At 44.2% G+C, this 576,716-nt stretch overlaps 8 protein-coding genes, 2 long non-coding RNA genes, 3 other non-coding genes and 1 pseudogene across 29 annotated transcripts; 8 read left to right on the forward strand and 6 right to left on the reverse strand.

Annotated features, from left to right (window-relative positions):
- Window positions 1–3,822: 3,822 nt before the first annotated feature.
- On the forward strand, window positions 3,823–32,499 carry Usp44 (ubiquitin specific peptidase 44). 3 transcript variants are annotated; one of them, XM_052753134.1, is made up of 6 exons: window positions 3,823–3,885; window positions 17,725–19,231; window positions 22,772–22,967; window positions 25,109–25,217; window positions 29,802–30,007; window positions 30,961–32,499. In XM_052753134.1, exons 2-6 carry the CDS (start codon window positions 17,804–17,806, stop codon window positions 31,158–31,160), a joined length of 2,139 nt encoding a protein of 712 aa, XP_052609094.1. In that variant the 5' UTR covers window positions 3,823–3,885; window positions 17,725–17,803; the 3' UTR covers window positions 31,161–32,499. The 3 variants fall into 3 exon arrangements, with proteins under 3 accessions (XP_052609094.1, XP_052609096.1, XP_052609095.1); XM_052753135.1 differs by lacking the exon at window positions 3,823–3,885 and adding an exon at window positions 4,145–4,258; XM_052753136.1 differs by lacking the exon at window positions 29,802–30,007 and having other exon boundaries at window positions 30,961–31,088.
- A 2,322-nt stretch (window positions 32,500–34,821) lies between these two features.
- Window positions 34,822–64,487, reverse strand: Metap2 (methionyl aminopeptidase 2). 2 transcript variants are annotated; one of them, XM_052753148.1, is made up of 11 exons: window positions 64,237–64,487; window positions 62,105–62,209; window positions 54,302–54,367; window positions 53,702–53,804; window positions 46,007–46,168; window positions 45,236–45,417; window positions 43,737–43,831; window positions 40,407–40,503; window positions 36,744–36,847; window positions 36,208–36,323; window positions 34,822–35,501 (listed from the first exon to the last, which is right to left on the reverse strand). In XM_052753148.1, exons 1-11 carry the CDS (start codon window positions 64,388–64,390, stop codon window positions 35,249–35,251), a joined length of 1,437 nt encoding a protein of 478 aa, XP_052609108.1. In that variant the 5' UTR covers window positions 64,391–64,487; the 3' UTR covers window positions 34,822–35,248. The 2 variants fall into 2 exon arrangements, with proteins under 2 accessions (XP_052609108.1, XP_052609107.1); XM_052753147.1 differs by having other exon boundaries at window positions 62,105–62,212.
- Window positions 64,488–73,710: 9,223 nt separating this feature from the next.
- On the forward strand, window positions 73,711–103,355 carry LOC128119695 (uncharacterized). The gene is made up of 7 exons (XM_052753150.1): window positions 73,711–74,229; window positions 75,043–75,116; window positions 75,943–75,978; window positions 83,505–84,010; window positions 88,340–88,438; window positions 91,258–91,348; window positions 103,116–103,355. The coding sequence occupies exons 1-7, from the start codon at window positions 74,170–74,172 to the stop codon at window positions 103,342–103,344; spliced, it is 1,095 nt and encodes a 364-aa protein (XP_052609110.1). The 5' UTR covers window positions 73,711–74,169; the 3' UTR covers window positions 103,345–103,355.
- Window positions 103,356–104,457: 1,102 nt separating this feature from the next.
- On the forward strand, window positions 104,458–165,967 carry LOC128119694 (uncharacterized). The gene is made up of 8 exons (XM_052753149.1): window positions 104,458–104,563; window positions 122,649–122,769; window positions 125,141–125,269; window positions 125,910–126,011; window positions 131,135–131,294; window positions 136,490–136,715; window positions 146,111–148,601; window positions 165,001–165,967. The coding sequence occupies exons 2-7, from the start codon at window positions 122,662–122,664 to the stop codon at window positions 146,613–146,615; spliced, it is 1,230 nt and encodes a 409-aa protein (XP_052609109.1). The 5' UTR covers window positions 104,458–104,563; window positions 122,649–122,661; the 3' UTR covers window positions 146,616–148,601; window positions 165,001–165,967.
- Trnaa-agc (transfer RNA alanine (anticodon AGC)) lies at window positions 114,728–114,801 on the reverse strand. The gene has a single exon. It is a non-coding gene; the product is annotated as a tRNA-Ala (tRNA).
- Window positions 123,986–241,967, reverse strand: Vezt (vezatin, adherens junctions transmembrane protein). Of its 9 annotated transcripts, none has more exons than XM_052753143.1 (12): window positions 241,834–241,967; window positions 215,490–215,624; window positions 211,987–212,076; window positions 208,057–208,229; window positions 204,321–204,596; window positions 200,620–200,769; window positions 196,055–196,202; window positions 185,092–185,423; window positions 181,726–181,919; window positions 180,203–180,303; window positions 179,570–179,777; window positions 123,986–124,114 (listed from the first exon to the last, which is right to left on the reverse strand). In XM_052753143.1, exons 1-12 carry the CDS (start codon window positions 241,867–241,869, stop codon window positions 124,080–124,082), a joined length of 1,878 nt encoding a protein of 625 aa, XP_052609103.1. In that variant the 5' UTR covers window positions 241,870–241,967; the 3' UTR covers window positions 123,986–124,079. The 9 variants fall into 9 exon arrangements, with proteins under 9 accessions (XP_052609103.1, XP_052609099.1, XP_052609097.1 ...); XM_052753139.1 differs by lacking the exon at window positions 123,986–124,114 and adding an exon at window positions 166,294–176,526 and having other exon boundaries at window positions 200,620–200,757; XM_052753137.1 differs by lacking the exon at window positions 123,986–124,114 and adding an exon at window positions 166,294–176,526.
- LOC128120097 (calcium-binding and coiled-coil domain-containing protein 2-like) lies at window positions 157,552–160,036 on the reverse strand (annotated as a pseudogene).
- Window positions 241,968–242,249: 282 nt separating the features above from the next.
- On the forward strand, window positions 242,250–361,364 carry Fgd6 (FYVE, RhoGEF and PH domain containing 6). The gene is made up of 21 exons (XM_052753152.1): window positions 242,250–242,501; window positions 250,024–252,400; window positions 281,830–281,974; window positions 299,225–299,292; window positions 299,380–299,410; window positions 308,127–308,278; window positions 311,240–311,396; window positions 314,135–314,222; window positions 329,582–329,632; window positions 333,900–333,958; window positions 334,039–334,110; window positions 335,382–335,450; window positions 335,835–335,918; window positions 337,293–337,372; window positions 344,004–344,106; window positions 345,087–345,230; window positions 346,495–346,597; window positions 348,785–348,912; window positions 353,491–353,619; window positions 354,851–354,999; window positions 357,159–361,364. The coding sequence occupies exons 1-21, from the start codon at window positions 242,486–242,488 to the stop codon at window positions 357,193–357,195; spliced, it is 4,242 nt and encodes a 1,413-aa protein (XP_052609112.1). The 5' UTR covers window positions 242,250–242,485; the 3' UTR covers window positions 357,196–361,364.
- On the forward strand, window positions 274,393–274,467 carry Trnaa-agc (transfer RNA alanine (anticodon AGC)). Its single transcript has one exon. It is a non-coding gene; the product is annotated as a tRNA-Ala (tRNA).
- On the reverse strand, window positions 290,840–290,943 carry LOC128120126 (U6 spliceosomal RNA). Its single transcript, XR_008221776.1, has one exon. It is a non-coding gene; the product is annotated as a U6 spliceosomal RNA (small nuclear RNA).
- Window positions 361,365–364,392: 3,028 nt separating the features above from the next.
- Nr2c1 (nuclear receptor subfamily 2 group C member 1) lies at window positions 364,393–414,759 on the forward strand. 6 transcript variants are annotated; one of them, XM_052753156.1, is made up of 14 exons: window positions 364,393–364,480; window positions 372,380–372,452; window positions 375,956–376,150; window positions 377,382–377,460; window positions 378,975–379,154; window positions 380,685–380,832; window positions 380,920–381,010; window positions 385,582–385,766; window positions 387,169–387,328; window positions 396,617–396,738; window positions 404,384–404,523; window positions 407,131–407,268; window positions 410,065–410,170; window positions 412,767–414,759. In XM_052753156.1, the coding sequence occupies exons 2-14, from the start codon at window positions 372,399–372,401 to the stop codon at window positions 412,939–412,941; spliced, it is 1,773 nt and encodes a 590-aa protein (XP_052609116.1). In that variant the 5' UTR covers window positions 364,393–364,480; window positions 372,380–372,398; the 3' UTR covers window positions 412,942–414,759. The 6 variants fall into 6 exon arrangements, with proteins under 6 accessions (XP_052609116.1, XP_052609113.1, XP_052609115.1 ...); XM_052753153.1 differs by lacking the exon at window positions 364,393–364,480 and adding an exon at window positions 364,905–365,559; XM_052753155.1 differs by lacking the exon at window positions 364,393–364,480 and adding an exon at window positions 364,905–365,136.
- A 393-nt stretch (window positions 414,760–415,152) lies between these two features.
- LOC128119699 (uncharacterized) lies at window positions 415,153–419,968 on the reverse strand. Its single transcript, XR_008221631.1, has 3 exons — window positions 419,859–419,968; window positions 417,443–417,612; window positions 415,153–415,646 (listed from the first exon to the last, which is right to left on the reverse strand). It is a non-coding gene; the product is annotated as an uncharacterized LOC128119699 (long non-coding RNA).
- A 35-nt stretch (window positions 419,969–420,003) lies between these two features.
- On the forward strand, window positions 420,004–444,085 carry Ndufa12 (NADH:ubiquinone oxidoreductase subunit A12). Its single transcript, XM_052753159.1, has 4 exons — window positions 420,004–420,136; window positions 420,994–421,076; window positions 425,283–425,370; window positions 443,798–444,085. Exons 1-4 carry the CDS (start codon window positions 420,036–420,038, stop codon window positions 443,976–443,978), a joined length of 453 nt encoding a protein of 150 aa, XP_052609119.1. The 5' UTR covers window positions 420,004–420,035; the 3' UTR covers window positions 443,979–444,085.
- Window positions 444,086–492,484: 48,399 nt separating this feature from the next.
- LOC128119700 (uncharacterized) lies at window positions 492,485–500,525 on the forward strand. The gene is made up of 3 exons (XR_008221632.1): window positions 492,485–492,614; window positions 495,984–496,624; window positions 498,311–500,525. It is a non-coding gene; the product is annotated as an uncharacterized LOC128119700 (long non-coding RNA).
- The last annotated feature ends 76,191 nt before the right edge of the window (window positions 500,526–576,716 follow it).

The following is a 576,716-nucleotide window of genomic DNA, read 5'->3' on the forward strand; positions in this document are numbered from 1 at the left end:
AGCACTCTACCACAAAGCTACGTGCCCAACCCCCACAGCGGTGTTTCTTAAGCCATTTCCTCGATCCAATCTTTTATCTCCTCATGACATTAAAATGAAGGCTATGGATATTTCAGTTCCCGCCGTAATGCCTGGCGCACGGGTGTTCCAAAAGCAGTCCGGAAAATCTTAAAATTAGTGGATGGGAACGTTCTGAGAAGCTGAAAGTTCTTGTACAGCCTAAAATTTAAGAAACTCACTAACTCTTTTTTACTCTAAAGCTAATTACAAAGACAATTCTCTGATTCACGAAAGAGTGGATTAAAAAAAAAGCTAAAAAACTAACACAAAGCATAAAAAGCAAGCTCTAAATCTTATGAAGTGTACTGTTTGTCCTGTATTCATTCATACTCTGCTCTCAAGTACTAGGGACAAAATCGTTTTGTACTGTACTTCAGGAATGACTAGTCAGATATTAATTAGGAGTCAGAGTCCCTAAAAGTATTTAAGAAATTGCTTACTTTGGGGGAAAAGGATAAATTGTCATTTCTCCCAATTTGGGCTGTTAGGAACAAAGGAAACTCCGTACACATCACTCTCAAAACTCCATCTGATGCTAGGCAGCTTCCTCGCTGACTTTCATTGGGAATCTTCGGAGGATACTGGGCCGACGCTGTGTTCCGAGCTGCGGAGAGGTAATCAGATGGGGCAAAGCGCCAGTCTTCACCCCCGAAGGAGGCTGCAATGCAAATGTGGAGAACCAGGCTCAGAACTCGGAACAAAAGCAAGGGCTGCATAATAATGAGCTGCGGGGGTGGGGGGATGGGAAGCTGGGACCCCCTTTCCTAGGAAAGTGATTTCCAGGAGGTGAGAGTTCAGGCCAGCTTGGTAGTGAGGATTTGGAAGACTGGAAGCCAGAGGACTTTCTACTTAGGAAATAAAGATCAGCATTGGCTCCGATTTAAAGGTGGGAAGCGCCCAAAGCCCGGGAGATCATAAAAGGACTGACCCCTTAGTCTAAAGGCCAATGTGGGGACTGATTTTTAAGAATGTAATAGGTAAGTGTCGGGAATCAGCGGATGGAGATAGAAGGAGGCATTTTTAAAAGCAATGTACTGAAAAGCTTAGATTTGATGAGACTGGTTAGAAACAAAAGAGAAATTAATGACTCCAACATCAACGCAGGAATGCGATGACTAGAGAGGTCCTGAGCTCAGAAAACAAGTGAGATTGTGCTGGAATTGGTGGGAGGAGCAGGACTAAACGGTAGCCGAGGGAATGTGTAACAATAAACATGCAGTGTTACAAACATCCTCTGTAATGAACTCTGGTAAGGATTTTCTCTGGTATCCCTTCCCATGCGGCACCATCCACACTTGTACTCAGGATATTTGGTTGAGAACATCTATTCCATACCTTCCATCAATGCCTAACTGCGCTTACTTATTCACATGACTTTGGTTCTTAACAGGCTATATGACACTTAAAAAAAGACATTTTAATCTCAGGAAACTCCCCGTTTCGGACTGGAGTCCACATGTCCTTCTCTTCTGATTGGAATTCTCTATTGCCAATGGTCTGCATTCTCTATTTCACTTTAAAGACAGTTTTAGCCGTGTTCTATGGTGCTGGGGATCAAACTCACGGCTCTCCCTCAGAGCTCCGGTTCCCCAAGCCACTTGAGATGGTTCACTGGGTGAAGACATTAGCCACCAAGCCTGGTGTGACCGGAGTTCCATCCCTTGTACCCACATAGTGGAAGGAGCGTTTAAGTGAGGTGTGTGAAATTGCCTAACAGAGACAGATAAGCATCCCTTAGAGTGGTCCTCAGACCACACACATGCTGTGGTGTTTGGTGCCTACACACACACACACACACACACACACACACACACACACACACACACACGCTCACACCCAATAAATAAATATTAAATTTGTGTGTGAGGGGGAAATGCTGTTGGCAAATTGAACTGGAATTGTTGCATGCTAAAGGGGTGTTACATTATGCAGACTCATTCCTTGTCTTTTTTTTATTAAGAAATTTTCTACTCACTCCACATACCACCCACAGATCCCCCCTCCTCCCTCTTTCCACCCCCCCAGCCCTCTCTCCCAAGCCATCCCGCATCCCCACATCCATTCCTTGTCTTTAATCTTTATTTGCATAATTATATTTCGTGTATTTGTAACTTTCATGTATATAGTTGGTATTTTTTCAAATAGGAATCTTTTGCATTCTATTGTTATTTTGTTACCTACCTAAGAACTCCCAAGAGTTTACTATGCCAGATGTTAATTTGCCATTTCCCTTTGGTTAGACACTTTATCCATTCAAATATTGTTGTGTGTTCATTTTTTCCCTCACCTCACACTACTGATAGAAAATCCCTAGAGTATACTTGTTGGTTTAAAAATATGAACAATTTTGGTTTGCTCTTAGTAGTGCCAGACTTAGCATTCCACTGATAGTAACTTCGCATGTTTGTCTAACTTTTTTTTTTTTTTTTTTTTTTTTTTTTTTTTGGTTTTTCGAGACAGGGTTTCTCTGTGTAGCTTTGCGCCTTTCCTGGGATTCACTTGGTAGCCCAGGCTGGCCTCGAACTCACAGAGATCCGCCTGGCTCTGCCTCCCGAGTGCTGGGATTAAAGGCGTGTGCCACCACCGCTCGGCTCTAACTGCTTTTTTAAGTGAGCTTTCTTTGGAAAGCGCGCCATCATTAGTGTCCAAGGTGGTAGCTGAGGCAGAAACGGCTTTCAGAACTCGGCAGGCACTGATTTTTTTTTTTTAAAAAGAGCTTTGTTATTATCTTAAGTGTATGTATATTTTGCTTGAATGTATGTCTGCACCACGTGTGTGCCTGTTTCCGAGGGGAGACCAGAAGGCGGCATCAGATTCCCTGGGACTGGAGTCCCAGAGTTGTGAGCCGCCTTGTGGGGGCTGAGAATCGAACCCGGGACCTCTGGAAGAGCAGCCTGCGCTCTTACCCAGTCACGGCTCCAGCTGATGGGCAGATTTTTACGTACCTCTAGGTCTGACTCTCTGATGCAGATTCCCCCTCGTCTATCCTCTCCGTTTGTTTCCCGCATAAACTTCACCGCCTCACACTGATGATCATTGTGAGTTAGGAGCCTTTGCGTGTTAAATCTTATCACAGCAGTCACGGTCTGCTGCAGCTGACGCACCCGCCGAGTCCCCGTGGTTGGGTGGGGGTGGGGGGGAGGGAGGAGTTTCTGCAAGCTGCGCCTGTGAGCAGGTTTCTAACTTAAGGAACTGGCTGGGCGGGGTCGCTGCCGGGGTGGAGGGGGGGGGGGGGGCGTGGGGGGGGGGGGGGGGGGGGGGGAGGAGGACGATTCGAAACTGTGCCGCGCGGTGGAAAAATCCGGGAGTTGTGTGCGAGCACGCACCTGTGGCATGGTCCGCATCTCACACGCCTTGCGGTTCACTCTGGGTTTATTCTTCCCGGCCTCGCCGGCTGCGGTAAGTGGAGGAGTCCGCCCGGAGAGAGAGAGAGAGAGAGAGAGAGAGGAAGCTTTGCTGGGCACGCAGAGAGCCACGGGCCTCGCGTGGGAGGGATGCGCGACAGCCCGCCGCTCGCTCGCATCCTTCGGCCCAGCGCGGCTTTGGTGCTGGGCGGCCGGGGGCGGGGCGGGGGCCTCTCGCGGCGGGGGGGCGGGGCCTCTCGCGGCGGGGGGGGGCGTGGCGACGGGGGGGCGTGGCCTCGCGTCTCCGCTGACGTCGCCGGGACCCTGCGGTCCAGACGCGTCCCGGCTCGGGGGGGGGGGGGGGGGGGGGGGGGGGGGGGGGGGGGGGAGGGGGGGGGGGGGGAGGGGGGGGGGGAGGGGGGGCTCTCCCCCCCCGGGGGGCGCGCTGCGAGCGCCAAGATGGCCGCTCGGGCTCGAGCCGGTGAGTGGCGAGGGGGGGCGCGCGCGGCCGCGGCGGTTGGCTGAGCGAGCCTCCCCCGGAGGAGCGGACGTCCGACGGGAGCCCCGGGCGGGGGGGGGGCGGGCGGCAGGACCCCCTGACAGAGTTTTCCCCCCGCCCGCAGGCAGCCCCGGGGGCGCATCCTGCGGGAGGAGACGGGGGGGGGGGGAAGGGGGCGGGCTGTGGACGGACGGCGGACCGGCGGGCGGACGGACGGACGGAGGGAGCGAGCCCCCCGCCCCCCCCCCCGGAGGCGCGCGGTGGCGAGGGCGGCGGACTTCGAATTGGCGCCTTGCGGCCGGAGGAGCCCCGCTGGCCGCCCTCCCGATCCCGGGTACCGGAGATGCTGCTGCAGGTGGACCCCCCGAGCGCCGGCCAGGGGAAGGGCGCGGGGAGGATGCGGGCCGGGGCCGGGGCCGGGGCTGCCGGTGCAGAGCGCCGGGGGGGGGTGGGGGGGGACACATGGAACCACGTCCCGTCGTCGCCCAGCTCCGATCGCCGGGGTCGGGGGGACATGGAACCACGTCCCGTCGTCGCCCAGCTCCGATCGCCGGGGTCGGCGGGACATGGAACCACGTCCCGTCGTCGCCCAGCTCCGATCGTCGGGGTCGGGGGGACATGGAACCACGTCCCGTCGTCGCCCAGCTCCGATCGCCGGGGTGGGGGGGGGGGTGGGACAGTCGCCGTCCCTGCCTGGGGTCGGTTCTCAGGGCCGCCGGCACCTGCTGCCCACCCACCGACCCCCGGGCTTGTGCCGGAGTTGGTGGCGTGCCAAGCTTTCTTAAAAGCCGTTCTCTGTGCGGGGAAGGCGCGGTAGAGGAGTGATAAAGACTACGTCCCCGTGAGGAAGGGGAAGGGACCGCTCAGGGTTAGAGGACAGGACGCGCCGCCACCTTGAGATTTTAAAAAAAAAAAAAAAAGTGAAAAATAGTCATTGTTTCGAGTGGAATATGAAGCCGATGTAAATTCTCCTGGTAGCTGGATGATTTCCGGTAGGATAGCGTTAGTGACTTGGAAGGATCACTGCCCCCCTCCCACCCACCCCCAGCGTTCCCACCTTTTTAAACCTTCATTTGTAACACTTTGCAAACAGCCGAGCTGTGAAATTAGCGTGGAGATAGGAGCTTCCGTCCCTCCTGCTCCTGAACTCCTTTTTTAATCTGTTGAGACCAGATAGGTCTCTCCGTGGGACCGGAGTAGGGATGGATGAGGCTTTGAGCCGGCAATTTCAGTGTGAGGTTTCTTCAGAACTGCGGTTTAGTGCAAACAGAAGGGAAAGAATTGACTGTGTTTGTAATCACATGCATAGCCAAACAGGAGTTAAGCGCATCTTTGAAGATTTCACAGTCTCAATGAGATTCATTACCCATTTGCCCTAAAACCGTATTTTTTGGAACGCGTAGTTGTTTTGTCTTTAATTTAGCGTCTCGGATAAGTTGAAAGAGATTTTAAACATTTGGCACATTCGGGTTTTCTCTTCGAGCTCCAGATTTCCGTAGTAGTTTTGTTGGAATGTTTGTTTATTGTTTGAGACAAGGTCTCACCGGCGGGCCTAGAACTCACAGAGATTAGTCAGCACTCCCAGCCTTATACAGTGGTGTTAGGTTTTATTTTTATTCTAGCATTTGTTACTCTCCCAAACTGATTTTGAGACATTACGATACTGAACAAATAGTTCAATGGATACTGTACAGAATGTTTGAGTGTTTTGGCTACTTTAATGGTGCATCAGCCCTGGCCCGTGCCCTCCCCCGCTCTCCTCTGGGTTTTTCTCTGTGGCCCTGGCTGCCCTGGAACTCCACGCTGTAGACCAGGCTGGCCTCGACCTCGAAGTCTATGCCTGGGATTAAAAGCCAGCGCCACCGCTGCCCAGCTCTTCACAGCATTTTCAGACACTAAAACCTTAAGACTTCATTCCTAATGTGATTTTGCCCCTCATAGGGGAGAAAAGCTCTGTGTGTGTGTGTGTGTGTCTAAGGATGTATTTGTTAGCTCACATCATAAACATACTAAAATGTAGCGGATATAGGTATTTTATACAAAACGTATTTTAATTCAATTTATTAGACCCATAGTTGAATGCAGTGTTTTGTTTTTTAATGTTTCACAATAGTGAACAGTGAGGTTTGCCTCAGGAAGCTGATGTATAAATGTATTGGTGTGACACTGATAATATTGACCCCCAATTAATTACTTATAAGTAGAAATAGAAGTAAGGAATTCAACTAGCCTGGAGGCAGAATTTACTTTGTGCTAGTTTTATCAAAAAACAGAAAAAAAAAAAAACCAAACCAAACCAAACAAAAAACCCTTCAGCTAGGATATAAAGACAGCCCAGGGAAAGGCTAATTCTTTATTGCTTAATGAGGAGGATCAGGGTAATTATAGATTCTCTATTTCTAAAGGAAGAAAGAGTCGCCAGAGCCTTGTGGAGAAAAGGGAAGGAGATACATCATGATTGACATAGAGAGGTGTCAAAGCACATAATGGGAATAAGCGAGGAACAGGGAGAGTCAGAGATCTATTGTGTTCATTTCACTCAAAAATTTGTCCCTTCAAAACTAGTGAACCCCCTTCTGTCCACCAAACACTATGCTTTGACCCTGGGCATTTTACAGACATCTCTGTAAGAGGCCAGCCTTCTGCAGTGGTTGCATGGAGTAAATAGAAGACTATTTACAAGGAGTAGATAGAGTTTACCTAATTAACTATTAGCTATGGATAAAGTTATTTTCACCCTTATGAAAATGCACATAACTATTGCATTTACTGCACGTAACTGTTTAGGAATTTATAATTCCTAAAGCCTACCTCCCACTGAACTGACCCATTTCCTCCTGTTTTTCACTGTTGGAAAAGGCTGTCTTCCAACTTGTAACTGTCTTTAAAGGATATGTTGAAGTTATTACCAGTAAAAAGAAACTCCAGTCTGTGGCATCGCTCAGCAGACCAGGATCCGAGTTCAGTGTTATTCCTCAGAAACCACAGTGGGAGGAGGGACTTCCGGAATGGGGGGGGATAGACTTGCAACCTTCACATGTCATGTCTGTTTCCTATCCCACATCACTCATGCACGTGATCACACACAACCATAATGTAAAAATGTAAAAGACGGAGCATATTATAAAAATTATTACCTTCGCCAAAAGAGAGATTCAACATGTTGCCTGCTTTAACATGTGTCCCTGAGGGAAGTGTCCAGATCCTCCCCCCTCAACCCCTTGAGTCAAGGTCTCCCAGGCAACCCAGCTTCCTCTCAGACTTGCTATCCTGGCCTTGAGTGCTGGGAAGACATAGGCACGCGCGTCCCAATGCCTGACTTTAAGGATTGCTGTAACACAGCGGACAGCGGTACCTGGGTTTGAACCCAGGGCCCTCTATACACACTTTACATCTGCGGTATATCCCTATCTGTGTATTTTCTTAGTTGAAGTAAACTGTATGTTTATATGAAATTTGTGTGCCTGCTTCCTGTAAAACACTAGTTCACATTCCACTTACACACATCTTTCAAAAATGGAAGTCAGCATGGCCGTTTAAATATAAAAACATTTTAACAAAAGATATCTGGGAAATATCTAGATGTACGAGCGTAGAAAAGTGAACGTGGTGTTGTGATTTGAATAATATACCATGTAAAGGACTTCAAAATTTACTTTTTGGTCTTTCAAGACTTTAATTTCATGATAATTATAAAAATTGTTTTTATAACACGGAATTATATAAAACATAAATGCTAGATAATTATTTGACAATTTGAGCTAAGGAGGAGTTAATGCGGTATAATTTAGGGACGATTGACATTTTAATTCTAATTAACTCTTTCCGGAAATCCCGCTGTCTTACTGACTTGTAATTTACTCGCCGACTTTGTGTTTCTGGTTTTTCTTCATGGTGCTTTCCTGATTTTCATTTTCCTGTTTTTCAAGGAATCTGAAAACAGAGCCAATAGTGGCATTAATTAGAAGATTTAGATTGTATTATTCATGGTATTGACCTTTGGTCCCTGACCTTGTAGAAACTTCCAAAGTTTGTAATCATATTTCACCACACCCGGCTTTCTTTCCAAGTCACAGAAGGACTCATATAAGGAGTGGTCGGCTAAAAAGGTCATTATGTTGAAGATAATTAAATGATTAAAATTGTCTTTAGATTTATTTATTTGGTTTTATGTGTGTAAGTGGATTGCCTGCATGTATGTATCCCTGGTGCCCATGGCAGTCAGAGTGGGTCGTTTTCCCTGTAACTGGAGTTATGAGTGGTAGTGAACCACCACATGGGTGCAGGATCTGAACCTGGGTTCTCTGCAAAAGTAGCCAATGCTCTTAACCGGGGAACCCTCTCTCCACCTCCTAGAAAACTGGAATTTGTAGTGAAACATATATTTTTAAATTTTTTAAAGATTGTATTTTTATTTTAGGTGCGTGTTGCCTGTGTGTGTGTGTGTGTGTGTGTGTGTGTGTGTGTGTGTGTGTGTGTAGTATAAACCTGGTGCCCACAGAGATCAGAAGAGAGTATTGGATCCCTGGAACTGGAGTTACAAATGGTTTTGAGCTGTGGGTGCTGGGAACCAAACCCGGGTCCTCTGCAAGAGCAGTACGTGCTCTTAACTGCTGAGCCTTCTCTCCAGCCCTAGTGAAATATTAGGGTTTTTGTTGTTGTTGTTGTTATTGTTTGGTTTGGTTTGGTTCTTGGTTTTATTGATACAGGGTTTCTCTATGTAGCCCTGGCTATCCTGGAACTTGCTCTATAGACCAGGCTACCCTTAAACTCAGAGATCCATCTGCTTCTGCCTCTTGAATGTTGGGATTAAAGGAGTGTGCCACCACTGCCTGGCGGAGTATTAGGTTTTTTAAAAATTATTTTAATTATTTTTAATTGCACGTATGTGTGTGCCCATGCGAGCACAAATGCTCTTGGAAGCTAGAGCATCGGATTCTCAGGAGGTGGCATTTCAGACATCCTATGATGTGGGTGTTGGGAACTAAAACCCAGATCCTCTGGAATAGCAGTAAGTGCCCTTAACTGCTGAGCCGTCTCCCCAGCCCCTTGAAACACTGATTTTTGAAGAAAATATAGCTACTGTAATGGTTAATCTTCACTGTCTGTTTGATTGGATTTGGGGCCACCTGAGGGGACACCCATGTACCCTCTTTATGTCTTTGAGGGAATTTCCAGAGATGTTTCCTGGGAGAGGTAATACCCTCTCCCTGTCCCCAGCATTCTCTGCGGTTTGCTTCCTGTTCCCCGCGCTGTTGAGTCAGGGCTGAGAGCTGCTTCTGCTGCTGTGCCTTCCAACTGGGAGCCAGAAACACAAAGAAAACCTTTCCTTCCCAAAGCTGCATTTGTCAGACATTTGGTCCCAATGGTACCAAGAGGTGGGGCCGTAGCTGGGACTCCCTGGCCAAGTGCTTTGTCGTCCTTTGGAAGTGGTTTGCAAGAGTTCGGCCCTTCGGGCTAGATAAGCCCCAAATGCTGTAATTCCGAGTTTAGTAAGTTCTTCTGGTGGAAGTGTGGAAGACTGGAATCCCAGTAGAAATGTGACCCGCAAAAGTTCTGTTGTTAGCTTATTGAGAAACTGAACGCTGATTTTCATAACGGCAGTTCACATCCCTTCAGCAGTGATTATGTGTTCCGCTTGCCTGCAACCTCAGCTGTTTGGTGGTGTCTTTTTCCTTTCCTTTCCTTTCCTTTCCTTTTTTTCCATTCTCTTTCTCTTTCTTGCCAGGCGGTGGTGGCACACACCTTTAAATCCCAGCACTCGGGAGGCAGAGCCAGGAGGATCTCTGTGAGTTCGAGGCCAGCCTGGGCTACAGAGTGAGTTCCAGGACGGCCAAGGCTATACAGAGAAACCTTGTCTCGAAAAACAAAATCTTTCTCTCTCTCTCTCTCTCTCTCTCTCTCTCTCTCTCTCTCTCTCTCTCTCTCTCTTCTCTCTCCTCTCTCCTCTCTCTCTTTTTTGAGACTGGCACTCACTATTGTAGATCAAGCTGTCCTCACAGAGATCCGACTGCCTCGGCCTCTCGAGGACTGGGATTAAAGACGTGCCCTCCATATGCCCTCCATTTTATTTCTTTTGAGAATTCTCTTCATCACTTCACCCTATATATTTTTAATTGAGTTGCTTGTTTTCTTGTTTAGTTTTTTAGTTCTTTGTGTGTTCTAGATATAAATCCTCTGAGATCCATAGCTGGTGAAGATTTTCCCCTGTCTGTTGGCTGCCTCTTAACATAGTCAACAGTTTCCTTGACTGTAGAAATGCATTTTAATTTCATGAGTCCTGTTTGTGCATAATTGGCCTTATTTCCTAAGTGACCAGAGTCCTATTCAGAAAGGTGTTATCTGTACCTGAATCCTGAAGGGTTTCCCCTACTTTTTCTTCCAGCATTTTTAGAGTTCAGGTCTTTTGGGTTTTTTGTTGTTTTTTTCTAGTTTTTTTTTTTTTTTTTTTTGTAGAAGCTGAGACAGAAGGGATCTAGCTTCACTCTTTTTTTTTTTTTTTTAAATTTATTCATTATGTACACAGCATTCTGCCTGCATGTGTCCCTGCAGGCCAGAAGAAGGCACCAGATCTCATTACAGGTGGTTGTGAGCCACCATGTGGTTGCTGGGAACTGAACTCATGACCTTTGGAAGAGCAGTCAGTGCTCTTAACCACTGAACCATCTCTCCAGCCCCTTAGCTTCACTCTTGTATGTATGGATGTCCAGTTCTCCCAGCACACCTCTTAAAGAGCTGTCTTTAGTGAGTGTTTTTGACATCCGTGTCAGAAATCATGTGGTACTTTGTCTTGGGACCGTAGGAAAGGTGCCCCCCATCAAAGGCTCCAGCCTCTAAAGATGTAGACAGACTGAACTAAAAAACGCCCTCGTTAGAGTTCTCTGCTCAAAACAACCATGTAGGAAACCACTAAGGTGCACAGAGCAAGTGCAGCTGTAAGAAAAGGCAAGTAACATGTAGTATGTAGTATGTAGTACGTCCGCATTTGGCAAGCAGAGCTTGGCAGCACATCCACATGGTGCGGGCTATTGCAGACCTTGTCGCCATGGTGAACTGCACCCACAAACTAAGTCCCCTTCTCTGATTGCTGTTATTAGGTATGCTGTCCCAGCTGAGTAACTGATACAATTTCCTTTTTTATTCCTACATCAGTAACATTGTTAAGGACATGGGTAGTCACAGGCTCACTGTGTCTCATAACAAGAAGTTACAGTTTAGTTCTGTATGAAATCTGTTTTGGATGTCTGAAAGCACATCGTACTGTGTACAAACTAGACTCAGGTTAGTAAGACATGTAGAGCTGGGCACTGTGGCCCCTGTCTGTAATGCCAGCACTTGAGGGCCACAGATTCAGGTCACATTTAAGATGGATAAGTATGGATGTTGCCACACTTGGCATCTCAGCACTTAGACTGAGCAAGAAGTGCATCACAAACTACAGAGCAGCCTAAAGGACAGTAAGTTCCAGAGTCAGATGAGATTAAGCGTGGTTAGGTTGGGACGGCCATGGAAGCCCCTCAAAATGAACAAGTAAAATTACCATATCACGAGAAGATGAAGAGACTGATGAGGACTGACCCTGGGGGAGAGTGGCTACTTCGTCCAGAAGCATTCCGTTTTTGAGAGTACAGGGGAACTAGATGCAATGACTTCCTATTTTCGGCCATTGGTGTAAATGTTATAAAGGGGATGATTTGCAGTCAAGGGGCCTGGCATGGTGGCACACACCTTTAATTCAGCACTTAGGAGGTAGGAGCAGGAGGATCTCTGAGTTCAAGGCCTACATAGTGAGTTCCAGGACAGCCAGAGCTCCATAATGAGACCCTGTCCCGAAAACAAAACAGATTTTCAATCAAAGTTACTTGATTGCTTGAAGAATTTGCTGGCCTAAAACAGTATTGTTATATACTCTTGGGGTCCTATTAAGCCCTTGGGTTTTAATTTTACTTATTAGTGTGTGTGTGTGTGTGTGTGTGTGTGCGCGCGCATGTTCTTGCAGGCATGTACAAAGGTCAAAGGACACCTTTCTGAAGTTGGTTTTCTTCTTCTACTGTGAGTTCCAGAAACGGAACTCAGGTCATCTTACTGGAACTTGAACCGCTCAGCCATCTCAGCAGACCATGTCCGAGAATGTTTGAGATATAGCCCTTCTCTGATGATGAGGAGCCCAGCCACTGGGTGGCAGAGTAAGAGTGTGTGTGCAGGTAAACACACAGATTCACCCTGGCCCCTGGCACAACAAAGTCCCATAGGAAGTTAGAGGGAAACGACCACTCTTGACTGGCAATCTTGGTGGAATGGTTTTGAATCCCGGAAGTGAACTGGAAACGGCTCTTCAGGCTGGCACACACATGACGGACAGAACTGTAGCAAACCAAAGAGGGTGGGCTGGATTCCAAAGACTTCTGACTACGAGACTAACACATATGTATCCCCTTTCTTGGCCGCATTCATGAAACTGCTTTATGAAAACAGTCACAACTGGCTGTTCTTTTCAATTATGTTTTTATGTGTATGGATGTTTTGCCTGAATGTAATTATATAGGCCGTAGCATGCCTGGTGCCCTCAGAGGCCAGAAGAGGGCGTCAGATCCCCTGGAACTGGGGTTACAGGTTGTGAGCTGTCATATGGATGCTGGGAACTGAACCCCGGGCCCTCCGGAGCCATCTCTCCTACCTCATGACTAGCACTTTTAAAGAAATGAACTTACATAGACATTTTCAGGCTACATTATTCTTACAAGACGTTTTATGAAATTTTGTTCTCAAGTATATTTGTTAGCTGTGAAACCTGTTCCTTGAGTCATGAACTAAGCAAGTTAATGCAGTGAGCAAATTAAAAATTCATTGTCTTTAAACACTGGAAAATAACCAAAAGCTTCTATAACATGTCTAGATACATCTGTCTTTAAAGATGCATATGTGGTTTTTAAACAGCCATTTAATGGCTACTCATGTCCTGTGCGGCGTATTTTAAAATGTGTAGGATGATAGTACGGATCATTTAAATCCCCACAAGCATATTTCACTGAGAGCATCATAAGTATTTAATGCTATTATAGACACACAAGGAATAGTTTCTCAGAATCTGGGAAGGACGCCAGTTTTCTGGTTCTGTCATAGCTCTTTCAAATGAATATGCCCAAGCCATATATTTGATGCTCTGGGGGCCAAGCAGAATTAATGCCTCCTCTCCGGACGTTGGTTCTCAAGTGAAAACAAGGGCTTTGAACCCTGGAGAGGAAAATAAGAAAATGCTCCCCTCCTCCTCTCTCTTCACGCTTTTAGATCTTTGGGGCCTTGGGGGCTCTTGACCTAACTGTCTCTCGGCTGTGGCTCCAGGCAGGCAGGAGAGCAGGTTGGCTTCTCATCGGGCCTGCCTTCCTCCCTGCTCTTACCTTGGCTGTCCACCACACACTGCTTTCTTCCGTAGTTGACGGCGTACATGGGCCCCTCTGCTACCATGTTCAAGTCCTGTGATTCCACCGTCTGGTTCACACATCTTTAGAGTTTAAAAAGATCCGATCCCTTTTCAGATGCAAACACCCATGGGAGAGGGTAGACCGTACAGTTTGGCTTCTTTGTTTGTTTGAAGACAAGCTCTCCACGTGTAATGCTGGCTGACCTGGAACTCACTATGTAGACCTGCCTGTCTTTGAATTCAGAGACCTGCCTCTTTCTGCTAGCGTTAAAGGCGGGTTCCACCATACCCGGCTTCATCATAGCATCTTGACATCCATTAAAGCTTGATATGGCTAAGAAGGAACTTCTGAAAAAAGTGGTCAACTTGAAGGGGATTATAATTTATAGCATTTTATTATTAATATTTTTTGTTTGAATCCAGAGCTTTGAATCTGCTAGACAAGCACTCTGCTACTGAGCTATAACCCCAGTCATTTTTTTCTCTTCTGATTCTTATTTTAAATTACTATTAGCAGTTAAGAGGCACTGAGAGCTGTGTTATTAATTGCCAGGAAATGTTCTGTGTTTTATAGATGTAAGTATGTCTGTAACATCATTGATATTCCTACCAGAATTAGTTTATACCGCAAGACAACTCAGGTATGTGGATTTGTCAGGCAGTGAGTGGTGTGCACCCCAGGGAAGAGCGGGAAGGAGGAAAGCAGGGGCCAGCGTGGTAACTGCCCCCAGAGAGTCAATCTGCTCTCCCACCTGGAGCCACAGTTGACAGAGAGCGGGGTCTAGAGCCCTGAATGATTTGTCTGGCCACATCGTAAGTTTGGACCCCAAAGAATGCTTTTAAAAACCATCTTCCTGTGGCACCTCTCTCCCATACTTTAATATGTCACAGAAATAACATCTGCCCAAGGTATCATTGATCAGCACCTAAACTCGATGCCATCTAAGTTTGAAAAGGAACAGCTGCGTTGAAATGGGCAAATCTGCTGGTAGCCATGGGAGTCTATTCCAGAATAGCAAACATAGGGGTAGAAACAGCTTATTGTCTGATTTTTTTTTCCAGAGACCTAATTTGTAGCTGTTTTCTCTGTATTTTAAACTTACTTTTTTATTTTAATTATTTATTTTATTTTATGTGCATTGGTATTTTGTCTGCATGTCTGTCTGTGTGAAAGTGCCAGATTCCCTGGAACTGGAGTTATAGACACTTGTGAGCTACCATGTGGGTGCTGGGAATTGAACCCGGGTCCTCTGGAAAAGCAGCCAGTGCTCCTAACCTCTGAGCCATCTCTCCAACTCCCTATGTGTTTATTTTGTGTATAGGCATATGTGTATGTTATGGTTCCCATGTAGCGATCAAAGGCCAGTTTGTGGGAGTAGGCTCTGTCCTCGTGCCGTGTGACTCCCTGAGATGTAACTCGGGTCCTCTTCAGACTTAGTGGCGTGCTCCTTTACCCACTGAGCCATCCTGCCAGCCCCGTGCTCCTTTACCCACTGAGCCATCCTGCGAGCCCTTCACTATATTCAGTTAAAAAAATTCATTACTGGTGTGTGAGCATTTTGCCTGCACGTATAAATGTGTACCACATGCCTGGTACCCTTGGAGGCCAGAAGAAGGTACTGGATTTCCTGAGATTAGAGAATACAAGTGACTGTGAGATACTGTGCAGGGACAGGGAATCGAACCCGGGTCTTAGGGACAGCCGGTGCTCTTAACTTCTCTTCATTTCTTATTTTTTCTTATTTTATATGCATTGGTGTTTAACCTGCACATATGTCTCTGTGAGGGGGCTGGTTCCCCTAGAACTGGGGTTACAGATAGTTCTAGACTGCCATGTGGGTGCTGGGAATTGAACCTGGGTCCTTTGGAAGAACAACCAGTGTTCTCAACCACTGAGCCGTCTCTCCAGCCCCGCCCCCCTTCATTTTTCATAAGTACGTTGTTTTGTTTGGGTTCATGCATGCTTCAGTGCACATGTGGAGGTCAGAGGACAACTCACAGGAATTGGGTAGCAGACCTTTCTCTACATCTGTTCAGACAATCCATTTCTGAAGAACAGTAGGTATGAGAGAACCTGAGATTCTTCTCTTAACTTCTGAATGGGATTGTGCAATGCTTAGTAAGCACTCATTATACTCTGTTTCCCTCTTCCTACTGCTCTTCTGCAGCAGCCTGAACTTCCTTATAACCTTCAAACCTGTCTGCTGTCAGGGTACAGGCTGCTCTGTCACCTCCAGAAATGATCATGCCGTTCTCCTCCACAGAATTCTTGCCTGACCTTATGTTGCCCATAGACACTTTGGGGAATGATGCAGGCCAAGAATCCTTCAAGATCCAGGTATCAGGGGTGGTTGTAGAAGAGATGTGTGTATGTCTGTGTCTGTTTATCCATCCATCCATCCATCCATCCCTCCTTCTGGCCCTGCTGACTCAGCATGAGAAGGGGATCTGAAGTGTGAGGTTTAGGCTCTGGTTATCTGGGTCTAGAGGCAAGATGCTGCTGTGTGAAGTAAACGTCTAATTTAACATTAATTTATGTGTGTGAGTGTTTTGCCTGTATGTCTGTGCACCACTTGTGTGCAGTACCCATGGAGACCAGAAGCAGATGCTGGATCCCCTGGAACTTGAGTTACAGGTTGTGAGTGATGGGGATCAAACCCAGGTCCTCCGGAAGAGCAGCCAGTACTCTTAACAGCTGTACCATCCCTTCCGCCCCTGTGTGTAAAGTCAACTTTTGATTATGAAGAGTGCAGAAGTGGGGACCATCTAAGAGCCTCGCTGTAGTAATCTGGGGGAGATGTGATTGTGGATCGGATCAGGTTGGCGGCAGACTCGGCAATAGGTGGCTGGATTCCAGAGGTATTATGAGGTGAAGGCAAAGTTTCCCTTAAGCTACAGCTGGAGGGTGAATTCAGATTGACTCCGAGGGATTGAGAGATGGCTCAGTGGTTAAGAGCACTTGCTTGCAGAGGATCCAGGTTCAGTTTCTGGCATCCGCATGGGAGCTTATAACCCTAGTTCCACGGAATCCAACACCCTCTTTTGACCTCCAAAGACACCAGGCATGCACAGGGCATGCTTCCATATGTCCAGGCAAAGCACCCATACACATAGAATAAAAATAGCGATTTCAAGGTTTTTCCATCAGTACATAGAAGTATATAGAATATTGACGTATATTAATTATTGATGTCTTACAAGCAACGATATATTTTGAATCCCATGTTTCCTATAGGTTTCATCATATTTTAGACTTGAGGAAAATTTGAAGAAAGATAATTAAATTTTATTGATTGATTGATTGATTGATTGATTGTATTTTGAGACAGGGTTTCTCTGTACACCTTTGACTGTCCTGGAACTCGCTCTGTAGTTCCAGCTGGCCTTGAACTCACAGAGATCCACCTGCCTGGGTTTAAAGGTGTGCACCACCACTGCCTGGCTGAGAATGAAATTTAAAATGGGCATTTGAGATGTGTGGGTTGGGACTGATAACAGATTCTCTACAAAGAGAGGTTTGGGGAGGCACCGGAAATCAAGTTTACTTTTGCAGTTTTCCTAGGTCCCTGGAGGCGACCCCTGCAAGTCCCATTGTGATGCAGGGTCTTCTTGCCATGGATACTTAGTGCATGGTGTGCCGTGGTGGTCTTGTGTTCTGTAACTAGGTACTCACCTCCGTCTTGAAGTGTGTGTTCAGCTTTGGTTAAGTCAATGAAAGAATGCGTTGTGGTCAACAGTTTTTAAGATAGACTTTCTGTTGTATTTTCTCTGTATGTTGTGTGGCATTGGCGATCATACCCAGGGGCTTCATGCTAGGGAAGCGCCCTCTTACGGAGCTGTGCCTGTAGCCCTGTGTGGTTACAAGCCTCTGAATCCTACCACTTGTACTCAGTCCTGTTTAAACTTCTCATACTGCTAGCCCTGTTTTCTTTCTTTCTTTCTTTCTTTCTTTCTTTCTTTCTTTCTTTCTTTCTTTCTTTCTTTCTTTTTTTCTATTTATCTATCTATCATCTATCTATCATCTGTCTGTCTATCTATCTATCTTTTATCAAAAAAACATACTTTTGGAAACTGTTGTCAGTGTGTTGGATAAAAATATTCTAATTGAAAAGTGGCCACTAATTTCTTACCACTAGATGGTGACAGAAAATTTAAAAAAAAAAAAAAAAAAAAAAAAAAAGGAAAGGAAAGGTTTTCAAGTGGACCAATGGAGAAAATAAAGTGAACTGTGTCTGAGTGAAGTGTGAGAGAGGAAACTCAGAACACGGGGAAGGGAGGGAGAGCAGCGGCCGTCACCGAGTCAGGACAGGGAAGTAAGAGTCAGGAGTCGATCTGCACGGTGGTTCTGGGAACTGTAGGAGAGGACCCTTTGCTTAGGTCCTGACCTGACTCTGCTCTAGTTCCCAGGCGCGCCGGGTGTTGTGAGGAGAGGCCTGTTTGGATGATGCTCTTCTCCGAGAGACTGAAGAAACACTAACGATGGATGAGTGCAAACACATCGAGCATTTGCAGCTGGCCCACGATCACTCCATCTTCAACCCTCAGAAATGGTACTGCACCGACTGCAATACCACTGAGTCGATCTGGGCCTGCCTCAGCTGCTCCCACATCGCCTGTGGGAGGTACATCGCCGAGCACGCACTGAAGCACTTTGAAGAAAGCAGCCATCCCGTCGCATTCGAGGTGAATGACATGTATGTTTTTTGTTACCTTTGTAATGATTATGTTCTAAATGACACTGCAGCTGGAGACCTGAAGTCACTACGAAGTCGATTAAGTGCAATCAAAAGTAAAAATTACTCCCGTGTAGCTCAGAGGAGCAGAGTGGTACCGTCTGTGGATGCCCGCGACGATTCTTCCTTGTCGCACGATGGTGCCCAGCCCCTGCCCCGCAAGGAAAGGCAGACGCGCACTGCCCTCTGGCACAGGCGAAGGACGCTCATGGGCAAAGCCTTTCAGACCTGGTTTGCACGCTCAGCCGTCGGAAGAAAAAGGTCAGAACCCGTTCCGGAGAAGACGCTAGCCAAGCGAGAGGTGAAGAAGCGGCAGCAGCAGCAGGAGTGGGAGCCGCAGGCCAAGGCCGAGCTGGAGAGCACACCTCCCCGGAAGAGTCTGCGCCTGCAGGGCCTCACCGAAGCTGCCACCATAGAAATGGTCCCGGTGCAGCCGCCGCCGCCGCCGCCGGCCGCCCCAGCCAGAGACAAGGCGCTGTCACCTACCGCGGAAGACCGGAGACTCAGAAAAGTCAGCGACGCCCTGATCAAACGGAGGCCAGCCGTGACCCCCGGCGTGACGGGCCTGAGGAACCTAGGCAACACTTGCTACATGAACTCCGTTCTGCAAGTGCTGAGCCATTTACTCATTTTCCGACAATGCTTTTTAAAGCTTGACCTGAACCAGTGGCTGGCTGTGGCTGCCGGCGAGAAGTCCCGGTCCTGTAAGCACTCGGCCGGCGTCCCAGAGGCCGTAGCTCATCAGATGAATGAAGGCCAAGAGAAAGAGAAAGCCTTCGTGTGCTCCAGACATCCAAGTTTATCCTCGGGCCTAAGCGGCGGGTCCTCGAAAAGTCGAAACATGGAGCTTATCCAGCCCAGGGAGCCGAGTTCGCCGTACAGTTCTCTTTGCCATGAATTACATACTTTGTTCCAAGTCATGTGGTCGGGAGAGTGGGCCTTGGTATCCCCGTTTGCCATGCTTCACTCAGTGTGGAAACTGATCCCTGCCTTCCGGGGCTACGCCCAGCAGGATGCTCAGGAGTTTCTCTGTGAGCTTCTGGATAAAATACAGCGTGAACTGGAGACTACCGGAACCAGGTTCCCGGCTCTCATCCCCACTTCCCAAAGGAAGCTGATTGAGCAAGTTCTGAATGTTGTAAACAACATTTTTCACGGACAACTTCTTAGTCAGGTATGGATTTCTTTCTTTTTTCTTGTTTTTTTTTTTTTAGATTTATTTATTATGTATACCGTGTTATGTCTGCACGCCAGAAGAGGGCACCAGATCCCATTACAGATGATTGTGAGTCACCATGTGGTTGCTGGGAATTGAACTCAGGACCTCAGGGAGAGCAGTCAGTGCTCTTAACCGCTGAGCCATCTCTCCAGGCCTTGGATTTCTTACTGTATTTTATCAACATAGGAAATTCTTTTAGGGTGCAACCCACAGTGGGATATTCTGTATGTATCTAGTGTGTTAAAGGTTTTTTCAGGTCAAAACCGATTGCTTTTATGAATGTGTGAAGTCATCCATTCATGCAGAGTTTTCTGCGAATCGCTGGAAGTAGGTGTATTCGTGGAATTCAAAGCCTCTTGAGCCTGGTGCTGGTGGTGCACACCTTTAATCCCAGCACTTGGGAGGCAGAGGCAGGTGAGTTCTGTGATTTCGAGGCCAGTCTGGTCTACAGAACAAGTTTCAGGACAGCCAGGGCTACATAGAGAAACCCTGTCTTGAAAAAGAAGAAGAAAAAAAGGCTTTTGAGGGGGAAGAGATGAAGTACACTTTCTAGGCTATAGTGTAAGCATTCTCATTCTCGGAGCGGTTAGGAAGGGTGTGTGTTCGTCCTGGAGGACACAGTTGCTGTATTGAGAACGGATGTGGTACATGAGCAGTTAGTTCCATGGATCCCCAAGTAGAGAAGTAGGTCGCTCCGGCAACTCCTGTTAGAAGCTTTAAGGGTCAACATCTTAAACAGGTAGGGAAATTTTAAGGTAAACATGACTTTGTCTAGATTAATAATCCGAATTAATAATCCTTTATGTCCATTACTCCTGTCAGTTTTCCTTGTTGTGAAAAGATGAGCTGCAAAGCCAGATCCCATCTCCTCAGTGGTTCTCTGACGAGGACTGGTAAACTGTCCCTAGACACGAGCCCGTCTTTCCCACACACACAGAGCTTTCCTTTTGTTTGTCCTGCTGAGGTAGAAGGGGCTGGAGAGATGGTTGGTGGTTACTGATCTTGCAGAGGGCTGGAGTTTGGTGCCCAGCATCCTCGCCAGGTGCCTCACAACCGCCTGTCACTCCAGCCTCGGGACCTCTGACACCTCCGGCTGCCACAGGCACCTGCCCTCACGCACACATACTCCACCTACATACACGCACATTCTTAAAATAAATCCCTTTTTTTTTCATTTTTAACAATTTACTTATGTGTTTTATGTATATGGGTGTTTTGTCTGCATGTACACACACCAGAAAAAGGCATCAGATCCCACGGAAGTATAGTTAGAGACCGTTGTGAGCCAACCTGTGGTTGCTGGGAATTGAACTCAGGATCTCTAGAAGAGCGCCAAATGCTCTTAACCACTAAGCCATCTATCTTCAGCCTCTTAAAAAAATAAATCATAAAAACATTTTTTGATTGTTCTTTTCAAAACATTTTTCTGTCTGCTTATTTATACCATAACTTATTTAACCACCCCTCTGTTGCAGATTTGGGACTATTTCCAATTTTTCATTATATCATGATAAATCAGTATTTTTCCTGTTTCCCATGTTACACAGTCCTAGAATTGCTTTATCTAAAGGGAGTAGCTTAGGGCTGGGCAGATTGCTCAGTGGTTAAGGACATGTCCTCTTGCAGAGGACCCAAGTTCAGTTCCCAGTACCCAGGTCAGGCAACTCACAACTGCCTGCAACTCCGGCCCCGGAGGATCCAGTCAGTGCCTTTGGCCTCCAAGAGCACCATCCTGTGCACACACCCACAACACAAGGACACGGGATTTTAAAGAGAGGTAGTCGTTTAGGTAAATGCTGGTATTTTAATTTTCAGTAAGTTATTTCCTTTTAGATTTCCAGTATAGTGTAAGAATAGCTAAGTTCTTTTTTTTTTCTTTTAAAATAAGTGGATCTTGAAATTAATCAAGTTTGTTATATAAATATTTTGCTTCTCTTTTGGGCCTTATACCCTACCACTGAGCCACTACATCTCTTTCCTTTAAACATGTAATAGACTTCTAGGGAACTTCGAGAACCTCTCAAAACCTGACTTTCATGCTGAGACTTCCCTCTAGTGGGTTCTTTGTGTTGGTTTGTGATGTCTAAAGTCTGTAGCCGGGCTGCCTTATTTTGTTGTCTGTACACCCGCACACCAGAAGACGGCATTGGATCCCTTTATAGATGGTTGTGAGGTACCATGTGGGTGCTGGGAATTGAACTGGGACCTCTGGAAGAGCAGCCAGTGCTCTTAACCTCTGAGCCATCTCTCCAGCCCCTTACTTTGTCGTCTGTGCTAGAAAAGGTAGTTTGTAGGAGTCACTCCGCTGTCTCTCATGTTGTCTACATTCAGCTCCCAAAGTCTTAACTGTTTCTGTGCTGGGTTGGTAGCATTAAGTATCCCGATCACTAATTGCCTCTCGTTGTCAGACTCCTGTTTTTGCAGGCGTGTGCATTGGGGAGCGGGGAGTTCTGGGTGTGGAACTCAGATCTTCATGAGATTGAACTGTTTTCCCAACTGCTTCTTGTTTTTTATATTTTGATTGGGTTTTGTTTTCTCATGTGCTGAGGACCTAATCTAGGCCAGCCTAGACTTCACAGAGAGCTCCAGGCTAGCCTGGGCTAGAGAGTGAGTCACTGCCCCTCTCAAACAAACAAATGAAAGACCAGGAAGGAGAAGGTGATAAACCTCAAGTCTAATGACATAGCTACATTAAATGCATGTAACTATATTATATATGTACATATACATATATAATGCTTGTTAAGTGGGTCTTTTATATTTTTCCCCTAAATCCTAGATTTGACTAATGTTGGAGATTTTTTTTATTTTTGTTTTTTGAGACAGGGTTTCTCTGTATGTAGCCCTGGCTGTTCTGGAACTTGTTCTGTAGACCAGGCTGGCCTCGAACTCAAGATATCTGCGTGCCTCTGCCTTCTGAGTGCTAGGATTAAAGGCGTGAGACATCCCCCACCCCCCAGGCTGTTTGCTTTTTTGAGACAGGGTCTCGACATGTAGTATTAGCTGGCCTGGAATTCACTATAGAGACCTGGGTGACCTCAAGCTTTAGAGAGTCATTGCTGGGATTAAGGGTGTGCCACCACATCCTGCCGTGATTATTGATGGGCCAGTAATTGAAGCCTATCATTTGTAATGAGTTTAAGGACAGTCTAATACGACAGCGCTCTCTCCCCCCCCCCCCCTCTCTCTCTCTCTCTCTCTCTGTGTGTGTGTGTGTGTGTGTGTGTGTGTGTGTGTGTGTGTGTGTGGTGTTTGGACGACAGAGGATAACTTAGAACTATATTCTCTCTCTCCACCTTTTGTGTCCTGAGAATCCAATTCAGTTCATCAGTCTTAGCAGCAAGTGCCTCATTTCATCAGCACTGATAATTACAACTTTTTTTTTTCTTCAAGAAGATATTTAACTGTCCTGACAGATTATAAAACTTGCTATTCATCATTCTAATGGTTCACAGGCAGAAAGAGTGTAAATCGGAACAATATTTTTCTTTGCAGGTGACGTGTCTTGCATGCGACAACAAATCAAACACTGTAGAACCGTTCTGGGACTTGTCCCTGGAGTTTCCAGAGAGATACCAATGCAATGGGAAAGATGCTGCCTCCCAGCCATGTCTAGTTACGGATATGCTGGGCAAATTTACAGAAACGGAAGTGTTAGAAGGGAAAATCTACATGTGTGAGCATTGTAACTGTGAGTATAGACAGCCTTTCTGTGCTTTTTTAGGATTAGTAGTGGAGAAAGAGGAAGCTGGAAGTCCTTAAATAGGAGCTATGAAAACTAATTCTGCAGTTCCACTAAAGAAATCAGACATTTCTACTTTACAATGGCCATTGTTGATGGCATTAAAATTCTTCTTGCAGTGCTGGAGAGATGGATAATGGTTAATATCACTGGCATTCAGAGGGCCAGGATTCGATTCCCAGCACCCAATGGCAGCTCAAACTTTTCTGTAACTCCAATCTCAAGGGATCTTGATGCCCTCTTGCCTCCTCTGGCATGTAATGTGGTGTACAGACATACAGGCATTTTTTTTTTAAATGCCGAATGCTGTTTATTGAAGGAGGGAAGAGGTCTTAAATACAGGCTTACAGCACAATGGGAGAACCCTGGAGGGCAGAAGTTCGCTACAGATGTTTTACAATATTACATCTAAGCCATACAGGCATTTTTACTCTGTATGCCCCATACACATAGAATAACAACTATTTTATTTTTATTATTTATTTAATTTGTGCGGTTTTTTTTTTTTGTTTTTTGTTTTTTTTGTTTGTTTTGTTCTTCGAGACAGGGTTTCTCTGTAGCTTTGGAGCCTGTCCTGGACTAGCTCTGTAGACCAGGCTAGCCTCGAACTCACAGAGATCTGCCTGCCTCTGCCTGGGATTAAAGGCGTGCACCATTAGTGCCCGGCTCAGCAATACATTTTAAAAATATGATTTCCATGTGTCAAAAAATGATGCTAGAGCTTGAGATCCTTTTTTTTCCCCAACAGTGCTGGGGATCTGGATACCAGGCAGGTGTCTTCACACTGTAGCCACGTTCCCAGGCTGATGTTAACTTCCTAGGAAAGAAACACTTTCCAGGGCTGAAGAGATGTCACATTGATTATTTTCTAGAAACATTTAAAGTCACAGTTTGTTCTGAGTGCTGTCGTACTGTGAACTCTGTTATAACATGGCCTAAGAGTTGTAAGAGTTGAGAGAGAAATGGGCCTTTGTAAGATTTGGTATGATGAATTTAAAAGTAAAATGTCCCAAATATCCTCCTCACGGAATTTTGGGATAGACAATATCATAAATGTAGAATGCGGTCTTGTACTAAATGGTGTATGTATGGAAGCTAACAAGTGCAGGCCTGGGAAAGCTGCTTTAGTGCATGAAGGTAAAAGTTTACAAGCATGTTTACAAGCCAAAGGCCGGCTACCCTGCAGCCATCCACGTACAGTCCCAAAGTAGAGACGGCATTTAGCAGCTGCGTACCTCGAGGAAAAGCTTCTAGCAGCCAGTGGAACCGGCCCAGAGCAGACCTGAGGACACTGTTGCCCTTGGCATGGTCTAAGCTGTCCTCCAAGCCCAGGGACAGCTGCTCACCAGCAAGCAAAGCTCTGGAGAGGATGGCCTAGCCGAGTCCAGGCCACAGTCCCTGGGTAGAGAGGCAGAAGGGACGAGAGTCCTGAGCTGTACTTGTTAAAAGAGCGTGGCACTGAGTTGGGAAGCCCTCGGCTACACCACCAGGACTAGGGTGCATGAAGGAGTGCTCTGGGCAGTACACACCCATGTGCCTGGGGACTTGACTAGCTAAAGCTAAACGAACTGACATTTTTTTTTTTAAGTTTGGAAAATATATATTAACGTGTGTGTAGGGGAACGCTTTAACTTTCTCCTGTTAGTTGGCACAGTCAAATCTACTTTTAAATGTATAGCAGTGTACTATTTTTATGTGCATGCATGTTTTGCCTGTATGTATGTAGGTGTAGCACATGCGCAGAGGAGGGTGTGGCACTCCCTGGAACTGCGGTTGCGGGCAGCTGTGAGTCTCCATGTGGGTCCTGGGAACTCAGTCCGGAGTCACTGTAAAGCAAGCCCTGCTGAGCCATCTCTCTAGCCCCTTCCAGGATTATTATCAAGTCCATGCTTACCTTCATGTCCAACCTGACTTACTCATCAGATGGTTCTTGTTTTAAATCAAGCACCACTCGGGGTCACAGCCCATGCTCATCTCTAGCACAGTGCTATGGCTGTAACAGAGTGGATGAGTTCTTGAAAGAGTTTACTCACGTTTTCCTTGTATTTGTGAAACTGCGTTTTGTTTTGTTTTGTTTTTTTGTATTTTAGCAAAGCGTAGAAAGTTTTCGTCGAAACCAGTTGTACTCACAGAAGCCCAGAAACAGCTGATGATCTGCCACCTACCTCAGGTTCTGAGACTGCACCTCAAACGGTTCAGGTCGGTGATGCCAGTTCCACGGGTGTCTGGCCATCCCTTCTGTTTAGGAGGCTTCAGAACTGAATGTGTACATACGACGGATTAAATGTGACCACTACATACTTGGCTCACGGATGACATCCTTCAAAAAATGTAGTTACTGTCTTTAGCTTTGAACAGCAGACATCATCCATGTTCAATAACTGAGTTGTTACTTTTTTAGTTTTTTTTTGAGACAGTTTCTCTGTGTAGCAGCCCTAACTGTCCTGGAACTCTGTAGCCCAGGCTGGCCTCTGTCACCCAGGTGCTGGGATTAAAGGCCCACGCCACTATCACCTGGCTTTATTACTGTTTTTCTGAGACAGAGCCAGGGTAGCCTGGAACTTCCTGTGTAATATACCCCAGGTTGGCCTCAAATTAAGTATCCTTCTCCTTAGTACCCAGCTTATAGGGTATATCACATATCTCAGCAGTGACTTGCTCCATGTGAATTTAATATATTTATTGTTTAATATTCAGATATACTTAAAAAAAAACTTACAATGTGTGTACTTTACCCAGTTGCTTAGAATATATTGATAAAGATGTAGCAGTTTGGGGGGCTACTGAGGAGGGTCAAAACACCTGCCACCACGTTTGACCCAAGTTGAATCCACTGGACCCTGCCCATGGTGGAGAAAACTGAGGCCCACAAGTTGTCCTCTGACCTTTACTCACACACTGTAACATCTCCCAAAATGGACACCCAAAATAAGATGTTGTTTAAAACCTTAAAAAAGCCAAGTGTAGTGGTACAACACCTTTGATCCCAGCACTCGGGAGGCAGAGATAGGCAGATCTCTGTGAGTTCAAGGCCAGCCTAGTCTACAGAGTGAGTTCCAGGACAGCCAGGGCTACATAGTGAGACCCTGCCTCAAAACCCCCCCTCCCCCAAATAATAATTTCTTAAATTCAAGTACAGCATTACAGGAGTAAAATTATCTACTGTTAACCAGCCCCCAACACATGGTAAATCGCTGCCTAAAACCGAGCAACCTGTTTCTCCCCTACCAAGTGAACAGAGGCTCAGTAATGACCACCACCCGCCTTAAAAACCGGAGCGGACTGCTGGAAAGGGGTTTTCCTCCTGAGGCGGCAGGAGGCCATTACCAGACAGTGAAACTGGCTCCTGGAAGCTGCCACCAAGTTGTGCTGCCATTGAGAATCCCGTGGTAGAGGGGACTTTAGCGGTCCTCTTCAGAGTCCTCCGGATCCTTTAGACTGTGGCACCGGCCCTGCTGGCTTGGAGGGGCTTCACTACCATGGCTGCCCTCTCTTTCTGAGCCAGGCACTGCATTCCTCTGTGCTTCTCTCCAGGCAGAGGAATGTTGGCATGTGCACGCAGCTGGACACCCGCTTCTTGGAGTGGTCCTCCTGTCTGCCCTTCATCTATCAGGGTGCCCACCCTCTGCAGCTTCAGTGACTCACCCCGCCCCCGCCCCTTCCCCTCCCACCCCATTCCATATCCTCTTGTCCTTCTTCAGCGCCACCCGGGACAACTGGTCTTTCCCCCCACAGCTGCTCTTGGCAGCTCAGTCATGTCCCCTGACCCTTTTTAAGCCCTTATCTCAAGGCCTAGTATTGTGCTTCATACAGATGCCCCTTTAACCCTGTATCTCAAGGCCCAGAATGTGCTTCATACAGTGTGCCCGAAAGTATCAAGTATATAAGTGAAGGTATATTCAGGAGAATCACTTGAGCCAAAGAAAGGTATGGAGGAAAGAGTAGAGCATACAATAAAGGTCTTAGAGAATAATATGAGCCCTGCAATTGTGCATAAAATAATGAGGAATGAAAGCAAGGTGATTTAATAGTATGAGCAATGGAGACTGAGAGATGGTTCAGCGGTTAAGAGCACTGGCGGCTCTTCCAGAGGACACAGGTTCAATTCCCAGCACCCACATGGCAGCTCACAGTCTGTAACCCCAATTCCAGGGGATCTGATACCCTCACACAGGCATACATGCAAGCGAAACACCAATTCCCATGAAATAAAAATAAATAAATAGAAGAGCATACCCTCCTCTTTTTAAAGGCAAGGTCTCACTGTGTAGCCTGGCAGATGCTGCATAGACCAGGATAGCCTCAAACTTAGAGATTCCCCACGCCCCAGCTCTGTTATTAAATGCCACCATACCTGCTGTATTTATTAAAAAACAGTGGGACCCAGAAATATGTGTTAGTTGAAGTCACACACTTTATAAAGATCCTGTAAAAATGCCAGTATCATACTTGTATTTAAAAGGCAATGAGAATAAGCCAAATTACAAGCTAAATTATGATTTTTAAAATTTTTTAAACATTTTGTTTTTTGGGTGCTGGGGTGGGCATATGTTGTAGTGTACGTGTGGAGGTCCACGGACAACTTGTGTGAGACTGTTCTCTCTTATGTGGGGACTGAACTTAAGCCATCAGATTTGGCAGTAGGCATTCATACCTACACTGAGCCATCTTGTCAGCTCTTAAAATCATTTTCTATATGGGCAGTGCAAATACAAAGTAATTATGATGCACTGGATGAATTACTAAGTAGCCACATATATAGAAAGACACCATTAACAGGAAAAAAAAAAGATATCCAACAAAAATACATCAATAAAAAGAACTGAATTATCAGTTGGGGTCCCATAAGCTCAGTGTAAGGAACCTAAGGTAAGGGTACTCTGCTAGTGGATCTCAGGCATACATTTGAGTTTCTCAGTTACCACAAAGGGCATCTTTAGATATGGATGAGGATGGAAGGGGCATTTGTAAAGGGAACGGTGAATCTATACTGTCTTTGTTAGGGTTAATATTGCTGTGATGAAATACCATGACCAAAAGCAACTTGGGGAGGAAAGGGCTTACATTTTCACATGGCTGCTCATGACCAAAGGAAAGCAGTACAGGAATTCACACAGGGCAGGAGCCTGGAGGCAGGCGCTGATGCAGAGGCCATGGAGGAGTGCTGCTTACTGGCTTGCTCATGTCTTGCTCAGCCTGCTTTCTTATATACCTCAGGACCACCTACCCAGGGATGGCCTTACCCACAATGGGCTGGGCCCTCCCACATCAACGACTAATTACGATGCTCCACAGGCTTGCCTGTAGCCTGATTTTATGGAGGCAACTTCTCAGTTGAGGTCTCTACACTCAGATGACTATAGCTTGTCATTGAAGTAAACTAGCCAGCACATATACCTTTCCCAGACATACCACTCCAGGAATGTTTGTCTTAAGCAACGTGGAAGCTCCATTATATAGACATTATTTAAGGTACTGATGGCCAGCAGTAGTAATCAGCAACTTTCAGCCGTCCTCCCTTTTCTTCCACTGAAAGTCTCAACATCCTCCGCAGTCTCCATGGCTACCGAAGAGTATACAAAAGACTCCTCACCACTTCGGAGATCCCAAGGGAGGTCTGTATGAGGAAATGTGAGGACGACAACTAAGCATCACACACAGTGGAATATGACTTTCTGGTCCAGCAGAGAGCAGAATTTGCGTGGCTCACCTTTACTTCTGCCCCATTTTACACTACTCTTTTTCTTTCTAAAACCAGTCTGTATTCCTCTTACCTTTCTACCTGCTACTTACTGTCTGAACTTTGTGTTTTAGTACTTTCAATAATGCATTTTGTCACCACAGTACCCCACACCTGATTAGTTTCTCCTTTTCTCTTGAGGCAGGGTTTCTCTGTGTAGCCCCAGCTGTCCTGGAACTTGCTCTATAGCAGGCTGGCCTTGAACTCAGAGCTCTGCCTGCCTCTGCTCCCAAGTGCTGGGATTAAAGGTGGGTGCCATCATTGCCTGACATCAGATTAGTCTCTTGAAAGAACTAATCTTTATTGTGATTTTTCCCTTTTGTACCAACCAATAGTATGTCAGTGATAAAATGCTGCTTTCTGTGCTTAGATCCAGTAATGGGACACACTGAAAAAGTAGTATTATGGAGTAATGTTATTTGTCACTTGACACCCCCTGACTCAGAGTTCTTAGGACTTAAAATATATCCGTGTTTTTCTTTCCTCTTCTTTCCTCATACCTACCCATCAAAGACAGATTAGATTAACTATACCTCCACTTGAGATGTCCCTTCATATCATAGACATAATTTAAACTCACAGGGCTATAGTTTTCTAAGTTTTATTTCTGTATTAAAGACAGTTATTTTAAGCCTATAACCCCACTTAGGAGGTAGCAACACATTCGGGAGTTCAAGGTCACTTCTGACTACATGAGATCCTGTCTGGAACAACAAAACCAAACCCAAACCATACGGCAGCAAGACTGACAGAAAGGCTGAGAATACAGCAGTGGTTTAATGCTTGCCTAGCAAGTCCAAGGCCCCGGCGTGATTCCCAGCACTAGACGTATGCATTCATAAACTAATGAAGCAATCTTGACTGGACTTTTTTTTTTGCAAAGTAAGCCTAAATCCCTGTACAGCCAACTCAGTATCCAAAGGGGCACGTCCTATAGAATCTTCGTATTCCATGGTCTCCAGGATCCACTGTTAAAGCTGTCTAGACCTGATACATGGCAAGAGCTTTCTCCCCCTGACTGTTTCACTTTGGTTTGTTCCCAGATGGTCAGGACGTAATAACCGAGAGAAGATTGGTGTTCATGTTGTCTTTGAGGAAACCTTAAACATGGAGCCCTTTTGCTGCAGGGAGACCCTGAAAGCGCTCAGACCAGAATGCTTTATCTATAATTTATCTGCTGTAGTAATCCACCATGGGAAAGGATTTGGCTCAGGACACTACACTGCCTACTGCTACAATTCTGAAGGAGGTATAGCCAAGAAAAACTATCTTGGGTTAGACTTGGAAACTTGTGCTTAGGTTCTTAGCAATTTCTAAGTCACCCGACCACTTGCCTTCTTTCTAGACAGGCTTTCTGCAGTCAGTGCTGCTGGATTATTGGGGGCAGGGGCACAGAAAATATTCTACAGGTTTGGAATACTTTGAGACAAACTCTGTGTAACTCTGGCTATTCTGGAATTTGCTATGAATACCAAGCTGGCCTTGCATTCAAAAGATGTGCCTGCCCCACCTCCTGAGTGATGAGGAATCTTTTATTTTTTGGTTTTGAGACAGGGTTTCTCTGTAGACCTAGCTGTCCTGGTACTCAATCTGTAGAGCAGGCTGGCCTCAAACTCAGAGATACCCCTGGCCTCTACCTCCCAAGTGCTGGGATTAAAGGCTTGCGCCGCCGGGCCCAGCACTGGCCAGTTTTTCTGAAAGTCATACTTCCCATGTTCATGGGTTCACGTAGACATTCAACTTTAACATACAAAATCTTCTCACTTGTGTTCTCTGTGTCCCTCCTGGAGTGGCCGAGTCCTAGCAGAGGTGACTGGACTGAGGCTTCATCTTTTACTTGTGAAAAATGAACACACGTGCATGCACACCCCCTAGCAGTGCAGACAGCAAAAAGCCCAGCTATTCTGCAGAGGACTCTGTTAAGCTACTAGGAGTATACTGTACTTTAGTAAGTGCCTGAAGCATGAATTACCTAGTATTTCCATTGGGGATAGAGGATGTCAAATACACTCGTCAGATTCTCTAACTCCCAACTAATAAAAAGAATCTACAAGAATTCTAGAGTAACACTTTCCCATTGCAAAGAAAATGCACCAGCCATTACCTTTCCTTCAGGAAGCTCCATTTCCAGTTAAACAGGCTTTTGTCGTAGAAACTTTTGAAATTCTTTTACAAACATCCAATTTCTTTGCTTCACTCTAGGGTTCTGGGTACACTGCAATGATTCCAAGCTAAGCATGTGCACTATGGATGAAGTACGAAAGGCCCAAGCTTATATCTTATTTTATACTCAGCGAGTTATTGAGAATGGACATTCTAAACTCCTGCCTCCCGAGCTCTTGTCCAATAGCCAGCATCCCAGTGAAGAAAACGATGCCTCTTCTAATGAAGTCCTTAGCTGATCCACAGTGGGCTCTTGTTATTTGTGTATATATACTTTTTAAACGGGCTGACTTATGATGCAGAGCTTCATTGTTTTTATTTTTCAATTATGATCAGTGCATGCTACGTTTAGACATTTTGTATTTAACTACAAAGGTTTTGTTTGGTTTTTTTTTTTTTTACACAAACTATATGTATATCAACTGTAGGCCAACTAAACATTTTTCAATTATTTGAGTTTTATACTTTCAGTGTTTACCTCAGGCTATTATTACCTCTTACATTTTGATGTCTTAATTGCCTCAAATCATGAATTTGTGCAATCTACTAAAGAAATTCAGGTGGCATCATTCTATATATATTGTTACTTATTTAACTTTTGTAGCTATTTTCTATACAGATTCTAAATACATGGGAAGGATATGTTCTGCAGAGACGTACTAAAATAGGAAAGCCATTGGTATATGACTCCACTTCTGCCCCTTGAAGGTAAACAGAGATTGGAAGTGAAATAAATACCCAAGTATCACCTACCTGCTCACGGTTCCTCCTGAGGCTCCGTGCAGAAGCACAAGGCTCAGAATAGATTTAATGTGGTTACTGGTATTTCACTCACAATTTACTGTTTCCATACTGTTCTTTATAGAGCATGAACTCTTAATGAAAATGGCAGATTTACAAATGGTGTACTTAAATGAACTTTGGAACTATGGGCAATGAAAAAAACAGTTCTAATAAAGCAGTCGCAAAAATCTGAATTTAGCAAACCAACATATTATGATATACAAATGTAGTTTATCTTGAGAATGAGTTGATTTTATGTTAAATTACATTAGATCTCTTAAATGCTTGAGATTTTTAGTTCAAAGGAGTAAAGTCTTAAAGAGGGGGAGAAATGCACAGGGCAGAAGAGAACTGTTCAAGATCAGCAACTGGGTTGTTACACCCAGGACTTAGGACCTCACTTTTTCCCTAAGTAACCTAAGCCTGAATCGTTTATTCTTGCTAAGATTATAAGACTCCTGGGAACCTCTTAGGGCCAGGGTTACCTCTTTAAAAACACTATCGAAACTTGAATTTTATTGAAAGCAGATTTCTTTTGCTGTGTTATAAAGCAAGCCCTGGTGCTGCTAGCTTCTCTTAGAGAAAGGGGTGCTCCACCAACCTGCAGACAGTGTGTAAGCGCTCAAGCTCCCCGTTAGCCCTGGGAGGACAGCCCTTGCAGACAAATCACTTGTTCCAAAAATACAGCTGGAGCAGTAAATGGCTAGGCCTGGAAATGTTCATTTACCAACACCTATGCAAACTGTCGCCTAAACGGTTAAATATACCTCATTAAAGATTCATGTGGTAAAGGTACCGAGTCTAGCCTTTAATTTTGAGGATTGTTTTTTTTCTTTTGTGGGTGTGTTTTTTTTTTTGTTGTTGTTTTTTTGTTTTTTTGAGATAGAGTTTCTCTGTGTAGCCCTGGCTGTCTTGGAACTAGCTCTGTAGACCAGGTTTGCCTTGAATTTACAGAGCTCCACCTGCCTCTGCCTGAGTGCTGGGATTAAAGGAGGATTGCTCAACACACTTCAGTACCTAATTTTTAGGGGTACAAAATGTGAAGCTATACTGTTTGTAACGGTCACCTACAAAGTAAAAATATTTGGAACAAGGGTGACCTAGGCTTTAGCATGTGTTGGGGATGGCACCCGGGAGAGTTGTAGTACTTACCCACTAGATTTTGTCCTGAATCTAAAATTAATCTTGGGGGGGGGGGGGGGGGGGAGGAGGAGAAAGAAAAAGGTCTTGAAAAACAAAACCCAAATGATGAACAGAAACTTAAGATTTCTTATTAAATAAACACTTCAGATCTTAATACCTACATTCTAAGTTGTTCCAACAAAAAACCAATAGTTTAGGTTGTAAATAATTTACTAAAGGCACTACTGATAGCAGCAAACTAAGACTTGTTGCCAATAAGAGATACATCACTAAACAGCTAGTAAGCAAACATGTTTTCCTGTGTGCCGGCTTTCCTTTATAGCAGCAGTTCTCAATCTGTGGGTTGCCTAAAACCACCTGAAAACAGATTATTTACATTATGATTGATAACAGTAGCAAAATGATAGTTATGAAGTAGCAACAGAATAATTGTATGGTTGGGGGTCACCACAACATGAGGAGCTGTATTAAAGGGTCGCAGCACTAGGAAGGTTGAGAAGCACTGCTCTCTAAGGTCATATTCCTTCCAGCCATTTTGGGGACAGAGTGATGCTTCCAACAGCTTTCTGAGGTAAGTTTGGACCGTACAAAGGAGACTGTGCTAAAAAAAAGATCTTAGAAGACCCTACAGCTCTTCCTTAGGGGTCAGTTTTGAAAATCCTGGGCTTAAGATATGGCTCAAACTACTAAGATGACGTGACCATAAACACAGAACCACAGGAGGAGGCTGCTGGGCAGCATCCTTCACAGTATGTGTAGGAAATAGACATCATATTCAATAGTAGCAACGTGAACAACAGCACTGTAAACATGCAGCTCACACAGCTAAAAACTAGAAAATCAACATTCACTTACAGCTAGAATGTAGATAGAGCAGCTGCTTAGGGTAGAATGTGATCCAGGTCCATAAGTCTAGTTTCTCTTCTTCAAGCAAAATTTAAAACTACATAGCATCCCAGAGGCAATACAGCATCATTGTACTAAGACATACACAAATTAAGGCTTAATCTGGGCAAGTAACAATTTTGAAACTACGATGCAACATTTCTAGCAAACCACATATAAGAGTCTAAGCAGTTCACTAATTGGGCCCATCCCAAACAAGCTAAATATTGTGTTCTTACATTCAAAAAACAACACCCCCTGGCTTTATAAAAGAACCTCATGTTGGGGGAGGGGGCCTTGAGATGGGGTTTTTCCTCTGTCTTTGGCTGTCCTGGAACCTGCTTTGTAGACCAGGCCTGTGCCTCCGAGTGCTGGGATTAAAGGTGTGTACCACCATCGTGCAGCTCAAGTAATTAGTGATGCTAAGATCCTTAACTTATTAAAGGCCATGCATGTTGACTATTTGGCTCATGAAATAAAAAGCTCAATTCAAGTTAATTCTTCTAACTAGAACAAGATCCAAACTTCTTTAGCTTGTGGCTTTCATATTTTTGTTTCCTAATATGTGGACTACCTATCCTATAAATATGACCATTGGGTTAAGGGATTTTTTTTTTTTTTAAAGATTTATTTTTATTTATTATGTATACAGTATTCTGCCTGCATGTGTCCCTGCAGGCCAGAAGAGGGCACCAGATCTCATTACAAGTGGTTGTGAGCCACCATGTGGTTGCTGGGAATTGAACTCAGGACCTCTGGAAGAGCAGTCGGTGCTTTTAACCACTGAGCCATCTCTCCAGCCCGGGTTAAGGGATTTTTACATCAAGTTGGCACAATGTTTTCCCATGATGTTTAAATCTAATCTTCCTAAAGACAAGGAAAAAGACTAATGGTGAATATGCTTCTACAATAAAAGCAAACATTCCTAGGGAGGTGTACTCATTTATGCCCACTTCATACACATGAAGACCTTGTAGCCACCTCAGCTGAAGAAAATCTGCAGGTGTCTACAGTCCAGAAAGAGAACACTGTTTATACTTCAGCTACTTTCTGCTTAGAATTATAACCATAGACATTAAAATGTAGCTCTCAGATCTGAAAATGTCTTTATTTTTTAGAAAATGGATTCCAGGAAGGTTAAAAAGCAATACCAGAGGGCACAGGTGCAGAACTGGATGTATGTAGTCATTCAAAGCATTCAAGTAAGAATATGGCAATATAAATATTCAAAAAGCATCTCTTAGGTCTTCAAAACAAAATGTGTAAGTAATTCCTAACTAGTGAGCAGTGCAGCATTTCCTAGATGGGAGGAACAGTTAACATTAAAGTCTTGAAAGCCTTTTCCTTGGTTAATTACATGTAGACAGTTTACCTTTGATCAAACTCCTTGAAACATGGATAAAGGGACTACACAGGTCCACTGTTAAAACAGACAACATGTTGCAAATGACTTGTGGTATAATGTGTTCCAACAAAGCTTAGAAAAGAAAGACGGTGAGTTGGCTTTGGACTAAGTTTAATAGTCATCTCCTCTGCTGACAACTTCTTTACAAGTTGGACGCAACAGGATGGTGTGTTCAAACTGTGCCGTGTATGATCCTTTAATGTCACATAATGGTGGGTATGGATCCACTATGCCCAAGTCACAGAGATTCTTCAGAGCCATTAAGTATTTACTTTCTCCCAAGCGGTCCAGCCATCTGCGGCAGAAGGCGAGGGTGCCAAAGTTTTCATTGATGACATTTAACAGATGTTTCGTTCTTGGAAGCCTAAGAGAAGAAAAGTGAAGATTAACAGCTGGCAAAAGGTAAATAACCAGTGTCCCCCACTAGAAAATCAAATCTTAGCTGTATCTGCCCCTGGAATCTGAGTTCAAAAACACTGACTGTTTGTTTTTTACTGATAACTGAAATATATAATAGCCCAAAGACATTCACCTCAAGTGTGCTATATTCCTAAATGAGTATTACAGAAGTTCCTTTTTATACAACAAGCTCAAAGGCTGTCACCCACGAAAGCATGAATCCAACCTATAATTAATCTCTATAAAGAGTAAAAATCACCGGGGTGGCGATGGCCCACGCCTTTAATCCCAGCACTCGGGAGGCAAAGGCAGGCGGATCTCTGTGGGTTTAAGGCCAGCCTGGTCTACAGTGCGAGTTCCAGGACAGCTAGGACTGTTACACAGAGAAAACCTGTCTCGAAAATATAAATTAAGAAAATAAAGTAAAAAACAACGTCAACTGGGATAGGACATTTACCAATAGGAAAAACATTCCAATCGTAAACCTAGGAATGTTAGGAGACAAACACTGCACTATCTATCGGACCCTAGATCTGAGTACCTGCCGCTCTCACTGTCCCCCAGTGGAAACCCCAAGAGCTCAATGGTAAGACTACAAACCTCATCATATGTTTGTCATATTGTTAACTTGGAAGAGATGCTCATTAGTTATAAAATCAACAGTCTCTCACCTTATTGGCACATGTCCCACATCAAAATTCTTCATGTAGTGTGAACATTCCATGTCATCATGAACAACACCCTTTCCTGTGCTACCAAAGGTTTCAATGGCATACACCTCTCCCTCCTTCAAAACACATAAGGATCAAAGAGAGAAAACAGTTCAGAACCAATCACCTCCCACGAAATAACGCAGTAACATGAAACATGCTTCTCAAATTCTCACTCAGCCTGGCTGTCTCCTCAGCACCTTTGGTCTTTGGCTATCCCTTATCAAAACTGACATGGGTGGAAACTTTCGGTCACCGCTGTACCGCAGTGCTTCCTAAAGACAACAGCACTTAGGACAGTCTTCGTAAGTAGTACAGTCCCAGTCTTCATAAGCATGACACAATTCCTCCCAGGGTCAGTTTGAATAGTAAGCTTATTTCTGTTCTGGATTTATCTGGACAGGAGTCTAAGTGCTGGGCTGGGGTGGGAGGAGACAGTGACAGCGCCCCTTCCTAGCCTGCCAGTGCCCCTTGCTAGCGAGGGTTGACTCTCCTACCTCCATTCTTGTAGCCTCCCCTCCTTTCACAATGGGCACCGTTTTCCCAGCGTGTATTCTGTAAGGCCCAATTGAATGTCCGTTTAGATTACGGATGGGTTTCACTGTCAAAGAAAGAAAGAAATGTTTAGGACCACTCAAGGATAAACAGATTCTTAGTTTAAGCACTCACACCAAAGAAGATACGGAGCCAGAGTGGTGGCACACAATTTTAAATCCCAGCACTTGGGAGGTGGATCTCAGAGTTCAAAGCCAGCCTAGTCTACATCTAGTGAGTTCTAGGCCAGCCAGGGCTACACAGTGAGTTGCTCTTCTCCAAAAACAAACAAAAAAACAAAAACAAAAACAAAAAAAACCCTAAGGTTTTCACAGAGATAAAGTAAAAAGTAGTTTGTTTTATTAAGTATCCGAGAGGGCTGGAGAGGAATCAGCTGTTAAGAATGCACGCTGCTCTTGACGAGGACCAAAGTGAATTCCCAGCACCCATGTCATGTGGCTCACAGAAGACTCAGTGCCTTCTGGCCTCCATGGGCATCTATACTCATCTGCGCAAATCCAGTCACACATACATACCATTGAAAAATTGCCAAAGAGAACGTTAAGGGGAGAACTGAAGAAAAAAAAAAATAGGTAATACACACCACATTTAGAAATAAGAACCTTAAGGAAAAAAGTAGAAATAGCTATAGAATGTGAAGTTGAGGATAAAGGAATCTCATCTCAACAATCTCAATTTCCTGCACCACACACAGAATAAACTCACACCCTGAACATTACTCAACAATGAAAACAGAAAACACGGAATAAGTTTATGAGTGGACTAAACTAATGACTGAGGACACTAGGGGGCACATATATAACACACACCTTTCCATGTAGTATAACTGCTCCTTGGGAACGTGTAAAGACAGAGAGGCCAACGCCAACCCCAGCACTTGGGTGTGGCTCACCCCAGCTGAAGGTGCGAGGGCCGCTAGGTTTGACATGTCCTCTCAAGTTCCTATTTGAAACGTAACCCCCAGTACAGTGGTGTTGGGAGGTGTAACATGGTCGCAATTATCTGCCAGGTGCTAATACGGAGCATAAAAGCACACAACAAGAGCTTTGAGGCCTTCTGGAAAGCAAAGACTTGTTCTCAAGGGATGAGGTTACATTGTCTTCAACTAACAAGTTAATTTTTATGCTCTGTGCTTGTCAATGTGAACTATGTCTCACAATTTTAGAAAATCCAGCTCTAGTTTCTGAAGCATTCATAAGCAGTCACCTTTCTTCAAGAGCAGAACTATGTATCAAGATTTTAACCCCCCCCCCCAAATAACAATGAAATAATGACATTACAAGTTTAGTGGGGAGGTGAAATCCTGGTGTACGCATTGTCCTTACTGTAAAAGGGGCAGAGGTAGAGAGAAGGTAAAGTCAAGGCTGAAGAAAGATACTCCAGTGTGAAGGGCCAGAAAAGAGAAACATGGCCCCCTGCCCAGATTGTTGGAACAGCTGTCACCACTGCCACTTCCAGCAACCCAAGCCCTGTCTACCCTTCTGGAGTGGAGCCTCTGACTAGCTCTGCCTACAACCGTGGAGGGCCTTCAGGAAACTAAGTGCCAAACCAGCGTTTGTTAGGAAGGCGCACAAGAAGAGGAGAGTCCAGGTTAGAAAGATGGTGCCAGGGCCTCCTCAGCCGTCACCATCGCCATCTTTCTACAGACGTGGCTAACAACTGCAGACATTTGGAGACAGACCCGGAAGGTAACGAGAGCCAGGAAGAGACCGGCTGAGGCCTTGGAGGCAGACAGGCTTGCCAGGCAGGCAGAACATGGAGGAATGGAACAAAGCTGAGTATTCTGAAGACGAAATGAATAAACTGAAAACATGAGTGTGGTGGATGCTACAGGTTTTCTATGAAGGAACTCTGACTTGTCTTCTCCCCCACCCACCCAAGACAGGGTTTTTCTGTGTAGCCCTGGCTGTCCTGGAACTCACTCTGTAGACCAGACTGGCCTTGAACTCAGAGACACTGTGCTGGGATTAAAGGTGTGCACCACCACCGCCTGGCATTACTTGTCTGTCTTTAAATAACAACCCTTCCCTGATGATGATGTACCCAAATCACTCCTTTTAAAGCTCTTTGTGAAAGGCAACAATATGACCAATAATATTTTAAATAATAAGCGTTTTCAGTTTTGATAGACATGTTCTGAAATAGATTTCATGTGAAAATACCCTTTAGGTCAGCTGTGATCCATAGCAGGACTCTGGGATAGATCCAACAACAATCCACAGAGCAAAGGAAATGCCTTATTTTATAGCATTTAGATGAGAAGGGTCTCTGTACTGAGCACTAGTTTAGTGAAGCCTTCACTCAGGCTAGGCAGGCCTGGCCAACTGGAAGCTAATCCTCTGTCCTTCCCTACCAGGGGACTCTGGTTGCCTTAGCCCTGGAAAGAGAGAAGCTGCAGTTGGTATAGCTCATCACCGCTGCAATACTATGTCTACGACTAACAAGTAGATAGCTTTATAATATTAGGTTTAATGGGAGAAAAAAGGGGGCTCTTTACTCAAAGATGTTCAATTTCAAGTTATAGTTTTTAAAGATTTGGTGATTACTGGAGTTTCATTATATTGGCCAGGTAGGCCTAAAAGGAAAAATAGAAAACAAAACCAAATAGGATAACAATAGAATATCAATTAGCTTAAAAAAAAAAACACTTATAATCAACTAAATTTATTTTAAAACTTAAACAGCATTATTCTAAGTCTTAGCAAACTCTCCCCAAAGCCAACTCAGAAAGAGAAGAAAAACAAAACAACAAACAAACCAAACAAAAAAGAAACCAAGTCACCCTTGGCTTAACAGTTTCAAGGCCAACACCAGATACATTGAGACCCTGCCTCTAAAACTAAAGTTTTGGGTTTTTTTTAAAGATCTGTTTATTTATTATGTACACAGTGTTCTGCCTGCATGTACATCTGCATGCCAGAAGAGGGCATCAGATCCCATTACAGATGGTTGTGAGCCACCACGTGGTTGCTGGGAATTGAACTCAGGACCTTTAGAAGAGCAGCCAGTGCTCTTAACCGCTGAGCCATCTCTCCAGCCCCTAAAGGTCCTTTTTAACTATTTTATTTACTTGGACTTAAGAAAAGTCAGTTAATTTCTCCATTTTATTATTTTTATTTAACTATAATATTTTTACTCTTGAGAATTTCAGAAATGAATAATTTTTTTCTCATTTACTCCCCAGTCTTCTTAATTTCTCTGAGACCCTTCCCCCGCAGTCTCATGAACAGCATTAGATAGAGAAAGGAGGATTGTGGGTAGGAGATGATCGGATGGACTGACAGTGAAGGAGGCAGAGCACCAGAAAGCACAGGTGACTGAGAATACAATTCTAGAGCAGCAGCTGAAAGACACCAGAAGGAATTAACTAGCCTCCAAATTCTGAATATGACTCAGAACAAGCAAGCAGGAGAATCACCAGTGAACAGACTCTGGTTTTTCTCTTAATGTCCCAAAAAGCCCAGTTCAAATTTGGATGCCATAAGATAACTTTCCCTGACACCTTCTTAGCTACGAATTAGCTTACAGAGTTCCCAGAGAGCTCCCGGAATATTGCTTCTGCACACTTGACAGCTGACCTAAAGACCTACTTTAAAGGACCATACCTTGATAAGTCTTCCCATCTATTTCTACTTCATAGGACTCCATAACTTCTTGAATGGCTTCACCAACATCACAGAGACGAACATCAATCCCAGCACACTAAAAACAATGGATATTTTATTTTTTAAGTGCAAACTTTTACAATAGTTTTATATTTTCCAATAAAGGACAATCAGGAAAAACTAATTTGTGTATTATAAATAATTACATAAGACTTTGTGAAGGATGTTAAAATAATAACACACAACAAGATTAGACCCAAATTTCTTTGCCTGTAAGTTAGCCCTGTGGTTTCTTTGGAGAAATGGAAGGAATATAATGAGTTATAATGGGGGTACTGGCAGCTGGAAAGATGTTCAGTAGTTAAGAGTAGTTGTTCCTATTGCAGAGGAAACCTTGTTTGGTAACCAGCACCCACATGATAACTCAACTGTAACTCCAGTTCCAGGGGAGCTGACACCCTCTTCTGGCCTCTGAGGGCACTGCATACGTGATGCACTGAACGCAGGCACTGTATTATTATATTACATATTTATTTATATAAATAACATACATTATATATATTTAAATAACTCATGCACATTAAAATATTTAAAAATGTTTATACTCGGGAATCTACCAGGATTCTCTGCTTAGACAAAACTGCACTAGCGCAATCTGATCTAACAGTAGAAATCTTGGAGTCTGTCATCTTTAAACCTTCAGGGTTACCATCAGTGGTAACGCCAGTTCAATCAGTCCTATCCTTTAGCACAGGGGCAGTGCTCCAACCACAAGAGGGTAAGGAACTATAAGCTGAAGGTGCGGTACATTGCAGTGCTCCACATAACTCTTTCTTGAGAAAGAGAGCCTAAGCCCAAGTTAGAGGAAGCCAAGGCAACAGTGACTGTCTGTCTGTCTGTCTGTCTGTCTCTCTCTCTCTTTCTCTCTCTCTCTCTCTCTCTCTCTCTCTCTCTCTCTCACACACACACACACACACACACACACACACACACACACACACACGTGGAATTTATTCCTGGAATGCAAGGGCAGTTCAACAATTCATCAATATAAACACACATTATGAGGGAAAGGCACTCAACATTTCAATTGGATTTACATTTAGAATATACTTTTCAATATAGAGACTCGACAACAAAGTAAGAATAGAAAAACTACCCAAAAATAACAAAAGCTTCAGGAGAAACCTACAGAAAATATGGCTGCTGAAAGCATTTCCTCTAAGGTCAGAAACAAGGTAAAAGATGACTATCCTTTGATGATTTTGCTTAACATATGACTCAATGTTCTGGACAGAACAATTAAGCAAGAAAAAAACCCACCACATCCCAATTGAAAAGGAAGAAAAGAAAACTCAAGATTACACAAGGGGCTGGAGAGAGGCCCAGCAGGACTCAGGTGTGGCTCCCAGCACCCACATGGTGGCTTACGACCATTTACGACCAGGAGATCCAGCTTCTTTGGCACTGTGTGCACATGGCACATAGACAAACATGCAGGCAAACACCCACACATCCACTCCTCAAAAAACCCCAAAACCTGATGTGAGACCTACAACTGTAAAACTCTCTTTTGACAAACAGTCAAAAGCTTCATGCTACTGGATCTGACAGTGATTATATATCAAAGGCACAGGCAACAACAAATACTGTACTTTATGTAACAAGAACATTCTGTGTAGCAAACATACATTTATCTACAATAAAAAGGCAACTTTTGATAGAAAATAACTGGCTAATCATAATGCTAGATACAGGACTACGATCCATAATATACAGAGAGCTTCTGAAACTCAGTAATAAAACAAAGGACTTGAGGTATACATGTAAACAAATGTGCATGCTTAACATATAGAATGTATGTGCTATAGAATTTCTATATGTGTAACATATAGAAATATGACATACAGAAGAGAGAACAAAACTCTAAATCCTAGAGGATAAAAAAGGACTGAAACAATACAAATATGAACACAAGTTATGTCCTCTTAAAAAAAGGACACAAAGGCAATTGTTTTTCTAGTTCTAACCAGATTTTTCATTTTTGGTGGCAGGAAGTACACAAAAATATATTCAACAGCTGAAGTATAAACTCCAATGCAAAGCTCCATAGCATTCTTTCTGAATGGCTACTCTAATTGTATAGAACGTTATCGAGTTGCATAATCTTTGGGTCTGCTTAAATTCAGTGTGATCACTTTTTTTTTATTTGCAACTTTTAAAAAATAACATTAAAAACAGAAAAACAAAACCAAAGGCCTTGAATAGGTAATCTGCCAAACCCCACAGCAATCAGCACGTGAGAAGACGCTCCACACACTCATTAGGAAACTGCAAGTCAAAACTACAAAGAGACACTATCTCACCCCATTAGGATGGCTACTTAAGAGAAGCACACACATTAGAAAATGAGTGATAAAGATATAGAGCACTTGGTAGAACCTATCTTTGTGCAGCTGGTGGAAATGAAAAGGAGTAGTCACTGTGAAAAACCATGCCAGCATGCTATGGGTACACTTAATGGAATGCAAAGTGGTATAACTTTTATGTAATATGTACCTTAAGACACAAAGATGTGCTGGATGCCAGTGGCACACACCTTTAATCCCAGAACTTGGGAGGCAGAGGCAGGCGGATCTCTGTGAGTTCGAGGCCAGTGGTTTACAGTTCGAGTTCCAGGACAGCCTGTCTCAAAACCACAAAGAAAAGAGAGAGAGAGAGAGAGAGACAGACAGACAGACAGACAGAGACAGACACAGACAGACATTGTGAGGGGAAGCCGAGTGCTTTAGAACCTACCCCAGAGGAAAGGATGAATCTGTACAGCAGAGGCTTTGGAGGACACTGAAAACAGATACTGCACTGCACTGGCAGACACTGTCATTCTGTATTTGTCAAACCCACAGAAAATCAAAACTAAGAGTGACCCCAATGCAACAAACTGTGGACGTTAGAGGATTATGAAGCGTCAGTGCTGATGAAATGACTTTAGTGGACGCACTCTGTTGGAGACACTGATGGTGGAAAGTACCGTGTGCCGACAGGGTTATATGGGAATTTCCCTATCTTCTGCTCAATTTGGCTGTGCAAATAAAGCTGTTCTAAAAATAAAACATTAACAACAAAAAAGGAACAATAAAAAAAATAAACGGCCAATTCTAAAGGCAAAAATCGATCCAAATTGATTAGAAACCGTACCTATTTCAGAGTTCCTAGTACAGGAGCTAAGGCCGTGAGTTCCACAAATCACCTAAACTACTACACAGACCTGGAAATAATCTAGGAGAGTACTCAACAGTATGTTGTTAAGTAGTGCGGTCGTCCACGTACCTTTATTCCAGTATTAGTAGCATCTTTTACAGCTTTTAATAATATATCATACTTGGGATTAAAAGTAACAGTGAAAGCGCAATCAATTATTCTACCTGAAAGAGAAAAAGGTCATCTTTAGTTGACTTGGCTGTTAACAGACTGACCGCTTCATAGCAATTACTCTACTAACCCTGGTGGTTCAAAGGAAGGAGGCATTTCAAGTCCCCAGAGATTATTTAGAATCAAAAAGGCAAAAGTAGTAACTACTCAATGACTTCAGAATAAAAATTGTAATTATGAGTTACTATACAGCGCTCAATTCAGTGCTTTCCCAGACAAAACAACGATCAGAAATAAAATAAAAACACTGAGGACCGGGCAGTGGTGGCGCATGCCTTTAATCCCAGCACTCAGGAGGCAGAGGCAGACGGATCTTTGTGAGTTCGAGGCCAGCCTAGTCTACAGAGCAAGATTCAGGAAAAGGCTCCAAAGCTACACATAAAAACCCTTGGGGGGGGGGGGGGGAGAGGAATGGGGACACACTGAGGATATACGAACAGCAGTATGGACAGAGAAAAATCTATAGTCACAAAGCCCTAAACACATGTCACTTATCCTTAGCAAAACCCTACAATCTGAAGTAACAGTCAATCTAAACTCACTTGACTGTTAATACACAAAAGGAACGTTAGGTGTTAGGAGTTTATTAGAGAAATTTAGAAAAGCAAACACACACACTGACCAAACAAAGCTCTACAAATACTATTCTGTGTCCTCTGAAATGAGGCTCACCACATAGCCTAGGATGCCCCCAAACTTCTCATCTACTTCCTAAGTGCTGGCATCATAGGCATGCACTACCATGCCCATTTTTCAAAAAGACAACATTTCATTGTGTAGCTCTGGCTGTCCTGGAACAGGACAGGCTAGATCAGACAGGTCTTGACCTCACGGGGGTCCGCCTGCCTCACCCTGAGATTAAAGGTGTGCACCACCAAACCTGGTTTGTCTTGTTTTGTTTTTTAAATGGAGACAGGGTCTCAGTATGTGGCCCTGGCTATCCTAGAACTCTATGTAGATCAGAAAGGCTTTGAGCTCAAAGATATCCAGCCTCTGCCTCCTAAAAGTTGGGATTAAAGGCACTGTGCCACCATGCCTGGCTTTCAGCTTTTTTTCCTCCCTAAATATGATATTGGGAACTGACTGTCAGATTATTGAGCTATATACCCAGCCCTGGCAAAATATTTTGTATTTGAATAAAACAATGACCTGAGTGGAAAAAAAAAATGTACACTCATATATGAAAACAAAATAAACGTTAATTATCCAAACAGTTTTCAGTTTAAGTAGGATGCTTTTAACCTAAAGCAAACATAAAACTCTTCCTCAATCCAGCTTTATACAAAGGAGAGGAACAAAATGCGGAGGGTCAGTATCAACAGCTCCATCTAAGAGTCCACAGGCATCCGCTAGCCCAGGAGGCACGGCTGAGTGGAGACTGGACTCTCCAGACTCACCACTTATGTGTGTCCCGAAGTCTATCTTACAGATGTCATCGTACTGTAAGACTGTCGTGTCACCAGCGTTGGGGGTGTAGTGTGCAGCACAGTTGTTGAGAGAACACCCAGTGGGAAATGCCAGGCCTGCATTTAATCCATTCTCCTTTATCAGCTTTCGAGAACAGTCTTCCAACTTCTCACTAAAGGAAAAGGGATTTGTTTTCAGACTCACACTTCATAGTCTATCAATCCAAAGTTTACTAAAAGGTTACTTTCGGAATATATACAAGCAGCCTATTGTGAAGGGCAAAGAAATCAACCCAATCACAAGCTTAAGAGGACAGTCTACTCCGAACTTCAGTTACCAGGACTGGAATGAAGTTCCACTTACACCACAGTGCACACTATGCACACACACACACGTTTTAACTTTTAAGTATATGAGTGTTTTGCCTGCATGTATAAAAGCACACCCAAGTGTACACAAAAGAACATGACTAATGCGCAAATGTGTGCATGCTTTATAGCAATACAAGAACTCAGGAGTCATTTACAGAATCTCTACCTGAGATAAAAATTTAGTAGCAAAGAAAGGACTAACAGCAGCCAAACATTGTTAACTAGAGAGCTAGTTAGTACTAAAATGAATGCCCTCTCCCCACGTCCTTAAAAACACAGGGCCACACTAAATAGCCCTGGTTGGCTTGGAATTCACCATGCAGACCAGACTAGCCTCAAACTCAAAGAGATCTACCTGCCTCTGCCTCCCACCATGCCCAGTCTGCTTACCAGATCTCTATCATTGTCATCCCAGGCTTGATCCAGCTCATAACGTATTTCCTAACTTGCCGATGTGCTTCGGCAGCTTCTCGGAAATCGTTCCAAATCTCTTCACTAGCCTGGTCTAATGCTTTTTTTTCTTCACTTGTAGTTCTCCAAGCAGCTGTTCGCCTTTGGAATAGGGAGCATAGCGTGAGTCATTAAAAAACACTTCCCAAGAATATAAAAGCTGAGGGAGATTAAAAATACACCAAGCAATATAAGCGCTATCAGTTTCTATATATTTAACAAAATTTTTGAATTAAAAGCCACATGCTTGCAATTAATCCAATTCACATGAAAACCCTCTAAAAGATTCTTACAGAGAAACAAAACCCTCAAGTTGAGATTTCATTCATAGTCAGAGGGACTAATTTCCTACTTACAAAAAATTGCAGAAAACCAGACATATGAAGATCCCAGAAATCAAGCAGGCATGTGTTTGTTGGTGGGTCATTCCTGCACTTGAGGAGGATGGACATACATACATACATACATGCATGCATGCATGCATACATACAGCCTTCAAAGGAGTACGACAACTAACATTAAGCAGTATTTTCCTCATCAATATTTGGAGAACTGGTTCCAGAAGTCTCTCTAACCCCTACCATCCTGTGGAGAGCAAGATGGCTCAATCCCCTGGTATCAAATGGTACTGTACTCATGTATAACCCTGCTGCAAATCCTCTCCTAGCTCAGAGTAATGCCGTCTCAGGCAGAAGTTGTATTGCTTTAAGGTCTAACAGTCACAACAAAACACCTGCACAAGCTAGGTGTGGGGCTGACACCTCCGTAGGCTGAGGCAGGTGGATTACCACAAATATGAGACCAGCTAGGGCTACATGATGAGTTCCAGGCTAGCCTAAGGCACACAGTAAGCCCATGTCAAACAAACTAAACATATAAACCGCCCAAGTCTGAATCTACTAGGTAAGATGCATCTCTGGGGGAGGGGTGCTCTGGAAACCCTCCAATCGATGGCTCTCCATTGTTCTGAGGCCCCGTGATCCCCTGACAACCTGCATCTCTCTCATGGTGCACACACACACACCACCTGGATTCTCCAGGCCCTCCCACACCACCTTGGCTCTATGGTTTGTAGGCATGCCCTGTACTTGGCAGAGCACTGGAGACAAGGACACAGGACAGCCAGCCTGAAAGATCTTACATCTACTATCTAACAATTTTTGTTGTTACAGCTGTTATTTTGGTTTTTAAGAAACGTTCTCATGTAGTCCAGGGTGGCTTCAAACTCCTGATCCTTATACTCCACCTTCCAGTATGCAGCATGTTTTCAAGAACATTAACTATTTTAGAATGAATTAACTTTAGAAATTTGTTACAATTTTCACACATTGTTTGGTTGTTGAGACAGGGTCTCAAAACTATGTAGCTCTGGCTGCTCTGAAATATGCTATGTAGGCCAGCCTGGTCTACAGAGTGAGTCCCAAGATAGCCAGGGCTACAAAAAGAAACTGTGCCTCAAAAACCCAAAATAAACCAATAAATAAAATTTAATTGCATGTATTTCTCTGAACCTCCTGTGTGCCTGGTGTCCAGAGGCCAAAAGAGGGCATCAAATCCTCTGAAACTGGAGTTACAGAGAGTCATAAGCTGCTGTGTGGGTGCTGTGACTTAAACCTGGATCCCATGGAAGAGCAGCCAGTGAGTGCTCTTAACCACCGAGCATCTTTCCTCTTCTAGTTTTCCAGTTTTGACTTAACTCCTACCTGTCTCTAAACCAGTGATTCAGCAGACTACAGCCTGCAGATAAATCCACCTGGTACCTGTTCTGTAAATCAAAGTGCACTGCAGCACAGCTACATAGGCTGATATACGGTCTACAGTTCCATCTGTGTGTTGAGTGTGTGCATGTGTGAAGCTGGAGGTCAACATGAGGCATCTTCCTCTATGGCTTTCTACGGTGGTTTCTGAGACAGTCTCTCACCAGACCTGGAGGGATCCACACTCAGGTCCTCATGCTCGTGTGGATCTGACTCCAGGCCGTGCACAGACTCGGAAAGAGCTCTTCCTGAGCAGCACGGCCAAGCCTATCATAGTACAAGCGTAACGCTCCAGGCCTAATGCTGGATGACCCTTCACATTTACACAACTGTCCTAAACTATAGGCTTCTACGTCAATCCCCCAATGCTCTGACTCTCTGGAACAGTGCCAAGAGTTTATCACTTCCTATCACTGCTGCTATTGCTGGAAACCAACACCGAGCACCCCAAACTTCCTTCAAAGGCCCAAAAGAAATGGCCTACTTGACGGAAGAATATTTCACACTTGAGCACAACAGAAACTTCTTAGGTTTCTTTTTCTAGTGTGACCAGATAAACAAAACAGTACATTAATTTAAATGTATGCTACCTATCCACTAGTATGACCAAATAAACAAGACAGTACATTAATTTAAAGTCAGGTTTTGAGCAGGGTGCAAGTACTTTAAAAACCTTACAGGAAATGACTATAGAGAATATAACTTCACCTTTGATAATTCCTCAAATTCCAATACTCTTGTCTCTACCTCCCCCAAACAGCTGTGTGCCACCATGCCGTTTTATCAACGTCGGGGGGTCAGACCCAGGGACTTATGAATTCGAGGCAGGCGTGTCCCACCATGCCCAGATTTACCCACGTTGGGGGTCAGACCCAGGGACTTATGAATTCGAGGCAGGTGTGTCCCACCATGCCCAGATTTACCCACGTTGGGGGTCAGACCCAGGGACTTATGAATTCGAGGCAGGCACTCCACCACCTGAGCTACAACCACTCAAGCCCATTTTATCAGTGGATAGTAAAAATCAAAACACCAAAGGTGGGAAAACGAAAATCAAACAGGAGTGGTGGCGCACGCCTTTAATCCCAGCACTTAGAAGGCAGAGGCAGGAGGATCTCGGTGAGTTTGAGACCAGCTTGGTATAAACAGTGAGTTCCAGGACAGCCAGAACTATATAGTAAAACCCCATGCCTCAAATAATACCAAATAAAATAAAAGGCCAAATGTGTCTAAATACTAATTTAAAGCAGTCATAGTGTTTTGTTGTTGTTGTTGTTGTTGTTGTTTGAAACAGGGTCTCACTATGTACCTCCGGCTGTCCTGTAACTCGCTATGGAGACCAGGCTGACCTCAACTTACATCTATCTGCCTCTGCCTCCCTAGTGGTGGGATTAAAGATGTGTGCACGACCTCTGGCATTATTTGAGTCCAGTACAAGGGAACTTAAAAGCTAATTTCATTTGCATTTTAAAGCATTGTACCATATATACACCTCTGTGTGTGTGTGTGTGTGTCTTTAAGCTCAAAGTAATTAAAATAAAAAGGCAAGTAAACAATCCCTTTCTCTGAAAATTGGTCAAGAATATTTTAAATCTTCAACTAGGAATATACCGTAACTTATTCCTGCTTGGTAAAAGAATACTCATCTTCTGAAAAATATAATAAATGTAATGTAGAGGGGATGACATAATTAGAAGTTACGATTTTGTAGTTTCCAATGAACTATTTAATAGAATAAAATCACTAGATATTAAAACAGTTAAGTGAAAAGTAGTTGAAGTAAAAGGATATGCCAGTGGTTCCAAAGGATCACAGATCACCTGTGAACTACAGCAAAAGGTTTTCTCAAAAAAGAAAGAAAAGAAAACTCCGCCTGGCATTATGGTGCACATTTAATCATAGCACTGAGCAGATAGATTCTCAGTAAGTCAAGGTCAGCTGGTCTGTGTAGTGAATTCCGGGTCAGTCCAGAGCTATACAGGTGACCCTGTCTCAACAACAAATGGGAGGGAGGGAGGGAGGGGGGAGGGGGGCTCAGCTGAAGAGATGGCTCAGCGGGTAAAGCACTCACATTAAAGCCAAGTGTGGGGTATGCACCTGTCCCCTCAAGTGGGGTAGAGTAATGAAAACAGGCAAGTCCAAGGGGCCGGCTGGAAGCTCCAGTCAGTGAGAAAGAGACCCGGGCTCATAAGGCATGGTCTCCACTCCTGCACACCTGCTTACATTTGCACATGCGCGCCCGTGAACAACATCAAAAAAATAAAGCATAAAGGAAAAAAAATGTTACCCTATTCAGGACTGGTTAAGTGAGACTTTATCACGATACCTCCGAGCCCACTCGTTTAGACTGTCATGCAGTATAGTTTCCAGTTATTTCTTTTCTCTTTACTACAACAGGTGCCTTTACCTGCTCGCCATCTTGTGGGCACCATCCTAGGTATTTCTAACGCACATTCCTATCAAGAGGCTTTTGAAGAAGAAACACTGAAAGCCTGGAGAGGCTTTTACTTGTTGGCAGAATCAAGAACATTACTTTCTTCATTTTATCAATATTTCCTAAGCAATATAAACTGCCTGTAAAAATAACAGCTGTCCCTCAAAATTGCTTGTGAAATTTAGAAAGAGGAATATAACAAACTTCAGAAGTCAGAATCATAGAAAATCTTATGTAAGTTTTAACTCCAGTTCCATGCTGGCAAAATGCTCATACATGTAAAAAAATAGAAATAAATAAATCTTTAAAAAGGACTTGTGCCGGGCGGTGGTGGCGCATGCCTTTAATCCTAGCACTCGGGAGGCAGAGCCAGGCGGATCTCTGTGAGTTCGAGGCCAGCCTGGTCTCCAAAGCGAGTTCCGGGAAAGGCGCAAAGCTACACAGAGAAACCCTGTCTCGAAAAACCAAAAAAAAATAAAATAAAATAAAAAGGACTTGTATATAGGTCAGTGGTAGATGTATGAAGTTAGTCTGAACACTGCCTGGCAGGACAAGAGTTCACGCCTCTAATCCAAGCACTCAGGATGCAGGTGCAGGAGGGGCAGGAGTTAAAGTGAGTTACTGTCTTAAAAACAGGTCCATCGAGATGGCTCAGTGGGTAAAGACGCTTGCCACCACATCTCATGACCCAAGTTCCACCACCAGAACCCACCCAGTGGAAGGAGAGAACCAATCCCAGGAACTACTCTCCGACCCCACACCCAGGCCCTTGTACCCAGGGGCTGCCTCTCCCCTCCCTACCAACACAAAACAAAAATAAAAGCCAACTAGCTGGGCGGCAGTGGCACAGGCCTTTAATCCCAACACTCGGGAGGCAGAGACAAGTGGATCTCTGTGAGTTCAAGGCCAGCCTGGTCTACAGAGCGAGATCCAGGACAGGCACCAAAACTACAGGGAGAAATGGTCTTGAAAAACCAAAAAATGAAAAAAGCCAACAACTAAAAGATGTTCAAAATCACTAGCAGTATAAATGTTATAAACTAAAACATTGTTTAATTCTGGAATTGCACTCTTGGAAAATTATTTCATAATAATAAAATATCCACACATAAGATACTCTACCTATTTACTCAAAACTTTTATTATAAAAGATAATAGTGGCAAAAAACATAGGAGACAAAGTAAAAAATGTTCATCAACTAGAAAAAATGAGAAAAAAATGACACACTTATACCACAGAATACCAAAGCCATTCAAAAGAATAACAGTTATTCTTCTAACTTGGAGGGACTTCCAAGAGGTAGTACTGAGTGAGCAAAAGTGAGAAAGAATGCTTCTGATGCCATCTTTATAAATGACCAAAATCTCCCCTCCTATCTATATACGCACAAAAGCACACACACATGAGCATAGAAAAATATGGAAGGCTACCTGCTAGGTGGTTACATTGGGTCTGGAAAGAAGGGAAAGAAGAGGGACAAGCAAAACCAAAAATAATTAAAAGATTATAATTGAAAATAAATGTGATCACATCATACGTACTACGAGTTCATGTAATTAATGTAAATTCCACGTATTTATGACATTTTAAGATAGGGATGGTAATAGATGAATTCAAAGGAAAGGTATCCCTGTGATTCCCTAATACCATTCCTCTCTGGGAACCAGGGAGGGAAGTGTTAGTGTCCGTCCATTTCTGTGTTTATAGGCCAATGAAACAATGCTACAGCAGAAGCCTCCTTAACCAACTCTCCCACGGCCTGCAGTCAGCAAGGCTCTCTTGCTCTTCTTTAGGGCACACCATGGGACCCTGAACACATACAGCCAGGAGACTCCTGGACAAAGGACTCCCTCATCTAGTGCTGAGGCTGCCCCTGCTGCTCGTCTAGGCACTTGCGTCCACCACGTCCATCAGAGCAGTCCCAGGCAGGGTCCACTTTGTGGAAGAGCAGTGAAAGCACAGGCCTAAGTCACCTGCCTGGGTCGCAAGGCCAATCAAAGTGTTACAATGAGATTCAAATGCCAGAGTGTGGTCTGTTTCTACCCTCAAGCAAGCCATGTAAAGAATTCCCCCATGAGCTTCTGCGACCACAGGAAACACCCTCACAGAACACTTCCACATCTCTCTCACCTGAGCTTGCTCCCAAGTCTGCTGAGTCATCTGTTATTGTAGTCATGCAACTTACTTTGTCCCAGAAAATAAACTGTTTCTACCAACTACTCTGAAAAGTCTCAGTTAAAGACAAGTCATTAAAAAAAGTTTCTGTCTGGGGCTACAGAGAGGATGCAGCAGGTAAGAGCACCTGCTGCTCTTGCAGAGGACTTAGGTTCAGTCCCGAGCACCCACGGAGGCCCACATCCATCTCTAATTCCAGTTTCAGGGGACCCAAAGCCCTCTTCTGACTTCCCAGGCACCACCATGTATGTGGTACCTACACATACAAGCAAGCAAAACACTCAGACACATAAAATAAAATAAATACATCTTTGAAAAAGTTGTTTTCTTTTTTGTCAAATTAAGTACAGATAACTGTTGTGAACAAGCAAGATGGCAAAGCAGGTAAAGAACTCATCATGGGGGCCTAACAACTTTAAGTTCTATCTCTGGAACCACACAAACATGACAGGAGACAGCCGTGTACACACACACACACACACACACACACACACACACACAGGTTTTTGTTTTTTATTTTAAAAAGGAAGAAGTGTGGGATTTAGGAAGATAATTCAGTGGGTAAAATGCTAAGTCAAGTTTGAGGACCTGAGTTCAGATCCCAACACCCACGTAAAAAATCCCTGTGCAATGGTATGTGCCTCCGAACCCCAGCGCTGCAGGAAGCCAACAGGCAACCCTAGAGGATCCCTGGTCACCCACAATAGCCAAAAGAGCAAGTTCTAGGTTCAGTGAGACACAGCACCACCACCGCCCCCCCCACCAAGAGCTGTAAACGTTTTCAGGAAAATGTTGCACACAGCACACATCAACTCTCAGCTCAGCTCATTCTGCTAATCTTCCCAGAAATCCAGAATGAATTAATGGGTAAAGCATTATGAACAGTTTATGGAGGAAGAAACTGCAATCTAATACAGATCCATGCAGAAAGATGAAGAGGGGAAAGACAAGCCACTTACCGTATGTAAAGACTTAGATTTTTAACACCTACTCTAACATGCTTTTTTGATTAACCAACCTGCTACTGGTCTTAATTATTTTGGATAAGAAGGCTTCTACTGTATTTTCTTTGCAATAAGTCACATTTTTTTTTTTTTCCCGGAGCTGAGGACCGAACCCAGGGCCTTTCGCTTGCTGAGCTAAAATCCCCAACCCCAGTCACAAACTTTTGATGAAATTGTGGAGTAAGTTTCTTAGCAAAGCTAAACGGGCTTTACTGCTGAGCTACAGGAGTCAGAAGCAAATGGGAAGGTAGTTAGGATTCTTACCCATCTTGGGTGGGTGGGTATTCACACTCTTGTCCTTTGGGAAATACACCATTAGGATACAGGTCACATATTGGAACTGAGGGAGGGTCTGTCTGAACTTTTGCTGTGAGATACAAATATTCAGTTATACTATCTATAAAAACAGTGTAGCAGAAACATATTTGAAACAGTACAATATGCAAGTTATTACTAAAACCTCACCACATTCACACTTTAAATTACAGAACTTCTCATTAACAATTTATCCAAAATCTAGTCATTTCAAAGCTAGTAGATAGTCAAAAACTATGTTCTTCCTGTTGCCCTATAGTGGCACTGCTTCTGCCATTCTTTGCAGAATTACTTAATTCTACAAGGTATGTACATTTAAAATTATATAAATTTTAAGAACTCATCATTAAAAGCAAATATCATACTAACATTCCTGAGGATAACAGCTTAAAAAAATGTCAATAAGACTGTTAAATCAAAATGATTAGTTTCACTAATTCAAACATGTCTATTTCACTGACATGCACTATGTTCTAGCAGGTTCTAGCTCTGCCCTCCAACCCGCTGGCTAACAGTCACTGCTCATCCAAGACGATTCTAGACACTAACGCCCTCTCTTCTTCTTCTTCTTTTTCTTCTTCTTCCCAGCGGCTCCATCTCCGTCTCCATCTCCATCTGAGAAAGAAATTCAAACATTATTTCAACTGCAGAGAAGGGAAGCAGGCCTGAGAGCCAGTGTGTGGGCACAATGCCTCTTAACAACACTGATGCTATCCAACAATCTTACAAGTTTGTTTCCATGTTTCTAGAAGCATCAGATGTGACATTAAGCAATAGCACCTTTTACTTTGAATTACTCTAATTAACTGTTGAATAAAATAAATATTTTCTAAATTAAATTATGTATGTATGTCACATCCATGCTCAGTACTCATGGAGGTCAGATCCCCTGGGTCTGGAGATATATAATCAGTTGTAAGCAACCCAACATGGATCCTAAGAAACAAATTCTGATGCTCTACAAAACCACCTCTCCAGCCAGAATGAAAATATTTCTAAAATACTGTATCAATTTAAGACAAGCCTTTAATCCCCCAGCACTCAGGAGGTAGGTGTATCTCTGTACCAGGTCAGTCAGAGCTCTACTGAACATACTTGTTTGAAGAGTCCTGAATGGTAAATGTAGGCAAACCAGAATAAATGTAAGCTTGATTCTTACCTAGTGAGGGATAATGGGATATGTTTTTTGTTTGTTTGTTTTTGTTTTTTTTTTTGTTTTTTCGAGACAGGGTTTCTCTGTGTAGCTTTGCGCCTTTCCTGGAATTCGCTTTGGAGACCAGGCTGGCCTCGAACTCACAGAGATCCGCCTGGCTCTGCCTCCCGAGTGCTGGGATTAAAGGCGTGCGCCACCACTGCCCGGCTGGGATACGTTTTATAATGCCTATTTTTGAATAGTTATTGGAGAAAAAGAGTTCTGGGTCAAATTGTATGCAAAAATCAATATGCATATATACATGCTGTAGGTTCACAGGTTTCAGAGTCTCAAAAAGGCTAGATACGTTCTTGTCAGTAATGTCAGCACTAGCAAAAAAAAAAAAAAAACAACCAACCAACCAAACAAACAAAAAAACAACAACACTCAAATATGAGACTTAATAACTAAGTTACCGGGCTAGAGAGATGGCTCATCGGTTAAGAGCACTGGCTACTTTTCCAGAGGACCTGGCTTCAATTCCCAGCACCCATGTGGCAGCTCACACATGTCTGTAACTCCAGTTCCAGGGCTTCTGACACCCTCACACAGACATACATGCAGACAAAACACCAATGAACATAAAGTAAAAATAAAAATAAATTATGTTACAAAATACCTGACTCTGTCCACAAATCACTGTACTATGAAATAGGGATATAAACAAGATATCCTCCAGACAACTCTATGTTGATGGTCTACCACATGCTCACCATGGGATATATTAAATATTCCATCTAATGATATGACTTCATCAGCAATTTCAGATATCTATACCTAAAAACAAGGTCAAAGGTCTAGAGAGAAGGCTCAGTGGTTAAGAGCACTGGCTTCTCTTCCAGAGGACCTGGGTTCCATTCCCAGTTCCAGGGCATCTATTGCTTGACACCCTCTTCTGGACTCGGCAGGCACCAGGCACACAAATGGTGTACAGACATACATGCAGGCAAAACACCCATATACACAAAATTCCTTTTTAAATTAAATGACCAGTTTTCTTTTTGAAGCACGCCCCTTTAAATCCTGGATTTGTAACAGAATCCCTAAAAAATTTTTATTATTATCACTCTACAATTGTCTAATTAATCAGACATACACAAAAGTCATAATCAATGGCTTATGATGATTCCTTATCTGTGGGCTTTGTAAAAGATCAATTTGATATGTATTGTTAAACTAGTACAGTGACAAGAATGTGGTAATTACAGCTACTAAAAATGCTTTCAGTGTATCTAAAGCAGCAGCTTGAAAGGGAGGTTTATAATTTATGTTCAATTATATTACCATTACACCGAGTATGGTAAACACACTAATATTGGTTGAAATGCCCAATATGAAAATATTTTAGAATACACAGCTTCCGATGTCCTTCAATGCACCATATGTAACATCCATCATTCCATTAACAGTGTGTTAGTTAGGTGCCAAGCAATATGCACAGGAGAAGTAAGCAAGATAGTTTTTGTTTTTATATACACTGGTGTTTTCGCCTTCATGTATGTCTGTGTGAGGGTGAGGGACCCCCTGGAACTGGAGTGGCAGACTGGTGTGAGCTGTTGTGGGTGCTGGGAACTGAACCTGAGTCCTCTGGAAGAGTGGTCAGTGCTCTTAACCGCTGAGCCATCTCTCCAGCCTTGCAAGATAGTTTCTGCTCTGGGAAACACCCTGTGTCTAGCATCCCACTTCAAACATGAACCTAAGGCAAAGACTTCAAGATGCACAAGCATTTTAAAGATAATCAAAAATCTTCCCAGCTGTGTGAACTTGGATGTTATTTAACTTCTTTCTACAGGGACTTCTTAAACTTTAAATGGGATATTAAAACCATCCTCCTTTGAATAAAAAGGTCTTTCTTTGATCTTCTAGCATCCCTTGGAAGCTAAGTGCCTCCTTAACTCAATGTTTCACATGTGATCAGTACATAATAGCCACAAGTTAGCTGGTAACAGGATGCCACCAGTCAGATCTTAATACTGATATATGCTTATGGTCCTAACTATTTTAACAGACTGAAATTTACATTTTCAAAAGTTGTTTTTCCTTGCTATCAATCCAAGATATTCCTAGTAGACAAAGACTATTTCATCATTAATACCATATACCAAATCAGTGGTTATTCGCTGAACTGACAACTGATGTCTGACATAAAAACACAACTTTAGGAGCTAGTTAGTGGGTGTACCTCAGTTAGCAGAGCACACTAGTTAAGTACAGAGAAGATGCAGACAGGAGGATGGCAAGTTCTAGGTCATCCTTAGCTACATAGCACGTCCTGAGGCCAGCCTAGGCTAACAATAGACCCTGTCTCAGAAAAATTAATTAATTTTTATTTAAAAATTATAGAACATACTTAGACATAGCAGCTAAAAATGTATAAAACCTTTTAAAAAGAACCTCTCATGGCCTCAAAGACAGTGGCTTAATTTATGGAGAGGACACAAAAAGTACCACCCATATGAGGACATAAACTGAATGTCATCTAAATTAAACTTGTTTGTACTGCAAACGATACCATCAGCAAAGTGGAGTAGTCACCACAAAGGAGAAAATATTGTAAAACATACATCCAGAACACACAGAGAACAATTACAGCTCAGTGACAGCTAAATAAACCAGGAAGCAAAGACTACCACGCGCACTTCAAAATGATACATGCAAAGCAGTGAGAGCCCGTCACTGTGGAACTGCAAACTGCAGGGACTAACAATACAACTTACTACAGAGGCTGTAATTCAAAAGCTGGCAGTTATCAATTCTTACAAGAATACTAACAATAGACACTCACTGTTGACATGAATGACACACTTAGGAAAAGTCTGTTTGTCTTTCTTTTGAGACAGGGTTTCACTATACTGCCCTGACTGTCCTGGAACTCACTCTCTAGCCCAGACTGGCCTTGAACTCCCAGAGACCTGACTGCCTAAAGGCATATGTCACAATGCCTGGTTTGACAGTTTCTCAGCATAGCACTGTGTGTTATGTGCAAATGAGGCAGTTTCCAGAGGGAAACAGAGCATCAAAGGGCCTTTCTAGTATCTCACATTATAGATACATGTGCATGTGACCAGGAATCCTACATTTACCCAGAGAAATGAAATCACATCTACACAAAGACATGTATACAAATGACTGGATAAACACTCACAATAGACAAAAATTAACAGTCTTCAATGAATAAACGGACAAGCAAAATCTCGAATACCACTTAGCAATAAAAATGCATTAATACGGGGCTGGAGAGATGGCTCAGTGGTTAAGAGCACTGGCTGCTCTTCCAAAGGACCCGAGTTCAATTTCCAGCACCCACATGGCAGCTCACAACTGTCTGTAACTCCAGTTCCAGGGGCTCTGACACCTTCACACCAATGCACATAAATAAATAAATAAATTTTAAAAAAATGCATGAATACTTCCTAAAAAGGAACAAAACAAGCGGATGACTGTCAAAACTATTAGGTAGGGACAAGGGCTATGTCCCATTAGGTAAGAAAGCTTGCTGCACATGGGTGAGGACCTGAGTTCACACTCCCAGCACCCACTGAAGTTAGGCATAGCTGCACGTGCCCCTAACTCCAGCACTGTGGAATTGACAGGCAGATCAGGAGTGCTCCAGCAGGCCTAGCTAAGGGAGGGCTTCAGGCTCAGTGAGACCCTGACTCAAGGGAACGAGGCAGAGTGAGAGAGAAAGAGCCCACTGCTGTCCTCTGGCTCCCCACCCACATCCATACCATACACTTCCATACACACAACAGTAAGCGATGAGAAGCAACAACAGAAAGTGAGTATGAGTAACTGCATTCATGGTATTCCAGGAAAGACAACACTGTGTGGGGAAACAGATGCGATGCCAAGGGTAGGGTCTGGAGCAAAGGAACCAGACACTAAGGGACACCAGGCAAATGCTCGGTGGAGGTGAGAACTGTAACAATGAAAACAGACCACAGGCCAGCTGGATGACTAAGTGGGTAGGGAGAGGTGCCTGCCACCAACCAGATGACTTGAATTAACCCCAAACCCACAGGGTAGAAAAGAGAATCTATCTATCCTGCAAACTGTCCTCTGACCTCCCCTCCACACTCAGTATTTTAAATCTAAATAGACTATATCGTTTATATTTTTGTTGTTAAACAATTGCACATTGTTTCTACACCCACCAATCTATATACTTAAAAGAATAAACATTATTTTGGACAACTTGTTGGTTTCTAAGCCAACTTAAAACTTATTGAATGTTTTCTGGCTGTGATGACCTCCCTTTAAGAGCATGTCTCTCAAAAAGGATCTCCTTTCCAGAGGAAAAGAGGAAGCACCAAAACAAAACAGCACAACAAGCTGGAGCAGAGCACTGCTCCCACTCCATGGGTGTGAGATGCCCAGGATGCTGCGGTCCAGTTCCCGTGCAGAGTCTGCAGCCAGGCACAAATGGGAGTCTTGTGCACTGAGCGCTCTGCTGCCGTCCGTCTACAGAGTTTGGAAAAGCAAAGCTTACAGAGATGCCCTTGCTGGAGGGAGCAGCACTGAAAACTCCCAACTCAGAGTCGGAACCCTCCCAATAAACATGCTCTGGATAAAAAGCAAGTACTGAATGAAGCCAAGCGTGACAATGCTCACCCATCACACCAGCATTCAAGAGGCTGAGGCAGGAAGATTCTGAGGTCAAAGCCAGCGTGGCCCACACAAGATCTGTCTCATACAGAAGAAAAAATGATTTAATAAACTACCTCTGGCACAATGCCAGATGGCCACAGGATCAACTTCTCACACTGGTACTCAACAATTTCAAGTTCAATACACCTGAAAAGAAATTCATTATCTTCCTCCTTGCCTGCAATCACCCTTCCTCAATCTCTAGGAGACCATCTGACTATCCCTGACTTCACTATTTCAGTCAGCAATACCAATATTGTGGCACCCAACTCAACCCCCTAGAGTGTACTAATGCCCACCTCTCTGCTCCTCAGACTGGAAGTCTCTATTACTGCTCCATTTAATTCTTCTTTCCATCCCTACTACAAACAGCCAGTTTAAATATTCATTACCACACACACAGCCAATTGCTAAGTGGCCTTAAAAATGATCTCACTTTTCCTGTTTTTCCCCAGGCTCTCTCAAGGAATCTTCTCATTTGCACTGTGCACCATGCTTCAAAACTTTCTCAAAGTAATCCCTACTCAAACAAATGGTCTTTTCCATTTGGACTGTTCAGTTGTTTTTCTTTCCCTTTCTTGAGACAGAGCCTTACTATGTAGCTCTGTGCTAGAACTTGCTATGGTAGACCAGGCTGGCCTTAAGAGATCTGCCTGGCTCTGCCTTTCAAGAGCTACCAACACCAAGTTCAATTTGGATTTAATCAAGTCCCAAACGCTTCCAACAAGAGTTCCTTCATTCAGCTACTCCAAAATTCGACCTCCACATTCCAAACCTAATTTGCACTGAACTGAACATGCACATCAGAGTGCCTTTTCACCTCTATGTTTTGTTTCTCAACCACAGCAACCAGTTTTTCTCTAAAGGAGTATTTCTGAAATATATGTTTTTTCCATCCCCTCCAAAGCTTATTCTTAACACCAGAGACCAGCCATGGTGTCTATACCTATATTACCAACTCTGGGGAAGCAGAGGCAGGTGGAAAGGACTCTGCCTTATTCTTAGTGGGCAAAGGTACTTTCTGTCAGGCCTCATGACCTGAGCTGGACCCGAGGGACTCGCATGGTAGAAAGGAGAAACGACTCCCTCAGACTGTACTAGAACCTTGATATATGCATTATGGATATGCATGCATGCACAAAATAATTAAAGGTAATTAAAAAATACAAGTAATGTTGACTCTGGTAGTCAATTAATTAGAAACAAAATTAACTCAAATTGGGAGAAGACTACCAATCTAACATACAAAAGTCTCCTTTCAATGTCAACAAGATTCAGGCAACTTTATAGGTGAAATGAAACAAGGCACACTTCAAGAATGCACTGTGAGGTTCCACACAGCAGCCCACTATATTACCTACAATCTGCAAATCCTTTTCTTGTTCAAAGTTCAAAATACATCTATAATTTGAAGCAAGATAGAACAGAGGAACTCTTAAGGAAGAGGAAAAGCTGATGGCTTCTTGAAGACAGTGAACCTATCTTTCTAGAGTAAAAACAACTAACTATTCAAACTATCTTATCCAGCGAGTAGTTGAAGCATCACCGACAGTCCTTAGGTAGAGCAGTTGATGCTGGCAGCAGCAACCAAAAATCAGAGACTGGGAAAGCCCCATTCACCTCTCTGCCAAACAGGATGCAAAATAGTGATGGTTTTCCTCATCTCCTCTGCTCCACTGTTTTACTGGCAGACTCAATACTAGAATTCTAGCAACTTCTGTCTTAAGAAACCTTATAGTAGCCAAACACACTTGAGTTTAGAAACACTCCAGTATGCACATCTGAGAATGATGAAAGCCAATTTTGGTATGGACAAGAGAAGGGACAGACTTTGGACAAGATGCTGGATTTTAAATTTTGGTACTATTTTACATATATGAGCCATGCCATATAACCAACACACACACACACACACGCGCGCAGAGAGCATCTACCCCAGCTGGTTTTGTGAGATTAAAAAGAGAAGGCATATGAAAGTATCCTAGATAGATAGCACGTAGCAGCAGTTCAGTAAATATTCAAACAGCCAGCCTCTAATTTTATCACACTCACGCAGCACTTGGCCTTCTGCCAAGTACACATCTGAAAGTCAAAATCCTGCCTGCTATCGAGCAGGTACTCAACACATCCAAGGGGTTGCTAATAAATACCCTTTCCTTTTTACCTATGACATTAATTAAATTTTAACAAGTCAAATGTTAGACAATTACTATATGGTCAAATAAGCATATTTTCCTAATTAATGTCCTCTTTTCAGGGCTGGAGAGATGGCTCACAGATGAGAGAGAGTACTTGATGCTCTCACAGAGGACCCAGGTTTGGTTTCTCAGCACAGACACCAGGCAGCCTCTAACTCCAGTTCCAGGTATCCAACACACTGTTCTGGCCTCTTAAGGTCTAGCACAAATGTGGTGCACTGACATGCAGGCATTCAACGGACACATGAAATAATCTTTGAATAACGAATGTTGCATTTTCTGTGTTTGTTAACCAAAGATCAGTGAACTGTTTACCTTCATCATCATCATCCCGCTCTTTCTCATCCAAGGCTTGTCTTTCCAGCTGTCCTGCTACCTCATCTACGGAGGCTCCTGGTTCTTTCTCAGGTTCTTGTTGCACTGCTGTTCAAACAAAACAGGACAAATGTAATAAAGGACTTACCAAACCTGAACATACTCTAATGATCCTGCACAGTTCACAAGTCCTTTCACAATAAGTGGTGCAGGACACAAACTGAAACACTATTAATATAAACTGTTAAACATGACCTTCCACACCTAAGTAGTGCTGTCCACGCAATTCATTCTAGAAAATTCCCCATTACACATGATAGCACCTACAAGGATACATGGAAATGTAAGTTGGTCCCTCTTCCTATGCAGTTTAACCTTAAAGGATATTTAAGAATTAGATGGCAATAAGTATTTTAATTACTAAATAGATATTTAAAATAGGCAATCATGCTGAAGGCCTCAGAATGAGGATTTATTACACATCAACTGGGCAAAAATCAAAATAGGAAAAGACAGCCCATTACTAAAATACAAGTTCTTAAACATCTAAGCATGCCTGAAGTAATTACAATCCAGCTGCAGTAGCAATATGTCTACATAGATAAACACACTCTAGCACATTCTGGTTACGGAAGGAGGATCCCCATTGAGAGAGACAACTATTAAAAAATATTAGTAAACCGGGCGATGGCGGCGCACGCCTTTAATCCCAGCACTCGGGAGGCAGAGCCAGGCAGATCTCTGTGAGTTCAAGGCCAGTCTGGTCTACAGAGCGAGATCCAGAAAAGGCACCAAAGCTACACAGAGAAACCCTAATCCTGTCTCAAAAAAACAAAAGTATTAAGAACAGGCAGGAGGATCTCTGTGGATTGGGGGCCAGCCCTGTCCACTGGTGTTGGGGTGGAGTTCCAGAAGAGCCAGGGCTACATAGTGAAACCCTCTCAAAAAGCTGAAAACAGCCGGGCAGTGGTGGTCCACGCCTTTAATCCCAGCACTCCAGAGGCAGAGGCTGGCAGATGGTTGTGAGTTCGAGGCCAGCCTGGTCTACAGAGCGAGTTCCACGACAGCCAAGGCTACATACACTGAGAAACCCTGTCTCAAACAAACAAACAAACAAACAAACAAACAAACAAACAAACCCTAAAAACCAAGGGCACAACTCTTACGCTATCACTCCCATCTATCCACCAAATTTCTGAAATGCGGCTAAGTCCTCTCCAACTTTTCTTAATTCAAACCCCATTTTTCTCTCATTCCTTATCTGAGGAATCTTAAATGCGACAGGCGAAAACAATTTTGGACCGAAACGAAGGCGCTTGTGCAACAAAAAACTCCTCAAGATCAAACACGTTCCTCGTTAACATGGTCCAGCTGTAAACGTGCCGCTGTTTTCCTCGCCTTGCCGGGGTTGTAGGTATCACCGGTTGAGGAAACCCAACCGTACCACAGAATACTCTTGTCTACACGGCATGCAAGTTGCATCCAAATGCCTACACACCCTAACGCTTGACGACGCTGTGAGATGATGAAGCACGTGAAAATTCGCACCACCGCCAACTGTCAGTGACATGAGTTTGCCCGGAAAGACACAACACGCACAGACACACACCCCAGACCTGCAGCCCACACAGCTAAAGCCCCGGTGTAAACGCGGACGAGGTGTGCGGAGGGCGTCCAGTCCCGGCAATATGCTCGCCCACCCCGCCCCCACCCTCGACGGAAATAGGTTGTAGGTCCAGCCAGCAGGGCCGCGATCAGGGTCAAGAAGGGCTTTTTTTTTTTTTTTTTTTTTTTTTGAGGCGGCGCCCCAACCGCGTGGAAGACGGTGGAGCCGAACCCCGTGCACGTTTCAGGTCCGTGACACGGACTGCGTGGGAGCTGACTTGGCGCTCCGTGACCCTAAGCGCTACGTACCTCGGGAAGCGGAGGCACTCTCCTCCTCCTCCTCCTCCTCCTCCTCTTCCTCCTCCTCCCCGCCCCCCCCTCCCCATCCCCGAGCAGCCGCGGCACGGGAGGAAGCCGGCCACGCCACTCCGCCAAGGCCTGGCGATCGAACCAGGGCCGGGGTGCCGGGCCCGAGCCAAGGCGTTCGGCCATTGCTGGCAGGGACGGCGAAAACATGACTCCTTTACCTGACACAGCCCCTTTGCCCTTCTTCTTCTTCCGTCTTTTCTTCTTGGCGGCTTCCTCGGCCGTGCTGGAGGTCCCCTCTTCCCGGTCGTCCGGGTCGAGGTCGCCGTTCAGGTGGCTCCCGAAGGACGCTGCCTCCTCCTCCACGCCCGCCATGTTGCCCGAGAGAGAGAGAGAGAGAGAGAGAGGGAGAGCGAGAGAGCGAGAGAGCGAGCGAGCGAGGGAACGAGAGCGAGAGGCGAGGACCCGCTCCTTCGGCACCCACCTCCACCAGCGACGCCGGAAGTCGCTCTCGATGGTCCCGGGCGCAGGGAATGCTGGGACGGCGGAGGACCCGGCCCGCACGCGGCCGGAGCCCCGCCCCCTCGCCCGGCTCGGCTCAGCCGGCCTCCGACCTGACACCTAGGGCGTCCTCCTCCGTGCGCATCTTCCGGGCTTGGCCCAAGGACCTCCGCCGCCACCGCAGAGCGCGCCCGAGCTGCTCCGAGCACGAGGAATTTAATGTTCCCGGTTTGTCAAAGTCCTACAGGAAGCGACGAGAAGGGGGGTAAAAAAAAAAAAAAGTATATGTTTATTATACACATCCCTGATGACTGCGTTCAATCTGTGATGACTCAAAGACAGCGTTAAATTCGCTGTCACAGTTTACGAAGACGCTGTCGAGAAGCTTGGGATAATTTTGGTAGCCGGGATTCCGCCTTTCTTGTACTGTACTCCCAACCTCGCAAGATTCAAGATAGGATCCTCTCTTGAGGGCGATAATCCCTTTAATCCCAGCACTCAAGAGGCAGACGCAGGAGAATCCCTGTGAGTTCCAGGCAAAGCTGGTCTACATAGCGAGTTCCAGGATTATATATAGAGACCCTATTTCTTTTTTCTTTCTTTCTTTTTTTTTGGGGGGGGGGGGTTCGAGACAGGGTTTCTCTGTGTAGATTTGATGCCTGTCCTGGATCTCACTCTGTAGACCAGGCTGGCCTCAAACTCACAGAGATCCGCCTGCCTCTGCCTCCCGAGTGCTGGGATTAAAGGCGTGCGCCACCACTGCCTGGAGAACGGATTTCAAAACAAGATTTTTTCACGCTTCTGTCATTTACTAACTCATGACAAGCACAAGTTCTGACCAATGGGAACACAGCCTCCTTCTCCAATGATTCCAAAACACGCACTCCAACTTCTTAGTTTGGGTCAGTTTTTTAGTGAAACATCTTCATTCACCCCTAGTCTCTTATTAGAGAACCCCATGTTCAGATTGCAATTTTTTATTTAGACCATTGCCTAAGGAGATGGTGAGTGGCTATTTTGATGAACTATGGAGTTCTACTGACTATGGATCTTTGTCCACCCGGAGAATTCTGGTGTTTTCATTAAACTAGGTATCAAGCTTCATTGGTGTCAAAATAGTGCTAAGGTTGTCCTTGCTAGTGCTTTTACTTTATACAGGCCTAAACACAGTTACAAAAAATGGGATCTGGGAGTGTGTGTAGTTCAGTGGTAGGGTACATGTTGGGACGCCAAAAGCCCTGCATTAATCCCCAGCACTAAAAGACAGAAGCATATCTGGGCAGGTGGTGGTGCATGCCTTTGCCTTTAATCCCAGCACTCGGGAGGCAGCGGCAGGCAAATCTCTGAGTTCAAGGTTAGCCTGGTCTACAGAGGGAATTTGGGACAGCCAGGGCTACACAGAGAAACCCTGTCTCGAAACACCAAAAACAAATAATGAGAAGCACATTCTTTTTCTCAAAGGTTCAGGCAGTCCTTCTCCAATCCTCCTGAAAACTACTCTTTCTTTTCCCCCCTAAATGTATCTCTAGATTTCAAATTTCTTTTTCTGGTTAAGAACTAGCAATATTAAAAGTAAGTAGACCAAAACACATCAGGAAAATAAAACATTTAGTGGCACACAGAACATAGATAAGTATACAAAATACAGCAACATAAAAATCTACACATGCAAAGCCGGGCGGTGGTGGCACACACCTTTGATCCCAGCACTTGGGAGGCAGAGCCAGGCAGATCTCTGTGAGTTCGAGGCCAGCCTGGTCTACACAGCGAGATCTAGGACAGGCACCAAAACTACACGGAGAAACCTTGTCTCAAAAAAACAAAACAAAACAAAAAAAACCAAAAATCTACACATGCACATAAATGCTTAAAAGATAAGCGGGCAAAGTCAGCAATGAGTATGGAGAGCTTCATTGTACCCCACGGGAAAGAGAAAACACTAATTCTAATTTAGAACAGTCACTTAGCAACAGCTTAGTGTCTCTGAAAACTCACATCCTTTGAACCACAGATTCCTACTCTAAAATAAGAGGGACCTGAACATGGTGGTACACACAATCCAGCCACTTGGGTGGTGGAGGCAAGGGGGTCTTGAATTCAAAGCAAGGCTGGAATGCCAGGCAAGACTTTGTCTCAGTAACTGAAAATGAAAAAGAGGGCCGTGAGGGTGGATTAAACGAAATGACCTTGATGGTCTGGACCTCTACCAATAGTGTGCCCTCCACTTCCATCCCAACTTCCGATAACTTGGGGCATTTCCAGAGTGAATTAGCTAACTCAGGCTGCTGGGACAAATACTGGGTAGTTTAAACAACAGAACTCTATTTCCTCACAGCTGTGGGGATAGAAGCCTATTTTCTTTGGTGGCCCCAAAAGAAAAAGCCTGCTACAACCAGGGTTAGATGCTGTGTGGTCCCTCGCCTGGCTGGCAGATGACCTCCTTAGATGTGCTGTGACTGGACCTTCTTATAAGAAAACGGTTCTGCAGGATTAGAACACCATTCTTGAGACCTTATTTGGTATTGATTACTTCCTCAACAAGTCTGTCTCCAGCTACAGCCGCACTGGAGAATGGACCTGAACACACGAATGTAGCTGTCGAGAGGCACAGATGAGTTACCTAGAGACCATGTGGATAAACTACACTCTCAAATTGAAGAATGATATCGTGAAAGGCCACTCTTTTGCAGTCTAGATTCTAAACCAGCGCTCCCCATCCTAATAGATCCTGACTTTTACTCTGAAAATGTGGTAGTTTCTAATTTTTTAAGTTAAAGCATCTTTTTGTATCATTACAAAGTGACAGTGAGGATATGGGGTTTTGCACCTTGATACTAATTTTCTTTTTTTTTAAGATTTATTCATTCATTTATTTATTATGTATACAGTGTTTTGCCTGCATGTCTTGCCTACAGGCCAGATCTCATTACGGATGGTTGTGAGCCACCATGTGGTCACTGGGGATTGAACTCAGGACCTCTGGAAGAACAACCAGTGCCCTTAACCGCTGAGCCATCTCTCCAGCCCCAGATACTAATTTTCAAAGGCAATACAGCATCAACTCTTAAAACCTTAACCAGCAATAAGATCTTTAGGTCTGATGGTCTCTGTTCTAAAGAGAACAGAGGTGGTAGAGGCTGGGGTAACCAAGAAGTGATAAGTAACTGCTGATAACAGCACTGATGAAATTTGAAGCAATATAATAATATAATATAAGCCTTATAACGGGGGACCAGAGATAAGAGGCTGGATGACAGAAATATTTCTGAAGTATAGTTAAGAGAATGTAATAGTCCTTGACCTTGAAATGGGGAGAAGCATGACATCCAGGTTTCTGGCCAGGGTTCCTGGGTGGAGAGTAGTAGCTCTCACTGAGATAAGGAACGAAGTAGGCCAAGAAGACTTTGGACGAGGTGGAGTGAAAGATAAGCTTCCTACATCCTAAGTCAGAGATGCCTCCTGGGGAAGCAGACAGACAGATACCCAGTAGTCAGTGAGAAAGGTGGATCTAGAGATAAGGATACTAGTGACATTGGGCCTAAGTGTGGCGGAAGACTGGAGAGCTCAGTGCCCAAGATGCAAAGAAAAACCAGGAGGACACCGGGGTTCTCAAGTTTTGTGTGTGTGGATGGGCGCGTGGGATGCTGTCAAGGAGACCTCAAAGGAATGGTCAGACCAGAAGAAGCTGTAGAAAATGGTAAATGCAAGTAAAGAGCTACATGTTTCATGAAATAAAGTTTGCTCAGGCTTATCAACCGCCACAGAAGAGTAAACGGCACAGTCTCAAAAGATAGGGAGCCCCTGACACTTCCACAGAACCATTTGGTTAGGCGATCCGAACAAAGGCCATTAAGGAGAAATTGGGGTTCCCTGTCCTGCTTGAGGGTCAAGGATCTCAAACCCATTTCACCAGTGGCTTGTACTTCTCTCTGTAATGTTCTGGAGCGGACTTTTCTTGAAATTAAACGTATCTCCCTTGCACTCAATAACACGGTTGGGCTGAGAAAGGTGTATAAGGCATGAGGAGACAGGAACTAGAGGCTTTTCCGGCTGAGGAGTCCTAGAGGTGAGAGGTGGCTTGTTCCTTTGTCTCTCTGATCTTTCAACATTTACCCCAATACCTGGCTCCGGGTTTTTTATTAAAAGAGCAATTTAAGATTTGAGCATCAATTTCCCTTATCTTGAGAGCATCCAATGACATCTTAAATTACCTTTACCTTGCAATGTATCATTAGCTTCTTTCTGCAATTGCACGATAATTAGATACTTAGCAGTAGGATTCTTCACCTTCCCCCATAATCTCTGTGTAGATAACCTCTGTGCTACTACTAACTTGACATGAGCCAGAGACATCCAGGAAGAGGAAACAACTGGGAAAATGCATCCATCAGATTTACCTGTATGCAAATCTATCGGGGCATTTCTTCATTAAATGATTGATGTGAAAGGGCTCAGGCCACTGTAGGCAATCACACCCTTAACCCAGTGGTCCTGGGTGGTATAAAAAAGCAAACTGAGCCCGGCGGCGGTGGTGGCGCACGCCTTTAATCCCAGCACTCGGGAGGCAGAGCCAGGCGGATCTCTGTGAGTTCGAGGCCAGTCTGTGCCCTCTGCAGAGGGAATTCCAAGACAGTCAGGGCTGCACAGTAAAACTCTGTCTTGAAAGCTCCTCCCACACTGAGAGAGAGAGAGAGAGAGAGAGAGAGAGAGAGAGAGAGAGAGAGAGAGAGAGAGAGAGAGAGAGAGAGAGAGAATGCAAACTGAGTAGGGCATGAACAGCAAGCCAATAAGCAATGTTCTTCCGAGGCTTCAGTTCCAGCGTCCGGGTTCCTGCCTTTGACTCCGATCTGGATGCGTAAGTCAAATAAACCCTTTCCTTCCCAAACTGCTTTTGGACATGGTGTTTTAATCACAGCAGCAAAAAGCAAATTACCCTCCGTGTATTGAAACTGGACTTTGAAGAAAGCATTCGTAATTCCAAGCAATCTTCCCGTGACTAAGATGGCAGGAATATCATTACTCTAACAGGAGTTTAAAGGATTGTTTAAGGGTTCCTGGAAGAAAGAACAGGGTAAAACACTGTGCCTAGTGCTTTCTAGCCGGTTTCCCTCTCCCTGATATCTGCTGTGTGTCAGTGAGACCACCTGGCTGGACCTGGCCTCTCAGTGGAAAACCCAGGGTGAGCAAGCATCTTATTCCCTTCGTTTCTTTTCTGTTGAGAGTCATAATGGTGTTTCCTCTGGGCCAACGTGAACTAGTCATTTTGTTTCAGTTAGTGACTGTCCACGACCATTTTCTACATCATGGTAGAAAGCTGAAGTCCTTAGGGAGATCTTTCAGTCCCGTGTTGCGGGCTTTTTTTTTTTTTTTTTTTAAATTTAAATGTAACATATATCAGTTTTTTTTTTTTTTTTTTTGGTTTTTCGAGACAGGGTTTCTCTGTGTAGCTTTGCGCCTTTCCTGGGACTCACTTGGTAGCCCAGGCTGGCCTCGAACTCACAGAGATCCGCCTGGCTCTGCCTCCCGAGTGCTGGGATTAAAGGCGTGCGCCACCACCGCCCGGCTTTTTTTTTTTTTTTTTTTTTTTGCCTGCAGGTACGTATGTGCACTATATGGGTGCTGTTACCCTCAGAGGCCAGAAGAGGACCCGGACGAGCTGTTCTGGTGCTTTCCTGTTCTCAAATGACACAGTAGGAACACTGGCTGTGAACTGTTTGTAGATACGGCTCTGGCGACCGTCAGGTTCTGCTCCCGTGTAAATGGTCAGAAGGATGAGCATACACAGAATCCGTTTTTTAGCTTTTCATCTCTAACCCTAACCCTCCTAGCTTTACCTTTAAAGTCTGGGACTACAGGTGTGCTCTACCATGCTTGGCATATCCACCTTTCTTCGCATAGCCAGGGCAACCTATCCTTAATGCATTGGTAACCCTTGATTGAGCCAACGTACAACAATTGCAACCCCTCTTGCCTGTGGTTTATTTTAGGCAACAGCATGTGTGGCAATTTTGTTCAATGAAAAATGAAAGAAAACTATTGGAACCTTCTGGAAAGTTTTCCTAAACCTTAAAAAAAAATAATAAGCAAAGTCTAGTCTCTTTACACACACACACACACACACACACACACGGTCTTTTTCATTTGTTTTGAAACAGGATCTCTCTTTGTAGCCCAGGCCTCCATGTTGAGTCCCAGGATTACAGGCATGTACTATCAGGCTCGGCTCTTCTTCTGAGATCTTAGTCTGGGATAAAATGTGCAGAACACAGAACGGAAAGATGCAATGATGCTGAGCCCATAGTGACTGACTGTATCAGCCACCAACTTAAGGAATCCTGGAGTCTCTCTCCAAACATGTAATATAGTGCATCTGCGTTGTTAGATACAGAGGTAATGTTTCAATTGTCACACACTCTAGCCTAGCAGTTTGTAACCTGTAGGTCACCTAAGACCATTGGAAAACACAGATATTTACATTACAATTCATAGCAGTAGCAAAATTATAGTTGTGGAGTAGCAACAAAACTAATGTTATGGTTGGGGAGGGGATCACCACAATATAAGGGACTGTATTAAAGGGTCACCGCCTCAGGAAGGTTGAGAACCACTGCTCTGGCAGGATTCGGTGCTCAGGTGCTAACTTTCTTTTGTTGTTGGTGGGGTTTTTTTTGTTGTTGTTGTTGTTTTTTCGAGACAGGGTTTCTCTGTGTAGTTTTGGTGCCTGTCCTAGATCTCGCTCTGTAAACCAGGCTGGCCTCGAACTCACAGAGATCCGCCTGAGTCTGTCTCCCGAGTGCTGGGATTAAAGGCGTGCGCCACCACCGCCCGGCAACTTTCTTTATCTTTAGTAAAGCTTCCAGATCAACTGATGAGTTTCTCTAAAGAAGAATCCTTTACTCTTTTTCTTTGAGAAACCTCTGTTTTTTGCTTGCCTTTCCCCACGGCAGATGGTGAAACCCCTAGACCAGACATCTTACTTATTAGGATCTTCATCTAGACTTTCAGTTAATCCTTCCCTTTTAGACCCCACGTACCCTACCGTAGTCTGGCAGATTCAGTGTCTGAAGGTCCTATGTTTCCTTGGTAGACCTTACAGGGCCAATCAGATCCCTCTTCAACAGCAGCTTATTCTGCCCAGTGCTGGACTATGCCTCATCCATTCTATGTCATGACGCGCCCCCCACCCCACCCCCACAAGCACCTACTTCATGGTTTTCTGACTTTCAGATAGAAAAGGCCTTATAGCTCACATCCCCTGAAGCCTTGCTCCAATTCTGTGTGTTGTAGACCGCCGATTTTCAGTTTTTCACCGCCATTATGTTGACAAGGTTCTAGGAGCTTGCTGGGGTCTCCATCCTTATATCTGAGTGACTAAGGAGGGACCAAGATAAAGGTCATGGGTGGAATCAACTGGGCTGAGAGTTCTAAATGGAACCCTGGTACACAACTGTTCCATGTCAGAACCAGTAGATCTCTCAAAACTTGAAGTGGATGAGGCAGAAGGTAGGTTATTTCTTTATGGACTCTCTCTCTCTCTCTCTCTCTCTCTCTCTCTCTCTCTCTCTCTCTCTCTCTCTCTCTCCTGTTTGTGTTTGTGTGTAATGTTAAAGAATTGAACCCAGGCTTGTGAGTGCCAAACAAGTACTCTATCACTGAGCCACATTCCCCAGTACACATAGGAACTTTCTTTTAAAAGGGCATATTTCTAATTATGTATATATAGCCTGTGTAGGGGTTTGTGCACTTGTGTGCGGACGCCTTCAGACACCAGAAGAGGACACCAGACTGCATGGAACTGGAGTTACAGATAGTTGTGAGCCTCATGATGTGGGTGCTTGGAACCAGTCCTCTGGCAGAGCAGGATACACTCTTAACTGTGGAGCTGTCCCTCTAGCTCCCACAGAGATACTTTTTAAGGTGCACAGATATTGTTGAAGACTTGATCTCTAACTGTTGATATCTCTAGGCTGGCCCAGGTGGAAGATGGAACTGGCTAAGTTTCTTTAAAAAATATAATTCAGCCGGGCGGTGGTGGCGCACGCCTTTAATCCCAGCACTCGGGAGGCAGAGCCAGGCGGATCTCTGTGAGTTCGAGGCCAGCCTGGGCTACCAAGTGAGTTCCAGGAAAAGGCGCAAAGCTACACAGAGAAACCCTGTCTCGAAAAACCAAAAAAAAAAAAAATATATATATATATATATAATTCACGCCGGGCAGTGGTGGCGCATGCCTTTAATCCCAGCACTCAGAAGGCAGAGCCAGGTGGATCTTTGTGAGTTCAAGGCCAGCCTGGTTGAGATCCAGGACAGGTTCCAAAGCTCCACAGAGAAACCCTGTCTCAAAAAACCAAATATATATATTATATATATAATATATATCACTTATACCTTTTATTAAAACGTTTTATTACATATATTTAGTAGAGAGTGTGTGTGTGTGTGTGTGTGTGTGCGTGCACCACAGCACATGTGGAAATCAGAGGATCTCCTTCAGGAGTCAGTTCTCTCTTTTTACCATGTGGGGCCCAGGGATGGAACTCGAGTTATCAGGCCTGATGACAAGCAGCGGAGTCACATGGCTGCCTTCCATTCAGTGTCTCAACACCAGAAAGTCTGTGTGTCTGCTCTGACTTTGAACTCACAACGGTCCTCCTGAGTGCTAGGATTACTGACACGAACAATCACAAATCGCTTTCTGATGCCTTTTAAAAACTATCCTTGGTAGCAGCCTCGGGCCACGATTGCCTGCCTGGCATAGCTAAGTTCCTCCTGATGCACCAACTAACATTTGCCTATGTTTATGTTCTGGCTACAAATGAGCACAGATATCTTTTTTCTTTTCTTTTCCTCTGTCTCTCTCTCTGTCTCTCTTTTTGAGACAGGGTCACACTGTGTATCCGTGGCTGGCCTGGAACTCAATATATAGATCAAGGTGGCCTCAAACTCACAGAGATCCACTTGCCTCTGCTTCTTGAGTGCAGGAATTAAATCATGGGCCATCACACACTGCCCTAAAAATTTCTCTTTAACAAAGGGCTCATCTTTTTTTTTTTAATTTTATGTATATGAATGTTTGCATGCATGTATGTATATGTACCACATGCATGCTGGTGCTCTCAGAGGCCAGAAGAGGGCGTCAGATCCCCTGGAACTAGGGTTACAGATGGTTGTGAGCTACTATGTGGGTGCTGGGCATTGAACCCCTGTCTTTTGCAAGAGCAACAAGTGCTCTTAACCACTGAACCATTTCCCCAGCCCCAGTGAGAGGCTGGTCTTTAGTGAAGTTGGAAAACTCTCTTAATTTTGTTTGTTTATTTATTGTTTTTCAAGAGTTTCTTTGTGTAACAGCTCTGGCTGTCCTGGAACTCGCTCTGTAAGCCACAGAGATCTGTCTGCCTCTGGACATCCTATAGTGCATAAAGACGGCTTAGTACAAAGATGTACTTGGTCCAAAGTGTCAGCAACGTGCTGCGTCAGGGACCCCACCGTGAAAATGAAGATAAAAAGAACAGTGGTGTCCATCCCAGAACTGTGTATACGTCACTGAAAATAAAACAGCTGAACTTTAAAACCGTTAGGCGCTTTGAATTCTCACCTACGGCTGTGGTAATTCCTTTTCAGATTTCCTGTTTTCCCTTCCCAGGTCTCATGGCAGAATGGAGGAGTTCCTTGGCACCACGCCTTTTTACTCTGGGCCCATGTATTTCTTTGATCAGGTAATACTGTTGCTCATTTAAACCAAGTATACTTTTTAAAAGATTTTTCATTGTTTATCTTATGTGCGTTGATGTTTTGCCTGGGTGTGTGTTTGTGTGAGGATGTTGGATCCCCTGGAACTGGAGTCACAGACAGTTGTGAGCCAATAATTGCTGAGTTATCTCTCCAGCCCCAACAAAGCGCAAATGTTGTACATACGCTGCTCTGAATATACATGTGTGCACATGTGTGTGGTGGCCAGAAGTGCTAGTCCTCAAACACTGCCCACTTTTTAAAAAATTATTCACTTTATATGTAAGAGTGTTTTGCCTGCATGTGTGTCTGTGTACCACATGTGTGCCTGATACCCACAAAAGCTAGAGTTATAGATGGTTGTGAGCCATTATGTGGATGCTAGGAACTAAACCCAGGTCCTTTAGAAGAGTAGCCAGTACTCTTAATCACTGAGCCGTCTCTCTAGCCCCATCTTGGTTTTTGAGACTGAGTCTCTCACTGGCCTGGAGCTCATCAAATAGGCTAGGCTGGCTGTAATCTGAGCCCCAGGGATCCTCTTGTTTCAACCTCCCCAGCACTGGGCTTACAGGAGCATGCCACCATACACACACACACACACACACACACACACACACACACACACACACACACTCACACATGGGTTCTGAGGCTTGAGCTCAGCTCTCATGCCTACATGGCAAGCACTTTACCAATTCGGTAGTGTCCCCAGCCCTTACGACTCACTTTTTGAAAACCCATTCACCTTTAACCAGCATGTGCCTCCACCTTGTAATCACAAACTTTTGTTTTTGCTTTAGTTCAAACCGAAAATAAGAAGATGGAAAAAGGAAACACAGGAAGATCAATTCTTGTACCCAAAGGAGAAGGATGAGTAAAGCATTTGGAATTCCTCTTTAACTTCTGTTCTTTACATTTGCAAAGGCTTGTCATGCAAGGCTGAACACCTGGGTTTCCACTTCCTCACTTCCCCAGAAGTTACACCAAGGAGTCACCACTACAGACCCCACCATGGCTGTACTCAACAGTTGACTTAAGCATATTCATCACATTATATGTGATGAAACACATCACTGGTTTCTTCATGATTTTGCAGCAAACCAACCCTATCCCTGCCTTGGGGAGTCTGCTCTAGATGTTACCTCTGCTTTCTGCATGGCTTACTGCCTGCCCCCTGTCTCCTTAGGCCCTCCTTAAATACCATCTTTGTGATGAGACTCATTTGGATTTAGACTGCCATTCTCTTCCTACCTTAGCACTCTGTGTCTCATTTCCTACCTTAATTTTTCCGTTGTGTCCTGGTATTGTAAATGACATTTGTAGACCAGGCTGGCCTCAAGCCCACAGAGAGATCTGCCTGCCTCTGCCCCGCCTCACCCACAAGTTCTGGAATTAGAGACATGTACCTCCACACCCATCACTGGTTATCTTCTTCCTTCTTTCAAGAGAGTACGTGGTCTTTAAGGATGGCTGTAGGTTTTTTTGTATGTTTGATCGCTTCTCTATCCCCAGTCTCTCAAATTGCACTTGGAGTAAAGAACATTCTTAATAAAGAGTTGTGATTGACAATCACGGAGTGTGTCAAGCTCAGAAAGATGAATGAAATAATGGAAGTAGACATTTCACCTTTTAACTCTCTAGATGCTATAATTTCTTTATTTGCAAAGCAGAAATAAAATCACTTATCTGTATTTTTCCAGTGTTGAAGTTCTAGTCCAGAACCTTGAACATCTCAGGTGAGTGTTTATCCTAAAAACCACACCCCAAACACTTCCAACATGTTTGAATTAATTAGTCCAGAATTACTAATTTTATAAAGAAAAGGTTTATTAATTAATTATTATTGTTGTTGTTGTTATTGTTTTGAGAGAGGGTTTCTCCGTGTACCTCTGGCTGTCCTGGACCGCTCTCTCTGTAGCCCAGGCTGGCTTCTAACTCACAGAGATCCACCTGCCTCTGCCTCCTGAGTGCTGGGATCAAAAGCACACGCCACCACCACCACCACCAGGCTGAAAAGAGGGTTACGTGGCCTACATTTTCAGAGCTTCAAGGGCACGGTTCTGGTATCAGCTCAGTTCTCTGCTGTGTCACAGTCTGGTTCAGGGCAACAAGTGACATCACAGACGAGGACCAGAGAGAAGGAGCAGGGCATAGCCTGGCCCACTGTACAGCAGTCCTCTTAGGAGAAATCAAGGGATTTCGTGAAAAGTACTAGGAAGTCCATAAAATTATTTCAAGCACACAATGACCATCAGGCTCAGCAAGATTTTTTTTTTTAATTTTACTTTTACAAACATTCTGATAAAAATGTTATAGAAATAATTTATATATTCAAAGAAAAGCGAAAACTATGATCATATTAAAGGACGTAAAATAAAAGACCCACTCTCATTTTCTTAATTAATTAAATTTTGTCATTTATTTTACATACCAACCTCAGTTTCTCTTTCCTCCTTTCCTCCTGTTCCCAATCCAACATCCTCCCTCCCTCTGCCTCCCATCTACCACCCTTTCCCTACACTCCTCCTCAGTCTCTGCGGTGACATACTGTACCCTAATAAAATTTGCCTGAAGATCAGAGAACAGAACAAGCCACTAGACTAAACATAGAGACCAGGCAGTGGTGGTATACACCTTTAATCCCAGCACTGGGAGGCAGAGATCCGTCTGGTTCAAAGCCACCCTGGAACGAGATTGACTCAGTCTAGGAGAGAAACAGAGCCCTCTACAGAGTGGTGGCACACACCTTTAATCCCAGTACTTGATAAAGCACACACCCTTTAATCCCAGCACTAAGAAGGAAGAGATGGCTGGCTGGAGAAAGGTCTACAAAGCACGAGGAGACAGGAACTAAGGCTTTTCGGCTGAGAAAGCCCTTTTGGCTAGAACCTGTTTTCAGGCTGAGGAGTCCTAGAGGTAAGGCGCGGCAGTGGTTTGTTTCTCTGTCTCTCTGATCTCTCAGCATCTGCCCCAATATCTGGCTCCAGGTTTTATTATAAGACCTTTTAAAATTCGGGCAAAAAGTCTCCATTCAGAAAGGGGCGGGCCTCTCACGGGCATCAACGAAGCGTGGTACATCGAGTGGAGGCAGGACCAAGTCCTCCCCCTGCATCAAGGCTGGGCGAGGCATCCCAGCATGGGGAATAGGTTCCCAAAGGCCAGCTCATGCACCAGGGACAGGTTCTAATTTCACTGCTAGGAGCCTTACAAACAGATTAAGCTTCACACATGCAGAGGGCCTAGGTTAGTCCCATGCAGGCTCTCTAGCTGTCGGTCCAGAATCTGTGAGCTCCTATGAGCCCAGGTCAGTTTTTAATTTTTTTCTTTTTCTTTCTCTCCCCCCCCCCCCCCCCCCCGGAGCTGAGGACCGAACCCAGGGCCTTGTGCTTGCTAGGCAAACGCTCTACCACTGAGCTAAATCCCCAACCCCCTATTTTTTTTTTTCTTTTTAATGTGTGTTGGTGTTTTTGTCATGAGTGTCAAGTCCCCAGGAACTGGAGTTACAGACACTTGTGAGCGGCCATGTGAGTGCTGAGAATTGAACCTGGGTCCTCTGGAAGAGCAGTCAGTGCTCTTAACTGCTGAGCCATCTCTCCAGCCCCTTCTCTGCAAGATTTTTATCATTTAAAAACTAATATACAGGGGCTACAGAGGTGGCTCAGTGGTTAAGGGAGCTTTCTGCTCTTGTATAAGACCAGAGCTTGGGGATTGAGATTCCTCAGCTCTGGGGGAAAAAAAAAACAAAAAACAAAAACAGAGCTTGGTTCCCAGAACCCATGTTAGGTGGCTCATAAACACCTGTTACTCCAGGGGCTCCAACACCCTCTTGGAACCTCTGTAGGCACCTGCACGTGTGTGCGCAATCATACACATAGACACACACATAAATAAATAATAAAATAACCACCCCAAAGAAACCAATATGTAACATTATACATAAGCATATAAGTAGAACATGGTGATGTGTGCCTGTAACCCCATCACTAGGGAGGCTTGAAGCAGGTTTGCTGCGAGTTTGAGCCAGCTTGGGCTTTAGTGTGAGTCTCTGTCTCCACCTATAAAACACAGCAAAAGTTATAAAAAAGTATTTATGTTATAGTATAGACTAAATGTATACTAACATGTATGTAATATATACCAAATGTCTACAATATAGGCTATATGTTATCTAACATATACAAACCAAAGGCTGTGGGATATCTGCAGTAAGAGAGTTTATTGAGCCAGACAGATACCACCAGCTGGGGCAGGGGGAGAAGGCAAGGTCCCCAGCAGTTTCTGCAGTCATATGGAGCCCGGCTACGCAGTGGTTGAAAAGTGTCCACTAGACCCAGAGCTAGGAACGCTTGTCTGTAGCTAGAGTTTTTCTCTCCAGTCCCGCCAAGCCCCGGCAGCCCACTTACAAAATAAACACACAGACGCTTATATTATTTAAACTGTTTGGCCTAATGGCTCAGGCTTCTTGCTAACTGTTCTTACATCTTAAATTAACCCATTTCTATTAATCTTTAAGTTGCCACATGGCTCATGGCTTACCGGTACCTTACGTCTCACTTGTCATGGCAGCGTCTCTCTGACTCAGTCTCCCACTTCCCAGAATTCTCTTCTCTGCTTGTCCCGCCTATACTTCCTGCCTGGCTACTGGCCAATCAGAATTTTATTTATACAAAGCAATATCCACATCACTTGTCCAATGAATATTGGGAGAAAGAAAGAGATTCTAACTGTTTTGTATTGTTTTGGTTTTTGGTTTTTCGAGACACCGTTTCTCTGTGTATCCCTGCCTGTCCTGAAACTTGCTTTGTAGACCAGGCTGACCTCGAACTCACAGAGATCCGCCTGCCTCTGCCTCCTGAGTGTTGGGATTAAAGTGTTTTGTTAAGAAGGCTCCACCAAATAAATGAGAGAAAAAGAAAAGTAGCTGAGGGGACCCGTAAGCTGTGGCTATTGAGCACACCCTGGGGACCAGTGAGTGGGGCAAGACCACAGACTCTGAGGCAGGAGGACACCCAAAGGAGACAGTCCAGAAAGTGTCTACGTAATGGACGCAGTGGCTCTGTGGTCAGCTATGATGGGACGCAAGTCCGGTTACTTCCGTCGGTTCAGTCTACAGCCCTGCCCTTCAATGGTTAATTTTCCATTGTCTGTCCTCTGGCCTTTGTGATTAAATTCAGTATATCTCATAAATTTTCTTTTATTATATACTTTCACTTATGTATAAAGGTATCACAGCTGTGTGGATGTTTGTAGGGATATGTGTGTATATCCCAACTTATGGACTGAGTCAAGTAAGGCAGGAATCTTAATTCACTAAGCAGATCTTCCTCCATTTAATCCTGGTGCATTTTTACATTAACTAAAATTGATGGCAGCAACAGATAGCTTATAATCTCATTTTTGGCTAGTTTTGCTTTTCTGCTTTTCATTATGGAAACTGTCTTCTAACATATCTTCCATCTAATTTTCTCTTTATGTATATGGAATAGCTGTCAAAGCCATCTATAAAGTTATTGATTTTAGATGTTACTGATTAGTTATTATTATGTTTTTCAACTTCATGGTTTCTTTTTTTTTCTTTTTTTCTTTCTTTTTTTTTTTTCCTTCAGAGCTGAGGACCGAACCCAGGGCCTTGCACTTAGCAAGTGCTTTACCACTGAGCTAAATCCCCAACCCCAACTTCATGGTTTCTGTTTGGTTTTTTTCCAAATATGTATGTGTGCAGTTTCTAGTGCTTTACAAAAATACTCATCTTTAAAATTTCCTTGAAAAAACGGTTGTTTTAGGATCCACATCTCCCTGTACTTTTATTTTTATTAGTTGATGTTCTGAAATTAGTTTCCACTGAGATTTAAACCTGGTTCTGCCTGTTGCCACTTGCTTGAGAAGAACACTTTGGATCTACCTTCATTCAGCCTCAGAAAGTGAGATCACTTGGAACTGTATTTAAAAATGCTGGTCTAGGTTTATTAGGCAATTTCTTTTCCTTCTCTTCTCCCTTCCTCTTTCCCTTCCTTCCTTCCTTCCTTCCTTCCTTCCTTCCTTCCTTCCTTCCTTCCTTTCTTCCTTCTTCCTTCCCTCCCTCCTTCCTGTCTATCTGAGGTACAGCTCTTTGAGTCCCAACAAGTTACTTTCTCAAGGATTCTGGGTATCAAATATTGAGCCATTGCCCCCCACAACACTATTGGGAAGACCCAATCACTCTCTAAGCTTCTCTGATATTTCTCTAGAATTGGTGAATTATTTTGCACCCCACCCTTCATCTGCAGAAGTGTGAGGTGGATTTCAGCATTATTATTATTATTTTGGATTGCCACCTTCTCTCAGACATTGGATAGCACTTCTTCATATTCTTGTTAGGTCACTACAGTTTTTAAAAAATGTCTAAAATTTATTTTCTTAAAGATTTATTTGTTTTTACTTTATGAGTATGAGTGTTTGCATGCTTGTATTTATGTGCTCCACGAGTATCCAGTACCCATAGGGGCCAGAAGAGGGCAGCAGATACATTGGAACTGGAGTTACAGCTGGTTGTTAGCTGACATGTGGGTGCTCAGAATAGAATCCGGGTCCTACTTAACTATTGAGCTGTATCTCTAGTCCTTAGGTTGAGTCCCCAGGACCCATGCCTGGCAGCTCACAACACAACTGCAGGTCTAGGGAGGTCTGATGCCTGTGGCCTTAGGGGGCTACACACACACACACACACACACACACACACACACACACACACATACACACACACACACACACACACACACACACACACACACACACACACACTTTAAAAATAATAAAAACCACTGGGCAGCGGCGGCGCACACCTTTAATCCCAGCACTCGGGAGGCAGAGCCAGGCAGATCTCTGTGAGTTCGAGGCCAGCCTGGTCTACAGAGTGAGATCCAGGACAGGCACCAAAACTACACAGAGAAACCCTGCCTTGAAAAACAAACAAAACAATAATGATAATAATAATAATAACCTTCTAAAATATTAAATGACTTGTTCTCAGCCCTCGTTGTCCTACTATATGCTGTAGGACATTAGAAGTTATCCCTCCCAGCCAACCACACTGCAACCTGTTCCCTCTAATCTCCCTCTTCCCATCCCTACCTTCCACCATCCTCAGGCACTTTCTGGGATTTTGAATGTTTTTAATACAAAGAAATGATAAACAACTGGGAGGATAAATATATCAGTTGCCCCCATCTAATAATTACGTATTGTACGAAGTAACATTGTGTGACTGTTAGAATGGCACATTAATGTTCACAACTTCTACATGTCAACTGAAGAATTCTAAAAATATGCTTTGTTCAGCTCCTCCAGTTATCCTCTATGGAAACATTTCTTTGAAATACCCATGTGCTCTAGCCAAGAGGGGAAGACCAACTGGGCATGTCAGTGGTTGCCTATAAACCTAACACGAAAAGATAGGGCTGGAGACATGGCTCAGTGGTTAAGAGCATTGGCTGCTCTTCCAGAGGACCTGGGTTCGATTCCCAGCACCTACATGATAGCTCACGTCTATCTGTAACTTCAGTCTCAGGGGATCCAGCGCTCTTGTCTGGCCTCTGTGGGCAACAGGCATGCATGTGATACACAGATATACATGCAGGCAAAACACCCATATGCATAAAGTAAATAAATTAAAAAAGAAAGAAAATAAAAATGATAAAGACTAACACTAAAAGGAAGACCATTTCACTTAAAGCATAGTATATGTTGGCTCTGCTTATGGGCCTGTGTCTATTGCATGGTTTAGAAATTTAATATAATATCCTAACATATGACTGAAATGTGTAGGACAGACTGAGGAACAGCAGAACATATCTGAAGTCTAGTAAGAAATTCAGGAGCTGGGGGTGTGCTTTAGATATGGTATTTACCCAGTATGCTTGAGGTCCTGGTTTGAACACCCCAAACCCCCACACAAAAAAAATTCAGGGAACACTTTTTGGAGAAAGTCTCTGTTATGTCTTTTTTTTTTTTTTTTTTTTTTTGGTTTTTGGTTTTTGGTTTTTGGAGACAGGGTTTCTCTGTGTAGCTTTGCACCTTTCCTGGAACTCACTTGGTAGCCCAGGCTGGCCTCGAACTCACAGAGATCCGCCTGCCTCTGCCTCCCTGTGTTGTGTCTTATAATTAAACAAATGAATAAACAAAACACACTGTGTTTAGTCATGTGTGTATTAATATGATAAATATTTTATGTAAAAGGTTTGAGAAGTATAAAAGAAGAAAATTTTATATTATTATTATTATTATTATTATTATTATTATTATTTTGAGACAGTGTCTCTAATAAAGGTATGTGCCATCACACCTGGTTTAAAGAAGGGACAATTAAATGACTCAGTCCACTCTTTGGTGGACACTGGCTTAGTCTTTTTATTATCAAATACGCTGTATACTTACATATACCCATACAGTCGTATCCTATATTTGAAGTCCTTTTACACGTACTATCATACATACTTATGAGATAGTGTTATGACAGGCTTCTTCTGACTAGCTCACTGTGTGACTCTAGCACTTCTCACTAAATTTCCTTCCCTCCTGTCTTAGTCAGGGTTTCTATTGCTGTGAAGAGACACCATGGTCATGGCAACTCTTATAAAGAAAACACTTACTTGGGGCTGGCTTACGGTTTCAGAAGTTTTTAGTCCGTTATCTTCATGGCAGCGTGCAGGCAGACATGGCGCTGGAGGAGGAGCTGAGAGTTCTGCATCTTGATCTGCAGGCAGCAAAAGGAGATTGTGTGCCACACTGGGTGTAGCTTGAGCATAAGCCTCCTTCCCTGCCAGTGACACACTTCCTCCAACACCACTCCAACAGAGCCATACCTCCTAAGAGTGCCACTCCCTATGGTCCTATAGGGGCCTTTTACTTTCAAAGCACCACACCTACGAAGCATTCTTCTACAACTTTTCTTCCTGATAATAGCAAAGTTTCAGCAAGCCACTTTATGAAAGGTGTTATGCATTTAAAGATTTCTTTATTTATGTATACAGTGTTCTGTCTGCATGTACACCTGCACACCAGAAGAGGACGCTAGATCTCACTATAGATGGTTGTGAGCCACCATGTGGTTGCTGGGAATTGAACTCAGGCTCGACCTCTGGAAGAGCAGCCAGTGCTCTTAACCTCTGAGCCATCTCTCCAGCCAGCCCCAGGTGTTATACATTATAAGATGGATGTCTAGACTTCAAATTAACAGGTTAAAGCATGTAAGATCTTTTTACTACTTGTACACATTCTTTTACAGTCACCAAATCGAAGAATCAACAGAACCAAAGGAAGCCCAAGAGAACACAGTAGCTTTACCTGAGAAAGAAGACAAGTCCCACACGCTCATCATCTCAGAACCTCCAAGTATTCCCAAGTTTCCTTTGAATTCTAAATTCTCCAAAACGTCCTTGTATAAGACCCTCTTTGAAGAGTACAAACTCATCGCCTCTGAAATACTACATGAACTCGAGAAGACATTGAAGAGGTACGCGAAGAATGACATGGCTTTTCCTGGGGGACTCATCAATCTCATGACTTACAGCTGGCTAGATCTGATCGAGGATTCTCACGAGAACGAATCCCCAAAGAAAACGTTGGAAGGAGACAGGGACTTGGGAGGGGATCCCAGCTCCATGTCCATCATCAGCTTCAAGGAATGCAAAGTCCACCCACACGCCAAGGAGCACCCTCAAGAGGAACATCAACTTGTTAAAGCGAGAAAAATTTCTCAGGGAGCACACAACAAACTCTCAGAAAAACCATGTAAGTTGGAGCTACCGGCTGTGTTTATGAGTATTCCGTGATAAGTGAACAAGACCATATGTAGGTGAGATCATGGTAAAGCATGGTCTTAGTGTTGTCTACCTTGCAACAATCATTTCTAGTACTAACTAATGATTGCCAGGAGAAAGAAACATTAAACACAGTATAAAAGCACGTGGTAGTCTTCTCCCTTGGGATTCTCTTGCGGCAATCAATACAGTTTTGAATTAAGAATCAGACATTGATTTATGAGATAAAATTTAGGGATAATATATGTTCCCATCAAAGTTACAGAGGAGCCAGGTGGGGTGTACACCTATGATCTCAGCACTCCCAAGGCTGAGGCAGGATGACTGTTGTGAGTTCAAGGCCAACCTGAGACACAAAGTGAGATCCTGTCTCAAAAAAAAAAAATTTTTTTTTTTTTTAATTTGCAAGGAATCCCATTCTCCCACTCGGAACTTCTAGGATCACCCTGTCCAGCACAGTAAATATTAGCCATGTGTGATTATCTAAATTTGAACTCATAAAAAATTAGGTAAAGTTGAAATTTCAGTTTTTCAGTCTCACTAGTCACAGTTTTTCAGACTCAGGAGTGACGTCTTGTTGGCTGTTTTTCAGACCGTGAATGTTTAAAACATTTTCACCAACACAGGAAGTTCTGTACACTTCTATGGTGTTCTAGGAGGCAATCAGTGTGTGTGTGTGTGTGTGTGTGTGTGTGTGTGTGTGTGTGTGTGTGTGTGAGACCTTTGTTGTTTGAGAAAGGGTCTCACTATGTAGCTCTGGCTAGCCTGGGAACTTCCTGTCCTGCTGGCCTTGAACTCACAGAGCCCTACCTGCCTCTGTTTCTCAGAGTGATGGGACTAAAGGTGTGAGCCACTAAGCCCAGCCGTGTGTGTGTGTGTGTGTGTGTGTGTGTGTGTGTGTGTGTGTGTGTGTGTGTGTGTGTGTGTGTGTGTTTAGCATATTTATAAAACAGTGGAGTCTGCCACCAAATAACTAGGAACTAGAGGAATTATGCTTAAAAATTGTCTCACATGCTTTGGCTTTAATAAAAAAGACAGACGGTTGGAAATGCTGGGGAAATACTGGAAGCTGGGCATGATGGCTCACACTTGCTGTCCCAGGCTATAAACTTTTCATCCTCCTGCCTCTACCTCCTGAGTGCTGGAATTACAGGTGTGGGCCACCAGCTCAGAGGACCTGGCTTCTGGAACCTGCTGTGTGACAAAACTTTTCCTGGGGAGACACAACACACTTGTCTACTCACCCCAGATGGGGAGCCCACAGCAGGCCAAAGTACGGATACCACCCAAGTCCCACTTGGTGACCCAATGAGTTTTATGGGGTCCCTTACAGGAGTAGGAGTGAGGGGTCACTTACAGGAGTAGGGGTGAGGGGTCACTTACAGGAGTAGGGGTGAGGGGTCACTTACAGGAGTAGGGGTGAGGGGTCACTTACAGGAGTAGGGGTGAGGGGTTACTTACAGAATATGGGTGAGGGGTCACTTACAGGAGCAGAAATGACTCACAGACAGCTGCATCACCAAAGCCCACCCCAGCACAGGTGACAGCTCCCAAACCCGGGAACCTGGAGCACACTGCACAGCCTGCAGGCAGCTCAGCAGGCTGGAGAGTGGCCTTTCCAGGCGCCTCGATTGGTCTACACCTCTTCCAGACAGCTCTTGTTTCTGCTTCTTCCAGACAACTGGTCTGGTTTCAGAGTCTTGTTGGCAGCTCTGTTTGCCTGAGAGGGAATCTCAGGTTTTTGTTTGTTTGTTTGTTTGTTTGTTTTAATTTTTGTTTGTTTTTTGTTTTTTTCGATTTTTAAAATTCACTTTACATACCAACCACAGATCCCTCTCTCATCCCTCCTCCTGCTCTCCCCGAGCCTCCCACCCCCACCCCCCACCCCCAAGTCTCAGCTTTTATTGCTTACTCTGGCCAGGAGGGGGCTAGAGAATCTGGTCAGCTTCAGAGACTTCCTGAAGCTCTTTTGAGTTCTTTCCCTTCCTGCTTAAGGAAATTCTCTGTAGGATGTTCAATCTAGAGGAAGTTTACACAGCAGCACCCTATGAATGAGGACAAATGGGTGGACTCAGAGATACATTAGTGTCAAGAGCCAGTAAACTTAACAGGCAGTTTTTTGTTGGTGTTTTGGTTCTTGTTTGTTTGTTTGGTTGGTTGGTTGCTTTTTGTTTGTTTTGGGTTTTTTTTGTTTTTGGTTTTGTTTGTTTGTTTGTTTGATTTATTGAGACAGGGTTTGAAGGGACTGTGGTCAGCTTGAGGATGGTGGGCATGGCTTTGGCAGGCCTTGCCCTTCTCCCCAATTCCCTCTGCCTTGGTAAAAACCATTGGATTGCATTCCCAAAGCTAGCCACCAAGGTCTAATGCTTTATTTGGCCACTTCCTCCTCCTGAGGCTGACTTCCAAGGTCCAGCTACTGAAGTACTGAAGTCCAGCGATCAAAAGTCCCCTTTGACTGCCCTAATTAACATGACCAATTAAAATGAAACACCTCCTCCTAACAACCTAGAAGGTTTCCCCTTTTCCCTTTATAAACTGACATTTTCCTATGGGCCACCACGTCTGTCTCCTCTGTATCCAAAGACAGTCCTTTGTCATTATCCCCCCGCACCCCGACCCCAGGACAAACATCCCTTCCCCCTTCTCCCTTGCTCCCTTCCCCTTCTCCCTCTTCCTCTGTCTCCTGTTTTTGTCCCTTATCCCTGCCTTTTGTCCCTCTGGGGCAAATAAGTCTCCTCTGTGCTGAGAACTTGGTCTTAGGTGTTCTGAGCCAATACCGATACCCTTACAAAGTTTCCCTGTGTAGCCCTGGCTATCCTGAAACTTTGTAGACGAGGCTGGCCTCCAACTCACAGAGATTCACCTGCCTCTGCCTCCTGAGGGCTGGGATTAAAGGCGTGCATCACAGTGCCTGGCCTTTTTTTTTTTTTTTTTAATTCTTAGGCAGTATTTTCCATGAACAGAGCCTCCCTCCCCTTTGTTGGCATTTGTGTCTGTTATTCATTTAACGTTCAGTTTTGGTTGAAACGCATGCAGGAAACTCAAGGTACAGTTGAGAGCTGCCTTAAAGGAGGAAGCCGCCATGAAAGTGTCCCTTTCCGCTCTTCTGCTACAGGAAATGTCATCGTCTGATGACCCCAAAGGCTCAGACATTCCTCTTTGCCCATTCCTTGGGGACATGGGGCACTTGTGAGCGGCTCTCTCTTAAAGACTTCGCCATGGCTTTGTTGACCGCTCTTAGGCCGCAATGCACTATTATCAGGTGTTCCAACCAACTTTCTTTCCTCTCTCTTTTCCTCTCTGGGACTCAGTTTCATGCCACTGCCTGAGAGGTGGCTCCTGCCCTCCTCTACATCCCTCCCTTCTTGTTCTCTCAAGCATTTTGCCCAATACATTCCTAATATATGTCTCGTTCTACATTAACATTTGATTCTCGGAAGCCCTGTCTCCACACAGAAACTTCCCAGAATCCTGCCCACCAACAAGATCCCCGGACCAGTTCTTCCCCAGCAGCCAGCTTTATCTTGATAACAGGGAATTTGGTAGTTCTGAGTGTCGGGAGGATAAGGGTGCGTGAAGCATTTCACGTAGGTTAGATCTTTCATTTTCACGACAGGACAGGTAACAGTCTTTAGAGCTGTAAAAGCTCCAGAAGCCCTTTGTAATCTCTCTCTCTCTCTCTCTCTCTCTCTCTCTCTCTCTCTCTCTTTTGCTTTTCCGAGACAGGGTTTCTTTGTGTAGCTTTGCGCCTTTCCTGGAACTCACTCTGTAGCCCAGGCTGGCCTTGAACTCACAGAGATCCGCCTGGCTCTGCCTCCTGAGTGCTGGGATTAAAGGCGTACGTGCCCCACGGGGGGGGGGGGGGGGGGGGGGGGGGGGGGGGGGGGGGGGGCGCGACATCTCACAGTCTCTTAAGGAATCAAGAAATTATGCAGAGGCATTTCCAGTTTTAAAAGCTGATTCATTTAAGTTGCAAATGGTTGAAAATATCTTATGGTTATTATTGGGACTTATTTTATTGGCTTTTTTTTTTTTTGAGACAGGGTCTCACTATATAGACCAGGTTGGCGCTGAACTCACAGAGATCTGCCTGCCTCAGCCTCCCAAGAGCTGGGAGTAAAGGCACATCTCACCACACCAGACTATTATTGGTGTTTATTGAAATCTTTATTAGCATCTGGGTAGGAATGTTATTTACCAATCATTTGGTTTTCTGTTGATGATGTTCTAGAGAGGCGTTTTTTTATCTTCTCCTTCTCCTCACCTCCTCCTAATATCTCTCCATCTTCCCTCCTTCTAGCTCTACTCGGTCACCCCCAGGCATCCCAGACCACCCAGGAGAGCTGTATATCCGGGGTCATTCACTTCTCACTAAAATCCAAGTTCTGCTTTCAAAATGGTAAGACCTCGTACTCATCAGGGTCAACTCTGATATGCAATCAGAGTGAGGTCACTTCTGTTTCCCACGTTCAAGACTTTTTCTAAGCTGTCCTTTTATTGCATTCTCCGTCACTGAAGTTCCCAGGTTCCAAGTAAGCTTGTCAAAGGCCTCCCCTTTGAGTTAGCCATCTCTGATGTTACTACCCTATGTTCTGGAAGCTTATCCCTCATGGTTCTGAGAAGCCAGGTTTGGTGGCAATAATGTTCATATTCTTGGAAGAGAGAGGCCCAGGACCTTTCTGTCATAGTATCAAATTACTCTGAACCAAGAACAAAGGTTTGTGTGTCCAAAGGCGAACTTGCATTCTTAAACTCTGTAAATGTTACCAAGGAGACTCCCCAAGGAAGAGTATATTGCAGAAGATGAAAGGATGCTGTGGACTCTTGGATACGCTTACAAAGTGGATGATATATGAATATCAGGAAAGGGGAACCTTGGTGCTCAGGCATGATCTAGCCAGGGACTGTGCAGTCAGAGAATACACGGGAAGTAAGATGGACTTCTCTGGGCCCCATGGGCTTGCTTTCTATGGCCCTTTATCTTAAACCTAAGAACGGTATGAAATGTTAAGGGATTCTTGGAGAAGCGCTTGGATACCAGGTGTGTCTCCGTGCTCCCCATCCATCTGCACAGAATGTATTCAGGGATCAGAATCTGGGGCTGACCTGGCTCTCAGGGTGGGTCAGGTGTTGAGGAAATAGGTGCATCCAAGCAGAGCACATGGGACAAACTCCAAGCAGGAGAAAACACATAAGAACCAGAACTCCGACACGTAAATATCCAGGAATTCATCAGGTGCCCCAATGACAGGAAGTGTCTCACAGGCAATCAAATGACAGGTCAGTGGCCAGCTCCCTCTGTAGTCTGTGAGAAGGATCCAGGCCTTGGTCATCAAAGGGCAGGTTTGGGGATTGGGAGCGGAAAGGACATTATCTGGTCCCACAGAAACCAGGATGCAGTCCATTTAATCTTCGTCTCTAAGACAAGGCTAGTTCTTATGATCTTGTGAAGATAAGCCTGATTGAAGGTGATCGTGGTTGGGTCTGGACTCTTGCTGGTAAAAGGCAGTTCAACTCATAGTAGCTTAAGCAATAATTCTTTGTCCATGTCCCGGGAGCAGGGGGATCATTTACAAGAAGCAAAGGAAGAACTGTCGGAGCAGAGGCCAGGGCAGGTGCGGGCCTCAGCCTCCCAGGAGCTCTGCTCTACTGCCTCTGTGCTCCCACCAAATGAAGAGGAAAATAGTCCCTGCTGTTCTTAAAGCTACCTGTTCCTTGCTTAGGAAGAAGGCACATGTCAACCCCATGTACTGCCCAATGAGCTCTGTTTGAGTCAGACTACCCAATCACGGTAGCCTGGAAGACCGAGTAATATTGTTGGTCAACCTGGTTTATTGGCTCAGGGACGGCGAGGGATCTTTAGTTAGTTCACTTTCAGTGGAAGGGAAGAAATTCCATAGTCTTGTGAGAGAGGGTGATGTTTGTTCCCAACCTAGGCTACCATGGGACGAGGAGGTGGTGAACACAAAGGCGCCACACTGCCCCCTGCCGGTGTCAACTAAAGCCATGGGTAAAATGAAGAGCAGGGGGCTGGAGAGATGGCTCAGCAGTTACGAGCATTGACCGCTCTTCCAGAGGACCTGGGTTTGATTCCTAGCACCCACATAACAGCTCACAACTGTCTGTAACTCCAGTTCCAGGGGACCTGACACTCTCACACAGACATACATTGCAGGGAAAACACCAATGGGTTTGGTCCTCAGCTCTGGGGGAAAAAAATAAAATAATATAAATAAGTAAACGAAGAGCAGCTCATATAGGCAAGGCCCTGGAGATGGAACATGAGTGTCATTCTGGAGACATGTCTCTCTTCCCTTTGCACAAGGCAACATTCTAGATGGTGATGATGTTGCTCACGTGGGAGGAGCCATGTTTCCCATTCTCCCTGTCATTTATGGACTTGGTGGGATGCAATGAGGAAATGACAGATTCTCTTCTAAACCCCTCCTCTCCCCTCCCTAAACTGCCCAGGGGCCTATCTAGTTTTTTACTACAAGGGCAGAATTTTTACAAAAGAAGATTAGAACTGAGAGGGGCCTTAGCTACCACCTCACTCAAGTTCCTCATCTTACACATGAGGGAAAAAATAAAAAGTGCAGAGATGTTGAGTTTATTCCTCAAGTTCGTTAGACCTCAAATCCATCCGATGACAACTGACCCAAAGTTCTTTCTGGCAGATAGGACTCTGTCCCCAGTCTTGGGTGCAGGGGTGATGGGGACTCTGGTCTACAGTGGCTCTGTCCAGAGCGTAGGGATTCAGGGAAGACTCAGATGGCATTGTATGTAGGGATTGACTCACTTGGGGTTAGAGCTCTCATTCTGTTGCAATGCAAATGCCTTTAAGAAGAGATTGTTTTTGTTTTTTTTTGTGTTTAAAGATTTATTTATTTGTTGTGTATACAGTGTTCTGCCTGCATGCCAGAAGAGGGCGCCAGATCTCATTATAGATGGTTATGAGCCACCATGTGGTTGCTGGGAATTGAACTCAGGTCCTCCGGAAGAGCAGCCAGTGCTCTTAACCTCTGAGCCATCTCTCCAGCCCCGAGAAGAGATGGTTTTAAGGGCACAATTATGCATAGTTTAACACAATTGGGTATGTCTTCCTTTCGAAATAGGCTCTGGTAGACTTGTGGCATGGTTTACCCAGCCAGTCCGGGTTGGGTATATATGTTTTAAACTACCTCTTTGGTGTTGAATATGTGTGTTGTCTTTTTAAAGGTTGGATTCCTTGCTCAAAATGGGAAATGCTGAAATTCAAGGCGGACCTCAGTACAGCCGTGAAGACACTGCAGATCGCCACAGTTCGAATGTAAGGCGCCTCCTTCCGTCCTGCAGTTAACATACTTATATGAGGTAGAGGACACGGTCAGCCGGAACAGGGGCAGAGCCTGAGGCACTGGGCACGGGTCACGGGATCACCACATCACACTGCCGTTGTGTCTGTAATGTGAAAAAAATATACAAACACTCCCTCCTCCTTCCTCCCCTACTCTTCTCTCTCCTTCCCTCTCCCATCCCCTCTCCTCTCTCCCCCTCCACTCCCCTCTTCCCTCTTCTCCCCTCCTCTCCTCTGCTTTCTGCTTCTCTTCACTTCCTGGTAATGCATGGGAAATTCATGATGATGTGGTCAGTCTGTCAGCTCCGTCAGGTGACTAAGACAGCATCATGTTCCAAAATGTGGAGAAGAGAGGGAGGAAAGGCAGGTGTCAAAGAAATAAAAGGCAGCTAGGGTATTATTTTATAGTTGTTTTTAATGTGAAAACAATGTTAAAGGAACTTGTCATCTACAACAGGGGCCTGAACGTTTCAGGACATTGAGACTCAATGGAGGACAGACGCAACCCTTAGGAGGCTGGGATAATGGTGGGCACGATCGACGATTACTTTGCGCTACATAGCAGGCCTGATGCTTGGCACGTGACACCCACACTCCTCCCAGAAGCCCCATGAGAGAGTTCTGTAATCATCTCTCTCTTACTGATGAAGAAATTAGCATACCCCTCAGTGTGTCGATCTGCTCACAGCCTTATGCTACAGATAGGCAGAGCTAGACGTAAAACCCAGAACACCTACTGTTTTTGTGTGTGGTCCTTGCCCGGTCTCTTATGAGTGACACCGGGGGTAGCCTGCAAATGTAATACATGCTCAGTGTTTAGTTTTGTTTTAAATTGAAATGTAAGACAGGAATTAAAAACATAATCTTTCACCGGGCAGTGGTGGCGCACGCCTTTAATCCCAGCACTTGGGAGGCAGAGCCAGGCGGATCTCTGTGAGTTCGAGGCCAGCCTGGTCTCCAAAGCGAGTTCCAGAAAGGCGCAAAGCTACACAGAGAAACCCTGTCTCGAAAAGCAAAAAAAAAAAAAAACAAAAACATAATCTTTCTACCAGGATAATACTATTTTTACATTTTGGCATATTTCTTTAACCTTTTCTCCAAACATGCATGCATACATATCTTCATCCAGTCCTCCGCACATATATGTAGTAGATACATAACATGTATTTTATGTATGTTTATAAGGCATCAGATCCCTTGGAGACAGTTGTGAGCCTCCATGTGGGTGCTGGGACTCAAACCTGGATCCTCTGAAAGAGGAGCCAGTGCTATTAACCCCTAAACTCTTTCTCCAGCCCTAAAAACACCTTTTGAATATCAATTTGATCTTGCCTTATTTTTTCTCTTCATTTGACCACAAAGATTTCCCCGTGCTTTTAAATTCTTCAGAAACAAAATGTTGACTGACTGCTCAGGTTCCCAAGCAGAGGTGGCTCCTGAGGGTTTTTAAACCAGTTACATTTCTACAACCACCCTGAACATGTGTTTGGGGGGGGGCGGGGGGGGGTCTTCTTGAAGAGAGTCTGTTGAAAGCGGAGCTTGTTAAAAAGATACAAGCATTTAAGGTTCTAGAGACATATTGCCATTTGCTTTCCAGAAAATCATGTCGACTAGTCCTCCACAGCAATGTAAGAGAAGCCCCACCTCTTATTTTAAATTAATTAATTAATTAATTAATTTAAAAAAATTCTTTTGGGGGGTGGTGTTTCGAGACAGGGTTTCTCTGTGTAGTTCTGGCTGTCCTGAAACTCACTTTGTAGACCAGGCTGACCGTGAACTCACAGAGATCCACTCGCCTCTGTCTCCCTGGTGCTGGGACTAAGGGTGTGCACCACCACCGCCCGGCCCGGCTTACTTTCTACTCTTTTTGTGTGTGCATGCACATTCTCACATGTGAGAGCGTGCAAGCATGTATGCCGGTGCATGAGAAGGTCAGAGGTCAAGGCTGACTGTCCTTCTAAGTTGTTCTCCACCTTATTTTATTGTTATTGTTTTTGAGACAGGATCTCACGGCATGGCCCTGAGCAACCTAGAGCTCTCTTGGCAGACCAGGCTGGCCTTGAACTCACAGAGATCTGTCTGCCTCTGCTGGAATTAAAGACTACTACGCCTGGCCCCTCTACCTTCTTTTTGAGACAGGATCTCCCACTGAACCTGGTGCTGGCTAATTTTGCTAGACGGGGCGGCCAGCAGGCCCCAGGGGTTCTTCTCCCTCTGCCTCCCCAGTGCTGGAGTTAGAGGTGTGCCCCAGCACGTCCAGCTTTTGGGTGGGCACTAGGGACTGAACTAGCATCTTGGTTCTTTGTTTACTGACTGGATCGCCATTGCAGCCCCCCTTTTACCCCCCCCCCCACACACATTTAACTGAAACGTCTGTGTATACAGTGTAAGGTAGAGAGATTACAGCTCTGTGCCTGCCTTGTCAATGGTAACGATAGCTGAGTGCCAATAATAATAAAGTTTACAAAAGGCTCGTTTGGGGTAAGGCACGGTGTGAAACACTCACATGTTCCCGTGAGGTGGTGTTTGGTTTTCTTCTGTTTGACGTGGTTTGTGTGTCGTCCTGGGAATTGACTCCAACACCCCGTGCCCACTAGCCAGGCCCTCTCCACCAAGTTGCCTGCTGTTTGTATGCCAAGTAGAGCCTTAGGAAGTGGGTGAGCAGCTGTCTTCCCTTAGGGCTGTCTGATCCCCAGACCTGTGTGCTGAACAACGACGACACCCCACTGTCTCCCTAGGGCCATTTACCAAACGCACTCCCCATCCCTGATGATCTGTCTTGGTTCCACTGTATCATCCTTACGTACTTCAAGTCTTCACCATACTTCCGTTATCCAGGCTATGTGAACATGAGAAGGGCAGTTGAGGTGTCTAACAGATAGGGGTAAAATCCCAGCTCAATCAACTCCAGTGACCTTGAGAAAATCACCTGTTTTTCCCCTGTGCCTCACTTTTCTCATCTGTAAAATGGGGACAACAACAGGCATTTTGATGTAAGGTTATTGTAAAGAGTTTTACACAAGTAGTACTAAGTAAATGCTAATTATTACTCTCTTGAATCTGCACAACAAGTCTGCACTGGCCGCTCTTTCTCTGTTAAAGTATGTTAGCCATTTTTACCAATTTATTCTTGCAAGTGAATTTAGGACTAGTTTTTAAAATTTAGAAGACCTCCAAAGTAATTTTAAAGAAAGGAAAGTCATAATTGCAGGGGGGACGTGGGGAAGGCTGTACTTTCTGCTCAGTTTTACTGTAAACCCTATACCTTTCTGATATAAACAGCGGCCCCGTCTTGTTTCTTTTTAACTGAAAAAACAAAATGATGAACGTTCAGGTTAGAACACACAGGTTCATCAGACATCGGGTGTGGGATCTAGTCTCAGTCACCTGGACTCTCTGAACCCGAATCTTGTCATCATTCGGGGACAGTAGCATTAGCTCCTGCAGATGCTGATGATGCCCATAGCAGCTCATTTTCCAGTAGCATGTCCTGCGGGAACAAAGGCACTAAGCTTGTTAAAGACGTCAAATGTCTGCTGCCGTCCGCCGTCCGCCGTCCGCCATCCGAGGAGACTTTGTGAAAGCAGCGGCTTTAGAGGAGGTGGCTTGACATGAATAAATAAATAAAATGTGGAAGAGCAGAGTCTCGCTGCAGGGAGCAGCCGGGATGGGAAGGAGAACCCAGCCCACAGCGGGGAGCTGTGTCAAGAGGAGGTGCCTTAGTCATGGGATTCGCTAAAGCTGCTTGAGTGAGTTCCCCAGGGACCTGCCAGGCACAGAATCCATGCTTGTAAGAAGTTTTACAACATCTGTATTACAAAGCACTTCTGTGTGCTGGGTGGTGGAGCACACACTCAGGAGGCAGAGGCAGGCGGATGTCTGAGTTCTGAGACCAGCCTGGTCTACAGAGAGAGTTCCAGGACAGCCAGGGCTACGCAGAAAAATCCCATCTCTCTCTCTCACACACACACACACACACACACACACACACACACACACACACACACCCCAAACAAACAAACAAACAAAACAGCAAAACAGACAAAATCCCAAAACAGCAACAACAAAACACTTCTGTGAGAAAAAGAGCTGAAGAAACATCTGGTCATTAACATTTGAGAATTCATGGAGAAAAACCGAATGCTTGAGGGAATGAAGCAGTTTTGACAAACCAGAACTTTGGGCCTCTTATCCCATGATACCTTCTTAACACAGAACTTATAGGTTTATGAAGAGCTAACGAGAGAATCCTTTCTAACCCCAGTCACAGGTCTGTAGTGGGACAGGCTCTGTGGATTTGATCATTGACCCGATCCCAAGGCACTTGCTAAAGCAGAGCTGACATTTTTTGCTCTTTTGGGGGCCCACCACCCAGCTCCCAAATAAATCACACATAGAGGCTTATTATTACTTAGAAATATCCGGCCTTAGCTTGGCTTGTTTCTCACCAGCTTTCCTTACCTTAAATTATCCTGTCTACCTTTTGCCTCTGGGCTTTTCCCATTCTCTTACTTCTATAAATCTTACTCATACTCCATGGCTTGCTGTGTAGCTGGGTGACTGGCCCCTCATATCCTCCTCCTCCTTCTCTGGCTCCTTCTATATCTCTCCTCCCACATTTCTCCTTCTATATATTCTCTCTGCCTGCCAGCCCCACCTATCCTTTCTCCTGCCTGTCTATTGGCCGTTCAGCTCTTTGTTAGACCATCAGGTGTTTTAGACAGGCACAGTAACACAGCTTCACAGAGTTAAACAAATGCAGCATAAACAAAAGTAACACACCTTAAAATAACAATACTCTACAACACAGAGCATAGCCATGACAGTGTCTACGTGGGCCAGACAGCTCCGGGCTATAGTGGGGACCCTTTGGTTCAATAGTTAGTTTTATTTTTGTTTTTCTCATATTTTTCTCTAGAGTGTGGTGGTGTAAAGTACTAGACTGGGTATCCCTGACTTGCTTTTAATGCTAACCGAACCGTTTCTTAGCCCTGTGACCAGGTCTAAGAAATGGCGCTATGATATAACAGTTTAGACTTTGGATGTTGAAGTTCACATGACTTTCATGTTTCCTTTTGTCAATCATGGGAGAGGAGGCACTTGATTTCTTAAAGCCTTATGTTCCTCCTGTGAAATCGGGGTCCCCAAAGGGTCTGCATCACTGAGCTGTGGAAAAGCATTGAATGAGATCACGTAGCTAAGTAACACAGTCCAAGGTGTACACTGTAGTAAGAGATGGAGGCAGGTAGATGGCTGGAGTTCCCCGGCCAGCTAGCCTTGGTGAAACAGTGAAGCTTCAGTTCAGTGAGAGACCCTGACTCAAAACTGAGAAGGGGGGTGATTGAAGAAGACACCTCATGTCCACCTCTGGCCTCTCCATATACATACACACATGTGTAGACATTCACACACACACACACACACACACACGTAGATATATAGCACACAAAGTTATTATGTGTGCCTGTGTGGGTCTTAATATGTGTGGAGGGTGTTTGTGTGTATGGAGGCCAGACAACAACCTATGGAGTCATTCCTCGCGAGCTGCCCATCTCATTGGGTGTGTGTGTGTGTGTGTGTGTGTGTGTGTGTGTGTGTGTGTGTGAGATAGTGTTTCTCTCTAGCCTAGAGCTTGTCAGATAAACTATGCTAGTTGGCAGCAGCCTCAAGATCTGCTGTCTCTGCTCCCCAGAGCTAAGGTTACAAGTGTGCATCTAGCTTTTTTTTTTTTTTTTTTTTTGAGACAGGGTTTCTTCTCTGTGTACCCTTGGCTGCCCTGCAGCTCACTCTGTAGCCCAGGCTGGCCTCGAACTCACAGAGATCCGTCTGGCTCTGCCTCCCGAGTGCTGGGATTAAAGGTGTGCCCCACCATCGCCGCCTGGCTGCACCTAGCATTTTAAAAACGGGTTCTGGAAGATCCAACTCAGGCTCCTCCTGTGCTTGCAAGACAAGCCCTCTACAAATGGGGTGAGTGCTCCAGCCCTCCACCGATGGGGCCAGTGCTCCAGCCCTCCACCGATGGGGCCAGTGCTCCAGCTCCCTACAGATGGGGCCAGTGCTCCAGCCCTCTACCGATGGGGCCAGTGCTCCAGCCCTCTACCGATGAGGCCAGTGCTCCAGCCCTCTACCGATGGGGCCAGTGCTCCAGCTCCCTACAGATGGAGCCAGTGCTCCAGCCCTCCACCGATGGGGCCAGTGCTCCAGCTCCCTACAGATGGGGCCAGTGCTCCAGCCCTTTACTGACGGGGCCAATGCTGCAGCCCTCCACCGATGGGGCCAGTGCTCCAGCCCTCTACCGATGGGGCCAGTGCTCCAGCCCTCCACCAATGGGGCCAGTGTTCCAGCCCTCTACTGATGGGGCCAGTGCTCCAGCCCTCCACTGATGGGGCCAGTGCTCCAGCCCTCTACAAATGGGGCCAGTGCTCCAGCCCTCCACCGATGGGGCCAGTGCTCCAGCTCCCTACAGATGGGGCCAGTGCTCCAGCCCTCTACCGATGGGGCCAGTGCTCCAGCCCTCTACCGATGGGGCCAGTGCTCCAGCCCTCCACCGATGGGGCCAGTGCTCCAGCCCTCTACCGATGGGGCCAGTGCTCCAGCCCTCTACTGATGGGGCCAGTGCTCCAGCCCTCCACTGATGGGGCCAGTGCTCCAGCTCCCTACAGATGGGGCCAGTGCTCCAGCCCTCCACCGATGGGGCCAGTGCTCCAGCCCTCTACCGATGGGGCCAGTGCTCCAGCCCTCTACCGATGAGGCCAGTGCTCCAGCCCTCCACCGATGGGGCCAGTGCTCCAGCCCTCCACCGATGGGGCCAGTGCTCCAGCCCTCTACCGATGGGGCCAGTGCTCCAGCCCTCCACCGATGGGGCCAGTGCTCCAGCCCTCTACCGATGGGTCCAGTGCTCCAGCCCTCTACCGATGAGGCCAGTGCTCCAGCCCTCTACCGATGGGGCCAGTGCTCCAGCTCCCTACAGATGGAGCCAGTGCTCCAGCCCTCCACCGATGGGGCCAGTGCTCCAGCTCCCTACAGATGGGACCAGTGCTCCAGCCCTCTACTGACGGGGCCAATGCTGCAGCCCTCCACCGATGGGGCCAGTGCTCCAGCCCTCTACCGATGGGGCCAGTGCTCCAGCCCTCCACCAATGGGGCCAGTGTTCCAGCCCTCTACTGATGGGGCCAGTGCTCCAGCCCTCCACTGATGGGGCCAGTGCTCCAGCCCTCTACAAATGGGGCCAGTGCTCCAGCCCTCCACCGATGGGGCCAGTGCTCCAGCTCCCTACAGATGGGGCCAGTGCTCCAGCCCTCTACCGATGGGGCCAGTGCTCCAGCCCTCCACTGATGGGGCCAGTGCTCCAGCCCTCTACCGATGGGGCCAGTGCTCCAGCCCTCTACCGATGGGGCCAGTGCTCCAGCCCTCCACCGATGGGGCCAGTGATCCAGCCCTCTACCGATGGGGCCAGTGCTCCAGCCCTCTACTGATGGGGCCAGTGCTCCAGCCCTCCACTGATGGGGCCAGTGCTCCAGCTCCCTACAGATGGGGCCAGTGCTCCAGCCCTCCACCGATGGGGCCAGTGCTCCAGCCCTCTACCGATGGGGCCAGTGCTCCAGCCCTCTACCGATGGGGCCAGTGCTCCAGCCCTCCACCGATGGGGCCAGTGCTCCAGCCTTCTACCGATGGGGCCAGTGCTCCAGCCCTCTACCGATGGGGCCATTGCCCCAGCCCTCTACCGATGGGGCCAGTGCTCCAGCCCTCCACTGATGGGGCCAGTGCTCCAGCCCTCTACCGATGGGGCCAGCGCCCCACCCGGTGAACATACTGTTCAGCGGTTGTTCTCTTTGTACTTAGAGTCTCATCTGTGAGGTGGGCAACCCTTTCTCAATGCACACTTCTGTCCTTGCATTCAGTGACTGCCCATCACCTTATACTGCTTAGCTTGTACGGGATTCCTAGGCTGATTTTACGGGAACCTAGAGGTAATTTTCACCTGCTGGAGAAGCCAGGGATTAGGCTCTGCCCCTCAAACCAGAGATCACTACCAAGGCCATGAGAAAAGCAACAGAAAGATCATCCTTGCTTACACTGGGGCTCTTGGTCTGTACAAAAAAGGACGCTATGTCTATGAACCCGTTAAGGGCGGTAGAAGAGAGGGCAGTGCTTTCAGAAGCTAATGGGGAGCTTTTCCGAATACCACCGCCCACTCCGTATTTGACTAACATGGCATTTAGAGATACGGAAGTTTCCACCCTGTAGATGTTTACACAGGAACTTTCGTATCTTCATTTTTGGCCCCTTTGGGAAGGAGGGAGAAGGCTTTCCTCAGTGACGAAAGGGATTTACACTTGAGAGGTGCGCTTGCTTTCTTTTAGCACAGTTCAAAAGGTCCGCTTGCAGAAAATCAAGGAAAGTAGACCCATGTCTAGGCAACAATTGGAAGAGCCAGGGTCCCGTCTGGGGAAATGGTAATTAGATTCAGGATTCTGGACGGGTTTCTAAATATGTGTCGTTAAGCTGCCGTTCTGCCCCTCACCCGCAACGATTATAAATGGAGGTGGTGTGCGTGAATTCCAGCGAGGCAAGCTATAAGGGTCCTGCCTCCGTCCCATTGTTAACTAATTCTACCCACTTGGTTTATTTATTTTTTCCTTGTTTCCCGTATGGTTTGTCTCCTCAGCCATTGTCCACAGGACTCTGAGAAGTCACAGGAACCCGCAGTCTCAGACTCGAAGCCCAGCTTCATCTCCAGTGCTGTGGACAGGGATTGTACATCGCCGGGCCAAGTCACTCGGCTAAATCTCAATAACTTATTTGATTCTCATTTGTGAGAAGACAGGAAAGAAAGGAGAGGCAGGAAGAGGGAAGCAAGAGAAGACACAAAACACGGAGAGAGACCCTGGCTCTGCACTCTTCAAGAGTGGCATGGCTACCACCTCCTCTTTTTGTTAATCAGCTGCATTATTTTCAGTTATTTACTCGGTCCTTCTTTAAAAAAAAATTTAACCTTTTTCTTTTCTTTTTTTTTAAGACAGGGTTTCTCTGTATAGTTTTGGAGCCTGTCCTGCATCTCACTTTGTAGACCAGGCTGGACTCGAACTCACAGAGATCCGCCTGAATTTAACCTTTAAAAAAAAAAATGTTATATGTTACGGGTGTTTTGCCTGCAGTTACCACATGCATGCAGTGCCTGCAGAGACCAGAAGAGGGCGTTAGATACCCAGAAACTGGAGTTGCAGGTGGTTGTTAGTAACCACCTGGGGGCTGAGAATCAAACTTGGGTCCTCTGGAGAGCAGCCAGGGTTTCAATCACTGAGCCATCCCTAATCCCACTCTCGATTCTTTTTATACGTCCCTTCTCAGTACACCTCTTTTCACACTCCCAACCCCTCCCTGCACAATTAATATGTGTGCATTCATTCACTCAGGCCGCGGCCACCCCACTCCTGATGCATGAGCACACACACACAGAATCCAGTTCTCCCAAACACCCCAAGAGCCTTGTTGACATCTGTCATCTCCATTCTCGATTTCAAGTGCATCTCAACATGACAGCACCAGACTTCCTGATCTGATGTGCCTGTCTGAAGGGACTTGCTGCCAGGGCAGTTTTTGACATTTTTTTTCCCCCACCCTGTTTCTGAAATCCATTTTATTTTAGCGCTCTCTCTATCCACTTTAACATGCCAAATCTCCTAGAAGCTTTCCACTCCTCATCAGAGTCCTGGTACTTCCCATCCTTCTCAAGTACTGGGACCTCCCCGATTTCATCCCTCTATTCTGTCTAAGTATCTGAGGAGTGCACTTCCGGTCACTGAGACCATGGAGAAGAGACCACCAGTCCATGCTTGGGTAAATAGGTAATGATGGTCTGCAAGAGAGCCATAGAGGGCTCTCCGATGTGTGACCTCATCCTTGCCGGCCTGGCTCCTGGCCTCTCCGGATGGTGTTTTGCCAGCGGCTTTACTTGGCATGCTTGGGAATGCACATGGATGTGGGTTTCCCCACATCCGTGTGTTTGTATGTGTTGGGGTCAAAAGGCAGGGCCTGGGTTTGTAGAAGGATTGTTTCCAGCGGCTGATTTGGTGGATCTTGAAGGTGTGGCCTCGAACCCTAGCTTTATGTGTAGCTGTGTAACGTGGGCACTGTCTTTAGAATGGTGATAACCAGTATTCTTCCGATGGGAAGGCTGGTTTTGCCCAGTAGAAGGTGCCTGGTTTATACTTGTACGTGACTGACGCGATGTTCTAGAGCCTGCCTCCCTGTCTTAGTTTGAAACCTCCAAACTGGTTGGTTTTCTGTTCAGCTCCCTCTTCCTTTACCATCACATGCTCAGTAGTAACACATTCATGTCCCCTATAGAACTGTAATGAATACAAGCAGTGTTTATGGAGTGCAAGTGTATGTGTGTATGTGTGTGTGTGTGTGCGCGCGTGCACACATGCAGGCATTGAACAAAGAATACTTACATTTCTGTGACATATTTTTGTTTCATGTGAATTTGTGTTTTGCCTGCATGTCTGTATGTCTATGTGAGGGTGCCAGATCCCCTGGAGCTGGAGTTACAGACAGTTGTGAGCTGCCATGTGGGTGCTGGGAATTGAACCCTGGTCCTCTGGAAGGACAGCCAGTGCTCTTAACCACTGAGCCACCTCTCCAGCCCATCTGTGAGATCTTTTTAGCCCTATTTTACAAGTCAAGAATATAAGGCTCAGAGGGAGTTAGTATTTTGTCTCAAATGTCCAATGCCACATGGAAGAATTAGTTCTCAACTTAATTCCTGTGAGGTCGGGGCCTATTTGGTTGCGGTTCCCTTTCTCATAGCCTCGGGCACTGGGCTCACCCACGGGAGGTACTTAGTAACTGTTTAAAAATGGAAAACAGGCTGGAGAGATGGCTCAGCGGTTAAGAGCACTGGCTGTTCTTCCAAAGGTCCTGAGTCCAATTCCCAGCACCCACATGGTGGCTCCCAACCATCTGTAATGAGATCTGATGCCCTCTTCTAGCCTGCAGGCAAAACATGCAGGCAGAACACTGTGTACATAATAAATAAATAAATCTTTAAAAATGGAAAACACTCAGTGAAGGCCTAGCTAAGGGTTGGGTTGAATCTACTTCAAACTCCTGTTCTTCTAATTTAAACGCAACTGATTACATTAACCACGCAGGAGGAGGCCACAGAGGCCTCTGAGTCATTAGGCAGATAAGACCAGGAAAACAGTGTGGTATTGTATTCCCCCAAATATTGTGCATGCTAATAAACTTATCTGGGGTCAGAGACAGAACAGCCACAATATTAAACATAAAGGATAGGCAGTGGTATCACACGCCTTTAATCCTAGCATTCCAGAGGCAGAAATCCATGTGTTCAAGGATACAGCCAAGCATGGTGACTCATCACGCCTTTAATCCCAGAAAGCGAGCCTTTAATCCCAGGAAGTGGTAGTAGAAAGCAGAAAGGTATATAAGGCATGAGGACCAGAAACTAGAAGCATTTGGCTGGTTAAGCGTTCAGGCTTTTGAGCAGCAGTTCAGCTGAGACCCGTTCTGGATGAGGACACAGAGGCTTCCAGTCTGAGGAAACAAGACCAGCTGAGAAGTTGGCCAAGTGAGGTTAGCTGTGGCTTATTCTGTCTCTCTGACCTTCCAGTGTTCACCCCAATAATTGGTCCCGGGTTTGTCTTATTAATAAGAACTTTTTAAGATTCATGCTACAAAACAGCCATATCTTGAGTTCTTTTCTTTTGCACAGAAAGATGGAAGAAGCCAAACAAAAAAGAGACGGATTCAACAAACAGCCGATCCTGCGCCACTACAACGACCCAGAAGAAGAGGAGGAGACCGCAGAGTCCACCCAGGAACCCCGGGTTTTCTGGATGGCATTGTTGGTGGGGAAGGCTCAGATGCCAGCGATGGGAGAGGCGAACCCAGAGATGAAGAAGTTCCACTATGCCCTGGTAGATGGCTCGTCTCTGACCTAATATCCTCATGAGCGTCCCCGGAGGAAAGGAGGGCGAAGGAGGCGGTATTGGGCAGTTGGTGGCGATGGCTGGGGCTTTCCAGCCAGCAGGAAACTCTGGGGGAAGAGGCCTGTGTTTCTTCAATTCCTTTCCCCCAAGCATTCACATCCTGACACACTGGGTCGGGAAAAGGAGCCCCCAAACAGAGTGGAAACAAGCCTCCAATTTCCAAACCTTTCTTCATGTTCAGAGACCCTTTGATATTTTTGCTAAGCACCCAAGGGCATTTCTCCAAGAAATGGGAACCCTGTGGGGACTTAGCAGTTAGAGAAGCTTTCTAGAAAAGAGGGATTTGGGGGAATCAGTTCCTGCAAACCCAAAATGAAAAAAGGCTTCAAGATTCCATCATCGTCCATCTTGTAGAGGTTAGTGCAGACCAGTTTTGCAAAAATGACTCACAGATCTGTTGTTAGTCCTCAGCCCCGCCTGGCCTGGGTCTGCCCATGGATGCTGATGGGGAGACCTGCCCTCACCACTCTTTGCTGGGACAGCACCATTATCATTGGGTGGCACTAGGTAGCACCCAGCCACCTTGGTGTCTAGAGACACTGCCATTACCAGGACCAGTATGATCAGACTCCCTGTGAGAATCCACAGATGGGTTCAGAAGAATGTGGAGCTAAAATGAAGCCCAGGAATGTGACCCCATGGGGAGAAGGGAGAACATGCCCCTGGAAGTCAGGAAGCTTCTGTGTTGGTCCACCCCACCATCGACAATGCTCTCTGATGATGGGAAAGAGTCATTCTCTTTAGACTCCCCATTTGGGAGGCCGAGGCAGGAGGATCTCTGTGAGTTTGGGCCAACCTGGTCTACAAAGTTCAGAGCTCAGAGTTCTAGGTCAGGCAGGGTCGTTACACAGAGAAACTCTGTCTCGAAAACAAACAACCCCCCCCCAAAAAAAAACCCAAAACAAAACAAAGCAACACTTTGTCTCAGAATATTAATAAATATAAAATAGAATGTATATGTCTGGAAGAACTGTTAACGTTCCTGTTGCTTGATCAGTCCATTCCTTAACCTGGATTTCATCTATCCTTCTGGCCGCCTAGCTATCTGCCAAAGCTACGCTGACCTTCCTTGGGGTGGCCTGTACACCAACATATTCAGTGACTGGCCAGAGCCCATTATCCTGGGAACCTTCACACCCTTTGGATGTGGTAGCATTTCTCTTCCTCATAGGTATGTCAGATGCCAGGTAAAGTAGAATTTGTGGGTAAAGTACAGCTGTGAGAGAAGAGCTGATGCCAGCGCCATTTTTATTTTATTTATTTATTTATTTATTTATTTATTTATTTATTTATTTATTTATTTATTTATTTATTTATTTTTGCCGAATGCCGTTTGTTGAAGGAGGGAGGAGGTCTTAAAAACAGGCTTATAGCACAATGGGAGAACCCCAGAGGGCAGAAGTTTGCTACAGATGTTTTACAATCTTGCATCTAAACTGTTAAGGCCCATTATGCAGGATACACAGACAAGGAACTTCCCTTAAGCTTTCAGGAGGGTGGAACCCAGCAGGGAATTAGCATCGGGAGGATATCAAGGTCAAGGTCAGCAAGCAAGGCAACAGTTACCCAAAATGGGGGCCAGGGCCCTACTGGTCCCCCTTTTACTAGAAAATGAGCTTCTGACTTAGGTTGCATGGGATGTCAGCAGGTCACCTTACCCATCATGGAGACGCCTGCCCAGGCCACACAGGCGCTCTGTCTTAGGTTGGTGAGCACCCCCCAGGCATTACCAGTCTCTGAATACTCATTATCATACAGGCTCAATCATGTGTGAGCTGCAGAGTTAACTGTTGCCAAAGATCTCAAAGTGCCAGCTCCATTTTTTAAGCTGTCAATCTGCTTGGAAAAGAAGTTAGGGAGAATGAAATATTCATGCATAAAATAAATATGCATGTATAAGCATATATGTTCAAAGCTTCTCCCTACATAGGATTACAAATTGACATAGGCTAAATTCTGTGGGTCTCAGTCTAATAGTGTCATGCATGCAGGGGTGGTGTGAGGATGCTGTGGGGATGCTGTGGGGGATACTGTGGGGATGCTGTGAGGATGTGGGATGCTGTGGGGATGCTGTGAGGATGCTGTGGGGATGCTGTGAGGATGCTGTGGGGATTCCGTGGGAATACTGTGGGGATGCTGTAGGGATGCTGGGGGGAAGCTGCGGAGAAGCTGGGGGGATGCTGTGGGGGATGCTGGGAGGATGCTATGAGAGCAGAGAGGCTTATATGGGAGCAAGCTTTCAGGAGGGTGCAGCCTGGAGACTGAAGCAGGAAACCGATAGGTGAGTCCTGCTTCCTATGGGCTTCCTTGCCTCTTAAGAACCAGGCAACACTAGCAGGGCTCCATCCTCCAGCTGCACAAAATCTGCAATCTCCCTTAGCCTTTCTTGTGTTAGGAGTTCCTTCCTGGGAACTCTGTCCGCTGTCTGTCCTCTGGCTTTGACATTCTGCCATCGTGGAGCCTCCTTCTCTGCTCTGTCTCGAACAGCTCTTCTTAGTTGGAGCAAATGGGAGATTGGCTCTTCCTCCCTTTTTTTTTTGAGACAGGGTCTCTCTACATATCTCTGTCTGTCCTGGAACTCACACTGTAGACCAGGCTGGCCTTGAACTCACAGAGATCTGCCTGGCTCTGCCTCCCGAGTGCTGGGAGTAAAGTCATGTGCCGCCAAACACAGCACCACTTCTTTTCTTGATTTACCACCTGTAGATGTAACCAACCATCTTATTAAATAAGAAACACAGAGCCAATGCAAAGACAAAAGCCAAGAGATCAGAGCTAAGAGCCTTACCCGCCTGCTGCAGCTAGCCTCTTCAGCCAAGAGACCTCTCCCAAAGAGACCTACTTCCTGTCTGTTTGTCTTTATATATACTTTCTGTTCTGCCTTCTCATTGGTTGTAAAACCAACCACATGACTGCCTCATCACTGTCTATTGGCTGTATCCTTGAACACACAGAGATCTACCTAGCTCTGCCTACCAAGTGCTGGGATTAAAGGCGTGCACCACCACCGCCCAGCTTTTGCTATGGCTCTAATAGCTCTGACCCCCGGGCAACTTTATTTATTAACATACAACTAAAATCACATTTCAGTACAAATAAAATACCACCATAACCACCCCAGACTTTATTTTATTGAAAATACATGTTTTTCAAACAATATATTTTGATTATGTTTCCCCTCCCCCAACTCCTTCCAGTTCTTTCCTATCTCCCCACCCTTCCAAATCTGTATTTTTTGCTCTCTTTCATTAGCAAACAGGCATGCAAAAAAAAAGAAGACAAAAACAAATAAACCTGAATAAGACAAAACAAACACCAAACAGAAAAAGAGCCAAAGGAAAACCACAAGAAACACACAATTGTAGAATGAAGGTTTTGTAGCTGGGCTGGTGTTTACGTTTCTCCTTTGGTAGAGTACCTTCCAGACCATGAACACCAGTCAGTAGGGATGAAACTTCCAGGTAGGCATCAGCTTGACTTCTCTATGTTCAGTGAGTTGTGTAGGTGTTGTCTTCAGCAATAGAACCTTATCACCAGTTTGTGGAGAACAACCAATAGCCTGGGTTGTTTGGGAAGCTCCCATGGGGCCCCTTTAGCCAACAACTACATTAGGTGTAACCTATTCCCAGAACCGGAAGCTTCATTTGGTGATAAAAGATGTCCAGTTGGGGGTCTGTCTCCTCCATTATTTGGAGATTCCATTTAGATCACCTTCATCTATGTATACATTTAGGAAGCTTCTACTATATTAGGTTTTCATATAAACCCTCAAATGGGTCTTAGTTTTATCTCTCCCTTCCTGTATTCCCTCCCTCACCCCATCCTTTTATCCCCTCCCCATTTGATCCCCTTATTCCAGCTCCCCCCCATCAATCCATAACTGTCTGTTCTATTTTCCCTCCTTAGGGTGATCCAATCTTTCCCCCAGTCCCTTATTCTATATCTAATCTCTCTGGTTATATACATTTTAGCCTGCTTATGGAAGACTTAACAGTTAACATCTACACATAAGCAAATATATACCATATTTGTCTTTTGGGGTCTGGGCTACTTCACTCAGGATTTTTTTTCTAGTCACATCAATTTACCTGTGAATTTCATGATTTCATTTTTTTAAACAATTTATTTTTATTTTATGTGCATTGGTGTTGTCTGCACATGTGTCTGTGTGAGGCTGTCAGATCTTGGAGTTACAGACAGTTGTGAGCTGCCATATGGGTGCTGGGAATTGAACCTGGGTCCTCTGGAAGAGCAGTCAGTGCCCTTAACCATTGAACCATCTCTCCAGCCCCCATGATTTCATTTTTTAACAGCTGAATAATATTCTATTGTATAAATGTACCACATTTTCTCTATCCATTCATCCACTGGTGGACATCTATTCAGTTTCCAAATTCTGGATATTATGAATAGAGCAGCAACAAACATGGTTGAGCAAGTGTCTCTGTAGTAGGGTGTAGAAACCTTTGGGTATGTGGCCAGGCATGGTATAGCTGTGTCTTCAGGTAGATATATTCCCAACTTCCCAAGAAACAGCCACACTGATTTCCATAGTGGCTGTATAAATTTGCACTCCCATCAGCAATGGATGAGTGTTCCCCTTACTCCATATCCTCACCAGCATGAGCTGTCACTTGTGTTATTGATCTTTGTAGTAGAATATTATTTTAAGGTATGTTATTTTTGCTTATGTTGCATTTGTTTAACTCTCTGAACCTGTGTTACTGTGCCTGTCTAAAATACCTGATGGTCTAATAAAAGAACTGGCTAATAGCAAGGCAGGAGAAAGGATAGGTGGGGCTGGCAGGGAGGGAGAATAAATAGAAGGAGAAATCTGGGAAGAGGGATTGGAGATATAGGATGAAGTAGCCAGAGAAGGATGAGGGCTCCAGGGGCCAGCCACCCAGCTACACAACCAGTAAGCCATGGAGTAAGAATAAGATTTACAGAAGTAAGAGAATGGGAAAAGCCCAGAGGCAAAAGGTAGATGGGATAAGTTAAGTAAATCTGGCTAGAAACTAAGCCAAGCTAAGGCTGGGAATTCATAATTAAGAATAAGCCCTCGGTGAGTGATTTATTTGGGAGCTGAATGGTGGGTCCCCCAAAAAGAGTAAAAAAATAACCAACAACAAATACTGACCATTCTGACAGGTGTAAGATAGAATCTCAAAGTAGTTTAGATTTGCATTTTCCTGATGGCTAAAGATGTTGAATGTTTCTTTAAGTGCTTCTTACTAATTTCTGTTTCCTCTTTAGAGTATTCTCTGTTTAGATCTGTATCTTATTTTTAAATTGGGTTATTTGCTTTTTTAATGTCCAGTTCTTTGAGTTCTTTATATATTTTGTATATTAGCCCTCCATCAGATGTGTAGCTGGTAAAAACCTTTTCTTATTCTGTGGCCTGCCCCTCTGTCTGAATGACAGTGTCCTAAGTCTTTTCAGGTTCATGAGGTCCCATTTATTAATTGTCCTTAATGCCTGTGCTACAAGTGTTCTGTGCAGAAAGTCATCTCCTGTTCCAATGAGTTCAAGGCTGTTCCCCACTCTCTCTTCTGTCAATTCGGTGAATCTCCTTTGTTGAGGTCTTTGATTCATTTAGATTTGAGTTTTGTGCAGAGTGATAAGTATGGATCTATTTGCATTCTTCTACATGAATACGTCCAGTTTGACCAGCACCATTTGGTTGAAGATGTTGTCTTTTGCTTTCCGACTTCTCTATCAAAAATTAGGTGTGTATAGGTGTATAGATTTATGTCTGGGTCTTCAAACACAGTGATCAATGTGTCTGCTTTTATGCCAATACCATGCTTTTTTTTTATTACTATAGCTCAGTAGTACAATTTGAGATTGGGGATGGTGATACCTCCAGCAATTCTTTTATTGTTCAGGAGTGTTTTAGGTATCCTGTTGTTGTTGTTGTTTTGTATTTCCATATAAAGCTAAAAATTCAATTCAAGTCCATTCAAGTTCTGTGAAGAATTGTGTTGGTATTTTGATGAGGATTGCATTGAACTTGTAGATCCTTTTGGTAGACTGGCTATTTTTACTATGTTAATCCTACCAATGAGCATGGGAGATCTTTCCATCTTCTGATATCTTCTTCAGTGTCTTAAGGTTTTTATTATGCAAGTCTTTCACATGTTTGGTTAGAGTTACCCCAAGGTATTTTTGTTGTTGTTGTTTTGAGGCTATTGTGAAAGGTGCTATTTCCCTGATTTCTTTCTCAGTCAGTTAGTCCTTTGTATATAGGCAGGGTACTGATTTTTATTCATTAATTTTGTATCCTCATGCTTTGCAGATTCCAGGAGTTTCCTGGTGGATTTTTTAGGGTCACTTATATATACATTCACATCATCTGCAAATAAAGATATTTTGACTTCTTCCCTTCCTGTTTGTATTCTCTTGATCTCTTTCAGTTGTCTTGTTGCTCTAGCTATGACTTCAAGTACCATGTTGAATAGGTATGGAGAGAGTATTCCTGATTTTAGTGGAAATGCTTTGAGTTTCTCTCTATATATGTTGATGTTGGTTGTGGGCTTGCTGTAAATTGTCTTTATTATGTTGAGGTCTGTTGTCTTTACTATTGTTGTCATGAATCTCCATGACCAAAGCAACCTGGGGAGGAAAGGGTTTATTTGGCTTATACTTCCAATTACTGTTCATCATCAAAGGAAGTCAAGACAGGAACTCAAACAGAGCAGGAACCTAGAGACAGGAGCTGATGCAGAGGTCATGGAGGGGTGCTGCTTACTGGCTTGTTGCCCCTGCCTTGCTCAGCCTGCCTTCTTATAGAACCCAGGACCACCAGCCCAGTGATGGCATCACCCACAATGGGCTGGGCCATCCCCCATCAATCAGTAATTAAGAAAATGCCCTACAGACTTGCCTGTAGCCCGATCTTATTGAGGCATTTTCTCAGTTAAGGCTCTCTCCTCTCCAGTGACTCTAGCTTGTGTCAAGTTGAGGTAAAACTAGCAAGCACATATATCCCTACTCTCTTGAGGACCCTTATAAAGGGGTGTTGGGTTTTGGCAAGGCCTTTTCTGCATCTAATGAGATGATCATGTGAGTTTTGTTTTTCAGTGTATTTATAGGGTGGATTACATTTATCAATTTATATATGTTGAAAAATCCATGCATCTTTGGGTTAGTAATCTTTCTGATGTGTTTTTGGGTTCAGTTTGCAAGTATTTTATTGAGAATTTTTGCATCTAGGTTCATAAGAGAAATTGGTCTGTAATTTTCTTTCCTTGTTGAGTATTTATATGGTTTGGGTATCAGGGTAACTGTGGCCTCACAAAACAAAGTGGGCAATGTTCCTTCTGCTTCTGCTTTGAGGAATAATTTGAGGGTATTTGCGTTAACTGTTCTTTGAAAGTCTGGTAAAATTTTGTGCTAAAACCATCTGGTCCTGGGGGGGTTTTGTTGGGAGACTTTTACTTCCTGCTTCTATTTCACTAGGGAGTCTAGATCTGTTTAAATTGCTTATCTGATTTGATTTGTTTTGGTAGGTGGTATATATCAAAAAAAGTATCCATTTCTTTTAGATTTTCCAATTGGTGGAGTAAAATATGTTCTTAGGATTCTCAGTATGTTCTTAGGATTCTCTGGATTTCCTCAGTGTCTATTGTTATGCCTCCCTTTTCATTTCATTTCTTTTCTTTTCTTTTTCAAGACAGGGTTTCTCTGTGTAACAGTCCTGGCTGTCCTGGAACTCACTCTGTAGACCACAGTGGCCTCAAACTCACTGAGATCCACCAGCCTCTACCTTCCACATGCTGGGACTAAAGGTGTGGGCCACCACCACCCAGGCCCTTATCATTTATAATTTTGTTAATATGGATATTTTCTCTCCAACTTTTATGTAATTTGGATAAGTGTTTGTCAATCTTACTGATTTTGTAAGGATTCTGTCCTTAATTATGTCACCAGCCTGCGACGGCGTCCCAGCCTAAAAAGCGGATGGGCCCTCTGTCCATTCCCCCTTCTCTTTCCGCTCTTTCTCTCCTTCCGTCTGTTCTCTCTCTCTCTCCCCCTCTCCCCCTCCTCCCAATAAAGCTCTAAAAAGGAAACCATGGCTTTTGATTCTTCCAATCAGCTATCTCCTGCGCTGGCAGGCGGCAGCCAGCCACGAGCAGCGTCATTTAACCAACAGATTTTCTCAAAGAACCAACTCTTTTCTTCATTGATTCTTTGTATATTGTTGATGCTGTTTCTATTTTATTAATTTCAGCCCTGAGTTTGATTATTTCTTGCCATCTACTCTTTTTGGGCATTATTTCTTCTTTTTGTTTTAGAGACTTTAGGTGTGTCATTAAGTTACTAATTTTTTTTATGTAGGCACTTAATGCTATATGAGCTTGCCTCTTAGAACTACCTTCACTGTCTCCCATGAGTTTGAGTATATTGTTTTCATTTTCATCCAAATATAAAAAGGTTTAAATTTCTTTTTTTCCTTTCTTTTTTTTTTTTTTTTTTTTTTTTTTTTTTTGAGGCAAGGTTTCTCTGTGTAGCTCTGGCTGTTCTGGAACTGGCTCTGTAGAGCAGGCTGGCCTCGAACTCAGAGATCCTCCTGCTTCTGACTTCTTTTTTTTTTTTTTTTTGGTTTTTCGAGACAGGGTTTCTCTGTGTAGCTTTGTGCCTTTCCTGGATCTCACTCTGTAGACCAGGCTGGCCTCGAACTCACAGAGATCCGCCTGGCTCTGCCTCCCGAGTGCTGGGATTAAAGGCGTGCGCCACCACCGCCCGGCTGCTTCTGACTTCTAAGTGCTGGGATTAAAGGCATGTGCCACCACTACTCAGCTTAATTTCTTTCTTATTTCATTCACTAGTAAATTGTTCAATTTCCATGAGTTTCTAAGCATTCTGTTGTTGATATCCAGCCTATATATATATATATATGTATATATATATACATATATATATATATATACATATATATATATATATATATATATATATATATAAACATGCACTGTTGTTTCAATTTTCTTGTATTTACTGAGGCTTGCTTCATGTTCAAATATGTGGTCAATTTTGGAGAAAATTCCATGAAGTGCTGAGAAGTATCAAAATCATAGAAATTAATTTCCCTAACCTAAAAGAGGTGCCTGCCAAGGTACAAGAAGCATAAAGAAGACAAAAGAAAGTGGACCAGAAAAGAAAGTCCTCTCACCACGCAATAGTCAGAACACCAGATGTTAGAACAAAGGAAGGATATTCAAAGCTGCAAGGGAAAAAGACAAAGTCACATATAAAGGCAGACCATTATAATAACACATGGCTTCTCCATGGAGATCCTAAATGTCAGAAAGACCTGGACAGATGTTCTGCAAACTCCAAGAGACCACAGATGCCATCTTAGACTATTATACCCAGCAAAACTTTCAATCACAATAAATGGAGAAAGAAAGATGTTCCACCAAAAGCCTGAATTTAAGCACTGTCTACCAATCCAGCTCTACAGAAGGTGCTAGAATACTTCAACCTGAAGAAGTTAGCTTTACACCCATGAAAACAGAAGGAATAAATAATCTCATCTCAGCAAATCGAAAGAGGAGAGAGAGAAAAAACCCAAAAGGAAACAACAAAATAATGGGAATCAACAATCACTGCTCATTGATAGCTCTCAATCCCTCAATACAAGGACAAAGACTAACAGATTAGATTTGAAAACAGGATCCATCCTCCTGCTGCATCCAAGAAACATTCCTTAACGTCAAGGATAGCCATCACCTCAGGATAAATGATAGAAAAAAACATTCTTAGCAAATGGACCCAAAAAACAAGCCAGTTTAGCCATTTAAATTCTGATGTAATAGAATTCAAACCAAAATGAATCTGAGGAGATAGACAAGGACACTATACTCAGCAAAGGAAAAATCCACCAAGAGAATACTGCAGTTCTAAACATTTATGCCCCAAACACAAGGGCGCCCAAGTTAAAAGGAACATTACTATAGCTTAAATCACACATTGACCCTCATACGGTAATTAATAGTGGGTCATTTCAATACCCTACTCTCACCAACAGACAGGTCATTCAGACAAAAAACTAAATGGAGAAATGCCGGGCCTAAATGATGCCATAAACCAAACTGACCTAAAATATTTACAGAACATTTCACCCAAACACAAAAGAGTATATACCTTCTTCTCTACAGCGCATAGAATTTTCTCTTTTCTTGGTTTTCATTCATAAAATGGCATTCTCCTTAGGCCTCTGGGAAGGTAGTTGAATTCTTGAAAGAAAAAGTTGCCTCTATGTACAGTATATTTGTATGCACTGATTAAAAATCTTCCCAGGGCACCTACTAATGTGGGCATGTGCAGGCACTAAGTATTTCTCTTATATTTTAGTGCAGGGAGACAAGGAAACAACTAAATATATCCTGTATCCGGGAGACAAAAGTGTTAGAGAGAAAAAGAGGTCAGAATAAGGGGCACCACAGGGGGTGTGGGGTGGGAGTCTCTGCTGTTTGATGTGAGATGTCTCTGGTAAGAGGTCTTATGAACAGAAACACCTGGAAGCTGGTCTTTCTGCTGGAGAGAGTATTCTAGGCAGTAGGAAGACAGAACAGAGGACCTTAGTTAAGAGGACAGTCCCCAAAGCCAAGTAGAGCTATGATCTGCAGACATTTGTCCCTGCAAATGTCTCTGGACTCGCTGGTCCTACACACTCCCCGGCCCTGCTCCCCATTGAAGTCCCTCTGGAGTTGAGAAATTGTTGCTGACGTGGCTTTGCTGTTTCATAGCTCAAAGCTTTCAAGAGAGTTTTATTTGTTGATCGCTTGGGTCATGAGAGATTTATAGAACAGTAATGTAAACGTCTTACATAGACGGTAAAATGGGGTGTGCCAGTCTATCTCAAAAGCTAAGACTTTGTCCTTTCCGGCCTCACAATGCTTTTCTGGAGCCATAAGTAATGTGTAAGATCTAAGCGAGGTGGGAATAAGTCGTGGGCAAGGACTAAAGACAGAGATGAGAGCACATTGCAGGCTTCCTTCATTGTGCTGTGCAGCACAGGCATTCAGGAGGGCAAGAATGTGGACAGTGGTACTACTTGGAGCATGTATGTGTGTAAGCAGAAATGGAATGCATCACTTTATATGTGGGTTAAAATGAAGGACACATAGTCTATACTCAGTGTTTATAGTCAGATAACAGTATACAGTGCTTTCTTTTGACCCATGTTTCTTGGGGGTTGAATCAAGGACCTGGAGCATACTAGGCAAACACTCTCTCCCTGAGCTATGTCCCCAAAGCTCTATTTATTTATTTATTTATTTATTTATTTATTTATTTATTTATTTATTTATTTATTTATTTATGTTTGTTTGGGAACTGAGGATCGAACCCAGGGCCTTGTGCTTGCTAGGCAAGCGCTCTACCACTGAGCTAAATCCCCAACCCCCTCTCTTTATTTTTATTGTTGTTATTTTTATTATTATTGATGTATATATGCCATGATACGTATGTGGAGGTCAGAGAATAACTGTGGGGTTTGTTCTCTGCTTCCACCTTTTCATTGGTTCTGGGGTCAAATTCAGGGTGCCAGGCATACAGGGCAAGCACCTTTGCCCTGTAAACGGAGGCAGGGCTTTTCTGTCCTGACCACCTGGTCCCAAATAAACACACAAGGCTTATATTAATTACAAAATGCTCAGCCGATAGCTCAGGCTTATTACTAACTAGCTCTTACATTTAAATTAACCCATTTCTATTCATCTACGTATTGCCATGTGGCTGTGGCTTTACAGGTCCTCTGGCATTTTGCTTCTTGGGTGGCTCATTCACATCTCCCCAACTCCACCCTTCTTCTTCACCTCCTTAGCTTGTTTTTTTCTGCCTAACCTTATCCTGCCTTGCTGTTGGTCAGTCAGCTTCTTTATTAAACCAATCAGAGCATAATTTACGCACTGTACAGGAATATTCCACAGCATTGCCCCTGAACCTTTCTCCTGACCCCACTCTTTTTCCTTTTTGTTTTTGAGGTAGGTTCTCACTCTGGCTTTGAGCTCATTCTTAAACAGGCCTTGAGTTTATGAGTCCCCTGTCTCAGCCTCCTGAGCAGGTGGGATTACAGGCCTTTACCACCAGACCTGTCTTAATGTTTTTATAACCAGAAAAACCTAAGTATTACTTTTAAAATCCATTGTTCCAATCTAATACTATGATTCTGAGACTTAATAAGACATATAATGATGGAAGCTTTTAGTGTGTTCTAAGGGAGATAGGATAAGACAGAGCTCTAGCTCATGGAGGTGATGTGTACATCTAGGGCCCAGCCTGTGAGGCAGTTTCATAGGTATAAAGTGCTCTCCAAGCTCATCAAATTGTATATAGTAATTATGCACCTTTAAAAAATGTCAATCATACCTCAATAAAGCAGTTAAAAAAAAAAGCTGGGCTTGATGAGGCATGCCTGTAATCCTCCAGGAGACTAAGGCAAGAGGATCACCAAGTTCAAAGCCAGGTTGAGCTACATAGGGAGATGCTGCCTCAAAAAAAGAGTGAGCGAAAGATGGTACATAGACTAGATGGATGGATGGATGGATGGATAGACAGACAGACAGACAGACAGCTAAGCTGGATTTGGAGCTGAGTAGGTAGGTGGATAATTAACACTCAGAAGGGCCTGCAAAGTATGGATTCTGAGTGTCAGAGGGTATGTGGAACAGGAGATTTGAGAATCCCCAAGCATAGTGGAAACACCAAGGCTGAGAATGTGCACACCTGACAATGTGCAGGCTGGTACAGGACTGAGAGAACCTCTCACCGGGAGCATGAGAACTGGTGTTTAGAATTTTTTTACAGTTCTAGGAAACGCGCCAAGGCGTCAAAGTGTCTGCCAAGCTGGAGATGGTCCAGTGCATTAAATGGGCCAAGCAGGAGACCTATGCCTTTCTTGTTCCTGGGAGTGCTCCTCAGTTCTTCCTGCAGAGGAAGTCTGGGAAGCAGTGAGCAGTCCCCTCCCACGGGGCAGATGCCAGCAGCCCAGGGGGAGAGGATGGTGTATTACTTCCTTATGAGTGCTGTGACAGATTACCATAAATGTAGTGACATCACAGATAACCCTACAGTTGTAGACGTGAGAGGTTCCAAATGGGTCTCGATAGGGTATAGTCAAGGCACAAAGTCACATGTCTTTAGCACACTGTAGGGAAAATCTGTCCTCCTGCCTTTCCCAGCTTCTGTGGGCAGCCTGTGTTCCCAGGCTCCTGGTCCCTTCCTTTACTGTCAAAGTCAGCAGGGTAAGGTCTTCAAATTCCAATCTCCACTTGTCTCATCCTGTCTCCTTTTCTGATCTGACTCTTCTACATCATTTATTTAAGTATTTCGTGATAACATTGACCCACCTACAGAATCTTCCCACTTGAGGTCTTTAGCTAGAACAACATGCAAAGTCCCCTTTCCATGTAAAGGCATATTTATGAGGTGTTTTTTTTTTTGTTTTGTTTTGTTGTTGTTGTTTTTTGAGACAGGTTTCTCTGTGTAGACTTGGAGCCTGTCCTGGATCTTACTCTGTAGACCAGGCTAGCCTCAAACTCACAGAGATCCACCTGCCTCTGCCTCCCAAGGGCTGGGATTAAAGGCGTGTGCCACCACCACCCAGCCTCTTTATGAATTCTTGAAAAAGACATATTCGGGGCCCACTGTTCTTCTGAACAGGCCAAGGTAGACTCTTTAGCCATCTCTGTCACAGAGCTTGTCTTTAAACTGTCGGACTTTGGCTCCTAAAAATAACTACTGAGTGATGTCTGCTCAGGTTGGCTCATACAATGCCTGGCTTTATCCTGGTGCTATGAATATGACCCAAACTTGGTCCTCCTGATTTTATACCATGTCTCCCAGCTTCATCCAACCCCAATTCCTCCCCAGGCTCAGAAAGGAAATAGGGCAAGGAATGGTATTAAATATCATCGAGGGTCAGGATAAGGTCAAATGCAGGCTGGGGAGTTGGGGAGGGGGGTGTCAGAATTTGGAATAAACCAAAAGCAGGCGGCAGGAACTACGGGTCTCAACGGTACTGGCTGTGAATGCTGACTATATTCATTTCCTAGGCTATCTTGAAAGTCACCATAAGCTGCTGTCTAAGACAGCAGAAATGTGTTCTCTCCCAGATCCAGGGGCTGGAAGACAGATGAAAGCACTGGGCTCCAGGAGAGATTCTCTCCCACACCTGTTTCTTTTCTGTCTGTTGGGCACCCACAGATTTCTTGGCTGGGCCTTTCCTTCCTTCTCTGTTCCTCTGTTTCTCTCTTTCTCTGTGCCCAGCTCCTCTTCATTCACGGACATCAGGATTAGCTTCAGCACCCACTATAAACCCAGGATGATTTCCTCCTGAGGCTCTTAACTGATTACATTTGCAAAGGACCCATTTTTCAAATAAGGTCACATCCTGAGGCTCAGGGGACTTGAGTTGGAGGAAGCTAGTACTCGACTCACTATAACTGCTGTGTCTCTGTGGAGTGTTATTTTTCCACATACTTGTACCTGCTGCTTTTCCACACACTCAAGTTCAGTTAGTGACACAGTTAGATGTTTCCACCTTAGATGGAAAACTAGTAACAAAGTGCTGCATAGATAGATAGACAGACAGACAAACAGACAGGCAGACAGAGCAACACAACAAGTTTGGATGTGGATTTAGGAGAATGTTTCCTGGCTGTTAGAGTTCTAGGAAGAAACCAGCATCACAATTGACTCATAAGGCCACCTCCCGATGAAGCAAGGCACCCTGGGGATTGCTTTGACCTCCACCTTTGCTGGAGTTCACATTTCATATTAGCTCCAATCACACATCTTCCCATCCCCTATATTTTTTAATTCTCCTAGCTTCCAGATGATGGTAGTTTCATCTCTTAAAAAAAGTTTGGAAGAGGGCTGGAGAGATGGCTCAGAGGTTAAGAGCACCGGCTGCTCTTCCAGAGGCCCTGAGTTCAATTCCCAGCATCCACATGGTGGCTCACAACCATCTGGAATGAGATCTGGTGCCCTCTTCTGTCAGCGGGCATACATGCAGGCAGGACACTGTATACATAATAAATAAATCTTTAAAAAAAAGAGTTTGGAAGGAACGATTAGGAAGCATGATGCGAACTGAGAATCAAGCCATGGGCGCAAGAGCCTTCCTTCCTTAGCAAGGTTGTAAATGTGCATTCCTGGGCTTCGCCTGCATTCAGCACTTCCTGCACGCTGACCGCACTTCCGGTGAAGCCCCTTTACACAGCTTCCCTTCCAGGTTGTTTCCGTGAGCCAAGTCAGCTGCCAGCTCGCCAGCGAAGACAAGACAGGTCAGCAAAAAAAAACCCTAAAGACGCAGAAGACTAAGGCTCGATTCTGAAGACACAAATACCTAGAAGGAGACGGATTAACAGGCTCACAAAGTGGCTGCGCGCGTCACACTAAACACCCGCCCTCGGTGTGGAAGGGCCTGTCCCAGCTTTGATGCTGAGATGAATTGAAGGGCACGGGACCTGGAGTCATTTCAAAGGCTGAGGAAGCTCTTTCAAAAGGTCGTTCCGCCTCTCAACAATGCTAGTTTAAAAGTTGGGAAGGAAAGATTAGGAAGCATGATGCAATTTTCTGGCATTTTAATTGAACATCTCGTTCCAGGACACTGTAGAAAGAACAGAGAAGTAATAATTGCTTCTCCAAGAATAAATGTATTTCACTGGATTTTTTGAGAGTTGTTGGCGGTGGGTTGTTTTTTTTTTTTTTTTTTTTTTTGAGGAAGGGTCTCACTATGTAACGGGGGCTGATCTCAAACTCTTTGTATAGGGCCAGGTTGTCTTCAAACTTTGTGAACCTCCAGCTTCAACTTTTTTTTTAAAAGATTTATTTATTTATTATGTATACAGAAGAAGGCGCCAGATCTCATTATAGATGGTTGTGAGCCACCATGTGGGTGCTGGGAATTGAACTCAGGACCTCTGGAAGAGCAGTCAGTGCTCTTAACCTCTGAGCCATCTCTCCAGCCCCCAGCTTCAACTTAAGTGTTAGAATTACCAGTTTGTGCCACCAGGCCAGAATTTCCAAGTATTGCTGTGTGTGTGTGTGTGTGTGTGTGTGTGTGTGTGTGTGTGTGTGTGTGTGTGTGTGTGTGTTGGGGGGAGTGGGTTAACTAGAAAGAGCATTCTAGATTTTATTTAATTTTCCCAGGAAACCTATGATTTAAGCATAATTCTCATCAAAGAGAACCAAGGCTTATGCAAGATGAATAACTTTTCCAAGTCCACATAGTTACAGAAGAGCATCGAAAGTTTTTAGCCTTTAATCCAGGGCTCTCCCCCACCCTTTCCAACCCTTAATAGGTTGAGAGAAGGAAGGGCGAGAGCTGAGTCCACACTAGATGAGTCACCGTGAGTCATGGTAATGGTGACACTGGAATTATGAGCCTGGCCTTGGAAGCTAGATGACTTACGTATCTGGCTGTCTGCCGGAGCTTGGAGGCAACCTGGCTGTGCATCTTGCAGGCCAGTTCAAGCTGCTTCATGTGATGGCTGGGTTGCCAAGCGGCAAGAATGAAGGAGAGCCCCACTGAGTGCTTTCAAGCTGCTGATCAAATAGGGCAAGGCACGTGGCCACATCTACCTTCAGAGCATGGAGAAAGAGACACGTGTTCTCTTGAGACAGTGTACGATTTTGCCTTTATTTTTTTCCCAATCAGCTATGAGAGAAATGTCTCTCTCCTTTGGGTCTTTCCACCTTTGGTTCTATTTTGATCAATCGTTTCCCATTACCTTGAGATGTGCAAACACATAACAGATGGATGAGCATTAGTTTGCCACCCAAGGGTATTGATGAAAACTTGTAAGGCTTGGTTATTTTCTCCCGCCTGGTGCTGGCCCAGATAGTTTTATATTCTCTTAACTCTGTATGCTATGCTGATCCAACCTAGACTGGCCACCTTCTATTATTTTAGGTATCATATCCGTCACCTGCAACTATTCCCAAAGTTCAGACACCGAAGTCTATTTACATTACCGCATTCATGTACTTTCTGTCCCAGAATGGAATACCTGAGACCATCTCTCTAGCTCCCTCCTATGAATTCTTTACTGTTCCTTCATGATGGTATTGGTTTTTACTCTCTGGGCTCTTTTGAGGGGCTGCCACCCAGCTCCCAAATAAATCACACACAGGGGCTTATTCTTAATTATAAATGTCCAGCCCTAGCTTGGCTTGTTTCTCACCAGCTTTCCTTATCTTAAATTATCCTGTCTACATTTTGCCTCTGGGCTTTTCCTGTTCTCTTATTTCTGTGAATCTTGCTCTTACTCCATGGCTTGCTGTGTAGCTGGGTGGCTGGCCCCTGGAGTCCTCCTCCTTCTCTGGCTCCTTCCTTTTCTTACTCCTCCATCTCTTTTCTTCTCTCTCCCCCCAGTTTTCTCCTTCTATATATTCTCTCTGCCTGCCAGCCCTGCCTATCCTTTCTCCTGCTTTGCTATTGGCTGTTCAGTTCTTTATTAGATTACCAGGTCTTTTAGACAGGCACAGTAACACAGCTTCACAGAGTTAAACAAATGCAACATAAACAAAAGTAACACACCTTAAAATAATATTCCCTAATACCTTCATATTGCAAATGCTTGCTCTAGAGGTTGCTGTAGCTCTCAGCATTTACTGTTGACTACTTCTCAGTGAGAAAACCCATTATGATGGGGGTGTTGGCAGTATATTGGTATTCGTATATATGTATTATTATTATTGTATGTTAAATTTTTATTTACTATTTTGTGTGTGGATGATGGGGGACACACATGTGCCGTGGTACACATGTGGAGGTCAGAGGACAATTTTGTGGAGGGGTTTTTCTCCTTCCACCTTTATGTGGGTTCTGGGAATCTAACTCACTTAATCAGGCTTACACAACAAACACATTTGTCTGCTGAGCCTTGTCAGCAGCCCTTAGGTCAGCGGTCATGACCCCTTTGGGGGTCGAATGACCTTTTACCAGGGGTCACATATCAGATATCATGCATATCAGATATTTACACTACGATTCACAACAGTAGCAAAGTTACAGTTATGAAGTAGCAACGAAAATAATTTTATGGTTGGGGGTCAGCACCGCATGAGGAGCTGTATTAAAGGGTCGCAGCATTAGGAAGGCTGAGAACCACTGTTCTAGAGAGCTCTTGAATCCATGCCCATGTCTCTCTCTCTCTCACCTATATCCTAGTCCAAGCTATTATCATCATCTCTCCTGAATCATTGAACAAGTCCGACCTTCTAAGCCTGCCAGTGTAGACCTGCCTTGCACCCGCCCATCTAATCACGTGCGCGATTTGTTGTTAAAAAGCTTTGATGTCTCATTGTTCTTGAAGGTGGAGTTAGGATAGCTTGGGATTCCAGCACATCTGGCCCAAGGCTGCCCATCGCTCCAGAATCCACGCTAGTCACACTAGTTTTCTGGTTTTGTTTTCCTTACCCCTGAATGCATCTGTGAATCTTTGGGGTCAGATGCCCATGTCCGATTCAGTCAGCCATAGTCAAAGAATCGTGGTCACATGGTCTTATTAAATAAGAAACAGAACCAAATGCAGAGTTAAAAGCCCAAGAGGTCAGAGCAGTAGCTAAGAGCTGAGACTTAAAACTGCCTTCTTACCCTTCCTGCTGCTGCCGTCCTTCCCCTCAGAAAGAGGCCTACTTCCTATGTGTCTGTCTTTTTATTGACTTTCTGTTCTGCCTTCTTATTGGTTGTAAACCCAACCACATGACCTCCTTGTCACTGCCTGTCTATACAGACCGCCAGGTCTCTATGGTTGGTAATGAGATTAAAGGCGTGTGTCTCCATGCTGGCTGTATCCTTGAACACACAGAGATCTGCCTGTCATGTGATCAGGATTAAAGGTGTATGCCACCACCGCCCAGTTTCTGCTATGGCTTGCTATTAGCTCTGACCCCCAGGCAACTTTATTTATTAACATACAAATAAAATCACATTTCAGTACAAATAAAATATCACCATAACATGATATGATAGAGGCTAGCACAGTTCATATTTGTTCCCTTGTGGGAGTGATGGATGGAAAAGGACACGCATCCTAAATGGGTCATCTGAATCAACTGAGTACTCTTGGCTCCCAAGAAGCACTGGGGCAGAAGTAGAGTGACCGTCTCCCAGCAAAAGGGTTCTTTTGCTCTTTAAGGCTACATCTCGGTGGCTTCCATCACCTTAGCTAAATCAATAAATCTGTGAAGATTTATTTCCTTGTTCTAAATTAGCCCTATCTCTGTGTTTGTCATAGGAAAGTCATAGCCATGATGTTTAATCAGGATGGAGGCATGCTGATCAGCAAGAAAGGAAACATCGTACGAGAATGGATGTGGCCTTCCAAGGGAAAGATTGAAGATCCAATTGAAATCGGGGTATTATTTTGGAACTTGTTATTCTTTTTCAAATGTGTGTGTGTGTGTGTGTTTGTGTATGCTCATAGGTGTAAGAGGGCACATGTGTGAGCAGGTGTACGTGAATATAGAGGCCATGAGGAACACCATCCACCTCCTTTGAGATGAGATCTCTCATTGACCTGCAACTTAGGATAGATTGTAATTAGGATAAATTGTCTGGCTGGTGATGCTCAGGGACCCTGTCTCTGCCTCCCAGTGCCGGGAATACAAGCATGTGCCAGCATGCCTGGTATTGTTGTGTGAGCCCTGTTATAACTGAAAAGGGGGCAAGTTTGACTCCAGGCCAGAAGACTATTGCCACCCAAGGACATGAGACTGAGTTACTATTTTACAATTAAAAAGGGGGAAAAGCTGAGAAATTGAACTTTGTATGCATGTATTCTGCCATTTGAAAGTTAACAAATGATCTAAACTTTGTAAGCACTCACTGAGTGCTTCTGAGTGGTCATTCTGTGACTGTGGTGCCAGCTTCCTAGGGTCACATAAAGTTACCTTTTGTGTGTGTTTGTAAACTAAACAGGCCGCAATAAGACAGGGCCACTGTGTCTGGTTGTTTAGGTGGTACACTGCACAGGTAACTGTCAGGGTACATTTGTAGAGAACTGTGATGTCCAGGTAGCCACAACGCCACTTTTGATTCTTGAACCTCAAAATAGTTTGCAAGTCCACACGTCAGATTTCCAAGACTTCACAGAAAAAGAGAATGCAAGGAAGGTGTCTTAGTAAGTTTATGGACCAACCAGGGAAATGCCTCAGTAGCTAGAGATGCCTGTTGCCAAGGCTGATGACCAGAGTTGACAACTCAGGACCTACTTGGTAGAAGGTGGAAAAGAGCCAATCCTGAAGGTCAGTCTCTGACCACCACACGTGGAGATGTTTATTATAAACTATGTTCTCAAAGTAACCCCTCTTGCATTCTACTCTTTTTTTTTTTTTTTTTTTTTGGTTTTTCGAGACAGGGTTTCTCTGTTTAGCTTTGCGCCTTTTCCTGGAACTCACTTGGTAGCCCAGGCTGGCCTCGAACTCACAGAGATCCGCCTGGCTCTGCCTCCCGAGTGCTGGGATTAAAGGCGTGCGCCACCACCGCCCGGCACATTCTACTCTTTTTAACATGTCTACTAGCAATTAAAAAAACAGTCACTCCCTGGTTCACACCTGTGGCTTACCTCGCATTTCCTATGAATAGCCCCATTGTGAACATCTGCATGGGAAGTAATGTTTCTGTCTTTCCACACGACTTACAAAATCGCACGCCCCGTATCCCCTCTTCAGATGGTACATCTTAAAGAAGTGATGTCCGTGTCTGGAGGGATAGGGAAGCAAAGAGAACATCAAGAAACTACCAGGCAAGATCCCGTGTGTGAATTTCTTGACATTCCGACATCAGGATCTCCTCATCTTTTGCCTACAAAAACAGTCAGAGAGATTATTTATTTTGGATTACCTCAGCTGGTGCCTTCAGAGAGCGGATGAGGGCAACTTGTACCTCAAGCAAGAGTCCTTACAGACTTCATTAGGATGCTGTATCCACAGAGTGTGTGTGCGTGCGCGTGTGTGTGCACGTGTGTGCATGCGTGTGTGTGCGCGCGCGCATGTGTGTGTGTGTGTGTGTGTGTGTGTGTGTGTGTGTGTGTGTGCTGACCAGCACACTCTACTGAGCTTCATTCTTTTTGTTTGTTTGTTTGTTTTTTTGTTTGTTTGTTTTCGAGACAGGGTTTCTCTGTGTAGCTTTGCGCCTTTCCTGGAACTCGCTTTGGAGACCAGGCTGGCCTCGAACTCACAGAGATCCGCCTGCCTCTGCCTCCCGAGTGCTGGGATTAAAGGCATGCGCCACCACCGCCCGGCCTGAGCTTCATTCTTAACCCCACAATCATTTTGTAATCGCTGCTTTCCCATTCTTATCCTTTATTAAAAACCCCTCCCACTTTAACAGCAACATTAAGGCTTCTAAAATGTGCAAATCCTTGGCAATCATTAATGGCATTTCTTGGCGCTAAAGGGCATCTACCAAGCATATCATGCAGGGAGAGGCTGCTATGTCCTGAGGCAGAATGAGACCTCAGAAGGACCCAATTGACATAGGATTTTCTCAATCTAAAGTGGACCCCATCTTCTTTTAAGATACGACTGCATGCCTTGCAAAATAATTTCTGCCCATTCACCCTCTTTCCGTAAGTGAGCAACACAAAACCCCCAAACCCGACTCTTAAGTTTCTGACATGTAGGTGGAAGCTGCCTGTGAATGCCTGTTCCTCATTTCCTCAACTTGCACTTGACTTGTAAAAGGAGATTCTATGCCCCCAAACGATCCCCTTTCTGTTGCTTCCAGGTAAATCAATATATCACTGTGACTATTTCGGGGCGCTTCGCCATCACCTTGATGTACAAACGGCATCCACAAAGCCTGAAGCTGTCACTGGCGCCTGTGAAACACAAGCCTCCACGTTTACCTAATAAGGTGGGCCAGAGGTCTCTTAGTCACCTTAGACAACGGGTTCTCAACCTGTGGGTCGCATATTAGACATTTGCATTATAATCCATAACAGTAGCAAAATGACAGTTATGAAGTGGCAATAAGAATAATTTTATGACTGGGGGTCACCACAGCATGAGGAACTATATTAAAGGGTCCCAGCATTAGGAAGGCTGAGAGCCACTGTCTTAGACATTTAACCAGATTTAGTGGGGTGTGCCTTTTAAATTCAGTACTCAGGAGGCTGAGGCAGGAAGATTATGGGTTCCAGGACAGCCTGATCTGCACAGTGAGACCAACCTCAGATGCATTAAGGAGACTTTGCCTGAAAAGGAAAATATGTTTCTGTTTTCATGCAGCTAAGTCTTGAGCTTGGCTGGATTTTGATCAAACTTCAGAAACTTGAAAAATCTGGAGTGTATTTATGTGAATGGTACAGTTATTAAAGAAAGCATATGAACATGTATATAAGTTACTTTTTACTTTGTAGAATTGCTACAAACATGTTGAACACCCTGGATTTGTATGAATTTCTTTATAACCGTGAATGCCTTTATGCCAAGCTATCTTGCTTCCCTGGGTTTCATTAGCTATGACTTCTGAATAAAGCTTTACCCTCTCCCAGATGTTCCCTGATATCCACCCCTCTACCCGAGATGCTAAGGAAATGTTGGCGACCTACAAAACGAAGTGCAGGCTGCTGAAGTTCATGGCCCAGAACAAAGATGTGAGTGCCAAGTATTCACTATTCCCATCTGGCGGCTGAGGTGGGGATGGCTTTTATTTTTCACACTATTCTAGTTACTTTCAGTTCCAACATAGACTCGGGTTGTTTGAGAAAGCCAGTGAGTCTTTGATGGTCTCTGTCTCAGATGGGGAACAGTCAGTTCATGCTTTCTGATTGGCCCAGGGTTCATGGTTTCTGATTGGTCCAGGGTTCCTGCTTTCTGATTGGTACAGCGTTCATGCTTTCTGATTGGCCCAGGCATCTGTAGCTCCTCCCACCTACAGCTGGGTTGTGTTCAAGTTGCCAAAGAAGCTTGGGTGGGTAAGCTTCTGGTTAATATAAATCATGACGAAGAGTGATGATCATTTTATTTATGAATGAACTGAAGCTAGGAATGATGTTCATTTTATTTATGAATGAACTGAAACTGGGAATGGTGTTTATTTATGAATGAACTGAAGCATGCTAATAGTTGCTTCTTTCTCATAGGTAGGGCCTTAGAATCTAAGGCCCTTTCATACTCATAGAATTTTAAACTTTGGGGGAAGTAAAGTCCTGATAATGCAGCATATTCATTTCCATGAAAAAAGTCTTACATATCTATTTTAAAAGACTGAAAGGATGCATATCTAATATTTCATATTGAATATATTACTTATAAGATTTGCTTACATGCATGCACACACACACACACACACACACACACACACACACACACACACGCACAATGTGTGTGCTTGGTGCCTGTGGAGGCAAGAAGAAGGTATTGAATCCCTCAGAACTAGAGTTACAATAGACAGTTGTGAGCCTCCGTGTAGATGTGGTTCCTGGGAACCAAACATGGGTCCTCAGCAAGAGTAGCAAGTGTTCGAACTGCTGAGCTGTCTCTCCAGCATCAAATGAATATGTTAATTTTAAAAATAAGAAAGAAAGAGATCTTTGTGAATGTTAGTACTATTAGTACAGAATCCTGTACTACTGCCCATCAGTTGGTGACTAGATAAAAAGACATGATCACTTTTTAGTACAGAAGCCCTGGTAAGAAGGGCTTCTGAGGTGCTGAAACAAATGACGTCCTCCAGGCATGGTGGCTTCCTCCCGTAATCCCAGCACTTCAGAGGCGAACGCTGGAGTATGGCGAGTTGGAGGAGAGGTTGGGTTGTACAGAGATAGCCACAGGATGAATATCCGAAACGTCCAGCTAAGCAAGAAAAGTCAGACATGGAAGAGTAAACAAGGTGCGATTCCAATTGTGTGGGACCCTAGAAAAGACCTCTGGGCAGAGTGGGGAATGCTCACAAAGAGGAAGAGGAAAATTTGATCCTACATCTTGACTAGAGAGTGTACCTTCACGGGGCCCAAATCCATCCAATGGTCACCTTAAAGGATCTTGTGTATTGAATATAAATTACAACAAAAAAAAGTTGTCATGCCTAAAAAGAATTCTAGTAAGAGCACAGATTCAGTGACTTGTCGAGCAAAGAGAGGAAGTTCACACGCTAGCTGCACACATCAGCAGCACCAGAGCGAAGGACGGCATTTTGCTCCATATCGGCCGACACCAACGAGAGACTTGCTCTTTGTGGTGGTTCAGGTACAGGAATGGCAGATTTTCCTCTTTGTTTTTTTTTCTTTCGTTCATTCTTTCATATTTTTGCAGTGCTGGCAATCCGGAGCCTGGCACATGCTAGGCAGGCGATGCACCACTGAATTAGATTCCCAGGCATCACGCTTTTTCAAGCACACTTATCCTGTTCAAGGTGTTAACTGTATGAATCACAGAGACAGTTCCTACCCAGTCTGTGTGCCTGTGGACAGACATGTGTTTGGGAATTTTTGGTGTTCATGTGTTACTTCTCTGGGCTTTTTAACTTGTGCCTACTGATCCTTTGAAAAAGAAGAAAACCACACTCTCTCATTTGCCTCTGCCTTTCCCAAAGTTTATTTCCCACACATGGTGCTCAGGCCTATCACATGTTGTCAATTCCATTCAGTGTCTTTGCTAGCAAGTTGTGTTTTTAGCAAGTCTGAGAGAATTTTCCATCAACCTATGCTGTGGAGGGTTTGGAGAGAGGAAAGGGAAGGGAGAAATTAATTATAATCTCAAAAAAAGTAAAAAAAAAAAGGCTTCTAAAAGAGGGGGAGAGAGGGAAGAGTGAACAGATGAATGGATGGATGGAGAGAGGGAAGAGTGAACAGATGAATGGATGGATGGAGGGAGGGAAGAGTGAACAGATGAATGGATGGATGGAGGGAGGGAAGAGTGAACAGATGAATGGGTGGGTGGAGAGAGGGAAGAGTGAACAGATGAATGGATGGATGGAGAGAGGGAAGAGTGAACAGATGAATGGGTGGGTGGAGGGAGGGAAGAGTGAACAGATGAATGGATGGATGGAGGGAGGGAAGAGTGAACAGATGAATGGATGGATGGAGGGAGGGAAGAGTGAACAGATGAATGGATGGAGGGAGGGAAGAGTGAACAGATGAATGGATGGAGGGAGGGAAGAGTGAACAGATGAATGGATGGAGGGAGGGTGGGAAGAGTGAATAGATGAATGAATGGATGGAGAGAGGGAAGAGTGAACAGATGAATGGGTGGGTGGAGGGAGGGAGGGAAGAGTGAATAGTGAATGGGTGGATGGAGGGAGGGAGGTAAGAGTGAATAGATGAATGGGTGGATGGATGGAGGGAGGGAGGGAGGGAAGGAGGGAAGGAAGAGTAAATAGTGAATGGGTGGATGGATGGAGGGAGGGAAGAGTGAATAGATGAACAGATGGAGGGAGGGAAGAGTGAATAGATGAACAGATGGAGGGAGGGAAGAGTGAATAGATGAATAGATGGAGGGAGGGAGGGAAGAGTGAACAGATTAATGGTGGATGGATGGAGGGAGGGAGGGAGACTTCTGAAGAAATTCACTGATGTTATATTAACCATCTCAGTAAAGAGAAGTGAGGGGATGAAAGAAAAGATTTGAAGCTGCCGGTATGAGGGGTTTTTTTTTCAGTTCCAAGAGGTTTTTGTGTCTAGAAAAACAGTATTTGATTTGAGTTTAAAATTAATATTTTAGAGCTACCCATTAAAAACCCAGTTTTTGCCAGGGGTTGTGGTTCATGGCTTTAATTCTGGCACGTGAGAGGCTGGAACAGAAATGTTATGAGAGAGCAATCTCTAGCTGAGAGACTCAATCTCAAAACAATTTCTAAAAATTTGTTAAAACATTTCAGGGTGCTAGGCAGTGGTGGAACACGCCTTTAATCCCAGCACTTGGGAGGCAGAGGCAGGTGGATCTCTGTGAGTTTGAGGCCAGACTGGTCTACAAAGGACAGCCAAAGCTACACAGAGAAACTCTGTTTCAAAAAAAAGGCCATTTAAAATATACTTATTCCACTAATAATATCCACTAAGATAACCATTGTTTCTGTCTTCTCATTGATTGACTCAAATTGAGCTGATTATACTTGATAATTAGACTCCCATACAATTTAATGAACAAAATTTTACATATTTTGAAGTATATTTATAGTTTTAAAGTTTATTTTTATTTAAGTACTTCAAATGCATATTTATAACCATAGCAAGCAAAATATTCTCAGGTTCTTAACATTTACATAGCACATAAATTAAATTAAGGGATTCTCAAGTTCTCTCACATATTTCAATTATGTTTGAACTTAGTCGCTTTATCTAAAACTTTTAAAATTAATTGTCACAAGTCTATATCAATGTGTTCAACATAAATGGAAAACTCAAGGTGGGATATCTAAGGTTTTCTTTTTTAGTTTTTCTAGACAAGATTTCTTTGTGTAGCCTTGGCTGTCCTAGAACTCTCTGTAGACTAGACTGACCTTGAACTCACAGAGATCAGGCTGCCTCTGCCTCCCGAGTGCTGGGATTAAAGGTGTGAGCCACAATGCCTGGCTTTAGGTTTTCTTAACTGATCAAACCTTCAGATTTCCTGGGTTGAGAGAGAATCCTGCTGTTAAGAACACTTGTTGCTCTTGCAGAGAACCAGAGTGTGGCTCCCAGTAACCACATGGTAGCTCTCAACCATCCATAACTCCACATCCAGGGGATCTGACCCCCTCTCTGACCTCTGCAGGCTTTTTATGGTAGGCAAACATATACACAGCAAAACACTCTTCCACATAAGGTAACAAGATAAATCTAAAAAATGAACATAGAAAATCTTCAGATTTCCAATATAACAAATATAAAAGATGGTCTTGTGACAGATAATACATTCATACACATTAAAGCTTCAGTATCATGAGATAAATATACTTCATCTTTATTTTCCCATTTTTGAGGTTGAGATTAGATGGTAAAACTCCTGTTTTTAGGTGATTATATCAAGGCCACTGATGTTGCTTTAAGTCCTTTTTGGAATCATTACAACAAGGAAGTTCAAGTCTGTGCCTTTCAGATGGAGTTGAGTTTTCAAACTGAAGTGTCAGCTTTATTGCCCGATTTCTATGGAATAAATTCTTCAGAATGCTCCCTGCCTACTTCATCAGCCTCTGTGTGGCTCACTGACTCCTCTCTCCCTTCACATTCCCCCTGCTCTGTGCCCATCTTCATCTGGCTTTGAATAGTGCACAAAAATGGAGAATAAATAGAGAATTAAGTGTACCTTTACATATAAATGAATAATTACATATAGTTAATGAATATTTATAACTTTTGCTGCTGCTAAGTAAAAGTTAGTGCACTTAAACATTAGACTTTCTACTTATAACTCATGGTCTAACCTGGTCTCTGCTGTACTGTGATTGCCAGCCTGTTGAGGTTTTCCACTGACTGTGAACTCCTAGAGGATAGGGAAATGGCCTTTTCTCTCTTAGTTTATTATGATACCATAGCCTTTGTAAGTATGTATTTCAGTGGCGTTAAGTATGGTCACAAAAGAATATGGCTATTATGTATGACTTTAGTCTAAGTTTCTTGCACATTGTCAGGCTATAGATAGTACTTAATAAATACTTGTTGGGTGGTCTGATTAATGGGTGAATGGGTACATGAGGATGAAGGATTGATGTTTGCTGGCCACGCAGCAAGCAGTCTCCCTCATATATGTGTGTGTATACCAAGGATATTGATGTATATATTCATCTTCTCATTTAAAGGCTTCAAATTTAGCAGACCCAGTGGACACAGACTCTGATGATCCAGGAACGGACATAAGCCTTCTGCATGACCTTGTGGCATCCATCAAACTAAGCAAAATGCAGAAGAAGGTTAAACACATCCTCCTTCACTGGCTGAATTACTACAGATCCACATTGGGTAAGCCTTGGAATCCACTGCTCTGCAATCCCTGCTCCACAACCCATTGCTCCACAATCCATTGCTCTACATGACCAACTTCACAGTTCTGATTTCTAGAAAACCGATATTTAAACACCTGCCCCCACCGAGGTTCCAAGGTTGCAGGTTTATAACTGTGAAGCCCTGTTATACAACTTCTTATCATGGACCCTGGTGAAGGGCTGCAGCAGGAACACACAACATGACTTTTGATTTTGTTTACTTTTTTGGGAGAAGGCAATCCATTTGGCCACTGCTGTGTTTCCATAAGGAAAGGAACTTTCAATTTTATTTTTATTTATTTTTTTATATATCATTGGTTGTGAGCCTAGCCTTTACTAGCTGAACCATATCTCCAGCCCTTATATTTATTGTTTTGATGAGAAACTCCTCTCACACCATCAAGTCCAATCCTTAGTCTCCTCATTTGATCACTTGTGTTGAGAGGGGTCTCATGCTCAAATCCTCTATTGAATGCGCATCAACTCATGGCTGGTGTTGATTACAGAACCTAAAACAATCTTAGTTCTTGGCTGGTGATGACGAAACATAGTTTCTTCTCATTATTCATGGAAGTTGGGTTCTGTCTTCTCCACAAATACTAGGTTAGTGTGTTGGTTACTTTTCTTATCTCTGTGACCAAATACCTAATAAATAACAAGTCATAGGAAGGATTTACCTTGGCCCATGGTTTGAGACATTTGAGTCCATCATGAGGGGGAAGGTGTGGAAGAGCTCAGCATAGCAAGACGTCATGGCTGGGGCTCCTGACATCTCAATGGAAAGGACATAAAAAGTGGGGATGTTAGCACTTAGCTGGTTTCCTCTGTTTTTCCTTTTTATGGAATCACCTATATTCAGCATAGGCCTTTCGTCTTCAGCTAAACCTCACTGGAAATGTCTTCAAAGACATATAAGTGATTTCTTAGTCTTTGGCTGAGATCATGTGTAAAGAATGCCCAGAGGTGTGTTTTCTGGGTAATTCCAAATCCAGTCACGTTAACAATGAAGATTAATCACCCCATGACTGTCCATCCTTTGTCAGCTTGACATCCTAACATTCTAACCCTGGTCCTCAAAGGCTCACAGTAATTTCTTAATGCAAAATGCACTTAGTTCATCTTTAAGAGCCCAAAGTCTTAACAGTTTCAACATTGTCCCAAAAGCCAAAATCTCTGCTGAGATCCAAGATGATCTCTTAACAGAGTCCTTATGAAATTAAAAAAAAAAACACATTGCACACATCTCTAAACAGTGACATATGGTAAGCACTTCCATTTCAAAAAGAAAGAATGGCAACATAGCCTAGACTAAAGCATTATAAAAACCCAACAGGGCAAACATCAAATCCTGCAGCTCCACCTACAGTATCTGAGGCTCTTTGTGGTATCATCTGGGCTCCACCAGACTTGAGTGGTTCTGTCCCTTCAATTCTCCTGCCTGAGCACACATAACCTCTCAGTACGGATCCTCTCAGTGCCAGTAGCTTTTCTTGCTAGACATCTGATGGTCCAGGCACCTCCTGTTGTAGGTTGTGTTTTGGCTCTTTTTGGGGGGCCCACCACCTAGCTCCCAAATAAATCACACATAGAGGCTTATTCTTACTTATGAATGCCTGGCCTTAGCCTGGTTTGTTTCTAGCCAGCTTTTCTTAACTTTAATTATCCCCACCTACCTTTTGCCTCTGGCCTTTTCCCATTCTCTTACTTCTGTAAATTTTACTCTTACTCTTTGGCTTGCTTTGTAGCTGGGTGACTGGACCCTAGATCTTCCTCCTTCTCTGGCTCCTCCTTCTTCACTCCTCCATCTCTTTTTCTTTCTCTATATACTCTCTCTGTCTGCCAGCCCCACCTATCCTTTATCCTGCCTCCCTAGTGGGCATTCAGTTCTTTATTAGACCATCAGGTGTTTTAGACAGTCACAGTAACACAGCTTTACAGAGTTAAACAAATGCAACATAAACAAAAGTAACACACCTTAAGATAATATTCTACAATACCTCCAACATATGGGAGCATTCCCTGAAGCTTAGGCACTCTTTTCATAGCTTCTTGCCAGTCTTTGAGGGGAATTTAGCCCCACCGCATAGTGCCTGGCCTCCTCAGCTTTGTGAAGGGACCTTAGTGCGAAGTTTCACAGCTGCATTATACATGCCTATAAAATCAGTACAGTAACACAAATTGCTAAATGGTCTTATTAAATAAAAATCTGGAGCCAGATATTGGGGTTTGAAACCTGAGAGATCAGAGGAATAGGAAAGGCCACAGCTAACCTCACCTCACCAACTCTGCAGCTTCCAAAGAGAGCTACTTCCTGTCTACCCACACCTATTTGCCTTTCTTTTCTGTTCCCTCATTCGCTCTCTCAGCCCAGCTATATCACTTCCTCTTCCTGCCCAGCTCTGTCACTTCCAGTCTGTCTGTACAGACTCCAGACCTCTATGGTTAGTGCTGGGATTAAAGGCGTGTATCACCATGCCTGGCTCTGTTCCCAGTGTGGCCTTGAACCCACAGAGATCCAGACAGATCCCTGCCTCCCAAGTGATAGGATTAAAGGCGTGTGCTACCACTGCCTGACTTCAGCATTTACTATAGTGACTGACTTTTCCTTCTGATCCTCAGATAAATTTTATTGGGGGACACAGTATATTGGGGGACACAATACATCACCACACAGTACCATATAGATGATGCCACCAAGTTGTTCTGCTAGCCCAAGACATTTTCTGATCACCTTTACCACAGCTGTAGAGGCGTCTGTGCCCCTGAATGGATGAATCTGGGAAGACACCTCTCTCTCACCTTCAGTTTCACTCCTTGCAAAGGGATTTGCATTTAACAAGCTGAATCTTTGATGGGCGAGGTCGAGGTACCTTTCCTTGTTTCGTGCAAAGTCCCAAATCTCTCTGTAGTAGCACTTATTTGTTTTAAAATTATAGCAGCTTCCTTTACACATACCTCATCTGCAATGTTTAACTTGCTTATTCCTTTCCCATTACACTGCTTTCCCATGATGTATCTAAACCACACGGTCAGGGACTCACAGTGATAGTCCCACTTCTCAGTGTCAGTTTTCTGTATTAATTACTTTTCTTGTCACCATAACAAATGCCTGATAATAAGAATGATTGGGAGGGAGAATTGATTTGAGCTCATGGGCTAAGAGAGTAGAATTCATCCAGGGGAGCACACTTGTGCTTCCTGCAAGCTTTGGTCACAGTGCTCTTATCAGTCTCTATAATCTTTTTGTTTGTTTCTTTGTTTGTTTGTTGAGATTTCTCTGTTTCTCTCTGTAGCAGCCCTGGCTGTGCTGGAACTCACTCTGTAGACCAGGTGGTCCTCTAACTCACAGAGATCCGCCTGGCTCTGCCTCCCGAGTGCTGGGATCAAAGGTGTGTGCTACCACCACCCAGCCCAGGCTCTATAATCTCATTTTATGTGTATTTCTGTCTGGTAAGATTTTTCACTATGTTCTCAGGGTCAACAGCACGCCTGAGTGAAGCCTGCTCTACATATGTTTTCTTTGTAACTCACCTCAGAACCTTTTTGAGCTCAGGGGCTCTCGACAACACTTCAGTTCCAACTACAGTCACTTTCGACAGCAGGGTTATAAGAAAGAAAGCCAAGAAATTGCTAAGCACATGACACTCAATAGTCCATAGACAGTTATTTACAATATGAAATCTGAAATGAAAAAAAATAAAGCAAAATATAACTTTGCTTGAGCTCACCTGGGACTACACATCACAGACAACTCAAATTCTTTGACACTCTGCACCTGTCTGCGGGCACGAAAGGACCATGCACATTGACTTTGGGGTACAACTTATCAAGTAAGGAAATCCACAGGGATGGAGCGAGCATTACTTCTATGTCAAATCGAAGGCATCTTTCTCCATCCGAGGGATTCCTTTGCGACATCCTATCACACACAGCAGAGCTTTCCAAAGGCTTTGCAACAGATGTTTTACACAGAAACTGAAAAATGCAAATTGTCCTCAGGGGAGCTCACTGGGCTGGCATGCTGGAGTCGCTGGGACAGTTGCTTCTACCTACACCCAGCCTAGTGGATTTACCCAGTGTGCCGTGGAAGTCCAATACTTTACAAAAGTTTGTTTCTTTTCTTTTCGAGATTATAATATAATCATCCTTTCTCCTTCCCTTTCCTGTCTTATATACCCCTCTTACTCTTTCAAATTCATGGCCCCTTTTTTCATTAATTGTTGTTACATGCATATATTTATATGTATATACATATATCTTCCTGCATATAACCTGCTATGGGCCTAAGGTGATGAGGCAGAAGGCTCAGCCATGGGCGTGGCAGAGGGAAGATGCTCAATCTAAGGTAGACAAGAGCTAGAGGAGGGGAGAAGGATGAGTGAATAGACTAAAGATAAGATATACCCTTGAAAGGTACTCTTCCAATGACCTACTTCCTCTACTGAGGACCTCCCTCCTAGATCCCACTACCTCTCAATAATACCATCAAATTATGAATCTGTCAATGAATTCATCTATTGAGTAGATCAGTGTGTTCATCATCCAGATTGCTCCCCAAAGCCTCATCTCTGAGTATTGCACTGGGGATCGAGTCTTCAACAAATGAGCCCTGTTTTGGTTTTGGTTTTTTTTGGTTTTTCAAGACAGGGTTTCTCTGGGTAGGTCTGTCTGTCCTGTTTGTCCGGTCCGCTCTGTAGACCAGGCTGGCCTTGAACTCAGAGATTCACCTGCCTCTGCCTCCACAGTGGAGGCATGTGCCACCACCACCCTGGCACAAATGAGCCTTTTGAAGGGGACACTTCATATCTATAAAACCTTCCATTCCAACCCCATGGATACCAAAGGCCACATTATGAGGGTACTATTTGAATAGGATTGTATATTTTAAATACTTGGCTCATTCCCTGGCACAGGATAAACACAAACTCCTCTGGATTGTATTTGTTGATGACCTAGATATCTTCCTTGTTTATGACATCTGTGCCATGGTTCCTCAGAGAAGACAAGAGGTACCCATAGCGGGAGTGATGGTGGTGTCCATGGAGAGGAGGATTTATATGTGATGAAGAAATATCCCAGCTACCGCACCCAGTGTAATCTTTCCAGCTCAGCCTACGAGTGTCTTTGTCCTACTGAAGATGTTTAGCGGGGTGTGTTTTGTTCTCATTTCAGGGCTGGAATCACTGCATATTTGCAAACTGCCCATGTTTGCCAAAAAAGCGGTCAGGAAACCAAAGGTTGCATTTGCAATACCTGCCCTGAGTCGGAACGCAAAGGAAGCCGATTGGTACAAGGAGTATCTCCGGTACAGAAATACCTTCCTGGCGCTGAAGGAGTTCTTCAAGCCTTTGCCTTACCATTACATCCACAGGACCTCAACCACCAACCAGTGCTCCCGGTAACCAACCTCCCTCATTTTAGCCATCTGAAATCTGGTTCATGGTTGAGAGACATTAGATCAGTGGTTCTCAGCCTTCCTAATACCCTTTAATACAGTTCCTCATGTTGTGGTGACTCCCAGCCATAAAATTAACCCGTCGATACTTCATAACTGTCATTTTGCTACTGTTATGAAGTGTAATGTAAATATCTGATAGGCAGGATATCTGATATGCGACCCCCCCAGAGGGGTCATGACCCACAGGTTGAGAACCACTATGTTAAACGCCCCTTTCTTTCAGCTCTTTCATGTAGGTTCAGTAGGGTCCTATAGGTGGCTTAACACACGTGTGCAGGCTGGGTTAGAGATCACCACCTCTGGGCTGCTTTAACTCACAGATGTGAAAATACCTGCTACAAGCAACTTAGAGGAGAAAGGGTTTATTCTCATGTGCAATTTTAGGAGCTACCACTCCATCCTGGCAGGGAAGGCACAGCAGGGGATGTGGGTCAGGCTTGGGGGGGGGGGGGCTTTTCCACATCTCGGTGCCTCAGGAAGCCAAGAAAGTGGGGATCAGAAGCAGGGCCAGCCTATAGTCCTCAGTGCCCTACCCCTAACAACCTGTCTCTGCCAACCAGGCCCCACATCCCCCCCAACATGCCACCAGCTGAGGACCAAAAGCTGAACACCCAACAAGACTGTGGGGGACGCTTCATATCTGAACCATAATACATACTTATTAATGAAGAACTTCCCTGAAGCTGAGATCCACTTACACACGCAGATCCAAACCCTCGAGCTCTCTCTGCTCTGCTCTCTAAGAAGGCGTCTCATTTAGCAGTGGAATTTGGATGGCTCAGGAACCAAGTCCTAGTTTGTCTTCACGGGTTTGGACAAACACATGTTTAAAAACTAGCTGTGCTGCTCACACATCTTGTCAGCACATGCGTGGCACACACGATGGTCTATCTCTCCTTCTTTGTCAGCGTTCTGGAGGGAACTGTGCCCTGCTTCATTCCTCAGCACAAAAAGAACCTAATTCTCCACCCCTCTGTGTCTCTGGGCAGGGGTAGGCCGCTAAGGGCAAGGCTCTGAGAGGGTTATAGGCTAGTCCTGCTTCTGGTGCCTCTTTCTTTGCTTCCTGATTCATCAAGATGAGAACAAGCCACCACCAAAGCTAAACAGGGCACTCCCCGCCAGGGAGAGAAGTCTCTGGTGTCAGCTCCGGCTGGATCTGGACAGCGTGGGAAGGGGAGACACCGTCACAAAGACAGCTTGGTCCCTTAACTGGGTGGCAACCTCTGAAGCCAGGGAAGGTTCTGCCTCCTTTCACATACACCGCAGACCACCCTGTGCACACACCTGGCAAGACCCCAGCCTGAAACTGTTCCAGTAACAGTTAACAAAGAAGACAGATGGAAAGAAAACCCATAAGCACAATGAGAATGTGCTTTGTGCGTTTTTGATATTAATGAATTTTTGGCTTTTATTGTTTTTTAAGATTAAAATGTAATTGCATTATTTTCCTCCCTCTCTTTTCTCCCTCCCACCCCTCCCATGTGCACTCATCTTGCTAAACGTATAAATGCAGTCTGCTCGGTCTGTTTAGTGTTACTTGTATGTGTATAGACGACTTCAGGGCTGACCACTTGGTATTGGATGAGCAATTGGAGGACTTGCCACAGGACAGACTATTGTTCCCGCTCTCAGCATTTCTTAATTTCTTGTATGTGGTGATATTTTGTTACACCCTAAAAAAAATTTACCTGAAGATGAGAGAACAGAACAAACCACTAGAGTAAACACAGAGGCCAGGCAGTGGTGGCACACACCTTTAATCCTAGCACTCGGGAGGCAGAGAGCCATCTAGATCTCTGTGAGTTCAAAGCCACCCTGGACTACATGAGATTGACTCAGTCTAGGAGAGAAACAGAGCCAGGCAGTGGTGGCACACACCTTTAATCCCAGCACTTGGGAGTCACACACCTTTAATCCCAGCACTTGGGAGTCACACACCTTTAATCCCAGCACTTGGGAGTCACACACCTTTAATCCCAGCACTTGGGAGTCACACACCTTTAATCCCAGCACTAAGAAGGGAGGGATATGGCTGGACGGAGAAAGGTATATAAGACGTGAGGAGGCAGGAACTAAAGCCTTTGGGCTGAGGACTCACAGGCATTAAGTCAGAGGATTCATGGAGTTGGTGAGGTGAGACATGGCAGTGGCTTGTTGCTTTGTCTCTGATCTTTCAGCATTTACCCCAATATTTGGTTCCGGTTTTTTGTTTTTTTAAAGACCAATTAGATTTTGTGCAACACTTGTCCAGGGTTTGGGTCCCCCTGAGACTTCCCCCTTCCACATTAGCAAATCTTCTGCTGTTACACTTCTTCAGGGCTTTTTTAAGCAGTCATATTACTGAGGTATCCTGGGTGAAGGCTCTCCTGTCATTTCTAGACATAATCTCACAGCAGCCTTCCTAGGACTCTCGCTCTTATGAGCTTTCTGCCTCCTCTTCAGTGATGCTCTCTGAACCTTGGGTACAGGAGTTGTCATAGATGGACCAGTTGGGGCTTGTCTCCTCTTCAGTGATGCTGTCTGAACCTCAGGTGCAGGAGTTGTCGTAGATGGACCAGCTGGGGCTTGTCTCCTCTTTAGTGATGCTGTCTGAACCTCAGGTGCAGGAGTTGTGTTGTAGATGGACCAGTTGGGGCTTGTCTCCTCTTTAGTGATGCTGTCTGAACCTCAGGTGCAGGAGTTGTGTTGTAGATGGACCAGTTGGGGCTTGTCTCCTCTTCAGTGATGCTGTCTGAACCTCGGGTGCAGGAGTTGTCGTAGATGGACCAGCTGGGGCTGGGTACCATATGATCACTTGTTTCTATATTTTGACTGTTTATGGTTTTCTGTACTGGCTTCCTTTTGTTACAAGGAGAAGTTTCTTTGCTGAAAGGCTGAGTATTTGAAGCCTTGTCATCATACCTCATTAAGGCTGCTACATAAAATGGTGCCATGAGATGGCTGACCACACAGTGAATTATTGCAGCTGTTATCAGTCACCCACAGGTGTGTGGTTAGGCACAGTCAATGAGGGAAAGACTTGGTCAACATCCTCCAAAGGCTTCAAGTCTTCAGGAAGAGATGGTATGGAGTGTGAATAAACAGAAGAATAGCAATGACATGTTAGCAGCGCAGTATAGCTAGAATGGGAAAGATACGCTGAGGAAGGACAGTTTTTTAGAAAGGGAGGATGTGTGTGAATGTGTGCACGTATGTGTGCATGTGTGTGTATGTGTGTGTGTGCAGGCAAGTGTGTGTGCATGTGTGTATGTGCAAGTGCATGGGTGCGGGGTGTGTGCGTGTGTGTGCGTGTGTGTGTGTGTGTGTGTGTGTGTGTGTGTGTGTGTATCTGTGTCTGTGTTATTTTTCTCTTGCTGTGATACAATACTATGACCAAAAGCAACTTAAGGAAAGAGAGTCCATTTTGGCGTACTATTCCAGCAGCCTAGAGCCATAATGGTGGGGAAGGTGAGGCACACCAGGAGGAGCAGGAAGTTGACTGATCACATTTCATCTAAACACAGAACTAACAGGACGTGAGGCAAGGCTATAAACATGCAAAGCCCACCCCTAGTGGTCTATTTCCTCTAACAACTCTACCTCCTAAAAGTCCCATAACCTCCTCAAACACACTGCAGGTGGGAACCAAGTGTTCGAATGCACAAGCCAATGGGGAGCATTTCTCATCAAACAATAACTATGTGTGTGTGTATACATACATACATATATGCACATATGTACACACACACATACATATACACACACACACACACACACACACACACATATGTGATGCCGAGGTTAGGGGACTGAACATCCACGGCCTTGCACACACCCACACTGAGTGCGACCACCATTGCTTCCCCCTAACGCTGAGCTGCAAAGAAGGATGGTTTTGAGAACATTTGCATAGAGTCCTGAGTTCAGGTGGTGGTGAGTATTTCAGCTGAGAAATGAGGACAGTGTGGAATCCTGATGCCGTCAGGGTTAGTTACAATTCCCCGAACTCCACTTCCACAAGGACTGAGCTAAACACAATTCCATTCAGGATTTCAGGTACTGTTCATGACCTGCCTGTGCTCAGCTGTAAGTAAGCCCTTGCTATGGTCCTTGCCCCACGTTAGAGCCAGGGAAGCTGGGGCTCAGCTAACAGAGCAGCACAGTGGGTATATGAGCAAAGGCCCTTGATAGGATGATGCAGGCAAATCAGAGGGATGCTGTGCAGTGTGGTACTGCTGAGCTTAGGGTGTGGAAGACTGTAAGAGGAGTTCTTCCTGTCCTGACTGCCCGCTTCCAAATAACCAGCAGCTGCTTCCCAAATAACTGACTTGGAGACTTAATATAAATTATAAATGCTAGACCGATAGCTCAGGCTTGTTACTAACTAGCTCTTACAACTTAATTCATTTCTATTATCTGTGTGCTTCCCTGAGGCTTGGGGCTTTTACCTCTATCCCATTTTGTGTGTCCAACTTGTTCTGCATCTGGCTGACAACTCCTCTGGCTTTGCCCTTCCTCATCTCATCATTCTCAGTTTGGTTTTCCTGCCTAACTATCCTGTTCAGCTATTGCCCGGTCAGATTGTTTATTAAGCCAATCATAGCCACATATATTCACACAGTGTACAGCAGGATTATTCCACAGACAGACAGATAATAAGCACGGGTTCAGAAAGACCTAAGCTATGATATACAAGAACTAACAACCCTGGGTGGAAGAGGCCAAGAGGAGGCCAATGATTGCAGAGTGTAGTTTATCAGGGACTTATGGACAGAACAGTGTCTCATATGATAGCCAGGAGAAGGATCTCTGCACCCCATTGCAGGAGGAAGGCAGTTACATGGCGGGTGTCTTGGTTAGGGTTTCTTTTGCTATGACAAAACACCATGACCAAAAAGCAAGTTGAGGAGGAAAGGGTTTATTTGGCTTACACTTACACATTGTAGTCTATCATTAAAGGAAGGCAGGACAGGAACGCAAACAGAACCTGGAGGCAGGAGCTGATGCAGAGGCAATGGAGGGGTGCTACTTACTGGCTTGCTCAGCCTGCTTTCTTATAGAACCCAGGACCACCAGCCCAGGGATGGCACCACCTACAATGGGCTGGGCCATCTCCCATCAATCACTAATTAAGAAAATGCTCTATAGCCTGATATTATGGAGGCATTTTCTCAATTGAGGTTCTCTCTTTTCAGTTAACTCTAGCTTGTGTCAAGTTGACATAAAATTAGCCAGCACAGTGAGCAAAGTTGGGCTGAGGCCAACTTGAATGCATAGTAGCTTTCTTGAAAAGTGTTGGCATGTCAAGAATCTGTTAAGAAATATTCAGGAGTCAGTGGGCAGCCAGAACTGTGCAAATGACTGTCTTAATGTCTTTGTTTGCCCTGTAGGACTTAGACTGCACATCAGGGTCACCCAACAGGAAACTGTAGCTGTTATGATCATGATGGTTATTGTAAGGAGCTAGAAAGATAGCTCAGAGGTTACCAGTATGCACTATTCTCGCAGAAGACTCAAGTTTGGTTCCCAGCATCCACACTGGACAGCTCACAACCACTTGTAACTCCATTTCCAGGGGGACCTGACTTCTGTGGCGTCTGCAGGCACTACACTCAAGTGCACACACACCCCCACATAGACATAATTAAATCACTTTTTACAAGATGGCTGTAGTCATGTCAAGTTGGGTCCCTATAGCAGGGTGAGTATTCGGTATTCATGTAGTGCCTTGAACTGTATGCAAAAGCAAGATCAGTCAAATCTCAAGCCAGCAGTGGTGAAGCAAGTCATCACCATGCAAGTCTGCTCCATGATATTCATTTAGACATCAAAATTACCCCAGGGAGGTTAAAAACACACTTCACACTTAAAGGTCAACTTGTTTTTGTGGCTCAGTAGCCTAGGTATCAGTGAGACCTCAAAGGCATTGATAATTGATGGGGCCTTCGTTTATGTTTACAAAATGTAGCCGAAACTTGTAGATCCATCTTAGGCTTTAAATCTTGACATAAAAGAGCAGCAGGCCTTCACTCACCCGTGAATTAAAATTGGCTGTGTTGGAGAAAGCCCGTCTTAAGTGTTACCGCTGCTTCTTAGGGTTTTCTTGCTGTGGTTCAGTTTCCTGCTAAATCCTGTGTGTGACATGTGATGGACGATTGGTAGAGGGACAGTAGGGCAGAATGCTGATAGCAGAGCCGTACCAGCTAGGGAACCTTCAAGAACCTGGCACTTGAGCAATAATAGTACCTACTTCATGAGGTTGTGTAAGAATTAAGCAAGAAACACATGTCAAATATTAACGCTGTGTCTACCACCTTTAATGCCAGAGAGAGAGAGAGAGAGAGAGAGAGAGAGAGAGAGAACTCCTCCCTATCTACTGATCTTTTCTCCAGTTATCTCAAGGATTTATATTCAGAACTAGGTCTGGTAATAGTAACCCAGAGAGTCTGAGAAGTTGGCTCAGTCTGTTGTTTGTTATTGCTCTCTTGTGGGACCCACCAACCAGCTCCCAATAAATCACACATGGAGGCTTATTCTTAATTATAAATGTCTAGCCTTAGCTTGGCTTGTTTCTAGCCAGCTTTCCTTAACTTTAAATTATCCCATCTGGGCTGGAGAGATGGCTCAGAGGTTAAGAGCACTGACTGCTCTTCCAGAGGTCTTGAGTTCAATTCCCAGCATCCACATGGTGGCTCACAATCATCTTTAATGGGATCTGGTGCCCTCTTCTGGCCTGTAGTCATACATGCTATATACATAATAAATAAATAAATTTTTAAATAAATAAATAAATAAATAAATAAATAAATAAATAAATAAATAATCCCATCTATCTTTTGCCTCTGGGCTTTTCCCGTTCTCTTACTTCTGTAGATCTTACTCTTACTCCGTGGCTTGCTGTGTAGCTGGGTGGCTGGCCCCTGGGGTCCTCCTTTCCTTGTTCTCTTGCTCTTTTGTTTCTCCTCCTTTCTTCCAGATTTCTCCTTCTGTATATTCTCTCTGCCTGCCAGCCCTGCCCATCCTTTTTCCCACCTTGCTGTTGGCCGTTCAGCTCTTCGTTAGACCATCAGGTGTTTTAGACAGGCACAGTAACACAGCTTCAAAGAGTTAAGCAAATGCAGCATAAACAAAAGTAACACACCTTAAAATAATATTCCCCAACATTAGTCAGTTTACTGACTTTCTCAAAAGCTTCAGAACTTAAGTTTGGATTCCCAGCACCCATGTCAAAGCCAGGTACCTGGGTCTAGGCAAGGGCTGGAACTCATTGGCTGGCCAGCCTAGCAGAAGTCATGAGGTCCAAATTCAATGAGAGACCCTGTCTCAAAAAAAAAAATAGGTAGACTTTAGTCCCAACGCTTGGGAGGCAGAGGCAGGCAGACTTCTATGAGTTCAAGGTCAACCTTATCTACTTAGTTAATTCTAGGATATCCAGGACTATGTAGAGAGACCCTGTCTCATCCCTCCTTCAAAAAAAAGGTAGAGAGCAACTGAGTAACAGCTCTCTGGTTTTTCTCATAAGAGCATTAATCTTGCTAGGTAAGGCTTGTCCCCTTATGACTTCATTTAACCCTAAGTTACTTCCTGAAAAGAACTTGTCTTAGTGCAGGTACATTGAGGGCTGGAACTTCAACAAATAAATTTATTGCTTTGTTTTGAGTCAAGGTCTTTTTTTTATTATTATTTTTGGTTTTTCGAGACAGGGTTTCTCTGTGTAGCTTTACGCCTTTCCTGGAACTCACTCTGTAGCCCAGGCTGGCCTCGAACTCACAGAGATCCACCTGAGGCAGGGTCTTATTAGCCCAGGCTGGCCTCATATAGTCCAGGCTAGCCTCAAACTCATTATCCCGCCTCCACCCCCTGAGTGCTAGGATTCACAGGTATGTGTCACCATGTTTGGTTTATGTGGTGCTGGATCAAGAAGATCGTGCATGCTAGGCAAGCATTCTACCAACTGAGCTACACCCCCAGCTCCAACATACACATTTTTTTTTTTGGTTTTTCGAGACAGGGTTTCTCTGTGTAGCTTTGCGCCTTTCCTGGAACTCACTTGGTAGTCCAGGCTGGCCTCGAACTCACAGAGATCTGCCTGCCTCTGCCTCCCGAGTGCTGGGATTAAAGGCGTGCGCCACCACCGCCCGGCTCCAACATACACATTTTAAGGGGATACAAACATTAGGTCCACAATAGTTGGCTTCAGAACAAAGAAACTGAAGCTGATGGTGAATACTTTAATGATTAGCTTTCCTCACTACTAGGAATTATAATTGTTAGTAACTAAAATACTGAATTTTAAGCAGATTTTAGCATCTCATAAAAAGCTAATCCAACTTCATGGAGTTGTTTTCTATAATGCTTCATTACTTTCCTGGGAGTTTGGTGGAAACATGAACTTTCTCCCACAAACAGATAGGAATACCAAGGTACAAAGAAGTGAAAGACTCAAGTTACATTTCAAATGACAGAGACAGACAGACTGGAATTCACCCTTCTGACTTCCACTCTGTTAAGTTACACGCCTTATATTGTCCATGTCTTACTGTTCTGTTTCTGTAAAGAGACACTATGACCAAGGTAACTCGTAGAAGAAAGTATTTAATTGGGGGCTTGCTCAGTTTAGGTTAGCCCATGATTATCATGGCAGGGAGCAGACAGGCATGGCGCTTGAGCAGTAGGTGAGAGCTTTACATCCTTATCCACAGACAACAGGCAGGGGGAGCTGGTGTGACCTTTTGAAACCTCAAAGCCTATCCCCATTGACACACCATCTCCAACAAGGCCATACCTAATTCATCTAATTCTTCTAAAATAGTCACTCTCTGGTGACTATCCAAATTCAAATATATGAGCCTCTGGGGTCACTCTCATCAAATCCTCACAGTCTGTTAATAGGCAAAATAACTAACTCAGAACTATGCTACAGGAATGGCGTCTTCAGGAGTCGTTGAGATGGCAGGGCTAGAATGGGAAACAGACACACGAGTTCAGGTTCCAACTCCATTACTTGTATTTGTGGAGTTTGGTTCAAAGTACTGACCTTTTAGAATCTCATTTTTCCTAGTGTAGGAGTCTGCCCTCTGTTTCTAACTATAAGGGAATAAAGCAAGTGTCTTGCAGACCAGCCTTAAATGCATTCTTCCTGCACATGTTAAAATGCAATCAACACCCTGGTACTGTGCTATTGGCCACTACGTGCATATAATGTTTGGCTTACATTTGTTTGTTTGTTTAGCATGTTGACAAATGCAGTCCAGCGTTAGACTTGATGCTTTACCAAGGCACCCCCACCCATGACTCGGGGTTCTCCTTCTGCCCTTCTAACCCTTTAACCTGACTCCCCACCGTTCTGTTTCCAGGCTTCCTCTTCTCACTGGGAGGAAGGACTTGTGGTTTTCTTCCCAGCTGGCTTGTCCTGTGGTCCTGAGGAAGACCATGCGTGGGGAGAAAGAGGACGTATGCAGATGTAGCTGTCACATCATCCCCGAGGTGACAGACCTGGAGTATGACAACCTCATAAGCAACCAGCTGTCGCATGTGGACCAGATCATTGTAGTCTGTGTGTTCTCGGCCAAGAAAGAGGACAAGACTATAGGAGAAGTGACTGACGTGTACAAGGAAGTAAACAAATCCAGACACATGCCTTGCATTCAGGTGAGAGTTACACGGACAAAGTGTGGGATGTGTTTGCTTGTGTTTCATTCTAACAGGCTCCCTCAGACACATAAAGGATTACAGAAGGACTTCTGGCTCCCTGCTTTGTATTTGGCATTACAGTACATTTGTATAATAAAGGTCACAAATCTTCATGGCGTAGCTCTGGTTTGGGTATGCTTTCTCCCAACTAGAGTACCAGAAACTTGAAGAGAAAGGGTCTGGTTGGAGATGATTGCATCCCAGGGGCACAGCCCCTTGAAGAGATTAGTACTTTTCTTCTGGAGTTTTCTAGGGCTAACGCAACCGTGTTAGTTCTCATGAAAAGGAGTTGTTATAAAAGTAGACCACGCCATGCATTTGGTTCCTTCTGCATGCAGACATTTTTCCTTATATTTCTCCATCATGTTGTAAAGCAGTCAGGGAGAGAGCCTTCCTCAGAGAACATCCAGAATCATGAGCCAAATAAACAACTTAAAAAAATTAGCCATACTTTACCTAATGTCAGGTATTTTGTTATGGCAACGCAAAATGGATTAAAACACGTATATAGTATTATGGATTTGGAGTATGTACAGTGCCTATATATTACCACTCAGATGAAGATATAGAAGAATATTTCAGGCCTGAAAAACTCTTCTCTTTCTCTTTTCTTCCTAGTAAATAATCTACTAAACTAGCCAAGCCCAGGTAATCATATTCTTATTCCTTTGTATGCATAAGTTAGTTTTATCTTTTTCTAGATGGTCGTTGTATGCTTTAAAAAACCACAAGGTATAACTTCCTCTGCCAGAGGATAGGAACAGTAAAAACTATCCATCTGCCAATGTCTTCCCACTCTGTTGTCTGTGGCAGACATCACTAATCTATCCATCTGCCAATATCCTCCCATTCTGTCTGTGACAGACATCACTAATCCATCTTTCTCCATCTGCCAGTATCCTCCCATTTGAGGCCTTTGTCACCCCCCCCCCATGTCATCTCTGAGAGTTTTACTGCTTCTGGTCTTGGTCCTTCTGATATTTCCTATTATTACAGGGTGTTCTTTAAACACACGGACATACCCATGCCATTCTCCTGCTTACCCTCTAAGGCAGTGGTTCTCAACTTTCCCAACGACACAACCCTTTAATACAGTTCCTTGTGTTGCGGTGACCCCCAACCATAAAATTATCTTGTTGCTACTTCATAACTGCAAATTTGCTACTGTTAGGAACTGTAATGCAAATATCTGATATGCAGGATACCTGACATGCGACCCCCAGGTTGAGAGCCAGTGCTCTAAGACTTCCCTCTGGATGCAGTCCACGTTCTTCTGCTTGGCTCCCCATGCTAACCCCAGAGCTGTTCTTAGGGGGTGACTCAGAGTGCACAGTGCTTGCCCTTGAGCAGGCTGAACCTGCAAAGGCCTGGGGCCTCAAAGTACTCGCTGCTTCTGGTGAGTTGTCTTTGGGGTGTTGCCCTCGGTGTGCCCTGAACAGCTTCTGGGGAGTGTGTCATTGTTTCCTACTGGACCCTGTCTGAAACCCAGTAGGAAAAATCATCCCTCTAAATGAGGAACTGGAAAGCTTTGCTTCCCATGAGGATTTCTTGTTTCTTGCCCCGGGTTCGAGAATGGTTGGCAGCTGTCTGGGCTTCTCTTTCCCCTTTGCTTGCATACACAGAGGGGCACTCAAGACTGCATGATAAGGAACAAGTAAACGCATACAGACTGCCAAGTATGGCGGTTCAGGCCTTCAATCCACAGTGAGCGTCCTGGTATATCTACTGGCGCAGGGCAGGCTGAGTCTAGAACTTTGGGTTTGAGGACCAGAATGCTGTGGAATTTAGCAAAATTCTTTTGGCTATGTTTTAATATGGCGGAGCAGTGTAGGCCTTAATACCAGAACTCAGGAGGCAGGTAGATCTTTGTGAGTTCAAGGCCACCTGGTCTACAAAGTGAGTCTGAGGCTAGATGGGGTGCCATAATAGGATCCTGTCTCAAGAACAAACAAAACAAAAACCTAAAAAGCAAAAACAAACAAACAGAACAAACAGCAACCTAACCCCAACCCAAGCTCTCTTTTTCTTTTCCCGTAGAGTAATTTGGATTCCTTCCGGTTGCTCAAATACGATGTCACATCTGCGTCTCAGTTTACGGAACCTGGCCGCCCGCTCCTAGTCCGAAGACACAATCTCACCCCTGGAATTTTTTTGGTATGTGTGTGAGACACATGACTCTGACCCACCTGTTGGCTATGTTGATTGCCTGACTCAAAGATCATTCGGGACCAATAGAAGGCTAAAGAGAAAGCAGAAATAGTTTTGCTCGAGTCTGTAATAACGCTGAGCATAGGCCTTCTGGAGTGTAGTGCTACTCAGATGAAGTTAGAAATTAGACCCTCTTAAAACTGAGGTGCCAAGTCATCCCCCGTATGAGTTGACATGACTAAAGTCATGTGGAGATTCCTGAAGTGACTAAAGTCAATTCTCACCTTTAACAAGCTTACGTAATAAGATAGCTGAGGACATAAGGATACAGAAATTTATATAAGGATATATAAAATAATAACGGCATGAGTGAGACAAAATGAGGTAACGAATGAACTCTGAAAGCAGACTGAGTTCAAACCTGGGTTCCACTACTTGCCTGTGTGACCTCAGGAAATTACTCCACATCTCTTACAAAAGAAAGAAGTGGTTGCTAAACACATTTTCATAGCTTTATCTAAGGGAATGCTATATATTACATTTCTTGTGTAATGAAAAGAAATGAAATAAATATCTTGTGTTTTTAGAAAAGGATAATGAATTTATAGGATTGCTAGAAACATTCAGCAAAGCAATTAAGCCTGTGTCAACCCCTGGAAGGCATATCATGGACAGTAAATGTTAATCCCACTGTTGGGCTTTCTGTCACTGTGGGTTAGGCTGGCCTTCTCTAGCAATCATCTAAACAAGGCATGGTGGCACACACCTTTTATCCTAGCACTATGGAGGCAGAGGCAGTTGGATCTTGGTGAGTTCAAGATCAGCCTAGTCTACAGAGTGAGTTCCAAGATAGCCAGGGCTACACAGAAAAAAACCTGTCTTGAAAAAAAAAGAAAGAAAGAAAAAAGAAAAAGAAAATGAAAAGGAGCCTCTTCATTAAAAAAAAAAAGTCCTCTCTAGATTATTTTAATGAGAAGCAACAGCCTGGATGATCTTTTACCCTTCTAGATTTCAGCAAGCAAATGGACAAACCCACAAGTTTATCTCTAGTCAATAGATACAAACTAGTGAAATATAACTTTAGAAAAATTGTGTTTTAGAAACACTAAGGAGCCAGTAGTGGTGGTGCACACCTTTAATCCTAGCACTTAGGAGACAGAAACAGGCAGATCTCTGTTTGAAGCTATCCTGATCTACACAATGATACCCTGTCTCAAAGATGAAGAAGGAGGAAGAGGAGGAGGAGGAAGGAAGGGAGGAGGAGGAGGAGGAAGAGGAGAAGGAGGAGAAGGACTGTAGCAGAAGTTTTCCTGGTCCTGCCGGACTCCCATGGCCCTGCGGCTGCTTGGACCCAAGTAAACACACAGAGGCTTATATTAATTAAAATGGCTCGGGCCATTAGCTCAGGTTAACTATTGACTAGCTCTTACATTTAAATTAACCCATAATTCTTATTTATGTTTAGCCATGTGTCTTGGTACCTTTTCTCAGTTCTGCCTTCACATCTTGCTTCCTCTGTGTCTGGCTGGTGACTCCTGACTCAGCCTTTCTCTTCCCAGAATTCTCCTCTCTGCTTGTCCCGCCTATACTTCCTGCCTGGCTACTGGCCAATCAGCATTTTATATATTAACCAATCAGAGCAACACATTCACAGCATACAGAGCGATATCCACAGCAGAGGACTGCCATTGTGTTACTCATTTTTCTCAGTGTTGTGTCAAGAGCAACTTAGGGAAGCTTTGCTCTGGCTCACAGTCTGGGGATCTTGTCTATCATGGCGGAGAGGGTAAGGCAGGGAGATCTCAAGGCAGCTGTCAGTTAAGAAGCAGAGAGAGAGAAATGTTGCTACTTGGCTCCTTTCTCTGCTTTCCCTTTTCATCCATAGAATGGTACCACCCACATTCAAGGTGCGTCTTGCCCCTTCAGTTACTCTTCAGAAATGCCCTCACTGACATGCCCATTGGCTCAGAGACAATTCTAAATCCAGTCAATTCTACAAAAAAGATGAACCATTGTGACTATCAATAATCATGAGTTTTACTCTATATCCAGACACCATGCTAAGTAGTTTCTGTGTGTTTTATTATCTAAATATTCCAAGTAAGTGGAGCATGGCAGTGTGTGTCTGTAATCCAGGCTCTCAGGATTACCACAAGTTAAAGGTCAGTTTGTGTTATGTCAGCAAGACGGTGCCCAAGGAAGGAAGGAAGAGAGGGAGGGAGGGAGGGAGGGAGGAAGGAAGGGAGGGAGAGAGGGAGGAAGGGAGAGAGGGAGGAAGGAAGGAAGGAAGGAAGGAAGGAAGGAAGGAAGGGAGGGAGGAAGGGAGGGAGGAAGGGAGCGAGGGAGGAGACCCTTTACAGCAACTCAGAGGGGTAGCTGCAATCCTGATGTTGTTTCTCGTGGAAAGAGGTAGAAATAGATACTCAGATTAAGCAATTCATCCAAGGTCCAGGAACTAGCCAGTGACAGGATCCGAATTCAAATCCAGGTCCTCTCCCACACAGAGAGCCCTTTTAATAAAGAGCTCCCGTGAGGTCACATCCCAGCCCTGCTACCTGGATACTCAAAAGAAGCACAAAGCGACAGAAAACGTGCGTGCTGTGTGTGGTTGAGTGCCAGCCTCTGGGAGGAGTGGCTGGAAGGCGCAGAGCTTCTCAGCCTTGCGTGGAAAGCAAGCTAATTGCTCCATGTGCCAAATGACAGTTAGACAGGAGGAAGGGACTCGGTACAAATGAGATGGCCCGAAGTTTGATCCTGCCATCCTCTCATGTAAAACAGAGAAGTTCAACTGTTGATCTCGCTGTCGGAAAGTGAATTATTTTTCTCAGATCTAATCCGAAAATATATTTTCAGTTTTCACAATACAGACTGCTGTCACAGTAAACAGTGAGTAGTCGTTCTGTGTGGTAGGAGGTGTCTCCCCATACACCTGTCTGTCGCCGATGATCTACCCAGCTCCTGTCTGCCTTTCAGATCCTGGGAGTCTTGGCAGAGGAGACTGGTTGATCTGCAGCCTGGGTTTCCTATGACTTTACTGATGGGGAGAAAACCAGAACAGATCAGTCCAGAAATACCCATCTTGGTTAAGTGGCATTCGCCTGTGCCATCTCCACCCAAGGCTTCCCAGCGGAAGTTGGCGTGGTTCCTGGCAGGGGAAATGAACACTCACCCCCAAACCTCTGAAACCACTGGGTTCCTATTTAAATCCTGGCTGTGAAACTGAGAGGTGGCTTAGGCCTCAGCCGGCTGAACTATCTGTCCACTGGGTGGCAGTGTGGATCCATTGGAAATAAATGTGTCTTGTTCCTGAGCCAAAAAACTCCAGGCCCCTGAAAGCAAAGACCGTCGCGGGCAGATGGTGTTTGGAAGGCAGCTGGATGGGCACAAGCCGGGCTTTGGTTCTGGGAAGGAGGCTGAATGGATTTATGTTTTATCTTTCAGTGGAAAATGTGGGGGAAGGATCCTCTATTGTCCGTTAGGCTCAGAGTCTTTGGGGATGGATACGATGACCACATAAACAAACCTCCATTTTTCTAATAGTTTAACGAAGGCCAGAAGCTTGCAAAGAGCAGTGTAGGAACTGCTGACCATCCATGTCAGCTGCCACTCTTGGTCAGTGAGGATCTGTTCTCCAGGGACGCAAGCGTCTGCCACACCATTCATTACCCAGGGCTCTGAGGGGGAACGTGGCTATCATTAGGAAAGTTTGCCAAATGTCCAGGTCCCAGGTTTACATTGTTCGGTCTGTCCCGAATCGATCCCTGTCTTCAAGGGGGAAAAACACCAAAGTGAGACATGTTGGGAAGCCTCTGACTCAGTGTGACTGTGGAAATGATGGAAGTGTGTTGTGCAGGATACCGAAGAGGAGGGGATCACAGAGCCTGACAGGTCCCATTTTGAAGGAGTGAGAAAGTGACGTGAATGTTTGCTTCAGGAAGCTTTTGAAGAGGACTAGTAGGGGTTCTCTTCCACTACTTACTTCCTCCCCAACATGGACTGGAAGGAATAATAATCCACAACACATCGACGCATTACAGTGCTTGGTGAGCGATGCCGTGTACCATTGATCCTGCAGCTTTTTAGTCAGGATGAAAGGCTAAAAGAACACTCAAGAAAAAAGTGCATCCCCCAAACTATTTTGTTACTGCAAACCATTCTCTTTAATGTCATTTGGCCCAATCTGTTTGTGCTAAACTAATATGTTTATAATTTAAATCATTTAGTAAAGTTTTTTTTTTCTTTCGAGACAGGGTTTCTCTGTGTAGTTTTGGTGCCTGTCCTGGATCTCACTCTGTAGACCAGGCTGGCCTCGAACTCACAGAGATCCACCTGGCTCTGCCTCCTGAGTGCTGGGATTAAAGGCGTGCACCACCACCACCACCCGGCTAGGTTTATATATATATATATGTGGCAAGAGGTTTTGATACTGAAATTCCATGAAAACTGCAGTGATGTTTTCCAGGGGGTTTCTGCTTGAGTTCTGAGATGAGAATCAGAGCACACACTGGAGCTTCATTCCCCATTGAGTAACACTTCACACACTGAGTAACACAGAACACAGGCCACAGGGGCAGAATGCCATCTCTCAGCCCAGGTCACTTCCCTCTGCTCTTTGGGTATCTTAGGTCCCTTCTGTGCTACACCTTAACAGCATGAGTCTCCGCGGGGCACACTGCACCCAGAAGCATCTGATTCCTTTCAGTGCGTGGTAAAAACATTTTGCCCAGGCTTTGGTAGTCGTACCCAGCAGGGACCAACCACCCTCTCTGTAGGGAGGATGGGAGGATTTCTGAAGAGTCCTTCGGTAGCAAAGGCTGAGTCCTTTGAGGGACTGACAAGGGCAGGGTAGTTTCTCCAGGGAAGCAGGCCTAACCTGACACTCGGGTCTGTCTTTCTTTCCCCAGCGAGACACTGAGGCAAGACTAAGAAGACAGTGAGGTAGGGCCATAGCCACCTTCATGAGCCAGGGACGTCCTCATCTGTTTATCTTTTTTTTTTTTTTTTTTTTTTTGGTTTTTCAAGACAGGGTTTCTCTGTGTAGCTTTGCGCCTTTCCTGGTACTCGCTTTGGAGACCAGGCTGGCCTCGAACTCACAGAGATCCACCTGGCTCTGCCTCCCGAGTGCTGGGATTAAAGGCGTGCACCACCACCACCCGGCTCATCTGTTTATCTTGGCGAGAGACACCTTCAGGATCCATTTCTCTCTCCATTGTCCTTTCTTAGATTCAACTCATGAAGGTCTCTGGAGTCTTCTGTGATAGTTCGGTGAGAAGCTGATAGCTTGGATCCTTTGAGGCAAGGGTTCTATTGGTGCGGCACAAATTTTAGAAATGCAGAAAACCATAGAGAAGGAGGTTAAAATGACCTCATTCCTACTATCCAGAAATAACACCGGCAATGCCCTCTCTCTCTCTCTCTCTCTCCTTTCACACACACACACACACACACACACACACACACACACACACACACACATTTGGGATGACTGCAGGAAAGAGACACCAGAGGAAATCTAAGTACTTAAAGTAAAAAGAAAGTAAGTCTCTGTAATGTGGTGCCCCTTATGCCCAGAAAAAGCAGTCTGTGTAGTTGTGCAATAGCTCGATTCTGTAAATAGTTATGAAGTTTATATTTAACCTCTGAGAGCCTCAGTTCTGGCTTTGATCGCTTTAGGGCCGTGATTGTTATTTTTGTTATGTTCTCTACAGTAACTACAGAATCAATATTGGTACAATTTATTTGTGATAAAGTGAACTTAGTATTTGGAATACAGCAGCTCTGTACTCTTCCCTAAAGACATCGTGCACCTTTTTTTCCCTTTTGTTTTGTTTTTGTTTTCCTGAAGATGAACTCTCAATCTTCCTCCTTAGCCTCCTCAGTGTGGGAATTCCAGGCCTGTGCCCCCCTGCTCAGTTTGATTTTCTAATTGAGATTCAATGTCTTGAATCTTTGGAGGGGAAGCTAGGCCCGTGACCTAGTTACACACCAAGGAATTTGTTGGACACATTTCCATCCCTCCAAAGGAGTAAGCCGGCGGGGTGTGGTGACGCACACCTTTAATCCCAGCACTCGAGAGGCAGGCAGATCGCTGTGAGTTCCAGGCCAGCAAGGCCATTCCAGATTCTGACCAGAAGAGGGATGAAGTCTCTCTTAATATGAACATGGTCGGTAACTTTCATCACCAGAACCTACCAGTCAAACTTGGGGCACTGGGAAGCCAATCAACCCATTGTTTCTTTCATTTAAAAACAAACAAACAAACAAACAAACAAAAAACAGGCGGGGGTGGCGCACGCCTTTAATCCCAGCACCCGGGAGGCAGAGGCAGGTGGGTCTCTGTGAGTTCGAGGCCAGCCTGGTCCATCGAGCAAGTTTCAGGACAGCCAGGACTACACAGAGAAACCCTGTCTTGGGGGGGGGGGGGGGGAACTCATAAACAATGCATCTTGGTCACAGGAGCCCCTCTTCCCTCCTACTGCCCCCCTGGGAACCCCTGGTCTACAAGAGGGAGTTCCAGGACAGCCCGGGCTACACACGGCGAGACTGAAAACAAAACAGAAAACAAAAGAGAGGTTTCTTGGCACACTGGTGAATACAAGCATTCCAGCTGCTCAGAGTGAAGAGGGGAAGGTTGATTGAGCCCGGGAGGTCGAGACCAGCCTGGGCAACACAGACCCAGTGAAGAAAGGAGGAGGAGGAGGAGGAGGAGGAGGAGGAGGAGGAGGAGGAGGAGGGAGTGGCAGCTGCAGCTGAAATGAGTTATCTCAAGGTTGGTCAGTGGTGGGTCAAATGAAACACACACAAATGTATTTTAACAAATACAGTCTCTGGGTGATAATATTTATGACACCAAGGATGTAAGTCAACAGTCTTTGGAACCATTCTAACAACCCTTCCTGTATCACCTGAACGTTCCTTGCCACTTTTAGGAATGTCTGAGGAACTCAATTTCTTCCTTCCTTCCTTCCTTCCTTCCTTCCTTCCTTCCTTCTTTCTTTCTTTCTTTTTTTTTTTTTTTTTTTTTTTTTTTTAATTTTCAAGACAGGGTTTCTCTGTGTAGCTTTGGCACCTTACCTGGAACTCACTCTGTAGCCCAGGCTGGCCTCAAACTCACAAAGATCTGCCTGCCTCTGCCTCCCAAGTGCTGGGATTAAAGGTGTGTGCCGCCACCGCCTGGCTGGATCTCAATTTCTTAATGTCAAGCTACAGATTGAATACATACTTTATTCTAGCTCGAATGTAAATACCCAATTTTTTTCAAATCAAATGTGTAATAGCTCCAGTTGTTTAACTGCTAGCGATGGCTCCAATAATAATAATAACAAAACTACACAGAGCAACCCTGTCTCGAAAAACAAAACAAAACAAAACAAAAAAAGGACAGGATCTCACTGTGTAGCCCAGGCTAGCCTCAGACTCACAGAGCTCTGCCTGCCGCTACCTCCTAAGTGCTGGAATTAAAGGTGATCAGCACCATTCCTGGTGGGTAAGGGAGTCTTTACAGAAGTCTCTAACATGGTTTACAAGGAAGAATTCACTCTACTGACTGACCCCAAATGATTCTTTAGCAAATGAACATTATTGAGCACTATGCAAAGGCTACTTCTGACATCTGTGGGCTATTTGTTGTTAAGGTTGCTTCCAACCTATTGGCTGCTTGCAGCAAATGATCACCTCACACATTACCCTGTGTCAGGAGCATGGAAGAGACTTAAGATTGCAGCTATGGCTGGGCATGGGGGTGTACACCTTTAGTACAGTCATTCTACCAAAAGAATAAATGCACAAACTACATTCTGTTTATTGACCACTAAAGGAAATCCTCACTCAGGACTTTACCATGTGTTCATGATTCAGGGAACATGGTTCCCCTATCTGCAAATAAGACTGAGAACAAGAAGATTCACTGATAACCTGTAAGATCCTGCTTCCGCTGGGCATGGTGGCACATACCTTTAATCCCAGCACTCAGGATGCAGAGGCAGGCAATCTCTGTGAGTTCAGGGCCAGCCTGGTCTACAGAGCGAGATCCAGGCCAGCCAGGGTTACACAAAGAAACCCTGTCTTTGACAACAAAAACAAACAAAGGAACCTGTTTTCTACAGCGGCAGCCGAGGATGGGAAAGTTGGTCAACGTCATGATCTGTGAGGAGATCAGTAATTCAGCAAGTAGACCAGAAGACAGCCACTAAAAAAAGCAGGCCAAAGCTTTCACTGGAACAACAGCCCATGCTGCAAACCTGGGAGTCAAGTATCTATACAACGAGAATACCCCACTTCTCAGGAGGCTGGGCCTGATAGGCCATCTGGAAAAAGTATAAACTTAGAATGCTCGGAGATAGAGTCCACAGGAATGAGTACCATTGGGCATCATCTTCTGTGAAACTGTTAACGGCTTTCTAAAATTATGATGATTATCCTCTAAGAGCGAGAAAACTGGACCACAAAGAGTCAAGACCCTAGACTCCCCCCTCGCTTCAGGTCTAGTGTTCCATCTGCTATGCCTCAGCAAAGCTCTAAGGTTTAGTCTTGTTTCAGAACCCCTGAAGGGCTGAAAAGCAGGAGAGCTGACCCTGGGGACCAGAAAAGCCTAAGATGTTTTCTGAAGCCAGTATAATCTGGTGTCCTCCCTCTCACACCCAGTTTGACCTTACAGGTGTCACATCTAAATTTTATTCAAATCAGCTCTGCAGCAGTTTGGTCCATGATGCTTAAAACTCTGTCCTAGCTTGGCTGACACGTGTCCTAACACTATCCCGTTGACTTTTATACTAGACTCTTGACCAGATTATAGTGTAGAAGTGGAATATGGGATGATCCCCTTCTCCTCATCCAGGGACGTGGCTGACACCCTGCCAAGGCAGACTAACAACAGAAAAGCAGAGATTTATTTGATGGCAGTTTTTTTTAAGGTGTATTTTTAATAACTAGGCATGGTGGTATATGCCTTTTTAATCCCAGCACTTGGGAGGCAAAAGGTCAATCTCTATGAGTTCATGTCCAGCCTGGTCTACATAATGAGTTACAGGCCAGCCAAGGCCACATAGTGAGACTCCTATCTCAAAAACAAGTGCCTTTGGCTCATAATACTTCTGCCTCAGTCTCCCAAGAGTTGGAATACAGATGTTGCATTACATCTTGTTAGAAGGAAGACTTTCTGTGAGTGAAGTATTTCTTAGCTGTGAGTCAGGAATAAGATACTTATTGCCAGGCATGTGAAGCATACCTTTGATCCCAGCACTCCAGTGATACAGGCAGGCAGATCTTTGTGAGTTTGAGGTCAGCCTGGTCTGCATAGAAAATTCCAGGCCAGCCAGGGCTACATAGTGAAACCCTGTTTCAAAAAGGAAAACTACAACCACAACCACCACCAAAACTCATTGTCTTACTTAAGGTTCCCATTGCTGTGAAGAGACACCATGACCATGGCAACTCTAATAAAAGAAACATTTAATTGGGGTGGCTTACATTTTCAAAGGTTCAGTCCATTTTCATCATGGTGGGACATGGTGGCATGCAGGCAGACATGGTGCTGGAAAAGGAGCTGAGAATTCTACATCTTGACCCGTAGGCAACAGGAAGTGGTCTGAGTGTCACACTGAATGAAGTTTGAGCAAAGGAGACCTCAGAGTCCACCCCCACAGTGACACACTTCCTCCAACAAGGCCACACCTACTCCAACAAAGCCACACCTCCTAATAGTGCCACTCCCTATAGGCTTATGGGGGCCAATAACATTCAAATCACCACACACCCATAAAGATGCTTCTTTTGGGACCTGCTGACATGACGATAAATTCTTGGTATTCAAATTAGAATCTTAGCTCTTGGCTGTCATTTTTGTGCTAACTTAATGCATCTGGTTGAAGAGAAGACCTATGAGGATGAAGAAATCCTCCAGTTCCAGTCCTGTTCCTACCCTAAAGGTCAGGACTGAGGACTGTGGATGCAGTGGGAGACTTGGAAGACAGTCATTTAGCATTAGCCAGATTGTTGTCGATCAGCAGGTAGCTCCATCCTGGGCCTTGTACTGGATCTGAGGAAGAATGGGCTCTGCAATGAGAGGCTGATAAACTGGAGTTACATGACTCAGGGTAGAAGCAGAAGCCATTCACAATGGACACACTCTACCCTTGAAGGCCAGGGTGCTAAGTGACTCACACTAATGATTTCTGGTTAGGCAGGCTTCTCTGCTTGGACAGCTTGCAGTAGAAACAACCTATTCTCCATGATCAGGTCCGCACACAGCATAGATCCACTAGGCTGGAGAGAGAACAGCAGAACACAAGGTCTTCAACGATTTGCCTCCCTCTTGCTGGGAAGGCCTTGTCACAATCGGACAACTGAAAAACCAGGACTGTGTTTGCAGTGTGATCACGGATCCCATTACCCCAATCTGATGTGCAGAGAGGCGCTTCCTCACTGAAAGCAGGCTGGAGTGGAAGTTTCTTGGATGCCAGAATATGGGTTTCCACAGGCAAGGCCTGGGTTTTGCCCAGCAGCTCCTTGATCTGAAGGGCACACTTGATGCAGCCAAGAGTCAACCCTGAGGCCCAGTAGCTCAGCAATCTGATCTTCTTCTTCAGATCATGTCCTATCTCTTTTCAGAGCATTGGTTATGACGTTGTTGTCAATTAGTCTTCTTGACAGGTAGAGCTCCCATCTACTAATGCCCATTGTTCCTTCCTTCAGTAGCTTCCTTCTGCTTCTGATGTCCCCCATCTGCTCACGCATCTTCCGGTACTCCCTCTAGTCAGTTAAACCAGGAAAGAGCCTCCTGGCTGTCTTCATTTCTCAGTGGTTGCAGCTGCCTGGTCTTACCTTGAGTTTCCAGAACCAGCGTCTCCATTTCTTTCTCTTGAGGTGACAGCTGGGTCTGAGGCTGATCCACTCTGACCCCCATCTTCTCGTCTTCTGAGGGTATCTTCTGGTTGTGTTCCTTCAGCTGGAGCAGCCCCGTCTCCCAGAAGCCCTTCTGCTCTTCCACCTTCTGTTCTGACTTCTTGCGGATGCTTCACGGTTTCTAACTCCACCGGCTTGTTTCGCAGCTCAGCCTGCATGGTTGAGTTCCGCTCCTGGAGGCTGGCACAGCTGTCAGTTCCCGGCAAAGCTCTTTGTGCTGCTGGATCCCTTCATCTTTCCTTAGTGGTAAGAACCATGAAGCCCTTCTTGCACTCTGGACAGGACTGGAGAGGGATACTTGCTCCCTGGACCACACCATCTTGCGCTACACAGCAGAACCGATAATACTCATCATCCTTAGGTGGATACGCTTTAAACTGGACTTCCTGCTGCTTGCCTGACTCCAGGACATTGGACAAAGCAACCCACATGAAGGTATAATACTCCCGGCTCATCTTCCATCCCACTCTGAAGATGCTGATCCTCGCCAGGCAGTGGTGGTGCACTCCATTAATCGCAGTGCTCAGGAGGCAGAGGCAGGTGGATCTCTATGAGTTCGAGGCCAGCCGTGTCTTCAGAGCGAGTTCTAGGACAGAGAAACCCTGTCTCAGAAAACCAAACCAAACCAAACCAAATCTACAACAAAAAAAGATGCCGATCCAATCCTTTGAAAGGGGATAAAATGTTTGGTGAAGGTACCATAGCATGTGATATTCTCTCCAGGGACACAGAAGTTCTCCACAATGTTAAAAATGACCTGAGAGAAATGACAGTGACCAGGGGGGTCATCTACTGCATTTTCCATGGTGGAGTTCAGAGACAGAAGCCTGCAGCAGAGCAACAGAACAGGGCACCTCCATAGAGTGTGTCTTGACTGGCACGCAGACCCTGTCCTAATCTATTCTCATGTGTTAATTTATTTAATCCCATAACCATCCAGTGATTCAGGGAGTTAATCTTCTTTTTGAAAAAGATGAGGAAACCGCATAGAATAAAAATGACATAAATTGCTCTTCATCAAGATTTAAAACTTGAGCATCAAAGGACACTGTCAGAGAGTGGAGACAGACCACAGGAGGGAGGAAGTATTTGCGAGCATCTGTCTGGTGAGGGACTAACACAACTTGAGAGTGAAAAATAAACAACCCAGCTCGAAACACCCAAAGGCCTTGACAGACATTTATCCAAAGAAGAGAAACATGGCTTCATCGTTCTTTTCAGCAGAAGTAGATGTGTCCCTTACTTCCATGAAATGCCACATTCACTGGGCTTTCTGGATACTGTCTCCCGCCCTGCTGAAGACTCCCAAGCAAATTCCCTTTAAGGCTGATCTCTCAACTGTGGCACCTCAAGGCTCCAAGTTAGTCCTCTGTTCGTGACTTTAAACACTCCCCAGAACGTATCCATTGCCCAATTTAGATGTTTCTCCTGAACGTACGCTCATGAATCAGTCTGCCCTATTCAAAGTTCCCCCCTGTGGACTGACAAGTATCTGTCACCAAACCAATCCCAAACTGGTGCCTGGTATCTACTCCAGCTCAGCTTGCTGCCCCACCTCAGTACAGGACGACTTCCAATGCGCAGGCCCAAACCCTTCAGGTCATTTAAACTTCTTTCTCACACTGTACTCATGAAGTTGGCAAATGAATTCATTCAGAGCTCGATCACTTCTCACTGCTTTCGCTGGCTAACTTCAGTTCTTAACACAGGTGACAATAACAGACATGTGTCTTTCCTTCTTCCCCCCTACTGGCTAGACTTTTATACAAAACTAAGGACCTTTCAAACATCGTAAAACCTTAAAAAACTTGCTGTTGGTTTTAAATGCGGCGCTTTTACTCTGTGCAGAAAAGCGACAAGGCAGACAAAACCCAGTATCAGAGCTTTATTGGGGGCAGGGGACAGAAGAGAGTGGCCAGGCCTTTTGCAGAGAAAGGAGAGAGGGGGTGGGAGGAGAGAGCAGAAGAGAGGGGAAGAGTCTGACCGGCTTTGTAAGGATTCCCTGCACATGATCATGTGGGCTTACGGAGCTACACCACGCGTGCGCAGAGACCACAGGGATGAAGTGAGACATAAGGCCCCCTGCTTGGCTACTGAACTGCGCATGTGCGGTCATGCAGCTGGGGGAGTGGCCAGGAAGTCTAACACTTCCCTCAATGGTTTACTCTTAGAGTAAAAGCCCCTGAAGTGTTTAAATCTAATTATTATCTATATACTATATACTATCTACTATAAAAACCCAGGAGTCAGATATTGGGGCAAAAACCTGAATGATCAGAGAAGCAACTAGTGACCTCTGTTCTCTCATTCCTCCATCCAAAAGGGCTGAGACCCTCTCTAAGACCCACCTTACTACTTCCTGTGTCTAACTGTCCTCAGTCCTCCAAGACCTCTATGGCTAATTTTGGTCAGTTAGTAGCTAGCTCTGCCCTCTGATTCAATGCAAACTTCATTGGCAGTCTCAGGAGTGTCAGAATGTGATCAAAATATCCCACAACATTTAGATGGGCTTCAGCCCCTGGCCTCATTCTTGCCTCAAGGAACACTTTTTTGTTGTTGTTGTTGTTTTTTGAGACAGGGTTTCTCTGTGTAGCTTTGCGCCTTTCCTGGAACGCCCTTTGTAGACCAGGCTGGCCTCGAACTCACAGAGATCCGCCTGCCTCTGCCTCTGCCTCCCGAGTGCTGGGATTAAAGACGTGCGTCACCACCGCCCGGACTTTTTTTTTTTTTTTTTTTTTTGGCATACCTTTCTCTCTGGTGTCTGTGGAGCTCTTTCCTTCATTCCTGGTGTATCTGACTGCCCTGTATAAAAAGGACTCTACTTTCCATATGGCTTTATTTTTGTACAGCACTTATTACAACTGACTTTGCAAGTGTGCGCATTTCCCAGGTAGTACTCAGCAGGAGAAACTTTGTAGATACATACATCTTCAGCATCAAGAACAGTGTCTGGTGTGCAGCACAGTCATTATGACTTTGTTAATTTAAAAGTGCACAGATTGCTGGAGAGATGGCTCAGCGGTTAAGAGCACTGACTGCTCTTGAGTTCAAGTCCCAGCAACCACATCATGGTGGCTCACAACCACACATAATGAGATTTGATGCCCTCTTCTGGCCTGCAAGGGCACATGCAGGCAGAAAAACTATACATAATGAATAAAAGTGCACAAATATAAATTATAGTTTATGATATAGATCTCCGGGGTAGGTAAGTCTTTCAAAAACTGGGGCCCACAGTGAAAATAGTATGAGGGCTTCTTGATTATTAAAATGTTACAAAATCATCCCAGGTATCTTGTTTTTGTGCTGGGGACTGAACCCACATCCTCAGACATGTCAAGTGCATATTCTAGTATTAAACTACACCCTCAACCCATATTCTGGGTTTTGAAGCTAGCTGCAATTCCCTAACCACACCATGAAGATAAGAGTGTGTGGCCAAGCACGCCAGAGCACACATGTAATCCCAGCACTAGGGAGGCAGAGGCAGAGGCTTGCGGTCAAGTTCTAGGCTAGCCGGGGCCATGTGGAGACTTTATTAAAAGAGGGAATGGTGGGAAGAGCAAGAGTGAGTGAGAGCACATGCAAGAGGTATAAACTCTGGTCCAACCCTCAGCCACAGAATTGAAGGTTTTCATTTTTCCGCAGTCTAACATTTCTCTGCATGATCGGGATAGTCATCTTTGCAGGAACTGAACCCTGCAGCACTGTTGCTGGGCCTTTATCACTAGGCTCTAGGCAGCAGCTTAACACATGTCGGATGGAAAGTTTTTTTCCAAATAGAATGGAAGACCCAAGACCTAAACCAAATCAGGATGAAGTGTTGCCAGTTCATCACTTTTTAGAAATTACACCCCAGCCCATTTTTTCCCCTTCCATACAGGGTCTCACTGTGTATGGCTGTCCTGGAGCTCTCTCTGTAGACCAGGCTGGCCTCGAACTCACAGAGCTACACTTTCCCTTCTTTATATAGCATTTTAGTTTCAAGGGGGGGGGGTGCTGGCTAAACATTGTCCTTGTCACTATTGAGAAACAGTGTTTGGTGTTTTAGATCTTATAAAATATTCACATATGTGTCCTTCATTATAACGTTGTTATTGGTTATAATGCCGGGTGGTGGTGGTGCATGCCTTTAATCCCAGCACTTGGGAGGCAGAGGCAGGCAGATCTCTGTGAGTTCGAGGTCAGCCTAGGCTACAGAGTGTGTTCCAGGAAAGGTACAAAGCTACACAGAGAAACCCTGTCTTGAAAAACCAAACCAAACCAAAATAATAATAATAATGTAATATGTATAGTTTCACCTTCTAAATTCAAGCAATATACATGCTTCATGGATAATAGGCAGGTATGAGTGTTAAAGAATAAGGCTAAAGACAAAGTATTTCAGGCCCAGGAACCACACAGAATGTCATTTCATCTCTTATTAGCCATGTAGATGGACCTAGGAAATAGGTTCTTACGTTGCAGAAATGATGGGCCAGAAAATTCTATTTCCATAGAGGAAACCTTGTGTTAAAACACCTCTTCATGATGAAAAGATCATATAATCTAAAGGGAAAGGAATAATGTGGAGCTGTGGAATTCACACAGTTCTAAGACTTTCAGTCTCTTAGGATTTGAAGACACGAGGCATACTTTATTAAATTCTGTGCTCTAACAAGCTTTTAAAGTTTTAATTATTTTCTTCTCTTACCACCCGTAAAAGGAATCCCCTCCTCCCCATCTCTAATAGCTGAAAAAGAAAATCTCAAATCATGTGCTGTGTCTCAAGATTTAAGATTCTCTTACACCTTAGGTGGAATGAGAAGCTTGGCTTGATACTGAAGAGCTGGACCTCTTTATTACTAGTTAGAGAAATGGGCTGGAGACATGGCTCAGTGGTGAAGAGCATTTAAGGCTCTTGAAGAGGACTCAGATTCAGTTCCCAGCACCTACATGGAGGCTCAAAACGGCTTGTAACTCCAGTCCCAGGGTATCTAACACCCTCTTCGACCTTTGCAGCCTCCTGTACATACATGGTGCACATAAACGCACTCAGACACATCCCTGTAAAAACCAGGTAAACAATGTTTGGAATAGAAGATGTTTTTAGAGGTCTAGTTCAATTCCCAAATCATAATCAATGTGCCTTTTTCTTAAAGATGAGTGACTCAATATGGGTCACACAATTTGCAGAGTTCTTGTTTTGTTTGTAATTTAATCTACTGACTTCCAAATGCCAGGTGGTTAGCTGTAAAAGAAAACATAACACATTATAATGCTTAAGAACACATGCTGGTATCTTTGAACTTAATTAGCATATTGGTTGACCACTTTGAATGTCTGATCAACACAGCTAATAGGCCTGTCTTCCTAGCTTTATACCTCATGCTCAGACTCTAGGAATATATATGCTGTTTCATATGTATAAACATGAATGCTTTTAGAGTGAAGTGTTTCCTTTCAAATCAACAGGACCATTCTTGGGATTAAATTCTGAAAATGTTTTATTAACTTTTTCCAGATGTACATTCGAGGAAAATTACTCTTTGCCAACTTTATCTTCAATGGGTACAGCACATCAGCTAATGACCTTCAAAAGCAAATTGTGAAGACAAGAAAGGATTATCACAAGGGCTATTTCCTCCCCAGCGACTTCCAGATACGGTAGAGTAACTACACATGTCTTATGTCATCTCACACTTTTTTAAAGCAAATCTTTTATTATTTTATGTGTATGGATGTTTTACCTGTGTATATGTCTATACCATGTGCATTCCTGAAGATGGAAGAGGGCATCAGATCCCCCTGGAATGGAGTTACAGAAGATTGTGAGCTGCCATGTAGGTGCTGGGAACCAAAGCCGGATCCTCTGGATCAGTCAGTGCTCTTAACCACTGAGTCATGTCTCCAGCCCCAGAGAGATATAGTTTGTTTTCTTGTTTTTCAAGACAGGGTTTCTCTGTGTAGCCCCGGCTGTCCTGGGACTTCTCTGTAGACCAGGCTGGCCTCGAACTTACAGAGATACGCCTGCCTCTGCCTCCTGAATGCTGGGATTAAAGGTGTGCACCACCACCACCCACTTTCATTTCACACTTTTAACCAGCAAATCTCAGACAAAGGCATGTTCCAAAACCTGCTTTTTGGGGTACTTTTTCTCCTTGACCAAACATTTCCTGGAGAAAGGTAGTTTATATTTTTAAAAGTTTCAAGAAAGGCTACTTTCTCTTTATCCAGCATCTTATTTACAGGGCTATTCTGAGACTCCTGGGACTATCCCAAGACAAGGTCTGAACCACTGGATACTAACTCCCTCCTTGACGCTGGCACATCTTTTCTGTCAGGAGGGTAACAGACAGAACCTGTTGTATCCAGAAGGAATGGTGGAAATGGAAATTTTAAACTCAAGCCAGGCACAGTGGTGGTCCACACCTGTAATCCTAGCAGTTGGAAGAAGGCTCTAACTGTATCTCCAAAAAAAAAAAAAAAAAAAAAAAACAACCAACCAACGAAACAAACAAAAATACCCAGGGCAAACAAAAAACTGTAACAACAACAAAAACCCGGATAATCTAAAATTAAGCCACCGTTTTCTCTCTGGTAAATTATCGCCAGATATTTAACAAGCAAAAGTTAGGCTAGTGACTCAAAGGATTGCCCTGGCAACACGATCTTTTTTATTCTTGCGTCAAGTGCTGGGAAATACTACAAAGGAAGAGAAGCAGTGACAGGCAGGAGGAAGAGAGAAAGGACTTCTTCCTTCTAGTCATTTGTCCAGGGTGCAAACAGCAGGGTCAAAAAGAGACACACAAAAATATACAAGACAGTTCAGATTTTATTAGCGCTGTTTTAAGCTGAGAACAGTTATACAGCATTCGCAAGCCTACAGTTCTAACAGCTTTTAAAAACCGTCGACAACCAATTGACGTGGTAAGACACAGAAGGTGACTAAGAGCGACCAAGGTGAACAGGAGGCATCTGAATATATCCACAGCATCATCACTTTAATAATCAAGAGGGGGGAGCAGTCAATGGCCACCAGTAGATGAATGACCAGCAACACACGGTAGATGTGTAGATTATTCAGCCCTAAACAAGGAAATTCTGTCACATGCTAAATGGGATGAACTGAGGTCCTAACAGGAAACAGAATGGTGCCTGCCAAGGGCTGTGGGAAGGAGCGGAGGAAGGGTAACTCTTATCTGAGTCATAGAGGAGTCTGAGATTTGTACAATGAAAAGTTCTGGAAATGCTTCATTAAAGGCACAACATTTCCTGAATTGAACATAAAAATGGCAATGGTAAAATTTTTGGTGTTTTATCCTAATAAAAAAAGCCCCCCCACCCCCTTCCCGCCAAGATTTTATAACTCAAGTCTTCAGTTAGGGTAGGGAATGTTGAGTTCCAAGTTCTAATATATAAAGCATAAATAACCATAAAATGAAACTAAAAAGGATCTGAAAGAGTATTTCCAAAGGCTGTTTTGGGGGTTGGAGGGAGTCAGAGAGGGGATGAGCCTTGCAGATGGTAGGCCAGTGCTCTACCACTGAGGAGACCCGGACCACTGACTAAAGAGCCCAACCTTGCCAAGAATGGTGGCACGCATCTGTAATTTCAGCACTCTAGAGGTGGAGGCAGGAGGATTGCCAGAAGTTCAAGATCAGCCTGGTGTACACAACAAGTTCTAGGCCAGTCAGTGTTACAAAATGTCTGGAAGAACAAAACAAAACAAACAACAAGAAAACAGCCAGGTTTGGTGGTACATATTTACAATACCAGAACCCGGGAGGTAAAAGCAGGCAGATTAGAAGTTTAAGGCTAACCTTAGCTATATAGAAAGTTCAAAGCTAGCCTAGGATATGAGACCCTGACTTAAAACACACACACACACACACACACACACACACACACACACACACACACACACGATCATTAAATAGTCCATACTTTCCTATTTCAGTGTCCATGATCAATGATGTAAACTAGAGCAATGTCCTCCAAATCCTGACAAAACATACTGTACATCAACATAACATGTTCATATATATTTTAGGCAATGCCAAGAATTTCAGCTAGCTAAGTAATCCACAAGGAAAATACCACAAGGAAAAGAACACTGAGAGAGAAGCACAAAATTGAATCTTTGGAATAAAAAAAAATCCGCGTTATGAATATGGTGCAGAACCAATGCCGCAGTTGAGTTATTCAGATGAGCCTCAACAGGCACCAGCCCATTTTAAACAGTGACCTGGTGACCTAAATTTGCTGACGTGATAAAGATCGGTAGAACAGCACAATTTCAAGTTCCTTGTCTATGGAGAGCTTAGTAGTCTACACTAAATATCAAAAGCATACATTTTGAATGCTTCCCATGATTTTCGAGTCTGGGTCTTCCTTCATGCCCTTTCAGAATTCTTGTCTTCCAAATCAAAACAAACAAATAGGCAGTTGACTGTAGCAATGCCAGCTATGATATGAGTCCATATAATACATTTACTAGATCAGAATGGTTTAAAAATCCAGAGCAGCAAGGAAGAAAAATGAAGTTCTTAAAATATTCTGATGTAAATCTGAGGGCTTCACTCACTTCTACTGTACCGGCCTACCTTGCTCTTAGGAACCACAGAAAACTTTTCAAGTGAGCTCTGATGTGCAGCAGACTCAGTGACAGGGAAAAGATACTAGTTTCTGAAACAAGAATTTAAAATCACTTGGCATTAGATGCCAGAAGATAAAGACGGGTACCTTTCAGAAAGTGTGACTAAACCACACAGTTGAAGGAGACGTATACAGCGTCACTGATAGTTAAGAAAACAAAATTCATTCATTTTGGAAGAAGGCTGTTATGTGGCTAAGTTGCTGCATCTTAAAATAGACATTTTAATCTATTTTATCTGATGACAAAAATCACAAGAACAGTTCTCCTCACTGGCAATTAATAACAAGCACGTAGACTTTCTATTATGGGAAGCTACTGTAGTATTTATTAATGGGGGGACCTTATGTTGTTACCAGATGCTGTCACTTTGATTTCAGATAGATAAACCAGCCACTGCTTGCTAAACAATGGATACATATATAAAAAGTGAATCTTGGTGAGTACAGGGTGTGTGGTCAGCCTCAGTTATCTTCAGTCTTCACACTCTGGATGGTCCAGGAATGATGCGCGGGCTTAGGTTGGTTCTAGGATAGGCCCAGGGGCCTGGTTTGATCTGGGATCCCTGGGACCATACCTAGAACAAACCCAAACAGAACCAAACTCCTTGGGGGTGCTTTCGGCTTGAATGGGCTTCTGGGCCTCTCACCCATGTGGGCCTCCAGGGCTGTCTCGGGGCCATACACCAACCTCTCAGGGACAGGAGTGACGTTCTTGGAGCCTTCCATACATAGTCACATGCTAGTACTGTGCTTAGTAAGCACTGTTTAAGTTGCAGTATTAAACAGAAGGTACAGACTGGAAGGGAGAAGGGCAGAACATACGTGGACTTAGAGACAGTCAATTTTGTCATCTAAGTTGGAAGGAGAAGAGGGCTGAGAAGTTGTTTAGGTCCTTAGGAAGGAGTGAACTTACAGATGCCATACTTTTGTTTCAGAAGAAATATTCAACAATAAACGTATTTGTATGTAGTCAATCTTTAGGAAATGTTATAAAACTGACAAGTCTTAAAGCCTAAAACAGTAACATTATCTATTTTAAGAAACTCTTAGGAAATAAGTAAGAATAAATACATCTGTCTAGCACCACATCTACAGACAGTCCCGTTTTGAAGCTTGCACACCCCAGAAGTACACACACCCTAAACACCATTTCTACTTCAGCCACACACGGGCTAAGTGACTTTCAGTACACAGGGATAAAACTAATGTCCCTGCTGACAAACTCGGGTGGATACTAATGTACTGCATTTTAAAGATATCGTGTGTATTCTAATCTATCACACAATTATTACTATATAATCTTGGCTGGCCTCGAACTCACTACGTAGACCAGCCTGGTCTCGAAATCAGAGATCCACCTGCCTCTGTCTCTGGAGTGCTGGGATTAAAGGCATGCGCCACCACATCTGGATTTTATCACACATTTAAACATAAGTATAAAGTCGATTCTTGATTCTGCTAACTCTTGCCTATGTGAGCCCTGACATGAATTCCTTCTCTTTGGTTTACAGCAACTGCACTGGGTAGAACCATGCTCCTCTAACAGTTTATTCAAAGAGAAGTCAGGCGTCACTCTCTTCTACAATGGTGTCAACACAAGAAACTGGTTTGGACCATTCTTTTTACAATCATTGTGTCATAATTCCCTTCCTTAAAGATGGATAGCTGGAGGCCCGCTGCATGAAGTCTGATTGTAAAATAGACTGACATACCACTCACACTGTATAGGATGAAAACCTGAGTCCCACAGTACATAAATGGTGCAATGAAATGCATACTATAAGAGCTGCTTCTAGATGGAGTCTAATTTTACTTGAAAATGTTATTTTTTTTCATTCGAGAGAGGAAACTCATCTTGCTTATTTTATATATTAAAGGCTAATTTAGGCATGTCTGCTACTGAATGACAGTGGAAATTCTGTCACTCAGTTATTGACCTTAGCTCCAATACTGATAAATCATGGGAAGCTTTTATATATTTTCCCTTCAGCTGAATGAAAGAAAGCGACGGGGCTGGTTAAAAACTTAGCAGATTAAGGAATAAAGTCTTTGTGGCCTAGAGTCTACAAGCCCATTACTTTTCAGATATCTTCAATAATTAATGTTTTCTTGCTTTCCAGGCTTAATGTACTTCGTTTTGGAAATGAAGATGCATTTCTCTTAAAAAAAAAAAAAGCCAAAGAAATTTATAACAGCATGTGGTATCCAATTCAAACAGAAAATATAAGTGACAATGCTAACTCCGATGGCCTGGTTTTAATTACTGCAAAAGAATTACAATACAGAGCCAACTTTAGAGAAGATAAAATGTTGACAAAAAAGGTTATTTCTATATAACAACAATTCGTATTTGAGAGCAGGCATTTAACCCAGTAATTCTACTTGAGCAAAGACTGCAGTCTAATAGGTCCTAAGAAATGCTACAGAAAGGCAGTGAGCTCAAGCAGGAGGTCTTCTCAGTCTGCATCCATCTGCTCTTACCTCCCACAATTTAACCAGCAGAGTCAACTAGTCTTCAGAGCAGACTGGAAGGCACATGTGGATGTGGAGAAGGGATGCAAATTCCAGCCACTTAAGCAGTAATATAAATGTAGGAATGGGAATAACTATCAAATAACTAAAGCCCAGCCGAATGGAGCTCAAAAAGGGCCAGTTCTCAGCATTTAGTGGATCAGGGCCAATGTTAATAATGATCGTTCTGAGCTGGGTGTGGTAGTGCATGTCTTTAATCCTAGCACTTGGTAGGCAGAGACAGGCAGCTCTCAAGGCCAGCCTTGTCTACACAGTAAGTTCCAGGACAGCCAAGGCTACATAGAGACCCTATCTCAAAAACCAATAATGATAATGATAATAAAAATAATTTTGTGTATTTGTTATACATGTTTGTGTGTACATGCATACATGAGGGTGTGTGTGTGTGTGTGTGTGTGTGTGTGTGTGTGTGTGTGTGTGTGTGTTTTAGGCCAGAGGTTGATATTCAGTGTTTCCTTAGGCTACTCCTACTGATTAGGCCAGAGTGGCAGGCCAGAGTTTCAGAGTATTTCCTGACTTCACCCCCCATGCACCCCATTATACTCCACTGTTTTATGTGGGTGCTGGGAATCTGAAGAAGGTTCTCATCCTCATGCTTATGCAGCAAGCACTTCCCCCCTGAGGAGCCACCTCCCCAGCCTGGTAATGCTCATTTTAATAGAGAAAAGATTAAGGTATATTTCATAGATTGTTAAAGGAGAACTGGGCTGACTGAATAATTCATTCCCTGTCAAGTGAGCCAGTTCTTACTAAATGAATCATGTTTCGTTTCAAACCAGTAACTACTGTGCAGGATTCACAATCATGACATCAACTTTAAACCTGTGTACTGAATGCAGACTAATTAACAAAAACAAAGACCAACATTTTTCTGAAACACACACATCGACATACAAGGATGGCAGTGAACTTTTCTTTGACAGTTGAATTCATTAGTGAGGGGGTCCTAGAAACATCAGCACACAAACACCACATTAATATTTCAAATATATGGCAATTGTATTTTCAACCGAGTACTTTTTAGCAAGTTTTTAGTAAGACATGAAATGCACACACAAGAATGCGAAGCGGCCGAACAGGCATGCCACAGTCCATGCAGGAGACCGACAGAAAAGCCCTCAGCCTTTCCAGTCTACTCACTCTTACTTCAGACACAGTCCTAGCAAGCTGGGCAATCTGGTTTCTCAGTCCACAGCAGATTACGAGCAGCAAGTTAGGGGCCTACTGCGGAAGGCAGGCACACAACACAGCAGCAAGAGTGACAGCTGATTAGAAGGGAAGAGAGGGCAACTGTGAAAAGAACAGACACAACTCAAAAAGCAAGCAATAGGCAATCAAGCAGCAAAGGGGGGCTTGACTTTTTATGTCCGGTTGTCCCTGACAGTGGGTTTGTTTATTCTCCACCAGAGGAACTGTTTTCTCAAAGAAAAGACATTTCCTGTACATGCTAGTATTCAGGGAGAGAAGTACGAAGTAAGTCCATTAGTAGACCGTTAAACTCAGGGATTAAATGGATCTGCTTCCACTTCCTGGAAGATGAAGGGACTCAAGCTAGTCACCTGCTGAGGAGGACACCGAATGGTCACTGCACCAGACATTCTGCTGTCTCTTACCTCCTTTGTTTTTATAATCTAAGCATAAAGTGCCCAGACATATCCCCATAAACAGATCTGGAAGAAGAGAATCAATCCTTATGCTCTGCCTGGTTGTTGTTCAAGCGCCGTCCTCACTTTAGTTCAACCAGGCTTAGTTGTGTGACACTTCGGGCTCCAGGATTTGGTTCTTATGTCTTTGTTCTATTTGGGTATAAACACAATATACTGCAATAAACCAATCAGTGCCCCCCCCATATTACTTCTATTCATTTAGCAACATGAAACATGAGTCATGTTTGACATGGGAAGAAAACAGCACAGTGAAAACGAAATCTAGGGTCACTTCTAATCAACACTCCGTTTTTAAATGTATCAGTAGTTGATTTTTCCTATGCTTAACATTCAAGCACCGTGTCTCTTATTATATGAATAAGAGTATTATTATCTATTTTAATAAACTGAGCTATACATTTATAACCAGATCTTACTCATCAGCCTCACAAGCATCATTTCTTTTTAAATTTCTAAGAAATCAGAAATATTCAGATAATTTGAGTTTTCCTGAGAAAACTCTCCCAACATAATGAGGCTGGCAGTATTCACATCCTATGAATGAAAGGCCTGGGATTCAAACTCACATCCTATGAATGAAAGGCCTGGGATTCAAACCCACATCCTATGAATGAAAGGCCTGGGATTCAAACCCACATCCTATGAATGAAAGGCCTGGGATTCAGACTCACATCCTATGAATGAAAGGCCTGGGATTAAGACTCCAGCTGCTTTCTGCAGTAAAGCCTGGCACCTGCTCTCTCTCTCTTTCTTTTTTCTCCCTTGATACAGGTTCTCACTGTGTATGCAGTGATCTTCCTGACTGTGCATCTGGAGTGCTGGCATTACAAGCATGAGTCAGAGCATGCTCTGAAATCTATATCAATTTGCCTTAAATGTGTGTCTTTTTCCTGACTTGCTTATCATCAGCTCCTAAGGAAATAGATTCAGATGCTGTGACTACAATTAGTTTTAACAAAGACTTTATGTATAAAGTTAGATAACATACATGGCTTGCAAAAGATTAATAAAAAAAGCAGTTTTGCAAATGAAAGGTCAGTCTGGCCCCAGATCTGCCAGACATCAGGGAAGGCCTTACTGAAGCAGAGAAAAAGGCTGTGAGGATGGCAATGACCCCACTTCTTGTCCCGACGTTCCCATCTGTAGACACACAAAGGGTAAAAATTCTGTCTTCACCCAAACTGCATGCATTTCCCCTCTGAGTTCTAGATTAGCTATGGTAAAACAAACTTTGGCAATGTCTATACTAGAAGCTGTCAGAATACTATTCCCAACAAGATTAATCATTCTGTAAAATTTGGAAAGTAGGATAAGTTTTCTGCCAAAAATGTTTTCCCAGAAGATTCTTCGGTTTATTGAATGACAGGTATTAAACCCAGTCAAGAAAAAGTGAGGTAGCTTAGGAAAGCTCATGGAAGGGCGTCCACTTGTATCTCGTCAGCCTGTCCACACACAAAATGTACTCGTGGCAAGAAGTACAGATGCTAAGCAAGGGATCTTAGACTTTATTGGGCATAAACAGTACCTCGGTCTTGTACCAAAACATCCAAGAATTACAGAGAGCATGGCTTAAGTCTGTATTAAAAAAAAATAAGATTTCTACTTCATTATGACTCAGGTACCCACTAAAACAACCAAGGAACATCGACTTAGACTATTTCAAGAGAAAGTTAGTCGAGGAAATTTCACAGAGAAAACAGAGATTTATGTTGGAAAGGTTTTAAAAGATGGAAGAAATACGAAAACGATTACCTAAAAAGACCATCACTTGAAGTCACAATGTCCTTAATTGTGACTTCAAAAGCAGTTTTCATGGAACTAAACAGGAGCTTGTGAACAGAGCAGGTTAGACTTGAGCACTGGGAGTTCTGAACTAAACTTCCTCCTTCAGAATCTGAAGGCATCAGCTCAGAGAGCATAAAGCTGATAAAATAGTATGAACAGATTTTGGTTAAATTGGTGTGATTGAATCAAAATAGACTAAAAGAATTAAAATGATTAAACTCCAATTTTTCCTGTGTTATAAATTAAAAGAACTCTTAACAAAATTTCCCTAATAACTTTTATATCTGGGAAAAATGGAGTTGGAAACAACAACTTAAGTAAGAAAGTAAAACTGTGTCATTTAGGAATACAGAAGTCAGTTACAACACAGGAGGTCCTCTTTTTCTTGAAATTTAGCTATTTCCATGTCCAGCTTAAGATACTGCTCCTGACATGTTAACACTGTAAATTATCAGAAAAACGCAAAATCACTAACAGTCCAAAGTCTAGTCATATAAAGTCGAAAGTTTTCCTCAGGATAAAAAATATTTGCTAAATTAACAACAACAAAACTTGAGTATAAGTAAATTTCCTCACTAAAAAGAGTAAGTTACGGGGCTGGAGAGATGGCTCAGAGGTTAAGAGCACTGACTGCTCTTCCAGAGGTCCTGAGTTCAATTCCCAGTATCCACATGGTGGCTCACAACCATCTGTAATGAGATCTGGCGCCCTCTTCTGTGTACATAATAAATAAATAAATCAAAAAAAAAAAAAAAAGGGTAAGTTACTGGAATTCACATACTTTCCTTCTAGAACAGCAGCATAAATTGAGCTTTTTTTCTTACATTCTTCCCAAATAATGTCTATGAACTGTGTAAGTGCACAGTAACAACAGGTTTCAGAAAGAGAACATTCCAGAAAACATCACTGAAAACACAGTCAAAGGACAAAGCAGACGAGACTGGTCTGTGGAAAGCATCTCTGCGAGACGGAGTCACAGTGGAATATAAAGGGACGAGGATACTTTCCAAGAAAGCTGACGTGTTCCTGAGTCTTAGTAAGACAGGCCAGACTGGAAGACAGCACTGGGACTACTGAAGCAGAGGCACAGTTGTCTCCACGTAAACTGACAACTTTTTGTGGGGTTGGAGATGGGGCCTTGGATGGAGTCATGCCATCCTGACATCATCTCTTTGAGCTGCAACAGGAGTGAACAAAACAAACAAACAAACAAACCAACAACAAAAAGACCCTAGAAGGGTGTTTCTTAAAATGGCACAATATTTTCCTTTGGAAGACTGCATGACACCTTAAAACGAACACACATATGAAAATAAGAAGACGTGAAATGTGCCACAGCCCAAACCACCTTTGAAACTATTTTGATGTTCCAAACCCCAGCACACATCAATTGTAGTAATTAAATATTTTTATTCAGAACCTGTATCTTTGTTTTAGGAGTGGTATAAACAAAATAAAGTACGAACAACATATTAACATGATCGCTGCAGTTACACACTGCAAAGACACAATAGAAAGAGCTTGTTCTAAATGTTTATGCTCTGCAGGAGACCATCCCAGTGACCTTATGGCAGCAAATTTTGGCAAAAAAATGATAAATTCATTTCTTATTAAAAGTACTTAAAGAATTGCCAAGATTATCAGCTGTGCCATAAACGAAACAGCAGTTTATTCAAAAATGCCCTTACCTCCCTCTCCTACTCCTAAACGACCTGCCTAGCCAGGTCTCTACTGACTTCAGGTCAGGTTTTCCAATGAGTCCTCGCCCTGGAAACCCGCGCCTTAGCTTTCTACAGAGTAAACACACACTCATTTCCTTTTCAGTCTTGAAGCCGAAACATCTTTATGAAAGGACCAACCAAAAATCCTTCATCGTGACTTTTATTTCTCCTCCACCTCATTCTCACTTCCTTCAACTACTGGTTCCTCCTCCTCCTCATCGCCAAAAGTCTGTTCCCGCATGGAGGTGAACGAGAGAGACCTGGCAGCCACTTCTGCAGCCAGGCCAGCACTGAAGGTGAATTCTGGGGACAGCTGCAGTCGGGCCAGCCTCTGTTTGATGGAGAGCTGGAGTGAGTCTCTGGGAGTTGGAGGGGCAGTGGCCCCGGCAGCGGCGGCGGCAGCAGCAGCAGCTTGAGGGGACTCAGCCTCACTCTCACACTGGTAGAGCATTCTTTCTTCGGCTCCTCGGAGGAAGGCTTCATTCTCAGAAGGGTCTTTACCGCCACCCTCTGGAGGGCTTTCACACACAAACTCAGTCCTACCCCTTTCAGGGTCACTTGTGGAGGGCTCACTAGTTTCCTCTTCAGGACCATTCCTACCGACTGCTCCTGTATCTGAGTTCATGGGTGTTTCTGAATTACTTACAGATCCCACTGGGTCTACAGGAGACAAGGATTTCAACACAGCTTCAAAGAACGAAAAGAGGAAAAGAAAAGAAAAAAACAAAAATAACTAAGGACCCAATGACTTTAACTCCCGGTAGCTTTTTAAAAAGGAACAACAAATAAATAAAAGCTCAATAAAACTTCCTAGGAAAATAAATGGGACTCTGTAAAATGGGGGAATGCTATGACATAAAATACCTAGGAAATAAACTGAGACAGGGACCTGCTGAGGAGTCTCCCGTTCAGAGGCAGTGGTTCTCAAAGCACGGTCCTTGAGGCAGCAAGACCACCCATCCCTGGGAAGCTGGTAGGAACAGCTCCTGGAGTCTGATCCTCCACAGACAGGGAACTGGACACTGGGGCTGGGGGTTCTGATGTACACTAAAGCTGGGGACCACTGTCATTAAAGGAATACACGGTGTGCTTTCACCCCAAAGATAAAAAGCCGGATGTGAGCCAGAAAACAGCATCTCCATCACATACATATTTACAAGGTAAAACAGCGTGGGGCAATGTAACATACAATTCAACTTACTTGTCAGCCACCTTACAAGAACCTGCATGGAAGCAAAGTAGTCTACATTTTGTTGTGCTACAGAGAACACACACGAAATAAAATCTGATTCAAGATCAACTACCAAACAAAGTATAATCCATGAATATCATCTAGATCCATACGGTAGCAGTCGTCCTTGTAAGAACAATGACGTTTTAGTTAGCCCCTCTTGGTGTTAGTAGGCAGTGGGTTGCTTGCTAGGCAGTCTCTCCTCCCAGCACGAGGGTTAGTACAATACAATCTATTAGGAAGCATGGCGGAAGGAAAAAAGCGCATCCTGAAGGTCTGGCGGATAGTTAAAAAGCGTTTGTGTAAAACGTGTCCGTTGCCAAGAAACATCCCTAGGCTGCAGTAACTCCACTACGGAAGCAGCAGCAACAGACACATGGCCACCGCAGGTTCCAGTGTAGACTTGCCCTCTCTAATTCCACTCGGACTTTACCCCTGTAGGCAGAGATGAAAACAACTCTGGAAGACGTACTGGAAATTGTCAAGGGAAAGCATTGTTCTAGCATCAGCAGACCTTTACTTATTTTCACAAACTCTACAGCATTACTGCCTTTTCAAAGGCAAGTGGGATCAAAAGCATGTTCCTGAAAATGAGACACATTTCTCTCATTTGTCCACAGTGTCAATCCATAGGTAATTTTGCAGCTAAATAATACTAAGAAAAACACTGCACAATAATGAAAGATAGAAGCTTATAGGTAATGCTATTCTCAGCATTTCTGCACACTTGTGTTCATAAATCTGCTGGGTCTTCCCAAGTACACCACGTTACCAGTCAGGAACACTGCTACCTGAATGGGGGAAGCAGAGAATGTGCTAGGGATGGGTTAGCTGATGACTGTTAGAATATTCTAAGTCTCTAGGGGAGTAGATTCTTTTTGTCTCTTGATCTATGTGCTACACACAGCAGTAAACAGTGTCAGGTGTCTGAAAGGTACTTGAGATGACTACTTATTGAGTCAGAATTTGCTGAGTGAATACTGCTGGAGAATAAAAGATAGAAAAAGGACAAGTTTAGAGCCTAAAAACCAAGAAAACAAACTGTTCATGTCTAAAAAAATAATATCACCAATTTCTAATTCATGAACCAGCTGACTAGAGAACTCTGCTGCTGCTTCTGGGAAGGCCACCATGTCTCTGCTCTGTGCCTCAAGCCTTCCTCTACATCCCAACTACATGTCTCTCAGGAGAGCTGGGGCAGTTGAGGAGTCACAGAGGAAACACTGGCAGAGAGGACAGCTTGTCAGAGAAGACCGAGTTCTTGGTCAGAGACCAGCATACATTTTCTTCATGAATATAAACAGCAAGTCTGTGGGACTAATCTAATTAGGTGAATGTAAGTTGAGGAAGATACCTTTATTAGAAATACCGGGAATACAAGTGGACATGATAGATTCTTATGCTGGAAAGGCTAATATAATAAGAAAGGTGGAACCATTGTAGTTTTAAGACAGAATCAATGAGGTGTTTGAGTTTGAACAAAGTCTGGAATATGTTACAAGATAGCTTAGGGAAAAGGTACTGAAATGGAGGTCAGCTAAGGGGCTATTCTAATGGACAAGCATAATCTAGTGGGGTCTGGGTTCTAGGGGGAGCCAACGGAACAGCAAAGAAAGATGAAACCAACATGTATCTATTGAGTTAGAGAGAAAGGTGAGGGTTCATAAGAGAAGACAGGAGAACCCCAAGGAGCTCTCCAGACTAGATGCCCTCTATACTTCTAGTGAGAAGGGGAAGGCAGGCAACTGGAGTTGAGGGTCCATGAAGATACTCTAAAATGGATGGAAGGCCCGTTCTACCTTCTTATAAGTCCACATTCAATCGAGAATGAACTAAGTTGACATTGCCAATATCAAGTTTCTCTTCATTCCTTTTGCTTCCCATGAAGCATGACTGAAGAAAAAAGCGAGAATACCATGAAGGAGTCGAAGGCCAGCCAACAGCATCAAGACTTGGACTATGGAGTCAGCACACAAAGAAACACATCCTCTGCTTCCATCTACTTAAATGAAGTGGCCAAGTGGCCCTGATCTTTTGCATTTTCAACATCAAACAGTTACTAATGGTGAGTTTTACTTAAGTACTTTAAACAGAGAACAGAGTTTGGAATCTCAAACTTACTACTTTCTTTTGTCTGTCCCCCCAAAAAGGTCTTGCTATGTGGCCTAGGTAGCACAAGCTTGCAGCCCCAGCCGGCCTCAAACTCAAGGTCCTCCTTGCTGGGATTACAATGCCACCATGGCCATCTCAATATATTCAACCTAATGACCACTCTGAAAGAAATCTATCGAAGAACTACATGGCTGATAAAAAAGCGTGACTTCATAGTCTCAGTGTGATTATATGGCATTCTTTAATTGATCAACTTGATTTTGCTTCTCTATGAGAGTATTATACTAACTGGTGGATCCAGAGTTCTACAGTTAAGACAGCATCCATGGTTCAAAAAGAAAAGGTTCCTGTCACTGGAATAACCTGGACTCTCAAGTCGGTGCTTACCGTGGTCACTAAACAGAAGTTGCTTCCATTTCTGCCTTTCTGCCTCTGAAGCTTTAAATCCCAGCACGGATTTTAATTCCTGCAGCACCCTCCTGGATTCTTCCTGCTCACGTTTCTGTCTCTCTTTGTCTTCTGGAGACAAGTGATACAAATCATCCTTTCGGAACTCACTTTCTATGTCTATGTCATCCACATAAGCTTCTAATTCCTGGAAAGGGACCAAAGACAAAAACCTTCAAGCAGACAGGCTCTAACAGTATTCACTACTTGCAGTGACGCATGGTGGAGGACTTTCTCTTGGGACAGTCATAATGGCAGTGGAGAGGAAGGAAGGTAACAAACATAGCTACTGCTAAATTAAAATCCTCAAAAAGCTTAATGGTGGATACTAAAAGGAGTTCTAGATGAGAACGTTTCACACTGTCAATGGCTATTTTCTTCTGAGTCGATGAATCAAATTCAAGGCACTAAGAGCTAATATTTTGATATAAATTCACATTACATTGTAATCTTAACCTCATTAGAAGCAGAAATTCAACAGTTTATCTGGCAGTTACCCATGTCACCTAAAATACAAGTAGGCAAACTGTATGTGGACCTCGTCTTTAGGGGAGTCCAGCACCTCACCCTTACCTGCTCCTCAGGGATGGGGTCTCTGTCCTCAATGTGCAGAGTGGGCCGCATCAAGGGTGCTGCGGTACAGTGTGGGTTTTCACACGCCACTTCAGGTTTGCCTTTAAAAGGGGGGAGGGGCAGAATAAAGATGAGAAATGTCATCAGAAATGAGTGAGCATCTAATGCTATGGCATCCTTGGCACTGACACCTTGTTAGTTTCCCAGTCCAACTTCCTATTTTCCCTGATTTTCTTGTTTTGAGGCAGGGTCTTCCCAGGAGCCCAGGTTAGTCTTAAACTAATGATCTTCCGACCTTAGGTTCATGAGTATTAGATTTTTGATGTGTACTACCATGCCTGGCTCCAAAATTGTTCTGGTTAAAATGTCTTATTTGTGAAAATGAAAGACACCAAAGTTAACAGTAATAGCAGTATATTTAGCACTTGGCTTTAAGTTAAACTCTGGAGGAAATGGCCATAGTATCTGTCATATGCTAGATGACACATATTTTCTTCATAGTGTTGGGAGATTTTTAAAACAGATCATTATTCTTTCTCTTAAAAAAACAAAGATCACTGGGCATGGTGGTACACATCTTTTATCTTAGCACATCTCTGGGGAGGCAGATGGATCTCTAAGTTTGAGCTAGCCTGGTCTACAGAGTGAGTTCCAGGACAGCATGACTACAGAGAAACCCTGTCTCAAAAAAAACAAACAAAAATAATAAAAGAAAACAAAGATCAACATTATGTTATTTTTATTTTCCCATTTTCTATTATTTTAACTCAGAATTGGAAATGAGTTTCACAAGTAAATACTTTCATGTGCTCACCAAGCTGAGTTTACCTTTAATTAACTGGTATTTCAATTTGGTATTTAATCACATGATTTTATATATAAATATATATTATGTGTATAATTATATTTTTATTCATTGTCTATACTAAAAAGAAGTAGCATACTCCTATAAAACCAGATGTGGAAGCAGAAGGATCAGGAGTTCAAAGTCATCTTCAGCTACATAGTGAATTCAAGGACAGCCTGGGCTACAAGAGACCTTGCTTGAAACCATATCCAGCTAAAGCCTTCCTTTTTGTTTTTTGAGACACGATCTCTCTGTGTAGACCAGGCTGGCCTTGTACTCATAGAGATCCTCCTGCCTCTGCCTCCCAAGTGCTGAGATTAAAGTTGTGTGCCAACACACCTGGCTTAAACCAGTTCTTTTATTATTCGACCTGTAAGAGTTTCTGGAAGTTCTGATAGTAGAAAATACTATCAACATTTCTCCCTTCATTTCAGTTTTTATAAAAGGAGACAGGATGTCCTGAACATTCAAATCATTACGTATTTTATATTAAAATAGGAGTCAAGACTTTGAAATCATTGTCAATTTTTATATATATCCAACTTTTCTTTTTAATAAACTAAGAACTTTTAGGAAACCAGTTTAATCATGTCAACAGGCAGGCCACAGACAAGAACTCCAGCAGAATGGAGTGAGCATATTTGACAAGCATAGGCTTAAAATAATCCACAGCTACCTTTTTTCTCTGTATTCCTCCGCAGCAATTTATCCACTTGGGAAATGGCTTCTTCCCAGCAACTGTTGCTGGCCTGAACGTGGGGCTCAAGCAGTTTCAGTTTCTGTTCTAGGATTGGGTAAGCCTCTGATAGCAGCTCTTGTGTTTCCTTAGTACAAACAAGCTTTTCAAGTTCATCTTCAAGAATTATTACTCTGTGCAACATAGAAAAACAGAAATAGGTTTTTAAAATATGAGGTGTAAAATTTATTGCTGTGGAATAATCCTTCTGCATACTGTGAATATGTATTACCCTCAATTGTTAATAAAGAAGCTGACTGGCCAATAGCTGAACAGGATAAAGTTAAGTGGGAGAGCCAAACTGAGAATGATGGGAGGAAGAAGGGCAGAGTCTGGAGTTGCCAGCCAGGCACAGAGGGAGCAGGAGATGAATGTGCCAATATTAATAAAGGTATTGCCACTTGGCAGAGCGTAAATAAGGAATATGTGTTAACTTAAAATTTAAGAGCTAGTTAGTAATAAGCCTGAGCTATTGGCCAAGCATTTGTAATTAATATAAGCCTCAGTGTGTTTATTTGGGAGCTGCTGGAGGGAAAGAAACTTCCGTCTACCATTTAAGAGGATTATTTTAAGAAATTAAACCTATAAAATTAAAGCAATTCAAGTTGGGCAGTGGTGGCACATGCCTTTAATTCCAGCATTCAGGAGGCAGAGGCAGGTGGATCTCTGTGAATCAAGGTCAGTCTGGTCTACAAAGTGAGTCCCAGGACAGCCAAGGCTACACAGAGAAACCCTGTCTCAAAAAAAAAATAAACAAGTTCTGGAGACAAATGTATGTCTTTGCTACCACTGAACTGTATGCTTATAAATGATCTAGTGTGGCTGGATATGTAGCTTGGTGATACAGAACCCTTGTTAGCAACCTAAATCAACCCTCCCTGCCCAGAAACAAATGATAATTTCTAAGGAGTATTATGTAATTTATTCTACAAGTATTTCTTAAATACATACTAGACAATTCCTGATCTAAAAGAATAAATTAAACTCATCTCCTACTTTTAAGAAATTAGCAGCCGGGTGGTGGTGGCGCATACCTTTAATCCCAGCACTCGGGAGGCAGAGGCAGGCGGATCTCTGTGAGTTCGAGGCTGGCCTGGTCTACAGAGCGAGATCCAGGACAGGCACCAAAACTACATGTCTCAAAAAACAAAAACAAGCCGGGCGGTGGTGGCGCACGCCTTTAATCCCAGCACTCGGGAGGCAGAGGCAGGCGGATCTCTGTGAGTTCGAGGCCAGCCTGGTCTACAGAGAGTTCCAGGAAAGGCACAAAGCTACACAGAGAAACCCTGTCTCGAAAAACCAAAAAAAAAAACCAAAAAAAAACCAAACAAACAAAAAACAAAAAAGAAATTAGCAACCAGAAAAATTATATATAAATACATATATTGAAATTATATCTATAATTATCTTGCATTTATGAATATTTTGCCTGCATGGATATCTTGCACCACATGTGTGCCTGGTGCCTGCCGATTAAGAGAAGGATGCTGGATCTCCTGGAACGGGAGTTATGGATGAAAACCCCTCTTATAGCTTAGTCATGGGGCTGGAGAGATGGCTCAGTGGTCAACAGAACTAGTGCTCTTCTAGCCTGCTGGAGCTTGTATCCATTTGGGGAGTGAATAACCATTTGTAACTCCAGCCCCAGAGTATCCAACACCCTCCTCTGGCCTCCGTTGGCACCTGCATATAAGTGAACAGACGTGCATAATCATAAACCTCGAAAATATATATATATATATACACACATATATTCATATATATATATATATATGTATGTATGTATATCTATTCCTTCTGTCAGCTCTGGTGCTCTAGAGATCCTTTCTAATACACTTGGATAATCCAGCCTTGGCTCCCACACACGTGGAAATGGCCTTACTGTCCATGCTGCCACCTAAGGGTAGTACAGCTAGGTCACTGGATACTCCCACCTCAGCCTCTTCACTTTTCCTATCCTATCTTTCATAAATCTCATCTCAGCCTCCCAAGGCCTTGAGCTGCGGTAAACTTGTCTTCTCAAACATGTTTCTGAGCTTCCACTTCTATCTGTGTATACCCTATTTTCCCTCTTCCCACTTACAGGAAGCTTTTTAGTTGATGGACTACTCGGGCCTTTTGGCCCACTTTCTCAGCTCACGTCTGATTCTGCATTTCCCCTCCACGTCTTGACTGATCATGTCAGGAATCCCAGGGACCTTCCTGATTGCCAGCTCGTCTTACCCACCCATTTTCTCCAGCCCTACACTATGAATATTCACATTTACTGAAAAAACAATTCAGTGGGAACGACTACATTCAGATGTACCTTGAGTCAGTTCTTTTTTCTTTTTTCTTTTTCTTTTTCTTTCTTTTTGACAAGGTTTCTCTGTGTACCCCTGGCTGTCCTGCCACTCTCCCTGTAGCCCAGGCTGGCCTTGAACTCACAGAGATCCACCTGCCTCTGTCTCCCAAGTGCTGGAATTAAAGGCATCCACCACTAGGCTTGGCTTATTCAATTTTTTTTTTAAGAGATTTATTTATTTATCATATATACAGTGTTCTGCCTGCATGTATGCCTGCAGGTCAGAAGAGGGCACCATATCTCATTACAGATGGTTGTGAGTCACCATGTGGTTGCTAGGAATTGAACTCATAATCTCTGGAAGAGCAGCCAGTGCTCTTAACCTCTGAACCATCTCTCCAGTCCCATACTCAATTTTCAAAATGTGAAAATTTCCATTTAGAAATAGATGAGAAAAATATTTACAACTGATAAAAGTACACCAAAGCAGAATATAAACATTTGGAAACTATAGCTAAATGCCAATATTATGCAAAGTACAAGATAAATAAATATAAAAATGTGGACACTGCCCTTTACTGAGGACAAAAAGTGTATTCTGTGCTACAGAAATATTTCCAAACCTGTTGTGATGTATTTAGGAAGTAGCAAAGTATTACCCTTTAGTTATATACAGCGATGCCTCTCATACATACTTCTCTCAGACTGTAGGTTCCAGTTTAAAGTCCTACCTTAGGAGGGTTAAAAAGATGCTCATTTTTGATAATCCTCTCCATTTTATCTCTCAAAGACAAGCAGCATCTGCTTTCTGCTGAAACCAGGAAAAGGGAAAACTACAAATGATTCTCTTAAACCACAGTTGCTTAGAAATCATCGTTTCCCTGGTACCTGGTACCCACAAACCATCTTTCATGCTCCATTCTGTTTCTTCTTTCTATTGAGGACACAAGGAACAGCCAAATGGAATGAAGATGATGTTTGCTTATCCCTCTACTGTCTCCTCACGCAGCTTCTAAACTTACTCGTTCAGTAATGCTTTCAGATGGAGCTGGAGGCTACGCACGGCTGTGTGAACGTTAGTCAGTTCTCTGGACTTGGGCTGAGTTTTGGATAAGCGCTGGGGTGCTGACTGGTGCTGAGTTTCAAAGTACCGGAAGAACTCATAGCTGCGTTTCAGCTCTTCTAAGCAGGCAGCGTGAGCATGAGGTAGACCCTGAGTCACATCAGACAGAATGCGATGAGGCAAGAGCGTCTCAGTAAGTAAGGGCCCTGAAGGCGAATTGGCTGTAGAAAGTAACAGGGCCAAGCGCCTGAAGAACTCTGAACTCTGAGCCACCCAGAGCTGGAACAAAACCTGAGAGAGAAAGAGACAGAGGGGGGTGGGGAAGGAGAGCAAGAACATACTGATCAATAAAAATATTGTCAACATTCAAAACAAACTACAAATTTATTTATCTTCCGACTTTTAACTTTCACGTTATCTTAAATACCTGCCCCTACATTATCCTAAATAATAACTAAACTGAACATGAACAAACTCTTAAGATGAGCAAAGGATGCTACACTGAATTGTGTAGTTATAGCACGTGAGGATTTAGGATTCTAACACAGAAGACCATATGTAATTTAGCACATTCTACCCTAGATAGCAATGATCTGAGAATGGATGGAGGGCTGGAGAGATGGCTCAGTGCTCTTTCAGAAGACCTGGGCTCGATTCCCACCATCCACACGACAACTCACAGGCGCTCGTAACTGCAGCTCCAGAGGAATCTGACACCTCTGACTTCTCGTGGCACAAAGACACACAGAATTACAGATAACGAAGTGAAGCTGCCTAGGGTGGCATGTGCCTACACTCCCAGTACTCGGGAGGCAGAGGCAGGCAGATCTGTCAGGACAGCCACGGGTCTACACTGGAGACCCTGCCTCAAAAATTTATTAGAAATGAATTTTCCGGTCTGGTGAGATGGCTCAGCAGGTAAAGGCACGAGCTATGAAGTCTGATAGAACCACTTGAGTTCTATCGCCAATACTCACACGGTGCAAGCAGAGCCCTCCTACAAGCTGCCCTCTGACCTCCATAGGAACACTGGTATCTGTGCACCCACACATCCATCAAGAATGTGAGGCTGAGAAGGTAACTGAAGAGCTCGGCAGTCAATAGCATTTGGTGCTCTTGCAGAGCACCCAGGTTGGGTTCTGTTCACAGCACCCACACGGCAGGCAGCTTACAACCATCTGTAAGTCCAGTTCCAGGCCCTCATGTGGTGCATAGACATATGTGCAGGCAAAACCTCAGACAGATAAAAAAAAAAAAAAAAACCAAACAAACAGGAATTTGGGGTTCAAGCCAGCTGTGGTAGTTCACACCTTTAATCCCACTCAGGAGGCAGAGGCAAACAGATTTGCCTCTGCAAGTTCGAGGCCAGTGAAGGCTACACAGTGAGACCCTATCTCAAGAATGAAAAGAAAAAAAATCAGGGTTCAAAATGAGACTACTACTTTGTTTTAAGAATTAGCATGTCTGGCGTGCAAACTACAAATCTATTTTCTTAAAATCAACTTAAAAAAATACGTGTATACATGTGTGTGAGTATGTGCACACGAGACTGTAAGTGGTTACAGAGTCCAGAGGAGGGTGTCAGATGCCCTGGAGGTGGAGTCACAGGTGGGTGTGAGCCGCCTAACATGGGTACTGAGAACTGAACTTGGGTCCTCAGCGAGAACATTATGTGCCCTTAACTGCTGAGCTACATCTCCAGTCTCTGTAAACGCATGCTTGAGAGACAGAGCCGAAAGCAGACAGCCAAGGACCTCTCCAGACACAGTCCTAACACAGGGGCAACAGCCCCAAAGCAAACACACAAAGGAGCACTGTGGCACGAGCAATAAGCGACAGACAACACATCAAACCACTTCAGATGATTTAGATTCCAATTACCCACAAGCGTGGAAATAGACATCCTTGAGATGATTTTATTAAGTGAATTTCAAAATTATGCAAATGGTGATAGGACTCTACTTCATACATACATATGAGGGCATGCACATACTCGAAGGGGAAAGGAAAGAAAGCAAGAGAGGAAGGCCAGGAAGGTCTCCCAAAGTGTAACTGGGAAGCAGTGGTCCATGAAGGAGAGGATTCTATGAAGCAGAAGTTGTATGTGTAGAGTCCTGTGGCAGCAGCATACACCATACCTAAGGAAGAGCAAGGTCAGCGTGGCTGGGGCCAGCGTGAGCATGAGGGGGCATGGTGTGTTAGACTCTTCGGGGTTTTATGGAGAGAAATGGGGAGCTACTGACTGGGCACAAGAATAAAATGACTTATGCTTCAACAGGCTCTTTCCAGATATTGAGACTTCAAGAAAGGGAGAGAGTGAGATGCCAGAAGTTAGCAAAATAATCCAAGCTCCTGTACCCTGGAGCACAGCACCTAGTGGCAGGCAGGGTGAGCAGCAGCTGCACTCTAGACAGCTGGGGAAAGGAGAGCAGTAACTAGTACAAGATCCCCTGAAAGGTGAGCACTGAGGGAGGAGATGTGCATCAGAGTAGTGCGACACCAGTGTTTGGGGACAGACATTAGAAAGAAGCAAGCTGGCATCCAATTGATGCTTTAAAAAAGATTACCTTTTTTATTGAATTTCTGTTGTATCATCCAGTTACACACCTACTGTGGGATGGTCTTTCTGTATGCTCTGAGTATGTGTTGCTACCATTGGTTAATAAAGAAGCTGCTTTGGCCTACGGCAAGACAGGTTATAGCCAGGTGGGAAATCCAAGCAAAGATACAGGGAGAAGAAAGGTGGAGTCAGGGAGACACCAGTCCACCAGTTCCCAAAATATAGTTTATAAATGCTTGTTTTCATTTAAAGGGGGTTGGTTACAAATTGTTATTGGTCATAGCTAATCTCTTTCTAAAAGAAAAAGTAGGGATATGATATAAAAATGATAGGATAAAAGGGTAGATTATTGAATTTACTTTAATAAAAATACAACTATTAAACTTACATATTTTACATTGGTATGGATTTTGGTTTATTGACTTAAATTTAAAGTTAATTTTATTATACTGTATGTATATTTCTACTCTTGTTTAAGGTATTATGTTTATGCAACTCATTTAAAATTGTAATGTATCATTAAGAAATACAGATTAATAGTTAGTTCATCTATAATCAAAGTTATGTTAGTTAAGTTTTTTAGGTATACAAAGATATATTTCAATCAGGTAGTAATCTCATTATGGAGTTTGCTTACAATATAGAAAAGGCTAGCCATTTGGGCAAGAAACTGCTCTTGCCTGGACTGCTTGATAAACTGAACATGCAGGACCCATAGGAAAATGACCACTGTACTTTGCCAAAACAGGATGAGTTGGTCCTTCAGGTTCCCACTTCACAGAAGAAACTGCCAGAAATTCTGCAGGACACAGGAGAAAGTGACTGACAAACTGCCAAAATAGGTGAAATGGTCTTCCGAATTTCCTGCTTCTCTGAAAAATATGCCAGATACTCTAGACCTATAGGCTGAAGACATCAGAGAGGAACTTTGGGTGACTGTACAGGCAGCCAGATATCTCTGTCATCCTGTTTACTTATGTGATATTATATCTTTCTGGGGTCTTTGATGGAGTTGAAGACTAGACAGTTATAATGGTTTTCCTTAGTCATCATAAAAGATAAATTAGATATAAAACTTTAGACTCACAAAAATAGGATAGAATATTTTCTTGAATTTTGCTAAATACAAATAGACTAGATTTTATAACTGTTATTCTTGCTTGAAAACTGTTTTTTGTTTGTTGTTGTTTGTTTTTTTTTTTTTTTTTAGAGACAGGGTTTCTCTGTGTAGTTTTGGTGCCTGTTCTGGAATTCACTCTGTAGACCAGGCTGGTCTCGAACTCACAGAGATCCACCTGCCTCTGCCTCCCGAGTGTTGGAATTAAAGGCATGTGCCACCAATGCCTGGTGATAACGGTTTTATTATATGTAATTTTACTATGTTAAATTGAAAACATTCCTTTTTGATTAGACAGAAAAGGGGAAATGCTGTGGGATGGTCTTTCTGTTCGCTGTGAATATGTGTTGCTACCATTGGTTAATAAGAAGCTGCTTTGGCTGGTTATAGCCAGGTGGGAAATCCAAGCAAAGATACAGGGAGAAGAAAGGCAGAGTGAGGGAGATGCCAGCCTGCCACCCAAGGAGCAATATGGCAGCAGATCGGTAATGCCATGGCCACATGGCAATATGTAGATTAATAGAAATGGGTTAATATAAGATGTAATAGCAGGCTAGCAGTAAGCCTAAGCCACAGACCAAACTGTTTATAATTAATATAAGCCTCTGTGTGTTTGGGACCAAATGGCTGCGGGAAACAGGAAAGCTTCCGTCTACACACACCAAAGCTCATAAATATAATTTGTTTCTTGTTTGTTCTTTGGATAATTTATATATCCTTTTTCTGTTTGTTCTTTTGGATAAACTGTGTTGGCTAAGGGAATATCCAAAGCTTATGGCTGAGTAGCAAATTTTGACTTTTAAATATTTCATGGCATCTGGATTCCTTTCTTTCTTTCTTTTCTTTTCTTTTTTAAAAGATTTATCTATTACTTATGTATACAGTGCTCTCCTTCATGTCAGGAGAGGGCACCAGATCTCATTATAGATGGTTGTGAGCCACCATGTGGTTGCTGGGAATAGAACTCAGAACTTTGGAAGAGCAGACAGTGCTCTTAACTGCTGAGCCATCTCTCTAGACCCCTGGATTAATTTCTTAAATAAGAAAATGCAGTAAATAATAATAATAATAATAATAATAATAATAATAATAATAATAATAAACAACAACAACTAATTAAACACTTAAAGAATCCAGGCAGTACCACATACTTGCAGTCCTGGTTACTCAGCAGACAAGAGGATTGCTTGATCATGAGTCCAAAACTAGCAGAACAGCACAGTAAGACCCTGCCTCAAAAAACAAGCAGGGGAGCGCACAAACAAAACACTGCAACAGGAACCTAAGAGGAAAAAAGTCTTTCACTCTTTTTAGATCGATAAATACACTACACTAGGGATTATTTCTCTTTGAGATGGCGTCTTACCACTCAGGCTAGCCTCAAAGCTCCAGGCCAGATGAGCTTCCAAAAGCTCAGCTTCCCAAAGCAGCCCAGGCTAAGGTGCACGTCACCTGCCTGTCTCATGACTAAGGGTTTACACACCTCTTTAGGGAGGTGGTTTTCTACTCCCTGACGGTGCAACAGTTGGTATTACTAAGCTATTCAGAGGGAAGAGCTGTATACAATGAAGGATAAATCTAAGTATGTTTTCTTCAAAGGACACAATGAAAACTATAAAGGAAAACAACAGGCCATTGCTTACTTGTAAATCATCCATTTTTAAGAAATTTAGTGTGTGCGTGTGCGTGTGCATGTGTGTGTGGGAATGAGTTCATTCCTTCCACTACGCCAGTTCTGGGGACCAAACTCCTGTCACCTCACCACCCAGTAAATCATTCCTCACTTGGTCTTTTGTAAAATAAAGCTTTAGACTTGCTCTGAGAGAGGTTTCTTTAAACTTTCATGGTTATAAACATTACAGATCTCAAGACAAGGCCCCTTTCAGAGCTTCATGACCTTGCTACCAATTACTGAGTTTGGGAACAGATTAGCTCTATGTCAAAATAAATAAATGTAAAAACCCAACTTGGAAGATTTATAAGGGTAAACAAATAGGATCCAGTTAAAATCAGTATAACTTGGGGAAAGGTTGGGCAGAGGACACTGGAGAACAAGTGACACTTAAGAGCAGGTCACATTTGCTACAAAGTAACAGCTCAGTTCACATGCACTGGGCTTTTACTCTGTGCCAGGGACAGGATGGGCAAATGTTGAATATTTTGGAGATAGGCACTGTGGTGGTTCCATTTTAATAAATGCAAAGACAGTGATTTGCTCAAGAGTGTATCAGAAGTCATGGGATGGAGCTGTATGGAATCTGGAGTCTGACCATGTGGGGCCCTCTGTTCTTTTTAGTGCCTGTACTACAGCTAGCGCACAGTTCAGGATTTACATGCTTTTAAAAACAATACAAGTACTTTGGAAGGGGGCTGTTGCACAAACTGGAGGGGGCTGTAATGGGGTGGGAGGAGGCAGGTCAGTATAGGACATAAAGGGAGGAGGTAAAGTAACACCAAGAGATTGGAAAAAGCCTTAAGGAATCATATTATTTTTTACCTAAATTACAAGACAACACATACAAGTCTATGTGTATACATATACACATATAGTTCAAATGAAGTTACTTCTTTGGGCTGATAGTAACTCCCACCTTCTAACCCCCGCCAAGAACCATAGACAATCTAATAAAACGCCCATATCAGGCATGAGAAACTGCATTTTGAGTTGCTGGCCAGGGGAGTCCAAAAGCCTCCCAAAACAATATAGGCCATTATGGTTGCCCCTCGTCGCTTCCCAGAGGTAGTTCCTACAGCTGAAGACACCCTGCACTCTGGACACAGGACCTAGAGGATCCTAGCTGGATCTGACCTGAAAGCCTCCTCCCTGGAGACCAGTTTCTATAGCACAGGAAGGTGCCAGACAAGCTTCGAAGGGAGGAAAACAACCAATAGTCCTACTCAGCTGTGATGCCTGTGAACCACAATGACAACCAGAACGATATGATAATCTTAAGGGTGCAATCATGGCATTCTATCTTGGTGGTAACCAACAACTCTCTAACTGGACTTAAGGCCCACTCAAGAGGAGGAATTACTGTGCCTGGTACTGGAAACCAAGTCAACCACCTAGGGCTCGGGAAGATCTTAGAGGAGAACTTAATGACCGTCACTTTACTAACTTCATTCTAAATATCGACCCTACAGCCACAGGTAAGCGTAGCTCTCGCCTCTCACTGCCTCTCTTTGCAACAGAAGACCCTCACAGAAAACTTCAACCGGTCAAATACAGAAAACAAATGACCATACAGTGCCCAGCCCCAACTGGTCCATCCACGACAACTCCTGCACCTGAGGTTCACAGAGCATCACTGAAGAGGAGGCAGAAAGCTCATAAGAACGAGAGTCCTAGGAAGGCTGCTGTGAGATTATGTCTAGAAATGACAGGGAAGCCTTCACCCAGGATACTTCAGCAATATGGCTGCTTAAACAAGCCCCGAAGAAGTATAACAGCAGATTTGCTAACGTGGAAGGGGGAAGTCTCAAGAAATTAAGGAATGCTAAGAGCGGGAGCCACAGTCTGCCCCAGGGATGAGCTCCCTAACTAGTTGTCCAGTACTATATGGTCAATGGATTGAGCAGGTTATATTTGTATATTTAGGCATTCACACACACACACACACACACACACACACACACACACACACACACACACGTTCATTACAATAACAATTAAGGAAAAAGGGGCCACGATTTCAAGATAGAGCAAGGGGAGGTGTTGGGAAGGAGGGAAGGGAAGGGAGAAGATGATGTAATAATATTTTAATTTAAAAAGTAAAAAACAAAAAACTATATCAAAACATAAACAGGAAAGTCAGTGAGACATCTTGATGACTAATAAAAGTAACTTAAAGAGATGAAGAAATACGAAAACTGCTTCTCGGAGTCCTTCTTAGAGAACAGCGGTGGGGACAAAGAAGAGGATGGAGATGGACTCAGCGGTCACGAACGCTGTGGCTCTTGCAGGGGACGAGGTTCTGACTCCCAGCACCCCATGTGAGCCACCGAGTGGAGATGGAAATCCAAGTCGGGTTCTGGGGGCTCTGGCTCCCTTTTCTGACTTTAGCACACACATGGTGCACAGACATATGCAGACAAAACGTTCATATACATTAAATTTAGAAAGAGAGGAAAATGTATAGCCTGTGAACTTTAAAATAAATAGCTATATAACAAACAAGCAAAACGCAGTGGCTGTTTTTAAGGACCCATTAAAGGACCAGCTCTGTTTAGACATTTTGCAAGTCTTCTCATTTAACCTAACACCTCAAAAAGCAGGTGTAGTAACCCCTTTTAAAGATAAGCTTAAAGGCACTATTATGAGAATTACCTTGAAAATCAAAGAAGCTGCTTAAAGCCCCCTCCCCCAGTGAGCACTGTTAGGACTTTCCCCACTTCTAACACAGAGTTCCAGTCACCCTGCCTATCCACCTGAATACTGCAGAGGAAGCGGACACTGTTCCAAAGTGTCTGTAATAAGCAAGTTATAGCTGCTTATTATAAACAAAGGTTTACCATGTTGATCTACCATAACCCACACAGCCATTCCTTTATTCTACCGTAGTTCCCACCTCCAAAAAACTCTGCATTTGCCAGGGAGGTGCCTAGAGCAGAGCACATTGAGCTAGAGTTCACCCCTACACAAAGCTACTAAGTAACTTGGCACATAAGGCTTGATATATTTAGAATAACCACCTTAAGAAAGATTTGTGAAATTGGAATAGCTAGTTCAAAGCCCAAATCTCTTGTAAACGGCTCTAATACGTGTCAAATTACATTGTCCAACAAATAACTTTACAAAATGTAAGAAGTCAGGGAGAAAACTGTTGCAGTGGCTGCCCACGTAAGATGCTACGCGGGTGTAGTGGTGTGCGCCTGCAATCCAGTTACTGAGGGCTGCGGAGGAATTGCAAGTTCAAGGCTAGCCTGGCACCAGAGCTAGACCTGTCAGAGAGAGAGGGAGAGAGACAGACAGAGGGAGGGAGGGAGAGGGAAAGGGAGACACAGGGAGAAGATCGACTATGATGATGACGACATTGGCTAAGGTGAGGATGGGTAAGAGGAGGATAATAATGGTGCGACATTTTCTAGAAGTAGAAACTGTATACAGATTAGAATACGTACAAGTTAAAAGATACACATCTCAGCACAAAGTGTATCTTGATAAGTGCTTCCAACTTTTCACATTTTGAACTGATTTGCATGGTTATCAAGGGAAGTTTCAAAAATGAGAAACAAAGAAGTATCTAAATAGAGCTCACTAAATACTAAAGGCATTTGGACCGACTTCTTAAAAACTCCCTGGAAACTGCCTGTACAGATGCTTTTGTTGTTGTTTTTGAAACAGGGTTACGCTATGTATGTAATCCAGGCTGGCCTTCAACTGTGATCCTCCTGCATCAGCCTCCTGAGTGCTGCAATGACAGGTGTGCATATGGCTTTTATAACTTGCCTTAAATTATTTTCCCACATTACTTGTTTTCTTTAATATGTTTCTATGGCCATAGCCAGGCAGTGGTGGTGCATGTCTTTTAGACCAGGACTCGGAAGGCAGAGGAAGGCGGATCTCTGAGTTCGAGGACAGCTGGGTCTACAGAGTTCCAGGACAGCTAGGGTTATATGACAGAAAAACCTTGTTTCAAAAGGGGGAAACAAACACACACACACACACACACACACACACACACACACACACATTCCCCCATGGCCATCTTCAGTGTAAGTCACTACTGATGCCACAGGGCTGAACTGTAATTTGCTTTCAGCATACCTTTGGTGTATCTGATTACATCCTCAGATCAGTTAGTAAGGGTAAAATTGCTGGGATATTTTAATTTAAGGCTATACAACTTTGTTAAGACTTGCATTCACTAGTCAAGCTTATACTGTCAACAACTGTATGTGAGGTCTCCCTGAATCTTTATTGATAACGATTACTATTAACTTCTAATATCCTTTGTAAAATGACTTAGTATTCTTTTCTTTTTTTTTTTTTAATTTTTATTTTATGTGCATTGGTGTTTGACCTGCATGTATGTCTATGTGAGCTGCTATGTGAGTGCCTGGAATGGAACCCAGGTCCTCTGGAAGAGCAGTCAGTGTCCTTAACCACTGAGCCGTCTCTCCAACCCTGACTTAGTATTTCTATTGGTGTTTCTTTCAACATTATGACTGAAAGTTCTATTGTACTGAATGGTTTTGCAATTCTGTTCTGTGAATCACCAGTCCATTCATCTTTCCTCGCTTCTGTAGGCTCCACTTTTTTGAACCACCAGTCCATTCATCTTTCCTTGCTTCTGTAGGCTCCACTTTTTGGAATCACCAGTCCATTCATCTTTCCTCGCTTCTGTAGGCTCCACTTTTTTGAATCACCAGTCCATTCATCTTTCCTTGCTTCTATAGGCTCCACTTTTTTGAATCACCAGTCCATTCATCTTTCCTTGCTTCTGTAGGCTCCACTTTTTTGTTTGCTTGACTGTATTTGCAGAGCTGGAGATGGAACCAAGGCCCTTATGCATGCCTCAAGGTCCTTAGGCAAGCAACCTACCGCGAAGTTAAAACCCTTACCCTTGTAAGTTTAGTTACCTTGTACTCTTCATACAGAAAGAATTCAAACTGTCATCATAGTGTTACGGGTGAGCCTGCAGTACATTTTCTTGAATCCCGAAGAAACACTGCTTTGTCAAAGTCCCTACTAAGCACTGGTATCTCTGGGACATCGTTCTGAAGAATAAGGATGTTTCAGGGACTCGTATAGGGCCTCTCTGTTGTCTAGAGCTACTCAGTGCTAGAGTACTTGTTTCACTTCATTGCACTTAAGGTATACAGTATTTGAGGTTTGAAATTTCATTTTTTATATTGTCAATTATATTCTCTCATGAGGCTGTCTCTAGTGAAAAAATTATTTCTTAAGATATAAAGAAAACATTGGGGGGGATTTTATAAAGGGACACACACACACACACACACACACACACACACACACACACACTGCTTCACCCAGGGTTGTTGAAATAAACTCACGCGGGCTTCCTATCAAGTAATTCACATATCTCTTAACATACTCTGTGGCATTCTTAAATTAAGAGCACCGACACCAAAATACAAAGAGCCCTTCATTCGATTTGTATCCTCTCTCAGCTCCCACAGGCAGCGTCCTAACATCTAAGCAACGGAAATGAGCATCTAGGAACACAGAAGGGAAACAGGACATGCGCACTCCTCAGTCCTTCCTTCCAAATGGGTTACCTTCAAGGCTGGCAGGCTGAAGCCATCTGTCAAGTTGTGAGCTTCCTCTTCGGATATCTGTTCTTCACTGAGGCCAAGGCCCAGCTCCTTAAAAGGTACCACACAGATGTAGTTGGTCACATTGTCACTCTCAGCGTTCAGGGGGTAGGTTAAATTAGGTTAAGGCAATCAATAACACCTCTTCATTAACACATTTAAGGTAGCCACAAACATCCAAAACTATAGTGACTAATTTTATTCTGAACTTAGACTGAAGATTTACATCAGTTGTTTTAAAGAAGTTAGTTGCAAGAGTTAACACATTGAGATAACACTTGGGTATCTTATAGAGTACTTTGAAGAAAATTTTTTGTTAAAATAGTTAAAAGTAGGCAGGTAGCACTCTAGTTACTGCCCAGCATGCTGCCCCCTTCTGTATATTTCATAAACTTCTTGTATTCTGAAATAAAAACAAGTGATTCAAGTTCAGCTCTTCAAAACTGCTCAAATGCTGTTGTTTTTGAGACCTTCCTTCTAAAGGCGTACTTTGTCCTGTGTTGTGTAGTGGCTCAGGCTCTCACTATGCCACAGTGAATACTTCTCTTTGCCCTTCCAATCCATCAGCTATCACTAGCTGAACGCGTTAGGACTAGCCTGCTCTAGCTCGTTTGATATACACTGTCCCATTTTGTTATCTTACTCATGGATGTATCAGTATCAATCAAATTATTTCCCATTTACTTTCTTTTCTATATTATACCCATACACTAAAAAAAACCTTTCATTTGCATTTATTTATGCTAAATTTATTTCCATGTCATACTTTTTTTTTGGTCTCTCTAGCTTTTCCTGGGACATGTTTTTCTTCTGTGAACCTCCTCTTCTGGCTTTGCACAATCGGTTCCTTTTCAATGAGAATCACCTCAGTGTGGAAGTAGAGCTCATGCCCGAGAGACTCTATCATGAACTCTGAACATCAGCAGCTTGACCTGGGTGCTCTGTTCGTCTCGATACGGTCAAAGACTAGACCATCTGTATCATACCCCTGAATTCAGCGTTACTTTCTGCATGTCTAAGCACAGGAAGCAAAAAGTCCAACATTCTTTTCAGGCCGGTGACCCTGTGTCCAGCCACACTGTTTGACCAGGGCACAGGTACTGACTCCACCAGTACACCACCGGAATGGCACACAGGGATTCCTCGAAGGGACAGCTTTCATATACTAGGTGGCTTTTCAGATATGCATACCCTTGATGGCCTGGGCAGTTCCATGGCTGTTCTTAAAATGAACACCACGGTCTGTACCTTTGATCTGTAGTCTTGAAGGGGGTTCTGGGTCATAAGAATAGTGAACCATTTTCACAGGCCCTTTACAGGAAGCCCCATACAATTAAAAATATATATATATATTTTTAAATCACATTTGGGGTAGAGGAATGATATGGAAGTCAGAAGACAACTTGCAGGAGTTGGTGATCTCCTTCTTCCATGTCCCACGCATCAAACTCGGGAAACAGAGGCAACTGCTTCCTCTTCCTGTCACTTAGTCACACAGTTTACCTGTTCTAAGGCACTGGCAGTCCTCTGTTTCCCTATCTGCATCCTTCAAGATATTCTGTGGACAGCATATAGCACAAAGGCAAATTTATACATAAAGTTGTGAGTGTCTCGATGTCTATAATGACAACTAGTATAAACACATGCACAGGAAAACATAAACATTTATTTGTCCATGTATATGTGCAGAATACTTATGTACAAATGGAAACAATGCTCTAGGCACTGTGCTGCCCCTCCCCCACTTACATATAACCTGGAGATCTTTTTACAGTGGTTTGCCACTTCTTTCTTGAGACAGGACCTCACTGTGTAGCCCAGGCTGACCACAAACTCTTTATCCTCTTGCCTCTGCCTCTTGAATATATCAGGTATGAACCATAATCACAATGCCTCACTGCTGTTTTAGACAGCTGCATATTTTCCATTCTTTCAATGAAACTAGGTACTCTTTTTTCCCCTCCCAAATGAAATATTTTAAATCACATTTTCAATCTCTTCAAATTCTTTAATTCTTTTTGGGTCAGTTTGAAGATTTGCATTCTGATAAGCAGTGAAAGGCCATTTCCCCTTTTAGTTCCAAAAGTGCAATCTGGGAGTTGCACAAACTACCCTCTTAAAAGTTTCACTAACACCCCTGGTGCTGTGGGATGGTCTGTATGTCAAGTGTGTTGCTGATTGGTCAATAAATATATCACTGATTGGCCAGTGGCCAGGCAGGAAGTATAGGCGGGACAAGGAGGAGAATAAAGCTGGGAAGTGGAAGGCTGAGTCAGAGAGACACTGCCAGCCACCACGATGAGAAACAGCATGTGAAGATGCCGGTAAACCACGAGCCACGTGGCAAGGTATAGATTTATAGAAATGGATTAATTTAAGCTGTAAGAACAGTTAGCAAGAAGCCTGCCACGGCCATACAGTTTGAAACCAATACAAGTCTCTGTGTTTACTTGGTCGGGTCTGAGCGGCTGTGGGACAGGCAGGTGAGAGAGATTTGTCCTGACTGTGGGCCAGGCAGGAAAACTCTAGCTACACCCTGGTTATATTATGATGTCATTATTGATCCTGTACATTTTATTGCTTACTCTGGTCAGCTAGACTGGGTTTTACTTGTCGTTCTGTTCTTTGGCAGATTCCTTTTCATTTTAACTCCCGAGGATTCTTGTCTGGAGAACACAACCAGTCCTCTGCCCATCTCTGCAGCTCATTTCACACTCCACACTCCAACATACTGCTCACTAGCCATGACGACCTTCCCTCTATACTTCAATTCCCTACTACCACAGAATCTTTATACTTTCTGGTCCATCTGAATGGACATTCTCTTTGATCTTTCTCAACATTCAAATCTTAGTTTCAGGGCCAGCTCCTCAGAGAGGTGCTTTACCACCCAGTCAATGGAGTACGCCACTAATCGTTCTCTATCTTATATCCCTGGACTTTCTCTTTTAGAGTAATTATATGTGCAAATCTTCACTGCTCATTTTTTATTATCTCAACCGTTAGAAAGCAAGCTTCCCTGGAACAATGATCATTTACCTTGTTCACTGTAAGTTCCTCAGTACTGAGAAAACTTCACAGGTGCAGGCAATTTCCCTCATTTTCCCTATTCTAAGTCTATGCTCTATGAGCTAGAGACTGTATCTATGCACATAACAATGTATAGCTAGTGACCAGCACATTGTGTAACACTGTGTTTATGTTCAAGAAACACTCACTGAAGGACTGGCTACTTGGAGTTCACAAGCCACTCTCAAATCTCTGTTCTTCCCATATACTTTTTGTTTGTTTGTTTGTTTTGGTTTTTGGTTTTTTCAAGACAGGGTTTCTCTGTGTAGCCCTGGCTGTCTTGGAACTCACTCTGTAGATCAGGCTGACCTCGAACTTAGAGATTCACCTGCCTTCACCTCTGCTGGGAGTAAAGGCATGCACCACCACGCCTGGTTCTTTCCATATCCTTTTGCTTCTTGCTATCTGGAATGCAGCCTCATAGTCTCACGAGCAACTTCTATTCATTCATTTGAGAGCCAATTCATGTGAAAGTCTTCTTTAATTCCGTAAGTCAAGTTCACTGTCCTAGGATGTGGGAAGATATCCTGAGCATTTATATTGTATTATGAATGCTGGTTTATCTATTGATCATACTCAAAAGTCCTCAGAAGTGGTAGTTCATGTTTTCACTCTGTCTCTTTAATACCTGGAAGTATTTGACACATAGCTGGCAGACATTTTAAGCAGTGGGAGGAGTAGATGGGCAAGTTCTTGATGAGAGTTAAATTGTTTTCTATTCATTTCCAAAAAGGCAGGACAGAGTAGCTCTATATAGTACATAGTTACATATATATATACTATATGGTTTAAATTATAAGTAACTTCTGTTTTTGGTTTTCATAACGTAGAGATAGGAAAATATACCCAGGAAGGTTTGTGTAAAGCAAGCAGTGATAGGACATAAGGCATATGTAAGCACAAAACATTATCTTCACCAGCACCCAGCAAACTGAAGGTAAAGAGTAGTTTTTAACAAACTTATGAATCTTAGTTTATTTATTATGGAAATACTGCCATTTTAAAGATGACAGACGAGCAGAGAGAAGTTAAGAACTCTACCTTAAATTAGTGCCCTATGTAGTAAGGAACGAGAGAGACACAATCTGAACTCAGGCCATCCGGCTCTAGAGTCTGTTGTCAGGTTATCACCAGGTCACGACGCAAATTTGTCACGTACACTCATTTTCTTAAAATGTCTCAGCTAACACTGCCAACTCTTTGACCTCTTGCTTTGGACCAGTGACGAGAAAGACTCGGAGAATCTCCCCTTGTTGTAATGATCCATCCAAGAATCTCTTCCCGCCTGTCACTGTCATCCCCCTGCAGTACACTTTCAGTTTTGAAACAGAAGTGAAGAGAGGCATTAGACCTGAAACAGGCAATCTCAATTTATAGTTCACATCTCAGGATGCAACTGTAACACCCAATTCGGGGCTTTGGAAACACTGTTAGCCTCACACAGAGACAGAAAAGGATATTTTTTCAGCATGTACAGGGTGGCTAGCCTTGCGGCTTGAAAGTTGGCTCTGACAGTTCTGTAGACGGCTTTCCGCAGGCCGATGAGATGCTGGCTGGGATGCTGTCCAGCTTTATTAAATGAGCAAGCAGCACTGACCCTGTCAAGCAAACTTGAAAAGTAAAATGTGATACAACTGTACAGGTGTCCTAAAGTTTGTGTTTCCTAAATCCACAATTCTATTAAACTTAGAAAAAAATTTCTTTCTTAAAATTATTATAAGTATTTGAAATCAACTATTGCCTCCTTTTTCTTGATACACATAAAGCCACCAAAATACACAAAAAAGACTGAAAATCTAAAATCTCACAGAATATTTAGTCAAATATAGAGAACATGAATTTTAATTGAGACAGAATAGAGATGAGGAATATTTCAGCAGGAATTTATGATAGCTTTCTACATAAAGATACTCTACCTGATAAAATACACTACAGTAGAAGTACTTTACAGGTTTCAAAAGCAGTATCTACAGGTTGTATGAAGGGCTTAATTAACAACACTTTCTCATGCTTAATATGCATTTACATTATGTTCACTAATCACGTCTTTGGGCACATGTACAGAGCAATGAACTACTACAGATAAATACATTCTGTACATTCATAAAAGTAGGGCAAAGTTACTTACCCACCTGCTGCCACTGGCACTTACCTACTCACAATGAAGTAGGAGAGGCAGAGAGGTACCAGGACCAGTGGCCAACAGGGGAACGCAAGCAGAAAGGCAAAGTGAGGGTTACTATGTGGCAGCCAGCTGCGCTCAAGCTCTCACATTTCATGGCTTTCCCTAGGCCGATGGAAAGCATTTGCAACAACGACATGGAATGTGTGGCTTCATGACCGAGAGTAAGCACGGTTAGGTGCTGCAGTTTCTACTATCAGTAACCTCCTCCGATTGCAAGACAACATGTCAGCACTTGTAAACCTTCCTCATAAAAGCACACATCTCTAAAACAGGCACTGGACCACAGTGTTTACAATGTAAAGTCTATGGACAAAGATGGACAGGCTTAACCTTAAGTAAGGGAACCCAGGTAAAGCAAGGTTAGATTATTTGCCAGGAGGAAACAGTGAGGCAGAAACAAAGCACTCCCAATTTCAGCGTGAAATTGTGCTTTGCTGACTCCATTTTGCAGAATGAAATATTTCTAAGACAGTGAGGCAAGGTTTATTGTCCCTTGGGACTTTTCAGCCCAGTGTCCAGCTAGACGGAAACAATGAAATGACTTCTTCCAACACTTCTCCTTACCCACCTGCCACCTGGATGGTACAAAAGCATCACCAGGGGGTGAATCATGCTCAATGGCCCACTTTACCTTTGCATGTCAATTCCATGGATATAGGTAAAAGTCAGAAAACTGACAAGAGTCACAGCACCTTGTACACATGTCTAAGCATTGGTTGGGCGCATAGCCACTCACCCCTCAGGCCTCTCAATAAAACGCTGTGTATGTCAACAACGAAAAGGAGATATTACTTATGTGTGACTTTTTAAATTTCTAAAACTTGGCAAACAACTCAAAATTTGCTATCTACTGGTAAGAACTGGACCTAACCTAACGGAGGGACAAAATCAACACGCACAGGACTGTCATGCTTTGCACTGAACAGCAGAGGGCATAAGACTCTTCCATGTCATCCATACTCTCAGGATTGTTCAAAGAGCAGAGCGTGAAGAGCACAGGACTACAGATTCCTCCGGGTCTCTGCCCCACGACTTCCTAGACAGAGCTTTTAGGGCAAGACGAAGGACCGATCCAGAGCAGAGCAAAGAGAATGATGCAGAGACAACAAGAGGCATCTCTCTCCTGATGTTTACATCTGCCAACCTCAACCAATTAAAGCAGCTATTGTTCGCTGCGTACTTGTTTTTCCCAACTATAAATGGCAACGGAAAAATGTTACATAGTGGGCAGGGGACAAGAGAGGTGATGGGATGTCAACATGATTGGATACATTACGTACGTGTGTGAAAACGTCACAGTGAAACTCACTGTGTAATAGGTGCTAACTGAAACTTTAAAAGTTATATACTGTAGTCTCACTGCCATCCGTGGACATTTAGTAGGTAGCCTAGTATACTGGAAATGGGCTTCTGAAGTCAGATGAGACGGATCTGAATAAGTGCTCTGTGAATACCTTTAGTTGTCTGTAAAAATGATTAGCACAGCATATGGAACATAGCTGGTCCTTGATGGGAATGTCTTTCTGTATGGTGTGAATACGTGTTGCTCTGATTGGTTGATAAATAAAGCTGTTTGGCCAATGGTGAGGCATAAAGTTAGGCAGGACATTCCACCTAGAGACAGAGGAGAAAGACAGAGCAGAGGAGATGTCCCCCCCACCCCATGAGAGGTAAGATGAAAGATACTGGTAAGCCACAAGTCACATTGCAAAGTATAAATTTATAGAAATGGGTTAATTTAAGATATAAGAACTATATAACAAGAAGCCTGCCACAGCCATAGTTTAAAAATAATATTGCCGGGCGGTGGTGGCGCACGCCTTTAATCCCAGCACTCGGGAGGCAGAGCCAGGCGGATCTCTGTGAGTTCGAGGCCAGCCTGGTCTCCAAAGCGAGTTCCAGGAAAGGCGCAAAGCTACACAGAGAAACCCTGTCTCGAAAAACCAAAAAAAAAAAAAAAAAAAAAAAAAAAAAAAAAAAAAAAAAAAAAAAAAAATAATAATATTATGTATGTGTTTATTTGGGTCTGAGTGGCTGCGGGACTGGGCAGGACACAGGAAAACTTCTGACTACAGGTACCCAATAAGTGCAATGCCCCTGCCCTGTGTGTGTGGTATGTGGTGTATGCACATATCTATGTAGATATAGATGCCAGTGTACTCAGGAGGCCAGGTGTCCTGCTTTTTCATGAACCACTTTATTCTCTTGAGACAGGTTCTATCATTAAGTCTAGAGCTAGGCTGGCGGCCAGTAAGCCTCAGCAATGCTTCTGTCCCCACTCCCCTACAGCTCTGGGGTTACAGCTACATCACATGGCCATGCCTGGTTTCTAACACAGGTGCTGGGGATGTGAACTCAAGTCCTTATGCTTGCACAGATGTTCTTACCTGCTGAGCCATCACCCTAGCCCTACATTCTCCCTTTAGTAAGTATCTAGCATATCCTGGAGCATAAACGTTGACAGCTAGACTGCTAACCATTTCGTTTCCAATGGGAGCATGCAACATCATTATTAGCATGATATTCTAAAAGTGCTGGTGCTACAGCAGCTGCTAATGGTTACCCAGGGAGTGTTATTAATATATGTCTAGATTTTCAAGTGAATCACACCAGCTACACCTACTATCTAAACTGGGCAATGAGGTCTTCCGACAGGGAATAAAGGAAGCAAACATTTATTGAGTAACCACTGCACATGCATTTAGTGTTAAACACTGTCACTGTTTCATCCAGTCACACAGTCATAGGCCAAAGCAACTATGATTGTCAAAACAGTTTTCACAAAACATGAATCCAAGTAGATAAGCAAAGCCCTACTACACACCCATCTAGCATGTAACGACTTTAAACCTTTGACAATAGGCTACGTGGACTTCCCCTGCCACCACTGTAACACAGAAATAAAAACGTGATATTCTCCTTCAAGTAAATAGCAGAACAGAATCATTTAAAAAATAAAGTGAGAAATGAACTCACAGAGTAAATCCCCTGGAGATGACTTCAGTTTCTTGGATAAGACGTAGAGATTTCCTCACAAGGTTGGTGAAGGCTCGGCTATTTGCTGCCATATCTTCCAAACGGACCCTATATTTTTTCAGAGTCATTTGCAGTTTGGCTGTCCTCCATAATTTCAAAGCTCGCATGATCAAGTAAAGAAATAGAATTATTCCCCATACCATCCAGGAAGACACAATCCACCAAGTGGGAAGCATAACGAGCAAGCTGATGAAGGCAAGGAGCACGGAGACATCCCTGTGAACACAGAACCCAAGGAAAAGAGCCATCAGACAGGAGAGGGAGGGCAGTCACTGGAGTCAGCAAAAACAAGGGCCGATCTCAGTTCATTAAACAAAACTCTAGCTTCTTTAGGAGGCAATACTTTAAAAATGCGACATACAACAAGGTGATGTGGAATAGTTTTAAGCATCCAGCATGTTAGATAATGTTGCCCAGGTAATAAAATCTGAGCTAGTGAATTTAGGTAAAGGACATTGGCAAGAAGTGTTTTTTACAACTGTTTTAGGAAGTATGGTATTTAATATGTAATCAGATTAAAAACCTCAATTTTATAGACTATATTTTAAAGTAAAATAGTATCTCAGAGATAGTTTGAGTTTGTTTTGCCCAAAGCCATTTGCACAAAAACATAGTCTACACAGAGGCTACTCTATGCTTTACTTGCAGGCAGGATGGTGCATGCCTACGATCCTAGCACTTAGGAGGTTGGAGATACATATATATGCTACAAAATAAACCCTTGTCTCAAAAGATCAAAGTCAAACAACAACAATAAAACACAGTTGGTAACTGAATGGTTATCTAATTTAATAATCATCACTAACTTGAACAAACATTTTTGCCATAGATCACGAAGTAGAAAAGCTGTGCACTTCCCGTACTACATTAATGGCATTAAAAGTATGCATAAAGCCGGGTGGTGGTGGCACACGCCTCTAATCCCAGCACTTGGGAGGCAGAGCCAGGCGGATCTCTGTGAGTTCGAGGCCAGGCAGGGCTACCAAGTGAGTCCCAGGAAAGGCGCAAAGCTACACAGAGAAACCCTGTCTTGAAAAACCAAAATAAACAAACAAATAAATAAATAAATAAATAAAATAAAATAAAATAAAAGTACGCATAAAATCTTTATTTGGGTCAATTAAGCAATGACAACTTTGGTGAGATGTGTATACATAAGACAGAATACAGGCGAATGTATCCAAGCACCTGTGAACACAGCATCGGCCACACTTGGGAGTTACAGTCATACTGAGAATGTCGTGTGAGAACGCTTTTTATGTGCTGCATGGGCTATCACTTTCCACCTTACTCTTTGAAACAGGGTCTTTCAGTAAAGCTCCTCACTTTGACTACACCATCTGGCCACCAAGGCCTCTGGGTCTGCTTCTGTCCACCTTCGTGTGGCCACCACACCGGGCTTTTAGACTTGATGTGGGCGTCAGGGATCTGAATTCAGGCACTAATACTGCTGTGGGAAGCACTTTACCACTGAGCCACCTCCCAGCTTGGAGAATGATTTTTAATAATTGTTAGCCCTAACTTCTTCCAGAATTCATTACTTTTAGTAAAATCGTAAGTTAAAATCACATCATTTACTTTTACATATTAACAGCTGTAGTGGTTTGAATGAGAATGGCCCCCACAGGCTCCTATGTTTGAATACTTAGTCACTAGGGAGTGGAGCTGTCTGAGAAGGATTAGGAGGTGTGGCCTTGTTGGAGGAGGTGTGTCACTGGAGGTGGACTTTGAGGTTTCTCTCTGCCTGCTGCCCATGGATTAGGATGTAAAGCTCTCAACTGCTCCTCCAGAGCCATGCTTGTCTGCTTCCTGTCATGACGACATGGACTAACCTAAAACTGTAAGCCAGCCCCCAAGGAAATACTTTCTTTTATGTTGCCTTGGTCATGGTGTCTCCTCACAGCAATAGAACAGTAATTAAGGCAACAGGAAACTCTAAAAGCATTTACAAAATCTCCTCATTGCTCAGCCAGTCCCCTTTATGGAAATCTGTGTGTGCCCATGTGTGTGTACATGCCTGTGCATGTGTGTATGCGTGGGAGGCCAGAGGCCAACTGTAAGTGTCATTTCTTGGGTGCCAACCACCTTGTTTTTTATTGTTGGTGTCACTGTTTCTTTTTGTGAGACAGAGTCTCTCTGTATAGCCCTGGCTGTCCCGCTACTTGCTATGTAGACCAGGCTGGCCTCAAACTCAGAGATCCACCTGCATCTCCCTCCTGAGTGCTTGGATTATGGGCGTGCACCATCACAACCGGCCCATTTTGTTTTTGATCTTTCCAAATAGGTTAGGCTGGCTAGCCGGTGAGCCCCAGGAAGCTGCCTGTCTCTGCCTCCCCAGCACTGGGATTACAAGCACATGCTACCAAGCCGAGCTTTTTAAAAAAAATGTGGCGGGTTCCGGGATTGAACTGAGGTCTTCATGCTTGCATGGCAAACATTTAGCAATTGCTATGTCTCTAGCCCTATAAATGCTTAACATCTATGGTTCAATTTGTTTATATACCTATTTATAATATGCACATAAGTATCTATTTTTGTGGGTCTTTTAGAGACAAGGAATTCACTGTGTTGTCCCGGCTGGGCTTGAACTCTTGGGCTCAAGCAAGTCTTTTAGTAGCCTAGACTATAAGGACACTTGTGGGACTCTAGGTACACACCACGGTGCCAGGCAAATTCTTCTATTTTTAAAGAGAAAAATGTTTATTTTCTCATGATGGTATTTCAGTGACTGCTGGCTGGGAAACACACTTGGGTACCCATTACAATGTGACAGGAAAGGGATTCGGAACACAGGACGGTTAACACTTGTGTGATGTGAACAGAACACAGGACGGTTAACACTGTGTAACGTGAACAGAGCACAGGACGGTTAACACTGTGTAACGTGAACAGAGCACAGGACAGTTAACACTGTGTAACGTGAGCAATTTGGGCAGTGACTTTGTACATTCCCTGATTCATTCTTCCCTTCTGTCTTACATGACAAACGAACAGGAGAAAGGCATCAGTGATTCCCACACATACGGACATACAGAAAATCTTTCAGTATTTATCTTTTCCTTTTTGAAAAAACTATTTTAAGACACATTATGACCTAGGACTTTTGCATTAGACCCAAATATTTTCAGTAGCTGAAAGGTTTCAGGATTGTTTTTGTTTGACTGTTTCTTTTCTTTTCTTTTGAGACAAGGTCTTTGCTATATTGCCCAGGCTGGACCCTAACTACTGGGAACCGGTGATCCTCCTGCCTCAATTCCTCAAGTAAGCTTTGGAATAGTTCAAACCGTTAGTTATGTTATCAGTTGATCTCTTCTCAGCCAACATAGCAGCAAGTGATGCTTTATCTCCATGTCTCAACCCTTAGTGTCTCTGTACACAGCTCTGACGCCATCTGGCTATGGCTAGGGCTGGCAGGCACACTGCGTTGCTGTACATTTATCCCTGATAGCTGAGTTGCTAAGCACACAACTAATTTCGCTAAGTTGGAAACACATGGTAACTTTTCTAGCACTTTGGTTTTATTTTGTTTTGAATCTCTGGCCTATTGCTGCCTTTGCTGTAATTCTAAACATAAGGAATGTTCATAAGGCCTTTACAATAGAGAACGGTATGGCGGATTTCTTCTGCCAACAGTCTGCATGTAAGCAGTCAAAAGAGAAATGTTTCCGGACAGTACCAAACATTCGGGGTTGCCAGGGAGCGGAGTGCTGGAAGGTGTCCATCTTCCTGTTGAGGGTGCCCTGCGGACAGGATGCTGGGATCAAGTAGCTCAATTAGCTCCACATCCTCTTGGAGCAGGACTTCCTGCTGAAGGATGGTGTGTAGTGAGTCCAGTCGGAATCCAGTATCCTTGCCATCAAAACACAGGAAGAGATGTATTAATGCATCTGTAATACTGCACTGAATGCTAGGTTTAATATAATTAATTTAGTTCACAGCTACAGGTGTTTATTTTCAAAGTAGAATCCTAGAAGGAACAACAATTCAGTCTCTCCTTAGGGTGACAGGCTTTATTTTCACTGTAAATACAAAACCATAAAGACTGAGGTGGACATTATTAAGCTACCAGTTGTGAAAAATAAACCTTTAGTAATGCGATGTGAAGTAATCACAGATTCATAAACCTAGTCATTTACGCCCTCTGAGTTAAATACTGGTACGCAATGTGAACAATAAAATACACACAGAAAAGACAATACAAGAGATGCTGACAGTGGACACTGTAACACAGAGCCCGTGTGGTGCTCTGAAGGAGAATGGCCTCATAAATTCAGGTTTGAACACTTGCTCCCCAGTTGGTAGAACTGTCTGGGAAAGATTAGGGGGTGTAACGCTGTTGGAGGTGTGTCACAGGGATAACGGGCTTTGAGGTTTCAAAAGACTTGGGCCATTTTCACGTGCTTTCTGCCTCTTGCTTGAGGATCAAGATGTGAGCCCTACCAAGGATTCTAACCCTCTAACACCATAAGCTGAATTAAATGCTTCCTTTTAAAAGTTGCCTTGGTCATGGTTTTGTGACTGCAATAGAAAAGTAACTAATACAGTCAGTATCTAAGAACTTCATCAGAGGGACCAAGGCCTTCTAAAAGTGGACACTCAGACACTGAAGACAAAAAAGCAAGACTCTACAGTCTCTTGTAGATAGAAGTCTCTGTCCTGCCTGGTCCCGAGGCCGTGAATTCAGTCCCAAATAAACACATGGAAACTTTATTAATTATAAACTGTTCAGCCTATTGCTCGGGCTTATAACTAACTAGCTCTTGTACTTAAATTAACCCATAGTTCTTGGCTGTGTTTAGCCACGTGGCTTGGTACCTCATCTTACTTCCTCTGCATTTGGCTGGTGACTTGGTCTCTGTCTTTCCTTTTCCCAGTCTTAGTCTAGTCTGGTCGCCCGCCTACACTTCCTGCCTGGTTACTGGCCAATCAGCGTTGTATTAAACCAACGGGAGTGACAAATCTTTACAGTGTACAAGAGCATTATCCCACAGCAGTCTCTTCTTTGAGAAGCCCTGAAGGTCATGCCTCAGGCATGCCAGGCCAGCACTCTGTCACCCAGTCACAACCCAGTCTGTAAGTCTCTACACTTAAGGCCTTGGGAACACTGAAAGTAAATGATTACAATAAACGTGTACATTGGGGACAGAAGCTGCTAGAACAGTGCCCTGAAGCACAGAAGCCCCGAAGTCAGAGAAAATAAGAGGGAAGAAAAGCTGAGCTCGGCTTACAGCGTGAACGGAACTGACTGGAGCAGCAGGGAGGTGCAACAGAGAGGAGTCTTTCTGTCTGTGAGAGCGGAGTTTGCTATCAACTGTGAGCACATGGCAGAGGGTGAGAGACGAGGGAGCCGTGTTTGAACAGGAAGTTAGCTCTCACAGTAGCCTGTGATGCACACTCACAGAGGCTGAGTAACTTCCCACAACCTTTATTTCAAAGCTTAAGTCTTTGGTAGCTATTTCTTGTTTATTTATTTAAATTTTTTTTTTTTTTTTTTTTTTTTGGTTTTTCGAGATGGGGTTTCTCTGTGTAGCGCTTTGTGCCTTTCCTGGAACTCGCTTGGTAGCCCAGGCTGGCTTCGAACTCACAGAGATCCGCCTGGCTCTGCCTCCCCAGTGCTGGGATTAAAGGCGTGTGCCACCACCACCTGGCTTATTTAAATTTTAAATGAAATTTATTAGTTTTGTATTTAGAGCATGTGTGTGGGGTACACAAGGAGACCAAAGGACAACTCATAGGAGGCCACTGCTTCCCTCTACTGTGTGGATCCCAGGATCCACCTCAGACTGTCAAGCTTCACAGCAAGTGCCTTGACCCCAGGAGCCATCTTTCTGCCCCTGGTCTGTTTAATACCCAAGAACATAAGCTTAGGCAGGGCATGGTGACTTATGCTTGCAATCCCAGCACTTGGAAGGCTGGAACAGGAGACAGCCACAGTTCTGAGATGAGGCTGGGCTATTTAGTGAGCCCTGGGCTATCCTGGGCTACAGAGTAAGACTGTCAAACAAAAACAAAACAAAAGCAGAAGCAAAGTAAAACAAAACAACATAAAATTATATTAATGGGGCTCTGTGTGAGTTTTGATACATACATATTGTGGGATGCTTACACCAGGCTAAACATATCTGTCTTCTCAAACGTTTATCATGTCCATATGGTGAAAGTTTCCAAAATCCTTTCTTACGGTTTTTGAAATATACAGTATATTAATGACATTTATAGACAGCCTACTGTGCTCTATAACTTAAGCAAGGTGTTAACTTCTCAGTGACCATTTCCTCATCTGCAAAGGGGTTAAACAGGACCTACTTCAGAGGATTAAATAGGTTGACATCCACAAGGCATGAAGAGTTTCTATAGAAAGTATTATGTGTGCTACCACATGTGAAATAATTAAGAGCCAACCCTCCTAAAACGTGTTATGTTTATGCAACATAACATAACACATAAGCATAGGTAATTGTGATCAGGCTGGTAAAGGAAGGAAGATCCAGAAGAGCTAGAGCTGCTTACTGAAAAGACTGCCACAGACTGAGAGAAAACAGGGAGGAATTCCATCACAGAGGAGCAGCATAAATACCACCCTAAGGATAAAGAAGATGGCAGACTGGGTCCATGGACAGGAACCGCGGTGGCAAAGTGGGCAGGGGAAGTAAGGGTTAAACTGTGTGGACTCTTCAGTGCTGAAGGGATGCTAAGTTGATGTGATGGATAACAGCACTTTCGGTTTTCTAAAAAGTGTCACTACTCAAGCTGGAGAAGCGGCGTGTTTTACTGGAGAGAGCACAGGCTTTGCATTCAGACCTGGGTTCAAGCTCTCCCTCAATTCCTGGCTGAACATTCTTGGACCATTCACTTAGAAAGTTATTAGGCAAAGCTGTCTAAACCTTGGCTTTCTCTCACTGGTACAACAGATCAAATCTTATACTGTGGTTTAGAGTAGCATTCAATCAAAATGGGAAAGCATTTTGTAAATGACTGCTTTACAAAAGTTCATTTAAAAAGAACGGTAATTCTTAGGGTCACAGGCCAGCAGAGAATCCTAATGCCTGTTCATCTGCAAGCTGGTCACATCTTTGAGTACCAAGAGAACTTAGCACGTGGAACGTTCTAGGCATGCTGCATTGACGGTACACTGGTTGGTGGTAAGGCTCACTACTTGCCTCATCAGAGGTTGGGCTAAGCAACAGATACACTGCAGTAGAGAGAGAGAGGTGGAGGGAGGTGGAGAGGGAGGGAGGGAGGTGGGGAAGGAGGGAGGGAGTTTTACAGGAACCAGAAAGGCCATCAGTACTGACTCTGGGAAGTGTGAGTTTCAGTCCCTCAGGACTGGACTGGCTGTGCCAATCGTTACATTTATTTCCTTCCTGAGAAGGCAGTAAATTAGCAGTCTAACAAACAGGGCACCAGTAACCCCGGAACATTTCTAAGAAATATGAACAATCCCCGCAAGCCCCGTTTAAAGGCCTCCAGTTACTGTAGTAGAATTTCTAATAAAGATCAATTACATCAGGACCATAGCAAAGCAGATTTTGGTTCCTCGGTTCTCTCACGATGGTACAGGACCCTGGAGAGAGTAAGAAAACCAAGACAAGGAACGGACACTCACCAACTTGTGGAGTAAGGCATCCTTCCTACTGCACTGAGAAGAGAAAGTCCAGCTCTTGATGGTGTCTGTCAGTCTGAACAGGATGCCTGGCTAAAGATTATGAATGGCATGTGTAGGATTAGTAATTAAATACACTCAAAAGGCAGAAAAAGTAAACAACTGACCTCTAAGTAACTGGGATTTTTATCAGAAAGAGAGAAAAAAACTGTTCAGGTTATTCACGCTTGTCAGCGCGTCACAGCCTCCCCACTTACACCCACTCTAGTCACGCAACAGAAGGACCTAGGAATTGTACTTGGGATTACACTCCCCGGCCCTTCAATTAGAGTTTACTACAATGGATTGAAAGGAGGCATGTAAATCTGATTTTTTAAGGAATAGTCAGAAGTCACCATAATGTAGCCCATTTATCTTAGGAATACTAAAGGCTATCTGTATCATGTGATGATTATATTTATTTCAGAATGAAATTACAGTGTGGTCCAAATTCTCAGTATGAATATCATTTTGTTATAAAATACTAAAGCAGAAAGATATTTTGACCCTTTTATAAAAACTGTCATGTACCAAAAGTTTTATAAATGAATCAAATATGTAATTTACCTTAACAGCTCCATTCCCTGAGCATGCCAGTATATGAAGTTTATAATCATTTAGTAGGGCTGGAGAGATGGCTCAGCCGTTAAAGGCAAGGCTCTCAACCAAAAATACAATCACTTAGTGAGTTCTATGTCCCAGGTACTGCAAATAGCCACGGGAACAAAGATGAATGCCAGAAGTGCCATTTTAAAGAACTTCATAGAGAAGTAAAGAGAGAACAAACAGATCTCGGCAATGAAAGTCCTCATCCAAACGAAAAATCACCGTGATACTCTTAGAAAAGTCACCAGCAACTCAGGCAGCAATTTTCAAGGCCCAGCATTCTGACTGCATCACCCAAAGTTATACTAGTTTGATATCTGCACGCTTAAGAATGATGGTAATTACAGGAAACAAAGACTTGAAATACTTTCTTATAGTCATTCTTCTCCGAATGAATTTTCATTTGGGACTAGGACAGACTTCCTAAACTTTATTTATTTCTTTTTCTTTCTTAAAACTATTTATTTATTTATTTTACATTCCAGCCACAGTTTCTCTTCTCTCCTGTCCTCCCAGTCTCTCCTCTCCACCCTCCTCTGTCCCTACCCACCTCATCTACTCCTCCTCCATTTCCGTTTAGGAAAGGGCAGGTCTCCCTTGAGTATCTACAAAACATGGCATATCAAGTTGCAGTAAGACTAAGCACCTCCCCATGTATTAAGGCTGGGCAAGGCGACCCAGTATGGGGAGTAGGGTCCCGAAAGCCAGTGAGAGAGTCAGAGATAGCCCCTGTTCCCACTGTTAGGAGTCCCCCAAGAGGACCAAGCTACACAACTACAACATATATGCAGAGTGCCTCAGTCAGTCCCTTGGAAGGCTCCCTGGCTGTCGGTTCAGTCTCTGTGAAGCCCTATGAGCCCAGGTTAGTTGATTCTGTGAGTTTCCTTGTGGTGTCCTAAACTTTCTGACTGGCCTTAATCACATGCTTGCCACTTTGTGTGTTTTTATAATAAGAGGGTTCTCAGCACTGACAATCATAGAATCAAAACATCAACAAATTCTGAAAAAGGGTGAATATGTTTTGCATCCTACAGTATCAAATATTCAGCAAAGTTTGACCTCTTCATATGAAAATAAACAAGCACATCAATCAGTTGTACACAAATTGTCTTTTTTTTCTTTTCGAGACAGGGTCTTTCTGTTATATAACCCTGGCTGTCCTATAACCTATAACTCCCTATGTAGACCAGGCTGGCCTCAGAAACCCACCTGCCTCTGCCTCCCAAGTGCTGGATTAAAGGCATGTACCCCCATGCCCAGCAGCTTTTGACTTTAATACATGGTCAAACCATAATGCATACAAATAATTATTTTAAAATAAATTTTGCTATGATTTATTATCAGAAAACATTTGATTTATATACCTGTTTTTTTTTTTTTGGTTTTTTTTTGGTTTTTTGAGACAGGGTTTCTCTGTGTAGCTTTGCGCCTTTCCTGGAACTCGCTTTGGAGACCAGGCTGGCCTCGAACTCACAGAGATCCACCTGGCTCTGCCTCCCGAGTGCTGGGATTAAAGGCGTGCGCCACCACCGCCCGGCATATACCTGTTTTATATAGCTAGATACTCAGGGTTACATAAAAATTTCTTGGGCAAAAGGGGTCATGAGTGGAAGAAGTTTAAGGAGCTCTGAGCTAGGGCAATTATGACTCAAGAAGAGATTTAAAGAAACTTAAAAGATGTACTGACTCCATAAATATGTTCATTTACTTCCATGATTAATAGACTGTTTCTTTATGCAAGAACAGAGTGTTGTTCTTGATAAAGTTAACACAAGACATTAATGTTGAGTCCGACTTTCTCTCTCTTTTGAAAACATAATACTCAATTCTACACAACTTGTAAGAGGAGTTCTGGAGAGCTGGCTGGAAGTTGGGGTAGATATCTGCTGATCTCACACAGGTCTAATGCATTGAGTCAAGGCAGACATGGTGTGGCGTTCATGGTCACTGAAGCAGGTACTTCCATTTAAGCCAGAATCTTATGGTCAGCCACTTGGTTGGGTCTTCTGCATTTTTGGAGATTTTGTAATATTCTGCTGGGTTGAGGGTACCTGGGAGTGTGGCCAGGGACCAGGGCTTATACACCAGCAGCAACATCTTGATGCACTGCCACACCACGACACCTAACTGTTCAATTTTTACATGTAAGTTTACAAAAAACAAAAAACCCGGTAGGGCTGGGTGTGTGTGTGTGTGTGTGTGTGTGTGTGTGTGTGTGTGTGTATGTGTGTGTGTGTGTGTAACTCTGGTGGAATTAATGTGTGCTTGGTATAGAGAAGCACCATGTTTAAACCACAGCATCAAAACAAAAAGAACCCCAAGGAACAACGGAAATTGGCTGGCAAGATGGCTCATCCAGTAAGGTCTCTTGTCACCAAGCTGGACCGCCTGAGTTCGGTCGCCAGAACCCACAGTGGAAGGAGAGAACTGACCCTTCCAAGTTGCCAGTGTAGAAAAAATAATTAAAAAAAAACAAAAACAAAAAATGATCTAATGAACTATCACTATCACTGGCAATGTTCTAACTAAGGTTTTAGCACATTTCTGTGGTCCTCTTCAGATAATTTAAATATTTAAAGTAAGATATGTCAATTCTCAAATCATTTTCGTTTGCTCAGTGCATATAAATCACTCACAAAAGTCCCAGAAGAGCAGTAAGGACAGAAGTTTGTCTTTGACAGGTGTATCCCATCAGTGAACTAGTCTTATTAGTGTGAGTAGGAACTGAACTCAGGGCCTTGTGCATGCTAAGCAATCACTGCTACCACTGAGCTACATCTCTGGCCCTCAAGGATAGTTTACGTAACCTCCGAGGTACAGAACAAAAGAGTAAGCCATAGAAGTTGAGCACACTTTCTTACTTTTGGTAGGACTCTTGTGGGAGGTTTTTGAGGTCCCTCTGTTGGCAAGCACTTTTCTGTTTTTGGTGGCAAAGAAGAACATATTTCAAAATCTGTGTGTCCCAAATCCTGTAAGTACTGGTACAGTGGAGAATTCTGAAAGAAACAGGAAATGAAGCAAATTTCAAGATCACTCATGTTTCAAAAGTTTTAGGATCAAATTCAGAGTCACACCTGAATATCAGCTCATGTCACATTTCTTATGGCTTCTCTTATGAAAACTGAAATGTAAAATGCCATCGAACACCAACAAATCAACCAACATGCAACAAAAAGACCCAAAAAGGAAAAGCTCTAAACAGACACACATTTTTTTGAGTGAACACTAGCAAGAAAAATGAACTCAAAATTATAAATAGATTTAAGCAATTTTTAAATCCAAATTTTTGTTGTCTTTAAGTAGAACATTCCAAAACAGGCAGTGCTGGTTATTGATAACTGAGAGGGCCTAGAGGGAAAGTTATTAGTTAAAGCCAGGCATTAAATATAGTCATTATAATTTTATGTGTAATGTTATACGTAACACACATTACTTTATTTAGTACTAATATGCACATTACACACCATGCTTGACACTACAATGGACCCAAGGACTTTAGGAAAGCTATCACTCACACATCAGATAATGAAGCTCCGAGAGAGGCTGGCTTAAAATAAGCATGAGATCACAGTGGTAAGAACACAAACAACCGCCATGGGAGTGATATCACACCCTCCATTCCCAGAACGAGGGAGGAGGAAAGGCAACCTACTTGTTAAGACCCTGTCTCACAACAGACAAATAAAAAAATAAAATCAACTCTGGAAGCAAAATTTAGGTTCATCAAATTCTAACTCCGACTGTCCCTAGCTAAGTCATCTGTGGCAATTTACAAACCATGGATGCTCCGCTGTCTCACCTGAGACAAGATACTTCCATTTAATGCAGAGAGGACTCAACATGGTGCTATACACCTTTACTCTCTTTGCTCGGGAAACAGAGGCACATGGAGTTTTAAGCTAGCCTGGTCTACACAGTGAGACTATGTCTCAAAAACCAAACCAAACCAAACCAAACCAGGGAAGACTTGGAGCAGTCCCCGGCATGTATCTTTTTGTAAGTTATATGCAAAGGGTATAGGTTATGGAACAGACCCCTGGCCTGCCCCAAGGGTTGTGTATCAGTTTCCTCCAAGACTGAAACATCCTACCCTGCAGGGAAGCCCTTCAAGCAGGAAGATAAACAACGCGAAATACCTTCAGGAAGTCCTGAAACTGACCAAACTCACTAGGCCCCTCCCTGCCAGAGAAAGCAATAAAAGCGGCTATTCCTTCTCAAGAAAATATGAGCTGCAAAGACTTCCAGAGGAGCAAAGCTGTAAAGAACACCATGAGACCAGACTGTGGGAGAAGCTGACACCAGCCAGGATGTTTACGAGAGGTTTAGGTCACCTGAGGCACTGGGAAGGACAGCTCCAAGCTGCTGAGCTGCCTGCAGGCTGTGCAGTGTGCTCCAGGTTCCCGGGTTTGGGAGCTGTCACCCCTGCTGGGGTGGGCTTTGGTGGTGCAGCTGTCTGTGAGTCATTTCTACTCCTGTAAGTAACTCCTCACCCCTACTCCTGTAAGTAACCCCATAAAACTCATTGGGTTACCAACTTGGACTTTGGTGGTATCTGTACTTTGGTCTGTTGTGGGCTCCCTATCTGGGGTAAGGAGACATGTGTAGCATCTCCCCAGGAAAAGTTTTGTCATACAACAGCAAGTCATCCCAATTCTATTAGATGAACATCCTATTAGATGAACATTTATTAAGAAACTTATTGTGGATCAATAGCAAAAATTAATTTTAACCTTCCAACTTTTCTAAAGTAAAAATTGGGTAACATGTTTGAAAATAATAATAATAATAAAAAAAAAATAAGGCGTTAGAGGGATGGCTCAATGGTTAAGAGTACTTACTGCTCTTGCAGAGGACCTGAGTTTGATTTCCAGAACCCATACGGTGGCTAACAACCATGTGTAACCCCAGTGTGAGGGAATCCAACAGTCACATACATGAATACATGCAAAACATTCATATATATAAAGTAAAATGAAGAAACAAACAAACTTTGGGGGGTGAGAGATGGCTCAGCAGTTCAGAGCACTTGAGTTCTTGCAGAGGACCCAGCACCCACCATGGTGGCAGCTTACAACTGTCCATAACTAACTCCACGTCTTGGAGATCTGACATCCTCTTCTGACCTCCACAGGCACCAGGCATGCACTTGGTAAACAGACATCCATATAAAACACCCATACATACAAAATAAACAAATCTTTTTTTAAAGCTTTGATTCCATTCAGTGAAATACCCAAATCTTAAAAAACAAACAAGAACACCAAAATCTGTTAGAAAATCTGTGTTAGAGAGGGTCATAAAACAGAGCGGCCAAACTAAGTTAGGCAAGAAAGAGACCGACTCTCCAAAAATATCTAGTTTATTTAGAAATAGCAAAGGACTGAAATCGGGGGTGCTTATGTGCCAATGCGGACACACTCAGTGGGCTGAAATCTGGGGTGCTCATGTGCCATGGTGGACACACTCAGAGGGCTGAAATCTGGGGTGCTCATGTGCCATGGTGGACACACTCAGAGGGCTGAAATCTGGGGTGCTCAGGTGCCCATGGTGGGCACACTCAGAGGGCTGAAACCTGGGGTGCTCAGGTGCCCATGGTGGGCACACTCAGAGGGCTGAAATCTGGGGTGCTCAGGTGCCCATGGTGGGCACACTCAGAGGGCTGAAACCTGGGGTGCTCAGGTGCCCATGGTGGGCACACTCAGAGGGCTGAAATCTGGGGTGCTCATGTGCCATGGTGGACATACTCAAGAGGGTTTGGGCAAGGAAGGGTCTTAAGGCCCCAACAGTCACTGATTACAGGGGCTGAGGGAAGGGTCTAAGTTTTATTCACTGGAGCTCCTGGCTGTGGCTAGTGGAGGGTCTGCATAGAACTGGCATAACCAGAAAACGTTAAGTTCGGGGGAAATCCTCTGTGATGGTGCCTGTTACTGTCACGTATACATCAAGCACATACAGGGACTCCAGGGAATGTTTTGCTTGGGTTGGGCATAAGTGATTCGTGTTGGGTACAGACAACTGTGACAGAGCTAACTTTTGTGGCAAAATCTCAAGTATTTGTACCATCTCACCCTAAGTTCTAAGGGGCATCCTCACTGTTAGTGTTACTCTTATCTGGATGACAAGAGATTCACTCAGTCAGAGAAATGGCACTGAATAAATAAATAATAACTACAAAGCCAACACTATGAAATATTACAGTAAATGAATACTGAGAAACCCCTGAGCTGTCTAAATAAGTGGGTCACAACCTGTAGGTCAAACCTTTGAGGTCAAATGACCCTTGTGAAAAACCTAAGACCATCAGAAAACATGGCTATTTACATTACGATTCATGACAGTAGCAAAATGACAGTTATGAAGTAGTAATGAAAATAATTTTATTGTTGGGGTCACCACAACGTGGGGAACTGTATTAAAGGGTCTCAGCAATAGGAAGGTTGAGATCTACTGGTCTAAATGAAGAAAACACCAAAGAAGCTTACTTATAGCTTTTTTCCAGAGAAAATAGACAATTACAGGAATGTGGGAGACCAGCTCCCACTTTTTCCCCAGGGTACTCTGGAGGAGAGAGGGATAAAAGATATTAGATAGAAATATAGAGGGGTGAGAGGCAGATAGAAACACAGGATAGCCTCGGGAGGGCCTGGATCATTATCCACCGGTCCCTTCTAGCTCTTCTAAAGGGCTATTTATAGGAATGCCAAGGGGTGGAGCCAAAGACCTCCCCCTAGCACAGCCAAGTGCAGACCCTTCCAATCACCTGGTAACCATGCATGTGGTCAAGCAATTCTCTAATGCAGCGCTGCTGGTAAAGCAAGCTCAGATCTCACTATGAAACCTTTGTGGGCCTCCACACAGGAATATATGAGAATGTTATGGAAACAGGAGAGACACCTAACTTAGACTCAGGTTTTGGGGGACTATAGCCTTGAGTTAGCTATTTGATGAAACTCAGTGTAAGAGACCAGGTATATGAGACAAATGCCTTCTTTTTAATTTCAATGTTAAGAAAAATACTCTAAACAGTATAAGGAAAAATGTTCCTTATCTCTATTTAATTTTTAAGTTTCTGATAGCACACAGGTTAAGTTTCTCTGAGACAGGGGCTTTCTATTATAGCACTAGCTGGCAGGCCCAGAACTTTACCATCTTCTTGCCTTGGCCTCCCCCGTGCTAGGGTTATGAGCATGGGCCATCACACCCGGCTCCGAATTGTTAACTGGCTTTGCAGGATTGCTGGTTTTGGAGACGGGTCTCCTGTAGCCAGCCTGGCCTGGATTTGCTGCAGAGACAAGACAGACCTTGGTCTTGTGACCCTCCTGCTGTTTCTGGTGGTTAGTGTGTGCTGGGGACAGAGCCCGGGGCTTTGTGTGAGGCAAGCATTGTATCAACCAAGCTATCCCCCAGCTTCCAAAGGGTTCATTTTAAAACTGCCTATCACGTTTACTGAAATACTGCCTAGGGTTACTCAATCTGTATTCTCAAGTTGACCCTTGAGCCCTACCCTGTTCTGCCTTTAGGGTGGCAAAAGAACACTAGCTCATTGGTTTGGCTCCACCTTCTGAAAAGTTTACATACTAAAAAAACAAAAACAAAAACCCAAACCCCAAACTTGCTTTGAGAACCCTTTCTTCACAGGAACTCCTAGGGGGAAGAATAATAAATAGGATGGATCAAAGTGAAGTTACTTTAGCTTTGCAGGCCACGTGGTCTCTGCTAGAAGAATCAAGTCCACTGCTGCAGAGGACTCAGAAACAACCAGCACATAAACCCCGAGTGTGCTTACGACCCAGTAAAACTTTATACCCAGTGTAGTACGGAATTCCTACCAGCTTCATGTTATACAGTAGAGTCATTTTGGTATTTTCTCTGATCATTTCTCTGATCTTTGCACAGCAGCCATCACACAAACTGAGGTGGGGCGAATCTGACTCAACAACCTTACTTCACTGCCTCCTTCTCCAATTGTAGCCTCCAGTGGAACCAGGCACTCTTCTGAGAGGAGGCTTGGGGGTGGGGAGATAGGGACGCAACCCTAAATGGCATTTCTAAAGTCTCGGACTATACATTTCATTTCTGCAGTCTTCTTCTTGTGATTGGCAGTGCACATTGTACCACTTCCTCACATACAAACCTGGACCCTGCATGAACACCAAAGTGCTATTCTTTATCATAGCATTCTGGATTGTGGCTTTATTGTTACTTGTATGCTTTAATACCTTTTCAGCCAAAAGAAAATTGAAAATATAAGCAACAACACACAATTAAAAACAAACATTTTTTTTTTGGTTTAACTGAATGTTACCAAGATGAACTGACCAAGGCAGACCTTGCAGCACATAAACATGTTTTAAGAACACAGAAGAACATTTTAGTGCAATGATATTTTACATTAATTTTTAAAACTATGTATTTTCTAATTTATGTGGGTAAGTGTGTGCTTCTGTGAGTTTATATGTACCACCTGGGTGCAGAAGCCCACAGACACCAGAAATGTCACTGGATCCCTGGAAGTGAAGTGACAGGGATCGTGAGCCACCACCTAGGTGCTGGGAACTAACCCAGGTCCTCTGCAAGGCAAGTAAGGGCTCTCAACCACTGAGCCCTCCAGCTCTACACACATCGATTCTTTAAAAATGTTTGGGGCTACCGTGCTATTTTTTTTTCTTAAACTGCTAAATAATCTAGGTATTATTTAATAGCTCTCAGGGAACCACATCCTCATCAGTGGATCTCAAAGTCAAGACCCTTTGAAGCCAAACACTGGTACAAGCCTGTAATCCTAACACTTGGGAGGTAGAGGCTGGAGGATCACGAGTTCAAGGCTAGCCTTAGCAACACAGCAAGTTTGATGCTAGCCTGGGCTACATGAGGCCCTGTTTCAAAGAAACTCCAAACAAACAATTTACCCCCTCCCCAAACAAAAGGATCTTTATAGTTTTAAAAACTGAAAAACCCAAAGACTATCTTCTGTTTATTGGCATTTATCACATCAGAAATTAGAGGTGAAAAAAATTAAAATATGTTTTACTTAAAAACAGCAATAAACTCTTTAGGAGTAATAACGTAAGCAATGTATTTAAATAAAAAAGTCCAAGTAAAAATATCAATAAGAGTGTATTGATGCATCTGGTAACTTCCTTACTGTAATTTGAACAACAGAAGGCTGTGGAATGTTTTTAAAAGGTTTATTTCTCTTTATTTTGTGTGTGTGAGTGTTTTGTCTGCATGTATGTTTGTGCATCACGTGCCTGCAGTGCCCCTGAAGGCCAGAAGAGGGCGTCGGATCCTGTAGAAGGGGAGTTCCAGACAGTTGTGTTGGGAGTTAAACCTGAGCCCTTGGGAAGATGAACCAGTTCTGAACCACACAGCCATCTCTCCAGCCAACGAGGGCATCTTTTATCTGGTTTTGCATTCAATATATTGGTAGTTGTTTTTTTCCCCATTTGTTTTGCAATCTACTGAATGAAGTATATAAAGAAAAGTAAGCTTTATATAGATGTCAATTGAAAAGCAAGAAGTATTTGAAGTCTTTTCTAATACTTACAGAAAAGACAAATGGTCATGACAAAATTTGACAAGTGATAGTTTACCCTCGAAAAGACTGGCCTTAGCATAGAACATAAAATCTTAGTGGTGAGCTGTATAAGCATGAAAAGGGTGAAAATTGTCAGCATCACACTTTATCCTTCAATATAAAATGCATTTTTTCTTTAATGACAAGGTAGAGTTCCCACAGCAACTGTCCTAACCACTATTACTTAAAGGTCTTGGGCCATGAGGTCTAAGAACCAATTAAATCTATGGAAAGATCTCTTTTTCCTATAATGAGCATTTTTACACATTGAAGGTAACTTTGGAAAGGAAGTATGGAGGTAGAGCAGATGGTTTGCTATCAAAACTCTTTCCCCTGGTGCAAGCAAAAGAGAACCAGCAATGTTGCGGCTGTACTTTGAGGAGAAAGCATTAACACTGGACTCCAAGTCTGACCCTGAAGTCTTGGAGAGAACCAGTGCTGCCAGCATGTGAGAGCGAGCGCTCCTCCTCAGGAAATCCTGTGGTTCACTGTTCCTGTAAATTCTAGCAGACAGCACACACAGCAGAGCGCCAGGAAGAATTCTGCTAAGTGAAAAATAGCCACAAGTCTTGGGTTGTGCTAAGATTTTTTTTTTTTTTTTTTTTTTTTTTGGTGGCTGAAGCATATTTTTGTAAGAAAAAAAAAACAGACAAGAAACCCCAAACTTTATGCTGAACAAAAAGTTCAAGAAAATGGCTCATTCAGGTCTTATCCTTAGGGTACTTCATGCTGTCCCCCACCGTTGTGCCTGCCCCTCATTCAGACACGAGGTCCTACCCCAACCCCAATGTCTCCGGTAAGCCCAAACCACTCATTAAAGCACTCACAAACTGGTTGGAGGTTGAGACAACTGAAGGTCTGTATTATAGAAGGGCCAACACACTGGCCGAAACCAACATGGCCTAGAGGAACTGATAATGGTCTTCTGCCTCATTATAATGACATTTCCATATCATAAGTCTTGCAATATTGCGGACTCCCATCATGGACCCAATGGCATGCCATATCCAAAAACCTACCAAGGACAGAAATGGGGGAGTAAACCCTGTTCCTGGAACAGTGTCTCTTATGTAGATGGCCTTATATTTGAAGTGCTACCCTATTTCAGTTTTCTGAGTGCTAGGATTACAGGTGTGCACTACCATGGGCAGCAAGAAGGTGGATTTCTTTACAGAATGGTGTCATATCCTCATTTAACTTCCAAAGTTAAGACCTGCAACAAGTCTAGCTGAGCCAAAGGACTAGTAGATTATTTCTACTTGAACTTCATATAATTTAAGTGAATTCTGGATTCCTAATAAAACTATTTCTGTATCAGAAGACTGCTGTTGGAGTATCAAGATAAGAAATGTGTAGCTGACTCACTGGGCCACAGGTATAAACTAGGAAAGGCAGGTATGTAAGTCAACCTTGCCTCCTTCAGAAATGGCTCCTTCCTGGGTGATTTCCTCCAGCTACTGACGTGAGAAACACCATCAATGTCGATGCACTCAGCTCTTTGGAGCCATAGGGTTCACTCTTGTGGATTTAAACAACAGTGGGTAGAAAGGAAAACAAATCTGGCATCTGCTTACAACACTGTTAAGACTTTTTTTCTTGTCATCATTCTGGAAGCAGTACAGTACAGCTATATATATACATTATATTCGGTACCTAAGTATCTAGACAAGGTATCAAGTATACTGGAGGATGTGTACAAGGTACATGTAAACACTATCTCATTTTGTATAAGGGACTTGAGCGTGTACTGACTTTGCTATCCACGGTCAGGACAGAAGGCTTCATGGAACCAGTTCTCCACAACTGTACTGATTGGTCAGGGCTGATTAAAACTTTTTTCATCAGGTGGTGGCAGTACATGCCTTTAATCCCAGCACTCAGGAGGCAGAGGCAGGGGGATCTCTATGAGTTTGAGGCCAGCCTGGTCTACAGAGAGAGATCCAAGATAGCTAGGATTACACAGAGAAACCTTGTCTCAAAAAACCAAAACAACAACAATAACAACAAAACAAAACCCGTTTTCCACTTGTGTTCCTGATAAAGTTTATACAGTATTGGTAGATAGGTATATAAAAGAGATAAATAAATATTCTGCTGAAAAGTCATAAATTTATTTTAATAAAGTTTATACAGTATTGGTAGATAAGTATATAAAAGAGATAAATAAATATTCTGCTGATAAGTCATAAATTTATTTTAAACAAGTTTTTAGTAGACATAATTTTACCATTTAATAAAAGCTTTAAGTAAATATATATATGAATGAGATAGAAGTTCTTGCTTATACAGAATGAAATCATGGATGACTATTTGATACTGAGGACACATACAGCATCTTCAACATTTTTCAGAATTGATTGATATTTTAATTTTACTATCATCCATGCTGAGAATGCTGTTTCACATAAATATATAGTGCAAAGTGGCAGAAGTATGTATTGCAGGCCATTTCAGAAAAATTTGGTAATTCTGTCCTAATATCAAGTAAAATTTGTTTAACATTATTTTAAAAAATTTAAACTCTAATCAGCAATTTAAACTCTAAACCAACCACAATTTTTAAAATCAAACCCTCTAAAAATACAATCCAAAATATATTGATACTTTCATGCTGAGGAATGATTATAAGAAAACATTCAGAGTTCCTTGCCCATTATTATTAAACTACTACATTTCCGTAGGAGCAGAAGCTTTGTAAGAAAGTGTAATTCACAGCACGGAAGAACAGAAAGCTCAAAGGAGGCATTTCAGCCAGTGCTGGCACTGTGGGGTGACAGCATGTGCCATACAGGCTCAGTGTACAGACACGAGGCCGTTAGCCAGGCTCGGTGGCGCACGCCTTCAATCCCAGTGCTTGGGAGGGAGGCAGAGACAGGGGAATCTCTAGGAGTTTGAGGCCAGCCTGATCTACAGAGCAAGTTTCAGGACAGCCAGGGCTGTCTCACAGAGAAACCCTGTCTTGAAAATCCAAAAACCAGAAACAAGGCTGTGGTGAAGCTGCATGACACCGTCTGGGCAAACACTGATAGAGACGCCGTGGATGCATCACATATTTGATTTTTATTAACTTTTGGTCATTAAGCATTCAGGAACTTTTACTGTTGTCCAGAGTTTTGCAATGCTCCCTTGAGTCACAGCTCCCAGTTCTAAGTCCAGAGGTCGCTTCATTAGGCGAATGGCCAGTGGCTCTGTCTTACAGCTAAGGGACAGCCTGCTGTGTTACAGTGCCAAGTCTGACCTCGGTATCCTCTCTTTTATCTTGGAGTACCAATGACTGACTGCTAACGACATCCCTGTAGAAAGATCGGCAGCCAGTTACTCATTCAGCACTAGCCAAATGTTTCTTAAAACTTACTGGATATCAGCTACTTCTGTAACTCTGGTTATTTTCTACTGTTAACTTCTTTCTGTGGATATATAACAAAAAGGTAACTTACTTGGTCTATAAAAGGAAACCAAGCTTATCCTCACAGATTTCTTTTTTAGTGCTTTGCTATTTTTAAATTAAAAATTTAACTGAAAGATATAAAATGAGAAATAACTTTGTTTAGCCAGCCCTTAGTACTTAGCCTTTTTCTTTCAAAAAGGAATACACATTCTTTAACTTGGGAAGCCTTTCCTCAAAATGTAGTGTGTGTTTATGTAATGTGTGGATGGCTTTTGAAATGTTTATACAGAATGGAAGTGTACTTTATTCACTTTTCTGCACCTGGCTTTCTTCACTTACTACACTGTGGAGGTCTTTCTACATTAGGAATGATTTTCTACTTATGCCTTTCAGGTGTTCTCACACAGTCCCGATTCCTGTGTCATCACTTAGCCAGCCTCCTGTTATTAGGTGAAGTGGACTGTGGAATACATTTGTGGGAGCATTTAGTAGATGTTTAAATCAGAGTAAAACTCAACAGTGGCCCATGCCTGTAGTCCCAACACTTGGAATTACCAAACAGAATGGGAGATCAGGTCAGGGTCGGCCGTGACTGAAGGTGACTGGCACTAGAGAAACATGGATGGTACCTACATTTCTGGCTTCAACAGTTTGATGGTGCTGTTTACTGAAATATAAATGGTGGTAAAGCAACAGTCAGAGGAGGAAACGGTAAATGATCACATCACCAGCACTCCTGAGATGGGCGAGGATCTGGATCAGGGCCAGCTTTGGCTCCACAGGGAGCTCCTGACTAGGAAATCCAAGGGCTGGGGAGGAGGTAGGTGGGGGATGCCTGAGTGGCAGTCAATGTGAATTACAGTCTTAAGTACTAGCAGCTAGGAGAGTGAGCCTACTGAATACACAGATTCAAGTATTAAGAATACTAATACCGGGACACAGGTATGGACAATGGGCTGGAGAGATGGCTCAGTGGTTAAGAGCACTTGTTGCTCTAGCAGAGGACCTGGGCTTGGTTCAAAACACCTACACGGTGGTTCACAAGCTGCCTTCTGACTTCAATGGGCACCGGACATGCATGGAGCACAGACATACATGTAGGCGGAACTTTCATATATGTCAAATCAAATCAAATATGTCTAAACACAACAAAAAATCAATATGGCAATATATCTCACTGGCAAGGGTGGGGGAGCAAGTACTTCACACACTGTGAGTAGAGCTGGGGAAATATAAATGTGTATATCTGATAAGTTGTGTTTTTTTGCACCCCAATAATCCTCTCTGCTGATGCAGCAATCCAAATTAGACCAAATTAGACTGAATTAGAAAAGTCCAGGTTTAATGGGTAAAGCACTCCCAGGCAGTTCTCTGGCCCCCCAGAGAGGAAACGGGAAGAAAGACTGGAAAATCATGTGACTGTTTTCTGGGATGCAGCTTAAATACCCTGGGGGAGTGGTCTTGAGCCTCTCTGGGGGAGGAGCTGTGTTTGGTGGGCTTTGAAGGGGCGGGTTTGGGGAAAGAAATGGGGAGGGGAGTTGAGGTGGATCTTCCACCAGAATATTCCAGACTCTTTGGGTATATGGAAGCCAGGGTGCCAGGGGTTGAGGTGGAGCTCCCCCCAAACAATACTGACTAACATAGCATTTCTAATACTAAGTCATATCTAGTCTTGATAACTCTGCATTATTTGAGCTACACATACATGTATGTATGTAAAAGAATATATTAATGTAAAACTTGTTTAAAAAAATGTACTTAGCATAAGCACTACTGATAAAAAAGGTCTCAGTCTCCAATTAAATGCTACTTTAGCAAATGAACAAAAGCATCCTGTGCTGTTTTCCATACCAAAACCAATCATTTGATTTATTAAATACGTTTTTATTTAAAGTATCACTACTATATTTAAACCACACCGTTAGATCTGGCAAAATGCTAACTACTGTCAGATGTCGGTTACTAGGGCTGGCCAGGCTCTATTAAACACAAAGTAACAGGAAAGCCGTCACACTAGAACTACCCCTGCAGGGTGAGGGACAGAGCACTGGAATAGAGACCCGCAGCTGCGATGTTCAGGAAGGAACTGCCAGGCAGACTTCCCACCTACACCAGTCTGTGCCCACCCTGGTTCAGAGGCCCAGAAAGGGCTTCTATTCCCATTTCTGAAGTCACCAAATCACTACTTTTTCCCCCCAAATGTATATTAACTCATATGTGGTACAAAGTAAGTCAGTCACATATTTTTACAAGTTTATACAATGCCAACAATACCTCTCTAAAAGATCCTGACTTCAAAATAAAATTTTAAGGAAAAGGCACTGAAAATTAGATTTGATGAGAGACTATCTGTCTGCAAATCACAATGTATTTGTTATTTTAGAACACTAAAAAAGACCTCCTATCTTTGAATGTAACTGACACAGATGTACAGTCATGGCATGGTAGCACAGGCCTGAGGTTTCCAGACAGTCAGGCTGAGGTGGGAGAATCATTTGAACCCAGGGTCAGACACCACCCGAGGCAACATGACAAGGACCTTTCTTAAAAAGCAGAAAAGCCATAGATCTAAACATGATTATCACATATAGAATGGGAATTCGTCTGGGGGAGGATGTTAACAATGAAAACGATAAATACCTTCATTTGCTATGACTTCCTTATTTCTGCCAGGCTACCTTCAGAATACATAAAATAAACTGAAGAGGAAGAATATCACTACCAAATTATGCAACCATTCTCTAAAATTTTAAAAGAACACTTAAAGAATCAAACTTCAAGTCAAAATCAACAAACTACAATGAAAAATAGATTGCTATAGAAACCAGTATCTCTTTGCTTGTCTTTAACCCAGGAAAGATTTGTAAAGTAGAATCTAAAATGAACTACTCACTGCCTTCCCACTCTTAGCACTGGGAAGTTTCACAGGCTAGTACTCTGAAAGATTAAAATATAAAACAATAAGAAATATTTATTGGAGCTTACATATTTTAGCACAACTTCTAAAATACCACTTATTCCAAAAGCCCTAAATCAAGGCATTTAATTGCTCCATAATATCAACAGAGACAAAACCTAATGACAAATTTTAAAAATATTAAAAGGGCCCATAAAACACAGTCCAGCTAAACGACTCACAGACAGCATGGTTTTCAGTTCTCGAGCTTCCTCGGTGAAAGATTTACTGCCTCTTGTCCATATCTGATGCAGACTTGTGCTCTGAGGATTCCCACTTGTTTCCAGAGCTACAGTACAAAATGGCCACTGGACTGGAGGGCGTGTCTGTCATTACTAAGCATTTTTCTATCAGAAGCATTGCTTTGAAAACACCTGACCACCATTTCATTAATGCTACTGTTACTCAGCAACAGCAGAAGGTAATGGGGAGAGTGGGGCTTGAAAATACCTTCAAAGGACACCAGTGTACATTTAAAAGTTTGTGTATTCCCCATAGAGCAGGTAAGACATAGATTCATACATCTTCCTGGCTGCTGGCTTCTAAATTAATCTTACATGAGGTGCTATGAGCAAAAGTTTTGAAAGGAGTAAGTTTCCAGTCCTGTACACAATATAAATGTTCTCTCTAAGTCAAAAAACTATCTAAATAAAAAACAAAATAAATATCAAACAAACTCATAAAGAAGGGGAAAACTTACTTCTGCAGGTTATAGATTCAACCAACTAAAAATAAAGATCAACAGTGAACTGTTCTTAACTAAGAAGAGAGAGGCTAGCAAAGGTGGGGTGGACTGAGTCTCCCCTGGCCTCAATGCTATCAGGCTTCCACACTTTTAGAAATCTAATTAAGTGGGGAGGTGCGGAGGTGCTTGTAGCTATCATTTTCAGTTGATCTTTCTTTTAAAAAAGGCCAGAAGGTCAAACATATCTGACATAATGTTGTGTGAGAACAGCATGCAAATAATAGGAAAATGAAGTTTGGATGGTAGGAGACATCAACGTCATTTTTTCTTTCTTTGCCTACTCCAAATTTGAAAGATGAATCCAAACACACACAACCAAAAATTAAATATAATAAAGTAAAAAACAGCACAAAGGAGATTCTCTGCGGTTATTACTTTTATTTATCTACGGGGCTGGGGTGGTGGGTGGGCACCATGGTGTGTATGTGGAGGTCAGAAGACCACTTTTGGGAGTCCATCCTCCTTCTGGCATGTGGGGTCAAACTCAGGTCATCAGGCGAGACAACTGGTGTCTACCTGATGGATGAGTCATCTTATCAGCCCTCCGTGAGGTTCTTAAGCCTACTCTGTGGTTCTTAATGATATTAAAGAAACCTTTCTCTCAAAATGATTATTCCTTTTCTTAGAAAGTCTCAGACACTAAGGATGGTGGTGCATGCCTATAATCTCAGCACTTCGTGAGTGGAGGAGGCCGGAGGATCAGGAGTTCCAAGTCCTTCTTGGATACATATACAGAGTTCAATGATACCCTGCCATCAAAAAATAATAAAAAATAAATAACCAGTAAAGCAAAGCAAGATATACTGATGTAGAAAGTCTGTTTTCAATAAAGGTCTTAAATTATAGGAAATTAAAGGTTGTGGATCGGCCAAGATGATTTCTCCTAATAAAAAATAGATGGCTATATTCTATCAGCTACACTGATTGTAATGCATATTTAAATACAGGATGTCTTCAAATATCTTATTCCAAATTAAAGATAGTGGGCACTTTGGTTTGCTAATCCGTGGTGGTTCTAGCACCATGGAGTCTCAATGGATACTCAAAAAGTCCAGAGACAAAAGACTAATACACTGCTTGTAGCTTGGACCTTTTCCTCCTAAATCCTTCAGGCAATATTAACTGCTGGGAACTTGGGGGGACAGTTGGTACAACACCAGAGAAAACTAGCACTAAGTCAGGGGTTCCAACCTGAACATACATTGAGCATTGAGCATGAGTGGATTCTCTTCTTATAGTTCCTAACTAATGTCTTTCCAATCTCACCATTCCATCCACCAGACAGCCTCAGATCACTTCGAATCTACAGAGGGAGGAAATGTTTCATCCTAAGGAATCACCTGGCATAAAGGACGTTATTACTATAACTGGGGGACAGGAGTGGAAACTAAGGGATTCATTCAGAATCTTACCGCTAATGAATCTAAGTCAGCCTCCAAACGCAATCTTTCAACAATGCTTTGTAAAAAATGAACAGTTTTAAAGTAAGTGCATCAAGTGCCAGGGTCGTCCTAAAAGTAATGTAGGCAAAGACAGGAGTGGGGTCCCATGCCTCGAGTCTCAGCACTTGAGGCAGGTGGATCTCTTGAAGAATGAATTTGAGGCCAGCATGGGAAGCGTAGCAAGTGCCTGTGTACAAACAAAACCCAGAGAGCAAACAGTGCGTGCATCACAGCCCCAGACAAGGAGACTTCAGTTAAATGCAATACAAATACAGAAGATGGCCAGGGTGTGGCTGAGTGTGAAAGAGCTCGTGTAACATTCATGGGGCCGTTGGTTGTATCCACAGGACCACAAAACATAAAAATCTGATGACTCTTTTCAAATGTCTAAATTTTAAAAATAAATCAACAAATCTCTACTCGAGCCCAGAGGATATGTAATGGAGTCAAAAGTCACAGAAGCAAATGGGGAAAAGATAAGAATTGCTCTCCAACACTAATTTTTATAATTCATATTAAATATGTAGTTTCTTTTGATTTATCTGGTGATAAGCTAGTTCTAGTGGTCTACCTTTATGACATTGGGTTGTGACTTAAGACCAATGTAGTCTTTTATTACAGTGGTAAATGTAGCAATGTTGCCATGCTTCTCAGCTACTACTTGGAAGTAGATTTTTTTTTTTTTTTTAAATAACAGGATTTGGAGCTTTTTGTTCCATAAACTGAAACAAAAGACCCAATTTAAGGAAACATTGGTTACATACACTTATTCCAGATAGCAAACTCCATCAACAAAATAGCAAATGCCACCCATGCCCATGGACATGTACTTCCTTCCATTAGTCATTACTCAAATCAATAATGTAAGTAGGAAAGAATTCACAAGAACACTTTGCACAATGCCGTTTGTTCTTTAAAGAAGGATAATAGCTTTTAAAAATATGCTGCAAGAAGATTTACTCAAGTAAGAGAGGGATTTTTAAATGATCTCAAACCATTTGCAATGCAGGGAGATGTTTATGCGAGTCATCTACTTTGTTTTCATTGATTTAGCTCAGTTGCTGCCCTGGGCAGAAAGGGCACAATTGAAGGCACCACCAGTGAATGGCTAACCTCTTACAGTCTACCTGAAGTATAAAAGATGTAGGTGAGAAACAGATTAAAACATGAAAAGGATCTTTTCAGTCAAGAAGAAAGGAAAAAAGAAATTCAGCGAACACCAAAAGCTTTTGATAGTAAAGTGTCAACTAGAGAATTAGGTTACCAAGAGCCACAGTTGGATGGAAATACCAAAGGTTCCTCAAGCTGAGCATGATGGAGCACACCAGTAACCTGAGCACTCAGGAGGCTGAGGCCAGAGGATCCCAGGCTTAAGGACATCCTGGGCTAAACCTGGTTTTTGGGTGTAAAGATCTTATTTTCATGTGTTTTCCTATCTAGGAGTAGCAAGGTTTAACAGTGAACTGAATCATTCAAACTTTCTGCAATTAAGTTACCATATAAAAAACACGAGCCAGGTATTGTGGTGCATCCCTGTAAACCCGGGATTTGGGAAGTTGAGAGAGGAGGATCTCAAGTTCAAGGCCAGCCTAGGTAATACAGTGAGGTCACGAAGGCCAGCTTAGGCTATATAGTAAAATCCTGCCTCAAAAGAAAAAAAATGAGAAATTAAGAAAGACTAAAATCAGAACTTTAATGCATTTCTAAGGTGAGTAGAGAATGCTATCTCTCAAAATATCTTAGTGATGCAGTAACAGCCGTCTTGGTATTTCAGTATTTATTTTGCATCTTACTCCTGTCATTACTGTCCTTGCCCATCATTTTCTAGGTATTTTCCCTTTTTCTTGCTGATACTGTGGACTGAATGTAGGGACCTACATATGCTAAGCCAGTGCTCTACCACAGTAGCTTCTAAATCAGGTTCTGTGGCTGTTCTGAGTGGCTAAAGACTGTCCTTAGGGTAGGCAGAGAGTCCCCAAATTCTCTGCCTTTAGTGGTAGAATCGCTAGTAGAAGGTGCTGATTAAAATTAATAATCTTAAGGCTGGGCATGGTGGCTCATGCCTTTAATCTCAATAAATGGGAGGCAGATCTTTGTGGTTTTAAGGCCAGTCTGGTCTACAAGGCCAGCCAAGACTACACAGTGAGACCCTGGCCCTCCCCGCCTCAAAAAAGAAATCTGAAGGAGTCATCAGGCTCCGCTGTAAGGTATTAACTGTGGAGGAACACAGGAATCTAGCCCTGATGAACTGAGGTGCTCAGATCCTAGGGCGAGGACTGGGAAGCAGGCCCGAGAATCCTCCACTTCCTTCTACAGTGTCTCTCCTATATCATCTCTCAGATCATGAGGACTCAAAGCCGAGCCCTGGAATGACTGAAAACACAGTCAAACTAACTAATAATTTAGGAAATTCACCAAAGATACCCTAAGAGGAGGGTGGAGAGGCGGTGCGGGTTAACAGTTCACTGCCCCTCTAAAGGACCCGGGTTTAGTCCCCAACACCATCAGGGGCTCACAACTACTTACACCTCCAGCTCCCAGGGGATTCAATGTTTCTGTCCCTACATACAAGCCCATACCACACACATACATATAATTAAAAAATAACAAAACTAATCTTAAAAAGATATCATAAGCGTTAAAAAGAAGGGATATTCTTGGGATACTTTCCAAAACAAAACCTTTTTAAATTTAATGTGGTATGAGCCTCTCAAAGTCTGTGACATGTATGAGCTAGACTTCTGACTCTGAGAAAATCATTAGAGTGCACAGTACTACACCAAATGCATGAAAAACCACGACGAGCTTTCTCAGGGAAGGAGGGCTAGGCCTCTGCAGATGCAGAAGTCTGGCTTCCTGCCTCCACTGCACCTCTCACATTCCCCTGTATCTCCTGTATTATAGACACAGATAAGCTGCTTTCTCAGGGAAGGAGGGCTGGGCCTCTGCAGATGTAGTAGTCTGGCTTCCTGCCTCCACTGCACCTCTCGTACCCCACTGTATCTCCTGTGTTAGAGACACAGGTAAGCTGCACTTGACACTCGCCAACCTTGCAGTTAAACTTGGGGATGCAGATTAGAATTCTCCACATTGGGGTGTAACTGTCAGAGATCTGGAAGGGGGAAAGAAAGCAGAACCCACATTCTCTCCCTGTCTTGGCTTTTTTTGAGACAGGGTTTCACTACAAAGTTCAGGCTGGTCTCAAACTTGCAATCCCCCTGTCTCAGAGTCCCTAGGGCTGGTCGTTGTAGGCTTGTACCACCATGCTGGGCTTTTCCTCTTTATGCCCAGGAATTCTTGGCTGTACGAGGACAGCAACAGTGAGAGCCTACTCTGTACTTTTTAACAATACGCCAACCACCGATTTGATTTCTAACACCAAATTCCTTTCCGCTTTTGGGTGATAGATAGGCTTCTGTTTTCCCCGCTAGGGTCTAAGGCTGATACAGATGCAAAACAGCTCTCATTTCAAAGGGATTGAAAGATCATTTATTCTGGGGCTGGGGAGATGGCTCAGTGGGTAAAGCAACCTCACACAAGCCCAAGGACACAAGTTCAAATCCTGAGAATCCATATAAGCAGGCATAGTCGCTCATGTCTGTAATTTAAGAGATGGAGAGATGGAAGGGAGAGACAGGATCTCCTGAAGCTCATGGGCTTGCTAGCCTGGCATCCACAGCACTGAACAAGATCCTCTTGTCTCAAACAAGGTGTGAGGTAAGAACCTACATCCCATTGGTCCTCTGACCACCACATGTGTGTTGTGGAATGTGCACACCTGCACCAATGCACAGGAATGCTTGCACATACACAGGCATCATATAAACAGACACAGAAATACATACAAAAGACGTAATTTATTGCAGAGCCTAATACCAGTAATGGTGGTAGGAGAACACAGATCCAGGTTACCTCAGACACTATGGTCCCACAATCTCATGAAGCTCTTGCAGTAACAGAATAATAGGCATTCTAAATCAAGGCTCTTGGTCCTGATCTGTTACTGGCCTCAGATACTATCTGATGACATTCTTAGTCTTTAAGTTGGTAGAAGCTAGGGGTCTGTTTAAACATTCCCAAAGGATTTATCTAATAATCACAAGGACGTTGTGTCACACACAAAGGTGGACAATAAATGGTTATTTAGAGGGCCAAGGACAGCCCGGGATAAATTTGGCTCCCAATGTGAATGACTCTAGCTCTCTGCAATCAGTCAGTTGGCCTTGTAGTATGTTTAGCAAATGTAGCTTTTCTCTTCTGGGAACTTGGTTTCACACTGATATAGCACTAAGAATCTATAAACAGGGCTAATGAGCAAAGCCTGAATACAGTGCACTGGCTGAGAAAGAGTCAAATCAGAGTGGGCAAGGAAGCGTGCCTCACAAGTTCTCTGCTCAGAAGGGTTTAACTAGGGACTGTGCACAGTCTGGGTGAGCCAGGCCTACCTGAGTCCTGAGGGAGGAACCTCCTGGTGGTAGTGTTTGGGGTCTGAGGAGTCCCACAACCATGGGTAACATATGGTTTGAGACCTGCTTTGGATTTGTTTTTCTTGGAGACCTTGCAACTATTCTTAAAGTTGAACATACTGTAGAACAGACCTATGGCCAGCGGTGGCTGAGTCAACATTGAACCATTCTTTGTGGGCTTCTGGGAAAAGCCTTTCACCTTGTTGGCTACGTATTCATGTATGTATGGGTGCAAAACTCAATGTGCTTGGTGGTGCTGCAATGTGTTCTGGATCATCAATGAAGTTTGCAATTCAAAATTTGGGTACTGAGTTTGCAAAACATCTTAGTCAACACTTTTATGGCATCCAAAGAGGTGACCCTATAATTGCAAAAAGCCCAGATGATCCAAAATCAAATACTTGTAACTGGTTTAGAGGAGATAAAAGCCTACCCACTAGTCCATTAGACTTCTTTAAAAGTCATAGTTATGAGCCAGCAGGTCATGTTTGGTGAGAAGGCCATACTTCACAGAACTCTACAGACTCCAGACGCCACGGGCCAGTAACATATGGACTAATAAGAGAATGAATCTTCTTTAAGGTTTGTCCTTTCTGCTATTTCGGATTTCTGTGCGATAGCCCAATGGTGGCAGATTCTCTGATGATTAGCAAGCATTTATTCCTCTCGATTACTGTCTCCTGTTGCAGATTACCGTCTCCTCTCACTGCAGTTGCAGCCATGAAGCCGCAGCAGTGCCACCGTAGCAGCTGATAGGATTATCAATCTAAACTAACGAGAGCAGATTACACACAATGTTAATTTGTGCCTTCTCTTTTTACATTCTCTAGGTTAGAGCTGGACCTTTTCAGATATTAAGACTGTTCAAAAAATGGGTTGGTTATTGGTTTTGTTTGACAGGGAGTTAGGACCTTCCATAAACACAGGAGCTACGGGAACGTGCATCTGGAATCCTGTCAAAGTTCAAGTTAAAAGAGAAGATAACCCCTGTAAGAGTTGTAGCTTTAGGTGGAGGAATGTAGCCAGGCACTGCTTCCTCCAGTGTACTAGCTGAAGCCAGCTGGAATGTAGCCGGGAAAGGAATACAGGTGATATGGTCCACAACAGTTAGGGTTAGAATCACAAGTCTGAGAGACACGGGGAAAAATAATCACCAACGACGCAAATCCTTTAACCAGTACCAAACTAGCTCATGAGTTAAAGAAGAGATCAAGATGGTAATCACAAAACTGTGAGGTGAACTACACATCACAGTTCATGAAATACAGCCAATGCAGTACTCATAGGAAAATTTATAGTCTTGTAAGTGATTTTTCAAAATTCAAGGTTTTACCTCATGAAGCTAGGAGGAAAAAGCAGCCAAATAAACACAAAGGCATAAAATAAATAATATTTTCCATAAAATCTGTAATTTTTTAAAAAACAATTAAAAATTATAAACTATATTAAGCCGATCAAACAAAACCCAAAACTAATTTTTTAAATTGTCTATCTGTTAAGCTGAAACTCTAATCTATGAAATATAAAAAGATATAAATAGTCATTGCATATAGTAAGTTCCAACTAGTTTAGTCTCCTAAATGAGACTAAAAATTAAGGACTTACTCCTAAAAAGAAAAGCTGGCTGGTCATGGTGGTATATGCCTTTAATTGCAGCACTTGGGAGGGAGGCAAAGAGACAGATCTCTGTGAGTTTGAAGCCAGCCTGGGCTACAAAGCGAGTTTCAGGCCAGCCAGGGCTACACAGTGAGACCCTCTCTCAAAACAGACAGACAGACAGACAGTTGGGTGTGGTGATGCACAAAGGTGATCTCGGCACGATGAATACCACCAGTTCAAGACCAACCTGGCTACACATATGAAACCCCGTCTCAAAATAACAAAGAGGGAAAAAGTATTGACCTAAATGTAGGACAATTTGCTATAAAATTTTAATAATACCTGCTGAATGCTTATAATGCAGCAGGTCCTAACCTAAGCAATTGCAGAGTCAGTCATTTACTATTCAAGGTTGCTCTCTGAAGTAGATTTACTATTTCCATACACTGTGGAGAAACTTGAAGCTTAGATCGGCAACTTGCTCAAAGTCACATTAACTAGTAAATAGCTGGAATAGGACCTCCTGCTTTAGAGCCCATACCTTTCTATTATAATACCTCTCAAAGAAAAAAAATCAAAATACAAAATTATAACTATAAAACAGACTGATGACTCTATTCACTCTCCTTTTGAGCAAATGACTATTTTTAAAGGGCCAATTTAGCTACAGTTTCAAGGAAGAGATAATTCTCAATTTTTAAAATCAGTATTAGGACACCAAGAGATGGGAGGCTGCCTGACTCTTTTAAGGAAGCTGAGGGTACAACTGGGTGGCAGAGAATATGCTTAACACGTACAAAGTTCTTGGTTCAATATGAAGAAACAAAAACAAAAGGCAGGCAATGAGTGTTTTGGATTAGAAGACTCAATATCACAAAGATGTCAGATTTCCCAAAACTAATCTACAGACTTAATATAATCGCAAACAAATTTTTCACTGGGTGTGCTAAAAACTGAAATTCCCAGGCTCATCATTTTAGAGGTCATATGGAACAGTGAGTCAAGAGCAGCCAAAGGCATAATAAAGAGAATCATATGACACAAGGAGAAAAAAGCAAAAACTTACCAGTGGTGATATAGCACATGACTGGAATCCACTTTGGAGGCTGAGGCAGGAGGATCACAAGTCTTTGAGGAAAGCCGAGCTTACCCAGTAAGACTTTAAAAAGGGGTGGCCCTTTAAAAAGGGCCTGATGTGGTGTTGCACACCTTCAACCCCAGCATTCAAGGAGCCAAAGACACCATCTCTATGGGTCTGAACCAGACTGGTCTACATAGTGAGCTCCAGGCCAGCCAGGGCTACGTAGTGAGGCCTGTCTCAATAAAATAAAATAGCGCTTTGATTTGTAACAAAAACAAAACATTTTAATGGGGGAAGGGATGATACCAGACCAACCACATAGCCATATGGGGAAAACATGGCAGGCAGATCAATGGTCAAATGAAGCTTTCAGAGAAAAGTCTTTGTGATTTTTAGGGAATGCAAATATTTCCTCGGAGCATTGACCATAAAAGAAAAAAAGATCATGTGGATTTTAAGGAATCTAGGAGAGTCTGCTCTTTCAAAGAAGCTCTTGAGTGTGCAGAGGCTGCCACTGAGACGACTCAGTGAGCAAAGGTACTTGCTGCCAAGTCTGAGGGTCTGAGTTTGATTCTGAGGGCCCACGTGGTGGAAGTAGAGAATCAACTCTGGCGAGCTGTCTTCCGACCTCCATGCGTGCATACAGACACACACAGAAACGGAATAAATTTTATTTCAAAAAATGGGCAGAAGCCACATACAGCCTAAGGGATGAGAGGTAGATACACAATTAAGGACTTGTAGTATATATATATAAATATATATATATATATTATATATATTTTTTTCTCCCCTTTAATAGTAAGAGAGAACCAATGGAAAACACACTGGCCATTAAACATATCATCAGGCATCTTAAGTTCCATATCCAAGATACAGAAAACCACACAGAAATACCAATACACATCTACCAGACTGATACAATGTCTGAAAGGGTGCCGGTAAACGATGTGGCGCAATGAGACCTCTTAACCACTGCTGACAGGAGTTTGGATAACTGTTATGGAATGATGTTTGACAATATCTATGTAAGACAAATATATGTATCTTCTATAATCCAGAATCTCCACTTCTAAGTATATGCCCAACAGAAACATGCTTAACAAAAACACACACTGAAAGATTCTAACACTATTTACAGTAATTTCAAAGCAGAAACTACCTAAAACACATCCTCAGAAGACCTGATTAAAAGAGCCACATAGTCACACGAAATACTGCGTCAAAATAAAATGCCTAGGTAATCATATAAATGATTCTCACAAAGCCAGAAGGAAAAAAGAGAGAGACAGAAAAAGAGCGTGTAAATGAAGCTTCACGGTGTGTAAACAGTAAGAGCACATGAAACTGACCTAGGCTAGTTATTACTGTTCTGAACAGCCGTTACCTTTGGGGTGGGGAATAGTAACTTAAAAACAGCAGAAAGGAGGCACTGGTATCAGCGATGCTCCATTGATTAGTTGACCATCCATCAATGTGTACACTCTTAGCATGAACACATTCCTTATGTTACTATGTTACGATCAAAAAAGTTAACCAGAAGGCTGGAAAAGTAAGTCTACAGATGGGATAATGGCAAGGCAATAGAAGGATAATTCATGAAGAGGCTGGAGAGATCATGCAGTGGTTAAGAGCACTGATTGTACTTGCAGAGGACCTGGGTTCAATTCCCAGCACTCACATGGTGGGACACAACTGTAACTCTTGTAGGGGATCTCACACCCTCTTCTGGTCTCCAAGAGCACCAAGAACACACATACATGCAGGCAAAATATCCATACACATAAAATATTAAAACATAAAAGGAATGTGCTGCTGAGTAAGACGAAACCAAAAAGAATTCATGAAAATCAACTTTTCAGAAGCTAGGCTGACAGTGTAGCATGCTTATTAAGCATGGGCAAGCCCTGGGTTCAATCCCTAGCACCGAAATCGTAAATACATAATTTTTAAATGGCTGCTAAATCTATAATTGTAAATCTAAGCAATATAATGTTATCATTGTGGGACATGATGGGATACACTATAATCCCAGATACTCAGGAGGCTGAGATGAGAGAGTGGGAAGTTCAAGAACAGCTGGGATTATAAAACCCTTTCTCTCCCTTCCCTCCCCCAAAAGTGGGGAGGGGACAAGATTAACAACAAATTTAAATTTAAAAATATATTCAAAACTCCGTGGTATATTAAATGTTAATTTTTTTTTAAAATCACACATAGTCATATGTTTGAACAGAAAAAAAAAATCAAAAAACTTTTTTTTTTTTTTTTTTGCTTTATCTTTTATAACAAAATGTTTTGCTGTGAGACAGGGTCCCTCATATCTCAGGCTAGTCTCCAACTCACTGAGTAGCTGCTAACTTTGAAGTTCCTACGATGCTCCTATAGCTACCTTTTGAGAGCTAGAATTACAGGCTTATGTACACCACCCTAACAAGTTTATGTGGTGCTGGGTATTGAACCAAGGGACCTGCTGTGCGCTGGGGGCAAGCACTCTACTAATGGAACTCACGCTCAGCTCAACACAATGTTTTGGTTTTCATTAAAAAAAAAAAAATTCTGTCCAGAAATCAAAGAAAGTAGGGTAAAAAAAATTCAGCCACCTACTTTTGCCTCCCTTTTATCCCCCACATTCACTCTGTAGCCATTCCCTCCGTTTTTTTTTATTAGAAATGACTGTCCAAGTCATGATTTTATTAATTTTTCTCTGATTTCCAAAGTGTATGGTTTTGTTTTCTCTATTGAAGTCCTTATACCTAGACCCTTCATTATAGCAAAATAATCATATTTCCCACTTAGATATCATAGCCACATAAAATCATTTTATATGGCAGCTCTCCACACTCCGGCCCCTCAAACTGCACATTAAATATTGTCACCCCACCCCGATCCTTGGCATACTCAAAATCCTTTTCCTGCAGTACATTTTCTCCCATCCATCTTTCTAATTTCATTCATGGTTGACGATTTTTCTAGGGTATCATTTGCTGGGTGTAGTTTTTTTTAAAGTGCTAAGAACAGACAACGGTTTCCAAAATGAGCCTTCCATTGACAGTTAGTACATATGTCAACATTTCACATTCTATACCATGCCTCACTCTCCCATTGTACAGCACGGGGGATTTCTTTTCTCTTTCTTGTCTTAATTTCCTAAAATCTAGTTGGCTGAGGGAAAGTAAGAAGGCATACATATTCAGTACACACATTCCCATTACAGGGTGTGGGTTTTGACCTGTCTGTTGGAAAAAAATGGCATTAAAAACACCAGACTTTATTTTTTTAATTCAAGATGGCAGAGACCTCCTAAAATAGTCCTACACAAAAGCATTCACATCCAGACCAGAGCTTCCATTCAGAACTGGCTACACCTAGCGCAACAGCAAGGACAAAAGAATGGAACCGTAGGTGCTGAGATGCCGGAGCCCTCACCATTGGCCACAGGTCTCACACTCTTTGAACAGACCGTAAACCCAGAGAGGAAGCTGGCACCTGCTGCCGGCATTCCAAAGGCCACGCCTTGATGATGCCTATGATGATGATAACCGGAGGCACTCCTGGATGCAGACCCGCAAAAATCAAGGCTTGAAAGGGAGGAGGTTAAGTAGTAGAGAGAGTACCGGGCACGTTTCGGCCCCGCCCCAGCGAGGCGCAGTCCCGGGCGGTGCAGCCATCGGGCAAGGGTAGAACCGGGCTCGCAAGGGCCGGCCAACAGTGCAAGCTCTGGGCATTCTGGTTGAGCCTGGGGCATCCGCCAGCCCGGACAGGACCCCGCGGGCTACACCTGTCAGGCGGCTGCAGCCAGTAGGCCCCGAGAGAGCGAGGGACTGGTGACCCAGGCCCGCAGGCGCGCGCCGCCCGATCCCTCCCCATCCGAATCGCTTTGCCTCCTCGCGTCTCCTCTCGCCCGTCTTCAACAAAGACGGTCCACGCTCCCCGCCATTTTCTCCTCACCTCAAACACCACCTCTTCGTCAAACTCCGGTGTCATCCTTCTCCGCCATACCACCCGCCTCAGCACGATGGGAAATGAAGGAAGGAGGGCAGGCAGCAACCCGGGCTTCTGCTCCTGCCCACCTCTGGGGGAGCGCCGAAAACTACAACTCCCGGCATGCTTCGCGGCGCACGCCCCCTTCCGAGCTGCTGATTGGAGCAGAGGGTGAGCGTGCCGGCTTGGAGGGGCGGGAGCGGGCGGGTGTTCCTGAGCTCCTATTGGAGAGAGCGATGGTTTTTGTCTGCCTTTTACATCCCGGGACTACCAGGGGGCGCCCGGAGCGCGGATTTTTTTTTTTTTTTTTTTCCCCCTTCGGACTTCAGGAGGGGCGCGCGTCCGCGAAGCGGCTGCGAGCTCGCGGCCCCCGTGCGCGCGCCCCGGCGGTCGTCCCGCAGCGCGGCGGAGCGGCGCTCGTGCTCGTCGTCCCGTCGCCGGCCGCTAGCGCCCCGGGGACGCCGGAGGGTCGCGGGCAGCCGGGGCGTCCGTCCTTTGTGAGGGAGGGTGCGGGACGGAATGTGGGCGCCGCGGAGGAGTTTTCTCTCCTGCTGGAACTCCGGGGCGTGTGGACCGACCGGGAGCCATGGACTGAGGGCGTGAGCGGCGCGGGGCAGTCATGACTTCTGCCGCCGGTAAGTGGCCGCGCTCGCACCGGGCTGGGAAGTGGCTGCGGGCGCCGGCGGGCTCGGGCTCCCGCTGGCTTCCACCTTCCCCTCCGGGTGGCCGCTGCGGGGCTGGCGCCGGTCGCCTGGCGCCGGTCGTGGGGTCTTCCCCCCCCCCCCCCCGCCTCCTCCCCGGGATCTCCGCCTCTTTGAACCCAGGTGAAGCGACGGCGACGCGGCGCTGGCTCCCGGGCTTAGGCGAGGTCGCCTGTGCGCGGTGCGGGACGCGTTGGAGTCGGATGCGGAGGAGTCGGTTATTCTAAACTAGGGCAGTTTTCCAGAGTTGAACTAATTCCGCGGCTAGCCTGGGTTGCTTTTGAAAACCTGGTCTTTATGGAGCGCAACTCTTCGCGTGTGTAAGGAAGTTCAAACGGAGCTGGTCATACCCTGATGTTTTAAGTCCTATTACCTGAGCAATAAAGTGCACTGTTAGATGGCAAAAAGACAAAAAACAACCGATAAGCAACCCCCCCAAACAAACAAAAACCCCACCCCTTTTTTTTCTTTTCTTCACCTTTTCTTAATGTTGTTTTTTCCCTACTCGTACCCCGACAGTGTAAACAAAGCCTTATTTTCTGTCTGCCTCCTTCCCACTCACCCAAATGACAAAGCCTCCGCTTACCTCTGTGTAAATTGAAGCATTTCTGGTCATTGTATTGAGAAACATTCTTAAGGGGCAATTTTTATTTTCCAAATTTTAAGTGCCCAAGTGACGTTGCGGACCTTTTTTATAAGAACGTAGCTTATTTGTAAAATCAGAATTTAATAAGGTATGGAATATTTTTAAAACAACTTTATCCGCATTTGAAGAGACTTCGATGAGGAATTTCGTAGTAAAATAGTTTTAAGGCGTCCCTTCAGTTACGTCTAGAATAAACACTGAAGTATCAGATTAAATTTTCTTTGCTTGCTTTGGCGTTTGTTTAAAATTCCTGCAACTTGAAACTGTCAAAGAGCAACACCAAATGTTCTGATTTGTATTTCTAAAGCCTTGGAATAGTCCTTGCTAGGCATAATCAACTTTCATTAAACAAGCCAGAACTTAGGAGCAGTAAGAAAGGAAGGGGCTGAAGTATTCACGGTAGAAAGTGTAGATCTTCTCTCTTTGATGTTATGTGTATTCATTCATGTGATCATCATGCACAAGAGAGTCATTTACAAACGTTTCTTTCTTTTTTTTTTTTTTAAGAGAGGTTTTCCACATACACTGTGGATTGTTTTTAGCCTAACTTTCTGTGCCTTACCTTCATTCAACTTTATTTAAATTGCTGAATTAGTATAATTAGTTGACATTCAAATAAACATTTAAAAATTTATTAATTAAAATGTCTAGGGCTCAAATCTGGAAGTTTATGATTGTTTTCATTCGAATTACGCTGGAATAAGGCAAGCTATTTTTATACTTATCAACTTTACAATTAAGGAAATCCACAGCATTTTTGTGGTATTTAAAAGAGAGACACTTCCTGTGTCTAGCTGAGTTAGGTTTTTTTTTTTTTTTTTTTTTTAGCATGGCTTGCTGAGAAACATTAACTACTTTTTTGCTCATCCATCTGATGAGATTTATTATATGTTTTTCTTATGTCTCGGGGATGTGGAAGAAGACTGAGGTTTTTTTTTCCCACCCCTCTGTGACAAAGTTACATATACATTGTTCTCACGAGCTATGTGTATGTGGGTCAGAACGAGGAAGTTTATTAACCCTGGGGGGGAAAGTTACTCATGGCGTACAGAGTGTTTTTCGTCTATTCCAGTGTACTTGGGAAGGTTGGCCTCATTTAAGATTAGGGGCTCTTGTACAGCATTGGAGTCATATGTGCCTTGAAGAAGAGCTCACTTTGTTGTTGGTTTTTTTTTTTTCTTTTTCTGCAGCTGTTAAAGAGTGAGCTCATAGAAGAGAGTTTGGAAGTATGCTAAGTAGTATATGAAAAAAAAAGGAGATAGACTATCTATCCAACCATCCATCCATCCATCCATCTATCTACCTATCTACCTACCTACCTTCCTATCATCAATCTTCCATCATTGTGTGTATACTATCTACCTACCTACCTACCTACCTACCTATCATCAATCTTCCATCATTGTGTGTATACTACCTACCTACCTACCTACCCTACCTACCTATCTATCATCAATCTTCCGTCATTGTGTGTATATCCATGTCACTATTTCCTTAATGCCTGTGCTTTTTTGCATTCGGGCTGGTGCAATAAGCAAGAGAGTAAGTGTACGCATGTGCCAAGCCCACCTGTGTGTGACAGATGACGGGTCTGTTTAGGACAGTAAAAGGGGACTGGCACTTTACTTTTCTACCTTAGACGTCCCTGGAGCCAAACAGCTGGGTAAATAAAAGATTTGCTCACTGCGCCAAAGAAGCATTTGGGTCTGATTGTTGTTACCACAGTGTCAAGATCCAGAGGTGCGGGATCCATTTCCAAACTTTGTGCACTGGTTTCAAGGTTTCACATTGGAGCAGATCACAATATAACGTCTCGTTAGTATTGTTTTTAGCCATGTTTGTTTTAGAATAGAGCCATTAAAAATAATGAGGGCCAGTGAGATGGTTTCATGACCCGAGTTTGATTCCTGGGACCCACACAATGAAAGTTGTCATCAAACATGTGTGCTATGGAATACAATTACCCCCCCCCCCCCACACACACACAAGTAAAATACAATTTAAAAAATATTAATGAAGCTGACATGGTATTAGAGAGGGTGAGCCAGGAAGACTGCAGTTCACGGATATGCGGGGCTACACTGCAAAGCCTATCTCCAAAAACTAAAAAAGAAATCATTGGAAGGAAAGATTTTTGTATATTGCTGTACCAGTGACTTGGCAAACACTTGTTCCTATTAGTCATTAAGGAATTATACAATAATCCTATCAAAGTTCATCCTGCTCCCTTTTCAAAACATCATTTTTTTTTTTTTTAAGATTTGTTTTGAAATGTGTGTGTGTGTGTGTATGTGTGTGGTGGGTAGAGGTTTGTGTATGTATGAACACAGTTGCCAACAGAGTTCAAAAGGGGTTGTTGGATTCCCCTAGAACTGGAGTTACAGTCAATTGTAGAACCCTCCCCGACTCTCTCCATCCCCTAAATCCCTGCCCTGCTCACATGGGTGCTGGGAACTGAGCTCAGGTCTTCTATAAAACAGTATTCACTGTACTCTTAACCACTGACCCATCTCATTAGCCTTCAGCACACCATTTGATGTTAAGTTGCATATTGAAGTTAATAAATTTTCTGTCACAGAAGACACATTAAGTGTCCTATATGTGGCAGCTGTCCATTCTCAGGCCCCCTTTCAGCGCTGGGAACACGATGAATAAGACCATGAATAAGCTGGGCTCTTTGAGTTATATTATTGACTTCTTCCACTTGAATACACAGGTAACTAACCATAGTAAGCCCAAGTTCACAGTTAGTTAATGAGTGTGCATGCGTTACAGGCTTTAGAACATAATGCTGTGCTGTGTTTCCTGGGAGTCGGCCTTGGCTCATATGCACTTACCTTGCTTTCTGTGACATTAAGAGAGAACAGGAATTTGTCTCTTGCAAGCAGACTCGAAGGAAGGACTGGAATTTGTTGGGGTGCATTGTATAGCGCTGGTCGGTTGAAGAAAGAAGGCACTCCAAGATGAAATTTTAAGGCCTATGTGGCAGCAGGGAGGTCCAGCCTCTTCTGATGGACTGAACCCCGAACAGCCCTACAAAGGCGTATTTATTGATTATTACACAAAGTATTTCTTCATACCATAGTCCCTAATCTTAATTTACATGTCTTACTGAAGGAGAGCATCATATGCCTTCATGACTCTAGTCTAATTATTATGTATGTATCATGTACAATACACAATAATACAAAAGCCTCAGGTGTGCCTGAGGTGTCTTGTGACCAAAGTCATGGGATGGCTGCAAAGCCCTTTCAGCAAAACAATTCTATAGATTACAGGAAACAGTCACTCTTTTCTACAAGGATTCTTCAAGGTTAAAGTGCTTCTAAAAAAACAGTTGTTCTTTCCCATATCTACCCCATACAATGATTCTGCTAAATTCCTACAACAGAAATCGCTACTAGAGATTAACTATGATTTAGGGAGGGTGAGGCAATAGTGTTAGAATTATTGCGTTGGGGGACCCCCGAGGGTATCCTGAGAATGCAGGGAACCATGCTGGCATGCTGGGCAGATGCAGCCGTGGGCTGGTAGGTGACCCACTCCATGAGGGCAGGGCAGCCCCAAGGGGCAGGATCAGAGTATTAACATTTAGAATGGAAGGAAAGGCTAAAATTGGGACTAGCAAGTAATTAAATGCTTTTGGGAGGCTGAGCTGAAGGATTGAGAGTTTGAAGTCAGCCTGGGGATCCATAGCAAGACAATAACAACAAAGTGAATGGTAATAAAATGTTTTCAATGAAAAGCGAAATGACTTGATTAAATGATCTTGAACCTTCTGACTAGACTCAAAGGTCAGAAAGTAAAAGATTAGTTAGATGAACTCTATCTTCCTCCCTTTCTTATTTATTTATTTTGGCTTTTTGAGACAGAATTTCTCTGTGTGGCCCTGGTCATCCTGGAACTCACTCTATAGACCAGGTTGGCCTCAAACTCAGAGATCTGCCTGCCTCTACCTCCCAAATGCTGGGAATAAAGGCGTGCACCACCACCGCTTGGCTAAACTATCTCTTTTAAAAAATAAATCTAGCCGGGCGGTGGTGGCGCACGCCTTTAATCCCAGCACTCGGGAGGCAGAGGCAGGCGGATCTCTGTGAGTTCGAGGCCAGCCTGGGCTACCAAGTGAGTTCCAGGAAAAGGCGCAAAGCTACACAGAGAAACCCTGTCTCGAAAAACCAAAAAAAAAATAAAAATAAAAAAATAAAAAAAATCTTTTAAATTATTATCATTGTGTTGTATGGTGTGTTTGTGTGTGGGGGGGGACACACAGTGTGCACATGAAGCTTAGAGAACAGCTTGGTGGAGACAGTTCTCCTTCCACCTTTCCGTGTGTTCTGGAACTTGAACTCAGGTCTCCAGGTTTGTGTGGCAAGTACCTTTATCTGGCCAGTCATCTGGCTGGCCCGGGATTCTTTTTAATTGTGGTAAAATAGACGGTCTCAACCTCTTTCAGTTTTGAGGGACAGGATCTTACTGTATAGTTCAGGCTAGCCTCAAACTTGTAACAATCCTGTCTCAGCCTTCTGAGAGCAAGTACCGGGATTACAGGCACGCACCACTATGCTGAGCTGTCTTAACTATTTTTAAGTGTACAAGATCAGAAATGTGAAGAACATTGTAGTAACTGCTCTCCAGAACTCATTTTGTCTTGTAAAAACTCCTATTTTTAATTCTCTGAAAAAAATCCCAGACCTAGGACGTTTTAAGAATGACAGAAATGAAATCACCGTGACAGTCTGTCAGTTTTTATTGAAGAAGAAGAAGGGAGATTGGGACAAGTCCTCAGGCAGTCACACTTTCCCTTAAGATTTGACTTGATGGATGGGGAATTTAATCTAATACACTATTTCAGCATTGCCAAAACCCACAAGAACCAAACCTCAGGCTAATAACGTGTGTATCGAACAGCTAACTGAAAATTGACTGCTTTGGGGATTTGTATTATTTTGAAAATTCATTGCCTGCCTTATGATAACCTTGTACCTAGGAATTGAGTTTGATAAGGCATCTGTTGTAAAATCTTGGCAGTGCTTATAATACCAGAGTTTGAGAAACCCCTTCTTGCTCAGGAAAGGAAGTAGAGCACCCTGCTTTTTTTTTTCTACTATTTTACTCAGTTCCATGTAATATTTTTCCAAGTGTTATGACTAATTTCCTTTGTTGAGAAGAAAATCAGCACAAATGAAATATCAAAGCTTCTCTGTGTGCGAGTAAATGAAACAACGTTGAACAGTCCTGTGCAGCATATATTTTGAGATTGTTTTATAAATAAATTTTTTAAATTAATTATTAGATTCTGTTGAAGAAGCTAATTTAAGAAGTGTAAGATAAAATGTGTTTGAACTCAAGTCCTCTCGGGAGGTATGATTGACAAGTAGAAGTTCCTACAGGAACTTAAAAGAAATATAGTTTCTGGGTATCATTTTTAGATTTATTAGGTCTTTAAAAATACTTTGTTTTGTTTGTTTATGTGTGTCTCTTTGGGTGTATGTTCAGATGTGAGTGCAGTGCCTGTGGAGGCCAGAAGAGGGAGTCATATCCGTTTGAGCTGGAGTTACAGGTGGTTGTGATCTCTCTTGTGTGGGTGCTGGAACCGAACTCTGCCCCTCATGGTTGAACTGAACGCACTCTTAACCACAGAGTCATCGCTCTAGCTCCCTTCTTTTGGCCCTTTGTGTAAAGCTGTTGTCAAGTTCATGTAGACTAAGAGCCGGCCTGCACAAATGCAGCATTGTATAATAGGTGTTGATGAAATACTTGACGTGCAATGGTGAGAAACAGTTGCTGCACCAGAACATTTAAGGTCATCCTTCCTTTAATGCTGGGCTTGATAGTCCAGGCCGTAATTCCCAGGACACTAGAGAAGAATGATGTGAGTCTGAGACCCGCCTGGCTTATATAATGAGACCCTTGCTCAGAGAAACAGCAAGCACATAGTGCTTACTGGTGAAGGATAAAAGACATAATCAGTCACCCATGGGAAATGAAAGCAATACAGATGTACAGATTGTATGTTCAGATACTCTCCAATTGTTTGATCTGGAGCCAGGCCTGGGCATGTGACAAAGCTCTATGAAGAAATATCATGAAACTCCCAATTGATCCTTGGACAGAGAAATACCAACCTCATTATGAACCTCAATTAATACCAGTGAGTTTACTTTCAGATTTTTTTTTTAGGGTAGAAAATGTCTGGTTTCCACATTAGTTTTTCAGAATGTTTTGGGGGTTTTATCAGGTAGACATTCTTTATAATAGGCCGTTACACAGATCTTGTCACTGAACAGTGGTGCTGATTTATGTGAGAAACTTAAAGAGTTGCATACTGTAGGAAACTCTTAAGACACAGTAGATGAGCTGAAGATGCTATATAGAGTCACTAAATAAAAGCCAACGAATTAACGTCAAAGTTAGAGGAAAATCAGTAGTGGATTAACTAAGAAATGTAAAGTCTGTCCAAAGCTGTGTTACACTAGAACTTAAGGACAATTTCAGGAATTTGCAAGAGTAATATTGACTCTATAAAATAATATAATCTGCCTAGTAAAATGAAAGGTCGTGTGTGTGTGTGTGTGTGTGTGTGTCTGTGTGTCTGTATTCAACAGTTCAACAGGCATGGCAGTGCAGGCCTGTAATCTCAGCAAGGCATTGGGTATGACTGTGAGTTTGAGACCAGCCCGAACTATGTTGTAGATACCAAGCCAGACAGGGTTGCATAGCAAGACCTTGTTATAGAAAACAAGTAAAAACAGGAAAATGTCATGTCGTTTTATATCCTCTTGTGTCTAACTGTTATACTTTCCTTTCTAGAGCTTAAGAAGCCACCACTGGCTCCCAAGCCAAAGTTAGTGGGGACAAGTAACAGGCCACCTCCCCCTCCCATCGCACCTAAACCGGACATCATAAATGCTAGTGTTCCACGGTTAACAAAGAAAACCAAACCGGCCATTGCGCCAAAACCAAAAGCCCTGACGAACTCAGTTGTTGAAGACATCAAGCAGTCACCCTCCCAGAAACTCCCTGTGAACCTGGAGGAACGGGGGCCAGAATTACCCGAAAGCACCGGCAAGTGTAGTTGCCAAGATGTCGGGGATCCACACGGTGATTATATTTTCCCAGCGTGTTCCTGCAGTTCTGGGTGCATTCGTGAACCTGGGAATGGAGAAAGTCTGTGTGCAAAGCAGCTTGTTCTAGAGCCTCTGGGAATGAAAGAAAATGTAGAGAATCGTCAAAATGGGGAGTCCTCTTTAGCTGCCAAGAGGAGGAATGGGTGGGATTCCAGCGGTGCAAAGGGCCGGAGCCAGAGGGGCGTGATTTTAAAGGCAGGCATCTTAGAGGAGAAGCTCAAAGAGGTCTTAACACAACAGCGATCCCCCTGTAGTTCCCCGAGGAAGCACAGATCTCCAAACAGCGCAGACATGAATGGCGACTCTTGCTGCAGCCGACAGATCAGAATTGAATTTGCAGATCTGTCCCCTAACCTGTCCAGCTTGGACAAAGTTCCTGCTCATCCCAGCTGCCACCCACAGCTCCCTAGGGATAAATCTCCAAACCTCGAGACTTGTCAAGCTGGCAAGAGCACTAGCCACTCTCATTCCTGTGAACTGGAGGACACAAAGGTGTCTTCAGATGGAACTAGTCAGAAGACAGAGGTCACAGATCTTGGTCCTTTAGAAATTCGCTTATTACCTTATACCTCCAAGTTTCCGACACCCAAGCCCAGAAAGACACGTGCTGCTCGTCTGCTTCGCCAGAAGTACGTAGATACTCCTAGTGAAAGCCCCGAAGGGCCAGAGGATTCAGACAATGGCTCTTCTTGTCTCCTTCAAGATAGTTTGAAAAACAATAAAGTCAGTGTTCTGCATCAGGATGCTTTGTGTAACCAGGGACAAGTGGACAAAGTGAAGCCAGCGGACCAAAGGGCATTGCCTAGGGACTCCAAGAGTGACGGACAGGACCCAATCAACTCCCGGAAAGCTGTGAGTCACGAAACATCTTCTTTGGAAAAAGTGGCACCTCCTCTAGGTGCAGATTCCATTTTGAGTTCTGACAGCACAGCAGACGATGGTTCTGGAATGTTACCTGCTGTGGACAAAGAGGCTAGTTTTCTACAGTGCCCTGCTCAGTCTTTGAGCTTGCCTAAGCAAGTCAAATTATCCTGCACTGAGCATCTGCCAACTACCTGTAACGTGGAATTGTCTGTGCCGCAAATACAAAAGGAACCTAAAATTGTTCCCAAGAAACCCCAGAGACACAGCCTGCCTGCTGCTGGGGTGCTTAAGAAGGCTGCTTCTGAGGAACTTGTAGAAAAAAATTCTTACTCTTCAAGTAAAGAAACAAATTCGGAGAAAGGCCTACAAAGAAACCACCTTCAGCATGTGGGTCCCTCAAACCATGGTATGTCACCATCCTCCTTTGATAAGCCCAACCCGACTTCAGAAAAGCCGGTGTGGAAGTTACCTCATCCAATTTTACCCTTTTCAGGGAGCCCAGAATCCTTGAAGCGGGTCACTTTATCCTTAAATAATGAGCCTTCTATTTCCCTAACCAAGCCAAGAGCAAAATCCTTGTCGGCTGTGGACATGGACAGGTGCGATAAGCCTTGCAAAGAACCCCCAAAGAAAACTTCTTTTAAGAAGTTGATTAACGTGAAGCTGTCCATTGGTTTCATAAAGAGTGACTTTCAGAAATTTAGGTCGAAGAGTTGCCAACAGGGGGACGTCACCACAGGCCATCTGCTCAGTAGAGAGCCGAAAGGGCTTGAAAGGGATGGGCAAGGTTTGGGGACAGGAGACGAGAAGAGAGGTAAACCCACCAAGGCATATTCTGCAGAAAACTGCAGCCTGGAGTCTCAGAAGGTGAAGTCTTGGGGCCAGACCAGTGCAGCTACTGGTCACAGAGCTGAGTCTTTGGACGACCAGCTGCTGTCCAGGAACCCATCCTGTCCAGTGTCCTACAAGTCCAGTGCGAGTGACTGTGCCCCAGAGTATGAGAATGTACGCCATTATGAGGAGATCCCAGAGTATGAAAATTTGCCCTTCGTTTTGGCCGGAGGGAAAACTCCAGAGTTGGGGTGGCAGAATTCCAGCAGTGTGGAGGACACGGATGCCAACTTGTATGAAGTAGAGGAGCCCTATGATGCTCCAGATGGCCAGCTGCAACTTGATCCTAGACACCAGCCTTCCAGGTAATACATAGGTGCCAGCGAGACCTGCACTTTGGCATGCACTGCTGTAATTAGCCTTCAACAACTCCGTGGTACGGGACTGCAGAGAGGAAAATCACTTATTGAGGAACTGATTGAGAAAGTGTAGATGAAAGCAGTTCTGTGTTCCGACTCCTTTGGTCGTACAATAGGAACGGGTATTTGCCTTGCAAATCCAAAGACTTTAAATAGCAACACTATTTTCATGTCCTTTTGATTTGTGTGGACTTTGTTTTCGTGTGACCTGCTAAGTTGAGTTCCTGCTGCTTGAATGGGTGTGAGTGAAGAGGGAGTTATTTACTGGCGCACAGACACCGTAACAAGTGGAGAAAATGGCGTTCGGTTTGAAGTGTCCCCAAGAGTTGTGGTTCTCTCTTTATTCTATACCAGGGAAAACAAGGAGCCCAGTGGTCTCTGTAGGTGTGGAATGGGCCCAGGCGAGGAGGAATGAGCAGGAGACAGAGGGAACAAACGCCATCTTCCTCCTGTCCGTGGGGCAGAGATGGCCTTTGCCTTCCGTTTGTATGCAGTCCTTCTTCTGTATTTTGAAGCCTTCAGCTTACCCTTAGGTTGCAACATGGTCTTTGAGAACTCAGGTCTTAAAATGTGACTCGTAGAGACATCCCGAGCACATAGGGACTCCGTGTGAATTAGTGGGTGAGTTAAAGAAATAAAACCGTCAAGCAGATTGGAACACGAAGTAAAGCAGATTGTTTTGAGTTAATGTTAATTTTTAGATGCTCTCGCAGTTGTTTTCTTTATCATCATCTCTACCTTTCCTCTTCTTCCCTGTGAACGGCTCCTTCCTTCCCTTGCCTGTTTTTTCTCACAGCTGACTCCGATTTATTTATATGTCTACTCCTGAATGTTAGTAGGCAAAATGTTAGAGGCAAAAACCTCTTCCTTAGCGTAAATTTTTTTACAGACTTGGCATCCAACTATTTGAAGAATTTATCTGTTTTCAAATGTGTGATATTGTACTATGAAGCAACTTTATTGGTATTTTTAACACGCTTTTGCATATTATTTATGCACGTGTGTGTGTGTGCGCTGCCTTGCTATGATAATATTTTTTTCTTGTAATGGGAGCTTGACCCTTGGGATTTGTTCCCCCGAGGGTTTACCACTATCTCTGAGGTGGGTTCTTCACTTCTGGAACTTGTTTGTCTGGTGTACTGCTGGCTTGAGGGGAAGCAGTTTGGAGGGACTAACGTAGATGGCCAGCCAGTGTAGCTGGTCAAGCATTCCTAAGGAGGGTTCTTTCTGAAGACCACAGGAAGCCAAGGGTGGCACTGGATAGGCTGCAAGCTGTCCAGGACAGTCTGGTGAAGAGTGGGCGACTTCTGCTTGAAGTTCGTGTTCCACGGAGAGTTTTGTTTAAGCTATGAACGGGGAGTCCTCAGTGGACTTGGAGAAACCTGAAATGTGCCAGCTGAAGCCATAGAGTCCGACTCAAGCCTGAGAGCTTGTTCCTTTTGTAAACTGTTGACTAGTCAGAGAAAGCAAAATGCAGCTCTTCCATGAGGAGGACCCTGGTAAAATGAAATGAGGTAAATGAGAGACTGAGAGCTGAGAAGATTCAAGTGGAAATCCTGAAGGTATGTCTGTTTGCTGAAAATGTAGCCCCGTGCCTTGGAATAATTAATTCAAAATGCAGGATCCTGGCTGGGCATGTAGTTCAGAAGTCTAGTACTTACTTGCCTAGCATGTAAGAATCTGTTTGAGAGTCGTCAGGAAAGTGTTTAAAGTGTCTCAGCCCTCAGGGAAGGGAATCTGGGTCTTCCCTGGGGCTCTGGGTTAGAATTTCACTAGCTTTGGAGTCTGGATATTTAAGCAACCAAAATTCTGGGTAAGTAAATCTATTTGGTTAACTCAGAGGTGGTTAACTCAGAGGTGTCCCAATGGTCACCTTCTTTAAAACATAGTTCATAAATCTGAACATTTATAAGTCTGTAATAACCTATTTGTCATTTATCAGGAGATACTTAAATGGTAGACTGTCCCAAATTCTGATTAGGGTTGTAGTCTTTTAGACTATTAACAACGATTGTAACTCATTCTTTTTCCCAAAGAATGGTGTTGGAAATGGAGGTAAAGGTTTTTAATCCCCTACTCAAGCTAAGAGTTACCCCCCTGCTCCAGGTGAACTTTCTTTTTTTTTTTTTTTGGTTTTTTGAGGCAGGGTTTTTCTGTGTAGCCCTAGCTGTTCTGGAACTCACTCTGTAGACCAGGCTGGCCTCGAACTCATAGAGATCTGCCTGCCTCTCCCTCCTGAGTACCGGGATTAAAGCTGAGCACCACCACTGCCTGTCCCATGTGGGACCTTCCTTGTGATCCTGTGGCTGGGGTTGGAGCATTGGCCTGGGTGGATTGATCTGTTACCTCAGAGGAATAGCCAGCGGCGACCTGTAGGTTCTATGGTGAAGCGACACGAAGAATGAGGAAATCAGGGGCAGAGCTGAATTCGCCGGGAGGGATGTTGTTAAAGGAGGGGTGATAAGGAGGGGTGGGTGGGGTGGCTGTTTAGTAAGCAAAGACGTTTTTTACTTCCTTTCCTTCTAGAATGTCTATCCCCTCTCTTTTCCCTGCCGTCGTTCTCTGTACACTGAGCTCTGCTGACGGCAGCAGCAGGAGTGAGTAGTGACTTGAGAGGGGAAGAGGGTGAGGAGAGGTACTGGGCAGCTCACTGGGAAGGATGAATGAAGAGACGGAGGAGCGGAAGGCGAAGGAGGGAGGAAGCGGACTTCTCCTGGAGACGGAAACGTAAGCTGCGTGTGTCACCATTTGCTTACTGCTCTTGTGTCTCAAAGTGGTTTCATTGGAAGGAGGATGTGTGAGTCACTCTAGAATGTTCTAGTGTTTCGGGCAGTTGTTTTGTCTACTTTTTTTTTTTTTTTTTTTTTTTTTTTTTTAAGTCCAGGATAGCCTAGAACTCTGTATAGCACAGGCTGGCCTCAAACTTGACCCCTTCCTGCCAAAGCACCTCCCCACCTGTGGAGTGCTGGGATGCGAGGATTGTAGGCTTGGGTCACCACTCAGGGCTGGGGTAAAGCCTCTCCCCAGAGTGTTTCAGCCATCACTGCCCTAAAATGGTTAGCAGGCAACAGGCATCTCTGTTGTGCTGGGTACAGGTGGCGAGTTTTCAGCTACTGCTTTTGTTTAGGAAGCTTGATTTCCTAGGGAAGGTTGTACAGTTTAGGTCATTGCTGATACCCAACTGTCGAATAATCTGCGAAGTAATAACATTCAGTTATTAGAATTTCCCTCTGAAGCTGAAGCAGGTGTCTTGAGTCTAAGAAGAAAACTTTACCTGGAGACATTCCAGAGTTTTCTTGTAATACTTTGGTTTGTTTTTATAGGCACTTAAAAAAAAAATGATGGCCATTGTATTTTTCTAAGTGATCTATTAAGGCCCTCCCTCTGATTACTTTTTAAATGGATATTAAGCATATGTGCATTCAGAGTTGAGATGAGTGTTTCTTAACTCTTCCCAGTGAGGCAATAGGTAATTAAAGTACGTGCTGTTTTTATTGACAGTTGTACTGTCTAACGGGGTACTGAAGATCACCTTGGGCTGGGGTGCAGCCCAGTAGTGCAGTACTTGCTTAGTGTGCGTGAGATCCCAGGTTCAGTCCTCAGTACAACAGAAACAGAGACAGCGTGAGAGATGGGGTGGCACGGGAGCCTGCGGCTTTTTTAACGTAGGCAGGCTCAGACTTGGCGTTCAGGAGCTGATGGGTTCTGTTTTTGTAACCATAGGAAGGGCATGTTAGTGGGACTTTGGAGGGAGAGTGGCAGACTGAAACGGAAGTAGGATTAGAAATGTGAATTCAGTCTCGGTCTCAACAGGTGTGCATTTATATTTTGGTCTTCCAGAAAAGGAATTAAAAATAAACTAAGTAGATTTAAGAATAATTTGGAGAGATGGCTCAGTGGTTAAGAGCACCAGCTGTTCTGCCACAGAACCCGGGATCCATTCCCAGCACCCACATGGCAGCTCACATCCTCCAGTTCCAGAGGATCTGGCACCCCCACACAGACATACATCCTGGTAAAACACCAGTGCACATAAAAATAAATAAGTCTTTTTAAAAAAGACTAATTTATTTTTCATTACTCTATATAACTTCATTCCTGTTGAAGACTGAATACTATCTTTGGTTGGTTGTTTCTCTCCATGTTAAACATGGGACCGGGCTTAATACACCACCCAGTAGCTTCGCAGGGCATCTGGACTGTAAATGGGCAGACCTGGCCTAGCAGATGTCTGATTGTGTGTTACCATCTGGTGGTATTGTTGAATTTTATTAATGTGATTAAACAATAAATGAACAAGCGATAAATTAATTGCACTAACGAGCAAGTTCTGTGTTGTCATGGCACAGATAAGATCATACACAACAAGGAGGTGGGGGTGGGACGCATAACATCTCAACAGCGGCCCTTTCCTGGGAGTTATTTTTAGTGTCAGGAAATATCAAATACTTGTGAGCCTCTTTAACTGCCTTTCCTGGTCACACAGATTTGGCAAATCTGTTTGTTTACATACTTACCCTATGTTTGACACCGAGGCGACAAGAGTTGGATCTTATTTCTTCTGGGTAAATATTTCCTTTTTCTTTAAAATAAACGTTAGAAATTAGTAAATTATACAGTTTTATCCAGCCATTTTTTTTTTTTTGGCCAGAGTAGATAAATTGATGTTTTGTCAAATACTGGTTTTTGAGTCATTGAGTGTCTTAGACCTTGTCTAAGGCAGGGGCTCATTCTGTAGGTAGTCCCAGCTGGCCTTGAACTCAAGATCCTTCTACCTCAACCTCTTGTGCTCTGAGATTATGGGTGTGTAGCATCATCACACTCAGCTTACTTCTAACACTTGTAGAAGCATGTTTTAGCTGGAGATTTAAGAAAACCGTGGTGCACAAGTGCAAGTGTGTGGATGTGGTGTGAATGTGGTGTGAATGTGGTCATGGCTGTAATTCCAACACTCCTGAGGTAGAGACAGGAATGGATCAGAAGTTCAAGGCCATCTTTGGGCTATATAACAAATTCCAGGCTAGCCTGGGCTATATGACACCCTACCTCAAAAAAAATTTTTTAAGACTGTACTTTAGGTACAGAGAATGGTTTGCATTATAGCACATTTTGGTTTGAGAATTAAGAAGAATTACTGACATGTAAAGAAAATATTCTGAATTCAAAGTAAGTTCAAAACTGGGCATTGTGGCATATTCCTGTAATCAAAGTACTTGGCCAGCGGAGGCAAGAAAACTGGGAGCTGAGTTCAAGGTCAGCCTTGGCTATAAGTGAGACCCAGTTTCAAGAAAAAAGAGAGAGAGAGAGAGAGAGAGAGAGAGAGAGAGAGAGAGAGAGAGAGAGAGAAAGAAAGAAAGAAGGGACTGCCTACTATTTTCTTGGTGGTAAGGGGAAATTGCTTTGGTGGTGTAACCCACCTCTGGTCATTTTGTTTGTGAATCTGTCGGAAAAAACAGTATTTGTAAGTAGTTTTGACGTTGTCAAAAAGAATCTGTCACAGAAGTTGCAAACACAGGCCTGGCCTGTAGCTTGTCAGTGACGTCAAGTGCTCCGCTGTGATTTCCAGGAAGAGCAGCTGTCCCCTGCAGTCACCTTGCCCAGTTTCTCAGAATCTTGTGTTTACATAGACCCTTGTTGGTTCCACTTGAGGGTGGATGGGAGTGTCGTTATACCCGTTTGTAAAGAAGTTGAATCATGTTGAAGTGGTTTTATGAGAAAGAATGATGGTGGAACCGCCGCCGCCGGCTTAGTGCCTGGAGCCCTCCTCTCCAGGAGTCCATTTACTAGACCCAGTCTTCCAGTTAGCAAGTATTTGGGTTTCTGCTACAGGAGAAGTTAAATAATAAACACCAAACAAAAAAAGAGGATTTCCCATGAATGTTTGAATTAAAAAGAAAAACAAGTGTATGTAGTCTATGTTCAAAATGGTGTGGCTGCTTGTTCAACTTCTAGCTCACGTGGATTCAGTTGAAAACTTTGTGTATTTTGCTTAGATCATTTATTTTGTTAAAGTCAGTGTCTTAATAATGTTTATATAGGTGGTCATGCTGGGACACATCCTGATATCATTTGGAGCATTATAAAGAGTTATAGATTTACTGGGGCTGTCTAAATCTGAAAAGGAATTCTGAATTTGTGATGGTTTGGCAGCTGCAAATCTGAGTCCAAGGACTGGACCGAGAAGGAATAATTTGTACCTGCCTTTCTATTAATCTTTGGATGTATCAGCAGTCAGATTATTTGATGAGAGTCCTTTTCTCCACACCACCCCCCACCCCACATATACATGGCTCAGGAGGAGGGGACAGTCTGTTCAGCCACTCAGATTAGGCCATGGGGAGACTTGTCTACAAATCCAGATATGGTTTCGTTGGTGGCAAGAGATTCCGATGTCAGTCTGTCAGAAGGTTGGGGGTAAGGAAACTATTAAGGAGTTTCCCCTCCTCCAAAATCAAGTAGTTTGAAATTTTTTATACCTTTTAGTAGTTCTCGGTTAACTATACTCATGGACTTACTACATTTTATAACTAAAGGAGTCATTGCAAAGCTTCTTTATCAGCCTCTTCACTCATTGATAAAATCCAAACCTTAGCAAGACTCACGGACTTTCCCCTGTCAGGAAGATGAGAAACTGTAAGACCAGGGCTCCATCCTAGAGCTCCAGACCTTCCTTCCCCTTCTAGAGACAGTCAGGATTCGAAAGCTCCCTTCATCCCCATGGTGGGAAGATTCAGACTGACTTGCATCATCACTCAGTTCTCTTGTGAAAGACACTATTACCTAGTTAAGAAGGCGGGCTCTCCCAGCTGCACCGGAACACAGAAGTACAGGCTCATTGTGTTTGACATGGGTCAGGGAGGTGAATGTTTGAATTAAGCAAGCTCGTTCAGCATGCAGTTCGGGGCGAGAGTTAGAGTGTGTCTTACTGTGTTGCCCAGGCTGAGACTCCTAGACTCAAATCATCCTCCTGCCTCAGCCTCAGCATACCACTAAACCTGGCTCAAAAATGTCAGACTGTCTGGTGCCACCAGTATATGTTAACAACACTTCGTTTCCTCACACTATCAGACTCCTTCAATCCTGTGCTTCCTCTGCCCTACCAAAAGTCAGAACCGGAGAATCGCGGGGACTGGAAATGCTCTCCATGTCAGATACTATGGACTTGGTCTGTCACCCGACAAGCTCCTACCATTTCTGACAGGCCGAGAATTATGCCAGGAGCTCTTGCCCATGCAACTTAGGCCTTATTATTCCACACGATGGATCTTATCATTTTTTTTCAATAGACGAGGAAACTAAGTAACTTGCTCAGGGACATGCAGGCAGTACATAGATAACCAACTATTGAACTGCGAGTTCTTTTAAAAAAATTTTTTTAATTGATTTTGCATACCAACCACAGTTCCCCTCCCTTTTCTCTTCCCTTTTCCTCCCCCCACCTCCTTCCTACCCCCCATACAAGTTCTGATCCTGTGGCATACCGACTCAAATCCTCACTCATGTTATTCTTCACTGTTAGCCATGGTTTTGATATTTTATTATGTTTAATACTGGTAGAGGACTGTGGACCTTTTGTCCAGGATACAGGGTATCCTGTTCCCAGTCTAGTCATAATACCCAGATTTTTCAAGCAGGAAGAACTCAGTGGTTGCTATATTTATGGTCAGGCAAGAGATGCTTCAAACTTTGGAAACTGAATCATACCACATTTTCATTTGGCCTATTCAGTGGTGGTGGCCACTCAAAGCAAGTTAAATGTGGTTTCTGTCATTCGCTAGTTGAGTGTGGTCATTCGTGACATGGAAAGCATTGTACATGACTTACAATTATGACATATAATACTTGCTTTTTTAAAAATTTAGACAGGGTTTCTCTGTGTAATAGCCCTGGCTGTCCTGGAACACGCATTGTAGACCAGGCTGGCCTTGAACTTACAGAGATCCATTTGCCTCTGCCTCTTTGAGTGCTGGGACTAAAGGTGAGCGCCACCACCACCCAGCTGTAAGACTTGCTTTTTTAATCTCTTGTTTTATGTTCCTCATGCTGTCAGGCACTTTTTTTAACCTCCAAAGTTCTCTCATTTAATAAAGTGAATCACTATTTATAGATTTCCCCAGAGTAAATAATTTTGTAAGACTAAAATACCTTATATAATAAATTGTATCCCCTCCTCTTTTTGAGACAAGATCTTATTATGTAGACCAGACTGGCCTCAGACTGTGGACCCTCGTGCCTCAGCCTCCCAGGCAGTAGGATGACGGGCATATGCTAGCACTTGCAGGATTATCTCTGTCTATATCTAGCACTGACATTATTATCTTAATGAAAAAATGGGCTCAAATTAATGGTAGGGTGTTTCTCCCAGAGAGGCAGATGAATAGTGGACAGTGAAATCAAAGATTTTTTAAAATTATTATTATTATTATTATTATTATTTGGTTTTTCGAGACAGGGTTTCTCTGTGTAGCTTTGCACCTTTCCTGGAACTCACTTGGTAGCCCAGGCTGGCCTCGAACTCACAGAGATCCGCCTGGCTCTGCCTCCCGAGTGCTGGGATTAAAGGCGCGCGCCACCACCGCCCGGCTAAAATCATTTTTTCTAAGAAAACAAAGATTGTGTTTCACTTGCTGGAGATTTGGGGTCCTGAGAAGGTTAAGAACTGGACATTGGATGCAGGTGTGTGTTCAGTCAGGAGAGATGCAGAGATGCTCCTCGAGAGAGCTGCTGGCACTATTGCTATGACTGCTGTGTGGCTCCGTCCCTAGCCTCGGCCCGTCGGAGCCCAGCTTAGCTGCACTTGCCGCTGACTAAGACGCCACTTGGTGATGTATTTTGTTTTCCTTTTCACCCCTTGGCATAGCAGGTAGAAACTGGCTTACGAAGTTAAATAGACAAGATTGATCTTCAGGGTGTGTGTGTGGGGGGTGTGTGTGTGTGTTGAGGGCTCAGTCATCTATCCCATTGTACCTTTTACCATTTATTATTTTTAATATTTATTATTATTGGCATGGTTCATCCTGCCTAGGCTCAAGTAACCGCAGTGTGTCTCGTTTCAAGCGAATCAGTGCCATAAATCATATTTAAATGACCTCTGTGCACACCTCTTGGGTGTTTTTACACTATTTACATACTTTAATTACTGTACTAGTTGTAACAGGTTTCTCCAAAGTGAGCTGGGGAACATTGGCTCTACAATTAGGTAGATACAGGTCCATGAAAGGACTCAAACTGTATTTCAGTTAAAACTACCCTGTAATTCAGACCTTCAATGGATGTGTAATGTTTTCTCAATTGAAACCAAATTAAAATCTACCGAGAAATGGCCACATGGTTGTTAGCCTGGCGGTCAGGGTGTTTCCTGTGGAAGGGTGTGTGAGTAGGGGCCTGCAGTGATTAGTCTCCCGGTGTGGACACGAACGTGTGTTGTTTCACTGCCTTGTGTGACCCACTTCCTGCCTCTCTTGTTCTCCCACATTTCACGTGGTAAGGCAGGGTGGAAAGGGAGCAGTGATGAGCCGCAGTTCTGGCCTTCGGAAGGGCCTGATGAGCTCCGGTGTCCTCCTTCTGCAGGTGGTCTGGATGGCTAAAGATTTCTGCCTAATGGCGGTTGATTGCAGAGCTCTCTGCCTCTCACGTAACCATAGTGACAGTTTAATAGCCAATGGGGATACTTTCAGGTGGTCCCTTCCCCCCACTTAGCTAATTGGATACAGAGATAGTTGAAATTTTAGATTTTGTTTGTTGGACTTTCATAGTAACTAGAAATGGTTTTTTTTGTTTTGTTTTGTTTTTTCTTTTCTTTTTGAGACCAGGTCTTGCTACATAGCCCTGGCTGGCCTGGAACTCTCTGTGTAGAACTCACGATGAGTCACTGCACCTGGCTTATTTTTTACCTTGATGGAAATTAATCAAGGCAGTCCTTTAATTCCAGCACTTGAGATGCAAGGCCAGCATATCTTTTTGAATTTGAAGTTAGCTTGGTCTACATATCGAGTTCTAGGCCAGCCAGGGCTACAGAGTCAGACCCTTTCTAAAAAAACAAAAAAAAAATCTCTGGGAAATCAAAAGCATAGCCTCCTGTTATATCCATATGTTAGGCAGTTCTTAGCCTCTAGAAATGGTTTTGATTGTTGTTGGTGGAAATTTGTATTGATACAGTTATAGGTTCAAATGAAGCAAAGAAATAATAGAGAGAGACAAGCTGATCACACTGAAGCGTAGTTGCTTTGTGGTACCATTTTATACAACCTTGTGAAATACCACAACCAGAAAGTGACGTTGATGCAGTTCACTGAGGTTTAGGTTTCCACAGATTCTCTTCTTGCCTTTTTAATGCCGTGCACCCCCCTCTGTCATCTCTCTCCCCAGTCCTGGCAACTGCTAATCCATTTAAAACATTTCAGCCATCCCAGTAATGTTATGCAAAATGCACTGTGCAGGATACAGCTTTATGGTGTTGGCTTTTTTTTCATGCACCATGGCTCTCTGTAGGTCCATCCAAATTGTATACATCAATAGGTCTCTTTTAAAAATTATTATTACTGAGGAGTATCTGAGTGAAGTGATACCCAGGCTAGTTTTGCTGCCTGGCTTTGGAACTAAAGCTATAATGAACATTTCTTTGGGTTCAAGTTTTTGTATTGATAGACATTTTCATTCCCTTGGATAAAGCCCTAACAGTACATTTATTTAATTAACATTCAGTTTTATAAGGAATTATCAAGCCCTTTTTGAAATTTTATTTTTCATTATTGTATGTATATGATTGTGTGTGTGTGTGTGTGTGTGTATGTGTGTGTGTAAGGGTGTAAATACATGCCATATCGTGCGTATGGAGGCAGAAGACAACTTGATGGTTGGTTTTCTCCTACCCCCTTTACATGGGTTCCAGGGATTGAACTCGGGTCATTAGACTTGGGCAGCAAGGTCTTTACTAGCTGATCCCTCTTGTCAATCCAGAAATGATCTAACTCTTTCCCCGAGTAAAGGTACCATATTTCCAGCAGCGCTATGTGAGTAGGGATGGAGGAAGAGGGGATCCAGTGTCTCAGCATCCTGGCCAATAGTAGGTGAATATTACCGGTCTCTGGTTTTTAGATTGTGATATGTGTGTAGTGATATCCCAGTGTACTTAATTTGCATTTTCTTGGTGGTTAATGATGCTGACGATCCTTTCATGTGCTTGTCATCTGTATATACATTTCAGTGAAATCGTTATTCCTTTTCTTTGTGTTCTTTTATTGGTGCTGGGGGTAAAAACCTCAGGCCTTTATTATGCTAAGCAGATGATGACCATTTATCTACCTCCCAAGCTTGTCCCTGCCACCCTGTGTGTGTGTGTGTGTGTGTGTGTGTGTGTGTGTGTGTGTGTGTGTGATTTTCTAATGAGAGTTCTTGGTTTATTTTATTACCTGTGTTATTATTTCATGCAGCTTAGGCTCGCCTGACAGTCACATCTTCCCGCCCCAGCCTACTGAGTGTAGGGCTTACACTATATATCCAGCTTAGTTCATTATTAGTAAGATTGACTTTGTTATTAAACCTCATTGGTACCCCACTGGCTAGAGAATAAAATTCCAGCTCTGTAGTGTAGTATATCTGAGTACAGTCAGCTTTCCCAGTCTCGGAATCTTATTACCCACCTACACAAATCTGACCGTGCCCATTCTCTTTATCCAGACGTCATTTCTTACCCTTCTAGACTTCATTCAGCGTTAACCTTTAATATACATTGTGACTTTACTCTGTCATTTTTTTTTAAAGACAGGATATCGTGTAGACAAGGCTGGCCTCAGACTTACTGCGTACCAGAGGATGACTTCAACCTCAGATTCTCTTGCCTTCCCCTCCCCAGAGGTGCAGTGACAGGTCTGGGCTACCACACCCGGTTTTGTGCAGCTCCATGTGAAACCCAGGGCTTGGTGCCTGCCAGGCAGGCCAGGCCCTCTGCTCCCTGAGTCATATCCCTAGCCCTTCCTCTTCTGACTGAGGAAGAGGAACAGATGCACTCCTCCACAGACTTTGTTGCTTTCTTTCCATTTATCCAGTTTCATTTTTCTCCCTGCCATTCCCTGTTCCTGGCAGTAGTTATCTGTTTCTGACTGTGTCTCTTTAGAACATGGCCTTCGTGACTGGGAGGTGCATTGTGTTACATGGCTTTATCACCAGTGCTTCGAACTTTTTTTAGCATGTAGTAGACACTTGGTAAATCCTGGTTGAAAGAATGAATGTGTGACGGTGGTGGTGCACGCCTTTAATCCCAGCACTCAGGAGGCAGAGGCAGGCGGATCTCTGTGAGTTCGAGGCCAGCCTGGTCTACAAAGCGAGGTCCAGGAAAGGCGTAAAGCTACACAGAGAAGCCCTGTCTCGAAAAACCAAAAGAAAAAAAAAAGAAAGAGACAAACGAATGAATGTGGCAGGGCATTTTTGTGCATCTGTGTCTTTAATCTCTCCCTTAGCATATTGCCTAGCACATATTGCTCATACTACAATAAAAATAATATTGTTTACTTTATTTTTACTATATATCAAGCAGTGCAGGGTACCCTGTTCCTAGGTGTTTATCGGTTACATAGAACTAACTTTTCATTCTTTTGTAATACTTCATTATCTCCCTCTCTACCCACAAATACATGTGAATCAACATTGTAAGAGATCACAAGCACCTTTGTACCATTGGCCCTCACTGATACTGGCACACATTAGATGACTACATCTGTACAAACAGTAGTCAGGTTAAATATTACTTTTATTTATATGAGGTCAGAATCTAGCTGCGTTTTGAGTAAACTAGTGTTCCACTGAGCAGGCTTCCAGAGTGCACAGGAAACACCTGTTAAGTTTGGAAGGCAGGTCCATCGATTGGGAGAGCTACTGCTGTTGACTGAAAGAGTATTCCTTTGGAGAAGAGAAATTGGGCTAAAAGGTCATTCGTGTGTCCGTCGTCGTTATTAGTTCTTTGGGAACATCTGACTGTATTGTGGAGTAGTTAAACAAAAGTTTCTGTGTCCATCCAACCCCTCTGTTCCTCTTCTCAGAACTCCAGAAAGCCGGAATTTTGGTCTGAGCCCCCACACACCCGCAGAGCAGTTCCTAACACTGTCTTATGTAGACCTTGCATTTCTCACTTTTCTGTGGCTGTGATAAAGCATCATGACCAAAAGCAATGGATGGAGGAAAGAAAGGGCTTACTTCGTGGTATAACTCAGGTCCTAGTCCATCACAGAGGGAATCAGGCCAGGAACTCAAGGAGCCATGGAGGAGTGCTGCCTGCTGCTGGCTCCCCAGGGCTAGCTTAGTATGTCTTCTGATATAACTCAGGACCACGTGTCCAGCCGTGGACTCGTCCCCAGTGAGTCGAGCCCTCCAGATCAGGCACTGATCAAGAGGATGCCCCAGAGACTTGTCCAAAGGACGATCTAATGGAGGCGTTTTCTCAGCTGAGGTTCCTCTTCTCAGAAGACTCTAGCTCCTGTCATGCTGACAGACAGCTAACCAGGACAGACCTGTGGATATCATGTACTACTCAGAAAGTGCAAAGATAATTGTATAACTAAAAAATCAAAAGTTAAAAAAAAAAACCCCAAAGATTGGAGAAATTCTTTTTAAATAAAAGAACTGTCTGTGTGTCTTAAATGTGTTAAGAATAGGAGTGGAAAAAACCTAGACAGTGTACATATAGTTTTGGAATTAGCACAAGTTTACCAAGATGTCCCAGTGAGAGGCTTTGTGAAATATATATATATAATATATATATATATTATATATATATAATATGTATATATGTGTGTGAATGTGCACAAATACATTTATACACGTATGTATGTTATATACACACATATACATACATACATAGTACATATATGTAATACACGTGTAATCAGGAGCAAAGAGCCATGAATGGTTCATGCCTGCTCATGCTCAGCTCACTTTGTCTTTTTTTTACAGTTTAGGAACCAAACCCAGGGAATGGTCCTGCCCACTTTTAGACTGGGCCCTCCCACATCACTTAAGGCAATCAAGACAGTCCCCCACAGATGAGCCATAGGCCACCTGATGTAGACATCCCTTTTGATGACTCTGGCCCCGGGTGATTGTGGATTTTGTCAAGTTAACAATGAAAAGGACCACTGCAATGTCTTTTCCTCTTCATCTAGTTCTTGGGCTGCATATTACGTTCTCAACCAGCCTACGCTACCAAGTAAGACCCCGTTTCAAAAAACGGTGAAAAGGAGTGAGGTGGAAAGTAGAGCCTGGTGTGCCCTCAGCACCCCGGAGGCACAAGCGAGAGGAGCAGGGGTCCCAGGAGAGCCCAGGCTGGGTGATGAGAAGACGCCCCTCTCCACCACGCAGCCTGGAGGGGATATCGACCCTAACGTTTATAGTGAAGATTGTAAATGAAAAATCAAAAGAGCAAATGTTCTCTGTGGTTGAAAGAAAAGGATGTGAACTCATTAACATACTTAAAGTCTTTTAGGAGGACAGAATTTAAATATTACAAAAATAAGCAGGTATAAAAACTGTAGCTACGTTTGAGAGCTTTTCTGATGCTAGAGTTAGTTTAGGTATGCTTTTATTTGTGGTTATTATTGGTTAACTGTTCATTCTTTCACACGGTAATAATTTAAAGGAGATCTTGAGCTCTTTTTTGTCTGTCACTGTGTTAGGTTAACAACATAGGAACTCTAAGCCAGGAGAGTGTTGTAGCACATGCCGGAGGGTCAGGAATTCAATGCCAGTCTGTGGTATAGCAAGACCTGTCCAGAAGCAAGTAAGCCAAAAGGGTAGCAATTCTAAACATGCTTAATTCTTACCGAGCCTCGCACTATGGGAAAGCAAAACGTGTGTTTGAACCCTTCTGTCCTCTCCAAGTGAATGGCTCTCTATGCCCACTGCACTCTTGTCCCAGGAAGGGATTCTGTCAGCTGCTCTGCGGAAGCCCATTGGGTGGACTCTGTCAGTCAAATCTGTTTATGAATGGAACTTGAAGGAGTTGGTGCATGTTTCTACTTTACCATATTATCTGATGCTCAACTGGAAACATTTCTTCTTCCTTCTGTTTACCTTGCAAAACACAAAGAATTGAGTGTTCCCCTTGGGCTGAGATGGAAGAAGAGATAGATCTAGGGTACTAGAAGAGTTCCTTTAGGGGCTGCTGTCAGTATGCTGGAAACTGTTCCTATGGTGCTCGGAGCACGAGGTCTGATTGGTTTGTTGTTTTCGTCTATGAGGAAGACCACATGGAAGTCCCTGCCTCCAACCCACCCTGCCTTTGATTTTTTTTCTTCCCAAATATTAAAAAAGAAAATGTTGTTAATGAGAAATGCTTAAAATAATTGAGATTAGTAAACTTGGGCAGGAAGAATGAGGATTTTAAATTACTTATATGTTAGTTTAATTATGAAAATTATATGCAACATTTTAAATATATAAAATACAAGATAAGTATTCTCTTTACTCCCCTCTCACTGGGGGAAGACTTTTTTTTTTTTAATTGTTCTTGTTTTGGCTGTTGGTTTGTTTTTCTCTTCAATATGGAAAGTTTTATCGTAAATGGAAAGTTTAGGAGGAGTCAGACTGTCCCTGGGAGTCTATTGTTTGAGGAACAGGGAAGGAAAGACAGGCTGACTTTGCAGTTTGCTGGGGATCAGAACCCCATCTTCCTCTTCCTAGGTCCAGGCCCAGCTCAAAACCTGACATGCTGGCTGCTTGTAAACAGGGAGGCCAAGAGGCAGAGAGGGGGACGCTGGGTGCTTCCACCCGCTCAGGATTTCTTGCCTTCTCTGTTTTTAGAAAGAACAAAGGCGGTTTGTAAAATGTTCCTGTAAGGAAAGAAATCAGCAACTTTGTTGTCTTCCTCACGGTGGTTTTCAGTGTCACTCACAGGCCCATTTCTGCTTTAATCTTTCCTCAAGTGATTAATGACTATACAAAGAGAGATAAAGAGTGTGCTCAGGACGTAGTGGAACACCTCTCAGTGAACCCGTGTTTTAGGTTGGTGACTAAAATTCTTTTAGAAATAAGAGACAGTATAATTCAGAGCCTGGGGATTTTACTGTCTGAGGGGTAAGCTACCCAGAAGCATTCCAGTTAAACAGGAAGCCCTTGGAGATGAGCTGCCAAGCTGACATGGCTTCAGTGTGGGAAGGGATTCTGCTCAGACGGTTCGGCTGGTGGTGAGCAGTTTCACATGGCCGGTAATGCAGAGGCGCTTCTGAAGTAATTGTCTGTACAGTTCTGGATTTAAGTGTCTGTAGCAATCCTTTTTTCCCCTTTAGTGTTACAGATAATGCTATGTGGGAGAGGATCAAAGCACAGGCAGACTAGCTGTCTGTGCAGAGCATTGTTTGTGAATGGCTTGCTTTGATTCATATAGTCCTCGTAGAGTTCTGTTAGGTAGGCCCATTGTTTTCTTCCCCTTATGAATGAGAGAGCTGGGGCAGAGACAGGTTAAAGACTAAGTAAATGCAGCCTGAGACCCAGACACCGGTAGTTTTGGTCCATAGCAGATATAGTTATACTGCAGACCAGCAAACGTTTCCCTTGAAAGGCCAGTGGGAAATTTTTTATACTTGACAGATCACAACTTTCCCTTTGCAGCTGTCCAACTCTACCTATGCAAAGGCGTACAAATATGAACATTCTCTGTCCCAATAAAACTTTATTTGTGGGCACATTCCTTTGATAATATAAGTTTCATTCTGCAGTAGGAAGCAAAGTGTCCTTGCTTGATTTCTAAATACAGATTTCATACTTGGTTAAAGTGGAAAAAGCCTCAGAGACTTCATTTCAAAATTAAAATTTTGATGTTGTATAGCATTTTCTCACGTCAAATGGTTGGTTGTTTTTTTTTTTCACCCCTTGAAAGGGTGCTTGGCAAGTCAAGCATGATGATGTGTCTGTCATACCAGCATTCAGGTGACTGAGGTGGGATTGTAAATTTGAGCTTAGCCTGGGCTATTAAGGCCTTGTATCAAAAAAAAAATTCCTTAACTTTGTAGCATTATAAAAATAAACGGCAGGGTCGATACACCTAATTGTACTATACTGTATCTTTGCTCAGATACTAAGATTAAGTCTAATTCATTCATGCAATAAATAGACCCAGTTTGTACTAATTCTGGACTTACTAAGAGTGAATCAGAATAAATCTAGGCTCTTTTATCTCCTTGATAAACCCTAATGTCTTTTTCTTCTCAAGGCTGTCTGTGTGTGTGTGTGTGTGTGTGTGTGTGTGTGTGTGTGTGTGTGTTTGTATGTGTTGTTTTGTTTTGCCTTTTTGAAAATTAATTTTTTATTTTATTTTTTAGAGTTATTATTTCATTTTATGTGTTCTGCTTGCTTATATGCCTGTGGACCATGTGTATGGCTGGACCCTGAGGAAGTCAGGTGTGGCCTTGGATCCCTTGGAACTGAAGTTACAGACATTTGTGAGCTACCATATGAGTGCTAGGAATTGAACCTGGGTCCTCTGCAAGAGTAATAAGTGTTCTTAGCCTATGGTATATCTCTCCAGCCCCTCTTTGTTATTTCATTCCCCTCCTCAAACCCTTCCATATGCCTCTCCTTGGTCTCTTTCAAATTTATGGCCTCTTTTTTTTTTTTTCATTAATTGCTGTTCGTGCGTACATCCATATATACATATACATATATGTATATTCCTAAATGCATAAATACGGCCTGCTTAGTCTGGGTAATGTTACTCGTATGTATGTTTTCAGAGCTGATCCTTTGGTGTTGGATAACCAGTTGGTGTGCTCTTCCCTGGGGAAGACTATTTTGCTCTCCAAGTTCCTTCGTTGCGGGTAGTTCTTTGTGTAGTCAAGGCCTCACGGGCTACCACTCTCCGCCCTGTCATCTTCTGCTCCGGTTAGGCAGTAGTCATGTGGTGAGACTTCCTGGTTGTAGCTCCTGGCTTTCCTAGGAGACAGAGTCGTAAGCAAACTCCCGGTGCCTTTTGCTCTTAGTGTCTTGGCACCCCCTCTTCCTGGATGGTCCCTGAGCCTCAGGTGTAGGAGTTCCGTGGTATCACTTGGGACTAGGCTCCCCACCTCCACATTGTTATTGCTTGTGCTTTTCTGCAGTGGTCCCCAAGTATTGCAAAGAAAAGTCTCCTTGATGAGGAGTGGGAAGTACGTCTATCTGGCTAGACCCTGAAGATCAGTTTAGTTGTACTTATTTCTTGTCTATTGCGTATAATAGATTGCTCTCATTATTTCATTTAACCTTAATAGCAGGTGGTATTCTTTCAGTTTTATAGTTGAAAGGAGCACTTAATTAAAAAGCTTAAATGGCTAACCAGTTACGGACAAACGAAGGTGGAGCCTGGCTTCAAATACAGGTCTGTTTTGGACGGAGACAAGTGTTTGCCTTCTCTGTGGAGGACAGCTTCTCTTCTGCTCCTAGACATGCTTGGTGCTATAAGAAACTCTTGGGATCCTGTTCTTAGGAGATCTGTATATCTCCCTTCTTAAGTACATGTTTATTTTTACTTCCTCCTCATTTTCCCTGATTCTAGTTTTAGAAGATGTTATCATAGTTTGCTAGAACTAACTGTCAAGCTTTTTTTTTTTGAGGGGGTGGTTCTCAAAAGATTCTAAAAATAAACAGAATTAGTCAGCAGTGTAGCTAGTGGAAGGTACACTGATGTGTAGGATTAAGAGAGTGGAGAAAGTCAGGTGTAGTAAGGAGCGCATTGCTAGAACCCCTATACCCAGGAACAGGAGGATCATGAGTATGAGACTAGCCCAGGCTGGCTACATGGCAGGACTCTGTTTCAAGAAATAAAACAGTAGATGAAAAAGGGCTGTATTAGTGGTAGAACACTTACCCAACACAGGGGAGGCCCTAGTTCTATTCCTCAACACTGAATAAATATAAAAGAATGGAGGAAAACATCGGCCTGATGCCCATTATACCTTCCAGTTTTGAGAAAATAGGCTCGTGTATCCAGGGTAAGGTTCTGTTTGGATCTTGTAGACTTTTTGTTTGTTTGTTTTTGTTTTGTTTTTCGAGACAGGTTTTCTCTTTGTAGCCCCTGACTGTCCTGGAACTCGATTTGTAGACCAGGTTGACCTTGAACTTAGAGATCCACCTGCCGCTGCCTCCGGAGTGCTGGGATTCAAGGCGTGTGCCACCACTGCCCGGCTAGAATAGACATCTATCTGTATTGTATCTTGAACATATGGAAGAGAAATGGTACTGAGTTGTTCATAGGTATCTGTGAGTAAGGAAGTGAATTAAATTTATTCATGAGTAACTATTTAACTCTGCCTGACATTGCCTCCTTCCAGGCCCCCAGGCAGCCCACTGTCCTTCTCCTTAAAGGGGAGTTCTCTTTCTGCTTGTAGTTTCTGTTAGGAAGCAGGTCTGCATAAAACAAGATCTGGGAGTGAAAGCAGAGTCCTTTGGGTTTAGCTACCGTTTGCTTATAGTTCCCTCATACTTCATTACTGTGAGGTTTCTGTGTGACGTAACATTTAACATGCTGTAACATGGGACATGCCACATTTTTCTAATGTTATCTTTAATGCCTTCAACTTGAATATTGCTTGACTTTATCAAGAACCTGTTTAGGTATCTTTACACAATACAATTTGGCATATGCAAAGCCAACTTCAGGTACCCCTCAATGTGATTGTTCAAGGTAATTCTTTTAGAAAACACCAGTGCACCTGCTTTTGAACCTTGCTCCTAGTGGATGGTGGTTTCTCTACTGGTTAGTGAGTGACGGATTCTTATCCTAGGGCTCTGGCTCTGGCTGAACACACAAAGCTCTACACCAGCTGAAGGTCAACATACATTCACAGCTGGAGAAGAACACCAGGTGTCATGCAACACTACATGGGAGCAAAATGAACCCCAGGAACTGTGGGAGGCAGTCGTTATATATCAAGAGGGTGGAGTGACCCCTGCATCCTATAGGACGTTTATTATGATTGATTTATTTGAGTCATTCCATAGACTGATGGATAATATGGTTGTTTGGGTTTGGCCGAGGACCTTCTCTAGTAACACAAAAATTAGAGGAGAATTTGGGGTTAGCCACTCAGGCCCCCCGACTTGCGCCCAGACATCAAAGCTGAAATTGGGCCTTAATTTTTGTCTTCATGCTACTGCAGTGGTTTGTACGAAGTCATAATGAAGAGTGTAGCTCATAGTCACATTTTCCAGAAGTCTCCCCACCTCCTCCTTGGTGGCCACAGGGATTAATTAGGATTAGGATGACATGACGTCAGAGGAAGCAGTGTGGCACATACTCCTCTGTGAGAGAAGCTCCTCACAGGGCGAACTTTCGTTTTGGACCAGTCTCACCTCCTGGCCTGGCTCTCGGGCTGGCTCCTTCCTGGATGCTAGATCTTGGCAGAGTTGCAGGGGGAGTGAAGTCTGGATTCCCAGCACTCGTGGTGGTGGGGGTGGGGTGGTGGAGGATGTAGGTGGAAGATGTCTGTTCTGTTCTGTTCTGCTTGGCTGCCAGGCAGCCAGTGTTAGCTGAAGCCATCTCCTGCATCTTGCAGAAATGCCCACCCCATACTGTCCCACATGTCCTCTCTGCCCAGGTCACTCTCTGTGTCATTTCCAGCCCACCTTAGGGCTTTTATTTGTGTGTGTTGCTTCTCCCACCCCCCATCCCCCCCACTCCTGTGCTCTGGATGCCTTTGCTTCTTGTTGACTTGCTGGAGTCACTTCTCAAATTCAGCCCTTTCCCACCTCCTGGACCACATCACCCTGCACAGGGAACTTGCCATTTTGTTTTTTGTTTGTTTGTTTTTTGGCTCTGCAAGCCACAGTGTCTCCTGTAACATGTTAACTGAAGTATGGCCTTCCTTTCTCCTCCCTCCCCTTTCTTGGTCCTTTGTTTTTTCTACCCTCTCCCCTTTTGGTTTTGCTAGTGATAGACCCCAGTGCCTTGCACATGTTAGGTCAGGGCTCTCAACATTATGTTTCCAGTCTTTATTTTCTTTTTTAGAGAATGGTCCCTGTTACTGTGCTTATCCTAAATCCTTTTCATCTGTTTAGGAAGACCACACTCAGTAGGAAATAAAGAGAAAGAATAATATAACTGATAGTTTATAAGTAATTCCAATAAATTATTTTTTTAGCTTCTAAAATGTTGAATAATAGGTACATAATAGGCCCTCAAGTGATTTTTACTGAAATAAAGGGCATAGTTGCCTTATATGGTTTAAGAACTATTTGATATAGCTGTAAAATTTGATATATCTGTATCTGTGTAAGTATGTGTGCATGGGTTTGCAAATAGGAAGTGCTCTTCTGTGGCGCTCTCAGCCTCATGTTTCTAGTGGCCTTTATTTGGTCCAGTACTAAATAAATACATATCATGGTGAGGTAAAAGAAAAAGCTTGTATTTTTCAATAAAAGAAACATCAGGGGGCCGGAGAGGTGGCTCTGTGGTTAAGAGCACTGGCTGCTTTTCCAGGGTTCCTGGGTTCAATTCCCAGCACCCACATGGCAGCTCACAACCATCTGTAATTGTATTCCCATGAATTCCAGTGCCCTCTTCTGGTGTGCAGATGTACATGCAGACAAAAGCATACATATACATAAGTAAATAAATCTGAAGGGACGGAGGGAGGGAGGGAGGGAGGAATGAACATCAGTATTTGGTATGGTCATAACCAGGATTAGAGACCCGCTCTGTTTTATTGACAGTAGCTTTAAGATGAGCAGAAAGGTTTTCTGTTTGCATTAATAAAAAGGCTACAGTCTGCATTGCTTTATTTTAAAGGTCATTCCGCAAAGCCTTCCAAATTCGTAAATAGCAAACTTGCTGATCTGTGGATGCTATTTTAGCTGGTACTTGTTTTGTTACAGTTTTTTTTAGAATTCTTTTCACTTCTAGGCTAGAAACAGTACAGACCTGACCTGGCTGCCTCCTAGTTAAGTTGAGGATAGGGAGCAAGAATGATTATTGGGGGTTTGGGGATTTAGCTCAGTGGTAGAGCGCTTGCCTAGCAAGCACAAGGCCCTGGGTTTGATCCTCAGCTCCAAAAAAAAAACGAAAAAGAAAAAGAATGATTATTGGACTGTGCTTAGCCTTGAGTTCTTTTTATACCTGCTGTAGGAACCAGGAACCAGGAGAACTCATTTTTACTTACAGGCCAAGAAACTCCCTGATAAGCTAGATGGAGCATCATGGGAGACATACCACCCCATTACAGTTTGTTCACCTTGGCATAGTTTACAAGTTTTATGGTTACTCTTTGGCCCCAGGAGACTGTGGGGGCCAAAGTCTACTGTCAACTGACCTTTGTTTTGTTTTTTTGTTTTTAAGCCATCAACTGGCTAGCTTGTGCTTTTGAGAGCTGATGATGTAGCTGAGTAGTACAGTGCTTGCTTAGTAGCATGTATGGCTTGTATATTGCCTAGGGACTTAAGCCAAACAAGCCTCCTCCAGGTTAAAGGAAAGACAGAGTCTATGTGTCCTTGTATTCTGAGAGTTAAAAGATTTCCCTGCTTGTTTTTGTGTGTGTGTTTGTTTGTTTGTTTGTTTCGTTTTGTTTGAGAGAGGATCTCTGAGTATAGGCTGACTTCCAAATCCCTGTGTACAAGGATGACCTTGAACTCCTAATCTTCCGTGGTGTACAGTCTGCAATTGTACTACCTTGGTACTTAAAAGAGATTTGTGTTTTAAAGGTTATTATGCAGAAAATATGCCGACTTCTAGGCCTCAGGGGCTGGATAGAAAGTGAGGTGTAGGAACAACACATGCATACATGCGTTCATGCTTTTACTACCTTTCATACCTGACACACTGAGGACTTAGTTGCTGTTTTGATGGTAGTCAGTCTGTTATTTTGGCTTTGAAACAAGGCCCGACTCTACATGCTAGGCTAGAACTATACAGCCCAAGCTGGCCTTGACCTCACCATCCTTCTGCCTCTGTCTTCTGAGTGGGTTTATAGGTATGTACCACTATAACTTCACGTGGTGTGGTCTTCGATAAAATAATAATGAACATGGATAACAGCTTTTTTTTTTTTATAGGAAGTTTTGTTTTGTTTTGTTTTGTTTGTTTTATTTGAGACAGGGTTTCTCCGTGTAGCTTTGGAGCCTGTACTGGAACTCACTCTGTAGACCAGGCTGGCCTCGAACTCACAGAGATCCACCTGGCTCTGCCTCCCAAGTGCTGGGATTAAAGGCGTGTGCTACCACTGCCCGGCTTTTTTTTTTTTTTTTTTAATGTAACTAAATGAGGAGAGAATACAGCTCAGTGGCAGAACGTTTTCCTATCACGCTCGTAGCCCTGGGTTCAGTCACTGCTAAAACCAGAATGCACCTAAATGCTCGCTCTTCAGAACTTCATTCATAAGTGTGTTCTGTCTGAGTCTCTCCAGGGATAGCCTGTGGACATAAGCCAGCATATCTGTACATGTGCATCTATGTTCTTCCATGGATTTAAAAACACCTTCGCATGTGTGTGAGGTACGGAGGATCAAACCCGGGGCCTCACATGTTAGACAAGGACCGTACCACTGAGGAACACCCTCAGTTCTCAACGGCCGAGTTCCGAGACGGTTTTTGAATATTCATTTTCCCTCTACAGAGTTGGGAGCACTCCGTGTCCTGGTTTTATAACCCACCAGTACTTGCCAGAGAACAAGCAGTATCGTTCATTGTGTGTAGATCTAACTCATTTTTTCGGGAAGGTGCTTAACAGTCGATCATACAGAGGGGCTCAGTTTAGTCTTCTATTAATGGCCATTGCTGAAACTCCTTTTAAAACAGCTTCTTTTCAGATAAACCTTACAACTTTTAACCTGATCACATGAAAGGGCTATAGGCGATGTGTAGTTGCTCTTAGACTTTAAATCAGCGCTTCTCAACCTTCCTGGCGCTGCGACCCTTTACTACAGTTCCTCTACCACCCCTGCTCTAAAATTAATTTCGTTGCTACTTCATAACTGTAATCTTGCTACTTTTACGAATCATAATGTAAATATGTGTGTTTTCTGATGGTCTTAGGTGACCCCTGTGAAGGGTGTTTTGACCCCCAAGAGTTGAGACCCACAGGTTGAGAATCACTGCTTTAAAGACTTGAATTCCGTTTTGTTCTTTGTTTTGTTTTGTTTTTGCTTTTCCCCTTAAGCCATTTTCAGAGTTGACTTGTGAAGACTGTCTTTAAGGTATCAGCTTCAAGGTTCGGATTCGGATTCGGATTCGGTTTTGTTTATACTCAGTAGGAAATGCATTCCTGGGGAAGGGCTGGTGAGGTATTTATAAGGGTGAATATTGGGCTGGAAACTGAAATATATATGTTTGGCCAAGCCCATCCTGGAAGCCTATTTTCTTTTTCTAATAGTCCTCAGAGCAAGTTTTAAACAGTCTCTAGCTCACATTGCAGGGAAGCAAGGTATTCTTTCAAGCCACAGAACTGACTTGCTGTTATTTTAAATTTATAAGAATGTGTTTGTGGGATGGAGCACTTGTCCCTCTTGGCATGCACGAGGACAGAGGACAGCTTGAGGAAGTCCAGTCCCTCCTTCCACCACGTACATTCCAAGGATTGAATGGAGCCCTTAGGCTGGGCGGCCGTCTTACCTTGACTCACTGGGCCATCTCACTGGCCCAGCTCGATAGTTTGAAAGGCTTGCTTGCCAGCACCCCTAAAATTTATGAACCAAACCACTAGTCATGTATAGCCTCTAAGTTTCAGGTTATCATTGTTTTTTGTTCTTTCTTCTGGGTAATTCCTACTATCCTTTGAAGTTTTTAAGGATTTTTGTTCTGTATTAATCAAGTTTTAGCTTCAAAGGGTTAATGCACTGTTTGCCTGGGCACAGGGTTTTTCTAATCTGACACCATGATAGTGAGACTTTTTGCTTTCATCTCCTTATTCATTTTCCTGGTACAACCTAGATTGTCCAGGTTGTCCTGGAACTCACCGTTCTTCTGCCTCAGCTTCCTGGCTGTTGGGGTTGTAGGCATTTGCCAGCATACCCAGCTGATGAAATCATCACTTTCTGCTATTAAAATGATGCTTGCTGCTGGGTGAGTTGATGTATACCTATTTCCTGGTAAATCTGGAGGGCGAGACAGGACAATCAAAAGTCAAGGCCAGCCTGGGACTAGAGTAAGGCTCTGTCTCCAGAGGAAAAAGGAAAAAAGGGAGAAGAAGAAAGGGGAAGAGGGGGCGGAGAGAAAAAAAAAATAGTTGCAGGGAAGACCTGCAGATGACCCATTTACCTCCCTGCAGAGTCCCATTGTTGACTATGGAACTTGTTCAGAACATCAGATAGCGTTCTTCTCACTCTGCTATCTCCTGACTTTTAGGTTGCCACCCAGGCTCTGCACATACTATCCTCTGTGTGGAAAACCTAAAAATGTGACAGGGATCTATGACTCCTAAGAGGTCTACTGGCAGGTGAAATGACCAGCATGCCTACTTTGTAGGCTGGGCCAGGTTTTCATAAAACAATCAAGAGCACCGCCCTGCTTGTTGTAGGGGAAATTCCAGACTTACTCTAGGACTTCAAAGAGGACTTAAGTAAGAACAGTTTGGGGCTGGTAACCACTTTCTGGTGAAATTATGGTTAGCTTTTCATAATAACTGATAGATCATTAAAAATTAAGTTTCCTTGTCCAATGTTCATCCTTCAAGTCCCTTAATACTCGCTTTCCTGCTCATTCTGTGGTAAATATGAAAGCAGCCAGAGGAAGCACACAGCCCCCCCAGACACAGCTTGGGAGTGGTTGACAAGGATTGTAACAGCATCCTGAGCATGCGCACATGTTCTCCTCCCCTTGGGCCCGGGCGGGTGGCTAGGCTGCTCACTCTGCTTCTCCGGCTGTCCACTGTGCGTTCGCCCCTCCCTTGCTGAGGTGTTTATTCAGTGCTGGTGTAGAAGGGTGTTTTCTCTGGTTCAACTCTGCAGGTTTTATGTTCCTAAGATCTAGAGGAAGCCAATGAAATATTTTCTAACGGAGGACTGTTGCTGTTAAGTTTTTATATACAATTTGATGTACTTTTCCTGCGGAGGATGTTCTGTCCCCATAGAATTTAGCATGGGAAAAAGTTAACTTAAAAACTATGATGGCATTTAAGAGACCATGGCAGTTGGAATCGAAGGACGGTGCCTCCCAATAGGAATTGATTTCTGGCTTTGATTTCTCTTGACTTTCTAGAAATTTGTCTCCTTCCAGAAGCAAATCTGGCCTGGAGTGGGTGGCTCAGGGAGGTGGAGCTGAGTGTGTGCTCTGCTGTGGAAGGCCCCTGAAGCCTTCTTCCACTGTTGCATGTGGACGAACCAGACAGGAAGATGTGGAGGAAACACTGGCCTGTCCCGTTAGCCTGCAAAGCAGTGTTAGGCAGTCCTTTCCGAGGGAATACAAGGTTAGCAGAGTTCCGTACTGCAGGATTGGCATGGGTAAGGAGCCCCAGCCCTTATCAGAAGCCTGAAGTTATCTATGTTGACTTGGAAGCTGCAGTTAATTATGTGAGTAAACAGTTTAGTAACTGTTCTAAAAATAAACAAGTGAGTGTAGTTAGTTCCTGGATGCATGCTCTCTTCCCCTTTACAGTCCCTTCTCGCTGGTCTAACTGGTTTTGCTGGAACCAGGTCTTTGAATCTTCAGGTCTTCCGTGAGGTGGTGGTGGTGGTGTTGTTGTTTACCCCCTCATCCATCCCTTCCTCTCAATCCCTGTGTCCCCAGCTTCATCCTTGGACCATTGAAAATGGTGACAAGTAGCCTGGCAGTGGTGGTGCACACCTTTAATCCCAGCGGGCAGATCTCTGAGTTCAAGGCCAGCCTGGTCTACAGATAGAGTTCCAGGAGGGCCAAGGCTACAGAGAAACCCTGTCTTGAAAAACAAACAAAAAGGGTGAAAAGTACTTGTCAGGCAGCATGCTGGGATTCAGCTGAAAACACAGTTGTCTTGTGCTTACGTGTTAATGAGGAAAACTAGTGATTGTGTTGCTATGAAGTAGTTTAGGGGCCAGGAGAGACAAATAAACCAATCAGTGATGAGGCGATAAAGAGGATCTGGGAAGATTTTTGCATCCGCAAGCCATCTTTGGAAGTCCCGAGTATCCCACGGTTTGATGTCAGTGTTTGGATTCATGTAGTTTTGTTTTCACTCTCTGTTGGGGGGGGGGATTGACCCTGCTGCCCTGCCCTATGCTCAACCCTGTGGTCTTGACAGCTTCGCTCCCTGCTCTGACATAGTGACCTTTGCACTTCCTTCGGGGGCTGGTTTGGCGGCTGTTGTCCCTTTGGATTTTAGAGCCCAGACTGGCCTCAAGCTCAGATCCTCTTGTCTCAGCCTTCTGCTGGCTAGCTAGGATGACAGGTGTGTGCCATCACATTCTCTCTTGAACTCCTAAAAGCAATGACAATAGCTAGCTGTCTCAATACAAGCCTTTCAAATGGTTGCCAGAGAAGCACCTTTCAACTCTAACCCAAATCAAAGCCCCGTGTCCTCACTACTAACCCCCTGAAATCCCCGTGTCCAGGAAAACCCACAGATGGGCTCATGGGAAAAGCCTTCTGGAACAGAGCTTCGGTCTCTGCTGCTCCACCTAGGTCCTGCTCCTGCAGGTCGGGGGAGGGGCTGAGAGTTTTGCATACTTTAGGAATGTGTGCTGAGGTGGCAAGGCTAGAGGGTCAAAGGAGTAAGGGATGAAGGTGAAAACAGGTGGGGCTGGCTGTGTAGCTCAGTGAGAGAGCCCTTGTCCAGAGCAATGTCCAGCCTTCTTTGGTCCCCAGCACGGCCAATCCCCACCCCCCCGAAAAGGTGAAGGTGTGTTTACCTCTGTCTACATGGATAGGAGCTCCGGTCTACGTCTTATTTGTTTTTAATTATTCTTGCCAATGCAAATCAAAAACTAATAACCCGACTGAATTGGCTCCCTGCCCTGCTCCTGGGAATAGCTAATTCTGTCAGTGATCTGACTGGAAAATCCCTGCCTCCGCTCCCACCCCCCCCCAGGATGTGAGTCTTTTGCTTGTCCAGGCCACCTATGATAAAGGTGTGCATCCACCCAGTTGAGTGATAAGAGGCCCCGGCCACTGAGTAACAGGAAGCCAAGTGGTTGGTGGTAGGAGGTGTTCCTTTTGGCATTTTGCCTAGATCCAGCTGGTTTGTGTAACAGTTGAACCTCAGGGATGGCTTCCAAAGGTGAGGCTGTTATTCTGCAGCGTAATCAAGACCTGGCAGAAAATGTATCCTTCACTTTTAAGATTCTCATTAGAAATCCTTATCCTTTGGAACTCTGGCAGTTGAGGGACCGACCTGCCTGGGACCTGAAAAAGAGCCACAGCAGAAATGGAATGTAAATTTCTATTCTGCTGGAGTGGTTTTCCTCATGATTTTCTTTGGATCTTTTAGTGGATTCACCCATTCATTCCACTCCGTGGATGCTGTGGATGCTGTGGTAGACTTAACGGCCGACCAGCAGCAGAAAAGCAGTTTGTTGTTTGCTGAGACAGTTTCACGCTGTGCCTGAACTCAGCGGCCACCCTTTCCATCCTTTTACTTGGAGCCCCAGATGTTGGGGTGGGTTATACCCAGCCTGGTCCTAGGCAGTTTTTAAAAGCATCTTGTTTCTGAGTATGTACATCCTATGCTGGAATGATTCCCATCATCCGCCTGGGGAAACTCTACTGTGGAATTCCCCCTACAGAATGGATTGAAACAGTGGCTGTTTGCCACATGAGAGCTGTCTGTACACACTGCAAAGCCTTGGTGAGGTCAGGCTGACTAGGAAGAGCTGATACATGGCCTGGAAGTACTTTTCCAACTTCAAGCTGAGTCATTAACCACCTGAAGGGAGGGCTTGTTTAAAGGTCATTAGATCGTGGGTTTCTGTTTCTGTAGGAGGCTGGAGCCTGACATCCTCCAGGTCCACTGTCCTGCCTACCTCTTGAACTGCAGGTACATATCAGTGAGAACGAGGGTGATGGGCACGTGCTCACCATTACTCCTGGTAACTACTGGACACTTGCTGTCAGTACTTCCCAAGCTTTACAGATTTGGCGTTCTGTTGTTGTCTTTAAAGATCAAGGCCGAAGTTCTCAACAACATCTAGTGTATTCCCTAGAAGTCCTCTTGGTTTGCACCAGGAATCAGTAGACTCGGTCTTCTAAGGAAGAGATTGTGGAAACAGTGGAGGCTACTGGGAAACTTCTTTCCAGTTACTTCCTGTTGTCAGTCTGATGTTGACTTTTAAACACAAAGTCAGGGAAAGGAAAAGACATCTCTGGCTTACCTGGCTCTTTCCGCCCCCCACCCCCACCCCCCAATCCCTCAGGTTGCAGTCTGTCACACATGACTAGGATCAGGTAGTGGTTCTGGTTTGGTTTGGCCAGCCCTCCTTTTTGTTGAAGATAACTAATGGGTATCTCTATTGCTGCAGTTCTGGAACATCCCAGGAGGGGCAGGATGATCATCTTGGTCTTGGTGACCTGCCCTCTGATGAGGAAGTCATCAGTAGTTCTGATGAAGATGATGTCAGCTCTGAGTCCAGTAAAGGAGAGCCAGACCCGCTGGAAGATAAACAGGTATATTTTGACAATTAATTATTTCTGCTTTTGTTTTTCTTGGCCTGTCTCTGTGCATGGGAATGCTATTTATCACACTGATAGGAAAACAGTAACAGCCCTCGTTAGTGAGTTAGTCTGGAAATGCTTTTCAAGTTTAAGTCTTGTTCCTGCTGTAATGGAGCACCTACACTGTTGTATATCCAACCTAAGGATTATTTAGTGGTTTTTGAGAAGTTATTTTACTAATGTCCACAGGCTTTTTATATGTGCATGTATGTATGTATAAACATACATAGTTATGTCTGGATCATGAATCTCTCTTAGGGATTGTTCTTGTCCTGCCACTAATTCTCACGTTTCTTTGCTGTGGATTTTTTATGTTTTGTTTTTTTGTTTCGTTTTATGTGTATGGTTGTTTTGTCTGCATGCACGTCTTACATCCCCTGGAGCCTGAGTTACAGACAGACAGTTGTGAGTTGGGATTTGAACCTGGGTTCTTTGGAGGAACAGCCAGTGCTCTTAAACACTGAGCCCTCTCTCTAGCACACTGTGGGGTTTTTTTTGTTGTTGTTTTGTTTTGTTTTGTTTTTGAGACAGTATAACCTAGTCTGGCATTGAATCATAGCAATCCTCCTGCCTCAGCCTTCGGAGTGCTGAGATTATAGGTATGAGCCACCACACCCCAGGGTGTTCTTAAATTTCTTGAAAGAAGGGAAATATATGTGTTTGAGGCTTGATCACATCTTTAAAATTTTTAAAAATAAGTTTATTGTGTTTGGGGGGGGGCACATTAGCGAGCATGCTTATGTGCGGTGGTACACATGTGGAAGTCGGGTACAACTTGCAGGAGTCAGTCCTCCCCTACCACGAGGCTTGCAGGTTCGAACTCGGGGTTTCAGGTTTGCAGCAATCGTCTTTAGCCACTAAGCTACCTCACTGCCCTGATCACGTCTTTTTAAGGACAGAACAAAGATTGCTCTTTGTACAAGTTACTTCCCATGGTGCTGCTGTAAAATACCTGACAAGGAACCAACTTAAGGGAAGGAGGATAACTGGCTCACAGTTCAAGGGTGCAGTCCCTCGTGTCCCGGATGTCGACACAGAGTGCCTGATGCTAGTTCCCAGCTTGCTCTCCCCTTGTGTTTAGTCCAGGACTCCAGCCATGGCATGGTGCCACCCACCTACAGTCAAGGTGGGTCCTCCCATGTCAGTTAACCCAACGGGGTTCGGCTTACTTAGAGTTACTACTGCTGCGGTGAAACACTGTGACCAAAAGCAACCTGGGAAGGAAAGGGTTGATTGGGTTTTCACGTCCTGAACCACAGTCAGTGAGGGAAGCGAGCAGGAACTCAAAGCTGGAGGCAGGAGCTGATGCAGAGGCCATGGCGGGGAGCTGCTTCCTGGCTTGTTCCCTCTGGCTTGCTCTTCCTGCATTCTTACAGAACCCAGGACCACCAGCCCAGGGATGACACCACCCACTATGGCCTAGGCCCTCCCCCGTCAATCACTAATTAAGAAAATGTCCTATAGGCTTGCCCACTCACTAATCTTACGGAGGCGTTTCCTCAATCGAGGCTCCCTCCTCTCAGATGACTCCAGCTTGTGTCAAGTTGACACACAACCAGCCAGCACAGGGATACTCCTTCATAGCTGTGCCCTGAAGCTTGTCTCCTGTGTTATTATAGACCCTGTCAAGGTGACAATGAGTGGGTTAACTCTCTCACTGTTACTAACGTAGTCATCATGTCCTTAAACAAATCCAGTGAGGATGGGTGATGTGTGTATGTAGTCATGCTTGTGTGTGTGTGTGTGTGTGTGTGTGTGTTTGGGAGACATGAAGATTGTCCATATGTTCATAAAGGTTATGATAGGGAAATTCATTGTACTGTTTTAGTTTATTATAAACATCTACATGTTGCATTTGAAATCACATCTGAATAAGATATTATGAAAGGGAGACAATTAGCATGACAGCAGTGTCCCCGTGTCATTTTGGGAGTCTCACAGAATGGAATGTTAAAGGCTCCTCACAACATAGCAAGCCAAGGAGGAAACCCTTGTCGCCTTGTGGTGTTTTGCAAATCCATGCTTCCTGCTTAGCATGTTGTTGCACTGTTTGAATTTGCTTTTACCCTTTAATGAATGGCACAGCGTGGTTATCTAAGATTGGGTTCCATGGCTGGAAGTTGGCTCAGCAGTTCAGAGCCCTTCTTGCTCTTACAGAGATCCTGGACTCAATTCCCAGTGCCCTCATGATGACCCCCAACTGTCTGTAACCCCAGCTGGGATCTGACACCCTCTTCTGATCTGTCATGTGGTGCACATACATACATGCAAGCAAAACCACGTAAACACGTAAAATAATAAAATAAGTAAATATTAAAAAAATGGGTTACCAGCTATGATTTGGGTTCCTTGAAGCCAATTAATCTTTTTGGTTTAAAGAATGCCACTTTGTAAATGAGATCAAAATATTATTTATAAAAGATCTCATGTGTGAAAAAAATTTAGAATATTATCCAGTATGGGGTTCGAGCTCAGTGATTCTGTTGTTCGCCGATGAGACTTAATTTCTGAACCTGGTGTGGTAGCACATTTGTAATTCTAGCAGTTAAGAGGCTGAGGCAAGAGGTTTGGCACGCGTTCAAGGCTATCTGGGGCTTAAACAGTAAGAGTTTAGGTTCCAGATTAAGTAAGTCACAGATTAGCGTGGGCTATAGAGTAAGGCACTGTCTCGAAAGCAATCGGATGCCCCAGAGATTTATGCTTTTGTTTCTTTGTTTGTTTCAAAAACAAACAGGCACCCCCCCCATACACCTTCCCACACCCTACCCCCTATTCGACAGGATTAAGTATCAGATCAGGTTATTGGAAGTAATCGCTAGAACTTACTTAGGCAGAGGGATCTGTGCAGCTCCCGACAGCTGAGTGACCGTTACAGGTACACTTACTCAGCAGTCGGAGGGAGTTGCTTGACTGTAATGGCACTGTCCCAGTGCCTCACTCACACCTTTCAGGCTCTCTTTTGCAAGCCCACTTTCTGTGTTGCTTGTTCTTGATACAGATCCTGCAGTATGTCAAGGATACCCCTCATGTCCCAGGTAGCTTCCGTGTTGGTCAGACATTAGCAGTGACCGTGGCCCTTGATCCCAATGGGGGAGGAAGAGGGACCAAAACCCTTAAACAGGAAGAAGCTCAGTGTTTCCAGGCTGCGAATGAACATTAACAGTCATGTGCTAGAAAGGGCAGTGGCTGCTTTGGATGGAAGCCTCTGAGAAAGTGATATTTGACCAGAATTTCAATGACGGCAGAGAGCCAGAGCCTGTGGAGAGCTTGAGAGAGAACATTCAAACAGTACTGTGGGAGAGCCGTCATTAACATCGGGCTGTCCTCTTGCTTTTCCTGCTTCACACTGCTGTTCTCTCCTGTTCCTTTCCCTTGGACCTTGTCCAGTTTCTCTCTGTACTGAAGCGGGAGCCACGGTCATCTCCACCTAGCATTGGAGCTCCGACTGGTTCACGGTGTTAGGGAAGGCTCTGACATGTTCCGACGTCACCTTCTGTCACTGCCGGGCTCACTCCTGCGTTTTGTGCTCAGTGGAAACTCCTAAGTGGAGTAGGTCTGTCTTGTTGGATTTTCTTTCGGGACCGCCACCCCCAAAATAATGACTCGGAGACTTCTCATTAATTATGAAAGCTTGACCTTTAGCTTAGGCTTGTTCCCTTTAGCTTAGGCTCTTATGACTTAAATTAACCCATTTATATTAATCTACCTACATTCTTCCACGTGGCTCTTTACCTCTCCTCCATGCTGTATGTCCCACTTCATTGGTGTCTGGCTGGCATCTCTTACATGCCTAGATTCTAACCCTGAGTTCCTCTCTCTACCCGGAAGTCCCACCCAACCTCTCCTGCCTAGCTATTGGCTGTTCAGCTTTTTATTAAACCAATCACAAGGGCACATCTTCACACAGTGTACAAATATTCCTTAACCTAAGGCTTCTCCCTCTGTCTCTGTGCCTGCCTTTCCTTCTTGTCTTTATTTCATAGTTTCATATCCTCTTGTGACATATTGCAATATGCCTGCTAAATCTTTACCTTTTTTAATCATTTATGCGTGTGCATGTGTGCACACACACATGCACTATCACAGATTTGTAGAACTCAAAGGACAGTTTATGTGAGTCAGTTCTCTCCTACCCTGTGTGGATTTCAGGGATGGGAATCAGCTCTTTAGGTTTATGTGGCAAGTACCTTTACACACTGAGGCATCTCACTGGCCCCACCCCTCTTTTTTTTAATGGGACTTCTTTTTAGTTAATTGTGGACATGTAGCATTTTTGTTTTAACTTTGTACCAGTAGCATCAATAATGTCTCTCCTTTAGAATTCTCAGCTGCTCTGAGGAACATACATTGTGTCTCTTTGTCTGGAACAACAGCAGTAGTAGAATATGTTAGTGCTCCCTTTCTAGACAGCTGTTAACCCGCCTAACCATAGCCTAGTGAATGTCTTTAGGTCATTTGCTTTCATAGTGGTTAGGAGAACACAGTCTTTGGGATGAAATTGTTTGGGTTCCCATCTCTCCCAAGCTCTGTGATTTTGATCAACTTACTTCCTTTAAATCCTTGTTTCCCTTTCTGAAGAATAAAAATAAGTAGACTGTAGGTTGATGGTGCCCTTATTCCAAGGGCTGTGATGAGATGGTAGCTCTGCTGAGGACAGTGTCTGCACAGAGTGAGTGCACGTGGCCGGACTGTTCTCTCCTGCCCTCCAGTTCCCGAATAACCACTCAGAGTCTCCATGTCATTTTATAAAAGCTTGACCATTTGCTCAGGCTTATTACTAACTAGCTCTTCACTTAAATTAGCCCATAATTCTCATCTGTGTTTAGCCATGTGGCTTGGTACCTTTTCTCAGTAGACATTCTCATTTTGCTTCCTCTGCGTCTAGCTGGTGACTTCCTTGACTCCCGCCCTTCTCCTTCCCAGCATTCTCAGTTTGGCTTTCCTGCCCAGCTACCAGCCTGTCAGCTTTTATTAATCAATGAGAGCAACATATATTCACAGTGTACAGAAGGACATCCCACAGCAAGTGCACAACAGATTTTTAGTTATTACTGGTTACATAAAGCAAGGGAAATCTTAAACATTTCATAGCAAGCATTCCATGAGTTTGCCAATGAATACATACTGTTTAACATGTCCCTTGTCTTTGCCGAGTAAGGAAGCAGGTTTTTTGTATTCAAGACACTGTTGTGTTTCAGTAGGGAAGACTGTATTTCAGACTTAGCTCTGCTATGCTGGTTGACCTTGAACAAATAGTTACTTTCAATCAGGTTCCATGGCACATGGCTATAACCCCAGCACTTGGGGAAGCAGAGACAGGAGGATTGACATGAGTTCAAAGCCAGCCCAGTCTACATAATGAGTTCCAGGCCAGCCAGGACACTGTAACTAGACCGTAACTCAAAAATAACAACAGAAGTATTGGTGAGAATGTGGAGGATTTCAAAGGAGAAGAAGTACTTTGTGAAATAGTTGAAGTTCTTCAAAAGCTTAACTGTAGTCAGTATGTGGCCCCCAAATTCTAAATTTAGTACCTGCTTATTCAAGAGAAATGAAAATATATGTCTACACCAAAGCATGTACCAAAATGTTCATATTATCATTGTTCATAGTTGAAAGGTCTCAGGTGGGAGTTTAAGGGGATGCTAAGATGGATTGCTGGAGGTAAGAAGTTGATGAGAATAGTTGTTGACGCCATGGAGAGACAGACCGATAGCAGCATGGTGAGGGCTCTGAGGAGAGTTTGTGCTCCTGGCCCATCAATAGACAGCATGGTGGGGGCTGTGAGGAGAGAAAATTAGGACCCACCTGGCAAAAGTGACGCTCTGAGAATGGTGGTAGTTTCACAGCACCTGCCTGCAGTCAGGCTCTCTGATTCCCGGGCAGGAGGAAGGGAAGAAGATGGGGAGCAGGATGTGTGGTCACCAGTACTCTCTTTGTTACTGATTCACCCCAGGTGAGGTGCTCAGGCACCTGAAAGCCTGTTAGCTAGAGATTCGCCATGTCTTAGTAGGGAGTCTGTCAGTGTCCGAGAGGGGAATGGTGGCTGCCGCAGATTCTGTGGTCTGAGCAGCAGCTAGATGCGAGCACTACTACCACAACGAGAGGATCTAAATGCTCGTCAACTGAAAAGTGAAAAAACCAGGTGTGCTGTATCTACACAGTGGAGTGGTATTTGGTCATAGGAAGGAACGGAGAGTATCTAGTAACGGGCACGGAGTGTTTTGGGAGATAAGGAAGAATTCTAAATTTAGATTGTGATGGTGGCTGCACAGCCCTGAACTCACTAAGAACCACTGAACTATTTAAAGAGTAAAACCACATTTTATGGCATATAAAAACAGCCAGGTGTCATGCTGTATGCCTTTAATCCCAGCCCTTAGGAGGCAGAGGCAGATAGAGCTCTGTGAGTTCGAGGCCAGCCAGGGCTGGAAAGTGAGACCCTGCCTCAAACAATAGCAACAACCCAAAATCCCCAAACAACAGCAAAAACTTCCCACGGGATCTAGAGTGTGTACTGTCTTTGATTCATGTGAGGTAAAGGGATTGTAGAAAGGCTGTGTAACCTGCTTGAAAACCCCTGATTTGGAGTTTTTAATTACAGTCTGTTTCTGCTAACAAATTGGTGCATCGTTCACAGAAGCTAAATGATGTCCATAGAACATGTTGGGAGGAGAGTAATAAGCCATGGAAATCTGTATTAATTCCCTTTGGAAATTCTTAGGTGTGTACGTATGTGTGAAGGAGTGTTGAACAGGTATCTGTGCTTGTGCACGTACACATAGAGGTCAAGGGTCATTGTCAGGTGGCTAGGTCTATTTTCATCCACCTTGTTGTTTCCATAGGAGCTCTTCCTGAATCTGGAGCTCACCGCTTCAGCAAGAGGAGTGGTTGCTGGCTTGTCCAGTTTTTTTTGTGTCGGCACTGGGGATCTGAACTCAGGCCCTTGTACTTGTGTGGCAGGCACGTTACCATCTGAGCCGTCTCTCTAGCTCCCTGGAAGTTCTTCAGATTGTAGTCTATTGTTCTTTCAGTTTTTAATAAGTGTTTGTCTTAAAGAAACGTGTTGGGGCATAGTGGCTCATACCCATGGCCTTCGAATTTGGAAGGCAGAGACAGGAGGATTCCTGCAAATTTGAGGCCATCTTGTTCTACATAGTCAATTCCCAGCCAGCCAAGACAATTTAGTGAGACTTACTCTAAAGAAATAAATTTAAAAATTAAATTAAATTTTAAAAAGGAGTGTATTCCTTTTGTTTCTTTGTGGTTAGAACATGTACTCTGTAGCTTCTCAGAATATTTGTTTCTCGGTTCCTTTTCAAATCTTCTGAAAGTAGCTCATGATTATTCCTTTGTGAAGAGAAGAGTAGAGATTGGACAGGACATTGTCCTTAGGTATTATCATGATATCACCTCATCTTTGACGTAAAAATGATAAAGAGCTGTGCCTTGGGCAGGTCTTGCTGTTGACATTCTTCTCTTGCAAGTAGAACTCTCGAGTATGATAGAGAAGGCCTCTTGGTATTAAACACACTGGGAAAACATCATTGGACATCACTGGTACTGAGCAACTATGAAATGAAGAGAACACTGGTAAGAACTTACAAAGCTGGGCTGTTATCCAAAGATCAGAGCATATCACTGGATTTCAGATCAAAGGTTCTGCTTTGGAATTTGTGGGACTTACTTTATGACCCTTGACAACGTGTTTTCATTTGTCTGTGGCTAGTGTTTTGACTTCCATAACAATATGCTTTACTTTGGGGAGGTGTTGTTATTTAAGAGGCAGTCTGCTTTGAAATGTGATACAATTTCATTAGCTGAGAAGTCTGAGATGCCAACCATGCCTCTTGAGGTCTTTCAAGACCAGTTCCCATCATTGTTTTGCTGGGTCCGAATCAGTGACTGTTCTTACAAGATGGAGAGAATATAGAACTTTTAATATTTATTGTTCTTTGACTTTTTCCTACTTTCAAATGACTACAACCCATTGATTTCCTTGCTAATAACATGCCTTTATTTAACTCTGTAATTTTCCTGGCTTAAAAGGAAACATAGGGGCCTGGAGAGATGGCCCAGTGGTTCAGAGCCAGGACCGTTTGCTCCTGTAGAATTTGGTTCCTAGCAGGTACCCAGAACCCGTGTCAGGCTGCTCACAGCTGAAGCTTTGGCTTCTGTGAGCATCTGCGCGCGCACACACACACACACACACACACACACACTCACACCATTAAAATAAATCTTAGGTGGAGCAAATGGTGGCAAATACCTTTAATCCCAGCGCTTGAAAGACAGAAGCAGGCAATAATATGAGTTTGAGGTCCTTCTGATCTATGTAGTGAGTTCCAGACCAACCAAGGCTATATAGTAAGACCATGGCCCAAAAACTTAAAGTAAGGGGCTGCAGAGATGACTCTGTGGTTAAGACCTCCTTCTGTTCTCTAAGAGGACCCAGGTTCAGTTCCTCGCTCTTACATAGTGGCTCCCAACCATCTGCAGATCCAGCCTCCTCTCTGACCTCCGAAGGCACCAGGTCCACATACAGCGCACATACAAGTCCACATACAGTGCACATACATTCACACAGGCAAAATACACCCCCAAACAGATCTAAAAATAAAATAAATCATAGAAAAAGACAAAACGGATAACTACGTAGACTCCTAGATTAAATTCCCTTATTCAGTTCAAGCCACTATACTTTATTGTATGTGCCACAGATTTTGAGTTTGCGTTTGTATTTTATGTTATGTAACATATCAAACCATGTGCTCTAGTCTTAGGTTCTTTTTTTATTTTTCTTTCTTTCTTTTTTCTTTTTTTATGGACCGCTTCATGAATTTCCTTGTCATCCTTGCACAGAGGCCATGCCAATCTTCTCTGTATCGTTCCAATTTTAGCACACGTGCCACTGAAGCCAGCAATGGTCTCAGGTTCTAAGACGATGGCAGCCATGTGTACACATTTACTTGTTCATGAATTTTCATTGAACAGTGGAGTAGGCACTGTGTTTCTGTTCAGAAGGATACAAAAGTAAATAGGTAGACTAGAGAGCACTAGGAGATTTCAACAGAGAGTAACAATCCACTGGGTGTCTTAAATGATATGGGAACAAGAGAGTAATCTAGTCCGTTGAAGGTGTCAGAAGAGAGTATCAGGGCAGCCTCCATAAAGGGAAGACCTGTGACTCTTATCTCAGAGTGAACTGGAGCATGGCAGTCAGATCCTTGGAAGGGAAGATGGTCTTGACCAGAAGGGAATTCCAGAACAAAGGAAAGGTGTCTAGAAAGAGACCAGGAAGGGCAGAACTCACGTGGCATCACCAGGTAGTTCCAGTTTGGCTGCCTTCAGGTAAGGGGTGTGGAGGAGTGGGAGGAAAAGAGAGTTGGTGGACACGCTGTGAGGCATCCTGCCTTTCCCTCGGCCTCCCACAGTTGTTGAGTCAGGCGGTTCCTCTGCACACGCTCCTGCCTTGATGTACTCTGCCGCCGTGGGCCCAGAGCAGTACAGAGACCACTGACCGAAGTCCGGGAACCCTGAGTCAGTTAGATCTCTCCTGAGCTGGGTGTTGGGTGTTTTGTCAAGTGACAGAAGTCCAACACACTCAGTTAAGGGACGGATCAACTGAGCGTTAAGGAAATAGTCACAAGGCTAAGTTAGCAGGCTTTGCTGACTCAGAAGGAGGTACTGACAAGGAAGAGAAATTCAGGTTTCTGGCATTGATGCATGGGCATGTGCAGTAGGTATAAGGAAGTTCTCACTTCCTCCACAGGTTCCCTGTCTGAGTCAGCAGGGATAAGCTGAATAGGCACAGCAGCTAGAGAAAAGGCGGGCACATTTGTTAGCATGTGTGTGGGAGTCACACAAAAATAAGGAACACCAAGGAGAGCCATACAGTTCATAGGGAAGTGAAGGTAGATGAGGATGTGCTGTGAGCACCGGGTGTCACTGGGTAGATCAAGTCTCTCTTGGGTGGCAGTCCTCGGAAAGAAGGGAGAGGGTTGTCTTTAGCAGGTCTCAGTAGGCGGAGACCTTTTCCTATTTTCATATTCCCTGGTTAAGGGAATTTTTAGGGGAGGAAATGCAAGACAGTTACACTCACTTTGGATGACGCTCTTGAGTTAGAGGAGCAGATCTCGAGGAGAGCCTTCTCTGTGCTGCGTAGTATGAATTGTGCACTTATAGAAAAAAACCAAAGGACCAGGGCTAAAATGCATGTCTAACCAGCTCATAGCTGATCCCATATTAAGGCAGCTGTGCATGGGTCTGTGCTCCTGTGGGCAGCCTGTCCGAACACCACACTTGAAGGTGTTGTTTGAATGTTTACAGTGACTGACGGGTATCAGATGCGTCTTCTGTGGGAAGCCTTCCTGATTCCATGTTCTGCCTCTGTGTGGTCTCCTTAGATGCCCAGCAGGGTCAGAGTTGTGAGAGTCTGTTGTGGGTTGATTATTCCCTTTGCTCACTTCTTGAAGATTGTGGCTACTTCTTTTTAATAAATTCTAGTTATATAAAATAATGGGTTTCATTATGGTATTTCTACATATATATATATATATATATATTCATACATACACACATGTTTGTGCTGTGCTTATATTTGCTTGCCCTTTTCTGGGCTATTTTTTAAATCCCTTCTTCAAATGCTCACACTCCATCCCTGATCCATGGTTTTAAAGTTTTGAAACAGTTACCTGGGACTCTGAACTGTAAGCTGTCTGTCCTTGTGATTCTGGTGGTCAGTAGCGTCAGCCCCGGCTTCAGAGCAGTGGATTGGCTGCCGTGGAGCTCTTTCTTATACTGACTTTGCTGTCAGATGTCAGCGAGATCAGATAGTAGCTCCGTGTTGTAGAAGGATGGCATGAGGATGCCACTGACTCCTTCCTCTCGGGAACAAGCTCACGATACCAGGAGAAGAAGTACGGGCTGGTGAGATGGCCCAGTGGGTAGAGATGCTTGCCACCAAGCTGCCAGACTCCATGACCTGAAGTTAATATATGAGACCTACATGGTAGAAGGAGAGAATCAACTCCTGCTGGCTGACCTCTGACCTTCATGTTCACAGAGAGAGAGAGAGAGAGAGAGAGAGAGAGAGAGAGAGAGAGAGAGAGAGAGAGAGAGAGAGAATGGAACTTAAAACATTTAAAAGAAAGAGAGAGATGTAAATTTTGTCTCCATGATACCATGATATTAGGTAACTATAGAAACCCCCGTCATAAGGGCTCCCATGCCCACCTGCAGTGGGTACAAGGCCCAGTATCTCCACATCTCGCCAAAGCCTACTTGGTTTTGTATTTCAAGACAGTGTCTCAGTAGATAGTCTAGGATGGCTTACAGTTCGAGACCGTTCTCCCTCAACTTCCTGCATTTTGTTTGTTTGTTTTGGGACAGGATCTCATTGTGTAGCCTGGCTGGCCTCCACTTCCTGATCCTCCTACCTTACAACTTTGTGCCACTGTGCCTGCCTTGATTGATGGTTTGAGTTATAGCTGTTCTGTGGGTGTGAGGTCTTATCTCATTGTAGTTTTAACAGAACTATGTCAAAACACTTCCCTGTACGTGCTGGCTATTCTTACGTCTGCTGGTGAAATGTCTGCTCACATCTGTTCTCATTTCTGAGTTTTTTGAGTTAGCAGAGGTTTTTTTAAAAAAATGTTTTTATTTTATGTGTATTTCTGTGTACCACATACATGCCTGGTACTGGAAGAGGTCATTAGATCACTTGGAAATGTAGTTATGGATGGCTGTGAGCCACTATGTAGGTGCTGGGAACTGAACCTGGGTCTTCTTCAAGAACAACAAGTGCTCTTGAACTGATGAGCCCCATGGTTATCAGAGGGGTGTGTGTGTGTGTGTGTGTGTGTGTGTGTGTGTGTGTGTGTGTGTGTACACGCGCACGCGCGTGTGTGTATTCTGGATACTAGTCCTTTTTCAGAATTATGATGTATAAACAAGTTTTCTAGTCTGTAATTTTGTCATTCGCTGTAGTAGAAGCATGCTGTCTGCCTAGGGATGGTGTATCTGCATAATATGGAGGGTCCCACTCTACATGGTTCTGGCTGATTTAGGCTCAGTAGAACAAGGCCCTCAGCAGAGAGTAGAGCCCCAGTGCTAAGAGGAGGAAAGGAAATAAGGCAAATGCCAAAATAATTATACCTGAAAAGAAAGCTTTGTTTCACATGTCTGTTTTGACTGTGACAGCAGCGAGGACACTGGATCTCCTGGAAATGGTCTTACAGTGGTTGTGGGCTGCCATGTGGGTACTGGGAATTAAACCCCGATTCTGTACAGGAACAGCAAATATCGTTTGTTCGCCTCAGACTGGGTCTTTCTGTGTAGCCCTGGCTGATCCGGAACTCTATGGAGACTAGGCTGATCACAAACTCACAGAGATCTGACTGTCCTTGCGCCCTACCTGCTGGGATTAAAGATGTGCGCCACTGTACCTGGCCAGCAAGTGCTTTCTACTGCTGAGCCATCTCTCTAGTCCACACCTTCTTGATTTGTCGGTTAATATATGTGGGGTTGGGAGCTGAGGAGGTGGGAATAGTGCTAGGGATCAAATGTAGGGTCTCAAACTTTCTATGCATTACTGAACTATACTCCTAGGCCTTTAGTGAATTTCTAATTTTAAAACTATGTATTGTCCTTCATTAGCATTAACCTTATAGTAACAGGCATAAGGAGAAATGCATAATGTAATTAGAAAAGCATTGATTTGGTAAGTATTCAGAATATCGGTTATCCATGGGTACATGTGTGCAAACACATATGCATTCCCCTCCATTAGTGCATGACTGAGATCTGGTCTGCAAGGTCAGATTGCGTCTCCTGAAGGGTGTTAGCCACGTCTCTATCCTTCTGTTTAAAAATGGAGTGGAAAGCGAGTGGTTGGAGTTGAGTTGAACAAAACTTACGCACGCGTTTGTCTTAACCATTCACGAACCCGCTTTAGAAAAGTGGATGTTAGTGGGGGCAGAAGACAAACCCCGTTAGCAGTGGAAATGGAGAGCGGAGGAAAAGGAGAAACATGCTAATTAGACTGCATTTGCATGTACTCTGAGTTAGTAGTCAGCCGTCCTGGTTTGGTTTCTGTTGCTGGGATAGATAGCATAGCCGAAAGCAAGGTGGGACGGGAGAGGGTTTCTTTGGCTTCCAGGATACGGTCCATCATTGAGGGAAGCCAAAGCTCTGGTAGTCAAGGTAGGAACCTGGAGGCCGGAACTGAAGCAGAGAGCACAAGGGCATGCTGCTCACTGGCTCCATTCCAGGCTCACCTTCAGCTCTCCTCGACTGCCCAGGATTACCTGTCCAAGGAGAGAGTACTGCCCACTGTGGGCTGAGCTCCTGTACGTACGTTAGCAATCAAGGGAATGCTCCACAGGTAATAGCTCAGGCTTCGAGGCGGTTTCTCAGTGGAGGTGCCCTCTTCTCAAGTGTTTTGACAGGAAAAACTGCCCTTACATTTGCCACTTAAAGATTCTTTCCGTAAATAGTTGGGTTATTGCCTTCTCTGAGTATTTTTGGCGGAATAGTCTATATCAGTAGAAGGGTTTCTTGACATTGCATGCAAACTTTTCTGTGATAAAAGAAACCACGGAAGGGACAGGTACAGGCAACACCCGCCTGCAATCCCAGCCCTCAGGAAGTATAGGCAAGAGGACCAGGAGTTTACGTCCAGTCTGCCATACAACAGATTTGAGTCCAGCCTGAGTGCATGAGTCTCTGCCTCAAAAAGAAAAAAAAAATTAGTGGTTAGTGTTACATTTCACAAAAAGAATATTTAATGTGAATATTGTAGAATGTTTGGATTTGTCATGTCTTGATAGGAAAGTAATTAATTATATTGGGTGTGTGCTTAGCGGTGAATGTTGGGGAAATGTGTTAGGGTTACTACCAGAAGTTAAAAATGATGCACTATTTAATACCGTAAATTTTAATTTTATACATTTTGTGTGTGTGTGTGTTTCTGTGTGTACATATATGTATTTGTCTATGGAGACCCAAGATGTCAGATGTCTTTTTTTTTTTTTTTTTTTTTTTGGTTTTTTAAGATTTATTTATTGTGTATACAATGTTCTGCCTGCATGTATCCCTGCAGGCCAGAAGAGGGCACCAGATCTCACTACAGATGGTTGTGAGCCACCATGTGGTTGCTGGGAATTGAACTCAGGACCTCTAGAAGAGCAGTCAGTGCTCTTAACCTCTGAGCCATCTCTCCAGCCCCTTTTTTTTTGGTTTTTTGAGACTAGGTTTCTCTGTGTAGTTTTGGTACCTGCCCTGGAACTCACTCTGTAGACCAGGCTGGCCTCGAACTCACAGAGATCCGCCTGCCTCTGCCTCCCGAGTGCTGGGATTAAAGGCATGCGCCACCGCCACCGCCACCGCCACCCCCGGGTTTAGATGCGATGTCTTTCTTAATTGCTCTTCTCCTGTTTGGGGGAATGGTCTTTCCCTGAAGCTGCTTTGTGCTCAGTATTCCAGCTAGACAGCTGGACAGCATACTCAGGGCTCCTCTTGTCTCCACGCATGCTCGGGTCACAGGTGCCCAGTGCCACACCTTTTTTTTTTAACTATCTTCAAGCTTGCATATGCTCATAGTAAGCACTTTACTAATGACGTCATCTCCCTGTCCTGTGATACAGTGATACAATACTTTTTAGATGAATAATTGGAAATCTGGATTTTCTTTTCACTTCACTCCATTTTTAGGTGTATTGCTGAGGATCAAACCCAGGACCTCAAGCATGCTGGGCAAGCCTCTTCTCTTGACCATAACCCCCACCCAAACTCCTAATAATCAACTTTCAGTCTCTGTAGTCAGTGAGTCTTCTGCTCTTCGTGTATATATTTGCTGTATCTGAACGTATTCATCCTTAGGACTACAACTACTATTTGTGATCTAAGCGTCTCCAAAGCAGTTTTTAAAATGAACATAAAAACAAAGATCTCCCCTGTATTTCTAACTTACATGAGCACAGACATGACTACAATTTAAAAAGAATTTCCAGGAGCTGGAGAGGTGGCTCAGTGGTTAGGAGTGCTTACTTGTTGCTCTTGTGTGGACATTGGTTCGGTTCCAAGCACCCACATGGCTGCTCACAGCTGTCTCTTGACTCTAGTTCCAGGGGATCCAGTGCCGTTTTCTGGCCTCCAATGGCTCCTACATGTGCTTGGTGCACACACACTCACACATACACATTAAAATAAATGAGGAAGTCAATAAATATATGTCTGGATTCCTGGGGGCTGAGTATGTGAACTCCCTGGTAGAGCTCTTATCTAGCATGTGCACATCTCTTAGATCAGTCCTTAGCACTGGAGCAAACAAACAAAATTCAGAATCTAAACCTATTGAAGAACATTTAGAACAAAATATATGAACTTTTGGAGGTGTGATTGTGCCTGTATCCCCGAACTCAGGAGGCTGAACTAGGAAGACTGAGTTGAGGCCAGTTTGGGCTACTGCAAAGCCCGGTCTCAAAATGAAACAAAACAAATTGAAATGAAAATTTAAGCATTATTACCCACTGGACTCATGGGGCTATGCTTAGCTAAGTAGATAAGAGGACTCTAAAGTATGTACAGAACACAAGCAGCCACACATTTTAGCTATCATTAAAATGTGTTCTCCCAGAGAGTTGACTCATTTTAAAACTGCATTTATTTTCTATCTTTGTTTTGACATGGAAATTCTGGAGCCGTATGAAAACCAATTTCAGGACTAAGAAAAGGCTTGAGTGTAGTTCAGTGGTAGAGCACTTGCCTAGCATGCTGAAGGCCCTTTTTATTTGATACCCAGCACCACAGAAAATTTAAAAGAAATGAAGGACTAAGATAATCCTCTGCAGTGTCGCAGTGCTAAGTGGATCCGCTGGGATGGTGCACCTTTTCAGTGGAGAGAAGGCTGCTTCTGAGAGCCACTGCTGAACACATCCCCCACCCGACCCCAGTGGCATTCTGTTAATGAATGGCTAGCGGATTGCCATGGTGACTTTTTATGCATTTCCTTGCCCACTAGTTCTTGAGGCGGCACAAAGTAACTGTCTTGGTGCTGCCAATGCTGGAAAGAAGGCAAACAACAAAGCAACAAGAATGGAAAAAAAAAAGAAAAAGAAAGAAACTTTACGAAATGGGGCCTGATGCTTTTCTACAGAAGCATCGGAGCTTCTCCCTTTTCATAGTCGTGGAAATCACTCTTTAATTTTAATTTATTTGTGTGTGTGTGTGTGTGTGTGTGTGTGTGTGTGTGTGTGTGTGTGTGTTCATGAGCATGTACATACGTGCTCTGCTCCGGGGTTAAGGCCCTGGGTATGCTGAGCAAACTTGTACTGCTAAGTTTTATCCCCACCCTCGTTCCAGCTGTCATTTCATCTCAAGGAAATGTTTTCATTGCGTGTTCCTTATTTACTATTTATTCCTCTTCACGAAGGAACCGTGTTTTCAGATCTTTCAGAGAATAGAAAGAGAAATTTCTTCCGTCTGTCCCCTGCAAACAACAGCAAACTCAGCTAAATGTCAAAAGCACTTTCCAAGTCATCTTCATTTTTCCCCCAGACATGGGCAGTTTGTGTCCTCGCTGGGGCATGTAATGTTCACACAGAGAAATAATGAAAAGATGTCCTTGGGATGATGCCAGATATATACTGTCTTGACGAGCCCTGATTAACTGTACTTGTAGAATGACAGTGATTTGACCTACACAACCCATTAATAGTTCTTCATAACACATCTTCTTGCATTATCAAGAGTACTTTTATTTTTATTTATTTTTTTAATTCAGTCTTGTAGTGTTGTCAAAATTGGCCTAGAACCCTCCATCTTCCCTAGGTTTCTTGTGATACGCCTAGGTGTTTTCTTCATAGGATATGATATTTCCATGTTGAACTGTTTATTTAGCCCTGGCTGGTCTGGAACTCACTGTGTAGACCAGGCTGGCCTAAATCTCCAGTGCTAAGATTAAAGGCGCCTGTCCCCCAATTGCATTCCTGATTTCTCTCAGCTCCTGTGATTTTTCTCTATCATGGTGTGTCATCTTATTTAATTTACTCCCATGTTTGCCGTTAGGTATTGTGTAGTATAAATTGTGTGCTTTCAGAAAAACCTAAGGACCAGGATGAAATTGCATGTCTAACCAGCTCATATCAGAGCTGATCCCATGTTTATGAATTCATACTTTCTCAATGCACTCTTTATCTGCAGGATGAAGATGCTGAGATGAAAAGCAAAGTCCGTCACATTGCCAAGGAGATCATGAGCTCTGAGAAAGTGTAGGTACCAGCTTAACAGTTCAGAAGACTCTTCTTCCCAGTTGGCTTATTAAAAAGTTCTTACTGCTTTTTTTTTTTTTTTTACAGGTTTGTGGATGTGTTAAAACTTTTGCATATTGTAAGTATCTGCGAATATGTTTCTCAAATCTGAGATTATCCCGGGTTCTGTCCTTTTCCTACCCTAAAGGTTCTTAGCACAGCTAACAAATTATACCCATATGCTCTCTAGTGCTTGGTTATATTTTAAATTTATAATAGAGTTTTATATACTTGCCTATTTATGACTTTTATGTATACAATAGAGATTTTACATCCAGACATAACTAGATGATTTCTGAAAATACATCTTCATAACAAATGAGCTGTAACAGCTGCTGATGCTGCTTCCTCTTCCTTTTTCCTCCTCTTGCCCTGCTTCCTCTTCCTGGTTTTCTTCCCCCTCCTCTTCTCTCTCCCTTTTTTTTCCCCAAGCTACATCCCCAGAACCCATAACGATGATGTGTCTTTTGGGGCCTTTCTTCTCTAATCTAAATAGTTCCCAGAACCAGAGAAACTCGAGACAGCCATAGCTGTTTATAATTGTCAGCCTGAGCGGGCCTGTCAGGAAACAACTGTATGTATCCGACCACATACTCATTCTTCCTCTTGCACACTTCTGTCCTTGCAAGTTTTTACAAGATTCCATGTGCACTAGAAGTTAAGAGGCTGTTAGTGTTACTCCGTTTTGATTATATTTTGGCAAGATATCCCAAACATCTGTTGTGGAATATTAGTTTAAGATGTGTTATATTTGTTTATGCTGTGGAATATTTGTTTAATGATGTACAGATGTGTTGCGCTCTTTTTATTGTATCTGTGTAACTCTGTGAAGCTGTGCTACTTTGCCTGTCTAAAACACCTGATTGGTCTGATAAAGAGCTGAACGGCCGATAGGTGGGGCTCTCAGGCAGAGAGAATAAATAAAAGGAGAGAAAGAAAAGAAGGGAGGAGTGAGAAAAGGAGGAGAGGAGGACTCCAGGGTCCAGCCACCCAGGTACACCGCAAGCCACAGAGTAAGAGTAAGATTTACAGAAGTGAGAGAAAGGTAAAAGCCCAGAGGGAAAAGGTAGATGGGATAATTTAAGTTAACAAAGCTGGCTAGAAACAAGCCAAGCTAGGGCCGGACATTTATAAATAAGGATAAATCTCCATGTGTTTATTTGGGAGCTGAGTGATGGGCCCCCAAAAAGTAAAAAGAGAAAACAGCTGCAAACATCCCTCACATGTATGCGGCTAAGTGCTCAAGTCCAATAGTTCTAGCTAAAGACACACCTTCCCTTGAGAACTTGATAGTCTGTGCCTGTCTCTCCCCCTCCCTCTGTCTCCTCCCCTTCCCTCTGTCTCTCCCCCTCCCTCCGTCTCCTCCCACACTGTCCTGCTAGCCCTCCCCTTCTCCTACTCTTACCCTTGTTTGCCATCTGTCCTTTTCCCTCCTTCTCTGTTAAAATAGAGTCTCACTTTAGCCCATTCCTGCCTCAAAGGTGTAGTGATCCTCCTGCCTCAGCCTCCAGACTGCCAGTTACAGTTTTGAGCCACCACACTGGACAGCAATCTGATAGAATATTCTAGTTTTGTTCTGTTGCTGTGATAAAGCACTGTGACCGAAAGCAAGATGGGGAGGAAAGGGTTTCTTCGGCTTACACTTCTAGTTTACAAATCCATCGTTGAGGGAAGTCAGGGCAGGATCTCCAGGTAGGACCTGTGGAGGAACTGTTCATTGGCTCACACACAATCTAGCTCGTGTTCAGCTAGCTTTCCTCTGTAGCCCACACCCATCTGCCTAGGGATGGTGCTGCCCGTAGTGGGCTGTGCCATCTTCAGTCAATCATCAGTCAAGACAGTTTCTCATGGACATGGCCACAGGCCAACTGATCAGGCAGTGCCTTAATTAAGATTTCTTTGTCCCAGGGCACTCTAGATTATGTAGTTGACAACAGAAACTAACCAGCACCTAGACTCTCAATAAACCTAGGAAGCTAGATCCAAGGCCACTTGGAGATACTGATATCTAATACCAAATAGAATGGGGGGTTTTTGTTTTAGTTTGGTTTTTTGTTGTTGTTGTTGTTTGTTTTTTGTTTTTTTTTGAGACAGGGTTTCTCTGTGTAGCACTGGCTGTATTGGAACTTGCTCTGTAGGCCAGGCTGGCCTTGAACTCAGAGATCTGCCAGCCTCTGCCTCCTGAGTGCCGGGATTAAAAGTGCGCATCACCACCACCCAGCTTCATTTAGTTTTGTAAGTGCATCATAAAATGAATAGGTTTCCCCAGTTCTCAGTTTTTTCCCATCTTAAAATCGTCATTCTGTCCCTGAGTCCTGTGAGTCATGTGGACTTTTTAATTCTCAGTTGTGTTGACCTCTCTTTAACTCCTGTTAACACAGCTACTACCTTCATTTTCGAGCAGTTCCGTTCCTGTTAAGACTTTAATTAAGAGCAATTTATCTGGCTTCGGTCTTCACCACCTTGGGTTGGTATCTCCTTCTCTCTGTGACGCTGTTTCAGATCTTTGCTTCTCAGCTCCCAAAGGCTTGTGGGTAGTACTAAGTGATGTTCATGTGATTTTTTTTAATTGCCAAATCTTTTTAAGTAAACGACCTTTTAATGAGTGTTCTTTATGTACCTTTAAGTATATTATATAACTATGTTATACAAATTATTTATATTTGGCCTTATAACATCCCTAAAAATAGTTTTTTTTTCTTTTGTTTATTTTAAATGAAGAAAGTAGCCAGCTACTAAATGTCAAAGCCAGACTTTGAAGTCTGGTCCATGTGAGTTCTTGGTGTAAAAATTTAAAATGTTTGCTTGCAGTCCTAACCATTACTATTTATAGTGTGTCTGTAGGATGTAGTGTATCCTTGGGCATATTTGTTGCTTACATAATTTTTTTCAGCTGCCTAGGAAACCAGAGAAACTCTAGTTTTTCATCTTAGAAAGATGAAAATGAAGCTGGATCTTGTTACTTAGATTTTTTTGTGAGCATTACATATTAATGTTATTAAAGGGGGTTGGAAACATGCTATTAACAGTTGGTTTCAAATACGTTTTGCATTGAATGCTTTGATGGTTATTCACAACCTGACTTGTGCATACAGAAAAGGAGGGGATCATTTCACCTGGAAAAATATTTTCATTTTAAAAACCAAGTCAGCAAAGCATGACGGTACACCCCCATAATCCCTGGCACTGGGGAGGCTGAGGCATGACTTTAAGGCCGTTCTGGGTTATATAACAAGACTCTGCCTCAGCAAACGAGCCCAAACCGAAGTGACATGGTTGAGATGGGGACTCCCCCGTTGCTTTTACTTCACAGTCTCTCTCTTCTTTTTGCATGTTTATCACAAGCCTTTGACCACTGCAGCTGCCTCGCTTTTCTCTAAGTGATTTGTACTGACTGTGAGCTCCCTGTCTGTCCCTGTGTCCATGTGTGCTTTGTAATTCCCGGGCTCACAATAGTGGTTAAACAATGCCTCAAGGCCAAGCGTGCTGCTTAGGACAGCTGGTAATTAAGTCCCACACTCCCCTCTGGTGCTGGAGATAAAAGTTTGACTCTCTAGACAAGGCCATCTGTTAGAGCTTCAGTGCCCCAGATGTTCCGAGAAGATCTTCTTATTTGCATTGATTTTTGCTTAGGTCCCCCCAAGTGATCACAGTGGGCTGAGTGAGGACGTTCCTATTGTAAAGAGCTGGAGTTATTCTGGTTCTTACTAGGGGCTGTTGGGGGAAATGGCAGTAAGACTAATATTGTGATGTGCTTTATTTAGATCTCTAAAATTCCAACTTGAACATGCATTTAGTGAATGTCATCGTAGGTGATTTGACTTTGCATACAGACCCTTTGGTAGGGTTTTATTAGAATTCGTGTTGTGTGTATTTGATTTCAGTAATACCTGCAGTTTGCCGAACACTCTACCCCATCTCCCGCCCCCCAATGTAATTGTGCAGTCTCTGTCTCCTCACCCTGTTCTCCTTTCCAGTGCTGGTTTTCGAACCCTGGGCCTCACACAGTCTAAGCTAGTGCTCTTCCACTGAGCTACACGGCCCGGCTTGTTAACAGAAGCCGGAGGGCAGGAATAAGCTCTGGGTCTCATTGCGAAAGCGTCCATCACTCGGCTGCTCACTTGGATCTGCATTGGTGTAGTTAAAGGGAGTTTTGGTGAATTTAGATGCTTCCACCCAAAATAGTTTTGTGGCTCTTACAGATCGTCACATTTTCCCAAATTATCCTGGCTGTTGATATTTAGAAAAATAACCGGGCACATGTTGTAATCATCTTTATTATTTAAAAAAAACAAAAGTCACACCCTCCCTCCCATAGTACCACTTTGGCAGTGGCTGAGGTTCAGGAGGAGCTCGAAGTTTAAGATTATCTGTAGTTCCTGTGGAACTGGTTGTATCTGGCTCTGAGGTCAGAGTGCATTGCTTTTGGGGATGGAGCCAAGGAAGTAAAAGGAATAGACTGGAGGTCACCCGTGCTGTGTGGGGGGCTGCTGTGCTGTGTGGGGGCTGTTACCCTGGCTGGTAGGTTACATGGCGGAGCTCTGGGAGGCTGTTACCCTGGCTGGTAGGTTACATGGCGGAGCTCTGGGAGGCTGTTACCCTGGCTGGTAGGTTACATGGCGGAGCTCTGGGAGGCTGTCACCCTGGCTGGTAGGTTACATGGTGGAGCTCTGGCATTCCTTGTCTGAGACTGGAGGGAGGGATGCCCTTTTTGGAGCTGGCTGTTGGGGATTTAACCTAGAGAACTCTGTGTGGGCTGAGCACATGTTCTGCATAAGCTGTGTTCCCAGCTGGGAACACTGTGTGTTCAAAAAGCCCCCAAGAGACCTGGGATAGTCCCAGGTAAAAATAATTATTAATAATTAAAAGAATTTTTTTGTCTTTTGAGACAGGATCTTTCTATAATGTAGCTCTGGCTGTCATGGAGCTCACTACATTCACCAGGATGGTCTCATACTCAGAGGTTCACCTGCTTCTCTCTGCCTCTCAAGTGCTGGGATCAGACACATGAACCACCATACCGGGCTTTTTTTTTTTTTTTTTTAATTATTACTTATTTTAACATGCAGTGAGACAGACCCTGTTCAGTGCCAGTGCTGTTGAAGGGATTTTGCAGTAGCCAAGAGACTGGAATTAAACTCCAAGTGCAGAGTTCATAGCCAAGGAGCAAAGTGAGATTCAGGGGGTAGAAGATTCCCAAGAAGAAAAGAAGGGGCGAGTTGGGGAGGGGTGGTCTGCTACTACTTGGGAGCTGGTGCAAGGTGAGGAACAGGGCCAGACACTGGGGTGGGAGGTTCTTGGTAAAGATCTGTTGTATAAAGAAGCTGGCCCACTGTGGTAAAGAAGAGAACCACCATCAAAGGCCTGCTTAGAACATAAAACTGCGGGTCTTAGAGATTCAAACCCTTGAAGTTCTTATAATCTTTATTAAGTGTTGTTCCTTTTTGAGATGGGGTCATGCTGTGTAGCTCTATGTATCCTCAGACACACAGCAATCCTCCTGCCTTGGCCATTCCCCACAAGTGCTGGGTTTACACAGGTGCATATGCCGCCGTACCTGGTTTTCTTTGGCTCTCTTTGAAGTACAAAATAAACCTTCTGTTTCATTTAGAGCTCCTACCATAATTTTCAAAACGCTATCATTGGGCTTCAGTTCGTCTAAAGCCGTTCCAAGTATCCAGCAGTCTCAGAAAAAAAAAAAAAAAAAAAAAAATCAAGCCCTGCCAGGTGTGTGACCGGGGCCTCCACGTCATTGGTCGGCCCACTTTGGATTTGGCTAGTCTTTGTTAAACGTGTCTTCAATAAACAAGTTCCCCTTCCGGCGGAGGTGGAAGGCAGGGAATGTGAAGTCTGGCAGAAAGAAGCTGTGTCATTCTGGCTCGGAAGTTACTTAGCAGCTGTCACCCACTGTCACTGTCGTGGTGAGGAAATACCTTCCAGTTGGAAAACAAAAGTTATTCTGCTGCCAAGAGACCAGCATAGTCATCACTTAATTTTGCAAGAAGAAAGGAGCACGCTTACTGCTTTCCTGAGCAGGAGCTCTTGCGTGAGCTCTTGCGTCGGCATTGTTTTAATCACTAAACCGGTAGAAGAAGAACGTGTAGCTGTTTACCTGCTGAGCTTTGAACATCTTTACGGTCTGGGATGGGATTCACGAACGTGTTCCCTAGCGTTCCTTGATAGCAGACAAGCTAATGACTTCCAGAAGTAGTAAGCGGCTGCATTTTTCTCCTAGCAAATGCCAGGGCTGATCGAGGCAAGCTGTCAGGGATGGAATCTGGCTGCTCGCAGTTTGATTTCTGGGATGCTTGTGTGGTTTTCTAAAGGGGAGCATTTGCAAGCTAAAGTCTCGTTTTATATTCTACTAATTAGTTACACAAGTTGGTTCTTCAGTTGCTAGTGTAGATAAGGTGCCGCTTTAGATTAATGTGACTACTCGGGTAATAAAAATGATCCAGTTCTGCATCGAAAAAAAAAGGTTTTAGCTTTTGTTAAGAAGGTGAGGTGGCTGGGCATGCAGCTCTGTTGTAGAGTTCTTGCCTAGCATTCAGGAAGCCCTGGGTTCAGTCCCTAGCACCTAATAAACTGGGTGTGGTAGTCAGTACAGGCCTGTTATTCAGCACTTGAGGCAGAGGCAGGAGGCTCAGAAATTCAAAGCAGTCCTTGGCTGCATAGCAGCTTTGAGGCTGTATGGCAAGTCTGTAATCCCAGGCGTCCAGAGTTTGAGGCAGGAGGATTATGAATTCCCGAGGTCAGCCTGGTCTCAGCAAGGCTGTCTCAAAACAAACAAAGAAAACATGGAAGAGAACTGGGACTATAGCTCGGTGCATTCAGAAGACGGGACTGAATTCCCAGCTCTTCGAAGAAACAGCTGTGCGTTTGGGTTGGAAACCTTTCTGTTCTTCCAGGGTATGTGTGAGGGTTTCTGAGTTTTGTGTTTGTTTTTGTTCCCCCGCCTGCACCGAGAAGGAAGAAATACTCTTGATTAACTTGTACTTTAGGGACAGGTGTTGAAGGAATCAACAGAGGAGATGCTCTCCCTTTCCATTTGATTTGCCTAGCAGATCCATGAAGGGAGGACAGTTGGAAGTAAAGAGAATGCCTAGTGAGCTTCTGGTTCGGCCTTAGGTTTGTAACCCAGCGGTCAGGAGGAGGAACATACGGCCTTTGCTTTGGAGCTTTGGACAGCTGGGAGATTCCACTATTGTTTAACTTAGATCCCACCCTCAGAGGACAATGAAGTCTAGGCCAGTACTTATCTCCTCCCCCACCCTTTCCTCCTCCTCTGCAGTGCTAGGGTGTGGTGGTGGTGGTGGTGGTGGTGACCTACATTAAAACACAGCCCTAGCAGTCTAGAGAGAACAGAAGATGAAGACTATACCATGTGTTTCTAAAGTGTAAATGGTGAGCTTCCTGGGAGATGGCTCAAGGGAGAGGAGCATTAAGACCTAGAGTGCTGTGTTGGCTCTGTACCAGATGTATTGCAGAAAGTTTTATGTGCAACATCCAATTAGACTTTATTACTAGTACTGTACTAATGCTAATGATGTAACGATTGTACCTATTTAACAAATGAAGAAGCCAAGGCTAGCCCAAGGAACACAATAAGCCAAAAGCAATGGTTTAGATCTAGAATCCTGATTAGCAAGTGTCTCCAGCAATGGCTGTGAACGGAAGAAAGTTCAAGAATCCAGAAGTTAGCCGGGGCGGTGGTGGCGCACGCCTTTAATCCCAGCACTTGGGAAGCAGAGCCAGGCGGATCTCTGTGAGTTCGAGGCCAGCCTGGGCTACCAAGTGAGTTCCAGGAAAAGGCGCAAAGCTACACAGAGAAACCCTGTCTCGAAAAACCAAAAAAAAAAAAAAAAAAAAAAAAAAAGAATCCAGAAGTTGCTCAGTCCACAAGGCTGGACATCTCAGCTGATCTTCAGTAGACACAGGAATCTTGAAGAAGTAGGTTGTAATGCCAGTGAAGGCAAGGTGGAGGACAAGCAGGCAGAGCAAAAGCTTCCTTCTTCCATGTCCTTGTATGCTTCTGGAAGGTGTGGCCCAGATTAAAGGTGTGTCTTCCTTCTTCAAGATCCAGATTAGAAGTAGATCTTCCTATTTCAAATTAAGCAAAAGTCGCTTACTAGTGTGCCCTCTATCTTTGGATTTTTAGTTAATTTCCGATGTTGACAAGTTGACAACCAAAAATAGACATCGCAGTTTAGAAAAATGGCAGCAGTAGGTTCTTCTCTAGGGTCTATGGCCTCTCCAGCCACAGGTAGGTGGCTAGGTTTACACACTCCCAGGTGTGAATTCCCTCCTGTTGAACGGGCCTTAAATCCAGTTAGACAGTGTTGGTTACCCCCAAGATAACAGTACCGCTATTGTGCCCCTGGGGCTGTCTTGTCTAGCCTGTCATTGTTACAGTTTGTAGTCGCTACATCTGGATAAGACTGATGCTTGGTTTTCTCCCTTGGCAGTTTGCATAGCACTTGCAGATAGTATGAGCGCTAGTCTTCAGGGAGGAAGCTTCCAGATCAGTTCCAGCGTGATTCCTCCAAGTTCTGTGTCCAAATGTGTGGTGTCTTTAGCAGTAGGGTCTTAACTTCAAGCTCTGGGGGGCAGCCTAGGGTAATAGCGATAGCTCCTATTGTTTTGGGAGTCTCTAAGATTTCCCTGACAGCAGCCTAGCCCTGGGGTTTCGTTAGTTTTGTGATTTAGATCATCGTAGGGAGGAGGATGCCTAGGCACAAAGCTTTCAATGTAGTTATGAGTATGTATAGTGACTTTCCTCCTCCTGGCTGTCCTAGGATTTCCGGGATGCGGTAGCCCATGCATCCAGGCAACTTGGGAAGCCCGTGATTGAGGACCGGATCCTGAACCAGATCTTGTACTACCTGCCTCAGCTGTATGAACTCAACCGGGATCTCCTGAAGGAACTGGAGGAAAGACTGATGAGCTGGTAAGCCGTGGACAGAGTCAGGCTTCCCCAAAGTGTACAATACTAGACAAATCCACAGAGACCCTGCCAGGGAGAGAGTGGTGTCCGTTATGCAGAATTGCTGCGGTATGTTGAATTTTCTTGGCAGTTATTTGTACGTTGAATATTTTGGATAGCCATACCTTAGCACGCTGGATAATGATTGCTCAGGCCCATGCTCAGCGAACTTAGCTTTTGCTTTTTTCCGTGGTTTTTTTTTTTTTTAATTGAGATAAGGTTTTACTTCCTGATTCATTCCAGGCTGTAATTTGTTAAGGTAATAGTGAAAATAAATTATCATTACCAAAATAATTCTGTACAAATTTTATCTTTTTTTCTTTACAGAATTTTATATTAGTATTATCGTGAATTGGCTTTAAAGCCTAATGATAGGTATATTTGTATAAGTAATATAAAGAGGTTTAAATATTTTTGCTTATACTAAATTATTCTTCAAGTTTTGGACCTATAGATGGTCTGTGTTCAGATATCAAGCATTCCTGAGAACCAGACCTAACTAATGAAAGAGACAACTCTTCACTAAGAGAAAAAGTTTCACTTGTTGCTAACAAAATAGTTCAAGTCTTTGAATAGGGTATTTCCTATCAACATAGTCTTTTCACCGGGTCTGGTGGAGCAGACGCTTGCAAGCCCAAGTTCATTGAGTTGCATGAGCAACTTAACAAGTCTCTGTCTCAAAACAGAAAGTAAAAGACAGGCTGGCAAGGTGAATCAGTGGGTAAAGGTGCTTGCCACCTAACCTATGGAGCTGGGTTTGACCCTTAGAACCTGCATGGTAAAAGGAGGCACCTGATTCCCACAATTGTCCTCTGACCTCACATCCGTGCCCCACTCCTCAGCATCAATCAGTGAGTCAATCCATAAATATTTTTAAAATAAAAAGAGGCCTGGGGATTTAGCTTAATGGTTTGTCTACTATACAAGAAGCCCTGGACTCAAATATATATTTGTATTAGGGCAGTTAGAGCACCAAATGCTCCATATGTAGATCAAAGTGTACATGTTTGTCTTAGTAAGACCAATTTAAGGCCCCCACTGTTAGAGAAATTACAGTATTTTCAATTCTAGCTAGATTGGGGCCACTCTTGGTTTTTTTTTTTTTTTTTTTTCCTTCGAGACAGGGTTTCTCCGTGTAGCTTTGCGCCTTTCCTGGAACTCACTTGGTAGCCCAGGCTGGCCTCGAACTCACAGAGATCTGCCTGGCTCTGCCTCCCGAGTGCTGGGATTAAAGGCGTGTGCCACCACCACCCGGCTTAGGAGCCACTCTTTATAAAACAGAAGTTTGAAACTCCAGGTCAGGACCTAGAGTGACACTTGGTGCCACTGAGATAGTTAAGCTGGTGTACAGTATCTCTCTGCCAGGGAAACTTGGAAGCAGAGGCCACCTTGTTGATCCGGAGAGCCTTGGCCCTGTGCCCCCTTCCACAGTGACACTTCTGTTCTGCTGTCACAGGACGCACTTAGCCAGTACTGACTCTCCACCTTGATCTCCAGGCCATACATAGATCATGTTCTGCTCCGTAAGGAAGGACATGGTCTGAGGCCACTGGTGCCTCTTGATTTGTCCACTGCCTGCTGGGGCGCGGGGGGGGGGGGGGGGGGGGGGGGGGGGGGGGGGGAAGAGCCACGAGAAACAAGGTAGTTAGAGCTGTCGTCAAGGAATCCATGTCCTTCTGGTTACCACTGCCCCACATGGCAGCAGCAGCATGCCTGCCTCCTTAGTCATCTGATGTTTTGAAATAAGTTCAAGTGTCTCTCTTTGAACTGCCCTGGCTTAGGCTTAGGATCCACTATAGAGTATAGGCTGATCTTGAACTCAGAGCAATCCTGTCTCACCCTTCCAAGTACTAGAATTACAGGTGTGAGCCACGCAGGCCTAGCAAGTATTTCATTTTCCAAGGTTTGACTATCTACTGTGCTAGTTGGTAATCGACATATGACAAGCCTGTCGTAGTACACAAAATATACAGAGGTCTTGCTTTCATGGCACAGACATTTTAGTGGGGAGAAGGGCCAAGAAAATAGACTAGAAAAATCAGGCGGAAAAAAAAAACCTTCTACTTTGCAGAGACTGATAACATGCTGGTTTACGTAGTGAAGACTAGATTGTCCAAAGACGGTTCTATAAGGAAAGTGGAACATGGGCTAGGAATAGCCAGTAGTAGAGTGCTTGCCCAGTACATGTAAGGTGTTCGGATTTCAGCCACCCTCACCCCAAAATGTGGAGCATGTGAGCTGACATAGGACACGGCAATTGGGAAACTCCAAGGGCTCCCTATTTCCAGGCATGTGGACCCAATTAGGAAAAGGCTACAAGGGGGGGATGGACTCTGTATATTCAAAGAAAATACAGACGCTTTTGAGAACAGGAAAAGAGAAGAGAACATGGCCTGGGTCAGACAGGAAGGAGTGAGTAGTAGGCCTTGTGTGCATGAAATTTATTTTTATTCTAAGTGCAGAAAGAAGGTCCTTGGAGCTGGAGGTAGTGGCACTCATCTGTAATCACAACAGGAGACAGACTGAAGCAGTAGAGTCATGAGATCAAGACCAGTCTGGGTAGCTTAGTAATACCATCTACATCCATTCATCCATACACACATCCGTACACACACACACGTACACACAAACATACATACATTTACACACACACAAATAAATAATGAAAAGAAGGCATCATTGGAAGTTACATAATAGGATATGCTTTTGGGAGGGGGGGCTCTTGCTGCTCTAAAGGATGGAACAGAGAGGACAGAAATGGAAGGGGGGGCAGTCAGAGCCGGCAGAGTCTGGACAAGATGTGTTCATGGCGGGGCAGTGCTGAAGCGCAGGCATCTAGGATATGTTTTCAAGAAGAGGAAAAATAAAAGGACACGCCGATGGCCTTGCCGTGCTTTCATGGTTTTGTACGCCCTCTGTCCACAGGAACGAACAACAAAGGATTGCCGACATCTTCGTAAAGAAGGGGCCGTATTTAAAAATGTATTCCACATACATCAAAGAGTTTGATAAGAACATAGCTCTGCTGGATGAGCAGTGCAGGAAAAATCCAGGATTTGCTGCCGTTGTTAGAGAATTCGAGGTATTTGCTGCCGTATAATATTGAACCTTTTTTCCCTTACATTTTCTATGCCTTAACCATTTATAGTCATTCAAAGGAAAACTTCTGAATAAAAATGTGTCAAAATGGGGTTGGGGATTTAGCTCAGTGGTAGAGCGCTTGCGTAGCAAGCACAAGGCCCTGGGTTTGGTCCTCAGCTCCAAAAAAAAAAAAATGTGTTAAAATATAATCTCTTCTGGCCGGGCGGTGGTGGCGCACGCCTTTAATCCCAGCACTCGGGAGGCAGAGCCAGGCGGATCTCTGTGAGTTCGAGGCCAGCCTGGACTACCAAGTGAATTCCAGGAAAGGCGCAAAGCTACACAGAGAAACCCTGTCTCGAAAAACCAAAAAAAAAAAAAGTTCTAAAAAAAAAAAATATATATATATATATATATATAATCTCTTCTAAATCATAGAAGAAATTAATTGACCAAACAAACCAGTGAAAACTTGAACAGTCCGTGATTTGACTCTGAAGATCTATTACTGCACATTGTCCTGTTTTGATTGGGTAAACAGTATTTTGGTGAGAGTCTGGCAACTAGTTAATTTGTTTGAAACAAGGTTTCCCTCTGTAGCCGGGCTGACCTCAGAGTCTTGACTTTCAAGTCTCCTCAGCTGGGTATGGCGGCTCATGCCTGGGCTCCAGCACTTGGGAAGCCGAGGCAGGAAGATAAGGAGTTCAAAGCCATCCTCAGCCACATAGTGAGTTCCAGGGCAGCATGGACTACAGGAATCCTAGTCTCAAAGACGAAACAAGGCCTAACAAGATAACTCTGAGGGTAAAGGTACCTGCCGGCAAGCCTAACCACATGAGTTCAGTCCCCGAGACCCCACATGTGGAATGAGAGAACTGACTCTCAGTCTGGAAAGTTGTCCTCCGGCCTCAGCATGCATGCTGTATCATGTGTGCATCTAATACCTACACACATGTGCACATGTGTGCAAGACACACACACACACAAGTTATAAATAGACAAATGAATTATCTTATTTTTTTAAGCCCACGGTAAAATGTACGCACCACAGACTTATAATCTTAGCCATCTTAAGTCTATAACTCTGTAGTGTGAAGTATGTGGACAATATTGTGTAACCATCCTTCCGAAACACACTTAGTCTTGCAAAATCGAGATTCCATAGCCATTAAACATTAACTTGTCCTTCTCTTCCGCCCTGCCCACCCCTATTCTGATGAATTGGAATACTAAGGGAACATCTCTCATTTCTACCCAACAATTTCTTCATTTGTCTGACACCTTCACATACAGTAATGGAAAGAAACACGATTTTTGTTCGATAAGTAAGTCGATACAGCTTTAGCCTCAAAGTTTCAAACTTTGTATTTTATGTGTCAGCTAAAGTTTTGTGTTTTGACTGAAAGATTGGAGGTGTACACTTGATTTGATTGGGATGAAATGATATTGTCCATTGTTCCCCAGACTTGCCTCAAGTCTGTTACTCAGTCAGGGCTGGCCGTGGACCCCCATCCCCCTGCCTCCGCTTCCTGAGCAGTGGCAATGCACTCTTGTTTGCAATTAGTTTAATTTTCCTCTATCCATTGGTTTACAGTGTTTTAGTGTTTCTTTGTTTTGAAACTAAAATGCTCAGTAAATTCTAGCCACACAAAATGAGAAATGAAAAGTTTCCACAATATTACAGTGTTGCTGGTTTCTATCTTGTACTAATTTGTACAACAGACAAGTAATCGGACTAAAAAAGTAATTGGTAGTCCTCCCACCTTTCCTCTCCTCTGCCACTGAAAATCAGAAGAGGCACTGCTGGGTATCGTGGCATATCCTGTAAACAAGCAGAAGGTTGAGACAAGAACATAGCGAGTTCAGGACCAGCCTGAGCTGCTTAGAGAGAGCTGTGTCAAAAAGCAGTGCAAAGGCATACTTACATGCTCATTTTGGTCCTACCAGACAGTCAACTCTTGCACTGGAAGAGACTGAGATCACTATTTTACATATTAAGGAAAAAAGTTTTAAGGACAATCACATGGCTTTATGGACAAGTTTGAGTGTTCCAGGGCTCATGATATGCCCCTGGACCAGCACATGTGCTTGGCATTTGCAAAGGCCTGGGTTCTAGTCTACACACACACACACACACACACACACACACACACACACACACACCCTAAAAAGAAAACATTATGCAGCCAGGTGTATACATTTTGACTTGGCTGTCTTGTAGGACTACTCACCCAAGAAGATGTTTTCCATTCTTGGTTATTCTAAGAGAGAGGGGCACTTAGCAAGGCTGCTCTTAGTTTTAATTTCTATAGCCCTCCCCTCTATACTGTTGTTACAGGGCTGTCTGTGGTTATTGCTTAAATCTGAGCCTCAGTAGTTTTAGATCTGCTTCCTTATTTTGGGGGCCATGTATTCCCTTTTGATTCCTTGGGGTTTGTAGTTAGGACTGTCCTGGAACACGTTCCCTGACGTGTTGGGATGTCAGTTGTGGGCACCACCCTCTGAAAGCTGTGAACCAGTGCTCTTAGGAGGGCTGGCTTGAGGGAGCGACCGGAGGGGTGGGTTTGGTGGCTCCAGTCACTCTCCCTTGCTGTACAGCCACCGTGTCTTACAGAAGGAAGCGTCTCTGAATTCCCGTCCCGAGTAGCTGGCTGTTCCAAGTTTGACTCCCTCAGAGCTTCAACCTGCGCTCTTCGCTGCTGAAAAGACAGTGGGTTTACTGTGAATGCTCTTTCCCTTCAGATGAGCCCCCGATGTGCCAGCCTGGCCCTGAAGCATTACCTGCTGAAGCCAGTTCAGAGGATCCCTCAGTACAGGCTGCTGCTGACAGGTGGGGCCTCCAAACTTTACCAGCCGGCTGACCCTAACCGCCCTGACTGAGCACTGCCTTTCCCAGGCACGCCTCTCCCGTCTCCCCACTAACCACTGCATGGCAGGTGAACTCGGCCGGCCACTGGAGTTGAGTCGCCTTCAGTTCTTTGAGCGTCCTAGGGACACTCTCGCCTCCCGGCGTTCATGTAGGTTGTGCCTTCGTTCTGACCCTCTCTCTCCATATCGGTCCACATCCTGTGTCATTTGACCTGAATAATAATGAATCCCAAGGAGGCGTTTTCTTAACTACTTGGGCGGCGGGGGCGGGGTCTGTAGTCACTCTCGTTACATTTGCCTAGCACCGTCCTGGCGACTCCAATTACTTTCCTCTGTTGTTACGAGGATTGATTAATGAGCTAAATTGTGGGCATGATCTTTAGAATAATTCTTTGGACACAGTAAGTTCTGATATTAGCTATTCTTAGCAATAGTAACAGTAACCTCACTATTATTATTTGGGTATTCTGACCATCATTGGCAAGATTTTAGACCTCTGTGATTAGTGTACAAGAGAATATGAGGTATGATTTGGATCGAGGGACGTGTACTCAAGTACTTTTGTTCCCTGGTTCTTTAAAACTTACCATACTAACAAGTAACACAGCAACAAGGTATTTTTTTCATAGACAAAATAACAGGCTTATAAAGATGAAGTGGTTTGACGTCCTAATAAAAGCTAATACGCATCATGTCAGTACCAAGCATGCAATCCGATACATACTGTTAAGTCTACTTGAGATTTGCTGAAGTGTATTGAGGAGAGGGAGAGAAATGTATATATATTATCACACTACACTTTGTGTCAAAGTGGATAAGAACACTGAAATGCCACCACAGCTCAATAGTGGATATGTGTGGTTTGGTGTAAATAGAATTTGAGGTACTTGGCTATGACTATGGTCCTTGAAAAAATAGTGTGTATGCTCTGTCCTTAGTCAGGTTCTCTTAAACCAAGATTGGCAGAAGTGTATGTGAACCCAGAAAGCCCCATTTGCCCATTTCCCTTGACGAAGAAGTTCAGGCTTCCCCACTTGGTAGTGAGGGGCGAGGATGGAAGGGCCTTTTCTTCCAGCCCTGGGCCCTGCCAGCCAAGGTGTGTCAGGGGCTGAATTGGCGTTTCCAGCAGCGCATCAGGCACTAGATTTCTTTCTGGAATGACATAAAGCAGAGCAGATAATTTGAGGATATCCTGCCCATCTGCCCTGGCTTTCCTCTGCTCTTGGCTGAGATTATTAATTCACAGGACGAGGAAGTACTGATACACACAGTGTTTTTGCTAGATAAATCTAAAGTTCTGTCATAAGCCAGCTATTGAATAGCGTTGGCTATTTCCACAGCAGTAGAATGAGTTTTTAGTGGCCAAAGACATCTGTGGCTCAGATTGGAGGAGGAAGGATTGGACCACTGAAAATGAAGTGTAGAAGATATCTTTTCTTCCCGTACGGTGGCTGGTCTACATAGTAAAACCTGCCTGTTTAATTTATATTGCGTGCTGAGTTGTTTTGGGTGGAGAAATGAGAAAGACATGTTTTTAAACCCGTGTAGTATGTCTTCTTTTTCTTGTGAAGACACAGTTTCATTGTGGGGGGCAACAGAGATTGCCTCAGACTACTTCTGGTCCTGCCTCAGCCTCTGGAGTGCTGGAGTTACAGGCATGCATCCCCATACCTGGCTCTTACATTTCTTTTTCTTACATTTGCTCACTTGTTTGGTTGTTGTGTGAGGTTCACGTGTGTACATGCATGTCCTAACACATCATACGTGGAGGTCAGAGGACAGCTCGTAAGAGCCCGTTTTCTCCTTGCATGTGGGTCATGTGGATTGCACCAGCCATCAGGCTGGGCAGCAAGTGATCGTATCAACTGAGCTACCTCACCAGCCCATGCCTGGCTTCTTGAACACTTTTTTCCCTCAAAGTTATTTCTTTTACTTTTGAGATTATAATTACATCATTTCCCCCTTCCCTTTCCTCCGTCCGGACCCTCCCACGTACCCCTCCTTACTCTCTTCTGAATTCATGTCATGGCCTCTTCCTTCATTAGTTAAAATAGATTTGGGGCTGGAGATGCACCTGAATTGGTAGAGTGCTGGTCTAGTATGTCTGAAAACTTGGATTTAGTCCCCAGCCATGCATAAACAGGGCATGGTGGCATGTGTCTGTAATCAAAGCAAACAGATTTTTTTATTGTTTGTAATACCAACATCATGTGAGATTGGACTTAATTTTAAGGGTTTAAGTTGTGTGTGTGCATGTGTGTGTGTTGGGGAGGTTCTTAAAATTTGATTTTAAATGTTGTTTGAAGCGAGTTCTTGCCATGTAGTCCTGACTAGCTTGGTACTTGCAATGTAGCCCAGATTGGCTTCAAATTCACTGTAATCCTCCTGCTTCAGACTAATGAATGTTGGAATTATAGACATATTCCACTATACTAGTCTCCTGTAATTATTTTCATTTTGATTTTGTTTTAAAGTTATAGACACAGTCCATATAAGAACCTAGCTGGCCTAGAACTCATATAGCCAAAACTGTTTAGGACTTGTAGGAATCTTTTTGCATGTATGTATGTATGTATGTATGTATACCACATGCATGCTTGGTACTCATCAAGGCCAGAAAAGGGCATCAGATCTCCTGGAGCTGGAGTTAGGGATAGTTGTGAACCACACTATATGGGAGCTGGGAATTGAACCTGGGTCCTCAATAAGAGCAACACATGCTCTTAACTGCTGAGCCATCTCTCCAGTCTGGATGTTAAGTCCTAAGTCTGTATCTGTTTAGATGATTAACTGGGGTCCCATGTTTGAAAACAAGTTCAAATAACTCAATCCTCCCAACAACTTGTCATTTCAAATGCACCAATGTCACGGTAGCTGAAAGGAAGCTGGAGCCTCTCTTTGAATCAGCTCCTGATGGTGGTTACTTTCTGAGTATTTGGCAGAGCAGGGGAGGATTCCTGGCTGACTCAGTGTAAGCAGATTCTTACTTGCCTCTTTTTCTTGGCAGAGGGAGTCTGAGAATTGCATAGATGAAGGAACGATAAGACGGGTTCTTTCTTTTTAGAGAAAAGTGAGTGGAAATCCCCGAGGCAGTGGCTTTGCTCCTGGTTAGCTCTCCTCTTTTCCGGCATGCAGTGCCTCCCCCCCCCCCCCCCCCCCACACACACACACACGGGAGAACTTCAGTTTCTGCTGAGGTTCTCTCTCTCTACATTGTAGTAAAAATTCCAGCCGGGCAGTGGTGGCGCACGCCTTTAATCCCAGCACTCGGGAGGCAGAGCCAGGTGGATCCCTATGAGTTCGAGGCCAGCCTGGACTACAGAGCGAGATCCAGGACAGGCACCAAAACTACACAGAGAAACCCTGTCTCGAAAAACAAAACAAAAAAATTTCAAGTAGATTCTTGGTGAAAGTCCTTGTAGACTCCCCAGTGGTGGAGCACATGGCCATGACTTGCATCCTCCAGCACCACTAAAATAAATGCATACATAAATTAATTCTTGGCAGTAGTCTTTTAAGATCAGCTCAAAATAAGATCTAAGAGGGATGCGTGCAGTTGTATAGTGAAATGTTCAAAGAAGCATAGCGCGAGTGATTGACTTAATGAGTGCTGGATGCTTTTAAATTTTACTTTTGTATTGACGAGTCAAGACTCATGAGTTATAGTCAGGCCCTATCCTAAGTGTGGGGCACTGGGATCCTTGAGAGCTGGGACGGATGGGAATTAGGAGGCAGCAGGCAGGAAGGAAGCAGACGTGGAAGCGATGTTGCTCTGCTGCTTCCTTCTCATCTCCAAGAAAGAATCTGTCATCTGTCATCAAAGACTTAACCAACGGAGAGGTTTAGGAAATGACAAGGTGCTCCTTCTTCGAAGTTCAGAATCCTCCTGCGGCAGCCCCATGAATGTGTGGCTGGATGGATAGACCGCTACATAGCATTTCAAGTCGAAAGCAAGCTTCCATCGACTCGGGCACTTGCAGAAGGACTGAAGTCCCCTTCCCAGTCTCACTCGCTGTTAGGATCTCCAGGTTTTCCTGTCCCTTGGTTCCTGCTGCTGCTGGGATCCAGGTCAGGGCTTTTCCACCCACTCCATGCTGGCCACACCGTATCACACCTTGTAACCCAGCAAGTCATTGCTTCATATCTCTGCCGAAAGTGTTGATTCTGCTTATTCGATTCTGAGGATTTATTTATTTGTTACTTAGTTTACTCACTTCTTTTTATACTAGAGATCAATCCCAGTACCTCAGGCGTGCTTTGCAAGTATTGGGCCACTGGGCTGTCTCCTGAGCCCTCATTGTGCTTACTAGAAAAGTTGAGAGTAGAGAGACCTCAGCTCACACGCCCGGTTGCCTCACATCTCATTCTCCTTTGCTCTAATTGTGGTCTGTTTCTCCCTGTCTGCTGAAGCACGCCCTTCCGGGCTCCATTCACTCATGCGTTAATCCCTCAGCAAGTAGACACCTGGGCCTGGCAGCCAGTGCAGTAATGGCCCTTCCCCGCAGGTTGGCTCTACCGTCCTCTTTGAGGCTCTGTCCAACTGCTCAGACTCCCACTGAGCCCTTCCTCCTAAAATTTGTGTGGATCTTACCACTTCTTATTTTTGTAAGGGTCGCCTTTTTCCTTTGAAGTACTTTATCCATGTAAAAATATGTAAGTAATATAAAAAGCCAAATCCTTTTTCATCTTATGTTATTTGGAAATGACTCAGAGACCTTTTCAGATTTTTTAAAAATCTCTACCTATATTATATATTATATATTATATTAGAATTTTTTCTCAATAAAAGTGGTGTGGTTTTTTTTTGTGAGACATTACATTGGTATTGAAGGAAGTTGAGTCAGGCAGGATCATGGAGGAGAAAGTATATTGAAAAATATAATTTAAAATGCTTCTGAAAATCTTTTCCACTTCCACAGTTAGGGACAAACAACATTCCTTTGAACTTCGATTCATTGTACTTTCTTTGATCTCGTTCAAAATATTTATGTTTCATTAAAGTTGTTTTAGCGATACACTTTATTACTCTTTCCTATAACCTTTGCCTTTGTCTGAGATGACATTAATTCCCTCTAGGTTTTGGAAATTGAAGATTTTCCATGTTGGTAGAAAATGGGATACTAAAAACATCTGTTGTAGAATTCTGAATCTGTGAATGTGATAACCAGTTTAATCTGCAGATTTAAAATAAATTAATAGACTACACTTTAAAAAATATTCTTATTAAAACCACCTGTCTGTATTTTATTTAAAACCAGGGCTAATTGTATACATCAAAAATCATTTTAATTGGGTGTAGCAGCCCACACCTTTAATCACAGCACTTGGGGACACAGGAGGCCATCTTATCTGTATAACCAGTCCCAGGCCAGCCAGGGTTACATAGTAAGACCCTGTCTCAGTACAAAAATAAAAAAAAAAAATTAAAGGTCATTTTGACACCACCTATAGGTCATAACTTGGTTTTAAAAGGATGCTGGTGGTCATATATTAGACTCCAGACAAAGAATTTACTTTCTCATGAACCCAAAGGCTTTGATGGAGGCATTTCTATCCATATGACACGTGGGGAGGAATGCCATCAGATGCCACCACCATCTGGCTGCGGTTCATTTCTAATTGTAGTTTTGAGGATTTTTAGAGATTCTGTTAAAGAAATTATATCTGAAATACTTAAATGCTCTAGAAAGACCTTGGGGACCTAAGAACTAAGCACATTCTGTCTGTCTTTTCCTTTTGTTTGCCTGTTTTTGTGTTGTTTGAGACAGTCTCATGTAGCCTATGCCAGCCTTTAACTTCCTGTGGAGTCAAAGGATGGTCTTGGAACTTCCCCATCCTAGAGCTAGGGTTACAGATGTGCGTCGCCATGCCTGGTTCCTGCAGTACTGCGGAGCAGACTCGGGGCTTTGTGCTTGCTAGGCAAACACTGTAGCACCTGAACTACATCCTCAGACCTCTTCTGGTTTTGTTCTTTTGAGACAAGGTGTCATGTAGCCCCAGGTGACCTGAAATTCACTTATATAGCCAAGATGACCTTGAACACCCCATCTTCTTACAGTCTTCATGCGTCCACCTCCCAAATGCTGAGATTATAGACTGTGCTACCTCGCCTAGCCAAATGTGCTTCTTTAGTACTGAATTAAAGTAGATCTGATGGGAGACCTAGTGATTACCATAGTTAGAGATTGTACTGATAAGAGTATACCATATTTTCATGCCTCAGCTATCATTTGTTATAAAAAATATCTGTGATTTCCATGGTGATAGCCACAAAGATTGTTAATACTTCTGGGGTTTGCTGCCAATACTCATGGTAGAAAGAAACTCTTATTTCCTCTAAAGATTAGTGAAAATGGGACTGGGTGTGATAGCTCACGCCTCTAATCCCAACCCTTGGGAAGCAGACGCAGGCGGATCTTTGTGAGTTTGAGGCCAGCCCGTTCTTCATTGTAAGTTCCAGGACAGCTAGAGCTACACAGAGTATCACCGTTTCATAGAAAGAAAACAGTAAAGGTGCGTGCACAGGGAGTCTGTCTGCCTACGTGCTTGTTTCTGGCCATCCGCGGTGCAGATACCCTGAATTCTACCAGGGGAGATGGCTACAAGGCCAGTCTTTCTTTAATCCTGAGTGCAGATTTGACCCAGATTCCCTGCAAGTAGCCGAATGTCTCCGTTTCGGGGGCTTGTTTTGGCAGAGATTTAGTGAGAACTTGTTGCTAGTTTCTCACAGTTTTCGTCAGACTTGTGGGCTCATCGCAACTGTTCCCATTGGAGAAAACACGGAAATTCAGCTACACGTGAGCTCACTTTGGGGCTTAGATGTGCTTCGTTCTCTTGGCTGTTGCAGAGTCAGCTACACTTGTCTCCCTCAGCCTAAATTTCCTCTGTTGACTGAGTATTAGGGACAACTATGGACAAGGGTTTCTTTACACTTGAGAGTGGGTTAACTGTGCCCAGGCCCTTTCTGTGCACTTGAGAATGTCACCTGATCCACTGGAGTCTTAGAAGACTCAAAATAACGGCTTGAGAGCCTTCCTATGAGTTTGACTCCTTAAGTGAGTTCTCGACATGCCTAGCCAGTCTAAAAGGGTCCTGGGGACAGTTCTACCCATTCTCAGATGTGCCTCCAGATTTCATCCCAGCATGAACTTGGGGTCAGGTTTGCTTCATGAGTCCTGAGAAACTGCCTTTTTTTTTTTTTTTCCAGGACCAAAGTCATCAAAATCTAGGGTAGATAGACAAGGTTTTTTTCATTACTCTGCCCTGCATTAAGGTACTCAATTGAGGTCCAAATCCAGCCTGTGTTCCAATACAGGAACTCCATCACCCAAGAAAGGAGCTTTTCTAATGCACAGATGGTGTTTCTTGCATTCCAAGGCCTGAGTCTGGAGGGAAAAAAAGCCCAGAAAGGCCCCTTTCTAGCTTACACACATGCCACATTTGCAAAAAGACAGGCCTAGACCACACATTTAAGGACTAGAATTGAACTGGTATTTGAAAAACGGAAGAATGAGAGTCCAGGGCCACAGTACCTTTTCATTAGGAATGATGTGAACACTAGTCGATGTCTGAGCCCCAGGTGTCAGGGTTCTTGGCATCTTATGCAAGGATTGAAATGAGTGCCACAGATTTCAAGGTAGCTAGCGAGGGACTTCATTCAAGAGCAAATAGGACGGAGCTGAATACACCTGTCAAGAATGACAGCTGGCCACATATGAGTGAGAAAGGTACCCAAGGGCCCTAGGTCTGCTGTGACTTCTTCTACGGGCTCCAGAGGAAGGGGATATCGATTGCTAAGGTGCATAGCTTGGTTGGTTCCCTACTTTAATCAAAGGTTTCAGTTAAATAACCATTCTTCTGCTGTGCATAGCCCTTCCCATGATGTAGCTGATCCTTTCATGTGTGGCACACCCAGTTATGGTATATAGGGGATTCTAAAAGCTCACTCACAGCCACAGTTTTCCTTAGTGCGTAGTTCCAGCATTAGTTCAGGCTGAGTGTGTCTCTGCCCATATACCCAGTAACCGGGAGTACATCTGAATGGAAACCGGCAGCGGGAGGACTGTTAGGAAGGAGGAACTTGTTCTGTTCTTCAGTGTGGGGTGGACTAGATACGCAGCTTCATGCAGGTCTCTATCTAAGTTGCGAGGCGCACGGTTAGAGAAGTGTGTGCACTTTTCTTCTAATACCGGCACCTGGGAGGTGGTAGCAGGAAGATCAGCGGTTCAAGGTAAACTGAGTCCGAGGCCAGCCTTTTGGGATTGTTTTTCACAATCATAATTTTAAAACGTTTTTCATAGTGATCCCCCCAAAAGTAATTTGAAATATGGCAAAAGACAAATGATCAAGGTAATGATCTGTGTTACTTACAGTTAAAATGATCACACCACTTCTCCAGTTCCGTGAACTGGCAGGAGTGAGATAAGATGCTATAACACCTGCTGTACCCGGCCAACAGATTTAAGACGACCATCAGGCAATAAAACAGAGGAGGAAATCCTATGTGGTGCTGAGACATAGCGAGCATTTATAAAGCCAGAAGGAAATCATTCAAAACTGTACTCCTGCTCATAGTGGTAGCACATACCTGCAACCCCAGCACTCAGGAAGCTGAGGCAGGGGAATGGAAAGCTGGAGGCCAGCCTGTGCTACATAGCAAGACACTGTCCTTTTGAAAAGCCAAAATCAAGCTGGGTGGCTGTGGTGGTTTGAAAGAAAATGGCTCCCATAGGGACTGTCACTGTGGGGAGTGGGCTTTGAGGTCTCCTGTGCTCAGGCTACACCCAGTGACACAGTTTACTTCACGTAGAAATCTCAGCTCCTTCTCCAGCACCATGTCTGCCTGCATGCCTCCATGCTCCTGCCATGATGACAGTGGACTACAACTCTAAAACTGTAAGCCACCCAATTAAATATTTCCCTTTGTAAGAGTTGCTGTGGTCGTGGTGTCTCTTCACAGCAATAGAAACCCTAACTAAGACAGTGCTATAATCATGGTACTTAGGAGATAGAGATAATATCTAGAGTTCAAGGTCAGTTTGGGCCGTATGAGAACCTGTTTCAAAAAAATGTATACATTCTTTTAGATGTTCATGGTTTAAATTTTCTTCATTATTGTTTAACTTACCAAATTTCTCATAATTGCATTTTATAATTAATGTAGGTTTCACAATATTTAAAGGTTTCATTTTTTGTTTGTTTATTTTTTCAGTCTAATTTAACTGCTCCCTGCTCCAGACTGGGTCTTGCTAATTTCCCTCAATCTTGTAATCCTCCTGCCTCAGTCTCCTGCGTAGCTGGGATTGCTGGCATCTATCCCCATATCTAGGCAGCCTTTTACATACCCAAAAGTGCTCTAGGGACCGGTGACCCCCAGTGGTGGAATGCTTGTTTAACCTGTGTGAGGCCTGGGCTTGATCTCTTAACAACGTAAAAATGAATGGATCAAATAAAAAGTAAATCAAAGTGCACTGAAAAAAAGTTGCAAGATTGTCCCCTGGCTAGACATTTCTAAACCAGGGGAGTACATTTTTTTTTTTAACACAATGAATTCTGATTACAGTTTCCCCTCTCTGATCTTCTCCCAGATCCTCTCCACCTATCCAACTCTATGCCTTCTTTCTCTGTTTAGAAAATGAACAGGCAAATAAAATCAAACCAGAATAAAACAAAACAAAAAAGAAAGAAAGAAAAACTTGGAATATACACACACACATAAAACAAAAACTCAGAAACCATAATATATAAGCAAAAGACCTATAAGGTTAAAAAGAAAAGAAAAGTCTAAATAAAGCATTATGAGACCAAAAAAAAAAAAAAGGTCTCCAAAAGTGTCATTGAGTTTGTTTTGTGTTGGCCATGTACTGCTGGCCGTGGGGACTTCCATTAAGTGTGGGTTGTATTTTTTCCCTTTGTGAAATTATCAGTTGATAACTGTGGTTATCAGTTGGAGATAGCCTCTGGGTTAGGGATGAGGGCTTGTGTCCACTTCCCCTCTCAGCCTGGGACCCCATCAGGGCCAGACCTTTGCAGACCCTTGGCATGCTGCTACAGCCTCTGAGTTCATTTCTGCATCCATCCTGTTGTGTCTGGAAGGTCTTGTTTCCTTGGTGTCCTCCATCCCTTCTTACAATCTTTCCTCCTCTTCAGCAGAGTTCCCTGAGCCCTAAGGGGAGGAATTTGATGAAGACACCCCAATTAGCAGTTTGTTTTCTTTTTGGTGTTTTTTTCCGAGGCAGGGCTTCTGTGTGTGTAGTCCTGGCTATCCTGAACTCACTCTGTAGACCAGGCTGGCCTGGAACCTAGAGATCCACCTGCCTCTGCCTCCCAAATGCTGGGATTAAAGGCATGTGCCACAACCGCCTGGCTTGAAGATACCTCATTTAGGATCAAGTATTCTGAAGGTCTCCACCTCTCTTCTCCTCCCCATCTCCCTCTCTGCACACGGTCCACTTATGGGTATTAGTGTTAGTTCCCATCTCCTTCAGGAGGAAGCTAATCTGATGATGGCTAAGCAAGATGCTAATCTATCCATATAACAGAGTGTCATTAGGAGGCATTTTATTGCTAAGTTCCTTTAGCAGTATTTGGTTTTCTAGGGAAGTAAGAGTTTAACCTCTGATTTCTTGGAAAGCACCCTATAAGTCTCTCTCCAAGCTGCCTTGAAGAAATCCGTCTTGTAACTTGACATGCAGACCTTCGTTTTGGTATTTTCAAATGATAGGCTCTTTGGAGAGTCAGGGTAATTTTAGGTTGCTTCTTTCAGACTGTGAGGCTATGTAAAATAGGCTTATTGCATAAATAGCCTTTCTTGGGACCTTGTAGTTCTGCTGGTCTTGCTAAACTCACTACGAATTTATAGAGGAAGGAAGAAACCTGAACAAACGCGGTAAGCCTTCTCCTCCAGCTTGGAACACTCTACTCTGGAATGAGACTCCTCCAAAGTTCATTTCCTGTGCTCTGCCACCAACTGCTTCAGCACACAGTCTAGGACTCTGGCCATCTGAAGGCAGAAAGTTCTAGACTTCCACTAATGACTGAAATTTAGTGACGATTGACCTTTAAGTGGTTTCTTTAGAAGTTGGTTGTTGGTTGGTTGTGATCAGGAGTGGTCAGGCTTGCTGGAAGCTCTGGTGTAGACAATGTAGGCCTTCCAGAAGATGTAGTGTTAACTCCTCTCGTCTTGGGCCTTACGTGAGTAGAAAAGGAACTCTCCTTACACATCTCTAATGTTGTACATGGTGCGTTTCCCTTTGGTTTGCCTTACTCATGTTAAGAGACAGGATGCTCAGGAGTTAATTAATCAATGGTGCCACCTGGTGGTCCAAGAGTACATTTTATGTTGTCCATATACCAGTAATTCTCTCTCCCTCTCCCCCAGCCCCTCTCTGTCTCCAAGATCTCCATCTCCCAATCCTCCTGCCTCCACCTCCCAAGTGCTGAGGTCATAGGCAGGCACCACCACTCCTGTTTTCTTTTTTCTTTCCTAGTTTTGATTTTTTAAAAACAATAGTCTCATTGGGTTTTGAGAAAGTGTGTGTGTGTGTGTGTGTGTGTGTGTGTGTGTGTGTGTGTGTGTGTGTGTGTTTAAACAACTCGACTTAATTTGTCTAGGCAGGGGCAGGAAATTCATGATGTTATAAATCTAACCTGGCAGTTGAAATGATCCTGCCCCCATGATTCCTGGGAACGTTTCTGCAGGGCCAGGTCTTAAGTGGGAGGTGGTAACATAGCCATGAGTGTGCAGGTTGTCTGTCTGGTCTCCTTCCCTGGTTGCACCCTGACTTCAGCCAGTCATGGCAGCGGTGGTTTTGGTGCTGCCTGACTCACAGTGACCAGTCATCGTCCTCATGCTGCCGCCAAGGTCCTGACTGACTCGTAACTGTTGATGGGGATCACGGACAGACGGACGGACGGATTAGCTGCAAAGTCGAATTGTAGAGACCATTGTCACTTTTTTAAAATCGGCAGAAGGCTGACTTATCTGCATCCATTTCTTGATTAATAGCTTGTTGTAGCAGGGCTGGAGAGATGACTCAGTGGTTAAGAGCATTGGCTGCTCTTCCAGAGGACCTGGGTTCACTTCCCTGCACCCACATGGCAGCTCACACCTGTCTGTAACTCCAGTTCCAGGAGATCTGACACCCTCACGCAGACATACATGCAGGCAAAACACCAATGCACATAAAATAAATAACTTAAAAGGATAGCTTGCTGTAACAGCATCTGTAGTTTATTTTCTGTGTAGTACCTATACTGGGCCCCTGTTCCTAAAAGCTCAGGCTAGCAGGCCAGCGGCCTACTTTGAACACTAGACCAAACCTAAACCAACCAACCCAACAAACAAACGCAACTTAGACGCTTGTCAGGCTCTGGAAAGTGACTCTGAGGTCAGGATATCCTAATGGGTGTGTCTTCCAGGAAGCTTTCTTGGGATAAAGAAATGATTGCATGTGGAGAGATGTCCTTCCGTATAGAGGAACAAAAACTGAAAGAGAGGAACCTGCCCCGAGCCTGACATTGAAGTCACTCTGCTTCCCCATCTAGACTCTTCGGCTAATGACAAGCTTTGGGCCAAGCACTTGGACCTTAGGAACAGCTATTAAAAGGGGAAGTTTGGGCTGGCAGGATGACTCGGGCGCAGAGGTGCTTACTGCCGTCCTTCTGACCTGAGTTCAATCCCCAAACCCCCATGGGAGAAGGAGAGAAGCAGCCCTTACAGTTTGCCCTCTGACCTACACATGCACATTGTGGCCTGCCTGTGCCTCACACAAATACACATATAATAAAGAAAGAAATGTTAAAAAAAAATCAAGAAGGATAAGTTTGTCATAACGCCAACACTTGTTTTGTTTTGTTTTTGAGACCCCGTCTCTGTACTGGAGGCTAGCCTTGAACTCATCAGCTTCCCACGTGCTGGAATTACAGGCATGAACTATTTACTATACAGGCCTCAATACTAGCACTTTTAGCCATAGGCTTGTTAAACACAGACTCATCAAACATGGCTTACATATGGAGTGTATCTTGAATAGCGTCAAGGTAAGAATAGCTTGTTTTTTTTTTTTTTTTGAGACAGAGCCTCCATCTGTTGCCCAGGCTAGCCTGAAAGTCACCATGTAGTCTAGGCTAGCCTTAGACTCTGGGCGATCCTTTTGCTTCAGGCTCCGAAGAGCTAGGGTTATGGGCATGAGCCACCGCACCTAGCTTAATAAGCATTTTTTTCTAATGTGTGAGAGGAGGCTAAGCATAGTGTATAAGCAATATACTTCGGTGATATTATGGTTTTTTTCATATTTCATCAGAGGCATGCCTTCCTACGGGTCTAAATTTATAGTGACCTTCCCTGGCGAAATGGAAGCTTTGCCATGCCTGAGGGAAGCTTACTGCGGTCATATACAACACCTTGTCAGGTCTACTCCATGCTGGATATTTATAATGCACATGTCCAGACTCCATGGGCTCTTGGGTCATTATCCCAGAGACAGAGACTTTTGAAGTTTGAGTGCTTTATCTGTCATTGTTTGGGAAAACCAGTGCTGACATCCCACATTTCCATATTCGTTTGTGAGCACGACTTGTGAATCTCTAGGCTGGAATGATACCTTTTCACATCACGGAACTGATACCGTTTGGGTCTGGTGCACTCAGCTTCCCAGCATGCTTCGTCTTCCCCCTTTCTGCACTTGTGCTGATGCGCTGGGCTTTAGAACTGTCCGACTTCAACCTTTGTTTAGAGAACTTGCTGGGTGTTAGTGGGTGGTGGGATAGGAGAGAAGGCATAAAGTGAATAACTGCCATGTCATGTCCTGTTCAAGGGAGAAAACAGTGCTTCCAGATGGAAAGTTTTGTAGGGGGAGGGGGACCTGAGAAGAGCCTTGGGAACTGCCAGTTGAAGACCAGGGATGTAGTTCAGTGATAGACCATCCTCTAAGCATGTCCACGGCCCTGGGTTCCATCCCCAGCACCACACATAGACAACCACGGAGAAGATGAGTCAGATTCTACTTGCAGAGACAGAAGAAGGGATTCACAAGAAGAGAGAAGTTAGGGACAGAAATCATGGAGCCAGGAAAGACATGGGAAGAAGGACAAGGGGCCTGGGTTACATACTAGCAAGCAAGTGAGAAAAGTAAGTCACGGACCGTACAGTGGGCGATGGTAAGTTCTAAAGAAAGAAACTGGATGGATATCAAGGACATCCAGCGTTTCTCAGCAGAGAAGTAAGTGTTGTCTGAAGTCCAGTGACATATGTTGGTATTAAAGATTCATTAAATAGGATCTCCTCATATTGTAAGGCACAGCGCACCGTGTTGTTTATTTACAGACCATCTTTATCTAGCCTAGCGTTTCTCGACCTCAGCCACTTCGACGATTGGGTTATCTGCTGTGAGGCTGTATCAAGGATGTTTAACTGCATCCCTAACCTCCAGCCACCAGTTGCCGCCCCTTCCTCCCTGCTGAGACAGTGGAAAGGGCCTCCAGACATTGCCAGATGTCCTCTGGGGCAGATGTATCTGCAGTAGAACACACGGGGAGTTACTTTGGTGTCCTGAGTATTGGTAGATTCCTAGATTGAAAAATTTGTCTTGGGGGCCTTCAATGTGTTAATGTCTTGAGGTTTTGTACTAGGGCCTTAGATTAAGGTATTTCATGTATGATGGGTAAACATACTAAGTAAACATGAGGAAACCTGGATTACATTTTTGGCTCGGGGACAAAAAAGTTGTGTGACTCAGGTGAGATGGTTTACTTCGTCATATGATACTACACCTTCTCTTTTTCTTTTCATGTTTCTTGATTGTTTTGTTTGGCAACTGTTCACTGTGTAGCGCAGACTGTGTTGGCCTCAAACATTAGATCCTCCTGCCTTTTGCCTCTGGTCAGGGGTGAGGTTATAGGTGTATGCTCCAAGCCCTGCTGATTTCTTATCTTACCTCTTAGAGCAGTGGTTCTCAATCTGTGGGTCTTAACGCCTTTGGAGATTAAAGGACTTTTTCACAGGAGTTGCCTAAGACTATTGGAGAGCACAGATATATACATTATGATTTCTAACAGTAGCAAAATGACAGTAAGTTAGCAATGAAATCATTTTATGGTTGGGATCACCTCAATGTAAGGAACTGTATTAAAGGGTCACAGCATTAGGAAGGTTGAGAACCACTGCCTTACAGTCTGTAGTTCTGGTTCTATATGCCTGATCTCAGGGTATTGAACTTTCACAGTTGAGCTAAAAATAAAACTGAAGTATTAAATTAAAAAGGTGAGTTGGGGTTTGTCCGAGTGGCATTGTTCTAAATACTGTGCTTCGTTCTTTTCTAGACTATTTAAAGAACCTCCTAGAAGACTCTGCAGATCACAGGAACACCCAAGGTACTAACCTTTGCAGCCGTCTGTGGTACAAAAGCTTTAGTATTGTGCGCGCTTGGGCCTGGGAAGGAAAAACGTACTGAGAACAAAACCCTTGTGTGAAACTCCTTTGGAAAAGTTCCCTCGGGCTGGAACTAGGGGAAATGGCAGAGGGCTGCTGGAGGCAGTGATGGCCGTCCCTGGAGACCCCCAGGCTGGCCTCGAGGAGCGTGGGGTCCATCTGGCCTGGCCAGGAAGTCCCTTCCCTGTGTATTCTGTCACTCAGTTGCAGAGGGTTCCATCTGTAGAGGTCCATTTCTCCATCTTTCATCTCCAACCAGAGACTGAACCAGATGATCTGTGAAGTCATTTTAAGCTGGAAAATCATTTCCACGAAGTGACTAAACTATAAGTCAAGGATGAAGTTTCAGCCAGGCGTGGTGACACACACATGTAACCCCAGTACTTGGGAAGCTAGGAAAGGATTGCCGAGAGTCTGCGGCTAGCCTGGGCTACAGACTGACACCCTGACCACAGACAAACAAAGCGACCCGTAAAAGGATAAAATCTAAAGTAGCCTGTTATTTTGAGAACATTTGTGGCTAGTGACTTAATACCTTTCCATCCCCCGTAAACCTCAGCACCCCACCCCCACCCCCACATTTTGGAGCCAAGATTTAATAATGTACTACAAGCTGACCTCAAACACAAGTCTTCCCAGGTTTGAGGATTACAGGTGTGTGCCTCCATAGCTGGCCTTTTTAGTCAGGAAAATAGCCTCCACAGCACACGGAAGTCTAGTCTCTGTCCTTTTCTCCCTGCCTCTCCATCTCAGATTAACTCCGGTCAAAGTGTCTATTTATCATCACACAACCACTTCCAGGGGTTATCAGAAATTCGTTAAACAAGTCCAAGTCCACTCCATTCATTTATGACTGTTGATCATATTCTTATACATTCTGTATATCTTCAGATTTCAAACTTGAGTGAGCATGGGGGCTAGAGCATATATGGCTCAGTGGTTAAGGGCACGTATTCTTGCAGAGGACCTGGGTTCAGTTCCCAGCACCCACACACTGGCTCACCGCCATTCATAACTCCAGTTCCAGGGGATCTGGTGTCCTTACCTGACCTCTGCAGGCATCAGACATGCACATGGTGCACATACATGCAGACAAAACATTCATACACATAAAATAAAATAAAGTTTTAGAAATTGAGCTTGTTTCAAACCCATTTTTAGAGATTCATAATCATTGTCTCATCATCAATTTTTAAAACAAGGTTTAATTAATAGTAGCATCGGTTGGCTTAAAAGTTGCTATATAGCCAAAGATGACTTTGAATTTCTATTCTTCCCACCTCTCTGCCCTAAGTGCTGTGGTTACAGATACTTGCCACCACGTCTTGCTGTTTTGTTTTGTGGCAGAGTGGCCTTGAACTCATGATCCTCTTGCTCAGCCTCTTTCGGATGCTGGGATCATAAGCCTGTGCCTTTACTCCCCGCTCAGTTTCTTTGACGTAATTGTTATTTGTGATGCTATAAATTCAATTCAGGGCTCATGCTAAGCAAATGCTCTACCACTGAACCACATCCACAGCGTAGAGTTAGAATTTTAAAATCATTTTATTTTAAAAGAAAAGTTTGAGGTTCCCCAAACAATGTTTTATGTCTTCAGTAAAAACGTAGTACAGTTGATGAAGAAGTTTAAAATCTCCATCAAATAAATAATAAAAGTGATAGCTTTAGAGTGAAGATGCCCTAAGCTATACATAGTCATTTGGAAAGAGGAAAATATGATAGTTGTAGAGGCAGAGAAGATTGGCTTAGGAAAAAGTAGGACTGTAGATGAGTTGGAGTAGGCAGGAGGAAGAGGAGGCATTACCGTCCAGAGTCTGTCTCATGAAGAGAAAAAAAGTTAGACCTGAGGTTGTAGGTCAGCAGTCTACAACATACAACACATGCTGAGCACACACAAGGCTTGGGTTTGTTCCCCAGGACACCCTCTCACACCAATATTATAGTGATCTTGGCAAACAGAGCCCCAAGAGACTACTCTCCATGTCCCAGGACTTCTGCCTTCAAGGAAATTAGTCACTGATTCTGGAGATGAAGCAAGTAAAGAGTTTGAGATGAAGGATCTTGATTCATGGAGATTACCCACCTTCAAAAAAGCACAGAGTAAATAAGCAGTGGCCAGTGGGATGCAGTGTGGTCAGAAGCAGAGCAGTAAGCGGTGTGGCCAGCAGCTGTGGGTAGACTGTACCAGCAGGGAAGGAAGATAACACAAATTCACCCTTCTACTCTACTAACCTAAACAAAGATGCTTACCCGCACATATGACAGGGACATTTTGAGACAAACAGTAAAGATGTTGAAGGAGACACCACACTCTCCCAGAGATAGAGAGCCAAACTAAAGGGTAGAGTCATTAGCATCTCTTAAGGAGATGACACCCAGAGAGTAGAATTGTAGAGCTTGAGACCAGATGACCAAGTAGCAGCATCTTGACCATTTATCCACTTGGTCCTAAGGTTCTCAACCCTGTTCACTGTGAACTGCAGCAAGCCAGAGAGAACCATCAGTGTGTGCTGTGAGGATAGTGTCAGGTGCATAAGTTCTGGCATATGGTAGGTGTAGCTGAAGTTTTCTCTGGTCCTGCCCAGCCCCACGGACCCCACAGCTGCTTATAAAATAATCACTCAGAAGCTTATATTAATTAAAACTGCTCAGCCATTAGCTCAGGCCTGCCACTGACTAGCTCTTACATTTAAACTCAGCCCATTTCTGTTAATCTATATGTTGCCACATGTTCCGTGGCTTTACCTGTGTGCCGTTACATGCTGCTCCCTGAACAGTGGGCTGGACTCAGCCTTCCTGTTCCCAGAATTCTCCTTGTCTGTTTATCCCACCTATACTTCCTGTCTGGATACTGGCCAATCAGCATTTTGTTTATCAACCAATCAGAGCAACACATTCACAGCATACAGAACATCCCACAGTGGATAGGGATTGCCATATAAGTAAACCCTACTTTCCTTTATAACAGTGATAAGGTTGGGAGTGTGGCTCAATAGTAGAGCCCTAGCCTAGCTTGAATGAAACCTCAAGTTCTGTCTCCAGAATATCTTACACACACACACACACACACACACACACACACACACACACACACACACACACACACGGTTTTTTTGTTTTTTTTTTTTTAATTTATTTATTATGTTGTATACAGTGTTCTGTCTGCATGTATGTCTGCCGGTCAGAAGAGGGCACCACATCTCATTACAGATGGTTGTGAGCCACCATGTGGTTGCTGGGAATTGAACTCAGGACCTCTGGAAGAACAGTCAGTGCTCTTAACCGCTGAACCATCTCTCCAGCCCTCACACACAGTTTTTAAGTAGTAATATTGAAGAGAACCCATGTTTAAGGAATACAGACACCTCCAGGATTGGTGCTAGGTAGAGTACCCAGAGCCAGGCATGATAACACAGAAACATAATCCCAGCATTCAAGAAGCAGAATCAAGATCAAGAATTTAGGGGACGGTGGTGGCACACGTCTTTAATCCCAGCACACGGAAGGCAGAGGCAGGTAGATCTCTGAGTTTGAGGCCAGCATGATCTACAGAGTGAGTTCCAAAACAGCCAGGGCTACACAGAGAAACTCTGTCTGTTGTTTAAATCTTTGCATGCAAAGTATATGTTTTATTATTGAGCTATACTTCCAGCCTCTGACTCTCAAATAATTATTTCTCACAACTCCTGCTTGCTTTATCAGAATCATTTTTCCCAAGACAGTTTATGGTAGGAAAGACCTTCGCTACTAGGTAAAGTCCTGTTCTTGCCCCTGTAAACTTCAGCAGAGTAATTCCATCTCAGCAAGCCCCGTGACACGGAATCTGTGGCTCCTTAGGGTTGTTCCTTGTTTGTTTTGTTTTAGCCTGTTTTCCCCTCACTGAATCTTTTTCCTCCCTTTGGTTTTTCGAGACAGGGTTTCTCTGTGTAGCTTTGTGCCTTTCCTGGATCTCGCTCTGTAGACCAGGCTGGCCTTGAACTCACAGAGATCCCCCAGGCTCTACCTCCCGAGTGCTGGGATTAAAGGCGCGCACCACTGCTGCCTGGCTCCCTCACTGAATCTTAATGTCTATAGTTCTGGTTACTCACAGGCAGCCAGGGCGTTAGTTGCTGTGTAGTAGGTCTTTTGTCAACTGGAGCTGCTTAATGCTGGGATCTGTTTGCTTCCTTAGTAATGACCAAACACCCTTTCTATTCCTGCATATTTTAGATGCCCTAGCTGTTGTCATAGAGGTAGCCAACCATGCCAACGACACCATGAAGCAAGGGGTAAGTCTGGAAGTCAAGGGCTGGTATACTGTGGAACCTGGAAGCACAGCCATCACATGTGTTACATTGCCTCTCTGCAGGACAACTTTCAGAAGCTTATGCAAATTCAATACAGCTTAAGCGGACACCATGAAATTGTGCAGCCTGGGCGGGTAAGTGTTTTAGAATACCTCCCACAGTTTAATACAGTGTATTTAGGCACTGTCTGTAGCTACTTTTATTTTAGTTTTGAAAACGAGTTGTGTTACTCTTCACTGACCTAATATGCATCGTTCTATCCATTCAAAACACTGTGTTATAAGTCACAGTGACAAGCAATCCAATTCAATTAGGAGAGAGGCAGAGGAGCCCGTGGAGTTCCAATAAAGTGATTTAATGGGATCATTTGATTTTGTAGTACCAACTGAACTCACACAGCTTTGAAGGCGTGTCATTTAAAATCTATCGAGAGGCCGAGAAGGGAAAGAGATTGTTTGGATGCTCCTCATAGAGCACAGAAGTGGTCTAAGAAATGAATTCAGGAAGTTGCCACATGTAATTGTCAGGTCATTGGATGTGCCTCAAGGTCAAGTACACACAGGCAATTATGTGTCAGTCCACAGAGTACCCCGGGGGCCAATCCAGGATTTATGAAACTGATTGTTATGTATGATTGCTTTTAAAATTTATTTATAATTTTTGTTTTCTTTCCATTTTTGTCTTTTTAAGAAAAAATAAGTTATATTTGTGTGTTGCGGGGGTGTCAAAGGACAACTCCTGGGAGACTTCCCTCCTACCATGTAGGTCTCAGGGATTGACCTCAGGCCATCAGGCTTTGCGGCCATTACCTTTACCCACAGAGCCATCTCACTGGCCCCTTTTTATCTTCCTTGAGGCCGTCTCATATAACCCAGGCTAGCCTTGAGCTTCTGCTCCTCCTGCCCATCCCCACCTCTCAAGTGCTGGAATCACAGGATGGCACACCACCACATGCCTGGTTTATTGAGGTGCTAAAAATCAAGCCCAGAGCTTCAAGCATGCCCTGCAAGCTACTGAGCACATGGTCACCCTCTTTCTCTCTGAAAAAAATATTTAGTTGTTCATTTTTATTTTATACATGTGTATCATGTGCACCACATGCCTCTAGTCCCCTCAGAGGCCAGAACAGGGTGTCAGATCTCCTGGACCTAGAGTTACAGGCTGTTGAGGGCTATCCTCTGCATTGGCAGTTAGTAATCTTATCGGTCTTATACCCTGAGCCATCTCTCCAGCTCCTCACCTCCTGGTTTTTAGTCCCATTTCCAAATCACCTGTAGGGCTTATAAAGAAACCACCCTTGTAAAGGTCACAAAGAAGCAGTTCTGGGAGATGCTGAGAGGAAGTCCTGTGTGTTGTCGTTGTGTGGTGACACAGGACTAACTGAGTGTTTGCTTGGATGAATTAGGTGTTTCTCAAGGAAGGCACTCTGATGAAGCTGTCTCGGAAGGTCATGCAGCCCCGAATGTTTTTCCTGGTAAGAGGCTCTGTGTGTTTGACATGTCCGGGTCCCGGCTTAATGGAAGGCAGGTGGGGACATGAGCTCAGTGCACTCCGAGGCTTGGTGGCGTTTGGAGCAGCCTTGTCGCTTGTTTCAAGCATAGGAAATGCTGAGATCTAATTTTATTTTAAATTTGGAAGAATTGTTTTAATCCATTATTTATTCAGGCAGATTGTAATATTTTCATGTGATTTAGAATCCATAAAACATTAAATCTCTACCAGAACTTGAAAATGAAGCACAATTGCTTTTAAATTTTTCTGACAGGTAATCTTTCCCCTTTATCCTTGTGCGTTATTAATACCTTGGTTGCTGAAATTGGTTTTTGTAAGTGGCTTTGTGTTCTGTTTCTCCCTCCAGTTTAACGATGCCCTGCTGTATACAACACCCGTGCAGTCTGGGATGTACAAACTGAACAACATGCTCTCCCTGGCCGGGATGAAGGTCTGTGTGCTTTAGTACATTTTTCACTTACCCAAGCACGAGCAGAGAAGACCCCGTGAGATAGTTGTCTTTCTCACGCCCCTCATTCTTCTGTTGGCTGCTGCTGCTTATGCGTCCATCTGTCCATCCCTGTCCGTGGCTCGCTCTTCATTAATTTATTCAAGGGATAGTTATTGAGCACTACTATAAACAAAAATAGTAACAGATTCGGTAAAAATGTGAGGATGCATTAAAGGATGATTCATTTGGTCTCTGCCTCTTCCCAAACCTCCCTCCTGTACCCTGAGACTTTTCGGTGGTGCGGACGTGGCTCCCGTAAGTACACGGTACTGAAGAGCACTCTGCAGGCACACTTCACACACAGTCAGGAGCGCAGAGGGAGCGTGGCAGCACACACTTGCACTCTCACCCCGTGGCAGGAGGAGGCAAGAGGAGCAGGAACTCAAGGGCTTTCTCTGCACACAGTGAGTTTCAGGCTAGCCTCGGCTGCTTGGGACTCTACCTAAGCAGAACAGAAATAAATAAGATTGGAGTTTAGAGCCAAAGACAGGTTGGTGGTATATACTTTTAATCCCCCATCCACAGGAGGGTGAGCTTGGATCATTTGAGTTCAGGAGCTCAAGACCACCTTTGGCAGCATAGTGGGACTGTCATCTCAAATGTGTGTGTGTGTGTGTGTGTGTGTGTGTGTGTGTGTGTGTGTGTGTGTGGTCTTTTTAAAAGGCTTCGTTTGCGGCTGTGCTTTTATTTTGTTGCCCAAGCTGGACTGTGTAGTTGCGACTGGCCTTGAGCTCCTTATCCTCCTGCCTCCATCTCCCAAGTGCTGGAATCACAGATGTGAGCAGCCATACCAAGCTTTGTATAGATGGGAGTCTACTCTGTAGCCCAGGCTAACTGAGAAGTTGAGATCATCTTCTGCCTCAGATTCTGGAGTGCCGAGAGCCTCCATAGACAAGAAGAGCATCTTTCGATAGGTGTGGTTGGTGTGCTGCTTTAGGTAGACATTGGGAAATGCCAGGTGCTCCATAGTGAGACCCTTTCCCAAATAAAACGTAAAACAAAACCCACCACCTGAGAGAGAATCAGGGAAACCTTTCTGGGGAAAGACAGTGTGGCTTAGGCATGACCCAGGCCCCATGCTAGGACACTGGGGAAGGACATTCTGTAGAGTGAATATTGTGACCTATGGCTTGGAGATGGGGACGTTGGGCCTGCATGTGGAACCCAGAGTAGATGGCAGAAGACGGTAGATAAAGCGGAGTGGGGAGACCGGCTGTGGACATCAGTAGCCAGGGGTCTGGGCAACTTCAGCTACTGTTCACATGTCCCATGTGCAGCAGGCTAAGTTTGACAGACATTTGTACCCTCTTCCAGGTCAGAAAACCCACCCAAGAAGCATATCAGAATGAATTAAAGATTGAAAGTGTGGAACGTTCTTTCATCCTCTCAGCCAGGTGAGTGAGTGTGTGTGTGTGTGTGTGTGTGTGGTCATCACATAGTCACATCCACGTACACACATACTTGAAATGACATTTTGCCAGTGTAGCTGGCTCAGATAGTTTCTTTATTTTAATGTTGCTAGGTATTCTATTTATTCCTTTCGTAAAACCTCTTCCCATTTGTGTTTGTATTATCCCATCAAGCACATGACAGAACTGATAGGGAAATAGCAGTGTTCCTCTAATAGAGTAGTCATGCTGGACTTGTTATGCTGGGCATCTTTTAAAAGTATTGCAAAGTCTTCTCTAGTTTTAACACGAAGTGTTTCAGAACACCTGTGCTTTATACTTTACTAGAAAGAGTTCATGTATCATTAAGGTCCGTAATCCATGCAGTAGGTAATATCTCATTAAAAATGAGGAAACCAAGTTACAAAAAAGTTGAGTTTGCTCTCAATATAACAAAGCCAGAATGGAAATCAAGTCTTTTGCTTTTATATATATTGTTACCGTTGTGTGTGATAGCAGACTAACCTCAAACAGAAACCAACAGTGACTTACGTGTAATAAACCTGTCTGTCATAAGGGCTGGGCTCCTAGCACACACAGTCATTCAAGATCATTCTCCTCTATATAGTAAGTTTGAGGCCGACCTTGACCATATGATTCCCTGTCTCAAAACAACAGGAAAGCTAGAGTGTAAACCAAGCATTAAGGAAACCCAAAGTTGTAGAACTCACACACCAACATAACTCATGTGTCACACTTCACTCTGCTTTGCAGATACTGTGTGCTATAATTTGTGTTTGCCCGTTTGGTTGTTTTGTTTTTGAGGCCCAGATCTCCTATGTGGCCTAGCCGGCCCCAGATTATCAGCAGTCCTCTGCCTCCTGTGTTTTGGGATTCCAGGCACGTGCCGCCAGGCCCGTTTCAATACTGTGTATTCTGTGAACTGAAAGTCTTCCAGTGCCCCTTTTCTTTTCTTTTTATAAATTAAGGTTTGTGTGTCTGTGCACCTGTACACTTGAGGAGGGCTTCAATTCCATTAGAACTGGAGTGCAAGTGTTTGTGGCATTTTGAGCTTGTCAAGCGGGTCCTTGTGATTGCTCAGCAATGTCTGTAACTACTGAGCCATCTTTTCAGTCCTGTTTCCTCTTTCTAACAGCATGTGCCCACTCAGTGTCTCTCTGTAGTACTCACAATATTTCATTTTTTTTCATTGTTGTATTTTCATGATCTATATAATATGTGATCATTGATGTTAGCATTTAATTAATTGATTTTGGGCACCTTGAGCATGCCTGCGTGATGTTGAACTTAATTGAGTAATATTTAGTTTTCTGGCTCTGAACTGAGTGTTTCCCTATATTTTTCCCTCTGCCATGCCCTCCCTATTTTGTCAGACAAAATAACCCTACAATGGCCTGTACGTGTCCAACCGAAAGGAAGAGTTACAAATCTCTCACTTGAAATCAAAAGCTAGAAGTGATCAAGGTTAAGAAGACGGTGTGTCAAAAGCCCAGACCAGCTGAAAACGAGGCATTTGGGGCCAGTTGGCAAGGTGTGAATGGACAGGAAAAGGTCTTGAGGACAATTGAATGTGCTACCCCCCTGAACAAATTGAGTGAGAGCAGGCTGATGTTTTGTGGGGGACACCCGAGTCATGTGGATAGAAACCAGTAACAACATTGACTTAAGCCAAAGCCTAGTCTGGAGTAAAATCCTTTTCGGTTCTGTGAGTATCTAGAGGGGTGGAGATACTTGGGCAGAAAGTTTGAGGCGAGCGGGGGCTGAGGCCTGAGGCTTCGGTCGTGTCTCGTGACATGCAAGCAGGAGGTGCTGAGGTAGAAGCTGCAGGGAGTTACCCAGGAGATATAGCTGAGGAGAATGAAGAAGGTGGCTGTGCCAGCAGCAGGTCTACGTACATGAGACAGCCTTCCTTTAGTAGACATGTGTCTAGAACCTTGATGGCTAGAGAGAGTCAGCACCTGGCTTCCAGCTTATGTCTCCATGCTCGCTATCCTACGCCACATCTTTCTGCCTCTTTCAGGGAGCTCCTCTACCTGGATGGACTTCATTACTTCATTCAGTCAGTAATACGGAGCCTCTGCCTTTGGCTAAGCATTGTGCTAGGTACACATAGAGGTACAGTGGGTGATTAAAAGAGCCTTTCTGCTCTAAGCTTGTATTCCACTAGGGCAGACGTGTCCTTAGCTAATATTAACCCAAGTCAAGTAAGGATTTCTGTAATTAAGTAGGATACAGGAAGAGGACTAATTGTTATGAAGCTGTTAAGCAAGCTGGATTTAGGGGGGAAAGGACATGGAGATAGGCCTTAAAGGCTTGCTGTGTTCACTGACTTATGAAGGGTAGGTGTTAGATAACTAGGCAAAGGGAAACGCAGGGGCTTCCTGGTGATTAGGAACAGTGACTACAAAGGTTCTAAGGTAGAAAAAAGGAGCATGTAGTGTGAGCTAGGAAATGATATGAAAGGCAGCCAAGAGAAACTTGAAGGATCTGGTAAAGTAGTATGCAGAATCATCTTGTAGATTTGGGTCTGTAGCGTAAGAGCCATAGGAAAGCCACTTAATGGTTTATAACAGAGAATAATGTGATGAGAAAATTTCACTCCTGTGTGGTGGACAGCACTTGGGGAAAAGTGATTAACTGAACACAGAAGGCGAAAGAAAGGATTATTCATCAAGAGTTGACAGGCTTTACGGGCTGTAGGGTGATGATGCCATTCCCTGTGATAGGTAGCCCTTGAAGGAGAGCAGTCTAGGGAAAAATCAGGGGTTGGCATGCACATTGAACATGTGGATGTCATCATGGAGCCTCAGGCATGCAAGGATTTCAGTGTCAGAAGGATGCCTGGGCTGATGCATATGTGTGAGTGCCATCATTCTGGAGATGGCAAAGTCTGAGACTGAATGTGGGTGCACAGAGAGAACTGCACTTCCCCGTGAGACTCTTGTCATTCTTCAGGGCCTGGCAGCCCTCTGCAGGCTTGCCCGGGCACCTAAATAAAAGGGTGTCCCTCTTCTATGCTCGCATTCACCACAGTAAGGTGGGAACCCTTACCCGAAGTAGATTTTCTATGTCCAGTTCACACCTATCAGAACTGCCCAGTAAACATAATTCAGAAGAGTCACAATAATGTGGCCTTCAAACATCAGCATTGCACCTTGCTATCAGCACAAACAGTAGTGTGGCAAGGTCTGATATACCAGACATCCCTTCAGCTGGGCAGTTTTTCCTCCCAGTAATTCATTGCAATTGAGAGGAAAATAATTTTACATGGCAAAAATTTGCCTTCTGATGATGTACACATTCTATAAAAAACAAAGTACTCAGCCTGTTTGTCAGCTTGAGGAGGATGTGGATTCTTCTGCTCATTGTATTCCAAAAGGCCTAGGATGTCAGCACTGGATGCTTCAGGCAAATGTGTGTGGTCTGTAAGAAATGTGTTATCAAGAGCTGGTAAACATTGTCTTGGCAGAAGCCCACACGAGAGAGCGCCAGGAATGATTAAACAAAAGAACAGCATATGTGACATGATTTGTACAGTCAAATCGCATTCCTCATGCTCCCAGGGCTCCAGAAAAATCCAACAGCAATTCTCAAATTAGCCATCTGCCTCTCTGTTTTCAGTTACTTTGAGCAAAAAGTGGGCGGTAGGAGGAGAGCTGGTAATGGTTCATAAATGTTTGCTCAGAAGTCTCAGTGTCTGTTCCTGTGTTGTAGTTCTTCAGAGAACACAAACCAGATGGTACTGACCTGGTGGTGAAGGGCTCAGCCCTTTACCGCATTTGGGTTTCATATCAGCTCAGGACTCAGTAACCTGTCATTGATAAAGCCAGTGTCTAATATTGGTGGCCCACAGTTTCCTTGTCTGCACGTGGTGACAGTGTCTCCTAATGCAGTGGGTGGAAGTAAGATCCAGTGGGCATTCCAGGGGCTCTGAAGATGAGAAATGATGGCGTTTGGGAGGCATTTAGTGCCGTTGGATGAGCATAGTAACTGTTAATTGACAGTTGTCTTTGGCACTAATGCTAGAATAGTAGAAGTAACAAACAGGCAGATTTTATTTGGTTTATAAAGGAAAGTGTTATTTCTTGTTTTGTTCTTTGTATATAATACAATTTGGGAACTTTCAATTTTTCAATATCATTTGTAAATTCTTCTGTCAATATGAATAAATAGACTAAATGGCATTTATCAGGGAAGTACGTGCCTGAAAATGTTTATTATGGGAAAGGCAAGTGTTCTAGTATCTTCTACAGTAACAAGGAAGCTAGGGCTGTACTAGGTCATTGTTAGAGTTCTTGGTCTAGGATTCCTGAGGTCCTCCTGGGAGTGATCCTCCAGCCCTGGCAAAGGGGGAGGAAGACAAAAAAAGTCCAAAGAACAGTACCCTGTGCCCTTCCATGTGTCTCTCTGTTCCCATTTGGAGTTTAATTTTATTTAATATTATTTTTAATTTATTTCGTTCGTATATGATTTGTTTATATTATATACAATATTATATATTGAATATATAATATATAAAAACATAATATATAATTCAATATATATTACATATTGAATTGTTTATACTTAGAGTGAAAAATACAACGAGCTGCAGAAATCAAGACTCTACCGCTGGCTTTCTTTGTTTTACATTTTTCTAAAGTATTTTAAATCTAACTAGTTGTCAGGTCATTTTGCATACTTTCATATCATGCTCCAAAAAATACGGGGATTTCCTTATGTCATTACGCTCCCATTGTGAAGGAATTGTTTCATTAGGATAGATTTTGAGTCTCTTCTCTCTTTGCTCTCCATGTATATGTATAGATTATCATATTTATATTACCTAAAGTGTGTCTGGAAGTTTTGAATATGCAAAACAAATTTTAACTGACTTCATAACTGTCTTGACACCAATAATGAATGGAGATAAACCACAGAATTTTGGAGGAGAGGCATGGTTGAAAATACAAAACTAGAATGCCCGTTTCTAAGCAGGCCTCCTCTTCTCTGGCCTGTTCATACTGGAGTTGGGTTAAAGGGAGCTCTGTGATGTAGCGCCCGCGCTACTACCGGTTCACCATGTCCTAGCAAGGGGCTGAGGATTAAAACAGAGACAAGACAGCAGGTCATTCAGTAGAATGCCGTTTATTGAAGGAGGGAAGAGGCCTTAAATACAGGCTTACAGCACAGTGGGAGAACCCTGGAGGGCAGAAGTTTGCTACAGATGTTTTACATACTTGCATCCTAGCTGTTTATACCAATATGCAGGATACACAAACAAGGGACCTCCGGTAAGCTGTTTAGGAGGAAGGAAACCAGCAGGGAATTAGCATAGGGAGGACATCTGATCAAGGTCAGCAAGCAAGGCAACAGCTACCCAAGGAACGGGGCTCAGGGACCAACAGATTCCCCCCTTACTAAAAAGAAAAATGAGCTTCTGTCTTAGGTTACATGGGATGTCAGCATATCACCTTACCTATCATGGAGACACCTGCCCAGGCCACGCAGGCTCCCTATCTTAGGTCGGTGGGTGCCCCCAGGGATTACCCGTCATTGAATGCTCATTATCATACAGGCTCAACCAAGTGTGAGCTGTAGGGTTCACTGCTGCCAAAGAACTCAAAGTGGCGCTGGGCTTGCAATCTGTGCGTTCGACACAGAAAAGACTAACAGAAGTCCTAACTCACCCATAGCCAGTAGGCTAAAGGCAACTGAGCCATTCCCTTCCCAGGTACCCAGGAGGGTGTAGGAGCAGAGGGCTGAGAGGACACTTAGCAGGTAGGTGAGGAGAGATGAGCACTTAGAGCAGGCGGAGGAGAAGCAGCCAGGAGACACAGTCTAAAATTTGGAGTCGAGTATGGTAGGTGGCAGAAGCCAGCAGAACAAATGATTCATACCTTAGGCGATGTCTGTGAGGGTATCGGCACCAGATATGTGAGAGGGGGTGCAGGAAAGAAGCTGCCGACATGACCACTCCATGACATAGGAAGGCTTTTATTGTACGAGAAAAGGGGGTGGGAGAGGGAGAGAGAGAGAGAAAAGCCAGAGGCATCTGGAAGAGTCCAGAGCAGAGAGAGAAAGAAGTGGTTGGACATGGCCAGGGCTAAAGAAGTGGAGGAGTGTGAGACAATGGAGTAGAGCATAGTGAGTGTGTGTGTGTGTGTGTGTGTGTGTGTGTGTGTGTGTGTGTGTGTGTGTGTGAAAGAGAGAGAGAGAGAGAGATTGAGAATGAGAGGGGGGAGTAAGTGGGAGGTGGAGGTAGAATGAGAATGTAGCAAGAACAGTGTGGGGAACAGGGGAGAAAGTTTGCCATTATGAAGAGAACAAATGGGTATCTGGAGGAAGGAAGCCTGGGCAAGTGAAAAGGGCTAGCATTCTGTCATGGACTTCGACATGTATAACATGTCCTTGGGATACTGAGGGAGCCTGGGAGCCAGCATGGGCTTTGATGTGCAACCACAAGCAGCCATGTGTCCCTGCTGCCAGAGGTAAAGAAAATGATGCCTTTTGGAAGGAATCCCTTTTGGACTGACCAGAGGGTGGTCTTAGTTGCCAGGGGAGAAGGAAAGGGAGAAAGAAAAAGACAAAAGGACTTAGTGCTGATGTCTTCTTGATGAACCTTTGCCCCCGTCAGTTCTGCCACAGAAAGAGATGACTGGCTGGAGGCCATATCCAGGGCAATAGAAGAGTACGCCAAGAAGAAGATCACCTTCTGCCCCAGCCGGAGCCTTGATGAGGTACTGTGGTCCTCTCCTGCTAGGCTGGCTTCAGGGGTTTGCTTTTCCTTTAATTGTAGAGTTCACAGAGTTTTAGAAAGGAACGTGTTTTTCAGAGACGGATTAGAGGAGGTATGTGTACTTCTAGTTTCTCCTAGTCATAAGACTTAAGTGTAGGAAATTTTATTTATTTACTTGTGTGTGTGTGTGTGTGTGTGTGTGTGTGTGTGTGTGTGTGTGTGTCTGTATGTGTCTTTGTGTGTGGGGGGGTGTTTATGGGGAGGGAGTGTGTGTCTATGTATGTATCTGTGTTTCTGTGTATATGTTTCTGTATGTATGTATCTTTGGGGGGATGTGTATGAGGAGGGAGTATGTTTTGTGTGTGTGTGTGTGTGTGTGTTTCTGTGTGTGTGTGTATCTCTGTCTCTGTATGTATCTTTGTGTGTGGGGGGTGTGTTCATGGGGAGGGAGTGTGTGTCTATGTATGTATCTGTGTTTCTGTATGTATGTATCTTTGGGGGGATGTGTATGAGGAGGGAGTGTGTTTCTGTGTGTGTGTGTGTGTGTGTGTGTGTAGGGAGTGTATGTATGTCTGTGTCTCTGTGTATGTATCTGTGTGTGTGTTTATGGGAAGGGAGTATGTGTCTCTGTGCATGTCTCTCTGTGTGTTGTAGGGATTGAATTCAGGGCTTTCCTCACACTAAACATGCACCCCACCCCAGCTCTATCCCCAGCTTTTGCCGTATGGAACTGGAAGAGCAGGAATAGCTTCAGGAAGAAGCTAATCATCTCAGTATTGTGAGCATCTTTTGCAGATAATTTTGCAACAGGATTTTCAAATGTATTTAATCCTGATATACTGAGGACTCAAAAAATGCCATGGTCCTCTTCCCTCCCACCTCCTTGATAATGCCTTCAGCACTGGGGAAGCCCACTGCAAAGACTCGGTTCTACCACAGGCAGTGTGCACCCAGTAACCAGAAGTCCGTCTTCTTCCACAGGACTCAGACAAGAAAGAGGAAGTCAGTCCCCTTGGGTCAAAGGCTCCCATCTGGATTCCTGACACCAGAGCCACCATGTGTATGATTTGCACAAGTGAATTTACCCTGACCTGGAGAAGACATCACTGCAGGGCCTGTGGGAAGGTCAGAAGGGACAGTATCTATCGCTGTCGTGATGTCGGTGTCCCTGGGCCGTGCGCAGTGGGGAAGTAGCCCCTCAGAAGTCGTTGTAGTTAGTACACGAGACGGAAAAGCAGCAGTAGTGAAAACCACAGATGTCGTCTTCTCTGTGACTTGGGGTTGGAGAAGGGAACATTGTGGGAGACTCTTCTCCACTCTCCACCCCCAGTTACAGTATCAGTGCAGCCGCAGAGAACCTGTTTTCAGAAAGGAGAACTAACCCAGGCATGGTGGCACGTGCCTGTGAATCCCAGCCCTCAGAAGCCTGACGCAGGGAGATTTCAGCAAGTTCAAGGCCAACCCTTTTGTCTAAAGAACAAAACAACCCCCCATTTATTGATATCACAGCTTCGTTTTTTAGCCATCTTCCTGTAGACCAGGATCAGTAGGAAGGTCCCTGTATTTTTGCTGGCCTGGAACTCACTTTGTAAACGAGACTGGCTTTGAACTCACAGAGCTCCGCCTGCCTCTTCCTCCTGGATGCTGGGATTAAAGACGTGTGCCATCATGTCTGGCCCAATACATCAATTTAGAAAGAGGAAAGATTTACTTTGGCTTACACTTTTGGACTTCAGTGCTCGGTCAGTTGGCCTTAGTATTGGGTTAAGACAACACGTCATGGTGAGAGCATGCAGTGGGCAAAGCTGTGTACTCGATTGTTAGGAGTGAAAAACGTGGAAGAAATGACCCCACAGTCCTCTTGGAAGGCATCGGCCGTAATGAACTTTTAAAAGTTCCTGCCACCTCCTGCTAGTGCCCAAGTGGGTCTTTGGAAGGTATTTCCACTCCACACCGACGTCTAAGCTTTCATGATTTCTTTAGCAGAACAAGCATAGTGATAGAGAGCTCCCCTAAAGGTGAAACAGGACCCCGTAACCTGGTAGAGCCGCAGAGAGGTAGTAGTACCGTGGCAGAGACAATGTTTAGGCTGGGGGGTGGGCAGTGAGCCTGAGAGAAGTTCTTGCACCCTAGGCAGTGTTCTGGAGGCTTCTGTGCATTAGCTCTGCTGAGCACATCGTCTGTGAAGGAAGCATTCGGGGCTTATGTGGAGCCTCTCCATGGAAGTGCTCTGTAAGTTAGCTCACTGCCGGCCAGAATGCTGCAAGATGAGTGAGAGTCAGTCACCGTCACACTGTGTTGATCAGTGGACAGTGGTGTAAACTGCAGCCTTCCTCACGGCTTGTAATCGGGAGTGTTTCTGAATGAAATCATTGCAATGTGTTTTCAGATCGTGTGCCAAGCCTGCTCGTCAAATAAGTATGGCTTAGATTACCTGAAAAGGCAACCGGCAAGAGTGTGTGAACACTGCTTCCAAGAACTGCAGAAATTAGGTAATACAGAAGTGAACACTTCGCCCGAGTCTCTCCCTCCTAAAAGAACCGTGTTTGGCACGAAGCATGATTGCCGGACTTGTCTTGATTCCTATATGCTCTAACTTGAGTTTTATGGCAATTCCATTAACAATGAGAAACGGTTTTACTAAGGAAGCTTATTATTGAATGATTACTGATGAAATGCTAACACAGTTAAAAGCTAACTTTAATTTGAGAGCTGTTTCAAAGTTTTGGCTTATTATTTTTCATTTTTGTTCTTTTAGATTTATTTATTTCTGTGTGTGAGTGTTTTGCCTGAATGACTATCGTGACCACATGCATATACGGAGCCCTCAGAGGTCAGAAGAGGGTGTAGGATCCCCTGGAACTGGAGTTAAGAACGGTTGTGAGCCACCTTATGGGTGCTGGGAGTCAAACCCGGGTCCTCCGCAAGAGCAGCAGGTGACCTTAACTCCTGGGCCATCTCTTTAGCCCTTGTTTTTCATTTCTCAGATAGATTTTCTTTTCTTTCTCTACTCCACCCCCTGGAAGTACAAGGGCCCGAATCCAAAGCTTTGTGCATCTGAGTTAAGTACTGTACTGCTGAGCGACTTCCCCAGTCTCTAAAATGCTTTCATCTGCAAAGGAATTGAGCACAGGAGCATACAGGCTGGCATTTTGTTAGTGAGTTCTAGCTCATTAGATGGTTTAGAGAGTTTTCTGTGTACCTCTATTTACTTATTTATCGATGGTTTCCCTTTGTAACTCAAATTAGCCTGGCACTCTCCGCCTTCCAAGTGCTGCCACCACACTTGGCAGGTTCGAATCTTTGAACAAATACAAGGTATTTTGTATCTGCCTGTTCAGTGTCTGCAAGCTTTATTTGCCCACAGACAAAATAAACTCAGCTAAGAGGAATGCTCAAGTCTATATTTTAAATTTCAGAAACTTATAGGCTCTAAATTCTGAAAACATCATCCTTTATGTCCATGAAGAATAGTTTCTCTTTAGGAAAGAGGAGTATTGTATGAGTAAACCTAGATGGCAAGCTATTTTAGAATCCCTGTTTTTCTAAGTCAGTAGTTACTGTTTGTATACGTTTTTGAAGACCCATTCATCTATTCCTTGTCACCCTTTCTCTTCCTTTCTCTGTTCTTTGGCTATCCCAATGTGAAATGTTAACATTCACCTCTCACCACGCACCTCTTCTTGGTCAGGAGACCTTGTCATTTTATTTTAGAAAGTCTCACTCACCTTGAGTCCTTCGTGTCAACCTTAACAAGGTCTAGATTACTCCAGTTATGTCCTTCTGCAAACCCCTCTTCCTGCCTATTGCCTGCTCTGTTTTTCTAAACTTAGTCTGGGAGGAATGTGACTTAGTGGAAAGGACCCGCCCAGCATGTGCAGAGCTCTAAGTTAGATCCTCAGCGCCATGTAAAACAGAAGTATGAAAGAGAAAACGATTGATTTAGAGCCAGGTGGTGTGGCTCATGCTTGTAATCCCAGCACTCGGGAGGCTGAAGCGAGAAGATTGTCATAAGACCAAACTGTTCATATCCAATCACCCCACCCCCACCCCCACCCCCAGCCTAAACAGCATTCCAAATTACTTAGAGGCACCCCAGCCCCGTTTTTTCCCTCCAGCTTCATTATTCAACCAGCAGATGCTCTGGTTCATATATCTTTTCCTTTGTCTAAATCAACCTCGTTAAGTCGGTAGGGAAGTTTGTGAAGTTGATGATGTCCTTGTAGGTTTCAGAATTCTTGACTTATGGTTTATTGAGATAGAGTCTCATGTAACTCAGGTTGGGTTGAGCTTCCTATGGTACGTAAGGATGTACCTTGAACTCCTCATCCTTCTACATCTGGGGTGACAGACATGTGCCACCATGTCCATGTCCATCACGGTGAATTTCTACTTCATGTTTTGGTACTGAGAATTGAACCTAGGGCATTGTGCACACAAAGCAGGCACACTGTCTCTGAGTGTGTCCCTAGCTGTTTCAGAATCCTAAGGACACAGAAATGGGATCTTGTCATATGGTTTGTAGTTCAGAAAGTCCGTATGTAATCAACTCAACTCCCGCTCAGTTCTCGTTTTCTGAGAGTCCTTTCGTGGGTATTTGGTACATCATGGTTGACTGATTTTAGTAGCAATGCATGCTTGCTTACCCTTGCTCCATGAGCACGCCTGCTCTGTTACAGATCGCCAGCTGCCACCTAGGATTGGATCTCCTGGGAATCACAAGTCCCCCTCAAGTGCCTTGTCCTCAGTCCTGCACAGTATCCCATCGGGGAGGAAACAGAAGAAAATCCCAGCTGCTCTCAAGGAAGTAAGTGTTTCCATTGAACTTAACGGGGCTGATTTCAGAAAGAAGGATGTCATTTCCTGTTACTATTAGGACGTGAATTTTAATGCTGTGGTGGATATAGCAGATGCCTTGCAGTCTTTTTTCATCATCCTTATGACCCGAGTCGATGACAAAATGGTTGCAGAAAGCTTTGGAGAGCACACCCATGCTTATAGACTTCATGCTGTAGGGTATGGCCTTGAGAATGTCCTAAGGAAACTCCAGTTCTCCAGACTCCAAAAGGCAGGCCCGATATTCAGAAGTGAGCTCAACTTGGACTATAGGAGGCTTTTTGACAGTCTGATAAAAGGCAACATTCCTCAGGAACTTGTGAAACTGGTTCCCATCTGCCAGAGGGGGTCATTTTCCTTACCTCTGGCTACAGGGGAGCCTGTCAGTATATCAACGCACAGCTGGCCTCCAGGCTTCCTCAGTATCACAAATACCTATTACACATTCCAAAGTTCATGCTGTCCTCAACTTCCTCCAACCCATAGGCTTCTTATAACTCAGTTATTCTCACTCTGCTCTCTCTGTTCTCCACCCCTGCTATTCTCCTAACTCTAGCAAGTAGGCCTGGCCATGGTCAGTCTCCTTCCTTCTGTCTCTGCTCTGAACCCTTCCAGTTGCCTCTGGCTGTTCTTATAATAAAAACCTTAACCATATCATGGAGCCGTCACGTGGGCAGTTTCTTTACTGCACCCCCTCAAATACAGAGAATACCCAGTGTCAATCTGAGACGTTGTGATGGTTGTTGCTTTCAATGGCTAATTGTAGCTGTGTGAGTCTCTCCTTTTACACAAACTCTTTAGTTGTCCCCAGGTTGGAAGGATTAGTTGTTGCAAAGGTCTCCTGTGGAAACATAAGCATGACCTCAGCCCTAACTTAACACTTTCCCTGGGCTATTTAGATGTTTAGATATTTATAATGCATGGGCTGGCTCAATTCAGCAACTCTTTCCATATCTCAATTTTGTTTCTGTTTCATTAGCATTTAAAAAAATTTTAAATTGGTACGGCATTATTCAGTCTATCTCTAGGGGGTCCTCATATCCCACTTCTGTTTAACAAGCATCTCTTCATAAGGTCTAATCTATCCATATAAGCATTTTGCAATTTACGTTCTAACAAGGCTAATTGTTTTTTAGTCTCAGCTATAAACTGTCTTGGAATGTTTAAATTTGAGTCACCTTATAAAATTTGAAACAAATTGGTTAATTTTTGGTAGACAATCCAAATGTAGGCCGCAACCAGTTAATATCATCTAATAATTTTTGAAAATCATTAAGAGCAGGCAGTCTATCACTCTTAATCTGTATTTTTTATAGCTGAATTTTTAGTTTATTTAATTTATAGCCTAAATAGTTAAGAGAATCTCCTGTTCGTATTTTTTTTTTTAAGGAGAAATTTGTAATCCACAAAAGGGTAGATTTTTTTTCTGTACTACATTAAACATTTTTTCTAAGGTATCTGTATCAGAAGCAGCCACTAAAATATTATCCATATAATGATAAATAATAGATTGAGGAAATTGTCTATGTATCATTTTTAGTGGTTGATTTACAAAATATTGACACAATGTTGGGCTACCGGCAGTGGCCCCTACTCTAAATTTAGACAGCCAATCTCTATTCTACCTTGTCTTTGTATAGCCTGTATAGCCTGTAACCTATCCTTTTCATTTTTTCCAATGCTCTTTCCAGGAATATATCTCAATTTAACACCAATTTATAAGCTGTTTCTGAAATTGTAGGAATATTAATTTGAGGTCACCATTGTTGTAACAAATCTCTTTCTTACAAATTCATGGCTATATCAGCCATATCAGGCTTTAACATTTTTATCTGTTCTTTAGGCTCTATACATTTAATCCATTCTACATTGTTTTACTTGAGATAAGGTTCAAATGCCTACAAATTGAGTGGAGACTTCTTGTAGAGGCCAGTAGAGATCCCAGGATTCTTGTGAAATTATAGATACATCCAGCACCAGAATCCAATAATCCTTCAATCTCAATCCTATTTAATTTTACCTCAATTTAGGTCATTCATCATTGATAACTGTTTGCCAAAACACCTTCTTTTTCTGTACTTCCAAAGCCTCTAGTTTTACGTGTAGGCGCCATTTTGTCTTTAAGATATGGAAGCAATAATAATTGAGAAATTCTATCATCAGTTTTTATTTTCATGGTCCTTTTTACATATGTTATCTATAAAGGCATTAAATACAATCACTATAGGATTTTAAGAGGTAACTTTAGGCAATACTCTGGAGTATTTTTTATAAAATCTTAAAAAGAGGATCCTTTTTTATAGATCCCAAGTAACACATTAATGTAAATCTCCCATTATTAACAATGTGGATCAAACAATTTATCTGTATTTTATTTACTGGAAAAATAATTTTGTAACCTCTTTATCAGTAAGAGATTATTTTCTATGAGTTTTTTTCCTAGTAATCACATTGTTTAATAAGCTAACAACCCAATCCATTTCAGGTGTTGTATTTCAATAGAATTAAACCAAGAATTTCTTTTTTTTTTTTTTGGTTTTTCGAGACAGGGTTTCTCTGTGTAGCTTTGCGCCTTTCCTGGAACTCACTTGGTAGTCCAGGCTGGCCTCGAACTCACAGAGATCCGCCTGGCTCTGCCTCCCGAGTGCTGGGATTAAAGGCGTGCGCCACCACCGCCCGGCCCAAGAATTTCTAGAAAGCAACTTAAAGAGCAGAGCCACATTCTCAGTAATAATCAACAGACAAGAACATACCTAATATATAGTTCAAAATTATGAATCCTGTTCCTTTAGTTTATATACCATGGAAGTCAAACATTCATCCAAACATTTACTAGACACTCAAAAGAAAAGAACATCCTTTATACATTGAATGATTAGTACCTCTGGAAATTTAAACAACATTGACTCAGCATTCCATGTCTTGACTGTAACCCTTCTTTACCAGAAGTTGGGCCTTTTAAAACTTCCTCTTTCTCCCATGAAGGGACTACTAATAATGAGTTATTCCCACCATAAGGGAAAAACAAAAAACATTTCCCACAAAGGGATCTTTAATATTGAGTTATTCCCACTCTGAGGGAAAAATATTTAAAAATTAAAAAATTTAAAAATATTAAAAAACATTTAAACCAAAGTTAAGCAAACAGACAACAAAATTTTAAGCTCTGGGCTTGCTGTTCAGCCAGCAGTGAGGATCACCTGTTGATTCTTTGTAATTCAGATACTGACACTCTGTGCTTGTAGGCAGAAAGAGCTCAGAGTTTTAGCTATCCTGAAATGTTTATATCAGAAAGAGCCTTTTCTTCCTCTATTTCTAATGGGAGGAGGCTTTTTTTTCTTTCCTTTATTATTATTATTATTTTTTTTTTTTTACGGGGCCTTAAAATCTTTAGGCCTAGTGTCAATATTTTTCCCATTTTTACAAGGAAAATTCTTTTTTCTTGATTAAAAATTTTCTCCCTTTTCTATCGGGAAATTTCCTTTCCTTCCCTCTTCTCTATTGGGAAGATTTCCTTTTTCATTTTCTTTCTTTCCCTTTTTGAGAAAGGTCTTTTTCTTAATTTATTTCCTGACTCAGGAGCCATTTTTTCTATCTTTAAAAATTGTGCAGTTACCACTTTTTATTTTGACAAGCATTTAGCAACTGTACATTTTGTTGCTCCTGAGATGGGGAGTTTAAATTCCCCATGACGCTGCCAATCCTGGAGTCCTCTTACCCTGAGAGCGCTTCCTCCATTTCCTAAGATGACCGGCTCCTCTGTCCTTCTTCAGTGGATCCTTTTCCTTCTTTTTTTTTTTTTTTTTTTTTTTGGTTTTTCGAGACAGGGTTTCTCTGTGTAGCTTTGCGCCTTTCCTGGGACTCACTTGGTAGCCCAGGCTGGCCTCGAACTCACAGAGATCCGCCTGGCTCTGCCTCCCGAGTGCTGGGATTAAAGGCGTGCGCCGCCACCACCACCCGGCTCCTTTTCCTTCTTTAAGCCCCACGTTGGGTGCCAAATGTAGCTGTGTGAGTCACTACAGGGGTGTGTGGGTTCACACAGTTCGTGGAATGAAGACACAGAAGCATCTTAAGAATGAATCTAGCCTTTCATGGCTGCAGGGGGGTCCAGCCTGGAAGGACTGAAGCACTAACCCTTTGCCTAAGGCAGTTTTATTTCTCTCCAATACAGTTTAGCCAGTTAATTTCCATATGCTCAAAACAACCTGAAAGGGGCCCCCAACAATACAATGCCAAGTGCAAATTCCTGGGTTTGTCAGGTACCACAGTTTTCCGGGTTTCCTGAATCAAGTTTTGCATAGGCCTTTGTATCCTTGGAAGACTCTGAGAGACAGGATTCACATAGAGGGCAGCAAGGGAAACAAAAGGTGTCTGCTAGACAAAAGATGGATTAGGGCCAGGTGCTGCTCTCTGGAGCCAGGCCAGGTGCAGCTCCGCAGGAATGCGCCTGCAGCTAGTGGTTGCAGGAACTGCTTTCTGTTGTGTTGTTTGTTGTTATTGAAAAGTAGCCTGTGAGCCTCTGAACTGCAGGCGGGACTTGTTTCCCCAGGTGTCAGCAAACACTGAAGACTCTACCATGAGTGGCTACCTCTACAGATCCAAGGGCAGCAAAAAACCCTGGAAACACTTATGGTTCGTCATCAAAAACAAAGTACTCTATACATACGCCGCAAGCGAGGTAAGATGGACGCCTAAGAGTGACTTTGAGACCTTGTCTTAGTTCTGTGGGATTTGTTGGAAGGTTTTGCTTTACGGGGAGCTGAGGGTGTGCGTGGGGGCCCTGGGCATGCCAAGCAAGCACTGTTTTAGGCGCTGGGAGGTGGTGGTGCTGGGCTTTCATCTGTGGTTTTTTAAGACAGTGACTCACCACTTAGCCCAGGTTGTCTGTCCTCAAAGTCACAGTCATCCTCCTGCCTCACCCTCTGCAGTGCTGGCATTACAGGTGTGAGCCACCATGCCTGTCCTATTACTAGTACTTTCAGTGCGAATAGTTATTCTTTCTTTCCAACGAGCTCTTAGTCCAATGTTAGGAATTTCGAAGAGTACAGAAGTGCAGGTGTTTCTGTTGTCATGTGACTGCTGTTTCACACAAGACAGGGACTACCTCTCGTCTTGCCTTTTTTCGGTGTCCCTAGCTTGTCCTGATCAGGCATAGCACAAATGAAATGAACTCTGTCGTAAACTGTCTCTAGCTGCCCTGATCTGTGTTCCAGTCACCTAGGAGGGCCTCCAGGGAAGCCAGCTATGGTAGCACATGCCTGCAAAGTAGCTATTGGATGGTAGAAGCAGGGGACGTAGGAGTTCAGGCTCAGCCTCAGTTACAGGAGGAGTTTGGGGCCACCCTGGGTTACATGAAGCTCTAGAAAGAAGGAGGACCAGGCATGGTGGCCCACACCTTTAATTCCAGCTCTTAGAGGCGAGTCAGGTGGATCTTTGTGAGTTCCAGGCCAGCCAGGGTTACATGGTGAGTCAACAAACAAAGTGTTGGTATAGGGAAAAACAAAACCTCTGGAGAATCCAGGCAGGAAAATCACTGGGTTCCAGGCCCTCTTAGGCTGTAGAGTGAGAGACCCTGTCTCAACAAACAACCAGCTGGAGTCCCAGAGTCCCTGGGTGGGATCTGGGAAGGTCACCTGCTGCTCTAAGTATTCAGTGTCTCCATCCATAAACTGGAAGTAAGGTCACTACCTGCTTTCCCTGGCTACCGTGAAAACAGTGGGAATTTCAGTGGGTGTGAACGGGCTGAAAACTGGCTGGTGGCTGGTAGACGGCTCACTGCCATTGAAGTAGAAATAAGCTGCTAGAATTACTGGGTCGTGTATTAAATTGAGCTACATAGATCTAGACTTTCCAAACCGGATGACACCTCAATCTAAAAGCCTATCTTCCTTTGTCTGTTTTTAAATTAGGATGTGGCAGCTTTGGAGAGTCAGCCTTTATTAGGATTTACCGTCACGCAAGTCAAAGACGAGACTTCAGAGTCCAAAGTGTTTCAGTTACTGCACAAAGGCATGGTGTTTTATGTATTTAAGGCAGATGATGCCCACTCCACCCAGAAGTAAGTAATGCAGATTTCCCTGTGCCACGGGAGAATCCAAGCTGTTGTTTTAAATGATATTTTAAAAGCACAGAGAACAACTCAGAATTTACATCAGAGATCCAAAGTAGAAAGATCTAACCTGTTATTCAGATGATTTTTAAACAGAAGAGGAAAGAAAATGGGTAGTCCTGTCCATAGTGTGTGTCCACATGTGACCTGGGAGGAAGCTCTTGGAGCTCTGCTCCGAGGGCAGTGGAAATGCAGGTGTGAACCCCGGGCTTCAGTGAGGGCAGGGATTCCCCGTCCAGTTGTTCTGTGGACAGCAGGACTTTAAACAACTGCTGGCTAGCTTACAGCCATGCAGGGAAAGTGAGACGCATTAAGAGGCTCACAGGCGGTCTCCAGGGACCGAGTAGAAGGAAGCAGGTATCATTTTAGATGCCCGAGACTGAAGCAGTCTCTTCAAAATCCCAGCAAGAATCTTAATTTGAGGGGCTAGGAGACTGTTTAACCTACAGGTGTGTACCCATGAAGTGAAGGCCCCCTCTGAGCAAATGGCTCCACTTGCCTCTCCTCACATTTGATTTACTCCACCTCACAGAGCACACCGCTGCCTGTGTGTTTTCCCAGCAGGCTTTCAAGTGACGTGCTTGGGATACAAGGGAGTGCTTTTGAGTAGAGGCAGGGTGTGCACTTTTGTAGGCAGTTAGGAGTTAATGTGCTGGAGTTGCAGATGTTCCTGAGTACCAGCCAGGCACAATGCTATACTCTTAAAGAGTCCCCTGCCTCCATCTGCTTTAGGATATGCAGTAATGTGCAGCTGCTTATCCAAATGACTCCTTCTGGGTATTGAGAATTAAATTGCTCTTTTGTGACAAGGTTTTATTAGATTCGATTTGGGGTGCGTGTGTGTGTGTGTGCACGTGTGTGTGCGCGTGCGTGCGTGCGTGTGTGTGTGTGTGTGTGTGTGTGTGTGTGTGTGTGTGTGTACACACGCTCTCATGCATGTGTGTGCACTACATGTGTGCCTGGTGCCTGGTGGAGGTCAGAAGGGATGATCAGGTCCTCTGGAACTGGAGTTACATACAGATGTTGTGAGCCACCATATGGGTCCTGGGAGCTGAACCTGGCTCCTCTAGAGCAGTCAGTGCCCTTAAGTGTTGAACATCTCTCCAGCCCCTGTGGGACTTCTTAAAAGTATTCCGTTGCAGTATAACTTAAGCCATTTGCACCTAAAATTGGAAGTTTTGGAAATCCTGTCCTTGAAATTGGAGCTGAATGTGTTACGGACCACTCTGAGATTTAGTGATTTCAGATGTTAATAGCTTGCTCCAGTTCTTCCTTCTGTAATCTGGTACTGTAAGAAGTCCTTTGCCAGTAAGTGTAGGGGTGGGGTAGCTTTCAGGGAGTCCAGATAACAAAGAGTGAACGGGGACCGCACAAGCGTATTCCGAGCCACTGCAGCTGTGCCTTGTCAGAGGCCACTTTCAGAGTCAAGAATTTGTGATGACTTCTGTGAAATTTTGGAAAGCTTTTGTATTATATGTAAATTCTTGATCTTAGAATAGACTAAATACCAGATCAGCTCCCTTTCATTGAGAAATTTGGAACAAGTTTGGTTTAGGGGACATATAAGGGGATTTTTAGTTGGTAGATTTAGGGGGAACAGGTACATAGCTGTTTTCCAAAACTCACTGAGTCAGCACACCAGAAAGAGAAGAAAGGAATTGTCATAAGGGCCTTTGCTGACTTATTCCTTCCACAGCCAAGTAAGTACACACACACACACACACACACACACACACACACACACACACACACACACACCATTTCTTGACTGTATGTGTGCAGGTGGCGTTAGTGTGGAGATCAGAAGATAACCTGCAGGAGCCAGTTCCCACCTTCCACCACGCAGGTCCCGGGGACTAAACTCAGGTTGGCAGGCTTGGTGGCGAGCGCCTTTACCCACTGAGCCTTCTCATTCACCCCGGGACACTTAGAACACTTACACACGAAGTAGCGATGCCACGAAGAACATACTACCAAAGAAAGGGTGGTCCCCTGTGTGCAAGAACCCCCCGTGTGCTGTAGGCAAGAGCTTAAATCAGCAATTGCGTCACACTCATAGGTGTCACGTGGCTGGAGTCCACAAGTCTAACGCTGTCTCTCCTCACCAGGTGGATAGAAGCATTTCAGGAGGGCACAATATTGTAGCGAGCAGTATTGGCTTCATTTCTTCTGTGATTCCGACAAGGTGGAGGCTCAGCTCAGCAGAACGGAGCAACAGCTATTCAGAAGGCGTGTAAAAGTGAACACTGCCAAGATAAATCCACCCACGGCCATTAGGAGACAAACTGTTTTGTTAGGTATATACAGTCTTAAAAATGTTTTTCATGTATGTTATTTATTAAAATGCTGATGTTTACTTGCTGGTCAAGATTGTGTCTGAGACTCACACTGAATTCTAAAGTACTGTTTAGAGACTCAAACTTACCTTAATACTGTATACCGAACACTATTGACGTACCGTCCACACTGTTGTCTCTGCCTTGCATTACGACACTTTCGCTGTTGGGAAGTCTTTGCAAGTAAAACACACACATTAAGTAGCACGTGTCCGTACACCGTTTGGTGTAGAAATTACAATTACCAAATTGCTGGTGAAAACGCCTATTTTTGAATCACTAAACCTAGATGAGATTTTTTGATACTGCAGTAGAGATCCACATAGCCAGCGTCTACCTCAGTAACTGTACTGATCACTGTGTCCCCAGCCTCACCCCCAGCCCCATAGGATCTTGCTAATTGCCAGGCTGGCCTCGAACTAACTAACTGTGTAGCTCAGGCAGACCTTGAGCAGCCTTCCGCCTCAGCCTCTGAGCGACTGGGTTAAAGGCCAGCACCACCATGCCGGGTCTTAATTGAAAACTGCCAGTTCAGTGTAAATATGATTGTTTTTCCCCCTTGGTTTTCTGAGGCAGAGGCTCACTCCGGAGTCCAGGCTGGCCTGGGACTCACCTGCTTGCTTCTCAAGTGCTAGGATTACATATGTGTGCCACCAAGCTTGATTAAATAACAGAATATGGCAGGTGACATGCTCCCCAATATCCCCTGCTAGTCTTAAGGGTTCAGAGCCCAAGTCATTGGTGATATTTATATCTAAAAGGATGTCATATTTTCTGTAACATGTATTTTAAAAGTGATCTGGAATCACTGTGTTTTTAAGGAAATTTTATGCCGCTTTGCTTTGTTGCCCTTGACTTTTAAAATTCACTCTTCCGTGCAGCCCAGGCTGCCCTCACCCATCGTCCTGCCTCAGCCTCCCGTGTACGGGGAGTATAGATGTATGCTACCACACCAGACTCTGCCAGTCAGCATCCCTCTTAGGAAAGGTTCATAGTCTTCATTCTGACGCACTTACTGTTTAACCTGTAAATCCCCTGGCACATAACGTTGTTGATTGTGCTTAAAATTGTTTTACTGTTTAAATATTTTGTTGACTGAGTTTAAACCATCAGCTAAAAGGCAAAGGTTATCCATAAAATACTAAAGGATGCAAGAGTTTTCTGCTTCTTTATATATGATTTTAATTTAGTGTGAGGTCAGGAGTTGAGAATTATACCCTGGATACTATGTTTTCGTCTTGAACACTTTCATGAGGCCTTCTGGATGCCGCTTGCTACAGGTAAAGCAGACCTGAGGTAGCAGGTGCAGTTTTTCTTGGCTGCTTCCGGCTGTGGCCTGATTTGAAGCCCTGTGCAGTCCCACACAACCCTGCATGCAGCCTTCCTCGCCGCTGGAGGTCAGTCCATTCTTTGAAACTCCTTTTAATTGGGTCATATAAATGTTTCCCATGTAGACAGAGGTGGAATGTGTGTAGTGTATTCCTTTTGGAGACCAGGGTTATTTATCCTTTATATTTCCACCTTTTGTCCTCTTTGAATTCTCAGCCTCTGAGACGTGCTCATGAGCCACAAAAAGTCTGAGAAGTATTAGCCAGTATTCTGAATCAAGAAACTCTTCAGAATCTAAATACATGTGGAGAGAAATTCGCACACAGAGTAATTCCTGTGTACATGATTATAATTGCTAATTTCTTAGTCTATGGAAAGTTTTGGGAAAGACACTATGCAAGCTCTCAGATAGTGCCCCCCCATAAAAATATTCTAATGTGGTCCCTCCTTGATCCCTTTATAACCTAGTAAAAATGGTCAATAATTTATTTAACATGGCTCATTCCATGGCAAATAAGAATGTATTTATAATTTGCTATAAAACTACTTTTAAAAATATTACCAAACCCAGAGTCTCTAAGCAGACACTGTACCCATAAGCTACCTCCATTGCTGACATTTAAGAGTGGACAATACCAGCGTAGTCTAGATATGGGGAACATCTCAGTTCTGGATCCCGGGAGTGTTGCTCATTATACATACATGCCGTCAAAACCTTGCTCAGGTGTCTCCTAAGCTCAGCTAGAGAGTAACCCTAGACAAGATGGCAGGCTGAGCCAGGAGAGGTGATCTTCTCAGTGGCCCTCAGCATGTCCTAAGAGAATGAAAAGGGCCATTCCTTTCCATTACTCCATGTTTCTGAACCTCTTTCCATTTTCTGATGAACGAGTACTGTTCTGTTTTCCCTGATGGCCCGAGTTTTCTCCAGTAAGAAGCTTGATTCTTTATTTACTAACATTTAAAAAAAAAAAATGAAGTCAGAGGACAGCAACTCAGAAGTATGCTTTTCTTAGCAACCTATGTAGTAGTCCCCGTATGAATGGAGGAAGCCTTTTATTTGAGGACCTAATGTAATCATCACAGCGTGGGGATATATGTGCCTTGAATGTGCTTCCACTGAGCTCATGGCAGTCAAATTGCTGGAATTTCCCGAGGGAAATCCTATCTCATTGTACTGTATGATCCTTAAGGATAGATACTGTATTTCTTCTATCCATTTCTCCTGAATCTTCAGATCTTCATTTGAAAACAGTGAGGACAGGATTCCCCAGGTGTTTTGAGTAAGACTTGCAGTGTTTTTCTCAAGACAGCTCCTCTGCCTCGTCTCAGTCTTTTCCCTTCCTCGGGACAATTTCAGCTACCACTGAAATAGCGTCCAAAGCCTGTATTCTAACTGGGATCTTAGGCCCACGCTCCCCGCATCCCGCAAGGCCACATGGGTGGCATGGCTAACACTCGCTTTCCTCCTATTCAAGCCTGTTTTCTTGTGCAGTAAAAGGACAACAGATGGGGCCCTAGAATCTGACTTGAGTCTCTCATGTCCCTTCCAGCCTCATCTTCCTGCCGTTATATCTCCCTTAGGGTTGCTGCAGCTTTCCGTCTGAGCTGGGGGCACAGGGCAGTTACATGCCACTTGCCTCCTATATATGAGGCCCGGGGTTCAATCCCTTATCTAGAAAAACCATTTTTCTTTTTCTGATTCCAGTGCCTCCTTTGTGTGATCTGTTTTAAACCTTGCCAAAGCAATGTGCCTAAAGCAGACTTCTAATTTAATTCCTATTCCTGAAGATGTCAGTGGCATTCCCAGTTTGACATAGAACAGTGCCTCTGATCCCATACACTCCAAGTGAACTCACTTCAGCATTTCTTCCTTCGAAGTTTCCATTGTTCTCCTGTCAATCAACGCGGCTCTGCTTCCTTGTTATCTGACACTTGACTGTGATGGGGTCCTTTGCTCCTCCTCTCCCTTAGAATAGCTGTGTTCTTTCCTGTGTTCCTGGAATCGTTTTCCTGTGCTCCTGTTCATAAACAGACCTCCATCATTCTTACCACGTTCCGTACTTGAATACAGCTTACCTTGTTCGCTGGGGGTTTACCACATCTAGGAAGAAATGCCTTACATGCAGTGGATAAATGCTTGCTTGTTCAGTATCTTCTATGGGTCCCTAAAACGTATCTTCAGTACACATACTCTGGAGTCTGTGCCACTTTCAATGTCATTTTCTAAATGGAAATCTCTGGGGTTTTTCCCTTACAAGAAAGGTTAGTTCACTCGAGGAAAGAATCTTAAGAAGGAAAACAAGTTTATGTACCACACTGCAAAAAACAGCAGTGGCCCTGACAGTGAACCTGCCTGCTAGGGGGAAAAACAAAAAAAACTTAAGTATGAAAATATTCTTTTTCCTTTGGGGTGAGGAGTAGAAGGAGACAACATTCCCTTTCATAGAATTACTTGCTGCATGTAAGAACCAGTTTCAAAAATACTTTTTAAATGACTTTTAATGTTTTTCTCAAAACTGTTTTTTACTTAAAGGGATAATGGTTTGTATCTTACTGTTCATATAAAGATCATTTATAAATAAAAATAGCATTGTAAATAATGTTAATATGTATTATAATTTATACAGAATAAATTTACTATAATATCTACTGCTGGTGTGGAGTCCTTTGCTGGGGGATGTCTTTCTGTATTCTGTGAATATATGTTGTTCTCATTGGTTAATAAATAAGCTGCTTTGGCCTATGGCAGGGCAGCTTAGAGGCAGGTGGGAAATCCAAGGAGAGAGACAGGAAAGAGAAAGGCAGAGTCTGGAGAGACACCAGCCTACCGCCCAAGGAACAACATGCCAGCAGACTGGTAAGCCATGTAACACGTGGCAAAACATAGATTAATAGAAATGGGTTAATTTAAGATATAAGAGCTAGCAAGCAAGAGGCCTGCCATAGACCATACAATTTGTAAATAATATTAAGCCTCTGAGTGATTGTTTTATAAGTGGCTGTGGGACCACAGGGCCAGGCGGGATGCAGAAAAACCTTCTTACTACCGTCAGTCCTTTATTAGAGATTTTATTACTTATTTTTTGACACTGTGTTATCCAGACTGGCCTTCAATGTTCAGACCTTCCACCTCAGCCCGTTAGTAACTGGGATTATAGGCATGTGCTGTCAAACCCAGCTTCAATGAAGTCTTCTAAGCCATACCTTTAAAATGAACCTCACCAGCCTCCTTTTCTAAAGTATGACCAAAGGAGACATGTCACCTACAGTAATGTTCCTAAAGTGGTTTATGTTTCCAAGACTGATTTATTTGGTTAGTTTTGAGACAAGGTCTCACCCTGTAGTCCAGACTGGCCTAATAGTCATAGCAATGTTCCTACCTCAGCCTACAAAGTAGGCATTAGGAGCATGAACCACTGTGGCTGGCCTAGGTTTTAATAAGTCAACTTCTTGTGACTTAAGTTCTGTACCTGGAGAAGCATCCCTTTGGGCATGTGTATTAAGCACCAAGAATAAGAAAACATGGCAAGTAGCCTTTTCCCTTGAACCCAGTGTGCTTTTCATAGTTTTCACCTTTGGGACCAGCTTCAGGTTATTGGAAGGGCTACCTTGTGGCCAAACCAAACACCACCTAAAGGTAGAGGTAGACTTTCAGAGAATTAAGTATGAAACAGTTCTAATGGCTAGGAAAGGTTGCATGTCCCTTTTCTATGTCTAAATACTTAATTCCAATGGGAAATGGTGGCACTTTGTTTTAAAAAGAGACACAGCCCAGGCTACCTTCAAACAATGTAGCCATGGATGTCTTTGAGCTCCTGATCCTTCAGCCTCTGCCTCCCAAGTGCTGGGATTACAGGCATGAGACATCAGGAACACAAGGGACAATTATTCTGTCCAGCACAGCAAAGATTTGGTCCCCCCCACCACCACCCCTCAATTTGGGTTTCTGCTCTGAATCTGGTTGCTTTTCTACAGTGCTCATCTAGATGGAAATTTCCAGATCACCTCTTAAAAGTCTGAACCACGCCGGGCGGTGGTGGCGCACGCCTTTAATCCCAGCACTCGGGAGGCAGAGCCAGGCGGATCTCTGTGAGTTCGAGGCCAGCCTGGGCTACCAAGTGAGTCCCAGGAAAGGCGCAAAGCTACACAGAGAAACCCTGTCTCGAAAAACCAAAAAAAAAAAAAAAAAAAGTCTGAACCACACAGTACTTAGAATGCAGGGCAAAGCTTCCTGCCACAGGGGACCCCCATCAGGACATGGTGTTCCATTAGTGACCTTTCCTTTTGCAAATCTTTATTGACCGTCAGGAACTGTTACATACATATCTAGAGATACATCGCCTAGCAAAATAAAAAGGAGCCCTAAGAACGCAGCATACACAGTAGCGGTTGTATTCTTGCTCTTTACTAAAAACGTCCAAGTACAGTTTGATGTGATTTTTGCTGCAGCTTGTTCTCATGCTGCTGGGAGGCTGTTTGTGACTAGGTACTACCCAGACTCCTTAGCACTCTAAACTAATCTAAGAGAGTGCTTATAAAACAAAGTCCAGTTTTCCAGAGATTAAAGACATCTATCCCAAACTGATTAGGTTGTTTATTATTACTCAAAACGTCCTTTCAGGGACTGGAGAGATGGCTCAACAGTTAAGAGCACTAGCTGCTCTTTTCTAGGACCCAGGTTCAATCCCCAGCACCCATGTGGCCACTCAGGGCCATCTGTAATTTCAGATCCAGAGGAGCTCCACGGCCGCCAGGAACACTTGTGGTGCACAGGCATGCGGTGCAGGTAAAACACCCATATAAATAAACTTTAAAAATCCTATAGCACTAGAGAGGGAGGCAGGTGGGTCATGAGTTAAAAGACCTGTCTGGGTTTCCAACAGGCCCGGTTTCAAAGACTTTTTTTTGTCTTTTTCTTCTTTCTTTAAAGATTTTTTGCTTTAAGCCAGGCGGTGGTGGCGCACGCCTTTAATCCCAGCACTCGGGAGGCAGAGGCGGGCGGATCTCTGTGAGTTCGAGGTCAGCCTGGTCTACAGAGTAAGTTCCAGGAAAGGCGCAAAGCTACACAGAGAAACCCTGTCTTGAGAAAAAAAAAAAAAAAAGATTTTTGCTTTAAGTGTAGGGTGTTTGGCCTGCACACGTGTTTGTGCACCAGAAGAGGGCACCAAATCCAATGGAACCAGAGTTGCACAAGGTGGTGTGACCGGTGGGTCCTGTGGGTGCTGGGAATCAAACTTGAGTTCTCTGGAGGAGCAACAAGTACCCTTCACCACTGAGCCATCAATCCAGCCTTCGGTCGCCGTTTCTGTCTAAATATGTGAGTTTGGGTTGTGTGCACACACGGGTTGCAAGGAGTTGCAGGTTGACGCTCAACTCGGTGCTCCAACTCCCAGGACATCGGACCGACAGGCGGCGGCGCCGGCGGTGTCCCTCCACGCCTGCAGGGGGCAATCGACTTCCAGCCCGGCCCGCCGGACGCCGGGGCCCTCGGCTTCACCCAGGGAACGTCACCGCCGGCTGGCCGCCGCGCCACCGCGCCACCGCGCAGGCGCCGAGAGCAGCGCGCGCCGCCGAGCCCCGGGGAAGGGGTCACGAACTCTGACCTCCCCACCCCCACCCCCTCCCCAAGTCTTCCCAAACCCGGAAAGCTCCCCTTGTCTCCCCCCCCCCCCCCGTCCCGCGTCTCGGCCTCGGGTTCTCCCCCCCCCCCCCCGCCCCCCTGGCGTCAGCTCTCTCCAGCCCAGCGGCCGCCGCGGCGGGAGGGGGTAAGTCGGCTGCGGGACGGCTCAACCGCCGAGCGCCGCGGCCCCGGGGCCCCGGGCGAGCGCCCCGGGTCCCCCCCCCCGGGGAGGGAGCTAGCGGACCTGCCCGGAGCCGCGGGAGGCCGGGCGGGCACGGTGACCTTTCACCCGCGGGGAACGCTTCCGTCTCGGGCGCCGCTTCCTCCCTCCGCCCCGGGGCTGCGCGCGGGGTGGGTGCTGGGCAGGGAGCGGCGGCGGGCCGCGGGCCCCGGGGCCACGGGAGGGATGGCGGCCGGCCGTGCGCCCGCCCCGGGCTCTCCTTCCACCCCGAGGGCGAGCCGCCGCTGCGATCGGGTCCCGGAGGGGAAGGTGGCCCACGGTGTCGCATGCACCGGGCACATCACAGCCCCCGTCCCCCCCCCCCCAGCCCCCACCCCCCCACCCCCGGGAGCCCTTTTGTTAAGAGCCCTGCCTGCCTCCAGCTCGTGCAGATGGCATCCCCCCACCCACCACCACCACCACCGTGAGGGGCAGAGAAGTGCCAGGTTGTCCCTCACCCTGTAGTTAAGTAGGTCGCCCTGAGTTGGAAAAGACAAGCAAAGACGACTTGAAGTTAAGTCCTGGTGGGGTTTTCTCCGCCCCCTGGAAGTTTTAAGTATGCCTTAGACTTTGAGGGAGAGGTGTGTGTTCGTTTGTTTGTTTAAGCGGTGTCTGTTTGTTTACCCGGTTGGATAATTGTGTTTAAACTTTGTGTGTCCGCTTTGGTACACTTGGAAAAGCGATTAGTGCTCTGTTCTAGTCACACGGCTAAGATGAGAAAGGAAATCGTTTGGGGAGGGTGTTTGAGGAATTGTAAGTTTGGGGGACAGACATTGACGTAAATTAAGGAAGATTCCAGGAAGGTGAGAGAAGTGGGAATTTATTGTGGACCGTTTAATATGGATGAACACCCGAGTGACCCGTAGGAGCCGGGCTGGTGAAGGACGCCTGTAATCCTAGTCCTCTGGAGGCTAGGACATCAAAAATGGCTTGGAGTTCCAGGCCAGACTGGCTTAGAAGCTATGTATCCAAACCCCAGGAGACCTGTGGAAGATAAAGGAAAGGTAGTGTGTCCTTTGGATCAGTATGTCCGGTAACCTTTTGATATGCATCTTGAACCTTTGGATACAATGTAATCTTCCCAGTTGTGGTCATTGTGGTCGAAGGGTGACAGTAACCAAAGGTCAGGTGTCCAGGTCAGAGCTTTGCACAGCTTCCTTCAGAACCTCCTAACTCGTGTTTTCAAAAGCTGTTTTCATGTTGCTTCCACTGCTATTAATGAAGATACGTGTAGCTGTTAACGGAAAAAAAAAAAAAAAAAAAACACCCGTGGTGCCAATAAATGTAACTGGTTTCATCATTCTGTGTAATATAGTTGAAAGGTTTTGAAGGGGGCAATTCCATGGCAGCAAACCCTAAATATCTACTGTGGGTGTGATGAAATGTGTAGTTCCTATCCCAGTGATAACTAAGACGAACACCACACAATAAGTAGCACGATAAGAACCTCTGCGTGCACACACACACACACACACACACACACACACAATCTTTTCAAACCATCCCTAGAAAAATGGGCCTCTGTTCAAAATTTTTAGGAATTAATAGAAGTCTGTTCTTGAATTCCAGTCAACTCTTCCTGTATACAGTATACACTGGATCATTCAAAAATAGTGTGTAAAATGGAATTTGAACTGGGTCTCAGAGGTGGAGTAGGGGATTGAAATGGGGTATTAAAAGTGTTGCTTTCCATGGTTTCTGTTCAGCGTGATAAACTGCTAAAATTTTACCTCAGGAATCCTTGACTAAGTAGGGAATTCCTTGGACTGACTTTGTGCTTTGTAAAGCTCTTGACATTTAGTGTACAGCATTGGGAGGTGAAGGAATATGAACTTGTGATTTTCTGGGGAAGGCAATCTCCATCAGATTTTCAGAAAAAAATTTATACATATGGGTGTTTTGCCTGCATGTGTGTATCAAGGGTGTACAGTGCCCTCAGGGGCCAGATTTTGTCAGATCTTCTGGAACTGTGGTTATAGGGGCTAGTGAGCCACCATGTGGGTGGAGGAACCGAACTTGGGTCTTTGAGTCTTTTGAAGGACAAGTGCTCTTAACCCTTGAACCATCTTCTCTGCCTGAGGAGGTTATTTTTCATTATAAAATCATCTCTACTGTAAACATCTCTAAAGAATTAATTTTCACTCTGTTTCTTCATGTTAGCTTTTTTAGTAAAAGTTTCAATTTTATCTTTTAACATAAAAACATTCCAGTTACTTCCTTGAAGCAACATTGAATTAAAAAAAAAAAACAAAAAAACAAAACTGACAACTGTTTTGAGAGCCGTAAATCATTATGAAAAAAATAATCCCAATCAGATTTATGCTCCATCCAAGACATAACATTGTTCAATTTCAGTGACCTTTGAACTTAACTATCTTGAGAGCCACCTCTGGGTGCCGAGAAGCTCTGTAAACAGAGCTTGTTTGCCATGTTGGAAAACAGAGCCCAGAGCAGAGCTCTTGAATGAACAGTACTGCCAACCACAACTGCCTCAATGCCTTTTGGCTACAGGTGCCTCCTGGTGAGTCATTCAGTGAGTGAAAGTACACTGGTTTCTGCAAACTTGAACTCCTGCTACAAGCCAGCAGTCTCCTCTAGAGTTTCTCACAGCATCTCTGCAGAAATTTAGCAAGACCTTTCAGCTGTGAACCTTCATTTGTGAAAAAAATCCATTGGTGTTAGATATCTTTCCAGCCTGTCTGCGCTTCCACAGGGCAGCAAAACAGTTTTTCAAATATGCTTCCTTCCTAAACATATCTTAAAGGAACTACTATACCGTGTTAGAAATCCTGGCTGTATCATCTAGCTGAATTACAAACTTTGACTTTCCTTAAACCTGATAGTAAACTGCTGGAATTGGTCACATTAATTCTGGAAATTCTGTTGGAAAGAGGACCTTTCAGTAAAGAAACTTTGTGAATTTCATCACTAGCTCTGTTCCTTTGGAGGGCCCTGACTAATGAATCCCCTTCGCCATGAGCCGCTGCTAACATTTTAATGGTAACACACATACCCACTGTATATGTAACACACACACACACACACACACACACACACAGAGTTTTTGCAAGTAAATAAATTCTTTGTAAGTACAAATAAATGCTTTTCACTGACAGTAACAGAGCTTTTTCTCTCCCTTTATTTGAAGAATTTTAAGAAACATTTAAATTATTCCGCCGGGCGGTGGTGGCGCACGCCATTAATCCCAGCACTCGGGAGGCAGAGCCAGGCGGATCTCTGTGAGTTCGAGGCCAGCCTGGGCTACCAAGTGAGTCCCAGGAAAGGCGCAAAGCTACACAGAGAAACCCTGTCTCGAAAAACAAAAAAAAAATTATTATTTTGGTTTATTGCAGTGTGTTGCATACTTTTATTAAAATGTCATCTTGGCTGCTTTCATGTTCTCTGCAGCCAAATTCTCATTAAAAATCAAGCTGGGGGGATTATTGATTTTTTTCACATGATCATGATTATTAGAAATAAATCTATATTGCAAAGATGATTTGACTTTTTTTTCTTTTTTCTTTTTTCTTTTTTTTTTTTTTTTTTTTGGTTTTTCGTGACAGGCTTTCTCTGTGTAGCTTTGGAACCTGTCCTGGAACTTAATCTGTAGACCAGGCTGGCCTCGAAGTCACAGAGATCCTCCTGCCTCTGCCTCCCGAATGCTGGGATTAAAGGCGTGCGCCACCACCGCCCGGCTTGACTTACTTTTTTCTTGTCAATTTTGGTATTCTACAACCTGCCTGGGAAGAGTTAGACAGTTACACATAACTGAAAAATAAAAACAGGTTTGTCCTAAAATACAAATGAATATTCCTTTTTATTTTTAAAATAAAAACTTCAGTTTGTGAAATTACACTTGTGGTTAATTTTTAAAATGCTGCTTATAGCTGGGCAGTGGTAGTACATACCCTTAATCCCAGCACTCGGGAGGCAGAGGCAGGTGGATCTCTGAGTTGAAGGACAGCCTGGTCTACAGAGTGAGTTCTAGGACAGCCAGGACTACACAGAGAAACCCTGTCATCAGAAACAAAAACAGCATTTAATTTGGGAGTTCATAGTTCCAGAGGTCTGAAGTCCATGACCATCCTGAAGGGAAGCATGGCAGTCATGATGGCAGTAACAGAGTTGACATGTTGAGACAGCAGCCAAAAGACAGAGAGAGCGCGCACACATCAGGGCTAACGGGAAATTGCATGGACTTTTGAAACCTCAAAACCCTCCCCAGAGACACACCTCCTCCAGCAAGGTCGTATCTGCTCATCTTTCCCAAACAGTTCCACCAACTGGGGATCAAGTATTCAAACATATGAGCCCATGGGGCCATTCTCCTTCAAACCATCACAGTACTAATTTGATAATTAGATGCTGAGGAAAGATGGTGTAGGAAAATATTAGGAAATCTTTTTTAGAACAATTACAAATAATTACATAATCTTTTTATATAATTAAACTGTTACGTTTCTGTAAGAACAGAAATGTTTGTACCAGGGAAAAGAACTTTAGAGCACTCAGTAGTCTGAGCGGAGGTGTTTCAGGCAGAGTTCATGGTGTCATAGGTCACAGAAGCATGCACAGTACAAACTGCATGTGTCCTGTATCTAAAACAAAGGTCTCAGGGACGTGGCTCCATATGACTTGGGTGGACCTGTGCTGCCAGCAACACCTTGGATTAACTGTGTGTTTGATTTTGAGTTAATGTTCCGTCATCACACATTTAAAACCTTCTTACTGTTGCCAGATTTGTGGTGACTCCTATGTGACCCTTGTGTGATCTTGTACAGGACAGAGATCCATAGATTAGGAAACTGAGGGTTTCTGTTAATTCAACCCTTTATATGGAAAGGATGAAGAGAGAAGGTCAGGGAGATTGTACGAGAGATCAAGGTGGATAGCAGTAACGGACGGGAGCATCCTTGTGCTTTTGAAATTTGATTGTATTTAATCTGTATGGGTGTTTCACTGTGTGGATGTCTGTGTTCTGTGTTCATGCTTCATGACATACAGAGACCAGAAGAGGGTGTTGAATCCCCTGGAACTGGAGTTATAGACAATTGGGAGCCCCCAAGTGGGTGCTGGGAATCAAGCCCAGGTCCTCTGGAAAAGCAGCCATAGCTCCTAACCACTGAGTCTCCTCTCCAGCCCTCCTCCTCATGTTTTTTTGCTTTCTACCTCAGGCTAATAAAAATACGTAACCCTCCAGTGACTAATTTAGTTGTCTCTTGTATAAGATTTTGTTAAGTCTTCTTTTTGTTCATTCTGCTAACTCGAACGGAATGCTCATTACATCACGAGCTGAAGAGCGTCAGCCACAGGTATATTTCCACGTACATCGACTCTTTAACTTCCCAGAGACGGGGTTGATGGTCTTATTTCTGAAGAATGCTAATAGTAAGGACATTATGTAATAAACTGTGCATTTAGTAGCGATTACAATGAGGATTGCAGTCTGAAGTCTAGCACTCTGTAATAGGCTGACCATGAACTTGAAACTCTGACTCGGCCTCAGTACTGAGAATAAGTAGTTTAATTCCTTTGCTGTACAGTGTCAAATTACTTCTCTGGGGGAAGGTAGAATAGTTTAAACTGTCAACAGTCTGTAGAATATGTTGACACTTGCCTGTAATCCCAGTACTTAGGTAGTAGCAGGAGGGTTAGGAGTTCATGGTCATACTCAGCTACATAGCAAGTTCAAAGCCACCCATGGCTACCTGTGACCCTACCTTTTAAATCTAGAGTCTGGAGAGATGGCTCAGCAGTTAAGAGCACTGGCTGCTTTCCCAGGGGAGCTCAGTACTGTCTTTAACTCCATCTTCAAGGTATCCAATACCTTCTGGCCTTCTGACATCTATGTTCCCGAGCACAAACCTATGCACATGCACATAATAAAAAAAGAAAAATTTTAAAGAAGAAAAATGCCTGTTTTGTCTCATTTATTATGCAGACTTGAGCATATACATTGATCAGTGATTGTGTGACATTCAGAGTGAAGAGAAAAGCCATTATCAAGGATGGGGAAGCACGGTAAACTGTAAGAATTAGGAGTCTGGACAGCTAGAATGTAAAGTTTAGCAAATGGCAGCCCAAATCCCACAGAGAAAGGCCACTCTGGGGTGAATATTGAGAAGATAGGTAATAGTAAATCTGTTTGTTTGGTCTTTTGCAAAATAATAGGGCCTGGAGAGATGGCTTGTAGTCAGAGACAGGGGCATTACTGGGACTTGCTGCCTTCTAGCCTAGCCAAGAAAACACCAACCACAGCTTCAAGGAGAGACCCCTCTTCAAAGGAATAGTCAGAGCGATGGTGGAGGACACGCATGCCCTCTTCTGGCCTCCACACATGCACATGTTCATGCACACAGTCACGCACAAATACATTTTTTTGAAGTTGCAATTAGATGAATCATATTGGACTTTGACATCCAATACTTGAAGACTAGATGGTTATAATTTGGCCGTCCTCAAGGACAAGAAAGGAGCAACACTTGGTGTGAACCTCAGTAGGTGGTGGTATTGAAACAAGTCACCAGATGACAATAATGACGTCATTGGAAGCTGAACTTGAAAGGGAGAGCTGTTCTTGGTTTGTATGCTCGCTGCGTTTGTGTTTCTGGGAGTTGAGCTCGGGCCTCTTCGGGCACGCCAGGCCAGCCTCCTACTGTGGAAGCTCTCCAGCTTAATCATGTTTGCATGAAGGTAGAGGAGTTACAGTTTAGAACGGCAGACTTCACAGTGGCAGCAGGAAGGAGAGCAAACAGCTTGTTCAGGGGGCTAGAACATTGGCAGGGTCCTGGTGATCTCTGTGTGTTATTTGCTACAGCTTGGCCCTTCCAGCCGTGGGCTGCTTACCGCGTTTACAGTACTAAACAGGGGTTCCCTCCCGTGAAGCAGGCCTCAGATCACAGCAGAGAGCAGTTGGTTACCGCCGTGACAGACTTGCCACGGTTGTGTGTCCCAGTGGGGACATTGTAATTATCAGATCAGTAATGTCACATCGCAAAACCTACCTTACCTGAGTAAGACTGTAGGTTACAGTCCCCCAGCAGCCTGCACAACACCGTCTAGCACTGGAGGCTAGCCAGCAGGGACGAAGAAACAGCTTCCAGTGCCAGCCTGGTTTCTCTTACCTCCTCTGACCAGAGACGATGGTGTCTTCAGCAGTAGAGTCTGAACTGTCTAGTTCTCATGGACAACCAAGAGCAGTGGCAATTGCCTGTATTACCTGTGGGCCTCAGAGACCTCCCTGACCAGTAATAGCTCACAGGAAGCAGCCTACTGCAGACTCTGGGATTTCCATATAATAGCATGTGGCTTATAGGAGCAGCTTTTTCCACCCACACAGGTAGAACAGCTTTTTAAAACAGCTGTGTCTGAGTATGGAAGAGCAGAATAGTTACATGGACCTCCAGCATGGACGTTCATCAGCTGACAGTGTGTTCAACATTGCTAGTCTGCAGCCAATCTGGTTTTGTCTAATCCGGTGGTTCTCAACCTGTGGGTCGTGACCCCTTGTGAGGGTTGAATGGCCCTTCACAGGGGTCACGTATCATATCCTGCATGTCAGATACTTACATTACTACTCATAACAGTAACAAAATTATAGTTATGAAGTAGCAGTTAAAAAAATGTTATGGTTGGGGTCATCACACCATGAGGAACTGTTTTAAAGGCATTAGGAAGGGTGAGAACCACTGGTCTAGTGTCTCTCACCCCACTACCTTAACTGGATTATTTTAAAGAAAATCTGAGGCAATCACAAATTCTTCAGTAAATACTTTATGTGTAAATTGTAAACAGGCTTTTTTTTTTTTTTTCCATCTCTGGCAGGTGTTTTGACGGTTAGATCATGGCGACCATCGAAGAAATCGCACACCAGATTATTGAACAACAGATGGGTGAGGTAGGTCTAGTTTACCGTTCTCTTGCTGGCCTACCACGCTGTCATCCTTCATGCTACATGTCTGTATTGGGTTCTGGACGTTCCAGGTGGGAAGATAGCCATCTCTCAGAAAGCTTTTCTAGGCGGTGAGAAGTAGTTCAATAACTGCGATAAAATATGGTAAGTGCTGTGACTTTAGTGTATATGGTGCCATGGAGCAGACATACGTACAAAACGTTTATAACAATAAAAAAGAAATGAAAAGCTAATAGAGAGGAGTAGGAGGGGGCTCTGATCAGAGACTGTCATTTGAGGGTCAGGAAATCTGAGGCTAGTCTTAAATGACTGCATCCAGTTTTTCGCAAAAAGTAACGTATGTGTCTTAGTTTGGGTTTCTGTTGCTGTGAGGCGACACCATGACCACAACAACTCTTATAAAGGAAACATTTAATTGAGGGGGCTCACTTACAGTTCAGAGGTTCCGTCCATCATGACAGGGAGCATGGCAGCGTGCAGGCAGACGTGGTGCTGGAGCTGAGAGTCCTTACATCTTCATAGGCAGGCAACTGGAAGTCAAATGACTGTCACACCAAGTGAAACTTGAGAAAAAGACCCCAAAACCCATCCCCCACAGTGACACACTTCCAACAGAAGGTGTGGCCCAGATTAAAGGTGTGGCCTCCAGCCTCAAAATCTGAATTAAAGGGAGTGTCATCCAGCCTCCTCCAACAAGACCACACTTCCTTCAACAAAGCCACACCTCCTAATAGTGCCACTCCCTATGAGCTTATGGGGGCCAAATACGTTCAAACTACTATAACATGGCATATGTTTTGGGGGTTTTATCTGAAGTTTGTGACTTATTACTCCCGTAGACATTGTTAATTTTCACTCTTCAGTGTGAACTATTTTGACCATGTCTGACTTTTTGAAGTGATTTAAAAACATTGGGGCATATCAGGTCTCAGAAACACAACAGTACCTCTTAGGGACCTTGCCCGGCCTCTGTCACTGTAGGAAAGAGAGATGGGCCCTGTTGTTACAATCGCACCCAATAAAAACTAGTCTCGGGACCAGGGAGATGGCTGATCCGCATCGAGGGCTTGCCACTAATCCTAATGACCAGAGTTCAATCCCCAGAACCTGTGTGGTGATGAGAAAAAAGAAACAACTCTTGAAGGTGTCCCCTCACTCCACATGCATGCCATGGAGTGCATGCATGCACATATGCGTGCTCACACGAGTGTGAGCGCACACACATGTCATGCACACATATAAAATAATAGGATAATAATAACTAGGATGGGATAGTTTGTGCTAAAAACATAAACATCCCGTAGTTCAGTCAAGTTGTATCATAACCATCTACAATATGGTTAATAGGCTTCAACTACCTCATAGAAGTCAATCTTATGATAGTAGGAATGTGATAGTGAAATAAAAATTAAATCTTCCTCACGATGTTAGTACCCAAAATATTATTGACTTGTCAGGCTAACAACACGTGCCTGTAATCCCAGAACTCAGGAGGTAGAGGCAGGAGGACCTCAAGTTTAAGGCTAGACTAGATTTAAATAATGGTGAACAAAATGATTAATTTTAAGAAAAATATGAAAACATTTATGACTTCCTAAGACAAAATATGTGTTTCTTCAAAGCTCTGCCTGCCCTGTGCTAGGTTTTCCATTTGTATATAATGTAACTCCTGATTCCACGCTGCAGCTAACTTCTGCAAAGCTACACATCATGTTTTGGGATGGTATCAGTGAACAATTTCCACAATTCAAGATGCTATTAAAATATTTCATTCCTTTCTATACTATCTATGCGAGACTGGGTTTCCTTTTTAAATTTGAACCAAAACAACGCATTCTAATGGACCAAATGAAAAAGCAGATATGAACTTACAACCTTATTAAATCAGACATTAGAATAGTTCACAGAAACGTAACAACACCACTCTTACTATTACATATTCAGTGGAGAAATAAACTTAGTTTTAATAAAACATTATTTCCTATTAGTATATGAATTTTTTTTTGTTTTTTTTTTGTTTTTCGAGACAGGGTTTCTCTGTGTAGCTTTGCGCCTTTCCTGGAACTCGCTTTGTAGACCAGGCTGGCCTCAAACTCACAGAGATCCACCTGCCTCTGCCTCCCGAGTGCTGGGATTAAAGACGCGTGTGAATAAAGGTTTTCCAATTATCTTGGAAATTTTATGATGCCTCCCCTACCCCCAGTTTCTTCATTTTATTCCCATAGGACAGCCAGGGTAGAGCTAGAATATGTCCCCAGGCCTCAGGAACTTCCTGCAGTGAGTATACACCAGATCCTCTGCTCTGTCCCAGCAGCCCACTGGTTTACAGACAGGCTGTCATCCAGGCCTGGGCTCGGGCATTGGTTGGGGAGACCTAGCCAGAGCATATAATTGTGAGTCCACATATAGCAAGACATGTCCTTCTGTTACCAGGGGCTCTTCCATAAGAGCCTACAGCTTTACCCTGTAGTCATTGTAGCCCATGTGAAACTTGGTAAAGTTCCACTTGAGAATGGCATTTCTTGACATGTCCTTCCTCTTGGGCTGGACCACTTCTAAAGCTGATGGGGCCCTTTCCATTCTTGTTGATCCAATGTGTATGTCTAATTTGACATGAGAGCTGGCTCCAGACTTAGAGAGTATAGGGGGTCCTGAGACCAGAGAATTGCTTTCCTAATTACTGTTCTTCTCCACTGAAGTCCAAGTTTATTATTTTTCTTTTTAATTATTCTGTTACACTGTGGTAAATACCCTTTTACTGATCTAATGTTTCAACCCAGTGACAGTTAGATCATGCATGTACCTAATTCTCTTTTCTAAAAGCTAAGTGAACATTAGACTTATAACTCACAGCCATAGAGTTATTTCCCTGCTACTGAAAATTTGCTGCTGTTAGGAGTCGTAATGTCTGCATTTGTAGACGGAGGTTTGCCGAAGGTGTCCTGACCCTCAGTTGAGAACTGCTGAGTGAGAAGTAGTGAAAGAAGGGAGGGGTCAAAACAGCGATAGTCAAAGTCAAATAATCTTGCTGTTGTAGTTTCTTTCTTTACTTATTTTGGGTTTTTTGAGACTGGGTTTCTCTGTGTATTCTTGGCTGACCTGGAACTTGCTCTGTAAACCAGGCTGGCCTCAAATTCAGGAATCTGCCTGCCTTTGCCTACCAAGTTCGGGGATTAAAGACATGTGCCACCATTGCCTGGCTGTACTTTTATTTGTAAATTTCACACATGCTCTATTAGAATTTCATTGGAAGGAGAATTGCCATTTAAAAGGTGTATAACTGGTTTTTCTAGCTTTGTTTTGAGGTTAAAATTGATTCATCAAAGAAAAACAAAAGCCAAATGTGGTAGCACATTCCTAGTACTCAGGAGGCTGAGGCAGCGGGTTATAAGTTCAGAGCCAGTCTGGCTACACAGCCAGACCTGTCTCAAAAAGCAAGCAAACATGATTGAGTTGGATGGGTCATTAATGTGCCCTGGCTGTGTTAGATTGTTACAGAGCAGCAGAACGAACAGAAGATCCAGATTGTGACAGCGCTTGACCATAGCACCCAGGGCAAGCAGTTCACTCTGGCCAATCATGAGGGCTCCACCCCAGGAAAAGTCTTCCTCACAACCCCAGATGCCGCAGGCGTCAGCCAGCTGTTCTTTGCCACTCCTGACCTGGCCACACCGCACCTCCAGGTAAGTCACGGTAAAAAAAAAAAAAAAAAAAAAAAAAAAAAATGTTTTTCTCATCCGGGGAACAACTAGCAGAGGATTAACGGAAAAGTAGATCTGAGGGAAGAACCCAGAACTCTTTGCCGGCGTTCCCATAGATGTACCTAATGATGAGCTCTTCATACAACTCAACAGGGCCACCTCACCTTGTCTCAGTAATGGCCAGTTCTGTGGGTCTTTGTGTAACAGTCATACTCGCATAATTATAGTTAGTCATATTGATAACATTTATTTGGAACTCCCTTTCTTTTTAAAAAGTCCATAAAAACTATCTTTGTATGCTATCATTTTTAGGTTTGGAGGCAGCAGGGCCTCATTTGTGTGACACAGGGTCTCACTATGTAGCCCAGGCTGCTGTAACTCAAGATCCTTGTCCCCTAGCCTCCCAAGTGCTGGGGTGGCAGGTGTGTACCACCAGGTCCAGCTTTAGTATATAGATGCTTTTGCTGGGCCATTTCATTTGGAAAGGTTCTGAACCATCAAAGGCAAATGTCATGAAAGGTCTTAGAACTTTTAGAATAATCAGACATATTTCTATATGAATAATTTTATATATGAATAGTGTATATGAATGGCTTACACTTAAAAATACTCATGTATTTGTGTATTGAACTTTTTTTAAGACTTAATTTATTTTATATGTATGTGTGTGTACCTGAGGATATGTGCATGCGCAAAGTGTGTGCAGGTTCCTGAGGAGGCCAGAGGAAGCCATCAGTCACTGGACCTGGACATACAGATTGGTTGTGAACTACCTCACGTGGGTGCTGGGACCTGAACCCATGTCCCCTACAAGAGCAGCGAGTGTTCTCAGCCACCAGCTGGGTTTTGTTCTTGAGAAAGAGTCTCACTGTGTAGCCCTGCTGGACTGGAACTGAGTACACCAGGCTGGACTTGAACTCACAAAGATCCTCCTGCCCTCCCCACCCCTTCTCATAATACTAGAATCAGAGGTGTGTGCCATTGTGATTGTTGTGGAAGAAGGGAAAAGATACTCATAGTTTTTGCCTTGTCTCCCACTGCCGTATTTTCTCTGTGTGTGGAAGAAAACTGGCTTACCTTCTGTGGCCATGGTCACAGAGTTCTTAGTTGAAGAGTAATTTATGTCGGAGTCAGTGACTCTGACTCTGTGTTCTTTCACTGTTGGACAGCATGAGGCTGTTGCTGACTAATGACATTTGTCTTCTTCTAAAAGCTCTTTACAGAAAATTCGCCTGACCAAGGACCAAATAAAGTTTTTGATCTTTGTGTAGTATGTGGAGACAAAGCATCAGGTATGATTAAAAATAATTCTGTATATGTTACACTGTTAAAGTACCTGCTCCTCAACTGTGTTCCCTCTAACACTAAAAAATAAATAGAAGAATATGTTTTTTATGCTTCATCTTTGTGACCTCAAAAACTTCACTTTTCTCTCTTTTTTATACTTTTTCTTGAGTGTCATTTCATTTGATTTATAATGGCATAGAATATTTGTTTTGGTTTCACCATTTGGAGGTAAACACAAAAACGTTTTAAATGTAAAAATTAAATTTGCCAAAGGAATCATCGGAAAATGAATTGTGGTCTTTAATAAATCATTATGTCGTAAATTTATTTTAACACGCTTCCCCAAATCCTGTTTTAGAAATTCAGAGTAAAGTGAATTGCTGAATGGAAGATTCTTTGGTCAACCTTTATTTGGAGTTCTGCATATCTGATTTAGTTAGTTTCCCATCCAAGAATGAGCCAGCCTGACCTGGTTAGCTTCTGTGATCAGATGGGGTCTGCCGGGGAAGTTCGGCTCTAAGACCTGGGTGGGCTGTTCTTCGTCAGTTCTGGGTGCTCAGTGATAAGTCATTTTAACTGATCACTGCTTGCTTCCTGTCAGAAGTGCGTGCTCATGTCTGCTCGTATATATGCACAGGTGTCAGTGGGGCAGAGTTTAAGGGCCAGCTTGTTTCTGTAAATTTTTTTTGAAATTTTATTACAAAAACTTCCATTAGAACTTTTCCTCAAGTTTGTGTAATTTGTTAATGTCATCATACAAAACACATGATTGGTGAAATAGCAAGTTAATTGAAATGTAATGTGTGTGTGAGCAGTTGGCTTGGCTGTATCTGTGTGTACTGTGTGTGCACCTGATACTGGAGGCTAGAAGAGGCTATCAAGTCCTCTGGAACTGGAGTTGCAGATGGATGGTGGGTGCTGGGAACTGACCCTGGACCCTCTGACAGAGTAACAAGTGCTCTTACCACCGAGCCGTCTCTAGTCCGAACTACAATAGCTTTATTAAGAAGTTTTCAAAGTGGAACTCACAAAGAAAGGGTACTGTAATTCCAGGAGTAGGTAGCACTTTTCATTCTTCTGGAGCATGGAGCTGTAATATTAAATATCTGTTATATCCAAGGATGCAGATTGGTAGAATGTTTGCCTAGCGTATACGAGGAGCTGTATTTGCTCCCTAACAGGAGGGGGAAGAACACTGTTGTATGATATATGACAAAACTATAATTTGTAAGCTTTCTTAGAATTAAAATTTTAATGTGCATAATAGAATTTTTGATGATGATTTTGGCCCTAAGTTCTCTAATATTTTTAATGTTACATTATAAAATTCAAAACTATACATCATTGAAGTTACCACAGGATATGGTTGTTTGATTCTCTACTTAAATCCTAAAAAAAATTTTGTCAGAATCTCAATCACAATTTCATTTTATATATTGTTGTTTTCATAGAAAAAATGAATTTATTTCACTTCTAACCTATAGTATGTTTTCTATTTTCTTAAACATTTCTTCTCTAGGACGTCATTATGGAGCAATAACTTGTGAAGGCTGCAAAGGATTTTTCAAAAGAAGCATCCGGAAAAATTTAGTATACTCGTGTCGAGGATCAAAAGACTGTGTAATTAATAAGCACCACCGAAACCGCTGCCAGTACTGCAGGTTACAGAGATGCATCGCCTTTGGGATGAAACAGGACTGTATGTACTTGCCGGAAAGGAGTAATGTTTTGTATACTCGGAAGTGTACACACATTAGCAGGATGAGCAGCTGAGGTGCCCGTGTGCTGTATTAGCGACTTTTCTGTCACTGTAGTTAAATATCATGACAAAGCCAACTGAAAGAACAAAAAGCTTGTTGTGTTTATGGCTCCAGAAGGCTGGAAGGTTCTGTGCTAGCAGGACCAGGAAGCAGGCTGCTCACGTTTTAGCCCTATCCAGGAAGTGGAACGAGGCTACAAACCTTTACAATTCACTGCAGCCACACATGTCCTCCAGCAAGGCTCTTCTTTTGTCAAACAGGACATGGGCTATTTAATCCAATTGTCCAACTAAAAGTAGAATATATACATACGTGTTTATTATTCAATAAATATTTTTAATACTCCTGTGCCAAGCACACATTTCCACTTGGCACTTAGCACCCAAATGATTTTTGTAAGTTGTCTCAGAATTTAAAAATTTTAATGTGCATAATAGAATTTTTAGTGATTTTGTTGTCTTTCCTAAGTTCTCTGCAGTATTGTCAATGTTACATTCTAAAATTGAAAACTATGTATCATGAAAGTAGCTAGACGTCAGTGTGCTTTGTGACTGATGGCCAAAATGTGATCTTGATGACAGCAGCCACTACTGATTGAACTGTCCGTGTGCTACAAGCCGCTCCTTACACATGGTTTCAGCATATTCTCATAGCAGTTCTCTGCGGTTGGTTATACTGCTGACACCTAACACCTTCACCGAGGAAGGGTGAAAACTCACCAAAGGACAGACAGCTAGCAGGTGGCCGAGCCGAGTTCTGAGTTCTGACAGTTTGCGTTCACCTCCACCCCAAAAGAAAGTGTACATTTAACAACTGTCGTACCTCCTCTCTAGGTCCTACAAATTCCTATAGATAGTGCACATTGTGCAGATGAGCTTCTGTGTAATACGTATTTATTTCTTAACTAGAAAGGCTCTTCTTAGTCCTTTTTCTTTTCTTTTTTTTTTTTAAAGATTTATTTATTTATTATGTATACAGCATGTATGACTGCAGGCCAGAAGAGGGCACCAGATCTCATTACAGATGGTTGTGAGCCACCATGTGGTTGCTGGGAATTGAACTCAGGACCTCTGGGCCTCTGGAAGAGCAGCCAGTGCTCCTTAACCTCTGAGCCATCTCTCCAGCTCAGTCCTTTTTCTTTATTAGTATTATCTTCAACTAATAAAGTTTCTTTTTCTTTAATGCTATATACAGTTCTTCCTTCTTGATCATGAGGTGTCTTAAGAGTTCTGTTTTTCTACCATAGGAGTGGCCATATAGGAAGAAATGTGAATAAGATGTACATTGACCAGTTTTACAAATAGGCAGCAACACCACTGAACGTGAATAGACTCTGTAAAGATTGATGGTTGCCTTTGGAATTCACTGGGAAGTAGTGTCTCTTGTTAGCCATACTGATGACAAGAAGCCTAGGTTTACAAATTTTCATAAAGTCTCTTGTAGTATAATTATTTAACATGTTTTCACAGCTGTTCAGTGTGAAAGAAAACCCATTGAAGTATCCCGAGAAAAATCTTCCAACTGTGCGGCCTCAACAGAAAAAATCTACATCCGCAAAGACCTCCGAAGCCCATTGGCTGCTACTCCAACCTTTGTGACGGACGGCGAGGCCACCAGGTGCTGTACAGATGACACTAAGAAGCAGGTCATTTGCTACTTTTTCAAGATCAAGTAAGACTGAAATTTGTGCTTCATTTGTTACAGGTCAACAGGACTGTTGGATTCAGGAATGTTCGTGAATATTCATCCGTCTGGAATAAAAACAGAACCAACTATGCTAATGGCACCAGATAAGGTATACAGTGCAGTTTAAAAGACCCCTCCCCCTGTCCCTGTCCCTGTGGTGCTGGAGTTTGAGCCCTTAGCCCCATGCTCTACTACAGAACAATAATTCCTCTTTCCTTTTAAAAAAGCTTTTATTTATTTGTGTATGTTATGTATATGAGTGTTCTGCCTGCATGTATGCCTGCAGGCCAGAAGAGGGCATCAGATCTCATTACAGATGGTTGTGAGCCACCATGTGGTTGCTGGAAATTGAACTCAGGACCTCTGGAAGAACAGTCAGTGCTCTTAACCTCTGAGCCATCTCTCCAGCCCCAGACAGTGCTCTTAACCATTGAGCCATCTCTCCAGTTCCTAATTCCTGTTTCTAAAGCTAAAATTACTTGATAAAACTTTTCACTGTGTCACTAAAATTTTATCTTTACCATGAAAGCAACAAAAATTAGAAGTGTTCCCAGTTTTTCTTTCATCTTGAAATAAAAGCTACCAGAAAATTAATTGATGCTAAATCTAAACCAAACCTAATGAATGGTACACTTCCTGAACCCAGCAACTTGGAAGGCTAAAAGCAGGAAACGACTGGGAGTGAATCCAGCCCCGTCTGCACTCTGATTTGAGGATCAACCGTGATGTATTGTGAACCCGTCTGATCAGAACCCTTACCTGTCTTCCTCTTATTTTTCCTGCTAGATTTATTATATTTTATGTATTATTTTACATATTATATTTTACTTGGAGTATCACATCAAGTAAAGGGAAATTCTCAGCATACCTCCGTTAGAACGCTCACTTGAGTCTCAGGATTCTATGTGGCCATTGTGCAGCTCAGCATCTCTGGGGTCAGGGTGGGGATGAGATTGCGTGTGCTCTCGGATGACACCCCAGTCCTCTCGACTCTCTTGAGACTGTTTGGCTCGAGTCTAAAGGAGAGATTTCTGTATGTGTGCGTGCACACACATGCATGTGTGCCTGCTTGTGGACATCCTCATGCTCACGCTCACAATGCCCTGCTGTATTGCCGTCTGCCTTGTCCTTTGAGACAGGGTCTTAGCGAACCTGGAATTTGGTGTTCCAGTTGGGGGGGCAGCCAGTGAGGCCCCCAGCAACCCTCCTGTCTTTCTCTTCCCTGGATGCGGCGATGACAGGAACACACATGGTTGTTTATGTGTGCGCTGGGGAATCTGAATTCAGATCTGTCCTCATGCTTGTACAGCAGGCACTGTTGCCCATGAAGCCATCTCCCCAGCCCTAAAAATTGCTCTATTTAGATAAACTTTATAAACTTCCTGTAGTTTCCCAAAACTGTATGAGAAGAGAAAGGTTTCCTAAAAAGGTTTTTAACCTTTTGTTTATTTATTTATTTATTTTTTACTGTGTACACATGCCACCATACACATATGGAGGTCAGAGGACAACTTTCCAGAGTTGGCTCTCCCTTCCCACCATGTGGGGTCTCGTCATACAAGGAATCATGGTTCGTGGCCAGTGCCTTGGCTCTGAGCTGTCTTGCTGGCCCTGAAAAGACTTGGGAGTGCCTCTGGGAAGACTTATATATACACACACACACACACACACACACACACACATATGTGTGTGTGTGTGTGTGTGTGTGTGTGTGTGTGTGTGTGTATATATATATATATATATATGTATCAATCTCTCAGTTAATCCTGTCCGACAGGAATCCTCATCCGTCTTCAACAGAATGACCCAGCACACACAGGCCATGAACAATAGGGGCCTGCTGGATTGCAAAGCCTATGTTCACAGCCAATTAGCCTTCTTAAACAAGAATACAAGTAATTAGTATTTTTAACTATTTTAATTTTTTTTTTCTTGTTTAGCTTTTGTTTTTTTTGGTTTTTCGAGACAGGGTTTCTCTGTGTAGCTTTGCTCCTCTCCTGGAACTCACTTGGTAGCCCAGGCTGGCCTCGAACTCACAGAGATCCGCCTGGCTCTGCCTCCCGAGTGCTGGGATTAAAGGCGTGCGCCACCACCGCCCGGCTAGCTTTTGTTTTTTGAGACAGGGTCTAAGTGTGCAGCCCTGGCTGGCCTATCACTGTATGTAGACCAGGCTGGCCTCAAGCTCAGATGGCTCCTGCCTCTGCCTCCTGAATGCTGGGATCACATTAAAGGCATTTGCTCATATATTCTGCTAGGTATCTTAACTTTTATTTAAAACTCAGAAATGTAAATATTCCTTTCCATGAGACAGTATGTCTAACTAGATTTCAAAGTTTCTGCCACTGGAGATTCTTAGGTAACACAACATGGAGAAATCTCATCTTGTGATATGATATTTAGGGCCATTTGTTGTATTCTGCATTACACCTTCCGGTGCTGAGATTGAACCAAGGACTTCATGCATGCTGCACCTACTCTTCCACTCAATATATATATATATATATATAAAATGTCTCATAAGAAATTGCTAACAGGATATCATTAAGGATCTGGGAACACTAGCAATGATTTGTTTGAGGAGGGCATAAAAATTATTGTCTACTTATTCACCAAAGTATGTTTCATATAAATTAAAGAATTAATAAAACCAATGAAACTTCAAAAGAAACACTGATATTATTTCAGAATTCAGAATGGTTTGCGTGTGCTAGATGTATTGTAGTGTTTCACACCTGTAATTCCAGCTCTCTGGGGGCAGAGGCAGGCTCACCAGCTCAAGATCAGCCTGGACCAGCAGTAGGAAACTACAGGCCAGCCCTGATCGGCATAGCAGGACTCTGCATTAAAAAAAAGAAACAAATCATGTACACACAGACAAAACAAATTAAAGACTATAGAAGAAACTTAAAGGTCTTGTTATTAGGTTTGGGTGGAATAATTGAACGTTAAAAGAATTGTTATATGCCTCTGTGTGTGTGCATGCAGATTTGTTTATATGTGTGTGCATGTGTGCATGCATATGTGTTTGTATATGTGTGCATGCATATGTGTTTGTATATGTGTGTGCATGCATATGTGTTTGTTTATGCATGCATGTACACATGTATGTGAAGCCCCCAGCTGATGTTGGGAGGCTTATTTGATTTCTTTTCACCTTATTCATTGAGGCAGGATGTCTATTGAACCCACAGACATGGCTCTCTCGCTTGCTCCACGGTTGCCCTCTCTGATTTCAGAGAGCTGAAATAACAGACAGGCCCCATGCCCATGGCACTTTAACTGCTGACCCATCTCCCCGGCCCCAAAGGAATTTAATAAATGGAAGCATTAGGTATATAGGAACCTTTTCATTGAAAATGGTATTTCTCAAAGCTCATGTGTTACTATGAGAAGTTGCTGAGTGTCAACTCGTGGCTTTGAAGATTGAGAGCTAAAAGGAAAAAAAAGAAGCACTCCCCTGCTCTTCCTGTGCAGGATTTTAGCTGAAGCATTGTAAGAGAATGGTTTCTTACAAGAGGCGCAGCCAGTGCATAAATACTGTATATTATTCACTATTGACAACAAGAGCAGACAGCTGGGAAAGTGTGTGAGGAGTGTGTCATAAGAGACAGAGCATGACCAGGAGGTTCTTCAAGTCTGATAAGAAGAAAACGTAAACAAACCTCGACAGAGGATCCATTTCCTCCTGTTCTAGTGCCTGGTCTGGTCCGTTACATTTCAATTAAGACAGTGGCCTCTTAGTAAGTCCGTTTGGTAATAAATTTGCCTTTCCCCTTTTCACTTAATTTAGATTCTATGCCAGTTTGTTGTGTAAGACGTTTTGAGGGGCAGGAAGATGGCCCAGTGGTTAAGAGCACACATTGCTCTTCCAGAGGACCTGAGTTCATTCCCCAGCATTCACCTCAGGTGGCTCACGACGACGTCTCTAACTCCACCTCCAGGTGACCCAGTGCCCTTTTCTGACCCCCATAAACACATGCACTCATGACTATACCCACACACAGACACACCTAACGTAAAAATAAAACTAAATCTTTGGGGCTGGAGAGAGGAGATGGCTCAGAGGTTAAGAGCCCTTACTGCTCTTGGAGAGGACCCACGTTCAGTTCCCTGCACCTACATGGCCACTCACAGTCATCTGTAACTCCAGTTCCAGGGAACCCAGTGCCCTCTGTTGACCTCTGAGGGCACCAGGCCGCATGTGATGCACAGACATACGTGCAAGCAAAACACCCATACACATAAAATTAAAAAATTTTAATCTTAAAGAGTTTTGGAAGTTTTAACAATATTAAATCATTACTGCTAAAAGGAATTATTACCTAATTTGATATCCTTTTTAGAGGAAGTAACTATGACTTGGCTAGATTAGTTAGTAAGTAGAATTTTTGTTTTAAACTTTGTAAATATTTTTAAAGAACTTATACCTATTTTTAATTCTGTATTTTCCTCAAGAGTTTTTTCTTTAAGGGCAGCCTCTCACTCTGAAGCCCACACTGGCCTTGACTTTGTGGAAACACTCCCACCTCAGCCTCTTGAGTGCAGGGATTACAGAAATGAACTCATCAATTTGATTTATTAATTTGCTCTTTTAGTATTTCATGACCTGGAATTTGATATTTGAGGTTTTGAAATATCAGTATCACTTTGCAAAATTTTAGTACTTTCTTTATTTTTAAGGTTGAATCATGTCAGGGAGACCTAAGCACACTGGCCAGTGTGGTCACGTCACTAGCGAATCTCGGCAAAGCTAAAGACCTTCCTTACACTAGTCACGACATGCCTGTGGTGGAGAGCTTACGCAATGGGGATACACCCTTCTGTGCATTTCATCAGGATATCCAGACCAACGGTGACGTCTCAAGGTAAATCTGGTCTCTTCTTCTAAACTCCATTCTGAATTGATTAGAGTGTTTCTATGTTAATGTATGTCTGTAAAAGTTTCTGAAAAGTATTTCAGTAAGAAATAGAAAAATGTAAGGCATAGTAAGGGTTAACTGAAAATCTGCCTTTAGTGCAGCATGAACACACTGCATTCTGAGTTTTGTGAGCAGGAAGTGTATATTATAAAATTAGTACTGCAGTCTGACAGGTTGGGGATTTCCTTGATCTTAAATGACAGTTGGGGTCTGACGTTTCGTTTTGTGTTTAGATGTTTTCCCTCAGTATGTAGAACGAAACATGTTTCCTAAGCAGTCATCTTGATTTCCCAACCACCACTAATTTCTGTTGATAAAGATAATGTCAAAGATCTCATTGAAATAACTATTTTAATTTATACTTAAGGAAAATAGAATCAGAATTTGATTTTATTTTGTCAGTATTAATATGCAGAATACAGAGATGAAATTCCTTCGGAGTTTTCTCAGACTTCCGTTTATTATTTTATATTTAATATTTCGCTGGGGTACACCTGAGTGGTGGTAGAATGCTCACCCGGTATGTTCTAGGCCCTGGGTTTGAGTGACAGCATTGCAGAAGGACCAGAAAGGGGGAAGTAGCAGTTGAGCCTTGGGGAGTTGTTGAGCATAGGACTTCATTTAAGGAACTCTAGAAAACGTATCATTTAACAGTCTGGGAAACTGTTTTGAATGATTACTTGGTAACTTCAGTTATCTATCATCCTAATCTTAAATTCTTAACTGTGTGCATTAAAGTAACCACAAGTATAAAAATAGTCTGAATTTTTAAGTAAAATCAAAACTGAACCTGTTTTGTGTTTGATGTAGCAAAGTCAACATAAATAACTTGTATATGAAGGAATACATATGAGGATTTCTCTCATACTTAAAGAGATGATATTTCTTGGTAATATGGTAATATGTAATATTTTAAAGTACACTTACTAAGTTTAATTTGTTGGCTTTGGAGCTGATCACAGAGGTCACTGAAATACAAAGTCTATCTGTCATTCAAGAATGCTGCTGTTTTCTGGAGCCTGATTTGTTATTTGTTCGTTTTGTGTGTGCATACCCCTCCTGACGGTGGCACTGGAGGTGGAGCCCCGGGCCTTTTGAACACTACACAGCCTTCCACCACTGAGCCACTCCCCTGGCCTATTTGCAAAAGAATTTTTATGCTTAAGTGCCCCCCCAACCCCCATCCTGGGCACTAAACCCATGGCCATGTGGGTGCTAGACAAGTGTTCTACCACTGAGCCCTTCTCACAGCCCCTTGACTTAAGTCTTAGCTCCAGAATTTTCTAGAGGAATTTCATTTGCCTGTTGGACATTGGCCGGACTCACAGCGTCTGATGTCTCCTTGTAGGGCGTTTGACACCCTTGCCAAAGCCTTGTCTCCCGGAGAAAGCCCAGCCTGTCATAGCCCAGTGGAGAGCATGGACGGACACGCGCACCTCATCCCTGGAGAGTCGAGCTACATGGAAAAAGAGGGGCCACTGCTCAGCGACTCCCATGTAGTTTTCAGGGTACCTTTGATTTTTTATGTTATGTTACTGTTCCCTTCTGATCTTCCTTTCAACAGTCAGAATTTGCCTGTTAGACTTTTAGAGTCAGAAATACCCGTGGTAGAATTTCAGAACTGCATCACACCCTGCTGTAGAACACAGTGGGTCAGCTTGCTGTCTGTCAGTTGTGATAGGGCAATTGGATGGTTAGATTTTAATAATTCTCTAAATTTAATTTATTTATATTGTATGTATGAGTGCTTTGCATGTATACCTGCATGCCAGAAGAGGGCATCGGATCCTACTGTAGATGGTTGTGAGCCCAGCCAGGCAGTGGTGGTGCACGCCTTTAATCCCAACACTCGAGAGGCAGAGGCAGGTTGATCTCTGAATTCAAGGCCAGCCTGGTCTACAGAGAGACTCTAGGATAGCCAAGGCTACACAGAGCAGGAGAAACCGTGCCTTGAAAAACAAATTAAAAAAGGTTTTAGGGCCAGTTAGGCACAATTGCTTTCTTTCACTAGGCATGGACAGTCATTGGGACCTGAGTGCATGGCTTTGTTCAGTGCCTGGCTACTATCTCAGTGTACACTGGCGTCCAAGACCCAGGCATTTTCCTCTCGCATTAGAAATAATAAAGATAAAAATGGTGAATGTGTGAATGAGCTACCTTACTTAGCTACCCTTCAGCACTACCATATGGGGGTGCTTATTACGTAATGCATTTTAGCCTTAGGTTTTTAACTCCTAGTACTTTTAAAGACCATTTTGGAAAAGGAGCATTTGAAATTCATCCTAAATACATTTTTTTGTCATGGTGCTGGGGATGAATCCCTTCATATACGCTACATGTATATATGGTCCTGTGTATGCTAGGCCAGTGCCCTACCACTGTGCCCCTCCTCCCCGGTACACTCTTAAAATGGAAGCAGCACAGCTAGACTGTTAGAAGCGATACAGATGAAGCCTAAGAAGTAACTCTCTAAAGTTTGATCTGTTACTCAGATTAATACGCTGAACCAAGCTGCAGATGTGCTCACCACTGAGATCTCGTTAGCACCATAACTAACCCCTCTTCTTGGCTCTTTGCTCTGCCCTTGTGAATACTATTAGAGAGGGGTGTGTAAAATAATTGAGTATACGTAGATTACAGTCAGCCGTACATAGCAGTTCTGGGACACTTGAGAATGATTTACAGTAGATACAAACTTTCCTACTAGACCAAAACAGTATAGAAGATTGGTATTTCAGAATTCAGCTTGCTTGAAATAGCCATAGGAAGAGTTCACATGGCTTAATAACTGCCACAACATGACATACCAGTTCAATGCAGCAGAGAAAACAATTCTCATGTAAAATTTTACTAAATACAACTTAGAAAAATTCAAGTGTTTTATCTGCAGTGCCCAAAAACATGTTTCATAGGTGATATAAGAAGAGATAGTAAGAATAATTAGTGCCTAAAAGTTATTGTCGGAGCTATGGACAAGGGGATCAAGGCAAGATGCTTTCCCCATGGTTCTTTTATCTTCTAAATGAAATCCGTTCTCTCGTGTGCTCAGTTTCATTTCCCACTCTGGACTGAAATTGGAGGAAGGACAAGGAGAGAGGTGTAGGCAGAGACCCCGTGCACACAGGGACAAATGGCTCTTTCAGACAGCAGCTCATCAGCTTCCTTCTATAACTCTCGGATTTTTAATTCTATAAACTGAACGCCTGGGACAGATGAATTCAACAAATTCAAACTGTGCTTTTCTCTCTGGAGCTGGTGGGTTCTTCCTCTCCTGGAAACGGCAACAGCTTCAACCCTTGCTTCCAGTCCTGGGAAGAGTTTAGTTTTCTGCAGTCATTTCCTGGGTCAGGTCTCCCGCTGCTGTCCTCCAGTTTCGGGACTGACACCCCCCTTCAGGTCCTGGACTTCTCAGTCACCGAGCAGAGCCGCCTTGTGTCCCTCTGCTGCTCTGTGTGTCTAATTGGCATATTTCCCTATCTGCTCTCTCAGCTGAGCCATGACACTCCTCTTGGATGAGTTGAAGTTTTTATTCTCATTTCGTAGTGGAACTCAGATTTGTGTATTTTAATATCTTATTCAAAGCAGCCTAAAGGTAGGAAGGAGAAGCCATCCGGTGATATAACAGCAAGTAAAGAATCTAGAATGATAGTAATTTTTTTTTTTTTGTTTGTTTTGTTTTGTTTTTCGAGACAGGGTTTCTCTGTGTAGCTTTGCGCCTTTCCTGGAACTCACTTGGTAGCCCAGGCTGGCCTCGAACTCACAGAGATCCGCCTGGCTCTGCCTCCCGAGTGCTGGGATTAAAGGCGTGCGCCACCATCGCCCGGCTGATAGTAATATTTTTATTTATGACTTTTTTGAGTCATGATTTCAAAAATCTCTCACTTTATTCCTATAGGAACAATTAAGGTAAATAGGATTTCTGTCCTTTGAAGTAAATCCATAGGACAAGGGTGAGGCCGTTTTCAAAACTGATGTGGTGCTAAACACAAACCCTTCCTGTCCTCCATCAGGTGACTCCCCTTCATCCTGCACTCGAGTTTCCCTCAATTCCCCTCTTGTTTCTATCACTGTGTCTTAAAGCTCCTTTAAAGTTCTAGCTCGAATTGTCACAGTGATATCTTTGTCCCGTATGTCTTCTCCATCTTGTCCTGGATCCTGAAACCAGTGCATCTTTGTTAAAAATCAACCTACTCTGTCACTGACAATTTAAAGTGTGACAACACCCTGTCACAAAAATCAACCAGCCAACATATTTCATAGCTTCCATTGCTCATGTGGGGGTTCAGCTGCGGCTCTGTCACATGACCTTTTCAGGCCCTTCCTGTCCAAGTCATGTCTCCATCACTTCACACACATGCCCTTCTCAATCCTGCCCACAGTTCTCACCGGTCAGATGTGAGTTCTGAGATAACAGCTCCTAGTGCTCACGGTGTTCATCAGTCACCTGAAGGGCTAACCCAGAGTCACAGATCTTGAAAGACAATCCATATCTCCTAACAAGCCAAATGGTTTTTTCAAAGTTTTATTCTGACAGAATTTGATGTAGAAGCTGCACTAGAGAGGTAATTGCCAAGGCAAGTAAGGAAAACATACAGCTAGTATTTTATTTGTTTAAAGGTAGTTTAAAACTATTTGCAGAGGGTTTTGAGGGTTTTGGAGGGTATTGTTTTCTTTTATGGATTTGTTACTTTGGTTTTGGTTTCTGAGACAGGAACAGGGCCTTGCTGCATAGCACACGTGGTTGTGAGCTCTCCATCATCCTCTTGTATGCTGTGATGAGAGGCATGTCCCACGAGTATTCTGTAGTGTTGTTTTGTAGCGGCCCTCACCCATAGGACTGGTTGTTTTGGATAATTACCCTAATTTTTCACTGCCCCCCCCACTCACCTTAGGCAATTCTGAAATGGTATATTTCCCCAAAATTTTACACTTCTTCTTATGTAAAAACAGTCACATCTTTGTTTTTAAAGGCATTTAATGTTTGCTTGCTTCTCTTAAGAATTGTTTTGTGGGGCTGGGGAAGATGGCTCAGTCAATGCGGACTTACCACATAGCATGAGGAGGACCCAAGTTCCGATCAATAGCATCAAAAGAAAAGGTCAAGTGTGGTGTGTGTGCTTGTAATCCTAGCTCTGAGGAGGGATACAGGAGGCTCCCTGGAGCTCATTGGCCAGCTAGTCTTCAGATTCAGTGAGAGACTGTGTCTCAGAACAAGGTGAGGAGCCAGCAGAGAGAAGATTCAGTGGGTGAAAACACCTGCCTCAGAGCCTGATGGCCTGAGTTTGACTCCTGAGATGCACAGTGGAGAGAACTGATTCTGAAAGTTGTCCTCTGACCTCCACATGTACACCATGGCACGCAGCCATACTCATATACACGCATCATATGCAAAGTAAGTAAAAAAATGTGGCCAGCAGCCTGTGGGCTCTGTGCATACACCTGCACACATACATCATCCGTGCGCACACATACACACACAGGTGTTTTTAAAGAAATGTTTTGTGTTTTCTGAATTGTGTTTTATTTTGCTGCTCCAGTAAACATTTGAAAATTTTTTCGTCGTGAGTCTGTTGGTATTGTTTGGTGGTAGAATGGATTCTCAACATGCCAAGGCCCTGGGTTCAGACCTCAGAAGACAATCTTATACAGGGTTTAAACCATCTATTTCCCTGTCTCATCTTTTGGTACTGTCAATATTAGTAAATAAGTAAACCAAACTGGTGATGTAGGTCAGCTGGTAAAGCGTTTGTCCCGCATACATAATGCCCTGAGTTCGATCCCCAGCTCTACAGGTAAAAGTATATACTTAGCGAGCTTGAGTGCCCATGTTCTTTTTTTCTTTCCCTATTGAAAATAATATTTTTTTGCCAAGTGGTAGTGGCAAATCCCCAGCACTCGGGAAGCAGAGGCAGGTGGATTTCTATGAGCTCCAGGCAAGCCTGGTCTACAGAGCAAGTTCCAGGACAGCCAGGGCTACACAGAGAAACTTTGTCTCAAAAACCCAATAAAAGAAAAAGAAGAAAATAATTTTTTTCATGGAACCTATTCTGATCACAGTTTCCCATCCCCCGATCCTCTTCACCTCCCCACCATCCAACTCTACTCCTTTCTTTCTCTTTCTCTTTAGAACAAACAGGCAAATAAGCAAACCAGAATAAAAAAGAAAAAGTATAAGAAACACACACACCACACAACACAAAATTGGAAACCATACTATACTAGCAAAGGGAACCTACATTCTATTCCTAAAAGTAAGAATTAGGTAAACCTTTGTGCCTAATTTTGAACAAAGACAACTTTTTTTTACTAAATTTTTTGATTGAAAATAGATTTCTCTCATACAATACATCCGGACCACAGTTTCCTTCCCTCCACTCCTCCCTGTCCTCCCCCACCTCCTCTGTCCCCCAGATCCACTCCTCCTCCTCCCGTTTCCCTTCAGAAAAAAGCAGGCCTCCAAGAGATAACAACCAAATATGACAAAACAAGATACACTAAGACAAGTCAAAAGACTCATATTGAGTCTGGACAGAGCAACTCAGTAGGAGGAAAAGAGTCCCAAGTGCAGGCAAAAGTCAGAGACACCCCAGCTCCCACTGTTAGGAGTCCCACAAAAGCAACAAGCCAACAGCCATAACATATATGCGGGGGACCTGGTGCAGACCCATGCAGGCCTCAGGCTTACCGCTTCAGTCTCTGTGAGCTCATACGAGTCCTGCTCAGATTCAGTCGGCCATGTTCTCCTGGTATCCTCCATCCCCTCTGACTCCACAATCTTTCCTCTCCCTCTTCAGCAGAGTTCCCTGAGCTCTGAAGGGAAGGACCTGGTGGAGACCTCCAGTTTAGACTCTCTGCATAATGTCTGGCTGTGGGTCTCTGCACCTGCTCCCATCTGCTGCTGGAGGAAGCCTCCCTGATGATGACTGGACAAGGCACCAATCATATTTGCCTTTCTGGGTTTGGTTACCTCACACAGGATGATCTTTTCTAGCTGCATCTATTTGCCTGCAAATTTGATGATGTCATTTTTAACAGTTGAGTAATACTCCATTATGTAAATGCACCACATTTTCTTTATCCATTCTTTAGTTGAGGGACATCTAGGCTGTTTCCAGTTTCTAGTTATTATGAGTAAAGCCACAATCAACATAGTTGAGCAAGTATCCTTGTGGTAGGATGGAGCATCCTTTGGGTATATACCCAGGAGTGGTATAGCTGGGTCTTGAGGTAGATAGATTCCCAACTTTCTAAGGAACCTCCATATTGATTTCCATAGTGTCTGTACAAGTTTGCACTCCCACCAGCAATGGAGTGTTCCCCTTGCTCCATATCCTCACCAGCATGAACTGTCACTTGTGTTACTGATTTTAGCCCTTCTGACAGGTATAAGATGGAATCTCAAAGTAGTTTTAATTTGTATTTCCCTGAGGGCTAAGGATGTTGAATATTTATTTCTTTTAGTGTTTCTCAACTGTTAGAGATTCCTCTATTGAGAATAATCTCTCTAAATCTGTATTTCATTTTTTAATTGTATTATTTGATTTTTTAAAATACCTAGTTTGAGTTCTATATGTGTGTGTGTATGTATATATATGTATATACATTTCGAGTATTAGTCCTCTCTTGAATGTGGAGTTGATAAAAATCTTTTTTCCCATTCTGTAGGCTACTGCTTTGTCCAACTGACAATGTCCTTTGCCTTACAGAAGCTTTTCAGTTTTACCAGGGCCTGTTTATTAACTGTTAATCTTAGTGCCTGTGCTATTGGTGTTCTGTTCAGAAAGTTGTCACCTGTGCCAATGGGTTCAAGGCTGTTCCCCACTTTCTCTTTAATCAGATTCAGCATATCTGGTTTTATGTTGACATCTTTGATCCCCTTGGCTTGAGTTTTGTGCAGGGTGATAAATATGGATCTATTTGCATTCTTCTACATCAATATATGTCCAGTTTGACCAGCACCATTTGTGGAAGATGCTGTCTTTTTTCCCTGTGTGTATTTCTGGCTTCTTTATCAAAAATCAGGTGTACAAAAGTGTGTGGATTTATGTCTGGGTCTTCAATTCGATTCCATTGATCAACGTATCTGTTTTTATGCCAATACCATGTGGTTTTTATTACTATAGCTCAGTAGTACAACTGAAAATTAGAGATGGTGATACCTCCAGAAGTTCTTTTATTGTTCAGGATTGTTTTAGCCATCCTGGGTTTTTTGTTTTTCCATAAGAAGTTGAGAACTGTTCCTTCAAGGTCTGTAAATAATTGTGTTGAAATTTTGGTAGGGATTGCATTGAATCTGTAGATTGCTTTTGGTAGGATGGCCATTTTTACTATGCTAATCCTACTGATCCATGAGCATGGGAGATCTTTCCATCTTCTGATATATTCTTCAGTTTCCTTCTTCAAAGACTTCAAGTTTTTATCATACAGATCTTTCCTTCACTTGGTTATTTTCTATTATTTGAAGGAATTGTGAAGGGTGTTATTTTCCCGATTTTTTTCTCAGTCCATTTGTCATTTGTATACAGGAGGGCTACTGATTCGTTGTTGTTGTTGTTGTTGTTGTTGTTCAGACAATCTTGTACCCAGTTAGTTTGCTGAAAGTGTTTATCAGGTGTAGGAGTTCCCAGGTGGAATTTTTCAGGCCCATTATGTATACTATTATATTATCTGCAAATAACAATACTTTGACTTCTTCCTTTCCAATATGTATCCCCTTGATCTCCTTAAGTTGTCTTATTGCTCTAGCTAGAACTGCAAGTATTATATTGAATAGATATAGATAAAATGGACAGCCTTGTTGTGTTCCTGATTTTAGTGAAATTGCCTTAAGTTTCTCTCCATTTAATTTGATGTTGGCTATAGGCTTGCTGTAAATTGCCTTTATTATATTTAGGTATGTTTCTTGTATCCCTGATCTCTCCATGACTTTTTTCATGAAAGAGGTGTTATATTTTGTTAAAGACTTTTTCAGTATCTAATGAGATGATCATGTGTTTTTTTTTTCTTTTCGTTTATTTATATGGTAGATTACATTTACTGATTTTCATATATTGATCCATCCCTGCATCTCCGGGATGAAGCCTACTTGATAATAGTGGATGATCTTTTTGAAGTGTTCTTGGATTTGCGCTGCAAGTATTTTAGAGATGATTTTTGCATCTAAGTTTATAAGGGAAATTAGTCTGTAATTTTCTTTCTTTGTTTGGTCTTTATGTGGTTTGGGTATCATGATGACTGTGGCCTCATAAAATGAACTTGGCAAAATTCCTTCTGTTTCTATTTTGTGAAATAATTTGAGGAGTATTGGCATTAACTCTTCTTTGAAAGTCTGGTAGAATTCTGCACTAAAACTATCTGGTCCTGGGACTTTAATGACTCGTTCATTTCACTAGGGGTTCTGGGTCTATTCAAATTAATTACCTGATCTTGATTTATTTAACTTTTGGGGTTTTTTTGTTTTTGTTTTTGTTTTTTTTACTTTTAATAAAATTTTTAATGTGTATTCCCCATCCCTTATTGTGATATTTGTGCACAGATTTTACTGATAATAAATGGTAAAGTAATCTTTTGACCACCTTTATCACTTACCTATGACGTTTTATATGTATGGGCAAGTGTTTTTCTAGAATAGATTTAGAAATGGGGCCTGGGACCAGAAGTGTGTCATAGTTTTTTCAGATTCTCAGATTTGGGAGTGGATATTCCGTTGTTACTAGTTGAACACTGTTGATCCAAAAATCCAGGATGTGCCAAAGTTTGAAATATTAGGCATTGATCCCCAAAATGTTTCCGTGTTTAGGTTTTTGGATTGAGGTTGTTCAGCGATGTTTTAGGTCCCCAGATATAACTCAGTTTTCCTGTTTGGTAGATAGCAGCCTGGTTTCTTCTGGTTCAGTCTTCAGTCACTGTGAGCACTCATTGCCCGGGTCCGCTCTGAGGTCATCTCCGTTGATTCAAAACAGGAAAGACGGTCCTTCCGTATGCCACGTGCAGTGGTGTCGGCTCTCCTTAAGACTTCCGGAATGTTCTCTGAAGTCCTCTGATAGAGGATTTGTTTTCACTGTGGTCAGACACTTGAAATAACTATCTTAAGTCAAACTGAGTATTACTTCTTTATACTTCTTTATTTGTTTATAATAATGCAAACGGATAGCCTTTGAGTGGCTTGCCTGTAGACATTTTTTTTTTACATACTTTTGTATTCAGTAGCAGTATCTTAGAATAGGGTGATACTGCATAGACCTGCTCTTTGAAGGATGAAGGAGTGTCAGCATTGAGCCCTGGTTCCATGTGTTTTGTTTTGCTTCAGGCCATAGCTGTACCCGGTGTCTGGGCACATGCTCTCCTCCGTTGGCACCAGCAGGCCTGCTTCAGGATCACTATCTCTGCTAGCAAAACTGTAGCCTAAATAAAGGACCCCTCAGCATGCAGGGCCGCTTCTGACACTGAAATGTACTTTCTCTATCAATTGATAGAGAAAGAAGTGGGACGAGAAAACATACTGATGTACCAAGATAGTAACTTCATAAGGTAAACCAGATCGTTCCACGGTAGACAGCTGTTAAGTGAGAGTCTGTTGGTCTGGATGCTACTTTGACTGAAATTATGACCAGTTCATTCCTTCTAAGCACTATTGTAATAGCCAGTGACTTGAGTTGTTTCAATATTAGACTTTGTTAGGTGCAGGTATTGGATTCCTATATGATGTGTTATATTTATATTCAAGTTTTTCAAAGAAGTGATAATTTCGAACTTGAAGTCATAAGCTGATTTACCTCAATCCCTGTCCACGCTAGCTCACCCTGCCTTCTCCTGTGCCCGAGTACCTGAATGTGCACTACATTGGGGAGTCGGCCTCCAGACTGCTGTTCTTGTCGATGCACTGGGCACTTTCCATCCCTTCTTTCCAGGCTCTAGGGTGAGTGTTTTGAAGTCCTTGAACATAAATGTGATTTCTGTGGCACTCGTGTATTTACACACGAAGTTTATTTGGGGAGGATTTGTGTTATCCTGAGGTAGAAAAAAAAGGTCTACCAGTCTATCTCGATGACAATTCAGGATAGCTAACTACTATTTTCTCTATTACTGTTTGTGTGGAAGAGTAGCCATGTTTTATAGTTTGAACAAGTTAATAACTGGGTAAGTGGAGAGGACAATCGTGGCCAGCACTGGCAATGGCCGCCTTTGATTACCACAATGATTGGAGCGTCTGGGGGTTGGAGAGAGGCCCAGTGGTTAGGAGCACTGTCTGCTCTTGCAGAAGCCCCAGGTTCTGTTTCCAGCACCCACCTGGTGAGCTGGTGGCTCACAGCCTTCTTAACTCCGGTCCCTGGGGATCTGATGCCCTCTTTCTGACTCTGCTGCCGGCACTGGGCATGCACATGGTGCACAGACATGCATGCAGGCAAAATACACACACACACACACACACACACACACACACACACACACACACACACACATATTTTTCCCTAAGATGGGAATGTGTTAGAACTCAGGCATGTCCGGCCTCACGGCCGTGAACTACATAACAGCCAGCGATAGCTATAAAATCATAAAACAATATAGAATTTGGGGGACGTGTTAATTTTTCTTACTGTAACTTGATGATGTGCTCTTTGTAGATGGAGGTGTCTTGTGCAGTGTCGAAAGCTGGGTGCTCCTCTTGGGTGGTTACCCCCTGCAGCCTTGTTTCAGTGTTCATTCCAGGCATGTCACTAGGGAGCTGTATTTGCCTACATGTTTAAAATCAGCAGTGACTGTTACCCAGTCACCTAGTTCCCTCCCCCAACCTCCAAAGATCATTTCAGAAATGTGCGATGTGACAGACCGTGTCTGTATTTGGTTTTGAAGCAGTCAGGTGAAATGGAAAGTGAGCCACTCCAAGAAATCAAAGCCTTACTGAAGTTCGCCGACACGCATTTAAAGTCACTGGCCTGTGTCGGTGAAGGAGTCTGCCCTTAGCCAGCAAGCTCGTTTATCACAGGACCCTCCCTGTCTGTCTGGTTTTGTAACCATTCACTTTCCTAGCCTGTCCGTTGATTGCCCACCTGACAAATGGAGGTAACTCTCCCTTGCTATCACAGAATACTTTGACTGTAACTAAAAAACATGTGAGCCCTGATTCCAAAGGATATAGTTGATACCATGATTTGGTTGCTAGCTAATCAGTGATCTGTGGTTATACAGAGCAGAGCTTACATTAGAGTATGTAATCTCTGAGTGAGCCTTCCCTTTTATCTCAGAGTAATATTCAGCTTTTAGTAATTTTCCAACATTTTTTAAGAAAAAACATTCTCGATTCCAACCCCGCCCACCTCCTCCAGAATCCACTCTTCATTATTTTAATAAAAGAAAAGAATTGGAGGTATAGCTGAAGTCCATTAGTCCCACCGCCCTTGGTTTTAAGTACCTCTGTGGAATGTGCCTATCTCAGGGAAACAGCTGAGATGTTGAGCCCAAGAACAGAGCCCGAAGTTTCTGCTTATAGAATAATTAATTTTATAGTGGCAGCCACTTTTCTCTGTGATCTGTAGTGGAAATCCGTTTCTGTGCCGCAGCCACAGGCCTCTTAATTAGAATAGCTGTTGAGCTAACAATCCAGGCCATTAGCTGCTGCATATGGCTTACTTCTTATCTCTGCCTAGATAATCTTTAAATCCTTTTTATGAGTTGACTTAATCAGATAAGTGCTGGATGCTAATGGCGGGAAGCTCTGTTATGTGGAGACAGAGGATGTTCTAAGCCTGACTGGGTGCTAAATTTTTCTGGCTGGATACAGAAATTGTCCTCAGAGTTCTAGTTTTGCAGAGACATGGACAGCGGTACTAGGCATGTGTACTCAGATGCCTTAGTGGGTGGAGATTTGCTTAGTGTCGTTTGTATTTGGAAAAGACTCAATATTTAATAGGAATGTTGATTTTCTGTTTAAGATCTGTAGTTTAATTCATAGGAAATCATTCTGCATGATTTAGGTAAATGACTCCACAGTTCCAGTAGACTAAGAAGCTGGGGTTACTTAGTGTAATTTGCCTAGAGTGTGGACAGTAACAGGGTTGTTTACTCTGATTTTTCTTTACATTGTGTGTGTGTGTCTGTGTGTCTGTGTGTCTATGTGTATGTGTGTCTGTGTATGTATGTGTCTGTCTGTGTGTATGTGTGTGTGTCTGTCTGTATGTGTGTGTGTGTCTCTGTGTGTGTCTGTGTGTGTGTATGTGTGTGTGTCTATGTGTCTGTGTGTATGTGTATGTGTGTCTGTGTATGTATGTGTCTGTGTGTCTGTGTGTGTGTGTATGTGTCTGTGTCTTTGTGTGTGTCTGTCTGTCTGTGTGTGTGTGTCTCTGTGTCTGTGTGTGTGTGTGTCTGTCTGTCTGTCTCTGTGTCTCTGTCTCTGTGTGTCTGTGTGTGTGTGTGTGTGTGTGTGTGTGTGTGTGTCTGTCTGTCTCTGTGTGTGTGTGTGTGTCTGGCACATGCATTGCAGGCACACATTTGGATGTAAGAGGACAGCTCAGGGGAAGTCAGTCCCCCCTGGTTCTGAGGTTGAATTCACACGGTCAGCTCAGTGGTGAGTGCTCACCCGCTGAGCTATCTCACTGCCCTGGGTTTGGAACAGGGTCTGACTGTTTAGCCCAGGCTGACCTCAAACTCATGTCAGCCCCCAGTCTTCAGTCTCCCAGGTGCTGTGTTTCAGGCACGCACTACCATGCCTAACTCTGCCTAGAGTCTTAGAGCCCAAAGTTCCAGGCCGCCATCGTTTGCCACAGAGACTTTCTGATTTACACACGTTTTCATTAACACCACTTTAACCTGAAAGTTAAATCTTCTGTGGTTCCATAAAATGTAATGTCATCTGTAACCTGCTGGTTTCAGACCTGTAGTTTGGTGAATTAATTGCTTCTTGTTGATTCTCTTTCTCTAAGGACCATGGGTTCAGTTCAAACAGATGTTGAAGTGGCAGGTAGCACATTGGGTGTGTTTATGTGGATGCCAGATGGTCGAATTGTCCTCAGACATAGGTGACCGGGCCAACAGATTGCTTCTGTTGTTGATATGTGTGGGACTTTCTGGGACCTGGATGGATAGTTTAAATGCATTCTATCCATTTCTTTTACTTCCTCAGAAAAAAGATTTGAAAATAGGTACTTTAAGGATACTGCAATAGTCATTTATTTCCTAACAGAAAAACTCTGATAGCAAACGTGGCCGTGATCCAGGGTCTGGCTATGACTCCAGGATAGCCTCGAACTCACTGTGGAGCTCAGATTGGCCTTGAACTCTTGCTTCTTTTGCGTCAGCTTTCCAAGTGCTGGATTACAGTCCTGTACCCCATCCCTAGCTGGAATTTTGTTTTGAATAAACTTAGATGGATATCCTTCTGTAATTGATTTCTACAACTAACCCTGTAACTTTCTCTCTGGCAAAGAAGTAATCTAGTAATTTACTCTCGGTTGCCCCTTTCGGCCCCTTGTTTCAACCTTTCTCATCCTCTGCATTGAATCTAAGTTGGTCTCTGAGCCCTCTCCATAAGGCCAAGGTGTTTCCAATACAAAGGGTAGCACAGACAAGCTCTGGTATTTTTTTCCAGTTATTTTTACTTTCCTGTGTTTGCCATTTGCCCTAGTGACCTTTCTATTGCTGTGACAAAACACCACAACCAAGTCAACTAACAAAAGAAAAAGTTTGGAGGATCTTACAGCTTCCGAGGGTCAGAGTCCATGAGCATCATGGCAGGAAGTGTGTCCCCAGACAGACAGGCATGGTGCTGGAGCAACATCTGAGAGCTTACATCTTGAACCTCAGACAAGAGCCAGAGAGAAACATGGGAAATGGCTTGGGTCTTTTGAAACTTCAAAGCCCACCCCCTGTGACACATGTCCTCTAACAAGGCCATACCTCCCAATCCTTCCCAAACAGTTCCACCAATTGAGACCAAGTATTCACATATTTGAGCCTATGGGGCCATTCTCATTCAAACCACCATACTATTCAACTACTTTGGTTAGCTGTTTTCTTTTTAAAACTTCATAATCAGGTTAAGATGAAAACTGATTTGCTTTTAACTCTGAAGTATAGAACCATAAAGTAAAACCTCCTCTCCAGAAAGCTAATTCCGTAGTCAAGAGTTCAGTGTCCTGCCAGCGCTTCCCATGCCCTGGTTATTAAACTGTCCAAACACTTTCGCATAGTGGCACGTCCTGTTACTCTCTGTGATGTCCCATCACACAGTCAAGTTTCCTGTGCCACATGTATAAATTCCTGACGGCCATCTTTGTGGAAGTACTACAACTTACATACTCATCTCCATCAGTAGACGTCTGAGCTGTTGGCAGCTTTGTATTCTGTCCAGTGCTGTCAAGCACAGTTTGTCAACATGCATTACTCCTGCCATAAAATAGGTATTTCCAGTGAAATTGCGAGGTCTTATAAGGTATGCGTGTTGGCTTTGATATTGTTAGAAGTCGTTCCCAGAAAGCACTGACCAGTGCTGCTTTCTCCTCACTACTGATGCTGGATCTTACCGTTCCTGCCAACAGAGCACAGTGTCTTCTTATTTTCCTTGGTTTTAACTGAGATGGCTTTCTCTTTATTATTTTCTGTGTGGAGGTTTATAAATACTGCTTTTCTTTGCATTGGAGCTTCCCTTTCAAGTTTATTCCATAGCCAGTTTCTTCTGATGGCAGGCCGTCCTTCCCAGATACTAAAGGAATTCCCATGAGGAAAAGCTTCCTGGTAAACTCTTGGTTTGGCTTTGGTTTTTTGTTTGCTTGTGTGTTGCTCTTGAGGCAGCATCTCACACTGTAGTGCAGACTAGCTGGGAACTCATTATGCCGCCCAGACTCACTTCTTACTCACACAGTCCTCCTGCCTCAGTCTCCCCCATCTTTGTGTATACACATGCACCGCCCAGTCCAGCTACTTTGTAAACTCTTAGGTGACAATGTCAGCCCTTGTGTCTCTTCTTCTTTTTATTTATGTGTATGTGTGTACCTGAGTGCACTTACGTACACAGAGTTGCAGGGTTTATTTTATTTGTGTCTGAGGGATGGGACGCACATGGCACAGCCCACATGGGAAGGTCAGAGGACAAGTTGGAGTAGCGAGTGCTCTCCTTCCACCGTGTGGGTCCCGGGCCCGCCAGGTGCTCGGCTTGATGGCCAGCACTTTCACCTGTGGACCATCTCTGACGCCCTGTGGCATCTTCAAGACGGAAATAGTTGATGTGCCGTCGCCAGGACCATGTGTTTCTTAGCAGCCTGTGCTTACTAACTTGAATCCCTTTGGAGAAAGGAAAGAAATCCAACAATTTAAACATCTTATAATAACATATTTAGATTTTGCTAGAAGATTTTTTTCTTCTAAAAAGTCCTATACCTACAACTTCTCTAGCTGACTGTTTTGTTTTGTTTTGTTGTTTTTCAAGTCAGGGTTTTTCTGTGTAACAGCCTTGGCTGGTCTCAACTCTGAGATCCGCCTGCCTCTCCTCCCCAGTGCTGGATTAAAGGTGTGCACCACCACAGCCTGGCCTCTAGCTGACCTTTTAAAGTCCTCACTTCTGTCTGTTCTATGTCCTCAAAGATTAGAACAAACAAACAAACAAAAAGCCCAGATTTTTTTCTGTATACAATGTGCTTCGAACTGTTCACTGTGATGCAGAAATGAGGGAACTTTTACCTTTGGGCAGTGTGGCAACAGACCCCTAACATAACAAACTGTATGGTCAAGTAAACACCAGAGGGAACTAGAGAGAGAGAGAGAGAGAGAGAGAGAGAGAGAGAGAGAGAGAGAGAGAGAGAGAGAGATTGAGATTATAAGAGGGCATTTCTTCAAAGAACCAGGCTCTGAAGCCAGCTATCATGGTGCATACCTGTAATCCTAGCGCTAGGGGAGCTGAGGCAAGAGGGCCATGCATTCCAAACCATCAGTGGCTCCATAGTGAAACTCTGCCTCAAACAAAAATCAATCAGTGACTACATAACTGCAACTCCTGGGCATGGAGATGTGGCTCATGGCTCTGGGGTCATCCTCAGCAGCACATGAGAGCACACACACATCTTCAGTAACACACACACATCTTCAGTAACACACACACATCTTCAGTAACACACACACACACACACACACACACACACACACACACACACACACACACACAGCTCTGATATCGCCCTCAAAGAATGAGTGGGTTTGTTAACTAGAAAACGAAGTGGAAAAAACATTCAGAGAAGACAGAGCCGCCTTTAGAAATGCATCAACACTATTGAGCACTAATGTTGCCCTTCCCAGCTCGTTACTTTCTCATTGATGATGCAGCTTAAGGAGGGAAGGTCGGGTTTAAGAACCTTACTGTCCATCATGACGGGGTCGTGGTGACAGCTGACAGTGAACGGTAGTCACCACACCCCTGCTGCAGGCTTGCCCTGTTCTCTCTAATTGCTGCAGTCCTCGCTCTCCAGTCTCTGGATTTGTAAGACAGTATTTCTGGTAGCCCCGGCTTACCTCCAGCCACTGTAAAGGCCTTGAACCCCTCCCTGATCCTCCTGCCTCCACCTTGACTCCTGGGATTGCAAGCAAATCCCAACATTTTTGTATTTCAAAAAGTGTCTCCTAGAGCCGGAGATAAGTTTCTGTTTGCGAGCACTTAATGCTCCTGCAGGGGACTTGAGTTTGAATCCTAACACCCACAGCAGGCTCCAGTCAGCCTGTAACAGCAGCTCCAGAGGATCTCATGCTCTCTTCTGGCCCCTGAGGACACACACACACACACACACACACACACACACACACACACACACACAGAAAGGAGCACACACACACGAGACAAGCACACTTACACACACACACACAGCATATACAATCACATACACATGCATGTAAATAAAAAAAAAGATCTGCCATCTCTCTTCAAATCAGAGTCCTCTCCCCTGACCCGCCCGTTTTCTTACATGTCGTCTTCATGCAAGTGGAATTTTAATCGTCTGAAATGAGCTGTGTAAATAATCACATGTATATGTTTACATAACACGTATATAAAATATCTAAAATTACACATTTATCCAGCCCTTCTCTCTCATAGGCAGGCTTAATTCACCATGTCAACTCCTATTTCACCAGTGCCTGGCATGTCATGGCCTGTTCATTTAAAGTTTTTGCAATATATTTTTATTGGCAATTCATAGAAATTGTGCATGTCTAAGGAGAGTGCTGGGTCATTTCCACACTCATACAATGTGTTGTGATCACCTTAGGGTAATCGACACATCTGTTACCTCAGGTACATATCATCTTTTTTTTTTTTTATGTATTGGGAAAGTTCAGAATCCTCTCTACTGAGCTGTTTTTAAATCTTACTGTAGCTGGTTTTGTAAACTGGCTGAGTGGTAGCAAGCTAGCTGAGATTTAGATTTCTAGTTCCTCTTGGTGGACTTCTGTCAACTGTACAGAACACAGAATTCTCAGGTGTTTGCTCACGGGTCTTTTAGAATAGTTATGCTTTGGTGTTTTTAGTACATTGATCGGTTGTGAAGCTTATATCTGATGTATGCCTTTGTTCCTGTTTTTACTAGGCAAGAAAACAGTATCTCGTTGGTAAAAGCGTATTGGAACGAACTCTTCACTCTTGGTCTTGCCCAATGCTGGCAGGTGATGAACGTAGCAACCATATTAGCAACATTTGTCAACTGTCTCCACAGTAGCCTTCAGCAAGGTAAAAACACTCCTGACTTTCTATGTTTGCAGGGAGAGAAGGGGAGTCCTCAGCTTTCCAGAAGGTTCTGGCCAAATTAGGTAGCCTGATGACTCTTGATTTACTCAGGGTAATCTTAACATTTTGATAAATCCATTGATCATTCAAAATATTTTTAAATGAGAGAAACATGAAGGCTGGTGAATTTAAGTTGGAAAGGCTTAGTGGTCAAGTTTTTGTCTCTGAAATATAATACCTGAGACTGGCTTATGAAGTGGATGTCTCCAGAAGAGAGAGAACACATGTGATTGCACCAAGGAATCCAGACTTGCTCCTAACAACCTGCTTTCACAAATGACTCTAAGCTCGTGAAGATACGTTAATCACTCTTACAAGGGATTGCCCCCCAACACCACTGCCTTAGCAACCAAATTCAGAATGATTGGCAGGGACAAACCACACATCATCATATAGGGCTTGTGAAATTTTGTACTTTTATTTAGTTATAAAAGTCCATAGAGAATGATCAAATATTTCAGTATGTATACTTCTTCTCTCCCAGTTCTAAAGCTGTATTTCTTCTTAAGCACACTTAGAGTCACATGACCAACTGGTTTTGAGTCAATTCCTTAGGCTCTCTTCTTTCATGTAAAGAGCATGGAAACACATTGGACACGATGGTGCTTGCCAGGAAGACTGGCCTAGGAAGGCACAAGTTCAAGGCCATCATGGGCCAAATAGCAGACCTTATGTAGACACTTTATGTAGACATGGTCTCACTGTCTAGGTCAGGCTGTTCTGAAATAATCACAGCGATCACCTGCCTCTGCCTCCTGAACTCTAGGATTTAAGGCATACACTACCAAACCCAGCTCCCAAAAGTTTCCTACAAGAAGAGGGAACCGGAAAGTCACTGATTACTTATTGCTTTTTTTTTTTTAATTTCTAGATGCTTGTTCATCTGAGGAGGCAGGCAGGCAGTAACTTAACACTTTGAAAATGGCTGACTAATTAAAACACGACTGCCTTTACGCTCAGGAATAATTTATACACTTGTCACTTTTTAGGTCCCCAGTACATTCTGTTTCCCCTTGTTTTTGTTGGTTTTGTATTTTAGGTTGGTATTTGTTTTTATCAGGACAACATCTCAGGAGCTCCTGAGATTCCCCCGCCTTCAACACCTCCCAGCCCTCTCCACATGCTGCCTGGCAGGGGTGTGCTAGCCACTCACACGTCTTCTTCCTTCTCCTTTCCTCCTTTTTCTTCCTGTGGTTGTGATTAGGGGCGGAGTCTCCCCTTGGCCTCACCTCACTGTGTAGCTCAGGCTTACACTACACTATTCTCCTGTGGTTGTGATTAGGGACGGAGTCTCCCCTCGGCCTCACCTCACTGTGCCGCACAGGCTTACACTGCACTATTCTCCTGTGGTTGTGATTAGGGACAGAGTCTCCCCTCGGCCTCACCTCACTGTGCCGCACAGGCTTACACTACACTATTCTCCTGTGGTTGTGATTAGGGGTGGAGTCTCCCCTTGGCCTCACCTCACTGTGTAGCTCAGGCTTACGTTACACTATTCTCTTGTGGTTGTGATTAGGGGCGGAGTCTCCCCTTGGCCTCACCTCACTGTGCCGCACAGGCTTACACTACACTATTCTCCTTCCATCCTTAGCCTCCCAAAGGGCTGTGGTTACAGCTATGCACCATCACACCTGATTTTTTCTTTACATTATTTTAAAATCATCTGCTTCCTCAGAAAGGACTGAAAAATCACTTTAAATCTCATCTGCGAGAAAACTCCCAAAAGGCAGCACCACACTTGCTTCTTATCCCTGGTCCTGAATCATTCTGTCTGCTCATGTGTTGTACAGCATGCCTTCAGGAAAGCTGCAGTCCATTAAACACTCTAGATGGCTTTTACACGCATCCCTTTTAGATAAGGTAAATATTGTAAGACTTTATTTTTCTCAACTTTTCTTTGGTCTTAGCAATGTGTTTTGCTCAGTTTTTGTCTTTATTATACTAGAGTTTCTAATTTTTAAAACTGAAAATGGTTTTCCTCATTATTTTTCCAAATGACATAAACTTAAATAGAATCCTATTATAAACATTTGAGTCTTTTGTACCTTAGTTTTTGATGGTGTTGTTCTTTGTTTCTGTTGAGACAGGGTCTCTGTGGCCACAGATTCCTTAAGTATCAAAGGATGACCTTGACCTCCTGATCCCCTGCCTCTACCTCCCAAGCGTTGGGAGGTGCACACCACCACACCAGGGTTGTGCAGTACGCGCCATCAGATCTAAGGTTTCCTGAGTGCTAAATAAGCACTCTGTCAGTTGACCTCCATCCCTGGCCCCGCTTTGTACTTGGGCGTCGTTTTCAGATGGCTGCCTCTGCATCTAAAGGGGTGTCTGAAGAGGGACATTGAGTTTGGGGTTTTACTTCCTTTTTCTTGAATGAGCAATACCAGAAAGTGATTTGCGGTGACCTTCTTCGCTATGCAGAGATTCTGAATTCTAAGCATTTAGAGATTGATTACATTCAGTCTTGGAGGGAAAGTGAGAAGGAAAATGCATGAAAACCGTCAAACACTTTCAGTGACAATTAGACGTGTGTGTGTTTGTGTTTTAAAGACAAAATGTCACCTGAAAGGAGAAAGTCACTGATGGAGCACATCTTCAAGTTGCAGGAGTTCTGTAACAGCATGGTTAAACTCTGCATCGACGGATATGAATACGCCTACCTGAAGGCAATAGTACTCTTCAGTCCAGGTCTGTAAACACGTCTTTTGTGTTTTCTTTATCATTTATTTAGTCACTTTTGTAGTTTTGAGACAGGGTCTTGGACATGTAGCCATGGTGAGGCTGATACTGTCTATGTAGCCCAGGCTTGAATTGAACTCTTGGTAGTCCTGCCTCAAATACCCAAGTTCAGGATTACAGATATGCACCGCCATGCCCAGGACGTTTGTGTCTCATTACAGTATTGGATGACGTGGAGAAGTCGGAGCACTCATCCATTGTAGGTAGGAATGTGAAATGGTGCAGTTGCCTTGGACAAGAGTTCAGCCCTTCTTCAGAACATTAAATGTAAGGAGTCCGGGAAATATGTTCAGTGGGTAAAGTACATGTCATGCAGTCCCCAGAACCAATATAAAAAGCTAGGCTAGCATGTGCCTGTGATCCCAGATCCCTGGGGAGTGGGTAGACAGATCTCTAAAGCTCATTGGCCCTCCACCCTAGCCAAATTGATAAGCTTGGCAAGAGACTCTGTCTCAAAACATAATGGCAGAGAGGAACGATGCCAGATGGCTCCCTGTGACCTACGCACACATGAACACACCTATAATATATAATAACAAGTGATATGCTGCGCACACACACACACACACACATACACACACACACGAACAGACCTATAATAACAGGTACATATATCGTACACACACACGAACACACCTGTAATAACAAGTGCATATGCCACACACATACATGAACACCCCTATAATAACAAATATATTTGCTGTGCGCACACACACACAAACACTCCTATAATAACAAGTATATTTGCTGCACACACACACAAAAATTAAGCATATATTCAATTCCGATTGACTCCAAAATAGAAAAGTATATATGTACACAAAAATATGGACATGAATATTCATCTTAGCACTAGTCACAGTAGCCAAAAAATGGACACTGTGTAATTGCCCATCAAGAAATGGATGAAGCCAGGCTTCTGGGATACGCCCTTAATCTAAGTACTCGGCAGGTAGATGTGAGATGATTAGAGTTCAAGGACAACTTCTCCATAGCGAATTTGGGCCACCTTTGGTTAAATGAGACTCTGGCTCAAAACAACACAAGAAGAAAAGAAAATGAGGTGGTGAGTTGGCTCAGCCAGGGAAGGTGCTTGCTGCCAAGCCTGGTGCCCTGAGTTCCAGTCCCTGGGACCCACATGGTTTAAAAAAAAAAAAAGGAAAGAACTGACTCTTGCAAGACTCTGGCCTCCAGAGATGCACTGTGGCATGTATTCCTGTACATACATACACACGCACACGCACATGCACGTGCACACGCACACACAAATATGTAAATGTAATAAGAAAATTTAAAGACTGATTGGTTTGTATGTGTAATATGTGCATACAGTGAAATACTATTAGCATAAAAAGTTTTGATATATGCTGTGACATGATAAACCCTGAAAACATTATGCTAAGTGAAAGAAGCCACTCATACAGGCTCACATAATTCTTTGACTCCCATTTATATGAAATAATCCCACATAGACAAGCATGAAGAAGAGTGTAAATTAGTCATTTGTAGAGTCAAGGAGTCGGGAGATGGGGAGTGATTGCTACTGGTTGGGGGTCAGTTTGGAATCATAAAAATGTCCCATGATTACATTGTGATAATAAGTATAAAACTCTGAATATTCTAAAATCATCTAATTTTGTGCTCTAAATGTGATTTTAAGAATATCAGACACTTTCATGGGTAATCAGTGGAACACATAGGCCTATATTATTTGAATTCTTAGGTTTATCTTGTTAGGCATTATTAAAGCCAGAACACAAGACAATTATTGCTGTGCTCAGGGTTTGTTACACTCTCAGGATCTTATGAAAACTGTAAAAAATGTAGAAAGATGGGCCTCTTGCTTTCCTGACAGTGTCTAGTTTTCAATAAACTGACATTAAGATCTCTAGTTCATGAGTAGGAGGGATCAACAGTCTTCCGAGGGTCTGTGTTTCCACTTTGTAGGTATTGTGTTCCTGTGTGTCCTAATAAAACTGGGGAAACCTGATTCTTCCTCTCAGTGATATGAATAAGATATTGAAACGTTTTCTCCTAGTAGAGAGTGCTTTGCATGAGCTGGTGATCGGTCCCTCCATTTTCACTCACTCTGTTTTTCCTGTTTGTGGTGCTGAGTTCCAGCATAGGACCGTACTGGACGGGAGATAGCTCTGGCCCTGAGCCACGCATGTCTCCGTTTTAGCACAACCCCTTAGCCAATTTTGTTTTCTTGGGGTAAAATTGAAAAGTTAGATATAAATTGATGGAGTTCCTTAAATATTTCTGTTTTGTGAAATATGACAATCAAAATGTTTTGTAGATCAGGTCATGTTCCTGCATTATGATTTTTCTGAGAGAGGTAAAAGTGCTCGTAACTCATAATTTCATAAGTACTTTTAAAACTTGGCCATATCTGGTGGGCTCCTTGACAGATGCAACCTGCAAATACTTTGTGGATTAAAGGTGCTTTTAAATTTAGTCTTTTAATTTTAGTCTTACAACAAAAAAGCATTCCACTACTTTTGAGAAGAAAACATGTTGGTAACACACAGTGATCTGGTTTTTATTAGATGTTATAATAGTTACCACTGGCTACAATGTGGTGTTTGGTGGTGTATCCAGTAAATACTTATGGAATGAAGGAGCAAAACATTGTATGTGGCGCTTCTGTTTCTGATGAACTATTGGTTCCTCCCCCTTCTTCACATCCATGAATTATTAAGTGAGCATTCAGAACTTGGGTAACTATATTCTTTTATGTTTTAGATCATCCAGGCCTGGAGAACATGGAGCTGATTGAGAGATTTCAGGAAAAGGCTTATGTGGAGTTCCAGGATTATATCACCAGGACGTATCCAGATGACACCTACAGGTACCTCAAGACTTATGCTGTTCAGCGCCATTCTTTTAAAGGATTTGTATGCTGTGGAATAATGCTCTTATATACTGGTTTAATCAAACACTGATTGGCCAGTAGCCAGGCAGGAGTATAGGCGAGATAAGCAGACAAGGAGAATTCTGGGAAGAGGAAGGCTGAGTGAGGAGATGCCAGCCCACCATCCAGGGAGCAGCATGTAATGGCACACAGGTAAAGCCACAGAACACGAGGCAACATATAGATGAACAGAAATGGGCTGAGTTTAAGTGTAAGAGCTAGTCAGTAATAAGCCTGAGCTAATGGCCGAGCAGTTATAAATTATATTAAGCCTCTGTGTGATTATTTTATAAGCAGGCCATGGGACTGCAGGGCCCAGGCAGGACCAGAGAAACTTCTAGCTATTTTTGCATTTGTTTTGAGATAGGGTCTCATGTAGCTTACGCTGCCTTGAATTTACATGTACCCAAGGATAGCCTTGGTTATGATTCCCCTGCTTCTGCTTCCAGATTGCTGAGATTATACCTAGACATGCAACACTATGCCTGGCCTAAAAGCTTTTTAGTAAATCTGTTCTGCATCATTTTCCATTTTCGGAGGAATGAAGTGTTTTAGTCAGCCCTGACCTTTGCAGTGGTTAATGCTATTGAAGGCCATAATGTGACTGTCATTGCAGCTTGGCATTAAGAGTGCTTGCTTAGTGTATGTAAGCTCCTGAGTGTCCTTCTCAGCACCACAAAAAGACAGAACTGAAGACGTTCCCAGGGCTTTAGTTTAGTGGTGACACACAGAGTCACCAACAACAGAGGGGACAAACTAGCTGTTACCAGACCTCACATGCAATAGCTAATGAGTTCTCATTTTAAATCAGTGGTTCAAGACCCCTTTGGGGGTTGAACAACCCTTTCACAGGTGTTGCTTAAAACCATTGGAAAACAAGTATTTACATTATGATTCTTAGCAGCAGCAAAATTGCAGTTATGAAGTAACAACAAAAACAGTATTATAATTGGTGGTCACCACAGCATGAGGAACTGTATTAAAGGGTCGCAGCGTTAGAAAGGGTGAGAACCACTGCTTTAAATAGAGGGTGAAGACCTGGCTCAAAGACACAGGATTGTCAGAGCCCAACTTTTCAGATGAAATAATTAGTGAAAAGAGAGAGGAAAACAATGAATTAAAACACTCTTCAGCTGGTAGATAATTCAGTTTGAAACACAACTTATGATAAGTCTTCCAAGTTACTTCTTGCCAATGTTCTTTGGAGTGGGAGGCAACTCTCCTTTCTTATTTTTATAAAAACAGCCACCTATCTCTGAAGAAAGGACAGTAGATCAGAATGATTAAGAATCATAAGCATATGATACCATGCTTGCTGGGTTTAATGTCTGTTGCACTTATGATAATACTATGCACTTATCAAAATTCTAGTAGGCTTCTTTATGCATAGTTTCAGTTACCTGTGGTCAGTCTCAGACTAGAAATATTAACTAAAGAATTCCAGGAATTATTCATGCATTCTAATTGCTATTGTGAGTAGCCATGAAAGGTCGTGTTCTCTTGTTCTGTCCCATCCTGGATTGCATCACCCTCTGCCTAGCATATCCATGCTGTACAGACTGCTCTCCTGTTGACCGTGTGGTACCCATCTCGGGTGTCAGGTGTTTCGTTCAGGGTTTGTGTTCAGATAACCCTTGTTTTACTTCCTGACAAGCCAGAGCACCAGAGTAAGGATGCTCTCTCAGTCTTTCACATCCCTGCTTATGTAAAGTTGTTACCCTTGAACTGCAATTTTTAGCTTCAAATACACTTTCACACAAGCTAATGGTCCTGCCTTTATGAACTTACTCCTAAACGTTGAATTAGTCAGGAAGCATCACTCATCTTCACACCAGCTCTGTGGAAAGGCCTGGAGGAAGTGACGCTTTCATGTAAAAGGGGCAGTTGGGTCACGGTTTGAACCCAATGACCAGTTTCCATAGCCATGATCTTTATAATGGCGTTGGTTGCCTGTTAGACCATTCTAGAAGAGTGTGTGTGTGTGTGTGTGTGTGTGTGTGTGTGTGTGTGTATGTGTATGTGTGTATGTGTATGTGTGTGTCTGTGTGTCTGTGTCTGTGTCTGTGTGTGTATGTATCTTTGTGTGTCTGTGTGTGTCTATATGTGTCTCTGTGCCTGTGTCTCTGTTGTGTGAGTGTCTCTGTGTCTGTGTGTGTGTGTGTCTCTGTGTTTGCCTGTGTCTCTGTGTGTGTGCATTTTCAAAAGAAAAGTTATCAGCCCTCCCGTGTTCTGATAACATAAAACATTGTTCTTAAAACCATGGTTAAAACATTTAAAAACATTGTTGGGAAGCTGTTCTTAAAAGAACCTGACTCATGGTTTAATAATGTAGTTCTGTGGTCGTGGTGAAGCAGTGCAGAGCACGGCTTTGCTGTGGAGATTGGAGCCGTGTGTAGGTGATTGTCATGTCATTCGAAGCCTTGACAATCTGAAGTTTTGGATTGGGTTTTGACATTTTGTTCTTTATTTTGGCATGGATGCTTTTCTCCTAAGTCTCTTTGGCTTTTCACCTGACTCCGCTGCTTCCTTCCAGGCTGTCCCGACTACTTCTCAGACTGCCGGCTTTGAGACTGATGAACGCCACCATCACCGAGGAGTTGTTCTTCAAAGGTCTCATTGGGAATGTGCGGATCGACAGTGTCATCCCACACATTTTAAAGATGGAGCCCGCGGACTACAACTCGCAGATAATTGGTCACAGCCTTTGAAAGCCGAGGGCACGTGGCTGTGGACTAAGTTTACTGTTCCTTCTTGGGACACCAGACACCAAATTGAACTGTTGCTTCCAGGGCATCTGCAAGTACTAACTTTAAGAGTAACCAAAATTCAAAGTATTTTTATTTTGGATTCCTTAAGAAGAATTGAAGTGACGAGGCAGGGATCCGGAATAGACTTCCCGGTCTGTGCTGGGGGAGGAATTAGAAATGTGTGGGTCTGTTCTTGATCAAGGTGACACCCAGGACTGTCTCCTCCTGACCATCTACACTAAGCTTTCTCATTCTATTTTATAAAACAAATAAACTAGTATTTCCCCTGAATTGTGTTCTCTTCCTGTTTAATTCCATTGAGCTGGTTCACTGTAATAATGAGACACCCAGGCAGCTGCATCTTATTCCTCCAAAATGTAATCGTTTTAGTTAGCAGGTCAAAAGATGATTTTATGTTCAATTATATAATGATAATTTTAGAACTATGGGAAGTAAGAAATGAATATATATTTTTAGCTTTTATAACTATCAAGCATTTAACACTCTCGTTGCTGGCAATGAGACAGAAGCCATTTGTAATTTTGGTTTTTAGTGTTGTATATTATCAGTTATGAGCACTTTTATTCACTGTGGTAGAAAATTAGTTTTGAGAACAAGATAGAGATCTGGTTTTAAAATGTTGGGTTTCCTGTGTTCTAAACACAGTCAAGACTGAACCCAGGATGTGTTAATATTTTAGACTGGGCATTAAAATTGTTGCTTTTCCATTCCACAGAAAGCACCTAGCCTCTCCACAGATGGGGTTCAGCTTCTCCATTCTACCCTGGCTTTTAGCCAGTTTTATTAGGTCGTTTAAAAAGACTCACCCAGTTTGTTAAGTAATGCAATTATCGTAGCCAATATGGTCCCCAGGTGAGTTAAATAATTAAAGCCCTTGGTGATTTGTAAAGGTAAAAGGAGAGCCGACGGAGGTTTTTTTCCTCCACTAAGTAGAAGAGGGACTGTTAAAACACCATGAAGTCTCATTGGCTACACCAAAAACATTTCAGCCTCCTGAGCCTTCCACGTCAGTACTACAAGCAATCAATATTTCTTTGTTCTGATTTCATAGAGAATCCCTTTGGTAAATCTATTCATCTGTTTGTTAATATTCTCTCTCCTCTCTCCCTTCCCTCTTCCTCTCTGTTTTGGTTTTTTGAGCCAGGATCTTACCTCCCAGCCCAGACTGGACTCAAATTTGCAGTGGTCATCCTGCCTCCAGCTCCCAATTGCTGGGATTAAAGACATGTACCACATGCTGATATTTGTTTATTTTTTAAACACAAATGTAGAGATTTTATGGCAGCCAGAGTACATTCTTTTAATAAAGATTTTTGCTGAATTTTTCTATGGGGGTGGCTTTTACTAATAATTATAGTAACAAAATGTTTAAAAGTATAATCTTGCAAATTTTATCAACTTACGACGAGGGCTTTATTCCCTGTTTAATTTTGCCAACAGCTTTATTTATAATAAGCTGCTGGGGGAAAAACTACACAGAGCATAAAATGCTCACATAGACTATTTCAGTAGGGCATGTCTAACCTGTAGCCTAACACATCTGTAGATGACAATGTCGTATCACAGTGTCAAAATGTTGGACACCTCTGAAACCTTTGTCATCTCAGATAGTAAGCAAAGGATTCAGGAAAAACAGTGCTTTAAAGCAGTGTACCAATGCTTAAGATATGTCATATTTTTCCTGACTAAATTTGTAGTTATATCGGGAAGTGGTTTTGAAACTGTATTAAAATGTGACTTGCATTACAAATTTCCGTATCCTGTCCATGTATTTTATTTCAGTAACCTATTTATTCAGTGTTCGGATGTCTCCCATGTCATAGGGCAGGGGAAGGATCCTTGTGCTTAGTTTAATATTTATAAGATGCTAGGTTGAATCTTCAGCACTAGAAGGGGAAAAATCATGTAAGTATTTTAAGAGCAAAAATAATGGCCCAGCTAGATAAATTAGTGGGTCAAAGCACTTTCCATTGAAAGCCCTGCTACCTGAGTTCAGTCTCTATCCTCTGAGCTCCACACATGCACCATGGCACATACATGCCCCCGTTACACACACATACAGACACACACTCATGCACACTTGCACGTGATAAGATTTTATAAATAGAGCTAGCCTGTATTGACAGGAATAAATACATAAAGCAAGCAGAATATGATTTAACCAGTTTATTGTTATATATGCATAACAATACTTTTCTATGTTCATATACATATAAAAACTAGTGGTCAAAAAGGAAAAGCATTAGGAATAATAAGTATAGGTATATTATAATAATAAGTATAGTTAGGGAGGTAGGAAGAAGGTGTGAGCAGGGAAGGATCTAGAAGGGGCTAACTATTGTTAGTATTTCAAGCATCAATTGCTTTGTAGTAAGTCACCCCAAACCTTCCAGCTGAAATGTGCATTTTCTCATGAATCTACAGTATGGACAGAGGTTGTCAGGGACCAGGATTCATGCAGAAGTCGTGGATTCAAATCTTTGTAGTCACTCATGTTGCTGGAAGTTGTCGGTGGCTGTTAGCTGGGACTTTGGTGGGCAGAACCAGGCCGTGTCCATAGTCCCCCTGTTCTGCTCCTCACAGCCCAGTTGACAGTCACCTGGAAGCCACTTTGCCTTTTCTTCCCCCTGTGACTCTTCTGCATTCTAGTCATCAAAGAAAATAAGCGTTGGTGAGGAATACGTAAAGAACACCCATCACTCACACGCAAAATACAGATAACTAAAAAATTTCCTTTAGCACAGCATCAACAATGTTCACCTTATAGTACATCCTCATACCTCTGTCTTTCACTCTGTGTTTGGAGGGTGGGTATTGGAACCCTGTGCTCTGTTAGTGGGACAATTAAGTGGTGCAACCAATATAATGATTCCTTTAAAACAAAATTACCATATGCTTAGGAAATAGGACCTCAATATTTGCACACCCATGTTCACTGGAACTTTGTTCAGAATAGTCAAGAGATGAAAGCAACCTAAATTACCATGATAAAGGAGTGGATAGAGAATAGTTAATACATACATGAAGTAGAGCTTATTTATTATTCAATCTTTAGAGAAAAAAAAAAAAGGCCGGGCGGTGGTGGCGCACGCCTTTAATCCCAGCACTCGGGAGGCAGAGCCAGGCGGATCTCTGTGAGTTCGAGGCCAGCCTGGGCTACCAAGTGAGTGCCAGGAAAAGGCACAAAGCTACACAGAGAAACCCTGTCTCGAAAAACCAAAAAAAAAAAAAACAAAAACAAAAAAACAAAACAAAACAAAAAAACAGTGATCCAAGGGCTGGGGAGATGCTTCAGTGGGTAAAATGCTTTCTGCCCAAGCATGATGTGAATTTGGATTTCTAGAAGCCATACAAGCCAAGTACAGGGGTGTGCATCTGTAACTCAGTGCTGGGGGCGGGGCAGGAGGTGGGGTGGAGACTGAGACAAGTGGATCCTGAGCACTCTGCCAGTCAGTCTAGACAAATTTCAGGTTCAGTGAAAGACCTTGTCTCAAAAATAAGATTGGCGGAGCTGGAGAGACAGCTCAACAGTTAAGAGCCCTGGCTGTTATTGCAGCAGACCTGGATCTGTTTTCCAGCACCCGCATGGTGGTTCACAACAATCTGTAACTCCAGTTCGAGGGATCTGGCTCCCTCTTTCCGCCTCAGGATACTGCACACATGGGCAGCATGTACATACGTTCAGGAACTAGCATACATATAAAAAATATTCTAAAATAAGGTTAAGAGTATTGGCTGCTCTTGCTGAGGACCTGGGTTTGAGTCCCAGCACCCACAGGGTGGTTCGCAACAGTCTGTAACTCCAGTTCCAAGGGATCTGATACTCTCTTCTGGCATCCATGGGCACCTGTGCGTGCATGTGGTACATAGACATGCATGCAGGTAAAACCCCCATGCACATTAAAGAATAATAAGGTGGAGATTGATAGAAGAAGACACCCAGATTTGAACTCTGCCTTCACACCTGCACAAGTTCATGGGCATGTATATACACCTGCACACTTACATATATATACACAGGTGAGCTACATTCATACCATAAGGTGAACGTTCCTGATGATGTGGCAAAAATGATCCAGTTATAAAGTGACGAATTTTTCTGAGAAGAATGAAGTGTTATGTCACTTGCATGAAAATGTTCGCAACGGGAGATAATCATAGTAAGTGAATTCATCTAGTCTCAGAAAGGAAACTATTCATGTCTGTCTGCCTTTCTTCCTTCCTCTCTTTCTTTCCTTGAGACAGGGTTTCTCTGTGTAACAGTAACAGCCCTGGCTGTCCTGGAACTCACTCTGTAGACCAGGCTGGCCTCAAACTCAGAGATCCATCTGCCTCTGCCTCCTGAGTGCTAGGATTAAAAGTGTGCGCCACCACTGCCAAGCCTTGATGGTAATCTTGTATGTTGAAAAAAATAAACAAGGCTCAGTCACCAAGTGCCTACCTTGCAAGCATGAGAACCTGTTACATCCTCAGAACCCATGTAGAAAATGCTGGGCATGGTGGCACCTTGGTAGTCTTGGTGCTAGGGAGTGGAGCCAGGTGGATCGGTGAGGCTTTCAGTCTTGCACGTCTAGTTTACTTTACAAGTTCAAGTCCAATGAGTGATTGTGTCTAAAAAAGTAGATGATACCTGAGGAACAACATGTTGTCCTCTGACCTCTACATGAGCATGCACATACATATAAACACACAAATCTAAAGCAAAGAAAGGTAGACACTGCACAATCCCACCTATATGAGATATTTAAATTAGTCAAATCTATAAATTATATTCCCTCTCTCTTATACACACACACACACACACAGAGAGAGAGAGAGAGAGAGAGAGAGAGAGAGAGAGAGAGAGAGAGAGAGAGAGTTTGCTATAGCTCCAAATGAATCAAGCACTCATCTGACTTTTATATATGGACTGTATTATTTCAGGAACCAAACAGTTGATGGGGTGGTATCTGTGGTTAATAAATGAAGAATAAGGTTGTGTAAGCAATATTGACTCTGGCACTCCATGAACATGGACCATCATTCATGGAACATCATTTCATCATCGAGTGCCTTCTTCACTTTCTTTCCTCAGGGTCTTGAAATGCTCATCTAGAGTCTTTTTCATAAATGGGATGGTTTTCCTGGTTTCTTTCTCCACAAGTTTGTTATTGGTACAGAGAGACATACTGATTTTTGTATCCTGATTTTGCTGAAAGTATCTGTCTGATTTAAGAATTTCTTTCTCTTTTTTAATTTATTTAACTTTATTTTATTTGCATTAGTGTGAAGTTGTCAGATCCCCCGGAACTGGAGTTACAGACAGTTGTAAACTGCTATGTTGGTGCTGGGAATTGAACCCGGGTCCTCTGGAACAGCAGCCAGTGCTCTTAACCACCGTGCTATCTCTCTAGCCCAAAACTTCTTGGGGAATCTAGGATCTTTTAAGTGCAGGATCATGTCATCTGCAAATAGGGTGTTCTGTTTGTTTTTACTTCTTTCCCATTTGTATCTCTTTCTTCTCTTTCTCGATTGTTTCTTTAGCTGAGACTTTGAGCGTCATGTTGAATAAGAGCAGAGAGAGTGAACACCCTTGTCTCGTTCATGATTTTGGGGGAAATGCTTTCCATTTTTCCACATTTGGTAATGTTTACTATAGGTTTGTCATATCCAGTGTTTACTATATTGAGGTATGTTCTTTTTATTCCTAGTTTTTTTTCAGGGTTTTAACATGAAAGGAAGTTGAACTTTATCAAAGGCTTTCTTGCATCTGTTGAGGTAATCTTGTGGTTTCTCTCCTTAAAGCCGTTTTTGGGGTTGTATTATATTTGTTGATTTGCATAGGATGAACTATACTTACATCCAAACAGCTTGGTTATGGTGTGTAGTCTCAATGAGTTCTTGAATTCAGTCTGCAAGGCTTCTGTTGAGAATTTTTGTTTCTATGAGGTTTAGTGAAGTGGCCTTATTCAGCTTCAGTACCGGGATAATGCTGACTTTTGTCAAACGAATTTGATAGCGTTTTTACTTTATGGAACACTTGGAGAAGTTAGCGCTAGCTCTTTTATTTTTAAGGTTTTGTAGAATTCAACTAAGAATTAATCTGTTCTGGGCTTTTATTCGCTAAGAGACTTTGTGTTTCGCCCTTGGTCTCATTGACTGCTATGGATCTGTTTAAATTGCTCATATTCTCTTGAATTAATTTTGGTAGGCTACGCGTGTCTAAGAATTTATCCATTTCCTGTCCTTTCCAGCATTTTAAACATATAAGTTTTGTAGTATTCGCTAATGATCCTTTAGATTTCATTGACAGCTGTTTTTAATCTTAGTTTTTATTAATCTGAATCTTCTCTCTCTTTTCCTCCCCACCGCACAGCCCTGGTTATTATGGTTAAGGGTTTGCCAGGATTCTTTATTTTACTATTTTGTAAAGCACTAACTCTGTGATGGAGTCTATGTAGTGTCCTTTCAATCTCTACAAAATGCTTACATTTTGAATATTAACCTAGCAAACTAAAATAGCTAATCCTTGAAGTATTTTAATCTTATACTTTTCATTTCCTCCTCACTCCCTACTGACACACCACCAACGTGTGCATTCAAAGTCAGATGCACTCGGTATCGAAGGTACAATACCGATACGGGGTCAGTGATGCATTTCTTAGTTTCTAGCGCTGTAAGGAATTTTTGGAATGGGTTCCATCGGTTTTTTTTGTTTTTGTTTTTGTTTTTTTTTTGGAGGGAGAAACTGAAGAATGCACCGGAGAAACTCCCATCTGGGGGAGCTTTGTTTGGTGTACCGTCCCCCGCAGGGTCGCTTTCTGGGTCCAGCCTCTGAAAACACTTGCACTCTTTCCACCTTTCCGGAGGACACCGACCTGCGCCTGCAGTGAGATCCAGACCTCCCTCGGCCCGGCCGGCTCCAGCTCTGCGCGCGTGCGCGCGGTGCCCTCCGCGGCTTCTTCTTTGCTCGGAACCTCCAACCGCCGGTTTCTTGCGCGCTAGCCGCTGCTTCCGACCGGCGCCTTTTGCCGGGAGCACGGAAGGGGCGGGCCATGGAGGCTTACTACATGGAGCTGGTGGCCGTACTGAAGCGCGGGCTGCAGCAGGTCACCGGCCACGGCGGCCTGCGGGGCCTCCTGAAGATTTTCTTCAGGTAGGAGGGCCCGATCTCGACTCGGGGACTCTGGGGACGGCCCCGCGCTGGCTGCTTTCCTGGAAAAGGGGCCCCGGGGTCGCTCACCCCCCCCCCCCCCCCCCCCCCCCGGAGAGCCGCGGTCCCCGTCAAGGACGACAGGTTCGGTCCCAGGGTTGCGATCGTCCTCGGAAGTCTCTGGCTCCGGCTCAGTCCCAAGTGATGGATGGGGCTGTGACGCCCGCAGGGCTGGGGACAGCTGGGCTGCACCGGTCCCCGAGTCCTGGGGTGCAATGACTTACCAGACGCCCCCTTGGTGACCTTGGGGAGTTTTCCTTGGCACTTACTGGCATACAGTCAGAAGTTGAAGGAGGTGCTCCTAATCTTCTGTGTCCGCCCCTGATATCCCGACAAGCAGCAGCCACTGCGGGGAACCATTTGGAGACCTGCAGTGGATTGAAAAGTCCAGGAGACATTCGCCATGCGAAGATGAAGTACTTTGACTCTCCGAAGAGTTGGCTGACTCGTGTCTCTGGGTGCAGGGAAGGTAGAAAAAACGTGTACTGTGGCTTGCAGGTCGTGGTTTAAATATAATTTAAGCGCACACCCGTTGTGTTGGTTCCTTCTTCTCACCTGTCTACGTGCTCCTGGGACCACACAGGAGACGCCAGAGTTCTTAGCAGGAAAGGTGACCCTTGAACGTTGAGTGGCAAGAGCCTTCTGCGGAAGGCTATAGAGATGTACAACCGGCGACTGTCCCCACAATCTCCTCATTCCTGTAGCTGGTGCAGCAGAACATGGTATTCACGCTCTGTTTCTGTTGGTGTCTTGGACAGTGAACCATTCTGAGATGCCCCTTTTTTCCCGTGTATTTACAGGGCAAATGATATACGGCTCGGTACCTTGGTGGGAGAGGACAAGTATGGAAACAAATACTATGAGGACAATAAGCAATTTTTTGGTGAGTGCAATATTTTCTCTGTGAATAATTGGATTTGGGGTTGGGATTTTGAGTCTCTTTTCCATATCATGCATGAGCTTATATGAAGTCCGTGGAAAGACATGTAAAACTCAATAGAAGAGTTTAAAAAATGGGCTGACGAGATGGATCAGTCAGTTTGGGCGCCCGCCACCAAGCCTGGTGACCCGGGTTATTCTTGAAGTAGGCTCTTTAGACGAACTCATGCCTCATCTTTCAGGTGAAGAAACCGAGACATCGACTGACTAAAAGTATTCCAGCTTACGCGGCTGAGAGTTGGTGCCCCAGAGGTTAACATCGTAAAGAAATTAACTAAAATCTGGTTTTTATAGATGAAGCAGCCAAAGCTCAGGAAGTAGCTTTGCCAGAGACTTAATCGTGTAACAGGAATGATAAGAGAACCCAAGGAGTTCTTCTTTACTCACTACTGTGTTGTTAGGAATCAAACTGACTTTTCCTCTCTCTCCTTTCTCTGTTCTCACACTAAAATATAAGTGTCTTCAGTTTTGCTAATTATTAAAATGACATATATATTCAGTTTTAGTGTATAGAGTAAAGAGTGAAAGTTGAGCTGAGAATATTAAATAGTTCAATGATAGAGTCCTTTCCTTGTGTGCCTAAGGCCCTGGGTTCAACTCTTTTTTTTTTAATTTATCTTAATGATTCCTTTTTATTTTTTGTGTACATTAGTGTTTTGCTTGCACGTATGTCTGTGTGAGGGTGTCAGATCCCCTGGAATTGGAGTTACAGTCAGTTGTAAGCTGCCATGTGGGTGCTGGGAATTGAACCCTGGTCCTCTGTAAGAGGAGCCAGTGCTCTTAACCACTGAGCCATCTGTCCCACCCTTGAGTTCAACTCAAGTACAGAGGTAAAAAAGAAAAAGAAAAAAGTGCAAAGTGACTTCTGTTGTAAGTTTACTCCATTTCTCCTCTTTAAGTTTTTAATTACATTTATGTAATTACATAATTACTTTTTTTTTAATCACTTTTTTTTTTTTTTGATTTTCGAGACAGGGTTTCTCTGTGTAACTTTGCACCTTTCCTGGAACTCACTCTGTAGACCAGGCTGGCCTCGAACTCACAGAGATCCACCAGGCTCTGTCTCCCAAGTGCTGGGATTAAAGACATGCGCCACCACTCCCAGGCTGTACTTACATATTTTTATGTGAGGGTGTTTGAGTCCTACGGTGTACATGGGGAGGCCAGAGGACAGCTTGTAGGAGTCTTTTCTCTCCTTCCACAGTGTAGGATGCAGTGATTGAACTCTGGTCCTCACACTTGGCCACGAGCACCTTTACCCACTGCCATCTCACTGGCCCTTGTAATTTTCCTTCTCTTTTAGTACTTTAGCTTATGTATATTTTAAAGACTTTTTAATGGTGGGGGGTAGAGAGATAGCTCTGTGATTAAGAGTGCTTGCTGCTCTTGCAGAGGACTTGGGTTCAGTTCACAGTATCCACGTGGGAGCTGGCTACAGCTCCAGTTCCAGGGGAATCTGATGCCTTCTTCTGGCCTCCATGGGTACCAGGCACACATGTGGTGCACGTATGTACATGCAGATAAAACACTCATACACATAAAATAAAAATCAATAATTCTTTAAATAAATAGTCTAAAAACAAATTCCTAGAAGTGGAGTTTTTAAGCATGAACATGGACTTTCAATATCAAAATAATTTTCTTGGATTTAATGGGTATGAATGTTTTGCCTGCATGTATGTCTGTACACCACATGCATGCCTGGTGTCTATGGAGGCCAGAAGCAGGTATCAGATACCAGGAACTGGAGTTACAAATGATGTGAGCCATTGTGTGGACACTGGAAACTGAGGCAAGGTCCTCTGTAAGCGCCTCAAGTGCCCTTAACTGCTGAGCCAGTTCTCCAGCCCTGACTTTCAACAATTTAAAAAAGAATGTCCTATTTGAGATTGATAAGGTTCAGCTCTGTCATAGTATAAATCTATTGCCAAGGCCTAATTTATTAAACCTTTCCCATGGTCCATTCCATCAGCCTTGACAGTCCCCTGCCTGGTTGGATTATAGTTCATGTTAGGTTATCAGTTCTTTTTTTATAATGTGTGTTTTCTGTGCCAGTCACTCTGGTCTTGAACTCAGCTGTCCTGCCAGTGGACCTGATGGAAAGTGTGAGTGCTTGTGGGGAGTGTGTGTGTGTGTGTGTGTGTGTGTGTGTATGTGTGTGTGTGGACTATGTTGGATATGTGTGTGTATGTGTCTGTGTCTGTGTGTACTATGTTGAGAGTATGTGTGTACTATGTTGGGTATTTGTATGTGTGTATGTGTGTACTATGTTGAGAGTGTGTGTGTATGTGTGTACTATGTTGAGAGTGTATGTGGACTATATTGGGTGTGTATGTGTCTGTGTCTGTGTGTACTATGTTGAGAGTGTGTGTGTACTATGTTGGATGTGCATGCGTGTGTGTGTATGTGTGTGTGTGTGTGTGTGTGTGTGTGTACTATGTTGAGAGTGTATGTGGACTATTGGGTGTGTGTGGGGGTGGGTGTGTCTGTGTATGTGTGTACTATGTTGAGAGTGTATGTGTACTATGTTGGGTGTGTGTGTGTGTGTATACTATGTTGGGTGTGTGTATGTCTGTGTCTGTGTATGTGTGGACTATGTTGAGAGTGTGTGTGTACTATGTTGGGGGTGTGTGTGTGTGTGTGTGTCTGTGTCTGTGTATGTGTGTACTATGTTGAGAGTGTGTGTGTACTATGTTGGGTGTGTGTGTGTGTGTGTATACTATGTTGGGGGTGTGTGTGTGTGTCTGTATCTGTGTGTACTATGTTGAGAGTGTGTGTACTATGTTGGATGTATGTGTGTGTCTTTGTATGTGTGTACTGTGTTGAGAGTGTTTGTGTACTATGTTGGGTGTGTGTGTGTGCATACTATGTTGGGTGTGTGTGTGTGTGTCTGTGTCTGTGTGTACTATGCTGAGAGTGTGTGTGTACTATGTTGGATGTGCGTGCGTGTGTGTGTGTGTGTGTGTGTGTGTACTATGTTGAGAGTGTATGTGGACTATTGGGTGTGTGTGGGGGTGGGTGTGTCTGTGTATGTGTGTACTATGTTGAGAGTGTGTGTGTACTATGTTGGGTGTGTGTGTGTGTGTCTGTGTCTGTGTATGTGTGTACTATGTTGAGAGTGTGTGTGTACTATGTTGGGTGTGTGTGTGTGTGTATATTATGTTGGGGGTGTGTGTGTGTCTGTATCTGTGTGTACTATGTTGAGAGTGTGTGTACTATGTTGGATGTGTGTGTGTGTGTCTGTGTATGTGTGTACTGTGTTGAGAGTGTTTGTGTACTGTGTTGTGTGTGTGTGTGTGTGTGTGTGTGTGTACTATGTTGAAAGTGTGTGTGTACTATGTTCGTGTGTGTGGGTGTGTAGGCCAGAGGAAAACCTTGAATATCATTCCTCAGGTACCATTCACCTTCCTTCACCTTTTTCCCTTTCATTGGCCTGGAACTCACCAAGTAGGCCAGGCTTGCCAGCCAGTTTGCCCTAGGGGTCCACCTGTCTCGGACTGAGTTGGTATTATATGCACCTACCACCGTGCCTGGCATTTATTTATTGCTTATTTATTTTATTATGTGAGTTCTGGAGACCGACCTCAGGTCCTCAAGTGCAGGGTAAGCACTTGGCTGTCTAGTTTTCTCTAGTCTTGGAAACAGTAGGTAGGCCGCCCAACTCATTTCACAGATACTTGGTAAGTAAAATAACACAGCCATGCTATTTTGATGACGTGAACTGTCCTCATACCTGACCATCATTTATAGTACTCCCCTGTTATTTAAGTTTCACACATTTCCAAAGGATCACGTGGTTTCTTTGTTGGTTTTGATTTACTTAGAAACCTAGAGTACACGTGTAGTGTTGCAAATACATTTTGGCTCTGATCGCTGAAGAACTGTCTTTTCTGGGAGTGCCCTGGGCAGACAGGACATGTGCCTGCCCTCTTTGCTTTTTCTCTGTCGGGGTGTTGGGGAGAAGCAAGGCTTCTCCGCTGTGAAAAGATTGCGAGCCCCCCCCCCCCCCAGCCTAATCCCTGTTCTGTGATGAATCCTGCTTCATAGTGCACCAGGATGCCATCCCTCGCGCATCGCTGCTGTGTTAGAACACAATGTCTTCTTGGTGTTCTGTGCACACGCATCAAAAAAACGATCTTCTTTCTTGCAGGCCGTCACCGATGGGTCATATACACCACTGAAATGAACGGCAAAAACACGTTCTGGGATATGGATGGAAGCATGGTGCCTCCTGAATGGTAAGCTAAGCCGACATGCTGTTTATTTGAAGGGCAGTGGTTTTTCACAATAGAAATATCTATTGCCCAGTTATTTATAAGGCATTTACTAGTGATAAGAGTCTGCCTCAGGGCACAGTGGTTATACAAGTTACTCCACAGCAAAAAACAGCAAACCCTTGTTTTTAACATAACTTTTGTGAGTCAGGGGTTCTAGGCAAAACAAGATGGCTTGTCTCTGCTCTGGGATGTCTGGGGCCTTGGAGTTCTCGACTCATCTAAAGACTTGTTTGCTTTGCAGCTGGCAGTTAATGCTGGCTGTCAGCTGGGAGCATAGCTGAGGCTGTGCTCGGAACACCTTCATGTTGCCTTGGTTCTTCAGGGGAGTGCTTCGAGAGAAAACAAATGGAAGCCATATTGCTTTGTTAGACCTGATCTTAGAAGCATCCATTATTACATCCATCTTCCAAGCATTGAAACAGTGAGAAAGTACTGCCCCAGTTCAGCAGAAGACACTGAGTGCCTTCTCTTGAAGGCATGTTAAAGTGACACTATATGTATATGTAATATATAATGGCGTGGTGACCTGAGGGAAAACACATGCCACAGTACCACCTATGTGAGCAAGGAAAAGGTACAAAGAAACCCGGCCCCGGTTTCCTCATCTATACAATGATAGTCCTAAAATTCCTTAAGTCTCTAAAACCTCTATGGTTTCATAATATGCCTGTTTTGAAACAAAAACAGAATGTTAAATGCAGCTCACTTAACAGATTTATATAAAATATTTCAGAGCAGAGTACTTACATCTTTTTTATTTATTTATTTATTTTATTTTTTTTGATTCTTGAAGTTACAAACTTTGAAAATCCTTCCCAGTTGGTCTAGAAAATGTCATTTAAGAAAATTCAGAAAGCAGAAACACAGCCAGAAGTTGCTGATTTAGTGGTGCAGGCTTGGAATCCTGTCTACTTAGCAGGTTGAGGCAGCAAGAGCACCAGCCTGGACAGGGGGCTGGGGCAATGGCTCACTGACAGTGCTCACCCAGCAGGAGGCTCACTCTCAGTTCCTAGTACTGCAAAGCCAACAGCAACAGATAAAACCCTGGAAGCTGCCGGGCAGTGATGGTGCTCACCTTTAATCCCAGCACTCGGGAGACAGACCCAGGCGGATCTCTGTGAGTTCGAGGCCAGCCTGGTCTACAGAGTAAGTTCCAGGAAAGGTGCAAAGCTACACAGAGAAACCCTGTCTTGGGGGGGAAAAAAAAAAAAAAAGGTGCTTTGGGGTTGGGGATTTAGCTCAGTGGTAGAGTGCTTGCCTAGCAAGCGCAAGGCCCTGGGTTCGGTCCTCAGCTCCGGAAAAAAACAAAACAAAAACAAAAACCCTAGAAGTTAATGCATTAGGTTGGCTGTGACATTTTATTTTAACTGAACCTGGTCACTGGCATAGTTTGGGGGTTGATCGAAGATGGGACAATCCCACAGTACACTCTTCAGTTCTAAAGACTCTTGGAAACAGGCACGTGATGTTAGTGAGTGAAATGCAGACGTGAGACAGAGGGAGTGCTGGGGATCGTGGTGATGCACAAATAAAATACCACCACAGGGGATGACCGTGAGCAGGTGCCGTTAGCCGAGACCCCTACCAAGGCTTTCCAGATCGTGGTTTTTCTGAATGAGTACATTTGTATTTTCATTGTGAGAGTTCTTGTTTTTCTGACATTAGTTTTTTTTTTGTAGCAATTTAAATATACCCAATACGATGTTCCATGGTGGTGGAAATGATCTGTGTCTTCACAGCCTAATACAGTGGCACACGTGACCCCAAGCACTTTAAAATGTAGACACTACAACTAAGACAAGGAGTCATTGGTTTCTTTACTTATATATATTTGGGGGTGTGTGTGGGGGGGTGTGTGTGTGTCACAGGGCTTTGTTCTGTAACCTAGGCTGGTTTGAAGCTCCTGGTGAGCCTCCTGCCTCAGCTTCCTGAGTACTAAGATAGCAGATAGGAGTTAACCCTTTATTCATATATTCAGCCTTTTGTTCTATTAGAATTAATTGGCTACTTGATTGGGCCAACAGTTCTCAAAACTGCTGTTTGGCAAGGAGAACAGTCTTCCAAGAGCTTTCACTCATAAGTAGTTTTTCACCTGGGCCGGTACTTGAACTGTTGGGAACACTGGTACCCTTGCAGGAAGTTCCTGAGTGTAAGAGGTAAAGCAGCAGGGGCCAGGAGATGGTCCCTCTGGGCTTAGTGTTGTGATGTTGTAAGGGACTAGGCTGTGGCTCTGTTAGGGTCTGGGGAGCTGTCCAGGTCTAGAGCTGCGTTAAAGGACTCAGCCCACAGCCTCAAGGTCAAGCACAGGGCTTACCAGCTGAGGGACCACCTTGCTTCTGTGCCATTGATGGTTCGTAGCTGGACTTTATTCTGGGTGGACATAAGAGGCCTATGTGCTGTTGTGTTCAGACTGACATCTGTCTCCTTTAGATACTAGCATTTGTGCTTGGGGTCACTCTAGCAGGTGCCTGAGGGTGACAGGGGATAGGAAGCTGGATTTCTTTGAAAGGGATCTCCTAAGGGTAGAGACTTTGATGACACATCTCTGTATGGGGAGAGGTGGTGACAGGCAGGCTCAGCTGTGTTTGTTCTTAGACAGAACTCACTCTGCTAAATGTGGTATACTGTGGAATTCTCCATTCCTTCTGTATGTAAATCTGAAGGTGGGGCCCAGATGTCATAGTTTCTGTCTGTGGTCTTGGCACTCCAGAGGCTGAGGCAGGATGGCCGTGAATTCAAGACCACATTGGAGTACAGAGTATAATCCTGCCTAATAAAACAAAAATAAAATTGAAGGTGAGTCAATCTTTTAATGAGAGAGCCAGGTGGCATTATGCACATACAGTATGAATAGCAGATTCACCTTAATCATCTTTCCACATTCAACTGTTCATTGAATACCCAGTGCCTATAAACTATTGTAGATACTACAAATAGAACATTGGATAAAACAAATGTATGTTCTTATGGCAGAAAAATATGTGGTTGGGTATATTCAAAGTAATAATGAAAGCAAAGAAGATAAAATGAAGCTGGGATTTATGGGATTTCTAAGGAGGTAGAGAGCAATAGGGAAATCCAGATTTTTTTTTTTTCTTTTTTTGAGGTAGAGTCTTACTGTATAGCCTAGGTTGGCCTCGAACTCATGATCCTGCCCCAGCTTCCTGGGTGCTAGTATTATAGGCATAGACCACTGTGCCCTGCTTAGGAGGTTCTTTTAATACAGGGGATAGGAAAATCTTCTTTGAGGAAGTGACATTTTAGGAGCCTTAGGAGGGAGTGGGAGTTCCAGGCAGAATCTTTCCTAGAAGCTTAGCTGTAGACGCTCTGGTGTTTCGCATACACTCTGGTGTGTTACAAGAAGAGCAGTACGGCCAGTTTGTGAGTGAGGGGAAAATGAGAGGAAATGGAATAGGACAGATAACTGTGTCCCAGAGCACTGTAGACAGTGGTTAACACCTTCACTTTTTATCTACAAGTCTTTGGAAGGCACTGGGAGGTAAGGTAGGTTGTGATCCGGTTTACAAATTCTTTGAAACAGTTTTTTTGTTTGTTTATTTGTTTTTTTTTTAAATAATCTCATTTTCAGAGGTATCATCAGCATTTGAATCATTTCAAAGTAGGGTGTCCAAATGCGGCCCCATCACACCTCAATACCTTAGTGTATAATTACTACATGTAGGACATCTCCTGTTTAAACACAATTTAAACATTGACTTCAAGAAATTACCAATGATGTACCATGGAGTTTGGGCTGAACCTGCTACTAAATTGATGGAATACAAATAATAGGATAAAAAGTATATTGATTTGTTTTATGACACAAAGCCACTGTAAGAAACGAATACTAAAAACAGTTAATATGGAGTAATGTTAGCTCTCCATCATTACGACAGAATGCCTGAAATAATTATATATGAAGAGAAGAGAGTTAGGTACAAGAGCCATGCTTGCCCCGGGAGCTTCAGTTTTGTTTCCAGGCTGGAGGTACAGTTCAGAGCACTTGCCCAGGATGGGCAAGGATGTGTTCAACCCATGGTAACACTAAATCAATCAATCAATCAATAAGAGTCCGTTAAAGCAGGAAAAGGGACATGCATGAGAGTTGTGTTGGAAGGTGACGCTTTCCTCTCAAGTCCAGGGCTGCGTGTGGACAGAGTGTCACAGAAATAAGGCCATGCTTCTCTTGTTACACTCCGCCAAGTGGCCTCCAGTTTGGATTTGTCCCATTGTTAATTATAACTTCTGTCAGTTCATTGAGATGTCTGCTAGGTTTTTCCTAAAAAAGAAATTACTCATTTTCCCTTTGTAGTTAATTAGCATTTTGTGAGGCAATATGTTGAAGTTTCATATCCCATTCATATTTTTAATCTATTTATATTCGTTTCAATTCCTGTTTGAGTCAGTGGATTATAATCAGTTTCTATAATTAGTTCTTGTATTATTTAAACTGGGCTTGATTTGGTTTTTGGGACCCGTTTGGAATGCCTTTTGGATGCTTTTGAAATGACCCTGTCTGTCTTAGAGTGAGCCCTTGCTTTCCTGTATCAGGTGCTCCCGTTTTACCTCGAGGTTTCTGTCTCCACCTCACAAACAGTGATTTCTGTGCAGAGAGATGGACCAGGGCATGCCTCAAGCCTGATGACCTGTCACGATCATGAAGTTCAGCCCATTCTGAAGGAAACTAAAGAGCCATGAGATCTGGTCTTTTTGCTGTAATAATTTAGCTAGATGATGAATGTGAATGGGATCTGAAGATTACAGGATAGTGTAGTGGTTGAAAGTCATTCTAAAAAGTTGGTGATGAGTGTAATGAGGAAGGGTATTCCTGAGACACGTTGAAAGCTAGGCTTTTAGGGCCAGTTAGCTAAGATGTGGATTCAAAGGAAAGGTCTTGACTGGAAGTGATACTTAGCAAAGGTGAACTTTAGGGAAGCAGAACTGACTTCTTGCTAAAGAAAGCCTTAGTGGTCTCGATACTAGATCAGACCAGCCATGGCATTCCCTTAAGACAAAGCCTAACCTAATCCAGAGCAAGACCAGAGCTCTTCACCCCTCCTGAAAAGGCTGAGAGAGATGAGGAAGCCACAGGAAGAAGTTTGAAGCTAGCAGGGGTTGGCTTATGCAGTTTAAGGAGAGAAAGCATTTCCGTGACGTAACAGTCACAGGTGAAGCGGCAGGGGCCAGTGGAGAAGCTGCAGCCAGTTACCCGGGAGATGGAGCTGAGAACTGACGGCGGCCATGCCAGCTGACGGTTTTAACGCAGATGAAACAGACTCCTCTACACGGGGACTCCATCGCTAGAGGTGAGTGCAGACCTCAGTGCCCGGCCTCAAAGTTCAGGGCCAATGCAGCTGATGGCTTCAGGGAAAGACAGTGCTGTTGGCTGTTCCAAAAAGCCTGTGCTCTGAGGGATTGTGCTGAAACCTGCGATCTGTGAATGGAACAGCAAACCTAGACAGCGGCATTCCTGTTTACAACCTGATTAACGGATGTCACTGTGGAGACGTACTACTCGGAAATAAAGATTCCTTTCCAGCATTGTTACTCACTGACAACACTTACTGAGTGCTCCAAGGGAGATGGACAAGGAAATTAGTGCTTACAATCCTGCTAACACACATCCCTTCTGTAACCCCTGCATCAAGGAGCAATTCTGACTTACATGACATAATTCACAAATACTACAGACACGATTCCTCCGATGGATGTGAGCAGTTAATTGAAAACCTAGAGAAAAAAAAAACAGTCACCATTCTGGAAAGCGTTAAAAGCATTAATAATTCATGGGAGGATGTAAAAATATCAACATAAGAAAGAGTTGACTCCAACCCTCACGAGTGGCTTTGAGGGGTTCAGGACTTGAGAGGGCGCAGTAACTAACTAACGCTGTGGTAGGACAGATGCTGTGGTAGGACAGACGCGAGCACTAGAATCAGAAGTGGAGCCAGAGGTGCTGCTGGGATTCCATGCTAAGATGTTCCTGGATAAGAGTAAAGATGCTATGAACATTGTGGAGATAATAGCAAAGGACTTAGGGTATTACAGGAACTTAGTTAATAAAACTGTAGCATGCTTTGAGAGGGAAGACTCCAAGAGGTTCTTCTGTGGGTAAAATGCTATCAAAGAGTATCAGATACCACATGGAATTCCTTACAGAAGACTCAACTGATGTGGCGAGCTTGGGTGTCCTCTTAGGAACATGCCAGGAACCAGAGAGATGACTCCGTGGATAAAGTGCTTCCTTCTTGTGGAAATGTGAGCACCTGGATTTGGATCCCCAGTGCGTACATAGCCCAGGATGGTGGTGTACACCTGTAACCCCAGCACTGGCAGATAGAGGAGTCGAGAAGACCCCAGAGACTTGCCCGCCGGCCTGTCCAGTCGGCAAGCTCAAGGTTCAGGGAAAGGGAGAGGGTAAGGCCTTAGGCTAATCCCTCAGGAAGCTGCTGTGCACAGTTTAGCTGTCTGACAGAAGGTGATAGCTGCTAGACTAGCATGTGAGTGATACAAGCTGCAACTTAGGATGGTATTGGTTATCAGTCACCGGGCATCAGTTGTCATACAGCCCAGCATAGCAAACAGTGGCTCCCATTCTCTTTGTTAGCACCTGGGTGTTTCCTGTGAAGTGCCTCTGCTCTGGGCCTTCACAGAGCTCCAGCGGAGGTGCCATCTGGAGCTGGAGTCATGTCTTCACTTTGAAAAGCTCTTCTGCCACACTCACAGGATCCTCATGTGGATCACAGGATCCTTTGGCACAGAGATACCTCATGACTTGACAGCTGGCTTCCCCAGAGCCAAACGTTGGAGAGAAAGCAAAAGAGTCCTCTCCAGGTGGAAGCCAGGCCTTCCAAACCTAATCTTAGAAGTGACATTCTGCTTGTTAGGAGTGAGCTGGTTAGTCCCTACTCTAAAAATGGGCCTTGCACAAGGGGGTGAGTCCAGGAAAGGTGATCATTGGAGGTCCTCTTGGGAGGCTTGGAGCACAGCAACAGGAAACAGAACTAAGATATATGTAAAAAAGGAAAAAGAAATGTTCATTCAGGAGCTGGGCCTGGTTGCACATACCTGAAGTTCTAGCACTCCATAGGCTGGGAGAGAAGCATGGAAAGTTTGAGGCCAGCCTATACTACATAGCAAGACTTTGTCTTAAACAACAACAAAACCCTGTTCAGATCGTTTGTTCATTTTTAAGTTCAAATTACTTGCTTTTTTTGTTGTTGTGTCTTTTAATTCAAGGTCTTGGATCTGGGGTGCTGGTGGTAGAGTTATGAAGGGAGGGGAAGCAGGTAGTCAGAGGTTCTCTTTTATACCACAACGGGGGCAGGAGGATAGTCAGTTGAAACCACTCATTGCAAGTCAGGATAGAGTTGGGGCTGGAGACGGGGATTTCCTGTGGTTGTAGCCAGTGTACTATATATTTAAAGGAATATGGCCTTCGGTGGCATTCCTTGCTCACTGCTCTGGAGACCAGGTAAGAATAGACCAGCTGTACTGCTAGAAATTGAGCTCTGATTGGTAAATTGCTTATGGCTTGGGAGGAATCACAAAAGCCTATTCATTTGGAGGGTTTGGGCTCGCCTCGGTGCTGGTGTGCTCAGAACTGGCATGCTCCTGTAGGAATGGGAATTGTAACGCTGCACCTATGTCTGTAGAGATGAGGACTGTTGGGGAGCATGAAGCTTTTAATCACAGGTCAGCTCCTGCACCTGCCGATGCAACTCTCCTCTCCAGAGAGTGTGTACTGTGTCATCTAGAGAGTGAAAGAACACGGCTCCTGGCTGGCTGGCTGAGCTGTCCCCCGCATGAATGACTGCAAGGCTCCCTGTGAGAACATCCCATGCTGCCCAGCTGGCAGGCTACGGTTCCTGTCTTCAGCTCTGAGTCCTCAGGGGCCACTGAGGCCTTCGGTAATCTTTTGAATTGTTCAGCAGCTGCACAATCTCACCTGGGGACAGATTTTCTTCTGAGTATTGGTGAATTTTGTTAGACTCAGAGATCCTTAGTCACCTTGTCTTATTAGTCTTATAGTCGCTTATTCTGCCCTAATCTTGTGGGGAAACGAGTTCACTTTGTGGATCTCGTTTTTGCTCTGCTTGCTCCAGTGTGCCAGTGGTCAGGACAGCCCCTAGTCCCTCCGTGGGTAAGCAGAGGGCATGTGTGTGTGTGTGTGTGTGTGTGTGTGTGTGGTGCAGATGTCTGGAAGGGCACTGGGGCTTTGTGGGACTAGAAAGTAAGACCATGACAGTAACCTAGCATAGCACTCTGCTCAAACTCATTCAACTAGTACTTAATTGAGGGCTTCACTACATATCAAGTACTGTGATGCATTTGTGTGAAAAGTGAAATATATCTGCCCTTTGGGAGTTTATAGTCACATAATGAATACAATCAGGCAGAATAATAATGTTCTACAATTCAGTGTTTTCATTTTCCTGTCAAACTTTTTTTTTTTATTCTCTCTCTCTGTGATGAGATCAGCAGTAAGATTTTAATTTCTTCAGGAATTTGTATTAGTTTAATTGCTTGTATGAAATAACTTCAAAGTATTTATTTAAGTAAATAATACATATTTTATACCACTTTTATTTTCCCTCAGTTTTTATCTTTAAATTAACTATCCCTGTCTAGAGAGTAATGCACAAAAGTTTATTTTCGCTGGGTATGGTAGTTAGCCTGTGCATGGAATTACAGACATAAAAACCAAGTAAATAATGAGTAGTAAATTAAACATAAAACTTGACAGAGTTAAAATGTTACTGAGTGTGGAGAAGTAGACCATTTGGATGATTTCAGGCAGCTAGAATAAAATTATTATTTTCACTTACACCAGTAGAAGTGGATTGACTGTTTGTGATTTGATGTATGGGAACCCTGAACTGATTAAAAATTGTGAATAATGACGCTTAGATTGTCTCTGCAGCATGTATACTGTGTCCCCACTTGGTGGCACCTTCTGTTCATTTTTAGCTAACACGTCGTTTTCCTCAGTGTAGAGTACCTATGTCTCCTTGTACACTTCTCTCTCTCTCTCTCCCTCCCTCCCTCCCTCCCTCCCTGCCTCCTCTTGGACTGTGTTTTAGATTTTTTTGTAAAGAACAAGGGCGTGGATGGGATTGTGTGGAGTAGGTGGGGTAGACAAAGAGTCAAGACTGATTCATTGGGCTAAGCTTGACTGGTCAGTACCATAGGGTGAGTGAGGCCATTCACAGAAATAGAAAGGATGGAGTGGGTTGTGATGGTCCATGCCTGTCCTCTCAGTAGTTGGGAGGTGGGAGGAAGAAGAGTCAGGAGTTGAAGGCCAGCCTGAGCTGCATGATACCTTGTACCAGGGAGACAAGGAGAGAGGACTGTAGAAGAAAGGAAGTCAGGCAGGCAGGTGGGCGGGCAGCCTATAGTGGTGGGTGGGGCTCAGTGTAGAGCATCTGTGTACTGTGCACAAGGCCCTGAGTTCAATCGGAGCTCTGCAAAAGCACAAAACAAAGCAAAGTCTGATTATAAAGAGGCGCAACTGTTAGAGAAACCTTGGAAATGCAGAGGGACAGGGCGCAGCTAGAAATAAACTCTGAGTTCCTTGGCTTTGGACATGCACCCTTAACATTCACTCCCTTGATCTACAGATACGGGTCAGCTTCTTGAGAAAGGGAATGTGTCCTTTTTTCAGAGATGGGATCTTGCTTTGTTGCTCAGCTTGGCTTTGAACTCCTGGACTCAGGTGGTCCTCCTGCCTCAGCCTCCTGGGTAACTGCTTCCTCTGTCCTCTAAGAATCACAGTGGGGAGAAGGGATGTTCGTCTTGGTCACATTGTCTGTAGAAGAAATTTTGTGATTATAAATAATAGCCATTTGTATTTCTGACATAGGCACAAAATTTGTGCCTTCTTCCCCGTTCACAGACATTTCCTGCATCTCAGCGAACATTCTGCCTGTCAGTTGAGTGTTCCTGGCACTGGGGGCTTTTGTACAATGGCAATTTGTATTTAAAATTAACATCCCATTTATTGCAGCTGTAATTCTGAAACTGTAGTTCTTCTTAAGCCTCAAGGCTTAGTTCATAAACAGAATAACAAGATTAGTAAATTGAATACTTTTTGCATAAAAATAAAGAATAATCATTTTCTCTTGTTCTTTGATGGATGTTTGATAAACTCTAATGGAATGGATTACATTCTCCTAAACAGTCATATCTATTTACAGATTTAGTTCATTACATTAGTTTAAGCATTTTAGTTAGGTTACATCTATAAATTTAATAATTTGATTTTTCCCAGTTCTTCAGATGCCTAGTGACTAGGGAGACTCACAACTCCATGGAGTAACTGTTCTGATCACATAAGCAGCTCTCTTTACTCAGGCCATTGACTTACGGGTCATTTCAACCCACCTTTCTCTACCATCTCAACTAATTTGTCCTGCTTTACTTCCTTCTCAATTATTATTAATGTGTCATTATCAGCATTAACTGTACCTGGTATTTTCATACTTGTATCGTTGCTATCATGGCCACCCATCCTTTTGAACCCACCCCCCACGCCCCACACTTTCTTTTTAAAATTGTATCTGTTAGTATTTGTGTATGGGGGTTGATGTGTTGGGAGGTGGTAAATGCATGTTACAATGTGTATGTGGGAGCCAGATGTCTTAGTTAGGGTTTCTGTTGCTGTGAAGAGACACCATGACCACAGCAACTCTTATAAAGAAAGCATTTAATTGGGGTGGCTTACATTTTCAGAGGTTTAGTCCATTATCATCATGGCAGGACGTGGCAGCATGCAGGCAGACGTGGTGCTGGAGAAGGAGCTGAGAGTTCTACATCTTGATCTGCAGGCAACAGGAAGTAAACTGTGTGTCACGCTGAGTCTGATCAAAGGAGACCTCATAGCCTACCCCCACACTGACACACTTCCTCTAACAAGGCCACGCCTACTCAACAAAACCACACCTCCTAATAGTGCCACTCCCTATGAGTTTAGGGACACCAATTCCATTCAAACTACCACACCAGAGAACAAGTTTGTGAAGTTGGTTCTCCACTTCCGTCTTCGTGTGGAGTCCAGGATCTCACTCAGGTCTCTAGGCTTTCTGGCCAGCACTGTCACCAGCCCCATCGCTTGGATGTTTTTGGTTTTTGTTTTCCATGCTGAGGATGGAATTTAGGGCCTGTGTATGCTAGGCTAGTGCTGTCCCACTGAGGTGCATGCCCGGCCCATAATAGTCTGAGGGCTAGTCACCTTCATTCTTGTTTCGCTCCTGTGCTTTTTTTGTCTTATATTTGGGGTTTTGCTCATTATCTTAATGGACTGAATTTGCAGAATCAAACCTTGGGGGGGTGTGCATGTGAGACATGCATTCTATCACTGGGCTCTACCCCCAGCCCCTCTCTATTTTTCTCGACCTCACACAGGGTCTGCTGTCTTCTCAGCATAGTGAGAACACAGTTCCCACCCCCTTGGTCCACAGGGCTTGTGTGATCTCAGTGCTTTCCAGCTCTGAACACCGCCCTACATTTGGGTTTGGCCTCACTGACTCTGGCTTTTCTCAGACTGTGAGGACACTCTGGCTACAGGCTCTTCATAGAAGTTGTTCCTCTAAGCCTCACATGCTCTGTGGAGAGGAGGCACGCACCCCCCACACTGTCATCCTTTCCCAGACCTCTGCCTCTGCCTAGCATTTTATTTTATTCTTTGAAATTTTCCTTTTATTGAAAATAGATTTTTTTAATCATATAATGTATCGTGATTATAGTGTCGTGTCCCCCTCTACCCCCAGCTCCTCCCTACTCCCCTCCTATCCAGATCCACCCCCTTTCTGTCTCTCGTTAGAAAACAAACAGGCTTTTAAAGGAGAAAAACAAAACATAATAAGATAAAGCAAAACTAACACATCAGAATAGGACAGGACACACAAAGAAAGGAGCCCAAGAAGACCACGAAACAGACCGACTCCGAGACCCACTTGTTTGCACACTCAGGGGCCATGAAAACACTAGACTGGAAGCCATAATATGTACACAGAGGACCATATTTATATTTCTGGGTCTGGGTTACCTCACTCGGGATGATTTTTTTTCTAGTTCAAAACAAAAATGAAATCATGAAATTGTCAGATAAATGCTTAGCATTTATTGTGTATTTTTAATTTCTGGTCTGTTTCCTCAACTACCATGCTAAAAAAAACTTCCTAGCACAGAGTAGCTTATAGGTAAACGTTTGTTGAATAAACATAGGTATACTTTCTTTGAAGCAATCGTTATTTATAGATAAAATGACCAATTTACTTGAAGTACTTAATGCAAATATGACACTCCTTTATGGTTTTAAAAACGATTTTTATTTTATGTGTAGGACTGATTTGCCTGCATGTGTGAAAGTGCACCTTCTGTCTCGTAGGCTAGACAAGTTCTTATCCTTACCACCAGGAGCTGGAGTTACAGACAGCTAGGAGCCTCCATGTGGGTGTTGGGAACAGGACAGGGGTCCCCTGCCTAGCAGGAAATGCTCTTGCCTGCTGAGCTCTCCAGTGTCCCCCGCCCCTGTTCTTTTTTGAGACAGGGTCTCACTATGCAGTCTGCTGGGCCTGGAACTGTGCACACCGGGTTGGCCAGGAACTCATAGAAATCCACCTGCCTCTGCTCTCCTGTGCTGGGATTAAAGGCGTGCGCCACCGCACCTTGCTTAAAATAGATCCCTCTTAATGTTTGTTTCCTGACCGTAAAACAATACCAATATGTTCTAAGAAACTACAAACGGAATGATTAGATTTTTTTTCTCCTACCATTTTTAAAAATACAAGGTCTGGCCATGTAGCCCAGGCTGACCACAAACTCGCCATCCTCCTGCTTCAGTCCCCTAAATGCTGGAATGACAGGTGTGTACCCACACCCAGCTCTGGTTTGATTTTGGTTTGGAGACAAGGTTTACATGTAGCCCAGTCTGGCCTGAAGCTTGCTATGCAGTCCAAGGCTGGCACTCGATTAGTAACCCGTTTGCCTGTACGCCACCATGCTGGGGTTACGGGCATCCAAAAGAATTCTTACATTTTACAAAGAAAAGTTAATGGAATTCTCTGTACCTGGGGTGTAGAAATAAGCTGGGGTTATTCTTTTAAAACAAAGAACTGTTCTTGTTGCCAATGTCCAGAATTTTTTTTTAATCTTTATTGTATTCATAGGTTATCATGACCATGGTACATTCTGGATATATTACAAGTAGGAAATTAGATAAATAAATATTTTCACCACTTCTGTGTGACCGTTAGTGAAGGACATTGCACTGTAGAAATAACCTAGAAAAGCATTCATTAAGGTAGACTGAGAGGAACATCTGTCTACCACTGAATCATTTGTGTGCTTTGGAGGAAGGGATTGTGTTTTAAATAACTAGCACCTTAGGTGAAGTAAGACTGGAAGTCAATAGAATCTGTTTGTAATTTCAAAATAATGACAGAAGACTGGGGTAGGGTTTATAACTATTTCCTGAATTGGTTTGATAAAGGGTATTTCTTTTTAATATACTTGATTTCTTCTTATTAAGTAATATGTGTTTGTTATAGAAAATAACAAAGGAAATAGTCTATTATCCCACCAGATGGAAACAATAACCATTAACATTTTGATATGTATTGCTATGTTCTTCTTTCCTATGTACCTATACCCTATGGGTTTCATTCTTTAACATATTTAAACTTTTAATTTTATTCACTTTTGTGTGTATGTGTGCTTACATGAGTTTATGTGCACCAGATGCATGCAGGAGCCTGCTGAGGCCAAAGAGGGCATTAGATCCCCTGGAACTGGAGTTAACCCACTGCATGGGTGCTGGGAACCAACCTGGGTCCTCTTCAATAGTAATAAGTGCGCTTAACCATTGAGCCATAAGTCCAAGTCCAAAATTTTGGTGTGTTTGTGTGTGTGTGTGTGTGTGTGTGTGTGTGTGTGTGTGTGTGTGTGTCTGTCTGTCTGTCTGCCATGTATGTGGGTGCCTATAGAATCCAGAAGAGGGTGTCAGATACCCTGTACCAGGGGTTACAGGTCATGGTGAGCTGCCTGCAGTGGGTACTAGGAACTGAATTCAGATCTTCAGCCGTAGCAGTCAGCACCCTGAAGCACTGAGCTGTCTGTTCGGTCCCTGTTTTAATGATTAATGTCCTGTTCTGCCACCTTGGACAAACTGATTGATGTCTTGTGCACTGGATCCCTTAAGTATCAAATTGGAGCGATAATCTCCGCTCTGCCTTGTTACAAGGATAAAGGAATTAACGGTTTTTGCAGTGTTTAGAATAATGCCCATGATTTACAAATTCTATCAAAGTATTGCTTAAAAAGTTGACCAAACAACCTGCTTTTAAACCTTAAAATGTGGCAAATACTTTATCAAGTGACAGAGTGGTCTGTACTGTAATTTATAGTGAGAGTTTAGTCCTGTGGCTGTGCCGTGCATCATTTAAACATTCCCCTTTATTCTTGGCTTTGCTCTTTCCATTTTCTCACTATTATAAGTAAACCTGTGATCAGCATCCTCTTTGTACATAGTGTTTGGCCCGTGGGTCCTCCTTTCTTTAAGGCCTATTCCTACGAGAGAGTATTAAATACAGTATACATGGCCTATGAAGTTTGAAAGAAACTTTTTTAAAAAAATCAAAGTGTGTAATGACACGTCTTGTATTCTAGTGACCATTTCAAATAAACTACATTTACTATGGCATTTTAGATGTTCATTATCTCTAAAATACTTGTTTTAGAAGATTAGTTACCTCTTGGTATATCTAAGCACTTTGACTCTGTCTGGAATTTTTTGATGTGTAATGGGAAATCTAACTTAATTTTCTTTTTTAAACGAATTCATCCTAGCAGTGTGCCGAGAAATTTTTGCTTTTCCCAATGATGTGACAATCCAGCCCTTCCTCTGGTTGACTCGAGCCTGTCGGGACTGGAAGTCTGTGTCTGCTGTGCATCTGCACTGGTTTTAATGCATTCTGTTTGTGACAACATTTGATACCTGCTAGTGACAGTCTTCCTGGCTCTGCCTGACATCCGCAGTTGTCTTGGTTGGACTTGCAGCTGATTTTAGAATATATCGTTGAACTCTGAAGGAGAACTTGTTCGGGATTTGATTCACATTGCATTTAATTAATAGTCCCTGTGTTAACGAGCTTTGAGTTGGCCATCTTAGAAACCATGCTTGATTGTTTACATTGATATCAGCCTGGGTTGGGTAGATGGGGTGGGAAGGATTACCATAATTATGATTTAACATTTGTTTTCAGTTATGTTGTTTCACGTCAGTCTATTTGAATATTGATTTTCCCCAGTGTTACACCTGCTCATTATACATTCTCTTTTTGTCTCTGTAACTTTTCTCCTTTTTGCCAGTGTCCTTATTTGTGGTCTTAGGACGCTGCCAAACTTTTACATTCTAGAGAACACCAGTCACCAGTTTTGTAGACTGTGCTCCTTGAATGTTGGCATCTTTAAGTCATTTGAATAAGTATGACCCTTAGTTGAAAATACTTTGCAAATAAAACGCTTTGGTGTGGAAATCTAAAGGTACCATTTCTTTCCCTTTTATTTAAAAATAACAAAGACAGAAGGGTTACACTATTAGCCTGGCAGACCATAAACATTTTTCTTATTTCTTTGTATCTTATTGTAATGACTATAGTGTGTGTGTGTGTGTGTGTGTGTGTGTGTGTGTGTGTGTGTGTGTGTGTGTGTGTGTTTTTGGTTTTCCGTGTGTGTGTGTGTGTGTGTGTGTGTGTGTGTGTGTGTGTGTGTGTGTGTTTGATGGGGTCTATGTAGACCAGGCTGGCCTCGAACTCACAGAGATCTATCTACCTGGCTCTGCCTCCGAGTGTTGGGATTAAAGGCGTGCGCCACCACGCCCAGCTGATGATGAATTGTTGTTTGCTTGTTTCCTGATGCTTGCGTGTATCCTTGCAAGGATTTCAAATTTTATAAATTACAATAAAAATGATCTTTTCCTTGCATTTTCTGTTTTCCTGTGAGCTCTTCAATTTATCACTTAAGTAGTCAAATAGGCATTTGCAAGCTTTAAACTGTGGTTTCTTAAATATCATTTTAACCTTCAACGGTCTTGAAAGTAATTAATTGGAAAACAGTTTTCTTATTACTTAAGCTGACTCAATGAAGTGCGAGTCAACTCTCTGCACTGTGCCCTGAACTCACGTGGGGCCCTTTGGGAAGCAGCAGGCCTCCTTTGGCAGCTAATCCCTCTTCTTAGTCATCAGCAGAGCCGTCTCACCAGCAGCAGCCACGAGGACTTCCGTGTTTGTTACTGGTCCTGGCTTGTTGGTCCCAGGGTGTAAGGTGGACACCTCTCATCAGTTACTGCTGGCAGCCAGTCCTAGCCAGCAGTGTGCTCAGGTTCACGTTTACTCGGAGTAAATATTTTTCTTCTTCTTTGCGGCTAAGCCGTCACTTCCCCCTTGGAGCTCGAGTTCTAGTTCTGCGGCTTCTCCTGTAGGAGCGGTTTCTCTAGCTTCCGAGCTCCGGGGTCTGGAGGGGTCTGATGTGCCGAAGCTCTCCCTGCTTCCTTTCCTCGTGTGCATTTCTGCTTTTGCTGCCTTTTGTCTCATTCCTGAGCTCTTCTGGTTCTACTCCGTGTTGGGCCAGGTTCTTAAAGTCTCCCATCAAATAGCCTTTGGAACGTACATTTATTTGTGTGTGTATGTGTTTATGTGTGCTTGTGTGTACAGTATGCTTGCCATGGATGTTCAGGGTCAGAGGAGCTAGTCTCCTCTTCCTCCCTGTGGGTTCAGAACTTAGGTCCTCAATCTTCCTTGGTGGGAAGCACCTATGCCTGCTGACCCACCTCTCTGCCCCTCTTGAAATTTAAGTAGATGTCCTATAAAACCAAAATACTTAGAAATTCCATGGGGCTGGAGAGATGTCTCAGAGGTTAAGAGCACTGGCTGCTCTTCCAGAGGTCCTGAGTTTAATTCCCAGCAACCACATGGTGGCTCACAACCGTCTACAATAGGATCTGACTCCCTCTTCTGGGATGCAGATATACATGCAGAGCACTCATATATAAAATATAAATAAGATTAAAAAAAAGAAATTCCAAGCTATGGTTTTATGTATCTGTTTGTTTGTTTGTTTAGAGACAGGATCTTGCTAATGTTACCCAGACTAGTCTTGAATTCATCCCCCTACTTCTGCCTCAATACTGATTACGAACCACCATGCCCACGCTAATTCTAACCTCTTGAGGAACTGGGAAGTTCTGTTTCATTTTGTTTTACAGTGGTGTTCTAACGCAGGCCTCATACATGCCTGACCATCTTGCTACTACTAAGATAAACCCTCAGCTCTGGAAGTTGTATTCTTATTCCATTAAAGTGAGTGCACTTTCAGATTTCACAATGCATTCAGAGTCTCAGATCCTTCAATAATGACAGACTGTGTCTCTTGAGTATTACTTCAGAAAATAAACACAAATGTAAAACCATAAGATGACAATACTTATTTTTTTTAAAGGTAGTTGTTACTACCTTTAAAAAAACTGTTATTCAGAGCTGACTGGTTTTATTGTGTGGCTGGCCAGTTTAATTCTAAAGGAAGAATATAGTGTATTTTGAGCAACATTGTAACACTTACATAGTTTGTGGTACCAAAACTATGTGTCATCAAAATCTCATTTGAATCTTAAGCATATAGTTTGCTTATTATAGGAGACAAAGTCTCATGTTGTCCAGGCTGCCCAGGAACTCCTGACTCAAGCAGTCATCACACGTGAGTCTGTGGAGCAGCCAGGATTATGAGTGTGCACCACCTTGCCCAGCTTGACTTTATCATTCTACACCCCCAATACACACACACACACACACACACACACACACACACACACACACACACACACACACGGGGCTAGAGAACTAGGCAAGTGTTCTTGCACTGAGCTAAGTCCCCAGTCCCAAGATTTAATATTTTTAATTCAAGTTGTTTATTCTGTGGTGTTCAGGCTCCAGCTTGAATTGAAGACATGTCAGAAGCTGTTTTCTCCAGCAGGACCTTTGTGAATTTCAAACTGAGGCTTTGTGAGCCAGAGTAACCCAAGTGTATTAAATGTCTAGATCAGCCTGTAAACCCTCATACCAGCACTGTTTATAGTCAATTCTAGAGTAACGTTTTTACATCCGGTCAGGATCCATGTTCTAATACCACTGTGTTATACTCTGACAGCATTGTTTTCTTCCTTTGTAATCCATAAAGAATGGTGTGACTGGAGAAGGATGACCCTTCAGTTTGACGAGACTTAGTGATGATGCTGGTGGCCAACGCTGGCACGGCGGAGGGCCTACTGGGCGGGGTTCTGGGCACTCTGCTGCAGTTTGACCGTAGACCATAACTGGCATCTTTCCTCTTTAAGGCACCGTTGGCTTCACTGCATGACTGACGACCCTCCCACAACGCAGCCGCCTACTGCTCGCAAGTTCATCTGGGCAAACCACAAACTCAACATGTCTGGCACTCCAGAGCAGTACGTTCCTTATTCCACCACGAGAAAGAAGATTCATGAGTGGGTCCCACCTTCGACACCTTACAAGTGACAGCAGTGAAGACCAGATCCAGCACGTACAGGATGGTACAGGATTTTTCTTGAATTCACACTTGTATAGCTGATCATGAACTTGATTAAAGTTGCTTGACCAAGCAGTGTCTTGGGTATTTCTGCCATTTGTCATTCATCACCTGCAGAATAGAGGCTCAGACATGAGGGAGAGTAATTGATATAGACGTCACTGAGGGTGGCTGTCTGGTGTCAAGTTCCCCATTCTAGGAAGTAGCCCCAGTAATCATGTTTATGGCCACCTCCCTGGCTGCTATAGATGATTGATAAGGGCAGGCCTAATTCTAACCTGAGCCAGATAGAAATTGGGAAGTTGCATGGAGAGACACAGATGTTGAAGGGCAGCATAGCTCAGTGCTTTAGTGTGGCTCTTGATGGAGAAGGTTATTTGAGATGTCCTGTTTCCTGGGTTTGGGTCCTGTAATAGTTTGTTTTAGTCTGTGTATTCTCTACATTTCAGTCTGATCCTTTTTTAAAGATAAGTCTTATGTTGCCCAGGCTAGTCTCAGACTCACTGTGCTAAAGTTGAGAGTGACTTGGAACTCCTGATCTTCCTGGGATTATAGGTATGCACAATCACATCTAACTTCGGGTTGTTTTTTAAAATCCAGAAATCCGTGCAACCAAAGCCAGCATCTCTGAGAGGGAGTCACAAACTGGTACGTTTTGACGGTCCATCCAGCCAAGGCTGCGAACTTCTGAGCCAAAGAAATCAGCACACTAGAACCAGTTCTGAGTCTTCCTCAGTTGCTGACAAACTGTTTGCTGCAAGTCTTCTCCCTGAGTATCCCTCATTTAGCTGGGTCAGGCTGAATCTGGAGCCCTTGGGAGACACTGTTCAACAGGTTCTTTAGGGCAGCTTTCTACATTTTGCTGATTGATTGACGAAGCATAGGACCTAATAACAAAAGGCGCCTGTGCTGGCCTGAGATTCCGTGTGCCATCTTCATCTTCCAATGGCACCTCTGTGTTTTAGTGTATTGTATTTTATTGCTCTGAGAAGTAGATAGGCAAGAGGAATTCAGCAGCTTTTAGCCCCCGACTCAAGGACCATGCCATAGCAGCAGATATGTATAGAAGGCTTGCCTGTGTGGCCATTCTCTCAAGTGACATACACTTGGAAAGGAATTAGCCCCAAATCCCAAGGATCCATGAGTACGTGCTCAACATTAACTCTAGTTTTGGGGTTGATATTATGGCCCACTGGTCAGAATAAAGGATTATGGGGGTTAAGTGGAGTTCCTATTCCACTGTGAACCCCAGGACACTGACCTATACATGCACATCTATTTCATAGTTTATATCCTCATGTCCTGAGTGTAAATGGGGTAGACATCACTTGCAGCATGGGAACATTGGATCCCTGCCCTGGGGACTGCATGTTCCTGTGGTGCAAAGGTTGGGGTGAGCCATTACAAACGTCTCCTGTGTTTTAAGTGTGGCCCTAAGGGTTCGTGTGTAGAAATCTTAACTCCCATTGTGAGATATGAAGAGGGTAGAAATTTAATCTGGCCATGATGCCTAGAGGTAGGACTTTGGGGGAGTGACTATCATTAGATGGGCACATCAGTGTAGAACCCTGTGATCCAATCCTGGTGGCTTTCTAGGATGAAGGAGATCAGAATACAGGCACACATGAGCCCTTATCTGTTGTCTTCCTTGTACCATCTTGAAACTACTAGAAAGAAAGTCATCACCAGATGCTGCCCCCTTGACCTTAAGTCAAGTGTAAGCCAAAATACGCATCCTCTGGGGGTAGGGAGACAGGGTCACCTAGCTGTCCTGGAACTCACTCTGTAGATCAGGCTGGCTTTGAACTCAGAGATCCACCCTGCCTCTGCCTCCAAGTGCTGGGATTAAAGGCGTGCACAAGTACTCCCTGGTAAACATCTTGTCTCTATAAGGTTATAAGCATCAAGTATTTCATTGTAGGAACAGAATGGTCTACTCCTGTCTACCAAAATACTAAATGAAAAGGGAATCTTATCTTTGGGATAATTATAGAGATTAACTCAACCATCAGAGGCTATAAAGAAATAAATGTAATTCTTGTTAAATTCCCAAATGTATGGTGTACTTCCTATTTATGAGTTGGTGAGATTGGCAGGTCTTAGAGCATGACAGTCCATCTGGAGTGAAACTAAATCTTGAGGTATCTAACACTGTAGCTGCTGTTCGGGAATGTTCTCCTTGTTGGAGCAAGTGTGATACATAACTTACAGTCTAACTACTTGACTCTGATCCATTTTGATTTGCAGAGTCTATCAGCAGGGACAGGAAGACATTCACAAGTCCCTCCTAAGATTTGTCCATGAGGACATACATGTAATGTCTCACTGAATCATGAGACGGGACATTAGTTCACTGCACTTAGGCAAATCAGGAAATGCCATAACTTAGATGTGCTGGTAAGGCACAAGTATGCCGGAGATTGGGATCTGAGTCTCATAGAAGCATTGGGACCCAACACTATGCACAGTCAGAACCCCAGTTCAAGCCTCCCTGTAATTATCATCATTGGCAGCATCCCGGCCAGGTCCATCCCCAGATGGAGGAAAGTACCTTATCAGAGATACCTCTGTACTCTCTAAGAACAGACTTAAGCATCCAAGGCCAAACGAAACAACCCCTGTCTCCTAGGTCAGGAGGATAGCTTTATTTCTTGTGCAATTTAGGGTGAGACCCTCCTTCCTTACAGCCTAATTTCTTACCTAACCACTTCTAGGAATGTAGATTGAGCACATAATTTCCCTTCTTGATATACTAACCGATCATTAGCTCTCTATTGACCTCCTCCTTTACCACTCCCCTTTTGGGTTGTAAAGGAAAGCCTGGTGGTCACTGCCTGAGGAAAATTCTTACCTGCCTTTATGACCCTTAAGAATTCAAGCCTTGTGATCTTGCTCTGCGAGAGGATTGCTATTGCTTGGATTTATAACTGGATTCCTGAGAGACTTGGAGAGAACTGAGAGAATAAAGAGATTAAGAGGAGGAGAGAGAGAGGAAAAAAGAGAATGGAAGAACTAGCTGGGTAAGAACTGGAGAGGAACAGACTAGATGGGAAGAACTGGATTGAAAGACTAGAAGAGAGTACTAGAGGAACAAGATGGAAGATGAGGAAGAGCCAGATGGGGAAGAACAAGATGAGGAAGAAGGAGATGGGAGAGAAGGAGATGGGAGAGGAGCTAAGATGGGAAGGAACTGGATGGATGAGAACCTAGATGGGGCAGAACTGAGATGAGAGAATTAAGATGGAACTTAGAGGGGACAGTAGATAAATGTAGAGAGAAATCAGGCAGGAAAGGAGCTAGGCATGAGAGCAGAATAGAAGCTTTTTAAATAGAGAACTATCACAGAACAATAAAAGTGTATGGACTAAGGAGTTTCGTGTACATAGATTCATTTCTTTTCATCAAAGATTAAATTATCAGCTGGTTGTAGGTTCTTCCCGGACCCTGGAAGGGGACTATTGAGGGGCTGGACCCCCATAGTCCTCGATAGGGAAGGAAAAGAAAGTGGGGGGAGGGGAGGGAAGGGAGGAGAGCATCTTGTGTCATCTGGATTTCTGAGATGGCATGTAATAAACAGACATTTTTATTTATCAGTTGGCCTGAAAAGCCACCAATCCAATGTTAGCCTCTAGCTCAGTGGTTCTCAACCTTCCTAATGCTAATACCCTTTAATACAGCTCCTCATGTGGTGGTGACACCCAACCATAAAATGGTTTCATTGCTACTTCATAACTAATTTTGCTATTATGAACCATAATGTAAATATCTGTGTGATCTTAGACAACCCCTGTGAAAGGGTCGTTTAACCCCAGGTGTCACGACTCACAGGTTGGGAACCAGTGCTCCCGGTGATCCAGCCAAAGCCTAGGCAGTTTTGCTGCCTACCCCTCTCAGTGCCTGGTCCTTTCTCAACTTAAAGACTCTCTGAAGGCGAATTGTGAGGGAAGCCCAAGAGTCTAGGAATGAGATTGTACCCCCTTCAGGAAGATAATCATTCTCCTTTGAAGAAACAACTCTTCTTTGCTACTGGGGGTGTTGGAGACTAAGGACCAGTGGTGCTCTAATCCATCCCATAAAGTGCCTGTTTCTAGTAGTACTCCATCACCTCATAGCTGGGACCAGAGCAGGTGTGAAGGCACATAGAATTAGTGTGAGCAGGGCCCTGCTCTGGGCCTTAGAATACCCTGTTCCTGTACAGTGTTCATGGCTGTCCCTTGGACATTGTGGAGCATTCTTGTCCAGTGATCTGACAATGGAAAAGGCCAGCCTGGTTTGTAGATGTTGAGTGATGTGCTCTGCGCTGGAAGGCCACTGCTGTTTATCATAGTCCTGTAGATGTAACCAACCATCTTATTAAATAAGAAACACAGAGTCGATTCAGAGAAGAAAGCCAAGAGGTCAGAGCTAAGAGCCTCACCCTTCCTGCTTCAGCGATCCTCTTCAGCCAAGAGAGCTCTCCGAAAGGGAGCTACTTCCTGTGTGTAAGTCTTTATAGCCTTTCTGTTCTGCCTTCTCATTGGTTGTAAACCCAAACACATGACCGCCTCGTCATTGCCTGTCTGTAGAGACTTTCAGGTCTTCTATGGTTGGTATTGAGATTAAAGGCGTGTGTCTCCAATGCTGGCTGTATCCTTTTACACACAGAGATCTACCTAGCTCTGTCTACCAAGTGCTGGGATTAAAGGCGTGTGCCACCACCGCCACACTCTTGCTATGGCTCTAATAGCTCTAACCCCCGGGCAACTTTATTTATTAACATATAATTAAAATCACATTTCAGTACAAATAAAATACCACCATATAGTCCCTGTGCAGGGACCTTGGTGGGTGGAATTGTATGCAGTGCTCTTTATGGGGCACTCTGACTTGAAGGCTACATGAGCAGAGGTCAAGATCTGTAAATGGTCAGACACTTGAAAAGAGCAATGTTCAAGACTGGTGCGGAAGGTTTGGAAGAGCCGGCTTGGAAAAGGAAGCTTAAGGATTAGACCTAAGACTCCCAGATATAGAGCAAAGCATGCAGGTGCTTCCCGAGGTCCCCTGTCAGTCCTGATCCGCATCTTAGTCTTATGGTCCTGATTGTGGACCCAACACACATGTGCTGTTAAGCCCAGCATTGTCAGGGCAGCGGGCTCATTTCATTGGCTTCTTCCATTCTGTTAGGATAGGCAGTTATTCTGCGATTATTCTGCCTTACCTAATACACCTCCGCCATGTTCTTAAGGACTAAGAACATGCTGTTAGGGTTCTCTAGATGAACAGCACTGATAGGATGACTATATTATAAAAATATATTAGGTTGGCTTACATCATAGAGACTGGATAGACAAACGGCAGCCTGTACACGGGACACCTATGAACCTGGTACTCAGTCCACGAGGCCGGATGCATCGGCTGTCCCAGTCTGCTGCTGCTGAAGGCCTGGAGAACTGGAAGCCGCTGGTCTTCGGTCCACAATAGAAGGCTAAAGAAGCCGATGTCAGAGAAGGATGGAGACAGCAGTAGCAGTCAGTGTGTGGGCACACCAGCAAGAAGCGAAAGTAGACAAGCAGGACTGCTTTCCCTCAGAGTTCTGTGTGTAGGTCGATGTCAGAGGGTGCCCCCACTCAGGGAGGGGCTTCTCTCCATGAATCCTTCCTAGAAATGCCCTCACAGACCTGCCAAGTGGCTTGTCTCACTTCATTCCAGACCCAGTCAAGTCAACCATCAGGGTCAGCCATCACAACGAAGGACAGTGTCCTTGACCAAGAAGCGACAGTAAAGAGGCACTGGACTCCGGTCTTTTGGGATCCCCACTGTTCACAAGTGATTCTCAGAGAGAACGGTGATTGTTTCCAGGGCTTGTAATCCTGGCACGATTAGCCTGTGAAGGCCTCTAGACCTTTCCCTGCACTGTAATGTTCCTAGATACAGAGCAACCCAGTTTGTAATAGTGGCCTCCAGAGTAACTTCAGATCTCAGCTTGTAAGAACGAAGTTGCATCCCAAGTGTGCAGTGACCTGGCCCCAGGGTGGTGATGTCCATGAATCTGTGGACATAGTGGGATTTCAGAAATCAACACTTGGTTATGGATTCTCTCTGTCTCTCTTTCTCTCTCTCTCTCTCTACACACACACACACACACACACACACACACACACACACACACACACACACACACGGGGGCAGGGGGGATCTGTTGGAACAGCCTCTTGTCCCAGAGAGAAAGGTTGTGCCGGACCACTCTTGCACGTTTCACACAGAATACACTCCAAACGGTCTCCTGACATTGTGTGACATGTTGGTCTTGAGTCATCCATCTACCAGAGTGACAGGTCAGGAATCCAGCTCCTGTGTGTGGGCTGTCCTGCCTGCCCTTGCCTCCAGCTCCTCCGAGGACCAGGACTTCTCTTCGGGACCACATCTCCCCCACTTTCAGCCCCTGTGGGTTGGTGGATTGGACTACACCCACTCTCTAATTCTGAGAACTTCACACCCCACTAGTGCCGGACCCAGGACACCCCAGTGAAGTCAAATCTAAGACTTCAACTAGAAATACAGAAGACAGACACATCACTCATGAGACTTAAGTGATGGCCAGAAGGCAGCCCGGGGAAGAGTGAAATCCAGAGGGAGTTAGAACTTAGAACAAGGAGATCCCTGAGTTTAGTGACTGGGGCCATGGCCGCATGGGTGCGTGAAGAAGTACACTTCATTTAGACTCTTCCGTATGTCAGCCGGTGCATTTCTGTCACTCATCTCTCTTTTGAATCGAGATTGTCTCAGGCGTCCCTCATTTACAACTGAACGTCCCGGCTGGGGTAAAATCCCTACAGCTGTCTCAGTTCTCTTCGAGTCATGAAATCTGATATTGGCACTTTGTATCCTTACTAGATAATAGTCCTGATTATGCAATGTCAGATCAAACAGGGTATTATTATGAATCAGTAGTGGTTTTCCGGATTTATCACTGAAAACTGATCAAGAGCTCTGCCTTGATGGCCGAATTCAAGTTGAAGTTGATGCACGTGCTCCATGAAGCCTCTGCACGTGCCTTGAAGGCGGAGTCGGGGCTTCAGCTCTCCTGGGTGTGGTGGCTGGGTTCAGGGCTAACACTTGCACAGCGCTCCACAGACTGGAAGTTTTGCTTGCTTATATGCTGAGCTTCAGACTTCGCATTGCAATAAAATTGGAAAAAGAAAGAAAGGAAGAGGGGCTGGGGAGATAGCTCAGAGGTTAAGAGCACTGGCTGCTCACCCAGAGGACCTGGGTTCAATTCCCAGCACCCACATGGCAGCTCACAACTGTCTGTAACTGGATCTGTCAGGGGATCTGACAACCTCACACAGATCTACATGTAGGCAAAACACCAATGCACATAAAATAGAAAATATATATTGAAAAAGAAAGAAATAGCCAGCCTTTTGGATGTCACTAACTAAAGCTAGCACCAACCCCTGAGTTTAGAATGATTTATGACACTCTTATCAAAGCAATAGAAAGTGAATGGGGAAAGCTACATCCCAACTTGAAATTTAAATATTAAGTTACCTTGAAAAACTATTGTCTCACATGCAATAGCTATGATCAATACATTTGTAATACTAAGAATTTCATCAAAAGGAGGCACATATTAGCTTTAGCTTGAGCAGGTGGGAAGAACAAAAACTTGCCCATGCAATAATTACTCAGCCATATAGGCACATCTCATGAGTATCAATTAATAAAGTAAACTCCGGAGAGCCAAGAGGATGCCCACAGTAGTACAACTGGGCATCAGAATCAGGCACATATGAGGGCTTGAAGAGATGCCTCAGTTGTTGGTGAGATGTCTGCGGCATAAGCATGAGGACCTGGATTTGGATACCCAGCACCCATGCGAAAAGCCGGGTGTGAGGATACACATCTGTACTTTGGTCACTGAGCGGGAGACAAGAGGGTCCCCAAGGTTTTCTGGCCAGCCCATCTAGTAAATCGGTGAGCCCTGGGTTAAATGAAGGACTTTCTCAAAATATAAGGTAGAAAGTAATTGAGGTCTTGGACTCCATATGCACACGCCGACATGTGAGCATTTCCACACACATGGAGAAAGGATCTGGGAGGTATCTGTATTACTTTTAAAGGAAGGGAGGGTTTATTTAGGCTTTATGGTTTGAGGGTACACCATGGTGGACCATGTTGTCTGCAGTCAGGAAGCAAAGAGAACTCACTCACTCTTTTCATTCAGCCCAGGACCCCAGCCCTGGGGATGGCTTTACTCACATTCAGGATGGATCTTTTCTCCTCAGTCAAACCTCTCTGGAAATATCCAAAAGCTTATCGTCTAGGTCAGCGCTTCTCAACCTGTGGGTTGCAACACATTGACAAACACATACTCCTATGGTCTTAGAAACGGAGACACCGCTCAGTAGCAAAATTACAGTTATGAGGTAGCAATGAAAATAAATGTGGCTGTGAATTCCTAAGACCATTGGAAATACGTGTTTTCAAAGGTTGCAACCCACAGGTTGAGAAGCCATGTTCTAGGTGCTCCTAAATCCCATTAAGTTGACAGTCAAGATTAACTACCAGAATATTTATAGATGGAAAAGTGCATGTCACATTTAAAACATAATTTTGCATTGGAAAAATGAATAAAACAGCCCACTCTGTTATCTCTGTAATCAGCCGCAGAAAAGGAAACTCGGCAAAATTGCCAGCTCTTGGGATCTGTGAGTTGAAGGATTAAGAGGGGGACTTGACTACTAAGAGGCAGGTTTGGGGGAAAATATTCAGCAATTACTCGTGATGACTGCACAGCACTGAAAACACCAAAACTGCTGAACTGTATATACTTTAAAGTAAGTGGATGCTATTTGACTTTTATCTCTGTTTTCCAAAAATGCACAAAATTCAGTTTCTAATGGGTTGTTGACAGGAACTTTGGTTCAACATAAAAAAAAGAAGCGACAATTATTCCTCTGCAGATCGTCTAAGCTCGGCTATGTTCCGAGGTTAGCCCAGCTTCCTGTTTTCTATAGATTGAGCTGAGCCTTTTCCTACACACTCCATTGCCTAAAAGTAAGTTTGGCGTGGCTTGTAGGACACGGAGTAAGAGTCGGGGTGGGAAGAAGAAGACGATGAGCCCACGACGTCCCAGATGTCATAAAAACCACCGAAAAGCAAACAGGGGGGCTAGCTCCACCCAGGATGTGGGGAGGCAGCTCTTGCAGTCTCTTGTTTGGGGAGGTTGTCAGGAAGCCTTGGCTGTACAGGAACCCGGTCTAGCCTGGGGTGGTGGTGATGGTGGCCTTCGCCTGTAATCCTAGCACTGGGGGATCTGAGGCAAGATGACAAGTTCGAGGCCAGCCTGGGCTTCGGGTTGAGGCTGTCTCAAAACAAAAGACAAAGCGGGAAAACCTAACCCTAAAGGTTAAGTCTAATCTGGTTTAAACACTTAGCGACACATGTAACAGAGCCTAGGTGAGAGCTGTAACTTAGTTTCTAAGTTCAATAATACCTCAATAACACTGTCAAGAACTGTTTTCCCCATCTGTCCCTTCTGCCTTCCTCACAGACCTAAAACACTGACCGTTTCTGCAGATGTCATATGCAGGTAATCTCTTCAGTCAGAACAGGGTGGTGGGTGTTGAGAGGCGGGATACTTGTCTCCCTTTTGAGAACACAGAAATGTCTTTGGAACCTTCCAACAGACTCCCGCTCCAGTCTCATTGACCAGAATTGTATCTCCTGCCTCCGTGTCTAAACCAGTCACGTGGCACAGATCATGAGACAATACCTTTGGCTTATGTATCCAGAGTTGTCCCTAGAGGCCAGAAAAGGCGTCATCCTTGTCAAAAGATATAAAGAGTAAGAAAAAATTAAGGTTCTGTTAGCAAAAGCTGGAGGGGACACTCTGGGCAGGTAGCAATGCATGCCATGCAGAACCCTAATCTGCCCAACAGGCTGCAGTGCGGCCATGATTAATGCCTCTCAGCAGGTGAACATGGTCTTGTCCGCTGGAAAGATAACCATCACACTGATGCTTTGCCTCAGTATGTGGAACTCTTTTTTAAAGAGTTTTTTCCTTATTTCAAGTTATATAGTTAGTTCACTGTGACTTCAGATGACCTTTCTCACTCAGGTGGACTTTACTGAAGAATCATTAAAAAAAAATAAAAAGAAAGAAAAAAAAAGTTCTTACTTTGGAAGACAGCTCACCCTACCGGCTGACCTGAATTTTTCAGTTGAGAATCGAGCTAGTCATTAATATTTGTCACACAGTTGTGCTTGCCCCAGTTCCTGACTGTCTCCACACCCAGCCCCCACAGCCTTAAATTAAAACCCTCAATGAACTTCCCACTGGTGAAGAGGAGCCGTGGCTTTGTGCTCAAGCCCCTGGTAGCTCCCCGGAGCTCAGCTGCTTCCTAACTTTTGCTGAATAATGGTCGCCTTGCCCACACTTCTTGTGTGTCTGTGTTTTCTGGTTTGAGTTTGATGTTACGGTTCCCTTTAACAGCCAAGAGTTGGTATTCATCTCACTTTATGCATTGCTAGTGTGATCTACTTTGATTTTGGACACTTTTATTGTATTCATTTTTTTTTTTTAATTAGTCGTGGTGGAGGTCACACCCAATGCCACTTCCGTACCAGGCAAGCACACTACTGCCTAGCTACTTTGCCAGCCCTGGAGGACGTTTTAAAATGAAAAAGTTTCTGTCAAGCATGGTATCGCACATCTTGAATCCCAGCACTCGGGAGGTGGATCTCTGTGAGTTCCAGGCCAGCCTGGTTTACAGAGTGAGTTCCAGGACAGTCATGGCTACAGAGTGAGATTCTGTCTCAGAAAAAGAAAACGAAAGAAATTGGTTTGTTGTTTGGGCCTAGTGGCATACTCTTGTAATAACCACACTCAGGAGTCAGGGGCAGGAGGATGGCTGCAAGTTCTCTTCCCTGAGAGAAGAGAGAGACTTAAGGAGAGGAGAGGAGGGGAGGGGAGAGAAGGAGAGGGGCGGGGGGGGGGGGACGGGGGACTCCGGTCTTCCTTTCCCGTCCCCCTGTTTGCTCAGTTCAGCTCAATTCAACCTGGATTTCTTTCTTTGGCAGTGAGAGAAGTGACTGATGCCTTGGGCATTAGCATTCTGCGCTGGGTACTTGGCTAACAACCAGAGCTGTCCAAATTTATGAGGACGGTAATGGAAATCATTTTCATTCTTGTGAGGTCTTATTATTAGCATCTCATTGAGCATTGTGTGGCTTTATAGAAGCAAATGTCATTTGTCATTAGATTAGAGGGATTTATTTGAAAGCGGTCTGTGACCTTTAGTTCTTTACAGATGAAGTGGTTTTGCCTGGCTCCCGTTCCAGCACCAAGCTTGGACTTGCAGCGTTTTGATTTAGGGCCATATTTATGAGGCAGCCTTTGGCCCCGCTCACACTCTTGCTCTTACTGTGTCATCCTGACAGCAGGGTCAGCTCACGCTTGCAGGTTTCAGTCTGTGGGTTGTCTCTGCGGCCATTGCGCATCATCCGCTCCTGGAGCTTGTATCACTTGACGTTGATTTCTTTTCAGTGGTTGCTAGGATACGTCATCAGAATCCGTTCACCCTTGAGAATCAGAGCCAGCTTGAGTTCTTCTTGACTTCTCAGTATTGCAAAAGCAGGGGCAGTGTGAGCGCCCTTTTCCGTTGACAGGGCGTCACTGGGACTGTGGCTGTGCAGCTCACGTGTCTGCTGGGGTCTTCCTGCGGCTCCAGATCTGGATCAAACCGCCTCACTCCCCTTCACCTCTGAAGAAAGTCCAATAAAACGGCTTCTGTCAGATTAACCTTGAACTCAACGTTCCTTTTGTTTGGGAGGAGTCTGGTGGAAGTCCCACCTCTGGTCCCTTCCCCATCTCTTTCCCTAAACCCACCCTTTCAAAGCCCGCCAAACACAGTTCCTCCCTCAGAGAGGCTCAGGAGGACTCCCACAGGGGAAATATAAGACTTGTGGTTCCTCCCGTCTTGTCCTCTTCTCTCTGCAGGGCCGGGGAATCGCCTAGGAGCACTTTACCCATTAAATGTGGGCTTTTCCTGATTCAGTCTGAGGCGAGGGTTGAGGGAAAGAGAGCTTGGGGGAGCGGGAGATCCCAGCTGGATCAACAACAGAGAGGGAGAACAAGGAATAGGAGACCATGGTAAATGAAGACCACATGAGAACAGGAAGAAGCAAAGTGCTAGAGAGGCCCACAGAAATCCACAAAGATACCCCCACAATAGACTGCTGGCAATGGTCGAGAGACAGCCCGAACTGACCTACTCTGGTGATGGGATGGCCAAACACCCTAATTGTTGTGCTAGAAACCTCATCCAACTACTGAGGGATCTGGATGCAGAGATCCATGGCTAGGCCCCGGGTGGAGCTCTGGGAGTCCAATTAGCGAGAAAGAGGAGGGTTTATATGAACGAGAATTGTTGAGACCAAGGTTGGATAAAGCACAGGGACAAATAGCCAAATGAATGGAAATTCATGAACTATGAACCAATGGCTGAGGGGTCCCCACTGGATCAGGCCCTCCGAATGGGTGAGACAGTTGATTGGCTTGATCTGTTTGGGAGGCATCCAGGCAGTGGGACCAGATCTTGTGCTCATTGCATGAGTTGGCTGTTTGAAACCTGGGGCCTATGCAGGATTGTTTGGCTCGGCCTGGGAGGAGGGAACTAGACCTACCTGGACTGAGTCTACCAGGTTGACCTCAGTCTGTGGGGAAGGCTTTGCCCTGGAGGAGATGGGAATGGGGGAGGGGAGTTGGGGGGAAGGTGAGGGGGACGGGAGCGGGGAGAACAAGGGAATCTGTGGCTGATATGTAGAACTGAATTGTATTGCAAAATAAATTAAAATAAATTAAAAAAAAACTTATCACCTTTTCCCCCACTCTTTCCCCTTTCCTTTCTTCCCTTCCTCTCCCACTTCCCCGTTTTTTGCTTGAAATTGAACCTAGGACCTTCTGCTATACCAAGGACTACTTTCCCAGCCCCAGGTCCCCAGTTCTGCTGAGTTCCGTCCAACAGACTATGTAGGCATGCGCTATTTCTAGGCCACATCAGTCCACATGTGCACCTCGGCTCCACTTAAGATTTTCATAAGGTATTTCATAAGATATATAATTCCTCGATGTCAGAGCCCATGTCTGTAAGCCCAGCACTGGGGGGCTGAGGCTGGAGGATCAGCAGTTTAAGCAACATAGCCAGTTGGAGGCCAGCCTGGGGTACACGACACCCCATCTATAAAAAAAAAAAGCAAAAAAGCTCCCAAAAAACAAAAACAAAAACGCTAGCCACAATAGATATTTGTACATAACAGACTTCAAAATGAAAATACGGAGTAGCAGAGGATCGTACATGTCAAAAGAAAAATTAATGACCTCAATATTAGTTGTGTAAGAATTTAGTCCTGCAAGGAGAATTCTGAGTGCTTGTGAGAAAACTCCAAGAAAACAAGAGTCTTGTGACCTCAGTTTCTTCAAAACCGTGGAATTGTTCTTGGATTATGCTTTTGTGCCCCTCCCAAGGGTAGCGGATAGGAGTGAGTTCACTTCAGACTATTCATGCACCTGGCTGTTGCTACTTGTTTGTGTGCCTCTATGGGAAAGACATGTTTTTACCTCATGTGGCTTGTCCCTGTGACTGGGCACTTTACTCACGTGACTCCTCTTGACCCTCAGAGTATAAATTGTCTGATGCTCTGAATAAGTTGGCTACTGCACGAGACTTTAGTCCGCCTTCATTGATCGACTCCGTTCTCCCAGGTCCCACCAACTCTAGAGCAGCAAACGATTAGCATTTATTATTGTTGTGTTGGGGATGTAACCCAAGCACTGATGCATTGTAGGCAAGAGATGTGCAAACTACCTACACCCAGCCCCAGGATTTGTTCTTAAGTGTCCTTCTCCACCAGGGCCTCTATCTATCTGTCTATCTGTCTGTCTGTCTATCTATCTATCTAGAAATATATATATATATATCTGAGACTGTGTGTGTGTGTGTGTGTGTGTGTGTGTGTGTGTGTGTGTGTGTGTGTATTAGAAGCCTTGCTGTTTTTCATCTGTTACTGGCAGCTGAATACAACACTTAACTGGGGGGTGGCCTTGTGCCTTTTCTGTAGGGACCAAAAGAGCTATCTCCTCTGGGCTCTTGGCAACAGTCCACCAGCCGTTAACAAGCATTGAGTAGCTCTTTTGTGTTATTTGTAGGTATCTTAGTTTGTTTCTCCTACTTTTTTTGTTGTTTTTGTTTGTTTGTTTTTCGAGACAGAGTTTCTTTGTGTAGTTTTGGTGCCTGTCCTGGATCTCGCTCTGTAGACCAGGCTGGCCTCGAACTCACAGAGATCCGCCTGGCTCTGCCTCCCGAGTGCTGGGATTAAAGGCGTGCGCCACCACTCTCCTACTTTTTTTGGTCTCTCTGTCTCTCTCTGTAGCAGGCTGGAGAACAGAAAGAGGAAGGCACCATGGGACTTGGTTGCTGCAGTGACAGGCTGACAAGCTGCCTTCCTCCTTATCTGGAAGAGAATCCCCAGCGTAGGAACTTTTGAATCTAGACTCATAAGCCTTGGAAAGAGGGCATTTTCTGACTCAGCTGGATCAGTGGCAGCAGCACTGGTGGCCGCTCCTGAGGCCTGGGCAAGGTGTTAGGACCGGAGAGGGTGGCTGGTGGAGTGTGACCCTCAGAGAGGCTCTGCGGGTAACAATGGTGACATTCCCTTTGTGATGAGTTGAGCATTGCCTGGAGAAGTTGAAGGGATCCATGGTGGGTCTAGGATTGGGGTGGGGGTGCTGCCATGACCCACCCCTTACTGGAGTCTGAGCATCTAAAGATGCCCCTCCTGGGAGCAAGAAAACCCCTTCTTTTTTTTTGGTTTTTCAAGACAGAGTTTCTCCGTGTAGCTTTGCGCCTTTCCTGGATCTCGCTCTGTAGACCAGGCTGGCCTCGAACTCACAGAGATCCGCCTGCCTCTGCTTCCTGAGTGCTGGGATTAAAGGTGTGCACCACTACCGCTCGGCTAAAAAAAAAAGCCCTTCTAATCAGGAAACACCAGAACAGCTCATGGAGGTGGAGTTGAACACACTGACCTGGAAAGGGTGATGGCTGAGTGGGGAGAAGGGAGAGAGACTGGCCCATCGCCCTGGAGCCCCTTTCCTGCTCTGCTCGGTACTGTGTTTATTCGCTCCCTCATCGTTCAGGTACACACAAACTCCTTTTCTCCTACAAAGGACGTGCATCTGCTTATGGAGACAATTCTAACATTGCTGGAGTTTCATAGAAGTATAATCAAAAATTAGCAGCAAACTAGGCAGTGGTGGCACATGCCTTTAATCTCATCACTGGGGAGGCTGAGGCAGGTGGATCTCTGTGAGTTAGAGGCCATCCTGGTCTACAAAGTGAGTTCCAGGACAGTCAAGGCTATTATACAGAGAAGCCCTGTCTTGAAAAAAGAAAAATACTGAGCAGCAGGTATACTTTTTAAGTAAAAGTCCTCAGCTGTACTTTTTTTTAACTGCAAAAGCAATAAATGCACATGACAAAAAATTAGAAGATATTAAAAAAAAGGTTAAAGAAGAGTATTTAGAATTCTGTCACCCACAGAATAGTATTATGAACATGTCAAAATATATCTTTTCATGCAAAATGTAAATTTTTCATAGAAACATCTTTTTCTATGCAAAATGTACTTTATTGTTTTTATAAAAGATTGAGTCTATCTCATTTTCTGACTTGTTTTTCTACTTACTGAAAAAAATACTGTGAATATCATGCAGTTTTCATTTTCATCTATGAGATCATCAATTGGATAAAATTTCATCATAAAAATATATCATAATTTATTTAAACACTTACCTCACTATTAGACAAGACTTTGAAATCTACTGTTACATTCAGACCTGTGGGGTGGGAAATTCTATTTAAACTCCAGACATGGATTAAAGACCAATAACCCAGGAAAATCTATTGAACAATTTTCATTGTAAGAATCTTACAATTCTTTCCCACACAAAAGAATGACTGTTATGGTCTGTGTTCCATGTTATATAACCTGTTAATGTTTCTAGCCAGGCTACTCTAACATTATTAATTACACCTCTTCCTTAACTTGAGAGATTTTTCCCGTGAGTGCACAACGATCCGTCTTCCCAGGGCTCACTTGAACCAAAGTGACGTGCTGAATGTTAGTTACTGCTGGGGTTCAGGAGAAAACCAGCCTGGTAATAAATACAGCAAAAACGTAACAGAACATTAACTCACTGCTGGGGTGTGTGCACGACCTTCCAAGAACATTAGGTAGAGTATACAAGTCAGATCCATCTCTGGAGATTATTGGTGTGAGTTGGTCCTCACTGTGTCTCAGTCACACCCTCTCTTCTCCCCCCCCCCCCCCCCCCCCCGCCTTCCCATAGAGAGGTTTTCACTGTTTGTCTTTTCCTTTGGTTTGGAGCATATATTCCTTAAATCCCTCCTCTGCCGGAGCATCTGGCACAGGATGTTGGCTGTCCAGACTGCAGTCTTCCTGTCTCATCCCACTGCTGCTCTGCCCTTTGGGGGAACCCTCACCACTGCCCTCCCCCATTTCCAACCATGTAGATTTTATGTGGTGGGTTTCACAGCCATCTTTTGGTTAGAAACTTGACACCTCTTCTAGATACAGTGTTTGCTTGAAAGGTAGGCACGAGACCTGGGCTAGTCCAGTGGAGATCCTTTGATGGGAATTCTGGGACACGGGCTCCTTCCTTTCCTCGTGGGCGCCAGTGGTGAATGCCTGCCCATCCCCAGAACCACTGGTTGGCATCTTTCACAAAAGGATGTAGACTTTGGATGCAGAAACCAGAGGTGAGAAGACCCTGTGATCTCTAAGATGTTGGGTCGAGCTCAGCCTAAATCAATCAATGTTTGGTGGAAAATATATTCCCCAGCCTTAACCAGGAGAGAAGTGCAAACCAAAACTCTGCTGGAATTCCATCTCGCCCCAGCCAGAAAGGCTTTCTTCGAGGAAGCAGAGGACCGTAAGTATTGGCAAGGGTGTGGTGGGGAAGCATAGCCTACTGGTGGGAACAGAAATCAGTATAGCCACTGTGGCTCAGTATGGAGGCTCTTCAAAAAGCTAAAACTAGAACGGTATGGTTGAGTTATACCCTCCTGGTGCATACCTGAAGGAACTGAGGTCAGCATACACTAGGGACATCATGTTTATCCAGGCCACTGTTGACAGCAGCCAGGTTAGTCTAGGTGCCCATCAATGGATGAATGGATGAAAGTGCACTATGTGTACGCAATGGAGTTTAGTTCAGCAACAAGGAAGAAGACGGTGCTCTTGCAGGGAAATCATACATATCTGGAGGTCCTACATAAAATATGGCAGACTCAGAAAGTCAAGATCACACATTGTCTTTCCTATGTATGATCCAGACTTAAGATAGAGATGGACAAAGGGCAGGGAAAGTGGGATCAAAGTACACAATGTACCTGAATACAAATGTCCCAGTGAAGCTCACTACTTTAAAAACAATTTTACATGTCTTTATTTTTAATATGTATAAGACATGTAAGTCTGTGCTCCACCTATGTATAATGCCCAAGGAAGTCAGAGGAGGATGTCTGGTACCCTAGAATGGGAATTATAGACAGTTGTGAACTGCCGTGTGGGTGCTGGGAGTCGAACCTGGGTCCTCTGGAAGAGCAGCCAGTGCTCTTACCTGCTGAGCCGTCTCTCCAGCTGCACACTTATTTGTTTTGTGTGTGGATGTGTGCGTGCTATGGCACATGTGTGGAGATCAGAGGCTAATTTTTGGTTCCACCGTGTGAGTCCAGTGATTGAACTCAAGTTGTCAGGGTTAGGGGCAAGTGCCTTTATCTGCTGAACCATCTTGCTGGCCCCCAGACTCATTATTTATTCAATTAATATTCACAAATTTATAACAGAAGCAAATAATTGAAAAACTTCAAAATCCCCCCTAAAGCCAATTGTCCATTTGCTCTTTAAAAATATGGAAACCAGTAAATTTTTTTCTAAGTCAGTTTGGGAAAAGTTTTCTAATTTTTTAAAAAGATTTATTTGCTTGTTAGGTACATTGGGGATTTGCCTGCATGTATGTCTGTGTGAAGATGCCAGATCCCCTGGAATTGGGGTTACAGATAGTTGTGAGCTGCCTTGTGGGTGCTGGGACTTGAACCAGGGTCCTTTGGAAGAGCAGTCAGTGCTCTTAACCACTGGGCCATCTCTCCAGCCCCTCTAGCTAGTTTCTTCAACATCTTTTCTTCTTTTTCTTTCTTCTCCCCCTCCTTTTTCTCATAATTCTTATGAAATGCCATGCTTTATGTAGGTTTTTTTCTCTCCCACAGGTCCTAAACATTCACCGCCCCCTCCCCGCCCCCGTTTCTTTTCAAAGCCACAAGCCCCTTTCCAACACATCTCCCCGACAGAATGTTTATTATTGTCCTGATCTGATAATCCCGGGAAAAATTCAAGATGGTGCCTTGGTTATGTCTGGGAGCTTTGTGAGCGAAAGCTAAATTTTCCGCTTCAATTCTGTCATTAGCGCGGATGGATCTCTCGGTCTTGGAGGAGAGAAAACACCTTCTACCAGACTTCTGGCAATTGCTCCCATGGTTTAGTCCGTTCCTGTATCCACATCTTATCCATTCTTCCCAGGTAATTCTGGAAAACCCTGCCTAGTACAAAGACTCCCATCGGTTGTTTCTAAACACCAGCTCTCCTTGGTGGTAACTGTACTTCAGTTCCCTCTGGAGGGCTCTGGCCTTTCACTTTCAGTCATGACATTTGGCCCGTAGGTGGACTCTAAGTTACAATACGTCTTAACAAAGCCCCCCCCCCCCCCACCCCACGGCTACAGGGATAGGTGTAGGATAGACACAGCACCCCATTAAGGCTGAAGAGACGCACGGAAATATCTGCTCAAGTTCAGCCACACTTCAACCCATGTAGCTGATCTTCTGCAGCTTTCTGGAAGCTCCCTTTGCATCAGCCCCTGAAAGAAATCCCTTCTTTTTCTGTCCAGATCTCTGTTCTATGCAACACGCCTTTTGTTCTTTCTCAAGACTGGTCCTAGTGCAGAATTCATTCCAACTTAAGTGTAACTCTTTTACTCCGCAATACAACCAGGGATAGAAATAGTTTTTATCGGCCGGGCGGTGGTGGCGCACGCCTTTGATCCCAGCACACGGGAGGGAGAGGCAGGCGGATCCCTGTGAGTTCGAGGCCGGCCTGGACGACAGAATGAGTTCCAGGAAAGGCGCAAAGCTACCCAGAGAAACCCTGTCTCGAAAAACCGGAAAAAAAAAAAAAAAGAAGAAGAAGAAATAGTTTTTATCTTGTGGGACAACTCTAGTCAATAAGAAGTCTCTGGTGATCTGTGAGGGGAGACATCCAGAAACTGACTCTGTTCTCAGCAAAAATGTGTGCAGTGATCACTTAGTAATGTCGGCAGGCTCTAGGGTGGCGAGTGCCTAGGTGCCTTGTGGTTTTGATGCTATCGGTCTAAGTGAAGGTTGTTCAGACTCGGTGGTAACCTTCTGTTTGCCTTTCCCTCTGGGCCATTTCACTGGCCCAGCTGTCCTCCTTTTTTGGGAGACAGGGTCTCAAGTGTTCCAGGCTGGCCTTGAACTCACCAAGTAGTGTTGAACTCCCAATCCTCCAATCCTCCGGCCCCTACCCGTCATGCTAGGGTTACAGACATGCGCCTCCACACACGGCTCAGCTGCCCTCTTCTCTCTGGTTCTTTCTGTTCGTGTGGGTTTATTCCTATTTTCTACCCGCTTTATTCCTTTCCAGTCATGCTATTGAGATTTCAAAAGGGAGAAGGGATGAAATCCTGTGTTCATTCTCCTTTACTTAACCATCAGGAATCAAAGGAGCTTTACTAAAAAACAAAAGGGCAGCCAGCATTGCCTCAGGTAACCCATCCCTTACAAGTTCCTGAAACACAGCAACTTAAGCAGAAATTAAATCTCCAAATCTTAATAGCTATTTTTAAGGAAACGTGAGCCCTCAGAAACCTAATGCGCTCCAGGGCAAAATGTCTTTGCTCTAAAAGAAACAATAAATTCCATCCTAAGAAAAGAATCGCTCTGTTTCACGAGAACAGCCATGGTCCTGTGGTTTCACAAGTGAACCCAACTCGATGTGGGCTCCTGCACCCCTCCGACCCGCATCCCTGCTTTATCTGCTGCAGGGATCTGCCGTTGGGGCCCTCCAAAAGATGCCAGCTCTGTGTGAGAGCCTGTGTTCTGCCTTACCGCCCCCCCTACCTCCCCCTCCACCCCCCCATCCCCATCTTTCTTGCTCTCTGCGGTGGTGTGGGAGGCTGTGACGTCACAGCATCAGTCATCGGCGGCTCTTGGCCGGTACCTCTCTTCTAATCAGCTGCCACCATGACTACAGAGCAAAAACAAGGAGAGATGAGGACCTAATTCATTCATCTGAAAATAGCACGCCGGAAGCGCCAGTCGTGGACTTGTTTACCTTGACATGATACATCTTGACATCTTTGGGAGCAGGACAAGCTGCTCTTTGGGATAATTTTCTTTGAATATCCCCAGACGTAGGCTCCCCAGACCTTCTCCCATCACCCCTCCACATCCAGGCAGCTCACAAAGTCAATGATGATGACAGGGGAGTTCTGTGGAAAGTAAAGCTTATGAATGGGAGGATGTCCGTTCCTTCCATAGGAAAAAGAATACAGAATTGTGGGTATGAAATTGAGTGTGGAATTTAATATTTACTTAAAATGGAAAAGAAATTACAGCAAATTATAAAAATTTAAAATCTGACAAATGCTACAATACCTAGAAAGAAAAATATCTCTTTAAAAAACATTTTTATAGCCGGGCAGTGGTGGCGCACGCCTTTAATCCCAGCACTCGGGAGGCAGAGCCAGGCAGATCTCAGTGAGTTCGAGGCCAGCCTGGTCTACAAAACAAGTTCCAAGACAGCCAGGAATGATGCACAGAGAAGCTCTGTCTTGAAAAAACCAAAAAAAAAAAAAAAAAAAAAAAAAATTACATGCGCGCGCGTGCGTGTGTGTGTGTGTGTGTGTGTGTGTGTGTGTGTGTCTATGTGTGTCTGTGTGTGTGTGCATAAACTAATGCTATGGTGCCAAGTGAAGGTCATCTTCCCCTTTATCATGTGAGCCTCAGAAACAGAACTCAGTGGTCAGGCTTGGTGGCAAGTCCCTTTCCCCACTGAACACCTCACATCTTCACCAAAATAATATCTTTATGACTAACTTCTTCATACACCTCTTTACTACTTTTACCACTATTTTTTTCTCTGAGACAGTCTCCTGCCTCAACCCTCCGAGTGCTGAAGTTACAGCTACAATGTCATTTCCTACGGAGGGATAATCCATTTTTTTCCTGTAGTATGGGAGAAGTCTCTAAGACTTTCAGGTCTGGGAAAACTGTGAACATTTTCTAAATTATCAACTTGGGGACATTTTTATTAAGTTGGCTTTCAGAAATGAACTCTAAGATTTCATATTTCAAGTTTACTTGTGTGGGAACTACTTTTACGTTTCTTTGGCCTGACGGTCTTCATGTTTTCTCCCGTTCGTTATCTGTAGCCTCGCTGTAATGATAGATGATAAATGACGTCCGTGTTTCATTTTAGATCACGAGGAAGTAGATTACCCGGCAGTGTAAAAGCCCGTTCCTTTTATGAATCACTGCTTTGGATGTAATTTTTTAAAGAAACACAACTGTTTGGGGAGGGGTTATGATTTCTAGTCTATGGATTTTACTGCGCATGTCCCCTTTTCCTCCCAGCCACAGCCCTACTCACATTACGAGCGCCTCTCTCACACGTGAACACTCTGGTCTACACGCCTCCAGCTTTATGAACAGCCTCTGACACACGGGCTTGGCCATCTCCTGGGGTTACAGTGGGCGATCCTACTGTTCTTGGAAGGTTTGGACTCCATGGGAGAGGCCAGGTAGAACTCCAGAGGTGGGCTCCAGCTCACGTAAATAGGGAATTCTAGGATTCTGGGTACTCAGAACATAGGCAAGAACTGGAAGGGACACGTTCTAGATGGTTCCTTTCCTTGATCCTGTGGACTTCTCATCTTGATGGAGGGGGCACTTTAGAAGAAATGTCAGAGCTCAGTCCTCATAAACCCCGGGCCCAGACTGGAGTCCCCGCTGTTCAAGTCCAAGCGTGGGCTGTTTTTGTTTTATTCTAATCTTCAAAGTATTCCACCCAGCGTGAGGTGAGATGTCATGCAAATTTTACTAAAACATGGATCTGTGTTGAAAACATTAGCGAGGTCCCCCCAGGACTTTGGAAAAGGTCTGAAGCTTAATCATCTCTGTTTTCATTAGCCTGCTTTTGTAGGAAGGGGCAAACCTCTAGTGATCTGCCTGATTGAGTTAACACCAGAGACAGCCCTCAGATCTATTTATTTATTTAATTTGGAGACAGGATCTTCCTATGTGGTTAAGGCCAGCTTTGAACTCATGATCTTCCTGCCTCTTTCTCCCCCCCCCCCCCAAGTACTAGGATTACATCAGATTTAAACTTTCGTCCTCATTTAGTTTTTTTTTTTTTTTTTGTTTTTTTTTTTTTGTTTGTTTTTTCGAGACAGGGTTTCTCTGTGTAGCTTTGCGCCTTTCCTGGAACTCACTTGGTAGCCCAGGCTGGCCTCGAACTCACAGAGATCCGCCTGCCTCTGCCTCCCAAGTGCTGGGATTAAAGGCGTGCGCCACCACCGCCCGGCTTGTCCTCATTTAGAAGCCAAGCATTGAGGTGAGCCCTGTAATGACGTCATCAGAGCCCGTCCCCTTTTGTCCTTTACTCTGTCCATAATGGCAGGGATATGCCACCCACAGGGGACCTGGATGCCAGGGGGAGCCGGGTGTTTTTCCTTTCTCAGCCTGAAGCCTCTTCTCTAAGACTTTCTTTGGACAGACTTCAGCGTTTCGTGGTTCCAACATTTCATTAGGGGACCTTGGTCCCGAGTTCTTATAGCCGTCAGCTCCTCCTTTTGTCCTTGTAGCTCAGTGGTTCTCAGTGGGAGACATGTCTGCCTGCCCCCCCCCCCCACATACTCAAGGGATGTCTAGCATTTTCCGCAGGAACGTCTGGTTGCTACAAATTGGGGGGCGGGGCGCAGTAGGCATCTAAGTAGATAAAGGGGTGACAAACAGGACAATGCTGCCCCTTTCCCAGCACAGAATCATCCCACCCAAAACATCAAGAGAGCCCACTCCAAGAACCCTGCTCTAGTGGGAAGGTGACAGTGACCCGCAACTGTCATTCTCCTGTTTACTCATTGACCCTGCCAGTGCTGAGCTGTGTAACCAGTTCCCTGCATTTCAATCCCTTAGTTTAAACACTTAAAAGTATTCATCCTGATTTGAGCATGACATAATGTGTACATGTATGGAAACATCACATGATGTTCTAGAAATGTGTTCAATTCTTATGGACCAGTCAAATTTAAAGATAAACACTTGAGTGGGGGCCTGGTGGCGCACACCTTTGATCCCAGCACTCTGGAGGCGGAGACAGGCGGATCTCTGTGAGTTCGAGGCCAGCCTGGTCTACAGAGCGAGATCCAGGACAGCCAGGGCTACACAGAAAAACCCTGTCTTGAAAAACCAAATAAATAGCCGGGCGTTGGTGGCGCGCGCCTTTAATCCCAGCACTCGGGAGGCAGAGGCAGGCGGATCTCTGTGAGTTCGAGGCCAGCCTGGGCTACCAAGTGAGTTCCAGGAAAGGCGCAAAGCTACACAGAGAAACCCTGTCTTGAAAAACCAAAAAAAAAAAAGAAAAACCAAATAAATAAACAAACAAATAAATAAATGGACACTCTGTCTTAGGGTTTCTATCGCTGCGACAAAACACCATGACCAAAGAGCAAGTTGGGGAGGAAAGGGTTTATTTGGCTTACACTTCCACATCCCTGCTCATCATCAAAGGAAGTCAGGACAAGAACTGAAACATGGCAGGATCCTGGAGGCTGGAGCTGATGCAGAGGCCATGGAGGGGAGCTGCTTACTGGCATGTTTCCCCTGGCTTGCTCAGCCTGCTTTCTTATGGAACCCAGGATCAGCAGCCCAGGGATGGCACCACCCACCAAATGAGCTGGGTCCTCCCCCAGTGATCACTAATTGAGAAAATACCTTACAGCTGGATCTCATGAAGGCATTTCCTCAACTGAGGCTCCTTCATCTCTGATGACTCTAGCTTGTGTCAAGTGGACACACCAGACCAGCCAGTACACACTTGGAGGCTGGGGTTATCGCTCAGTGGCAGAGCACTTGCCTAGCATGGTTGAGGCCCTAGGTTCATATCCCCAGCAGTGCAAAAAGAGAATAGAATAGCTACTGGAAGGGGCTTCTGTTTTCCTGGTCAGATTGACATCCTCTCTAAAACACAAGCTTCTTTTCTTTCTCCCTTCTATTAAAAACTACCTAGTTCTTTCTCACCTCCCCGTGAATTCTGGAAATTTTTTACCATGGCTGCCTCCCCACCCCACTGACTTCAATCCAGATTGCTACAGTTTTCAAAAAGTACTTTTTAGTGAGTAGGCGATGTTATTTTACAATGATGCTCATCTGGTGTTAGAGAATAAGATGCAGAAAAGGCATAACATGTGTCTTTTTTCCTAAATAAAAATAAGGCCGAGGAGAGGGCTCCGTGGATGAAGCGCTTGTCGCACGAGAGAGAGAGAGAGAGAGAGAGAGAGAGAGAGAGAGAGAGAGAGAGAGAGAGAACCACCAAGACCTTTCAAAACGCATTTATTATAATAAAAATACATTTGGTTAGTTTAATACCACTATAAATATAAACTGTAGGTTAATTTAAATCAGAGTGAAGTGGGATCTTTGGAGATTCTTCTAAGTTTCTTATTAGGCTTAATTGCATAGAGTGCCATAGATTTTTTTTGTGCATGTTGTTATTCCTTTGCCTAAAAATAAAGTTGAGGTACTAAAAAGAAAAAGCAAAGGAAATGTATTTTGGTATCTTCCACGTTTGGGGGTATATCAGCTTCCTGGATCTTCCCAAACAAAAGCTGGATGGATTAAAACAATTTATTGGTTCCTTCCTGGGGTCTAAAGTTCCAAATCAAGGTGTTGGACGGACTGTGTTCCCTCTGAGGGTGCAGGTGATAGGACCTTCCTGTAGCTCAGACATTCCTTGGTTTGTAGATGGGTCAGACCAATCCCCTGTCTTCAGGGTGCTTCTGTGTGTCAGCTTCCCTCTGGCGTGTCTGTCTGTGTCCAGCCATATTAGATTAGGGCCACTGACCTTTGGATTTAGAAGAAAAAAAATCCACCTTTTGTACCCTACTCACTCATTTTTTTTTAAAAGACAGAGTCTCAGTATGACTTCAGACTTAGAGATCCAATTACCTCTGCTTTCTGAGTGCTAAGATTAAAGGTGTGTGCCACCAAGCCCAGGTTGACCTCACTTTTACTTAATTATTTCAAGGGGACTAGTAAATGGAAGTGGATGGGTGGGGATGGGCAAATATGAGCAAAGTGCAATAATAGATGTATGGAAATATTATAACAACACCAACTATTTTGTATACTAACTAAAAAAAGTTAATGAAAAAAAAAAAGACCCTATTTCCTCCAATAAATCAGAAGGCTGAAGCAGGAAGATCCCAAATTTGAGGCCAGTCTGGGCTATGTAGTGAGACACGGTCTCAAAATAATTAATAATAATAATAATAATAATAATAATAATAAACCTAAAGACAAAAATAAACAACAACATTAAAATCCTATTTCCAAATAAGGTCACAGTGTGAACCAATGGAGTTAGGACTTCACCACTCTAGTAGAGATACAGTTAAACTAATAACAGAGACTACTAATATTTTGTACCTTTCAAGGTACATTTTTGTGTGATGGGGATCTATATATACATTCAAATTCAGTAGATATATTTTAACTTTGATTTTCCTTTAAGAATAGTATGCTATTGAGCATCTCATTGTTATAGCAAAATACTTCTATAAGGAAAAAAGATTGATTTGGGCTTAGAATTTTAGAGGTCCCACGACATAATTGGGGGACATGCTGCTTTTAGGTTTATGTTGAGGGGCCATATTATGAGTAGCATGTATGACTGAGCAAAGTTGTTCAACCTTGAGCCCACTAAGGAAAAGAAAATAATAAGAATGGGTGACAGTCAGTCCGGGTAGTGGTGGCACACACCTTTAATCCCAGCCCTCGGGAGACAGAGGCAGGCGGATCTCTGTGAGTTCGAGGCCAGCCTGGTCTACGGAGCAAGATCCAGGACAGGCACCAAAACTACACAGAGAAACCCTGTCTTGAAAAACCAAAAAAAAAAAAAAAGAATGGATGACAGTCTTACAATCTCCTTTGGAGACAAGCCCCATCACCTAAATAATTCCATAATCTCCAACCTTTCAAAGCTTCCCCCACCTCCAGATGTTCCACCCTGGGAGTAAGCCTTTAACACAGTGGTCCTTGGAAGACGTTCAGGATCCAAACTGTAGCAAACAGTTGTGACTTCCATTTGAAACAGAAGTCTCTAGTGAATTTATCTAGTAAGTGCTTATCTAGTGTCCAGAACAGGCTAGGCATTGCTTTGGGACCTAAAGATGAATGCACAGTCTCAGCTGCCAACAGGGTGAGATGAATCTGAGAGCAGTGTTCATGCGCCCGAGATGTGCTACACCAGGGGAAGCCTTCCTCCAGAGAGTTCCAGCTCAGCAGCACCAGCCCTTGAATTGCTCCAGGGTAAGCGAGGTCAGAACATGTCCCAGACATGGTGACTGGGATGCTGAGTGAGACACACTTTCTAGTCACTGCTCCTGGGGAGCCGACAGCGGCACTGAGGGCAGCTGGAGGCCAACGGCCAATTGCAGATCAATACAACCCGCTAAGGAGCCGGTGATGAGCCACTGATGTTTTCAAGGAGTCACATTTCCAGATTTGTCTTTATAAGATCAGCCTGAGAGCGTCACTGCCAAGGGTGTTTTGTTCTTGTCTCTCTTAAATTCAGAGGTCATTTCCTTGTCCTCCTCTTTCCGTCTGTCTCCCAACAGCTTTCATCAGAGGCGGCCGCTCCTTTCCTTTTGAAATACTTTGCTCTTCACGCCCTCACTCCAACAGTCCTGGTTTCTTCCCTGATTTCCAGCTCCTCTTCCTTGTCCTTTTCACCAGCTCTCAAGGCGCATGTGAGAAATCTGCAAGGCTGGGACTGTCCCCTTCTCCTCCTGTCCTGTCCCCGAGACTCCCCCAGACCTGAATCTGTTCCCCAGCTTTAGCCTCTCTCTTGAGCCCCAAATTGCCCATTTCATTGATTATTCTGCCCAAGTCCCTAGAACGCCTCGAATTCAGCTTCTCAATTCTGTTTCTTTTGAGCTTTCCCACATTGATAAACGCTCTCATATTCAGCCGGAATGAAAGGTTTAATTCAGCTCTTCCCTTTCCCTCCTACCTCACAGACAACTCCATCTCAGCTCATCCTGGTCTTCTTACCAAAGCAGATGCTCAAGTCATCTGCTTCCCTCCCATCTCTACCGTCGCCACCTTAGAAGGGACCCCCAGCTGTCCGTTACCTAGACAATCGCAATAGCTGGCACACACGTGGGACAGGGTCTCATGGAACCCAGGCTGGCCTTGAACTCACGCTGTAGCAGAGTGTATATCTATGAACCCTCTGATCTTCCTGCCCCCACCTCCAGAGTACTGTGACTACAGGTGCATAGCACCCACCCAGGAAGAGTTTTAACCAGTTATATCACTCAGTGTGGAATCCAAACACCTTTCTACGCTTTGGAAGGTTTTCTATGACCTGTTTCCTATCTGTGTTCCTCATTCTAACCACGGATCTACCTCTGTTCCCTGAATATATCCATCCTTTTCTGCCTCAGGGCCTTTGCTCTTACCATTCTTTTCTTGCTCTACTATTAATATGGCAACATTTTTCCTACCCTTCAGGACTCAGGTCACACCTTCCCAGAGATGCCATCCTGATCTGTCCTGTATAAAGGAGCCTCCTCCTTCATTCCTCCGTGTCTTACACTTTGTTTATTTACACCAGGGAACTGGTCAGCCCAAAGAGTATATGCTTGCTCATTTGTTTCTGTTTCTTTCTCTCCATACACCATATTCTTCCCAGCTCACAAGTTAGAAGCCTCTGCACAGTGATAGCTCTACAGCGTGGGACTTCAGGGAGAGCTCTACTTACCCATAATCCACCTGTCTTCAAAGCTCTCAGCATGGTAACTCTTCATTTACAGTGTAACATTCCCAATCACAAGATTACAGTGTAATCTTCCCAATCTTGGTCCGTGGTAGGTTTATTATTCCCATGCTATCAGTAAGGAAACTGCTTTGGAGGGTAAGATGACCTACCTACCCTAGGCCACATGGACACTGAGAATGAGGGGGGAAGAAAACTTACCATGACTATTAACCTTGTTTGTCACGTTGGTGACAAGGCTGAGAAGTGCCTAGGGGATTAGTAGTGCACACCTCTGGGTGTGTCTTCGAGAGTGTTTCCTGAGAGGGTTAACTAATCATAGTTGCCACATGGGAGAAAAGGCCAGGGGCACAGACGGCCACTGTCTCAACTTCCTGGCCGCCATGCTGGGAACTGTCACTCAGCTTCCTGTCCGCAACGGTCATGTTCACCCTGGTGTCAGGTCCAGAGCAGACCACAGACGAGCCCAGGCCAACCTTCCTCCCGTATGTTACTTCAGCCAGGTGATTGTCACAGCAACAGTAAACATAATCAAACTTGCCAGCGTGGGCAGAGCTGAGCTCACGATCGGCCTCTCTGCACCATGCTGTGCGTCTCAAGCCCACGGCCCAGAGAGGAGCCGGAAGGAGCAGGAAAAAACACAGTGGAATTGTGCAATTTCATCTCTTCTTTTACTTGACCTATTTTGAAAAACAAGCCTCTGCACTTGGGTCAAATAAACATGTCAGCCTACCACGATTTAGCAGTGGTTTCACGTTTTATGTTTTTCCTCAGTGTTGGGGATCAAGCCCAAGGCTTTATGAATGCTAGACAAGTGTTCTACTGTTGAACTGTATCCCCCAGACATAGTACTCTCATTTGGGGAAAACACCTCCCCCGTGCCATAAGAATTCTGCGTTGCCATTTGGTACCAAGGGCGCTTACCTTCTCCCCTTTCCAGTCTAAAAGTAACATGTGACCTGAACCACCCAATCAGATGACTACTTCCCCAGGCTTCATGCTTGGTATAGGCAAGAGCATGTGCTGACAGGCCAGTCGGATTCTCTCCTGGGACGTTGTTTGACCCCCGGAGACAAGAATTCCTCTGGGATTGCCATTCACCAGTGCAGCAGTAGCCAGGGGCGGCAAGTAGCAGCTTAGTTACACGGAATCTTCTGGAAGAGAAGCTAGGCAGATGACATCGGCTCAGGGATGGATGGGGAGAGACAGAAAAGGACTGATAACATAGTTTCAACCCGAGAACCTAGCCATTTATTTATTCTGGTATTTGGCTGGCATATGCCTCCTCACTAAATGGTTGCACAAGCATGAAAGTCACGTCTGCCTTTGCCCCTCATGGCTCTCCCCAGGGCTTAAGGAAGCAGCTGCCATGCTGTAGGTATATCCATACGTATGTGAACAGGCTACCACTTCTACCAGGACAGCAGCTCAGGGCGTAATGATACTATTCAAGAGACATCATTTCTAGCTCTGGCTTTTAGAAGGAGCTGCCTGGACTTGTGGGGCTGGATTAAAATGGGAGGCAACTCAATCCTACCAGGGTGTCATTCAACTTGATAAGACGTAATGAGTCCTTTAAAATATTTTTGGTCCCAATGAGGGTGGATTGGAACAAAGCAGGCACAATACATTCTGTCTCTGCTCTTCAAAGATGTGGGTCATGGCTGAGGCACTATAAATTTAATTTGACTATAATACGTCTTTGAGTGCCCTGTCAGATTACAACCCGGTTCATCACTCACTTTGCAGGCTAAAAATAGAGGGAGATACAAGAGGTTCTCATCACTTAGCAAGGAGTGTTTTTCTCAAAGAACGGACATAAATCAGAGGCAATGCGTCACTCGCTCCTGTCCAGAGCCACAGGCTGGAGACGCCTGGTGCCTGGCAATTGTTTCAGAATAAAAAAAGACTGCTGAGTTCAAATCATCGTCATTCAGGAGAGGCAGCCTGAGATTGTTGCACGTGACTGCTTGAAAGTCTGCCCCCAGCTGGCCTCCGCTAATCAGTCCTGGCTGAAGAGTTCCTGATGCCTGGCAGTTTTATCTGGTTTCCAGGGGAGCAGCTGAAATCATGTCATGGACTAAGAAGAAGGAAGAAAATGTGAGGTTTCTTTTGAGTATTTCTGGAAAAATCTCTATCTTACGTTGTGCTCCAGCTTTCCTCTAGGATAAAAGTGGTTCATGTACCTGCACCCCACACCCGTGTGCTAAGTCCTCAGTGAGCCTCTAAAAAGGGGGGAACAGTGGAAAAATTAAGTTGTTACTTCTTATGGTGTTGGATCAGGAGAGAAGATGCTTCAGATTCCGGAAGAAGAATGACCTGAAGTAACATAGTGACTGTGGCCTCCTAGTGACTGGACAGAGCTCGGGCTGGGACTATGGATGGGGACAGAAATGAACACAGATGGAACATGTAACTACACACTGGCCATGGTAATGTAGTGGTGCTGCCTACCGCGTTGGTCAGATCAAGGTGCTGTGACAGGGTATTGTGGGCCAGGTGGCCTCGAAGCAACAGACTTTGGTTCCTCTCCGTTGAGATGGAAAGTCGAGATCTGGGTTGTGGTGTGATCCGGTTCAGCGGAGGCTGTGTCCAGACAAGTTTTTGTAACCTCCAGAACGCCATCAAGTGAGTTTCATAGACACTTAGAGGCAGCCAACTGGTCTCCATTATAGGACATAATGCAGAGCGCTCCACGAATGCCTGAGGCCCCAGGTAAACTCCATGATCTAAATCCAAGAGCCACAGCTCTGTCAAGGATGGTGTCCTGCAGGAACGTGGTAGGACCTGGCAGGGCACACTGCCCTGACTCTGTCACCCAATACTTGGGCTCTATCACACATAACTACCTCTTCTCTTTCCAAATCCCAATTTTCTCTTTTTGTACATATGGACAGTTAATTTCTAGGACGCCTGGCTCTTAGACCCATAATAATGGTGACAAAGCAAACAAACAGATTGTCATCGGATTACGAAGACGCTGAAGGAGAGACAATGAACTAGCTGATCTAGCCCCTGACACCACTTAGCAAGAACAGCACTAAAATGCTGCATGTCCCTGGCTGCACAGAGACTTTGCTGCGGAACTTGCCCAAGGAATGTGACCTGGAAATGTCACCCTTACCCGGCTTCCTGGGTCTGTTGTTTACACATGTGTGCAGTTGTGTGCACCTGTGTACACACATGTGCAGGCCAGGGGATGGTGCTTCACGCCCTGCTCTACCACTCTGCCTTATTCCTTTGCTCTCACTGGAGCCAAGCTGGTGGCCAGCAAGCCCCAGGCGTCCGCCTGTCTCTGCCCCCACCATACACAATGCGAGTGTTACAGCTGGGGCCACACCCGGCCTTTTACATGGGTGTGGGATTAGAACTCAGGTCCTCAAGCTTATGCAGCAAAAGGAGTGCCTCACTGACTCTTGCCCCAGCCTCTGTTGGGGGAATGTTGACTCCTCATTTGCAGGAATATTCGTTCCTAACTCATGGTTACCTTTTCATACTATCCTAAATCACGGTCACCTTTTCATACTATCCTAAATCATGGTCACCTTTTCATACCATCCTAACTCATGGTCACCTTTTCATACTATCCTAACTCATGGTCACCTTTTCATACCATCCCTGTGCAGGGTTGGTTTTCCTTCTTATCTGATGCCTAGAAGTTTTTATATTTTGTGCAATGATTCCTAGTGATCTTTTCTATGGTTTCCCCGTATTTACTTCCAGGCTTAAAAGAAAATCATCCTTCTTTGAAGATAAATCATCCAGTGAAGATAAATCAACACAGTTTTATCTTTTCAGTCATTCAATATTTTTCTGACTTATGTTTATTAGTAGTAAGCATATGTGCACACTTGCCATCACACATGTGGACGTCAGGGGACAACTCTCTGGAGTGGGTTCCTTCCTGTCCCCTGTACGTGGGTTCCAGGCCACATAAGGACCTCACACCATCAGTCATGGGCAGCAAGAGCCTTCTCCTGATGAGCCACAAAGCTCCGCTTCCTGTTCTTCTGAGACAGGGTCTCAGGTTGGCCTTGAACTCCAGCGCCTCCCACCTCAGCCTCCCGTGTGCTGAGACCATAGGTCCATGTTATCATGCCAACCAATATTAACTCATATGCCTTGGTTGTCGTCCACAGCTATGGAAAAAAAATATTGCAGATTTCCATTTGAATCTGTGAGGAACAGGCTTAAAGGATGAAAGCTAATCCTCGGGGGTGGCCAAGACACCCACAAAGCCTGGAAAGCGGATTTGTTTTATGCGTTAGGATGTTAGTTGACAGAAATGAAATTGACTTATTGTCTTGAATCGTGTTCCCTACAAGCCAGACCTGAGGCAGTGAGCCAATGATCCACCGAGCCTTTGGATGTTGGAGTATCCTGGTCCAGGCCGGGTGGGCCTACCACACAGCTGTGAAGGCTGCTGGTGAAGACCCAGATGCCTTTTGTCTGGCGGGTGCACCCATCCCCCAGGTGCAGCTGGTTTGGGGATTTGCCTCTGTCACTAGAGATACCCATCTAGGATCGGCCCCTCCTCAGCTGTAGCCAACAGCCAAAGAATGAGTGAGGCAGGCGACTATGAGACCCACTTTCTGAATCTCATTGGAGCCAGAGAGACCACCCCGAAGCTGAGTTCCCTCTCCCAAGGGCTCCCCTTTTTTCTCCTCTTCTCCAGAGGTGAAGCGTACATGCTCTCATCGTCTTGGGATTGGCTTCTAGGGAACACCAGCCCAGACCTCATGTGGATCTCATTTCTTACCTCTGACGTTCTTACACATAGCAAGCACGTCCATGGACTTGTCGGTAGTGTGAACTCGAGGCTAACGGTTGTATTTCAGAGGGCTGATTAAGTAAATGTGTAAGTGTAGACTGCCAACCGTTTCTGGAGACTTTTACCTTTAAATGTTGGAAGTATAGTGATCAGAATTAGAAGAGATCATAAGAATAACGTTTAAGCCCAAAGTTTTGATCTCATCTGCACAACAGCCCCTATTTTTTCTCTGTTTTTCTAGGGTCCTATGTGTTCTCTAATTTCTTTTCTCATCTTACTGAGAAGGGAAACAGTACACCTGGCTTTTGGATTGTCCATGTACCTTTGCTAAAGAGATAATCCTCCCCAAAGTCCACCATTAAATACCATCTGCCATGTTACTGAGTGACTCCTTTAGTCTCAAAGCTGAATCCAATCTTTCCCCTAGTGACGTCAGCCATATCAGCTGGCGCCCAGCGCCAGCTGTGACATAACACTTCCTTCCGCCCACAGCCACTCTCCCAAGGCCCTACTGCGTGGATCCACTGAGGCTTGAGCTCTTACAATCTTGTGTGTTCTCTGGTTCATCCGAAGAAACCCATTGCTTAAAGCGGGGAAGAGGGGCAGGTTTCATGGTCAGAACGCCAAGCTCTGAAGCATCTTCCCAACCCTGAAACAGCTCAACCTCCCGTGGTGTTCATGGCTGTAAGCATCCGTGCCCGGGCTCAGCAGTTTGCATTCGCTTCATTGATCTTGCCCAGCAGTGACCCTTTCCTCGACTCTGGATTCTGTCACGCTCCATCGGCTTATCACGACTGAACACACCACACACAGAAGGCACTGTGTTTGGAAATGACGGAGAACCACCCCTGGGCCTCGCTTGGGGTCCCTCCCTCTGTTTAGAGCATCTCTGGGAGATGGTTCAATGGTGACTTACTTGCCTGCCTCAGTTAGATTTCTAAGAGCTCAAGAGAACTGTTGGAAAACCTTACAGCAATGCCCAGGAGGAACAGCAGCGGGTTAGTTAGGAGGGATCCAGGTTGCTGACGCCCTTGGGTTTTGCTACTCATTCTCCAGCCTCATGAACAAGGGAAAGTGTGACACTGGGCTGCAGGTGAGATGAGGCGTTGGACCTTGGGACAGTTGCTTCCATGCTCTTGTATATTATGGATGGTGCAGCGTATCATGGGATGGCTGTTTCAGGTAGATTCAGATGAGGTAGCTTCCTCCCACAAAGCCAGTTCAGATAAGGAAGCTGGCCCCACCCTGAAGTATCTTTGAGTTTCCCTGCTAATGTGGTGTGGTAGTTTGAAAGAAAATGGCCCCCAAAGGAAGTAGTACTATGAGGAGGTGTGGCTTTGTTGCAGTAGGTGTGGCCTTGTTGGAGGAAGTGTGTCACTGTGGAAGCGGGCTTTGAGGTCTCATATATGCTCAAGCCACACTCAGTGGTTGAGACCACTTCCTGTTGCCTGTGAGTCAAGATATAAGAACTCTCGGCTCCTTCTCCAGCACCATGTCTGCCTGCATGCTGCCATGCTTCCCGCCGTGATGTTAATGGATTAAACCTCTGAACTGTAAAGGAGCCGCCACAATGAAATGTTTTCCTTTATTAGAGTTGCTGTGGTCATGGTGTCTCTTCACAGCAGTGGAAACCCTAACGAAGACACTCGGATACCTTGGTTTATGATGCCAAGGATCAGAGCTTGTAGCACCAAGAGTGGGATACCTAGACTGCTGACCTCAACCATCCGTCACTCTCCCAGGTGCCGGTCCTGATGCTGCTCTCCCAGGCTTACTGTTTCAGTTAGAAGAGGCAGTGGGCGCTGTGGTACTGTTCTGCTTGGTAACGTCATGTTACAGATGAATAAACTGATGCACGGGAAAGTGAAATAACCTGCCCAAGACCACACAGCCAGTAATGGGCATAGCTAGGACTCAAACCCAGACACCACTCACAAGAGATTACAGCCAATAGTCAAAGGGTATTAAAATAATGCAACTATGTTATTTTACTTACTACGTCTAACGTATGCCTATTTAAGTTGTCCAGGTAATTCTTTTAGAATGAAAGACATTTATTTTTTCTGAGCAATTTTTTTTTGGAAAATTTTCCACAATAAATATATTTATAATCCAGCATGATCAAAAACGGGGCTTCCTTCAGTTGAATTACTTGAGCCAGTTTTCCCAGAAGTCTCTCACAAGCTTTGTTACTCAAACAATTTCCCTTTGAAGTGTCTGTGCAATCAGTTTAATTGTATTTACACTGTAGACTCACACCATTAGCACACATTTGCTCTGACAAAATGAGACACACACTAGCATCAGGAGGAGAAATGTTTGCTGGAGTGGGCACTAATTTGATGGCATTGGTGACATTTTCATCATCGGATGACCTTTGCTTCCCCAAGCAGCCCCGCAACAGCAAGGGCTTGGATGATGAAGGCTGAGCTGATGAGGCCTGTCTAGCAGTTCACAGACATGAGCCATCCTGCCTCCCCTGGGTACCACATGGCTGAGCCGATTCAGTGAGGCCATTGGGCTCCTCATGGAGGCAGATAGACTCCAGGATGGTTCTCAGCAACCCTTCCCTCTTGCTATTCATGTCCTGGTGTGACGCTGTCTCCTTCAGTGTGGATAGGACCTGTGACCTGCTTCTACCATGATAACATGTACGCTTCCATGTAACATAACATGGAAGATTGTTGTACTCGTTTCTTGAAACCCCCAGAGACCACCAAGGAGCCGGTTTCCAATGCAAGCACTTAAGGGTCCTTTTATTCAGGTTCAACCTGGGCCACCACATGGCAGATGGAAGGAAATGTGGCGGCAGCCACAGCCCAGGTGTAGAGAGTTTTTATAGGGAAAAACCAGAAGCTGGGAATTACATGCTTAGGATTGGGTAGAAGGGACATGGGGCAAGGTGATTTTTTGAAACTATTGGTCTAGACTTTGGGTGCAAAACCACATTTGAAACCATTGGGTTAGACTTTTGGCGGGGAACCACAACCCACTGAACAGGATTATCTGGTTGGCTCTGCAAGATTATCTAGATATCTTCAAGGGCCATGAACCACAGACAGAATGTTTGCAGGCGGATACTGCTCTGTATCCGTTCGAGTTGTCATGGCACATTCCTGAGATCCTTCCTGGAACTGAGTACAGCAGGTGGTCTAAGATGGTGGCCCTACCCTAAGATGGGGTCTGCATTGCCTTCGGTGATTAGAATGTGCTCCCAATGAGTAGACTCTCCCTTGCTGACCTGAAGCCAGTTGTCTGTCATGTGTGTGATGGAGTGGAGAGGCCTGTGTGGTAGGAGTCTGGTGGAAGATCCACCTCAACTCCCCTCCCCATCTCTTTCCCTAACCCACCCCTTCAAATCCCACCAAACACAGCTCCTCCCCCAGAGAGGCTCAAGACCACTCCCACAGGGAATTTAAACTGCATCCCAGAAAACAGACATGTGGTTCTTCGGGTCTCTCGTCTCTGTCTCCTCTCTGCAGGGCCAGGGAATCACCTGGGAACACTTTACCCATTAAACCTGGGCTTTCCAATTCGGTCTGATTCGATTTGCTGCATGGGCGGAGAGACCTTCAGGAGGCCTAAAACTTATCAGGAACTGAAGGTGGTCTCTAGCTGACAGGCACCAACCACCGGGGCCCTTAGTCTACCAGCCTATGGGGCTGAATTCTGCCAAAGTCCTGTGAGACAGTAACTGGATCCTTCCCTGGTTTCTACGGGGGATATCACGGCGAACAGCAAGGAAAAAAAAAATCTCACAGATTCAATGCAATTCCTAATAAAGTGTCAGTGACTGAGGAAGTAGCAGAAGTGTGGGTTCTGGGTCTCACTGTGAGTTAGCCCTATCTACTCACATTTCCCATGAATTCCCAGATCCCTAACCGCAGACGGCATGTGGGGTGTCTAGAACCAGTGTAAACGAGAGATGGTAATAATCCAGGAAGATCCCATCGGAATGGGAGTCAAGGCTGTTTCACGGGTAGTTGTGTGAGTTCGGGAGTATCACATCCCTGGAGTTTCCTGACACCTCCAGCGTTTCTCCATTCCCGCTCCTGAGAGAAGAGCCGTTTTCCCAGCCAGTCCCTCGAAAGGCCCGGTGGTCTGTCAGTTTGGACTGTTCGCAATTCATCAATCTGCAGCGTCTATGCCTGCCTCTAATTTTCAGCATCATTAGCCCCGTGCCTGCCCGAGACGACGAGAGTGTTTTAGGAATGTCATGGCTGCATCCTTACTGACCGTGCTTTGAAGTGAGAAATGAAGTCCTTAAGTCTGTCTTTTTTTTTTTTCTTTCTTCTTAACTTTAAAAGTTTTCCCATGAAGTTAGGTGGATTTCCTTACCTCACAGCCTTTATAACCCTCCCCCCTCAGTCTACCAGGCCCTCGCTTTCAACAGGCACTTTGTCCTGTGTGCCTCCAGGTGATGATTTTGCATTTCGCCCCTGGGTGCTGTGGATGGATGTCAGCACATTTTATGCTGAACTGAAAAAATGCAATTTGATTGATTTATGCAACTATGAACTCTTGAAGCTTCATTCAGAGGCTATAACCTTCCTCCCTCCATGGATGAAGCAGCCAACAGGTTCCGGGCTTCTCTTTCCCGATGCTGGCCTTTGCCTCTACCTGGCGGATACCATTTTTTTTCTTCTCCGCCGATGGGCGAAGTAGGGTAGAGATGAGAGAGAAAGAAGGCGGGTGAGTTAAGACTCGGTCTGCTACCCTCGCCATCTCCACCCCACCCACGATCAAAGCTAGCAACCCCTGGAGTCTGCAGAATGACACAGGCTGACTCTTTGTCTCTTACCTTTGCAAGAGAATTCTGGAGCTGTCCCGCAGGTCCCTGTCTTGCAAGCCCTCTGCCTCCAGTGGATCACACTCATTCCAGGCTGCCTCTTTTAGCTCTGCCCTCAGCCTTGGGGGATCCCGCTGTGCATGCCTCGCCTTGATCTTGGCTTTCTTCCTATTGCTCTCCTTTGAACCGTGCCTCAGCAAGCCCTGAGAACGGCCACCGATCCCAGTACAGCACCCCTGCTTGCCTCTGTGTCTCTAGAGCCCCAAAGCCAGCTCTTCTCGATTGTCCACATTTTCTCGGGGGAACTGACTTTAGTCACAGCTGGCTTCCACCCTCCTGCTCCCCAGTCAATGCTCTTCCACCCTCCAGCTCCTGGTGGAGCAGACTATCTCACAGCTCTCCAGGTAGTGAGCTGAAAACCTCCCCAGGCTTAGGATAAGGAGACAGCATTACCACCCCTCACCCAGAGCCAGAAGGACTTGCATCAGATAAAGCACACCCTCAAAACACTCATTAGCCCTCGGCTCCAAATTTTGATCCCTTCATCCCATGAGCCTACAGAGAGTCCTAGGAGGTATGAGTCAAATTCTCTTCCATCCATGTGCGGTAAAGTAGGAGGGAAAAGTCTCTCTGAACTGAGGCAGAACAGTGTCTTACAAGGTTTTGTAACAATTATTTTAGTGGCCGACTCACTTGTAGCTCACTGTTATATTTTACCTCTCTCTGTCTGGCTGCTCAAATCCAGATACCCGGCAATCCCCCAATTATCCGTGTCTTGGGATCTCTTTACAAGAAGGATCCACTGCAGGCAGTTTCAGTAGTACTTTATTATATGATATTAATTAGAATTGCTGGAAGGAAAGGCCAAGGATGTCAAAATCGGAGATGTTTTCATAGCCTGAAGCCAAACATCCAGGAACAATGTCCCAGCACATCTATGTCTCAAACACCCTAAGGCTGTACTAGCTAGCACAAGTCCAGTTGTATTTGCCCGATGATAGCTGTCTTAGTTAGGGTTTCTATTGCTGTGAAAAGACACCATGACCATGGCAACTCTTATAAAGAAAACATTTAATTGTGGTCCCTCACTTACAGTTTAGAGGTTCAATCCATTATCATCATGACAGAGAGCATGACGGTATGCAGGCAGACGTGGTACTGGAGTAGTAGCTGAGAGTCCTACATCTTGCAGGCAACAGGAGGTTGACCAAGACACTGGGTGGAATCCTGAGCATAGGAAACCTCAAAGCCCACCCCCACGGTGACACACTTCCTCCAACGAGGCCGAACCCACCCCAACAAAGCCACACCATCCAATAGTGTCACTCCCTATGAGATTATGGAGGCCAGTTACATTTAAACTACCTCAATAGTCTATAGCCACAGGCCCGGAAATGGTTGCCAGCCTGATCCCACATCAGCTTCTACAGAAGACCAAATGCCTCTGTGCCCATGTTTACCAGAATAGTGTCTGAAACCCTCCATGGCTTGCTTAGGTTTGGAGTCTGTTGGTAAACAGTCAAATGTCTACATATTAGCAGCAAAGACTCTTGGGAAATGTACCCTCATTTCTACCTATGGAAAAGAGAATTCACTGTATAGAATTAAAAAATTATTTGAGGCAAACACACACAAAAAAATCCATTCTAAAATGTGAATTAAAGTTTGTCTTAATAAACCATGTTGACTATATAAAATAAAACCTCCTCAGGGGCTGAAGAGATGGATCAGCGGTTAAGAGCATGGGCTGTTCTTCCAGAAGACCCAGGTTCAATTCCCAGCAACCACATGGCAGCTCACAATTGCCTGTAACTCCAGTTCCCGAGACATACATGTAGGCAAAACACCAATGCACATAAAATTAAATTATTTTTTAAAAATAAAACCTCTTTTATGTATATTTTAAATTGTGTCCCTTGGGATACATTGAGATGAATTTCAGCTTACTTTTTAAGGCTCCTCCTTTGTGCCATTTTTTTCTTACCCTTGCTCTTCCTTCGGGTGTTGGGGTCTCCCACTGTCTTGCATCACCAGTGTTCTCTAATATCAGAAATCAATTTGATTGAATTTTTATAGCATTTGTCCCATTTAATCCCTGTGGAATAACAGTGAGTAAGTTAATACATGTAGCACTTCCTGCAGTGATTGGCACACACCGGGCACTCAGCGCTCCTCCCTTCCTACTATTGCCTGCTTTACCAGTTACTTTTCTTGTCGCGAAAAATAAATACACGAAGGACGAAAGACTCAAGTTAAAGAAGAAAGGGTTTACACTGGCTCGGGGTTTAAGAAGAGATAGCTAAAGTCCATCCCACTAGGAAGGTGTGGAGGCAGGAGCGTGAGGCAGCAGGTCACACTGCATCCACCCAGTCAGGAAGCAGAGAGTGGGGCTGGACTCAGAACCTCAAGGTCCTCTGTCCCCAGGGACCCACTTCCTCTACAAGGTCCACCCCCAGCGGCCCACTTCCTCTGCAAGACCCGCCCCCCACTGACCACTTCCTGTACAAGGCCCACCCCCAGTAACCCACTTCCTCTACAAGGCCCACCCCCAGTGGCCCACTTCCTAGGCTCCAGCTCCTAAAGGTTCTACAACCTTCCAAGAAGCACTGCCAGCGGGGGACACAAGCCTGTGGGGACATTTCACATAATGGCAGCTGTTTGGGACTTTATTTTGAAGACCTCAGTGAGTGGTAGTGTCTTTGAGGGGACTTCCAGCCGGTTAGCCTTTCCTCCTGGAAATGGGGTTAAGGACTTGCTAAGATCACATACAAAGGAGGGAGTGTGGATCCCCAAAGAGCCTAAAGAAGCATGAACTAGCTGCAGAGAGGAGGCTGTAGGACTGGGACGTGTGTCATGCTGTGGGCTCTGTGGTTGTGTTGCCTGAAACCCCTGCCCTGCTGCTGGTGACCACACTCTGTGGTGAGTCTTTCTCTGTCCCACCAGCCAGCTCCCAAATAACGACACTTATTATTAATTATGAAAGCTTGGTCTTAGCTTAGGCTTGTTTTTCACTAGCTCTTATAACTTAAATTAACTCATTTCTACTAATCTACTTTCTGCCACATACCACCCATCACGCTTCTTCTGTGTTTCCTGGCATCTCTCCAGAGCCTAGATTCATCTCCTCTTCCTTTCTTTCCCTGGAAATCTGGCCTATACTGCCTGTCTAGCTATTGGCCATTCAGCTCTTTATTACACCAATCACAACAAATACTTCTTCACACAGTGTACAAATGTCCCCCAACAATACCCCTCCCGGCTTCCATTTTCATGGATGATACGATGACAAGGACAGTGTCTAGCTCATAGGCCCTGGATTATGCTCCTGATTGTATAGCAAGTTTGATTCCTGGATTTAGTTTACTCAACAGTTTATGTTAGAAAAACATTTTAGTCCCTAAATCACTTCCTAGTGAACTGGTGGTTTTGTATGTCATGTCTCCAGTCTGTTACAGGAATAAACACAGTGAAGATGTTTTAAAGGAAGCTATTAATGACTAGTCAGCTCCAATTCAAAACTCATGGTCCATTGGTAATAGGAATGGAAGGGAGCTTGAGGGGCTTGAAAGGTGTATCAAGTGTCAGGCTGAATTTTTCTCCGGTTTTCTTTAAAGAGGAAGCTTGTCTTGAGCCATGGCTGACGTCCGTTCCGTGGGTGATTGAATTGTTCTGTATTCAACTGGCTTAATCCCAACCAGGCCATGGAAAATGTGTCATTTCACAATTGGGTCAAGCAATCCATGTAAAAATGAAGGTCTAAAAGTGAGCTTATGGAAATATCCATCTTCTTCGCTTCCAAATCGGCTCAAGGAGAATGAGAAAGATCTCTTGGGTTAAATGCCTGGAGACCCCTGTGTTGGTTGGGTGACTTTCAGGCTTGTGGCCCTGGGACACAGGCTTTCTGTGTCCCATCCTATTTCTGAATAAAAATAAAAAACCTTAAATACTAAATTATGAATTGTTTGTATTGTTTGTGTCTGTGTGTGTATGTGTGTATGGTGTGTGTGTGTATGTGTGTATGTGTATGTATATGTGTGTATGTGGTATGTTTGTGTGTGTGTGTATGTGTGTATGGTGTGTGTATGGTGTGTGTATGTGTGTATGTGTATGTATATGTGTGTATGTATATGGTGTGTGTGTGTATGTGTGTTTGTGTATGGTGTATTTGAGTATGTGTGTATGTGTATGGTGTGTATGTGTGTATGTATATGGTGTGTATTTGTGTGGGGTATGTGTGTGTGTGTGTGCTTTGTGTGCGTGTGTGTATGTGTATGGTGTGTATGTGTGTATGTGTATGGTGTGTGTTTATGTGGAGTGTGTGTGTCTGTGTGTCTGTGTGTTATGTGTGCATGTAGGTCAGAGGACAGCCTCTGGTGTCATCCCTCAGGCCCCTTCACATTTTGTTTGGGTCTCTCACTGACCTGGAGCTTCGCCAAGTAAGCTAGGCTACCTGGCCAGAAAGTGCTTTACCTTTGGACATCTCCTTATATAGTCTGCCTCTCCTAGTGGATAACATTTCATAAATACCTTGGGAGCCATAGAGAAGATTTTAAAAAATAAAATTTCCACATGTGAATGATTTTTTTAAAAAAATTTCTGGGTTATTTTATTATTTCACTTTTCCAAGTGAATACAACACTGCAAACCTGATTTTTCTCAGGCTTCCTTAGCCCATACCTTGGAATGGGGGCACACCCCTGGTAATCACCCCCATTTTGTTGCGTCTGTCTTACACAGTCAAGTCTCAGAGCCTTGACCATCCCATCTGAGACATGGATATCTTTGCAAATCCTCAGAGGGCAGATTGCAGGCGGGTCTGTCCACTCCAGTTACTAGAGAATGTGATTTCTCCCAATGCACTGGGCAAGTTGCCCGACAAGCCATTGGAGAATAGACATTTCCACTGCCCAGGCTGCCCACGCCCCTGGGGACAGCCCTGAGCACTGTCCCAAGAACTCTATCTCTAGGTGAACTCCAGCCAACCTGCCCTTGAGACGCTACTGTACTTTTGTGTTCCTTTGAGCCAAAAGTGAGATGAAGCTGGGCTTACATCCCTCCCAGGAGAGAGAGAGAGAGAGAGAGAGAGAGAGAGAGAGAGAGAGAGAGAGAGAGAGAGAGAGAAGGCTCTGCTGCGGGGCACATTGTCACTTGGGCACACATAGACTGTGCATCTTCAAGAGGGAGCTTATGTCAAGGAGGGGGTCCGCGGTCTGCAGCTGCTCTTGTCACGGAACTGAGATGCAAATCCTCCTTGGGCTGTGTAGAGGACCTCCCCAGTCTCGTCTCCCTCTTCCACCCAGGAGGTGCCTCTTTCTTCTCATGCAAATCGTTTATGCAAATTGACGCCTTTTCTCTGGGCTCATCAGTGCATTTGTTGGAACCCTTTCGGTTACAAATAACACATGACCGCTTGGGCCAGCAGAAGCGAGGCCAGGACTGAACTGTGAGATAAAACTGCAGGGCTGCAGCTGGGCCGCTGGAGAACCTAACAGAGCTGACTCCCACGCTGTAATGGGGTCTCCTCTCTGGCACCGATCCCTCTTCTTTGATCTCTGCTCCACCTGCGTGTGGACTGGGAAGGAGGATGCATTGAACCGGCATTTTCTGAGTCCTAAGGAGATTGTGAAGGTGGGGTGGGGAAGGATCTGGAAGCCGAATTGGAGGGATTGATGGTGGCCAGATCAAGATTCTGTTTTACAGACCAGAGCCTTATCCCGATAGTAATGAAGGATGGAATTGCTGACAGGTGTTAAAATAGAGCAAACAAATTGATACAGATTGAATATTTCTTACTGAAATATTTGGGACTAGATGTGTTTGGGTTTTTCTAAAGCCTCAGTTGGCCTAGAACTCACTATGTAGACCAGGCTGGCCTTAGTCTCATAGAGACTGCCTCTGCCTTCTGGGTGCTGGGATTAAAGGCATTAAAGTTACTGATAATGGTAACTTTCTGATGTTTTGAAGATGCTTAAAGTGTTTGCACACATGTAATAAACTGTCTTGGGGATAGAATAAGAAATATGGAATTCATGTGGAATATGAAATTCACTTATCATACACACCTTATACATCCATTTGTAGGTAACCTTATATAATTAAAAATTCAATTACACTGACTAGTTAATTAATTTGTGTATGTATAGGTAGGTGGGTGGGTGGATGTACCCGTGCCATGGCGTGCATGTGGAGATCAGAGGACAACTTGAGGACAGTCACTTCTCCCCTTCCAGCATGACAGTCTCAGGGATGCTGCTAAGGGGGTCGGTCAGCTTGGTGGCAAGTGTCTTCACCTGCTGAGCTGTCTCCCAGGTCCACCTTATACGATACGTTTAGTGCACTTGCATTTTGATTAAAGCCTGTTGCCTGAGGTAAAAAAAAAAAAAAATGGAATTTTCTACTTACAACATCATGTCACTATTTGAAAAGTTTAGTTTTGGAGCATGTTCGATTGTGGGCATTTGAATTTGTGATGCTCAACATGTAATGCTGTGGTGATGTTCTTGCTGGTAGCTTTCAGAGAACAGCTCTGTGGGAGCAGGAGCAGAGACAGTAGAGACGCTGGGACGCTTGTAAAACATTGCAAGCAGTGAAAGGTTCCTGAGTGTGCAGCCATCAAAAATGAGTTCCAAACCCGTCTAGTGAATCTGAGCTGTTCCCGGGAGAGCTCATCTGTGGTGCATTGCGTGACTTTGCTGCAGCCCGGCTTCTGAATGCAGATGCACGCTGCACCACACGACGCCATCAGACACTGCACGGAACACCTCAGCCCCGAGGCAACGCTGCAGTGTGCTATGAGTTGCAGTGTTTTATTACATACACAAACTTCTCTGCTACAGAAATATGGCGGTTTAACGATAGGAAGCAAAGACTCACTGTGTCCCTATCATCCTTCCTCGGCATGTACTAATTCAGTGTATATGTGGACTCTGTTAGAACATTTAATTTAAAAAATGGCTGTTGGAGTTGCTCACACGAGTATCATAAAAACTTTAAGTGAATTTTGGCTTGAGACTAGGACAGACTTTTTAGCAATTACATTTCAATGGCCTTCAGCTTACTTTTGCTGCTGTACTACATGTTTATATGAAGCTACAGTCCCTCAGCATCCACAGTTATACAGTCAAACAATTAATCAACCCTGAAAAATGTTGAAGGTGTTCTATGTCCTGAAGGATCAACTCTTCGTCTAAGACTTAATTATGTAGCATGAATCTTAACAGGTCTTATTAATAAAATCAAACATGAGGCCAGGTATTGGGTTAAAGCTGGAAGATCAGAGAAGCAGAACAAGCCACAGCTTCCTCACCTCGCCAGTTCCTCAGCTGATCCTGTTTCCTCAGACTGGAATCTTCTGTGTCCTTGTCCAAATCGATCTCAGCTGAACTGCTGCTAAAAGCTTACAAGCTTAACCAGCCTAGTTCCTGGTCCTCACACCTTACATACCTTTCTGCTTTCTGCCATCACTAGCAGGATTAAAGGCATGAGTCACCATGCCTGGCTGTTTCCAGCGTGGCCTTGAACTCACAGAGATCCAGGCGGATCTCTGCATCTGGAAAGCTAGGATTAAAGGTGTGTGTGTGCCACCATTTTCTGCCTCTGTATCTAGTGACTGTTCTGTTCTCTGACCCCAGATAAGTTTATTAGGGTGCACAATATTTTGGGGAACACAATATCACCACAAATTTATGTAAAAGTAGAAAAGCTCATTGTGGCAGTCTTAATTGTCAACTTGATATATTCTAGAGTCTGGTAGGCAGGCCTCTGGCTGTATCTGTGGGGGATTTTCTCAATTTTAATAAAAAATAGGAAGACCTGCCTACTGTGGGTGGCCCAATTCCCTAGGCAGGAAACTGTGGGCTGTGTAAGGGCAAGGGAGTCAAGCTGAGTGCTCACTGCTTTTCTGACTGCACCCATGTGACAAGCTGGGCCAAGCTCCTCTGCTGTGACTGCCCCACCGTGATGGGCAACACCATGGACCTGTGAGCTAAATAGATCCTTTCTCTTTTAAGGTGCTGACAAATTACACTTAACTGATTGTTCTGTGGGCATGCGTGTTTGTGTATGTGGGTATGCGTGTGCCACGGTGCACATGTAGAGGTCAGAGGACAACTTGTTAGGTGACATGATCTCTCCTTCTGCCATGTGGGGCCCAGATCAGTAGGCTTAGCAGCTCATTGCCCCCTTCGGGTGTGTTCATCCGGGTATTTTATCACAAAACAGGAAACCAAACCAAGACACACGTCTGCCTCATTAGTATGCAAATTTGCTGTACGCTTTGATGATCTGTAAAATTATAGATATGCCAAGAATTGTTTTTGTTATGAGTTGATTTATTTTTCAGTAAATGTTTGGTTTGCATGCCCATTTTATAAACTATATACTCAGGGCTCTTAAACATTTCTCAGGCAGAAAGGGGCCATGAGTGGGAAGTTTAAGAAGCCCTGATATGACTCTGAAAGAGTCTCAAAGTCCCTGCTGGGAGAGGGAGAAGCAAGGAAGGACTGGAGAATTATCTAAGATGCAGAATCCATGGGCCTTCATCACTGATTGGCTACAAGGAGGGGGCTAAAAACTCAACAGGACCACCAGACTATTGGCCTTAGGCTCTAGGTAAATGTGGTCCTGACAGAGGCAAAGATCCACGACAAGGAGCATATCTCTGTTTCTGGAAGAGGACATGGTACCGTTGCCAGCATGGGACCCACCTGATCACACACAGTACACTAAGCCTGCTCCGTGCTGTTGGCTTGGGGATGTTTAACAGATCCTCGAGTGGGGACATCAGGAAATCAAGAATATCTAGGTTCTGTTTTCCAGGAAAGCTAATGCGTGAATTTCATGGTAGATCTGGGATTGATCAGTGTACTGCTTTGTTTCAATGGTAACACTGGACAGAATCACCCAAGAGCAGCTTGGAGTCAGAACAGTGGACACAGAGTGGAAGCCTGGGAGAATGAGGTACTAACAGAAGAGGAGAGAGGAAGCGGAGAGCGGAGCACGTGGGGGGGGGGATAGAGAGGGGCATGGACAGTCAGCAGTGCTAAATGCAATGGAGAGGTTCAATGGAATGACTAGAGGTGTCCACTTGTTCAATTGTCCACAACTATTTCTTTGAGCGGTTATTATGATCAGCGTACTGTCGCTGTTAAGAACTTCAGGTCTGAGGCTGGGGGATATAGCTCAGTGGCAGAGCGCTCGCATGAATAAGGCCCTAGGTTCTGTCCCAGCATCACACACAACAACAGTAACAACTCAGGCTTTGGCGTTGGGCTGCCTTAGGTTTTGAATCCTGGCACCAGCTGAGTAGCCGGGGCCAAGTCACTGGGTTCTCCCGGCTGTTATTTTCTCATTGTAAAATGGCAACAACAATAGCAATTATGTTGTAAGAACCGTGCAGGAGTTAGACAATACCGGACACGTAGTGATTACATGTATCAGCCACTCGTCAGGGCTTCAGGGTTCTAGCTGTAAACACGACAAACCAAGTCCTGATATTGATGGCATTTACAATTGTTTGGAAAGAGCAAAGTACAAATCATAAGCCAAAAGTGTTTAAAAACAGCAGATGAATGCTAAAAAGAGCATGCACAGGCGGACATGCTGGGACACCTTCTCTGGGGGCCGGTGATCAGGGAGGGCCTCTGGCATTTACGCTGCAACTTGAATGATGAGTAGAGATATTGGGGCGGAATGTTCCAAGTGAAAGGTGAACAAACGCAGTGACCTGAAGATAGGAAAGAATTCAGTGTGTCCGAGGAAAAGAAAACCCACACCTGTCTAACTCAGGCGCACAGTCTTCTCACCTCCTGGTTTTTCTCGCACGAATCATGCAGTGAACCCACAGCCAAAGAGAAAGCCCTAGAATTCTGGAGACAGATGTATTCACTATGGTCAAAATGCAAAATGCTGCCCATGCGTCCATGCATTTAAACACAAGGCCCCCCAGCTAGGGGTGCTGATTTTGAAGGAGCTGGAGTCTTTAGGGCTGTGTCTCTCAACCTCTGGGTCGCAACCCCTGGGGTGGGGGTGGGGGTCGTCGAATGACCCTTTCACGAGGGTCACACATCAGATACCCTGCAAGCATCTGTTTACATTATGGTTCATAACAGTAGCAAAATCATAGCTATGAAGTAGCAAGAAAATAATCTTATGGTAGAGAGATCACCCAGCATGAGGGACTGTGTTAAAGGATGGCAGCATTAGGAAGGTTGAGAACCACTGTTTTAGGAGATGGGGCCTAACCAGAAGGAGTGGGTTGCTCAGAAGGCTTTTAGCCTGGCCCTGTTTCTGACCCAACCAACCTCTGCTTCTTCATCATTCCCACATAGCAGCCAGCTGCTGCAAACTTCCCCTGCCCTGAGACTACCAGCCAGCATGCCTTCCCCCCACACGTGATGGGCTGTTTCTCCGAAACGCTGTAAGTCATAACAGATCCCACACAGCAGCTTATTTAATCCTTAAAGGCACTATGCCCATCGACAGACTTGGAAACTGCAAATGAATGACCAAAGGGTCTTTTGTCTCTTGCAGATTTATTGAGATGGCCCCCACATTCTCTGCAACTCATCCTTCAAAGTGCAAAATTCAGTGTGGTTTTTTTTGGGGTTGTTGTTGTTGTTTCGTTTGTTTGGGTTGTGTAACCAGCATTACAACAAACTGATAACCTTGGACAACTGCTGATAGATTCCCATAATACTCCATCCTCCATCATTCTAGCCCCTGGCAATCGCTGCTCTACTTTCTGTCTGTATGGAACCGCCCATCCAGGACTCAGACAATCGCTCCTGCCTGTGAATCAGCCACATCCCGACCTGCCTGTCCCGAAAACAGTGACCATCACCACACCTCCTGGTAGGTAGTAAACGCTCCACAAACGGGGAGTTAATAGAATATTTTTTTTCCAACTGATTCCTACACCTTTAAAGTAAAAGTGGGGTTACTGTAGAGCAAAGTGTTAAAACGTACTAGTTTCTTAGAAATCATTCTGGTTCTGGTTTTTAGGGTCTGCAAATGAGAAATTAGCCGTATATCACAAATTCACCACTGGCCAGAGAGGCGTGCGGGGAATTATGGGAGAGCGAGAGAACTCAGGAGCAAATGAGTGACCTTACAATGACAGCCAGTTAACCGCACTACTTAGTCACTTGTCCCCTGTCGAGGCAGCGCCATGGACCATGGCTCGGCCCTTTCAGGAAGGGTAAGGGGCAAGAGCAATTACATAGTTCCTTTCCATGTTAGAGGAAGCTGGGCATGCTCACTAGAGTAGAAATAGAAACAATCTCACACAGCTGAAAATTTTAAAAATTCAATTAAATCGCCTTCGGTCGATTTAAAAATAATATAATAGTTATTTTTATGCCTTAGAAATGATGAAAGTATTAAATATTAACACTTCTCTAAGCCATCCACATGACTCTTGTTTTAAATTCAGCCATTTTCTTTCTCCTTGTGTGTGTACACACGCACACATACACACACACCAGTCATTCTAAGGCACACGATTTTTCTCGTTCAATTTTACAGCTTAAACTTATAACCTGGGCATGTCTTCTAATCACTGACTTCTTCTGATATCATTAGAGTTGGGTCTGGGAGATGGTCAGTGGGTAAGAGCACTTGCTGTGCAAGCTTGTGGACCTGAGTTCAAATCTCTCCCATCTATATAAACAAGAACTTTGGCATTGCCTCAAGTTCTTGTGACGTTAGCGTTGGGGGACAGAGACAAGCAGATCCAGGGAGCCGGTGAGCCAGCCTGGCCAAAACAGTGAGTTTCCCGTTCAGTGAGAGATCCCGCCTCAAAGGAATAGAGTAGAAGAAATAATTAACAAACAGGGCACATACACACATGTGCACACACACACACATGCACCATACACCCATTCCACACGTGCAGAATAAACAAGCATGTTAGTGGCATGTGAAAGAGCAATGTAAAATGGATGACAAAGGAAAGGCGGTGCACACATGCAAACACGTATGTTCCACAACACTAAAGACGCCATTGCTGGTTTGTGTCAGGAAGGAGACCTAAGCACTTCCACTGGGAACTGTGTCCTGTATGCGGGCATTACATGCATCCTGGAACTTGGACCCCATTAGGGACTCTGGCCTGGTGACAGTTTTGCTGATAGTAGTGCTAGAGAAGAGCCCTAGTTCATCATTTGATGCTCTACATTCTCTGTCTGTACTTGCATCCTTTGTATGTACCTGCATCCTTCATATGTACCTGCATCCTTTGTATATGCCAACATCCTCTGTATGTGCCTGCATCCTTCGTATGTACCTGCATCCTTTGTATGTACCTGCATCCTTCATATGTACCTGCATCCTTTGTATGTACCTGTATCATTTGTATGCACCTGCTTCCTCTGTCTGTACCTGTTTCCTCTGTATGTACTATATCATTTGTATGTACCTGATCCTTCGTTTGTATGTACCTGACTCATCTGGATATACCTTAGATCCTTTCAGCAAAAGAAGCAGCTATATTATCTGTCCTGGTTTTTGAACTGTGGGATGAATGTTCAACGTTCACTCCGGGGGTCTAGAAGCTTCGCTTTAATTTTTAGGAGATGCTGCAGCCACCAGAGGATCCGACGGCACCTCCCAACTGCATCAGCAAGGCTTTGTTCTAACAGGCTTGTTAATTGATGGAGAAGGGAATTCTACACGGAGAGGCTGAGCACAGCTGCCCCTCAGTAGTTATGGGGTGTGGCTCCAGGACTAGCCAGAGTAGGAGAGAGTGACAGTCAATATCAATTATCACCTTGATTAGATCCAGAATTACCAGGAAGATGGGCCTCTGGCTGTGCCTGTAGAGGGTTATCTTGACTTGATTAAATACAGTGGAAAGACCTGCTCACTGTAGGTGGCGCCATTCCCTGGGCTGGGGTCTTTGAGTGCATGACAAGGAGACAGTGAGTGAGTTTGAGCTCATCACTCTCCTCTTCCTAATGATGGAAGTCACGTGACCAGCTGCTTCAAACTGCCGCTGCCTTGGCTTCCCCACCATGATGAACCAAAATAACCCTTTCCTTAGGCTGCTTTTGTTAGGATAGTTACCACAGTAGCAGGAAAGTAACTAAAACAAACACCGACATTCACAGGTGTGCAAGACTCTTAACATAAAGCATTGCCGCATTCACATATTACCTATGCAGTCGTTATTTATTAGTTACTGATGCTCAGGATCAAAACCAGAGCCTTGTGTATACTAGGCAGACTTGCTGTCACTGAGCTAAAAATCCCCACTCTATTTTTTTGTCTTCTTTAATAAATGGTTTCACTATGTAGACCATGCTGGCCTTGAATTTGTGTTCCTTCTACCTCCACTTCAAGAAAGTCAGGGTTACAGTCATGAGTCACCACAACCAGCCCCTTAGATGTTTTAGCCATTTCTAGATTACTAATGTGGAATGGAATGGCAAGTCTATGGTGGATGCTGTGCAAATAGTTATTGTATTAGGGCATCATTTTTGTATGTACATGTGTTCGGATGTATGTGTGTATGTCTCTCTCTCTCTCTTTTTCTGTGTGTGTGTGTGTGTGTGTGAGAGAGAGAGAGAGAGAGACAGAGAGAGAGAGAGAGAGAGAGAGAGAGAGAGAGAGAGAGAGAGAGAGCACAGGTGTGCATGTATGTACATATACATGGTTAATGGGGGTCAAGGGGAACCTTAGAGTATTATTGCTGAGAAAACATCAACCTGTGTTTTGAGAGAAGATCTCTCACTGGGACCTGAGGCTTGCTGATTGCTAACTAGGCCAGGCTGGCAGCAGTGAGCTACAGGAGTATGCCTCTGTCTCTGCCTCCTCAGTGCTGGGATTACAAGTGTGTGCTACCATGCCCAACTTTTTATGTGAGTGCCGGGAGTCAAACTCACAGTCTTACAATTACATGGCAAGCTCATTACCAACTGCCTGAGCTCTATCTCCCCAATCCCCATTTAGGGAATAGTTTTGAAAAGTCATTACATGTTTTGCACCAACACGATTTTTTTTTAAAGTATTTTCAATCTGTAGCTGCTTAAATTTGCAGTTGGTTGAATCTGATGCAGAGGGCTGACCGGCCTTGGTGTGGTCTGAAGGTCCCTAATTGATGTTCCAGAGTATCTGACTGTAACCGCCTCCCCTCACAATGACTGTTTACATGCAGTCGAAGATGGTCGTCTGGGCTTTGAAAGCTTGCTTCTCAGCGCATCCAATTTGAAGGTCTCTTCGCAGCATGGGCTTGTAAGCACAATCACTGGATCCACAAGAGAGGACAGCGACTGTGGAAGATTGTGGCTGGCCTTTTGAACTCATTTGGAGTGGGCATCAGGGTGAAGAGACTTGTGTCTTCTCCACTTGAACAAGATTTTCATCACTCGCTGGCTGGTTTAGAGGCTTCGAAATAACGTCCCCAGACACACTTTCAATCAGCGGCTCACTGGGAGCCAGGACACACAGGGGGACTTACACGTGGCTTTACCAGATCAAGCCCAGCAGACATACAAAGCACAAACCCAGCCAGCCAGGGAAGATCTGCTTAGGGTCATCGTAGAGGTCATGCCACGGATGGTGAGGAGTGTAGGGCAGCCTGGTTTTATGCTATGGAAGCAGAAGCAGCCAACAGCACAGAGTTCGGTTCAGCCAGCACAAGGATGTCTAGAATGTTCTTTTCACACATTCAGTCACTGAACACTTACTTCTACTCCTATACCTCCATGCCTTTGCTGAACACCTACTGGACATCTACCGTGTCTGTAATTTCTAGACATGGAGGCTGTAGCAGTCAATAAAACAGCCCAAATCTCTGTCCATATAGCCCTCCCTAGATGGAGACAGCGAGCAAGTGAAGAGATCGCATCAAGTTCTGATAAACGGTAAGTGCTGGCAAAAAATCAGGCAGGTTTAGGAGAGGGAATGCCAACTGAGGATGGCAGGTCTCTGTTTTACACAGGTGGTTGGCTAAAAACAGTGGGGTGTGAGTTGTGAGGACGTCACAGTGACCGCAGTAGAGAGAAGGGCAAGTCAAGATCCTTGATATGGGCACACGGTTATGAAAGACCTGGTAGGGAGGCCAGGGGCTGGCCCAGGTGTGGCTGGGAGGTAAGGAGTGGGCGTTCAGACCAGGCTGGGGGAGTGGGGGGGTCCTCCAGGCCATTGTGAACCTCACATGCCTCTCTGAGATGAAAGACTTTGGAGGAGTTTGAACAGAAGACTGGTGTCATTTTCGCTATTTTCATAGGCGTCCCCTGACCGCTGTGTGAAGAGTAGGCTATGGCACGGGGCCCGAAGTGGGGACACTGGGAATCTACTGCAGTGGTCCAGATGAGAAAAGGAGGGCGTGGGAGGGATCAGCCGTCAGAATGTATTTGGAGGACAGAAGCAATATGATGAGCGGACAGACTGCCTGTCAGAAGAGGCCTGGGAAACAGGGGTGAAGGGCAACTCCATGACTTTGGATTGGCCCACCCAGAAGAATGGACGTGTTGAGCCAGGGATCCTAAAGATGGAGCAGGTTCTTTGGCCAGAGTCCCATTTGGGGTTTGTGAGGTCTGCGGACGCTGGCGGGGAGTTTTGAGTGTCCAGGGAAAGGTGTTGTCTAAGACGTAAGTTTGGGGATCATTCACCTCTAAGTGATTTAAAGAGACAGAATGGTCTGTGGTGAGTGTGAAACTATACATGGAAAGAAAACAAGGGAGGAAGTCCTGAGACCGGAGGTCAAGAAGACCTGACTGGGGCTTCACATCTCCTGGGGGATCTTCTTGGAGAGAACACGAGAACGTGAGGTCCTCATCTGGCTGGCAGATGTTGGTGTGAGGTGTGAAGCTTACCCAAGGGCCCCATCCTTTCCATCAGTGAGCCAATCGAAACCCGTCTTGATGCCTTCTCCCCAGCTCCACCATCCAATCAGCTGCCGTCCCCCCAGCTCCGCCATCCAATCAGCTGCCGTTCCCCCAGCTCCGCTATCCAATCAGCGGTTGCAGCGGGAATGCCATCACTCCTCTACAGAGCCGCGACCAGGACACCTGTGTGCGGCACCTTTATATGGCCTTAACCTTGAGTAACTGAGGGAATGGTTGGACAAATGGCCGAACCTTGGTTTTGCTGTCTCCTCGCCACGTGGCTTTGGGCAAGTCTCCCAACATGTCCACGAATGTCACAGGCTTGTTTTGACGACTGACTAGGATATGCATGGAGAGGCTGCCGCTGAGCCCAGAAAGTGAAATGCAATGATAGTTTACACTACGTGCCAGATGCACTCTTTATACATCCACATACTTATCCCAACAACCCTCTGAAGCGGGTATTGCTCCTTTCTACTTTATAGCTAAGGTTAGGTAAATTTGGCTGTTAGCTCCAGTAGCCTGGCGGGAGGAATTAATCCTTTAACCACTGCGCCAGACCATTGCTCCAGAATGCTTCAAACGTTTCTTTCCCCCCCTATTTGTGAGTCATTTAATTATCTGGCTCTAGCTTGGGAGTCACGGTGTTTCACTCTCCCTTGTCACTGAGTTGCATTCATTATCTGACCCCAGAACAACTTCTGTTCTCTTTCTGTTCAGACGGGCAGTTCTGTGCGGTGGCAAGTAAAGAAAAAAATCAAATGTACTGGAAGACAAGCAGTAAAGGCCTCCTGGCAGCCTCCGAGGCTGGGCGCCTAGTCATGGAGCTCAGGAGACAAGCCATGCTGCAGCTACACGTTTCTCCTACCGTAGCTGGGAACTGACCAGGAGGGAACTTTCTGGTTTTGGAAAGCCATGAAAGTCGGAACAGAATGAAGGATCGTGTTTTGGGATGCTAGAAGTCCTCTGCATGCATGTGTTTGTAAGCGTGTGTGTGTGTGTGTGTGTGTGTGTGTGTGTGTGTGTGTGTGTGTGTGTGTGTAATTGAAGGTGGGGTGTGGATGCACACGTGCAGGATGTTTAGCACAAAGAGACGAGCTGGGTAAATTTTCTGGTTTCTGCATCTTCAAATCATCATCAAGCTGATGGCACAGAGCAGGAAAACAATCTCTAAAGAGAAAATAAAGGCACGCTCCTCACGAAACAGGACTGCCATATTTAGCCAATAAAAACACAGGACACCTAGTTAAACCTGAATTTCAGATGAGTAGCACATAATTTTTTAGTAAGCACACATTCTGTGCATCATTCTGGACACCCTACCTTCCCCCATCCCCACCACACACCATTGTTACCTGCAATTCAGATTTTACAGACCATGCCGTGTTTGATCCACAAACTCACCATGAAAAAAATGGGTTTACCTGCTGTCCTTAAAGCAACCTAAAACCTACACACCACATTTGGTTTTAAAAAGATCTTATTTTCTTTTTGGACTTGTTCTTTTTTTTTTTTTCAGGAATCCCCCTAGTCACTAGAGAATGTCGTCTGTGAAATGAGGAAGTGGTCACAGGAGCCCTCTGCTGTTTCCTGCAGACTTCATGTCTGTAAAGTACCATGGCACAGGCCCCTTCAGAACACTGTGCTCTCCAGGAGAAAAACCAATTAAGAATGCTTTCAAAGGATTGCTCAGAGCAGGCTTTAGTAGCCAACACGTCTCCCGGCCTGTCCAGTTTCTTCTTTCCTGTCTACCTTGCACAGTGATAGAATCCTTCCTAACACACAGGTAGCTGAGAAGTCTCTGGAAGGGATGATAGGCCGATGGGAAAGCACAGGAGAAAATGTCCCACAGGCCCCGGTGGGAGGTGACCCACAGACTGCCAGAGGAAGTGCCATCGTCCTTGTCATCAGAACAAAGGAGGACGGGAGTGATGCTCGGGCTCTCTCAAGTGTTCACAATGTGTCACTCTGGACCAGCTGGCCTTATCAGTCCGCAACAAGTTTGAAGTACCGGGGCCTGCGTCACGGAGCCATTGTTAGGACTAAATAGCGTCATCAGTAAGACCTTGATCAATGTTAGTCATTATTGTCACCTGGGGCTCTTTCTCCTAACAAGCCCAGCTGTAATTTTTATAAATAACCTCTCCCGATGGTGACTGGAGTGCGTATTCACAGAACAGCATGTAAACCAGAAAACCAGAATGAAAAAAATTAAAAAGAAACCCTCCATCTTTCCTTACCTCTTATTTTGTGTCAGTAAAGACCACCCACCTGCCAGGCTTTTAGAATCACAGATTGCTGGCCCCCAGTCACATCTAATAAATCAGAACCTCCAGGAGTAGAGCTAATATACCTGCATTTTTTTTTTAAACAAAAGCATTTGTCTTAGTTACAGTTTTATTGCTGTGAAGAGACACTATGGCCACGGCAACTCTTCAAAAGGAAAAACATTTAATGGGCTGGCAGCTCACAGTTTCAGAGGTTCAGTCCATTATCATCATGGCAGGGAGCATGGTGGCATGCAGGCAGACATGGTGCTTGGAGAAGTAACTGAGTTTTGCATCCTGGTCTGTAGGGAGCAGGAAGAGAGAGAGAGACCCTGGGCCTGGCAAGAGCTTGAAACCGCAAAGCCCACCCCCAGTGACACACTTCCCCCAACAAGGCCACACCTCCTATTCGTTATAATCTTGTCAAATAGTTCCACTTCCTGGTGACTACATGAGCCTATGGGATCCATTCTTATTCAAACCACCACCACTTTCCAGAACATTCTCTAGATAACTGTGTTTAAGGAACCCTGACACTCCTTTGTGTGCTCTGTTTCTCATATACTTTAAAAAGTTGGATAGGATTGTACGTTCGGTTTGTTACTTGCTTTGGCCAAGCTGAGAGATCTTAGATCATCTGTCGTCCTCCTCCTCCTCCTCCTCCTCCTCCTCCTCCTCCTCCTCCTTCTTTTTGAGACAGGGTTTCTCTGAGTAGCCTTGGCTAGCCTAGAACTCACTCTGTAGACCAGGCTAGCCTTGGACTCAGAGATCCACCTGCCTCTGCCTCCCAATGCTGGATTAAAGGCATTCGCCACCACCACCAGGCTGGATCATCCTTCTTCTACAATTTAGGTTTTCTTAAAGGCTTCATTCAGCTATGGTTTCTTCTCACCCAGCAGCCCTCTCACAAAATGAATCCAACTTACAGATGACACCACTCTTGCCCTCTTGGGCCCCTCCAGTCTGCCATGCTGGCAAAGAGAGACCCTGGTCACCATTGCGTGATTCCTTCTCTCCCCTCTGACTTCAGGGCCCCCTTTGAGGCCATGTGAGGCTCTGGGCTACTGGCTGTCATCCTGTGATTTTATTGCTAGTGTTAGAAATTCCCCCCGCGCCCCACCCTGCAGTGGACGTGCCAGTGGGGGGGTGTTGTACATTTTCTTTCCTGAAATATTAATTTGACATATAACACCATTTTTCATTTAGTGCTCAGCTGACCGTGATAGTTATTTCAGCTCAAAACAATCTTCAAGGACTCTAGGGGGAAATGTCCTTGGCTGGCCAACTGACATTTTAGGAAAATAAAATGGCAGTGAAATGCTATAAAAAAAAAACAAAACTCCACAGAGGTGGCTGTCTCCAGTTACTGAGTAATGAGAATGGATATGGAGTGAACAAGGATCTTAAACCAATTAGGAAACCAATACACGTGTGTGTGTGTGTGTGTGTGTGTGTGTGTGTGTGTGTGTGTGTGTGTGTGCTGGGACAGGGGTGGGGTGGGTGGGTGGATAGCTCAGTTGCACGAAACCCTGTTCTCAATCCCCATCAACCAAGTATAGTGCCTATAATTCTACCACTTAGGAGGTAGGGGCAGGAGGATCAGAAGTTCAACGTGAGTTCAAGACACCCTGGGCTACATATGTGAAACCCTGTGTAAAAAAAAAAAAAAAAAAACTACTGTCTATGAACTTGCTGAGATAAATACAGTAGGGGAGGGTTTCATGTAGCCCCACACACCTCCTGGTGTTCCCCTGGGTTGGCACTCTATCCAACTGCAGAACGGAAGCTCAGGGGACCGCGTTATTGGAAAACTTCAAACCCTTGTGGATCAGGCATTTCTCAAATGACTCCTTAGGGAAAATGTCCCTTTGGGACTAGCAAGCAGCAGCAGGAATGTCAGATTACCGCTCCTCTTTGAGGAAGCCGGAGGGGCAGGTCTGCACCCCTGAAGTATTTGTGTAGGTGTCCCAGCCGGGCTGACCAAAGGGACCGTACCGAGGGCTGCCTACTGCTTGGCATTTGCTGGACCCTGAGGGCAGAGCAGAGCTGCTGAAGAAGCCCGAGCTGTTCCATGAATGAACAGATGATTCACTGAGCAGCAGATTTTAATGAAGGTAGTTTCTAATTACTGAGGGCTGGCGTGCCAGGCACTCCAAGGTTGAGTGAGGAAGCATGGGAGGACAGCCTCTCCACTCTGGGGAGAGTAAATATTTGGAATGGTGCTGGCTGAATAGCCTTCTGGTGAGGAGTGAAAGGGATGGGGATGATTAGCTAGACAAAGCCCGTGGAATTAGGACGTGCTGGTCTGAATTCCACTCACCACAAGTCTTAGGAAGAGGAGTTTTAAATATGTGGACATTTTATTGTAATAGGGATATGTGTGGAACACTGGCTCCGGATGCCCCATGAATGATCAAATCCTTTTGTAAGTAATATATTTACATAGAATATGTGCACATCCTCCCCATCCTTATTATTATTATTATTATTATTATTATTATTATTATTATTATCATTATTATTGCATGTGTGTCTCTATGTGTGTGTACACATGCATGTTTGTGTGTGTGTGTTTAAATTCAAGTGCACGTGAGTGTGGAGGGCAGCTTTGGATGTCATGCCTCAGTTGCCCTGCCTGTTTAATGTATTTGATAGGGTCTTCCACCAGCCTGGAACTTAGCAAGGAGGCTAGGCTGGCTAGCTGCAGGGATTTGCCTGCCGCCTCTCCGGCTCTTGGGATTACAAGCATTCACCGGCCACTCTGGCTTTCTCTCTTCCTTCCGTGGTTTTGGGGGCTAAGCTCAGGTCCTTGTTCTTGTACAGGAAGCACGTAACCAGCTGAGCAGTCTCTGGTCCCTAATATATATAATAATAATATATATAGTTGTTATTATTACCATTTGAAACAGAGTTACTTTATGTAGCCTTGATTGGCTTGTAACTCTCTGAATGGACCAGGCTGGCCTGGAACTTGCAGCAGTCCCCCTGTTTCAGCCTCTATGGTGTGACTCACCACCTCAGCCCTTCCTATACTTCAGATTAATGATAGCACCCATACAGTGCTATAATTGGTGTAAAAGCCATGTGAGTGGTAGGTATATTGCTTGTTTAGGATCTAATAGCAAGGAAAAGGGCTTTCCATACTCAGTACACACGCAGCTTCCTTTTCTGGAAGTGTTTTCAATCCAACATTGGTTGACTCTTGACCATGGATACTGAGGACATCAGAACCAGCTGTGCTCACACAGATGTTCAAGTTGCCCACTTAACTCATTGTTTGCCATCTAGAAACCCTAGTTTATTTCTTGTATAATGGCGTGAGGTGTCCACTTCATGGGTGGGAGGGGGGCGACTAAATCAGATAATCATATGCACAGTCTGTAAATATAGTACTGGTGTGGTGGTATTTTACTTGTACTGAAATGTGATTTTAATTGTATGTTAATAAATAAAGTTGCCTGGGGGTCAGAGCTATTAGAGCCATAGCAAGTGTGTGGCGGCGGTGGCGCACGCTTTTAAGGACCTGGAGGGCGGTACATACAGGCAGTGACGAGGCAGTCATGTGTTTGGGTTTACAACCAATGAGAAGGCAGAACAGCTAGACTATATAAAGACATATACACAGGAAGTAGGTCCCTTTTCGGAGAGCTCTCTTGACTGAAGAGGATCGCTGAAGCAGGAAGGGTGAGGCTCTTAGCTCTGACCTCTTGGCTTTCTTCTCTGAATCGGCTCTGTGTTTCTTATTTAATAAGACGGTTGGTTACATCTACATACTGGCATGGCAAGGAGGGAGTAACTCACACAACTAGACTGACGCTTCTGGAACCATTGGCCAGAATAAATCTTCCTCCTCCTTTTTCTCCTCCTCCTCCTCCTCCTTTTTCTCCTCCTCCTCCTCCTCTTCCTCCTCCTCCTCCTCCTTCTTTTTGTGCATGTTAATTGCTACACTATTCACATTATCTAAGGAATGGATCCATGTGAGATTTTTAAAGACTATTTTATTAGCATGTGTAGCTTGAGTTTTCCTGCCTGGCCCACAGTCAGGACAAATCTCTCTCACCTGTCAGTCCCACAGCCGCTCAGACCCGACCAAGTAAACACAGAGACTTATATTGCTTACAAACTGTATGGCCGTGGCAGGCTTCTTGCTAACTGTTCTTACAGCTTAAATTAATCCATTTCTATTAATCTATACCTTGCCACATGGCTTGTGGCTTACCGGCATCTTCACATGCTGTTTCTCATCATGGTGGCTGGCAGTGTCTCTCTGACTCAGCCTTCCACTTCCCAGCTTTATTCTCCTCCTTGTCCCACCTACACTTCCTGCCTAGCCAATGGCCAATCAGTGTTTTATTTATTGACCAATCAGCAACAGATTTGCCATACAGAACATCCCACGGCAAGCATGTATCTATAATATTGTGTTTCATGATGGCACTTTCAGACATGTATGTAATGTATCTTCATCATATTTATCCCTCATCACCCTACTTTTGTCTGCCCCCCACACCTGTCAGTCCTCTTCCTAACTACCCCCTCCACTTTCACTTTCATACTTTTTTTCCTGGTGACCTCTGAGTTTCATTAAGATTGATTGTGAGAACACGGGTGAGCATTATTTACAAGAGCATGGGCACCCTAAGTAGCCACACCACTGAAGCCCATGTCTCTTCCTCACCCAGCAACTGTTAGCATCCTATAGATCCTCAGGAAGAGGCGGGGGCTCTTGAGTCTCTTCCCCTCTCCACGCCAGACCCATTTCGGGCAGGTCTTGTGCAGATAACCATTGCTGTCGTGTATTTAAGAATGCCACTGCCATGTCAGCCTGGAGACAGCTGGAGAGCCACAACACTCAACCCGATCCTCGGCTTCTGTGATATTCCCCGAGGCTTGGAGGAGGTAATATAGATGTCCTGTTTAGGGCTAAGCAGTCAGTAGTCACTTATTTCCAGCTCTTGGATGGTCAGAAGTCTGCAGTCATCACTCGCTATGGAAGACAAAAGCTTCTCTGACCAAAGCTGCCAGCGCTAGTCTATAAAAACAGGAAGGTTTTAAAAAAAATATAGAAGCACATCATTTTCTCTTTCCCTCTCCTTCATCCAGATCCTCCCATGAACCCCTCTTGCTCTTTTTCAAGCTCATGGCCTCTTTTTAATTAATTGTTGTTACGTGTGTGTGTGTGTGTGTGTGTGTGTGTGTGTGTGTGTGTGTGTCCTTAAACACATAAATACAACCTGTTTAGTTTGTATAATGTCATTTGTATGATGTTTTCTGGGATAACCATTTGATATTGGATAACCAAGTGGTATGTTCTTCCCTGTGCAGAGGGGCATTTCCCCAGGTTTCATCATCCCTTAGTTGCCTGTAGTTCTTTGTCTAGGATTGAGGCATCATGAGCTCCCCCAAACTCCCATCCACGTTAGCACATCTACCGGTGTCAACTTTGTTCAGGTCATGTTAGGCAGCCATGTTGGTGAGACTTCAAGGGTGCAGCTCCTGATATTTCCTCATCCCTAATCAAGGAAACTTCTCTTTGCCACAGACAGAGACCATTATGGAAATCCACAACAGATCAACATGCAAAGTGCTTTTTATGCAGAGGATTTTGTAGTAGTGTTCTTCTCCTTATTTCAGATAGGTCCCCTCTCTTTGGGATAAGCCATTAGAGATGTTCGTCTTGGTCTGTTCATTCCTTCATTTTTTTCATGAGGTATATTTTTGTGGATAATAACTAAAAATTCTCTGGCTATTTTTAATATCTTTTTATTTTGTTCTGTATGATATTTTCAATATAATGCCTATAATGTGAATGCATTTCTTTATATCCTGCTCAGAATTCACTATGATACCTATATATGAGGATTCATATCTTTCAGCCTTCTAGGACATTCTTAGCTAGGTGGTTTATCATCTAAGAGTTTCTTCCATCCTAGACTTGGTTAACAACCTTCCTTACAATGTCCTGTCCCTCCTGGTTCCTATAATTTGGTCATTTGATCTCAAGGTTTGATCAGACTCAGTTTGACTTTTTCGGCAAGGGTACTTTCCAGGAGGTACTGTGGGCTCCAGTCAGGAAACACATAGCATTTCTCTTTGGGATGGTGACAGCTTCTGGAGCTCATTGCTGAGGTTTCCATTCTGCTGGGGTTTGCCCAGGGGTGATGCTTAGTGTTTTGTATTCTTTCTGTCTTGCAGCTGGAAACCCTCACAGTGGGTTGACTGGGTCAAAGGGTAATACATATAGACATAAAATTTTCCAAATAACCACTCAGAGGCTTAATATTACTTATAAATGCTCAGCCAGTAGCTCAGACTTATTACTAACTAGCTCTTACACTTAAATTAACCCAGAATTCTTACCTATGTTTAGCCACATGGTTTGGTACCTTTTCTCAATATGACATGCTCATCTTGCTTCCTCTGTGTCTGGCTGGTGACTCCTGACTCTGACCTTCTCCTTCCCATCATTCTCAGTTTAGTTTTCCTCCCTAAGTTCCTGCCCAGCTACCAGCCAATCAGAATTTTATTAAACCAGTTCGAGTGACAAATCTTTATATTATACAAGAGGATCATTCCACAGCATATTCCTGGTTCCCTAGCCGAGGCATGGAGCGTTCGTGTGGTGTTCCTCTGTATGTCTCTTGTTGTACTTGAGTTTCTTGTGTGTCTCCCTCACAAGCTGGCAGCATGCTCTTGAGAAACAGTCAAGGACAGAGCATAAGGCTAAAGAAATGTCCAAGGGTACAGATGTGGGGGTGTGTGTGTGACATCTTAAGTGCCAAGACCTTACCACCGCAGTTGGGAACAAAAGGCAAATCTCCAACTACCACGACAGCCAGACTTATTCATACCCAGTTGTCATTTATGCTCAGCATTCCGTCACCCGTCTCCTTCCTTGCCCTTTAAATGTCACGTTAAATAAACTAGCATATTGTGCCATGCTATGCAGGGCTCCCAGAAAGGTACAGAATGGCTCCTCTCCAGGCTGGAGCAGTTGCCTTGGACTCTGGTCACATGGGACCTTGGACAAAGTTTACTTAAAACCAAGAGCAGACCCTGCCAACCGTGCTCAAGGCATGAGGCAGCAACACTACGTAGCAGAAGTACGCTTGCTTGGCCCCCAGTTGGAATGGAGATGTGGAAGGAGAAGCTTCTTCGTGGTGATGCTCGGCACAAAAGTCCTCTTCAGAATGGTTCTGTAGCCGGGTTCTCTGAGGTCAGTGAGCTGGCGTGGCTGAAAGGCTCTACCGACAGGGTTCTGAAACTGGAAACCTGTGGATGGAGACGCCCAGGGTTAATTCTATTCCGTTTTATTTCTAAATTTCCAAAACAAATATCGCCATTGTCTGTGTTAGTTGAGACCAGGATGGAGACTGAAGTTAAGGCACCCTATGAATAAACATTTATTGAGAACTTCCTGTATGCAGGCTGTGTGGGTGTCTATATATCCCATAACGACCTTGTTAGTAATAGAGAATGAGAGGGAATAGAATAGGGAAGAGGAGAAGAGAAGAGGGAGGTGGGCCTGGGATAAAATATAGCCCCCTCCCAAGCTTGATTATTTAGCATCTCCATCCTTACTGGCTCATCTAACTTTAATCCTCCTTAAAGTCCTGCCTCAGCATGTGGGAGAGGTTATACATCAACAGACGAATCTGGGGTCGGGGTTAGCCTTCTGAGGTCTGAACACTGGCGGATACAGTTCCCTTGTGTTGGACAGAAATGTCAGTGTTCTAGAAAATGTTTCCTAGTTGAACACGATCGCCAGAGTTAAGTGACCCTCCAGGTAAGCGGACTTCAGAAATCCAGAACTTGTCTCTAGATCCCAGGTTCTGGTACAGAACCCCAATCGTGCGCCATCCGAGGAAGAGTATTTCTTCCCCAGGACGTAGCAAGGTGAGTCGGGACCAACAGGGCCAATACCGTGTCCCTTCGTGTGGTCTGTGAGGAACTCTCAGTGAGGGGAAGGGTTCTCCTCTGTTAGTCTAGAACTTCAGGAGGAGGTGAGCTCCCTGCCGCCCTGCCCTTTCTGGTACTGCTTCTGAGGTCGCAGCTGCTAATGAGCAACGCTGGGGCTCATTTCCTCAGAGAAACAAAGTTGTCCATTCATAGCCCCCCTGCAACCCCCATCAGCCCTGCCCCTTGCATGTGCCTACCAACCAAAATGGAAAAAATTTTCGTGTTTTGTTTCTCTTTGTTTTGAAATGGAGTCTTGCTATGCAGTCCAGAATTTCCTTGCCTTGAATTTCCAATACTCCTGCCTCAGCCTCCCCGATTAGTTCTGGGATTACAGATCTGTGCCACCAACATGCCTTAGTTGGCTCTTTTTTTAATAAAATAAATTATAGTCATTGTATACGGGCACCCAAGATCAACGAATTGTTGCATTTTCAAACTCCCCATCTTATAGCAGTTTGTACAGCGTTGATCTGGATGTTTCTGTTTCGTCTCGTTTCTGGGTATTTTTAAATTTCAGATCCAGTTCCAGTTCGCTGCTGTGTTCAAACCTCTGCCCATTTTTTCCTTAAGTTTTTAAGAAAAGGGACAGATGTAATTTCTCTGGAAGGGACATACACTGTCCCGCACCACAGTGGCTTGCTGGAGAGGTGTGGCCTGGTTCCCCACATCTAGTTGGATTTTCTTAGCCTCTCAAGGTTGTGGGATGTGAAATTGTATGTGGAAAGTGCGTGTACACAGTGGCTGCCCAGGGGGCATGCCCCAGAACAGTAACTGTTAGCACTGTCTGTCCCTTTGCAGATGACTCTGGGTCCCGAATGCTAGTTCTAAACTCAAAGGCCATCAAGAGCCAGGAATTGAAGGTCTGCAGCCACTTAGTGTGGAATAATCAATGGGAAATAGAAGAGGAAATGATGATGAGCTAAAAGGGTGTCAAAATATAACATTAACTATTATAATAAAAAGAAAAGGAGGGAGGGAGAGAGAGAAGGAGGAAGGGGTGGGTGGACAGAAGGCAGGAAGGAGGAAGGAGAGAAGGATGGGGTGGGGAAGAGAAAGAGAACAAGTAGGTAACATTGTGTGTATCAGCTGGATGCCATCAGATCGCAGCCCTTACTCTGAGTTAAACGTCAATGTGTTTTAAGCGCTGACCGGGTCCCGCTGGGAAGCAATCTCAGGTCACAACCTGGAGTTTTCAATGTTAGCACCATGGGAAACTTTCAAATTTCTATCCAAAGAGCCAGGTCCCTCTAAGCGCTCAAGAGAGAACACTGATCTATCCATCACCTTGTGAATGAGAGGGTCAATTTAAAATAATCGATTAACACCCGAAGTCTAAGAGCAGCTGTGCCTTTGTGTTTTGTGGTCTCTTTGCCAGCGATACTGGATTTTGAGATAGGCAATTTTCTGGTAATTAAACTCCATGGTATTGGTTTTAAACATGAGGATATGAGTTTCTTTGTTGGAGATCCTCCAGGCTCAGGCCTGGAAGGACTGTACCATGGGGGCATGGATGAGACTCATTAATATTATTTGTAATGTCCAAACATTTATGTGTGCCCTTCAGATGGCTAGTGTTCTGGCATTTCTTCAGCAAAGGCCCAGTAAGGAGAAAGCAAGTGGTATGATTTGAGGAGGGTGATAAAGAACTCACGTCTTTGTCCCCAAATCTCTCTCCCATGGCACCTGAAATTATCATATTACTTAGACCCTTGTGGGAAGGACATTGAACACTTTTCTGAAAGAGAACTTCCCAGAAGACCCCGGAAGACACATCACATTGACCTGTTATCTCAGTGATACCTTTCCAACTGCTTCACCAAATCTCAGGAATCTTGCTTCAAAAGAAGGAGCAGGAAGAGATTCTCTCTCCCTTCCTCTCTCCCTCCCTCTCCCTCTCCTCTCCCTCTCTCCCTCCCTCTCCCTCTCCTCTCCCTCTCCCTCTCTCCCTCCCTCTCCCTCTCCTCTCCCTCTCTCCCTCCCTCTCCCTCTCCTCTCCCTCTCTCCCTCCCTCTCCCTCTCCTCTCCCTCTCTCCCTCCCTCTCCCTCTCCCCCTCCCTCTCCCTCTTCCCCTCCCTCTCCCTCTTCCCCTCTCCCCATCCCAGTCCCCCCCCTCTCTGTATGCACATGCACATATGCATGCATGCAGGTACATGTGGAGATCAGAGGGTCAGCATCCATTATCTTCCTCCATTGCTCTCCAGGTTATTTTTTGAAACAGAATCTCTTACGGAACCTGGAGCTCGCCAATTTGGCTAGACAGGCTGGCCAGAAAGGTCCAGGATCCTCTTGTGTCACCTCCCCAGGGCTGAGATTTCAGGTGTGCCAGCGCACCTGGCTTCTTACGTGGGTGCTGGGGATCTGAACTCAGGTCCTCACGCTTACATGACAAATGTTTTACCTGCTGAGACATCTCCTCTAGCACCCACGGAAGTAAGCTTGGGAGGATAGAATCCGAGGGTGACCCGTAGATGAAGCCACACATTATTTCTCCATTCTGCCATCATTTATTGAGCACCTCCTGCATGCCACTGTTGGAAGCAAGCATATAGTCCAGGGGAGGACAGTATATAAGAGCATGGATAACACAGTAGGGCATCTGTGAAGCATGGGGGCCTCATTCAGCGTCATGCCCTCCTCAGACAGGGCAGCCTGGGGAGGGAGGGAAGTTGGAAGGACCACTTCCTGGAAGAAGTGTTGGGACTAAGTCTTGAACATGGCTGGTTATCAAGAACTCCTGTTGCACTCTCCAAGGCTCCTCCATCCTTAGACCTTCCCTGTTGTATCAATGACCTTGATGCATACATCGAAGGGACATTTGTCATCAGCAGAGGGTACAAAATTAAGGGAGACAGGGATGACTTTGGACAGTGTGCCAGAATGAGGGCTCACTCAGGAAGATCTTCAAAGAGTCCCGGGGAGATGGCTCAGTGGGTAAGCGTGTTTGTCCCACCCGCATGAGGGCCTCAGTGTGGATCCTCAGGGTCCACATTAAAGCTGGGGATAGCTGTGTATGTTCCCAAGCCCAGTAAAGCAGGCGGAGACAAACAGAGCCTGGGAGCTTGCTGGCCGGCCAGCCAGCCTAGCCAGAACGGGGACCTTTACGTTTGGCAAGAAGCCCTGTCTCAAGAGAATAAGGCGGAGGGAGCATGGTAGAGGGAAGCGCCTGATATCTTCCATGGCTTCTGCATGCACACGCACCTGCACACACACACACACACACACACACACACACACACACACACACACACACACACACACACAAGGGTAGAGGAATGTGCAAAGCCCAACACAACAAAGCTGAATATAGATCCATGAAAGACCTTGTGTTTACGTTCTAAAAACAAACAAATAAACCCAAACACCAAGCATCTCCATAAGTTGGACAGAAAATGAGAGATGAAAAACAGTTTTTTCAATCTGTTTTGGCTCAGAAGTCAGCAAGCTATGGCTCATGAATTCAGCCAGTTGCCTGCTCCTTATGAACAAAGTCTTCCATCTTGTCTAAGGCTACCTTCACGCTTCATCAACAGAGCCAAGCAGTTGCAACAGAGGCCATCTGCACCACGGAGCCTACAGGCCTTTCGTGGCAGTATCTGTTCCTCCTTCCAGTCCATGGCGAGTCCAGTGTGAGTCAAGAGTTGTGACACGTGCATTCAAAGAACTACCTTAACACAAGCACAAATGCTGCCGGTCCTTTGTGAATGAATCAGTGCACGAATGGAGAACCAGGAAAAGGAAAGGATGCCTCATCCCGGCCTCTGTGGACCGGCGCCCACCAGAGTCGTAAGCTCAGTTCGTCGGATCTACTTAGGCAGGAATCCTGGCCCTTGGGCTGTGTGGAGGAGGGGTGTAAGGGGTCCTGGAACACGGGAAGAAATAAAGATGTTTAGTCCAAGGAAGCAGACTCCCAGGGAGATCAGCAAGTTTATCAGCGTCATTAACACTGACCGCCGAGTCTTATGTCGCAGGCTCCCTTTCACGTCCTCAGTCCCCGAGGATAGACAGTGTTAGGGTGCCTGGTTTGCAAATGAGGAACCCGAGGCCTAGGAGGATTCAGTTGCCCACAATCACACAACCAGTGAAATGGCAAAGCTGGGACTCAGTCCGTGCAGCCTGCCTCAAGAGCCCACATGGTTGGTTGCGTATCATTTATTGTCCGCCATCATTTGAAGGGATGTGAGTCACTCTGTTATCTCTGACTCCAACAGATGGAGCAGCAAGCAGAGGAGACAGACACACACTCTGGTTCCATGCCAAAAAAAACTCAAAATCCTTTCTAATGTCCAGAGGTAGGGTGGGTGGTTTGCGACGGGGGTTAGAAACCATGACCAGTATGTGTTCAAGTAGGAGCCAAGACACTTGGCCCAGGTTTCAGATAGATAGGTATATATATATGGTAGATAGATAGATGAGAGATAGATAGATGGTAGATAGACAGGTGGATAGATAAATAGATAGATGACAAATGATGGAAGATAGATAGATAGATAGATAGATAGATAGATAGATAGATAGATAGATAGATAGATAGATCGATAGATAGGTAAAAGATGAGAGGGAGGAAGGGAGGGAGAGATAGAATTCCAGAATGGACAAGAACAGTTGGTCTCCAAGATTCTGTCATAGTTTGAGACTTGGGTGGTTCCTAGGATGGCCTCCCAGCAGTTCGAGAGCAGAAGGCGTGGGAGGGGAGAGGAGAGAGAATATGCAGCCCCCATGGGCCAGATTGCAGTGATGCATTCCATTTCTGAGGCCCCACCCCGGAAAGTTTCCATTCCCTTACAATGATATAGACGAATTATGAATCCCCCTGTGCATTAACCCATTGGTGAAGGCAGGGCCCACAGTGTCCAATCACCTCCCAGTGACTAGAGGAGCCAGCTGGGGACCAAACCCTCAAGACATAAGTCTTTTCGCGGACACGGATAGCCAAACCGTAACCGAGGGCTGTATAATGTGAAAAGTCTCCTTTTATTTCCCCCCGTCTTTCCACCATGGTGTTTGATGTATCCCCTCGCTGTGTTGGAAATCACTTTATTACTAAAAGTTAATGGTGGCGGTTGTCGATGTAATATTCTCATTTTGTCAGATGACAATTTATGGGGCCTGATTCTCCTGCTTCAGAGAAACGGGTTCTGAGGTAAGGGGTTCCCAGATGTCCCATAAACTCCCACAGACTAATCAAGTTGCTATGACTGTGTTCCTTCACTCAGTCCCACCTGAGGGGATAAACAATAATGTCCCACTCAAAATATATGGCTGCTTCCTGGTTAGGCATTAAACAGTGAGCGTTGCCGCATTTCTGAACTTTCTATGGAGGCAAAGCTGAGCTGTAGACCAATGGTTTCTGTTTGCAGTGCTGAGGATGGAATCGAGGGCCTGGGCATGCCAGGCAGGTGCTCTGCCCCTCACCTGGATCCCCAGCTATCTTGTTTACATCTTGGAGTGCTGAAGATCCCAGCCAGAGCCTCGTGCATGGTAGGCAGGCTCAACCAACTGAGCTACATTCCCAGGCCCACCAACCATTTCTGCATATGCATTTCCCTGGGAGATAAGGTAGTGTTTGATAACAGTAAGGACTACAGCCAGTGTGCAGTAGGCTCTTAATGCATATTTGCTCAGTGTATACAATCAATTAAGATTTATTGACTTCATGGGAATGGGGGTGTTAAGATTTTTTCTGTCTCTCTCTCTTTTTTTGTTCTAATGGTAACTTGACTAGTTGATATTTTTCTTGTCAAGAAGTTTGTGCTGTCAGTAGCCAGACAAACGAAATTCTGAGGATCTCTTTGAGTGCATTGCTTTCCTGAGGGGGGCGGGGATCTTCTTCATAAGAAAAACTTATTATCTAGCCAAACGTTATGTTCCCAGGCTGCTTCAGTCCCCTAGCTATCCTTCCTTCATGGTCACACAAAGAGTTGCCAATCCGAAGAGAGCATTAATTGTTAAGTGGCTGATTCACTCCCTAGACGAGGGTACCGGCTTTTGTGTCTAAGGAGACCACTTGATTCACTGTGCACAGGGACAGAGCGTTCCCTATCTGGCTTGTTTACTGTGCTTTTTAATGAACTGCCAGGCCTCTCATGGAGGCCACGGCTCCAAAGAGGGAGATGGATGCTGGAGTTTGTCTCAGTGGTGGCTTAAGAGCTGCTTCTTCTAATTCTACACTCTCCCTCACCCATTTCTGCTCAAGGATCACTCGAGTTTCTAATGAAAACAAAAATGATAATGTAAAGCTTTCAGAGGGTAAATGGTCCCAGGGACAGGGATGTCAAGCAAAGGACTTTGCCTTATAGGTTGTGCGCTCCTGGTGCTAAATGATGCCTCACACAAAGGAGGGATGAGGATGTGGAATGGGTCCATTCATTCCTAAGGCATAGACCCTTGCCACCACGTCTCTGTACCTACATATTGTCAAACCGTGTGTGTGTGTGTGTGTGTGTGTGTGTGTGTGTGTGTGTGTGTGTGTGTGTGTGTATGTGTGTGGTCTATCCTGAGATAATATTCAGAATGTTGATCTAAAACTATAGTGGGGACACTGACCATTGAGCAGGCCAGCCGTTGAGTGGAGCAGGATGCATTTGAAGAATGCCTATGTGGTGGATGTTAACTCTTTAATTCCTTTCTCACTTGGTGTGCAGGGGGGTAGGGAAGGACGTTTTGGGGAGAGGGAGGGGGCTTTGAACAGGGACGGTTTACTAGCTGGAACAGAAGTGTTTATATACCTAAACAACAGTACAGCTGTGCTGGTACCACTGGTGTCAGTTTAATTATCAAAGCCGCCACCAGACACCGTGGAGCCGAATGCAGCCAGATTTGCCCACCCCCACCAAGTAGAAATATTATTGCTCTTTTCCCCTCCCAGGTAAATGCAATTACTGTGAAAATGTAAAACATAGTAAGTTGGGAAGGTGGTTCCTGCAGTATAGTGTTAAAAAAATGTCTCTGGACCCCCAAATAAAAATGATAGAGCTGACCCAAAACCCAAGAGCATATTCCACAGAGCAGGGGACAAGGTCTCCCAATCCCGGAAGACCTGTGGCTTGTCGGTGACCGTGGGAGAATACAGACGGAGGCAGCTAGGCTTCTGACTGCCCGCAGAATGCGGGGGTCCTCTGGAGTCCACGGGTACTCACCAGGGAACCCGGGGCCTGCCTGGGTGCAGGAGCTGTGGGTGGAAGGCTTGCTATCTCTAAAAGCAGATGAGTGGAAGGAGTTTGCAGGGGGAAAAAAGAAAAGAAAACTCAAGAAACTGAGACAGTCAAGTCCTGTTATTACCAGCCAACTGCCCGGGGGCCTTTTGTTCTGCTTGCGTAGAATTTTGATAGGTGAGGAGTGGGTCTTCCGGATCGGCAGTGCCGGCCTCAAGCACCAAGGGCTTATGGACTGGGTTCAGAGACTCAGAGGCTTATAGCTCCAAACCCCGACATCTAGAGGCTTATGGTTAAGGCTTCAGAAGCTAGAGATTTATAGCTCTGGGAGCTTTGGGAGCTTAGGTTAGAGGCTTATTTCTCTGGCTGTGACTACCAGCCGGCACTTGGCAGCCTGTGTACTCGTTGGCCCTTAGCACGAATCGGCAATAGCAACAGTCAGTGCCATATAATATTATAGTTCTCAAGCTCTGGATGTCAGGACCATCGGCCCCTAACAGCAGCTAGAATGACAGACAGGTCTTGGGGCTTAGGAGTCACGACTCCTTGGCCCTTAAGGCTTGGCAGCTCCCTGGAGCTCTCTTCCAGTGACTAGGACCCAGGCTCTCGAGTTTGGCTCGGCACGGGTCTCTGCTTTCTCCAGTTCTGGCTCTCCATCTTCTGTTGCCTTTACCTGTCATCCTTTACCACCCCAGGTGCCTCTGCTTCCCGCTGCTGCTGCAGCAGCTACAGCTGCAACCATCTCCTCCTGTGTTTTCAGCTCAGCCTACTCCACCCGTGATAAAGATCACAAATAGATCACTTAGGAGAAGCTTTCTTAAAAAATTGGACCTAATATTGCAATACCAGCAGGCAGCACCCAGGGAAGGGTCTCCCGATTGACTTGAAAAGTATGGGTGAAAACAGGGTTGTAGAGCCAGAAGGGGCGTGGCATGCAAATATATGTGGGGGAGCTGTCATTTCCACCAATCACAGTAAAGCTGTTTCACCAAGACCAATCACAAGCCTCTGATAAGAACCAATTATAAACCTGGCTTAGGCGCAGCGCCCTCTCTGTCCATTGCAATCTCCTCACCGAGCCACTAGGGGGCACCCTTCCTCTTTTGGTCCTTGTAGAAATTAAATGTAGGGTCAGGAGAGCTGTGGGAAGCAGAGGCAGGCAGGTCGCCAAGACTTGTCATGGCTCTGGTTTCGGGTGCAGGAGCAGACTGGAGCAGTCACTACTGGATCGTGACCTCCAGAAGTTGAAGCTGTGGCTTCAGCAGCCAACCTTGGTGGCCGAGGAGTTGCTTCTGGAGTCGAGCTTCCTCAAGGTATCCAAGGAGTTTTCAAGGGAGTTGAGCTTCCATGACCCAGTTGTCCAAAGAGGGGCTGTGTAGTTGTGGGCAGGCAGGAAGGAAGAGAAGGCCTCATGAGAGCGTAGAGAGCAAGAAGGTCCAGGAGAAAGCAAGCTGCTCTGTTCTACAGGTTCTCCACACGACTACCAGAAAAAAAAAGAAGTTTCCATGAAGTTAGGGAAGCTGCTGTGGATAATGCTCCCTTCTGAGGTTCCAGAGAGACGAATGTTACACAAAATAATAGTACATAGCAAGATCAAGTCCTCCAGTTATTTTAAGGGAAAAATATAGCAGAATGGCATCTGTTGAGACAATGAAATCACACCAAAACATGCCTACAGAACAGATTGAAAGCATAACCTTTTTTTTTTTTACTTTACATGTATGTACTTTAGCTATATTTATCTCCCATTTTTGTCTCTTAGTACCCCCATGTCTCCCATCTCACAGATGACCCCTCTGCTTTCGTGTGTGATTCCATGAGAGAAAACACACAATATTTATCTTCATTTCCTCATTCTGTTTTTTTTTTTAAAGAACATACCCTTATTTTATATGTGTGTGCATGCCTGTATGTATGTGCACCACATGAGTGCAGGTGACCATGGAGACCAGATGAGGGCATCAGATCCCCAGAACTGGAGCTGCAGGCAATTGTGAGCTGCCTGATGGATGTGGGTGCTGGGAACTGAATCTGGGTTCTCTGCAGGAGCAGCAAGTATTCTTAACCACGGAGCCTTCTCTCCAGTCCTCCTCCATTACGTTCTTTAAAGTTTTTAAAAAGTTTTCTCTATGTGTCTCTCAGTCTCTCTGTCTCTCTCTGTCTCCGTCTCCGTCTCCCTCTCTGTCTGTGTGTGTGTGTGTGTGTGTGTGTGTGTGTGTGTGTGTGTGTACGTGTACATACCACAGGGCATGCATGAGTGGAAGTCACAGGCTCACTTGAGAGCTCCCAGCTTCTTTGGGAACCCTCTCAGTGACAGAGGCCACTCCTCCACAGTAGCTGTCCCACTGCTGAGACTATCCCGTATTTTCTTTATCTGTTCTCTGTCAGTGTGTCCTGAGGATGACTCCATAACCTGACGATTGTGAGTCAACCTATGATAAAAAGTGGTTAGTCAAGGATCTTAACTGTATGCTGACTTACTCCTTTGAGTATACACTCTGAGTTAATCTGTTTAAAAGCAGATGAAACATAAGGTGGATGAAAAATGGAGGATTAATTTTGACCAAATTGGGGAACAATTAAATGACATATTAGAATTTAGGGTAGAATTAGGAATAAAAGAAATAAAAACTAAATTTTACCAATTAATGCTAAAAAAATTAATGCAGCAGGTAAGCCAATCAGGAAAGCAAAATGTTGAAGAGGAGGATTTTTCTAAGTCCAAAACATATTAAGAAAGAAATACAAAATTCAAGAGAAAATGGTAAAAGACAGGAAGAGATCTGACATGCTAGCAATAGAGATCTCTGAGGGCAAAACCCAAATAAATGGAACAGGGCACACAATTCGAGAAAGTTTTCCTGAAACAAGAAATAAAGGTTTGAAGTTAAGTATGAAAAGACCCTAACATCGTATGCAGTTTAGAATGTCATCTAAAACTGCCAACAAGCTGGGCAGTGGTGGTGCATGCTTTTAATCCCAGAACTCGGGAGGCAGAGGCAGGCGGATCTCTGTGAGTTCGAGGCCAGCCTGGGCTACAGAGTCAGATCCAGGACAGGCACCAAAACTACACAAGAGAAACCCTGTCTGGAAAAAACAAAAACAAAACAAAACAAAACCCAAAAAGCTTGCCAGCACATCCTCATAAACTTACATTTTTTTAAAAGAAAAACAATACCTTTTGAGTACCTAAACAAAATTAGCAAAAAATTATTAAATTATATTAACTTCAGATTTTTGAAAACAATGATTCACCCCAGAAGAAAACAGAATAACATTTAACATAGTGAAGATTCTCAAGGAAGGAAAATGAAAGCCAAGAGTTTTATATCGCATCAAACAGACTTCCGAGTATTTTAAGTATTTTATCCGGGAACAGCTGTCAATAGACAAACTGTTATTAATATGTAAGAATTGGGCTGTGCTGGCTAGATTCATGTCAGCTTGACACAAACTGTAGTCATCTGAGAGGAGGGACCCTCGATCGAGACTGAATTAGTGTTCAGAAGAAGAGCAGTGTATGGAATGTCTAAATAATCCTTCCAGGAATGCTACCATATTAAGAACCATCGATCGCTCAATCTGTTCGTTAGCCAGATCCTCGTGGTCAATCAGCTGGCGAACAAGACCCCAGGACATAGTGTGTGGGCTAGTTCAGAGCTTCCTCCACCGAGCATCACTGTTTAACGTATGGGCTACCACAGGCCCTAAATAATGAAATCAAGAACCATGGACCAGAAGCTTTGCCATCATTAGCCAAAGTAAACATTTCTATTTTATACGTTCACTCTCTCAGGTATTCTGTCATAGCGACAGAAAGTTATTAACTTACCTTTATGAATTCTTTTGATTCCCTCACTTAACTCGGATTGCTCGGATACTAGTTTTCAAGAACGGCATGTGGTTGTCTTACTTCCTCGGTTCTTCCATGCTTGAAATCCTCCGTGTGTGGCCAGTTGTAATCATTTTGGGTGATTCCTCCTTTTTGAGGGTTTTCGAGACAGGGTTTGTCTGTGTAGCTTTGAGCCTTTCCTGGAACTCACTCTGTGGTCCAGGCTCTAAGCTCTGTAGACACTATTTCCTCATCCTCTGGCACTGAGGTTATTTGAACATGTTTTTAACAGACTTGATTCGGGTCTTACCCACCCTTACCCCATAAAATATCTGACTTCTTTGCGCAGATGTCAGAGTAACAATTTTTCCATTAAAACCAGTAACAAAGCCAGGCAAAATCTTAATGTCCATTCAAAGTCTGTGTCTATTCAGAGTCTATTCAAAGTTCATCTCCATTGCCAACTTGACTGGAGCTTAGAAACACCTAGGAGTTGCACCTCTGGGCATTTCTAGAGAGATTGAACTGGCCAGGGAAGATTCAGATGGGATGTGGGTGGTGCCCTCTTAAGGGATGGGGTCCTAGACCGTGTTAACAGGAAAATGAGCTGAGTACCAGCATCATCGTCTCTCTCTCTCTCTCTCTCTGCCTCCTGACCATGGATTCAATGGCCTCACGCTCCTGCCCCCAGAGCTACAGAGGCTCCTACCCTCATTCCTAACACAATGGGCCATATCTTTTTTTTTTTTTATTATACTGTGAACCAAAATAAACGCTTCTTCCCTTAATTTGCTTCTCTGTCTGGCATTCTGTCACAATGAGAAGAGTGACTATACAGCCTGTTTCTCTTGGAGTGTAGATCAATCTCTCTAGACTGAGTTCTTTCGTTTTAAGAAGATGTATCATGTGCCCGAATACATATTTTATTACATTTATTGGATCCTCTATACCAATTAAGGATACCAATTATCTGTACGTTTGATTATCTCTTGCTCCTCTCGTTACATCTTATTATATCCCCCCTAATTGCTCCACTCCTTCTCTGTCTTCCCGTTGTGCATGCCGTAATTACCTCAAAGCCTTTTATCCATGCCATTAATTCAATTTCAGTCATGTCTTCCCTGTCATTTGGCGTTCTTAATTCAAGGATTAGCTCTATTAGTGTTGTTTCAGTTTTCGATTCATATCCTTAGCTGCCAGTTCTCCCATCTTATCGCTGCAGCGTTGATGTCTTTACCCAGCAGAGTTTCTCCACGAGGACTCCCTGTTTCTCAGGGCCCTGCTTCCTTAAAGACCAGTCTCTTCCCGGGTCCTGCGCTGTTCTTCCTCCCTCTCCATCCTTTTTACCATCCTGTATCCACATGGTCACCCTGTAAGTCCTTGTCACGGGTCAGCCCCAGCTGGAGTGTTTTCACAGTTAATGCTGCTTGGTGATGTCTCCTTACCCTCTTCCCTCCTCGTGTTCCCACCAAACTTGGGATGAGTTTATTGTCCTCTCAGCCACGGTTTTGGTTCAATTCATTGTAAATTAGAAGAAGGAGTTTCACTCTGCCATCTTTCCCCTGAAACTTTAGGATGATCTTTCTAAGATGTGCATTTTATCCTGCTCTTTGATGTTTTTCAAATCGTCTTTAGAAAACAGGTCTAAAATGCCTTTTTAAAAGTCTGACCTTATGCCTGTGGTACTTTGTTATCTGACCCCCTTCCTTCCTAAGCTTCAGGTCTCTCATCATTCTCTACCTTATTTACTCAGTGATCACAGGAGTTTTTTTGCTGATCTTGGATCTGACCTCAGAACCCTCCCCTCCAGAGGCCTGTAGACGGCCTAGGGGCTGTAGTTAAATCCACCCTTAGTTCCAGCATTTTCCTCTCTGGAAAGCTTGGCTGGAGCACTCCCCTATCCCCTTCCTTCTCTCATGTTCTTCAGGTTTCTTTCCCCTGTGCTTTTCTGTGAGCATTTATCACACTGAGCTGTAACTGCCTTTTATGGTGTGAGGTAGTGGATACTGGAGCCCCGTCTACCTGAGTCCAGGACTTCTCTCGCCATTGCTGTCTGTGTGACTTTGGATGACATCATGCAACCATCTGTCCCCCTGATGGGGATTCATAGTCAATGTGTGCAAAGCTCGGTTGAGCACATGCTCAGTAACTGCTACTTATTGTTCATTAAAAGGCCCTATGAATGATGGCCATAATGGCCCCATAGACTACTGTTCCAGATTGACCACTTGGGAGCTATCCATGGTGCTAAACCCTGCTTCCCACCACTGGACGGTGCTCGCACATCTGGTCACATGCCTTAGTTCCATGTAGAGCAAATCCGTGATTATAACTTTCCAGATGTGGTAACGAGCTTGCAACCGTTTCTCCCTTCTCGCAATCACCATGCTGATTTTGTCTTGGTTTCCTCATGAACTCTAAGCTGTGTGACTAAGTTCAGGCTCCCAACTTGTCTGCCCATCACTGGACCGTTTAATCTCCCACAATCACATTACTGTCCCCTAGGTCTTTATATCAGTTCATATCTCTACTTACAACTCATGGAGAGAATTTCAGAAAGGGTAGAAAGAACTCAAATGGCCACGTGAGGGGTTGGTTAAGTAATTGTCAATGTGGTATGTATAGTGAGCAGCCAATAAAGGTAGCCTAGAAATCCACGGCTTGAGAGACTATAGTAAGGTTTGAACATCTTTCATTCATTTATTGAACATGTATGGAGGGCACCTCTTTTGTAATCGTTCCTGGAGATGTGAGAATTATTAGCATAATTCTTCCTTTGAAGATGCTCAGAGCCAGCAGGAGAGAGCGGCCTGAAACAGACTGCAAAAGACACACATTTCAAAGACTAGAAAGAAGTATGTATTGGTTACTCTTAATTTTACTGCAATAAAATACCCTAGCAGAAGCACTTGAAGGAAGAAAGGGTTCATCTCGGCTCACAGCTTGAGGGTACACTCCGTCATGGCAGGGACGTTGTGACAGCACACATGTGAGGTGGTTGGTTACAGTGCACCCACACTCAGGAAGCAGAGTGATGAGCACCAGCACGCAGCTTGCTTTCTCCTTCTTATTTAACCCAGAACCCCAGCCCACGGGATGGTGCCACCCACATTTAAGGTGGGGCTTTCGAGCTCAGTTAACCTAATGTAGATACTCCCTCACAAGCATGGCTAGGCTTGTATCCTAGGTAATTCTAGATCTTACGATGTTAAGAACCAGTCTTAGTGATGACAGAGTATGAAAATCAGTATAGATAGCATTTGGGAGGCGTATACGTGAATCTTGTCTTTTAAAATAGCAGTTAAGTGATGAGCACGGGCACAGACCTTAGTGGGGGATCAAACTTCTCTGATACATATTCCACCTGATCCAAGTTCCCTCTTCGCCACACCACCATTACTTCTTCAGCCCCCTCTTCCCAGAAAGGCCAGCCCCTGACTGTGGCTCAGAAAAACTGAATAAACTCTTCGAAAGGGCAAGAGGAAGAGAAATAGCATAGTGACATGCAGATCTTCAAGAGCAAAAGAAATGGTCCAGAGGATCTGTGAGTGGCTGTAATACTATAGGAAAGAAAGCAGAGGGGCCATATGCAATGACCCCGTGATGAGGATTCCTAGGCACTCATAAGCCAGGTTGCCTCTCCTATCATCTGTCTCAGCTTCTAAGATATCTGGTCTCTATGTCACCCCCCACCCAGGCGATTCCTCATTCCATAGGCAGACTATTCTTCACACATCCAATTCTAATCTCTTATTCTTTTCGAGCTAAGCACTGATCTTTCTCAAAAAGCCTTTTTTAGATAACCCCATATACTATGTTAGTATAATTACTCAACAATCAGTTTGATTGACTCATATTTCACCACTTTGAAGAAATTACACAGAGAAACCTAAGCATGTAACACATTAATGTCCATCTCTCATTGGGTAATCCTTTGGGATCTAGAGTCAGATTTGGGTTTAGATGTGTTCAAGATACATGTGGCTGCATGTGACTGAGAATGGCTATGAATGTTTTCCAATAAAAAAAAATCATAAGCTTACCTAAAAGACTGAGCTTTTTGCAACTTACTCTAAACTTTGTGGATGACAAGGTTGCATCACAGTGTCAAAAAGTTGGATACAGCTGGTAGAGCTATGTCAGCTACTAGCCATAAGACATTGTTACTTATTAGCCATGCAAGCTCTTAAAAGTTGATAGATCTTATTTGCCTAAAATATCGTATGTCCCATAAGGAACAGATATTGCCAACTATCTTGTAGGGTTTGGAGAAAATGATGACATAGACACTTATGTTCACTAGTGTCTAGAATATACAAAATGCTTTGTGCTAAATATTTACCAGAAAATTTTATCCATCTCAAGGAAATATGGATTGATTCAACCAATGCATCCACATCCTCCATAGTATTAAACAGATACTTTCTGGATGATAAGGGTTGTGGTAGTTTGAATGTATTTGGTCCCCATAGTCTCATAGGGAATGGCATTATTAGGAGGTGTAGATTTGTTTGTGTGGGTGTGGCCTTGTTGGAGGAAGTGTGTCACTGTGGGGGTGGGCTTTGAGGTTTCCTATGCTTGGAATATGGCCCAGTGAGTCGGTTGACTTCCTGTTGCCCACAAGATATAGCACTCTCAGCTCCAGCACCGCATCTGCCTGCAGGCCACCGTGCTCCCCTCCATGATGATAATGGACTGAACCTCTGAAACTGTAGGTGAGCCCCCTCAATTAAATGTTTTCCTTATAAGAGTTGCCATGGTCATGGTGCCTCTTCACAGCAATAGAAACCCTAAGACAATGGACAATTTCTATTTCTAAGATTTTGATATTTAATTATGTGTGTGCATGTGTGCCTGTGTGTGGGTATGTGCATGTGAATGCAGGTGCCTGTGGAGGCCAGAAGAGGGCGCAGGATTCTCTGCAGCTGGAGTTTTAGGAGGTTTTAAGTTTTCTAGTGTGGGTGCTGAAAATGAACTCAGGTTCTCTGCAAGGGCAGCAAATGCTCTTAACCTCTGAGTCATCTCTCCAGCCCTATTAAATATTGGCTAATTATCTCCAAACAGCAGAACAATTTGTTTATCTTTTACTCTTTATGTGAGATTGCAAACTGGTGTGATCTGCTCAGTTTTGTATCAGATTCCTGTCCACATTACTATTTAAAATAGTTAGACTTACCTCCCAAAGCTAGTACACATCTTATACTGTTGAGGACAGAGGTTTATGGCTTCAGCCTGAAAAGGGAGAAAAATGACTTACTGTTTGTGTCCAGTGGTGATGTTATACAATTAAGAGAGATGAGCAAAAGGTAAAACGTTGTTTTTTAGTATTAGATGGTTTTCAAGGAAACAAATACTAAGTCTGAGTTCAGAAGGGTACCAGGAACATGACAGTTTGAAACAGAGGCGACTCTACCATCAAAACACCCAAGACTCTGTAAACACAGGACCAACCCATAGGCCTCCACTCCACACTGCCTCTGCAAAGGGAAATGCTGACTCAGTGTAGCTTCATTATTTTAATAATTATTTTTCTAGTTGGTTGTACAAAATAATTGACTCTATTATGACATTTCTTACACACACACACACACACACACACACACACACACACACATCATTGCACTTTGCTGATGTTTACTCTTCCACATATTGGTCTATTTTCTTCTCCAAACAGAGTCCTCTATTCTGCCCTAAAGCTTCTCATTTATTATTAATTAACACACATATGTATATGTAATGGAATATGTATATTCTATTATAGAATATTCTATATTCTAGATCTACCTATGAGAGCACAATCATTCAATATTTTGAAATTGGTTCTTCAAATTAGTTAATGGTAACAATGGAAACATGAAAATTTCTATAGATGTGTTCTATTAGCAGCTGTTGTAATGGTATTTATTTGATAGACCTGAATAATTGTGATGGTTTCTGAAGAAAGCATAAAAATTATTCAGGCTAAGAAACATACAGTAAAAACTTCAAGACAATGAAAATCATGGAGAAAGGTACCAGTAGGTGAAAAGCCCGCCCACAGTCAGGGGTTGGCAGAAAATTGTGAAAATGGTCGTTATAAAAAAATAATCCGCTGGGCAGTGGTGGTGCACGCTCTTAATCCCAGCACTCGGGAGACAGAGGCAGGTGGATCTCTGTGAGTTTGAGGCCAGCCTGGTCTACAAAGCAAGTTCCAGGACAGCCAGGGCTGTTAGACAGATTACCCTGTCTTGAAAAAACAAAACAAAACAAATAATCTATAGATTCAATATGATCCATATTAGAATTCTAATTATATTCTTCACAGAACTAGGAAAAAATTAATAAATTCATATTTATTATGAATTCAAATATCACAAAAGATTCTGAATAGCTGAAAGAATCCTGAGCAGAAGACAATGTTGGATATAACACTACCTGACCTCAAACTGGACTACAGAACCATGGTAGCAAAAGTCATGGCTCTGTTGCAAAAAGATATGTACACCAATGGGATAGAGGACCTAGAAATAAACACACAGAGGTCCAGTCACCTAATTTTCTACAAATGTGTCAAAATATACATTGGACAGAAGGCGACCTCTTTAACAGCAGTGCCAGGAAAACTGGATATCTATCTTGCAAAGCAATCATTTCCAAAGGATCAGAGACCTTATAGTTGCTTGAAAGAGTTGTCCCATTTGAACATCAGTTCCCAGTTGGTGGTTTAAGGGGTATGGCCTTGCTGGAGGAGGTATGTCACTGTGGGCAGAATTTGAAGGTTCTGGCCACTTCCAGTTTGCCCTTTCTGCTTTGTGCTCATGGTTCCAAGATGTGAGCTCCAGCTTCTCCAGTCACCGCGCCTGCGTCCTGCTGCCCCCCACTCCACCGTCGTGGCCTCTAACCCCCTGGAACCATACACCCGAATAAACTCCTACATAAATTGCCTTGGCCCTAGCGCTTTACCACAGTGGTAGAAAAGTAACTAATATAGATTTTAATATGAGAGTTGGGACCTGGAAACTGCTAGAGCAGAACACAAGGGAAACATTTCAAGATACAGATGTAGGCAAGGACATTCTAAAGAGAACGCCAATAGCTCCGGAAACCATTCCAACAATTCACAAATAGGATTACAGGAAACTGACAATTTTCTGCAGAACAAAGAAAACTATCACCAGAGTAAAGTGACAACCTAGAGAAGCCGGGGGTGGGGTGGGGGAGGGGAATAATCTCTGTTAGCCATACAGCAGACATGAGATTAATACCTAGAATATATAAAGAACTTAAAAAAATTAAGCATCAAAAATCATTCAACCAATGAACAGGTTAAAGAACTCGGTAGACATTTCTCCAAAGAAGAAACACAGCTGTACAATAAACATTTGAAAAAACACTCAAAATCATTAGCCATTGGGGAAATACTAATTTAAATTGCCTTGAGAGTCGAAAATCTCACCCCAGTCAGAGTGACCAACGTTGGAAAACAAATGATGAGTGTTGGTGAAAGACATCAGGAAGAAGAACTCTTCTTCACTGATGGTTGGAAGTCCGAGTGGAGGTAATCTAAGAAGAATTAACATATGAGCTCGCTATCCCACTCTAGGGTATACATATAAGGACTCCCTGTCAACATACCACAGAGACACTTGCACACTCATGTTTACTGCTACACAATCCACAGTAGATAAGAAATAGAACAAGCCTAGATGCCCATCAACACATGAGTGGACCCAGAAAATGAAGTACACACACACCGTGGAATTTTATTTAGCCATAAAGAAAAATGAACTGGGTGTGGTGGCACACACCTTCAACCCCAGCACTGGGAGGCAGAGACAGAGGCAATAATCTTTGCACTGTGAGTGCAAGGCCAGCCTGGGCTACATAATGAGTCCCCGGCCAGCCAATGCTACAGTGGGATCCCGTCTCAAAAAAAAAAAATCAGATGTAGGAAAATAGAGGTAAGTAGAAATGATATCACACTAAAATATTTAGAAAGATATATACCACATTTTTATCTCACATGTAGACTCTGGATATGAATGTGTGTGTGTGTGTGTGTGTGTGTGTGTGTGTGTGTGTGTGTGTACATCACACAAGTAGAAAAGAGACTGTGAAAGGGAGAACAAGGCTGAAGGGAAGGAGGAGGGAAAGGGGGAATGGAATACATGTGATTTGAAAGCTGAAGGGGGGGACTGTTTGACCTGGAGGTGTGGTATTGTGTTCCCCCAAATACTGTGCATGCTAATAAACTTATCTGGGGTCAGAGACAGAACAGCCACAACATTAAACATAAAGGATAGGCAGTGGTAGCACACGCCTTTAATCCTAGCATTCCAGAGGCAGAAATCCATGTGTTCAAGGATACAGCCAGGCATGGTGACTCATCATGCATTTAATCTCAGAAAGCGAGCTTTTAATCCCAGGGAGTGGTGGTAGAAAGCAGAAAGGTATATAAGGTGTGAGGACCAGAAACTAGAAGCTTTTGGCTGGTTAAGCATTCAGTCTTTTGAGCAGCAGTTCAGCTGAGATTCATTCTGGATGAGGACACAGAGGCTTCCAGTCTGAGGAAACAAGACCAGCTGAGGATCCGGCGAGGTGAGATAGCTGTGGTTTGTTCTGTCTCTCTGATCTTCCGGTGTTCACCCCAATACCTGGCTCAGGTTTGATTTTTATTAATAAGACTCTCTAAGATTCATGCTACATGGAGGAGGAGAACCAGCAAAATGGGAGAAGAGGGGATATGAGAAGGTATTCAGGGAGAAAGACAAATAAAGACAAAGTACGTTGACATTTATGTTTGAAAATGCCATAATGAATCCCATTGCCTGGTATGCAAACTTAAAACACTTAAAAAATTATTCAGATAATGAATGCTTGAAGATTGCCAAAACAATTATTATCTAGCTAAAAATGATTACCTCCTGCACACTAGGGGTCTTAGTTATTGAGCAAGAAACACTACGAATTGGATTAGAGAGCTAATTGATAAAGCAGTGCACATTATTTAGGAAGAGAAGGGAGCTAGCGCCATAGGAAGCAGTGAAGGCGCGTTCAAAGAAGAGGCTTGCCCTTTGGGTGATGTTTGCTGCTGTTACAGAGGACCAAGTTCAGTTCCCAGCGGCCACATGGGGGGTACTCACGTCCCCTGTACTGTACCACAAGGACTGCTGCACACGGACAAATGTAAACTAAAAAAAAAAAAAAATTTTTTTTTTTTGGTTTTTCGAGGCAGGGTTTCTCTGTGTAGCTTTGTGCCTTTCCTGGAACTCACTTGGTAGCCCAGGCTGGCCTCGAACTCACGGAGATCGGCCTGGCTCGGCCTCCCGAGTGCTGGGCTGGAGAGATGGCTCAGCCGTTAAACGCTAGGCTCACAACCAAAAATATGTTTTTTTTTTAAAGAGGCTGTAGGATGCTTTACGAACCAACGGCATTACTATTTCATCTCCAGGTTACGACTGAGCAATGCCAATCTTGAAATTATCACACAGCAAGTCGTGAGCCTCCTTTCTGGACATCTGTTCGGTCCACGTTTTTATATAATAGATGAAGAAACGAAGTCACGGACATGAAAGTGGTTAGCCTGGCCCATTACAAGAGCTCAAATTTTCCTTCCACTTACCCCTTCCCACCATGGCACCCTTTGCACGATGCGAGCCCGGAAGCGGGTACCGCCTGGGAGTGAGTGGGCAGGCTCAGTTAAAATCTTGGCTTTACCATCGGCGGGCTGCGTGACTTGGGGTAAATTATCTACCTTCTCAGAGTATAAAGCCATAAAATCATAGTTAATGGGGCTGTTGGATTGCAAACAATAACAGATAAAGCACACGGCTCATAAGTAAGTACACTTACTGAAATTGTTATTATTTCCCCAAAGGCAAACATCAAAGAACAATTTGATGAAATTCAGATCAAAGGGAAAAAAAAAAACACCCACCGTAGGCCGATCATAAAATAAAGTAAAAAGGGAAGTAGCAGGCTTCATTAATTTCATTTCTTCATTCTCTCGCCAGACATCAGTCACTCCTCCCTTATCTTTGCTGATAAATGCCAGCGAGAGATCCAGACAAAATGGTTTTATTCATCAGATCATTAGGGTACTTAGTCTGTGTGATATGGTCTCTGTGTGCTGCTGACAGTCTATCAATGCTGGAGAATTATAACGGCACTTCTTTGACAGCAGTGATAAGCCGTGATCTGTCAGAATACGCCGCATCCAGGCAATGGGAAGGCTGCAGCATCCATCAGAGATGTTTACCCACCATGAACGAGCCTTTGCGTTCTCGCCGCTGCTGCCCCCCTGTTTACCTGCCAGGCTCTGGGAACACATGCCTCTTTGCAAGCTTTTCAAAGGGTCGTTTGACAAACAAGGCGTGTTTGTTCGCTATGGAGTTCGAGCGGCCTTGAATTCTGCACTATTTGCTTGGCTTTGCTCACTGTCGTCAAAGCAGAAGGCCAGGGTCCATCCATCCTACCCCTTGGTCTGGGAGACTTGGACCCTGCGTTTTCCTAGCTCACAGGTGTGCAGTCTTTTCAGGGTCGGAGAACTCTATGCCCTTTCACCCCTGTACCCCAAATTAGCAGCTGAGGATGACCTTGGAGTGGTTAGGAGAATTTGGGGTGGGGATGGGAGGCTGTGCGTTAAGTAGGGTTTGCAGGCCTGGAGGTAGGGACCGCCCTCTGCTGTCCCGGATGGGACCAGACCTACTAAGCTGCGCTCAGTGGTCGTTCCTCCAGCCCTGACTTGACCCTGCGTTTCCTACTCAACTTTTAGCCCTCCCCACCCCCGCCTCCTGCTAAAGGCGAATGAATTCAGGTCCAGGACTCCCCAAACACGGAACCTCTAGAGTAGGAACGGCCAGGAGCGTGGCTTTGGCGTGGGATGGGAAAACAGAGGTACTCTGGAGGTGGTGCATCGCCGCCCCCGCTCCCCGCGCGTCAGCTCTCGCGCCCGCCCCGCGCGCAGCTGGAACTTTCTCCCGCCGGGCACCCGGGGGACTCGCGGCACTGGGGACCCGCTCCTGCCCGGGGTCGGAGGAGAACTCCAGGCGGAGGCGAGCGAGGGCCGGAGCAAGACGAACCGGGTGCGCGCGGGAAACGCGGTCCCAACCATCACCACCACCACCACCACCACCACCATCACCACCACCACCACCACCGTGACCGCAAAGCCAGCCTGGCGGGCCCCGCCCGTCCAGGTCCCGGCCCCGGCGCACGCGTGTGCGGACCAGAGCGTGGAGTCCCCGCGAGCCCCGCCCGGCCCGCAGCGTGCGGAGGGTGAGTGTGCTCGCCCCGTGCGAGCGCGGGAAGGGTGGGAATGGCCGCGGGCAGGTGCCAGGGTGGCCCGGGACCCCTCCGATCGCGTCCCCACCCTTGGGGCCTGGGCCCGCGCGGCCCCCGGGAGCCAAGGAAACTTTGCGGGCGTCGGTTGGGCTTCCTCGGCGTCCCCCCAAAGGAGGCGGATGGGAACTGTAAGCCCGAGTCTGGGTCGGGGACTAGCGGTAGGGAGGGCGCGGGCTGGTGGTCCCCTCCCATCGCTCCCCTCCTCCGGAGATGCGGGGCAGGGGGCTGAGCTCAGCTCCCTGCGAATTTCCTAAGGCGACCCCGAGCTGCAGCCTCCTAGGCAGCAGGTGTAAGGGGCTCTGAGCTCACCCTGCCCATCTCCCGCCCGAGAGATGAAAATGAAAACCGGAAGACTCAACTGCAGGGGGCATCCTCGTGGCAGCCCCTGAGAGCGGGAGGGTCCCAGGACAGCCACAGCTAACTTGTCTAGGGGTGCTAATCTACACAAGGGCTTAGGTGACCAGCCCCAGTGCGCTTTTGATTCCGACTTTGGGGTGGAGGCTGCTTCAATCCAATGCAGGAATCTCAGAATTTCTAGGGGGAAAAAAAAAAACCTGAGGAAATCTTGCTAGGCACCATCCAACACTCTCCTGGAAGACCTTACCTCGGTGACCAGTTAGGTACTAAGGGAGGAATGGGTGAGCGTTTTCTGAAGATGCAAGGCTGAGAAATTACAAACAAACAAAAAGCAAAACCAGAGTGAGCCCCTTTTCTTTGGGTTGGAATTTGGGGTTGGTTTATTGTAAGGTATGTATTCACCTATTGGTTTGGTCATCTGAGTGGTTGTTTCCATGATTTCTTTCTCTTACCTGATGGGATATTTCAAAGAGAACTCTGGTCCGGTTTTTTAAATTTTTATTTTATTTTTACTGTTTAGTATTTTTGTTTGTTGTTGCTTTTGGAATGGTGCTAGAATTAGGTTGTGTGTGTGTGTGTGTGTGTGTGTGTGTGTGTGTGTGTGTGTGTGTGTGTGTGTGTGTGTCTGTCTGTCTGTCTGTCTGTGTTGGGGAGTAGAATATGTGGAGGGGATAGAGAGCAAATACAGCCAGTTCCAGTGGCCTCTGGAAATCTGTGGGTGAGCTGAGATGGAAATTTACCTGGCTTCACCTTTGGAGCAGATCCAAACCTGCTCAGGTGTTTCTGGGGCAAACGGGCTTCCAGCCAGGGTGGCGTGCCCAGCTTTGGTGTGGAGCAGCTGGCCTCAGTGGCGACACTTGCTTGAACTCCGAATTCATAGGTCAGTAACTTTTTACTGTCAGTCTCCAGAGCAACTAAGGCCCACCACAGCTGGGATGGGGTGCAGGCTTAAAGCAGGGCGTTTTAGAGGGGTCATCGACCTCTGGAGATGGAGGGTGTTGGCCAGAGTCTATTAAAATGTGAATTACATACTCCATGTCTTGAGATGAAAGAGGTAGGTGTCATCTGGAAATACAAATCCTTTGCCTCTACCTCCCTTTCAATCAACCTCTGGGGCTAGAACTCAGTCCTCTGCATTTTAACCCCTCCCCCATCATAAGAGACACATGTTAAGCACCTGCTATATCCAGGCATAGTTCTAAGCTCTAAGAGCCCAGTGGAGAACAAGATAGCCAAGAGCTTTGTTTCTGTGGAGAGAGAGAAGACACCCTATCAGGATGAAAAAAGAACTGCTTTCATTTTGTGTTCGTGCATGAAGGTGAAGGAAGGTGCCTGAGAATGTACCATGGAGAAGTTCTGCAGATGCCCGGTAACTGGGTTTCTCTAAGTGGAAGTACGTGGGCTGAATGGCTGTGTCTCTCCACTTGAAACTTAGGCTGAATTTCTAATCCTCAGGACATTGGCAGCAAGAGGAAAGACCTTTGAGAAGGGGTTGATCACGAAGACTGAGCCCTTACAAATGGTGTTAGTACCCCAAAGGCCCCAGACAATAGCCCTGCCCCGTGAGTGAGAACACAGGGGATGAAGGGAGAAGCAGCCTGGGAGCCAGAGCAAAGGCCTTTAGCAGACGCTGATCACGCCGGGGAGTTTGATCTTGGAATTCGCCTGCTTTCAGAACTGTGAGAAATAAATTTCTGTTGTTTATAAGCTAGCCCGACTGTGGTATTTTGTTGTAGTAACCTGAGGGGACCAGGCCACAAGGATGGCATGTGCCCAGCATGCTGCCAATCACAAACACCAGTAAAACTGTACGGACAAGTCGTCACTTACCTCTCCCCATGGAGCTGATGTTTGGTTATTTACTTTTGAATCCGAAATCTTTTATTTATTTATTTATTTATTTATTTATTTATTTATTTATTTATTTATTTATTTATTATTTATTTTCTGTGCAAAGCCAGGAGTTTGGAGGAAAAGGCTGCTTTAAATTTCTATTTGTGCCAGGCGGTGGTGGCGCACGCCTTTAATCCCAGCACTCGGGAGGCAGAGCCAGGCAGATCTCTGTGAGTTCGAGGCCATCCGGGACTACAGAGTGAGTTCCAGGGAAGGCGCAAAACTACACAGAGAAACCCTGTCTCGAAGAAAAAAAAAATTTCTATTTGTTAGGAGGAGTTGGAAATCAGATGTAGAAAAGGAATTAGAATGATAGCTACTATTGAGTGAATGATTTTCTTGATTCCAGACCTCTACTGTCTCCATTTTCATAACAACCTTTTAAGTTAAAATTTAATAGCTGATACATTTGCAAGGCATACATGCAACTACTATAAAAAGGTTTACAATTAAAATCTTCCCTTCTATCATAGTGCTCAACCAATGGGTTCCCTCCCAACGTAATTGATGCAAAGCCCAATTCTTGTGTCCTTTCCAAAATAATCTATGTATAGACAGTTACATATTCTTATGTTTTCTTTTTTTAAAATACACAAATGGAAGAATGCAAGTATACTCTTTTGCATCTTGCTTTTTCCTACTGTCTACAAGTTCAGTATTTATAGCTTTCTAAAAAAATAGTTACATAGGGCAGGTGGGGGCGGCGGCGGCGGCGGCGGCGGCGGCGGCGGCGCGCACGCCTTTAATCCCAGCACTCGGGAGGCAGAGTCAGGCAGATCTCTCTGAGTTCGAGGCCAGCCTGGTCTACAGAGCAAGATCTAGGACAGGCTCCAAGGCTACACAGAGAAACCCTGTCTCGAAAAACAAACAAACAAACAAACAAGTTACACACAGGGTGTCTTCGAATGACTACACAGCATTAGAATTGTTTCTGATATTGTTTTAATGCTGCAGTGACTAGTCTTATATACACTCATTTTTGTATGTGTGTAAGACCTTTTATGTATGATTAATTCCTGGTCAAATAACATAAACACTTGTATTTTTATAGGTTAAAAAAATAGGATAGACATTAAAAGCACTGGTTACCTGGGGTTGAATCTTTGCACTTCTTACAAGCTGTACAAGGAACCCCCTCTTCGCCTCGGCTGTCTCCTTTGCAAAATATGGAGAATAATAGTAGCTACCTAGGAGGGTTATGTGAGTAAGTTTAGTTGTATTGCATAACAACTCACCTCCAAAACTTAGTAGCTTCAAGTCATAACCATTTTGCTCAGCTCACATCTGTGGGTTGGCTCAGCTCAATGGCTCTACTCATCTGGGCTCGCCCAGGGATCTCTGTTGGAGTTTCCCATGCCTCTGTGGTCAGTCTATTGGTCCGCTGAAGGGTGGATAGTCTAGAGTGACTTTCTATGTCTGATGATTGACAGGAGAGTTAGAATTCGGGAACTTCATTTGGGTGGCAGGTGACCTCTCAGGCTCCAGGAGATGAGTTCAGACTTCTTTGAGAGGTCGTCTTAAGGTGTTATAGCTTGACTCATGGGGGTGTAGCACTTTCCAAACCTCTGCTTATGTCCATCGGCTGTTGAACAAAGCAAGTCACAAGGCCACACTCAGAATCAGCGTCACAAGGACACAGTGACAGGGTCTCATCACCACCATTTTTTAATGTACAGTTTTTTTCATAAGATATATTTTGATCACATTCTTTCCCCTCCCCCAACTCCTCTCAGATCCCCCCACCTCCATACCCACCCAGCTTCATGCTCTCTCCCCAACCTCTCTAAAACAACACAAAAACAGAATAAAAACCAAAACAAACAAGACAAAAAATACCAAAAACAAAACAAATAAAACAAAATCCCACCAAACAAACCAACACCCCATTCTGTGTTGGTGAACTACTGGTCACCACCATTCTTACAAACAGCCTTCCACAGAATGGCTCAGCAAATATTTGCACAGTACCTCGGACAATGCCTGGTGTACATTTAGTGCTATGGAAGGTTCTTTAATTCAATAAATGACAGCACAATTCTTACCAGATTGCCTCTGTAGAGATTGAACCAATTTACCATCCCGTCAATTCGAGTATGTCTGTCTCCTGGTTCTCCTTAGGAGCTGCATCTAGCTCTTTTATCCGTGGAGAGACAGACGTTCTTATTCCTGTCTTATAGATAACAGTTGGTGCTCTGACAGGCCAGAGCCGAGCAAGGCCTTGAATGGCAGACAGCCTGGTTCCAGAGTGCAGGGCGAGCTTTGCTGCACGAGACCGCCTCCTCCTTCATGCCCATCATTTCTGCTTCCTGTTTGGATCTGAGTGGCTCGTCAGACTTTTGAAGTCCTTGGCAGTAGTTTTGATTTCTACCTGGCCTGCTGGAATCAAAGCGAAGTGTCCCCAAAGACAGTGGGTTCTTTCATGGCTGACGGGTAGTACTAAAGGGCCACTTGCCACTTGCCATCTTTTAAGTTGAGAAGCTTGACGCCGGACCTCGTTTTGTTTATACTTTCTTCCTTTGTATTTGCCATATCCTTGTGTTTCAGTTTCTCCGTCACAACCCAGGGATCTATTCCCCTAAAGAGAAAGATGGGAAGGTGGGATATTTCTCAGTGATTCAGGGCTTGATCTGGGGACACTAACTGCTTGGGTTCAAATCCTGTGTGCTAGCTATGAAGTGTCAGTCTGTGGCTAAGGGTTTTCCGGCCTGAGTGGTAAGCTGTGGTAAATACTTAAGTGTTTAATACTATGTTGCAAATCCCTTCCACTTCTGTCAACTCTGTTCTGTTTCACACCTGCTTTGCCCCAAACCTGTTTCTACATCCCTAGATACACCGAGTAATAAGAATAGCTAATGTTGCCGACCGGTGGTGGCGCACACCTTTAATCCCAGCACTCGGGAGGCAGAGCCAGGCGGATCTCTGTGAGTTCGAGGGCAGCCTGGTCTACAGAGCGAGATCCAGGAAAGGCTCCAAAACTACACAGAGAAACCCTGTCTCAAAAAACAAACAAACAAACAAACAAACAAACAAAAGAATAGCTAATGTTTGCTGTTATACCAATCACTCAACGCATAACTAATCACTTAATTCTCACAACAAAACTGTGAACTAGGTACTATATTCTGTTCTCGTTTTCAGACGAGGAACCTAGCTATTGGACGGCTAAGTAGTTTGCCTAGCACACTCAGGCTAGTAAATGATGCAACCTGGATGTAAAGGAAGCGTTTTGGCACCGAAGTCTGTGCTCTTAATGTTTATGCTACAAGCAAACCCTGTGCTGGATGCTCGGTGACGGGAGTTGAGTCCCGTGCTCCAGGGAAGCTGCTGGGGCCTCACAGGCAGCCTCCATCCTTGGCAACAGTTGGATGCAGCCAGCTGTGATGTAGACGGAAAGTCACGGCAGGCAGAAAATATAAAATTCCAGTCTCTTTGCCAAAAGCCTTTCCAATCCAATCATCACAGTTCTAGCAAGATCTCAGCCATTGTGCGTCCCGTGCCACTGAGGCGAGACACTATTGAAAACACGGATGGGGCGTTTTTTATTTATTTTTATTTTTTTAATGTGAAAAAAAAAAAAACAATCTGGCTAGCTTTGAGTCTTGCCACCTCTTGTTTCTGTCAAGGAACCACCCTGGTGGCCTGTCACACTATTTGCCAGAGCAGCAGGTGTATAAAATACAAATGCTGATATAATCTGACTTTCTGAATTTAAAACTGTGTGTGCGTTCGAGCTGAAGGAAGAAGGCGAGGAGGCCATTTCATAGGCGCTGTTTCATGCAGGCCAGATTTCATGCGATAACGCTCATCACACACCCGGAGTTGAGACTTGTTCCCTCGTTACATTCCTGGAGTTTGTCCTGAGTGAACAGCTCTGCGTGGTCCCCTATCTCATGGAGCTAGTAGTTTCTCCCAGAGCCAAACTGTATTATCTCTTGCGTATACTGCTGTGAAGAGAGTATACTGTGCTGGGGGCACTGAGTGGGAGCTGTTTGCTTAGTCAGGGTCGTTCCTGAAGTCCCTTCAGAATGAGGCCGACAACCAGCTGAGACTTGCAGGGTAACAGGGACAGCCAGAGGAGAAGGAAAATCCTATGCGGGTAGCGTGCACAGCCCGGGCAAAAAAGGGGAGAGAGATCGCACATTTTAAAGAGTGAGCAGCATTCAGAGTGGGCGGATAGATCAGTAGAATGAGTACAAGAGGTACGGGCAAGAATTGAGATTGGGGAAGTGGGAGGGGCCTGGTGGGGGGATATGATGTAAGACATGCTGAGAAGTGACCTTAGGGCAAGGAAAAGCCATTGAGAGGTTCTTGGCAGATTTTTGTGAATTAAGTATTTGCTTCAAAAAGTTTCTTGGAGTCGGATGGTGGTGGCGCACGCCTTTAATCCCGGGACTCGGGAGGCAAAGGCAAGTGGATCTCTGAGTGTTCGAGGCCAGCCTGGTCTACAGAGCGAGATCAAGGACAGCCAGGGGTACACAGAGAAACCCTGTCTCAAAAAAAAAAAAAGTTTCTTTGGTTGCTAGATAAAGAATGGACTTGGGGTTGGGTTAAGAGTAGAGTTGAGACGAGTGCTTAGGAGTTGTTAGGGACGCTTGTGTCACCTGCACAAGGGACGTGGTGAAGAGGTCCAACCTGGTCAAGATGCTGGCCGTGGAATGAGGAGCCTTGGTGACTTATAGGAGACAGAAAACCAGGGGAGGGATGCAGAGTGACGGTCTCCCCGGTTTCTTACTTGGCTGAAGTGGGTGCATGGCGGTGTTGTGAACAGAGAAAACAAAGGGGTCAGGCATGGGCGAATTGCTTGGAGTTTGAGAAGCCGTCAAAGCCATTTCTCGTAGCCAGGTGGGTATGGAGGTGTGCAGCTTGGGAGAGTTTTACTAAAAGTTTACTGGCGTGCAGATGATGGTTGAAGCCATTGGGGTATAGAACCCTGTGCAGAGGATGTACTTCTAAACAGTGGCTCACAGAATCTGTGGTCCATAAAAACCCTTTGTGGAGAAATGCCGATTTTTAGGCAACGCCTCCTGAATTGCTGATTCAGCAGAACCATAGCTAGATACCTGGAGAGACAGTACCGAGAAGAGATTAACACTGTGTCTAATCCACAACCCAGCCAGCTTACGCTTAGGTTTAGAACCTAAAACATCTCTGGCAGGCCTAGCCTATACTTAAAAAAAGATGGCAGCAAAATGGAGTTTTAATGTGTGAAAAAGGCCTAAGAATACTATATTGACATTGGAATGCTTGCTCTAACTTAAAAATAAACATACCAAGAGCAGACCCAGGCTTGTCCAGATGGCACCCAATGCAGTGGCCGCTGCAGCGGACTCCTGAGACTCTGGTGATGGGTGCAAACTAGGCTAAAATATCTCTCCCCAGAAATCTAGAAATGTTACACTGATTGGGATTTATAAATGAGGTCCCCAGTGCCTGCTACCGGGACCACCATCCGTGCCTCAGTGGGGGAACTGTGGGACTGTGGGAATTAAGCATGACTTCCAACAGTGTGGCCCATCACATGTCTCTCTGCCGCTAGGGTTTCAGGATCACAGCAACTACAGCCAGGCCCGTAGTGCCCAGCCTGAGCATCTGGGGCTGGTCTACACTAAGGTGGTCACAGAAGAAAACCAAGTGATTCTGGAAGAAAAGCCCACACAGAATGAGAGCTGGGAACACACAAGGAAATAACAAGACTGGTTAAAAATTAATGTGGATACGGCCAGGAGTGGGACCAGGGAGACAGTGTAGGACTCAGTGAGCAAAGACGAAAAACAGCATCCAGACCATTACTTCATTCTCTCTGTCTGCCCAGCTCTGGTTCTTTCTGCAGCTAGTCCTCAACTATACGGCACCTCTGCTGTTCATACCTTTTATTGTTTTGATCTCCCCTGCCTCCCCCTCTTCTTCCTCCTCCTCCTCTTTTTCTTCTCCAATACTCTTTCCTCTTACCGGTACACCTCCTGAAGTTCAGAGGCTGACATGGTTTATGACCTTGGGGCGCATGTCTCTATCATCTCTTCTTAGTCTACTGTGAACCGAAACTTGAACACACCCCCAAGTTTCCTTTGCCTCAATCACTGCCATTCCTATGTGTATCTCCCGACTCCATTTCCTGTCTAGGAACCTACTACAAATTTCTAGCCTCACCACGAATGCTCGCTTCCTTTCTTTTCCCTCCCATTCCTACCCACAATAATGAACATATTGGAATAAACAGTTCTAGGGGGTCCTTTTACTCCCTTCAACAGCTGATACCCACCCAGTGTCCGCCTTGCAGTCGTCAGCTACTGTGTTACCAGAGGGGGTTAAACTGCTGAATTCAGACGGTTGCTGCGGACCCTACACAGTCCATAGCAGTGGACTGGAGACGGAACCCGGTGCCCGGGACGCCAATCCAATAGAAGAACACACCACAACTGTACTACAGCCTCGTCCTTCCTGAACTCTGCACACTCCTCCACTGAAAAAAGAGCGGCAACCTCCAAAGAACAGCTCCACTGCCAACAAGAAAGAAGTCTTAATAAACAGTATGACTCCAGATGGGCAAGACCCCAGCACAAAAACAGAAGTCACATGACCGCCCAAGGCAACATGTCTCCTCCAAAGAGTACCAGGTCCATCATCATGTCACCCCAATGAAAGTGACTTAGAGGAAATTACAGGTGCAGAGTTCAAAAGAATGGATGTAGATATAGTCAAACAACTCAATCAGGAGATGCATTTTTCTAGAAGAACAAAAACCACTGTAGGGAATAAAGAAGCCAATTCATAATATGAAGTTAGAATTCAATAAAGATGTAGAAATACTGAAGAAAACCCAAACCAAGGTGATGAAAATGTGAAACACAGTAGAGCAAATAAAAAATTCAGCGGAAGCCGGGCGGTGGTGGCACATGCCTTTAATCCCGGCACTCGGGAGGCAGAGCCAGGTGGATCTCTGTGAGTTCGAGGCCAGCCTGGTCTACAGCGTGAGATCCAGAACAGGTTCCAAAACTACACAGAGAAACCCTGTCTCAAAAAACAAACAAACAAACAAACAAAATCACCAGTAATGGTCTACATGGAAGACAGAACATCAGGATGTGAAGACGAAATAGAGAAATTGGATCATTCAGTCAAGGTCAATGACAGTTTTTTAAAATGTAGCGATAGCACATGCAAGAACTTTAGGATACCATAAAAAGCTAAAGTTTACTAATGGAAGGCATAGAAAATATTTTTAGTAAAATCATAGAAAAAATTTCATCCTAGGAAAGAGAAATGTACCAGACATAAGAAACACACAGAACATCAGACAGACAGAGCCAGGAAAGAAACTCCCTGCATCATATTCCAGTTAAAACATGTTAACAGTGAGGCAGAGCAGAGGAAGTGTGTTGTAAGCTGCAAGAGAGATGGGTCAGGTCACACATAAAGGCGGGCCCATCAGAGTAACTGCTGCCTTTTTTGAAGTCTTAGAAGCTAGAATAGTTTAGAATGATGCATTTCAAATTCTGAACTGTCATAACTGCCAACCCAGTCTCATATAACTGCAAAAATCGTCTGTCATAAGTGAAGGTGAAAGAAAAACTTTCCATGATAAAAGTAGGCTAAAGGCTATGACCACCGAGCCATCCCTGCAGGGGATATTGGAGGGAACACCCTGGACCAAAGAGAAAGATACATACACCAAGGGACTACAGGAGGCACATAAGCTAAAACATCCATTAAGCAAAAGAAGAATAAGAAATCAACAGAATTATAGGAATCAATGCACACCTTTTAGTAATAACTGATATTAGTGGTCTAACTTCACTCAAAAGACATAGACCAGCAGTGGGCTTGACTGGGAAGCAGAATCATTTTTGCTGCCTCTGAGAAACACATCTCACCATCCAAGATGACCACTATCTTAATGTGGAAAACTTATCCTAAGCAAATGGAACCATAAAACAAGCAGGTGTTGCTATTCTAATATCTGTACTGCTCACACTGTTTCCTCTGCATCTCCTGGTGTCTCCGCCCTTCTTCCCAGAGTCCTCTGTGCCTGGAAATCCTGCCTAGCTATTGGCCATTCTGTTTTTTATTAAACCAATCAGAAGGACACATCTTCACAGAGTACAAAAAGATTATTCCACAACAAATAGCTAACGAAATAGACCGCAAACCAAACCTAGTCAGAAGAGATCATGAGGGTCACTTCATAATGATCAATAAGACAGTCCATCAAGAGGAAATTACAATTCTAAATGCACATACAGCAAACCCAGGCACATCTAATTTCATTTAAAATAGTACTAGATTTAGCCGGACATAGTAGCATACACCTTTAATCCCAGGCAGGTGGTTCTCCATGAGTTTGAGGTCAGTTTAGTCTACCTAATGAGTTCTAAGACAGCCAGAGCTACATAATGAGACCCTGTCTCAAGAAAGACAAAACCAAGACAAAACAAAACAAAAATAAATAAAATAGTACTAGAATTAAAGTCACACGTTAACTTCAACATAGTCGTAGTGATTTCAGGACACAATTTTAATATTAGATCAACTGGACAAAAATTTAGCAAAGAAGTATTAGAATTAGGTGCTGGAAAGATGACTCAGCAGTTAAGACTACTTGTTACCCTTGTAGGGGACTGTGATTTGATTCCTAGTACTCACATGGTGGCTCATAATCATCCATAACTCTATTCCAGGGATCTGACGTCCTCTTCTGTGGGCACCAGGCATATATGTGATGCACACACATATATTCAGGAAAAGCATTCATACATGTAAAGTAAAATCAATCTCATTTTTTAAAAAAAGTATTAGAATTAAATGACATGATAGATCAAATGGATCTAGCAAACATCTATAAAAACATGGAACACCGAAGAATACCCCTTCTTCTCAGCAGCCCATGAAACCTTCTCCAAAACAGATCACAGATTTGGACACAAAGCAAGTCTCAACAGACATAGAAACAAATCCGGGAAATGGCCTCATTCACATTAGCTTAAAGTAAAATAGTTTGGAATAAGCCTAAACAAGGATGTGAAAGATGTATACAGTGGAAACTTTAAGATACTAAAGGGAGAAATGTAGCTAGAGTTTCCCTGCCTGGCCCACGGTCAGGGCAAATCTCTCTGACCCGCCAGTCCCACAGCCGCTCAGACCCAAACAAGTAAACACAGAGACTTGCATTGCTTACAAACTGTATGGCCGTGGCAGGCTTCTTGCTAACTGTTCTTATATCTTAAATTAACCCATTTCTATTAATCTATAAGTTGCCACATGGCTCGTGGCTTACTGGTACCTTACATCTCGCTTGTCATGGTGGTGGCTGGCAGCGTCTCTCTGACTCAGCCTTCCACTTCCCACTCTTCCCCTCTCTCCTTGTCCCGCCTATACTTCCTGCCTGGCTACTGGCCAATCATTGTTTTATTTATCAACCAATCAGAGCAACACATTTAACATATAGAACATCCCACAGCAGAGAAAATGTAAAGGACTCCAGAAGATGGCAAGACTCCCGTGCTCATGGATGGTTAGGGTTAATGTAAACACGGTCATCCCATCAAAAGCAATCCACATAAAAATTCCAATACAACTTCTCACATAAATTGAACAAACGATTTTAAAATTCATGTGGAAGTATGCAAGACCCTGGAGAGTAAGAAACAATTCCAAACAATAAACTCACTGCTAGAGATAGCACCAGATCCGATTTCAAGTTAAACTACAGAATGCCACAGTAATAGACACAGCACGGCATTGGCTGGCACATGGATCAGAGGAATAAAATTCAGCCACTTGAGTTTTGACAAAGATGACAGAAATATACATTGGTGAGAAGATAGCATCTTCCACACGTGTAGTGCTGGGAAAAGTGGGTATTGAATGAGACTTGATCCTTTTCTCTCACCCTGTATACAAATCAGTTCTAAAGGAATCAAAGACCTCAGTGTTAGATCCGAAACTTCGAGAGGAAAGAGTAGGGTGTGTGCTTTAGAACTTAGGCTCGGGGAAGGGCTTTCTTAATAGACCCCAGGCATGCAGGGAAAAAAGATCAGTAGTCAACCATGGGACATCTTGAAATTAAAAAGCTTCTTCGGGACAAAGGACACTGTTGCCTGACTGAGAAGAAAGTCTGTAGAGTGGGACATGTGTAACTGACCAAGATTTCGTGTCTAGAACGCACAAAAATCTTTTTGAAAAAACTTAACATTAAGGAAGCGAACAACCCAAACTGGCTATGAAAGTGGACAGAGAATTTTCAAAAGAGGTACAAGTGGCTAAGAAATTATTTTTAGAAGTGTCCACATCCTTAGTCATCAGGGAAATGCAGATTAAAACTACTTTGAGATTTCCTTCTCCCCAGTCAGAATGGCTAAGATCAGGAGAACAAATGACCACCAATGTAAGGATGTGGGGGAAGGGGAACACTTACCTGCTGTTTGTGGGAGTGCAAACTAGTGCAGCCACAATGGAAATCAGCGTGAAGTGTCCCAGTAAGCTGAAAATAGAATCGCCATATTACCTGATCTTTATACTTCTGGGCGAATACTCAGCAGAATACTCGAGCTCATACTGTAGTGATAGCTGCACCTCCATGTTCTCTGCTGCTTTATTCACAATAGTTAGGAAATAGAAGCCTAGATGTCCATTAAGTGATGAATGGGTAATGGAAATGTGATACCCACACGCAATGGAATATCATTCAACTGTAAAGAAAAATGAAACTTGCAGGGAAATGGATGGAGTTGGGAAAAATTATGCCGAGGGAATTTACCCAGACTCAGAATGACAGACGGCACATGTTCCTCTCACTTGTGGATCCTACTTTGAATCTTCAGATCTGTGTGTGTACTGAGAATACCTGTAGAAGTCAGGAAACTAGAAAAGAGGAGGTATTTCAAGGAGGGATAGTAGAACTGGTGGTATGAGGGGTAAAGGGGGAAGTAATGGGGGAGGGGCTTAAGTGGGGAGGGAAATGAGAGGGTGTGGCAGAGGAGGAGGTGGGGAGAGGGATAATTAGTACTAAAGATGATTTGAAAAAAACCATATGGAAGCCTACTCTTGTATAAGAGTACTAAAAGATATAAAAACAAAGAGTTTAAATGGGGGTAAAAATCCCAGTAGTAGATGTGGAATATGTCCCTTCTAACTTTTTTCCTCTGAGTGGGGATCCCAGACCCTCCCACCCCCAAACAGTACAGGCCATTGCTATTGTTCCTGGTTGCCCACCGAAACTTTATGGTAAGACCCAGTTGCCAAAGATACCACAACTTTGACCACGGGATGTAGAGAGGTCAAGCTGGTACTGATCTGGAAGCTTCCTCTCTGCTGGTGAGCTTTCATAGTACTAGAAAGTGCTGTGCAGGCTACTGGAGGCAAAGTCATCAACAGTCGTACCCAACTGTGACCCCTGCAAGCCACAGTCATGACCGGCCCACCAAGGTATATCTGTCAGTGCAACAGTGCCATGGTGGTTGTGGGAGTAAACAACGACTTTCTGGTTAGATTTAAGGCTCATTCCACAGGAGAGACTCATGCCTGATTCTCAAAACCTGCCCCAAACTTGTGACTTCAAAGATCATAGGCCGAGGAGAGAACGTACTACTACTGCTGATTTGCTAAATCTTTGTGTTTATACCCGTAGATTAGTGTAGCTCTGAGCCCTCATCAGACAAGCTGCTATTTGTCATGGGCTGTGGTTAATGCAGAGACTCACAACTAGTCGAAGTACACTGAATCAGAGACTGGGAGAGCTGAGTCTTAAATGGAGCATCTATAATACACACACACACACACACACACACACGCACGCACGCACGCACGCATGCACGCACGCACGCACGCACACACACTAGGGCTCAGGGAATATCACAAGAGGGGACAGCAAGACCGTGGGGGCCAGAAGTCAGGGAAGACCACTGTGAAACCGTCCTGCGGATGAAATAGGGCCGTTGTACTCACGAACTTACACCAGCTGTGATCAGCTGCCGAAGACCCCCACGGGATGAGGCTCCACCCTTAGCTAAGGAGCTATTGGCGGTGATGGTTGCTGGATAAAGGTGAGTCATTTTTCCTTCAAGGATGTGATCCCCAGTAGGTAGTCAGTGCTCGAGTGGATGGCCCTATGCCCGAGCACACATGGGCAGCACTAATTGGATTTAGTGGCCCCTCACTAAAGAGAAGAGAAGGAGAAGGAGAAGGAGGAGGAGGAGAAGAAGGAAGAACAGGAGGAGGAGGAGGAAGACATGAAGTTGGAGAGATGTGTATTGGTGGTAGGTTTCAGGAGTTGGAGTGGGGAGTGGATATGATCAAAATACCCTGAATGTATCAATGGGATTCTCAAAGAATAAATATAGTATGAAAATACTGAAACAAGCAGAAGTATTTTTATAAAATATGATACACTCCACCATAAAAAGGAGAGAGAAGGTGTACATGAACATGAATAGATCTCCAGTGAGGCACAAAAGATTACAAACTATAATTCTGTTTCTGTCAAATTCTAAGATAGGAAACACTAATGTATATCTATTGAAATAAAACTGACAGCTGCAGGGGGATGACTGGGAAGAGGAATGAGAGAGCCTTATAGGATGGTGGAAATGGATTCCTTCTTGGTAAGTGCGGCCTCTGTGGGTGTATATGCTGGTCGACACACATTGACATTGAACCATATAGTTGAGATCTATGCGTGTCACTGTGTAAATTATATTTCAATAGAAGATCCTAAAACAGGTAACTAGTATCCATGGAGATCTCTGAGTACCTTCTATCAGAGGCAGCCACTACCCAGAATTTAGCATGTCTATGTACTCAAGTCTTTATGATGTGTGTGTGTGTGTGTGTGTGTGTGTGTGTGTGTGTGTGTGTGTGTGTGCATTCTTGAATCTCTTAGCTTCCTGAATAGCTGGGATCATAACTACGTACCACCTTGCCTGCCTAGCCACAATTTTTTTTAAAAATTAAGACACTTAAACACACTTATTAAAGAATGAAGTATGTATTGTGACATTGACTCATTTTAAGTATATAGTTCACTGAATCCAAACCAGATTTGTGTACTATTATTTTGCATATCTGTCTTTAAACTTTATATGTACCACAACATATACATTACATCCACAAAATCTTGTAAATATGCACATACATATCCTTTTATAATTAGAATATTTTGTTCAACATCATGTATGGAAGAGTCATCCAGTTGACACCAGGAGCTGGTCTTGCATCTCTAGAGCTGAGTCTGTTCATATAATGGAATACTGTGTGATGCCGTGTACTTAGGGAATTTCAAACACTGGTGTTATGCATTTATGTACCTACTTGTATGTCAATGATGACACATTTGGGGCGGAGATGTTAGGATGAGCATGTTGTTAGTGCCACAAGATGCTACTGCACTTTGCCCCAAGAGACTTGCCAGAAGACACTCAATACTGAAGGACACGGAATGTTATCTCATTACGGTGAATTTGTGACTCTGATTACTAGTGCAATTGGTCATATTTGAATATATTTGTTGGCCATTTGAGTTTTTTCCCTTGCTGGTTTCTCTTTGTGGGTTGTCTTTCTTTTTCTTGCTAAGCTGCAATGCACTGAGTCTCAACCAGTGACTCCCTTGAGGGTTGCATATCGGATATCCTGCATATGTGATGTTTACATTTCCATTCATAACAGTAGCAAACTTACAGTTACAAAGTAGCAACAAAAGTAATTTCATAGTTGGGGGTCACCACAACCCGAGGAACCATATTAAAGGGTCAAGGCATTAGGAAGGTTGAGAACCACTGCTCCGTGGTATTTGAGGCTACCAGTGCATTAGTTTGGCATATGCTTTCTCTTACAAGGAACCTCCCCATGCCCTCAGACTGAAGAGACTCACCCATGTGTATCCCAATAAAAGTTTAGTTTTCAAAGTTATTTATTACTGTTAGTATCATTGTAAGTGTGTGTGCGTGTGTAATGGATGTGTTTGAGTGTGGACATGCACATGCCAGGGTGTGCATGTCGATGTCAGAGGGAGATTTGACGAGTCACTTCCCTTTCCCGTGTGGGTTCTGGAGATCAAACTCAGGCTGGCAGGCCCGCGTGACAGGTGCTTTCATGTGCTAAGCTGTTTTGCTGTCCCTACAGCTTAAATTTTGCCTTTAATCTTTAGGTCATTAATCCTCCTGGAATTAAAGCCGACATATTAAATGAGGCAGTTATAGCCAGGTATTCAACAGCACTTGAGATAATGTGCAATGCCACCCTTCTTATATAGTGGACTTCTGTACGTGGATAGATGTGTGGGCTCTTCATTCAGGTTTTGATGGTAACTTTGCTGTTGGATTGTCAGCTCTGCCTTTCTCCTGAGAGAGTTAAATGTTCGTGGATGTGTCTGGTTCCTAGAGCAATGGTCGGCAGGCCCTTGATAGGAGCTCAGTAATGTCCCGTGAAGGGATCGCAGTTGAGGCCAGCTGCAGAGATCGGTCAGCAGCATCTTGGCAGGTGGGCTGGAACTTTGCTAGGTGAGAAGAGCATTTGGAAGCATTCTCTCTTTCATTAGTCTGTCTTTTCTTGTCCCTTCTTGGCCAGAACAGAATCTCGAAGGAGTCCTTAGTGAGCCTCACAGCTGTTCTGCAGTGTGGACACAGGCTGGCAAGCATAGGTAAGAGAGGGATGGGTGGCCGCCCTTGTTAACTGCAGTTATTCAGAAGCCAGTCACAGGCTGTGGACAGCTCTATGCAGTCTTTTTGGAATTCGGCCAGTATCGGGGCCCTTAAGCCCTGGTGATAGGCGGAGACTAGTCTAAATTCAGCTTTACTTACTTTCCATGCATTTGAACATCTTTATTTTGTAAATAGTGTTGCATTAAAATAGATTTCCTTCCGTAGCTCATTTCTTGTGTGTTTTGTTACTACTGAAAAAGGAACCTCTGTTGACTTCAGGCTTGAAATGTACAGTTCATAGTGTTAATACATATGTATATATTTTGCATATACCTATACATACTTAATTGACTTTTCAAAACCAGCTTTCTCCCTCATTTTGGAAGAAGAAATCTTTTCAATTAATTCATTCTTGAAAGGCTGGGTTGAGGTAGGGCTAGGTCGGCCAAAATGCGTGACCCCTAAGCTGTGAGAATCCAGAATTCAGCGAGGACTTCTAAACATAGTTACCAATGTGGTGTGACTGCCCTGGCAGAATTTGGCCTAGAGAAAATCAGATGAGGGCCAGGGAGAAGATTTAGAAAGCTGATTATTTTTTCCAAAGATGGGAACCGAACCCAGGGCTTCTCCACATGTGCTAGGCAAGTGCTTTACCACCACGCTACGTCTCCAGCCTTAGGGAGATGATTTCAAGTAGGAAGCAACCCCTGAGCGTACCCTTTTGGATCCAGTTTCTTCTCTCAAGCTTAGCCTTGACCTTCCTGTGTCCTTATCAAATAGCATACCTTCCTGCTTCTTATGATTGACACTCATGAATTACTACTCATTGTATACATTCTTGAGTTCTTTGCTTATTCATGGTTTCTCGTCCACAGCTTCTTCCCGTCACTGCATTTGAGTGTGGTACTGGGGACTTAAATCCCAGGCCTATCCATGCTAGGCAGGCACTCCCCCACTGAACAATATTCACCACCCTCCTTATTTTATTTTTTATTTTGAGACTGAGTTCTCTGGGCTAGACTTGAATTCACTGCCTTGAACATTTTTTAAAGATTTATTTTTATTTATATGTATATGTGTTGTATTATGTCTGTATGTGTGTGGTGAGTATAAATTACATGTGTGCATGTGCCCTTGGAAGCCAGAAGAAGATGCTGGATCCCCCAGAACTGGAGTTATAGGTAGTTGTGAGTGGGTGCTGGCAACTGAGCTCAGGTCCTCTGGAAGGGCAGCAAGTATTGTTAACCACTCTGCTGTCTCTCCAGTCCCACTTTGAACTTTTGAATTCTTCACCTTAGCCTCCCGACTGCAGGCATGTACCAGCATTCCTGGCTAATACAATTTTTTAATTAAAAAAATGTAGACACTTTTATTGAGAAATGATTTTGTATTATTGCCTCATTTTAAGTATATAGTTCACTGAGTCCAAATTAAATTCGAAGGAGTAGCATTCATCCCATTTTCTCAGGGAGAGTCCAAGCTCAGGAAGATGAGGTCGATCCACACACACACCACTCACTGGCCCCTAGCAGAGCTGGAACACAGACTGTGTGGTGTAATGGCTGGGTGAAGTGTATTCAAATTTCAGTGGGGGAAATAAACCCACGGTGTTCTTCAGTGTGAGGGTGCTTTGTTTATTCCCCTGAGACCTAAAGACTAGTTATGCAACTAGAAAGTGCCATTCAAGAAGGGTTAGGTACGACAATAGGAAAGAGGGGTGAGCTGTGCGCAGTTGGAAATCTGAGTAGACTCTGTTGAGCCAATAGTCAGTGCGTGTGATCCAGCCGCACATGAGCAGGGGTCTCGGCAGCTGGTAAATAATAAGTCACGCTGGCTACTTTCCTTGTACTTATGCTGCTTGTTCGGCTTTCCAGGGAATTTTTACAAACACGAGTCTCCTGCAGGAGAAGATATTATTTCTGTCCCCAAGCAAGCTGTGACGTAGAGTCATCGGGCGGGCAGTTTGGGAGAGGGAGGCGCCCCCCCTTTCGCATCCAAATTACAGGGCTGGCAATGTCCTGACAATTGAATTAGCCGACTGGTGCAACAATAGAAAATTCTTTATAATTTGTGTTGCCTTCAGAGATGGCAGAAATTAGTCTTCTGGTAATGGCCCGGAACTGCCTGGACGCGGATGGGCCGCCCTCCTCCCCGTCCGCTGTGAATTATGGTTCATTCACTGCTTTTGTGATTTTTGAATATTGATGTTAGGGAAACGGCAACAGAGCTGGTGATATTTGTTGACAGTGTAAAACTATCCATTTCTTAATGAAAGGGAAACTTGGACAGGGCTGTGCCGAGGGCCCTGCTGGATTAGTATGCTTGGCTGCCTCTCTTTATGCAACCACCATTCTAATAATGAAACTGGACATGCAGAAGAAGCCCTTTCCTACCCCCCTACTCAGGGCAAGAAAGCCCCAGAACAGTCTCAGTTTGTGGGGACATCCCGGCGGAGACTACCGCTGTAGAGATCACTACCAAAGACAGTGTGTCTGAGATGGTTCTACTTATTTCTTTATTTCATATTCAGCAAATGAAGGCTAGAGCAGGGTTGGTTTCTAGGAAGTCATTTAAGATCCCCACCCCCACCCTTTTGCCTTAATCCAGGAGTTGGCAAACCTTTAAAACATTTTTTTGAGATAGATTTATTTTTGTTTCATGTGTGAGTGTTTTGCCTGTATCTGTGAGTGTGTACTACATCTGTGCAGCGCTTACTGAGGGCAGAAGAGAGCATTGGATCCCCTGGAAATGGGGTTACTGATGGTTATGAGCTGCCGTGTGGGTGCCGGGAACTGAGTCCAGGTCTTCTGGAAGAGCAGCAACCACTCTTAATTGATGAACTATCTCTCCAGCCCCTAAGCATTTTGTTTATAGGAACACAGTGAAAAATTGCATCTTAAAGGTTGTATGGCCTCTTATTGGAACTACATAACTGTGCTTATATAATATGAAAACTGCCGTGGATAACATAAGCAATGAGTGAACCCATGACTTGTATCTATAAAACTTAACCTATGCACACCAAAGTGGATGTCATATGATATTCTCATTGTAAGTATCATTCTGATGTTTCATTTAGAAACATTAATAATATCCATAGATTTCAGGCCGGACTGAAATGGGTCATGGGGTGTATTTGATCTGTGGACCGTAATTCACTGTCCCTTCGTTAAAGCATTAGAAAGTCTCCTGCCTCAGGCAGGTCTGGGATGTGGTAGGTGAGTCAACCTTTCCCTGCCCCCGCACATCCTCATATTCAGTGAGTTATGCACAGTTCCCTGAGCCGAACCCAGGAACCCACCCAAACTAAAAGATATTCCAATCTCCTGCCTGTATCACATGTATGCGTGGACACACACACACACACACACACACACACACACACACACACACACCCCCCCTGTCTGACGCTCATCACACCCTTCCTGATTACAAAGAAAGCTATTCTTATTCTTTGGGATTCTAGTAAACATTTATGTTTAGCCGAAATCTAGACCTGCACACTGAAAGGAATTCAAGCCAGCAGAGCATCAGAGAGATTAGTAGCCAGGTCAAGAATGTTGCCTTCTTTCAGTGAGTTTACTGGCTACGTTTGTTTCTTCATCTTCGGATAATTCCTTATTACATGCTATAAAATGAGATTCATGTATGCACTACAAATTTATTAAAGTTACATTTGAATGTTTTTTTTCCCTTAGTGAATTTTTTTTCCCTTAGCGCTCATATAGTGAATAGGCCAGTGGGCATATATATAGAATCTTATGCAACTACTATTCAGGCACCCCATGGCTATTGGCTGGTTTATAAATGTTCTGTGAGATGTGTACCAGTACCAGGTTAGAGTTTACCAATGCTTGGAGATGTGGGGCTCTGATAATGGTGATGCGGGCAAAGGAAGCACCCTGCTGGGACATCTGAGCTGACACAGCTCGGGCCTCGTTCTTTCTGTGAATGGGATGGCTGACAACAGTTGACTTGTTTGTCAGGATCAAGAGGAGTAACTTGTGTGACGGCTGTCTCTCAAGAGCCCTGAAAGCCCCCCCGCTGTGGTTTGCCGCGGCTGAACTCAGTCTTTTGTTCACAGTTCACAGACTTGACTGGGTGTTTGAATCAGATGTGGGAGTACATAGAGCTTTGGGCAAACATTGACTCTCAAGCCTACCCCTGGCCCTCAGAATCAGGATTTCTCAGAAGGACTCTCCTGTAAATTTCATGCCATTGGTCTTCATCAACAAGAAGGGCTGTTGGAAGAGTGTCAGGAAGAACCTGGAAATAGGGAGAGATGGTTCTCAGAGTATACATATCTCCACACCCCCGAACTTTACAGAGCTGTCTTCATCTCTCTGTTACAGCGTGTTTGTGAGCCCGAGAGACTGTGCATCATGAGTGTGCCGCAGATTGACAGCATCCTTTCCAGTTTGGCTACTCCAAACGCATCACTGAAAATGTCTTTTCAAGTTATTTCTGGAGCTAACACAATCACAGTGTTGGCACATGCAGATCACAAACACAGAAAGAATCTCAGCACTGCTGAGAAGAGAAATTGGTTTTCCCCACATTATTTTTGCATCGATTCTCATTTACATGAGGGTAATTGTAGATTTCAAATGAGTATATCCGCCTCCACACAGGCAGCCCAGATTGTTTTTGACAGTAGAATTCAGTAGTATGTATATACGTACAAATGGGCTCATGTAGTACTCAGCCTTTCCTCTTCCTGATGCATGAGAGCCACAACAAAACATTCCCGTGTGCAGGATCTCACCACAAATATTGTCTTCACTGTTTCCCAGGGGCCTTGTTAGGGTTTTAAATAAACCATAATCCTAAGGTCCTCATCTCAGAAGTTCACAGGCTATAGGAGGACAATTAGGAAATAAATCATTGGAAATATTTATTGGAATGAATATCAATTTATTCTAATTAAATCGTATTTCCAAACTGTATTCATTATAAAAGCAAAGATGCCCCCTTCCCACCCAGCCTCTGTGGATGAGCTGAGACCAGTGTGTCCGTGTGTCTGACCCTTTCCCTTGTCGCTGCTTTGATCACTTTGGTGGAGTACTCCTTTGAGGTAAGTTCTGTTCAGCGCCCACTGTGAGCATCTCTCTCTGGAAGTTGACAACTCTCTAGAGGTAAATTTCAAGCGAAGCCCTGCACGTCTCTGCTCCCCATTGTTCCTCAAAGGCCGCAAATGAGAAATAGAACTTGTTTTTATCCTCCCATCCAAGGACTGACCAGGTCTCACCCTGCTTAGCTTCTGAGATCAACCCGGTCAAGTATGTTGAGTTTCACGGCTATAAACGACTTTCATTCCGATCCCTCATTTTGGTTTCTGTTGACCTTATCTCAGGCATGGAGGCTTTGAAATCGCCTCTACATCTTCCTCTCTCTCCAGTACTGCTTGGCATATCTCTATTATCTTTCCCTTCTTCCAGCTTCCTATTTCTAGATTTTTGTGTTTCAAACCAGGATCTGTGGGCTCTTAAGAGGCTCTGTGTAAATTTGAGTGTTCACTGTAAATTTTCCAATTTCAATTTTTAATGTTCAGGATAATTTAATAAAATGCACAGATGTGTATTTGGCCTCAAAGATTTGGAAACAACCGAATGCAGTAGCATGTGCCTGCAGCCCAACTACTCCGGGGGCTGAGGCATGAGGATTGCAAGTTCAAGGCCGGCATGGGCGACATAGCAAGACTCTGTGTCAAAAATAAAAGAAAACAAATGAAATGTGGGTTTGGAACTAATGTCTTTGTTAGCTCTGAATTGGACGAACGTTCTTCACCAATCTTATGTTACTGGAAAGTCTGGGGAGTCCCAGAGTTATGTGTTACACATTGCAAGGAAAACTTGGTTTTTTTTGTCTCATAAATCAAATAATTTAAAAGCAGACTCACTGGGAAGCCCAAGGACAATTTTATTATCAGTTTGAGAGAAAAACACTGGGGCAGGCAGGCTGAACATCTCTGCAGTTACTAGGAGGAGGAGGATGGAGAAGAGACAGGTAGACAGCAGGTGGGTAACCTCAGTAACGGAGGTCAGAGAGCTGACACACGGCAGACCAGCAGTTACATGACAGAAGGGGAGGGGTGTCAGGGGAGGGGTGAGAAAGTCTAGGGTCCAGGGGAGCATGCCAAGGCTTTGGGAAAGGGGGTAGAAAGATGAAAAAGGAGACGGTCTGCATTTCTGGGTAACTCCAGTGGTGGCTGAGCAGAGCTAGGCTTCAGTGCCTCCATAGGCACCGGTATGGAGACGATTCTAGAAGGGTAAGAATATTATATCATCCAGGGGGTAAGTATTCCTCCCCTCTGCTTAGAATGTATTTAGGTGACTCAGATTTCCTGAGTGGGGAGAGTGGACTCCTGGAGGGAGGAGACAATAGTGTGGAATGTTCTAATCTTTGGAGTAAACAAGAATGTAATATCTCCAGCCAGGGCCAAAGGTAGATTCCCTTAGGGAGGGGTCGGTTCTCAACTTCCTCTGGGACTGTTCATCCCCAGCATCCCTCTGTATGCGTTTTTGTACTGTTTTGAGTCCAGCTGTCTCAGTGGAGTATGGAATGTTGGGAAATGGGGACCACGACTGGCTTTGTTGTCCTGCAACCTAGCATTGATTTTATATATATCATAATTTTATATATATATCATTTATATGCATATATATATGTATCTGTATGCATATATGAAACACAGGTAAATTTTGTATTTATGAAACTGGGACAAGCAGAGGGGCGGTGTCCTTGAGGATGATGGAGCCTTTCTCACCTCGGGTGAACTGAATGAACTCAGGGGACTAGGGTCCTGGGCCATCAGTAGCCACCAGAACCATCCTAGCTTCATGGCTCTATATCCTGCTGACTTGAAGACTAATTTTCACGGACCACAGAAGGGTGACTTTCAGGAAGTAGTTGTATCATTCAGTGAAGAGCCTACGAGAACAGAAGACAGCAGAGCTCCTGTGTTAGAGAAGTGGAGCCCTAGAAAGGATTGCGTCTGAGGGGCCCACTGGGCTGAGGCCTAGAGGGTGAGCTGATACATCCACGAGTTGTCCTACCCACAAGATTTTTATGTACTTCCCCACCCTGGCATCCGGACTGCAGTGTGGGGCACATCTTCCAAGATGTGGTTTCCAGGCCACTGTGATCCTTAACGTTGCTATCTAAAAGGAAGAGAAGGATGAAGACAGGAAACCAGTGTAGGAGCCAGCACACCTAAACATTTTTACTATTTGTGACCTCAGCCCAAAACAGAACGTGTGGTAGAACCTGGGTGTGTCGGGCTTCCAGTCAAGACAGAACGGGTTGTCAAAGTCAAAAAGCAGACCCGATCTTTCAAAGTCTCCACCCGGAACTTGAGAACATTTTTTTCTGCTGTTCTCATCGTTCAAGCTTGGGTCTCATCTCTGATATATCTCATTATGTTGTACATTATTCTCCAACCCCCCAATCCTCGAAATCTAAAACACTTCTGGCCCCAAGCATTTTGGATAAGGGACATTTACTCCCATCATGCCTTTGTCACCCATGTCCATGACCGGCTGTAGGTATTTGGATGTTTATATCCTACTTAGTCATGTCCGTAGATGACAGTTGACTCACTCATCCCTTATTTTTTAGATGTTGGGTCATTTTCATTTGTTGACTCTCTTGAGTAGTATAGTTTACAGTATCTTTGAACAGAATTGTTTTCATCTAGGTTGTTCTCTCGAGAATGAAATCGCTGGGTTAAATAGTTCTCTTCTTACAATGGTAGGATTTTGTTTTAGTGAATAGATCAAGTAGTGGGACTATGTGGGCCCTCTTTAGATGTGTTGCTCCTCCTCAGTTAAGCTCCCTTTGATTTGGTAGCAAGAACAAGTGACAGTTACTGTCCTGCATCCGCAGCATCACTGCTTATCTGGACCATTCTTTCTGTCTGCATCATCAGCCAGCCAATCAGTGATGCCGGAAGTACATATTATACCTGCTAAGGTGATGCTTTCAGCCTTCACATCTAATCTTCCTGCTGTGCAGAGCACAGCAAGGGAGCTTTCTATCGCCTGGCAGATAAAGTCCAGCTACACTGTTGGGTATACAGAGCCCTTCAGGGCATGGCCTTTGTTTCCCTTTCTAAGCAGACCTGTGCCTGCTGCCCATATGCTCTCATTGCTCATCCTGAGGTGCTGTTTTCAGCTGGGAAGGTACACACTGTTTCCTCAGTCTGACATGGGCTCCTCCACCCTGCCTGCCATTTTCCACATCCTCCAGGACTGAGTCTGGAGGGCTTCCCGTTTTCCACCCTCATTACCTGCTCCACCCCCATTCTCCCAGCATCTCCCTTTATCACCGAAGCCTTTGCCGTTGCTGAAGCTCTCTGTTACCTCTTCTAGCTCCTCATTTAGATCGCAAGCCCATTAAGAACGGAGATTCAGTTAGTTATCTGAATGGATAGAATTGTTATTTTGGTTTACTCGTCTATAAGCAGGCAACTTATGGTCTACTTATGTAAATAGAGACCACACCTATGATATTTATGATAATTCTCAATTGTCCAGCATATCAAATAATGCGTTACACTTTTCCCCCCCAATCATTTCCTATTGGGCAGCAGTTGGAATTGTGTTTATTAACTGAACTATAAACCCTAGATTGTGAGCTGTGTAGTTCATTCATATTTTCAGTGCCAAACACTAATACCTGATACCCAATAAGCATCCACTACTTATTGAGTGAATGAAACATCGAGAAAAGGTACTCAGTGTGTGCACAACGCAGGTTGACATTGTGCTTTTCATGACTGAGGGTCAGTGTGAATCGTTCTGTGTCCTGCTTGCCTCTTCAGTGGCGATGCCTTAGAAATGCCACCTGTAGACTAGGAAGCTAATTGTGCGCTCTATCGGTGTGATAATCTTTCTGTCCCTCCACAAGGAGGCCAGTGTCCTCAGGAAGCCAGAGTCTTCCCATTTGTCTGCAGCGTGAACTCTAACTCAGCATCTGGTTGTTGGGGGATGTGCATGTTGTTGTTACTTCCTGTGTTGCTGGGACAATGCACCTGACAGAAGTAGCTGGAGGAATAAAGGGTCTGTTCCGGCTCCCATGTCTAGATCACAGTCCGTCCTGGTGGGAAAATGGTGGAGGCAGGAACTCAAGGCAGACGGCCATGTTTTGCTAAGAGAGCAATGAGTGTAGAAGCCTTACTTGGCGGCCCAGGACCCCAGCTCATGGAGTGTGCTGCCCACAGTTAAGGGGGGTTTCCATGCTCCCCTCACTTAATCTCATAGGCATCCCCAGAGGCATGTCCTCTGGGTGATTCTGCCAAGATGATGATATTAACCCTCAGAAGGGGAGAAGGACTGACTGCTTGCATCTACATGGCCAACTTGACTCAGAGAGATGAAATACTGTATAGATATTGCTGCCAGGACCCTTTAGGGGAGTGCGATGTTGGGATAGAGACCAACTCTCCCTTTGTCCACCATGAATTCCCTTGGAATACATATTATATTTTCATTTTTAGGTATCCTGTGAAAACTTGTGTTATTTGAGTATAGCCTACTCTAAGGAACAAAAGTGGCCATGTATGGATGAGTTTTTCTCTTGAATTACTAGCTTTCAAGTCTAGAAATGGATTAAAGAGCTGAATTAGTAATTAATGGAGTAATTAATAGGAGGGACACTGAGTTGAAAGGAGAGAAGCATGATCTTTACCTGAGTGTGGGATGATGGGAGACAGAGGTAGGCTTAAAAGCAACGGCCTGGCATGGCGGTGAAACTCCTGCTATTTTGTTCATTAAAAAAGATGTTATAAATTCTCAGGCTTAGGACTGCTATTAAAGCCCCGCTGTGCGGAGCTACAGTCTTAATTGAAAATAGAGTGATGGAGCCACTTCTGTATTTATTAAAGCTATTATCAATGTTCCAGGCTCCAGTGCATTCTATGAGGTGGGGGAGGGGGGATGGAGGAAGCCTGGGGCCCAGGACAATTAGTCTTTACTGCAGGCCTGGTTGGAAACAACAGTGTCCTCCAGACACAGACAAGGGCCTGGGCATCTGAGAGGAGAGCCTGAAGAGCTTGTGTCTGAATGGGTGACACCCATGGAGCATGTGGAAGACATTGTAGTTGGCTGCTCTCACCAGAGCGCGGGTGAGCCACAGGACAGGGGAACTACGTGGTATACAGAAAAGAGCTGAGAGAACAAAGGCTTGAATCTGATAGAGATGTCATGTCCTTTTAGCTCCCTAGTCAAGGCTGTTGAGAATGTCTTGGCTCTGAAACTCAGGGGACACTGATTCGTTCTTTATGTGTGGCGTTTTTAATGAGAAAAGTCGCCCATAGGTTCATGCATATGAATACTTGGGGAGGTTATGAAACTTTTAGGAGGCGGAGCTTTGCTGGAGGAAGTTATGTCCCTGGAGGCAGGCTGTGTGGTTTCACAGACTTGCTCCGCTTCCTGCTCTCTCTCTCTCTCTCTCTCTCTCTCTCTCTCTCTCTCTCTCTCTCTCTCTCTCCTTCCTGTGTGGGCATGAAAATGTGATCAGCTGGCTTCCTGTCCCTGCTAGCATGCTTTCTCTGCCTCTTGCCATGTCTTCTCTGTTATGATGGACTCTATTCCTCTAGAGGCATAAGCCAAAATAAAACCCCCTTATCCTAAGTTACTTTCGTCCAGGTATTTTTATCGTAGCAACAGAAAAGTAACCAAGACAGTTCCCGGCTTCCCGTGAGTTCTGGGGACCAAACTCAGGTCCTTTTGCCTGTGCAGCAAGAGGCTTACATGCTAAGCTGTCCCCCGAGTGCTCTGTTTTGTCCCCAACACTCAAGTGAAGAGGACACATGTTTTGGATGAGAAGCAAACAAATCAGATGAAAACCCAGGACCAGTGAGTAGTTAAGGGGCAGAATGGATGGGCCTGGGGCTTTCCATTTGGGGGATGCAGAGAAGTGTAAGCACTCCTGGAAAGGCCCGAGGCTGGGAGGCATTTCTGGGTCTATCATGGTTCTCAGAATTGAATCTTGTCCCTGTGATTTGGATATAGGGTCTGGGTTAGAAAACGTGAGGTTGGCTCCCGCCGTGACTTTGATCTGGACTTTTTCTCAGTCTGAAGCAAAATTGGCAGGAGGAAAAGATCATGTGGTTGGCTTTGAGTGTTGCTAAATGTATCCAATTTAATGGACTCTCCTGACTTCTAATATTGAATCTTCTCTGCTTTTTATATTACATTCTTTTATTAAATGATGATGAGTAGATGCTGGCTGGGTTGCTTTTATTTTTTAATGACTTTAGTTGGCAAAAATAAAAAAGGTGGAAATATTATTGTAATTCTTTAAATTCTTTTTGAAAATTTTTTTTAAAGATTTATTTATTTATTTATTTATTTAGTTAGTTAGTTATTTAGTTAATTAGTTAGTATACAGCATGTATGCCTGCAGGCCAGAAGAGGGCACCAGATCTCGTTACAGATGGTTGGGAGCCACCATGTGGTTGCTGGGAATCGAACTCAGGACCTCTGGAAGAACAGTCAGTGCTCTTAACCTCTGAGCCATCTCTCCAGCCCCTTTTTGAAATTTTAAAGGTAGATTTAAAAAAAAAAATCTGCCCATAACTCTCAGGCCAAATAACCTTTAAAATTTTATCCAGTTCTAACAGTTGGGGATTTCAGCCTTTTCTTTCTAGTGATGACTGTGAGGTGAGAAATTCTAGTGTCAGTTTATATTTGTGTTCTGGAACAAGCTGTAATTTTACCCGGAAAAATCATGGTACCTCTCCATAAACATTATGGACACCTCGTTTCCTTCAGCTTGAACAAAACCTGGAATGTTACTTTAAATCTTCAATTAGACCAAGATGAGAAGAGCAGTAGGAGGTGAGTGTCCCGTGTCATACATTATTGGTGGGGACATGAGCTGACTTCGTGTGGCCATCATCAAACCTTTCCTTTTGGGTGTGTTAATCTGAAATGAGGACTCACTGTGAAGCCAGAGCCTCGAATGCACCAGGCAAGTGCCCTGCTACTGAGCCATACCCCACGTCCAGCTTTCTTTTATTTTTTAAACAGCTCCCTAGAAACGTTCAAAACACCGTGGGCTAAGTTTAGCCTGTGGGTTATAATGATTGATAGTTGAGCATGGTCCACAGCTCTGGAAGGTGGTTTGGCCTGAATATGTTGGTGGGACAAATACAGTTTCCCAGTCCGGCCAATTCTATGTAGCAGGTCTTTCTTTAGGGACCCCCAGCTCCCACATAACGACACGGAGACTCCTTATTAATTGTGAAAGCTTGGCCTTAGCTTAGGCTTGTTCCTAGCTACCTCTAATAACTTAAATTAACCCATTTATATTAATCTATGTTCTGCCATGTGGCTGGTTACCTCTCCTCCACACTGCATGTCCAACTTCTGTGTCTGACTGGCTTAATCCCACATGCCTCAGAATCTTCCTGAGTTCCTCTCTCTCTCTCTGGAAGTCCTGCCTGTTCTCTCCTCCCTAGCTATTGGCCATTCAGCTCTTTATTAAACCAATCAGAAGTCACTTTAGGCAGAGACACATCTTCACCGTGAAAAAAAAAAAAAGATTATCCCACAATTCTGCGTTCAGGACTTTATCCTACAGATATGTTTATAGTTTGTTTGAAATAGCAACATACTAAAAGCTATCTGAATGCTCATCTATAGGAACTGATCAAATAGTAGGTTATCCATAAACAATATGATGTAGCCTTTTAAAAGTTCCAGGCAGCTGCCTGTGTGGAACATCCAGAGGTGGGAAAAACAGACAAGGGCTTGTTGGATCAGTGGTAGAGTGCTCGCCAAGCATGGGGGAAGCCCTGGCTTCCATCCCAAGCACTCCCAAAAAAACCTGTGACTATAGGGAGGTGCAAAGAAACGTTTTTAGCGTAGTCATACTTACTAGTTTTAAAAGACTAGCAAGTTTGTGTGTGCCCACACCCATTCCTGCAGACGCATTTGTCCCGTGTGTGTACAGGATGTCTGGCACTGGTGAGTGTCACTGAGGAGGTTGGCTTCCAGGAGCTTAGGGGTGATGAGGACATTTCTTTTTACTTTATATTATTTTGTAGCTTATGAATCTGGTGCCACATACACGAATCCCCCATTCAGAAATAAATTGAAATTTTTTTTTTTTAAAAAAAGTTAAAATGTGTGAAATAATGGCAATCCCTAGGAGGAGAAAATTTACTCAATTGCTTGAAATAGGCCCAAATCATTTTCCAATCACAGGTGAGGCTGCCCTGCCCTAAGACACATGCGTAGTTGATTCCCTTCACAGGGTGTTTTGACAGAATAACAATTCTCTGTCAGCCTTCGATCATCCGCCTCTCCGGGGGCTGAGTTTCAGGATACATCGCTGCTTCTCTTCCTTCTGATTTTCGGCATCGTGAGCAGACAGCCCTACTGTGAGCTGATCTGAGCAATGAACACACATGAAACAGTTCTGTAAAGAGACTGCCCTGCTAGTGACTGTCACCCTGTGTGGTCCCAGCCTTTATTTTCCCGTTTCTTACCCACAAAATGAAGAGATATGGAGCATGTTTACCAGCAATCACTCGCCCCTGGCCACCCCCTCACCATGCCTCTGTGGTCTGCTGTGGTTTTCTACCTGGGACGATTCTCCATGGCTCACTTAGAAGTTCTTACTAGACTAACTAGAACATCCAGCCATTTCCTTGCGTCACTGAGTCAACTGAAGTGTTGGGTTCTGAAAAGCAGCCCCGCCCCTCTCATGATGGGAGAAGGTGTGGGAGAGAAGGATGCCAGGTCACCAAAAGGGAGACACATTTGGCCGAAGATGAAGAGATGGGTACAGTGTGGTGGGTTGTGTGGGTAGCAAGTCCCCCTTATCTCCCTTATCTGTCTTCACCCCTCAAGCCTCAGCCTGTGTGGCTTAGTGTTTGGTCAAGAGGATGTTTGGCCACTCCAAGCTGAAGCCTCAGGAAGCACTGCATGCTTCTGCCTGCCCTTTTTTGCATGCTCACCATCGCCATGAGAACATCCCCGTGGGAAAGCTGAAATGACCCTGGATTTCTTGGCAAGGACTGCCTAATACATCAGCCAACCAGCTGACACCAGATGGATGATCACATCAGGGGGTCATCCCAATCAAGGTCAGCAGCACTGCCTAACTGACCACCCAGACCCTTGAACATTTGAGGTGGGAGCTAGTGAGGTTTTCTGTTCGCTTTTTCTGCACCAGTACTGTGTAAATTAGGTAGCAGATTCATATTGAGACAGAAATGGACAGGTAGGTTTTGGTGAAATTATTAAGGTCACTCCACATAGTTAAAAGGGAGGTTTATTTAGGGGCGTAACTTACAAATGAAGGGATAGGTAGGTTGCAGGGTCTGGGGAAGACGTAGCGCAGTCCGGCGGTGTTCTCTGGAGAACTCTGCTCGGTCTACCTCCAACGTCCAGGGTCCAGGAACCAAGAGAGGCCCTGCATCCAGATCTCGGGTCTTCAGGGTCCTCTCTCGGCCCCACTTTGTAGGCGTGACAGTTACCGAAGCCTCAATGGGAAATAGGGAAAGTAGTTTTTTGTTTCTTTTTTCATATAACACCATTTGAAAACATGGGGTCGTATTTCTGGTTAAAAGAAAGGGGGAAAGCAAGCAAACAAACCCCAAATACAACAGACAAGCCAGGGCTAAGTGCCAGCACGAGGATGGCACAGTTGGTGAAGTGGTACCCACAGAGGAAGAGGGAATGACCAGGCAAGGACGGCATGGGCCAGCGGGTGTAGAAATCTCAGTGATTCTTGCCTTTCAGAGGATGGCCTCCCTGTCCCTATACACTGCGGAGTGTGAGCCATTGGAATTTCCCCTTTGCCATGGAGTCATGTGCTGCTTCCTGTAAATGAGGTTCAATTTAAATATGAGCTACATGGTATCACACTCAAGTGGGAAGACCACCCAAGTCATGGGATACAAACCTAGTAAAGCTCATAAGAATATTTCAAAAAGAAACTCTGGTAAAAGAATCTTTCAGGACATCCATGTATTTTTTTTTCTCCAGGAATATGGACGTTTTGTGGAAGTCTGTGAAAGACCCTCTAACAATTCTACTAAGATAACCACATATCAATCCTGATCAGTTTCTATAGACATTTGATGGTTTTTCTTTTAACTCTTTCTTACTTAACAAAAACAAAATTCTTAGGCACTAGAGGGATTGGTCAGCAGTTAAGAGCACTGGCTGCTCTTGCAGAGGACCTGGGTTTGGTTCCCAGCATCCATATAGCTGCTCACAACCATCTGTAACTCCATTTCTAGGGGATTCCATGACCTCTTCTGGTCTCATATGGGCACTATATATACACGGTGCCCATACATTAATGCAAACACTCAAACACATAAAAAGAAATACATCTTAAAAAAATAAAATCCCCATAAAATGGGACGATTTTTTTTTTATCATGATTAAAGGCTAATCTAAAGAAAAAAAAACTATGGACATGGATCCATACATGCATGCATATACCTTGAATAACTAACGTCACATAGTGTAATAGAGATTTTCTTTATAATTGAAAAAACAAAAAAGGGGGAATTCCTTGGTAGTGCAAGAAAGCATAAAGCATATAAAGTGTAGCTGATTCCACACCTGAGGAGCTGTTAACAGTTAATAGCTATTGGGGAGGTGTGGTGGTTTGAATGTCATTGTCCCCCATAAGCTCACAGGGAGTGGCACTATTAGGAGGTGTGACTTTGTTGGCTTGGGTATGGCCTTGTTGGAGGAAGTGTGTCACTGTTGGGGTGGACTTTGAGATCTCAGATACGCTCAAGCCACGCCCAGGGTCTCAGACCACTTCCTGTTGCCTGCGGGTGAAGATGTAAGACTCTCAGCTCCTTCTCCAGCACCATGTTGGGCTGAGGTAAGATTTGATGTTGGCTAGGTCAGCTGTGTTAAAAGTGCCTTCACCTCATAATGGGTTTATCCATTCATGACCTCATCATGAACAGAGAATCGTCTGTATATATTTTGTGTGTGCACCTATTTTCCTATATCCCTGAGTGTATGTAAAACAATAACCATAGTCATAGTAATAATGTAATGCCACTTTAGTAACATTTTAGGGCAGTGGTTCTCCATCTTCCTAATGCTGAGACCCTTTCATACAGTTCCTCATGTTGTGGTGACCCCCAACCATAAAATAAAATAAAACGATCTTCTTGTTCCTTCATAACTGTAATTTTGCTACTATTATGAATCAAAAGCTTGCCTTCGCCCAGTAGAGCAAGACAAGCTTGGGCTCAGGGCTGAGAATTCCTTCCTCTGCCTGTCCTTTCTCTATGGATGCAAGGTGGCTGCTACAGCACTTTGTATGACGACTAAGACAAAAGCCTCCTTTTGGCAGTCTTTACCTTTCTGTTGGGAAGGTTTAACATCACCTCGGTCTCGGAAGGACCCAGACACAGAGGTCTCTCTTTTCAGTCCCATTTTCCTTATGTACAGGATGGGGCAGCAGAGTGGGAGAGCTGGGTGGGTGACCTGGATTATCCTTTACATGCTGTGACCCTGGGATGCTGCTCAAGAAAGAAAGGCAGGTGGTGGGAAGATGCCAGAGTGCTATTGGCAGAGGAAGAATGATTGTCCAGCCAGTCACAGGCTGGGCCTGAGGACAGTGGGAGCCTGTACAGCAGCTGGGTGGCCCCTGAAACTGCTCATGGCCTTAAGGCCTGCCTCTTCTGTCTGTTAACTGCTTCCTTACTGGCCACCGGTATAACAAAATACCTGAGGCTGAGTATTTTATGATGAGAGGGTTATGAAGCTCACAGTTTGAGAGGCTGAGAAGTCCAAACAGCAGAGCCCCAGCTCTGTAGACACTTGTTGTAGAATATTATTTTAAGATATGTTACATTTACTAATGCTCTGGAACATTTGTTGAATGATGCAAAGGTGTGTTGTATTCTTTTATGTTGTATCTGTTTAACTCTGTGAAGCTGTGTTACTGTGCCTGCCTAAAACACCTGATTGGTCTAAATAAAGAGCTGAACAGCCAGTTAGCTAGGCAGAGAAAGGACAGGCAGGGCTGCCAGGCAGAGAGAATATATAGGAGGAGAAATCTAGGCTTGAGAGAAAAGAAGATGGAAGAGGACTTCAGGAGCCAGCCACACAACCAGCCACAGAGTAAGAAGGAAAGAAAAGTATCTAGAAGAGAAAAAGGTAAAAGCCCAGAGGCAAAAGGTAGATGGGATAATTTAAATTAAGAAAAAGCTGCCAAGAAACAAGCCAAGCTAAGGCCGGGCATTCATAAGCAAGAATAAGCCTCTGTGTATTTATTTGTGAGCTGGATGGTGGGCCCCCAAAGAGTAAAAACAAAACAAAACAAAAAATCAGGCGTTCACCCCCAGGTCCTCACTGCGGATGGCAGATGGCACCGTGATGGTAGTGCATTTGGTAAAGAGAGTGAGACAGGGAACCAAAGAGCAGTTTAAGGTCAGACTTTCTCCCTTTATAACCACCTCCTAGTAAGAACTACATCGTGTCTAAAAGGCAGTGCCGCAGTGACTTGATTGTAGGCGCCCACCTTTTAGAGGTCCCATCGCCTCCCCGTCATCACACTTGGGAGCAAGCCTTCCCCTGAACCCCGGGAGATAAACCATAACCCAGCCACAGCCAGAGGAAGTCTGGGAAGGCAAAATGGAGAGGTGGAAGCTAAGGATGGGCAAGGAAGATTTGTAGAGAAAGATACCATCTTTCTGAGACCCAGAGGGGACTTCTGTCTCCGCTCCGACTCATGTCCCCTCAGTGAAGTCCAGAATTAGCAGATCTGTTCCTGTCTTCTAAGATGTCAAAAGTAGGACATCTGGGTCCAAGCTTGGGTCAGAGAACAGCCTCAGACTGAGAAGGCAGAGCACCAGGTCTCCGCGGGGCTTCTCTGACCCTTGCCCTCTGTGGGGACCTCAGTTCCCTTTTATCCCTTTTCATCTTCTGCTCCCTCTTTTTTTTTTTCTTGTGAGACCGACTCTTTCATCAAAGCGAGCAGGAGAAGGTAAGCCGCTGACCAGCTCTCTCTCCAGGATTCTGCGATTTTCTTTCTTTCTGGGCATGTGGTTTCTCTTATTTAGAGGCTGCTGAAGCCCATCACTAGTGTGCTTTTTGAAATGCATTCCTGTGTAGCAGAGACCCTTCCTGGCCTGATACCTCCAGACTTCTTCTTCTTTCACAGTTAACTTGGTGGCTGGCCGCTCCCCCCAACTGACTCCAGCGCTTCTGCCTTCCCCTGTGACTGGGTGGCTGAACTCAGGCCTGCTTCTGGGGACCATGCTCTTCCTCACTGTAATTGCTCTATAGAGTCCCTTTAGTCCTCGGAGACCCGATGGCAGATTTCCCCTTGACAAACACACTTTAGAACTTTCATTCCACTTGTCTATGTAAAATCTGGGGAACAAAGAAAAACAATAGAGAAGACAATGCTGGTCAGTTGTAAATCCACTGTCTGAAAGTTTATGGAACACAGCATGCGTTTTCTTCCATCCTCTTCTGCGGTGTGCGATATGGCCAGGCGGGATCACTTGACGCAGGTAGCACCGTGAACATTTAGTATTTACGATGTATTCCTGCTTGGATTTTTCTCCTTCTCCAACCACCATTAATATGACCCTTGGCAGGTCTTTTGACTTAGAAGTTAAATAATGCTCCACTATTTAATGGACAACCCCTCTGGCCTAATTAGGTTTCTCTGTTGCTGTAATTAAAAACCCAACCCAACCCAACCCAGGGGAGGAATGAGTTTATTTGGCTTACAGCTTACAGTCCATTATCCAGGAAGCCAAGGCAGGGACCTGGAGGCAGAGACCATGAAGGAACGCTGCTTACTGGCTTACACTCTGCGGCTTGCTTAGCTTTTGCTTTTTCTTTCTTTCTTTCCTTCTTCCTTCCTTTCTTTCTTTCTTTCTTTCTTTCTTTCTTTCTTTCTTTCTTTCTTTCTTTCTTTCTTTCTTTCTTCCTTCCTTCCTTCCTTCCTTCCTTCCTTCCTTCCTTCCTTCCTTTTTGTTTTTTTCGAGACAGGGTTTCTCTGTGTAGCTTTGCGCCTTTCCTGGAACTCATTCGGTAGCCCAGGCTGGCCTCGAACTCACAGAGATCCGCCTGGCTCTGCCTCCCCGAGTGCTGTGATTAAAGGCGTGCGCCACCACCGCCTGGCTTAGCTTGCTTTCTTACACACCCCCCAAGACCACCTGCCCAGAGGTGGCACCGCCCACAATGGTCTGGGCCCTCCCACCTCAATCCGCAATCACAGACTTGCCTGTTGGCCAGTCTGATGGAGGTCTTTTTAAAACCAAGGTTCTTTCTTCCCAGGTGACCCTAGCTTGTCACACACCCCTTTCCCCCTTGTATTAGAGAACCCCCAACTTTTCACTGCTATTCCTTTACAGATTAATGTTGGTGATGGTGAGTTACGCAGGAACCCTCTTCACGGGCACTTTTCATCCTGAGGACACATTAGGGACCCGTATTTTATTAGTACCTTCTTGTGGATGAGAAACCCTTTCCTGATAAGAACCTCATAAAGGGCAGAGATTTGGATTTGAACCGGTGTGCTGTGGAGTAATCCTCTTGCACACTGTAAAGATTTGTCACTCAACTGATTTAATAAAATGCTGATTGGCTAAGTAGCCAGGCAGGAAGTATAGGCAGGGTGACCAAACTAAGGATGATGGGAAGGAGGAAGGCGGAGTCAGGAGTCACCAGCCAGATGCAGAGGAAGCAAGATGAGAATGTCATACTGAGAAAAAGTACCAAGCTACGTGGTTAAACATAGGTAAGAATTATGGGTTAATTAAAGTATAAGAGCTAGTTAGTAATAAGCCTGAGCTACCAGCTGAGCATTTATAATTAATATAAGCCTCTGTGTGGTCATTTGGGAAGCAGTTGCTGGTATTTGGGAGTTTCTGGCAGGAAAAAAAACTCCCTTCCGGTTACTCCTGTGTCAGCTCAGAACCCAGATTAACTCCTCATGATACTACCTCATGACCCTTTCTTGCTGGGTGGAGGATGTGCTCTTTCATGGACAGGGTGGCTTGCACTCCCAGAGCAATGGTGTTTTCCAGTTCTTGTGACAAAGCTGGGCGTCTTGGTCCTGGTGTGAACACTTTTCTTATTGATGACCTTTGGTGAGTCATGCCATCACTGGGTCTCTGTAGGTCCTCTCTCCCGAGCTCTAAAGTTCCATGACTTTGCTGCTGCACAGTGGGACAGGCCCATAGTTACCTACTCAGATTCCAGGGGTATTCACACTTGGCCCAACAGACCACTTCCGCCTGGAAGTTGCTTTTCTCTTTGTGCTGTTCAGGCGGGGATAGGGGGACCCGCAGGAAACCCCCACAGGTGCTGTAAGGTTTTCTTAAATGTTAAAGCAGAACTGCCCTCGTAACAGATAAGTCCCTTGAATTCCCTTGAATTTTGAGGTTATGAATTTTGTGGCTCACCAGCAAGTATGGGAACTACATGAGGCATGGAAACTGCATGGCATGTGTCCCTCCCTAGGCAGGCACTTGGGCACCCCCAGCCCCTGCTAAGCATAATGGGTTGGTCATGGGATGTAATGGGGCGGAGGGTCCTTTAACTGCGGTGTAAGTGGGTGGGCAAATGGGGGGCAGGTCAAAAGTGACCGTGTTTTTCCTGACATCATGGGTGAAATGTGGCACCACAGATATCTTTTCTAGTGTTCTGTCTCTGAAACCCCTGCTCAGCAGAAAGGGAGAACCGGAAGACTCATGCCTTTCAGAATTCTGCCCTGTGCAGAATCTCTTCCCTTTTCACATAAAAGAAGATGGTATTTTGAATTTGGTTGGCTTTCAGCTGGTACCCAGAAAGCATCCAATGCATCCCCCAGGCCTTTGTTGGACTCAGTTAGGTGATGCTGTTCTGGAGCAGGGCCTGGTAGCTGCTACTGTGTGCCAGCTCCTCCTGCAGATGGTCTTATTTTTCTCCTGGTTTCCTGTTTGCCAGGCCTCTGGGAGACGCTGGTATGTTTATCTTCGTCCGGTGCTCTTGGAAACAAACAACAATGTACCTATTTAAAACCCCCTGCTGTTGTTGATTTGGAAAGCATCTTGCTTTAGGCAGAGGGCTTTACAGTTTTCTTTCCAGCCAGAGAAATGATCTGGGGACCTAATTTCCAATTATAAGTTAAGTGTTAGATGAGGGTTCGAAAGACCCTTGGCTGAGGGGATAGTGAGTTGAATGAGGTATAGCAGTAACAAAATAGTAACTGGCTATGAAGAATGTCGGAGTGAGCATCAGTCCCCTGAGGGACCTAGGGTCGTCTTGATGGTGATGGTGACATGTTGACAATAAGAACAATAACATCAGCATCTGTGGAGTAGTTAGTGCCTGCTAGATGGTACGCAAACCCAGACAGCTCCGCTGTGTGCCATAACTCAGTTGAGTCACGTGTTCAAAGCCAGCTGGTCAGCAGGGAGCTGTGTGTTAGACAAGGGTGGAGTTGAACCATCTCCAAAATCTTTAGAGAAAAGGACTACTCAAAGCTTTAAATTGGGAAAAACTGAAGTGGATATTTTTTTGTTTATTTATTTATTTTTTTAAGACCTTCTCTCTGTAGCTCAGGTTGACCTGGAATGTACCATGTAACCTAGCCAGTCTCAAACTCATGATCCTCCTGCCTCAACAAGTGAATGCTGGGAAGGCAGGCGTTGCCACCACAGCCCGCTCTGAAGAGTCTGCTTCTGATCAATACAATGGAAGGAAAAATGTTTGTTTTTTTTTCCCTCTCCATTATGTTTCTGTTTTATGACCAGATGACTTATGTAATGAATGACCCCAAAAGGTCAGCCCAGGGGACCAGTCTGACTGTTTTCATTACAAAGAGTATTTCACTGATGTATAATATACCCATCAAAACTCATCCGTTATTAAGTCATTGATTTTTTTTTTTAGTGACTTTTTAGAGCTCTGCATATGTGTATTCCATGGCTAGACATATCTGGTACTGTAGAAAATTCCGTAGTGCCCACCTGCAAGCAGCCGGCTCCCACTCTGGCTCAGAGTCTACTCAAGAAGGTTCTGAAGCATTCACCATTCAGAAATGTGCTAGGAAAGGCTAAAACCTCAGGCTTCCTCCCGCCAGCCTGATGATCAACAGTCATGCTCAGAATTACGAACTTATGTGCACTCACTGATAGACGGAGCCCAAATCTTGGAAGGGCGCGCCTGCACCCTTGTGGGTTCCCGGGCGTTTCCAGCTAAAGAGAGCTTTAACAGGCAAGCCCATGGGACAGTCCCTGAGCAATTTTAAGATTCAGAGTGTTTCACAGACGGAGCCGTCTGGAGCTGTCTGGAATATCATTTTATTTACGGGTCCTGGCGTTTTCGCCCTTTGGTGATGTCGTGTGGCCAGAGTCCCTTACGTCTTCACTTGTAAGGATACCTCCTGTCAAGTGTTTCGTACTTACCCTGGATTCTAGGTGGAGAGCTAGTCTGGACATTTCCTGTTGCGCTTCCCAGGCTGTCTTTTGGGCTCACCTCTGATCTCCTCGTCGATACGGTCTGGCGGGTAGAGCTGCTGAGCCTTTCGGCTCCTGTGATGTGGACGAGAACCGTCTGGCCGACTCAGTTACTGACTGAGTTGTGATGTTGACACTTGCTGAGTTCAGCTAACCAAAATCCCATTTTTTTTCCCCTCTTATAGACTTTAGGGAAGCCATTTCTCTATTACATGCCCTACAGCATTGCTCTTTTGCAGTGCCAGGATTTATATGCAGTGTGGTCACTTCGTGATAATATTAACAACTTGCATCTTTTGAAAACTGGCTATTTTTGTCTTACCGGGTTTCCCCCAAGATTTGTCTTTGGTTTCATTTTGAATCTTTTTTTCTTCCCTTTCTTTCCTCTTTCTACCTATTAAGAAAGAAATCTGCATAGTTAGTTTTTACCCATGCCACGTCCAGGTCTCTGTATCTGTATGTATTTTGGCTAGCCCATAATGATGGAGGTGTGTAGGAGACAGGATGTGTGTGTGTGTGTGTGTGTGTGTGTGTGTGTGTGTGTGTGTGTGCGTGCGTGTGTGGTGTGTGTATGTACATGTGTGTGGTCATGTGTGTGTGATATGTACATATATGTAGTCATGTGTGGGGGTATGATTGCCTGTTCATATGCATGCATGTGAGGGTAGAGGTTGATTTATGGTATCTTCCTGTATCACTTTCCACTCTATTTTTTTTGAGCAGCCATTTTGGCTAGGCTGGCTAACGAGCCCCCGGGGCCCAAACCCCCCGTCACCGGGGTTGCGGGTGTGCCCCATCACGCCTGGTTTTCGTGTAGATCTCGGGGATCTGCACTCAGGTCCTCGTGCCGGCTAATTAGTCATCTCCCGAGCCCCCCAGGTCCCCCAGCCCCATGCTGAGACTTGAACTTAGGGCCTCTCACACCCGTGAGGCAGGCGCTCTACCACTGAGCTATATCCCCCGGTGCCGGAGTTCTTCTTGTCGCCTCCTCCCTGTGCCCAGAACAACACGGGTAGGTCATTGTTGTTCGTGTCTGATAGTTTGTGGGTCACGCCAGGTTTTCCAGGTCTTTGCTCAATGTGTTTCCATCGTGATGATTACAAAAGTACATAGATCCATTGGGGGGAAATGACAAGGACTTAAAACAGGTAGAGAAAAAAGGTGGAAATAAGTTTTTCATTAAAAAAAAATAATCTACATTGCTTGGTGTGGTGATACATACCTTTGATCCTGTCAGCTTAGTGGCCACACCTGAATTTGCTGACATTTTAACTGTCCCCTGCCGCTAGAGACTGCATCCTGGCGGAATTTCCATTCCCGCAGGCACGGGCTCGGCTGCAGCCAAATGTAGGTTTTAACTAAGTCTCTATCGTTCTATTTACCAGTACAGACTCAGGAGTCAGATGCTGGGGTGAAAACCTGCCAGATCAGAGAAGCCGAGAAGCAACCAGCTGACCTTCCTTTTTGGCTGGAGACCAGCAAGAGAAGCATCTCTCCACTCATCCCAAACCAAAAAGACCACTGAATCTCTAAGCCCCTCCCTACCCGTCCTGTGCACCTCTCTATCCATCTTCCTGTCTCCTCCATCCTTTCTATGGCTAATTCTTGTCAACTAGTTGCTGGCTCTGTCCCCTGATCCAAGGTTAATTTTTATTAACGAAGTCTCGGAGTTTCACAGTGTGATCAAATAACCCGCAACACAGCACTTGGGAGGTAAAGGCAGGCAGATCGCCATAGTGAGTTCCAGCCAGGGCAACATATTGAGACCCTGTTTTTTTTTTTTGTAAAAAAAAAATCTGCATCTGATTACCTTAATCCTAACATTTCTTTCCCACTCTGTATGAGCATTTTCAAATCATAAGGGTCTTTTGCGTGTTATAGACTGAGGGCCCTCAACCACTCCTCGAGTCAAAGATAGAAGAAATTATTATGTAATGATGTAAGTCACCAAGAACTTCTGTCAGCAAGGCAGGAGTGACTAGTGTAGCCTCATAGTAGCAACCATTTAGAAACAGACAAGGAACTGGGTAGGCGTTCCACCCAAAGCCAAGCAGTGGGTGAATAAACATGTAGACATAAGAAGAAACTGATCAGGGATTAGAGAAATGCACACGGAATCACATGAGCAGACAGAATAAAAATAGACGAGTGAGTGCTGACGGGTTCGGGAAGAAGCGGGAACCCCAGTGTGCTGCTGGCGGGATGTAAATTAGTACCAGCACTGTGGAAAAGAGCGTGGTGCTTCCTCAAAATGCTAAACCTAAAATCGCCACATGTCTCTGCGTTCTACTACTAGGTATAGAACCACGAGAAATGAACATATATGCCCATACGACAACATGTGCGGTCAGTAGTCTTTTCACTGTGGAGCTACGGGAGATTTTAAATAGAGAGACAAGGCCTTTGTTAGCCATGTGATCTGCAAATATTTCATCTTAGTCTGTGGGTGATGGCCTCACTTGACACTGTGTGATATACGTATTAGTGACCTTTCTCTTTGCTATGACTGAGTACCCCACAGGGAGCTGCATAAGGGAGGGAGAGTTTGTTTGGGCTTTGGATCAGGGGAAACATCATGACTAGGAAGGTATGGTTGTGGAAGGCTGCCTGCTCCTATCCCTGCAGATAAGGAAGTGTGAAAAGAGGATTACCCACGTGGTGCCCACCTAGGTTTCTACCTCCAACTTTGTATTCAGTCCAGGACTTCAGTCCATAGGACGGTGTTGCCTGCATTCAAGGTGGGTCCTACCCTCCTCAGTTAATGCTGTCTGGAAACACTCATATGCACACCCAAAGAAACACCTCACGAACTAACGCCTAGGTGTCTCATAGTCCAATCAAGTTGAGCATTGAGATCAACCATTGCTGTGTCCTTGGCACCAAAGTTTTCAATTTTGTTGAAACCTAATTCATCTTTTCTTCCCCCTACTATAACTTGTTTTTGGTTCTGCGTATTTGTGAAGTGCTAAAATTATTAGCCCATTTTTTATCCACAGCTAGTTAGTTACTGTAATGTGCAAGAGGCGCTAGCTGTGAGTAATTGAGTAATTAAAATCTTTGTTATTAAGGAATCATAAGCTCACACAATTCTGAAGTTCAGTGTATTGATGACTTCCTTTATTTACCTTTGTATCCCCTCCCCACCTGCATGAGCTCGTGTGCAGATAATAGATGCTAAAAACAGGCCTGTCAGCTGAATCTGGAAGGGAAATTCTTTCTGCTAACTGTTCTGGTGGAAGTTCCACCTCAGCCCCTGGCACCCATATACCCAAAGAGCCTGGAATGTTCTGGTGGAAGCCCCACCTCTCTGCTCAGACCCTGCCCCTCAGAACGCCCCGCCAAACATGGCTCCTCCCCTAGAGATGCTCAAGACCACTCCCACAGGATATTTAAACTGTACCCCAGAAAACAGACACGTAGTTTTCAGGTCTCTCTTCCCGGACTCCTCTGTTGGGGGGGCCTGAGAATCACCCAGGAATGCTTTACCCATTAAACTGGGGCTTTTTCTAATTCGGTCTGATTTGGTCCGATTTGGTTTGCTGTGTCGGCGGAGAGGCCTATCGGGGTGGAAAAACTTGTCATTAACAGCTGAACTGTTTTGTTCAGGCTTTGAAGGTAGATCCGAGTTCACATCTTAGTTCCACTTGCTCTGTGGCTTTTCCTAAGCTTCTAAAGCTCTGGAGACTGGAGAGGAAATGATAGTACACCTCTTTGAGGACTGTTGCTCAGTTTGCATATGAAACCTCTGCGCATAAGTACTCTGTGTGTCAATTAGTTTATCTCAGTTTCTCCCTTGGGTAAAATGAAAATGATGCTCATCTTTTCCCATCCCAGCAGCGCGTGTAAAGACCGAGCAAGTAGTGTTTCCATTCAGCTGGGTGGGGTCCGTCCCTCTGATCTGTCTGGGTAGACATTCCGAGGAACTGAGAGGGAGCTCTTAGGATGCTGCCGGTCCCAGAACCCTTTGATCGCGCAAAGGGTAGACTAGGTACCCAGAGCTGGGGGTCTATGGCTCCAGGGTTTAGAAGCCACGTGGTACTCACGATGTAAACTCATTGCTCCGGGCAACAGCCTTTGCCAGCTATTATTATAATCCTCAGCATGAATCGGCAGTGAGTGGCACCTGCCGACCATGCCTGTTGCTGTTACAGCTCCTGGGTGGATCTCAACTCGCGACCTAGAGTGTCAGTTCCTTTGGCCCTTAAGACTTGGCAGCTCCAGGGAACTTTCTGGCGATGAAGACCTTCAGTCCTTCAGAGCCTCGGAGAACTACCTCTCTCGGTCCCTTCTGCTCCCAGCCCCCGTCTTCGGGAATTCTTCAGCTGTCTCCTCACGGTCACTGATGCTGCTGCTGGTGGCTCCGTGGCTGCTGAGGCCAGCTCTCTGTGTTCGCAGCTTAGGCAAGAGCACCCAGACAAGTCTTTTATGGGGGCTGAATCCTGTAACACCAGAGGGCAGCACGGGTGGACAACCACCAACTCTCATTTGTAGCTCCAGTTCCAGGGGCCGCTCTGACCCCCTCTCCTCTGTGGGCATTGCAGTCCAGATTTACCATTCATTTCCAGCAGGAACTCCGTATGAAAATCTGCCTTCTTGGTGGGTTGGGGTGTTCTGCCCACTGAACAGGAGATCGGGGGGCTGGTCCTCCCGGAGCTGGTGTGCAAGAGCCCACAGGTCCAAGTGGTACTGATGAGAATTGTTGGGTAGAAGGCTTTCCAAATGAAGGCCTCAAGAACTCTGGCTCCAGACAAGGTCTGGGAAGTTGGTGCATTTGAAGACACTGACGTAGCTCTTCTCGGGGTCCAGGCGTGTGCCCCAGGCTCCCACAGACCTTGCAAAGGTACCTTCTCCCACTAGATTTTTTTTTTTTTTTTTTTTTTTTTTTTGGTTTTTCGAGACAGGGTTTCTCTGTGTAGCTTTGCGCCTTTTCCTGGAACTCACTTGGTAGTCCAGGCTGGCCTCGAACTCACAGAGATCCGCCTGGCTCTGCCTCCCGAGTGCTGGGATTAAAGGCATGCGCCACCACCGCCCGGCTCTCCCACTAGATCTTAAACTGCAGGAGATATAACTTTTACCTGGGCCTTGGAACCCGGGAACATGCTGGGCAGTGACAGCCTAGTAACAATGCAGCATCAGGGGCTTGGACTGCAGGGTTGGGGACTTGTGGGTTCAAATCCTAACCCAACCACTACTACTGTGCTGGCTGGTTTTATGTCAACTGGACCCAAGCTGGAGAGGAGGAAGCCTCAGTTGAGAAAATGCAACAAAAATCAGGCTGTAGCCAAGCCTTTAGGGTGGTTTTCTTGATTAATGATTGATGTAGGAGAGCCCGGCCCATTGTGGGTGGGGCCACTCCAGGGCTGGTGGTCCTGGGTTCAATAAGACAGCAGGCTGAGCAAGCCATGAGGAGCAAAGCCAGTAAGCAGCACCCCTCCATGGCCTCTGCATCAGCTCCTGCTTCCAGGTTCCTGCCCTGCTTGAGTTACTGACCTAACTTCCTTTGATAATGGACAGTGATGCTGAAGTGTAAGCCAAATAAACTCTTCCTCCGCAAGTTGCCTGAGTCATGGCCCTTCATCACAGCAGTAGTATCTCTAACTGGGATAACCACCTCCATCAAGCTGCTTCCCAACTCTGTGCCTCAGTTCTGTAGTAAAATGATCCTTGTGTGATATTATCTCTCTTCCAGTGTAATATAAACCGATATAATGTACGGTGTCTAAAACAGTGTGCGATAATTATTGATATTAGAACACAGAAAGGATTAGTGGTCACAATAGGGTCATCAAAATTTTAGGCATGATAATAGTTATCTGATTATGTTTTAAAAAATGAGTCCTTATCTCTTTGAGGTATATACTTACCACTTGAAGATTTGCTAAAGAATTCCCAGAGGGGAGGGAGGGAGTGGCTAAGAATATAATCATGAGTCAGTAATTATTACAGATGGATAATAGTTACATGGGAATGTGTTATTTTTGTTGTTGTTGTTTTTGAGACAAGGTTTCTCTGTATAGCTTTGGCTGTCCTGGATCTCACTCTGTAGCCCAGGCTGGCCTCGAACTCACAGAGATCTGCCTGGCTCTGCCTCCCGAGTGCTGGGATTAAAGGTGTATGCCATCACCATCCGGTGGAATGTGTTTTCAACATTCTCTTTCTTATGTTCGAATTCCTCATGAAGCAGAGTGTGAAGTTCCCGCATTGAGAAACGTTTGCTGGGCGCTGAGGCCAGAGTAGATACCTCTCAAGTCACCTTGCTTCGTGATGATGGGCTCATCACCTTCCCTGTGAGGTCACTGCACCACCTTGATGAATGTGAACCTCCCCTTTCCTGATGGCCAGAGCACAGAGCTGCCTGCTGTCTAGAGGTGGTAGGCCGTCTGCTGTCTTAGTGGCTCTGAGACTAACAGTACTTTCTCAGATCGTGACACTTCCGGCAATAAATTCACAGGACAACACGCCTTGCTTTAGATTAGCTTTGGGGCCTTTAAAGGCATTCATGGCTTTTGGGAGAAACAAGGATTGAGTGAAAAAAAAAAAAAGCGTATTTGGCGGGGCCGCAGGGATGGCTTCGGCTGGCTTCCCCACGAGCCAAGGCACTTCAACACTGTGTGAAGCCTCTCTGGGCTCCCGTTTCTGAGTGTATGGAGTAAAGAGGATTGGATGAGTTTCTATGATCCTTTCTAAATCCAACATAAAATTTTAATAACTCTGGATAAATACATTCACGTTCACTGGAGAAAACCAGAAAGTAGAGACAAAGCAGAGGCCATGTGAAAAATCACCCTCGTTCGGCCCCCAAGAAGCTCGCTGTCTTTACATGTCTGCCCGTGGTATTTTCAAGAGCCAAATCCACGCACATTTTGTTGAACACTTGATTTGTAGGTTATGTCAGTGAGGATTTGACAGGTGACTAGGCCTGTCTCAGAGCTCAGATGATGCCCTACAGGTTTATGTGGTAGGCACATTCCACAGGAGGCTGAAGCCTTCCATCTCTCAGTAAAATCTGCTTGTTTTCCTGCCGTTTGGGGGTTGCTCTGCTCGGACTCGAAGACCTTTTCTGATTATTACTTCTTACGGCGAGGTGCAAAGACACCTTCGGAAGCTGTATTAGTGACTTCCCTGTGGCTGTGATAGATCATGACAGAGACAACTTCCGGAAGTGATCATTTATTTGGGCTTATGGTTCCAGAGTGTTGGAAGTCCACGCTGGCGGGGACAGCATGGCCACAGGCAGGCGCGATGGCCGGACCAGTTGACTG

The sequence above is a fragment of the Peromyscus californicus genome, unplaced genomic scaffold (genome assembly GCF_007827085.1).
Source record: "Peromyscus californicus insignis strain IS unplaced genomic scaffold, ASM782708v3 Scaffold_24__1_contigs__length_46423439, whole genome shotgun sequence".
Classification (NCBI taxonomy): Eukaryota; Metazoa; Chordata; class Mammalia; order Rodentia; family Cricetidae; genus Peromyscus; species Peromyscus californicus.

Coding starts and splice junctions, on each gene's coding strand:
- Fgd6 (XM_052753152.1), top strand. Junction 334,111..335,381: donor AAATTGTGCAGCCTGGGCGG/GTAAGTGTTTTA, acceptor TGGATGAATTAG/GTGTTTCTCAAGGAAGGCAC. Junction 348,913..353,490: donor TCCCAGCTGCTCTCAAGGAA/GTAAGTGTTTCC, acceptor TTGTTTCCCCAG/GTGTCAGCAAACACTGAAGA.
- LOC128119694 (XM_052753149.1), top strand. CDS start 122,662: ATGATGTTTAATCAGGATGGAGGCATGCTGATCAGCAAGAAAGGAAAC. Junction 122,770..125,140: donor AAGATCCAATTGAAATCGGG/GTATTATTTTGG, acceptor TGTTGCTTCCAG/GTAAATCAATATATCACTGT. Junction 131,295..136,489: donor TTACTACAGATCCACATTGG/GTAAGCCTTGGA, acceptor TTCTCATTTCAG/GGCTGGAATCACTGCATATT.
- Metap2 (XM_052753147.1), bottom strand. CDS start 64,390: ATGGCGGGCGTGGAGGAGGAGGCAGCGTCCTTCGGGAGCCACCTGAAC. Junction 53,805..54,301: donor GAAGAAGAAGAAGAGAGGGC/GTTAGTGTCTAG, acceptor TGTATCTCACAG/CAAAAGTTCAGACAGACCCT. Junction 46,169..53,701: donor TACCCACCCACCCAAGATGG/GTAAGAATCCTA, acceptor CCTATTCCAAAG/GCGAACAGCTGCTTGGAGAA.
- Ndufa12 (XM_052753159.1), top strand. CDS start 420,036: ATGGAGGCTTACTACATGGAGCTGGTGGCCGTACTGAAGCGCGGGCTG. Junction 421,077..425,282: donor GGACAATAAGCAATTTTTTG/GTGAGTGCAATA, acceptor TCTTTCTTGCAG/GCCGTCACCGATGGGTCATA. Junction 425,371..443,797: donor AGCATGGTGCCTCCTGAATG/GTAAGCTAAGCC, acceptor TTCCTCTTTAAG/GCACCGTTGGCTTCACTGCA.
- Nr2c1 (XM_052753156.1), top strand. CDS start 372,399: ATGGCGACCATCGAAGAAATCGCACACCAGATTATTGAACAACAGATG. Junction 381,011..385,581: donor TGCTAATGGCACCAGATAAG/GTATACAGTGCA, acceptor TTTATTTTTAAG/GTTGAATCATGTCAGGGAGA. Junction 387,329..396,616: donor ACTCCCATGTAGTTTTCAGG/GTACCTTTGATT, acceptor TGTCCACGCTAG/CTCACCCTGCCTTCTCCTGT.
- Vezt (XM_052753137.1), bottom strand. CDS start 241,869: ATGACACCGGAGTTTGACGAAGAGGTGGTGTTTGAG. Junction 215,625..241,833: donor ACGAAGAGGTGGTGTTTGAG/GTGAGGAGAAAA, acceptor TGTTTCTTTCAG/AATTCTCCACTGTACCAGTA. Junction 200,770..204,320: donor ATCTCCAGGGGATTTACTCT/GTGAGTTCATTT, acceptor TTACTTTTCAAG/TTTGCTTGACAGGGTCAGTG.
- LOC128119695 (XM_052753150.1), top strand. CDS start 74,170: ATGGAGGAGTTCCTTGGCACCACGCCTTTTTACTCTGGGCCCATGTAT. Junction 74,230..75,042: donor CCATGTATTTCTTTGATCAG/GTAATACTGTTG, acceptor TTTTTGCTTTAG/TTCAAACCGAAAATAAGAAG. Junction 88,439..91,257: donor CAAGTTCTGCTTTCAAAATG/GTAAGACCTCGT, acceptor GTCTTTTTAAAG/GTTGGATTCCTTGCTCAAAA.
- Usp44 (XM_052753134.1), top strand. CDS start 17,804: ATGGATGAGTGCAAACACATCGAGCATTTGCAGCTGGCCCACGATCAC. Junction 22,968..25,108: donor CATGTGTGAGCATTGTAACT/GTGAGTATAGAC, acceptor TTTGTATTTTAG/CAAAGCGTAGAAAGTTTTCG. Junction 30,008..30,960: donor CTGCTACAATTCTGAAGGAG/GTATAGCCAAGA, acceptor GCTTCACTCTAG/GGTTCTGGGTACACTGCAAT.